This window comes from Oncorhynchus keta, chromosome 10 (assembly GCF_023373465.1).
Source record: "Oncorhynchus keta strain PuntledgeMale-10-30-2019 chromosome 10, Oket_V2, whole genome shotgun sequence".
NCBI classification, from domain to species: domain Eukaryota; kingdom Metazoa; phylum Chordata; class Actinopteri; order Salmoniformes; family Salmonidae; genus Oncorhynchus; species Oncorhynchus keta.
Window position 1 is genome coordinate 54552953 of NC_068430.1, and position 485156 is coordinate 55038108.

The following is a 485156-nucleotide window of genomic DNA, read 5'->3' on the forward strand; positions in this document are numbered from 1 at the left end:
TTCAGGTCCCTCCAAAGATTTTCTATTGGGTTCAGGTCTGGAGACTGGCTAGGCCACTCCAGGACCTTGAGATGCTTCTTACGGAGCCACTCCTTAGTTGCCCTGGCTGTGTGTTTTGGGTCGTTGTCATGCTGGAAGACCCAGCCACGACCCATCTTCAATGCTCTTACTTAGGGAAGGAGGTTGTTGGCCAAGATCTCGCGATACATGGCCCCATCCATCCTCCCCTCAATACGGTGCAGTCGTTCTGTCCCCTTTGCAGAAAGCATCCCAAAAGAATGATGTTTCCACTTCCATGCTTCACGGTTGGGATGGTGTTCTTGGGGTGGTACTCATCCTTCTTCTTCCTCCAAACACGGCGAGTGGAGTTTAGACCAAAAAGCTCTATTTTTGTCTCAGACCACATGACCTTCTCCCATTCCTCCTCTGGATCATCCAGATGGTCATTGGCAAACTTCAGACGGGCCTGGATATGTGCTGGCTTGAGCAGGTGGACCTTGTGTGCACTGCAGGATTTTAATCCATGACGGCATAGTGTGTTACTAATGGTTTTCTTTGAGACTGTGGTCCCAGCTCTCCTCAGGTCATTGACCAGGTCCTGCCGTGTAGTTCTGGGCTGATCCCTCACCTTCCTCATGATCATTGATGCCCCACAAGGTGAGATCTTGCATGGAGCCCCAGACCGAGGGTGATTGACCTTCATCTTGAACTTCTTCCATTTTATAATAATTGCGCCAACTTTTGTTGCCTTCTCACCAAACTGCTTGCCTATTATCCTGTAGCCCATCCCAGCCTTGTGCAGGTCTACAATTTTATCCCTGATGTCCTTACACAGCTCTCTGGTCTTGGTCATTGTGGAGAGGTTGGAGTCTGTTTGATTGAGTGTGTGGACAGGTGTCTTTTATACAGTTAACGAGATCAAACAGGTGCAGTTAATACAGGTAATGAGTGGAGAACAGGAGGGCTTCTTAAAGAAAAACTAACAGGTCTGTGAGAGCCGGAATTCTTACTGGTTGGTAGGTGATCAAATACTTATGTCATGCAATAAAATGCAAATTAATTACTTAAAAATCATACATTGTGATTTTCTGGATTTTTGTTTTAGATTCCGTCTCTCACAGTTGAAGAGTACCTATGATAAAAAATTACAGACCTTTACATGCTTTGTAAGTAGGAAAACCTGCAAAATCGGCAGTGTATCAAATACTTGTTCTCCCCACTGTAGGTGTACCTGTGGATGTATTTCAAGGCCTACCTTCAAACTCAGTGCCTCTTTGCTTGATATCATGGGAAAATCAAAAGAAATCAGTCAAGACCTCAGAAAAAAAATTGTAGACCTCCACAAGTCTGGTTCTTCCTTGGGAGCAATTTCCTTGACGCCTGAAGGTACCATGTTCATCTGTACAAACAATAGTACGCAAGTATAAACACCATGGGACTGCTCATACTGCTCAGGAAGGTGATTCGTTCTGTCTCCTAGAGATGAACGTACTTTGGTGTGAAAACTGTAAATCAATCCCAGAACAACAGCAAAGGACCTTGTGAAGATGCTGGAGGAAACAAGTACAAAAGTATCTATATCCACAGTAAAACGAGTCCTATATCATCATAACCTGAAAAGCTGCTCAGCAAGGAAGAAACCACTGCTCCAAAACCGGCATTAAAAAAATGCCAGACTACAGTTTGCAACTGCACATGGGGACAAAGGTCGTACTTTTTGGAGAAATGTCCTCTGGTCTGATGAAACAAAAATAGAACTCTTTGGCCATAATGACCATTGTTAAATTTGGAGGTAAAAGGGGGAAGCTTGCAAGCCGAAGAACACCATCCCAACTGTGAAGCACAGGGGTGGCAGCATCATGTTGTGGGTGTGCTTTGCTGCTGGAGGGACTGGTGCACTTCACAAAATAGATGGCTGCATGAGGCAGGAAATTTATGTGGATATATTGAAGCAACATCTCAAGACATTAGTCAGGATGTTAAAGCTTTTTCTCAAATGGGTCTTCCAAATGGACTATGACCCAAAGCATACTTCCAAAGTTGTGGCAAAATGGCATAAGGACAACAAAGTCAAGGTATTGGAGTGGCCATCACAAAGCTCTGACCTCAATCCTATAGAAAATTTGTAGGCAGAACTGAAAAAGCGTATGCGAGCATGGAGGCCTACAAACCTGACTCAGTTACACCAGCTGTGTCAGGAGGAATGGGACAAAATTCACCCAACTTACTGTGGGAAGCTTGTGGAAGGCTACTCGAAACGTTTGACCCAAGTTAAACAATTTACAGGCAATGCTACCAAATACTAATTGAGTGTATGCAAACTTCTGACCCACTGGGAATGTGATGAAAGAAATACAAGCTGAAATAAATCATTCTCTCTACAGTTATTCTGACATTTCACATTCTTAAAATAAAGTGGTTATCATAACTGACCTAAAACAGGGATTTAAATGTCAGGAAATGTGAAAAATTGAGTTTAAATGTATTTGGCTAAGATGTATGTAAACTTCCAACTTCAACTGTACATGACACAAGACTTACTACAAGCATGCCTCTATCCGTTCTCAACAATGGCTGATATTCCAATTCAACAAAATGTTTTCTCTGACTCATAACAGGGGTTAGTTAGAACCAAAGATAACTTCATTTGAACTTCATGGACCTGTCATGTTGGTAATTGAGCGTGATGGTTATGACTCCATTACCAATGATCCCCTGCTGTGACATGTTGTCATAGCACCGCTGCTCGTACATGAAATACGACAGTGCTTGATGAGACTGAGATGAGTACTGTACGGTACTGTATAGGCCTTAAGCTGGAGCAAGAGAAAGTACACTGGAATGACTGGTACAGGAGCCAGGAGCAAGGAGAGCACCGGAGCTTCAAACACAAACACATGTGGAACAGCGAGGGCTGATACGCCCCAGATGTGTGTGTGTGTGTGTGTGTGTGTGTGTGTGTCTGAGGGATTGAAAAATAGAATGTTAATAGCTACACAGTACAGTACTTTGGATCTTGGCATACTTTTCACTGGCCAGAGTGTAATTTTGAATTTTTATTGTTCCGCACCGCTGGTTTTGAGTGATTACGGGCCTGATCGAAATGAACCCAACCCCCTGGCTTCTGCTCAACCTGAGGTTTACTGACATCTGAGTGGTGGCCATTTTAAAGACTTAAATAAAGACAGAAATGTACCAAGAATGTCCAAGTCATTATCTCAAATGCAGTGAACGCATTAAAATAGGCTCCGGCAAACAAATACAGTATACAGTTGCAAAACACACACACACACACACACACACACACACACACACACACACACACACACACACACACACACACACACACACACACACACACACACACACACACACACACACACACACACACACACACACACACACACACACTGACCGGCACACACAACCATACCTACTGTGAAAAACGCATAATTAAGTTATGCAACACATTGCAACCTCCATAATTATAGGTCCAAATCAAACTGCCGTGGATTATTATAACTGCTCCACAATTCAGTGAAAGAATGAGAGTCTCATTGAAGTGTTCACAAAAATAAGAGCCACCTTTTCCCAATACTAACGGGAGTGTGTTAGAGAGTATACTTGGGCCAGCCAGCTTGTCTTTTAAATGGTATGGCGGCTTTCTCATTATAATTATGTGTCTGACACTGCATTAATACGAAGGATAATTACCGAAGACAATCGAGTCTTCAGCTCTGAAACAACAGTGAAGCCATAAATGATATACTGTACATAGGATGTGTTTGGAATTACCTCCAACTTGATGGTTTATACCAGATTTGTGCCAACAAAACTTTCATGCAATTTTCACTTGTGTCCTGTATATTCTGGGTTAAGAGCCCTTTTGGGAAATTGTTGTGAACTGTTGTTAGGGTGTGATTATGGTTGCTATGGCCCAGGGCATTGACATAGCACAAGAGATACACGGTACAGAATTGTGTTTATGAGTGATAATGGTAGAGAAATGTATGCAAATCATTACCACATTCAAACTACAGAGAAATATTGTAAATCTACTGATGATTTGGCTCCTCACACATGGTTTTGATAGGGTTTGGTTGCTGGAGACTGAGGATATATTAGAAGTATCCAATTTGAAAATGTAGGGCAGGACATAGGCTAAGTTATGTCGTTGTGGTATGGTTTCCATTCAGTTTCTCTACCATCGTCATTCATTATGAAAAAGTAAAGCGTGGAACTTTACTTTGCCATAACAGCATAGGCAGCATAGGTCTCATAATGCCCCAAAACATTTTTTCTCAGAAAAGGAACACTTTGTGCTTAAACTTTTGATTGCCATCCGAGACCTCGAAACAAATCAATCAACTCCTGTTGGTCTGAGGGAAAATAAACAGGCATTTCTGTGGATTTCTTAAACACTGTTTTTTTGCCTGCTCATGCACACTTGGCCTAGCAGTACAAGCAATGAGGATTTGCCCTTGGCATGAAAATTATATTTTCTTAGGACTCATGGTTTGGCCACCATATGTGCCTTTTTTTGTACTTTTTTGAAGTAAAAACAAAGTATGGACTGACTGCAGTAGTTGGGAATCCTCCATGTTTTTCCTTTAGCGTTTGGATTGTGTTAGTAGTTCCCTTGCCTCGCTTATGCTGAGTTAAGTGAGCATGGAATGAGATTCTGGAAATATTTTCACAGGTGGAAAGGCTATGTAATCAACAGAAATAGTGCTTCCTTTCAAATACAATGTCAAACATGTACCCAATTGAGAGACCAATCATTGTCTCATTGTTGTCTCCTCCTTATAATGTAAACGGCCACTTTGCATAGCTCTAAGCCTAATATGAAATATGGCACAATACATAATGTCGTTTTACTTACCAGTCCTAATAATTGACTGCCGACCAGATACGGTAAAGTCACTTTGACTTGAGCAAAATGAATCCCTATCATGGAATAAGTCAACGTATGACTCACAATGAACTGTGAAATACGAAACGTTCCCAGTGAAACGCCTGCTCAGTATTCACATGATACACACACATTCCACCAGCAGCACATGTCTGCCGGGACAAGGTGCTATAAATCCACCGGGATGCTTTCATCCGAGCGGAGCCAAATTGACAACAAATGTTGTCCCTTCTTTTCCTCTCCTTGCCTTTGGTTTTTACAAAGTGCTTCCAGAGGAGGCTTGTGAATGGCTGTGGCTGTTCAGAAGGGGGTCCCGATTTATGACTATGGGAGTTAGCAGAGTTATGTGTGGTGTTAATATGCAGCGGGCTCCATGTGGTACTCTTTCTTGTGTACTGGACTCTGCACCGGATGGATAAGGGTTTGAGTCCCAGCCTTAGGGACTAATGTTCTAGCAGTTGACATGCAGCAGGTTACGGCACGCTTGTTATCAAATTAAAAGGGCATACTCTGAACAAACACAGTCATTTTTATAGACTTCTAGTTCCAGGTAACTGTGGCATACACCGCAATCGACAGGAATTGCAAGAAATTACTGTTTGCGATCTTCGACTTCCCCATAGCTTTCATTTTGCATTGCCATCTATTCAGATCATGGTACTTGAAATGTTGTATTTCATGACTCTTTTTTTAATTTTTTTTACAGTAAACATGATAAAGTCATGTAAAGATAAGTTAGAAGGTGAAGAGTGAGTAGAGACATCCTGCTGCCTTGGAGAAACAGTATCTGTAAAATCCTGAGCATGGAATGTCTGATCGGTTTTATGGTTTTGGCCAAGCAAATAAACAGTGAAAATGTCCTGCACCACTCAATCCTGATTCAGTTCCTTTTCTACCCCCTTTGTCCAAAACATGCACTGACCACAGACTGTATCCACAGATATTTGGAATGAACTACCCTAGGAACTGACCGCACTTCAGCAACTCTATTTTAGGTCCTTAAAAATCCACAGCCCCGAGCGTGAGGCAAGGATTGCATTATTTATTCAACTGTTTTCCTCACTTGTCAACATGGACAAAGGTTGATATTTACAGTGTCTTCAGAAAGTATTCACACCTCTTGACTTTTTCCACATTTTGTTCTGATCAATCTGATTTTAAAAGGGATTACTTTGAGATTTTGCGTCACTGGCCCACCTGCCCCATGATGTTATACAACCAGGTGTGCAAAGTTCTTAGAGACTTGCCCAGAAAGACTCACAGCTGTAATCGCTGCCAAAGGTGATTCTAACATGTATTGACAGAGGTGTGAATAATTATATAAATGCGATATTTATGTATTTAATTTTCAATTAATGTGCAAACATTTATAAAAACATGTTTTCACTTTGGGGTATTGTGTGACGATGGGTGATAAAAAAATAATATTTAATACATTTTGAATTCAGGCTGTAACAACAAAATGTGGAATGAGTCAAGGGGCATGAATACTGAAGACACTGTACCATATTTTAACCCATGAGATTTTGCACAGCACATAGGAAACAATATTGTCTCCTGTGATTTGCTAGAAAACAATATTTTCGAGAATAGGTGATTGAGTATAGGCCATAGAGTATATAGACACTGAGTAACGTTACGGTAATATCCCCCTGCACGCACGCATGCATACACATTCACACACACAGACACACACTCAATGCCCATTCTGAGAGACCCCCAGGTCTTTGCAGCCAAAGTCCACACATAGCCATACACCCATGGATTCATTTTCCACCAAAACATAATGTTCTCCCCACCGCCTGCCAACCAATACGAAGAGTAAAATAGTAAAAACTCTAGGAACACTGTGCCTAGACTGCACACTACTACACCACATAGACAAATCAACATTGAGTTATTGTTCAGAGCATGGATTGAGTATACTTAGTTTATTTGATGATGAATTTCTATTGTTGTATTATAAATTTGATATTAAGCAAGTACATTCTAGTGTGAATATTCATGTGTGGTTTGTGCTAATTAAACTAATATATTGGTTTTAACGAGAACATACAGTAAGGAGCCTTTGTTTGTTGGTGTGTGTTTAAGTATCAGAGCAATGATTTTTTTTATCAAAGCAATCATTTTCTTATCAAAATTCCATTTGCCTGTGGTTAATAATAGCAGCGTTAACAGCACACAATGACATGTCACTTCCTATTCAAGGAACTCAGTGTCCATCTGGAGTTACAATTAAGAATAACTTTATTGCGAGATCCACACAGGGGGGGGATCCGTATTTTTTTCACTGTCCCTGAACAGTACAAAGGCCAAATTATCGGCTGTTATCATGCAATCCTGGAACTGTCCCCTGCAATGTCTTCAGTAGCCCTTTGGGGAGCTAACAAGAGCACTGAGTTCAGTCAATTTCCACATGTATACTTAAAGTATTCATAGCTTTCACAACTACTGATCTGAGCAGGCAATGAGAATAAATGTTGTGGGGTTTTTCAACTGTCAACAAATTGTAGGGGAGAGCGTGGGGTAAGTTCAGCCAAAGGGGTAAGTTGAGCCACCCTGGTTTCTAGGAATAATTTGACCAAATATTTAGGAAAAGGAGTCATGGAGACTGTAAAGGAAGAAGCCAAATGGAAAAAGTGGTTAACGAGTGAGGTCAAATTATTTTCGCCAAGTCAAATTCATTTATTGTGTAAGAGGTTTCATGATGCTTGTACTGTAAATAAACAAAAGTAGATCATTTTAAAATAGTTCTATACTGTACATCAGTTGGTGTCTTTATAAGCCTAAATATGAGGTCCTACACCTAGCATGAAAGTGCATCCTTGTAGCTGTGTGGGCTAATATAGTCAAAATGTTTGCCTTGGGGTAAATTGATCCTATGGCCATGGGGTAAGTTAAGCCAATTGTTGAGGCAACTGCAAGTTGAGCAAATAGGACAAATTCTATTGGACAAATTACCAGGTGTCGATGGGGGGGGTGGCTCCTGGGGTCCCGTATAAGAAACATCGTGCAACAGAATCGGCATTAAGAATATGCCCCAGTTCTTTTGGTTTCTTTATTTTACATTTAGCAAGCAAGAGCAGGCTGTAGCAGTAAATGAGCTTTTCCTGGGACTCCAAGAACTAAAAAGGAATTATTAGGAATAATACTGCAGTGAATAGCCTATATGCGGATTTATATGAAATGACAGGCAGCCATTGCTGCCCTGAAGTTAATAGCGCTATTGACAAAGCTCAGTGGGAAAACGTTGTGATGGACTATTTTCTGGAGGGTGATCTTGCCATGCTGACTCTGAAAATGAATCAGACAATGAGGAAATCCCTGATTTAGGTAAAAACATTTTCATTGAACCAGACGTTGTACAGTCTTCTGATAACAATGGTGGGAAAGAAATGAAATGTGTCGTTGTCAGGGGTTGACCGAACAGTGTAATGCCCGGTTGAAGCAGAGAGATGATTGACAAATGCGGAGAGTCCAAAAAGAGAACACAGCACGAAGGCTGTTGTATAAAACACTTGTCTCCGGATCACATCATCAAACTAAGGCAACCATTGCATCCATGACAGTTAAAGTGTACTGCTAGCTAGTTAGCTAACATTAGCTGGCTGGCTCTCAAGCTAGCTAACGTTACGTGTATGATCTGTGTAGGAGCTCCAGAAAGAGACCCGAGTTCCCGAGTGTGAAGAACAACATGACCTGCACCAAAGCCACATTAGGATATAGGCCAAGGACTAGAAAATGTTTATTTTTACTACTACTTTCTTCTACTACTTTTACCACTTTTAGTCTGATTAAATTAATCAGGTAACAATTAACTCATCAGGATCTGGGGCACCACGAGTGCGGTTCTTTAAAGAGTTACCATCTCTCTTCACAGAACAGCGCAAACTGGCTCTAACCAGAATAGAAAGCGGAGTGGGAGGCCCCGGTGCGCAACTGAGCAAGAGGACAAGTACATTAGAGTGTCTAGTTTGAGAAACAGACGCCTCACAAGTCCTCAACAGGCAGCTTCATTAAATAGTATCCGCAAAACACCAATCTCAATGTCAACAGTGAAGAGGCAACTACGGGATGCTGGCCTTCTAGGCAGAGTTCCTCTGTCCAATGTCTGTGTTCTTTTGCCCATCTTAATCTTTTCTTTTTATTGACCAGTCTGAGATATAGCCTTTTCTTTGCAACTCTCGCATGGAATAGCCTTCATTTCTCAGAACAAGAATATACTGATGAGTTTCAGAAGAAGCAGAATAAACATTTTGAGCCTGTAGTCGAACCCACAAATGCTGATGCTCCAGATACTCAATTAGTCTAAAGAAGAACAGTTTTTTTGCTTCTTTAATGAGGACAACAGTTTTCAGTTGTGCTAACATAATTGTAGAAGGGTTTTCTAATGATCAATTAGCCTTTAAAAATGATCAACTTGGATTAGCTAACACATCGTGCCATTGGAACACAGGAGTGATGGTTGCTGATAATGGGATTCTGTACACCTATGTAGATATTCCATTCAAAATCAGCCGTTTCCCGCTACAATAGTAATTTACAACATTACCAATGTCTACACTGTATTTCCGATCAATTTGGTGTTATTTTAATGGACAAAAGAGGTGAATTTCTTTCAAAAACAAGGACATATCTAAGTGACCCCAAACTTTTGATCGGCAGTGTAAATTGCTTAAAAGTTTTAAAGGAAAATATAATCGTCATCTTTTCAGGGTCAAATTCTGGTGCAATAATTTTTGACAAATTATAGATGAAAATTAATTTTTAAAAAATATGAAAATATGGATATTGGTACTCAGTAATGTGTTGTATTGGATTTGCCCCAAACATAACACTTTGTATTCGGGACAAAAAGTGTATCGCTTTGCCACAGTTTTAGCAGTATTAGTATAAGTATTAGCTTAGTTTCTAACTGGATGCATATTTTGGAAGATTTCTTACTGTGTACAGGCTTCCTTCTTTTCACGTATCACTCGCTGTATGACTTTCGAGTTCCCAGTTGTCTTGAAAGCACCAAAAAACGATGTGGTTTATCACAACAACGATTATGCAAGGACCACAACTTGTGAAAAAAAAGTTATCTTCACAATAATTTAAGGCAGGGGTGTCAAACGCATTCCATGGAGGGCCTAGTGTCTGCTGGGTTTTTTTTTTTTCCTTTCAATTAAGACCTAGACAAGCAGCTGATTGGAGTTCTTTACTAATCAGTTACCTTAATTAATTAATTAATTGGGGCAGCAGGTAGCCTAGTGGTTAGAGCTTTGGGCCAGTAACTGAAAGGTTGCTAGATTGAATCCCCGAGCTGACAAGGTAAACATCTGTCGTTCTGCCCTTCAACAAGGCAGTTAACCCACTATTCCTAGGCTGTCATTATAAATAAGCATTTGTTCTTATCTGACTTGCCTAGTTAAATAAAGGTTCAAATTTAAAAAACTATGTACAAGAGAGGAGTGAACCTGCAGACACTTGGCCCTCCATAGAATGAGTTTGACATGTGATTAAAGATTTTCTTTGCAGTCTCTGTCTGCTAAAGAGAGTCTCGAAGTCTAGAAGTTCAATCGAATTTTGTTGTCAAAAGGCGATGGTTCCTCAACGTGGAGAAAAGTGAATGGAAAAGTGAGTGTGCATACGATGTCTTTTTCATGATTACTCTTTGACGTCACGAAAAATATGTCTTATTTTGATTCATATCTGTTTTTTGTTTTAAATCTGATTGACGTCTCGGGCCTATTCCATTTAAGACTCTGGGGACTCGGCATAGACTCTGACTCGGGGCTTCTTGCGGGCTGAGCTCTTCCTGAGTCTGGCATAATCACAACTATGGGCTCTGGCTAATGGTACACAGGCCGAGTCCACTTCATTTTTTATTTCGGCAGGTGATGAAATTCAAATTTTTTAAACAAAACATTTTTTAGATATTTCACCTCCAAGTCATCGGATTTGCTAGGCCATAAAAGGCTACAATTTGTGACCGTCTCTGTTTATCAGAGATGGTCCCTAATTTAGAGAGTCTCTGATGCAATAAATGCTTTTGCTTTTAATACAGGCTATGGCAGTGTTTTTCATAGATGCGGTCCACCCAATTGAAAAGTGCACATTCACTTCCATGACATTTGTTTTGGGCTACCAGCATGTAAGATAAACATGCACAATAATAGAGGATATCCTTACAAAAATTCACTGCCATTAAAATGCAGTAAAACTGCAGTATAATGAAATAATGGCTGTTTAATGAATGAGATCTGGTAGCTTGCTGTGTGTTGGTTTCTAATAGTAATCTGTTGTCTGTGTTAGCTAACCGCACTGTTTAGTGGGCTGCACATTTATTTCTGTTTCACTGAATGCTGTTTTCATGTTCTATTATGACTAACTCTATTTATTTTCAGAATGTAGGTTAACAGTGCCTTCAGAAAGTATCCACACCCACTCAAGTAAAAAAATCCCGTCCATTGATCCCACTCCTACTTGGAGTAGTACTGTTGACCAATCACAGAGGAAGGGGCATAAACTTTGGCTATCAAACTTCGACTTTCCTCAAGAGAACATTTTTGTGTGCACGAACAGCCCCCCCCCCAAAAACCTGCCAAACACCAAAACTAACAAAAACGTCACAAAATTCCGACATAATATATGCGGAAACTGTTTCAACTGGGAAGCATGCAACAGGCTTTACAGGATCAAACAGCAGGGGATGGGTTCCCAGTGACATACTGGGAATTCGGGGGAAGGGAAAAACCTGCTCCTGCCTTGGAAGTTGACACGACATCAGTCATGCAAAATACATGTTTATTACACAACTGGTCATAAGTTTTAACACCTACTCATTCAAGGGTTTTTCTTTATTTGTACTATTTTATACATTGTACAATAATAGTGAAGACATCAACACTTTGAAATAACACATGGAATCATGCAGTAGCCAAAAAAGTGTTCAACAAGTCAAAATATATTTTATATTTGAGATTCTTCAAAGAGCCGCCTTGATGACAGTTTTGCAAACTCTTGGCATTCTCTCAACCAGCTTCACCTGGAATGCTTTTTTGTGGTCCGACTTCATTAACCATCTCAATTTGGTTGACTTGGACGGAATGTGGAGGCCAGGTCATCTGATGCAGCACTCCATCATTCTCCTTCTTGGTAAAATAGCCCTGGAGGTGTGTTGGGTCATTGTCCTATTGAAAAACAAATGATAGTCCCGCTAAGCCCAAACCAGATGGGATGGCGTATAGCTGCAGAATGCTGTGGTAGCCATGCTGGTTAAGTGTGCCTTGAATTCTAAATAAATCACAGACAGTGTCAACAGCAAAGCACCCCCACACCACAACACCTCCTCCTCCATGCTTTGCGGTGGGAAATACACATGCAGAGATCATCCGTTCACCCACACCACGTCTCACAAAGACACAGCGGTTGGAACCAAAAATCTCAAATTTGGACTCATCAGACCAAAGGACAAATTTCCTTCGGTCTAATGTCCATTGCTCATGTTTCTTGGGCCAAGCAAGTATCTTCTTCTTATTGGTGTCCTTTAGTAATGGTTTCTTTGCAGAAACTCGACCATGAAGGCCTGATTCACACAGTCTCCCCTGAAGAGTTGATGTTGATATGTGTCTGTTACTTGAACTCTGTGAAGCATCTATTTGGGCTGCAATCTGAGACTGGCAGCAGAGGTAACTCTGGGTCTTCCATTCCTGTGTCAGTCCTCATGAGAGCCAGTTTCATCATAGCGCCTGATGGTTTATGCGACGGCACTTGAAGAAACCTTCAAAGTTCTTGACATTTTCCAGATTGACTGACCTTCATTTCTTAAAGTAATGATGGACTGTTGTTTCTCTTTGCTTATTTGAGCTGTTCTTGCCATAATATGGACTTGGTCTTTTACCAAATATTTTCTGTATTCCCCCCTACCTTGTCACAACACAACTGATTGGCTCAAACACATTAAGAAGAAAAGAAATTCCACAAATGCACTTTTAACAAGGCTCGCCTGTTAATTGAAATGCATTCCAGGTGACTACCTCATGAAGCTGGTTGAGAGAATGCCAAGAGTGTGCAAAGCTGTCATCAAGGCAACGGGTGGCTATTAAAATCTATTTTGATTTGTTTAACACTTTTTGGGTTACTACATTACTCCATATGTGTCAATTCATAGTTTTGATGTCTTCACTATTATTCTACAGTGTAGAAAATAGTACAAATAAAGAAAAACCCTTGAATGAGTAGGTGTTCTAAAACTTTTGAGCGGTAGTGTACTTCTCCCTACAACATCATTAGGTCAAAATATTTTGCCTGATTATTACTGTGTGTGAATGCATTCGTGTACGAATACACAGGCAAGAACACACAGGCACGCTCACACACACTACTCCAACTAAAGGTGCAAAAAGAGGTGGATAATTTGAGCTTCCACTAGTTTATCCCTGTACTAAAAAACGACAGCTTCATAGAACATTCCTGTACGTTTTTAGGACACCATTTTCCCATTCCCCCATACAACATCAATGCACTGTATACATAACCTAAGAGAGACTTTGATATAAATACATACAAGTGAATAATACCAGTGATTCATAGCTACACAGACACTGCCCCCATAGACAGGGTGTGACTGGCCTGTGGTCTACTAAAGGTCTTGATTCTCCTGAGACTCTCGTCAAGAACATTGGGTTTGAGAGAGGGAGAGAGAGAGAGAGAGGGTCGAAACTGAAGATCATGCCAACCAGGCAGGATATAACTCTACACACTTTGCCAAAGCACAGCCCCAAAGCCACTAAAGGGATATCAACAGACCACTAATGTACTACCTTGAGACAAGGCCGAGTATAGCCTACAAAGATCTTCCCCACCGCATGATCCCGAGGACAAGAAGGATGGGAGAGCGCAAGCAAGCCAGTGACTCAGCCACCATAATAGGGTCAGAGGCAGAGAATCCCAGTGGAGAGAGGGGAGCCAGCCAGGCAGAGACAGCAAGGGTGCTTTGTCACTCCAGTGTCTTGATACTCACTTTCACCCCCCTGGGCCAGACTACACTAAGCTATTTCCAAGTCCTATTCTTGAAGATCAGGCAGTAATGCATTAAAATCTGTGTTCTTTCAAACATTTTATTCTATATTTTCAATATATTTGGTATTTTATTAGGATCCCCATACGCTGTAGCAAAAGCAGCAGCTACTCTTCCTGGGGTCCACTTCAAACTTGACACTGCACACAATACAGAACATTAATAGACAAGAACATCTCAAGACAGAACTACATCATTAAAAATAAAAACTACAAAAGGCACATTTACCCTACATATCAATAAATACACACAAACTATCTAGGTGAAATAGGGGCGAGGTGTTGTGCCGTGAGGTGTTCCTTTTCTGTTGTTTTTTTAACCCGTTTTGCTGTTCACTTGAGCAATATGAGATGGAATGCAGTTCCATGCAATAATGGTTCTATATAATGTTGTACACATTTTTGAATTTGTTCTGGATTTGGGGACTGTGAAAATAACCCTGGTGGCATGTCTGGTGGGGTAAGTGTGTGTGCCAGAGCTGTGTGTAAATTGACTATGCAAACAATTTTGGATTTTCAACACATTCATGTTTCTTATAAGAAAAAGAAGTGATGCAGTCAGTCTCTCCTCAATTCTTAACCAAGAGAGACTGGCATGCATAGTATTTATATAATCCCTCTGGTTACAATGAAGAGCAAGACATGCCGCTTTGTTCTGGGCCAGCTGCAGCTTAACTAGGTCTTTCCTTGCAGCACTCGACCACATGATTGGACAATAATCAAGATAAGACAAAACTTTAGCCTGCAGTACTAGCTTTTTGGAGTGTTGTGTCAAAAAAGCAGAGCATCTCTTTATTACAGACAGACCTCTCCCCATCTATACAACCATTTTAGCTGTATGTTTTGACCATGACACTTTACAATCTAAGGTAATGGCAAGTAATTTAGTCTCCTCAACTTGTGCGACAGCCACACCATTCTTTACCAGATTCAGCTGAGGTCTAGAACTTAGGGAATGATTTGTACCAAATACAATGCTCTTAGTTTTAGAGATGTTCATGACCAGTTTATTACTGGCCACCCATTACAAAACAGACTGCAACTCTTTGTGAAGGGTTTCAGTGACTTCATTAGCTGTGGTTGCTGATGTGTGTATGGTTGAATCATCAGCATACATGGACACATATGCTTTGTTTTATGCCAGTAGCAGGTCATTGTTAAAAATATAAGAGTAGAGGGCCTAGAGAACTGCCCTGCGGTACACCGCACTTCATATGTTTGACATTAAAGAAGCTTCCATCAAAGAAAACCCTTTGAGTTCTATTAGATTAGATAGCTCTGAAGCCATAACACATACGTTTTTCCAACAACAGGTTATGTTCAATAATATCAAAGGCTGTACTGAAATCTAGCAGTACAGCTCCCACAATGTTCTTATTATCAATTTCTTTCAACCAATCATCAGTCATTTGTGTCAGTGCAGAACATGTTGAGTGCTCTTCTTTATAAGCATGCTGAAAGTCTGCTGTTAATTTGTTTACAGATAAATATCATTGCATTTGGTCAAACAATTTTTTCCAACAGTGCTAAGAGCTGGCAGCAAGCTTATAGGTCTGCTGTGAGAACCAGTAAAGGCCACTTTACCACTCTTGGGTTACATAATTACTCTGGCTTGACTCCAGGCCTGAGGACAAATACTTTCCTCTAAGCTCAGATTAAAGATATGACAGATTGGAGGGGCTATAGTGTCAGCTACCATCCTTAGTAGCTTTCCATCTAAGTTGTCAATGCCTAGAGGTTTGTCATTATTGATTGATAACAATAATTTTACCACCTCTCCAACACTAACTTTACAAAATTCAAACTTGCAATGCTTTTCTTTCATTATTAGTTTTTTATGCATGAATGTGATGACTCACTGTTCGTTGTTGGCATTTCCTGTCTAAGTTTGCCAACTTTGCCAATTAAGTAATCATTAAAATAGTTGTCAACATGAAATGGTTTTGTGTTGAATAAGCCATCGGATTCGATGAAAGATGGAGTCTTCCTGCCCATAATTTCATTTAAAATACTCCAAAGTCTTTTTCCATCATTCTTTAAATCATTGACCTTGGCTTCATAATACAGTTTCTTCTTCTTTTTGCTGAGTTTAGTCACATAATATCTCAATTTGCTGTAAATCAGATCTGCATACTTATTAGCCACTCCTTTTCCCCATCTCTTTCAACCATACAGTTTGTTTTTAAATTCATCATCAATCCATGGAGCTTTAACAGGTCTAACAGTCAGTATCTCAACAGGTGCATGTTAATCAATAATTGGAAGAAGCAATTTCATAAATTCATCAAGTGCAGCATCAGACCAACAAATATGTTTAACATCATCCACATAAGAGTCACAGCAAAACCTTTTATATGATCTCATACACTATTTTAGGCCCAGCTTTTGGAACTTTGGCTTTCCTGGCTATAGCCACGATATTGTGATCACTGCATCCAATGAGTACGGATACAGCTTTAGAACAAAGTTCTACTGTATTAATAAAAATGTGATCGATACATGTGGATGATCGTTTTCCTGTAGTGTTTGTAAACACCCTGGTAGTGTCACAAATATCACCGAAGGTGGCTCCCCTTCCCGTTCGGGTGGCGCTCGGTGGTCGTTGTCGCCGGTCTACTAGCTGCCACAGATCCCTTTTTCCCTTTTCGTTTGGTTTTGTCTAATTGTTTTCACCTGTTCCTTGTTGGGGTTTTTGGGTTGGGGTTATTAAAGTTCGATTATCCCCCTTGTGTTTGTGCGGGCTTGTTGCTGTGTATGTACGAGGTGTATTGATTATTGTTGGGTTTTCGCTGTCCGGTATATACCAGTGATACTTGGGTTGTGTTTTACGCCTGTGTTCAGTGTCACCCATTGTACGTGTTCCTGTTTTGGACAGCGTTTTCCCCTCGAATCTTCTGCTCTCTGCACCTGAATCCACACCCATCACTCTTTGAGCGTTGCAGGTAGGTTGATTAATAACATGAACCAGATTACAGGCACTGGTTACAGTGAGAAGTTTCCTCTTGAGCAGAAAGCTTGATGAAAACCAGTCAACATTCAGGTCCCCGGCCTCCCGGGTGGCGCAGTGGTTAAGGGCGCTGTACTGCAGCGCCAGCTGTGCCGTCAGAGTCCCTGGGTTCGCACCCAGGCTCTGTCGTAACCGGACGCGACCGGGAGGTCCGTGGGGCGACGCACAATTGGCCTAGCGTCGTCCGGGTTAGGGAGGGCTTGGTCAGTAGGGATGCCCTTGTCTCATCGTGCACCAGCAACTCCTGTGGCGGGCCGGGCGCAGTGCGCGCTAGCCAAGGTTGCCAGGTGTAGCCTCTGACACATTGGTGCGGCTGGCTTCCGGGTTGGATGTGCGCTGTGTTAAGAAGCAGTACGGCTGGTTGGGTTGTGTATCGGAGGACGAATGACATTCAACCTTCGTCTCTCCCGAGCCCGTACGGGAGTTGTAGCGATGAGACAAGATAGTAGCTACTACGACAATTGGATACCACGAAAATTGGGGATAGAAAGGGGTAAAAAAATATATATATTAAAAATAAATTAATAAATAAACATTCAGGTCCCCAAGAAAGTAGACCTCTCTGTTTACATCACATACACTATCAAGCATTTCACACATATTATTTAGATACTAACTGTTAGCACTTGGTGGCCTATAGCAACACCCCAAAAGAAAAGGCTTTAGATGTGCCAAGTGAAACTGCAACCACAACACTTCAATAACACTTCACTTAAGGTCTTCTCTAAGCATTACAGGGATATGGCTCTGAATATACAGTGCCTTCAGAAAGTATTCAAGACCCCTTGACTTTTTCCACATTTTGTAAGGTCACAGCCTTATTCTAAAATGTATTAAATTGTTGTTTTCCTTACACACAATACCCCATAAGGACAAAGCAAAAACAGGTTTTTAGAAATGTTGGTAATTTATGAAAAATAAAAATGGAAATATGATATTTTACATAAGTACTCAGACCCTTTACTCAGTAATTTGTTGAAGAACCTTTGGCAGCGATTACAGCCTTGAGTCTTTTTGGGTATGACGCTTACAAGCTTGGCAGACCTGTATTTGGGGAGTTTCTCCCATTCTTCTCTGCAGATCCTCTCAAGCTCTGTCAGGTTTGATGGGGAACATTGCTGCACAGCTTTTTTCTCTCCGGAGATGTTTGATTGGGTTCAGGCTCTGACTGGGCCACTCAAGGACATTCAGAGACTTGTCCCAAAGCCACTCCTGCGTTGTCCTTCCAGTTGGAAGGTTAACCTTCACCCCAGTCTGAAGTCCTGAGCACTCTGGAGCAGGTTTTCATCAAGGATTTCTCTGTACTTAGCTCCGTTCATCTCCCCCCCAAGCATGATGCTGCCACCACCATGCTTCACAATAGAGATGATGCCAGGTTTCCTCCAGACGTTACACTTGGCATCCAGGCCAAAGAGTTCCATTTTGGTTTGATCAGATCAGAAAATCTTGATTCTCATGGTCTGAGAATCTTTAGGTGCCTTTTGGCAAACTCCAAGTGGGCTATCATGTGCCTTTTACTGAGGAGTGGCTTCCGTCTACCATAAAGGCCTAATTGGTGGAGTACTGCAGAGATGGTTGTCCTTCTGGAAGGTTCTCCCCAGAGGAATTCTAGAGCTCTGTCAGAATGACCATCAGGTTATTGGTCACCTCCCTTCTCCTCCAATTGCTCCGTTTGGCCGGGCGGCCAGCTCTAGGAAGAGTCTTGGTGTTTCCAAACTTCTTCCATTTAAGAATGGTGGAGGCCACTGTGTTCTTGGGTACCTGCAATGCTTAATACATGTTTTGGTACCCTTCACCAAATCTGTGCTTCAACACAATCCTGTCTCGGAGCTCTAGGAACATTTCCTTTGACTTCATGGCTTGGATTTTGCTCTTACATGCACTGTCAACTGTGGGACATTTTATAGACAGGTGTGTGCCTTTCTAAATCATGTCCAATCAATAGAATTTACCACAGGTGGACTCCAATCAGGTTGTAGAAACGTCTCAATGATGATCAAAGGAAACAGGATGCACTTGAGCTCAATTTTGAGTCTTATGGCAAAGGGTCTGAATACTTATGTAAATAAGGTATTTCTCTTTTTTGTTTTTAATGAATTAGCTCAAATTTGTGAAAGCCTGTTTGTGCTTTGTCATCATGGGGTATTTTGTGTAGATTGCTGAGGAAATTGTTTTATTTAATCTGTTTTAGAATAAGGCTGTAACGTAACAAAATGTGGAAAAAGTCAACGAGTCTGAATACTTTCTGAAGGCACTGTATACAGCAACACCTCCCCCATAAGTATTTATAGTATCTCTTCTATAGATGTTACATCCTGCTATTGCTAAGCAATAAAACTGTCTTTCTTTAGACTAGTTGAGAATCTGGAGCATCAGCGTTTGTGGGTTCGATTACAGGCTCAAAATGGCCAGAAACAAAGATCTTTCTTCTGAAACTCGTCAGTCTAGTCTTGTTTTGAGACGCCTATGTAGATATTCCATAAAAGTCTGCCTTTTCCAGCTACAATAGTCATTTACAACATTAACAATGTCTACACTATATTTCTGATCAATTTTATATTATTTTAATGGGCAAACAATGTGCTTTTCTTTCCAAAACAAAGACATTTCTAAGTGACCCCAAACTTTTGAACGAAAGTCGGTATATATATAAAAATTGCTTTCTTGCCCAGCCTGGCAAGAGTGGCCAAAAGGGTGTTTAGCATCCCCAGTGGCTCTGCAAGTGCTCTGCTGGCTTGCTCTCCAGGCACCATCTCATGAGGCTGAAGCCACAGACTGAAATCAAGTTTCTAAAAATGAATTTAAATGCACTAGACTGAGCCTAATGCAACATTTTTCGTTGAATTTGTAATTAATTCCAAGTAAGTCACAGCCCATATGAGCAATTTATAAACTATGATGGTTTAATACAAAGAAATGTTGTTTAAAACTTGAACGCTTAATGTCCCTGACTCCAACTTGCAAATGCTTCACACTGTGCTTCTTTGTAGGCCATATCCTTGACATAATTGAATTAATATAGCCTAAATAATTCATTTTAATTTCTTCTTAGGCTCCCTTTCTGGCTCCTGACCTATTTAGAGCCTATTTGAACGTATGGACGCTTCTCACATTCACCGTTTCATGTTTATTTAAAATACTTTTCATTCAAATCATATGGTTTGGTTTCAATACTTCAAAACCAAATGGTAGGTCCAGGTAGTCACAAAAATAGATGGATGTTGGTTCAATTCGGATTTGAATGAATAGAGCGAATTTGGAGCAGCATTTTGTTTTCTGTTGTTACTGAGCAGTTTTTAGTAGAGTGGTTGGAAAGGATGTGGAGCATCTGAGCAGTGCTCAAGCATGGATTTCCACTGCTCATCTCCATTGCCCACTGGTCAGCCAAATGCTCAATATATATTAATATGACAACAGAGAAATTGTGCAAAAGTCTTTAAAAACAGCCCTATCATGTATATTTTTTTGACCAACCCACCCCAATAAAATATGGTCTTGCCCTTCTGGCATTTGCCAGAATTGTCAGATGGCAAATTCACCCATGATTCAGTCCTCCTATAATGCCATATCAACAGAGAATTTATTTTAGAATCGGCCTCGCAGATAGGCTATGATACAATTGACAGGAGCCTAGTATTTTGTACAGACGTGCAAATGTTATGCGTTAAGACATTTTGGCATACGTGTGCACACAGTGCCATGGAATGAGAGAAGCGATTTATTATATCATGGTTTTGACCTGATCCTATTCATTTTTTAAATTAAAAACCAAACGTATTGGAAAGATTCACTGTGGGCTTATGGTGAGAATGTACATGACCCGTCTGCTATTTCTGGAGAAGTGACAATATGATCTGTAAAATGGTTCTATGATGATTATAAAACATAACATTTGCGAGCAGTATGACGGTAAAATCCCCCGTAGTTTTAATTGCCTTGTCTGTAATATACACCCACTGGGAGCAATGATGGTGCCTGTAACTGTATTTAAACATTAGCCTATTTAAAGCAAGTTGTTGATTAGAATGACACACTGTCTTTATAGGACTTATCAATAGTCTTGTGAATTTAATCTTGCTTGTTGACTATGTTTGGCATGTCCATGTTCAGACTGCAATTTACAGAAGGCCTAGCCCCTATATCAGTGTGAATGCTATAGACTAATCAGAAAAACAGTTTTCATCTGTGCTAACATAATTGCAAAGGGGTTTTCTAATGATCAATTAGCCTTTTAAAATGAAAAACTAACACATCGTGCCATTGGAACACAGGAGTGATGGTTTCTGATAATGGGCCTCTGTACGCCTATGTAGATATTCCATTCAAAATCAGCCGTTTCCAGCTAAAAAAAAAGTCATTTACAACATTAACAATATCTATATTGTTGTCTAATCAATTTTATGTTATTTTAATGGACAAAAGATGTGATTTTTTTTCAAAAACAAGGATATTTCTAAGTGACCCCAAACGTTTGAACGGTAGTGTACATATTGTTGAAGTCAGAAGTTTACATACACTGTAGCCAAATACATTTAAACTCAGTTTTTCACAATTCCTGACATTTAATCCTCGTAAAAAAATCCCTGTTTTAGGTCAGTAAAGATCACCACTTTATTTTAAGAATGTGAAATGTCAGAATAATAGTAGAGAGAATGATTTATTTCAGATTTTATTTCTTCCATCACATTCCCAGCGGGTCAGAAGTTTACATACACTCTATTTGTATTTGGTTGCATTGCCATTAAATTGTTTAACTTGGGTCAAACAATTCAGGGAGCCTTCCACAAGCTTCCCACAATAAGTTGGTGAAATGTGGCCCATTCCTCCTGACAGAGCTGGTGTAACTGTGTCAGGTTTGTAAGGCCTCCATGATTGCACACACTTTTTCAGTTCTGCCCACAGATTTTCTGTGGGATTGAGGTCAGGCCTTTGTGATGGCCACTCCAATACCTTGACTTTGTTGTCCTTATGCCATTTTGCCACAAATTTGGAAGTATGCTTTGGGTCATAGTATTTGGAAGACCAATTTGTGATCAAGCTTTAACTTCCTGACTGATGTCTTGAGATGTTGGTTCAATATATCCACATAATTTTCCTGCCTCATGCAGCCATCTATTTTGTGAAGTGCCTCAGTCCCTCCTACAGCAAAGCACCCCCACAACATGATGCTGCCACCCCCCACTCTTCACGGTTGGGATGGTGTTCTTCGGCTTGCAAGCCACCCCCTTTTTCCTCCAAACATAACGATTGTCATTATGGCCAAACAGTTGTATTTTTGTTTCATCAGACCCGAGGATATTTCTCCAAAAAAGTACGATCTTTGTCCCCATGTGCAGTTGCAAACCGTAGTCTGGCTTTTTTTATGGCGGTTTGAAGCAGTGGCTTCTTCCTTGCTGAGCGGCCTTTCAGGTTATGTCGATATAGGGACTAATTTTACTGTGGATATAGATACTTTTGTACCTGTTTCCTCCAGCATCTTCACAAGGTCCTTTGCTGTTGTTCTGGGATTGATTTGCACTTTTCGCACCAAAGTAGGTTAATCTCTAGGAGACAGAACACGTCTCCTTCCTGAGCGGTATGATGGCTGCATGGTCCCATGTTGTTTATACTTGCATACTATTGTTTGTACAGATGAATGTGGTACCTTCAGGCGTTTGGAAATTTCTCCCAAGGATGAACCAGACTTGTGGAGGTCTACATTTGGAGGTCTTGGCTGATTTATTTAGATTTCCCCATGATGTCAAGCAAAGATGTACTGAGTTTGAAGGTAGGCCTTGAAATACGTCCACAGGTATTCCTCCAATTGACTCAAATAATGTCAATCAGAAGCTTCTACAGCCATGACATCATTTTATGGAATTTTCCAAGCTGCTTAGAACTACCCATCCCGGATCCAGTATATTTGTCATCAGCAACGCTGAATAGCATAGTGCAACAGTCAAAAAATATTACTAGAAAATATTCATATTCATGAATCACAAGTGAAATATAGCGAAACACAGTTGAGCCTTTTGTTAATCACCCTGCCGTCTCAGATTTTGAAATTATGCTTTACAGCGAAAGCAATACAAGCGTTTGTGTAGGTTTATCGATAGCCTAGCATAGCATTATGTACACTGAGCATCAGGAAGCTTGGTCACGAAAATTAGAAAAGCAATCAAATTAACCGTTTACCTTTGATGATCTTCGGATGTTTTCACTCACGAGAGTACCAGTTAGACAACAAATGTTCCTTTTGTTCTATAAAGATATTTTTTATATCCAAATATCTCCATTAGTTTGGTGCCCAGGAATCCACCGGAAATAGCGGTCACGACAACGCAGAAAAAAATCCAAATTATATCCATAATGTCAACAGAAACATGGCAAACGTTTTTTATAATCAATCCTCAAGGTGTTTTTCAAATATCTATTTGATAATATATCAACCGGGACAGTTGGCTTTTCACTAGGACCGGGAGGAACAATGGCCGCCTCTCTCTTTTGCGCAAAAATCGCTCTGAGAGCCCCCACCTGACCACTTACGTAATGTGGTCGTTCACGCTCATTCTTCAAAATAAAGGCCTGAAACTATGTCTAAAGCCTGTAGACACCTTAGGGAAGCCATAGAAAAAGGAATCTGGTTGATATCCCTTTCAATGGTCAATAGGGATGCATAGGAACACAGAGCTTTCAAAATAAGAGTTACTTCCTGATTGGATTTTTCTCAGGCTTTCGCCTGCAATGTCAGTTCTGCTATACTCGCAGACAATATTTGTACAGTTTTGGAAACTTTAGAGTGTTTTCTATCCTAAACTGTCAATTATATGCATATTCTATCATCTGGTCCTGAGAAATAGGCCGTTTACTTTGGGAACGTTATTTTACCAAAAATAAAAATAGTTCCCCCTAGCTTCAAGAGGTTATTAAAGGCACAGTCAACTGAGTGTATGTAAACATCTGACCCACTGGAATTGTGATACAGTGAATTCTAAGTGAAATAATCTGTCTATAAACAATTGTTGGAAAAATGTATTGTGTCATACACAAAGTAGATGGTCCTAACCAACTTGCCAAAACTATAGTTTGTTAACAAGACATTTTTGGAGTGGTTGAAAAACGAGTTTTAATTACTCCAACCTAAGTTTGTGTAAACTTCAACTGTAGATGTAGGATCTTAAGCCAGTTTGCTACAGCAGGAAAATAATCCTGCAGCAACAAGAAATGAATTATTATGTGGATTATAATTAATTGATTTTTTTGTAGGGGTTGATACTGTTTTTGTCAAGGCAAATCAAGTCGGACATATTAAAGTAGAAATTATAAGCTGTAGATGCCTTTTTAAACCTCAATACACTACAGGAAAATTCTCAACAACAAAAGAGTGATCAAATTAAGATCCTACATCTGTAGTTAAGTCAATAGGACCAAGCCAGCAGCATACCACCCTGCATACCACTGCTGGCTTGCTTCTGAAGCTAAGCAGGGTTGGTCCTGGTCAGTCCCTGTGAGACCAGATGCTGCTGGAAGTGGTATTGAAGGGCCAGTAGGAGGCACTCTTTCCTCTGGTCTAAAAAAATATATATCCCAATGCCACAGGGCAGTGATTGGGGACATTGCCCTGTGTAGGGTGCCATCTTTCAAGTGGGACGTTAAATGGGTGTCCTGACTCTCTGAGGTCATTAAAGATCCCGTGGCACTTATAGTAAGAGTAGTGGTGTTAACCCCGGTGTCCTGGCTAAATTCCCAATCTGACCCTCAAACCATCACGGTCACCTAATAATCCCCAGTTTACAATTGGCTCATTCCTCCTCTCCTATTCCCCAGGTCGTTGCTGCAAATGAGAATGTGTTCTCAGTCAATTTACCTGGTAAAATAACAGATAAATAAAAAATAGACATTTATACAGTGTCTTTTTGTTATACACAAATCATAATGTATTACAATAAAGGTACATTTGAGGACTACATGTTTATTTGAATTTTATCAATGTTTATTTGCTTCTATATCTCAGTCTCTTCAGCCCAGAAAGTGGGTTTATGAGCTGTAGTAACAGTGACTCTGGTGTCGGATTACATTACATAACCACTGCCACTGGAAGCTGGAAAGTCAGCCTATCTTCAGCCAATTTCATTCTCTAAAAGGCCTGTCACTTCTTGGCAGAAAGTTACACATATGCGCATGGCACTGTCAAACTAAGTACAAAGCTGGAAATCTATCCTCATCCCCATAACTAGTCTGGGCATCATTCTATGACAAACAGAACATTTTATATTGAGTTCAATATAAGAAAACAGAGAAAGGGAGAGAGAGAGACTGCCAGTTCCTTAATGTAGCCATTGCAAGACATTAAGGAACTGGCAGTCTCGCTCTCTCCCTTTTCTTCAATTTATCTATATGCAGCATAATATTTAAACACTTAGCTATGTGGACAGGGGGGAACACATGACAGGTGTCATAAGGTATGGTATAAGACAATGGTAATCTATAAGGTATTTATTCTGTGATTTTCTTCTTTGTCAAATATAAACTCAATTACCAGTTTATTAGGTACACCAGCCCGTTTACGAAAATGGTTCGCCCTAATCAAGCTACAAGAAACCTTCCCAGAAACCTTCACAGTTGGAGGAGAGCCCCCTGATCTTAGTAGAGAACAAATACCCTTTCCCCCTCCCTCTAATAAAATCTACACTCTACTTTCCCCAAATAACTGTTCTCTATGAAGTAACGATAGAAGTAGCCAATGCCTATTGGCTATATAGACACTGAAAAGATAATTCAAAGGGGGAAATATAGCATGTATAACAACTGTTCTATGGATGTACATGTGTGTGGGAGTATTGATGTGTTTTTGTGTATATGAATAGAAGTTTGAGGGAAGAGTTAGGGATGGTGAATATACATTAGTGTAGGAGGGTGGGAGAGCATGGGTGTGTAGATGCATAGGGTATATGTTGGACGGGAATGAATGAGAATGGATGAGTAAGTCAATGGATGGACGGGTGTGTCGGAGAGGTACGAGCAGGGCATGCTTTGTGGCAGGTAGATTTAAAAACCTACAAGCTACTCAGATTTTTTTACCAGCAAAAATATGTTTTCCTGATAATATTACACCAACAAATCACAAAAAATATTATGGTCATGCTTTGTAATGTTTCTAAAACAATGAATGCATTACTAGTAAGACTTAATGTGGTACAGTGCCTTCGGAAAGTATTCAGACCCCTTGACCCCATAATGACAAATCAAAAGCAGGATTTTTTTCAGACCCTTTACTCAGTACTTTGTTAAAGCACATTTGGCAGTGATTACAGCCTTTGAGTCTTCTTGGGTATGATGCTACAAGCTTGGCACATTTGTATTTGGGAATTCCTCCCATTCTTCTCTGCAGATCCTCTCAAGCTCTGCCAGCTTGGATGGGGAGAGTTGCTGCACTGCTATTTTCAGGTCTCTCCAGAGATGTTTGATAGGGTTCAAGTCTGGACTCTGGCTGGGCCACTCAAGGACATTCAGAGACTTTTCCCAAAGTCACTCCTGTGCTGTCTTGGCTGTGTGCAGAGGATAGTTATTCTGTTGGAAGGTGAACCTTCGTCCACCATCTGAGGTCTTGAGTACTCTGGAACAAGTTTTCATCAAGTCTCCCGATTTTCCTCCTCAACATCTGGAGACTGTGTCCAGAGGAAGTCTGTGAAGGCGGAAAATGTGCTGAATGACTAGCTGAGCAGTCTCAGGGGCTGATGGCAGCTTGAGCAGCTGAATGAAATGTGCCGCCTTGGAAAAGCGGTCCACAATGACCTGGATGACCGTGTGTCCCTCTGAGGATGGAAGGCCCGTGATAAAATCCATAGAGAGATGGGACCAGGGTCGAGAAGGTGTAGGCAGAGGATGAAGAAGCCCCAGAGGCTGCTGGTGAGGAGTCTTGCTCCGTACGCGGGTTGGAAAAGCAGCCACGAAGGTCCGAGTGTCCGCCTCCACCGAGGGCCACCAAAACCTCCTCCTCAACAACTCTAGCGTTTGCTGCCCTCCTAGATGAGAGGTGAGATGCGACGAGTGAGCCCACTGAAGTACCTTTCACCGTGCCCCAAGAGGAACAAAAAGTATGTTAGGTGGACAGCCGTCTGGAACTGCCTCCCTACCTTGCACCTCCCATACTACAGTCTCTATACTCCAGGAAACCGGCGCGAGGATGAGCGATCTCGGGATGATGGATTCAGGAGGCCGATCCTAACTGGAGCTGGGGAACTGGCGAGAAAGGGTATCCGGCTTCACGTTCTTAGACCCCGGACAGTACGATAACATGAATCTGAACCGAGTGAAGAAAAGAGCCCAAAGAGCCTGTTGGGGATTGTGGCGTTTAGCATCCTGGATGTAGGCCAGTTTCTTGTGGTCAGTCTAAACCGTAAAGGGATGTTCCAAGCCCTCCAACCAGTGTCGCCACTCCTCCTAAGCGAACCTTGACTGCAAGAAGCTCCCGATTGCCGACATCGTAGTTCCTCTCCGCTGGAGTGAGACGCCTGGAGAAGAAGGCACAGGGAGGAAGCTTTTGGTCTTTTGCCGAGTGCTGAGACAGAACCGCCCCCATGCCCATGTCAGAGGCATCCACCCCCACCAGGAAGGGAAGAGAAGGATCCATATGAAAGAGAATGGGTGCAGAAGAAAACCCAATGTTTCAGGTCCTGGAACGCCTTCTCCGCAGCAGAGGTCCAACATACATGTCCAGCCGAGCCCTTGGTGAGTGTTGTCAATGGTGCCACCACAGCACAAAATGTTCTCACAAATCTCTGATAGAAATTAGCAAAACCCAAAAAACGCTGAACTTGCTTGACCATGCTGGGCCACAGCCTACCTTTTTGGAGTCCATCTGTACACAGCCCTGAGATATGATGCACCCCAGGAAGGAGATCTGAGGAATGTGAAACTCACACTTTTTGGCCTTCACAAACAAATGATGAGTGAGGAGTCTTTGAAGAACCTGGCAGACAAGTTGGACATGTTCTACCATGGACTTGGAGAAGATGAGGATGTCATCCAGGTACACAAACACAAACTGGCGAAGGAAGCAGCACATCATTAACCTGGGACTAGAAATGGCTTGAGCATTAGAAAGTCCAAACGGCATGTCTCAGTACCCATAATGTCCAATGGGAGTGTTGCACACTGTCTTCCACTCGTCTCCTTGTCTGATGCGCACCAGATTGTTCGCGTTCCGTAATTCCAATTTATAGAAAACCGTAGCTCCCTGGAGTTTCTCATAAGCTGACATAAGAGGAAGGGGTAATGGTTCATGATGGTAATGTTATTTAGCCCCCGGGAATCGATACAGGGACGTAATCCCCCATCCTTCTTCCCAACAAATAAAAAACCCGCTCCTGCAGGTGAAGTTGACGACCGAATAAAATCAGCCGCCAGTGCCTCCTTAATATAACTTTTCATGGCTGCAGTCTCTGGGCCTGAGCGAGAACACAGCCCTCCCCTCGGATGAGAAGTGCATGACAGGAGGTCGATGGCACAATCGTAGGGCCTGTGAGGAGGTAGTTTGCTGGCCCTTTGTTTGCTGAAGACCTGACCCAAATCCCAGTAATCTCGAGGTACGTGGGAAAGATCAGGCTTGTCATCCCCAGCCCGAGGAACAGGAGGATCGGAAGTCTCCAGACGAGCAGGGCCGGAAAGGTGTGTAGAGAGTTGCTGCCAGGTGAACTGGCATGAAGAATGCCATCCCAGAACTCTTCCCGAAGGCCAGACAATTTAGAGGATTATGGGTGAAAATCCATGGATGTCCAAGAACCAGGGGAAGCTTAGGAGAGGCCACCAGATGTAACTGGATGAGCTCCACATGGTCATCCAGAACTCGTAGCTGAACCCTAGGGGTTGCCCATCCAGCACAGTGACTGACAACGGAGTGTCCAGCTTAGTGAGTGGCAGTCTCTGTTGGCGAGCTAGTGTGCAATCCAGAAAACAGCTGGTAGCCCCAGAATCTATAAAAGCAGGAATGTCCAACTGCCCATTGTCCCACCGCATGTTGGCCAGAAGCACGGTGCGTTCCCGTGTCGGCAACAGGAGATTGTATCTGACTCACCATACATTCCCCCATCTACTGACGAGTCATCCAGTTTCCCGTCAGCTAGGGACAGGAGGCAAGGAAATGGAACAAGCAGGCCCAGCATATGGCAATGGCCCAATTGAAGAATCGACTCCCTTGGCGGAGCCCGAAACACTGGAACCAACTCGGAATCCCTCTGTCTTCTCATGAGGACGTTCCCGAAGCCGGTTGTCAATCTGGATGGTCAGAACGATAAGCTCCTCCAGAGTGTCAGGGTTGTCCCAGGAAGCCAGTTCATCCTTGAGAACCTCACTTTGTCTGTTCAAAAAGACTGAGTGAAGTGCCTCCGTATTCCAACCGTTCTCAGCAGCGAGCGTCCAAAAGTCTATGCGTAATCCGCTATGCTGTCCTGCCGAAGCACATTGAGTCCTTGAGCAGCATTCTTGCCACTGATGGGGTGATCAAACAACCTCCTCATCTCCTGGGTGAAGCTTTGCCAATTGAAACAAATGTCTGCTTGCTGCTCCCATATGGCCGTGGCCCAGGCCAGAGCCTCTGCCGAGAGCAAGAAGATGACATATGCCACTCTGGCACGCTAAGTGGGAAACGTTTATGCTTGCAGCTCAAAGACCAGCGAACATTGGAGCAGGAACCCATAACACGTCCTAGGATGTCACTCATAGCGCTCCGTTCCCCGGAGATGAGGCTTCTGGGGGGAGGAAGACAATGAGCTGGTAGAAAGTGGAGGGTTAGGAACCACCACAGGTGCAGCAACCGTTTCTCCCATCCGTCCGTTCTGCAGAGTGAACACAAGAGTTCCTAAATCCTCCGATAATGTCTTCAGTCACACCTCATGGCGACCAATCACAGTTCTATGTTGAGTGAGAGCAGACCATAAGTGGTGGAGCTCGGAGTGTCCCTCGGAGGATGGAGAAATCTCTGCTGGGTCCATTTTCTTTGGCTCAGGTCTGGTGTGACAATAAGTGTTATATAAACTTGGACCCAGCCGCAGAGAAACACAGCAGGCAGAGGTGAGGATACATCCAGAACATTTATTGAAGTTTAAACATCCGGGATACAAAATGTCCCGGGTCAGAACCCAGGAACTTTCCTTCGGACTTTAACCCTCCCAGTCCACGAGATACCGACTCACTCCTCGACATGCGTGAGTACCATCTTTTGGTACTGTCAGCTTTACATGCTGAACACACCATTCGTGTAGCATGCGCGAGCGTTGCAAAATAAATGTACACATACATCTTATTCAATCATTACACCCACACTGCTCACAGCGTCTGCGCAGCCAGGTGCTAAAATAGAACTTTGTTCTGTTTGTGAATCTCAACACGTTGCAAGTCATGCCTCTCCTGTCTCCTCATTGTGCGGTTTGGTCAGCTTGTTATGTTGCAGTGCATGGTATAAAGGTGTACAAGACCACACTCTTGTGGGCCATTCGTTCTTCAGCAAAGTGTAACAGGTCTGTCCATCTTGTTTCATTCCTTGTCAGTATTCCATCTCCATTTCTCAGTGAGGAAGACGTGCCTCTGACTTCAGAGGCCGTTTCCTAAAGTTCTGTTTGTCATGGCTACTCTCCTCTCTCCCTCCTGCAAGACAAGTCACTTTCTCCTCCAAGTCGATTCAGTTGGGGAGCGAACTTCTTTGACCGGTCTCTTCCCATTCTTCTGTCTGTCTTTTTCAATTGCATTTCCAAAGAGGTGGGATCATTCATCCCATGGGCGTGGCCGTGCCTTGCAGAACTTTTTTGATTCTTAGATTGTCCTTCATTCTAATTCCTGTTTAGTAAGTCCTTTAATATATAGGGAGACTCACAAAAGGCGGGCTCTAATGGCCGGACTCTAACGGCCCGTTGATTCGGAGAACTCAACGCATTTAATGATCATATGAGATAAACCTGAGATTTCCTCATAAGTATTGAAAGAATATTTGTTCTGTACGGAGAGCAATTTCACAATCTTAAAAGGAAATACGCAATCCAAAGATTCTAAAACACAACCTGAATAAGATACATACGTTTTATGTTATAGTGAAAGGGGGGGGGGGACAGATGACCTATGGTCCCTGGTGGCATTTATGGCCCGTCATATAATGAAGCACATTCCAGCTCTTGTAACCCACTCAAGGACAGGAAGGCTGACCCTGGTTGTGTAATTGTAAATCACCCCTGTTGCGCATGGCCTCCTCGTGGGTCCTCGTCACAACAACTGTAAGACTTTTCTGTAATTTCAACAGTAAAACACTGTAGAATGCACAGTAAAATACTGTAAATAGGTTTTACAGCATTAATTCTGTAGATTGCACTGCATTATTGGTAAAATGAGAAAATACTGTTATTTACTGTAATTGGAAGCCTCTAGTAAAAATTACTCTAACATAGTATAGTTCTTTACATTAATAGCTTATGCCTACTGTAGATTTAAAGGTGACGATTTTTGATATATTACAATAAAACATTCTTATGATGACTATAACACCTTCGCACCTTCAATTCTTGCACATTTTGGCATACAAAGTATATTTCAACACTGTCAACAAATGTGGACTAATGTGGACTATTCTTGCAGGCTCTCCTCAGGAAATGGTGTATCCTATGGTACGATGTTTGAGCTACCGGCAAAAACAGATTAGAGTCGTCAGAGTCGTCTGCGTGGCCTTCACCTGAACAAACATCAAAAGCTAAATAATTTACCTGCAACATGGTCTTTAAGTACACATCACCTAACCTTACATGTGATTGGAAGGACTAGGACATAACTGACGTCACAGATAAATTCAGTAACTGTCAGTGTGGTTAGTAGAAGAGAGTTGATCATGTTGGTACCTATTCAATGGCATGATTCATGATCTTGGTGGACACCCATTTTCTCCACATTTGACTTAGCCTCTACAAGTTAACTTTCATAAGTGACCAACTGCTTACAACTGCTTCACTCTCATTTCGTCCCTGGAAAATGTGGAGGAAGCTTCGTTTGCATGCTCTCTCACTGCCTCTCAAAGGGCTTTGTTTTGATCTGTCTCCATGTCGTTCAACGGTAGCTGTAATATGATTCCAACATTACATAAGTCAAGCTGGTCCAGATCTCTGGCAGTGGGTTGAGAGTCCTATTAAGAGATATATTATTTTTATACTCCACGGCCATGCCAGCCCGCCTGCCATCCCACTGCTCAGTGCCAAATTGAGGCCCTACTTGGGCAGCGGTTTATACAGGGACCAACTGAGGGGTAAATTGCATTGCAAGTAGCATGGTGTTAATGTACGCACACACATGCACGGTAAACAAACTCCTGACCACATAAAGAGACAGGCGCGCAAACACACACACACACACATACTCTCAATGACTCACTCACTCACACAGACACATGCCCCCCTCCATTCCTCTCCAAACCACATGGCCTGATCCCATGCTGACGGCTTTACTGTATTGGGCTGATCTATCAACAGGAGCAGAGGACAGGGTGACTTAAACAGGTTCTTGCCCTAAACAAGCTGCCCTGATCCCACTCGGTGTGTTGACCTTCACATTTTAGCTCCCAACTCAATGGGTTTGGATTATTATCTTACTTACCTATGAGATTCACATATCCAAATGAACAAGGTGCTAGGTATGAATTAAAGGCACACTCAGTTGCTCCTTGGCGGGTAGTGAAGAGGTACTAATCTAAGTGAATGTTAACTGGGTAGCGTATTACAATTTAAAATCGGCATATTGACTAGTCATATTGATGCAACCTCACTGTCGTATCAACACAGCTCTCAGATTATTACTATGCTTAAGACTCCATATCCCTGGATAGACTGGGCTCTTTCAGAGTGCTTAAAGCTCTATTTAAAGTTGTGTGTCATGTTAAAACCGAAAGTACCGAAGTCAGACCTGAAGTTGTTCTGTGTACATACAGTAGGACTGGACAGGTGTTTTTGGTTATTCCAGGAAGAAATATAGCATACGCCGTATGCATAGCATTTATTTATAGAAAATGAATCTGCAACTATGAAAGTCCTCTCAGAGTCAGAAACTTAGAAACACAACAGCGACCCCAGTGGCCAGATCTAAGCCAATGGGTGGTAAGCATTGCGTTGTGGCCGGGGAGAGAAATTATAATTACAGTGTATGATGGATATGTGGGGTCGCAAGCCAAACAACGCGGCACAGAGCATCCTCTCAGAGTCCATTTTATACAGAACAAACACACAAGATGGAGAATGTTTCCTTTGTATATACTGTATATACAGCACTGCAAATACTGTAATACTGTACATATGATGGCTTTTGACTGGACCATAGATTTCAGTAACGCAGTAAAGACTGTTGTCTTTTTCATGATAAAGTGACCTTGTCTGTGCCAGTCCAAAAATGTAGTTCAACTGTGTATCTGTTTTGGAGTCAAAACGAATGTACGATCCAAGTAGTTGTTGTTGAAGCTGGTATGTTATTAGGCCTAGTGTTAGACATAATGTTACTGTACCAAATGTTGTGCCTGTGATTAGTTTCACTTTTTTCAGGAGGCATCAATGATAAATCATATGACACATATATTAGGTTTATATGTACATTATGTAATGGGGCTATTTAGATACGTTTAACACATACTCATGACAAAAGTTGTTGAAGACCCATACTACCTCACTCTACTGTAACCCTGAGGTTAATACAGTAACATGCACACGCATACACACACACACACACACACACACACACACACACACACACACACACACACACACACACACACACACACACACACACACACACACACACACACACACACACACACACACACACACACACACACACACACACACACACACTAAGGTACTGCTTTACTGGAGAAATAGACAGAACAGAAGTGTGGACAGTCTTCAATGCCTGGGGTTGGATGTCAGCGATTCCTCTATAACCCTAAGCAAAACAATCCATAACCTTAATCAATCTATAACCCCAAGCAAAACAATCCACTTGCTCAAAGGTTGGATTCAAACAACAGAGATGTGAGGTTGAACTCCTGGGGTTAGGCTACTTCAACCTACTGTCGAGGAGTGTTAAACATGTTGAAGGTATTAATGATAAGAACCTGAAGCAGAAGATAGAGTTGATAGAGATAGAGTTTCTGATGCAGTGTTGCCCCTCTGTGGGCTGAAATAGATATAACACCCAGCGTGTGAGATTGAAGTAACTGAGGTGTATAACATATTGTATTCATTGATCGCCGCCCAGTTCCACTGGCCCAGGATGAGGAGGGCTATGGAAGTCTACTGTCGCAGCTTCCTGGAGTGTCAACTCACTGCCCCGAAAGCACACTTCCGAAGCCCACTGGTCCCCCTACCGATCATCGGGGTGCACTTTGAATGCATCGCCATGGACATAGTGGGACCCCTGGAAAAAAACAGCAAGAGGCCATATCAGTACATCAGCCCGGTACATCAGCACCCTGGACCTGAGCAAAGGATATTGGCAGCCTCCTCTGGGGAGAAGACGGTGTTCTCGACACCAGACGCTTTGTCTCAGTACCGGGTACTCTCGTTGGGTCTCCACGGAGCCCTGCCCACATTCAAGCGACGGATGAACAGAGTGCTTTGACCCCACCAGCAGTACGCAGCGGCCTATCTGGATGATATCATCATCCACAGCCAAGGTTGGGAAGAGCACCTGACGCACCTCCAGGCGGTGCTGGACACGCTCAGACAGGCCGGGTTGACCACAAACCCCAAGAAATGCAAACTAGAGTTTGAGGAGGTGGAGTACCTGGGGTATTTGATCAGACGAGGGAACGTCAAGCCCCAGGAGAGGATGGTTCACGCAGTATGTGACTGGCCCTTTCCATGCACCAAGACACAGGTCAAGTCCTTCCTGGGACTGGTAGGATACTATAGCCGGTTTATCCCCAACTTTGCAGCTATAGCTTCCCCCCTCACCGATCTAGCAAGGGCCCACCTCCCGAAAACAGTGAAATGGATGGCCGAGACAAAAGCGGCTTTCAGTCATCTGAAGGAAGCGCTGTGCTCCCATCCGATTCTCATAGCGCCTGATTTCCATGTGCCGATAGTGGTCCAGACGGATGCATGTGATACGGAACTAGGGGGCCGTACTGTCCCAGATACACGATGGGGAGTAGCACCCCATCATGTGCATCAGCCAAAAGCTGATACCTAGAGAAAAAAAGTACTCTAATGTTGAGAAAGAGTGTCTATCGGTGAAGTGGGCGCTAGACACTCTCAAGTACTACCTGTACTTCACCCTGGTCATGTACCATCCTCTCAGGGTCTGGATGGCCAGGGGAAAGGACACAAACAACACACCTCAATTCAACTTAGACTATAGATCATTAACAGGCAGCACTTGTTAACTGTTCTGTTTACGTAACGATCACGTTTTGGAACAGTGAGTGCATTCTGACATCACATGCATAAAACAACTCACGCTGGGGCGACCGCTAGAGATATTCGGAACTCACGTATGAAAAGGTTAAATGTCTATTTTAAGATGAACATGTAATGTGCTGAATTTATCAAATAAATCAGCCAATTCGGAAGGGAAGAGAAACTTTTTCCTTTTTTAAGGTAGCTCTCGAGACTCGTCTCTCTTTCTGGGATCAACCTTCACAATAACTGGGCTTGCACTGTCTATCAGTCCCCTAAAGATGGAGGGCTCTCTCCATACTAAGTCTCCACCTAGCAAGTTGAACTCTAGTAACCCATTATACTTTCATACATTGTTACTTTGTACAATTTTGTAACCCATTATACTATTAATACTATTAGTACATTTTACACCACTTAATTACATGTGGGTGTGCAAGTTGTGTATATATATATATATATATATATATATATTTTCTATTGTTACTTCATCAGATTTCTAGTAACCCATTATACTCAATATTATGTTACTTTATCTCTAATAACCCATCATACATGTGTGTTACATCCCAAATTCCTCCTCTACACCATAGTTCTATTCATACTTTCGGTTTAAATATTCACTAGTGTTCCATTTAACAGCATATTCGGGAAATAGTACTCTCTTCTTCCATCTCTCCATACAGAATCCCTATATAACATTATAAATCTCAGCTATTCACATCCACACCACCAGCAGCGATCACAGCGCAGAGGGGGCATCAATGAACATTGTTGCAACCCTTCCCCATCTCAACTGTTACCCTCTCAAACTTTTCAACCGCTTCTCCTGTCAGTAGTGCTCACGACCTGTAGATCAACGGGCGGTGGTGAACAGAACCCCTAGATAAGGTTATAGATCTAAACGTTATAGATCAGACATGGAACCAATGATTATTTATGACACTAAGACAAGATTAACATTTGCAAGACTGTCACTTCACAAGATAACACTTTCCATCACAAGATTCGGAAGAAAGACAACACCAAGGTAGGCCTGACCCTGACCAAGGACCAATGCTCTGCTCCTGCCATCTATACCATTATCTTCAACTCACAAGAACAGTGAACCACTAAAGTACTCCTGTAATACTATGTTTGAGATGACATGTTTGGGACCACGTATTTCACATAATTTGATTCAGATAATGTTTGTGTCTAAGTTGATTGCAGCTAATAAATAATGCTAAAAAGACTTGTGGTCGATGTTTGCCTGTAGATAGTCTGGAACCAGTCTACGGCGGCTCTACGCAACTGGATCAGAGGAAAGTGCCTGGCGCCTGAGTGGAGGTTGATGGACAGGTACGAATATTGCCACGGTTCCACCTGTCCAGTTCAGTGACATCAGTGCAGATGAGGTAAAGAAGAAAAGGAAAGGAGGCCACTATCTAAACCTCAACTAAATCTTGTTATAAATAAAAACATTTGAGTAAGTTGAGGAGACTAAACTGCTTTGAGTTACCCTGGATTGTAAAACTGTCATGGTCAAAACGTATTGATACAACAGTAGGGAGTGGGGAGAAGTATGTCCATTGTAAGGTGCTGCTCTACCTTGACAACACTGTCAACAAGGCAGGTCCTACAGGCCCTAGTTTTGTCGCACCTTGACTACTGTTCAGTCGTGTGGTCAGGTGCCACAAAAAAAGGACAGGAAAATTGCAATTGTTTCAGAACAGGGCAGCACGGCTGGCCCTTGGATGTACACAGAGAGCTAATATTAATAACATTGACGTCAATCTCTCCTGGCTCAAAGTGGAGGAGAGATCGACTTCATCACTGCTTGTATTTATGAGAGGTATTGACATGATGAATGCACCGAGCTGTCTGTTTGAACTACTGGCGCACAGCTCGGGCACCCATGCATACCCCACAAGATATGCCGCAAGAGGTCTCTTCACAGTCCCCAAGTCCAGAACAGACTATGGGAGGCGCACAGTACTACATAGAGCCGTGACTACATGGAACTCTATTCCACATCAAGTAACTCATGCAAGCAGTAAAATTAGATTTAAAAAACACCTTATGGAACAGCGGGGACTGTGAAGCAACACAAATGTAGGCACAGATACATGCATACACACATACACAATAACATACGCACTATACACACACGTACACATGGATTTTGAACTGTATATATGTGGTAGTGGTGGAGTAGGGGGCTGAGGGCACACAGTCTGAATGTATTGTAATGTTTTAATTGTATAAACTGCCTTCATTTTGCCTTGGCAGCAGCTAATGTGGATCCCTAATAAATACAAACACAAATTGAGATGCACTCAAAAGGCTAATTCCACTGTGGTCTCTCCTACTGTCTCCCTTCTAGATTGTGACGTTCTACGGCTCCACTCTGGCTGACAACGGTGCAGCTGCTAACGGACAACCCCTGGAGATCCCTGGTGTCAGTCGACCCGGTCTGGTCACTAAGGCAGGCCTGGTGCAGTTTGGACACGACGTCAAGACGGTAAGTCTCCTAACGTTACACAAATGTTATTTAGACATACATTTTATTACCAGGGTTGCTACCATAGATTGTCTCTTTTTTATTTTTTTTATTTTTAAAGGCTTCCGACATTTTACTTTGGCCCTATGCTTTGGAAGAAGAAACCCTGTTTATTTTTGCAAATACAAAAAAAACTTCGAAATCTTTCTGAGGGCATTCGTTTCTAACTTTTTGGATTTAAACATAGGCCTATGTAGCATCCCTGCATGTAGACATGCTGTACTACCTGGCCTTGAGATCAGGACTATCATGGCATAGTTTCAGTGGCGTTCATTCCCTGCAATCTCTCGGGGACCGGTTCCCGCACCGATTCTGGCTGTTCCCCCTCATTGGCAGGAGAAATAACTTTCCAGTCGAACCTTAGGCCTGCGCTGAAAAGCTCTCTGTGAGGTGTTATGTATTCTCTAGGAGCAACTGAGAGAAAGAGTCAGGGGATAGAGAGAAGGGTTCAGGGATTGTGAGTCGAGGAAGTTAAGAAAGATTGGGGTGAGTGAGAGTTTGTTAGTGTTGCATCAGTTTATGTGTTGAAAGAGAATTTTGGGGACAGAGGGCTGCATCACAAAGGGTTGGAGATTAGGCTCTGTGTGTGTGTGTGTGTGTGTGTGTGTGTGTGTGTGTGTGTGTGTGTGTGTGTGTGTGTGTGTGTGTGTGTGTGTGTGTGTGTGTGTGTGTGTGTGTGTGTGTGTGAGCAGGGTAATTGGGCCGGGTCCCACCGGGTCCAAGACCCGGCACCTATGGTTATTTGAATTATCTAAGGAAAAATTGTTGTCCCCATTTTATTTTTCAACAGCCAACAACACAAGAAGCAACAGCAAAATCAGACAACCCCATAGTAGAACTGTTTACACATTCAATTGTTCAGCATATCAATTTGTGAGTACTGCACAGGGAGAGAAATATGCATACACTGAACAAAAATATTAACGCAACATGCAACAATTTCAAAGATTTTACTGAGTTACAGTTCATATAAGGAAATCAGTCAATGGAAATGAATTAAACCCTAATCTATGGATTTCACAAGACTGGGAATACACATATGCATCTGGTCACAAATGCCTTAAAAAAAAGTTAGGGGCGTGGATCAGAAAACCAGTCAGTGTCTGGTGTGGCTACCATTTGCCTCATGTAGCAAGACATCTCCTTCGAATAGAGTTGATCAGGCTGTTGATTGTTGTCCCACTCCTCTTCAACGGCTGTGCGAAGTTGCTGGATATTGGCGGGAACTGGAACACGATGTCGTACTCGTTGGCTCAGAGCATCCCAAGCATACTCAATGGGTGACATGTCTGGTGAGTATGCAGGCCATGGAAGAACTGGAATATTTACAGCTTCCAAGAATTGTGTACAGATCCTTGCGACATGGAGCCGTGCATTATCATGCTGAAACATGAGGTGATGGAGGCGGATGAATGGCACGACAATGGGCCTCAGGATCTCATCACAGTATCTCTGTGTATTCAAATTGCCATCGATAAAATGCAATACTGTTCATTGTCTCTGTAGGTTATGCCTGCCCATACCATAACCTCCCGCCACCATGGGGCACTCTGTTCACAATGTAATTGTCCCTAGAATTTCTAAGCAAACAGCTGGAGGCAGGGCTTTCTCCTATAGAGCTCCATTTTTATGGAACGGTCTGCCTACCCATGTCAGAGACGCAAACTCGGTCTCAACCTTTAAGTCTTTACTGAAGACTTATCTCTTCAGTGGGTCATATGATTGAGTGTAGTCTGGCCCAGGAGTGGGAAGGTGAACGGAAAGGCTCTGGAGCAACGAACCGCCCTTGCTGTCTCTGCCTGGCCGGTTCCCCTCTTTCCACTGGGATTCTCTGCCTCTAACCCTATTACAGGGGCTGAGTCACTGGCTTACTGGGGCTCTCTCATGCCGTCCCTGGAAGGGGTGCGTCACCTGAGTGGGTTGATTCACTGATGTGGTCATCCTGTCTGGGTTGGCGCCCCCCCTTGAGTTGTGCCATGGCGGAGATCTTTGTGGGCTATACTCAGCCTTGTCTGAGGATGGTAAGTTGGTGGTTGAAGATGTCCCTCTAGTGGTGTGAGGGCCGTGCTTTGGCAAAGTGGGTGGGGTTAGATCCTTCCTGTTTGGCCCTGTCCGGGGGTGTCCTCGGATGGGGCCACAGTGTCTCCTGACCACTCCTGTCTCAGCCTCCAGTATTTATGCTGCAGTAGTTTATGTGTCGGGGGGCTAGGGTCAGTTTGTTATATCTGGAGTACTTCTCCTGTCCTATTCGGTGTCCTGTGTGAATCTAAGTGTGCGTTCTCTAATTCTCTCCTTCTCTCTTTCTCTCTCTCGGAGGACCTGAGCCCTAGGACCATGCCCCAGGACTACCTGACATGATGACTCCTTGCTGTCCCCAGTCCACCTGGCCGTGCTGCTGCTCCAGTTTCAACTGACCTGAGCCCTAGGACCATGCCCCAGGACTACCTGACATGATGACTCCTTGCTGTCCCCAGTCCACCTGACCGTGCTGCTACTCCAGTTTCAACTGTTCTGCCTTATTATTATACGACCATGCTGGTCATTTATGAACATTTGAACATCTTGGCCATGTTCTGTTATAATCTCCACCCGGCACAGCCAGAAGAGGTCTGGCCACCCCACATAGACTGGTTCCTCTCTAGGTTTCTTCCTAGGTTTTGGCCTTTCTAGTGAGTTTTTCCTAGCCACCGTGCTTCTACACCTGCATTGCTTGCTGTTTGGGGTTTTAGGCTGGGTTTCTGTACAGCACTTTGAGATATCAGCTGATGTACGAAGGGCTATATAAATAAATTTGATTTGATTTTGATTTGACATCAGCAAACCGCTCGCCCACGCAACGCCATACACACTGTCTGCTATCTGCCCGGTACAGTTGAAACCGGGATTCATCCGTGAGAAGCACACTTCTCCAGTGTGCCAGTGGCCATTGAAGGTGAGCATTTGCCCACTGAAGTCGACTACAATGCCGAACTGCAGTCAGGTCAAGACCCTGGTGAGGATGACAAACACGCAGATGAGCTCCCCTGAGAGTTTCTGACGGTTTGTGCAGAAATTCTTTGGTTGTACAAACCCAGTTTCATTAGTTGTCCGGGTAGCTCATCTCAGAGCATCCCGCAGGTGAAGAAGCCGGATTAGGTCCTTGGCTGGCGTAGTCTACAGTTGTGAGGTCAGTTGGACGTAATGCCAAATTCTCTAAAATGACGTTGGAGGTGGCTTATGGTAGCGTGGCATTGTGTTGTGTAACAAAACTTCACATTTTAGAGTGGCATTTTAATGTCCCCGGCACAAGGTGCACCTGTGTAATGATCATGTTGTTTAATCAGCTTCTTGATATGCTGCACCTGTCAGGTGGATGGATTATCTTGGCAAAGGAGAAATGCTCACTAACAGGGTGTAAACAAATTTGTGCACACAATTTGAGAGAAATACATTTTTTGTGCATATTCATTTTTTATTTTGTTTTATTTTTTACCTTTATTTAAGCACTAAGACCACGGTTTCTTTCGCAGATGCATGAACACATCAATAAACAACAATTATACTATACATATCTGTATACACCTCAATTACACAATGCATGAAAAGCAAACACAGAACACAAAAAGCAAAACACAATCACATGAAACGCACTCATCCACCTGAATTGCCCAACATGAGTATTACGACTAGCTGTATTTATAAGATATGCTATTGAGATGCAAACCACACATGGTTTATAGAGCTGCAAACCACACAGGGTTTATAGAGCTGCAAACCACACAGGGTTTATATGCAGACGTGATGTATCCAAGCCCAGAATGAGTGCTGCAACAAAGGGGTTTATTTGCCCAATCTGGGCTAAGAGGAGTTTTGACCCAAGTCTACTAGAATGTATGCACACATGACTGTAAGTCGCTTTGGATAAAAGCGTCAGCTAAATGGCATATATTATTATTATTATTACTACACATGGTCTCAGTCTAGATAGGGGAAATACACTACTCTTCTCTACCACTCTTTGAAAGAAAGATGGGCTTTTCTGACCTCTACTGGTCATATAACTGTACTACAAGTGGAGCTAAATTCAATGATTAGTTTATCTTTATTTAACTAGGTAAGTCAGTTAAGAACAAATTCTTATTTACAATGACGGCATACCCCGGCCAAACCCTAATTGTGCACTGCCCTATGGGACTCCCAATCACGGGCAGTTGTGATACACCCTGGAATCAAACCAGTCTGTAGTGATGCCTCTAGCACTGAGATGCAATCCCTTAGACCGCTGTGCCACTCAGGAGCCTACAAATTATGGGGACCTCCTTCCCAAATACAAACATCACGTGACTCATTGTAAAAACGAGGAGAATCTAGTCGTGTTCATTAGGCACCACACTGAAGAAAATGTACTAAAATGGAGGGACTAATAAGAAATACTCATTTGTTTTACTTTACTTGATTGGGTTTATTTTTACAGGAACAGTTAACATGAATCAACATTTCAGTAATGTATTTCAATTTTTTTTACATGAAATTGTTAAATGTTTTCCTGTCGTGTGCACTAATGGACACGCCCCTGGAGTTTTAACATTGCCCAAAAACATGCTGCAATAGATAGGACTTGCTATAGCTATTTATAAAGTTACCCTGCATGCGTGTTTGGACAGTAAAGTCAAATTTGAAGTCTGTCTGAAAAACCCTTTCAGTGAACATATCGGTAATGACGTTCCCTCCATAGTTGAATTGGTAAACATACAGCAAGTTAATTCCCTTTAATAATATGTCATATTTTCCTAATATACTGTGGGCTGTCAGATTGAGAACTGGCATTCTTTGAATAGGTGTAAGTAAAATGTTAGGCTACGTTGTTTACATTTTAAATATATAAACCTCTGTCTTCCACACATAGGGAAGAGAATGACATCCAAGATGTACAGATTTTAAAAAGATATATTAGACAGTGATATGCACTCCATTAGTGACTCCCCCAGCCTATGGATATCCATCTGTTTGACTACCTTGAAGTGCTCCGTTTAAGACAGTCTTATAGACGGTCTATAAATGATAGATACAATACAAGGTACCAGAGAACTAGTTACATGGACTTTTTCCTTTTTCCTCATGAACGCACCAGCTAGGTTTCCATCGAATTGGCGACAGATTTTCATGTCAATATTCAAAAACTTTCCCACCAGAGATGTTTACATAAAATTGACTTGTTGCGGATGACGTAGTGGACATAAAACAGACAAATAGTGTGGTTAAATTCCCATGAACTGAATTAAAAATACAAGTTGCATGGGTTTCCATTCCATTTTCAACTCTAGTGATGGTTTTGTCAAAAATAAAATTGCGTTATATAGCTTATGTGCCCACTCTGGTCTTGGCACGTGTACTCTAGCCAACAGCTTGCAGATACAGTGCAGGTAGGCTTTCCTACATGGTGAGATTCGTATGGACAAAAGAGCGAGATTACCTCGATTTGTCAAACAGCCAAAAGCATCGATCATCATGTGACCAGAATAAGAGTTTAAGACGGTCTATATTTATTGGAACTGATTAAAGCTCATCACCGTGCACTTTCACCAGCCTGTGAAGTTCATCATTTATTGAATCTGTAGCCTAATAAACGACATGCTTTTTGAGTCGCAGTGGGAGGACCACACAACATATCACCTTGTGACTTTTACTTCGATATATTTGAGAATAAAGGCGTTTCCAGCGCCATTTGTTGCATAATTTACTTTACCGACACAAAAAGATCCCACTCTGTATATCATGTGTCGACATTTGGAAAGTTAACTGTACCGACAAATTAGCTGCTTCCATCAGGGCTGTCGTGACATATTTCTTCCCCAACGGACTTTACTCGCTTAAAAATATTGGATGGAGAACCACGTAGTGCCGTGAAATAGTATTTCACCCCTTTCTGATTCCCTCTCATTTTTGGGGGGAACTGAATGTTATCAGATCTTCAGCCAAAAACTTAGATTAGATAAAGGGAACCTGAATTTACAAATAAGTATGTATTTGTTGTGTTATTAATAAAGGTATGCAACACCCAATTCCCCTGTGTGAAAAAGTCATTGCCCCCTTATACACAATAACTGGTTGTTATAGACTTGTGTGTTTTGGATTAAATTCAGCTCTGTATCAGAGAATTCTACAGAGAATGTCAGGCCATCTGGCTGTGTGCTGAAGCTGAAGTGCAGCTGGGTCATGCAGCAAGACAGTGATCTAAAACACACAATCAAGTCTGCATGAAAATGGCTAAAAAGCAACACATTTGAAGTTAAGTCCTAATCCCAATTGAGAGGCTGTGGCGGGACTTGAACAAGCAGTTCAATGCTTGAAAATCCACAAATGTCACCGAGTTAAAGCAGTTCTGCATGGAAGAGTGGGCCAAAACTCCTCCACAGCGACGTTAGAGACTGATCAACTAACAGGAAGCATTTGGTTGGAGTCATTGCAGTTAAAGGTGAGTTATTGAGTGCAAGGGGTCAATTACTTTCTCACACAGGAGCATTGGGTGTTACATAACTTTATGAAATACACTACATGGCACAAATGTATGTGGACACCTGCACGTCGAACATCTCACTCCAAAATCATGGACATTTGCTGCTACAACAGCCTCCACTCTTCTGAGATGGCTTTCCACTAGATGTTGGAACATTGCTGCAGGGACTTGCGTCCATTTAGCCACGAGTATTTGTGAGGTCGGCACTGATGTTTGGCGATTAGGCCTGGCTCGCAGTCAGGGTGTTCCAAATTAATCCCAAAGGTGTTCGATGGGGTTAAGTTTAGGGCTCTGTGCAGGCCAGTCAAGTTCTTCCACACCATGTCCAATTTGTAAGTCGCTCTGGATAAGAGCGTCTGCTAAATGACTTAAATGTAAATGTAAATGATGTCGTCAAACCATTTCTGTATGGACCTCGCTGTGCGCACGGGGGCATTGTCATGCTGAAACAGGAAAGGGCCTTCCCCAAACTGTTGCCGCAAAGTTGGAGGCACAGAATCATATAGAATGTTACTGGATGCTGTAGCGTTGAGATTTCCCTTCACTGGAACTAAGAGGCCTAGTCCGAACCATGAAAAACAGCTCCAGACCACTATTCCTCCTACACCAAACTTCACAGCTGGTACTATGCATTGGGGAAGTTAGCGTTCTCCTGGCATCTGCCAAACCAAGATTTGCCCATTGGACTGCCAGATGGTGAAGTGTGATTTATCACTCCAAAGAATGCATTTCCACTGCTCCAGAGTCCAATGGCGGCAAGCTTTACACCACTCCAGACGATGATTGGCATTGCGCATGGTGATCTTAGGCTTGTGTGCGGCTGTTCGGCCATGGAAACCCATTTCGTGAAGCTCCCCACGAACGGTTCTTGTGTTGACGTTTTTTTTCCAGAAGCAGTTTGGAACTCAGTAGTGAGTGTTGCAACCAAGGACAGACGATTTTTTACACACTTCAGCACTCGGCGGCCCCGTTCTGTGAGGTTGCGTGGCCAACCACTTCGCGGCTGAGCCATTGTTGTTCCATTCCCACTTCACAAGAAGAGCACTTACAGGGCAGCTATGACGGTGCCACATTGAAAGTAACTGGGCTCTTCAGTATGGGATTTTTATACACCTGTCAGCAACAAGTGTGGCTGAAATAGCCGAATCCACTAATTTAAAAGGGTGTCCACATATATATACATATATATATAAAAGTATATATATAAAAGTATATATATATATATAGACGACACACAATTAATCTTCTCCTTTCCCCCTTCTGATGACCAGGTGGCGAATCGCATCTCTGCATGTCTGGCAGACATATCAGTGTGGATGACGGATCACCACCTCAAGCTGAACCTTGGCAAGACGGAGCTGCTCTTCCTCCCGGGGAAGGACTGCCCGTTCCATGATCTCGCCATCACGGTTGACAACTCCATTGTGTCCTCCTCCCAGAGCGCTAAGAACCTTGGCGTGATCCTGGACAACACCCTGTCGTTCTCAACTAACATCAAGGCGGTGGCCCGTTCCTGTAGGTTCATGCTCGACAACATCCGCAGAGTACGACCCTGCCTCACACAGGAAGCGGCGCAGGTCCTAATCCAGGCACTTGTCATCTCCCGTCTGGATTACTGCAACTCGCTGTTGGCTGGGCTCCCTGCCTTTGCCATTAAACCCCTACAACTCATCCAGAACGCCGCAGCCCGTCTGGTGTTCAACCTTCCCAAGTTCTCTCACGTCACCCCGCTCCTCCGCTCTCTCCACTGGCTTCCAGTTGAAGCTCGCATCCGCTACAAGACCATGGTGCTTGCCTACGGAGCTGTGAGGGGAACGGCACCTCAGTACCTCCAGGCTCTGATCAGGCCCTACACCCAAACAAGGGCACTGCGTTCATCCACCTCTGGCCTGCTCGCCTCCCTACCACTGAGGAAGTACAGTTCCCGCTCAGCCCAGTCAAAACTGTTCGCTGCTCTGGCTCCCCAATGGTGGAACAAACTCCCTCACGACGCCAGGACAGCGGAGTCAATCATCACCTTCCGGAGACACCTGAAACCCCACCTCTTTAAGGAATACCTAGGATAGGATAAAGTAATCCTTCTCACCCCCTTAAAAGATTTAGATGCACTATTGTAAAGTGGCTGTTCCACTGGATGTCATAAGGTGAATGCACCAATTTGTAAGTCGCTCTGGATAAGAGCGTCTGCTAAATGACTTAAATGTAAATGTATATATATAAAAATTGTTCACTCAGGTTCCTGTCATCTAATATCAGATTTTGGTTGAAGATCTGATAACATTCAGTATCCAAAATATGTAGAAGTAGAGAAAATTGGAAATGGGGCAAATACTTTCCCAAAGCACTGTACAGACAACCAACCACATAGGCTACATGCTTTCTAGAAATGCCCTCCCATTTATGAATTTTAGCTTCGCCCTCAAACTTTTCTTTCTCTGTGGACAGATTATGCTTCCTTTTTTCCTTCAATAAACACATTTCAATTGTCCTTATCATGACTGCCAGACTAAAATGTCTGTGTCACCAAAGGCATCAGGGAAAGGACAGTAACTTCAAAGGCCCAGGACAATCTTACCACAGGCCATTGTCCTATGCACTTGCAGCTCTCCCATCTGACTGAAGCTTTCGCCACAGTCGTGGCATCGGTATGGGTTCTCCTTGTGAGTCCTCCTCAAATGCCCTTTCATATGAGCATCCTGCCTGAACGCTTTCCCGCAGACTGGGCAGACAAACGGTTTCTCTCCTGTGTGAACTCTGATATGCTCGTTCAGATGACTCTTCACTTTGAAACCTTTCCCACAAAGGTGACAGCTGTGTGGTCTCTCCCCTGTATGAGTCGTCATGTGGTCTCCCAGACCCTTCCTGGCTGGGAACCCCTTTCCACAGACATGGCATCGAAATCGCTCGTATGAAGCGCGTCTCTTCATAAATTCAGACAGTGTTCCTATATGCCTAAATGGTCGTCCTCTCTTTGTTTTCCGTTGCAGGGGGCTCATGTTTTCACTTGGAGCTGCAGAACAGTGTGCGTTTACCGCAAACAGGAACTGTGGGTCACTCGTTGGTACTCCGTAGCCCTCTCCATCAGGTTCTGTTTTCATGTGTTCCACTAGGGTACTCGACAGATTATTAATCTCATTGTCCTCCACAATCTGCGTTTTAAAAAGGTGCGAGGGCCAAGGGTCCTGTTCAAACCCACTTTTCACACAAGGAGGAGTGAATACAAACTCTATGTTGTGACTATGAGACTCAGGCCCTTGCAGTTGCTCTTCTACCAGTCTCGTCCTGAAGTCCTGTTCCCCTGTACTTTGTGCGGGCTCTGAACTTTCTTCCCGCAGACTGAGGCCCTTCATTTCCTCTTCTGAGACATGATGCCTAGGTTCTGGAGGGAAGGAAAGGCAAATAAATGTTAGTCAACAGAGAGCCATATTAATATATCTTACCGAGACCAGCGGAGTAAAAAAATTGAAATTATCTGCTTCAATTCAGTTGGTGCATAAAAGCACTTTGTCAGGCCAAATACAATATATCACACACTCCTTTCTTTAAACATGTATATATTTTCCCCTATTGAAAACTGGGATTCATAGTGTACTGGTAACATTACAGTCCTTTACTTTCATTGAAAAATATCCCTCAAACTTGTTAAAATTCCCTTGACTTGCTAGTAGAGTGGGGGAAATTGTTGTAAAGTTGCGCGCTCACAGAATCGTTGGAGGAACAGAATCGTCTAGAATGTCATTGTGTGCTGTAGCATTACGATTTGCCTTCACTGGAACTAAAAGGCCTAGCCAAAACCATGAAAAACAGCCCCAGACCATTATTCCTCCTCCACCAAACTTTACAGTTGGCACTATGCACAGATTCGTCCATCGGACTGCCAGATGGTGAAGCGCGATTCATCACCCCAGAGAGTCCAATGGCGGCGAGTTTAACACCACTGATCTTAGGCTTGTGTTCTGCTTTTCAATCATGGCAACCCACTTCATGAAGCTCCAGACGAACAGTTCTTGTGCTGACGTTGCTTCCAGAAGCAGTTTGGAACTTGGTGGTGAGTGTTGCAACAGAGGACAGACAATGTTTATGTGCTTCGCACTTCAGCGGTCCCATTCTGTGAGCTTGTGTGACCTACCACTTCACGGCTGAGAGTTGTTGCTTGTAGACGTTTCCAGTTCACGATGAGAGCACAATTGACCGGGGCAACTCTAGCAGGGCAGAACTTTTACAATTTGACATGTTGGAAAGGTGACATCCATAACTAGGCAAGTCAGCTACATTGGCCTAGCTTACTTAGTCAGCTAAATGTATCTCCCCCAGAGACCACCAAAGAAAAATCCTGATTCAAACTTTTTTCTCGTCGGTTAACCCTTTCCTTTCTAACAAACTGAAAAGATTCAAAAAACATAATTCATAATAATAATAATTGTATAAATCCTTAGCCTTTCTCTGAAAGCAGAGCAGGCCCTCATTGTTCCCCACTGTGTTTGGGTTAGTAAACATTTGTAGAGTGGCTCTTTTTGCCCTCAGCATGCATTTTTTTCACCATTCTTATTGTCTGAAGAACCCATATGTTCTTCTGAAATATTAACATAAATACTAAACATTTTGAACTCTTATTATGGTGACGATTTTACAAATTACAGTCATGATCATTAATTGGACTCGCATTTTTCTGGTCTCGGTCTTGACTCGGTCTCAGACCTCTCGTCCCCACCCGGTCTCGGTATGCTCGATTCGCTCCGGCCTTGAATCGTTCTCGCTTTAGGTGGTCTCGAGCACAAAACTGTCCACAGATATTGGGTTCCAGCATGTTGATTAACAGGTGACAAGAGAAGTGACACACACTGTGAGCTTGCAGTGCACGGAACGTCAAGCAAGGGCAGTGAAAGAGAGTAGGATACAAGCCAGTCAAACACTAAGTTGAAGTAGTAGTCGTTACAAACCTGCTCTATGTAACTTTATTTGTGGTTTCATGACCAAATCCAACATGTTCTGTAACCGTTTGTTCTCCTCCTTCGAACGGGAGACTTCTTCTTGATACTCTACTATCGTATTTTCAACTACTCCAAATATCTCTACAGCAGCCGCGATCAATCGCTCACGCAGAAACACATTGAGCAATTGTATTTTTGACATGTTGGGAATGCACTGTCACTAGTATTTTATTATCAATTTATTTAAATGTAAAGGTTTTTTTAAACCCTTCTTGTTAAATGTGCCTGCCAGGAAGTAAACACTACTCGCTATACTTTTTCACTGTGCGTGCACGGCAACACAATACCGCACTACCGCCGCCTGTTGTCCGGAGTGGAAACAAAGGTTGACAATACGCTGACGTTTTTCAACCTATATTTTTGGTTCACATGTAAGAAGAGACAGACATGACTCTCAAATGGCTATTTCTTCCTAAAACACTTTCCAGACTGGAACTTGGGCTGCACGCTGGCTATTGATTAAGATTCTGGTAGTTCCATACAGTCAATAACCTTTCTGTCCTAGTACTGTACACCATTTATGAATACAGTTCAGTCCTGATTCAGGGTATTATAATGGTATGACTTTGGACTGTTTGGAATAAACATAATAAACTGCAGTGCATGCAGACATGTTGAACTGCATGCTTCTTTTCAAATTAATATGTGTGCACTGTTTACAGTTGAAGTCGGAAATTTACATACACCTTAGTCAAATACATTTAAACTCAGTTATTCACAATTTCTGACATTTAATCGAAGTAAAAATTCCCTGTCTTTGGTCAACACTGAACAAAGAGGCTACAATCAAAAGTGCCCTAGAGAAGACAGAATCAGTGTCTGTCACTATAGATATATGGACTGACATGATCATGAGGGGCTTCATGGGAATAACGGCCCATTACATGGCTATGACAGAGAGAAAAAACTCCCCGGCTGGAGTCAGTTCCGTTGAGCTGTGATAGATTCACAGGGTCACACACTGGGGAAAGAATCAGTAATACATTTGAAGTAATATGTGATAATTTTGGCATAAAACATAAATTAGATTTATATCATATGTGATCACGCTGCAAATATGAAAAAGGCCTTCACAGTTTGTTTCCCCAAAGTAAGCAATGATCACGATGATGATGATGTGGATAACCCCAGCCTATGGGAATAATTTGGTGAAGAATACAATGCTGATGTAGAAGCTATCCGAACCAACTGCAGGCAACAGCGCTTACAGTTCTTTGCCCATTCATTACAACTAGTGATTAGAGATGGACTAAAGGAAACACCAATCATAAACAGCCTGCTGGTTAAGGTAACTAAACTTTGCAACTTACTACATACTACCTGTGGTCTGAAAGAAGCATTTGAAGCTGAGTTCGGAGCCAATCGTTGTATCCCTGCTGATGTGTCTACCAGATGGAATTCCATCCTCCCAAAGACACAAGGAACTCTGCTTATCACCAAGGGAATGGAGCCAGCTATTGGAGCGAGTGGACATTTTGGACCCTGTGGTGACTCTCAGTGCTGCCCTTCCTTGTGGACTGTCACTCAACTATCATCTGCAAAGTATACTGAGCACAAGTTGTCACCTAGTCAGTCTTGTGAAAGCACTGCAGCAGTCACTCAGGTGCCAATTCCAGGGGGTGTTTGTGAATGTCAGAATGGAGCACTCGGATGAACAGGCAACAAAACTTCCATTTGGTGACAATGTATACATAATGGCTGCACTGCTGGACCCATCCCTCTGCCTGTTCTGGCTTGATTATAATGTCCTCATACCACATGAGGATAAAGCTGAATTGAAGGAGTCTGATTGGTAGGTACAATGCATTGCAACATGCAACGTTTTCTATGTCACTTGCAATCAAATAATGATGTCTTTTTTTTCTCCATATACTGTTATTCTTGATTATATACATCGTTTAATGACATTTTTTCAGACCTTGTTCTGGCTCAAGCACGGAAAGTCACCATTACGGAGAGCAGTAGTAGAGAAGAAGAAGAACAACCACCTGCCAAAACCTCTAGACTGTTCTCTGGCCTCCGCAACAAGATCAACAAGAAGAAAGGAGACATAAAGTAATCTGTCAGAGCAGAGATTTTCTTTCGCTATATTGAGGTATCTTCTGATGAAAACAAAGTTGATTGCTTGGATTTTTGGAGAATCCATGCAAGAGACTTTCCAAGGCTCAAGCAGGTAGCAATGACAGTGTTGGCTGTGCCTGCCACCAGTGCCCCAGTGGAGAGAGTGTTTAGTCATGGAGGCCTCATCATGCGACCTCATCGTGCCAGGCTCAGTGCAAGAACGCTGACAAACTTGATCTTTCTGAAATGTAACCTGTCTACAACATACATTTTCTCTGTCCTAAGGGCACAGAATGTAGCGTACTACTTGTTACAGGAAATTGCGTTTCTGTTAAGTGTCCAGGCCAGTAAGTATATTTTAGGGATAAAGATTCCGGTTCCGTTGGGGAGTTGCACCGATGAGACAACATCGAAATTACGAAATTGGGGATTAAAAGGGTGTAACGAAATATATATATACTGTATATATAAAGGGGTACTTTGACCACAGTGGGACAACCTGGTAGTTTTAAAGCTACTACATCACTTTGACAGTGTATTGAGTGTGTTTCCTGTCTCTCTCTCTCTCTCTCTCTCTCTCTCTCTCTCTCTCTCTCTCTCTCTCTCTCTCTCTCTCTCTCTCTCTCTCTCTCTCTCTCTCTCTCTCTCTCTCTCTCTCTCTCTCTCTCTCTCTCTCTCTCTCTCTCTCAGTGGTTCTCAACCAGGGAACTTGGCTTATCCACAGGGGGTACTTGAGAAGACTCATGAGACAATAGGCTTATTGATAAAATGCACATGAGCGGGTACTTCAGGGGTAATCCGGGCAGAGCTAAATTCAGTTGGTGGTACAGTCACCGAAAAAGGTTGGTGAACCACTGCTCTAGGCCGTCTGTAATGTGTCTCTGGCTCAAGTCAGTGACCTGGACCGAGCTCTGGCGGCTGCCAAGGAGGCGTTCGAGGAGGGAGAGTGGGGCAAGATGAACCCTGGTGACAGAGGCAGACTCATATACAGGTCAGCATATTAGACACAGATACTCATACCAGTATAATATTCAGGTGGCTAGTGGTCTGTCTGTCTGACACAATCATGAACCGGTCGAGGTTAACATTTGTACCTATGAATGGTGCTGTGTATTTAATTTACAGTAGTAAATGTTCTATGTGACCCCTCACTGACCCCTTCAGGCTGGCTGACCTGATGGAGGAGCACCAGGAATAGTTGGCCACCATACTCATGTAGGCATGTCCATCCAGACCTTCTGCTACTTCACTGGCTGGTGTGACAAGCTCCAGGTGAGAGAGAGAGGAACATGGACACAATGTCCATTGTCCAGTATTTTTCGTTTTGTGCAACAATAGGCTATATAGCAACTTATAAGAATGTGCTTCAAGGAAAGTGAATATTATCCTTACCTTCATCATCATAATACTACTTCTACTGTGAATATCACAGACAGAGGGGCGGTCAGTCCTAGTTTTGTTTATTAAAGGCTACAGTTTCATAATGCTCTATGACTATAAGGTGCTATAAATATGTTTATAAAGCAATATAACACTTTGTGATGTGGCTGCTGGCAACACTGTGGTCCTCAAACCTGCTCAGTTGAGGAGCACCCCCAATACCTCCAACCATCAGGCTACCTTTCCTCTAGGTCATGTTCATTAGGTCACACAGTAGCAAAATGTTTTGCAATGGAAATGAAAACACTTGTCAAGGTATATGAAATATGTTTGGAAATAACACATAGCTAGCATGTTGAATAATTTTGGTTATTCCAAAATGTTCCTATTTTCCCCAGGGGACTCCATTCCCCATGTGACTCCATTGACAGCAGTGAAGTTTGATGAATTAGCAGCGAGGGCAGGATTCCCCAAGGGAATGATCAACGTTCTCCCTGGATCAGGTACATTTTACAAACATTTTCATATCAAGAGAGAGTTGAACCCATGTTTTTCTTTACAGAGCTTCGATTTTCAGCTGCATCTCAGTTCTCCTCTCAACCCCTTTTAATAGAGAATCTGGGAAAGTGCGAAAAGAATTCCTAGATGCCTGACAGGTTGACTTTATACAAGGCTGTGTTGTAATGCTGACAGTTTGCTGGTACATCGCCTGCTGTCTGTCTGGTGCTCTGGTGGGCCAGCGTCTGTCTGACCACCCGGACGTCTGGAAGCTGGGCTTCACCGGCTCCACTGAGATAGGCAAACACATCACGAAGAGGTGCGACGTCACTATTTTGGGGGTTAACCTCAGTCCAGAGAGGTCATGACTTTAGGCTCTGAGTGGTTGGCGTTGACCTTGACTTTCAATAGCATACTGTTTGTACAGGATGTGTATGTAGTATAGTATCTGTCTCTGTGTGTGTATACCTTGACACCTGTTTGTGTTTTCCTCTATCCTAGAGGAAGTCAGTAATGTGCAGTCAGTAATGTGAAGAAGGTGTCCCTTGAACTGGGAGGTACATCTCTTCATCATCTTCAGTGATTGTGACATGGACAAGGCTGTGCACATGGTCAGTGGATCTTCACTGTGTCTTCATTAAATCATTCAAATGTTACTGCAATGTCAATGCTGGTCAGTACCTAACAGTAATATAAAAATATGAATATTTGATATATTCTTTAATATACATATTTCCGAATATTTTAAGGCATCAATAACAGTGTATCTTAGGGCTAGGGTCCTTTTTTCAGAATTTCCGCCTGACTGATGTGCCCAAAGTAAACTGCCGGTTACTCGGTAATTAGTCATTGGTACCATTGGATAGAAAACACTTTGAAGTTTGTATAAATGTTAAAATAACGTATGAGACTATAACACAATTGATATGGTATGCAAAAATCCAAAGAAAAATTAACCAGAATTGTATTTATTTTTTAGATCCCATGCTCTTTCAATGTTAAGCTATGGGTCCTATGCAATTTCAGCGCTCCGATTACAATTCCTATGGCTTCCACTAGATGTCAACAGTCTTTGTTCAAGGTTTCAGGCTTGTTTCTTCCAAAATGAGGAAGAATTTTGAGTTTTGGTACCGGGAGTCACAGTTGGAAATCAGTCTGTGGGCGCGCGACACTTGCAAATTATACTTTTCTATTGAACATACTTCTTTCCATATGATTTTTATTTATTTATATATATTTTTTGAATTTGACCCCTTTTTCTCCCCAATTTCATGGTATCCAATTGTTTTTCGTAGCTACTATCTTGTCTCATCGCGGCAACTCCCGTACGGGCTCGGGAGAGACGAAGGTTGAAAGTCATGTGTCCTCCGTTACACAACCCAACCAAGCCGCGCATCCAACCCGGAAGCCAGCTGCACCAATTGTGTCGGAGGAAACACAAAGGTACGACATAAAAAAAACTGGCCTACCGACACTCATTTACTCCTTACTTTTAATTCAATCATAAAACATCAAATCAGAGTGGGTCGTAACACATTACACATTTCTAAGTCACAGTAATACTAGGAGAGTGAATCATCTTTGACTCTCCGGTGTTCACATTTTGCACATTTGATAAGTGTCTTTCTATTTTTAGCCACTCACTCCTTCTCGCAAGTAGTCTGTGTAGCCTGTAGATGCTTATCTTCCGGATTCTGTTTGTGTCTTTGTGAGGTGGCTGAACAGTGGAAGAGAGGGGAGCTGGGGGGTTAGGTCGCTGTGATCTAATGAACCCGATAAGGTGACCTCGCAGCTTAAACTTCATGCAGCGTTTGCATACGTCTAAAAGTTTAGAAGGGTTCAACTTTACATGGACCCCAGTCAGACAAAGTAGGATGTATAAGCATACAAAGATGCAATGCATCCGTCTCTGTCTCTACAGGCCCTATTTTAAAAAAAAATGTCACCAAGTTCAACCTCAGACCAGAGGCAAGTTCTGCATAGCAAGTGCCAGACAGTAGTCCCTTGTATTTTATTATGCAATCCTGGAACCCAGTCAATGTGTTTGTAATGCGGTCTCCACGCCGTGATATACAGTCCCATAGACCTGTCGCTTTGTCATTTAACAACAAACCCCGAAAGGCCATCGCTATAAATAATCCAGTGTGTACTTGTACGTTTGACTAAGGGCTCTCTATTCAATCTGTAAAGCTGAAGCGTTACAGATTCCGCAATGTAAACGTAAAGGTAATTTCCGATTGAACCGACACATGCAGCGTTTTACCATGAATGCAGTCTCCACTAAAGTGGGAACATTGCCGCTTAATTTCAATCACGCTGTAGAGCTGAACTTCCACGACGCAGATGCAATCGAGCCCTAAACTTTGTTTTCACTGCACACACTGAGGATTATGTGGTCTAAAAAGGCCACGTTCACACTCAAGTTGTACAACTGATGTACAGCACATTTGGCACAATGGTTTTTGATACAGCAAAGTTTTTCTTCAGAAAAGTAATTATACAAGCATTATGGAGACTGCACAATGGTTGTGTTTACTGTACATTTATGTTGTATCACAATAATATCAGTTGTGCCACAACCATCGTGTCAAATGAGTTGAGTATTTTAGAGTTTTATTAGGATCCCCATTAGCTGCTGCTAACGCAGCCACTACTCTTACTGGGGTCCACACAAAACATTTCAAATCGGAATTCACACTTTCATACACTTAGGTCGTACATTCCATGCTTAATAACATTAGACATACGCCGGCACATACTCCTTCGTTAATCGTAATATGTTACAGATACCACCCAGTGGGTCATACTGGGTCTCTTGCGGTATAATGTTAACCTTGGTGGAGTCTTTCATTTAAAAAACAAATAGAGTCACACCGGATTGGAGCCATTCACCCAGTGAACGGAGTCCCATACATATGTTCCCTCAACACAACCGTGACAGCGTTGACTTTTTGTTATATGTTACAGTCATCTCCAAACATAGTGGGTTTCTTTTACAGTGAAGTGAGACAGGTTAGTTGTACAACCTACGTGTGTACGGGGCCATAGAAGCTAAAGTGATTGGTATTTTGACATTTCAGGTTAAGATTTTGTGTTTTCCTCTGACTTTTTTTTGGCAGTTGTTTTCTGGTCATTTTCTGGCCGTTTTTTGGTCGTTGTTTTCTTGTCATAGAGGAAACCCCTACCGGGACTTACTGGCACTTACCAATAAGCTCCTGGCACTTACCAATAAGCTCCTGGCACTTACCAATAAGCTCCTGCTACCCTTCTCCTAAATGTGTCCTTGTGAAATCTCAAGAACTGGATTTACTGTACCACAACTAATCCTTCAGAGGTTTATGTTGTGAGACTGAAGTACAAGAAGTTGCATGACATTTCCGGGAGACTATCTCTGTTTGTGTCCCTCAACAATTAGATAACTTTTTTTCCCCCTTTTTTTTATTCCAGGCTAATCAGAGCAGGCATTATCATATAAATAGAATGACTAATTAAGTAGTTATATTTCTATGAGAATTATCTTGTGGGCACAAGCAACACATAATCTCTCAATTATAACTGTGTCCCAGAGTCCTCTAAGCCCTGAGTTTACAATCCGTATTGCAACACAGTGTCAGTGGGGGGAGCAGGAAGGAGAGAGCAGACTGTACACATCACGTCTCAGGGACACCTTTCAGCTGAGTCACTGTGTGTGTGTGTGTGTGTGTGTGTGTGTGTGTGTGTGTGTGTGTGTGTGTGTGTGTGTGTGTGTGTGTGTGTGTGTGTGTGTGTGTGTGTGTGTGTGTGTGTGTGTGTGTGTGTGTGTGTGTGTGTGTGTGTGTGTGTGTGTGTGTGTGTGTGTGTGTGTGTGTGTGTGTGTGTGTGTGTGTGTGTGTGTGTGTGTGTGTGTGTGTGTGTGTGTGTGTGTGTGTGTGTGTGTGTGTGGGTGATTTTTGTGTGTGTGCATGCGTAATCACTTAAAAGGGAGAGATAAAGAGCTGGGCTCAGTTTCCTCTCTCCCTCTTTAACAGCATGCAAGACTCAAATCTCTGTCATGGTCATGGATGATTAAAAAGTTATTGATTTTTACTTCACTTCCAGTGTTTTGCTAATATTTACAAAAGGAGAGGGGGATAGGTGGAGGGGTAGAGAGGCAGACTTGATAATAAAGACTGACGCAGAAAGAGCCAAAACCCCATTAGATGCCACGCCAATGGAGGGGAGACAGTCAACCCACCAATCAAAAAGGAGAGGAGATGTCCTTTAGAGGAGACCGGGCTAGTGCCTGCTGGCACAGAGGATGTGTCACAGAGTATGTGTCACAGAGTGGGGACAGGGAGGGTAGGAGGGCGAGAGAAGAGAGAGAATAAAGAAAACAGAGTTGAGAAAAAGAGTCGTTGGGAGGCAGAGATAGATAGAAAATAAAAAGAGAGCAAAGGAGAGAGAGATTTAGAAAGAGAGAGTGAAGCAGAGCAATAAAACTACAGAGAGAGAAAGAGAGACCCCGTTTCAGTCTGTTAGCCCTGCTCATACAGAAGCCAGCAGCACCCCCCCCTCCCTCCCCCCCCTCCCTCCCTCCCTCACAGAAGCACCATCACAACAAACTCTGTCTGCATACCAGAGTACAGGAAACCCCTGGTGGCAATGGTACAGGTACTCTGACGCTTTGCCTGGCGACTCACACCTTATCGTTCTCACTCAATGTCTCACTGCAGTCCTTCTTCGGAGCCTTAGAACCACGGACCATCACCTTATTACCTCATTTCTCTTCTGCGACACACCGACAAACAACCACCGTCACGTCTCTCCGACCCAACATGAGGAAGGGGCTCCAGGGAAGCCAGGCTGCTCACACAGGGCAGTGGGAAGAAGAGGAGAGGAAAGAGGAGAGGCATCACGAGCAGCAGCAGCTGGGGAGGGCAGAGAAAAAGTTAGTAGCGTTCTGGTTGTCCTTGTCCCAGAGGACGTGGGCATTTTTCAGGCCCCGCAGTGGCGAACGCACTGGCTGCTTCCAGCGGAGCCCCTCCGCAGCTCGCCTGCTGAAGAGCGAGGCGTGAGGAGTGCGAGAGGACAAAGGCAGTCCGTGCCATTCTTCAGCTTCATCCACCACAAGCAAAACCATTTTTTGTTTGTTATATTAGTAACGTTGGCTAAATACAGAAGCACAAGAGAGAGCGACAGGTGAAGGACAAGAGGAGGGAGGGAGGTTCGTCAAATGCCCTCTTCTTCTTTTCTGGGCACCCTCTGGATTCTTTACCTTGGGGAAAAGCATTAGGCAGCAGCTGAACTGTTACTTTTTGAACATTACGACAACAGACTGTCATTACATTTACTTCACGTTCAGAACATTAAGGCAACAAACTGTGACTCAAAAGGCGTTGTGCTGCTGTCGATTTGGAAGAACTTCCTGCCCTCCTCTTGTTGTCGTCAAAGCCAGGCCTCCCTCCTCTGAAGAAACTTCCACTTGTGAAACTAAACTATAAAGTTTACCATAGAGGAGATATTAGTGGTGGAGATTGCTGGAGGTTAGTGTGACAAGGGGCAGGTGTCGCTCCCTAAACCCCTACTCGTCTTCACAGGAAGAGATGGGGTAACTGGGACCTGCTGAGACCATGGTGGTCACCCATCTGGAGCTGGAACTGTGCTACCAAGGGAAGAAGCTGAGAGGCTTCACCTGTAAGTTGACCCGCTCCCCCTATGGCTACCTGCCTGAGAGTGCCTGGCTCATCGCAGCCCAGATCCTACTGCCCTTCCTGGTGGCCGGCCTGGGCATGGTGGCAGCGGGCATAGTCATGGACGTGGTGCAAGTATGGGCTAACTTTGTGTTTGTGTGTCTTGTAAAGTACATTTGTGTGCATGTGTGTGTATGTAATATCTGTGAACAATATCCATGTATGCATGTCTTTTCTTGATCTATTGTTAGGCTTTGAAACAGTATATTTGTGTGTATCAGGGCATGACGTAATGTGTTGTAAATCCCCTTGCATTTAAGCAAAAAAACAGGTGAGAGAGGTGCAGCTCCACAGATGTTTGGGCACCTACATTTTTACATTGCTTTGTATCAGCAATAGCCCACCAATGGTGGGAACTGGTGGGGTTAGGAAAGGGCACACTGGCTACATCCCAAATGGCACACTGATCCCTTTAAATCTCAGACACACCGGTTTGTCTGCCACAGTACTTAGCACTTCTGAACAGTGTCGGCAGTCAATCTCTTATGTTTACACAGCAAAGACCTTGAAGTCGTCAGCCACCCAGTCTTGTTAAGATACCCCAAACCAGAAGGTGGCAGTAGTGTTGTTTGGCAATGCACGTTTATGTGTGTTGCTATATGGTCTAGTCAATGTTAGCTAGCCACCTAGCTACCTGCACACAGTTTGCCCTTGTTGATAATAGCCAGATGGCAAGATCACAAATAAACAATTGAATTCACTCTCCATAATCACATACAGGCCTCAGATAAATGTTTAGCTATCTAGCTAATGTTAGCATGATACGCTAACTAGCTGTTGTGCTAGCTAGGTAAAGTAAAGATACTGCATTGACTCTCAGCAGCCAGCTACAAGCAGCTGCTACATCGAAACTAATCCATTGTGATTTAATTACAATGTTGCTAGCTACAGTGGCCAGATAGCTAGCTTGGTAAAGCATTAAGTGTTGTGTGCATTGTTCTTCACTTAACACCCCATTTGTTTAATATGAAGTGTGTGCGACTGCATTGCTCAGTTAGCTAGCAATATTATTATATTATCAAACCTTACAAAAAAATCCTTCTTCAAGCACGAAACTCCTTACCGAGATGTAAAATATGTAGACTTCTTCTAGAAAGAAAATATATTATGCAGGTTTATTGTTTTAGTTCGAACAATTCTGATGAAAAGGGGGTGCATTAGACCTGAAAAAGTGACCTATTTTGTCCCCTTTTTCTTGTCACTCATATCGGTTCCCCACGTGGAGGTTCAAATCAAATCAAAATTTATTTGTCACATGCGCCGAATACAACAAGTGTCGACCTTACCGTGAAAATACTTACTTACAAGCCCTTAACCAACAGTGTAGTTCAATATTTTTTTTACCATATAAACTAAAGTTAAAAAAAAAAAAATTAATGTAAAAAAATACACAATAACACAATAACATAACAATAGCGAGGCTATATACAGGGGGTACCGGTACCAAGTCAGTGTGCGGGGGTAGAGGTTAGTTGAGGTAATTTGTTCATGTAGGTAGGGGTGAAGTGTCTCTGCATAGATAAAAAAAACTGTGAGTATCAGCAGTGTACAAAACAAATGGCCTCCCCCCCAGGTGGTATGGGTAGGTAACAACACATCCACCATGCTGATCCTCAACACAGGCGCTCCTCAGGGGTGCGTGCTCAGTCCACTCCTGTACTCCCTGTTCACCCACGACTGCATGGCCAGGCACGACTCCAACACCAGCATTAAGTTTGCAGACGACACAACAGTGGTAGGCCTGATCAACGACGAGACAGCCAACGATGAGACGGAGGAAGTCAGAGACCTGGCCAGGTGGTGGCAGAATAACAAGCTATCCCTCAACGTAACCAAGACTAAGGAGATTATTGTGGACTAAAGGAAAAGGAGGACCAAGCACGTCCCCATTCTCATCGACGGGGCTGAGAGCGTCAAGTTCCTTCGTGTCCACATCACCAACAAACTAGAATGGTCCAAAAACACCAAGACAGTCGTGAAGAGGGCACGACAAAGCCTATTCACCCTCAGGAAACTAAAAAGATTTGGCATGGTTCCTGAGATCCTCAAAAGGTTCTACAGCTGCAACATCGAGAGCATCCTGACTGGTTGATTCATTGCCTAGTACGGCAACTGCTCGGCCTCTGACTGCAAGGCACTACAGAGGGTAGTGCGTACGGCCCAGTACATCACTGGGGCTAAGCTGCCTGCCATCCAGGACCTCTACACCAGGCGGTGCTCTAAAAATTGTCAAAGACCCCAGCCACCCCAGTCATAGACTGTTCTCTCTACTACCGCATGGCAAGCGGTACCTGAGTGCCAAGTCTAGGACAAAAAGGCTTCTCAACAGTTTCTACCCCCAAGCCATAAGACTCCTGAACTGGAAATCAAATGGCTACCCGGACTATTTGCATTGTGTGCCCCACCCCACCCCAAACCCCTCTTTTTACGCTGCTGCTACTCTCTGTTTATCATATATGCATAGTCACTTTAACTATACATTCATGTACATACTACCTCAATTGGCCCAACCAACCAGTGCTCCCGCACAGTGGCTAACCGGGCTATCTGCATTGTGTTTTTAATTTGTAATAAATTTGCAAAAATAAAAAAATGAAAACGTTTTTGCTTTGTTATTATGGAGTATTGTGTGTAGATTGATGAGGGAAAAATATTTCATACATTTTAGAATATGGCTGTAACGCAACAACATTTGGAAAAAGTCAAGGTGTCAATACTTTCAGAATGCACTGTATTGTCATTTTGCTTGTTTGATGGCTCTGCGGACATCGTATCTCGACTCCTTGTACTAAAAACAAAGGACTCCTATTTAAATATAGGTGTTTCAAGATGGATCGTATAAAAAATGCTGTCTTGCCAATTCACATGTTATTTTCAATAGGAGTTGGCAAGACAGCGCAATAAGATCTGGGACTCAGGGTACTTGTGGCTATACCCCATGGAACATTTTGGAGATGACGACACACTTTATTTGTATTTATTTTCTAAGTATACTCTGTAAGACATGCAGAAAGGCATAGTGTGTGTAGCTAGTAGTATAGTAAAAGGACAGAGGCAGATAAGAGTAGAGCAGCGCAATAGCTCTTTCCCTGGTTAACCTTTTGGAAAGATCCCAGCAGTTGCATGGCATGACTAACTCCCTGAATAATGGAATAGGTTGGTGGGTTGGGAGTCACTTTGACTGAAGTTAGCCTTGAAAGCTATCCCCCCCCCATTTGAATTGGAAATGACAAAAATGTGTGTGTGGGGGGGGGGGGGAATACATTTATTCAAACATTCACCTGTAACTCATAATAGTTACTTTATATCAAGGCAAAATATCAAAACATACTGAGTATTTTAGTTTCACTATAACCTTAATCTTCAGATTATAGTTATTAGATTATTATGAGATGACAACGGTGTCGTGAGGTGACATGCATTAATCTGATCACTGTATTTATTTTATAAACAAACTATGTTTAATTGTTACCCAATTAAATTAATAATGTAACAATGAACTCATTAGGAATTTGGGGCAACACGGAATAAGTTTTTCATGAGTTACCATCTCCCAAATTAAACTCATATATATATATATATATATATATACACACAGTGGGGCAAAAAAGGTATTTAGTCAGCCACCAATTGTGCAAGTTCTCCCACTTAAATATGAGAGAGGCCTGTAATTTTCATCATAGGTACACGTCAACTATGACAGACAAAATGAGAAAAAAAATTCCAGAAAATCACATTGTAGGATTTTCTATGAATTTATTTTAAAATTATGGTGGAAAATAAGTATTTGGTCAATAACAAAAGTTTATCTCAATACTTTGTTATATACCCTTTGTTGGCAATGACAGAGGTGAAGACTTACAGAAAACGTTTGACAAGGTTTTCACACACTGTTGCTGGTATTTTGGCCCATTCCTCCATGCAGATCTCCTCGAGAGCAGTGATGTTTTGGGGCTGTTGCTGGGCAACACGGACTTTCAACTCCCTCCAAGGATTTTCTATGGGGTTGAGATCTGGAGATTGGCTAGGCCACTCCAGGACCTTGAACTGCTTCTTATGAAGCCACTCCTTCGTTGCCCGGGCGGTGTGTTTGGGATCATTGTCATGCTGAAAGACCCAGCCACGTTTCATCTTCAATGCCCTTGCTGACGGAAGGAGGTTTTCACTCAAAATCTCACGATACATGGCCCCATTAATTCTTTCCTGTACACGGATCAGTCGTCCTGGTCCCTTTGCAGAAAAAAAGCCCCAAAGCATGATGTTTCCACCCCCATGCTTCACAGTTGGTATGGTGTTCTTTGGATGCAACTCAGCATTCTTTGTCCTCCAAACACGACGAGTTGAGTTTTTACCAAAAAGTTATATTTTGGTTTCATCTGACCATATGACATTCTCCCAATCTTCTTCTGAATCATCCAAATGCTCTCTAGCAAACTTCAGATGGGCCTGGACATGTACTGGCTTAAGCAGGGGGGACACGTCTGGCACTGCAGGATTTGAGTCCCTGGCGGCGTAGTGTGTTACTGATGGTAGGCTTTGTTACTTTGGTCCCAGCTATCTTCAGGTCATTCACTAGGTCCCCCCATGTGGTTCTGGGATTTTTTCTCACCGTTCTTGTGATAATTTTGACCCCACGGGGTGAGATCTTGCGTGGAGCCCCAGATCGAGGGAGATTATCAGTGGTCTTGTATGTCTTCCATTTCCTAATAATTGCTCCCACAGTTGTTTTCTTCAAACCAAGCTGCTTACCTATTGCAGATTCAGTCTTCCCAGCCTGGTGCAGGTCTACAATTTTGTTTCTGGTGTCCTTTGACAGCTCTTTGGTCTTGGCCATAGTGGAGTTTGGAGTGTGACTGTTTTGAGGTTGTGGACAGGTGTCTTTTATACTGATAACAAGTTCAAACAGGTGCCATTAATACAGGTAACGAGTGGAGGACAGAGTAGTTTCTTAAAGAAGAAGTTACAGGTCTGTGAGAGCCAGAAATCTTGCTTGTTTGTAGGTGACCAAATACTTATTTTCCACCATAATTTGCAAATAAATTCCTAAAAAAATCCTACAATGTGATTTTCTGGATTTTTTTTCCCTTCTCATTTTGTCTGTCATAGTCGAAGTGTATCTATGATGAAAATTAAAGGCCTCTCTCATCTTTTTAAGTGGGAGAACTTGCACAATTGGTGACTGACTAAATACTTTTTTGCCCCACTGTATGTATCGATAACAGTCACTTATTAATCATAACCTCATATCATTCTCATTATGAACGTTGCAGACTAATTGAATCTGCAAGAATAACAGTATTTTCTGATTATTCAATACTACACAAATTAATTGTATTATTTATTTCTAACTAACTAAATAATAACACTGAATACACATACACTCTATCATGAGACAAAAGTCCCTAGTGGACTGACAAGATATATGGAGAGGGGGTGGGGGAAGAGAGATAGAGAAAGAGACATTTATTGTGGATACATTCTGTCATTCTCCTCAAAGTAATAATAATACTTTGCTCATGAACCACTTCCCATTCGGATAAGAAATGTAATGTATATATTTATGCATAGATGTCTTTTTTCGTTGTCTATCTCTGTTGAACCAATCAACCCTTCTATGGGGACTGGTGTTGTTCACGCTTCGGCGATCGTCTCGGCATCGGTGTAAGGCTCGGCTTGTCCACCAGAGGTTACAATGTCCTTCTTAGTTGTAGAGCTTCTCTGGTAGTGGTGTTTAAATAGAACCGCTGCTCAGATGCAACAGTGATTGTCTAAGATGGGATTTCTTCCTTTCCACCTTGTCTTTAGTAATTTCTAGGACCACTTTTACATGCACAGCTAATAATATAATAATATATATAATATATGCCATTTAGCAGACGCTTTTATCCAAAGCGACTTACAGTCATGTGTGCATACATTCTACGTATGGGTGGTCCCGGGAATCGAACCCACTACCCTGGCGTTACAAGCGCCATGCTCTACCAACTGAGCTACAGAAGGACCACAGCTGCAGACTGTGAATGTTTTTAGTCTCGTCGTGGAGGTTATCTTCTCATCTCGTGTTGGTTTTCAGAGTTTCCAAACATTTCAATGTGTGGTCTCACATCTTCTGTCATGGTATGTTCATTCTTGACGAGTCCATTTAAGCACTGGTCGGAAAGGCGGTTCCATCACACTGACACACTATTCTGACCTCATTAGGGGCATGGCTTAGTTAATGTGCCAGGAACACGAAAAACCATTTACGACAGGGTGTGAAGGTGTCATAAAACTGGCCCAGCCCCCCACCTCTGAGGCCTTGGATCCTTGACCAGGAGAGTCATGACAACAGCAACAGAGAATGATTTTAATCTGAATAAAGAAATGATATAATACCAATATTAATCATGTCCTGTTACAGTGAATTATTATTCTGCTTGCCAGATCTGTTTGTGCTTGAGCCAACTCCTTTCTGTTTTGGCATGACAACGACCAAACAGTTGGCTTAAGCACAAGTACTGTATATCTGGCAATCAGTCGAGCAGAAAATATGTTGGGAGGGATTGGGATGTTTCATCATTGACAGGTGTTTAAGGAGATCATTGTGAATGTTTCTAGCTAGTGTTTAATTGTGTATTACTCAGCACTGGGAGGTGTTTAAGGAGATCACAGAGGTGTTTATCTTGGTGCCAGCCCTGGTGGGACTGAAAGGCAACCTAGAGATGACACTGGCATCCAGACTGTCTACAGCAGTGAGTGGACACACATTGCCACACACACACTCGTAGGCACGCATGCACACACACAGACACTGACGCACACACACTCAATGCTGGCACGACATGTTTAATGCTCAAACTAACAAACATTTAGAGGCTGTTGCCATATATACAAAGACTTGGAATCACTGGCCACTTTAATAATGGAACACTAGTCCCTTTAATAATATTTAAATCATGTTTACATGCTGCTTTACTCCTCTCATATATACTGTATGCTATTCTACTGTAATCTACTGTATGCCGACATAGCTCTATCTAATATTTATATATTTCTTAATTCCATTCTTTTTGTTTCAGATGTGTGTATCGTTGTGAATCGTTTTTAGATAATACTACACTGCTAGATACTACTGCACTGTTGGAGCTAGGAACACAAGCATTTCGCTACACTCACAATGACATCTGCTAAATATGTGTACGTGACCAATAAAATTGTATTTAATTGAATTGAAATGTTATATCTCACCACTTTTCCTCTCCAACTCCCCCTCCCTCCTCCCTATCAGGCGAACACTGGGCAGATGGATGACCCGAAGCAGCAGTGGAGGATGGTGTGTAGCAACTTGGCTCTTATTCAGGTGACACCGACGTCTCCGTCCAGCAAACACAGCCAATGGCATTTTAGCAAACCAGTGCTGTCACTTTGGCTAGCATGTACAGTCAACCACACAAGTTATTATGGAGTGAGTTTATCTGTGAATCCAACAGAGGGCACAAGAGGGTGTCATTGTATCAAGGCAATGACATGTCTCAGTACCATGCTTCATTCTCTCTCTCTCTCTCTCTCTCTTGCTCTCTCGTCTTCCCTCCCTTACTCTAACCTTTCCCCCTCAATCTCACTCCTTCCTATCCTGCCTCCCATACCCTTCCCTTGCTGACTCACCTGTTCCCTCTCTCTCCCTTTCCCTCTCCCTCTCCCTGCCTCTCTCTCTCTCCCCCTTCTCTCACTGCCAGTTTCTTATTCCCCCTCTCTCTTCCTCCATAGGTCCAGGCAACAGTGGTGGGTTTCCTGGCTGCGGTAGCCGCAGTGGGGTTGGGTGCGTTGACCAGGGGTCATGTAGACTTTCTACAGGCTGCTGTCCTATGTGGCAGTAGTGTCACGACAGCCTTTGTAGCTGCCCTGTCCTTGGGTAGGTCAACGTAACAAAAGCACAACAGTATACTTGCCACCAGCTGATATACAAGCTCTGACTGACACCAGTGTTTCTAGGTAGAATGGTAGGGAATGGAAAAGTGAACCCAGGTTGCTAGCGTGAAAGGCAAGCACCTTACCCATTGCACCAGCGTAATCCTATATACCACTCATGGTTAAGCCACTTTGTGAGAATTGTATCAGGGCTCATTAGTGAAGATTGCTACACCATGTCATCACTTAGATTGTTCCGATGTTTAGCAGCTGTATATTTACTAGGTATACCGGAAATTGAGAGAGAAAAGATCAATCTTTTGGCAATAGATGACAGCCAGGAACCCTACAAACCTTAAGAGTTGTTCTGCTGAAATGGTTGAGTAAATAAATAAAACTAAATATGCACTTTGATATGGATGATTCTATTTTAGTTTGACAGTAGGCCATAGTATGTGTGTCCACTCTCTGTATCGGTAGGACTAGTGATGGTGGGAGTGATCATCGGCTCCAGGAAGGTGGGCATCAACCCTGACAATGTGGCAACACCCATCGCTGCCAGCCTGGGTGACCTCATCACCCTCTCTCTGCTGGCCGGGGTCAGCAGCTTCCTCTTCAGGTTCAAAGGTCAGATCAATCGCCATAGAATAACTGGAATGTGCCGGAATCTGGTCGAGCTGTAACTCTCTCAACAGCCGGAACACTTATGCTTATGCTCCAGCCTCAGCTCGGCCGCTGTCTGTGTCCTTCCTACCTGTCATTCCTTCTTCATTGTCTGTCCCCCTCACTTCATACTGTCCTGTCGGGGAAAAAACCTGTTAAAGTACAAAAGGACGTTTCATTTTAAAAAAAATAAGCCCACATTTTATCTTAACCTTCACACCTACCACTGACTAGACCCATCTTGAAGATTGCCAGGACTGGATGCAATATTAAGCTAAGCCTAGGTAGAGTCATTATTATATTAAATATATGGCTCTGGGTAGAGATATTTTCATATGCCTAGGTTCCGATTCCCTACACTTCTTCCCAAAATGGGCACTTCATTAATTCCCCTCATGGATTTAAAAGTATTGGATTAATGTACGCATGGACTAGACCATAGCCGGGCATGAGCTAGACTAGATGGAGTTTCCACCATATGTTTTATACCAGTCCATGAAGGGGAATTAATGACTGCACACTTTGAGGAGAAGGGTAAAGAATCCAACAGAAGCCCAGGTGCTTGGTAGAAAAGTTGAAGAGTTGATTTAAAACGGATCTCTCATTGTTTCCAGCTGGAATAGACTATGATCATAAAGTAGATATTTTACATCATCGTTAGTTCATTTTACATTTAATTTCCTTTCCAGGCAATAAAAAATCTTGTTGACCTTTTGCAGTGAATAAAAATTCTTACGCCTGACAAGGCCAATGAAATCTGCATTTCTCCGGAAGCCCTGCCTTCCACAGGTGACAAGCCCAAGGCTCGGATTCATTCCTTTAATTCTTCTGCTCTTCACTTCGACGTGAGCAGCAACGATTGACACGACTAAAAACAAACCCTTTGGGAACATTTTGTGGTAGTGCGTGCTCACCCCCTGGGCTTTGTGGGCTGGAGTTTTTGTATTTGTTCTCCTAGTTTCCTAACCACAAACCAATGACTTTTTCTTCGTATTGCTTGGCCTGGCTGTAGCAAAGAGTAAGATCGCTGACGTGACCGAAAAGACAGGCTAACAAGCCAGGTTTGGGTTCACGACCATGCCCATGCTCTGGCTGCCCTCACTTGAATCAGTTTGTGTGAGGGACTAGGGGATGAAGTCAGTAACAGTGGCTTGCCCGCGGCTAGAACTGTTCCCTTAGTCCAGGGCGCAGGTTCTCTTGACAATCGTGTAGCATTCTTGAGGGGGCTTGGTGTTTCCGATAGTGACTTCCTCTCCCTGGTGCCCGTACCTCGGCTGAGTCTGAGTTGCTGGACGCAGAGATGGATTGGGTCTGGTTGGAGCAAATACCTTGTCTGCCTGGGTGTGGTGTACGCGGTTGCTGTCGCCAGTTACGGGAGGCTACTCGAAGAGAGAGGGTGGCAAGGTTCGGTGGGTACCCCTTGCTGCTTGTGTCTGCCTCGGTCAAGCACTGCTTGCCTCTCTTCCCAGACTTGTCAATGATGGGTCCGGTCCTACCTCAGTGATCCGGTCCTATGCAGACTTCCGAGAACAGCCTAACTAAACAAGTGCTGCATAGCGTGCTAGCCAGGTTAGCTAACTCGCCAAGCTATTCCTGCCACCCCACGTGGAGTTGCTAGGGTAGCTCTCTTGTTTAATATATGTAGCATTAAGTCGCTATCTAGCCTAGCTTAGACAAACATCTCCTGGCTAAAGTTGGCTAGCATGCATAACTTCTGGTGAATGAAACTTCCTAGCTTTCCCCCAGGATTATGGCAACTCGTTCCTATTTCCAATTCCTGGAGTGGGAGGGAGTGGAGGAAGCGGGGCTTGCGTGCACCTCCGATAAGGAAGAAGCACCCGAGCACTTGGCTTGGTTAACCCACGGAGCAGGGGGCCTTTGCACGGGTCTGAGGGACCAGTGCGCCCCTCCACAAAAACATTACCGTGACAACAGTACCTCCACATTTGGTTACAGCCCAAACGGGGTACTTTATTTATTTATCCATTATTTTACCAGGTAAGTTGACTGAGGACACGTTCTCATTTGCAGCAACGACCATGGGGAATAGTTACAGGGGAGAGGAGAGGGATGAATGAACCAATTGTAAACTGGGGATTATTAGGTGACCGTGATGGTTTGAAGGCCAGATTGGGAATTTAGCCAGGATACCGGGGTTAACACCCCTACTCTTACGATAAGTGCCATGGGATCTTTAATGATCTCAGAGAGTCAGGACACCCGTTTAACATCCCATCCAAAAGACGGCACCCTACACAGGACAGTGTCCCCAATCACTGCCATTGGGACATTTTTTTTAGACCAGAGGAAAGAGTGCCTCCTACTGGCCCTCCAACACCACTTCCAGCAGCATCTGGTCTCCCATCTAGGGACTGACCAGGACCAACCCTGCTTAGCTTCAGAAAGCAAGCCAGCAGTGGTATGCTGCTGGCTTGGTCCTATTGACAGATGTAGGATCTTAATTTGATCACTATTTTGTTGTTGAGAATTTTCCTGTAGTGTATTGAGGTTTAAAAAGGCATCTACAGCTTATAATTTCCACTTTAAAATGTCCGACTTGATTTGCCTTGACAAAAATAGTATCAACCCCTACAACAAAAATTCCATTAATTATAATCCACATAATAATTCATTTGTTGTTGCTGACTGACCAGGACCAATCCTGCTTAGCTTCAGAAGCAAGCCAGCAGTGGTATGCAGGGTGGTATGCTGCTGGCATCAGCCATCGCCAGAGCCCGGGCTTTGTACAGGCTATATAGTCTCAAGGAAGCACAACGTATTTATTTATTTTATTCTACCTTTCTTTAAATAGGCCAGTCAGTTAAGAACAAATTATTATTCACAGGAATAAGAATTCCTAGGAACAGTGGGTTAACTGCCTTGTTCAGGGGCAGAACGACAGATGTTTGTCTTGTCAGCTCGGGATTTAATCTAGCAACCTTTCGGTTACTGGCCCAATGCTCTAACCACCCAGGGTGAGAGTAATAGGTTTGCTCTCTGTCCACAAGGAGGCACCCCTCCCCATAGGTGGCTCATTTCTGGGATTCATTGCTGATTCCTGCCTGTAGCTCACTAGTCCCTATGAGGCATAGCTGCCGGAAGTAGGGGTGCTGAGGGCAGCAGCACACCCTGGAAAATCTCAAATAAATGAATAATAAGACATTTTGCACAAAAGTAGTGCACTGGGCCTTTAATAGCCCTGTATAAATGCCATGGGCCATTTAACTTGGTGTCCATTGGGGCCGGCTTGGGGCGGGATTTCCTTTCCCCATAGTTCCTTTCCCCCTTTCCCCACTGAAAAGGAATGTAAAGGTATGACTATAACTACTGTTTCCTGAAGGAGGGAAACGAGGTACAACACAACTATGGGGAAATGAATTAAAGGAACGAATCTGAGCCTCGGCTTATCACCTGTGGAAGGCTGGGCTTCCAGCCAGGCGCGGATTTCATTACCCTTGTCAGGCGTAAGTACGACTCCCCATAGTTGTGTTGTACCTAGTTTCCCTGCTTCAGGGAACAGTAGTTATAGTCATAACATTCCGTTTTGCTGGCTATTGCAGGTCTGCTTGATAAATGTCTAACACAGTGCATCGGGTGTGTTCCAGATACACATTTTCTTATTTTATACCTGTGTATGTGGAATGTGCTCACTTTCTCACACACACTCGCTACCTGTCCTGTCTTCCAGAGATGTGGTACCTGCCTGTGCTGGTGTGTGGCTTCTTCCTGGTTCTCATCCCGCTGTGGGTGGTCATTGCCCGGCGCTCTCCTCCAATTAGAGAGGTCCTGAGGTCTGGGTGGCAGCCCGTCATCGTAGCCATGTCCATCAGCAGGTAAAGGCCTGGGGCTTTCAACAATCTATTGTTATTCAATCAACATTCTATCAATATTCAATCAATGTTCTATTAATGATCTACAAAAGACTCAGGAGTTTCCAACTAGTTTCCTTCAAGGAGACAAGCGTGCAGTATACACACTTAAAGTGCATCTTGAAGGACTTAATCGCTTACTCTTTCCTCACCTTTATCTAAACTGATTTGATATAACTGGACAAGTAAAATATACTTCTCAGTAGGCTTCTATGCACCATATCGCTTTCATCTATCCTCTCCTTTCAGATCAGTGCAGATAATTAAAATACTTTATTATGACACCTTTCAGCTTTGAACACGTTAAGTGACGTTTGTGTCCCATTATGTCCTTTTAAACCACAGTATCGGAGGCCTTATTCTGGACAAGACCGTGAGCGACCCGAACTTTGAGGGCATGGCGGTGTTCACCCCAGTAATCAACGGTGAGTGGACCGAACCTTACTCCTCAAACAAATGAAAGGGCGGGACCTGTGTGTTATAATAGTTCCTACTTCCTCCTAACTAACAAATATCCTCAAGAAACCACCCGAGAAACAGCTGTCCCACTGGGAAAATACTGGTTGAATCAACATGGAAAACTGATTGGATTTGCAAAAAGTCGTCAACATAAGGGCATTTAGTCTTTTTTTTAACACAACTTTTAACCTAAATCCAATGATATGGTGACATTGTTGTCGATTTCACGATGAATTCATGTTTGTTGACAACTCCACCAAATGTAAATCAAAACTAGAAGTTGAACTTACGTCTGTGCCCAGTGGGGTATGGGAAAAACTACAAACAGGTTTAACCTTTTTGCAATGCTGTTTACCATTACTAAATATGTCTCTCGTAAAGCAACCATTAAATCTGATTTGTGCTCATGTTGGGAAATGGGTTTGAGTCGAGAAGCCATAGCTTAATTGGTCTCAAATTGTTATAAACACAGCATTACTTTACATATGTTTGTTATCCTTAGCCTGTCCACTACTGTAAGATATTATGTAAGCTTAAATGTAAAAATCTGGTACTCTTTTCCCTCAAAGACAACATCTGGTTTTCTTGGTAGAGAGATATATGACGTATGACAAAATAGATGGGCGTGGGATCTTGTCCTATTTAAACAGTCTTTGAAGTATGACAGTAAATTACTATAATTTGTGTGATTGTTTACAAAGGCACAACGGCTTAATGCGAAGCATCTAAATGGCATCCACATTTATTTCATTAGTCATAAGTTGGTTTTCACACAAGTTGCAGAGTGCCATGTCACTAAAGGCCTAGTCTGTGATATTTACAGCCATTTTTGACCATTTAAATTAGTGATATATATACCCATTAATTGTGAAGAATATCACTTATAAATGCATGAGTCTTGAAAGCCATGACTACGAGGCCTCCCGAGATGTTCATTACTTATACGGAATAAATGGACGCTAATTTAAACCACTCAGCAGCCTAGTCAGAACATCAGAGGGGAAGGAGGAAAGTATTGAAGTTCCCACATCTTCTGTAAATAAGACTCTTAGTATGGCGATGTTTGTTACCCATGGCTAGCCACCATCGCTGGAGAGGAATAACAATAGGGTTTACATAAACCTCAGCCTGTTTAGAATGACAACTATGCACTCTCTGCTTCGGATTTCCTCTATACTGCATATTTTCCAGCCTCAGCTAGCGATACCAAAGGTTTTCGCTTTTATCTGCATTTCAAGACAGGAAGTACATTTGCATTACCATTCAGTGATTCTTTCTCTCTCTCTCTCTCTCTCTCTCTCTCTCTCTCTCTCTCTCTCTCTCTCTCTCTCTCTCTCCCTCCATCACTGTTTATGTCTCTCTCGCCGCTCTCCCTCTGCCTCCCTCACAATCTCTCTCTTCCTCTCTTTCTCCTGCCTCTCCAATCACTCTCTCCCTCTCCTCCTCTCTGCCTCTCCACCTCTCTCCGTTCCTCTCAACCCCATCCAATAATATGCAAGACTTAGCTGTTGGCTGTGGAAGCATGGCTGTTGAAAATGTAATTTTAAGAGCTATTGCAGGGAACTACAGAGAGACACGCTCAAGGCTATTAGACATGTTTGTATTCCTCTCGGAGAGATGCGCCCAAGGCAATAAAATATGCATTCATCATCCCATCACATGTTTCTGAGTGAGGATGTTGTTAAGATTATAAGGACCATATTGAGTTTTTCATGACTGGATGATACAGTCTTCAACAACACCTGTAGCGTTGTGCTTGCTACCACGCTTTTAATACTTCTCTGATTTGAAGAGAAGCGGTATAATCTCATGGATACAAGATCATGCTCTCTCTTTGCACGAACTCACTTTAAAGATATGCCATTACAGTAACAGCCGAACAAGCCCTACTTGAGGAACTATAAAAAGTTGCAGAAAAACAAAACTACCTACAATTACCTTAAAGATGCTTCATAACCTTGAAAATACCTATCATTTATTAAACCCAGAGCTCAAGCCTAAATATGGAACAGACCATTTCGACAAATGATCCCAGAAAAAAAAAAGTATATTTCCAATGATTGTTCTGTTCCATCCCTTCACCCAGGTGTGGGAGGTAACTTGGTGGCCATCCAGGCCAGCCGCATCTCCACCTACCTCCACTACTGGAGCATGCCTGGGACCCTGCCCTCCAAGATGGCACAACACTGGCCTGGCCCCTGCCTGACCTTCTGCTCCTCAGGTCAGCAGTCAAAACACACTTCAACTTCAAACACACACATACAGTTGAAATCGGAAGTTTACATACACTTAGGTTGGAGTCATTAAAACTTGTTTAAAACTTGTCCAGGTGCACTTTTGAAAACTTTAGACGTGCAGCAAGTTTTTTTGGACAGCAGTGGCTTCTTCCGTGGTGTCCTCCCATGAACACCATTCTTGTTTAGTGTTTTACGTATCGTAGACTCGTCAACAGAGATGTTAGCATGCTCCAGAGATTTCTGTAAGTCTTTAGCTGACACTCTAGGAATCTTCTTAACCTCATTGAGCATTCTGCGCTGTGCTCTTGCAGTCATCTTTGCAGGATGGCTACTCCTAGGGAGAGTAGCAACAGTGCTGAACTTTCTCCATTTATAGACAATTTGTCTTATCGTGGACTGATGAACATCAAGACTTTTAGAGATACTTCTGTAACCCTTTCCAGCTTTATGCAAGTCAACAATTCTTAATCTTGGGTCTTCTGAGATCTATTTTGTTCAAGGCATGGTTCACATCAGGCAATGCTTCTTGTGAATAGCAATCTCAAATGTTGTGCGTGTTTTTTATAGGGCAAGGCCGATCTAACCAACATCTCCAATTTTGTCTCATTGATTGGACTCCAGGTTAGCTGACTCCTGACTCCAAATATCTTTAGCCTAGGGGTTCACATACTTTTCCCAACCTACACTGTGAATGTTTAAATGATGTATTCAATATAGACAAGAAAATACAATAATGTGTGTCTATTGTTGTGATTTAGATGTAGATAAGATCAAATTTGATGACTAATTTTTGCATAAATTCAGGAATTCCAAAGGGTTCACATACAAAAACATATGTATTCTTAACACTACCAGCATCAACTTATTTTTGCTTGTGCAAGTATTCATCTTCATTTTCAAAGGGCCTCTCTTGTCGGACATCTACAGTTGAAGTCGGAAGTTTACATAAACTTAGGTTGGAGTCATTAAAACTTGATTTTTCAACCACTCCACAAATTTCTTGTTAACAAACTATAGTTTTGGCAAGTCGGTTAGGACATCCACTTTGTGCATGACACAAGTAATTTTTCCAACAATTGTTTACAGACAGATCACTTCACTTATACGACCCAGTGTGTCAGAAGTTTACATACACTAAGTTGACTGTGCCTTTAAACAGCTTTGAAAATTCAAGAAAATGATGTCATGGCTTTAGAATCTTCTGATAGGCTAATTGACCTCATTTGAGTCAATTTGAGGTGTACCTGTGGATGTATTTCAAGGCCTACCTTCAAACTCAGCCTCTTTGCTTGACATCATGGGAAAATCAAGAGAAATCAGCCAAGACCTCAGAAAAAAAATAGTAGACCTCCACAAGTATGGTTCATCCTTGGGAGCAATTTCCAAACGTCTGAAGGTACCACGTTCATCTGTACAAACAATAGTATGCAAGTATAAACACCCTGGGACCACGCAGCTGTCATACCGCTCAGGAAGGAAACAGACCACTGCTCCAAAACCACCATAAAAAAGACAGACTATGGTTTGTAACTGCACATGGGGACAAAGATCGTACTTTTTGGAGAAATGTCCTCTGGTCTGATGAAACAAAAAAAACTGTTTGGCCATAATGACCATCTTTATGTTTGGAGGAAAAGCCCTGACCTCAATCCTATAGAAAATTTGTGGGCAGAACTGAAAATGCGTGTGCGAGCAAGGAGGCCTACAAACCTGACTCAGTTACACAAGATCTGTCAGACGGAATGGGCCAAAATTCACCCAACTTACAGTGGGAAGCTTGTGGAAGGCAACCCAAAACATTTGACCCAAGTTAAACAATTTAAAGGCAATGCTACCAAATACCAATTGAGTGTATGTAAACTTCGGACCCACTGGGAATGTGATGAAAGAAATAAAAGCTGAAATAAATCATTCTCTCTACTATTGTTCTGACATTTCATATTCTTAAAATAAAGTGGTGATCCTACCTGACCTAAGACCGGTAAAGTTTACTAGGATTAAATGTCTGGAATTGTGAAAAACTGAGTTTAAATGTATTTGGCTAAGGTGTATGTAAACTTCCGACTTCAACTGTAAATAGAGATTGTTAAATACCCACACGAACACACAACATGACACAACACTGCCCTGACCCTTGCCTGACCTTCAGCTCCTCAGCTAACCATTCAAAACAAACTTCAAAAGTAGCACAAACAGTAAAAATTACCAATTTGACGACTGCACACATCCACACACAATTTTACTTACCCATAGCAGTTGTCTTGCACACTTCCTCCGACCTAGACAGTAATAAGATAACTTTTTAAAGTTTTAGATGATTTTCTATTAATTTACCAAGAGTGCTGTCATTTAATCCAAACCGTTTTTAAGTCCTCAAATCTTCCTGTTTACATCCACAGGGGTCAACTCCAAGTCAGCCAGAGTTCTGGTCTTCCTGGTGGTTCCGGGTCACCTGCTCTTCCTCTACACCATCCACTTACTGAAGGGCGGCCACGGCGCCCTCACGTCTGCCTTCGTCTGCCTATACCTGTGTGCAGCCCTGCTACAGGTCAGATGTCAAATATATATGTACCACAGACATTAAACTAGCTAAACCATAGACTGTATACAACTCTTACTGTAACAGCTGACATACTGTACATTGAAAAATCTATAGCTGACATATGGACATAATAATAATTCATTAGAGTGCAATTATTTATTTAGGTTTTTGGGTTTATAAACTTCAATGATAGAAACCAAATAGGAATTGTTTAGAAATGAGGGGAAAAATGAGTTTCACACCCCTGTGTCAGTTATAGTATTTTATTCTATGTAATTTCATTGAACCTAGTTATTCCATAGTGACACGCTGCAAAACGAAAGTAGGACACCTTTATTGCCATAAACCTGTGAAGTTTGTGAAAAAGTTAGGTCCGTTTCATGGAGGAATGTTTATTTTCTTGACATATCTTTTTTTGTTTGGATGTCACACATTAAAGGAGGGTTTGAGTCCAGGGAATCATAGGTGTACACTAAGAAAAATCCGTTGGATGACTTTATCACGTCAAGACAAAACAATGGCCTTAGTAGAAATGTTTCATAAAAAAAGATTGACAGTTTTTCAGCCCTCTTGCTTGGCCAAACTCCAGCGCTGCAATTCAAACCACATGTTGCTGAAACAGGTCGACCGACAGACTGACACGTCTGTCTAGAACACAACAGTGTTTTAGTCCTGCTGTTTATCACATCAAATAGTCTTTTTCAGTACAGTTGAAATGACCAGTGTTGCCACTTTTCAGTGTAAACCTGATAGCCGCTTATCAGTAGGGGACGTATAAATATAATTATACACCGTATACAGCAACAAACAGATGTGGCTTACAAAAACCATATGTGATATAAATGTGCGGACTTGTACAAGAGCATATGTGTAATAGTAACTATCTAAACCTAGACCGTATAAAAAACGAGATCTAAACCAAGAGGCAATGGAATGATTACTGCTCAATAAAGATTGGGTTTGACTAAAGTCCAGCATAAACAGTGGGTTGTCAGGCCCAGTGTTGCCAAATTACTGTATCAGTTCTTCTTCTCAGCATTGCTCCATGAACAGAACCAAAGCTTAATCGTTCAGTTCCAACCAGTATGAACATAACAGTGGCATAAAATGGAACAGAGGAGCGCTTTTTGGTAATACAGTTGAAGTCAGAAGTTTACATACACCTTAGTCAAATACATTTCAAATCCATTTTTCACAATTAATTGACATTTAATCCTAGTAAACATTACTGGTCTTAGGTCAGGCAGGATCACCACTTTATTTTAAGAATGTGAAATGTCGGAATAATAGTAGAGAGAATGATTTACTTCAGCTTTTAGTTCTTTCATCACATTCCCAGTGGGTCAGAAGTTTACATACACTCAATTAGTATTTGGTAGCATTGCCTTAAATAATTTAAACTTGGGTCAAACGTTTTGGGTAGCCTTCCACAAGCTTTCCACAATAAGTTGGGTGAATTTTGGCCCATTCCTCTTGACAGAGCTGATGTAACTGAGTCAGGTTTGTAGGCCTCCTTGCTTGCATATGCTTTTTCAGTTCTGCCCACAAACTTTCTATAGGATTGAGGTCCTTTGTTGTCCTTAAGCCATAGTAGATGTCCTAACTGACTTGCCAAAGCTATAGTTTGTTAACAAGATATTTGTGGAGTGGTTGAAAAAACAAGTTTTAATGACTCCAACCTAAGTGTATGTAAACTTCCGACTTCGACTGTAGATGTCAGACAAGAGAGGCCCTTTGAAAATGGGGATGAATACTTGCACACGCAAAAATAAGTTGATGCTGGTAGTGTGAAGAATACATATGTTTTTGTACGTGAACCCTGAATGTATGCTGAATGTATGCAAAAATTTGTCATCAAATTTGATCTAATCTACATCTAAATCACAACAATAGACACACATTATTGTATTTTCTTGTCTATATTGAATACATAATTTAAACATTCACAGTGTAGGTTGGAAAAAGTATGTGAACCCCTAGGCTAAAGATATTTGGAGTCAGGAGTCAGCTAACCTGGAGTCCAATCAATGAGACAAAATTGGAGATGTTGGTTAGATCGGCCTTGCAATAAAGACATGAAAACGTTTAATTGTTTGTGTGCTATTAGTGTAAGCAGACTATGTTTATCTATTGTTGTGACCTAGATGAAGATCAGATCAAATTTTATGACCAATTTATGCAGAAATCCAGGTATTTCCAAAGAGTTCACATACTTTGTCTTGCCACTGTAATATGTTTATTGCTATTCACAGGTGGTGATTCTGCTGTACACGGCTGACCTGATGATGCGCTGGATGTGGCGGCGGGGGCTGGACCCGGACAACTACTCTATCCCGTACCTCACGGCTCTGGGGGACCTGTTGGGCACTGGCTTCCTGGCCCTGACATTCAGAGCCGTTCTTTTGGGCATTTCCTCTGGGATGAAGGGGGTTTGAGAGAAGGGGCTCATCCATCAGCCTATTTCTGTCCAACATGGTCTTATTGAATATATTCAAATAGAGACATTTAGCGATATTAGTTATATGTCAGTTATGCTGACTTATTATATGCTGTTCTGTTCATCCATAAGCAACTCTGTTCAGGTCATATTTAAGTGATAATGCCCGAGAAGCCAATGTTCAGAGGCTATATTGGCAGGGTTGTTGTTAGGCCCGAGACGAAATGCCAATATACACCGGCTTCGGGAACATTATCACTTTTATACAACAGGTTACCAACATATTCATATAATGATTGACATATACGAATTAAAAACGTCATTTTCATGAATTTATTCATACCATTTCATCCTTCTACAAGATATAATCCCCACACAAATCTAGGGTTGCTATCCAAGCCGTTCTATCGGTTCGATTGCCAGAGACGCGTTCCAGTCGTTCGTTCTAAATGTTCCACTGCCATACTGACTGGCAACGTTCTTATTCCTTGCTTGCTAGCTAGCCAATTAGTGCTAACTTACAGTCAAGTCAAAAAGTGACACAATCACAAACACAGTAACACAATTACTTCAAACTGAAGCTGGAAAGCCTGAAAACTAGCTGCACTTGGTTTCTTTTGACCTTGTTTCAATTTACATTTATTTGTATATAACCATAAAAATGATGCCAGCTGATTCATTATTTCGACTGGCTAAGACACGCTTCCCGTCTTGTCCCGTTCATTACTAAATCAAATCAAATTTTATTGGTCAGATACACATGGTTAGTAGATGTTAATGTGAGTGTAGCGAAATGCTTGTGCTTCTAGTTCAGACAATGCAGTAATAGCCAATGAGTAATCTAACCTAACAATTACAAAACTGCTACCTTATACACACACAAGTGTAAAGGGATAAAGAATATGTACATAAAGATATATGAATGAGTGATGGTACAGAACGGCATAGACAAGATGCAGTAGATGGTATCGAGTACAGTATATACATATGAGATGAGTAATGTGGGGTATGTAAACAAAGTGGCATAGTTTAAAGTGGCTAGTGAAACATGTACTACATAAAGATGCAGTAGATGATATAGAATACAGTATATACATGAGTAATGTAGGGTATGTAAACATTATATTAAGTAGCATTGTTTAAAGTGGCTAGTGATATTTTTCCATCAATTTCCATTATTAAAGTGGCTGGAGTTGAGTCAGTGTGTTGGCAGCAGCCACTCAATGTTAGTGGTGGCTGTTTAACAGTCTTTACGCATGTATATACTGTACTCTATATCATCTACTGCATCTTTATGTAATACATGTTTCACTCATTGAGATTGAAGCTGCTTTTCAGTCTCTCGGTCCCTGCTTTGATGCACCTGTACTGACCTCGGACTTCTGGATGATAGCGGGGTGAACAGGCAATGGCTCGGGTGGTTGTTGTCCTTGATGATCTTTATCTTCCTGTGACATCGGGTGGTGTATGTGTCCTGGAGGGCAGGTAGTTTGTCTCCGGTGATGCGTTGTACAGACCTCACTACCCTCTGGAGAGCCTTACGGTTGTGGGTGGAGCAGTTGCCATACCAGGCGGTGATACAGCCCGACAGGATGCTCTCGATTGTGCATATGTAGAAGTTTGTGAGTGCTTTTGGTGACAAGCCGGATTTCTTCAGCCTCCTGAGGTTGAAGAGGCGCTGCTGCGCCTTCTTCACAACGCTGTCTGTGTGGGTGGACAAATTCAGTTGGTCCGTGATGTGTACGCCGAGGAACATAAAACTTACTACCCTCTCCACTACTGTCCCGTCGATGTGGATAGGGGGGTGTTCCCTCTGCTGTTTCCTGAAGTCCACAATCATCTCCTTTGTTTTGTTGAGGTTATTTTCCTGACACCACACTCCGAGGGCCCTCACCTCCTCCCTGTAGGCCGTCTCGTCGTTGTTGGTAATCAAGCCTACCACTGTAGTGTCGTCCGCAAACTTTATGATTGAGTTGGAGGCGTGCATGGCCATGCAGTCATGGGTGAACAGGGAGTACAGGAGAGGGCTCAGAACGCACCCTTGTGGGGCCACAGTGTTGAGGATTAGCGGGGTGGAGATGTTGTTACCTACCCTCACCACCTGCGGGTGGCCCGTCAGGAAGTCCTGTACCCAGTTGCACAGGGCGGGGTCGAGACCCAGAGTCTCGAGCTTGATGACGAGTTTGGAGGGTACTATGGTGTTAAATGCTGAGCGGTAGTCGATGAACAGCATTCTCACATAGGTATTCCTCTTGTCCACATGGGTTAGGGCAGTGTGCAGTGTGGTTGCGATTGCGTCGTCTGTGGACCTATTTGGGTGGTAAGCAAATTGGAGTGGGTCTAGGGTATCAGTTAGGGTGGAGGTGATATGGTCCTTGACTTGACTACACTTCATGATGACGGAAGTGAGTGCTATGTTCATTACTATGGGACAGCTGAAGATCAAATTTGAATATTGAAACAATGTTGCAAATGTCGAAGAGACAGACAGGAAGGTTTATACAAATCTCCGCTGTTGAAAACAAAATGTTAGTCTAAAAGAAACATGAGAATGTCTAAATGCTTTTTATAGTTGAGATCAAGTTTATAAATTGCTTGGCTGGGGTTGATGAGACAATGGATTGCGCAGTCAGATGGAACAGAGTAAATAGACATTTTAACTTTATAGATTTAGCCGGTGGTAACTTGTGGAATAGACACCGGCTGGAATGCTGTTTTAACCAATCAGCATTCAGGATTAGACCCACCCGTTGTATAAACAACTGTATGCAAGTGGCTGGAATTAAGAAGTGAGGGAGAAAAGATTCAACAACATAGCTTACCGACAACCACCAAGCTTGACTTCACATAGTCTTTAGTCTCCGATAACGAATGAATGCTGCTGGACCTCCCAAGTGTCTAGTGATCTAAGGCAGTGCATCACTACAGATCCTGGTTCAACCCAGGCTGTGTCACAGCCGGCCACGACCGGGAGACCCATGAGGCAGTACACAATTGGCCCAGGATCGTCCGGGTTAGGGGAGGGTTTGGCCGGCCGAGTTGTCCTTGTCCCATTACGCTCTAGCTCTGGCGCAATGCATGCTGACACGGTCTCCAGGTGTTTCCTCCGACACAGTGGTGTGGTTGGCTTCTGGGTTAAGCAAGCATTGTGTCAAGAAGCAGTGCGGCTTGGCGGGGTCGTGTTTCGGAGGACGCACGGATCTCGACCTTCACCTCTCCCGAGTCTGTACGGCAGTTGCAGCAATTGGGAAAAGACGATGGAGAAAAATGGGTAAAAAAAAAAGATGTGTATTTTTCTTATGCTGCTAAGGGAGTCCCTGTATACTGTAGCTCAATGTGCTTTGAGCACCCAATAACCATATAGAACTGTTGAAGTGCTCTAATGTCTGTAAATGCTTGATAGTAAACTGACAAATGCCCTGTACTGAAGCAATAATGTTGTCTGTACTTGTTTTGTTGACTGTCTATACATTTATACTCATGCTCAAAAATGGTCACAACTGCACTCTCTGGATGTACACATTATTAATCAATAGATGACATAGGATGTATCCGGTGTCACAATTTCAATGATCAAGCACTGCTATTTTCATTTGTGCCTTCAACCCATTACTGTACAAGCTAGAGGAGTCATGTATTTTTTTAATGACATCAGCAATGTTGCTTATTAGTCAGTTAGTCTGCCACATTGAATTGGTTTAAAAGTTCATGTTTGTATCAATGTATCTAATACCACTGCTTGACATTGTTCACATTTCCCAATGATCATTTTTTTGAGCATAAAATATGATTTCTCTTCAAATAAATCATCCCTTTTAAATAAATGAATGCGCACTTTTAAAAACAGGCTTCAATCGTATATTAGCTGTTCTGCATTGAACATGACAATATGACTTCTATAAATGGTATAGAATCGTATTTTAAATTGTACAGGACCCATGTTGACTTAGTATGTATGCTAATGACTCATCTGACTAGATCATACCTAGAGCAGGTTATTTTAGTTACACAATGACTTTGTTTCAATGTGTTCCTTTGTTGGAATAAAACCATTCACATACAATGACTGTCTTCCATTTTATGACCCCACTTATATTACAGGACAATCAATACGTCATGTGATTTTACAAAACGGATGAAAAAAAACATCACCTCACCACTAACACTCAAATGCGCGTCTTTGTGGCAGCCCTGTATTTCAACACCACAGTGCATGTTGGGAAATAACTACTAAACTATCTCCATGTTTGAGTGGTGCGCAAAATCACTGATCTTCAAATCACCTTGCGTTCCAAACAATTACATCCCATGTGATGTAGATGAGCAAATCGGTGCAAAAAGAGCATTGCTCAGGCCCATCCTCTGCAACACGGGGCGGAGCTCGTCCGTCTCCACCTCCAGACCAGAATCTGCCCAGGGGATATACTGTAAATACCTGTGCTGAACACATTTATCCCAATAGTTATTTCACACAATACGGTAAAATGCCAGTTACAATGGTGCAGATTTCCTAAAGCTATGTTTGCTGTAGGTATAGAACTGTGTCGGGGTCAAGGTTCGTGGCTCTCAGCTGTGTGTGGAGCACATACAGTACACATACTGTAGAAGAATACACAAACAGCACTCTTATTAAAAAAAATGTTATTCAGCTGTCCCCATATGAGAAACCCTTTTGGTTCCATGTAAAACACTATGGAAATGATTTTACATGGAACCCAAAAGTGTTCTACCTGGAACTAAAAAGGGGTTTTCAAAGGGTTCTCCTATGGGGACAACTGAAGAACCCTTTTAGGTTGTAGATAGCACCATTTTTTCTGAGAGTGTAGAGGAGCCTTGTTGACCTTGTGTCAGAGAACATGACAGGTATCCAGATTGAGTGAAGCCTTTGACAAATGGCGAGACCTTTGCTTAAAGTATAACTGACGGCATTTTAGCAACATGAGATCTCATTCAAATATGTTCATACACACCCCCAGGAAGAATATGACCCTTTAAAAAATATATATATAATCTGACAAGCGAGCACTTAGATATGGTTTTCATAAGTTCTTAGAATGGAATTACATATACATATATACATACATATGAACTCAAATTTAAAGAATGAACACTAGATAAACCCTCAAACTTGTTTAGCTAGTTGCCTGTCAAAATTGTACTAATAAATAATGGGGAATTGTAGCCTACTTGTCCTTCTGCAGCAGCTTGCCTACCAATGCATTAATTATTGTCCCAACCAAGCACCCAAGCTAACTGGCTAAAGTTGGCTCGCTTGCTAGCTAACTACTTCCAGACACAAATGAATGCCTCACTCTGACCATTTTACTCGCCGTAGCACAGCTGGTTAAGCTGTTAACATGTTATCTAGCACGTTCATGACTAACAATTATATGTTTTGCCTAAGTTTACTGACACCGGTCATATCTAGCGAGTGTTGAGCATTCGTAAATTCAGCAGTTATTCTGCACTCTGGCACACAGACGAGAGTGCTCTGAAATCAGAGTAGATAGCCAGAGTGAATTTGCGAATGCATGAGGTATGCTAACTGGATAACAGTATTTCAAGTTCTTGCTAGCTAACCAAATGACACTTGCATCCCTAACTGTATATAGCCACCGAAAAACGACACGAAGGGAAAAGGTCAGTCACTCACCTACTTCAATTACATTACATAACATCCTCCTAGCAGCTTATGTTAGGCTCCGTGTTTTTAGCTTGGTACATAAATAGAAATCAATCAATCATACATTCATTAAGTCCTAATCTATGGATTTCACATGACTGGGAATACAGATACATCTGTTGGTCACAGATACCTCAAAAAAAGGTAGGGCCGTGGATCAGAAAACCAGTATCTGGTGGGACCAACATTTGCCACAGGCAGTTGATCAGGATGTTGATTGTGGCCTATGGAATGTTTTCCCACTCCTCTTCAATGGCTGTGCAAAGTTGCTGGATATTGGCGGGAACTGGAACATACTGTCGTACACGTTGATCCAGAGCATGCCAAACATGCTCAATGGGTGACATGTCTGGTGAGTATGTTTGCTGGAAGAACTGGGACATTTTCAGCTTCCAAGAATTGTGTATAGATCTTTGTGACATGGGGCCATGCATTACCATACTGAAACATGAGGTGATGGCGGCGGCTGAATGGCACGACAATGGTCCTCAGTATCTGAGGCCGATTGGACATACTGCCAAATTCTCTAAAATTATGTTAGAGGCGGCTTATGGTAGAGAAATGAGCATTCAATTATCTGGCAACAGCTCTGGTGGACATTCCTGCAGTCAGCATGTCAATTGCACGCTCCCTCAAAACTTGAGACATCTGTGGCATTGTGTTGTGTGACAAAACTGCACAGTTTAGTGGCCTTTTATTGTCCCCATCACAAGGTGCACCTGTGTAATGATCATGCTATTTAATCTTAATTTAATTATTGATATGCCACACCTGTCAGATGGATGGCTTATCCTGGCAAAGAAGAAATGCTCACTTACAGGGATGTAAACAAATGTGTGCACAGAGAAATAATATTTTTGTGTCTATTGCTATCACATTGACTGGGGCTGTTGTTGAACTGACAACAAGAGATTTGCTGAACCCAGTCAATTTGACAACAAAAGCCAGTCTGTCTTTTGTTGACCAATAAGAGGGCTGCACCATTAGAATGCAATTTTATGTGGGCCGAATAAATCATTTGGTGGAAGAAATATTGTGAAACACTATCATTATCAACACTATCAAAGGCCATTTTCTGAAATTACAATGCAAAAATATGACATATATCGCCTTTAAAATTACATATTTATTAAGTTTCTTTACCTTGAAAGCAGTTTATAGACAAGAGGTCCACACTTTGGGTTTGTTAAACTACCCACTGCCAACAAATGTAATTTCTATGTACTATCCCTTGTCTTAAGGCCTTCCCACACCGTACTTTGGATTCAGTCTTTTACGATTATTACATGACCAAATAAAAATATTGATATCAACCTGGCCAGATTATAGATTTTCTTCAGTTCTGTCATCACATTTTGTGACTGCCTTGCGAGGCTACGTCAACAGACGTAGGCTACGTCAACTGCGATGTAGGCTACATCAACTGGGCGTGTCAAGCATGGCGTCAAAAGAACAACAACAAGCTGTTGCTGTGATGTTGGCTGTATTTTGTCTCGAGAAACCCAAGAAAAGAAAAGAAAAAGGGTATGGACCCGTTTATGGCTGGGAACGAGGGCAGTATGGGCACGCCAGCATGGCATCATTGGCCGTGTTCCTGTTGGTCAGTCACCGGGATCGGCTCGTAACACCAGCCACACTATACGATGAAGGCATAACAAAAATTGGACACTGACAGAACTTGACAAAGCCTACAACCGCACGTAGTGGTACTTAATTGGCAGACCTAGGCCTTGTCATACTGAACGAGCCAAGACCTCCGACAATCATTTACGACCTAAGAATTTGCCTACGACGTGGACATTTTGTCTGGGACGGCAAAATCGTGGCATAAGATGGCTAAAATCGTACAGTCGGGGCGGGCCTTTAGGTATACTTTATCAGACAGGGTTCCAAGCCTCCAGGGGTGTCCCTGTTGATGCTAGCACAATATTAAGAGTGTAGACATGAAGACTGGTAATAATAATGACTATCGTGACAGCTCATCTTTCAGAACATTGGACACAAATCGGCTTTCCATACGTTCTTTCAAAACAACTACAAAACAGCTTGATTTTACCTCAATATTTCAAACATTCACACAGTAAATTCCACATATTGCACAGCTGGATTCTTATCCTTGATGTTGACCGGTCCACCAGCATTCCAGACAGGGACACACAAAACCAGCAGTGTTTATGTGTTTATTTGAATATGTCTGAAGTTATGGTAGATATTCCAAATGTCTCCGTGTGATCTAACCGCAGTTTGTTGACATCGAGACGCAAATATCACAATGATAGTCAATGCCATGCTCTGTACACACCTCTACAGTAACAAAGAAGACGCTGACGTCAGTCACATTTCCAAAGGATGTCATACACCTTTGAGTCACAAGGCCAACACTCAAAGGCACTAAAATGAAGACTTTCAGCACCCCTGTGAGATAAATATTACTTTCAGACAGCTTGTGTTCCTCTTAGTCTGACTGTAGAATGGAACATTGTTGGTGACAATTGAAACTTTGTAAGAAAAAAACAAGGTTTGTTGGTGGTGTCATAGAGTTTGGTCATTTTGAGTTAATGTGCACTATACTGTAGGTGCATTTTACACATTCAAAGGCAACAGTTCAATCTCCAGTGGCTCATTGTTACAGTACAACATAATTTGCCTAGTTTAGTCAACTTCTCCATCTTGAGAAAGTGTCCATTGCCGGTTGTGAGGACATCTCATCTTAAAGCCACTCTTACCTTTGATATGAAAGATATCTTTAGTTAGTTGCTTAGAGTTCACCAGGTTAGGTCTCTTGGTAACAAGTGTTATTGTGTTTTGGAGAGTCCCGGGATCCATGTTAAAATTGTCTGCAACAATTATCTGGAGCCCTCTGTCATAGGTTATACAAATGTTGTCATAAAGCAACAGCTGCTAAAAGTCATACAAACAGCTGATATCAGCTGTCTGATATTTGACTACTTCAAGCTGCCACGACACTAGCAATAAGCTCGTGGGGACTGGGCACGACTTCATGCTTACAACTGCATTACCTAGTCCTTATGACAGACGGTTCAAACAAAGCCTACTCCTAAGAAAAGTTACTTCATCCAAACTTCAGGTACTCCGGCGTGGAGTAGTTGAACAGCAGGAAGTCCATGTGGTATAGGTTGTACAGCTTCTTCTGGTAGAAGGGGCTGATGCTGTGGAAGAACTGGGCAGCCATGTCTCCCGTAGTCCTGGTGCTCTTGGCTGAGGTGGGGAAGGTCACCTGGCCCTTCACCCCGGCCAGCTGCAGCACGTAGCGGGAGTCCTGCTCCAGCGTCTCGTACTTGCCCACCACATCATAGTGGATGAGGCAGGGGTGGCACAGCGTGTGCACCCGCTCCCAGTGCTCGTTGAAGGGCTCCTCACGCTGCGTGGCCGGGTCCACCAGGTAGTACACAAATTCCTCAAAGGAGACGTCGTCGCCCCGCTCCAGCGCCTCGGCCTGCGGGTCAGGCCGATGCTGGCGGATGATCTTGGTGCCATAGCGCTTGTGGAAAGCTGTGTTGTAGCTCCGTGTGAACTTGTTGCGGTAGGCCGAGACGAGCCGCTCAAAAGGCTCGCGCACAAACACAAACTTCAGGTAAGAGCGCAGTCGCTGGTTGATCTGGGAGGTGGAGTACTCAGAGAGGGTGCGTAGGTTGCCCGGCACGTGGGCCTCATTGGCGGGAATGGCGAGGGGGTCGCGGTGGGGGCCGGCGGCGCCTGTCAGGACCATGAGAACTCGTTTCCAGTTGGTGCAGGCCACCTTGGGCACGTAGCAGTAGAGCAGGCCATGCTGGTCGTCCACAATGATGTGCTTGAGGTCCTCGGGGATGAGGACGCGGCGCTTGCGCGTGTACAAGCGGCAGGCGTCTTCCAGCAGCTCCCGCCGACCCTGGTGGGTCACCTGCACTGCCGACTGCTCCAGCTACAGGAGAAGAGAGGAGAGGATTCAGTGAGTATTCCAGTATTCCATTAAAAAAAACCAGCTTGAATTTGTCTGAAATTCTGGTAGATGTCTCGTGTTGTTTGATCACAGTTTGTTTTCTTGAGGTGAGTAGAAAGTGAGATGGTTATGGCTGGGGGATACTTTATATCCATGTTACTGAACACATTGGCATATTTCAACAGGTGAACGCAGGAAGTTTCAACACTCATCAGATTGCAGAATGGGAGACAAGAAACTGGTCTACACAATACGAAAAAATATATATTTAATGAGGCTGAACACAAGGCTGGACAATCTACGAAGGGTTCTGGCCCCACAACAACCCCTAGCCCAAACACACTTCAAGTACATCCAAAATAACAGGATTAGGTATAGGCAATGTTGTTGTATCGCCACCTTGCCCGTATCTTGATTAATCAACAAAAGTATAAATAACACCCTTGCTTTTCTCGAACTAACAACTTGCACTTGTATTTTCTTAGTAGCACTGGCTTTGCAGATAGTTTATTGAGGAGAAATGTACGTACTATGACATGTGGTCGTCTCACCTACATATCTTAAGATGGATGCACTAACTGTAAGTCACTCTGGATAAGAGTGTCTGCTAAATGACTAAAATGTCAAATGTAAAAATGAAGGGGAAAGGGGAGACCTAGTCAGTCGCACAACTGAATGCATTCAACCAAAATGTGTCTTCTGCATTAAACCCAACCCCTCTGAATCAGAGAGGCTAGATGGATGGAATTATGTTTACATATTGCTTATACCCATCCAATTCTTTCAGATTTACACAAGTGCCTTATTAGGGGCTAGGGGTTGTTTCTGTATGGGGCCATTTTCAACCCGAATATGAGGGGGAAAAAAACACCCTTTCAAAAGTAAGGCTTGGACCTCCTCAGTCTATTGACATTAGGAAGTTACTTGCAGGGGCAGAAACGCTCCTCGCATTCCAACGTCACTTCATAGAATTCATTCTACACCTTGTCCTTACCCGCACAGAAAATTCATTCTGAAAAGGAGTTCGCTACGTGCTTATGTAATAGTATAAATGTCTGGGAGATTAACCGTAATAGGCATAATCTGTCCAAGAATGGAGCTAATCTCCAGAAAATTGAGAGTATACGGGAGAGGTAGAAAATAAGATGAAAATGTGTGCATTAGGGAATCTGCATCCGAGACGAGTATGTTCGTGCTGAATGACTCTGAATTACATCTTCTCTAAATGATCTTATTGTTTGTCAAACTTAAGACTTGATCGTTGAGTTTTGATAGTTGAGTTTTAATGAGCCATTTCTCTCCCACGTGCACACACACTGTAGCTGGATGTCATAATCATATTTGCTGTAAATCTCTCCCAATCTCAACACTACTGGTCAACCAGTTCAACTTGGCTTCCTTCCTGTACAAAACCTGTATTTACTCCTTCCATTTACTCAGCCAAATGCAGAGGCTCTCAGTGTCTGTGTCTCTTGTGTCTGTGTCTGTTGGCATATGTGAGCTGGTTTGAGAAGACACTGTTTACACTGAAAGCTCAAGGACACACTTAAGCAGGCTACAACGATGCCAACTCTGAGCCTTCACTCATTGTGTAGCTGGGAAGTTATATCTCTCTATAAAACGCAATTTTGTCAAGCAGAAGTTATCAAGTAAAACATCAAGTAAAAACTATCACTTTATCTTTTGGCACCAGGTAAGCAATTACTTATCAATGTCATTCATTATCAATAACAGTGTAAAGACTATCTTATATGACAATCTGAGTGGAATTAGTGGAGCAATATGTATTTTTATGCAAACCACGCAAACACGCAAACCACACCGGCCCCGTTGCATGCGCAAGCGTTGCAAAATACATTTACACATACATATTATTCAACCATTTCACCCACACCGCTCATGCGCGTGAACGAGCATCTGCATAGCCAAGCGCTAAATTACAACTTGGTTCTATTTGACACACATGACGTGATGCAAGTCCCGCCTCTCCCATCTTCTCATTGATTTTCAGGAGCATAAAACCCCACGTGGATGAACGATTAATCATAGATAACTTACTAAAAACTCAGAGATCATAATTTGGAGGTCATGTGAATTAAAGATTTGAATTGCCTATTTCAAAGTCATGCCCCCCATCCTTGAATTGTCCTAAATAAGTCTATTCAAACTCTGTTCTCTCCTGATCTCAGGGGCTCCTCCTCAGTACGATCATCATCCAAACTCTCTCTGCCTTCTTCTGTCGTCCGATCGATAAGGTGTGCTAAACGTGATACCAATTGGCAACATTCCTGTGTCCTCAGAGTGTTTTTCTTGAACAGGGACAGTGACTGTGAAGTTGACAGCATCTGGAATTCCCCACTGGTAATTGCCCTGATCAGAAAGGTTTAAATCGGTAAGGGTGAGAGAAAGGTCTCCCTGTCGGTAAGTATCTATGATATTTGACCCAGATACCCTGTTCTAAAATCTAGGGCCATAGGTAAAAATGATCTCCTATGACAGACAAAACATTCTTCTGATCTTTTTCCAATAGACCTGTACCTCACTGTCAGGGGTAGGGTTGCAAAGAATCGGAAACATTCTGGTACATTTTCTGGAAATTCTCCATGGGAAGTTAAGCCCTGGAATTTGGGGAATTTGGCTTAAATTCATAAAAAAAAGTTAACATAACTTTTTTGTGGGATGCACATAAGGCAATTCTAGGTCTTTGTCATATTTTGATTAAACTACCCCCAATTCAATAGAATTGCAACCCTCTGCATGCACAGTGCACTCTTCAATCACATGTACAGCTGATTCTCAAGATCTTGTACACTAATGAGATGCTATTGAGCCCACACTACTACACTGTCTGAGCCAAGGACTACACGCTTTCTGGTAAGTTATGATTACAATACTGGGTGGGGTGAATATATTTTAAATTACATACTAGATTTTTTGTTAACTAGTAAATAGTTGCCTACAGCAAAGTGTGTTTAAATCATTTCTAACTTGTTAACAATTTCTGCTAGTTAGTTTTTGCTACCATGTGGATTTTAGCTTGCTTGAGCCTGCTAACTGAGGAGTATTAATTCACCTGTTTCCATACATGTTTCATTTTAAAACATTTATCTTACAAAGGAGTTGTTTAATCTAACTGCTTAACTATTTATCTGTACATGGAATTGTATTTGGGTTTTTTTAACTCGTTTTTTCCTCATCTTTACAGGAAAACGCAATGGGCACTATCTGATGTGTGGAGACATTTCACTGCAGCTAATGAAGGAAAAGCTGTGTACATTTCCAAATACTGTGCTAAATCATATGTGAAGAATGCAACAATGATGCAGAATCATCTGGCCAAGTGCATAAAGTTACCTCAGCGCTCACAACAAGCAACTTCTGACAAAAGTCCCTCTACTTCTATTCGAGGTGAACATTATGATGGTGGTTCTTTTAAAATGAGTCTTCAATATTCCCAGGTAGGAAGTTTTAGGTTGTAGTTATTATAGGACTATTTCTCTCTATACCATTTATATTTCATATACCTTTGACTATTGGATGTTCTAACAGGTACTTTAGTATTGCCAGCCTAATCCCGGGAGTTGATAGGCTTGAAGTCAAACAGTGCAATGCTTGAAGCATTGTGAAGAGCTGCTGGCAATACAGCCTGCTGCTGCCTACCACCGCTCAGTCAGACTGCTCTATCAAATCGTAGACTTAATTATAATATAATAACACACAGAAATACGAGCCTTAGGTCATTAACTTGGTCAAATCCAGAAACTATCATTTCGAAAACAAAACGTTTATTCTTTCAGTGAAATACGGAACCGTTCCATATTTTATCTAACTGGTGGCATCCATAAGTCTAAATATTGCTCTTACATTGCACAACCTTCAATGTTGTCATAATTACGTAAAATTCTGGCAAATTAGTTCGCAACGAGCCAGGCGGCCCAAATTGTTGCATATACTCTGACTCTGTGTGCAATGAACTCAAGAGAAGTGACACAATTTCCCTAGTTTAATATTGCCTGCTAACATTAATTCCTTTTAACTAAATATGCAGGTTTAAAAAATATATACTTCTGTGTAATGATTTTAAGAAAGGCATTGATGTTTATTGTTGGGTACATTTGTGCAACGATTGTGCTTTTTTTTCGCAAATTTGTAAATTATCCCCCGTTTGGCAAAGTTGGCTGTCTTTGTTAGGAAGACATTGTCTTCACACAGTTCGCAATGAGCCAGGCAGCCCAAATGGCTGCATATACCCTGAATCTGTTGCACAGAATGCAAGAGAGTGACACAATTTCCCTAGTTAAAAGAAATTAATGTCAGCAGGCAATATTAACTAAATATGCATGTTTAAAAATATATCATTGTGTATTGATTTTAAGAAAGGCGTTGATGTTTATGGTTAGGTACACATTGGTGCAACGACAGTGCTTTTTTCGCGAATGCGCTTGTTAAATCACCTGTTTGGCGAAGTAGGCTGTGATCCAATGATAAATTAACAGGCACCGCATCAATTATATGCAATGCAGGACAAGCTAGATAAACTAGTAATATCATCAACCATGTGTAGTTAACTAGTGATTATCCTAAGATTGATTGTTTTTTATAAGATACGTTTAATGCTAGCTAGCACCTTACCGTGGCTCCTTGCTGCACTCGCATAACAGGTAGTCAGCCTGCAACGCAGTCTCCTCGTGGAGTGCAATGATTGGTGTCCAAAAATGCAGATTACCGATTTAATTAACTGGCCATTCCGATTAATCGGTCGACCTCTAATCTCCACCCCTCAACTAGTATTCTACAAGAGCATAGACACAAGGGACAACAGACACACCGATCTCTACATTGCAGATGAGCTGAAGGCAGTCATCAATGACCTTGGAGCACAGAAGGTATTTGCACTAGTGACAGACAATGCTGCGAACATGAAGGCTACTTGGTCTAAAGTGGACGAGTTCTAACCTCACATCACACCCATTGGCTGTGCTGCTCATGCATTGAATCTGCTCCTCAAGGACATCATGGCACTGAAAACTATGGATAGACTCTCACTTACCTCACCAAGCAAACTGAGCAGAATAAGAGCACCACTTTGAAGCAGCCCAGCAACACCCGTTGGGGTGGTGTTGTCATCATGTTTGACAGTCTCATAGAGGGGAAGGAGTCTCTCCAATAAATGGTCATATCACAGTCTGCCGATATGGACAGCCCCATCAAGAGGATCCTCATGGATGATGTATTTTGGGAGAGAGTAGTAAGCAGCCTGAAACCTATAGCAGTGGCCATTGCACGAATTGAGAGAGACAATGCCGTCCTGTCTGATGTTCAGACTCTGCTTGCAGATGTAAGAGAAGAAATCCGTACTGTCCTGCCCACTACACTATTGCTCCATGCAGAGGAAACTATAGTTCTGAAATACATCAAAAAGCGTGAAGACTTCTGCCTGAAGCCCATACATGCTGCAGCGTACATGTTGGACCCCAAGTATGCTGGCAAGAGCATCCTGTCTGGTGCAGAGATCAATAAGGCCTATGGTGTCATCACTACCGTGTCTCGCCACCTTGGCCTGGATGAGGGCAAGGTTCTTGGCATTCTGGTGAAGTACACTTCCAAGCAAGGGCTTTGAGATGGAGATGCAATATGGTAGTCGTGCCAACATATCTCATCAGCCACCTGGTGGAAGGGACTTTGTGGATCTGAGGCTCTTCAACCCTGTTGCCTTCATCATCCTTCAAATCCCACCAACATCAGCCGCCTCAGAGCGCAACTGTTCCTTGTTTGGGAACACACACACCAAAGCATGCAACAGGCTGACCAATACAAGGGTTGAATAATTGGTGGCCATCCGGGCATATTTGAGGCTTTTTGAGCCTGACAACAAGCCATCCTCAACAAGGTTGTAAAGTGACAGTGAAGATGAGGCCTCAGAGTTGGACAAAGGTGGACATTGAGGAGGTCCAGGAAGAAGACATGGAAGCCTGAGAGGAAGACAACCAAAGCTTTAGTTTCTAGACTATCATTTTACAGATGTATGTTGAAAACATTTTTGGGAGATCCGATGGATCATTGGGAATCATTCAATATTCCCTTTCTTTTGTTGTTCAGTGAAATCATCCCATGTGAAGAGTCAACTCATTTAATTAAAGTTTCATTCGTAACAATTTGTTTTGAATTTTTTTCTGTTGGAAGGATTGAATCATTTGCAATTATGTCAACTTATGATCAGGTAAAAGGTCTATGTTTCTGTCTCTATATGATATGGTAAATATATCCAATGCTAAAAACTTTTACATTTAAATGGTATTAATATTAATTTGCATATATTTCCATTAATTCCTGTTAATTCCCACGGAAAGTGTCCAAACCCTAGTCAGGAGTTTGTTTTTCAGTTGAGCCGTGGCAAGTAAGCTTCACGTTATCTCCAACATGATCAGATTTGACATTGGGGACCAAAACGCCTAGTTCTACATCCTGTAAAATGTTGTTATTGCAGATACACTCATAGTAGCCCAGCTGAGGTAATGGTGAGCGAGAGGTCTCCATTCTGGAGTTTAACCCTGTTTTCAAAGCCCTCGACCTGGGGTGAAAATCCTGTTGATCAACTAGCCACCATCTTCTGGTTATCGTACATTGGTAAAATAACAACTCAATATTTATCTCCCAGGACAAATAAGTTAGCAATGGAGGCTAGATAAATGTCCATGAATATTTCAGATGTGTTTGACATGACCCGCAATTAATATAGTTGGTTCACAGTTGGTTTAAATATTTTTACCTGCGAGTCATGATCGCGTCTGGTATGGATGAACAAACTCTAAATGCTTGCGATGGCGCATGCGAACGTACGTGCATGGCCAGTGTAGTCAGCATATAAGGGTAACTTAAGCATGCAAGGTCAACTCTCCATGCATTGTAAATCTTTTGCTTAAGTTACATTTCCAGTATAAAGTAATTACACCCTTTCGTGTTCCAAAACTAAAGTCAGACAAATCAGAATAATATTTGTTAAAATCTTCCACCAGTTTTGCTTGCTGCCTGCATGAACTCAAACTCAAATTCCTCAAAGTATAGCAAGAGCACAGAGTTCCACTTTGGACAAGCTAAGTGCAAAATAACAAAAAGAAAACTGCAAGCGATTATAAGTAAATAATGTCTCAAGCAGTTCTGTCATTTGGCATGAGCCTCAGACTACCCTCCCTGTATGATTTAATTGGCAACAGCCAAGCTAATTTCTCTCACATTCTCTCCAAGTCTTAGTTCTGGAACAGTCCCTACGTAATGTCATACTGTATAATATACCACAACCTGTACATACAAACACATCCCGGGAATTATGTATGTTTTCTACATTACAATTACCCTGGAGTAATGACTGTGGCCTGGAGTAATGTCTGTGGCCTGGAGTAATGCCTGTGGCCTGGAGTAATGCCCATGTAAATGTCAAATGTTGCCATAAAGTTTTAGCGAACCTTGTGTTGATGAAAAGTAATTGCAGAGAGTTCCAGGCCACAGGTTAGCTTTTTGCCTCTGCTGACACCAGAATGTCAAACCGTCATAGTGACACACTGTATAGATGTTTGTTGAGAAGAAGAATGTCATGAGGTATTTAAGTAGCCTATAAAGTACAACTCTATAGGCTACTTATTAGGGATTCATATTTTCCCGTTTAAATACCGGGAATAATTCCTACTAACAGAGAGAGTCCGGAGAAATACCGCAAAAAATACACACTTAAAGAATTACCCACTTAAAGTGTTTAAAACCAAGATATGGTCACTATGCCAGGGTTAAGAGGGGCGCTGCACCGGCTTGGTTGTGCCACTATGGAAAGATTTCAGAGCAAATTAAACAGATATTTTAGTAATGTTATAGTAACTATCTTTGATCAACCAATGCCATTGTTGTGAATTGCAAAACAGGCCATTCATAAATTCTGAGCGTTATCATGTTCCTCAATTGATTCATCGCATTTCAGCGGTAGGCTATCTCGACACAGAGGCCCTCAGGACGCACCCTGAATAAAGCGTTGTAGAATCAAACGAAGTTTGCAACGGCAGTCAAACAAAAGTCAAACGACCAAAGTTGCTACTCTTGGTAGATAACCTCCTTCAACGAATGACAGAATATCTCCTCTATTTGGCAAAATCAAGTTGATGATTATACAGCTTGCAGATCAGCTCATGAATAACCGGGAGCTGAAGAGTGGAAAAAGTTTAAATGTCAAGATAAAAATATCCATATCTACTCTCATACCGTTTGTTGATCACACATTCTCTACCGAAGCTCTCATATGGGCAGCAAGTACGAGACGGCGCAGAGAAGCAGGGAAAATGTTATAACGTTATTTTGCCAGCCATAGGCGATTACAGAATAAAGTTAGGAATTTTCATGAGAGACAGGACTCAGGATTTTGGGTTTCAGTGGGATAGGGACTGGATAGGAAAATAGCTTAGGCTGTAGGACAGGAGAAGTTAGAATTTTCCCTCATGAATTGTTAACCTCTTGCTCCTACCCGACACGCAGGCGTCCCATCTAGACATCTGGAAATGCAAATGCGCTACGCTAAATGCTAATAGCACTCGTTAAAACTCAAACGTTCATTAAAATACACATGCAGGGTACTGAATTAAAGCTACACTCATTGTGAATCCAGGCAACAAGTCAGATTTTTAAAATGCTTTTCGGCGAAAGCATGAGAAGCTATTATCTGATAGCATGTAACACCCCAAAAGACCCGCAGGGGACGTAAACAAAAAAATTAGCATAGTCGGCGCTACACAAAACGCACAAATAAATTATAAAACATTCACTACCTTTGACCATCTTCTTTGTTGGCACTCCTCATAAACATCACTATTGGGTCTTTTTTACGATTAAATCGGTCCATATATAGCCTAGATATCGATCTATGAAGACTGTGATCAAGGAAAAAAATAGCGTTTTATAACGTAACGTCATTTTTTAAAATTAAAAAAGTCGACGATAAACTTTCACAAAACACTTCGAAATACTTTTGTAATGCAACTTTAGGTATTAGTAAACGTTAATAAGCGATCAAATTGATCACGAGGCGATGTATATTCTATAGCTGTACGTCTGGAAATAATGTCCGGGTAAATCTCAACCAAAATATCCGGTCAGAGACCTTGTGTCCGTTTGACCAAGAAACAAATCGTAGGCAAATGACAAGACTGTTGACATCGTGTGGAAGCTGTAGGTATTGCAACCTCGGCCCCATTTATTGTGGTTCACATTCAACAATGGGTTCTAGTGGCGCATGGATATATTTTCGCATTTTCAGTGATCAGATTTTCCTGCGCTTTTCGATGAAACGCACGTTCTGTTATAGTCACAGCCCTGATTTAACCAGTTTTATAAACGTCTGAGTGTTTTCTATCCACACATACTAATCATATGCATATACTATATTCCTGGCATGAGTAGCAGGGCGCTGAAATGTTGCTCGATTTTTAACAGAATGTTCGAAAAAGTAGGGGGTAGGAGTAACAGGTTAACAGACAGAGATGCCTATGGAGTGAATTGTGCAGATTCAATTTGTGACTGTCTGAAGAGTCCCAATGACAGCTCAAAGAGGCACACGCTATTTTGTAGGCCATACTGTGGGGGTTTATTGTAGGGCTTATAAACTGCATTCTGGTGTGTGTGCAGTACTGCAGTATCAATTATGCATGTGTGTCACGCCCTGACCTTAGAGAGCCTTTTTATTCTCTATTTTGGTTAGGTCAGGGTGTGACTAGGGTGGGTACTCTAGTTTGTATATTTCTATGTTGGCCTGGTATGGTTCCCAATAAGAGGCAGCTGTCTTTCGTTGTCTCTGATTGGGGATCATATTTAGCTGGACGTTTCGTTACTCTTTATTTTGTTTTGTTGCTGGTTCACTTGAATAAATATGATGAGCGCTTTCCACGCTGCACCTTGGTCCAATCCTTCAAACAACGAACGTAACAGTGTGCTTTGAATTTATGGTGACTTTGTGTGAAGTAAATACACTAGGTTTAAGGCTTCCATGCGACAACCTGTTTGGATAAGGTGCCATTTTATTTTTTGCTAATCTGCTGCTGCGCATGTCGTGTATTTTGTAGTATTGCAGAAGTGCAACATTGGATACATTTTTTTGTAATTTCCCAGATCTTGTCATTCAATTTTTTCAGGAAATGTGAAGAGTGTTCCTGGGACAGTCCCGGGATCCCAGTTACCCATGTTAATCCCTAAACTATTTATAGGGAACTTTATACTGCACCCTATCACTGTCTGGACTTTTTTTCAACAGTGGTATGACAAGTCAAAAGAGGGAGGGAGAGAGAGAGGGGGAGATTGTAACTTTGCTAGCATCCATGTCAGTTATTTTTATTTTGAACAAGATGGTTTTATGCCCACCACACCTGAGAAGCAGGCAAAAATAACTGTGTGAATTCCCTTTGCATTATAATTCATCTTTTTTCATCCTAAGCATCTAAAATAATTGTATTTTGCTAACCAATGTCTGACTGCAGTCTGGAATCGCCAAGTCAGGGCTAGGAATGAATCATCTTCAAATCATCTTCTGCGGCGAAATTTTACGCAGACGTTTGAACTTTTGTCTGATGAGTAACTTCAAAAGAGCTGTACTAGACAGTAAACAAACCTCAAAAAAAGGTCAAGGGTCGCACCTGTGTCAATCACTGACTGTCACCGGTAACTACAGCAGACAGTTTCAAAGGCTTAAGATGTACAAATTTCAAGACACGCGACCCTTGTAGCTTAAGGTACATCTGTAGTGCAATGTGGGCTTAATAATTATGATTGAACCTAAATCTGCTTTTACAGACAAACCATTCACATCAGAGATGGAATGAAACAGATCACGCATATATTAATTTGAGATTTCGGCTGTCCGCGCACACAAAATGTTTTCATGAGGTAAGTTGAAGTTTGGTAGCCGAAGTCTACAACCCTTCACGGTGATACAGTAGGTCAACAGTAGGGGTGGGAAATATGGACGGGATTCTTCAATTAAGCGTTTGCTGTCATTCAACGAGAGAGCGCAGCAGCAGCAGAATTAAATGTCAGCTTTCCTCAACCAATAAGGTTAACACTCTCACATTATACGGAACTTTCAGCAAGTAAACAGCAAAGGCTCCGAATATTTAAAAAATGCACCTTGAAAAACTCACAAAACAAGACCAAAACAAGTTCAGTGGTCATCAACACTCATGTAGCTATAAATTCATCAGCCAATGATGTGAAGGCTACCTGGTGGTGGGCGGGACTTACCTGGTCAATGTCATAGAGCATCTGGAGTGGACTTCTCCCTGACTTTCCCTGGCCGCTGCTCCTCCCACTGCCCTGCGCTGAGGCTGAGAAAACACACACAGGTACACATATCTAGGTCAGTACAGGCAGATTACCTATAGTAAACACTCAAGACCGCTAGCCATCTCTGCTGCATTCTAAATTGGTATCCACACACTCCATGTTATGCCATTGTGGCAAATCATCAGGTATGACAAGTTATTACTGAACTTTCAATCTGAATGCAAATTTCATGTTTGTTTAATGTTGAGCCCAATGCTTGATAAGCGACCACTCTGACACAGCCTAGTTGAAACTAGGGCAAAATGTATTTTACGTCCGTGCCATAGTTTAGTTAGTGTTAGTGAAAACGCGCAACTTCCTAAAAAAGGGCAAGAGAGATAATCATTGAATCATGTTAAATGTAAAGGTATGAATGTAACCACAATCAGAGACTTTAATATAGCCTAATAGAAAGTCACAAATACAGTTGAGTCATAGGGAGACCAGAAAGAGAAACTCACCCATGTGCCATTTTTTACATACTGTACACACTACTACACACCTGAGGGTCATTAAACACTAACAAACAGGTGCGCACACCTGGTTGTCACAGAGAAAAGAGAGGGTATTTTATGTAAAACCAGGCCTCAAAAAGGACTGTGCATCCATTCAGACTACTGTATCTTTTACTGTAGCTCTCTCCTAAACACACAAGACAGCAACACTACTGAAAACAGCACTCCTTTATGGGAGCAGAGGAGGAGGTGGAAGGAAGTATGAGGCGAAAAAGGGTGAAAATTTGCTTGCAATCATAGAAAACCAAGAGAGCAGATGGAGGATAAACAGTGGCAGGAAGCCTCTGGGACTACTTTAAAGTTACTTTAAGAAACATGACGTGGCATGTAGATTGTTGTTGTATAGGCTGTTGTTGTCGTAGCCTCTGTTTCGTATGCTGTGGCTCATGTGATGTTCTATAAAAAACAAAATGGTTGGCGGTGCAAGCATGCAATTTACTGTGTTTGGTTAAAAAAATGTCACATTTGTCAGACAGTGTGGGTTGACAAGAAACCTTCACATCAGAATTGAGAGAGACAAAGAGTCACAGACATGGTCTCTCGAGACAGGGGAGAATTGGTGAGGAGGCAGCCAGACAGGGCATGGCTGAGATAATTGTCTGTTTCAGTGCCATCAAGCACGTCTTCAGAAATCCGACATCCATAAATGGCACCAATTTATTCCTTCATGTTACTGTACAAGAATGGAGCATTCACCTACTGAGAATAATTAGCTTAAAACTTAAATGAATTAGCATGACTTCCAGTAGCTAATTAAAAAAACTAAATATGACTGGGATTGAACATAAAAGTATGAAAAGGATAAAACTGATGTGTCTCTCTGACCAAATGAGTGGAACACACAAACACACACTGCAACCCACACTAAGGAGGTCAACAGGACCAACTTAGCCACCATACAGTACACCAGTCTGGTGGAAAGATTTAGACTGGAGAGACTACAACTGGTGGCATACATGTACCCAACTGTCTTCCTATGTACCCAACTGTCCACTGACCCAACCACCGTAGTTTGGTCTAAAATTGTCACGTCTCCTCCCGCTACGACACTCAACGTCACCAGTCTACTAACCGCCGGTCCTGGCAACCCATCATTACGCTCACCTGGCAACCATCATTACACACACCTGCGCCCCATCATGAGGCACACCTGGACATTATTACTACCTGATTACTTCCCTTTTATCTAGCACTCTGTTGTATCACCCATTAGGTAGTATTGTTTCCTGTTTTCATGTTTAGATGCTACTCCTGTTGTTGTATTCAGTCCATGTTCGTTCCTATTAAACCCACAGGCTGCACCTGCTTTCTGACTCCCTGCGTCTCCTTCACAAAAATGTAACATTCTCGTACTAGTCACTACTGTTGGGTTCTGAGAATATGAAATACACTTATTCATGTCACTGAGGAAGAGAGGGTAATGTATAATGGTTTACATTGTGTCAGGATATGTTATTGTTAGACATCAGGGATCCTATGGGAGGGATCCTCTGGGAGAAGAGACACAGTCTGGTACCAATCACCATGACAGCCTTGAGTTGGGGAGGAGTGAGGAATTTGGGGTAGAGGTCAATGGAAGTGAGGAAGAACAGATATCACAAAGGTTCTGTCTAGCAACAGAGATGCGTCGTCTGTTCAGATGTTTAGGAGGAGACTCAGCCTAGGAGGAAGGGTTAAATATCAGTTCTTCTGTGAAAATGTCTTTGTCTAATGCAGCTGTATTGATCCTCTGGGAAGAATAAACTTGGGTTAAGCTTTCATAGTGTCCGTTGAGTTTTACCCACCGGGCACAGGCGTCATTTCAACGTCTAGTTTTTTTTTACATTCGGTTCAGTTGTCAACTAACGTGAATTTAATGACAAAAATTACCACGTGATTGGATTTAGGTTAAATGTTGTGTGAAATAAAGACTAAATTCCCTTACGTTATTGACATTTTTTCAAACCCAATCAGTTCCACATTAATTCAACATCACATACATTTTTGTTGTTGTTCAAATGACCTGGAAACAATGTTTATTTAACCAGTTTTTACCATTCAACCAGTTTGTGCAGTCTACTCACTACACACCAGAGATCCATCAGCACATGACTTCAAGAGGACATCAACATTCAGAAAAGATGTTTATACAGTCATCCCGTATGTTTCTATATGTTCAGCTCGTCTGGCAAACGCAAGACAGTGTTTATGTTAAGTTTAAGGACATTGCAAACAGCTGAAGCACATACTGTAACCATGCCATAACATTTTCAGGAAACACTTCTCTTCTCTTCTCACACCTGGTGTGTTCTTAGTCCTTGCATCAAGACATTGAAAAAAGGTATGGGGCTACATATACACAGATGACATTCCCAGCTCGTAAGACCTGTCCACCTGCTTTCAGTATACCCGATTTGAATATATTATCCCCTGCTTTAACGACCTCCGCTGTTCAAGTCAATATGACTGGTACTAACTCAGCCCTGTTAAGGCCGTAAAAGCAGTCGGTCTCTGTCCAGTTCAAAGAGAAAGAGAGGGCCTCTTCTGACAGTGGTCCGACATGTTTCAACTCTCGGGTAAAGCTACACAGAGGCACTTCTCAAACCTGTCAAAATGGAATTGAGGAGACTTTCTACCTGCGAAGTTACGACCGTCATAAATGTGTATCACTGTATACATTTGTATCGCCTGAATTTTCTTATTCCACTTTACAATTGACTGCAACACTTGAGATGTGATTTTTTTCGGCATAAAAGACCAGCTGAGACATGCAGTGTTTGACACTTGGCAAAACGAGCATTTTCAATATTTTGTCCGTTTTTTCTTTACTGGGAGAATTCACAATTCATATTCTTTAATGGAAGAGAACTGGTTTAAGACTTGGCATCACAATTTGAAGTGGCATCTGTGTGTTGACCCAACACTAGCCTCGATTTCAGGAGTATGGGAGTATGGTAAGGTGAGACTAACCCGAAGCAAATGACTATGCATTTCATCCGTTTTAAGAGGTAACTTTAAGATAGAAATGGTCCTATAACAGTTAGGATCAGCTTGAGCTCCCTCTTTAAATAAAGGACGCAACGTGGCTGCATTCTAAGCACTGGGAACCTCCCCAGAGAGGAGAGACATCACACAGAGAAAATATAAATATACATTGTGGTACGTTTATTTATTTTATTTGTATTTAACCTTTATTTAACTAGGCAAGTCAATTAAGATAACATTCTTATTTACAATGATGGCCTACCAAGGCAAAAGGCCTCCTGTGAGGATGAGGGCTGGGATAAAACCATTTTTAAAAGTAGGACAAAACACACATCACGACAAAAGAGGCACCACAACATTACATAAAGAGAGACGTAAAGACAACACAACAATGGTAGAAACGAAACAATTGTAGCAACACATGACAACAACACAACATGGGAGCAACACAACATGGTAGCAATACAAACATGGTGCAAACATTGTTAGGCACCGACGAGAGCATGAAGGGCAAGAAGGTAGAGACATTCTTCTTCCCGAACCCCATGACCTTTGCTTTGGAGGTGTTCAGAACAAGGTTAAGAGCAGAGAAAGCTTTGGCCATGTCAATAAATATAGCAGCAAGTGCAGTGGTGACATAATTTAGGACCTTTAAGGTTGCAGTGACAAATCCATAACCTGAGTGGAAAGCAGATTGCATAACAGAGAGAATACTATTGACATCAAGAAAGCAAGTCAGTTGATTATTGACAAGTTTTTCAAATACTTTTGACAAACAGGGCAAAATAGAAATAGGCCTATAACAGTTAGGATCAGCTTGATCTCCCCCATTAAATAAAGGACGGAACCGTGGCTGCCTTCCAAGCACTGGGAACCTCCCCAGAGAGGAGAGGCAGGTTAAAAAGGTCAGCGATAGGCTCGTCGATGATAGGGGCAGCAAACTTAAAGAAGAAAGGATCTAAACCATCAGACCCAGATGTTTTTTGGGGGGTCAACTTTTAAGGAGCAAATCAGACTCAGAGACCGCCTGAAGGGAGAAGCTGTTTAGCGGGTCAGGGGAAAAAGAGGGAGGAGCATCAGGGTTAGTCGCATTAGAAGGGCTGGGAGATGAGGAAGTGTTGAAAGGGCAAGGAGACGTGGCTGAGTCAAATAGGACTCCTGACTTAATGAAGTGTTGATAAATGAGCTCAGCCACAGTAACTACCAGATTATCAACATTAAGTGACATGGGCAGCTGTGAGGAGGAGGGTTTATTCTCAAGGTATTTCACCGTCTTCCAGAACTTCTTGGGGTTAGACCCACAGAGAGAACTGCTCCTTTAAGTGGAGCGGTTCGAGAACTTCAAGTTCCTCGGTCTCCAAATCACTAAGGACATAAAATGGTCCACTCACACACGTACAGTCATGAAGAAGGCGTGACAGCGCCTCTTCCCCCTCAGGAGGTTGAAGAGGTTTGGAATGGGCCCTCAAACCCTCAAAAAGTTATATAGCTGCACCATTGAGAGCATTGTGACTGATTGCATCACTGCTTGGTATGGCAACTGCACCGGCCTCGATCACATGGCGCTACAGAGGGCGGTATATACAGCCCAGTACATCACTGGGGCCGAGCTCCCTGCCATCCAGGACCTCTATATCAGGCGATGTGAAAGGAAATTCCGGAAAATCGTTAAAGACTCTGCTTCCGTACGGCAAGCAGTACCAGTGCATCAAGTCTGACACCAACAGGCTCCTGAACAGCTTCTATTCCCAAGTCATATGACTGCTAAATAGATAACAGAATGGCTCAACAGGCTATCTGACTTGACCCTTGTGTTAAATTTTGTATTTTGGACTGTCTCTGTAGACACTCACAGGACTCTACACACTAACGCACACTGACACTCCAACACACACATAACATGCACACACATTTATGCTAACTACACTCACATGCAATCATCATTTACGCTGCTGCTACTCTGTTTATCATATATCCTGATGCCTTACCCCTATACATACAGTATCTACAGTACCTCTATCACTCCAGTATCCCTGCACAATGTAAATATGGTATTGAAAGTGACCCTGTATATAGCTTCTTACTCTCTAGTTTTCTTATTTCTTATTTATTTTGTCATTTTGTTCTACCTTATGTTATTTTTAGTGATACAGTAATATTGATTACCACAATGTTGGGTTTAGAGCTTGCAACAAAGGCAATTCACTATACTTGTGCACATGACATTAAAACTTGAAACCAGGTGCCCCACGTCTGTAAACGACACAACTCAACGTGCTGTGGCTGGATTAACCCAAAAGGCATACGTTCTAAAAGAGGGAGGAAAGTGACACCTAACTGCAGTGTGGATTAACTTCAACACACACACACACACACTGACAGAAGAGGAAAGGCTGGGTGCATCAGGAATCCAGCAGAGCAAGACTGCCACGCAACCAAACCTTCCCCTGCAACAAGGATGAGGGAGAGTTAAGAATAGGTGCCTTGTGCGTGTGCACGGTATATACTCTAGGAGTCCTGATGTAATATGCTAAGTAAGATATAGTGTAAAGAATGGCTAAGGGAAAATGTTTTGTTTCTTAGCATTCATGCTATCACATTGAATGGACTAGCTCTGATTGCTTAATCTTGTCCGATCCCAATCCAATCAACCAATAGCATGCGATCGCAATATTTATAAGGCTGTTGAGCTTCAAGCTCTATATATACCCATTAGGCTAAGCAGCATTAGATCCAATTTGATGATGCTGTTGTGACATGAGTCAGGAGTGAGTGACTTTATAGAGATACACCGTATAAGCAGGAAGCAACGTGTGCGGCAGGCTCAAGGAGGGGAAATGCTATATGCACACTCCTGACCTGCAAACCAATATTTAATTTAAGAATTGGTTAAAAATAGGTTAAGGTTAGGGTCATGGTTAAGGGTTTAGTTAAGGTTAGGGTTCATTTAAAGGTCAGGGACAGCCACTGTGATCTACAATGCTGTTTCTGCATTACATGGTAGTTCCACCAAGGATAAAGGCAATTGAATACTACTTTTGTAAGATGAAGAGTATAGAGGGAAATGTATGTATGTGTGGCAAGGAAAAAGGTAAACGGACGATGTGTGTGTCTCTCTCTCCACGCCCGTGTGAGACTCGGCAAGTCTGAATGTCAAAGCCACTTGTGAACAATGAACACACTCACACTCTCCATGCCGGAGCAAAGCACGTGGGAAATATATACTGTAGACCACTGTAGCTGGGGATAACCTATAAACCCAACAGCTACTAAGTTGGCAAGCAAGATCTGAATAACTGCATGTCAAAATATAATATAATATTTTTTGAAAACTTGCTAATGTCTTGCTAATAGAAATGACATGTTATTTGTGTGGAGAAACAACCATTTCCATGCTGAACAATTTTTACCTTAATTTTACTAGGCAAGTCAGTTAAGAACAAATTCTTATTTTCAATGACGGCCTAGGAACAGTGGGTTAACTGCCTGTTCAGGGGCAGAACGACAGATTTGTACCTTGTCAGCTCAGGGATTTGAACTTGCAACCTTTCGCTTACTAGTCCAACGCTCTAACCACTAGACTACCCTGCCGCCCCATTGTATATACAGTAACTTCTTACTTTCTCGTGTTCTTCTTTTTCTTTTTTCTCATGTGTTTTTGTTCTACCTTATGTTATTTTTAGCACTACATTGATATTGATCATTGCATTGTTGGGTTTACAGCTTGCAAGAAAGGCATTTCACTGTACTTGTACTTGCACACATGACTGTGGAGCTTGAAATTATACTGACCAAAAATATAACCGATCCCGCAGGTGAAGAAGCCGGATGTGGAGGTCCTGGGGTGGAGTGGACGTACTACCAAATTCTCTAAAACGATGTTGGAGGCGGCTTATGGTAGAGAAATTAACATTAAATTATCTAGCAACAGCTCTGGTTGGCATTCCTGCAGTCAGCATGTCAATTGCATGCTCCCTCAAAACTTGAGATATCTGTGGTATTGTGTTGTGTGACAAAATTGCACTTTTTAGTGGCCTTTTATTGTCCCCAGCACAAGGTGCACCCGTGCAATGATCCGGCTGTTTAATCAGCTTCTTGATATGCCGCACCTGTCAGGTGAATGGATTATCTTGGCAAAGGAGAAATGCTCACTAACAGGGATGTAACCACATTTGTGCACAGAATTTAGAGAAATACGTTTTTTTTGTGCGTATGGAACATTTCTGGGATATTTTATTTCAGCTCATGAAACATGGGACCAACACTTACATTGGGTTTATATTTTTGTTCAGTATTGAAGACCATTTAAAGGTTACTTTCTCTACAGACATAGCTTTACCATTTGTGGGCCAATCACAATGACAAAAATAATGTGGATGCTTAAATAATGTTGATGATAAAAAAGGTGTTGCCAGTGCCACTGTTGTCAATGGAGCCAACTTGTACAGTAATAGAGAGAGAACGGGTCTCCAAAGGGCAATGTTGTCACTTTGGCCTGGCCCTTGCCTAGCGTGTGCCAAGGTGTGGGGGCATTTTGTGGTGAACAGTGATACAGTACATTGATGTATTTCAAACTGTTATATAAACACATTACAACTTCCTTATGGAAATTGCCACTGTCAGTCAAGGCAGCACACATTTTAAATACGACCCCTCCCAAACCTTTTCATTTTTTCCCTAATTAAATGCCAGGAGTACAGGTAACGTCAGTACTATTTTTGAATATGCGAAGCAGGGCCTGGCAGAATATGATGACTATAGCTACTGTATTCCAGGAACGAGCAGAGACGACACATTGAATCAATGTGCTCTTAGTACCTTAACTTCCTGTTGTTATTATTAGGGCCGGGACGATACCAGTATCTCTATACTTATTAGTATCGTGGCAAGGAAATAAAACATGAAGTGAATGTAACTTATTTAGGAAAACAGTCATAATGTTGGAAACAGACATCATAATGTTGTCTTCTAGTCATTTTAATTTATTTTCCAAGCTACAGCACACAATATTTTACAAACAGCAGGTTTTTAAAGGACCAAATTGGTCTGCTTCGTGTTTTCATTTTTGCCATGAAAAAAAAAAAAATGCGATACTGGTATTGTCACAGCACTAGTTATTATCATTCTACAACCATGGAAAGTTACACAAAAAATCTACAAATCACTCTATTTGCTATTCTTCTGATGAATTAAAATTTATTCGGATGAAAACTAATGAGCAATACGTTCAGGAGTTTCCCATCCAATTACGGAAGATAAATTGTTGCATTTGCAAGCATTACCAGCCAGCGGCTTAAGATCTAGGCCTAAGTAAACCCCAAAAATTGCTCATTGTATATGTTGACTGAGTATTGCTCAGAATAAGATTGTTTCTTGCTTGCTTCTAAAGCTAAGCAGGGTTGGTCCTGGTCAGTTCCTGGATGGGAGACCTGCTGCTGGAAGTGGTGTTGGAGGGCCAGTAGGAGGCACTCTTTCCTCTGGTCTAATTTTTTTTTATCCCAATGCCCCAGGGCAGTGATTGGGGACACTGCCCTGTGTAGGGTGCCGTCTTTCGGATGGGACGTTAAATGGGTGTCCTGACTCTCTGAGGTCATTAAAGATCCCATGGCACTTATCGTAAGAGTAGGGGTGTTAACCCCGGTATCCTGGCTAAATTCCCAATCTGGCCCTCAAACCATCACAGTCACCTAATAATTCCCAGTTTACAATTGGCTCATTCATCCTTCTCCTCTCCCCTGTAACTATTCCCCAGGTCGTTGCTGAAAATGAGAACATGTTCTCAGTCAACTTACCTGGTAAAATAACGGATACATAAAAAGATCTGCTAGCTAAGTGACAAAAAATGTAACCCAAGTACAGACTTGTCTACCTAATAGAGCCCCACAGTGGATGTGTCAGAATACCCATAAAACTTAGCGGTCAAACAGGGAAATGGTTCCAATCATTTTTCCACGATTCATTTTTCCCATAGGGAATTTTAGAAACACTTAAAATAAGGGCTGTGTTTCATGTCGGCTTACGTTTGCATGACATTTTGATAACCAGTTAAATCTCAATCAGACAAGATGAGTTTTATCAATATATTTGGCTCTATTTACTCTCAGATTCTAAAATGCTAATTAGCATCAAAGTAGACATTGTGCAAGACCACAAATCCTTGAAAGCTCCTGCACGCCATCTCTAGCTGACACCTTTGCTAACAGGTATTTAGTCAATTTAAAACTTAAAATTTTAAACAGTTTACAGAGTTGTACATTTAAAGAAATGTAGCCAATGTATTAATTACTAAATTTAGCTAACATTAGATAGTTAATCCAGAGATTCGTACCATTGCTTCTATTCGGCAGTCTCATCCATATCATCATGGCATTTGTAGTTCTATATGATAGCCACATTAGCAGCTAATTAGCATTTCATTTTGGGGGAGTAAATACAGCCGCATACTGTATATTGATTGGTAAGTCACCTTGTCCTGAAAAGATTTACACGGTTATTAAAACGTCATGCCAGGCTAAGCCTACATGAAACACAGCCCTTATTTTAAGTGTTTCTAAAATCCCTATGGGAAAAATGAATGGTGGAAAAACGATTGGAATCATTTCTTTGTTTGACCACATGGTTTTATGGGTATTATGATTCATACCGTGGTACTCTATCAAGGTGTTCATTGCACTCAACCAAAAACCCATTTAATGTGAGCTGACCAAGTCCTATTAGCTAACACTGTGAAGTTAGAACCCATGCTGATCCTCTCTCTTTCCCACTCTCCCTTTCTGGTACAGTAGCAAGATCTTAGGAGATGCAGAATGTAGAAAGGCCAATGTGTGTTTCTCCTGTCCCTGCCATGAACGCTGCTCTGTGTGGAAATCCCTCGGGAAGCAGGGGCCCCATCCCCCTCCACGGGCTCTCCAGGTCTGCCAAAGAGAGGCGCTTTACTGAGAGAGACACTGCTGTGTGGAGGCCGATCCCCGCTGCTGCTGCAATGTATGTGAAGTAGAGGTCGACCGATTATGATTTTTTCAACGGCAATACTGATTATTGGAGGACCAAACAAGCCGATACCGATTAATCGGCCGATTTAAAAAAAAAATATTTGTAATAATGACAATTACAACCATACTGAATGAACACTTATTTTAACTTAATATAATACATCAATAAAATATATTTAGCCTCAAGTAGATAATGAAACATGTTCAATTTGGTTTAAATAATGCAAAAACAAAGTGTTGGAGAAGAATGTAAAAGTGCAATATGTGCTATGTAAGAAAGCTAACGTTTCAGTTTCTTGCTCAGAACATGAGAACATATGAAAGCTGGTGGTTCCTTTTAACATGAGTCTTCAATATTCCCAGGTAAGAAGTTTTAGGTTGTAGTTATTATAGGACTATTTCCCTGTATACCATTTGTATTTCATTAACCTTTGACTATTGGATGTTCTTATAGGCACTTTAGTATTGCCAGTGTAACAGTATAGCTTCAGTCCCTCTCCTCGCTCCTCCCTTGGCTCGAACCAGCAACACAACGACAACAGCCACCACATCAAAGCAGCGTTACCCATGCAGAGCAAGGGAAACAACCACCCCAAGGCTCAGAGCGAGTGATGTTTGAAACGCTATTAGCGCGCCCTAACTTGCTATCCATTTCACTTCGGTTACACCAGCCTCAACTTGGGAGTTGATAGGTTTGAAGTCATAAACACCGCAATGCTTGACGCACAAGGAAGAGCTGCTGGCAAAACGCACGAAAGTGCTGTTTGAATGAATGTTTACGCGCCTGCTTCTGCCTACCACCACTCAGTCAGATACTTAGACACTTGTATGCTCAGTCAGATTATATGCAACGCAAGACACGCTAGATAATATCTAGTAATATCATCAACCATGTGTAGTTAACTAGTGATTATGATTGATTGTTTTTTATAAGATACATTTAATGCTAGCTAGCAACTTATCTTGTCTTACTGCATTCGTGTAACAGGCAGTCTCCTTGTGGAGTGCAACGAGAGGGAGGCAGGTCGTTATTGCGTTGGACTAGTTAACTGTAAGGTTTCAAGATTGCATCCCCCGAGTTGACAAAGTGAAAATCTGTCTTTCTGCCCCTGAACGAGGCAGATAACCCACCGTTCCTAAGCAGTCATTGAAAATAAGAATGTGTTCCTAACTGACTTGCCCAGTTAAATAAAGATTAAATAAAGGTGTAAAAAAAAACACAAAAAAAAAAAAACAATTGGAGCCCAAAAATACCGATTTCGGATTGTTATGAAAACTTGAAATCGGCCATTCCGATTAATCGGTCGACCTCTAATGTGAAGGGTGTTAGTGCAAATCCACGGGTGCGTGGGTGGTGGGGGTTATCTTTTTTAACGAGAGTGAGAGTCTTAGGAGAGTGCAAGCAGATGTGGGGCAGGTATCGTCTTGGTCTTTCCCCGAGACACATAGTATGGATTACGGAACAGGTGGGGGCTTATATTGTGTACAGGTACATTTGTGGGGGTAAATAGAGTAGCAAGGCTGCCTATAGCAGCAAAGCAGACTGCTTCTTTGGATCGTCACCAAGGTTGAAGTCTTTAATTGCGTGCCAGGTTGATGACATGGGAACACCTTACATGCTACGCCCGTTATGCCTAGTGAGGAGAACAAGCCTCTCAAAGCGCTTCACGGGGATCTGCAAAATTGCTGAGTCAGCATGGGCAATCTAGGGGGGATAAAGTGACCTTCAGCACAGATCTAGGAACAGTTTTAACTTCAAAGCTAACATTTAGGTGACAGTGCCAAACTGGGGACAAAACAAGAACACAGGGTACATCAAAATTCCACAAAACAAAATGATGGAGAGAATTCCCATTGCTATTCCCAGTAGTCCTCTGTGTGAGAAGATAATCCAATCCTAGATAGGGATTTGTGCCATGGTGAGAGCAGCTGGAAGTAATAGAGGCCAATTATGAACAAAACCAGAGTGAGCAAAGAAATCCGTGTTCCCACATCACACAAACTAATCTAATCCTGGAGCGATTGATCTACATCATTAGAGGATGCTGAGCAGGAGGACGGCTCATAATAATGGCTGGAACGGCGCAAATGGAATGGTATCAGATACCATTCCACCCATTCCGCTCCAGCCATTACCCGAGCCTGTCCTCCCCAATTAAGGTACCACCAACCTCCTGTGTTCTACATGAATATGCAACTGGCAGGGGGAAAAGAACAGGTTGGAACAGCAGGGCTGAACTGAACTGTCATCAATATCCCAAGATGGCTACAGATCTGACGGCAATCTCAGGCAGAACTAATTTCACTTGGCAACCTGAGAGTACCATCGAGATCTGCATGACAGACAGTCAGTCGGTGTCTCTTCTGGGACACATAGTACTAGACTGAAGTCAAACAACAATGACAAACATATGAGAGATTGGAATATTCCCCAGAACAAAGTTCAAGACACTTTGTGCTCCTACTCTTCTAAAAGGCAAGACAATGTACAGATTTGTGGCTAAGGATATTTGTATAGGTCTGGGGCACTGCAATTGTTTTTGACACTCGCGTGTTGAGCAGATAAGTATTTTATGACCCCAATGCTCTTAAGTCAAGCCCAGGCAAGGCAGGTATGAGGTGGGGATCAACTTCACAGTGTAAGCTGATAGTTGCCCCAAGCACTGATCTACAGCCAGGTTTCCTTAATTAGCCATAATGATTATGGTTGGGACCAAGATAGGGCAATCAGGCCTCAGAACAGAACTAAATGAGTGAAATCATTGGTTGGAGTCTTCTTTCACCCGTCCACTTGTAAAACATATTTCTGACTTGTACACCACAGAAGCATGCACTGGCTTACAGGGCATATAGAGAGGTTAGTGGTGGAACGATCCTGACAGTGTGTCTGCGTTATAGACATAACATTCCATTGAGGTTTAGTGCCACATGCTGTCTCACATCTTTTCAAAAGTCGTGTTGTTCCACCAAGGCTTTTTTTTGTCTGACCCTCAAGATCCACTGGCTTTCGCTGCAAACCACAAAGGGTATATTGGGTTGAATACACGTTGTGGCCACCACAAACATTTTATTTTTGTCTCCTGGGTCAGGGGGATCAGAGGCTATAGCCAGCATCTGGTGCAATCTATGTAATTATCTTTCTTGAACATGAGAGTGAGGACTGTGCACACAGAAATCCCATTCAGCAAGTGGGAGAAAATTGACGCTGCCCTTTTTGTAAGTTAAACAATGCTGTCCAGTGTGATATGATACTCTCCCTTTGTTAACATAGTAAGACATCTACGTCAGACTGGGGTCTGACAAAACAGACTTAGAAATGGAAATGTTCCCAAAGTCTCATCTGCACGCCCGACTGCAACATTTAGAAGCCCATCCAAATTCATTTGGCAAAGGATGCAGATTTTGTTACCCAGACCTCTGCATCGGTATGAAAGTGTGCTCTTTCACGTAGATCTATTGACTATCTGAATGCTCAGAGGCATTTCCTGTTACAGAATTCCATGCATACATTTGTGCTTATGTCATGCTGAAGACCTACAATAAGATGCACCCGTAAAATGCCTTTTGGTTAGACATGTAGTAGTGACAAACCCATATTGATTGACCTTAGCTTGAGCAAAACCTGTCATGGCATTAGGCTAGATAGAAAGGGGGTAATTTCAACCACATTTTAAGTTTAGGACTTTGAATTGATAAACGGAATACGTTCTTAAAAACAATGTCATAAGTAGAGCAACACGCACCTACAGAGCTCCACAAAAGGTGACCATTCTGTTCAAAAGTTTTTAGAAAAAGCCCAAAATGTAGGACCTTGTACTTTGTAGGACCACATGGACTGAGTATGGTTGGACATGTCTGAATGAGGCCATTGTGCGGGCAAACAGGGACCAGTTTGGGGCTAGAGGAGAAGGCCGGGTCTCACAGTGAACGGATACACCGACAGCAGCAAACTCTCACCACGTTATTCCACACGGCAGAGGAAACACTGAACCAATCAGGCTGGTAATTCAAGTTTTCCTCCATTCTGCTCTACGTCCCAACGGGAAACAGAGACAGAGGGTGGGACATGAGGTAAAACAGTTGTGAAAGCTGTTGCGTGGGGTGGGGTGGAGACACCGTACGACAATAACACACCCTTTAAACATATCATCTCTGTGGCTTACTCACTGACCGCAAGGGAAGGGAGACGTGTTTCTATAGTAGTATAGCGTGTGGTCTAGGTCTAGTCAGGCCAACTTGGCCAAGTCTGCACAATGACAAACTTTCTCACTAAAGTAGAATTTCTGTTTGAGTAAATGGGCATATACATTGTGTACAAAACATTAGGAACACCTTTCTAATATTGAGTTGCACCCCATTTTGACCTCAGAACAGCCTCAATTCGTCGGGGCATGGACTCTACAAGGTGTTGAAAGCATTCCAACAGAGATGCTGGCCCACGTTGACTCCAATGCTTCCCACAGCTATGTAAAGTTGTTTGGATGGCCTTTGGGTGGTGGACCATTCTTGATACACACGAGAAACTGTTTGCTTGTAAAACCCAGCAGCATTGCCGTTCTTAACACACTCAAACCGGTGTGCCTGGAACCTAATACAATACCCCTTTCGAAGTACTTAAATATTTTGTCTTGCCCATTCACCCTCTGAGTGGCACACATACACAATCCATGTCTCAATTGTCTCAATGCTTAAAAATCCTTCTTTAATCTGTCTCCTCCCCTTCGTCTACACTGATTGAAGTGGATTTAACAAGTGAAATGACATTTATGTAATTTAGGAGAAGAGCAACTTACAGTAGTGTGAGTGCATGCATTTTTGTACTGGTCCCCTGTGGGAATCAAACCCACAACCCTGACGTTGCACCATGCTCCACCAACTGAGCCACATGGGACCAACATCAATAAAGGATTATTGATGTTGGTCAGTCTATGTCATGGAAATAGGTGTTCCTAATGTTTTGTACACTGTGCACAACTCTATCGAGCCTTTATAATGAAAAGTGTGAATAAGTGCTGGCATGGAAGGCTGAAGGCTACTTGGCTATCAACCATTGGTAGGGAGGGATATGACATGCCCCTGTTATCTATTCACACTGTATTAGAACGCAGGAGACATTATAATATTATTCATTGTCTAAATACAATGGATTTTTTTTTACTCCTAAAATATGCAATTTAAGAGTTTTAATAGAGATGAGTTCAAAAGTAACTTTGTATGCAAAACACTTGGGAAAACACGCATATTCCATTCAGTGTACTGAAATGTGACAAATTCATGAATACAATAAAAGGCTTGTGCAGGATATTTGACTCACCTGGTTTCGGGTTGCTGTGAAAATAGAATATAACCATTATAAAACACCACAAGCACATTGCAAGAACCATCCGATTAACTTTGGGTTTTCTCATCCTGAATCTTTAGGAACGACAAAGCCGACCCAAGTCCTTCTGTGGTTCATGCGAAAAAGGACCGTTCAACGCTCAAGTAAGGTTAGGGATTTAGAGATTCGAGTACATTGCTCGGGTACAGATAGAACCGTCTCTTCTTCAAGTCAAATTGCTGGTTGTTACTTGTGCGATTCATCATTTTGATGTACATCCACGCATATCCTGCGCCGGTGAAAAGTTACAACAGTCCAACCGCAAAAGGAGCGACAGTTACGTGAAGTCAGCAAATAATTAGTTGCAGGCACAACTTGCCATGCCAGTCGCTTGAGTTCTGAACACATTTACTGGCCAGGTTAGAAGGTATTTTATTCGAAATAAAAAACGGCAATCGACTTCTCTTACGACGAAGGGGTTTATAATACCCTTCAGCAACCCTTCAGAGCTTAAGATCTTTCCAAATGTGAGCTTTGCTGTTAACTCCTTGCTTTCCAGAAACATGTATGGAACAGGTGACGCTTTGGCTACATACACACACCCCCAAGCGTTGGAACATTTGGGAAATAAATATGATACGGTATTCAATTCACCTTTCTGGTATCAATGCAATGATATTGATAACGATATGATTACAGTGGTATTTAGGCTATAATGCCTTTTAGAAATCAATCAATATTTGGCATGTGTTTATTGACCCTGCATCTACCAGTAGTGGCTAACTAAACGTTATCAGTAATAAAGTAAGATGCATTCTAGTATTTAGTATTACATGGTAGCTACATACGCTGTTATAGTGTAATTACAGTCGAGGTACAAATAGTTGCATAGCAGCCTACTTATACATCTCTGATACCTTCGGCATGTGTATATGTAACCTCTCACCAAAGGCGTGTATATTCAACAATCTACTCATAGTTACAGCATACCTGTACATGTATCAGGGACACATTCTTAAGTGGACATGCGGTTGTTAGAGGGACTAATTAATCTGTTTGCTGATCATATAGTAGCGACCTCAATACCTAGCGACCTCGTCAAGAGGTTTTGACCTCTTGGCATAGCGGTTAAGGTGTTGGCATGACAGTTGCTGGACCCGAAATTGCTACATTTGGTGTCAGAAGTAGGGCCATTGGAGAGGCGTGTACACACGAGGGACACGGTAAAGAGAAGCATGAGGACACGCTCTCCCAAAGGAAGAGGGTAATGTAGCGACCCAACACCTCGCGACCTTGTCAAGATGTTCGGACCTCTTGGCGTAACAATTAACTTGTTGGCATGACAGTCGTTGGACTCAGGTTCGGGTCGGGGCATGTACTTCTAATTAAGAGCTAGTAACATGTCCTGTACAGCAGCCTTTGCCTCTTGACCCCCCCAGACATTTGGCACCTCCGCTTCCCACTGGGTCTCAGAGCAGAAGATCCTGCTTGGAACCAGTGTGGATTAGGAGCCATGCAAGTGATCAAACGAGAGCCCTCGTAGGGAGACGGTGTGAAGCTTGCCAGTTTATTAGGGAGATAATGGTGAGGATTCATTGTCAGCTCTGAGGCCAATTAGTCTGTTGTGTTTAACTAGACCCCCCCTCCAAAAAATATATATATTTTAAAATAAATATAACTTTCCTCGTCAATTTCTACTAGCACTGCCTTTGTTGATAACTTCTTTACTGAGGAAAAATGTACTTACTATGACTGTGATATGTGGTTGTCTCACCTAGCTATCTTAAGATGAACTCACTAACTGTAAGGCCCTCTGGATAAGAGCATCTGATAAATGACTAAAATGTAAAGCAGATGGACCTATTTGAAAATAGAAAAAAAATGGGCCGATCCCTAAGGCACTGCACCTCGGTGCTAGAGGCGTCACTACAGGCACACTGGTTCAAATCCAGGCTGTATCACAACTGGCTGTGATTGGGAGTCCCATAGGGTGGTGCACAATTGGCCCGGTGTTGCCTGGGTTTGGCTGGAGGCCGTCATTGTAAACAAGAATTTGTTCTTGAGTTGCCCAGCTAAAAAAAAATCTGCTGTGGTAACTGTTTTAGCATTAGTAGGGCAAAGGAGGTGACAGCAGAGTGCAAGTGAGCGAGAGCCTGGCATGGTCTCTTGCTCTGCGCTTGACACAGGTCCAAGGCTGAGCTCCCTTCTGACAGTGTTGAGGTATATGAGCTCACTCCTTCACTTCTTACCTCCCCCCGTTACCACCTCTTCCTCCTTGAAAACCCTAAACTGGCTCCAGGGTTTCATTGGAAACACATTTTCTCCAGAGGAGGAGAAGGGTACATTTGTTTATTGGGAATATCATGTTCCCAGACTGTACAGCAAACTGCAGCCATTCCAAGGTAATTCTGGGAGAAAAGTTCAAGGCGTTAGCTGATAATGGTGCTTCTTGAATAGTCACAAACGCATACAATGGGTAAAAAAAATGATCAATAGGAGTCAAAATATGCAGACTGTATTGGTCTTTATTTAAATACATGTTTTGCTCTAGACAAGTTGCAAACTCTTATCTGTTGGGCTAAAAACCTTTCCCTTCTCATGCTGATGAACAACAATGACCTTTTCATGCTTAATTGACCACCCTCAATTTAGGGGCCAGGAGGCTGGTATTGGAAGGGTGTAGGAATAACAGTAATGCTCTCTGAAATCACTTTACTCAGTAGCAGTTTGATGTTTTGGAATGAGAACACACTAACCCTTCATGGACTAGGAGGTAGTGGTTGGAGAGGAATATGAGACTGTGCTGTCCCCTGCTGGACATCATTGATAAAAGTGAAACATGTTGAGACAAGGAGAAACAAAATGATTCTCCTTATTCGTAACTCAGTCTAACTGAAAATGTTACTTATTTTACATCTCTACTTATTTTGAATCAAAGTTTTCCACTGCTCACATTCATACGAGGGTGTTTGGTAGAATGGTCACATTTTAAACTAGTCTAAATACATCCTATAAAGGCTCATGGAAGCCTTCAAAAGATTCACTCTATATAGCACCTAGGCTTTTAATCAGAGAATGTAATAGTCCAAAGCATCAGTAGGGGGCAATGTTGAGTCCATGTCCCGCAATCTGCCACTGTGTGAACAACACAGTAGATCATAGGAGGAAGAAGTGGGAAAATAAACCCCAAATACAAACGCTAGATTACCTCAGTAATAAGGAAGGATCAATCCATTCTTACTAAATGATAGGATCAGTGAGTCACTGATGCAAGAGTCAGTTACAGCTCAAGGAAGTTTGAAAAACACTGAGTTGTAAAATACAGCAAACTACATTAGCTGTTCACGTTGCAATCCAAGCTACTTAACTTAATTACATTCAAATGGAAATATGTGAACTACCACTGATTGATGAAAATAATAACATCATGGCACGTGAAACCAGAATACCTTCTATTAGACAAGGACATTTCAACTAAAGACTCCTTCATTACAACATATGGTGTGGTTGGGGCATGTTGATAAGGAGGGCCAGCCATAACTGTGGTCATGGTTTGCAGTGGGACAGGACTAATATGTCTCGTCATTGATAGCATATCGCGAATCAACACAGGAACTGCCAGCCTTGGGTCCTGTAACCAAAGTACACTGTGGTTTTGGGGCTTTGCATATTTGCAATCCTTGACACAACTTCCTCAGTGAGACAACTGTATAGAGAACAAGCCTCATTCTTGAAACAATAGTCAAAACAGCAGTATTTTCCCTACCTGGGTATGTATTCAAAACGTGTCTCAGAGTAGGAGTGCTTATATAGGATCAGCCTTTTAGCTCATAAATACATTTACATGGACTAATTTCCACAAAGACTGAGTATGAGTGCTGACCTAGGGTCAGTTTGGCCTTTTAGAGCATCATGAATAAGATTGTACGGACAGGTCCTAGATCAGCACTACTACTCTGAGAGACTTTGTAGATACATAACTAAACCGGAAGAGAGTCTACTTCCCACTTTATTAAAACTCTGGATTGTTCGTTGTCACACATTTCTAATAACTTGTCTTATGCCTTGAATTACTCAGGTATCACCCTGAACACACCCAGGGAAAAGGTTGAATAACAGTTGGCTAGAGCTCCGGACATTGGTGGGAAAATGTACCCAATTGTCATACTTGAGTAAAAGTAAAAAGATACCTTAATAGAATATGACTCAAGTAAAAGTGAGCCACCTTAATATAATATGACTCAAGTAAAAGTGAGCCACCTAGGTAAATACTAAGATAAAATGATAAAAGGATTTGGTTTTATATACACCTAAGTATCAAAAGTAAATGTAATTCCTCAAATATACTTAAGTACCAAAATTAAAAGTATAAATCATTTAAAATTCCTTATATTAAGCAAACCAGACGGCACAATTAGTTTTCATTTACAGATAGCCAAGTGCACACTCCAACACTCACACATCATTTACAAACAAACAAGTGTTTAGTGAGTCCGCAATATCAGAAGCAGTAGGGATGACCAGATGTTATCTTGATAAGTGTGTGAATTGGACCATTTTCCTGTCCTGCTAAACATTCAAAATGTAAAAGATTACTTTTGGGTGTCAGGGAAAATGTATGGAGTAAAAAATATATCATTTTCATTAGGAATGTATTGAAAAGTTGTCCAAAATATATAAACTAGTAAAGTACAGATAGCCCAAAAAAACTACTTATGTTTACAAATATCTCATCTGAATGACAGATTAATTTAATCATATTGCTGGTAGATTGAGGTTCAATTAAACTGTAGGACTAAAGTAAATTAAAATTCACAAAGGCCAGTTGTCATGGCAGCGTGTGCAGGTGACAACGTTCATACAGCAGGACGGAACCACTAAACCCAACAAGCGCGTCACACCAGTCTAGGTTCTTTCGATCATAACTGCCACTTGGCTGGCTGAATAGACCCATAGAAATAAAAATACACAAAATGAAACACCCCATTTTAAAATGTTTCAAAACCTCCCTTTTCGGATGTTGGGTGGCCACTTCAACAGACTGGCTTGATCCACTGTACCGATGTGGGCGATGAATGAAGATCATTATTGGATTATTTTAATTATCATCACTATTAAACAGCACGCCCACTTGTATGGAAAGAGGGATCTCAGTAAACAATGTGAAAGAGATTTTTTCCTAAAATCCTCCCTCAGTCATAATTAAACTTTAGAAACTTACAGGTTCAATAATATAGGTTGAAGAGCAATTGCCTTGACAAATAGCCAACATATCTTTCCCTTTACCAATACACTTGTACTAATGATACTTTTTGATATGCAAGTAATGTCCCAGCTCCAATGTCAGTCACACTTGGCAAGATGACACAAGCGGATCACGGTGTAGGCTACATTGCTGGCCCTTTCCAGTAAGAAGGAAACGACACCAGACTGAAGACTATACACCCGACTACGTATCTTTGCAGGTTGCTAAGGAACCCTAATCACCCCACGTCCTTCAGTACTTTCCTGTAAACCTGACATTCTTGCATGCACAAGATTACACCAACCACTAACCCCCACGTAGGCAACCACACGGAACAGATCGCTTCATGATAGAAGCAAAAAAAATAAAAAATCTTCAATTTCACTTTGAGACAGCAAACGAACAGCCAAGATGTTAGCTTGTATGTTGACAACTTTTATTTGTCTACAAAATATAATCTACAAAGGTGATACCAGTGAAGCAGTCATTTATACAATTTGACTGGTGTCACTGCTCAACAACAGTGGTCAGATAGGACAGTATTTTAAGAGTAAATAAATTCCTCTACCAGATTGGCTACATCTTAAATACACAAATAACGCAGAGGCAAACGAAACAGCAAACTGATACAAAGAAGCATTTGTTTAATTCTCCACTGTAAACTTGAGATGTATTTATTTTTAACATTCAGTACAATTTGAGTTTTGTGTATTCATTCCTTGGAAGTCCTAACAGAAAGTGTTTCCTAAAGCAGCAGAGCTTTGAATGTCGGAGGCTTTCTCTTGACTTCCGTCACCTTTTTGGGTAACACGTTGGTAAAAATTGGAACTGGGAGGCATCTTTAATCTAAGGCCAACGACCTTGATGTGGAGAAAGGTCGATACCGTGAGAAATGCAGATTAAAAACAAATATATACTTTGCCCCCCACATTAATTAACCTCAATGATTTTTTTCTTCTTCATACGAGATATTTGACAGTACACTTCTGCCAAGAATGTTGATGGCTTGACAGAAGAGACCTGATGACAAAAGTAACAATATCTTGCGTGAGTGTATGCATGCGTGTGTAAAATGTGTTTAAGTTGGGGAGTTGGACGAAGGGTTCGGTTCACCCCATGTGCCTTTGGACACAGAGGGACGTCGGTCCTAGCCCACCGCAGCGACTGGGTTAAGGGCCAGGACGTCAAACAGCACTCACACATCCCTAGAGGGGTGGTGCACCTCTGAGCAAGACACACAAGTGGCACCTTGTAAAAGCAGCAGAGTAACCCCGCTGTCTAGTAGGCTATCCCATAGATCGTAACTCACCTCCTCTCATTATCTCACCTTGTATGTCCACGCTACAGGCCCCCTCAGTGCATCTTTTGGCTCAATCTTTCAGACAGTGAGACATATTTCCCCATCCACCTCTATTCCCAAAATGAGTGGATTTATTCATTCAGACCCCGTTACCCTGGTTTCTAATCACCTCATTGTTTTTTCCTGAGAAGAGATTGGTCTTGGATGTAGAATTTGAGTGGCGGCCAGGTTGGCACAGAGATACAAGGTGAGAGCGAGGGCGAGATGGAGATATCTAAGATGAAGAACGGGACAGCCTGCTAAACGAGCAGGGTTTAACCTCAGCAGCCCGCCTGGGTGATGTCACCGCCCGAGCTCTTGGTCACCTCCATGGTGGTGAAGATCTGGAAGAGAAGAAGCAGAACGACCGTTGATCTCTGTGGTGTGGTGCTGCGGCTCGTTCACAAATGTAAAAACAACTGGGCAAAAGCAACCAATTAAAGCTACAACCATAGAGATAGAGGGTACACTAGCTACAAAATACTGTGATAACATTAGCCTTGAACGTAATGGCAATAGTAACCTGTGGCACTAACTGTCAGCTGTTACAGTAGTTAGTTTTCCAGCATTTAGTTAACAATTACATTCTTGATTTGATAGGTTCTAAGGTCGAATAACCTCTTGTGGCTCACTGCCAGACCTGCTCTGCAAGTTACTTTTTTGCACCGTGGCGGGACTTGCATGTTATACATTCACATGTTTTTACATTTTTTTGTTACGTCAATCAAAAGCAGTCAGAAGTGATTCATGGGAAAGATGGAGATGGATAGAGGGCGCACATCCTATGTCTACACCCGATCCAAGGAGGGAAAAAAAAACGAGGGCAAAAATGGGGGAGCAAGTCGAATGAAAACGCGGCCTGCAGCTGGTGTGCGATCAGTCTTACCTCAGCGCAGGTGGGGTGGATGCCGATGGTGTTGTCCAGCTGCTCTTTAGTCAGTCCGCACTTCATGGCCACGCCATAGCCCTGCGTCACCTCGCCTGCGTTGGGCCCCAGGTAGTGGAACCCGATCACACGGTCCTGCAGAGAGTGATGTTACTGATAGATCAAGTGTATAGGTAATCTACTAGTTTGTTATGTTAGCCAGACCCTGCATATCAGAACTTGCATTCTTCTTCAATATGGCTATTGAATTCGACATACAGTGGGCACCACTGTTATTCTAGAACAGCTTTCAGAAATATGGAGTCAAAAGTGACAAAGTGTTCACATAGCTTCTTGACCAGAGACAAGGGTGGAAGATTTTTGTTCCTCCAAAAAAAAAAACATTTTTCGGGTTTCCTAGAAGTTTTCAATGTGAGAATTTTTTAACTCTACACAGAAAAAGTGACAATTGCAGTGTCCATGAATCAAACAGGTAGTCAGGTGAGTTAGGAGAGGGGAGGGTTCCTACATTGTCCAGTTTATTGCAGATGATCTTGGAGTAGCACTTGTTGTTGTCCCTGTTGGGGACAGTGAACTCCAGAGGCCAGAAGAGACTGTGGTACACCTACACAGTTAAGGACACACGTTAAATACACACACGTACAGAAAGGGCAGAATAACTTGCATTAAAAGTGTCATGCATGTATGTTTCTACAGTGTGGTGTTATAACTAGGCCCTGTGTTCTGTGCAAGCGTGTGACATGTTTATTTTATTGAACCATTATTATTTTATTTATTTTTTTACATTCAAACTGTCACCTTTTCTTTTTATGCCAGAGGGTCCAGCACCATCCTCAGACAATACCTTTCATTTAATGGGCAATTCTCATGTCTGGATAAGGCTTAAAATACAGGATCAAATCCTGCTGTGTCACATGATTGCACAAAACACAGGGCCCCATTTATAACAGTATTACCGGTATTGAACTTGACCTTTGCTTTTTTTTGTCATTCTAACAGCATGTTACAGTACGGTGTCAGCAGTGGGATCCATTTCAACACAAAATGTAAAGTTCTTGTCTCATGTACACTAACACTACAACATTAACCTGTGATACGTTAGCTGCATAATTAATATATATACACATATATATGATAGTATTATACAGTCAGTGGACATTTTATAAGGTACACCCATCTAGTACTGGTCGGACCCCCCCATTGCTTCCAGAACAGGAATTTCAGGACATGGAAATGTTGCTCAATTGGTATCAAGGGACCTGTGCCAGGAAAACATATTCCCCACAACATGACACCACAGCCACCAGCCTATACATTTGACGCCAGGCAGGATGGGGCTATGGACTCATGCTGCTTATGCCAAATCGTGACTCAGCCATTAGCGTGACTCAGCCATTAGCATGACGGAACCAGGATTCATCAGACCAGGTAAAGTTTGTCCACCTCTCAATTGTCCAGTGTTGGTGATAGCATGACCACTGGAGCCGCTTCTTGTTTTAAGCTGACAGCGGTGGAGCCCGGTGTGGGTGTCTGCCGCCAATAGACCATTCGTGACAAGGACCGACGGAGTTGTGTGGTCCGAGATTCCGTTCTGCACACCACTAACTGCGCCGTTACTTGCCTGTTTGTGGCCCGCCCGTTAGCTTGCACGATTCTTGCCGTTCTCCTTCAACCTCTTATCAATGTGTTGTTTTCGCCCAAAGGACTGCATGTTGTGGTTTTGTTTGTCACGCTCCTGTGCGTGAAAAGCCCAGGACGCGTCTGTTTCTGAGATACTGTAACCGGTGCGCGTGACAACGCTCAACCATGCTCAAAGTCGCTTAGGTCACTAGTTTTGCCCATTCTAACATTCAATCGAACAGTAACTGAATGAGTCACTCTGTAGGAGCGAACCATTTGTGAACGGGGTGGTGTACCTAATAAACTGACCACTGAGTGTATATGATCGGTATCACCGTTTAATAGCTGGCAAGTCAATATCCACATTTAAATTGGTATGCTACAATGCATATTGGAGATTGGAGCAGAGCCTAAATGTCAGTTGATTTTGGTCTATAACCTTCAGTGCAAGGAAGTGTGTGATGTGGCTGCGGTACCACTAGGCTGGAAGTGGGCTCTGTGTCTGTGTGTCTGTGTGTTGCGTCAGCAGCTACCTCCAAGTTGTCTTGGCCGTACAGCTCAATAGCTTTCTCCTCAGAATGCCCACAGGCGCCATACTCCAGAGGGGTGAACACAGTGGTGGGAACGTTTACGTAGTCACACTGCACACAACAACATTCAACCGCAGTTAATAATAAACAACAAGACATGACAATTTACAGTCTTTACCAGGTGGAGTCACATTGGAGGTTCACCAGACAGAATATACTACAGTATGACAATAGAAGCTTGGGACATTTTTTTACATGGTTTCTCCTCGTTTTTACATTTTAGGTGGAGAGCAAAGGCCCCACCATTTAACATCAACGAGGGCCAACATTAAGATTTGAACTTGAAAGCAACAAAAGACAATCTTATTAAAAGCAGAGGGACAACAGAGAGAAGAGTCACACTGACAAACTGCCATGGTCTATCAATAGAAAAGCATGTTAACTCCCAGGGGGGGTGAATCAAGGCCCGCTGTCCAATAATTACCTTGAGCGAGGCTCCCGCGTACAGCCGGCGTGCCAGCAGCTTTCCGGCCTGGATGGCCACGGGTGTCAGCTCCCACTTGCCCTCCAGGATGTCTCCGATGGCGTAGATGTGAGGCACGTTGGTCTGTTCCTCGTCGTTCACCGGAACCTTACCGTTCCTGGGGGAGGAAGAGTGGAAGCTTAGCTAGGGTAAAATGACTGGCAAATAGTCAGATAATGTTCTGTTAGTGCCATACACATGTTCTCCCCCTTGACAACATTAAACGGTACAAACCCAAGGTGAAAAACTGTAGAAAATGGTTTCCTGTTGTACGTATCTATTTGACTATTATAGATCCCCATGGAGCCACAAATTGCAGATCCCTGGTCAAGACTTATTACACATACATGTATAAGAACAGTTTGCAGAACACATACGCACCAATCTATTTGACCTTTATTATCCAGTGGACGGACTGAAAAATGTTTAGGGCATCATAGGAACTCATTGGAGAACAGAGTAAAGTGAAAGGTCCAACACGTACAGAATTTGGTCAATAAATCCCACTTGACAATTAAGTGGAATACAAACATAGTAAATATTTTATCATTCCCAACGTGCATTCTACATTAAGCTAAGACTATTCGGTGAAAATGTTCGCAAATGAAAGACTCAGATCTTGCGACATGTGATGTGAAAGAATTATGTAATGTGACCATAGGATGTTGACAAAAGAGTGGTTGTGTGTTTCCCGGTTGAGAAATATCTACGTAAAGAACAACACGGTTCCGTGATTGAGGGTAAACCAATAAGAGGGTGTTCGGGTCACACTTTTTAATGGTGCATTATTTAAGTAAAGAAAATACCATATACAGTGCATTCGGAAAGACCTTTTCCACATTGTTACGTTACAGCCTTATTCTAAAATTGATTAAATTGCCCCCCCAATCTACACCCCATAATGACAAAGCAAAAATAAGTTTAGAAATGTGTGCAACTGTATAAAAATGAAATATCACATTTAGATAACTATTCAGACCCTTTACTCAGTACTTTGTTGAAGCACCTTTGGCAGCGATTACAGCCTTGCGTATTCTTGGGTATGAGTTTACAAGCTTGGCACACCTAAACTAAAAAAAAAAACAGGAACATCCTCACACGGTCAACGGTGTTAATTTTCAGCAAACTTAAAGTATTTAAATATTTGCATGAACAGAACAAGATTCAACAACTGAGACAAACTGAATAAGTTCCACTGACATGTGACTAACAGAAATGGAATAATATGTCCCTGAACAAAAGGGGGGGTCAAAATCAACAGTCATAGTATCTGGTGTGGCCACCATCTGCATTAACCTCTAGCGTCGAGCAATCCCGTATCCGGGAGCGTAATCATAGCCTCAAGCTCATTCCCATAACGCAACGTTTCCTATTCATGAAAAATCACAAATTAAATTAAATAAACATATTCAAACACAAGCTTAGCCTTTTGTTAACAACACTGTCATCTCAGATTTTCAAAATATGCTTTTCAACCAAAGCTACACAAGCATTTGTGTAAGAGTATTGATAGCCTAGCATAGCATTAAGCCTAGCATTCAGCAGGCAACATTTTCACAAAAACAAGAAAAGCAATTCAAATAAAATAATTTACCTTTGAAGAACTTTGTATGTTTTCAATGACGAGACTCTTAGTTGGATAGCAAATGTTCATTTTTTCCCCCAAAAGATTATTTGTGTAGACGAAATAGCTCCGGTTTGTTCATCACGTTTGGCTAAGAAAAAGACCGGAAAATGCAGTCACGCCGAACTTCTATCCAAATTAGCTCCATAATATCGACAGAAACATGGCAAACGTTGTTTAGAATCAATCCTCAAGGTGTTTTTCACATATCTATTCCATAATCTATCAGTGGTGGCAGTTGGCTTTCTCATCAGAAGCAAATGGAAAAATACTGCAGCTGGAGTTTACGCAATAATTGCAACGGAGGACACCAAGCGACCACCTGGTAGATGTAGTCCCTTATGGTCAATCTTCCAATGATATGCCTACAAATACGTCACAATGCTGTAGACACCTTGGGGAAAACATAAGCTGACTCCTAGCTCCTTCACAGCCATATAAGGAGCCATTGGCACTTTCTGATTGGATTTTTATCTGGGTTTCGCCTGTAACATCAGTTCGGTTGCACTCACAGACAATATCTTTGTAGTTTTGGAAACGTCAGAGTGTTTTCTTTCCAAAGCTGTCAATTATATGCATAGTCGAGCATCTTTTCGTGACAAAATATCTTGTTTAAAACGGGAATGTTTTTCATCCAAAAATTAAAATAGCGCCCCCTATATCCAACTGGTTAATTGAATGATTAGAATATTCCACCCTGAAACACAATTGTATGGAATTGATTAGAATGTATAAAATCATAATTCCACAAGTGCATTAATTGTTTGTGGTTCATTGAACATGGGAAACCGTGTTTAAACCCTTTACAGTGAAGATATTTGGATTTTTACAAATGATCGTTGAAAGACAGGGTCCTGAAAAAGGGAAGTTTCTTTTTTTGCTGAGTTTATATTTGAGGAGTTTCTCTCATTCTCTGCAGATCCTCTCCAGCTCTCAGGTTGAAAGAGATGTCAGATCGGGATCAAGTCCAGCCTCTGGCTGGGCCCCTCAAGGACATTCAGAGACTTGTCCCGAAGCCACTCCTGGGTTGTCTTCACTGTGTGCTTAGGGTCATTTTCCTGTTGGAAGGTAAACCTTCACCCCAGTCTGAGGTCCTGAGAGGTCTGGAGCAGGTTCTCTTCAAGGATCTCTGTACTTTGTTCCGTTCATCTTTCCCTCGATCCTGACTAGTCTCCCATCCCCTGCAGCATATGAACTGCCATATAGCTGCAACAAGATGTTGACATGCTCACACAAACATCTTGTGGCATCGGAACATGCTGAGTGAAAGGCAAGAACGTGCTCGTGAATCAATGGTCAACAAACTGCTCTCTCCTTGAGTGACAGCGGGCAAGGCATGGTGGGAAGCGGCATGCAGGAGGAGGAAGACTACTCAAGAAGCAAAACGGAGTAAACTATAAAAACGGACATTACACATGCCTGAGTTGCATATCACATTTAACAAACAAACATAAAAATATCGTCATAGAAGGTAAAGTAAAAACGCCAACTGGCCCATGCATCATTAGCGGTATAGTCAAATAGGGCATAGCGCCTAGCCCTAGGTTGTGGCCATGAAGAAGGTACTGACTGTCTGGGTGGGGCTAAGATCTTGCAATCACAAAAACAGAGACAAAGTATTCAACAACGATGAGGATGATTCATCATCAACGACAGTCATGTAGCACAAATGAGACCTGCATATATACTGAACAAAAATGTATAAAAATGCAACAATTTCAAAGATACTACTGAGTTACAGTTCAAATGAAGACGTCAGTCAATTTAAATAAAAGCATTAGGCCCTAATCTATGGATTTCACATGACTGGGAATACAGATATGCATCGGTTGGTCAGACACAGTACCTAAGAAAAGTAGGGAGGTGGATCAGAAAACCATCCATTATCTATATTTCCCTTATGCTGCGTGACGCATCTCCTTCGCATAGAGTTGATCAAGCTGCTCGTTGTGGCTTTTGGAATGTTGTCCCAGTCCTTTTCATTGGCTATGCGAAGTTGCTGGATATTGGAGGGAACTGGAACACACGGTCGTACACGTCGATCCAGAGCATCCCAAGCATGCTCAATGGGTGACACCTCTGGTTAGTATGCAGGCCATAGAAGAACTTGGACATTTTCAGCTTCCAGGAGTTGAGTACAGATCCTTGTGACATGGGGCCGTGCATTATCATGCAGAAACATGGGATGATTGCGGCAGATGAAATGGCACAACAATTGGCCTCAGGATCATGTCACAGATGTCGTCACAGTATTTAAATTGCCATCGATAAAATGCTATTTTGTTTGTTGTCCATAGCTTATGCCTAACCATACCATAACACCACTTCCACCATGGGGTACTCTGTTCACAATGTTGACGTCAGCAAACGTCTCGCCAACACGCCACCGTCTGCCCAGTACAGGGATTCATCCGAGAAGAGCACACTTCTTCAGCGTGCCAGTAGCCATCGAAGGTGAGCATTTGCCCACTGAAGTCGATTAAGACGACGAACTGCAGTCAGGTCAAGGCCGTGGTGAGGTCGACGAGCATGCAGATGAGCTTCCCTGAGACAGTTCCATCAGCTGTCCGGGTAGCTTGTCCCAGGCGATCCTGCAGCTGAAGAAGTCGGATGTGGAGTTCCTGGGCTGGCATGGTTACACATTGTCTGCGGTTGTGAGGCTTGTTGGACTTGCTGTTAAATTCTCTAAAAACAACAGAGGCTGTTTATGGTTGAGAAATTAACGTTCAATTCCTGCAGTCAGCCAAGTCATGCCAATTGCATGCTCCTTCAACTTGAGGTGGCATTGTGTTGAGGTGGCATGGCATCTGTAGCATTGTGTTGTGTAACAAAACTGCCTTTTAATGGCCTTTTATTGTCCCCAGCAATAGGTGCACCTGTGTAATTGATCATGCTGTTGAATTAGCTTCTTGATATGCCACACCCGTCATGTGGACGATTATCTTGGCAAAGGACAAATGCTCAGTAACAGCTATGTAAAAATACACATGTAAACTACTAGTCTGGTTGATACCAAACTCAAAGTCCACCTGACTTGGGTCGCTTTAGCCAGCCTGGTAAGCAATCATGTAGTGTAACCGAGAGGCCGAACCTGGTGCACCTTAAGCTGTGTGTCAGTCAGCTCCATGTTAAAGAGATTCTCCGTTATGTTTGTATAATTTTTTTGCCAGTAGTTCTGAAAGGAGCACTCACGAGCCAAAAGTGGTCACCGAAATCTGTGTGCTACGTCACATATGTGCATCATGTCATTGCTCTCTCTCGCTCTGCTGTGTGTGCGCATCGGTCTAGTTCTCACTCAAATGGTGAGGTGCTGAACCTCGTTGGCTGGAACATGAATTGCTAGGGGGCTGGCCAACGTGGGGGAAAATGTAAGGAAAATGGCACTGCGCAGCTTCCAGTAAACAGTCACTTTCAAACTACGGATTTCGTAGCTTATTGAGGTAAAACAGTCATTCTTCTCATAGATTATGCATGTATGAACTACACATTCATGTCCTTAAATGCTGCTAGGGACCAGGTCATATGACTGAGGCATATGACTGACTAAGGCACACTCACTCCTAAGCCTGGCTCATGCGCTTGCTTAATCCCGTTGGCCGAGAGCACTCTGTAGGGCTGACCCATTCATAACCGAACTGCATGTTAGAAACCCCATGAAAACACTTCTTCCTCAGTCAATCCGGTTAACAATATTTTAAAGAAGCTTGAGATTTTTTAGATACCGTTACGTCCCAATGTAACAGCACAAAAAAGCACGAACACAAAAACTCTTATCCCCACAAAAACCCCTCCCGTTCAGTTCTCACACACACACACACACACACACACACACACACACATCTGGTGAGGCAATAGTGCTGAATCACCATGACTGTAGAGAGCCTTAAAGGTACAGGCGTGTGCACACACACCCTTGTCTGCGTCTCATTGGTGACAGTCGCGAGGGTGCATGAATGAAATGAGAGAGTAGAAGAAAATAAAAGGAAAGTTAACTTAAGGAAATGTTTTTTTTTTAAACTTGTTTTTTTTTGCCTAAAATTACATACCCAAATCTAACTGCCTGTAGCTCAGCCCCCGAAGCATATGCATATTCTTGGTACCATTTGAAAGGAAACACTGAAGTTTGTGGAAATGTGAAAGGAATGTAGGAGAATATAACAATAGATCTGGTAGAAGAAAATACAAAGACAAAAAACAACCAGTTGTTTTTTACCACCATCTTTGAAATGCAACAGGAAGGTCCCTACATCTGGCCATCACTCTGGTTGTAATTGCGATGGTGTCCACAAGATGGCAGTGTATGTGCAAAGTTTCAGATGGATAATTTGAAGTATGAGCAAACTACATGACATTTAGTGTGAAGTCACCCAGGTACATTTGGGCAAATCGTGAAGGAGACATTTACATTCTCATTAAATTTGTCTGCAAGAATATCGTCAAATCTGTATACTTGGGCTTTGATTTAGCTTTTCCAGTATTAGTAGCCATATTATAAGTTCAACATTTGCAAAACACCCCATTTTCATAACTCTCCATGCTCTTAAATATTTGTCCAAAAGGAAAGGCTTGACGTCGGACAAGGTTAGCAGCAACATTTTGCGACAGATACTGGGTTTCCGCATACTCCCGTAAAGCCCCGCTCATTGGCTATCTAGCTAGCTTTGTTTGACCCCGATTGGGGCTTATTTTCCAAAGTTAAAGTCAATCATGTGAAGGCCGCCCGCATCATCGGCGTGCCATGAAGGTGTTGCTCTCTGAACAAATTTGGTGTCCTATAGGATATACTACACTCCTAATAATATAGTGGAGTCTGGTTACGTTCTAGGATCTCTGAGGAATACATCGAAATGCGATTTGACTGGTTGAAACAACGTTTAGGGTTAGATTTTCACCGATTCCTTTCTTCGCAAATTTAATGAATGGAAATACAATATTGATCGTGCATGCTTATATGGACATTTGTAGGAAATGAAAAATTTATTTTATCTAACAAAACGACACTTGATGTTATCTCTGGGACCCTACGGATGATACATTCTGAAATCTTGCTCTGATTTAAGTACACATTTCACCTTCAGAGGTGAATTGATCAAACCTAACGTGGTAAAAAAAAAGTGTTTTGTTGTTGGGAGCTCAACTAATAGCATGGCATTTTTTTCCCAGTAATAGCTACTGTAAATTGGACAGTGCAGTTATACTAACATGAATTTAAACTTTCTGCGATCGTGACACACGACGCTGAATGATTTACAACTGTTCTGTCTGAAGGGACACCTATCCCTAAGTTAAACTTACTTGGGGTTGACTTTGACTCCGGCTTGACCCAGGCCGATCTTGCCTGTACACGCGTCACGCCCCACGGCTATCAACACCTGAGGGAGGACAAGGAAGTCACCGGGTTAAAGGGACCATTCACCCAAAAAATAAAGCCTGTCATCCCTACAAAGCAAGAATGACTCAATTTTGCTGGACAAAACATCTTATAGTGAAGGCTCAAAGACTGACAATCATGCAGAGTTTGATAATGCCTAATGCAATATGTTAAAGTACTTTGTTCGCAGATTTAAGTAACAGTATTGGTTTCATTTCACAGATTTACTTTGGCTATTGGGGTTAAGGGGACTTTAATGCGTACATACAGTGTTGTATTCTCCCTCGATGGTCTCGTCACTCTCCGTGCTCTTGGCTGTCACCTTCAGCCTCCCAGGAGTGCCTGCCTCCAGCTCCTCCACCTGACATATAAAATTCATTGTATGGGGGGGAAAAAAAGTGTATCTAGCTACAAAATTCTCTATAATACTATAATTGCCAAGGCCGGGTGAACTGAAGGCATCTTTCACTCTGAAAGATTGTAGTTTTTAAATTTAGTTCACCTTCAAAGACTAACATCCATGAACTTTAGACTTAATCTGATGACAGGACTCTTCCGATAAATAGCGAAATATTACACAACTTCCCTGATGACAGAACAATTTAGCCCAGGCATTTCCGAACCATAAAAAGGCCATAAAGAAAGCCCTGAACAGCAGAGTAAAGATACAAAGGGTGTAGTAGTAGTACCTGAGTTCACATACTATTGAAATCATTTCAAATACTAGCCGTGCATGATTAAGCTTAACTGTAGCAATGGGAACCAATAGAAAAGTCCCATGAGTGCAAACTTGACCCAGGCGAAGGCAACATTCATAGTATTTGAAAGACTTCAAACACTATTTGAACACTGGTCTAGTAGTAGATAACTCACATTGGCTCACCTTGACTGGGACGTACTTCCGGAGGAACTTGACACCATGCTCTTCCATGTGATCCCCGGCGCGGTTGGCCATGTCCTGGTCGAAGCCCCTCAGCAAGATGGAGCGTACCATGACCGTCACGTCCAGGCCCAGGCCCGCAAGGAAACCCCCGCACTCCAGTGCCACGTAGGATGCCCCGATCACCAGGGTCTTGCCGGGGCAGTGGGGGAGCGAGAACAGGTCATCGCTGCAGCATAGACACCCACAGACAGGGGAAGATCAGCCATAGTAGGGTGCACTTCCGTTTTTAAACCCATAATGCACTTAAAAATGTATAAAAACGCCACAATTCTCCCAGTCTTTCTGCGATTAGTATGTGAAATACCTGGAATGTCAGATTCATTCACTAGACCAGTGATCACAAACCAGTCAATTGTGATCACCTGGTTGATCTTCAAGGCATTCCTAGTCGATTGCCAAACATTTCTGTAGAAATTCCAACGATAAAGCCTTGTGCTCCTATTCATTTCAAATTTGTCCCACGCAGTTTGTGGTAGGTTCACTTGATTCAGCTGCCCTCCGTGCCAGGTAAGCGAATTGTTCCCATTTAGAACCATTTCATTTGTCTCAAGGTATAAAACCTGGCCGACCCGGAGTGCTAAATCAAGTGCACCTATTGCTGGACCAATCGGATTAGGATAGCTCAAAATCACTGTGCCTGCAGCTTCTACGGCAAAGTTTGATACTAAGTGAGATGTTAGAACTTTTAAAACTATGATCAGAGAGAGAGACTGTCAAGCAAGGCAGAAAAGAGCTGCTGTTTTTAATGAGTGATTTCATGTTTTAAAAAGTTAATAACTTGAAAATAAAAGAGAGGCGCACACTCTAGGAGCTCAGATGCAAAAATGTAATACCTTGAATCAGAAAAGGTTGGTGACCACTGCATTAGACACAATAACTTACTTTAACCGTTAAATTCCCAAACTATAAACAAAAAGTCAGGCTAAAGACTGGTTATGTAGTCTGAAATGGGTCTGGCTGTGAACTTTGACGCCAGTAGACAAGAATGTACTCTGAAAATGTATTCAGTCACAAAACATCTATCAGGCATACAATTTGCTTTAAAAGGGTACAGAGATGGATACCAGGGTGTGGATACCAGGGTCTGTCCCTATGACATGTAGGTTAGCAAAAGCACACCAACACAAAGAGGTTCAGCTTCTAGACAACCTGCGTTTAGACAAGTGGGAGATTATAGCCTTATTAAATGAATGACCTGAGATACAAGACCTCCTGTGGTGGGAATTAGATATTTTAGCTCACCTGGGGAAGGTGTGTGTGTGTGTGTGTGTGTTCCGGTGCACAAGCTTAGTGTCAATGTTCCACATCCCTTATCCTTTTGTGACTGTGGGGCAGTATTTTCATTTTTGGATTTAAAAAAAACGTTCCCGTTTTAAAAACGGGATATTTTGTCACAAGAGGCTCGACTATGCATATAATTGACAGCTTTGGATAGAAAACACTAACATTTCCAAAACTGCAAAGATATTACAGGCGAAACCCAGCTAAAAATCCAATCAGGAAGTGCCGCATTTTTTGAAACCGCCTCATGCCAATGAGAAGAATAGCCGTAAGGGACCACATTGAGCAAGTGGTCACATGATGGCTCCCGCAGAAAATCTTGCGTAAAGTACAGAGGTAGCCATTATTCCAATCGCTTCTAATGAGAAACCAATTGTCGCGACGGATATACTATCGAATAGATATGTGAAAAACACCTTGAGGATTGATTCTAAACAACGTTTGCCATGTTTCTGTCGATATTATGGAGCTAATTTGGAAAAACGTTTGCCGTTGTAGTGACAGATAGTCGATTTCTCAGCCAAACGTGAAGAGCAAACGGAGCTATTACAAAAATATAAAAATAAAAAATATAAAAATTTGCTATCCAACTGGGAGTCTCGTGAGTGAAAACATCCGAAAGTTCTTCAAAGGTAAATTATTTAATTTGATTGCTTTTCTTATTCTTGTGAAAATGTTGCCTGCTGCTAGCAGGGCATAATGCTATGCTAGGCTATGATAAACTTACAAACACTTGTCTAGCGTTGGCTGTAAAGCATTATTTTGAAAATCTGAGATGACCGTGTGATTAAAAGGCTAAGCTGTGTCTCAATACATTTCATTTGTGATTTTCATAAATAAGAAGATTTTATAGGGATATTTATTCCGCTGCATTATGCTAATTAGTTTCAGGCGATGATTGCGCTCCCGGATCCGGGATGGGTAGTATCAAGAAGTTATGTCCATCCACATTTCACTTCTTTTTCTGAGTGAAGGGGGGGGGATTACCTTAACTTGTCCAATAAGAAACTTCCGTTTCTAATGCCGATGGAAATAGTTTTACTACAGTGTACACTAATGAAGCCACCTGCAGTGTGTTTATACAGTGCATTCGGAAAGTAGTCAGACCCTTTGGCTTATACCACATTTTGTTACGTTACAGCCTTATTCTAAAACTGATTAAATTATTTCCACCCTCAATCTACACACAATACCCCATAATGGCAAAACAAAAAACAGGTTTTGAAATGTTTGCAAATTTACCACAAAATGTCAAACAGAAATACCTTATTTCCATAAGTCTTCAGACCTTTTGCTATGAGACCTGAAATTGAGCTTAGGTGCATCTACATAAGGTCCCACAGTTGACAGTGCATGTCAGAGCAAAAACCAAGCCATGAGGTCAAAGGAATATTCCATAGCGCTCCGTTTAAGGATTGTGTCGAGGCACAGATCTAGGAAAGTTCCCAAGAACACAGTGGCCTCCACCAATCTTAAAATGGAAGAAGTTTGGAACCACCAAGACTCTTCCTAGAGCTGGCTTCCCGGCCAAACTGAGCAATCGGGGGAGAAGGGCCTTGGTCAGGGAGGTGACCAAGAACCCAATGGTTACTGACAGAGCTCCAGAGTTCCTCTGTGGAAAGTACAGAGATCCTTGATGAGAACCTCCTCCAGAGCTCTCAGGACCTCAGACTGGGGTGATGGTTCCCCTTCCAACAGGACAATGACCCAAAACACACAGCCAAGACAACTCAGGATTGGCTTCAGGACAAGTCTCTGAATGTCCTTGAGTGGCCCAGCCAGAGCCTGGACTTCAACCAGATCGAATATCTCTGGAGAGACCTGAAAAAAGCTGTGCAGCGACACTCCCCATCCAACCTGACAGATCTTGAGAGAATATGCAGAGAGGAATGGGAGAAACTCCCCAAATACAGGTGTGCCAAGCTTGTAGCGTCATACCCAAGATGACTCGAGGCTGTAATCTCTGCCTAAGGTGCGTCAACAAAGTACTGAGTAAAGGGTCGGAATACTTTGGCAAAACATTATATATATATATATAATATAAGTTTTTGCTTTGTCATTATGGGATATTGTGTGTTGATTGATGAGGGGGAAAAAAATAGTTGATTTTAGAATAAGGCAAACTGTGGAGAGTGTCAAGGGGTCTGCATACTTTCTGAATACACTATCTTGTTGTGTTGATTGAATAATGAGGGCTTTCCTCTGGCTGGACAGCAGTCAAATTGGATTGTGGGTTAAATAATGGGCACATTACTCTGTCCAGGTGTTGCTGATGCATGCCAGATCTGGATAGGTATTTTACCTATCAGCAACCCACATCTTATGTTATAACAATCTGGTGCCTCACGGCACAGTCAATGACGTGGTACACAACCATTGGTTGATGCATGCAACGTCTGAGCAATTGGGGAGGGGGTGGTCTCACCTGGTGATGCAGTACTCTTTGTCTCCGGGGATGCCCAGGTAACGCGGCCTCTCGCCCGTCGCCAGGATAAACTTAGCTGCTGTGTGGAAGGTCTCCTTTCCTCGCTTGTTGGTCGCCTGAGGGGAAGTAGTGTGTCAAATGCTCTCTTACACACTGAAAGAATAGTCGTTTTAAGTCAGTAAAGGCAGTAAATTAAGTATGAAAATAGAAGGCAAGTCAATTCAAAATTAAAACGCATCAGAAAATAACCATGGTTAGACATTTGCTTATACATTTTCAGGGTGCCAACCTTGATTTTGTGTGGCTCGATGAACTCTGCGTAGGAGTTGACGTAGTTAACGTTTTTGTCGCGCAGTGCCATACGGTAGCCCCAGTTCAACGAGCCAATGTAGTTGTTCACTGCAGTCTTCATCGTCTCCCAGTTGTGCTTCACTGGAAACCAGACCAGAATGACAACGTCAACAAAAATGTTTTTTTTTAAAAAGTGTATTTAGTCATTTATTACCCTTACTGAAAAAGTACTCAGCTGGAAGTATTACATTTTGACCTCTTCATTATATGTTGAATGTTTTCAAAGGAAAGAAAGTGTACTCTTACTCCTCATGTTTCATGCCTAGCACTGACCGTGGCTCTGTTCCAAATATCCTTAGAAGCATACAACTTTGGATGAGGTGGCTAATACAGACACTGCAACCTAACTAGACACAGTAAGCTAACAGACGCTACCTGTCTCCTCAGGCACCTTCCAGCCAAACTTGCGGGCGTCCTGCATGGACGTCCCGAGCAGGGCTGTCTGGTGCATCAGCTTCTTGGGGATGCAGCCCACGTTCACGCACGTGCCACCCAGGCCTGTTCAGGGACACGTACAGAATCACACATTTGGAGATTTCATTGAGATCCCATTGAAACACGCAGACATGTTGCAACTGAAAACAGCGGTATTCTGCTAGCTATTTTGATTTATGCGTCGGTGGCCCTGCAGCAGTTTCTGTAAGATTGTATGTCTGAAACAACAAAAAAACAACTGCAAGTTAAGTTGAAGACACACACACACACTCGTAATATAGTAAAACTATCTTCAAAGTAACGACTTGAGATGTCAGGTATAAGATGAAAGCTTATAGTACTTGTTCACGCGACATTTCACCACTTTAGACAGTTCAAAACAATAAAAGTTGTTAGTGCAAGCCAGGCTAATCACGTCACTTGTTTATAACTGGAGCATTCTCATCACTTCCTGTCGCAAATCCATTCTGGTACTTGCAGTCAATAGTGTAATCCAAAACAGATTGTGATGGAGATTGAGAACCATCTCCATTCTCCGATGAGCGCAAACGTCACCCACTTTTAGTGTGGTGGGCTGTGTGCTGACTAAGTCCAGCAAGTAGTCTCTTCGCCAGCTGTTCCAGAAGCTGGTCACAAGTCTCTACCTGTACTTACATCTGCATGTCTTTTCCTACCTTGTTGAGCATCATTCGGAAATAGCTTGTGCGCCAGGAAGTGGGCTGGTGTCAGGAGTTGTGGTTCAATCACTTCATTGTACTTGAAGGTCAGAGGCCTAGAGATGAGGATTGCTTCAACCAGTCAGGACTGTGCACATTACATTTACATTTTTGTAATTTAGCAGGTGCTCTTGTCCAGAGCGAGTTATAGTAGTGAGTGCATTTTCATATTTTGTGTGTACATTTCTTCAAAAGTTGAGTGAAGCTCTCGAGAACTTCTCAGGCATGTTTTGACTGATAAGACGAGTCTCACAGAATCTGCCCGACCAGGCTGCTCACTTGCCGATGATGATCCTCCAGGCAATGCCTCTTTCTGAGAAGAACTCCAAGAGTTGGGAGATATTTTATTGATTTCTACAGATCTTTCAAGTCCTGACCACCTCCCTTGAACGTTTTTGAATTGTCAGAATGAGTTACTCTGCATAACCTAACATGAAATGTCTCTTGGCTGACCTGAGATCAGATCCAAATCTATTGCTCTGGGAACAGCACAAGTGAACAGCGCAATGTAGGACTTCTTCACAGAACCATTTGCTTTCACGTAAAACGATCCGGCAAGATCCACATCTGTGGTGGGGATTCAGTTATTTTGTCTTTTGGTAAAAGCAGTGTCCTGCTATCCGGCCTTTGCTTTGAATCTCTTGCAGATTGTGCATCTAGCCATGGTGCTCTTGACTAGCACGCAAGATCCAGTATCTTTGATTTGCACTAGAGTGACTGATATTCCAGAATGCATCACCTTCTCATGATAGTACTACATCAGCATTTCTGAGTATCTGGGTTTGCTGGGCAGAACCCATGGGTGCTGCTCTCTGAATGGTATGTTGGACTGTTGCATTCTTCCTCCTACATTGAGTAGTTCTTCCTTGTCCAGGAACAGTTTGTTTGATTTCAGTCATCGTTTAGGTTTTTTCCTGCATTCAGCAGTTTGATCTCCTGACTGAAACGCGTGTTACTTTGAGCCAGTACTTTTCTGCTTCAAACAGTTTGCCAGCAGTCAGTTCACCTTGTGTCTGTATGAGCATTGGCTGTGAATCGCTATATCCAGGAAGTCACTGTGAACACTCCTTTCAGTTTGCTGTACCCGTCGAGCTCCAACAACGGCTCAGTGATGTTCTGTGATCACCTCTTCCGGGACCTTATTAGCTTCCTCTGACTGATCGCTAGGTCCGTTCCACCATAGCTGGCTTTTTTGGTTTTGAACAGTTTGTCCTCCTTAGGGAGATCTGCTGGATTTGTTTTCCCTTCATTGTGTGACCAGGACTCTCGGTTGGTCAAGGACTGGATCTCCGTCACTGTTTGCGACAAACGGTTTCCATTTTTGAGCTGAACTGCAAAGCCAATGCAGCACAATCCTCGAGTCTGTCCACACTCTGATCTGTGTTTGTACCATTTTTCAGTGTGGTCAGATTGGAGCGAGACTAGCAAATAATCACAGCTCCAGCGTCATTTTCTGGAGAGGGGCCATCCTGGACTTGTTTCGCTGTTTTGTGTTACACCTTACAGGTAAGATACTGCACTGTAAGCCTTTTCTCTTGTCACAGAACATGTCTAGTTTCAGGGTGTGGTTTTTCTGAGGCTGCATGTCTGTTCTGTACCACCTTGGTATGGCAAGATGGTGTAGTTCTGAACACATTCTAGCGTCAAATCCGGTGGTCACTCATTTGTCCAAGCTGAGTCCCATGTCAGTCCCACATTTCCTGGAACACACACTTGATCCTGGTAAAGGGGGTCAGGAAGCCAATAGGGTCGAAGATGCATGCAAAATGACGGCAAAACCCTTCTCTTTGCCTTCTCCTTTTGCTTTAGAATGTACAGTAGTGGTCTGAGGTCAAACAAAGTAAATCGGTTTCTTGTTTCTACACCAAGCCTAACATTTTCAGCAATGCTCCGTGTCCCTGCCACCAACGTGTGGTCAGTTGTTGTACTCTCCTCCCATTTTATTTTGAGCTCAGTAGAGTCATCCACTTGCAGAGGTCCATGCCTGCAGTCGATACAACTGCAAAGCAAATGCTCACAGAGTAAGTCTCTAACATTGCGTGAACTTGAAATTAAGTAATCTACATCGAGTCACTCATTGTCCCTCTACAACTCCTGGATGTTCTGTTTTGTATGGTTTCAGGTGCTTCCTGATTGTAGCTGCGAGCAAGAATGGACTTGGGGAAGCTCCAAATACCACTCGTCATCATCAGCACACAGCTCCTCTTAATTTTCTCCAATTGGTGACCCGCAGGACTTCCACGGAGTCGCTGTCTCTCAGCTAGGGATATCTGCAGAAAGGCTTTCTTGATGTCTGCCATGCGATCTGCGATCTCGTGCAGTCTGAACTGTAGTCGTCTCGGGTTCTAGTCGTTTGCGTTTTCATGGTAACTCCACATGGTATCGTCCATCACTGGTGCCTACACCGACCATCCAAAAGTGCTCTCTGAAGCAACAAGCATCTCTGTTAGTATCCAGCAAAGTGGAGAGACTATCTGCCAGTAGTAGTCTGCTCCTATCAGGACAGAGAGTTCAGGATCATCACCTCCTGTAAAGTCTGCGAGCAGCAGTCCTTTCCTCTTGAGCTCATGTTGAATCTGCTCACCAAACTTTCCTCAAGGCTGTGCATCTTTTAGTAATAATACTTGTTCATGTAAAAGTGTAACACATTAAATCATACCAAACAATAAAATAACGTTGCTAGCACAAGCCAGGCTAATCACTTGGCAGTAATCGGTATTCTCATTCTTTCATTTCCAGTCAATAGCGTAATCCAATACTAACCAATGATACAGAAAAAAAATGCACACACTGAAACCTTAGCCAAATACATTTAAAATCCGTTTTTCATAATTCCCAACATTTAATCCTAGTAAAAATTCCCTGCCTTGGGTCTTTACTTTAAGAATGTGAAATGTCAGAATAATATTAGAGAGAATGATTTCATTCAGCTTTTATTTCTTTCATCACATTCCCAGTGGGTCAGAAGTTTACATATACTCAATTAGTATTTGGTAGCATTGCCTTTAAATTGTTCAACATGGGTCAAACGTTTTGGGTAGCCTTCCACAAGCTTCCCACAATAAGTTGGGTGAAGCTTGGCCCAATCCTCCTGACAGAGCTGGTGTTTATACTTGCATACTATTGTCTGTACAGATGAATGTTGGACTTTCAGGCATATGGAAATTGCTCCCAAAGATGAACCAGACTTGTGGAGGTCTACAATTTTTTTTCTCTGAGGTCTTGGCTGATTTCTTTAGATTTTCCCATGATGTCAAGCAAAAAGGCACTGAGTTTGAAGGTAGACCCTGAAATACATAGACAGGTACACCTCCAATTGACTCAAATTATGTCAATTAGCCTATCAGAAACTTCTAAAGCCATGGCATCATTTTCTTGAATTTTCCAAGCCGTTTAAAGGCACAGTCAACTTAGTCTATGCACACTTCTGACCCACTGGAATTGTGATAGTGAATTATAAATGAAATAATCTGTCTAAACAATTGTTGGAAAAATTACTTGTGTCATGCACAAAGTAGATGTCGTAACAGACTTGCCAAAACTATAATTTGCTTAACAAGAAATTTGTGGAGTGGTTGAAAAACGAGTTTTAATGACTCCAACCTAAATGTATGTAAACTTCCGACTTCAACTGTACATACATACATACCAGTATGTGGACACCCCTTTAAATTAGTGGATTCGGCTAATTCAGCCACACTCATTGCACAAAATAAAACACATAGCCATGCAATCTCCACAGACAAACATTGGCAGTAGAATGGCCTTACTGAAGAGCTCAGTGACTTTCAACGTGGCACCGTCATAGGATGATACCTTTCCAACAAGACAGTCCATAATATTTCTGCCCTGCTAGACCTTCCCCGGTCAACTGTTAGTGCTGTTATTGTGAAGTATAGTAGCAACAACGGCTCAGCCTCGAAGTGGTAGGCCACACAAGCTCACAAAACAGGACTGTCGAGTGCTGAAGAGGGTACATTTAAAAAAATAATTGCCTGTCCTCCGTTGCAACACTCACTTCAGAATTCCAAACGGCCTCTGCAAGCAACATCAGCACAATAACTGTTCGTCGGGAGCTTAATGAAATGGGTTTCCATGGCTGAGCAGCTGCACACAAGCCTAAGATCACCATGCGCAATGCCAAGTGTCGGCTGGAGTGGTGTAAAGCTCATTGGACTTTGGAGCAGTGGAAACTGAAGTAATGAATCACGCTTCACCACCTGGCAGTCCAACAGACAAACCTGGGTTTGGCAGATGCCAGGAGAACACCATCTGCCCCAATGTATAGTGCCAATTGTAAAGTTAGGTGAAGGAGGAATAATGGTCTGGGGATGTTTTTCCATGGTTCAGGCTAGGCCCCTTAGTTCCAGTGAAGGGAAATCTTAACCCTAAAGCATACAATGACATTGTGTCTTCAACTTTGTGGCAACAGTTAGGGGAAGGTCCTTTCCTTTTTCAGCATGACAAAGTGAGGTCCCTACAGAAATGGTTTGTCGAGATAGGTGTGGAATAACTTGAGCCTTGACCTCAATCCCATCAAACACCTTTGGGATGAATTGGAAAGCCGACTGAGAACCAGGCCTAACCACCCAAACAGCAGTGCCGAACTCTCTAATGCTCGTGGCTGACTGGAAGTAAGTCCTTGCAGCAATGTTCCAACAGGCTGTTATAGCAGCAAAGGGGGGAACCAACCTCATATTAAACGCCTATGACTTTGGAATGAGATGTTTGACGATCAGGTGTCCACATACTTAGTCATGTCGTGTAGTTCTCAATCATATAAAAGTAATAAAATTCCCATTGCACATCAATAAACTCTTTAAACAATCTGAATGAATTCACTGTAAACATGAACTCTGTAACCCCTTAAAGTTAATACAAGGTTGGCTGAAGAAGAGTGACACGTAAGCAGTACGCCAGGGAAGCCCTACTCACCCCAGGAGTTCCCTTTTGGTGTGGGCACCACATAGTCCAACACCATCACCTTCTTCCCCAGCGTCGCTGCCTCCTATCCCATGAGAAGCACAAGAGGGCAGATGTCCATTTAGACAACTTGCTTAAAAGGTACTCAGCAATACTCAGAAAATAAACAGCGTAAAGGGTACATTTCTGCAGCGAAGAGCGTTGAGGCTCAACTTCTCAACTGTTTTGGTGCCCTGGCTACCATTCAGGTGAACAGGGCGAAATGAACACGTGCCCATACGCAGATACTGTGTGAGAGCGAGGTCTTGCATCTCAATATCTGCGGTGCTGATCGTGGAAACTTCATTTCGAAGAGTCTGAAAACATTACTAGAAGTCAAAGCTCATTAGAGAAGAAGGTTTGAGGGAAACCTTGGATCCTCTCCTCCAATCGGTTTTGAGAGGAATTGAGGAAACAAGGACAGAGGAAGCAAGGATTGGACAGCTAGTAATGCTTTCAGACACAGCCCATAATAGACTACAGCCTTCCTTCAAGGGCAGCAACACTTGGGAAAAGGTACAGGCCTGTAGTTATGCTTGGTTTGAGATGCACTGTCTGGGAGGCTCTCACCTTTGAGCAGGCCAGGCCTCCCGATCCGCCCCCAATGACAATGAGGTCGTACTCGTAGACCTCACTCTCCCCGCACAGTAGCTTTTGCAGGATGCCATCTTTGTGGGCCTGAAGAGGATGACAGGTGGTCAGCTACCATTGCAAGAACAACATTAACCCAACAAAATCTTAAAAGGCACACAAACATGTTTCAGCTTGTGGTGGGAAAAAAACTAATGTAATGTAGTAAGGACACCCGACATGCTGATTTATGATCCAGAAAAAAAAGGTGTTATTCAAAAAATGTGCATGGCTGTGAGGTTATTCTACATTCAATAGCGATGCCATTCATGCCGGAGAGGGCGTTCTTCGTGCCACATAAAATGAAACTAAACCAGCATTTCCAAGATAAGGGCAGGAGACAGAACGCATGTACATTTTAAGGATAAAAATACATTATACACTGAAGGAGAATGTGTTGGTGGCTTCAAGTAAAACATAAGCTATTGTGTCATGCTGGCAAAGTGTCACCTTATGCTACGCATGAAAAGACAAAAACAGAGTTTCATAAGCTATTTGCAGCTCAGTGTAGAGTGAAGAGGAGACACTAGATTTGGGTGTTCTTAAGTAGCCATTTTCATGTAAATAGAAGTTTGGCAGTGGCATCAGGCTCTTATAACCCCACTTGACCCAAATAGATCCACTCAACCCTTGTTTCTGGCAAATGGACAAAAGACACGCGTCAGTAATATTACAATGCAATTAAAGCCTGCAGGTGGGCATAATTTACCACGTACTAAAATGCAAGGGGAACCTATGACATCAAATGTAAAATGACACTTTTTTTTGCCAAAACCTGACATTTTAGCAGAAGTTTGAGTTATGGGTCCTGTGTGGCACAGTTGTTACAGCATGGCGCTTGCAACGCCAGGGTTGTGGGTTAAATTCCCAATGTGAACCAATATGGGGGGGGGGGGATCCATACCTGCATTGTTTTGTCACAGCCGCCAATGTGGGTTTTGTTGACGAAGACATTGGGGACAGTTTTCTGCTTGGTCATCTCAAGCAGAAGTTCTTGATAGTTTGATCCATCATCTAGACAACAGTTAAGAGATGTTAGCAGAGTAGCAGCTAAATGTATATGAAATTAACCATTCATATCTCTGACATGTGCACTAGGGTCATTATAAATCACATTCATACAAACTAGAGGTCACCGATACCGATTATTGGAGGACCCAAAAAGCCGATACCGATTAATCGGCCGATTTTTAAAAAATTTGATTGATTTGTAATAAATGACAATTACAACAATACTGAATTAACACTTGTTTTAACTTAATATAAAACATCAATAAAATAAATGTAGCCTCAAATAAATAATGAAACCTGTTACATTTGGTTTAAATAATGTAAAAACAAAGTGTTGGAGAAGAAAGTAATATGTGCCAATATGCAAGTGCCATGTACAAATGTGTGCCATGTAAAAAAGCTAACGTTTAAGTTCCTTGCTCAGAGCATGAGACTTCAATATTCCAAGGTAAGAGGTTTTAGGTTGTAGTTAATATAGTATTTATAGGACTATTTCTCTATACCATTTGTATTTCATATACCTTTGACTATTGGATGTTCTTATAGGCACTATAGTATTGCCAGTGTAACAGTATAGCTTCCATCCCTCTCCCCTACCTGGGCTCGGACCAGGAACACGTCGACCACAGCCAGACTCGAAGCGTCGTTACCCATCGCACCACAAAAGCCGCGGCCCTTGCAGCGCAAGGGGAATAACTACTCCAAATCTAAAAGCGAGTGACGTTTGAAACTGTATTAGCGCACACCCAGCTAACTAGCTAGCCATTTCACATTGGTTACACCAGCCATTAGGCCGATAGGCTTGAAGTCATAAACAGTGACGTTTTTGCGAAGAGCTGCTGGCAAAACGCACGAAAGTGCTGTTTGAATGAATGATTACGGGCCTGCTGCTGCTCAGTAAGACTGCTCTATCAAATCAGACTTAATTATAATATAATAACACACAGAAATACGAGCCTTTGGTCATTAATATGGTCGAATCCGGAAACTATAATTTCAAAAACAAAACGTTTATTTTTTCAGTGAAATACAGAACCGTTCGGTATGTTATCTAACAGATGGCATCCCTAAGTCTAAATATTATTGTTACATTGCACAACCTTCAATGTTATGTCACAATTACGTAAAATTCTGGCAAATTAGTTCGCAATGAGCCAGGCAGCCCAAACTGTTGCATATACCCTGACTCTGCGTGCAATGAACGCAAGAGAAATGACACAATTTCACCTGGCTAACATTGCCTGCTAAACTGGATTAGTAGTTATAAGTAGTGATTATGATTGATTGTTTTTTTATAAGATAAGTTTAATGCTAGCTAGCAATTTACCTTGGCTTCTACTGCATTTGCGTAACAGGCAGGCTACTCGTGGAGTGCAATGGTTAGAGCGTTGGACTAGTTAACTGTACGGGTGCAAGATTGAATCCTCTGAGCTGACAAGGTGAAAATCCGTTGTTCTGCCCCTGAACAAGGCAGTTAACCCACCGTTCCTGGGCCGTCATTGAAAATAAGAATGTGTTCTTAACCGACTTGCCTAGTTAAATAAAGGTATAATATATATATATATATATTTTTTTTTAAAATCGGAAATTGGCGCCCAAAAATACAGATTTCCGATTGTTATGAAAACTTGAAATCGGCCCCAATTAATCGGCCATTCCAGTTAATAGGTCAACCTCTAATACAAACAGTACATGTATAAACATTACAGTTGTCCCTGACAAAAAAAAAACTACTTGCAACACTGTATCAACTATTAACTTGCAACATTTTATAAAATATTCTGGGTCCTCAGTTTCCTGTGCCAGTGAGCTCAGGACAGACCCAGCTGTAAGCTATTTGCGCAAGGGATAAAAAGAAAACAGGTAGGCCTATTTTATGACATTTCCAAAGGATCAGAATGACATTTTTCCCTTTCACACCGAGTGGTTAACAAAACAGAGAGCTGATAAGATTTGTCAAATTGATTAACCAAGATGGCATAGCAGTTCAGACGTCTTTTGTCCTCGTCTTGTCGTGTCATATATATATATATATATATATACATACACACACACTTTTTTCACATACATTTTATTTTTATTTTCCACCAACTCATCTTCAAAACACTCTCCTGCAACCCGCCTCACCAATTTATATTAATAAAAAAGTATTATTTACCTCAAATCTGTAATCCTCCAAGAAGCTAGCCAGAAACTCCAAGAAGCTAGTTCAGAAGCTAGTTCAGAAGCTAGTTCAGAAGCTAGTTCAGAAGCTAGTTCAGAAGCTAGTTCAGAAGCTAGTTCAGAAGCTAGTTCAGAAGCTAGTTCGCTTCTTTACTGGCAAATCGTTAGTATTCAGCTAACCACGGTTTGTGGTCATCAGCTATCCTTTGGCTCGAAAATCTATCGCCAGTTTTGTACGGCGCAGCGCGGCTCGGAACGCAACATACCGGACCAATTTTTCTCTCCATGTCCCTGGATTTCAACTGCTCTCTGGACATTCATACCCGGATCTCACAGCTAGCTAGCTGCTATCCGTGTGACTGTCGGCTTTCGTCGATTCCGGAGCAAACATCAATTATTCCGGAGCTAGCCAGCTCCGTCAATCACTCCTGAGATCCATCAATCACTCCTGGGCTGCAGTCACCTATCCGGACCCGTTTTACTGCCTACGCGGAGCCCCACCGGGCCTTCACAACTGGACTGCCGACGTCATCTACCCGAAGGAGATCCGGCTGGCTCCTCCGTCGCGACGTTACCTGAACGCCCATCTGCGGCCTGCTAACCGTTAGCTGTCTTACCGGCTGCTATCTGAATGGACAACCGGACAATTTATTTATTTTTATTATTATTATTATTATTATTATTATTATTATGTTTTCTTCTTGGGCCTCTATAACTATATCTATTATTTTATTTTTGTTGTTGTGTGATTTGGATTAATCCCCTCTACCACACGGAACCCCACTAATCTACTGACAGAACGCAAGAGGTGGCTAACAACAGACCATCCTATGCTAGCTTGCTACCGATGGCCTGGCTAGCTGTCTAAATCGCCGTGACCCGCAACCAACCTCTCCACTCACTGGACCCTTTTGATCACTTGACTAAGCATGCCTCTCCTTAATGTCAATATTTCTTGTCCATTGCTGTTCTGGTTAGTGTTAATTGGCTTATTTCACTGTAGAGCCTCTAGTCCTGCTCACTATACCTTATCCAACCTATTAGTTCCACCACCCACACATGCAATGACATCTCCAGGTTTCAATTATGTTTCTAGAGACAATATCTCTCTCTTCATCACTCAATACCTAGGTTTACCTCCACTGTATTCACATCCTACCATACCTTTGTCTGTACTTTATACCTTGATGCTATTTTATCGCCCCCAGAAACCTCCCTTTACTCTCTGTTCCAGACGTTCTAGATGACCAATTCTTATTGCTTTTAGCCGCACCCTTATTCTACTCCTCCTATGTTCCTCTGGCGATGTAGAGGTGAATCCAGGCCCTGCAGTGCCTAGCTCCACTCATATTCCCCAGGCGCTCTCTTTTGATGACTTCTGTAACCGTAATAGCCTTGGTTTCATGCATGTTAACATTAGAAGCCTCCTCCCTAAGTTTGTTCTATTCACTGCTTTAGCACACTCTGCCAACCCGGATGTTCTATCTGTGTCTGAATCCTGGCTTAGGAAGACCACCAAAAATTCAGAAATGTTAATTCCAAACTACAACATTTTCAGACAAGATAGAACTGCCAAAGGGGGCGGTGTTGCAATCTACTGCAAAGATAGCCTGCAGAGTTCTGTCCTACTATCCAGGTCTGTACCCAAACAATTTGAACTTCTACTTTTAAAAATCCACCTCTCTAAAAACAAGTCTCTCACCGTTGCCGCCTGCTATAGACCACCCTCTGCCCCCAGCTGTGCTCTGGACACCATATGTGAACTGATTGCCCCCCATCTATCTTCAGAGCTCGTGCTGCTAGGCGACCTAAACTGGAACATGCTTAACACCCCAGCCATCCTACAATCTAAACTTGATGCCCTCAATCTCACACAAATTATAAATGAACCTACCAGGTACCTCCCCAAAGCCTTAAACACAGGCACCCTCATAGATATCATCCTAACCAACTTCCCCTCTAAATACACCTCTGCTGTCTTCAACCAAGATCTCAGCGATCACTGCCTCATTGCCTGCATCCGTAATGGGTCAGCGGTCAAACAACCTCCACTCATCACTGTAAAACGCTCCCTTCAGCGAGCAGGCCTTTCTAATCGACCTGGCCGGGGTATCCTGGAAGGATATTGATCTCATCCCGTCAGTAGAGGATGCCTGGATATTTTTTTTAAATGCCTTCCTAACCATCTTAAATAAACATGCCCCATTCAAGAAATTTAGAACCAGATATAGCCCATGGTTCTCCCCAGACCTGACTGCCCTTAACCAACACAAAAACATCCTATGGCGTTCTGCATTAGCATCGAACAGCCCCCGTGATATGCAGCTGTTCATGGAAGCTAGAAACCATTATACACAGGCAGTTAGAAAAGCCAAGGCTAGCTTTTTCAAGAAGAAATTTGCTTCCTGCAACACTAACTAAAAAAAGTTCTGGGACACTGTAAAGTCTATGGAGAATAAGAACACCTCCTCTCAGCTGCCCACTGCACTGAAGATAGGAAACACTGTCACCACTGATAAATCCACCATAATTGAGAATTTCAATAAGCATTTTTCTACGGCTGGCCATGCTTTCCACCTGGCTACTCCTACCCCGGTCAGCAGCACTGCACCCCCAACAGCAACTCGCCCAAGCCTTCCCCATTTCTCCTTCTCCCAAATCCATTCAGCTGATGTTCTGAAAGAGCTGCAAAATCTGGACCCCTACAAATCAGCCGGGCTAGACAATCTGGACCCTTTCCTTCTAAAATTATCTGCCGAAATTGTTGCCACCCCTATTACTAGCCTGTTCAACCTCTCTTTCGTGTCGTCTCAGATTCCCAAAGATTGGAAAGCAGCTGCGGTCATCCCCCTCTTCAAAGGGGGGGACACTCTTGACCCAAACTGCTACAGACCTATATCTATCCTACCATGCCTTTCTAAGGTCTTCGAAAGCCAAGTCAACAAACAGATTACCGACCATTTCGAATCTCACCATACCTTCTCTGCAATGCAATCTAGTTTCAGAGCTGGTCATGGGTGCACCTCAGCCACACTCAAGGTCCTAAACGATATCTTAACCGCCATCGATAAGAAACATTACTGTGCAGCCGTATTCATTGATCTGGCCAAGGCTTTCGACTCTGTCAATCACCACATCGGCAGACTCGACAGCCTTGGTTTCTCAAATTATTGCCTCGCCTGGTTCACCAACTACTTCTCTGATAGAGTTCAGTGTGTCAAATCGGAGGGTCTGCTGTCCGGACCTATGGCAGTCTATGGGGGTGCCACAGGGTTCAATTCTTGGACCGACTCTTCTCTGTATACATCAATGAGGTCGCTCTTGCTGCTGGTGAGTCTCTGATCCACCTCTACGCAGACGACACCATTCTATATACTTCCGGCCCTTCTTTGGACACTGTGTTAACAACCCTCCAGGCAAGCTTCAATGCCATACAACTCTCCTTCCGTGGCCCCCAATTGCTCTTAAATACAAGTAAAACTAAATGCATGCTCTTCAACCGATCGCTACCTGCACCTACCCGCCTGTCCAACATCACTACTCTGGACGGCCGACTTAGAATACGTGGACAACTACAAATACTTAGGTGTCTGGTTAGACTGTAAACTCTCCTTCCAGACCCATATCAAAACATCTCCAATCCAAAGTTAAATCTAGAATCGGCTTCTTATTTCACAACAAAGCATCCTTCACTCATGCTACCAAACATACCCTTGTAAAACTGACCATCCTACAAATCCTCGACTTTGGCGATGTAATTTACAAAATAGCCTCCAATACCCTACTCAACAAATTGGATGCAGTCTATCACAGTGCAATCCGTTTTGTCACCAAAGCCCCATATACTACCCACCATTGCGACCTATACGCTCTCGTTGGCTGACCCTCGCTTCATACTCGTCGCCAAACCCACTGGCTCCATGTCATCTACAAGACCCTGCTAGGTAAAGTCCCCCCTTATCTCAGCTCGCTGGTCACCATAGCATCTCCCACCTGTAGCACACGCTCCAGCAGGTATATCTCTCTAGTCACCCCCAAAACCAATTCTTTCTTTGACTGCCTCTCCTTCCAGTTCTCTGCTGCCAATGACTGGAACGAACTACAAAAATCTCTGAAACTGGAAACACGCATCTCCCTCACTAGCTTTAAGCACTAACTGTCAGAGCAGCTCACAGATTACTGCACCTGTACATAGCCCACCTATAATTTAGCCCAAACAACTACCTCTTTCCCAACTGTATTTAATGTATTTATTTTGCTCCTTTGCACCCCATTATTTTTATTTCTACTTTGCACATTCTTCCATTGCAAAACTACCATTCCAGTGTTTTACTTGCTATATTGTATTTACTTTGCCACCATGGCCTTTTATGCCTTTACCTCCATTCTCACCTCATTTGCTCACATTGTATATAGACTTGTTTATACTGTATGTTTGTTTTACTCTATGTGTAACTCTGTGTCGTATCTGTCGAACTGCTTTGCTTTATCTTGGCCAGGTCGCAATTGTAAACGAGAACTTGTTCTCAACTTGCCTACCTGGTTAAATAAAGGTAAAATAAATAAATACATTGCGGATGTGTTGTCATTCTCAATGATGTAAAAACAGACGACTTTTGCTTGCTGTTTGAGGGGAAGAAAATATTACTTTGAGAAGCTCTACGGCGGATTAGTGGTGTTGCGTTAATTCAATCGGAAATACTATCAAATCCCCAAAATGGGCATGTTTATATGCCTATATTTGTGCGCAGGCCAGGTTGCCGACAGGCCTAATCAGGTGCACGTCCTAACGCAATATTGACTGGAGCGCTCCAAACAAAAGACAATTAATAAATTGACAATTCACAAATGGAATTAAATAAATAAAAACTTTAGTATAGGTTGTGCTCTCTGCAAACAACATTCCACTCAATGAGTGGTAAAAGACTGGAATAATAATATATTGAATGCATTAACAGAAATTAGCAAAACAAACATTGTAGATTAGAAATAATAGGAATTAACAGTAAATGTACTAATGGTGAAATGTAATGGGGAACTGATTGAGACTGACAGTCAAATGCAAACACGTCACACAAATTAACTTATGAAACAATGAATGTGCACAAATTGGCAGGAGAGAGTGCATTCTGCAGAGAGGGGTGCATTGGGCATCTTAGCCACACTCCCCTTCTTGGACTTCGCCATCCCCGCGGTCTCCGCAATCGATTAGTACACTGAGATCGTCGTCATCGAATAATAATATATAATAATAATAATAATATATGCCATTTGGCAGATGCTTTTATCCAAAGCGACTTACAGTCATGTGTGCATACATTCTACGTATGGGTGGTCCCGGGAATCGAACCCACTACCCTGGCGTTACAAGCGCCATGCTCTACCAACTGAGCTACAGAAGGACCACAAGAATAAGACTGGTGTCCCGTGTGTTATGAAAAATATATACACATTTGCTTCTGCTCGATTAAAACAAATCTAGCTCGACCAACAGCCTATTGAACAAACAACCGGCCAGTCGACTAATTGGAGTCAGCAGTAAACGTAAAACATACAACTTGAATTCTAAGTGCTGACAGTGGGTTCAGTCTGATGCAAAATGTACTTTGGGTCTGTTCTGCAAACAAAACCGTTTAAATACACTGCATAATTCAGTACTGGCAATCTTTTCCAGAGCAATTTATGTAGTGCCCAGTGTGTATTTACCAGAACAGCTGTGACCGGTGAGCGATAAAATGGCCAAGCATCCAGAGGAGAGAAAGAGATTGAGGGAGTGACTCAGCACATTTTGTGGTGGCCCTAACAAACATTGACAGTGTGTTCTGTGATAAAACATTAACATATTGACGATGCAAGTAAAAACAATGTTAATTTTATTAAAGGTCACCCATTAGCCTTTTTTTTTTTTTTTTACCTTCTGATCAACCATTAACAAGTGAGAAATATCAGATAAAGCAATAAGGAAGAGCTTTAAGGTGAGCTTGAGGAAACAACCCATTAGTAGAATAACAGGTCCTGTACATATTTTTGTGTTTCACCATTCAAAGGACATATTGCAAATGTGTGTATGGTCCATCAACATCACCAAAGTTAATTTAAATGACTAATTTAGCACTTGATAGTCCACACTGACTGAATGACGAGGCAACTGGTCTAGAGGCATGGATCCTTCGTAGAGTACTACTTAATAGCTTTTGAACTTCCATTGCCAATTCAATGATATCCTAAAACGTATAGCCAACTTTAGAGGCTAGAAAAATACTGGTCATATAACAAAGAGAACTTCATGTCAGACTTTTGAATGTTGTACACCGGCCTGCCCAAGAAAGAACCTTGCCACCACTTCCTGTGAACAATTCCTTACCAATTAGATCCAGCTCCACCACATTGCAATTCACGTTCAGTTCCTTGAACAGATCCTTCACCTGAAAGCAAAACAAATAAACTGCTTGAATCCCGTTTTATCTTCGCTGGATTAACTACCCATCATTTAACGTTACTTAATTCTGTCAGAAGCTAGCAAGTAACCGGCAACTACTAACGAGCTAGCAAGGTAGGTAGATAAAAAGTAAAAACAATTATTTTGGACTTACTTTCACACAAAACGGACAGTGGCTTTTACTGAATACCAACACATGGTTTGAATCAATAAGCTCCTGTATCCGAGCTTTTAGTTGATTCCTCCCAGTGTCATTGTCGATGGGAGGCATTGTTGGACTATTTTCGCCTGGCTTGCCTCCTGGCAAGCTTGAACGTATGCGAAAAATGGGAAAGAGCGGAGCGAAACTCCCTCCAACACGCAACCTAGTTGTTAAACGATGACCCAGCAAGTCCGATATCTCAAGTCGTTGCGAATCACAGATCGATAGAAACTACCTTGCTAGCTAGATATAATTCCAACAGGTCAACTTTTGCCCTCATGTCGTTTCAGCGCCCGCCCGGTATATCAACCCCGCGAAATGTCTTGCGTAAATGTTGTTTAGGGTCAGAGAGGAAGAGGCGAAGCGAGAGGGTTTACCCCGCCCCAAATCTGTCCACGATAAGCAGATCATTCATTATTAAGCAAGTGATGAGTTTTTGTAGGGGGGAGGGCGACAATGAGAGTGTCGAATTTAGTCAATATAAACATGTATAGCCATTTTCGTAATGGTTAGGTTGTTACGAGTGTACTGTTTATATCGGAGTTTGACAGCACACCGTTTCCGCTCTGTGGACAACGAATCATTGTGTTAAGGCGGAGACACAAGCATCTCGTCATTATATACAGTATCTCTGGTAAAGTCTCTGGTTTAGGGGGGGTGAGTATGTCTGTTTACGTGCCTGAATGTATACTAACAATTGTTTCAAACTCTACCCGAAAGAAATATATTTATATATGATCAAACCACATTATATGATTAAATTGATGAAGCAGTGAAATTGATATTGACAATCCACGTGATATTAATCAGAATGTATAACATTGTTGGATGACGCGGACCAACAGGCAATATTTTCAGACAGCTACAACGTTACTTTTGGCAGGGTCCGTGCTATCTTGAATCGTTAAGACATTATATATATGTTTTTATTCGACCTTTATTTAACTAGGCAAGTCAGTAAACAAAAAAAATCTTATTTATAATGACGTCCCTAGCCCATTGAAATTTAAATGTAAAATGGTTGAATGAAGGATTTGGGTTAGGTAAGGATTATAGTTAAGGTTTAGCGCAGGGTCCCGAGAACCGAGTTTGGGTAAAGCGGGGTTAAGGTCTAGTGTAGGGACGTCCCAAGGATCCCGCATAGCACTGAACCGTTTGACAGCATTCCTTCTGAGTCAGAGATGAAAAGTCCCACTCCCTCATTTGTTCTCTTTAATTGAAGGCAATGCACTAAGTACACCAGACCCAGCTGCGTTGGTAACTATGGGAGAGCCACCCCTTAAAATAGACAGGAACTGACCATTTGTTTCAATGGAAAACGGCCAGAGTGAACTATCTTAATTTATCCACCTTTTTTGTCTGAGGCGCTCCAATGAAAAGTCCTGTGATTGCCACAAGCAACATTCTTGAGGGGGAAAGCACACAAAAAAGACATACATGTATCTATTTGGATCTATCCATCTACATATATTTCCACATTTAAAAAGTATTAGCTACTTAGTATAAAAAAAATAAAAAAATTCTCAAAGACTACAATAAACTTGACTTTTCTGGATTTGTGCTTTTATTAGGCTACATATAATGGTTGTTGCATCTAATGTTATGTTATTGTTCAAAGTCATAATCAATTACAAATAAGAAATGCATTACTCAGTCCCAATGTTTTGGCTCATAGCACCATCTGTTGGAAAACAAGTGTACATTTAGATTTTATTTGGATCCCCATTAGCCAATACAAATGTCAACAACTACTCTTCCTGGGGTCCGACCAGGGCCGGGTTACCGAATGGGCAAGTTCAGGGGCCCCCCAACCCCAAAATAAGTATAAAATGTTATTTTCCTAAGCATGCCTTCTAGACATGGCTGTAGCTAGATACTGTCTGCCACCTTACCAGGTACATTTGTATGGCCTGGTCAAAGGTTGAGGGTTATGCCATATTTCTTTCTATTAGGCTAGATATTGTTCTAAATCTAATCTCTGTGCCTATGACCTAGAAATGCCTCGGACGTGATGAAAACAAGCCCATATTCCCCCATGGTGAAATTCCCCTTTAAAATATAAATAAATAACATACACAATGCATAAAGTGACACAAAAGAAAGCCAATTTGCAATTGTATTTAAATGTATGAGAGACCGTGTCGGAAAATACATACAGTATTTACTTTTACTTTTACATACACTGAAACCCCAAAAAGTGTCTTAAACATCAATATTCAGACTAAAGAAAACTTGTTTCACTGTAAAATGCATTCTGTATATCATAACACTTATATTGCGTTTACAGCCACCAAACACCAGATCTCAGCTTAGGTGCATTACTTTTCATGGTTTCATTATACAGTGATGGTGGATTGCACTGCATTGGATTGGGTTCCTTTAACTAATGGTAGGATTGTATCTGGCACAGAAACTGGATTATTTGCGTTCAACCATTGGCGGGGCTGTTTCTGGAACTGCATATTGCAATAGAATGATATGAAATAGAATAAGTTCTGACACTTAACTATTGTTTGACTCTTTCAACATGATACTGAAAAAAGCTATCAATAACCAAAAATATGAGCTTGTTTTACTCCAATGTTTTGTGTGACACACACAAAGTGGTCACAGTTTGCGTGATGAGAAACAATATTTGTTACTTTTGAGCATTCCACTGTGGGTTATTATTGTGGTCCTCCATGTTTTACATCGACTTACATGTACAGTGCCTTGGGTATTCAGACCCGTTGACTTTTTCCACATTTTGTTAAATTACAGCAATATTCTAAAAACGATCATCCTCAGCAATCTACACACAATACCCCATAATGACAAAGTGAAAACAGGCTTTTAGAAATGTTTGCACATTTATAAAAAATACAAAATCAGAGAAAAACATATTTAGGTACATTTCATTGATTGGACATGATTTGGAAAGGTACACACCTGTCTATATAAGGTCCCACAGTTGACATTGTACGTCAGAGCAAAAACCAAGCCATGAGGTCGAGGAATTGTCCGTAGCGCTCCGAGACAGGATTGTGTCGAGGAACAGATCTGGGGAAGGGTACCAAAACATTTCTGCAGCATTGAAGGTCCCCAAGAACACATTGGCCTCCATCATTCTTAACTGGAAGAAGTTTGGAACCACCAAGACTCTTCCTAGAGCTTACCGCCCAGCCAAACTGAGCAATCGGGGGAGAAGTGCCTTGGTCAGGGGGGTGACCAAGATCCCGATGGTCACTCTGACAGAGCTCCAGAGTTCATCTGTGGAGATGGGAGAACCTTCCAGAAGGAAAAACATCTCTGCAGCACTCCACCAATCAGGCCTTTATGTTAGAGTGGCCAGACGGAAGCCACTCCTCAGTAAAAGGCACATGACAGCCCGCTTGAAGTTTGCAAAAAGGCACCTAAAGACTCTCAAACCATGAGAAACAAGATACTCTAGTCTGATGAAACCAAGACTGAACTCTTTGGATTGAATGTCAAGCGTCATGTCTGGAGGAAACTTGGCACCATCTCGGTGAAGCATGGTGGTGGCAGCATCATCATGCTGTTGGGATGTTTTTCAGTGGCATGGACTGGGAGACCAGTCAGGATCGAGGCAAAGATGTACAGAACAAAGTACAGAGAGAGATCCTTGATGAAAACCTGCTCCAGAGCGCTCAGATTGTAATGGCGCCGACAGAGAGGGCTGCCTCGCATCTCGCTCTTTGGGAACTTTGCAGTATTTTGTTTTTTATGTATTATTTCTTACATTGTTAGCCCAGAAATGTTTTTGTGTTATTACATACAGCCGGGAAGAGCTATTGGATATCAGAGTGACAGTAATTCACCAGCACTACAACCAGGAATACGACTGTCCCGAAGTGGATCCTTTGTTCGCACCCCGATTTAACCGATTCCAGAAGCTGACCCAAAACAATGATGGCAAAGGTACTCAGAGCGGTCTTCTAGTCCGACTTAGGAGATGCGCACACCACCCACAACTTCCGAGTATATTACTCGCAAACGTTCAGTCACTGGATAATAAATCTGACCATTACTCCCTTCCTATAGGCAGAAACTCAAACAGGAAGTACCTGTGCTAAGGACTATCCAACACTGGTCTGACCCATCGTAATCCGTGTTTCACGCGGACTGGGATAAGTTCTGGGTAGCTTCAGAGAATAACATCGATGTATATACTGACACGGTGACTGAGTTTATCAGGAAGTGTATAGGAGATGTTGTACCCAATGTGACTAATAAAAAATACCCTAACCAGAAACCGTGGATAGATGGCCACATTTGCGCAAAACTGAAAGCATGAACCATGGCAAGGTGATTGGGAATATGGCAGAATAGAAACAGTGTAGTTATTCCCTCCGCATGGCAATCAAACAGGCAAAACGTCAGTATAGAGACAAAGTGGAGTCGCAATTCAGTGGCTCAGACACGAGACGTATGTGGCAGGGTCTACAGACAATCACAGATTTCAAAAGGAAAACCAGCCATGGCGTGGACACCGACGTCTTGCTTCCGGATAAGCTAAACACCTTATTCACCCCCTCTGCGTTCTGAGTGCATGTGCAGACCAGCTAGCTGGTGTGTATACGGACATATTCAATTTCTCCCTATCCCACTCTGCTGTCCCCACATGCTTCAAAAGCAAAAGTAACTGAACTAAATTACTATCGCCCTGTAGCACTCACTTCTGTCATCATGAAGTGCTTTGAGAGGCTAGTCAAGGATCCTATCACCGGGGCCTCCAGAGTGGTGCAGTGGTCTAAGAAACTACATCGCAGTGCCAGCTGTGCCACTAGAGATCCTGGTTTGAGTCCAGGCTCTGTCACAGCCGGCCGCGACCGGGAGACCCGTGGGGCGGCACACAATTGGCCCAGCGTCGTCCGGGTTAGGGACGACGCTCTAGCGCGATGGGCGGGCTGGCGCATGGACGCTGACACAGTCGCCAGGTGTACAATGTTTCCTCCGACACATTGGTGTAGGTGGAGGACACACGACTCTCGACCTTCGACTCTCTCGAGTCCGTACGGGAGTTGCGGCGATGAGACGGGACTGTAACTACCAATTGCATACCATGAAATTGGGGGAGAAAAATATCAAATAAAATTAATACCTGTCACCCTAGACCCACTTCAATTTGCTTAACGCCATAACATAACAATTTGTAGATGTCAGCCCTCATGAAGACACTGTCATGGAAGAGTCATACACACACACACACACACCTACACACACACACACCTACACACACACACACCTACACACACACACATCTACACACACACACACACACACACACACACGTCTACACACACACGTCTACACACGTCTACACACACACACGTCTACACACGTCTAAACACACACACACGTCTAAACACACACACACACACGTCTACACACACACACACGCACACACATCTACACACACACACCTACACACACACACACATCTACACACACACCTACACACACACATCTACACACACGTCTACACACACACACACACACACATCTACACACACACACACACGTCTACACACACGTCTACACACACACACACACACACACGTCTACACACACACACACACGTCTACACACACACACACACACACACACACACACACACACACACGTATACACACACACACACACACGTCTACACACACACACACACACACATCTACACACACACACACACACACACATCTACACACACACATCTACACACACACACCTACACACACACACACACATCTACACACACACACACACACACACACATCTACACACACATACCTACACACACACACACATCTACACACACACACACACACCTACACACACATCTACACACACACACACACACACACACACACACACACACACACACACACACACACACACACACACACACATCTACACACACACACACACATCTACACACACACACCTACACACACACACCTACACACACACACACATCTACACACACACACACATCTACACACACACACCTACACACACACATCTACACACACACACACATCTACACACACACCTACACACACACACACACACACACCTACACACACACACACACACACACACCTACACACACACCTACACACACACACACCTACACACACACACACACACACACACACACACACACACACACACACACACACACCTACACACACACACCTACACACACACACACACACACACACACACACACACATCTACACACACACCTACACACACACACACACACATCTACACACACACACACATCTACACACACACCTACACACACACATCTACACACACACACATCTACACACACATCTACACACACACACACACACACACACACACGTCTACACACACACGTCTACACACACACACACACACACACATCTACACACACACACCTACACACACACACACACACATCTACAAACACACACCTACACACACACATCTACACACATCTACACACACACACGCGTCTACACACACACACGTCTACACACACACACACACCTACACACCTACACACACACACACACACACACACACACACACACACACACACACACACACATCACACACACACACACACACACACACACACATCTACACACACATCCACACACACACACACACACACACATCCACACACACACCCACACACACACACACACACACACACACACACACACACACATCTACACACACACACACACATCCACACACACACATCACACACACACACACACACACACACACACACACACACACACACACACACACACACACACACACACACACACACACACACACATCTACACACACACACACACATCTACACACACATCTACGACACACACACATCTACACACACGTCTACACACACACACACACACGTCTACACACACACACGTCTACACACACACACCTACACACACACACCTACACACACACACCTACACACAAACACGTCTTGTCTACACACACACACACACACACACATGTCTACACACACACACCTACACACACCTACACACACACACATCCACACACACACACACACACACACACACACACACACACACACACACACACACACACACACACACACACACATCTACACACACACACCTACACACACACCACCACACACACACACACACACACACACACATCTACACACACACCTACACACACACACACATCTACACACACACACCTACACACACACACATCTACACCTACACACCTACACACACACACACACACACATCTACACACACACACACCTACACACACACACACCTACACACACACACACACACACCTACACACACACACACACACCTACACACACACACACACACACACACACACACCTACACACACACACACACACACACACACACATCTACACACACACACACACACACACATCTACACACACACACACCTACACACACACACACATCTACACACACACCTACACACACACACATCTACACCTACACACCTACACACACACACACATCTACACACACACACACACACACACACACACACACACACACACACACACACACACCTACACACACACACACACACACACACCCACACACACACACACACACACACACACACACACACACACACACACACACACACACACACATCACACACACACACACATCTACACACACACACCTACACACACACACACATCTACACACACACACACATCTACACACACACCTACACACACACATCTACACACACACACATCTACACACACACATCTACACACACGTACACACACACACACACACATACACACACACACGCCTACACACACACACACACACACACACATCTACACACACACACCTACACACACACACACACACATCTACAAACACACACCTACACACACACATCTACACACATCTACACACATCTACACACACACACACGTCTACACACACACACACACGTCACACACACACACACACGACACACACACACACACACCTACACACACACACACACACACACACACACACACACACACACACACACACACACACACACACACACATCTACACACACACACACACTCCACACACACATCACACACACACACACACACACACACACACACACACACACACACACACACACACACACACACATCTACGCACACACACACATCTACACACACGTTACACACACACACACACACACGTCTACACACACACACACATCTACACACACACACGTCTACACACATCTACACACACCTACACACAAACACGCTCTACACACACACATCTACACACACACACGTCTACACACACACCTACACATCTACACACACACACCTACACACACACACACACATCTACACACACATCTACACGCACACACATCTACACACACACACCTACACACACACATCTACACACACACACACACATCTACACACACGTCTACACACACACACACACACACACACACACACACACACACACACACACACACACACACACACACACACACACACACACATCTACACACACGTCTACACACACACACACACACACACGTCTACACACACACACACACACGTCTACACACACACACACACACACACATGAAATTACACTCACACACACACATCTACGCACACACAGGCACACACAGGGTCTACACACACACAGTCTACACACACACACCTACACACACAAAAGATCTACACACACATACCTACACACACACACGTCGGCACACACACACACATCTACACACACACACACGATTACAACACACACACCTACACACACACACACATCTACACACACATCTACACACACACACATCTACACACACACACACATCTACACACACACACACACACATCTACACACACACACACATCTACACATCTACACACACACACACACACACACACACACGTACACACACACACACACACACACCTACACACACACACACACACGTCTACACACACACACACACCTACACACACACACATCTACACACACACACACACACACACACACACACACACACACACACACACACACACACCTACACACACATCTACACACACATCTACACACACACACACATCTACACACACACACATCTACACACACACACACGTCTACACACACACCATCTACACAAACACACACGTCTACACACACACACGTCTACACACACACACGTCTACACACACACACGTCTACACACACACACACACACACACACACACACACACACACACATCTACACACACACACACACACACACACACACACACACACACACACACACACACACACACACACACACCTACACATCTACACACACACACACATCTACACACACACACATCTACACACACACACACACACACACACACACACACACACACACACACACACACACACACACACACACACACACACACACACACACACACACACACATCGGGTCCTACGGGTCCTTCTGTAGCTCAGTTGGTAGAGCATGGCGCTTGTAACGCCAGGGTAGTGGGTTCGATTCCCAGGACCACCCATACGTAGAATGTATGCACACATGACTGTAAGTCGCTTTGGATAAAAGCGCCTGCTAAATGGCATATATTTTATTTTATTATTTTTTTTAGTCATGTGAAAGCTATGCAAGTGGGATGGAGGACGGCAGCTGGAGGAAAGAGATGTTAGCCCTCATGAAGACCCTGTCGTGGAAGACTATGGAAGTGGGGTGGATTCACCCACTGCCTGGAATGGCAGGGGCATCAGCAATGAATAATGAATCAGACCTTGACAGAATCCCAGAGGGCACATCATTGGCCGTAGACCTGGCTGCTTTGACCAGTGAGTTCAATCTGAAGCACAATTATGTGGATAAGCTACTGAAACTATTGCAAAGCCATGGCCATCCACAAGTGACATCCACTGCCCGTACTCTCGTCAAAACTCCTCGAGAAGTGGCCTGTCCATTTTCCCAACAGTACTGACCTGTGGACTGAAAAGGCAGACTAACTTTGTGTTCCTAGAGGACACGTGGCTGACCTAGATGAGATCTTGACGAATGGCCTGGACTACAGAGGGAGGAACATCAAAATAACAGTCCAATGCTTTGTGTGTGATACTCCAGAAAAATCCATGGTCAAGAACCCCAAATGTTACACAGGGGGACTGGTTCAAACCGATTGACATACCAGGAGACAACTAACCTAACCTTGCGCACAAATGCATAACTCCACGCTCAAACACAGCCAGAGAACCATCACGGCAACACACCACTGTCTGACCTCCCGGTTGACAAGGTGCTGTGTTTCCCCATCGATTACATACACCAGGCCTGCCTAGTGGTCACCAAAAAACTCCAGGTGACCGACCTGGTGTAGAGGGGAGAAAGGGATGAGAATCTCTGCCAGTCTGGTGCGGGAGGTGAGCAGCTGGTTCCTACAGTTGAGGTCGTCGATCCACTCAATCATTGCCCGCACCCCCCGAGGCCTCTATGAGTTTGAGAAATGGAAGGCAAGAGTTCTGCCAGTTTCTCTTGTACACAGGGAAACTGGTGCCTAAGGCTGTCCTCAGAGAAGGACCTTCCTACCATCCTTTCTTGACCTTCAGTGTTGCAGTTGGGTTGCAACACTAGTACCAACACTGGTACAGCAGCATCACCACTATGCTCACAACCTGCTGCAGTACTTTGTTGAAAAAGGACGTGAACTTCACGGGGCCACCTTCCTTGTCTACAAAACGCATATCATGCTGCACAGCAGATGGTGTCAGATTTGGTGGCCTGGACAATTGCAGTGCTTTCATGTTTGAAAACCACCTGCAGACAATCAAGAAGATTGTGCGATCAGGAAAGAGTCCGATGGCTCAAATAGCCAACAGACTGGAGGAGAGTCTGACCAGGCCAATTGAACAGCCAAAAAAATGAACCACAAAAAAGAGCAAGGACCAGGCCTACCTGTTGGAAGATGGAGAGAGCTGTGAGCTTGTGGAGGTAGTTGGAAAGGTGCTGTTCCACCATCCAGAACCTCGGCTATTGGACCCATGCACCTGGCACCAGAGATTAAATTAATTAATGGTATTTTAACCTTTTATTTGAGTTTTATTTTAACCTGGAACTTAGATACTAGTAAGAGTGACAATGACTGTGAAATTGTTCATCTACTTTGAAGACCCAAATTGTCCAAAACATGTTACTGTACCAAAAGTATGTGGACATCTGCTCGTTAAACATCTCATTTGAAAGTCATGCAAAAGGGTCCCCCTTTTGCTGCTATAACAGCCTCTACTCTTCTGGGAAAACTTTCCACTAAATGTTGGAACATTGCTGCAGGGGCTTTCTTCCATTCAGCCACAAGAGCGTTCGTGAGGTCAGGCAGTCGGCGTTCCAATTCCATCCCAAAGGTGTTCGATGGCGTTGAGGTCAGGGCTCTGTGCAGGCCAGTCAAGTTCTTCCACACCAATTTCAACAAACCATTTCTGTATGGACCTTGCTTTATGCACGGGGGCATCGTCATGCTGAAACGGGAAAGGGCCTTCCCCAAACTCAGTCCTTCTCAAGTAGTGGGGCGCGCCCCCCTGGTGCGGCTCGGAGCGATGCCAGGCGCGTGTGACCCCGGGGAACATGCTTTTTTTTGACACAGGGAGTAGATTTTTTTTACAGAGCAGGAGACATGAAGTGCAGATAACAAACCCTTAAGAGACACCATGGAAAAATATTTAACAGGGAAGAAAAGAAAGGCGGGGAGAGACGGAGATCATGAGACAAACGTAAGTCTCCCGAAAGCTAAGACGAGGAAATATGACAAAGCGTATGTAGCGCTTGGCTTCACTGTGACTACGGTGGGAGACGAGGAAAGACCGGTATGTTTACTGTGTCTAAAAAATGTTGGCAGCGGACAGCATGAAGCCAAATAAAAATAAAAGTGAAAACGTGCCGAATATTGGCAACAATCGTCCCGCTTTGTGAATGCTATTTCAGTAAACCAGCGAGCACTGTTAGCATCATATAAGGTGGCGTACCAAATTGCTCAGTGCAACAAAAAAAACACTCCCATAGCAGAGGAGCTGACACTGCCTGCAGCATTAGACCTGGTCTCTGTCCTGCTGGATGATGCAAGTGCTGCAAAAATAAAAACTATCCCTCTGTCCAATGACACTGTCGCCAGACGTATAAATGACATTGCTAACGGTCTTAAAGAACAGCTGGTAGATAAACTCAAAGACAAACGTTTTGCCTTACAGTTCGATGAAGCAACTGACAGCAACAAAGACGGTTTGTTTATCGCTTATGTACGTCTTGACATGACAAACTCCCTGTGTGAGGATCTACTTTTTTGTAAATATCTCAGAGCCACAGCTGAAGAGCTATTCAAAATGCTGGACTGCTTCCTGACTGAGAATGGGCTAAAGTGGGAGAACTGCATTGGTGTTTGCAGTGATGGTGCACAGACCATGGCAGGAATGAGAAAAGGACTTTGGGCACTCATCAAGAAGGCCTCACCTAATGCTGAGTGGACACACTGTGTTATACACAGAGAAGCACTGGCATCAAGGCACCTTTCCTCTGAATTAAGTGAGGTTATGACTGACATTGTAGGTGTAGTCAATTTTATAAAGACCAGACCACCAAAAACAAGAGTCTTCTCTGCTATCTGTGAGGAGATGGGAGCTGAACATCAAGCTGTGCTGTTTCACGAAGAAAAGTCTTGTCCCGAGTTGTTGAGCTCAGAGAGCAGATAAGAATGTTTTCGGGGGAGGAGCACAAGTATGACCTCGCAGAAAAATTTTGTGATGAGAACTTCCTGGCAAAATTGGCCTACCTGAGTGACATATTTGGAAAGCTAAATGAACTAAATCTACAGCTTCAAGGGAAAGATAAACACCTCCCTCAGGTCACAGACCAGATCAGCTCTTTCACTCGAAAGCTTGCAATGTGGGGCAGGCGACTTGACGAAGGAAATACTGATTCATTCGAGAACCTGCATGAATTTGTTGACACTACTGACTATGATGCCACCTCAGTGATTCCATATATTAAGGAGCACATTTCATCACTGATGGGATTCTTTAAAAAGTACTTCCCTGAAAACAGTTCCCAATATGACTGAGTGAGAGATCCTTTCAATGTACCAGCTCCAACTGGTTTCGGCTCTGCAGAGGGCCAGTTCATTGATATGAGGTCTGACTACACATTGAGACTGAGGTTCACATCACAGACACTGAGTGAATTCTGGCTGAGTGTAGAGAGGCAGTATCCACTCTTAGGGCAGAGGGCCATGGGCATTCTTCTTCATTTTGCAACATCTTATCTTTGTGAGACTGGCGTCTCTGCTGTTGCTGCACTGAAGACCAAGTACAGGTCCCAGCTAAACATTGAGCAGGAGCTGAGAGTTGAAGTATCATACTTCAAACCCCGCTTCGAAAAGCTGTGCTCTGCAAAACGTGCTCATTGTAGCCATTAATCCTGACTTCCTCATTTTGATTTTTTTTTTTAAATCAGCACAAATTGTTTTATTCATTTTTGTTTTATAGGTCAAAGTGTTTCATATATTGTGCTCCTGAGTTAATGTTGCTGGTCAATTCAATTTGAATTTATTATTATTTATTGATTATATTTCATTTAATTTTTCAGTATCAAATGGTCAAAATGTTTACAGTTTAAATAAGAGTTGAATTTTTAATTTCAGGCAAATTGATTCACTTTAAGTCTTTTCTGTTACAGACTAAAAAACAATGTTAATAAAGTTATTCTTTGTTGTAAGTTGATCTATATTTCTTTCTTTTTCTTTTCTTTAATGTTAATAAGGATACAATGTTAAGCAGAGGTGTACTTATAACAATTGTAAAGACAAATGATACTATTTACAGTCGCGGCGGAGAGTTGGGGGGCGCAAAATGTTTACTTCTTCCTAGGGGGGCGTAACAGAAAATAATTGAGAAGCACTGCCCAAACTGTTGCCACAAAGTTGAAAACAGAATAGTCTAATGCCATTGTATGCTGTAGCGTTAAGATTTCCCTTTGCTGAAACTAAGGGGCCTAGCCCGAACCATGAAAAAACAGCCCCAGATCATTATTCCTCCTCAACTAAACTTTAAAGTTGACAGTATGGATTGGGGCAGGCAATGTTCTTCTGGCATCCACCTAATCCAGATTGGTCCATTGGACTGCCAGATGGTGAAGCGTGATTCCTCACCCCAGAGAACGCGCTTCCACTGTTCTAGAGTCCAATTTTACGCGCTTCAGCACAAAGCAGTCCCGTTATGTGAGCTTGTGTGTGGCCTACCACTTCGAGCTGAGCCGTTGTTGCTCCTAAATGTCCTAAATGACAGCTCTAGCAGGGCAGAAATGTTGTTGGAAAGGTGGCATCTTATGACCGTGCCACATTGAAAGTCACTGAGCTATTCAGTAAGGCCATTCTGTTACCAATGTTTGTCTATGGAGATTGCTTGACTGTGTGCTCAATGTTATAGCCCAGTGTCCCTGCTCATCTGCGTGAACATGCTGGAAGGAGGCATGAGGACTGCAGATGTGGCCAGGGCAGTAAATTTCAATGTCTGTACTGTGAGACGCCTAAGACAGCGCTGCAGGGAGACAGGACGGACAGCTGATCGTCCTCGCAGTGGTAGACCACGTGTAATAACACCTGCACAGGATCGGTACATCCGAACATCACACCAGCGTGACAGGTACAGAATGGCAACAACAACTGCCCGCATTACACCAGGAAAGCACAATCCCACCATCAGTGCTCAGACTGTCCTCAATAGGCTGAGAGAGGCTGGACTGAGGGCTTGTAGGCCTGTTATAAGGCAGGTCCTCACTAGACATGACCGGCAACAACATCGCCTATCTCAATCGCACTCCACACTGCCCTTTCCCACCTGGACAAAAGGAACACCTATGTGAGAATGCTATTCATTGACTACAGCTCAGCGTTCAACATCATATTTCCCACAAAGCTCATCACTAAGCTAAGGACCCTGGGACTAAACACCTCCCTCTGCAACTGGATCCTGGACTTCCTGACAGTCCACCCCCAGGTGTTAAGGGTAGGCAACAACATGTCTGCCCCTGATCCCCAACACTGGGGCCCAGTGAAGAGGGCATGACAAAACCTTTTCCCATTCGGGAGACTGAAAAGATTTGGCATGAGTCCCTAGATCCTCACAAAGTTCTACAGCTGCGCCATCGAGAGCATCCTGACCAGTTGCATCACCGTCTGGTATGGCAACTGCTCGGCATCTGGCCGTAAGGCGCTACAGAGGGTAGTGCGTATGGCCCAGTACATCACTGGGGCCAAGCTTCCTGCCATCCAGGACACAGTGTCAGAGGAAAGCCCATAAAATTGTCAGAGACTCCAGTCACCCAAGTCATAGACTGTTTTCTCTGCTAGCGCACGACAATCGGTACCAGAGCGCCAAGTCTAGGACCAAAAGGCTCCTTAAGCTTCTACCCCCAAGCCATAAGACTGCTGAACAATTAATCAAATGGCCACCGGACTATTACATTGCCCCCCCCCCCCCTCCATTTGTTTGTACACTGCTGCTACTCGCTGTTTATTATCTATGCAGTGTGGCACTGGTAACCCTTGTATATAAGCCTCATTATTGTTATGTGATTGTGTTACTTTTTATCATTTAAAAAAATATATATATATATTTGGTAAATATTTTCTTAACTCTTCTTGAACTACACTGTTGGTTAAGGGCTTGTAAGTAAGTATTTCACGGTAAGGTCTACACTTGTTGTATTCGGCGCATGTGACAAATAAAGTTTGATTTAATTGGCAAAAGATACCAAAGATGGTGGATAAATGAAGATGGGTCATTTAGGCGGTTTACCATTGAAAAAAAATGGTCAGTTCCAGTATACTTAATAACTGAATACAGTACTTCAGCAGTACTGTATCATTTTAATAATTTTTAGTCAATAAGATTCCTGCTACGTAAGCTTAACTTTCTGAACATTCGAGACGTGTAGTCCACTTGTCATTCCAATCCCCTTGCATTAGCGTAGCCTCTTCTGTAGCCTGTCAACTATGTGTCTGTCTATCCCTGTTCTCTCCTCTCTGCACAGACCATACAAACGCTCCACACCGCGTGGCCGCGACCACCCTAATCTGGTGGTCCCAGCGCGTACGACCCACGTGGAGTTCCAGGTCTCCGGTAGCCTCTGGAACTGCCGATCTGCGGCCAACAAGGCAGAGTTCATCTCAGCCTATGCCTCCCTCCAGTCCTCGACTTCTTGGCACTGACGGAAACATGGATCACCACAGATAACACTGCTACTCCTACTGCCCTCTCCTCGTCCGCCCACGTGTTCTCGCACACCCCGAGAGCTTCTGGTCAGCGGGGTGGTGGCACCGGGATCCTCATCTCTCCCAAGTGGTCTTTCTCTCTTTCTCCCCTTACCCATCTGTCTATCGCCTCCTTTGAATTCCATGCTGTCACAGTTACCAGCCCTTTCAAGCTTAACATCCTTATCATTTATCGCCCTCCAGGTTCCCTTGGAGAGTTCATCAATGAGCTTGATGCCTTGATAAGCTCCTTTCCTGAGGACGGCTCACCTCTCACAGTTCTGGGCGACTTTAACCTCCCCACGTCTACCTTTGACTCATTCCTCTCTGCCTCCTTCTTTCCACTCCTCCCCTCTTTTGACCTCACCCTCTCACCTTCCCCCTACTCACAAGGCAGGCAATACGCTTGACCTCATCTTTACTAGATGCTGTTCTTCCACTAACCTCATTGCAACTCCCTCCAAGTCTCCGACCACTACCTTGTATCCTTTTCCCTCTCGCTCTCATCCAACACTTCCCACACTGCCCCTACTCGGATGGTATCGCGCCGTCCCAACCTTCGCTCTCTCTCCCCGCTACTCTCTCCTCTTCCATCCTATCATCTCTTCCCTCTGCTCAAACTTTCTCCAACCTATCTCCTGATTCTGCCTCCTCAACCCTCCTCTCCTCCCTTTCTGCATCCTTTGACTCTCTATGTCCCCTATCCTCCAGGCCGGCTCGGTCCTCCCCTCCCGCTCCGTGGCTCGACGACTCATTGCGAGCTCACAGAACAGGGCTCCGGGCAGCCGAGCGGAAATGGAGGAAAACTCGCCTCCCTGCGGACCTGGCATCCTTTCACTCCCTCCTCTCTACATTTTCCTCCTCTGTCTCTGCTGCTAAAGCCACTTTCTACCATTCTAAATTCCAAGCATCTGCCTCTAACCCTAGGAAGCTCTTTGCCACCTTCTCCTCCCTCCTGAATCCCCCCCCCCCCTCCTCCCTCTCTGCAGATGACTTCGTCAACCATTTTGAAAAGAAGGTCGACGACATCCGATCCTCGTTTGCTAAGTCAAACGACACCGCTGGTTCTGCTCACACTGCCCTACCCTATGCTCTGACCTCTTTCTCCCTCTCTCTCCAGATGAAATCTCGCGTCTTGTGACGGCCGGCCGCCCAACAACCTGCCCGCTTGACCCTATCCCCTCCTCTCTTCTCCAGACCATTTCCGGAGACCTTCTCCCTTACCTCACCTCGCTCATCAACTCATCCCTGACCGCTGGCTACGTCCCTTCCGTCTTCAAGAGAGCGAGAGTTGCACCCCTTCTGAAAAAACCTACACTCGATCCCTCCGATGTCAACAACTACAGACCAGTATCCCTTCTCTCTTTTCTCTCCAAAACTCTTGAGCGTGCCGTCCTTGGCCAGCTCTACCGCTATCTCTCTCAGAATGACCTTCTTGATCCAAATCAGTCAGGTTTCAAGACTAGTTATTCAACTGAGACTGCTCTTCTCTGTATCACGGAGGCGCTCCGCACTGCTAAAGCTAACTCTCTCTCCTCTGCTCTCATCCTTCTAGACCTATCGGCTGCCTTCGATACTGTGAACCATCAGATCCTCCTCTCCACCCTCTCCGAGTTGGGCATCTCCGGCGCGGCCCACGCTTGGATTGCGTCCTACCTGACAGGTCGCTCCTACCAGGTGGCGTGGCGAGAATCTGTCTCCTCACCACGCGCTCTCACCACTGGTGTCCCCCAGGGCTCTGTTCTAGGCCCTCTCTTATTCTCGCTATACACCAAGTCACTTGGCTCTGTCATAACCTCACATGGTCTCTCCTATCATTGCTATGCAGACGACACACAATTAATCTTCTCCTTTCCCCCTTCTGATGACCAGGTGGCGAATCGCATCTCTGCATGTCTGGCAGACATATCAGTGTGGATGATGGATCACCACCTCAAGCTGAACCTCAGCAAGACGGAGCTCCTCTTCCTCCCGGGGAAGGACTGCCCGTTCCATGATCTCGCCATCACGGTTGACAACTCCATTGTGTCCTCCTCCCAGAGCGCTAAGAACCTTGGCGTGATCCTGGACAACACCCTGTCGTTCTCAACTAACATCAAGGCGGTGTCCCGTTCCTGTAGGTTCATGCTCTACAACATCCGCAGAGTACGACCCTGACTCACACAGGAAGCGGCGCAGGTCCTAATCCAGGCACTTGTCATCTCCCGTCTTGATTACTGCAACTCGCTGTTGGCTGGGCTCCCTGCCTGTGCCATTAAACCCCTACAACTCATCCAGAACGCCGCAGCCCGTCTGGTGTTCAACCTTCCCAAGTTCTCTCACGTCACCCCGCTCCTCCGCTCTCTCCACTGGCTTCCAGTTGAAGCTCGCATCCGCTACAAGACCATGGTGCTTGCCTACGGAGCTGTGAGGGGAACGGCACCTCAGTACCTCCAGGCTCTGATCAGGCCCTACACCCAAACAAGGGCACTGTGTTCATCCACCTCTGGCCTGCTCGCCTCCCTACCACTGAGGAAGTACAGTTCCCGCTCAGCCCAGTCAAAACTGTTCGCTGCTCTGGCCCCCCAATGGTGGAACAAACTCCCTCACGACGCCAGGACAGCGGAGTCAATCACCACCTTCCGGAGACACCTGAAACCCCACCTCTTCAAGGAATACCTAGGATAGGGTAAGTAATCCTTCTCACCCCCTAAAAAGATTTAGATGCACTATTGTAAAGTGGCTGTTCCACTGGATGTCATAAGGTGTATGCACCAATTTGTAAGTCGCTCTGGATAAGAGCGTCTGCTAAATGACTTAAATGTAAATGTAATGTAAATGTAATATATCTCCCATAGACACCAATGCAATAGCAGTTGGGTCTGGTCTTAGATCATTGACTTTCATAGAACCAGAAGAAAATAAATACAGAAAACATTGAATGGCTATCCATCTATTTATCCACATCATTTGATGCTGCCTGCCGCTCTTTACAGCAAAATGTAACAAAAAATTAAGGTATCATATTTCTCAGGTGAGTATTCACAGAGGAAGAGGCAAATGGCGAAGGTTGATTCTACCCTGAGTCTGACCATGCAGAACAAGTAAGGAGGTTTTGTATGGGGGGCAATGAGTGTCGAATTTGTTCAAGATAAAAGTGAATTCCAACAGTATTTTGAGTGTGAGGAGTATTTTGAGGTGAGGAATATTTTATTAAATTTAAGTTTTATAAATGGTAGGTTGTTACGAGTATATTGATGTTTTCTACAAAAGATAATTGGCCAGATTCGTCTGACAGGGTTTTCCAAACTTGGTCCTGGGGGCCCCATAGGGTGTGTCACGATCGTCGTAAGGAGCGGACCAAAATGCAGCGTGGTATGTGTTCATGACGATTTTTTAATTAAAGAAAGCACTGAATACTGAATGCAAACTGTGCAAACCAATAAACGAATCACGACCGTGCAGCTATAATGAGACCTGTGCTGACACAAGCAACTAACATAGACAACCACCCACAACCCGAAATGACAAAACAGGCTACCTAAATATGGCTCCCAATCAGAGACAACGACTAACACCTGCCTCTGATTGAGAACCATATCAGGCCAAACACAGAAACAGACAAACTAGACATCCAACATAGAATGCCCACTCAGATCACACCCTGACCAAACAAAACATAGAAACATACAAAGCAAACTATGGTCAGGGTGTGACAGGGTGCACGTTTTGGTTTTTGCCCTAGCACTACACAGCTGATCCAAATAATCAACTAATCATCGAGCTTTGATTATTTGAATCAGCTGTGTAGTGCTCGGCCAAAAATATAAACGTGCACCCATTGGGGTCCCAGCACAGAGTTTTGGAAAGACGGGGCTAGATTATTCCCTCCCACCTGCCTTTCGCGGATACGCATTTACATGGTTATAGCGGACAATCATCTTGTCAATATAATAAATCACCTTTTGTATTCATCCTGCAATCTACCTTGACGATGGTATGATTAACATGATGAGTTAAGTGTAGGCTTTATCCTGTGGAAGCGATTTCTTGAATATTGTGCAAAATAAAATACTAATTTAAACACTCATTACAAAGACCACCTCCCGGCCGCAGGGTCATTTACTGACTCGTTTACAAGTTTCAACAAGAGGGTGGAACATGTGTTTCATGAAGTCTATCGACTGATTTTGAGGAAAGCTAGTGTCCGTTTAACTGCAAGACAACCTTTTTTAACACGGCCGACACAAATGTTACATGGGTATAGCAAAGTCATGTGTGTGTGAGAGAGAGAGAGAGAGAGAGAGTCCTGTCTGACATTGGTAAAGACTCTTCTGCTCTCCACCCCTAAGTACTTCAACAAGGATATAAGCACCAGAGCAGTGTTTTCACAAGAGGAAGCAGTAGCAGACCAGAGTGAGAGAAGAAACTATGACAGAGAACAAGATGGGGCAAAACATTGGGGCTGGGGCTGGAATTCTTGCCAAACGAGTACAAAAGTCATTGAATCGCGCACAGGAAAAGGTAAGCAACAAGTTAGTGAACCGTGATATCTCTATGTTATCCTGAAATCAAGATTGCCACAATTCATTAGGCTACTCTACAACTACGAGCTTAGTCATTCGGGCTACTTGGAACTTAATGACGCTTAACTGTTGTTGGCCAGGGCCCGGTTTCCCAAAAAGCATCTTCAGGCTAAGTTCATTGTTAGAACCATAAGATGAACATAGTTTTAAGATGCTTTGGGAAACCAGGTTCTGTTTATGTATTTTGGTCAGTGTGGAGGAACCTACTCTGAAAGGAGTTTACCAAGCTACCAATTAGTTCACACCAAAAGCAGTTAATTTACACTAAAGCTACCACTACAAAAAAATATATAGTTTACTTAACTAAAGTTACTGTGAAAAGGTAGTTCACTACATCCAAACTACTTTGTGAAAAATGATCATATATAGATCAGAACTATCAGACTATAAATTGCAAGAACAGATCAATTTGGGGTCATATGTTAACAGAATGTGTGATTTATCCCATTAAACACAATAATTTTGTTTCAAGTGAGAATTAGGCAGGTTTGATGCCGACAAATAAAGGAAATTATTGCCAACTTCACACTCGTATTTTCTTTTCTTTTTGCAAAAGAAAGTTGTGTGTAGTTCCAGTAGGAAAAAAAGTTATTAACTACTGAAAACACTACCTACATTTGAATTTAGTTGAATTACCACCAAGCTACTGCAAAATGTAGTTAAATTATTAGTTGAACTACATGATATTGGTAACAGTAGGCCTAAGTTGTCCACTTAGCTGACTGTTGGCGTGTTCTTTACCACCGACACTCACTGACCCAGGCAATTGATGACTTGTTTAAGGGCTTTAGACAGGTTTGAAGAATCATAACCTACTGAATGTAGTTGATGTTGATATCTCAATGACCCCAGGTTAATTCCTCAAAAGACAAAAAAAAAAACAACAGTTCAAATAATATTCCATTGACCTTTTATTGTGAACTAGCCTATATCAAGTTAGTTGTCTATCCCAACAGAAAGCATCCACGTTGATGTTGTGCTCATCTGTTAATGCCATTTTGTTGATGTTGCTTGTGCAGCTGCATGTGGACACAAAATCTTTCACTTCCTGCCTCTGCATACACTTCCTCTCCCTCACTGCTCTTACTCGGTGGCTTTGTGGTTCACTTGGCCTTGGTGCTGGCATACTGCTCTGCTAGTTTCACTTTGCTGCTGAAACCAACAACAAAAAAGGACCGAGAGCATGGTTTGAAATGTCTGTCAGATGAAATCGGTTCAATTGTGCCCATGTTCCATCCTATCATTTGGGGTCAACAATATATGTCCTTTTTGGGAAAGGGGAATAATATACATTTTGTTGGCCTGGGTTTGGAAAATAGTGAACGTTGCACCAGTAAGTTACAATAGTTGTTTAGAATCATTATGTGTGTAGGGCCTAGATACTGTAGGGCCTAGATACTGTAAGTATCATGAAGGACATGAACCACCCGAGCCACGGTCTGTTCACCCCGCTATCATTCCGAAGGCGAGATCAGTACAGGTGCATCAAAGCTGGGACCGAGAGACTGAAAAACAGCTTCTATCTCAAGGCCATCAGACTGTTAAATAGCCATCACTAGCCGGCTACCACCCAGTTACTCAACTCTGCACCGTTAAGGCTGCTGCCCTTTATACATAGACTTGGAATGACTGGCCACTTAAATAATGGAACACTAGTCACTTCAATAATGTTAACATCCTGCTTTACCCATCTCATATGTATATACTGTATTCGACTGTATTTTAGTCAATGCCACTCCAATATTGCTTGTCCTAATATTTTATATATTTCTTCCATTCTTTTAATTTTAGATTTGTGTATTGTTGTGAAATGTTAGATACTACAGCACTGTTGTAGCTAGGAACACAAGCATTTTGCTACCCCCGCAATATCATCCTCTAAATATGTGTATGTGACCAATACATTTTGAATTGAAGGGTGATTGTCAGTACCTCGCGCAGGTCAACCTGAACAACGGTACAATACCTATTATAGAGTCATGCCCATTAATGTTGATTGAATGAAAGCTGTGGATATATCAACCGCTTTTGTTTTTGTCCTGTCATAGGTCATGCAGAAGCTGGGGAAGAACATGGAGACTAAAGATGAACAGTTTGAGCAGTACTCCCAGAACCTTCTCAAACAACAGGTACCGGATGAAGAAAAGCTCTACTTCAATGTCATGCTGTTTCTGTCTCCCATGGTGAACTGCAACGCTGATGCAATGGGTGTTTGTATCGATAAGCCCACTTTTTGTAACATGCTGTACTAGGCCTATATGAGTCATACTGACTGTTACTGTTGGTTGCTCAAGCCTCTCCATCCCCTAAAGGCCTTCCCACACTACGTCGGATGCTGTCTTTATTACATGTTACGTGTCACACTGTGCGACGTATTCAAATTCAAATCTTGATTATCAACCTGGCCAGATTGTACGCTTTGTTTCAGTTCTCTCGTCACATTCTGCGATTGTCATGCATTGCAAGGATACTTCAGCGAAGTAGGCTACATCAACTGCGTCAACTGGGCGTATCAAGCATGGCATCGAAAGAACGACAACACACCAGAAAGGTGTCATTGTCGGCAGTGTTCCTCCTATTGGTCAGTCACCCCAATCCCCGGTGACTCATATGAGCTCGTAACACTAGCCAAACTCCACGATAAAAGCTCAACATTTCTGACACTTTCAGAACGTTGTCGGAGCTTACAACACACATAGTGGTACATAATCATCAGATCTATATATATACCCTGTCATACTGAATGAGAGAAGACGTCAGACGATCGTTTATGACCAAAGAACTTGCCCACGACGTGGACATTTTGTCTGATGGAAAAATATAAAAAAAAATTGTTTACATTATTCTTTTTTTAAATGTAATTTCATTGACTTCTATGCTGTCAAATGGCCAACTGACTAGCCACTGGTTGGTCGCTCATTTGAAAAAGTACTGGAAAACCAGAGGTTGATTTGTCTGCTAAATCAGTGGTTCCCAAACTCAGGGGCGCGAGGGTCCGGCATTAAATTTAGTCTTGAAAGTTGTAATAGTAGAATGCACAAGACACATCACTTCTTCTTGTCATGTTAGTTATTGCATACCTTAAGAGCTATTTATAATTTGTCAGAAATGTCCAGATCAACTAGCTTTAAAACTGCAACATTTTTGTAAAAATCTCTCCACTAGGGCCTCCAATGTGGTGCAGCAGTCTATGGCACTGTACACATTGCTGGAGGCGTCACTATAACCCCGGGTTTGATCCCAGGCTGTGCGACAGCCGGCCGTGACCAGGAGACCCATGAGGCGGCTCACAATTGGCACAGCATTGTCCGGGTTAGGGGTGGGTTTGGCTGGTCGGGATTTCCTTGTCCCATCGCGCTCTAGCGACTCCTTGTGGAGGGCCGGACGCCTGCAAGCTGACTTCGGTTGCCAGTTGTATGGTGTTTCCACCAACACATTGGTGCGGCTGGCTTCCAGGTTAAGCGAGCAGTGTGTCAAGAAGCAGTGCGGCTTGGGAGGGTCGTGTTTCGGAGGACGCATGGCTCTCGACCTTCGCGACCTGTAACTACCAATTGGATATCACGAAATTGGGGGAGAAAAATGGATAAAAGTACCCCAAAGAAATCTCTCCACCAACAAGAGGCGTGTGAACAGTTTGTCATGAACAGTGCTTGTTCCCATAAATATAGATGCACTGGGGGGTGTTCCCCTACATACAATACCCCATAATGACAAAGCAAAAACTTTTTTTTTTAGGAATAAAATAAATAACAGAGATCACATTTTACATAAGTGTTCAGACCCTTTACTCAGTACTTTGTTATAGCACCTTTGGCAGCGATTACAGCCTTGAGTCTTCTGAGGTATGATGCACACCTGTATTTGGGGAGTTTCTTCCATTCTTCTCTGCAGATCCTCTCAAGCTCTGTCAGGTTGAATGGGGAGCATCGCTGCACAGCGATTTTCAGGTCTCTCCAGAGATGTTCAATTCCAGATTCTGGCTGGGCCACTCAAGGACGTTCAGAGACTCCTGCGTCATCTTGGCTGTGTGCTTGGGGTCGTTGTCCTGTTGGAAGGTGAACCTTAACCCCAGTCTGAGGTCCTGAGTGCTCTGGAGCAGGTTTTCATCAAGGAGCTCTCTTTACTCTTTACGTGCCTTTTGGCAAACTCCAAGCGGGCTGTCGTATCTTTTACTGAGGAGTGGCTTCTGTCTCGCCACTCAACAATAACGTCATGATTGGTGGAGTGCTACAGAGATGGTTGTCCTTCTGGAAGGTTCTCCCATGCCCACAGAGGAACTCTGGAGCTCTGTCAGAGTGACCACCGGATTCTTGGTCACCTCCCTCACCAAGGCCCTTCTCCCTGACTGCTCAGGCTGCCAGCTCTAGGAAGAGTCTTGGTGGTTCCAAACTTCTTCCATTTAAGAATGATGGAGGCCACTGTGTTCTTGGGGACGTTCAATGCTGCAGAAGTGTTTTGGTACCCTTCCACAGATCTGTGCTTCTACCACAAGTCGGTCTTGGAGCTCTACAAAACAATTCCTTTGACCTCATGGCTTGGTTTTCGATCTGACATGCACTGTCAACTATGGGACCTTATCAAATCATGTCCAATCAATTGAAATTACCACAGGTGGACTCCAATCAAGTTGTAGAAACATTTCAAGGATTATCAATGGAAAAAGGATGCATCTGAGCTCAATTTGGAGTCTCATAGCAAAGGATCTGAACACTTGTGTAAATAAGGTATTTATTTGTATGCATTAATAAAAACCTGTTTTCACTTTGTCATTTTGGGGTATTGTGTGTAGATTGATGAGAAATGAATAATTGTATCAATTTTAGAATAAGGCTGTAACGTAACAAAATGTGGAAAAAAATCAAGGGGTTTAAATACTTTCTGAATGCACTGTATGTTGCAAGGGAGCTATCTCTGACATTCGGTTAACTGTTTATATGCCCTCAAATCTGTGCACTTTTAAATATCTGTATTTTGGGTCATTTCACCAAATCAACACATATTAAGAAAAGGTTTTTGAGTGGCTTAGCGGTCTAAGGCACTGCATATGTGCTAGAGGAGCCACTACAGACCTGGTTTGATTCTAGGCCGTGATTGGAGTCCCATAGGGCGGTGCACAATTGGCCCAGCATTGTCCGTGTTAGGGCTTTGCCGGGGTAGGCTGTCATTGTAAATAAGAATTTTTTCTTAACGGACTTAAAGGTTAAATATATATATACAATTTATAATTTTAAAAGATTAAAGAGCGACTGACGCTAAAAAGATACTTCTTGTTTGGAAAATGGCCGATTTGCCATTGATATAAGTCAGAAACATTTATTCTAGTGTCAAAATTGACTACAAAGTGTGAATGGGTTAATTTTGGTCATAAAGTAGTCTTGTCCAAAAATTAGATTTGGGAGAAGATGGGAAACAATTAAGGGTACCATAACAGTTTTCTGTGGGTTGGGCTTATTTTAATCCTGCCCACAGCTGTCAGCACCCAAGTAACCTGATCATAATGCCTGTGGTCAATTTGGTTTGACATTTGATATCCCTATTGGGCTTAGGGATCATCAGGAAATTACACAATGTACATGGGACAATATTTTATAGGTCAATATCTCCAAATGTTAATGACTTAGAAATCTTAAACCAACTATAAATTGTAGAAGTTCATATATAAATATTGACAGCATTTAATAACACATGAAAATATTGTCCCATTTCCATTGTAATTTATTGACGGCCCCTGACTATCCCCAGAGATTGGCAAATTTGTTTTGACTTTGGATCGCCTCTCTTCCCACCTACGAGCACACACGAGACACCCACATCAAACCTTACCCCAAAACCAACTCAAGTTTGAATTCAGTCATGGCTGCTAGCATTTAATTAACCAAACAATGGCCACCCAACCTGGTTTCAGAGCATTTTGTATTATTCTGTACGTAAATCTGAGACACTCAATTTAGTTTTTGTTATTCCATTTAGTATATGTTAGGTATGGTTACATAAGACAGATGGTTACTTAAGGCTAAAATGGTGGGGGTGGATGTGTATCCATCTCATCACGGTCAATGTGAGCTAATTAGCAACTTTTTAACTACTTTTTAGCTACTGTGGCTCAGTTGGTAGAGCATGGCGCTTGTAACGCCAGGGTAGTGGGTTCGATTCCCGGGACCACCCATACATAGAATGTATGCACACATGACTGTAAGTCGCTTTGGATAAAAGCGTCAGCTAAATGGCATATATTATTATTATATTACTTTGAAACTACTTAGCATGTTAGCTAACCCTCCCCCTAACCTTTAACCTAACCGTAACCCTTTAACCTAACTCCTAAACTTAACCCTAACCCTACCTAACATTAGCGAACTAGCTAATGTTAGCCACCTAGACAGAATTCATAACATATAATACATTTTGCAAATTGGTTACATAATACGGATTGTAAAAAATGGAGTGTCTTGGATTTCCGTAGAGAATAATATGAAATGCTCTGAGACCAGGTTGGGCCACCATGCCTTGCGTAAAACAATATACTCCTTATTCAGATTTTATTTTTTTGTCATTAGTTTCTCTGGCTCCTTGAAGTAAAATATAGTAAAAAAAAATATAAATAAAAAGGTCATCCTTGTTCGAAAAGGACAGTGTCACTTTTAAAACACATACCTATACATTCTTTACTGTTATTGTTTGTGGTATGATTGTACATCTTGAATTGTGAACATCCTGGTGTCTTTGTCTTTCAGTGTTTTTGGAGATGTATCCTCTGTAAAGGTGACGTCAACTACTGGAATGGGTCTTTGATTGATGGATGCTCTCACTGTAAGAAATGTACTATAACAACTCCCTCGTTGAATCTTCTGTCTTTTCAACCAACAGAATGATGGGGGAAGACTATTCAAAGAAGTCCAAGCGTACTTCCGTGCAGTGAAAGGTAGGAGCTATTTCATCTCACTCCATAGCAGAGGTTTCTCATGGGCACAGGAGCACCTACGGTTCTGATTAGTCAAATCAATGGCTTAATTTAAGTTGTTAAACAACAAAACTGGCCAAACAGGCAGGGTTGGCTTAGAATGTTGACAAATGTTATCCAATTTTTATTGAAAACATAAATACATTTGCACAATGAGCACTTGTCTCTCAAATACATAGTTACAGTTGTTGGTTAGAACAAAATGAAACTAGCTGAAACGAGCCACTTGTGATCCCCCACAAGGTCGTGTCTTGTCATTGTTGCTAGCTATCTGGCGATCAAGAATTACAACTCAGACCTCTGCCCCATTAAGGCTTCCGTATTGTTTTCATGGTGTTGTCTGCTAACCCATCTATAGATTCAATACTTATCTTTAGTGTTGTCCTATGCATTTAGGCAGTTCAGGCTGCCATATTCATATTCAGGTCAAAACCAAATATCTATAATCGTTGTGTTGTCATGGCCTCAAGATCAGAAATCTTTACCCTATTATTTTTTTGGCTTTGATGTAGTTGTAGGCCTATATTATGTACAGTAATGTGTTAAATTTGACACATTGGCCCAAGTCTCTTTTTGTAAACTGACCACACTTTCAAATCCTCTCTGGTGGCATGAGGGAGAAAGTAAAGAGGGAAGTGAATTCCATCTATTATTAGATTTTTTTTTTTTGCAATGCTGTCTATACTGTCAATTTAGAAAAGCAAAGAACTGAGGACCATTAAAAAGGGCAGACTCGGCAAATGAATGTATTATTGATTTGAGAGAGAAATGATTGTGTTAGTATTGTTTGTTTTTAGTGCAACCGTTTGCATACCACTTCAAATGAAGCCCATGTTGTTTTGACCTTGCGTAGGTGTAGCCGAATCAGAATTGTGCCTCAAATCCAAAACGTTAATGTTCTTTCCATTATGATTTCTGTCATGCCAGGTTGTATTTATTAGGTCTACACTTGACACTTACCTGTGATTTCTGCTATCAGAATACGAAGATCCCATTGAAAAGACGGGTCTGATTGTGGAGGTGGTCAGGGATGGATTGTGTGCGGATTTCTCTTTAGTCTTGATGTAATCAGGCTACCGAAAGTGTATACAGTGGGCGATGTCATCAGAACCCCTCCCACAAGTCTCCAAAAAAGGTGTATTTTGGGACCGAGGCAACTTTTCGTTATAACGTCGGAGGAAATAGATTCCAAGTCTGTGAGGAAAGTGTTTGCTGGACTCAAATGCTAGCCATCTAACTAATATTTAGAAAATAATGTTTGTCTGGCTAGAGTTATGCTAATCCGTTTGGAATCACTTTAGTATTGCTTGCTGGCTAGCTAGCTATAGACTCTATAGAGGTTAGCTGCCTAGTTAGCAATTGCTAATTGTGTTATCATATTTAACCTATTCCACCGTTGGTGGCATTTGAATATAGCGCGGGAAAAGGGAATCCGGAAACACTGGACACGTTAGACACGTTTAAATGTAGACTCATGACGCCTTCGGAACTATGATCAGAATACTAAAGCTGCATGAACTGTGAAGTCTAGACACAGCCTTATTAGTGTACGCCGTAGCAAAATGTTTTGCTGCAGAAAATAAGAGTTTCTTTTTAGACAACTTCATGTAGTCCCACCTTGTTTGGTAGTGAATTACTACCCTTGACAGTGTCTAGGCACTACATCCCCAGACACTGTCCTCTAGCCTAGTTAACAAGTGATCTGATAGGCAAGTGGTGTTATCTACACACAAACTTTTTTTATTACAAATGCAGTCAATTTTCCTTCTGTCCTTCTCTACAGTGATGCACGAGACATCCAAGCGACTGTCCCAGACGTTAAGAGACGTCTACGAACCTGACTGGCAGGGAGGAGAGGACCTGTCTGTCATCATGGAGGTGGGCCACAGCTGGGTATTTTGTTGTGATCTATAGTAGGGATGGGCGCGGTTATTTGAATATCCAAACATATGTTAGTATTACATCACTTGGGAGAGTATTAATTTGAGAGAAAAAATATAGGTATATTTTTAACAATGAAAAGGATTTGTCAAAATGTTTATAAAACTGAAATGTGCTACATAACCTACAAGGATAGATCATTATATATATTTTTTATAATACAAGTTTTTTATAATACCTGTAGCATTCACACGTGTAGCTTGTTACTCTCGGTCAATCAAATTGCCGTTACAGTCACAGGCTTCATGTGTAGCAAGGGAAGTGGGCATATTTAGAATCAATGCAAAATGGAATTAAAATGACAGAATTAAGTTGGCTAAATGAGAAAACGTGTAGCTGTCTTTATATGTACCACAGAAGAACCAAGAAATAAAGAGTGACACCTCAGCTGTCTTTTTGGGCTTTTATGTAGATCTGCAATGGTATTATGAAAAGACAGGACAGGAATACTTCAGTCTTCAATGCACCATCTGACAAGTTGTTCTATAGAGGAGGGTCGTGACCTGACTATCATTAATGTGATGACTGCTATTTATCGAATAAATACCTACTATGTTTAATTATTACTCAATTAAATTAATCATATAACAATTAACTCATTAGGAGTTTGGGGCACCACGGGTTAAGTTGTTTACAGAGTTACTATCTCCCAACTTAAACTCTAAAGATGATCTAAATATTTCTTACATCAATAACAGTCAATTATTAATTACTTCCTCATCAGTCTCTTTCTGAACGTCGATGACTTCGTAAATCTGCACGGACCCTAACCTAAGTGATGAATCAGCGATACACATATTGACTTAATTATGTATTTACTATTTAACTAAATAATCACACAGAAATACATAAACACACACACACACACGGTATAGGTTATGGTTACTAACACAATGCAATGAAAACAGTCCCTAGTGGACTAACCTGATATGATGGCTTGTTACACAATGGAAAGAGGATGGGGAAAGATAAAGCGCGGGAGAGACAAAGATGGTGAACTTATCGTACATACATTTGGAAACTGCTTTCACTCTAAATATTCATATTTAGCACCCTAACAACCACTCATTCGGATTAGAAATGCAACATATATTTACTCGTAGATGTCTTTCTCTGTTGTCTCTGTTGAAATCACTCGGTCCATCAATGGGGAGTAGTTGGATGTAAAGTCTCTAGTTGTCCACCAGAGGTCACAATGTCCTTTTGTTCTGGAGTGTTCTTAGATTGGATCCTTCAGGTTTACCACACAGTGGTGAGAGGGTTCTGTCTTCTCGTCTTTGGTCAATTTTCCTGGACTACTTTACATGCAGAGTTGCAGACGAAGCATGTTTTGATCTAGCCTTCACCTTCTTCACTCGTCGAGAGTTTCAGAGGGCCTTATCATTTTCTAGTCTTGTAGTTTTAACCATTTCAACGCGTGGACCACATTCTCACGTTCTCTGGACTGTATGGAAATTCTCAGCGAGTCCTTTTAAGCACTCTGGCCTTGGAAGGTGTTCCGTCCTGTTGACACAATTTCTGTGCTCACGTGGGCGTGGTTATGACTGGGCTCAGGTTTATATGAAAAGCCATCATCTCATTTAAAGACTTAAATCACATTTCTATCGTTTCAAAAAAATAGTTAATCATATAATCTAAATCTGATATGCACATTGTGAAAGCTCTTAAAGTTACGATGTTTCCTTTATAACGTCTTTCTGATCATGTTAATGACATCACAGAATATACATGAATTTTCCATATTCCATCTATCATCATTCCCAACATTCTTTGTTAGAAATATTGTTTCATTATCCACTTTTGGATGTTGGGGTTTTGTCTTCCATTTCTGCAGAGTGGGGGAGAGTTTCTGCAAGGTATTTATGTCATAAAACAGGCCAAACTCCCCCCTCTCCTCTCCTGTGTGAGGGTCTGGCTATCCTCAAATCTTTGCGGAGCTGACGGCTCCATTTGATCCTCACAAAGGAGAGACAGTCATGACTGGAGCATGAAGAAAAGTGAAACAAATATTCTGTCTCATCTCTTTCAGTGTTGACAGTATTAAAATACAACTCATGTACAAAAACACTGTAATGTCTCATAATATCTCATCTCATACAAAGTGAAATTGCATTTATCCCATTCAGACCTTAAAGAGCTAAAAGTACATCTCCCATAATGCAACCATAGCATACGTTGGCAGCTCAGATAACCATCGGCATCACAGAAAGACTTTCTAACTAGCAACAGCAATACTTTTTAGCACTCTGTAAAACTATATCAATAACAATGATACAACCCTGAAAGTTACATGCTTCAATAGTCCCACACACCCATATAACAATACCTATATCATTAACCTTGGGGTGCTTTATTTATTTAACTTTGTGGACTTCTACACAGGAGTAATCTGTGAAACATACCTTTCTCTCTGTGTTTTCTCAGACTGAGGAGAACGGGAGCTACGGGTAGTACCAGGGTGTTAGAAGGTTCCGTAAGCACCCAGGTTTAATGAAATAAAAACCGAAGATGTTAATATCATCCATCTACTGTAGCTGCCAACTTAACATCATCAGGCAGTACTAGTAGCACAACAAATGAAAATATAAACCAAAACTAAAGTTCCTGGCGGTCATAGCGATCCGATTCCCTCATCTGTCTGAACTTGGAACATTCCTGTTAGCGGGCTTGGGCCACTGACCCTTAACCTGGATGTTCTGTGTTGTGTACTGTTCTAATAATTTGAAGTTTGATGGAATAACCATTTTAACTCTCCTACATAAGTAGGCTACATTGATCAATCAACAGGTCTGCTGTTGTTTCATATGAATGTAGTTGTTGTAGACATGTACGGGGCCTTAATTAGCCTTGCTACTTTAGCTAGCTAGCTGGCTAACTTACCTCGCTACTGTAGCTAGCTAAATTCTTTAAAACGATTTGATGCGGTCAAGATTTGCTCTACCAGATGGTATGATAGATAACCTATGACATCAACAAGTTTGTCTAACTAGTGAGTCGGTTTGTCTACTTTCTACCTCTCCCTCACGACCACACATACTGGCACCTCCTCGTCCTCTCTCGCCTCTCCCCCACCCGAAACAAGCACCTGCTCTCTTGAGTATCGCAAGCAAGTCTCCATTGAAGTTTCCCCCGCAAAATATTTTCTTTAAAACACATGTATTTCTACTATCCGGATATCCAAAAAAATATCATGATATATTTGAATAGTGAAATAATTTCAAATGTCCAACTCTAAACTATAGTGAGAATCATGATTAACAATGATTCTATTGACAGAAACATTTGTTTGAGATTTAAAATAACAGTGGAGCCTACAAGAATACCAGTGTGTTGACCAGAATTTCATTTTGAAAGGCGAGTGCTTTTTAATTTGTTTTATTTATTTATTCATACCAAAGAAAAGAAGTGAAAGAAAAAAACAGTACAGATAAACACACTGGTAATAACGGTGTGCAGGTGTTGTAAGCCCACATTTTGTTACGTTACAGCCTTATTCTAAAATGTATTAAATAGTTTTCCCTCATCAATCTACACACACAACCTCAAAACTGTTTTTTAGAAAGAAAAAAAAACTGAATTTCACATGTACGTATTCAGACCCTTTACGCAGTACTTTGTTGAAGCACCGTTGAAAGCAATTACAGCCTTGAGTCTTCTTGGGTATAAGGCTAAAAGCTTGGCACACCTGTATTTGGGGAGTTTCTCCCATTCTCTGCAGATCCTCTCAAGCTCTGTAAGGTTGGATGAGGTGCGTCACTGCAGAGATATTTTCAGGTCTCTACAGAGATGATCGATCAGACATGATTTCAAGTCTGGGCTCTGGCTAGGCCACTCAAGGACATTCAGAGACTTGTCCTGAAGTCACTTCTGCATTGTCTTGGCTGTGTGCTTAGGGTCGTTGTCCTGTTGGAAGGTGAGGTCCTGAGCACTCTGGAGCAGGTTTTCATCAAGGATCTGTCTGTACTTTGCTCCGTTAATCTTTCCCTCAATCCTGACTAGTCTCCCAGACCCTGCCGCTGAAAAACATCCCCACAGCATGATGCTACCACCACCATGCTTCACCGTAGAAATGGTGCCAGATTTCCTCCAGAAGTGACGCTTGGCATTCAGGCCAAAGAGTTCAATCTTGGTTTCATGGTCAGAGTCCTTTAGGATCCTTTAGACTGTCATGTGCCTTTTACTGAGGAGTTGCTTCCATCTGGCCACTACCATAAAGGCCTGATTGGTAGAGTGCTGCAGAGAAGGTTGTCCTTTTGGAAGGTTCTCCCATATCCACAGAGGAACTCTGGAGCTCTGTCAGAGTGACTATCGGGTTCTTGGTCACCTCCCTGACCAAGGCCCTTCTCCCCCGATTGCTCAGGTGAGTTGAGCGGCCAGCTCTAAGAAGAGTCTTGGTGGTTCCAAACTTCTTCCATTTAAGAACGATGGAGGCCACTGTGTGCTTGGGAACCTTCAATGCTGGAGACATTTTTTGGTACCCTTCCCCAGATCTGTGCCTCATCACAATCCTGTCCTGGAGCTCAATGGACAATTCCTTCTACCCCATGGCTTGGTTTTTGCTCTGACATGCACTGTCAACTGTGGGACCTTATTTAGATGTGTGTGCCTTTCCAAATCATGCCCAATCTATTGAATTTACCACAGGTGGACTCCAATCAAGTTGTAGAAACATCTCAAGGAGGATCAATGAAAACAGGATGCACCTGAGCTCAATTTCGAAACTCATAGCAAAAGGTCGGAATACTTATGTAAATACGTTTTCACATTTTTTGATATGTAAATAGATTTCTAAAAACCTGTTTTCGATTTGTCATTATCGGTTATTGTGTGTAGATTGATGAAGAAAATGTTTTCTTTAATCCATTTTGGAATAAGGCTGTAAAGTAACAAAATGTGGAAAAAGTGAAGGGGTCTGAATATTTTCCGAATGCACTGTATATGAAAACCACACCACAAATATAAGTTAAACCAAGCGTATTCATTATAATTGTACATGATATACTCAGTAAACAAGAAGAAACATGTTTGAGGCTACATGGAGGGGATTATTGGCTAGTTTGGTTCATCAAGCTGACCCCCTGTCTTCGTTTGAAGTTATTGAGGGATGATGAGGTTTTGGCAATGTGAAGATAAGAATTCCAGAGTATGATACCTCTGTATCTGATAGAGAATTAACTATGTGAGGTGTGGCAGTGGGGAGGGTGAAGGTAATCTCAGTGTCTTGTCTTATATAGATGGATTTCAGAATGAACCTGGAAGAATCCATTGAAGGGTTTAGGTAAACTGTCTGGGAGGTATATGGGAGTATTTGTAGTGCATAACTGACATACATTAATGTTCTAAATAGACAAGATATTTAGTTTCTTAAACAAAGGTGCAGATGGAGCCAGGTAATTAGAGGATGTGGCTAGACTTGCAAATGTATTTTGTATTTTGTGTAGGTAGGAGGCATATGTACTGGCCCAGACAATATTACAGTAAATGAGATATGGGTAAATTAAGCTATAGTATAGAGTTAGGAAGCAAGCCTGATGAACCAAACCACTAATCTTTCTGATGATACCAACCGATTTCTTCACTTTGCTACGGACAAATTGAATATGATCTTTACAGGATAACGTTTCATCAATTAGAACTCAAAGGGAATCTAGTGGATGTGACTTGTTCCATTTCATTTCCCCTAATTGATATTCTGGTTCTTTTTTTCTTTTCTTTTTTTTTACAGTATTTCTTATTCTTACTAGTGAATACAATAAAGTTGGATTTTTTTTTTACATTTAAAGATCATTTGTTTGTCTGGAACCATTCAGGAAATATTGCCATACCTGAGTTGGCTTCATTAATTAGTGAATCAAAATTGGAATCATCAGCAAAGAGAATGGGAAGTATGGTAGAAGACACAGCAGCAAGTTCATGAATATACTGTAGATTAGGAATAACAAAGGTCCGATTATTGAACCCTGTGGCACACCACATGATATCTTGGCCCTGGTAGATGCACTGCCGTTTGCATGAACAAATTGTGCTTCTTCATAAAAAACGTAGCTATATAACCAATTATATGTATTATTATGAAAAAAATGTAATAATACAATTTAGAAAGTAATATTTAATTATCCACCATGTCAAACGCTTTGGATAAATCTGAAAAGATGCCAAGAGCGTATTGTTGTTAAGGGCTGTAAAGATTTTATCCAGTTGCAAAGGAGCAATATCTGTGTTGTATTTTTTACGAAAACCATATTGGTGCTCATATAGTATAGTGTTGATTTAAATGTTTTAAAATGGTCTTATACTGTACATTCTCTTAGTGTTGGGCAGTATATTATTTCCATTAAAGAATGTTTCAGGTGAGGCAGAAGCAGTTCTTTCTGTGAATATTTTGGAAATGTCGAAAGCAGGCTGAAGGTTTTCAAATTGTTTTGTTTTTTTTACCTTCCCATTATTACAGAGTGAGGACTTGCTGTGGAACGATTACGAAGAGAAACTAACAGACCAAATAGTCCGCACCATGGAGAATTACACTGGCCAGTTTCATGAAGTCAAGGTAGCTTCTGATGTACTTATATCAACTGTTTTTGGTGCAATATATCTGGTTCACATCTAAACTTTTATCTCCACATGTGTTTACATTTGCTGCTTTGTCTTACAATCAAGAGACTTATAGTGTCACTTGACTCATGGGGATTATGGTTTAGAAATATCACTTCTCCCCGTGCCTCTTAGGAACGATTGGCCAAACGCGGTCGGAAGCTAGTAGACTACGATTCCTCACGTCACCACTTGGAGGCGCTGCAGAATGCCAAGAAGAAAGACGATGCCAAAATCACAAAGGTGTGTTGAAAATTAAACGGAAATTCTATATTTTTTTTGTCAACATATTTGGATAAAGGTACTGAAGGCATTTGAATGCCATTTCTCTCTAACCAGGCAGAGGAGGAGTTCAACATAGCCCAGAGTGTGTTTGAGGAAATCAACAAAGAGATGAGGGAGGAGCTTCCTGTTCTCTATCAAAGGTAAAGTCAATGGACCACAGCACATTAGGGTCATGTTCATTATGCATGCAATTTTTTTTACTGAAATGGGTCAAATACTGTACTTATGAAATACAGAATGTTCATTTTCTGTTACAAAATTTGTTTTTCAGTTGCATGCCGTAATGAACTCGACCAGCTTACTGTAAACTAGTAGGGTTTCCAAAAGACTGGGCCTGAGAATGGTAGCGTATGCAGGGGCCTATTTCATGGGATGGAGTGTTCAGAATGTGTAGAGCAGACATAGTAGAATTTAACTAACATGTATACTGAACAAAAATATCAACGCAACATGTAAAGTCTTGGTCACATGTTACATGAAATAAAAGATCCCATAAATGTTCCATATGCACAAAAAGCTTATTTCTCTCAAATTATGCACACATTTGTTTACATCCCTGTTAGTGAGCATTTGTCCTTTGCCAAGATATTCCATCCACCTGACAGGTGTGGCATATCAAGAAGCTGATTATACAGCATGATTATTACACAGGTTCACCTTGTGCTGGGGATAATAAAAGGACACTCTAAAATGTGCTGTTTTGTCACACAACACAATCTCACAATGTCTCAAGTTAAGGGAGGGTGGAATTGGCATGCGGACTGCAGGAATGTCCACCAGAGCTGTTACCAGAGAATTGAATGTCAATTTCTCTACCATAACTTATTTGCACCAAGTGGCTCCAGTGTAACAGACTATTTCCCCTTTTTGTCTAAAGCCGGATTGGCTGTTACGTGACCGTCTTTCAAAACATTTCCAACCTGAGGGATGTCTTCTATAAGGAAATGAGCGTGGTGAGGTTGTTTTTTTTCCTACACTCTAAATTATGGATTTTATTCTCCCAAAAAGAATAAAGCTATTACAGTATTTTTTTTGACACATCTGTATCACTGATGTAAATAATAGATGTCTCATGGCATCTCACTGTTCAGATTAAGAAATGTACTGCAGGTCAACTGCAATTGACTAATAGAATAACCACCTATTGATTGCAGCTGAACCATGAGCTTTACAGTGTGATGAAGAAGCTGGAGACTCAGCATTCAGGAAAAGCGTTCATCATCAAAGGCCTCAACAGGTCAGTTGTTTTAGATGACCATGAGAATGCATCACATTGGTTTAACCTCTCATAGTCCATATGTGATATACTGTATATGTTGCTAATCAAGTAAAAGTCAACAGTCATTTTATTTTCAATTGAGAAAACAAATATTTACTCTTGACTTTCTCTCAATAAGTCTGACATTTGGGAAATTATCTGAGAATATCAGACCAAACGTTCTTCCACCAGCCAGATCAACTCACCCTCTATCTCCTCTCTTAGCACCAAGTCCAAGAAGAAGAAATCCCTGCTCATCTCAGCACCCATCCCCTGTAACACTGCCTTCCCCTCGGACCACACATCCCTCCAAGCATCCGCAGCCCCCGAAAACAGCAAAGAGACTGTCCTGTCCAGCCACGAGACCCACACCCAGAGCATCTCTGAGAAACGCGTTTTCCTCGCAGGAGAGGCAGATGAGGGCACTCACAGCGTCCTCACGTCAGAAACGTCCGACTTCTCAGACGAGCTTAGCTCCAACGGCGCTGCTACGCCCAACAGGCGGTCGGCGTGTGACAGCGACAACGGGGTCGGAAGCGACGTCGCGTCAGAGGGTCTGAGTGATGTCCCAGAGGGTGGGGCTTCAGAGGAGCAGGGCCCTAGCCAGTCCGGCGGAAAAGGGCAAGTTCAAAGGTCAGAGGTGACTGGGTGTGAAGTCTCAATCAGTCAGGAGGCTCTTTCAATGTCCACAGAGAGTGATGGCCCACATGACACCGAGCAGGAGAGTGCGCCTGTATCTCCAGAGAATGGTAAAGCCCCACCTCGTCCTGCTCCACGCTGCTCCTTCCCCTCCTCTGAGAGGCACTCCTTCCCTCCTGCGGAGGCCAGCCAGGTGGAGACGAAGGTGGAGGAGGGAGAAGGGGCTTCCCAGACCCTGCAGGTAGGTGATACAAAGAGGACTGGAAATTACTCAAACTCCCAGAATCCATCTGGTTTCCTTATCAAGGTTATTCTCTATTGTAGTAGTGGTACTTTCTTTATAATATATTATAGTTTTAATTCAACGTTACTATTAACATTTCTGCTGAGTGTCTAACAAAGTTGTTTATGTGGCGCTGCGATTGATATCAGGGAGTGGCGCTGGAGGGTCACGCTTCAGAAGACGGGACACTGCAGTTTGACGTGGAAGACGTGATTCTCATGTTCGCCGACGCAGAGGAGAAGGTACGTTTGTGTGTATATTTGTATGTATGTCAGCCTCTGTGTCCTTGGCAGCGGTGGGGGCAATGCGTTATGTAATCAGATTACTCTTACGAGTAACAGAGTAAAGTAATGGGTTACTTTTTCACATTTGGTAATATTATTACAGTTACTTTGTCAAATGTACCTCAACTTATTTTTTTATTTAGTTCTCGAGCGAGCAGAGAAAGGCTGTTTGGAGAAATGTCATGACAGCTGCTGTCCATGGAAATGTATTAGGGATGGGCACGTTTATTTGAATATCCCAACGGACATTGGTGTTAGATTACTTGGATAGTATTAATTTGAGAATTTAAAAAATATAAGCCTATTTTAACAATGAAAAGGGTTTGTCTAAAATGAAAAAGAACTGTGACATTGATACATAGCCTAAAAGGATGGACCATTACATTTGACATTTTTATAAAGCAACAGTTTCATGACAGCCGGTAGCCTTCACAGGTGTAGCTTGTTGTTACTGTCGGTCAATCAAAGCGGCGATACAGTCACAGGCTTCATGTGTAGCAAGTGAAGTGGGAGATTTCTGCAAAATGGACAAAAATTTATGCAATTAAGTTGGCTAAATATGAAGAAGTAGGCTATAATGATCAACCAACAGATAGGCTGTTGTTTTATATGAATGGAGCCTCGCTACTTCATCTCGTTAGCTGGCTAACTTAGCTGGCTACTGTAGCTATCTAGCCTCTGCCAGATTTTTTTTAAATCTCACCGATCTACACACAATACCCCATAATGACAAAATGTAAACATGTTTTTAGACATGAGTCAATACTGTGTCAATACTTTGTAGAAGCACCTTTGGCGGCGATAACAGCTATGAGTCATCTGGGGTATGTCTTCGTTGCACATCTGGATTTGGGGATTTTCTTCCTTGCAGATTTTCTCAAACTCTGTTAAGTTAGATGGGGAGTGGCGGTGAACAGCAATCTTCAAGTTTTTCTACAGATTTTCAATGGGATTCAAGTCTGGGCTTTGGCTGGGCCACTCAAGGACTTTCACATTCTTGTTCTGAAGCCATTCCTGCGTTGCTTTGGTTGTATGCTTGGGGTCATTGTCCTGTTGGAACGTATGTCTGTCATTTGCACTCTGAAACAGGTTCTCATCAACCTGTATTTGGCCCCATTCATCGTTCCCAGGATCGAAATAGTCGAAATAGTAGCGAAATAGCATCCCCATAGCATGATGCTGCCACCACCATGCTTCACGTTAGGGATGGTGTTAGATGGGTGATTAGCTTTGCCTGGTTTTCTCCAGACATAGCGCTTTACTCAGGCCAAAGAGTAACATTTTTGTCTCATCAGACCACAGAATCTTTCGCTTTATGACCCGTCTTTCCCAAGCCTTTTTGCAAACTTGCATGCTATCATGCCTTTTTCTCAGTGGCTTCTGTCTGGCCACTCTCTCTCATAAAAGGTGTTCGATGGGGTTGAGGTCAGGTCTCTGTGCAGGAGAGTCAAGTTCCAACACACCAATCTCGACAAACCATTTCTGTTTGGACCTCGCTTCATGCTCAAATGGGAAAGAGCATTCCGGAAACTGTTGCCACAAAGTTGGAAGCACAGAATAATCTAGAATATAATTGTATGCTGTAGCATTAAGATTTCCCTTCACTGGAACTAAGGGGCCTAGCCTGAACCATGAGAAACAGCCCAAGACCATTATTCCTTCTCCACCAAACTTTACAGTTGGCAATATGCATTCGAGCAGGTAGCGTTCTCCTGGAATCCGCCAAACTCAGATTCGTCCATCGGACTGCCAGATGATGAAGTGTGATTCATCACTCCAGAGAACGCGTTTCCACTGCTCCAGAGTCCAATGGCGGCGAGCTTTACACCACTCCAGGCGACACTTGGCATTGTGCATGGTGATCTTAGGCTTGTGTGCGGCTGCTCGGCCATGGAAACCCATTTCATGAAGCTCCCGATGAACAGTTCTTGTGGATACGTTGCTTCCAGTGGAACTCGGTAGTGAGTGTTGCAGTCGATTTTTACACACTACAGCACTCGGTGGTCCCGTTCTATGAGCTTGTGTAGCCTACCACTTCGCGGCAGAGTAGACGTTTCTACTTCACAATAACAACACTTATAGTTGACCGGGGCAGAAATTTGACGAAATTACTTGTATGAAATGTGGCATCCTATGACGGTGCCATGTTGAAAGTCACTGAGCTCTTCAGTAAGGCCATTCTACTGCCAGTGTTTGTCTACGGAGATTGCATGGCGGTGTACTCTATTTTGTACACCTGTCAGCAACGGGGCGGCAGCGTAGCCTAGTGGTTAGAGCATTGGACTAGTAACCGAAAGGTTGCAAGTTTGAATCCCCGAGCTGACAAGGTACAAATCTGTCGTTCTGCCCCTGAACAAGGCTGTTAGCCCACTGTTCCTAGGCCGTCATTAAAAATAATAAGAATTTGTTCTTAACTGACTTGCCTAGTTAAGTACAGGTTAAATAAAAAAATGGGTGTGGCTGAATTAGCTAAATGCACTAATTTAAAGGATTGTCCATATACCTTTGTATATATTTCGGAGATCTACGGACAGTTCCTTGGACTTCATGGTATAATTTCTGCTCTGACATGCATTGTCAACTGTGGGGCCTTATATAGACTACTGTTGTCGCGATACTACGATACCAGATTTAGCAACAAAAAAAGAAAACACAAAGCAGACTTAACTCTAGGGTCCTTTAAAACCTACTTTTGTGAAATAGTGTGCTATAGCTTGCAAAGGAAACAAATAAGACTAGGTGACAATATCTGCTTTTTTCCGATTAGGACTGTTTTTCTCAAGAAATTGAGTCTGCTTCATGTTTTGCTTCCTGACTTCCTTGTATCGCAATACTGGTACCGTGACAACCCTAATTTAGACAGGTGCGTTTCTTTCTAAATCATATCCTACCAATTGTATTTAGTATTTATTAGAATCCCCCATAAGCCACTACAAAAGCATCAGCTACTCTTCCTGGAGTCCAGATGAAACATGACATAATACATTGTACAGAACATTATTAGTCAAGGACTGAAATAAATAAATGTAATATGTCACACAGCCTACATATCAGTACATGCACACAATATCTAGGTCAGTTGGTGACCGGTGGACTCCAATGAAGTTGTAGTGACATCTCAAAGATGATCAAAGGAAATTGGATGCACCTGAGCTCAATTTGGAGTGTCATAGCAAAGGGGTATGAATATGTCAATGAGAATGTATTAACTACATTTTAAATTCGGGCTGTAACAACAATATGGAATAAGTCAAGGGGTATGAATACTTTCTGAAGGCACTGTACAGTGTAGCACTTGTAGACTAGCACAGTAAAAGCAGCTCCACTATTGAAAAGAGAAACTAGTGGTCAAACCTGAGTTAGTAAGTAGCCTATCTTTGGTAGAGCGTTCGAGGCTCGCCTTGCTCCCTCCGACAGTCAAACAGTGAGATTTTGAGAAGTTTTCATGAAAGTATAAACAAAGTAATAATATTATTTGTATTTAAAGATGGCATACAAGTTTGTTATTAAGACACATGAATGTTCACATGTTCCAGAAGGCATTTCTGCCCAAAAACGCATTTTGCGTTCAAATGCCTCTCCTGTGAAGTGCGACATATGCCTCGCTTCCTGAAACAGGTCACATATTATTAGTAAAAAGGCAGTACTTTACAATATTGCTTTGTGTGGAAAGTAACACTTTACTTTTGTTAAATGTAACGACTAATATAACTTTTTCAAGTAACCAATCGCAACACTGCTCCTTGGTGTAGTGTAAGTTCCAAATAGGAACGCTAAGTAAGTAATACTGAAGGTCACAGTCTTAACTTAGCACTGTGCATCAGACTGCCCTAGTTTCAGTGACACCGAAGTTGATAACAGTTTGCCCATATGCATGTCACTTCAAATGTGCTTGTCAATGTGCACCAAATACATGTAAATTACGAGAGTTTCTCTAGAGTTCCCTTTTTACCAGGATAGCCTGTTTTCACAAAGCGCCTGAGTAGAATTGCTGAACTAGGATATTTATTGCCTTTATGATCATAATGAATGAGAGGGGGGACCTGATCCTAGATCAGCACATCTATTTAAGACCGTTTATGAATATGGGCCCTGATCTCTACTAAAATGTGAATACCATGGTTGTGTGTGTTTTTGTTAACCCTTACCCACTACAGCAGGAAAGCATAGCGACGGGGGTGAGGGAGAAGACCTGTATCCAGCAGGGAGATCTATCAGATTCAGAATGAGCCAATGGTGGCCTTTCGTTTCCTGCTGTCATGACACAGCTGCACACAAAATGGCAATGGACCAAGATGTTGTGGAGGACATCTTTAAAAAAAGAGAGAGAAAAAAAAAGAGGAACACAAGCCCCATGTGATTTATTACTCACATGCTTCCATGTCGCAACTTGTTGGTAGATACTGATGAGTTTCATACCTACCGAGAGATTTTTCCAGAATGTTCTGAATTGTTAACACATGATTGTCTAATCTACAGTATTTTGCCCTTGTTTGTATTGTTATTGTGTAAGTCTAGAAACTGACATGCATAGAACCCCTTTTTGTATTGATGCCGATGAAAGACGTATAGTTTAATAAAGTTAAGTGTGAGAGCAGTGGAGGTGTTGTTCAAAGAGCAGTAAGAAAGAAAAGCTATATTTCAGCATACTTATCATTCTGTCTAAAATGGGTTTCATGTGTTGTTTTTAGGGCAGTTTACTTTTCCATATGCCCCTAAGTCGTCGGGACCCCAAAAAGTTTTTTTTTTTTTAATAAGCTGTGTAGTGCTAGGGCAAAAACAAAAACGTGAACTCCTTGGAGTCCCGAAGACAGAGTTTGGGAAACCCTGCCCTAAGTAGTCAAGCACCTGTGTATCACACTTTACAACACATGGTGGCGGCAGTGGTCTAACACTTAAACTACAGAGACAAGACTTTTCCACTTGAGATGCTTTTCTATGTTTTTTCAGTGATTTTTGAAGCTATATTAGCATCAACTTTTTCTAAATCCCAATGCCCTACAGTGGTTGCTCATTTAAAAGTTGCGTCATACTCCAGCACAGCTTGCGGGCTGCTGCAGCCTTCTGTGGCACGTTATCTAATTGTCAGCCATTTTTTCTGTTAATTCAAGTTAGTGCTAGTTTCACCACCAGAGGGCATCTTTGAGAAGTATTTGATAGTCTTCCATATTGGCATTATCAGAGAATTGAAAACATTTTTTGTAGTAACATAGAATATGGGATTGATTTTTAAAAATGTGGCTTAATTTGATTAATATTATGGTGTTTCTATTCTGAGAAAAACGAAACCCTCAGGGTTTCCATTAGGATGGAATGGAAAATATGGCGCTGTACATGATGGTGGGAGCAGGCTACAGCATAGGAAGATTGAAGGATTCTAAATTGTTTGCCTTCATTAGACAACTTTGTTCCAATATTTCTGTAAATCAGTGATATTTTTGCCCATAATAATTCGTTATGGAGCCATAACTAAATCAACACATGCATTTTGAAAGAGTATTTATCATTATTTTATTAAAGAAACCATAAAGATGCTGATGAAATAAGGTACTATATATGATTTTACATTTGGATAATAAAGTATTTAGAAGATATAAGCCACCTGCATTTGTTTATTAGGCTACTGTGCAGTCTGACAATGAAACATAGTCTACAATACATACTGTAGTAAACATGGGAAAGAGCCTACTCTCCCTTATGTAGGTAATTAGGCAATGTCTGTACTACAGAATTCAGGCACGGAGGGAGACCTGGGTTCAATTCCCTGGCGGGGAGGAAGGAGTAGGCTGCCCTTGTAAATAAGAATTTGTTCTTTACTGATTCCGTATGTGTTATTTTATAGTGTACAATGTAGAACATTTAAAAAATAACAAAAAATCCTGGAATGTGTACTGAGGGAGAAAAAGGTGTAGTTTCACACGCAGAGTGCGGCAGGTGTTTATTTTGCCTTCGCAGAAGGCAGGAATTCTGGTCACAGGCAGGCAATGGTCATACACAGGTAGGCAAACAGGCAGGTGGATCAAAACTAAGACTGAGTACAATAACTGGGTCTCACAAATGAGCTAGGAAAAGGCTTAGTAGAGTCAAAACAACACAGTAACTAACACAGGTGAAAACAATTAACAAAAATGAAAGACAGGGCTATGTTCAGGAACACAATGAAACAGAAGACAAGGTTGACTAAGAAAATAAATACAGAACCTTACATAATGAGTGTCCAAACTTTTGACTGGTACTTGCTTAATTCATTTGATTAATATTATGGTGTTTTTATTCCAAGAAAAACAAAAAACCCTCTGGGTTTCTGTTAGGATGGAATGGAAAATATGGCGCTGTACAGCGTGACGGTCGGTAGTACAGTACTGGGCTATTTAGCTAAAGAATCCCTGTGTCGTGTGGGCATGGCACATGGGAGACCGGGGTTCAATTGCCCGACGGGGAGGAAGGAGTAGGCTGTCCTTGTAAATAAGAATTTGTTCTTAACTGACTTGCCTAGTTAAATTCAATTTGGATTGCCTGCGCTCATAAATTCAGTTGTCAGTTTGTAAATTCAAACCGGTTTGCTCTCGGAACGCACACTGGACATTCGTGCTGAGGAGTAGAGTTGATTTGAGCGTTCTGGCCTTAAAATGGCAGTCAAGCACCCATGCTAACATTGGCTAGCTTGCTAGCTACTTCTAGACATAAATGAGACCACTCTGACCATTTTACTCCCCCTAACAGAGCTGGTTAGGCCATTTTTGTGTTATCCAGAACGTTGGTGACTGTAACTGTGCTGTTGGAAACAATTTAATTACACTTTTTGTTTACTGACACAGGCCATATTCAATGGGTGTTGAGCGCCCATAAATTCATTATTCTGCGCTCCGGTACACTCAGATGAGAGTGCTCTGAATCGGAGTAAATAGCCAGAGTGAATTTGCAAAAGCACCCGAATGTCCATTGAGAACGAACAACGACTACACCATTTAGCTAAGCTAAGAATGACGAGAATAATCAAGTCAATAAACGTTGGGTAGTTAGCCTATAGTTAATATAGTGGCAAGTTTGATGTATAACTACTAACATTAGGTAGGTAGCTAACATACCGGTACATACTGCTGTAATGATATGCTATGTGGTTTGTAAGGACAGCGTAGCTAACAAATTGTCAGCCAACATAACGTATAAGGTAACTTATTTGAAAAGTCATTACTTTATTACATTGAGTAGCAAGCACTGCGAGGCGCACTCTATCGACTCTGAGGCTTGAGCATGCTTTTGGTGCAGTCGATAGCGTGCTGGACTTTGGGCCAGAAGGTTGAGGGTTCGAAACCTTCTCCCTGCTTGTTTCATTTGAAGTCGTGCACAATTATCAGTTTATTATTTGGTTTATATTGCCCATTCATTGTCATTTATATACACCGTAGTGCATTGGGACCCAAAAGCATAATCAATGCGCTGGTCTGTGATAGGGAGGGAGGAGGGGGGTTCACCCCTAGCTCGGCTATTTGACTACTCTTCGGGAAAGGTTGAATAGTCTAATGTTCAGCTATTAGCCCCCTCCCCAACTTTCAACAAATTGTTGTTACTCCCATCTCGTTCCTCACCCTCTTCCACGTGTTATTCTCTGCCTGAGTGGCTCGCTTGTGGGCGTGCATGCAGGATATGGCAGCAGTTGTGCGTCACGAATTCTGCATAGCAAATTTGTATTAAGGTCTGTTTATTCACAGGCAAATTGCTATATGCTATGGAGGTACATTTGTGTCTTTTTGTCAAGAGTAAAACCCTTTTTCAATCAACAATAATTGTTCTGAAAGCAAAACGAGGCTTCAAAGTCTTTTGCAATCAAATATTTTTGTATTAGAGCGAAAAGCTTCATGCATTTTATTCCACCAAATATATTTTGAGAACAAAAAATCTATTTGAAAACAAAACTTAGCTTCGCTATCAACCACCCTCCATTTTGGCCATTTTATGAGTGTTCAGCCTTTTTCCCGACACCATTTTATGAGTGTTCAGCCTTTTTCCCGACACCATTTTATGAGTGTTCAGCCTTTTTCCCGACACCATTTTATGAGTGTTCAGCCTTTTTCCCGACACCATTTTATGAGTGTTCAGCCTTTTTCCCGACACCATTTTATGAGTGTTCAGCCTTTTTCCCGACACCATTTTATGAGTGTTCAGCCTTTTTCCCGACACAATGGAAGTCATAGCGGACACCTACGAAGGACTGTGTGATGACGGCATCTCAGGTAAGCAGCACTGGGCATTCTTCTGTCCAACTTCTACATAGCTAGTAGTTAGCTCATACAATTCAGTGTCGGTTCATAACATTCTATTATATTATGTCGACACATACATACCATAGAATGATAAATCACGCAATTATTATTCTCAGGCTAACCAAAAACATTTTGCCACGAACGCCTGTTCTCGCCATTTTCAGTTGAATTCATCTAACTTTCTTTCATGGCAACTCATAAGCAGGCCATGTCCTATTTGTTTCATAGTCGATATATAATCATATTTCATGACAGTGTAACAGTTAGCTTTTTTTTTACAGGGTGAAAGAACACAATATGTCTGTCAGGGAATGCTATTCTGATATGTCAGATGAAGAGTTAGACCAGAAAGTCAGGGCCATTAAGGCAAGGATGCCCCATGCAGGCTTTAGAATGGTCAAAGGAAGTCTCAGAGTAATGTACAATGGCGAAGAGTTGGGGAGTCATTGCAGCATGTAGATGGTGCAGGTATCATTACTTATTCGTAGACAAATTTTAAATGATGTATGGTAATACATAACTATATAAATGTGGTAATACATATAATGAAGCAGGTTAATAGGTTAAACATTTCTCTTTTAATTCCAATGTTTTTTTCAAGCTACAACATTGTCATCTTTGGCGGTATAGATGGATTTTCAAGGAAGGTAAGTATATTGTTTTGTATGCATTTAGCATATTTCCCATCACCTAATGAACAACCACAATACCAGTCTGGTGCTGTACTGACATATCCTGAAAATGACATATATTGCTTTAGATTGAATGGTCATATCTCAGTTATTTTATTCATATCACAAAAAATAAGCTATTTTCTTTACTTTCAGAGTGCGAGCTGTTCCAAGGGGTCAAAAATGTAGGTATTGCCAGATTTACTTTCACTGTCTGAGGAACAAGCTGTGGAAGCTTTATTGCTGGCAAAAGTGTCCATAACCAAAGGTAACTTAACTGTTCTGTGTTCTTTTTCTCTCTGCCTGTCTTGTTGTACATGGAACCTGTCTCACATGCATTAATTTAAAAACCCTTAAGATGTCAGCTGCTAATTTTCAGATTTACACCACATAAACACTCAGCCATTTTCACTGGACTATCAAGCCCCTGTTGCTGCCAAGTCATGATTTCAATAACCAATAACCAAGTGGTGAGACACACAGCCCTCTATATTTAAATGTTTCAGGTACACTCGGATAGGTGTCTGTGTCACATGTAGTCAGTAACCACTCACAGAGGCACACACAACTTGCATTTCTATAACCTCGGACCAACCTCAGTGTTCACTATTCATGGAGGAAGACCACAGGACCACAGAGATTAGGTGTGTGTGTGTGTGTGTGTGTGTGTGTGTGTGTGTGTGTGTGTGTGTGTGTGTGTGTGTGTGTGTGTGTGTGTGTGTGTGTGTGTGTGTGTGTGTGTGTGTGTGTGTGTGTGTGTGTGTGTGTGTGTGTGTGTGTCCGTCACAAAACCTTTTCTTTCTCTCTGTTAGAGTGGAACGCTTATGGATAGATGTTTGGAGTGCTGTGACATGTCAGTACTACAATTTGCTGCACAGTTTGGAGGAAGAAGGCTACCTTGACCTGTCGAATTCTATCCACCTCTTCTGTGTGGGATATATGATCCTACCTCGTACCGGGCAGATCTGCAGCATTTCACAGAGAGTTGGAATAATCACCCCTTTAAGTACGAAGGAGAACCTGACACCTCAACACCAGCTTCAAGTGGTATTTATGTATTCATTTGTGATGTGGTAATGTAAAAGTCTAATAATGACATTATCTTCTATTGTTTGTCCTCGTGTTTCTGTTTTTCAGCATAAAGTACTTTGTAGCCACTTAGTGTCGACACCAGGTGAGATTACACACACACAGTTATATCAGCTGTGTTGGTGAACCCCTCGTGCATCTGAACTGGCTGACACAGAGGGCACAGCATGATCATAGGTGAGAGGTCACTTTCTCGGGTCAACAGGAAGTATTATTAAGAGATGCTTAATGTTGAAATACAGATAGAGATGTAGTAGTCCCAGAGTTAATAATCCAAGGTCAGTTTTGCATTTCACCTCCTGATGATTATGATGACGGACTGTGTTAGAATAAAAAAAGCAAAGCTTAATCATTCGCTCTCTCTATCCATCTGTCTCTCTTCAGCAGGTATGTTTTGATGTGAGAGAGGAGGCCAGTCCCGTCATCGCCACCTCACCCGCTCTTAAGATAAACTTCGGGCCGACTGGTAGCCCAAGGCTGGTTAGGAGACACTGCTAGAGACACTATGTAATTGTAATGAACTGAGAGAATATTATAATTAATGAATCATATGCTGTCTTCCCTGCTCCTCTGTTTTAACGCTTTCCTTTTCTGTCTTCTACACCTCTCTCCCCACCTCCTCTTTGTTCCACTTTTTTTTATAATGCATACCATACGTGCATTGAAGTACATATTGAACTTGCATTTATAATATAATATTACAACTATAATATTTATAATGCATGTAGTATGTATTTATAACACCTGGATAATGAACTTTCAATAAAGCGTTTCACATTCTCCACTGGTTGAAATGAAGTATCTCATTGAAATTCTACACCTATCCTGTGTCCTCAGATTAATGCAGATGAAGGGAGTTAGATATAAATAGGAAGTGTAGTGTACTGTTTTTTTCTGTATATATGAATTACAAATCAGCCTTGACTTAAATCTTGTTTCTAGTCTATTGCATAGTTACAATGTGTAGTCATTGATCACCCAGGAGCAGGAGTGGTAAACACTGTTGAAGTGTATAATTGTAATACATACATGTAATACATACATGTAATACATACATGCAGACACAGCATCAGTCAAAGAATTGAGTTTGATACACCTGGTATTGGATATGACTGAAAAATGTCTCACAGAGATTCATACCTGAACCGCACCTTTATTTTCCAAGGAAGAGTACATGATCAGTGAATATATTCAATGTACAGGCTACAATGTAGGGATCTCATGCGTGGTAATAACTACAGTACGTGTATCAGCCGATAGACGATGTTCTGAAAGAGCTGCAAAATCTGGACCCTTATAAATCAGCCGGGCTAGACAATCTGAACCCTCTCTTTCTAAAATGATCTGCCGCAGTTGTTGCAATCCCTATTACTAGCCTGTTCAACCTCTCTTTCGTATCGTTTGAGATCCCCAAAGATTGAAAAGTTGCCACAGTCATCCCCCTCTTCAAAGGGAGAGACACTCTAGACCCAAACTGTTACAGACCAATATCTATCCTACCCTGCCTTTCTAAGGTCTTCGAAAGCCAAGTTAACAAACAGATCACCGACCATTTCGAATCCCACCCTACCTTCTCCACTATGCAATCTGGTTTCCGAGCTGGTCATGGGTGCACCTCAGCCACACTCAAGGTCCTAAACGATACTAAATGCATGCTTTTCAACCGATCGCTGCCCGCACCGCACCAGCATTACTACTCTGGACGGTTCTGACTTAGAATGTTTGGCCAACTACAAATACCTAGGTCTCTCGTTAGATTGTAAACTCTCCTTCCAGACTCACATTAAGCATCTCCAATCCTAAATTAAATCTAGAATCGGCTTCCTATTTTGCAACAAAGCATCCTTCACTCATGCTGCGAAACATACCCTTGTAAAACTGACTATCCTGCTGATCCTTGTCTTGGGCGATGTCATTTACAAAATATCCTCCAACACTCTACTCAGCAAATTGGATGCAGTCTATCACAGTGCCATCTGTTTTGTCACCAAAGCCCCATAAACTACCTACCACTGCGACCTGTATGCTCTCATTGGCTGGCTCTCACTTCATATTCGTCGCCAAACCCACTGGCTCCAGGTCATCTATAAGTCTTTGCGAGGTAAAGCCCCGCCTTATCTCAGCTCACTGGTCACCATAGCAGCACCCATCCGTAGCTTGTGCTCCAGCAGGTATATTTCACTGGTCACCCCCAAAGTCAATTCCTCCTTTGGCCGCCTTTCCTTCCAATTCTCTGCTGCCAATGACTAGAATGAATGGCAAAAATCACTGAAGCTGGAAACTCATATCCCCCTCTCTAACTTTAAGCACCAGCTGTCAGAGTAGCTCACAGATCACTACCCCTGTACATAGCCCATCTGTAAATAGCCCAACCAACTACCTCATCCCCATACCGTTATTTATTTTCTCTCCTTTGAACCCTAGTATCTCTACTTGCACATTCATCTTCTGCACATCTATCACTCCAGTCTTTAATTGCTAAATTGTCATTATTTTGCCACTATTGCCTATTTATTGCCTTAACTCATTTGCACACACTGTATATAGACTTTTCTATTGTGTTATTGCCTGTATGTTTGTTTATTCCATGTGTAACTCTGTGTTGTTGTTTGTGTCCCACTGATTTGCTTTATCTTGGGCAGGTCGCAGTTGTAAATGAGAACTTGTTCTCATCTGGCCTACCTGGTTAAATAAAGGTTCAATTTAAAAAATATGTACAAAAAAAATGTTTATAGGACTTGCATGCTTGGCACAATAAAGCTATTATATTGTACTCAATCCATAGGCTTCATTCAAAACTTTTTGACGCTACCCATCCCTTAAGCGGGATAATTGTCATCAGCAACCGTTAAATAGCATAGTGCCACAGTCAAATAATATTACCTAAAATATTTATATTCATGAAATCATAAATGCAATATTGCAAAACACAGTTTAGCCTTTTGTTAATCCACCTGTTGTCTCAGATTTTGAAATTATGCTTTACCGCGAAAGCAATACAAGCGTTTGTATAAGTTTATCGATCGCATGACAAAACATTAAGTACACTTAACATCAGGTAGCTTGGTCACGAAAATCAGAAAATAAATCAAATTAATCGTTTAACTTTGATGATCTTCGGATGTTTTCACTCACGCGACTCCCAGTAATACAACAAATGTTCCTTTTGTTCCATAACGATTATTTTTATATCCAAAATACCTCCGTTTGTGTGGTGCGTTATGTTCAGAAATCCACAGGAAAGAGCAGTCACGCCAACGCAGACGAAAATTCCAAATAATATCCGTAATGTCCACAGAAACATGTCAAACGTTTTTTATAATCAATCCTCAGGTTGTTTTTAAAATATATAATCGATAATATATCAACCGCAAATGTCTTTATCAGTAGGAGAGGGAAAACCAATAGCTGTCCAAACTCTGTTGCGCGAGCAAAACTCATGTGACCACCTGACGCGATGCTATCTTTCTGGCTCATTTTTCAAAATAAAAGCCTGAAACTATGTCTGAAGATTGTTGACACCTTGAGGAATCGATAGGAAAAGGAATCTGGTTGATATCCCTTTAAATGGAGCAAAGGGAGGCTATGGAACATGGAGTTTGATTTTTCTCAGGGTTTCCCCTGCAATATCAGTTCTGTTATACTCACAGACAATATTTTGACAGTTTTGGAAACTTTAGAGTGTTTTCTATCCTAATCAGTCAATTATATGCATATTCTATCATCTGGTCCTGAGAAATAGGCCGTTTACTTTGGGAACGTTATTTTTCCAAACATAAAAATAGTGCCCCCTAGCTTCAAGAGGTTAATGCCATTTAGACTTGAAGTCAATACAACAACTATGATAGCTGAGTTTCATAGGTTCTGAACTAATATTTATACCAAATGTATATGTATATTTCAGGAAATGGCTTCCTGGATTCCCCCAAGTAGCTGATTGGTCGGCCCCATTGCAGATTGGAGCTCTGATCCCGCCCTCTCGTCAGGAGATACAGCTGTCTGCAATTACTGACTCCTTCTGCAGCTTGAAAAGACAGTGTTCCTTTGTCAGGAAGAGAGAACTTCTTAGATGTCCTGTGTTGGTTGTTGCTTAGAGACAGTGTTGTTGTAAAGTATTACTGTTGTTGTAAAACATGACTTTATTACTTTACTTTACCGCCACTTCTGAGGTATGTGTGTGCTAATATAATTGTGTTTTTGATTATTGAAATTGTGCACTTTAAGTTTGTATTATTCTGTTTCAGTTCTTTCCAGGTGAGAACGGGAAGGCACCTTGGGAGTGCTTAGGCAAGAGGCCTGTGGGCATACATATACCCTTAGTATGTACTCTGTCTATGCACACGAGGTAAGACCTGGGCGGCCCACCCCTGTATTTTGGTTAGTGCTTCAGGTGGCGTTAAGTTTAGGTAAGTCGTGGGTAAGGTAGGAGAGGGGACTCTAACTTTTACTTTCTTTGCTTTGGTTCCATCCAGCCCCTTTTCCCCACATGAATCAAAATCAAATCAAATGTATTTATGTAGCCCTTCGTACATCAGCTGATAACTCAAAGTGCTGTACAGAAACCCAGCCTAAAACCCCAAAAAGCAAGCATGCAGGTGTTGAAGCACGTTACATTACCGTGTTAAGGAAATAAATTCCCAGTTAACGGTAATATTCTCTGCCTCTGTCATCCTTACCTGCACCTGGAATCACATACCTCTTTCACTCCACAGGGTGTTGTGTTCCCTCCTCCAAGAGGCGTACGTAACACAAAACATTTTAGGGTCCATGCACAGATCGGCTACATACTAAAACTAGCTACATATCCATAGGCATACAGTTATTTTTATCCTCCATTATACAATAAGCAAATAAATAGTTCGCTAGCTATGTTACTTCAGCTGCATAGCAAATGTAGGCAAGGCAAGCTAACACAATTGTACATTGCAGTAAATGCTATATTTAGCTAGCTAGATTATTTACATCCACTGTTTCACAAGACGACCGCCTGGTTTGCTGGTTTTCTCAGGAGTCCCTAAAACAAACACAAATTACAATTTCATACTCATGTAATAACGTTGGCTAATGTTAGCTAGTCAGCTAACTTGCTAAATAGCGATTTTCGGAAAGTAACTTTATGACAAAAAAATATGCAGTCTCTGCATTAACATATTCGTGTCAATTGTAAAAACATTTGACTTGTTATATTATAACTTACATTTTCTTCCACCGTAATGTTTTGTTAGCCATCTTTGCTGAAGAAAGTCACCAACGGCAGATGGCTTGCGTCAAATTCGTCATTGGAATCACTCAATATGATTGGTCATATGAAAACCTTTGAACCCAAATGCATAATGAGTGCTTTAACTCCCACTTGTCTGGAGCAATGAAGCCGTGACGCTGGATACCTCTATGTCCCGCAGTGTAAGCCCGCAACTTTTAAAGGAGAAACCACTGTACCTTCAAACATGGATAACCCTTTATCATTTTGGACCTGACACAACCTCAATGATGATACACCGTCAATCAGTTGGGATAATTCCCATAAAAGAATCGGGCAAAATAGTTCCTCTAAAAACATAACTAAATTTCTTGGAAATTCTGTAACAAAAGGGCAAAACAAGGACAATCGGCTGCTGAGCGGGTGTAGGCCTTCTTTCAAAATGCTTTTGAAAAGCAAAAGTTGAGGCAGAGCCCGGGGCCTTCTCAGTTCCACATGAGGACAAAAAACACATGGCTCTGTTGAAATCCCTGTTGGTGTCGTAAACCTCATTCTGCATGCTACGGGCCAAAGATATTCACACGAAGTCACCACAATGACACAGTCAGGGACCTTGAGTAATATTTAGGATTGACTTGGAACTGGAATTATATTTTGCCCTGGCTTTCCTGGAAGGAGACTAGGTTGTCTTGATCAATAGCAAAGGAAATCCCCATGTGACAGCTGTTCCAAGATGATGTCGGAATATGTTCAGCAGTGTTTTTGTGATGTAATGACTGACGTGGTAATGACAGTCTATAAATTAGAGGTGATATGTGGTTTGACCTATGGCTTTGACTGTTGGAATGCTTTAGAAACAGAGAACAGGATTTGGCAACAATCTCTTCCTCAATGGTAAGTACAATTACCATCAATAAATCAGCTATTCCAAACTCCAGGAAGCCATTGGAGGACAGGATGCATGTTGATAACTGCGATAGTCAATTTCCTTGCCAATTTTGCCCTGTGATTTAAAGGTGCAATACGCAAAAATCGCTCAGCTATTTCCTGGTTTCCAAAATTCTAAAAGTTAGCCAGTTTATGACCAAACAAGCAAGTTTTATTTATTATTTATGAACCCTTATTTTATGGGGTAAGTTGACTGAGAACACGTTCTCATGTACCGCAACAACCTGGGGAATAGTTACAGGGGAGAGGATGTGCAGGACAAAATTGAGGCTATGATTAAGAAGTTGGAGCTCTTCTCTGTCTGAATTAACAAGGACAACACACAGATCTTTACATTATTGTATGATTCTTTTGTGTGCAAATGAAGTCAAGCTTACGGACAATGTCAAATGTGATATAGTGAAGCACCTGAGTGAGTTGGGTGCGCAATTACCCAGGTACTTTCCTGAAATGGATGAGACAAACAACTGGATTCGTTATCCCTTTCATGCCCTGCCTCCAGTCCACTTACTGATATCTGAACAAGAGAGCCTCATCGAAATTGCAACAAGTTCTGTGAAAATCTAATTTAATCAGAAGCCACTGGCAGATTTATGGATTGGGCTGCGCTCAGAGTATACTGCCTTGGCAAATCGTGCTGTTAAGACACTGATGCCCTTTGCAACCATGTACCTATGTGAGAGTGGATCCTCACTAGCATGAAAACTAAATACAGGCACAGACCGTGTGTGGAAAATAATTAATGACTGAGACTCTCTCCAATACAACCCAACATTGCAGAGTTATGCCATTCTCTCAAGCACACCCTTTTCATTACCTGTGGTGAGTTATTCACAATTTTCAATTAACAAATAAGGTGTTAAATGCAAGATGGTTTAATAAAGAGCAAAATGATTGATTATTATTATATTATTATTTGTGTCCTGGTCCTAATAAGAGCTCTTTGTCACTTCCCATGAGCTGGGCTGTGACGGAAACTTACACTCATTCTTATGTTTAATAAATGTATTATATACTGTGTGTGTGGCAGGCTTACAATGATGGCAAAAAACAACATTTGAGAGTGCGCTGACCCTGGTAGTAGAGGGGGCACATAGCTGGAGGTTGAATGTTTGAAGGGATACGGGACTATAAAAAGTTTGAGAACCACTGCCTTGGGGAATTTAGCCCAGAGGAAAGGGTGCATCCTACTGGCCCTCCAACACCAGTTGGTCTCCCATCCTGGGACAACCCTGCTTAGCATCAGAAACAAGCCAGCAGTGGGTGGTATGCTGCTGTCAAGTATAGTCTAGAGAATCATTGTACCATTTAAACCGGTGTGAAATATAATTTCTATAACTAAAAATATTGTATTTTCATCTGTTTAAGCTGTTGTACACAACTGAAAGTAGTACACGGCAAAAATGAAACATAGGAGCAGGAAGCATAAAAATAGTGCACATAGAACAGATCTACCGCTTCTTAGACTTGCTTTCAATGAGTGACAGATCTATAACACACATTTTTATGTGAACTTGGTCAGGTCGCCCAAAAAGTTACATTTTGCAGCTTTAAGGCAATCTAATGTCACAAAATCTATGCAGCATGTCCTTTTCAATAAGGGTAAAACAAATATTTTGTTCAACTACAATATGCTCCATTCACTGTTTCCCTGTTGCGCAGGTTGTCCAATAGCTGACAATCTTGTTTCCTCTTTTTTTCATACAGTATGTTAAAGGAATAGGTCAGGATTTACTTCCCTGGAATCAGATGAACTCGTGGACACCATGTTTATGTCTCTGTATCCCTTTAAACTGGAAATATGGAATCATGAGTATGACTTCTTCGGGTTGTTATTAGTGCAGGGGAGGGTAAAGCCATGTAGTAGGGGAGAGCTTTTCTTTTCGATGCTGTGTTAATTTGTTAGAGGGAGCAGAGTGCAACAGGGAGTATTTGAAGCAGTGCCATCATCAACAACACTTCCTTTGTGTGTCTCTTCCAACTGCTTTACGAACAGCTTTATTTTTCTCTTGGCTATGCAGGTCACATATGGACGCACATAATGAAGTTCATGAATATTAGTCCTCTCCCCTGGCCCTTATAGCGCCAGATTTTCGACAGGGCTATTTCTCAGTTGACCATTGGGAATACACACACATGCATACTCCATTCTAACAACAGGTGCCAAAAGGGGGTCACACACTATAACAACTCCCCTCAGTAGAATAGACTGAAAGTCTGTTATTAATAGTACTCTCGCAAAGGTCTGAGAGGTTAAGAGGCAAAGGTGATATTCTCCTGAAAGGATCGACATTTCGTTCCTTGTCTTTTCTCAATGAGGGGTCTTACTTTCCCCACCTACTCATACTTGGTTTTGCTTGCTTGTTGTGTGAGTTTTTCTTCCCAATCCTCTTGGGAAAGGGTGTATGGAGGTTGCGCAAGCATAACTGTGTTTTATTAGTGTTTGGTCCCATTAAGAAATGGCACTTTGTCGACAAGGCATATGATAGATGGTCAGATAAGTTTTTATACTGTCCCCTAGAGACCTCTGGAGTTTGAACCGATGCTGACATTGTTCTTCTTTGGTTGCATGCATGCCCAAGGTATTCGAGATGGGATATTAAACTAAGGACTGGATTCAATCTAACCTACACGGCTGTAGCCGTGTCTATGCAGTTGCTTATACAACTACTCCCCTCACAGACAATTTGTCTCCTTTGGAAAAATGGAGGTCTTTATAAAAATTGGAAGCATCTTCCTGTGAACATTGTCTCCCGAAAGGTGGTGTCATTCATACATGATGTTAGTGGTGGCGAACAGTTCATTTAGCCTTTAGGGTGCATTCCAAATACACGTTTTACGTGCAGGTCTCCTCAGATTATAGGATTGTTCATTGTAAAAATATGATGACCTGCACAGAAAATGTGCAAACGTTTGTTGAGGGAACCTACCTAATGTCTGCTCAACTGGAAAATCAGTCAAGATGTGTGATTGAAAAAGTAAAACATGAGGTAAGCATTAAACATGGATTCTCACTCTAGAGAAGTGAGGGCTGAGATGTTGTACCCTTGAGCTACAGTATATTTCCATGTGTGGGGTCGGATATTGTAATGCAAGGGTGTCAAACTTAATCACTGCAGGGGTCATATAGAAAAAAACAGGATTTGCGGGCCAGACATGGCATATATATATTTTGGGGTTGTTTAAAAAACATGTATTCTGCTACGACCTAAAATGTATTTTATTTTTTATTTTTGAATGCCTCTTTAAAGCGTTTCAAATCTCCAAATAACAACACGTAGGTAGGTTGTAATATTCAAATATTCAAACATGCACCGCATACGGGCGGCCTGTAGGCGGAGCCGTGGCATCGTTTCTGGGATGAAAGTAGGAAAGTGGTCTGCCCCGACTGAATCCTACTAAACCTTCAGTGTGCTGTTACATTGCAGTTCTATCAGCTCCATTTGAATTTCCATTGGTGTGCTGTCCACGTCAACTGCAAACTATTACCAAGCTCAAAATTGAATTTCTGAGCCTCAGAAGTCTGCAAATCTTATTTTTGTCAGTGTATGTCAGAGCAAAAACCAAGCCATGAGGAATTCTCCATAGAGATCCGAGAAACGTTTGTGTTGAGACACAGATCTGGGGAAGTGTACCAAAAAATGTCTGCAGCATTGAAGTTCCCCAAGAACACAGTGGCCTCCATCATTTTTAAATGGGAGAAGTTTGGAACCATCAAGACTCTTCCTAGAGCTGGCCACCTGGCCAAACTGAGCAATTGGGGGAGAAGAGGCAGCAGATTATCGTTGTCTCTAATTGGGGATCATACTTAGGGTGTCCCCCCTGTACCCACCTGCATGGGATATTGTTTTGTCAATGTGCATGTAGCACCACGTAGGTCACGTTTTGTTGATTGTTTATTGTTTTGTTGGAAGTTTCACTGTAAATAAAGATGGAACTCTAATCACGCTGCGCCTTGGTCCGTCCATTCTAACAACCGTGACAATTACAATGTGCAGGGATACTGGAGTGATAGAGGTAGATATGTATAGGGTTAAGGGGGAAAATAATATAAGATAAATAGAGTAGCAGCAGCTTGTACTGTGTGTGAGCGGGTGTGTAAAGTCAGTATAAATGTATGTGCATATCATGTGTGAGTTAGCAAATGATGGAGTAAAAGGTCAATAAAGATAGTCTGTGTGGCTATTTTGTTAGCTATTTATCAGTTGCATTGCTTGGGGATAGAAGCTGTTCAAGAGCCTGTTGGGGTCAGACTTGATGCACTGGTTCCTCTTTCCGTGTAGCAGCAGATAAAATTGTTTATGGCTTGGGTGGTTGAAGTCAGTGTTAAACTGGGCTGTCCGCACAACCCTCTGTAGCGCCATGTGATTGAGGGTGGTGCTGTTGCCATACCAAGCAGTGATGCAGCCAGTCAATATGCTCTCAATGGTACACCTTTAGAACCTTTTGAGGATTTGAGGGCCCATGCCAAACTTTTTCAACCTCCTGAGGGGGAAGAGGCACAGTTGCGCCTTCTTCGCGACTGCGTGTGTGTTTGGAAAATTTTAAATCTTTAGTGATTTGGACACCGATGTACTTGAACCTGTCTACCTGCTCCACTGTCGCCCCATTGATGTGGATGGGGGAATGCTCTCCCCACTGTTTCCTGTAGTCCACATTCAGCTCCTTGGTCAGTGACTGGCAGATCACTGACCTCCCTGTAGGCTGACTCATCATCACCGGTGATCAGGCCTTACACCGTTCTGTGGTCAGCGAACTTGATGATGGCATTGGAGTCGTGGGTGAACAGGGAGTACAGAAGGGGGCTTAGAACACACTCCTGTGGGTGCCCGTGGGTCGGCCCATCAAGAAGTCCAGGATTCAGTTGCAGAGGGAGTCTTGAGTCCTGAGCTTGGTGACGAGCTTGGATGGGACAATGGTGTTGGTGCTGTAGTCAATAAACAGCATTCTCACATAGGTATTCCTCTTATCTAGGTAGATGAGGACATTGAGGAGAGCAATTGAGATTGCGTTGTCTAATGATCGATATGCAAATTGGAGTGGGTAAAAGGTGACTGGGATGGTGGAGTTAATGTGTGCTATAACCAGCCTCTCAAAGCACTCCATGATTACAAAAGTGAGTGCTACAGGGTGGTAGTCATTGTGACATGAAGCCTTAAGAGTTCTTACTCTAAGACTGATTGTACAGATCTTATTCAGTCAATTTACTTTTCTTGTTATGTTTTATCACTTCTAAACTCAGCAAAAAAAGAAACGTCCCTTTTTCGATTAGGAGGTGGAGGGTCCATCATGCTCTGGGGCGGTGTGTCACAGCATCATCGGACTGAGCTTGTTGTCATTGCAGGCAATCTCAACGCTGTGCGTTACAGGGAAGACATCCTCCTCCCTCATCTGGTACCCTTTCTGCAGGCTCATCCTGACATGACCCTCCAGCATTACAATGCCATCAGCCATACTGCTCGTTCTGTGTGTGATTTCCTGCAAGACAGGGATGTCAGTGTTCTGCCATGGCCAGCGAAGAGCCCGGATCTCAATCCCTTTGAGCACGTCTGGGACCTGTTGGATCGGAGGGTGAGGGCTAGGGCCATTCCCCCCAATAATGTCCTGGAAATTGCAGGTGCTTTGGTGGAAGAGTGAGGTAACATCTAACAGCAAGAACTGGCAAATCTGGTGCAGTCCATGAGGAGGAGATGCACTGGAGTACTTAATGCAGCTGGTGGCCACACCAGATACTGACTCTTACTTTTGATTAAGACCCAGCCTTTGTTCAGTGACACATTATTCAATTTCTGTTAGTCACATGTCTGTGGAACTTGTTCAGTTTAAGTCTCTGGAATCTGGTTAGGTTCATACAAATACAAGTTTGCTGAAAATAAACGCAGTTGACAGTGAGAGGACTTTTATTTTTTTGCTGAGTTTATTTAGCCTGATGAATATGAGTATCTCCAAAGAGACCATAGAATTAACTGAATAGTGTGTGAGTATACGATTTTTCTTAGTATTTGTGATGTGCTAGTGTGCTTACTTTTGGTGTTTGTATTTACAATGTACCATTATACTATTATGTCTTATTTGTGATAGCATCGATGGGATGATGAAGTTGGTGCTGATGAGAGTGGTGCTGATGAGACCTGGAGTCCCTCAAAGGAATCCCAGGTGAATGAAGATTATGATGAAGAGGAGTCTGACGAGATTTAAGATTCTGGGGACAGCAACTCAAAAATTGTACTCCTTTTCAAATACATGAACAATGGGATGGTTTCCAGTAGCACTTTTTTCAACATTCAGAACTCGTACTGAGTGGACTCAATAAAATTGTTGAAGAAAAGGGATGTGATCATTGACCGTCTGCAAACCAAAGACAGTGTTGTAGTCCTAGGTAGGACTTAATTGTTTGTGTGCTTACAGTACACCACAATTATTTAACACGGATGTAATGGTTTTTTATTGATTACTTCAATGTCTCTTACAATTTCAGCTGATGGCCGCATGGACTCGCCAGGATACTCTGGACAGTATATTGCACATACACTATATTGGAGAATGATTGCAGTGAAATCATCTCCGTAGTGAACATTGACAAGAAGGAGACCCAGAGAAACTGTCACCATGGATTAAGACCATGGATCAACTGATTACAGAGATCCCGCTAAAATAGATCTGCACAGATGCACATTCTCAGATTTCTGCTTTAAGGAGTAGGTTTGGTTATGACCATGCACATCTAAAATGTTTATTTTTGCCAGATTGAATCGTTTAAAAATATATACATCTCATATTTTCTCAGCCCCAGCCAAAAGGAAAATATAAACACAGCGGAATAAAGCACTGTCTCGATATGTGGCATGGTGTGAAGATGTTGCTCCAGTGTTAGAATTGTTATCATATCTAAACATTGTACTGCTCCACTACCTGCTCCACTGTCGCCCCAAACTCTAGGGAGTTTTTCCGAGCCACCGTGCTTCTACACCTGCATTGCTTGCTGTTTGGGGTATTAGGCTGGATTTCTGTACAGCACTTTGAGATATCAGCTGATGTACGAAGGGCTGTATAAATACATTTGATTTGATCTAAACAGCACAGATTAAAGGCCAAGCAGAACTCATCATGTGGTTGAAGGAGGTTGTCAACCACTTTTGGTTGTTCTGTAAAAGGGCAGACACATATGAGGAGTTTATTGTAAGTCATATTTATCAAATCAAATCAAATGTATTTATATAGCCCTTCGTACATATTTATCTTGTCTTAATTATTACTCTCATTTATGTATTATGGTTGAGTGGTATTGTACTTACTGTATTGTGTTTTGCTGTGAGCAAGTACTTGTCCCTGAGTTTGTGAAATCATATCTACAGTATGCTAAATGGGGAATGACACGGATTATTGTTGAAAAAATGCATGCATTGCAATTGTATGTTTCAGGACCTGCGGCGAGGTGTTATTCACCATGTGGGGAATGAAAACACATGGACACTGGGACATTTCCAAAATGACTGCCTAGGGGACAACTTCACTAAGGAATGGATAAAAAAAAGGGTTAGCCTCATCAGGTATATTGGTCACAGAGGAGAGGGTTGGGAACCCTGGTATTAGGCTTATGTTTGACATGTACACATCCAAAGGAGGATTACACATTTGTTGATTTCATGATGCATTCATTATGACTTGTCTGTGTTCAAACTTTTTTTTTTACAGATCAACAGCTGATTCGAACTGCTCGATTCGGTCTTATGTAGCAACATTTGAAATTGTGTTTTTTACATTAGACAAATGTAGAGACTCAGAGCTAGAAAATGGTATGTCATACACTACAGTTGAGGAACAATGGGAAAGTGATTCTGCTTTGGAAGTTGATAAACTTGTAACCCCACTTTTGAAAAAATGGGACTTGAATGTTTTGATACACCTACTGGTGAGCTATTCTTTGTCTACACCCTTTCAGCATCATTCACACCCTCTTAACCTCTAGCGTCGAGCAATCCCGTATCCGGGAGCGTAATCATAGCCTCAAGCTCATTACCATAACGCAACGTTTCCTATTCATGAAAATCGCAAATGAAATGAAATAAATATATTGAAACACAAGCTTAGACTTTTGTTAACAACACTGTCATCTCAGATTTTCAAAATATGCTTTTCAACCAAAGCTATACAAGCATTTGTGTAAGAGTATTGATAGCATAGCATTAAGCCTAGCATTCAGCAGGCAACATTTTCACAAAAACAAGAAAAGCATTCAAATAAAATAATTTACCTTTGAAGAACTTCGGATGTTTTCAATGACGAGACTCTTAGTTAGATAGCAAATGTTCATTTTTTCAAAAAATATTATTTGTGTAGACGAATTAGCTCCGTTTTGTTCATCACGTTTGGCTAAGAAAAATACCAGAAAATGCAGTCACTTACAACGCCAAACTTTTTTCCAAATTAGCTCCATAATATCGACAGAAACATGGCAAACATTGTTTAGAATCAAGCCTCAAGGTGTTTTTCACATATCTATTCGATAATCTATCAGTGGTGGCAGTTGGCTTGTCATCAGAAGCAAACGGAAAATACTGCAGCTGGAGATTGCGCAATAATTGCAACGGAGGACACCAAGCGACCCCCTGGTAGATGTAGTCTCTTATGGTCAATCTTCCAATGATATGCCTACAAATACGTCACAATGCTGAAGACACCTTGGGGAAGACGTGGACAACGTAAGCTGACTCCTAGCTCCTTCACAGCCATATAAGGAGTCATTGGAATGAGGCGGTTTCAAAAAATGCGGCACTTGGATTTTTATCTGGTTTTATCTGGGTTTCGCCTGTAACATCAGTTCTGTGGCACTCACAGACAATATCTTTGCAGTTTTGGAAATGTCAGAGCGTTTTCTTTCCAAAGCTGTCAATTATATGCATAGTCGAGCATCTTTTCGTGACAAAACATCTTGTTTAAAACGGGAACGTTTTTCACCCAAAAATTAAAAGAGCGCCCCCTATATCGAAGAAGTTAAGCCTTATCCCCACCCATCTCTTTAAGGATTCACATGCATGACATCAGCAGCCTGGTGGTCCAAAATAGCATAACTGGTGTATTTTAACACCAATAATCACATCTGTTAAAAAATGAATTTAGTATACAGTGGGGCAAAAAAGTATTTAGTCAGCCACCAATTGTGCAAGTTCTCCACACTTAAAAAGATGAGAGAGGCCTGTAATTTTCATCATAGGTACACTTTAACTATGACAGACAAAATTAGGGGAAAAATCCAGAAAATCACATTGTAGGATTTTTAATGAATTTATTTGCAAATTATGGTGGAAAATAAGTATTTGGTCAATAACAAAAGTTTATCTCAATACTTTGTTATATACCCTTTGTTGGCAATGACAGAGGTCAAACGTTTTCTGTAAGTCTTCACAAGGTTTTCACACACTGTTGCTGGTATTTTGGCCCATTCCTCCATGCAGATCTCCTCTAGAGCAGTGATGTTTTGGGGCTGTTGCCGGGAATCACGGACTTTCAACTCCCTCCAAAGATTTTCTATGGGGTTGAGATCTGGAGACTGGCTAGGCCACTCCAGGACCTTGAAATGCTTCTTACGAAGCCACTCCTTTGTTGCCTGGGCGGTGTGTTTGGGATCATTGTCGAGCTGAAAGACCCAGCCACGTTTCATCTTCAATGCTCTTGCATCTCACGGTACATGGCCCCATTCATTCTTTCCTTTACACGGATCAGTCGTTCTGGTCCCTTTGCAGAAAAACAGCCCCAAATCATGATGTTTCCACCCCAATGCTTCACAGTAGGTATGGTGTTCTTTGGATGCAACTCAGCATTCTTTGTCCTCCAAACACGACGAGTTGAGTTTTTACCAAAAAGTTATATTTTGGTTTCATCTGACCATATGACATTCTCCCAATCTTCTTCTGGATCATCCAAATGCTCTCTAGCAAACTTCAGACCGGCCTGGACATGTACTGGCTTAAGCAGGGGGACACGTCTGGCACTGCAGGATTTGAGTCCCTGGTGGTGTAGTGTGTTACTGATGGTAGGCTTTGTTACTTTGGTCCCAGCTCTCTGCAGGACATTCACTGGGTCCCCCCGTGTGTTTCTGGGATTTTTGCTCACCGTTCTTGTGATGATTTTGATCCCACGGGGTGAGATCTTGCGTGGAGCCCAGATCGAGGGAGATTATCAGTGGTCTTGTATGTCTTCCATTTCCTAATAATTGCTCCCATAGTTGATTTCTTCAAACCAAGCTGCTTACCTATTGCAGATTCAGTCTTCCCAGCCTGGTGCAGGTCTACAATTTTGTTTCTGGTGTCCTTTGACAGCTCTTTGATCTTGGCCATAGTGTGACTGTTTGAGGTTGTGGACAGGTGTCTTTTATACAAGTTCAAACAGGTACCATTAATACAGGTAACGAATGGAGGACAGAGGAGCCTCTTAAAGAAGAAGTTACAGGTCTGTGAGAGCCAGAAATCTTGCTTGTTTGTAGGTGACCAAATACTTATTTTCCACCATAATTTGCAAATAAATTCATTAAAAATCCTACAGTGTGATTTTCTGGATTTTCTTTCCTCATTTTGTCTGTCATAGTTAAAGTGTACCTATGATGAACATCACAGGCCTCTCTAATATTTTTAAGTGGGAGAACTTGCACAATTGGTGACTGACTAAATACTTTTTTGCCCCACTGTATCTCAATCTAGCAAACCAGGCTACTAAAAGCAACTTTCTAAACAATGTTTTGGTTCATTTCTTGCTTGTTAAGTTAGCTGGCTAGCCAGTTCAAATAATGACCATATCATATAGCTGACAACATCTTTAGCTCATTTGTATTCATTATTACAGGAAAGGGCATTTCTGCCCCCCAAAAATTCAAATGCCTCTCCTGTGACTTCACAGGCAGAAATGCCTTGTGGAACATGTTTCCTGAAACGAGTCACATATGGAGTCTTACCAGAACCGTATTCTGATGTAAGCAAGCAAGCATTTTCCTTTTCCCCACCAGTCCATGAAGCCAAATCATTGCTGGCTGCACTAGATTACAACTTCCACAAGGACAGACCAGCCAGGCAGAACGTACATGGCACCAAGTCCCCACTCTATTAAGTCGATAGGTTAGAGAAGGAAGTTTAGAACAACATATGTTTTCAAGTATGCCCACGCACCTGTTCTCACTCACAAAATGGCTATGCCTATGCCTATGTACACAAATCTACACGTTTTAAAACGAAAGAGAGAGTGTGCAAAGGGGGACTTTTGGCTTGTTGAGAAAGGGGGCGGAGGAAGGGCAGGGCAGGGGCGGTGGAAAGTTGTTTGAAAATAGCCTAACTGTTGTTGTAATTCGCCAAGCTTCCACAATGTGGAATCAGCGAGGTGCGGAGGGCTGCCTTAATCGACATCCACATCTTAAGGTGTTTACATGAGTAAAGCCAGTGGCCTTTCTGCCATAATCAAATGAATATTGAATTATTAGTGTGCATGTAAACATACTCATTGTAGACAACCTTTAAAGTCCTATTTCTGTGCAATGTCTGAAACAATGATTTGTTGCATATTATGCATGTTTATGGCAGAGAAACAAGGGAATTGTAAGTGGTGGTGTTTGCAAGTACATCTGACTGTGAAAACAGGCGCCAATAAAATCCTCTAGGTACTTTAAGAGGTTCTCAGTCATGCTTTGCACAAATTCAGCCAGAGTAAAATAAAACCCCATATACTTAATGAGCACTTACGTTACAAAATAATGACAGAGTAATTGCAGGGAAAGCTGCAATAGGTGTTTGAAATGTTTTCCCTCAGACTGTTTGAATTACCCAGCACACTGTGTCCTGAAATGTGCTCTTTTTCCACAGAAAGGAGCCAAAACTTTAAAAAAAGGTCAGTCATTATTCTCTCCTGTTGTTCCGGTCATCACTAGTTACCAAAGCCACAAAGTCAGAAGCCCGTCTACTTGACTAATCAGTTGAGGGAGTGTGATTATGTGTATTCTGGTTTCTGGAGAAACGCCTCATTTTCTAAATGGCAAGTTTGAAGTAAAATAACTAAATAAATTCGGGATCAAAAATGTCACTAGAATTCATGACATTGAGAAAGGACAAAAATGAGTTATCTTTTCTTTTTTGGGATTCCATGCGGGATTCCGAACATTGTTAGTTTCTCTACAAGCCTCAGTAATATAGAATATTATTGAACTTTAAAAAAAAAAGAACGCAGTTGGGAGAGTAAAAAGTCTCCCATTCAGGGGTGTTCTGTTTGAAGTTGTGGGCACAAAGACGTATGAATGCCACCGGGGGAAAGACAAACAAAAGTCAAAGACAAATATGCTACTGAACTGAACAAGGCCATTAGTTAAAAGACAGATCCTTGTAATTCATACCATACACTTTTACAATATTTTTTTCATTTTGATCATGTTGAAGTACTAACTAACAATGGAATGTTTCTCAATGAAATTGAAGATGGGACTTCAAACGGGTGACCCAACTCTGTGGTCACTAAAGATCCCGTAGGGGGGCGTGGCGTATATTTGTCCTGTTTTCACTGCATGTGTATATCAAACTGTATTCCTATCATGTAATAATGTTTATAAAAGTACCATGTATGTAAAATGTATGAATAATCTACATGTAACAAAATCTGTAAAAAAGTAAAACAAAGTTACTTTTGTCCTCCGAAGAGGAGGGTGGATGAGGCAGTGAAATAAATACAAATAAGGATGTATGTATGTAAGTGGGGTTAGAAAAAAAGTGATGTAATCAACGGCCAATGTTTACTTTTTTAATTGGGACTATAACAGTCTATTACAAATCAATCTGAGTACTTTTGTCAGTATTTCAAGCTGAAGGAAGCATGGTTTGAAGGTATTGGTATCATCATTGATGATGTTCTGTCTCCCCCAGTCTGATTTGGTCTTGTCTACACAGTTCTAAGGAGGCTTGTGGCCATTGTAGAGGGAAACAAAAGATATGCGTGTTCCTGAGAGTCTTATCTTTCAGCGATGGAAGCAAACAGCTGGAGGCAGGGCTTTCTCCTATAGAGCTCAATTTTTATGGAACGGTCTGCCTACCCATGTCAGAGACGCAAACTCGGTCTCAACCTTTAAGTCTTTACTGAAGACTCATCTCTTCAGTGGGTCATATGATTGAGTGTAGTCTGGCCCAGGAGTGGGAAGGTGAACGAAAAGGCTCTGGGGCAACGAACCGCCCTTCCTGTCTCTGCCTGGCCAGTTCCCCTCTTTCCACTGGGATTCTCTGCCTCTAACCCTATTACAGGGGCTGAGTCACTGGCTTACTGGGGCTCTCTCATGCCGTCCCTGCAGGGGTTGATTCACTGTTGTGGTCATCCTGTCTGGGTTGGCGCCCTCCCCTTGGGTTGTGCCGTGGCGGAGATCTTTGTGGGCTACACTCAGCCTTGTCTCAGGATGGTAAGTTGGTGGTTGAAGATATCCCTCTAGTGGTGTGGGGGCTGTGCTTTGGCAAAGTGGGTGGGGTTATATCCTTCCTGTTTGGCCCTGTCCGGGGGTGTCCTCGGATGGGGCCACAGTGTCTCCTGACCCCTCCTGTCTCAGCCTCCAGTATTTATGCTGCAGTAGTTTGTGTCGGGGGGCTAGGGTCAGTTTGTTATATCTGGAGTACTTCTCCTGTCCTATTCGGTGTCCTGTGTGAATCTAAGTGTGCGTTCTCTAATTCTCTCCTTCTTTCTTTCTCTCTCTCGGAGGACCTGAGCCCTAGGACCTGAGCCCTAGGACCATGCCCCAGGACTACCTGACATGATGGCTCCTTGCTGTCCCCAGTCCACCTGGCCATGCTGCTGCTCCAGTTTCAACTGACCTGAGCCCTAGGACCATGCCCCAGGACTACCTGACATGATGACTCCTTGCTGTCCCCAGTCCACCTGCCCATGCTGCTGCTCCAGTTTCAACTGTTCTGCCTTACTATTATTTGACCATGCTGGTCATTTATGAACATTTGAACATCTTGGCCATGTTCTGTTATAATCTCCACCCGGCACAGCCAGAAGAGGACTGGCCACCCCACATAGCCTGGTTCCTCTCTAGGTTTCTTCCTAGGTTTTGGCTTTTCTAGGGAGTTTTTCCTAGCCACCGTGCTTCTACACCTGCATTTCTTGCTGTTTGGGGTTTTAGGCTGGGTTTCTGTACAGCACTTTGATATATCAGCTGATGTAAGAAGGGCTACATAAATACATTTGATGATTTGGTCAGAAAGCCACGCTGATATTGGCTAGCTAGCTAGCTACTTCACATACTACCCTACTGGCACGGAATATCCCTGATCATAAAGCCCAGTTCAGATACATAAGATGAGACACGATGCAATGGTTAGTTTGGTCTGTAATTGGCTGGAGTTTCCAAGAAGATTCAACATGTAACTAGGCCTACAATAGCTAAACTCTTTGACCAAAGTCTTGCAATGAGACGGATCGATTTAGCTTATCATATTAACAGTGCGCTAACGTTCTGTGTTCAGCCAAGCAGAGAGCTAGCTAGCCAAGCAGAGAGCTAGCTAGATATTTTGCTGTACATAGCTAGCCAAGCTATGCTGATATTTATCTAAGAGGTCAGAAAGTGTACCCTATTTCTGGTGCATGTACTGTATACCATGCGTATCCCATACATACGACTACTAAAACTTGAAACTAACGGTAGGTTCGGAATCTGCTCGCTACATTCTGCCTAATAACCTTGTTTATCCAATGATGAAAACTCCCTTTATCCTAAACTGAATGTATTTACCCTGGAAATCTAAACATTATGGTCATGGAAGAAAATTCTGTCATAATTGTGAAATGGTAAAATCATATAACAAATTAGGATTGGGATTGATGGAGCATGTTTAATTTGTTGTCTATCTAGGTCAGGGATGGTCAACTGCAGTCCTCGGGGGCCCCAGCCCAAGCTGACTCCAATAATCAACTCATCATGGTCTTCAGTTTAGAATGCAATTAGTTTAATGACAGTTAGACACTGGGGAAAAGTGTGACACCAATCAGGTCCCTGAGGACGGGAGTTGACCTTCCCTGATCTAGGTCTTAGCTGGAGTCCTTCCATAATCACATACTTATGTACGTGGTTTGCTTTCCCTCCACCAGTCTATGAGGCTGGACCCTTACAGGCAGCACTTGACTCGACCTTTGTAACCTTCGTCCAGCCACTTGGAGATCTTGTTAGCGTAACGAGTGCGCTGAGAGTCGAGAAGCAAGTTCAGAGAGGGAATGTTTTAATAAATAAAATAAACTATGAACACGAAACACAAACAATGCATCCACATGAAAGCAGAGTCAATAACACCTGAGGAAAGAACCAAGGGGAGTGACAGATATAGGGAAGATAATCAAGAAGGTGGTGGAGTCCAAGTGAGTGTCATAAGATGATGGTGACAGGTGTGCGGGATAATCAGCAGCCTGATTACCTAGAGACCGGAGAGGGAGTATAAGTGACAGTACCCCCTCTCAGACGTGATGCCGTCAAAAGGGATGAACCCGGGGATCAGGAGCGGAAAGTTCACCCCTGCTGATGCGCAAGAACCTGTCACGCCAGCTGAGGCACAGGAACCTGCCTAGTCAGCTGGGGCACGGGAAACCTGACAGATCGGTTGAGGCAAGAGAACCTGACGAGCCAGTGGAAGCAGGGAAGCCTGGCGATCTGGTTGAGGCATGAGAGCCTATAGCAGTTCCCGGAATCAACCATTACAAAAAAACACAAAAAACAAAACAAAAACCACTTCCTGATGCTTCCCTTAGGTTAATTTTTTTTTGTGAGATGTTATTCTGTAATGAGTGCGCTGAGAGAATTGTCAGCAACTACACTAATTAGCATAGCGCAACGGTCAAATAATCTTACTAGAAAATATTCATATTCATGAAATCACAAGTCAAATATAGAGAAAGACAGCTTAGCCTTTTGTTAATCACCCTGTCGTCTCAGATTTGGAAATTATGCTTTACAGCGATAGCAAGACAAGCGTTTGTGTAAGATCATCGATAGCCTAGCATAGCATTATGTCCAGCTAGCAGCAGGAAGCTTGGTCACGAAAATCAGAAAAGCAATCAAATGAACCGTTTACCTTTGATGATCTTCGGATGTTTTCACTGACGAGACTCCCAGTTATACAGCAAATGTTCCTTTTTTTCCATAAAGATTATTTTTATGCCCAAAATACCTCCGTTTGTTTGTCACATTATGTTCAGAAATCCACCGGAAATAGAGGTCACGACAACGCCAAAATAAAAATCCAAATTACATCCATAATATCGACAGAAACATGGCAAACGTTTTTTAGAATCAATCCTCAAGGTGTTTTTCAAATATCTATTCGATAATATATCAACTGTGACAGTTGGCTTTGCAGTAGGACCGGGAGGAAAATGGCTACCTCTCTCTTTTTTACGCAAGAATCACTCTGAGAGGCATCAGCTGGCCACTTATGCAATGTGTTCGTTTCCGCTCATTCTTCAAAATAAAGGCGTATAACTACGTCTAAAGGCTGTAGACACCTTAGGGAAGACGTAGAAAAAGAAATCTGGTTGATATCCCTTTCAATGGGCAATAGGGATGCATAGAAAGACAGGGGTTTCAAAATAAGGGTCACTTCCTGATTTGATTTTTCTCAGGATTTCGCCTGCAATATCAGTTCTGTTATACTCATAGACAATATTTTTACAGTTTTGGAAACTTTAGAGTGTTTTCTATCCTAAGCTGTCAATTATAGCCATATTCTAGCATCTGGTCCTGAGAAATAGGCAGTTTTACTTTGGGAACGTTATTTTTCCAAAAATAAAAATAGTGCCCCCTAGCTTCAAGAGGTTTAAGAGGTTTTGAAGCCACCGTTCGGCGATATTGGCACTCCCCGGTAGGAGCTGTCCTCGATAGAAAAGAATGGAATTCTTCAGTATTTCAATTAAATGTTTCAAGGACAGAATTACATGTATTTAAGTAGTTATTTGTTTTAGTGGGGACAGTAACATTAGTATTATTATTTTTTTTTTTATCTAGACATTATTTTTGTATACAGTACCAGTCAAAAGTTTGGACACACCTACTCATTCCAGGGTTTTTCTTTATATTTAGTGTTTCTACATTGTAGAATAATAGTGAAGACGTCAAAACTATGAAATAACATATGGAATCATGTAGTAACCAAACAAGTGTTAAACAAATCAATATACAGTATATTTTACATTTGAGATTCTTCAAAGTAGCCACCCTTTGCCTTGATGACAGCTTTGCACACTCTTGGCATTCTCTCAACCAGCTTCCATTCTCTCAACCAGCTTCACCTGGAATGCTTTTCCAACAGTCTTGAAGGAGTTACCACGTATGCTTAGCACTTGTTGGCTGCTTTTCCTTCACTCTACGGTCCAACTCATCCCAAACCATCTCAATTGGGTTGAGGTTGGGTGATTGTGGAGGCCAGGTCATCTGATGCAGCACTCCATCACCCTCCTTCTTGGTCAAATAGCCCCTGCACAGCCTGGAGGTGTGTTGGGTCATAGTCTTGTTGAAAAAAATGTTATAGTCCCACCAAGCGCAAACCAGATGGGATGGTGTATTTTTGCAGAATGCTGTGGTAGCCATGCTGGTTAAAGTGTGCCTTGAATTCTAAATAAATGGTTTCTCTTTGCTTATTCTCTTTGCTTATTTGAGCTGTTCTTGCCATAATATGGACTTGGTCTTTTACCAAATAGGGCTATCTTCTATATACCAACCCTACCTTGTCACAACACAACTGATTGGCTCAAACGCATTAAGGAAAGAAATTCCACAAATTCATTTTTAACAAGGCTACTTTGAAGAAGCCTTTTTAACAAGGCTATTTTGTCGTCTGCCACGACAAAATGCTTTTCACCAGTGTATTTAATTAATGCATATCCCACTCAGTGCATGATGCAATTGTCTATCGGACCTGCACCAGATGATTACCGCCAACCCGCACTCTATGGTGCCCAACGGCAACCACACCCTGGGGGATCCAGATTACCCTCTACAACCATGGCTGCTGGCTCCCTTAAAAAACAACAGCCATCTATCATGAGTTCCAAAAAGCTTCAACAACTCACTCTGCAGCACAAAGTGCACAATGGAGAGGTCCTTCGCCCCCCCACCTGAAGGGAAGGTTCAGGCGCCTGAAGCACCTTGATATGAACCGCATTGACCTGATCCCACGCTGCATACTCACATGTTGTTTGCTACACAACATTTGCCTCTACAATTATGATACAATTGATGGTGTGCTCCTGGGCATTCTACACTGTGAACAGGAAGGAGAGCAGGATGTCAATGATGAAGAGAGGGTGATGTATGTTGCATCGTAGAAGGGGAACTACATTCCTGTCCTGTTGTCTCATGGGCTGTAAGGCTAAAACCTAAACCCACCCCAAGACCCTGGACCAGAGTTGGGCACCCCAACTCAAGATGTGTGTAAGCGATGGAGCCAGCATTTATTATTCCACTGCTGCTCTGTCTCTCTGTCCCCCACCATCTCTCTCTGTATGCCCAGATAGTTCACAGTTGAACAAACAAAAACACAAAACAATGTTAAATAGTTTTTCTTGAATAATTAAAGTCAATACATTTAATTTACTACAAATAATGAACTTGTAAATAATTATTTTGATATGCCTATATCAAACCTAAACTTGTTCTGATGTGACTATATTTATTTGATATAGAATGAGTAAATAACATTGTTTAATTTATTTAAATTAATTTAAATTCAGGTTCTTAATTTTTGCCACTTCTCTTGATCCATTACATTTGGCAATATGTTGAATTATAACTTCAAATGTATCAATATACTGTAGCAACATCCATCACATCTTGCAGTTACACACACTGCCATTTTGAAATTGGATAGAAGGATCGAACTCTTGCAGATGCTTGGATCAAACCTTCTCCTTGGCCAGAGCGTCCAGTGAGCGTTCAATGTGAATGAACAGACAATCTGACAACGCTCTGAATTTATGAACGAGTGCTCTCTGGAACACGAGAGTGAATTTACGAACGCACCCATAGAAATAGAATGAATAGAACGGGGTTGGAAGCTCTAACCCTGGCAATATGACTTGTAAACTCATGGCCCTGGGTACCCTCATAATGGCTGTCTGGTATAGTGATGCAATCATTTCCATGGTAATTTGGAATTTTCTATCAACTGATGCTGAATTGACATGGTAATAGAATGTTCATTCAAATTATGCTAACTGGTGTGGCTCATGCAATGGAATGTATTTTTTGTAATGTCAGTTGAGTTGATTTAACAAATCACAGCATAGAATGAAGGGTACACTTCCTGCATTTAGGGCGCACACTTGACGATCTGGCTGAGGAGTATGGTTGGTCTGAGAGTGTTCTGACCTCATAATGGCAGTCAAGCACCTAAGCTAACTGGCTAACGTTCGCTAGATAGCTACTTCCAGACAAAATTGAGAGAACCTCACTGTGACCATTTTACTCGCCCAAGAAGAGCTGGTAAGGCTGTTTTCATGTTATGCAGAGCGTTGGTGACTGTAACTGTGATGCTGGCAACAATTTAACTATGTTTATTTGCTGACATTTACTGGCACCGGCCGTATTCAATGGGTGTTGAGCATTTATAAATTCATCGTTATTCTGCGCTCTGGCACACTCAGATGACATGTTCTGAAATCAGATTAGATAGCCAGAGTGAATTTATGAACGCAGCCCTAGGGATGGGTACAGTCGAAATGGCTGCCAGTCCACTCATTATGCCACCATTGACTTGAATGGGGACACAGGTTCTATTAATTATATTTCTGTGTTCATCTCTGCTGCCCCACCATTCCCCACCCCTTATCTTTAAATGAAGTGCACTGTTGAAAATGCGAAATTTTAACAATCTATGCTTAGCTTTTTTTCATCGACTTTGATGGACCTACATCTCATAGAATACACACACACACACACACACACACACACACACACACACACACACACACACACACACACACACACACACACACACACACACACACACACACACACACACACACACACACACACACCAAAACAGGTAATGAGTGCTCCCACATCCCATGTTTAATATCCAAAGCTCCACCCCGAAATGTATCTCCCTCCTTGAGTCTAAATCAAGTAGCCTATGAGAGCGAGAAGCAGAGTGTAACTGGGTCCTATTCAATTCACAATGAATTAATGGTCTCTGATGGAATATGCATTACCAAACATATTACGCAGGCGAATGATGAGTTCCACACCTCGCAACATATTAAACAGTATCTAGAGATTCGATGAAAGAAAAGACGCACAAAAGAAATGGGCTCTGGACGGCAATTTGCAACAATTTCAGTAAACTCAACCCCGCGAAATCCAGGTTATTGCGCCCTGTTCGTTGTACTTACATTGGTTTTTATCCAGCAGTGCGCAATGTTTAACTTGGAAACGGAAAACCGCGTCGTCTACACTGGACCTAAGGACAGTTTTTTCGGTTATTCGGTGGATGTTTTCTACAATAATTCGTCTAGGTGAGTGCTTATTTATTTTACCCCTCGGTTAGCTTTGCTTTCTTTATATTGTTATAGGCAACTGTTTGGCACAAGAATACACAATTTCATTCACTTAAAAAGTAATGATTTTAATGATTCCATATAGGCTATTTTGATATGATTGTTATTCACAATCTAATATCACAGTTTAGGCCTAAACTACATTACCATGTTATATAGCTGCCTAACAAGCCTACACATACGATTTGAATAACGGTTTGTAGGCTACATAGAGGCAAAGGGAACACGTTTTTGACAAGCCCACCGCCACAGCTCCTGCCCCCTTCTTCCCTACAATACCACACCGCTTTTGGGGGGAATTATTCCCAATTTCCTCTCGTGGTGTGATATTATCTCAAGTTTTAGCTCAGGGGTATTCTATCAGGGGTCCACAAAAAAATGTATATAAAGATGGGAAATATACATGTTTTATATCAAATGTTGTATGAATACAGCTAGCAACAAACAGTATAGACGGATTGTGAATGACATATCTACAGTATAAAAGAGGAGAATAGCTTCTTTCAAATGATGTCAACTTTATTTATCAGCTAAATATATTGAGCAAATTACACTCACTGGAATATCTGACATAGGCTTTGTAAAAGCACCAGCAAATAGGCTACCTACCAGTCAGGCAAGTGCCGCTGGCTGCAGGGAAGCTATCTTGACTCGGACACCAACATATAGCTAACACATAACACATTTTTGGCAACACATAGCGAAGCTTTTTTAAAACCAGCTTAATGCCTCGAAAACACCTACAGTGTTTTGCGCAAAATGGTACGCAGCATCATCTGGACATGGGTGGAACAAAAGTTCAACATTCACCATCTGTCAAGCCTTCTACTTATATAATTTGATGCATATGTTCGATTTATCCCACACAGAAAGCTGCAAGGCAAACGCAACGTTCCATTGAAAATGAATGTGCTTGGTTGTTTTTATAAACTAGGGTTCCAGTGAGCATTTCTTGTAGTGGACAACTGTTTCGAGCGGTTACAAAGTCATTCATAATACTAATTTTTTTTAAAGAATGTGAATACATTAAGATATAAAGGGGGAACATGGACACATTCAATATAATAAGGTGAATCAAACCTATGTTTAAACCCTTTCTCATGCCTTGGCAAAAATCGTTTTACATAAAACACTCACCTTTCTTTCCTTACATTTATGATCATGTTGTTTGTTATATCATATACTAAGTATTTAACAATTTAATCAGACATTGACCTTGATCTTGTGAAATTCCTGGATATCGCCGTTGGACTTTTTTTTGTGTGTGTGGCGATCTCGGAAGTGTACTGTAACCTCATAACATTTCATGTCTCCCTATGTTAAGGTGCAAAAACCGTTTTCATGGGCACACATCCAAAATAATGTATGTGTTTGCAAAATCCAGTACTCCAAGCAGAAAGAGTAACTTTAATATTGTTAATGAAACAAAAATCGATACTTTCATTAACATAATTATTCAATAATTACGCATAATAGTTGTTTGATGTCTAGCTGTTTAGTTACATGGAGACATTATCGCACAACAGCTGATTCAGGAAATTATTTTCTGAATGACAGTCAAGTGATGAAGACCTTGTGTGATACTGCACACGATTTAACAACAGCCAAAATCTGGGAATTCATGTTGACTTTAAGGATTAACAGATTATTTAACACGGAGCAATCAGGAACGTGGAACGCCTGGTCAAGTACACATCCAACACTTCCTCTCATTTCAAAGTAGTTCACTCTTCAAACTTCATTCTATGAATCTATAATCTATTAACGCATTGATTAATAGTTGCTCATACTGTGCCACAGTGCCAAGATAAGGTAAGATTTATCCATTTCTGCATTATATTTAGTGTGTATTAGACTTATTCATGAACCGCTGTTACTGTAAATGGTTAGCTGACTGATATTAGGGTTGGGCAGTATCATATCATCATACTGTCCTTCTCTACCCCGGGATTTACAGTATTACCGGTTTAGTACACAAGGTGGCACCAAAAAAAGCCTATTGGGCATCTATAATACAGAATGCTTACAAATTAGTAAAAGTAATAGCGAGTTTCCATGGAGGCTGCTAAGTAAATATGCTAACAAGCTTAAATGAACATAAACGAATTGCAGACAGGCAATTCAGCTCATAAAGATATATATATACTGTATATATATATATATATATATATATATATATACAGTGGGGAGAACAAGTATTTGATACACTGACGATTTTGCAGGTTTTCCTACTTACAAAGCATGTAGAGGTCTGTAGTTGTTATCATATGTACACTTCAACTGTCAGAGACGGAATCTAAAACAAAAATCCAGAAAATCACATTGTATGATTTTTAAGTAATTAATTTGCATTTTATTGCATGCCATAAGTGTTTGATCACCTACCAACAAGTAAGAATTCCGTCTCTCACAGACCTGTTAGTTTTTCTTTAAGAAACCCTCCTGTTCTCCACTCATTACCTGTATTAACTGCACCTGTTTGAACTCGTTACCTGTATAAAAGACACCTGTCCACACACTCAATCAAACAGACTCCAACCTCTCCACAATAGCCAAGACCAGAGAGCTGTTTAAGGACATCAGGGATACAATTGTAGACCTGCACAAGGCTGGGATGGGCTACAGGACAATAGGCAAGCAGCTTGGTGAGAAGGCAACAACTGTTGGCGCAATTATTAGAAAATGGAAGAAGTTCAAGATGACGGTTAATCACCCTCGGTCTGGGGCTCCATGCAAGATCTCACCTTGTGGGGCATCAATGATCATGAGGAAGGTGAGGGATCAGCCCAGAACTACACGGTAGGACCTGGTCAATGACCTGAAGAGAGCTGGGACCACAGTCTCAAAGAAAACCATTAGTAACACACTATGCCGTCATGGATTAAAATCTTGCAGCGCACGCAAGGTCCCCCTGCTCAAGCCAGCGCATGTCCAGGCCCGTCTGAAGTCTGCCAATGACCATCTGGATGATCCAGAGGAGGAATGGGAGAAGGTCATGTGGTCTGATGAGACAAACATAGAGCATTTTGGTCTAAACTCCACTCGCCATGTTTGGAGGAAGAAGAAGGATGAGTACAACCCCAAGAACACCATCCCAACCGTGAAGCATGGAGGTGGAAACATCATTCTTTGGGGATGCTTTCTGCAAAGGGGACAGGACGACTGCACCGTATTGAGGGGAGGATGGATGGGGCCATGTATCGCAAGATCATGGCCAACACCCTCCTTCCCTCAGTAAGAGCATTGAAGATGGGTCGTGGCTGGGTCTTCCAGCATGACAACGACCCAAAACACACAGCCAGGGCAACTAAAGAGTGGCTCTGTAAGAAGCATTTCAAGGTCCTGGAGTGGCCTAGCCAGTTTCCAGACCTGAACCCAATATAAAATCTTTGGAGGGAGCTGAAAGTCCGTATTGCCCAGCGACAGCCCTGTAACCTGAAGGATCTGGAGAAGGTCTGTATGGAGGAGTGGGCCAAAATCCCTGCTACAGTGTGTGCAAACCTGGTCAAGAACTACAGGAAACGTATGATCTCTGTAATTGCAAACAAAGGTTTCTGTACCAAATATTAAGTTCTGCTATTCTGATGTATCAAATTCGTATGTCATGCAATAAAATGCAAATTAATTACTTAAAAATCATACAATGTGATTTTCTGGATTTTTGTTTTAGATTCTGTCTCTCACAGTTGAAGTGTACCTATGATAAAAAATGACAGACCTCTACATGCTTTGTGAGTAGGAAAACCTGCAAAATCGGCAGTGTATCAAATACTTGTTCTTCCCACTGTATATAATATATATGACTCCACACAGACACAGGTCTGTGTGGAGTCTGGACTCGCTAGGGCAATGGGCCTGCCTGCTCTGATTGGAGAGGGGGAGAATCTAACAAGCAGAGAATGGAGAAAATGTATTACTAATTTATTTAACTTATTCATTTAGCCACTTACTTATTACATAGCAAGTTATACTTAGGGGTATTACTAGAATTCAGTGTTTTTCACTCAGGAAAAAAATATAAAACACTTAAGAAATATCTTGCTGCATTTTGCAAACGCAGATCTGAAATTATTCTTATTGTAATTTCTGCTCGGTATCAGACTAATTTTGTGCTTCAGTTGCACTTCTAAACTCCGATGAGAATTCACAAACGGGCATTCTATCAGCAGACAACGCTCTGACTGATGTGTAGCTACTTTTCTCTGTAACTTTTCTGTAGCCATCCTATTTATCCTGTAAAATGCATGATTACCTTTAAGCAAAACATTTGAAATTGTAGGTGGTAACACTTTTTCTATGATAGGCCTAAACATTAGAAATACGAAGGCCATCCATCATTTTTGCCCCCCAAAAATTTGCTTTTTCATTTTAAACTCATCTACTTGTGTGGCTGCCAGCAAAAATAGTGTTGCACTGATGAAAATGAAGCCAATGTATTTTCTGTGAAGAAAAACTATAGTTGCACGTCCCTGATCACTATTGAAGCAAAAAAACATTCAATATATCAGACTTTCAATATATCAGCTGGACACAGCTGGACTGTTTTCTCCCATTGTGCTATTTACAAACAAACACATGACTGGCTCAACTGTTCTGGGTAACTACATAGGTTTCATAATGTAAAATAATGTGACAGGTGAAATAAGAACGCAATCTACTTTATCTCCTAATGCATTGCATAATTTGACAGCAGGTATTTACTTGAAAAAATAGCTATACATTTTTAAATGTAAAGGTACACTTCAAAGATATAGTTTCAACGGTATTGATGGTATTGAAATATACGCCGGTGTACGGTATATAATATATATCACCCAAGCCTAACTGATATATCCTACATTCCTAGCTAACCATTGGTCATCTTATTAAATGATGCTATTCAGCCAAAAAAAATCAGTATCTATTGCTAGACTAGAGATATGCCCTAGCTGCAGTTTGCAGTTGCACATTTAACTGTTTGTATTGAAACAAGGATGTGTGGTTTCAATGGTTTACCGATTATAATGATTTCATTATTGGTTATTATTGTCAATGATTTTGTTGACAGAACCCAGATATATGATATTATTGTATTAAATTCTTATATTATTATTTTTTTTAATATAGAAATCCTGTTGTTTATCTTTTATATGTTTAACATGATTGACAAGTTGACTAAAGCACAGACAGACTTGGCTACTAGGCATGACAAATAAAGATGCAGTGTCCATGTTTCATGTGACAATTTGAATGACATGTAGATGTTTTGTTTTGCTTGGAGTTATGGTCTCATTTGTGCCTATCTGGACTTTTATTCCTGTAACTACACATTTGAAACTGAAGGAAAATCATATTTAAATGTATATCAAACCATTTAGAAATGTTGACCCTGATGTCACACATTGCAATGATCATGAGGAAGGTGAGGGATCAGCCCAGTAGGTGTGATCGAGGCGTAACAGCTGTTCTTAGTGAAAACGTGTTAGGAGTTTCCTTTCTAGCTAATAGGCTATGTTATGATGTAGAGAGGTCAAAATAATGTAAAACTCTCGACCAAAACGATTAATTTTAAAATGTTGTTTACTTCTCCTTACCATTATCATCCACATGATGATACTTTTTTTTATTCTGCCAATGGTGGTTTCTGGGTCACCAGTTTGCCTGGGAAGGGGTTCCTAGGCAAGAAAATGTTGAAGAAACTTGTTTTTGCTCGTAATATCCCTTTCATACACAGACCAAAATCCCACAAATGTACCATACCTGCTTCTTTTTGCCTGTTGTTTTTGGTATATCTGAAAGGGGAAAGGGGTAAAACACATTGCAAATTCAAATCCACCAAAGACCTAATCATGATTCCTGCAATTTCACAGACCCTGTAATCAAAATACAGGTATCGGGTAAATTCAATAACACTTCCATTGTTTCACACCTGCCTAATTTAAAATGCAAACAGCCCCCATGGTATAATTTTTTTTTTTATGTATAAAAGGGTATACCTGCAAGAAAGTGGTATTTTATATTTCCTTTATTTAACTAGGCAAGGCAGTTAAGAACAAATTCTTATTTACAATGACGGCCTACCCTAACACGGACGACTCTTGGCCAATTTTGCGCCGCCCTATTGGACTCCCAATCAAGGCCAGTTGTGATACATCCTGGAATCGAACTAGGGTCTGTAGTGACGCCTCTAGCACGGAGATGCAGTGCCTTAGACCGCTGCACCACTCGGTAAATAAGGGGCTGTTTGAATCAGGGTCATATAAACATTGCCATACATTTTTTACAGGTAATATATCCCATTTTCTGTCCGGAATTGGTATAACTCAGCTAAGAAGGCCATTTGCCAGATGTTCACTTTCTTCAGCAAAGACTCTGATCAGTAAGTAGGCTTGTACCAGATTGAGCATTTGTCACTATTCAGCTATTATTTTGTGATATATTACACACTTACATATTCAGCATTTTGTGGGAGTTGGATCATATATATTAAGGGGAAATTCAAATCCGTGGGTGAATAGGGATGTCATTGACTTTGATAAATACAAGAAGGACCCGCTCCCTGCTGTTTTACTAATTGGTGAGTGAGATTAAATAAGATTCAAACATGTAGCTAGGCCTCCTTAGCCGACGCCCACAGCAGGTAACACCACTTTTCACCTTTTAAGACAAATCTTAGCATTCACAGCTGAAATTAAGTAACACAATTAGGCCTGTTCTACCAACTGAAATGCGTTTCTGCCTTGAATACCATCAAATTAGGTACTCAAGAGTTGCATTCTTTCTGTCCAACTAATGTTATAGGAATGTAGTGGTACCACAACCTTCATGGATCAAATCAACAACTGAACTTGTGTAATGTGATCGCACTTCATACAGTACATCACATGTACACAAATGACGCAGTGCATTGTAGGCCTGCTATTGTCATAATCACTTTGACAAGTGCGCATCGCTGCTGCGCCACCCCTACCCCATCCCGATCCTTTTAGGAAAAATGCATTAATTAAACTTCAAGTTCACTTGTTTATAATCAATTCTGTCATATTTACGGATTCATTGATATAAAATGCTCTAGCCTACAGTAGAAGGAAAAACGTCATGAAACTTTAACACCATTCCCCTAAAACCTCACATTTTTCCAGGCCTATGCTGATAAAAAATTTTTTCGAATGAATAGGCTTTTCGGCAATGTGACAAATGCTTATCCTACATTTTAGGACGGACACACACACAGCTTATTTAGAACGACTATCGTCATCAACAGCATCATGGCAGCTGAAGACAAAAGGGCATGGGCCGTAAAGGCAGTGGTGGGCCGTCAGGGCCAGCAAGGCCTTCTCTGCTGGCCTAAACATCATCAGAATAAAAAAAAATTAAAATATATTTTCCCACAAATATGTATTAAATTATTCCCCAGAATAAGAGTTACACTCTTCATTTCATAGCTTTCCTCTTGGTTGCACTGCTTCCAGCCCCAGGTTGAGATTTGGAGGGCTGGTCTTTATGTTAGATCTTTTATCCAATCATATTCAGCCATCATGTGTTGCCAGGGGTCTAAAATCTACAGCTCAACGAACAAGCGCGCAGGGCAACGAAGCTGCACAATGAACATGTATTGTACTCTTCCCCTGCAATTCTCTGAATAAAAATGTCAATTTCAAGGTGACGCAACGCCTGGTTATACTGCGTTTCTGTCTAAATGTATAGTATCTAGAGCCATGGCATCATAATGATGGTAATAAGAGGTGGATTAATTCGGGTGGGACTGTTTAGGACTTCACTGAAGGCCCAGGCCCCAGAACCACGGCACGCTACTGCGTAAAGGCATCTATTATAGTGAACTTCAACTCCTTTTTCTTTTAAATTACCAATAGGAGACCATCAACAGAGAGGAACTCCAACGGTTTTGACTGAACTGAAGTATCATCTTGCCCTATTACTCAGGAAGTAAGCACAGCCCTTGCACATGTACTGTAGGTTCATCTCATGGTAGCAATTGAGCCTGGGGACGAGGTTATACGGAGGTAGCTTGGTCAAATAGTGAGAGATGACGCTCCCTAGACCTAGGTTTTGAACAACTATAGTGTCATACTATGGTTGAACTAATCCTGAGAAAAGGGCATCAAGTTAGTCATGTAGGCCTAGTTCACAATGGGAACACTAGAGATTTAGCTGTGACATTATCATTAGGCCTATCATGTAAGTCAGGGGTTTGGTCACTTGTTGCAAATGCTCATTTCACTAATTGTCAAGGACAACCCATTTACTCAAATCTGAGGGTCACCATATGGGCAGAGCCAATATTGGCATAGGGGCTGAGCTGAGTGATGTTTAAACAAATAGAGGCCTATATCAACTCCGGCTGCCACAGCGCCCTTTCTACCATCCTCTGAGGCAGAACTGGATTTATGCCATTGACTTAAATGTACACGTTGTCTGACACCAGCAGGAAGGAAATTGCTTAAGTCTCCCTCTGTTTGCTTAGTTAAGCATCGGGGGTGTTGAGAATGTGTGTTGTGGAGCCATTATGAAAATATTGATTCAGTCGCCTTGTAGGAGTTGGCTCTTTTTCCCCCCCATGATGCATTTTTTAAATCTGGTTGTAACGGAGACACTGAGAGTTGAGAAGCAGGTGAAACGTTTAATAAAACATGGAACGAGACAACAGTAGCATCTACACATAAACAATACTGACTGGGGAAAGAACTTAAGGGTGTGCCAGATATAGGGGAGGTAATGGAGTCCAGGTGTGTCTCATGATGACTTGCAGGTGTGTGTAATGATTAATGCCAGGTGTGAGTAATGATGAATCCTGGTCCGGGAGGGGAAGGGGGAAATCAAGGATGATGTTGGGATCCAGAATGTCCTCCACCGAAAACCAAACGCCGCTCCTCTGGGTTCATACCCCTCCCAGTCCACTAGGTACTGGATTCCCATGACGTCGGGAGTCTAGTAGAGATCTGACGGAATAGGCTATACCCCATCGATGTCCAAGGGGGGGGGGGCAGTATCATGAGGGACAGCATCAGCTAGGGGACCAGGAACCACCGGCCTGAGAAGGGAGACATGAAAAGGTGAGACACAGTGGTCACTGTGTAGCTCTAACCTATACGTCACCTCGCTGAGGGGGGGGGGGGTTCACTCCACACAAGTGAGCGTCACTCCACACTTCTGCGCGCCTGAACCACTCATCAATTGCAGGGGCTTAGGTCTGGCCCGGGGTCCGTCTGAAAACCCAGAACACTCTGGAAGGGGGTTAACCCAGTGGAGGAGTGATGTAGCGAGTTCTGGGAGAACTCATCCCATGGAAGGAATTGAGCCCACTCTCCCTACTGGTCCTGACAGCGACTCCTCAGGAACCTCCTCAGGAGTGAGGCTGACCGTGACCCCACGCTTCTCCATATAGGCTCTCCATACCCATCTGGCGAATGTCCACATTATTGTACAACAACCCTCTCCCGAATCGTAGAAAGGACAGGGCATCGGCCTTGGTGTTTATTTAACCTGGGCAATAGGTCAGCGAAGTGAAGTCGAACCTTGGGAAGAAAAGGGTCCACCTTGCTTGGTGCGGATTCAGCCTCTTTCTGTCCGTGTGTACTCCAGGTTCCGATGGTCAGTGAAGATGACGAATGGTTCCTTGGCTCCCTCCAGCCAGTCTCTCCAATCCACTAATGCCAACGTCACCGCCAGGAGCTCTCGATCACCGACTTCATAATTCCTCTCTGTGGGGGATAGTTTCTTAGAGTAATAGGCACACGGATACGATTTCTGTCGTTGAGACAGAACTGCCCCCACGCCCACCTCTGAAGCATCCACCTCCACCACAAATTATATCATGGGATCTGGGTGTTTGAGCAATGGGGCGATAGCCTCGTTGGCTGCTGGGCTCCACACCAACCTACAGGGGCCACCCTTGAGGAGAGAGGTGAGGCGACGGAGCTGAAGTTCCTGATGAAACGGCATTAGAAGTTGGCAAACCCCAAAACCGTTGTAACCCCTCTATGGTGGTTGGGACTGGCCATGACCTGACCGCATCTGCCTTGTCATCCTTCCTCAGTCCCAGCGGGCTGATTTGGTAGCCTAAAATTGGCACTTCTCAGTCTTGACAAACAGGTGGTTAGCCAGGAGGCGTTCCAGGACTGCTCGAACGTGAGTGATGTGATCCTCCAGGGTAGCCTAGTAGACCAGGATGATGTCAATATACACGACCACTTGGCATCCCAGCATTTCCCTGAACACCTCGTTAACGAATGCCTGGAACACTGACGGAGAATTGGCTAAGCCAAATGGCATCACCAAGTACTCCTAGTGGCCAGTCCTCTGTTATCAATAAATGGACGTAACCCTCCATTCTTCTTGGCTACGAAGAAGAAACCAGTCGACGCAGGAGATGTGGACGTGCAGATTAAACATTGTTGGAGCGCCTCTTGGATGTAATGCTCCATGGCCAGAGTCTCAGCTACCGACAGAGGGTAGATGCGTCTGCACAGAGGCACAGACCCTGCCAGCAGGTCGATGGCACAGTCCGCGGGTCTTGGACCAGGAACGGAGAGCGGGTATGATGATGTTAAGAGAGGCGGCAAGGGTCTGGTCAATAAAGTTCTCCGCGGCACCAGAATCCACTAACGCTGTAGACACAGTACATGAGGGACAGTCAACTAGTGTGATGGATACCAAAAAGAGAAAGTGATAAAGATGGAATACTCAGTCCTTCCCTAGGAGGTGGAAAATCATGTGACCGTCCCTCTGCTCTTGTGGATCCCAGATTAGGAAGTGCCTGACACCATTGGAGCCCTCCTTGACCCAATACAGACAGAGCCCTGGCTGTCTCCGTCACTCCGCGGGGAGGCGTGTGTTCAGGCTCTGATCCAGAGTGTTCACTGAGGGAGGGAGAGAAGCGATGAGAGTACCGGTGCTTCCGAAGTAGGTTATTCAGATGGATGGCCATCACAATGAGTGCGTCCAAGGAGAGGTTGTCGTCACGACAGGCCAGTTCCGTCTGGACTTCCTTGTGCAGACCGCTTCTGAATAGCATAGAAAGTGCCGGTTCGTTCCATCCCCTGAATGCTGCTACTGTCCGGAAGGTGAGGGCATACTCAGCAGCCGTCTGGTCCCCCTGCCGTAATTGGAGTAGGCACTCACCCCCCTCTCTGCCCTCCGGCGGATGATCAAAGATGCATCTGAACAGAGCCATGAACCCCTCATATGAGTCTAGCTCTTCCTCTCTCCCATTCCAACACCCACCCAGTCAGCAGAGAAATAACCGTGGCGAACCTTGGACCTCTCGGTGGTGGGGGCTCCCATCTGGTGCGTAAAGTAGAGGGAGCACTGAAGTAGGAAGCCACAGCATTTACATGGGGTGCCATCATATTTATTCGGGAGGGACAAACGGGTATCTCTGACCTGAGCTAGTTGCTGAATGTGCTGTTGTGCTGGCTTGACTGGTTGTAGAATATCCTCCGCGAGTTGACGACAACTCCTCCCGGTATGTTCGAGACGTTGCACACTGCGAAGAACCTCTTCCATAATTGTACCCAGTTGTGCCAGCTGGTCATGGTGTTGACGTAGAAGGTATCCCTGCTTGTCAACCGTCTGGGAGATATTCTGTTTTCCTGCTGCTTCCATTGTAACAGAGATGCTGAGAATTGAGAAGCAGGTGAAACGTTTAGTAAAACAACAAACATGGACCGAGACAACATAACAGTAGTGTCAACACATAAACAAAGGAACAATGCTAACTGGGGAAAGAACCTAAGGGAGTGGCAGATATAGGGGAGGTAATAAGTGAGGTAATGAAGTCCCGGTGTGCCTCATGATGACGTGCAGGTGCGCGTAATGATTGATGTCAGGTGTGCGTAATGATGGATCAAGGACCGGTGGTTAGTATACCGGCGACGTCGAACACAGGAGGGGATGAGCGGGAGTAGACGTGACACTGGTCAGGACTGGACAATGTTACTCTTTATGCTGAAATAAACAAAATAATTGAATACCTAGCAATTGTTGCTGTTTTGATTTCCCAAATGTTATCATATGCCTGTTGCAATTGTGTCTGTCTTGTTTGGGGTCATATAAGTCAAGTTGGGATAGGTGGAGCAGTTGCTGTCGTAGAGAGACAAATAGAGTGACACACTCGCCCGAAAATGTTCTGCTCAATTTCATGCATGCCACATATTAGATTGGATATCGCCTGTATGGCAAAACAGAGTTTGCTGTTTTTCAGCATACCACTGTTGTTTGTGTCTCGGCGACATCCACAGTGTAAGTCAATAAGCATAGTTAAGATAGAAGGCCATTGTTTTGCTAAAGAGGGTGTCTGGCAATAATATGTAATGAGCAGTAGCTGCAGAATGGTTTTGGTGAATAAGTTATGTTAATGCAGTGTTTCCCTTAGATTTTATTTTTTAAGGCAGGGCAACAACTGCAGTAACACCCTGAGATGACATCAGTTGAATGGGAGGGAGTTAACCATTCCAATGTACCCGACCTGGGTTCAAATAGTAGTTGTTTTCTTTCAAATGGTTTAGTTGCACTTGCCTGGCGTCATGGAACCAATGGAATAAACTCAAAGGTGCAAGCCCTACACATGTAGCACTCCAGGCAAGCTCAATCAAAGTATTCAAAGTAACTCAAAGTACTTGAAAGAAAACCAATATTATTTGAATCGAGGTGGATAACATTACTGTGTTGCTATATGTTTGGCCAGTAGATTCAAGTTGGCTCATTCATGTGTCATTACTCTGATATTGTTACTCTAGCTCTGGTATGGTTTCCCATTGCTTTATGTTTTCATATTCTTTTTAGTTGTATATCATTGACTTAAAGGGCACTTAGCAACTCAACACTTTGAGAAATCACAGGGGAGCTCGAGAGTGTACCTGAAAGAGAACGGTTCCCAAAAACTCAGTCCTCAAAAGAGTGAGAGACTGCATAGTGAATGGTTTATAGGAAAGTTAATCCTGCCGTGTAAATATTCCTCTTATGCTCGCCAGACATTTGGGGGCCCCTTGACTCGGAGGCTGTCTGATCTCTGTTAATGTCATCATTCATTGACATCTAAAGCTTCGCAATTCCCCTGTGCTTGGCTGTTTGTGTGGCTGCCTTGAAAGGGTAGACGGATTGTCTCTCTAGCTCTATCTTTCTCTCTTTCTATCTCTGCCCCCCCCCCCCACACACACTGTTTTAACTCAGTTAATTCTCAGTCCCACTTTTTCCCATTTAACATTTTACATTCTCAGGAAACTACAAGGCTCCACAATGCCTAAGATTCACTATATGTCTATGATTACCATCTTGCAAAGTCAGAAAAACCTGCTCACTCCCAAACAGACATGCCTCCCGCTGGACACAGACGTCAGTTCAACGACTGATTTTGATTCACATTTGGTTAGGTTGTCAACTAATCTGAAACGTGAAATCAACTAAAAATGTCACCATGTCATTGGATTTAGGTTGAAAGTTGAGACGAAACACCCTTACGTTGATTACTTTTTGCATATCCAACATGTTTTCCGTGTTGATTCAACGTCATCACATAGATTTTGAGGGGGTTGAAATGACGTGGAAACACCTTTGATTCAAGCAGTTTTTGCCCAGTTAATTCTGACTAGGTACACTTGATAGTCCTGTCAGGCAGAATCAAATCTTGATTCAGTAGCTTACTACTCAGGCATGGGTAGATGGATCCAGAGATCCTAGATATTATCCTTTCATACCCTAGGAAAGCAAATACTTTTAAACCACAAATCCAAAACCCTCCACCCCAGCCACTCTTTAGGCCAATACCTCAATGGAATATGTGCCGTGTTTAGCTTCTTCGGTGGAATACTATCTGAACAATTAAATGTTTCATATGTAGTCTTTTTGATTGTGGAAAGATGTTTGAGCCCACTGGAAGTAGCCTGGACTAGAATGGGTTTCCTGTTACTTCAGTCTCACCACATTTTCAAAAATGCCCTTTTCACTGTATTCAGATTAGAACCTCTCACTTTAGGTTATTTGAAAATTAAATGATCTCCGAAATATTGCTATTTTTGAAACAAGCCATATAAAGTTGGTTGCAATTTCAGTTTAATCCACCAGAAAAGACAGGACAAACGATACAAAAATATTGTGGTTAAACTCAAATGTACTAATTGATTAAAAACACATCATTTTTCAATAACATCAGAAAATGTATAATCTTTGTAAATTATATCATAAATAAGACTGGTGGAGTTATGTCACACATGCAGCTAACAAAAATGTCTGGAAATGTCTGCTCTACCCAAAATTACAACAACTAATTGCAGCATTACCACAAAAATGGAAGAGACAAGTGGAAGGGGGAGAAAGTAAGGAACTTGTCTGTCGGCCCTGCATTAAAGACCTAAATTGGTTAAAGAAAATTGTAATAAATAGAAAATTATACCAGTTTCCTCTATGACAGTGGTTCCCAAACTTTTTATAGTCCCGTACGCCTTCAAACATTCAACCTCCAGCTGCGTACCCCCTCTAGCACCAGGGTCAGCGCACTCTCAAATGTTGTTCTTTGCCATCATTGTAAGCCTGCCACACACACACTATACGATACATTTATTAAAAATAAGAATGAGTGTGTTTTTGTCATAACCCGGCTCGTGGTAAGTGACTAAGAGCTCTTATAGGACCAGAGCACAAATAATAATATAATAATAATCAATAATTTTGCTCGTTATTTATCCATCTTACATATGAAACATTATTTGTTAATCGAAAATTGTGAATAACTCACCACAGGTAAATGAGAAGGGTGTGCTTGAAAGGATGTACATAACTCTGCAATGTTGGGTTGTATTGGGGAGAGCGTTTTAAATAATGTTCCACACACAGTCTGTGCCTGTATTTATTTGTCATGCTAGTGAGGGCCGAGAATCCACTTACATGATACTCTGAGCGCAGCCAAATCGAGAAATCTGGCAGTGGCTTCTGATTATATTCAAATTTCACAGAACCGCTTGTTGCAAAGGCTCTCTTGTTCAGATATCAGTAAGTGGACTGGAGGCAGGGCATGAAGCAGATAACGAATCCAGTTGTTTGTGTCATCCATTTTGGGAAAGTACCTGCGTAATTGCGCACCCAACTCACTCAGGTGCTTCGCTACATCACATTTGACATTGTCCGTAAGCTTGAGTTCATTTGAACACAAAATAAATCACACAATGATGGAAAGACCTGTGTGTTGTTCTTGTTAATGCAAAAAGAGAAGAGCTCCAACTTCTTAATCATAGCCTCAATTTTGTCCCCCACATTGAATACAGTTGCGGAGAGTCCCTGTAATCCTAGATTCAGATCATTCAGGTGAGAAAAAACATCACCCAGATAGGCCAGTTGTGTGAGAAACGCGTCATCATGCAAGTGGTCAGTAAAGAAAACTTTAAGCTTGTCTCTCAATTAAGAAAAACACGTAAATACTTTGTCCCTTGATAACCAGCGCACTTCTTTCTGTATGTTGTAAAAGCGTTACACGGTCGCTGCCCATATCATTGCAAAGTGCAGAAAATACACGAGAGTTCAGGGGCCTTGCTTTAACAAAGTTAACCATTTTCACTGTAGTATCCAACACGTCTTTCAAGCTGTCAGGCATTCCCTTGGCAGCAAGAGCCTCTCGGTGGATGCTGCAGTGTACCCAAGTGGCGTTGGGAGCAACTGTTTGCACGCGCGTTACCCATCCACTATGTCTCCCTGTCATGGCTTTTGCGCCATCAGGGGCAGAGCACAGCCACGTGCTCTCTCTAATGTGTTGGAGCCAATCAGTTGTGTTGTGACATGGTATTTAATTTTTTTTTTTTAAATTGAACCTTTATTTAACCAGGTAGGCTAGTTGAGGACAAGTTTTCATTTGCAACTGTGACCTGGCCAAGATAAAGCGTAGCAATTCGACACATATAACATATAACACAGAGTTACACATGGAATAAACAAAACATACAGTCAATAATACAGTAGAACAAAATAAAACAAAAAGTCTATATACATTGAGTGCAAATGAGGTAAGTTAAGGAAATAAATAGGCCATGATGGCGAAGTAATTACAATATAGCAATTAAACACTGGAATGGTAGATCGGCAGAAGATGAATGTGCAGGTAGAGATACTGGGGTGCAAAGGAACAAAATAAATAAATAAATAAATACCAGTATGGGGATGAGGTAGGTGGATAGATGGGCTGTTTACAGATAGGCTAAGTACAGGTGCAGTGATCTGTGAACTGCTCTGACAGCTGGTGCTTAAAGCTAGTGAGGGAGATGTGAGTCTCCAGCTTCAGACATTTTTGCAATTCGTTCCAGGTAGGTAGGGTTGCTATACAGAAGATATCCCTATTTGGTAAAAGACAAAGTCCATATTATGGCAAGAACAGCTCAAATAAGCAAAGATAAATGACAGTGCATCATTTCAAGAACTTTAAAAGTTTCTTCAAGTGCAGTCGCAAAAACCATCAAGCGCTATGAAGAAACTAGCTCTCATGAGGACACATCCACAGGAAAGGAAGACCCAGAGTTACCTCTGCTACAAAGGATAAGTTCATTAGAGTTTCCAGACTTAGAAAACAGCAATTAACTGCACCTCAGATTGCAGCCCAAATAAATGTTTCACAGAGTTCAAGTAACAGACACATCTTAACATCAACTGTTCAGAGGAGACCGAATTAGGTCTTCATGGTCGAATTGCTGCAAAGAAACCACTACTAAAGGACAGCAATAAGAAAAAGAGACTTGCTTGGGCAAAATAACAGGAGCAATGGACATTAGACCTGTGTAAATCTGTCCTTTGGTCTGATGAGTCTAAATTTGAGCCAACCGCCTTGTCTTTATGAGATGCAGAGTAGGTGAACGGATGATCTCCACATGTGTGGTTCCCACCGTGAAGCATGGAGGTAGAGGTGTGACAGTGCTTTGCTGGTGACACTGTCTGTGATTTATTTACAATTCAAGGTACACTTGACGAGCATGGCTACCACAGCATTCTGTAGCGATACACCATCCCATCTGATTTGCGCTTGGTGGGACTATCATTCGATTTTCATCAGGACAATGACACAAAACCCACCTCCAGACTGTATAAGGGCTATTTGACCAAGAAGGAGAGTGATGAAGTGCTGCATCAGATGACCTGTCCTCCACAATCACCCTACCCCAACCAAGTTGAAAAGATTTGGGATGAGTTGGACCGCAGATCGAAGGAAAAGCAGCCAACAAGTGCTCAGCATCTGTGGTAACTCCTTCAAGACTGTTGGAAAAGCATTCCTCATGAAGCTGGTTGAGAGAATGCCAAGAATGTGCAAAGTTATCAAGGCAAAGGGTGGCAACTTTGAAGAATCAAACATGTTAATTATATTTTGATTTGTTGAACAAGTTTTTTGGTTACTACATGATTCCATATGTGTTATTTCATAGTTTATATGTCTTTACTTTTATTATGCAATGTAGAAAATAGTAAAAAATAAAGAAAAACTCTTGATTGAGTATATGTGTCCAAACTTCTGACTGGTTCTGTATATATTTACACAAAAATATATGGGGGATTGGAAATGATGCAGACAATTTCATTGATGGAATCTACAATCTATCTGCAATATTAAAGCTATATTAAAGCTGATCTACCCCCCCCCCTGCCCCCCAAAAATGTGTTTCATGTTTCTCTCACCTTCGCTCTCTCTTCTACCCCCTCACCCTTTTCCTCCCTCTATCAGTCCAGTAGAGTTGATGGAGATAAGAACTAGCCTTTGCTATGATCTGCCCTTTGTCCTTTATCTTTTCCCCAGATTCAGTACTGTCATCATCTGCTCTTTCAACTACTTCCCAAATGATAACCTTAGTTACGCAAGTCTATTTCCTGAAACGGATCTAATGGGGAACGTTAAGACAGATTGGTGATGATGATGATAATGATAGGGCACCTCTAAAATGAGAGTTGTGGCACCTCTAAAATGAGAGTTGGGGGACCTCTAAAATGAGAGTTGGGGCACCTCTAAAATGAGAGTTGGGGCACCTCTAAAATGAGAGTTGGGGGACCTCTAAAATGAGAGTTGGGGACCTCTAAAATGAGAGTTGGGGCACCTCTAAAATGAGAGTTGGGGGACCTCTAAAATGAGGGTGATGCTCACACTGCATCGAGAGGATCCTTGTATTCACAAATGGTCTCAGAGTAGAAGTACTGATCTAAAAATCAGTTTTGCCTTTCAGATCATAATGCAAAATATAGGCGAGAACCAGATCCTAGATCAGCAATAACTCTTCAAAATGCTTTGTGAAAGGCTTACAACTGTATTTTGGGTGGGATTGGATCTCTGACCTATCTGAAGGTATTCAGACCCTTTCACTTTTTCCACATTTTGTTACATTAACACCTTATTCTAAAATTGATTAAATAGTTTTTCCCCCTCATCAATCTACACACATTACCACATAATGACAGAGCAAAACAGTTTTTTAGAAATGTTTGCACATAAAAAAAAAATAATAATAATGGAAATATCAAATTTACACAAGTATTCAGACCTTTTACTCAGTACTTTTTTGAAGCACCTTTGGCAGTGACTAGAGCATTGAGTCTTTTTGGGTATGACGCTAGAAGCTTGGCACACCTGTATTTGTGGAGTTTCTCCCATTCGTCTCTGCAGATTCTCTCAAGCTCCGTCAGCTTGGATGGGGAGCGTCGCTTCACAGCTATTTTCAGGTCTCTCCAGAGATGTTCGATCAGGTTCAAGTCTGGGCTCTGGCTGTGCCACTCAAGGACATTCAGAGACTTGTCTCGAAGCCACTCTTGCGTTGTCTTGGCTGTGTGCTTATGGTCGTTGTTGGAATGTGAACCTTCACCCTAGTATGAGGTCCTGAGCAATCTGAAGCAGGTTTTCATCAAGAATCTCTCTATACTCTACTCCGTTTATCTTTCCCTCAATCCTGACTAGTCTCCCAGTCCCTGCCATTGAAAAACATCCCCACAGCATGATGCTGCCACCACCATGCTTCACCGTAAGGATGGTATTGGCCAGGTAATGAGCGGTGCCTGGTTTTCTCCAGACGTGACGCTTGGCATTCAGGCCAAAGAGTTCAATCTTGGTTTATCAGGACCAGAGAATCTTTTTTGTCATGGTCTGAGAGTTGTTTAGGTGCCTTTTGGCAAACTCCTAAGTAGGCTGTCATGTGCCTTTTACTGAGGAGTGGCTTCCGTTTGGCCACTCTACCATAAAGGCCAGATTGGTGGAGTGTTACAGAGATGGTTGTCCTCTGGAAAGGTCTCCCATCTCCACAGAGGAACTCTGGAGTTCTGTCAGAGTGACCAACATGTTCTTGGTCACATCTCTGATCAAGGCCCTTCTCCCCCGATTGATCAGTTTGGCCAGCCCTAGGAAGTTCCAAACTTCCTCCATTTAAGAATGATGAAGGCCACTGGGTTCTTGCGACCTTCAATGCTTCAGAAATCTTTTGGTACCCTTTCCCAGATCTGTGCTTCGACATAATCCTGTCTCGGAGCTCCACGGACAATTCCTTGACCTCATGGCTTGGTTTTTGGTTTGACATGCTCTGTCAACTGTGGGACCTTATACAGGCAGGTGTGTGCCTATCCCAAATCATATCCAATCAAATTAATTACCACAGGTGGACTCCAAGTTGTGGAAACAACTCAAGGATGATCAATCGAAACAGGATGCACCTGAGCTCAATATCGAGTCTCATAGCAAAGGTCTGAATACTTAATGTAAATAAGGTATTTCTGTTTTTTTGTTTTAATACATTTACAAACACTTCAAAAAAACTGTTTTCGCTTTGTCATTTGGGTTATAGTTTGTAGATTGATGACAAAAAAAGTAATTGTATCAATTTTAGAATAAGGCTGTAACGTAACAAAATGTGAAAAAAAGTGAAGGGGTCTGAATACCTTCTGAATGCACGGATCCATGAAGGGTGAGTAGCCAAATCATTAAAAAATAATTACTTGGGGCGGCAGGTAGCCTCGCGGTTAAGAGTGTTTGGCCAGTAACCAAAAGCTTGTTGGTTTGAAACCCCAAGCCAATTTGGTGAACAATCTGCTGATGTGCCCTTGAGCAAGGCACTTAACCTTAATTGCTCCTGTAAGTTGCTCTGGATAATAATGTCTGCTATATGACTCAACTGTTTATGCTTCCTGTTCTCCCACTTGTTATTTTTGGATGCTGTATTTTTGCCCAGCTGTGCACTAATGTTGTGTTTTTGTGTTCTATTTTAACTTTATAGTGTCAGCATTCTGATTGGTGCTCCCAAAGCTAACACCAGCCAACCGAATGTCAACGAAGGTGGATCTGTGTACTTATGTCCCTGGAGCCAGGGCCAATCGAATTGCAGTGTCGTCCACTTTGACAATGAAGGTAAAATATCTGGCTGAATAACCTGGTGGAATTAGTAGTGAATGAGTAGCCCTACAGTAGTGCTTAACATGTCAACTATCCACTGTGGGATTCTCTCAGCTATTCCATCTCAGATCAAAGCCTTTGAGTAAATTAATTTGTTGATTATTTAACCTGTTTGAGGGGATGAGGAGAATTACTTTACCATTCATTAGAAAACTGGTTGTTTGGATCCTGGATGCTGATTGGACGAGCAGCATTCTGACACATCTATGCCTGCTAACAGTTCCATCTGAAAATGATCACTGCACCTCCATACGAATATCATGTTCATGTTGCTGTCCGAATCATCGATTGTATTTATTTCAACTCGCACAATATTTACCCTTGCTTCCAGCCTAGCATTTAGTTTTGTACAGCGGGGGTTAATATAAGCCTCACTGTTTGCAAGTCTGACTTCAGGGAACAATGTTTCACTTTTGAAATATCGGATCTCTAAGACAAAACAACTTTTTCTACGCCAGTCGAAATCAGGCACCAACGACATTATCATGGATATATCCAAGTAAATACCAATAGAAAAAAAGCTCAAACAAACAAAAATCCAGCTTGTGTACTGTCATTCCAGGTTCAATGTTCGACGGGACTGAGTTAGCTGAAGTTGGCTAGCTAGCTAGCTAGCAAGTGACAAGAACGTTATCCAGCCTGCACAGCAACCATTTTGTTTAGTACTGAGGACCAGTCCTTTCACGTCTGTAGCGATATGGCCAAAAGAACCAACAACCAGATTTTTGTCCCGACTATATTTTGGTGGAAGAATGAAATGATATCAATTGACTTATCAAAATAAAGTTCTAATGAAAATATGTAATTCATTGTTATTTTAATATGTTGGTAACAGTTTTATAAAAGTGATAAGGTGCGCGAGGCTCTGCTATCATTTCGGGCAGAACAACAGCATTTACCTGTGACTGTATTCATGATACAGCACTGCAACATTATTTTATTTTACCTTTATTTAACTAGGCAAGTCAGTTAAGAACAAATTCTTATTTTCAATGATGGCCTAGTGGGTTAACTGCCTTGTTCAGGGGCAGAATGACATACTTTTTTACCTTGTCAGCTCAGGGATTCGATCTTGCAACCTTTCGATTACTAGTCCAAAGCTCTAAGCACTAGGCTACCTGCCACCCCAGCATTGTGTTTCCTTGTACAAACGTCTAATACAAACGTCTAAGGAATTACCCGATTAACAATGTTAATGTTATCACAAAGGTTTCATACGTACATTTTTACAAAGAATGTATATCGCAAGGCTTTCATAACATACCTCCAGTTAGTTGGATTGTATATACAGAAAAATGTGTCTTCAGCCATTAAAGAATAAGGCTTCTATTAGTGAGCTCACTGGCTATGATGACCCTGAGGTTATAGTGGCAAACCTCTCTGTCAGGCTTCGAGATTCTTCACCAACGGTGCTCTGTTTTTATTTAAACCATTCTTTGAAGTTTCTCCTCCTGTGCTTAGTAGTGAGTGAGCCCTGTCTCATCTTCCCCCTTTCCAAAGCCCCTAGTTTGAGGTAAAGTTTATAGTTAAAGCTCTGTATCCACTACATCCAGTGTCTCCACAGGACTTTGGTTGATTTCCTGCCTGGCTGGATTGAAGCCCAGTATTGTAACTTTAATTAGGTCAAAGCAATGGGCCAGGGTTCCGGTCTAGAAACACTGTTACGACTGCTCTTAGAGTTTTGTTTTGGTACTGCAGTTTACTTCCAGCCCAGGAAGACAATTTCCATACACGACCACATAGAGAAATCAGATTTGAAAATGTCATAGTGCACGGAAACATCCATTGAATTATTCAAATAATTGTTGCTGAGGCTCATTTTTTTCCCCATCGCTCACAGCCCGAAGATATTGAAACGTTTTATTCACCCAATGTCTGCCGTGTTTTTGGATGACGTGATTCGTATAAACCGGATGCGACCCGGATATAAACGGTCCATGAATCAGCGAATGCAAACATGAGTAGATATCTTTGAGAACAACGGGCGGACATCTTGGATTCGGTCTCCAGTTGTTATTATACCTCATTGGGCCAAAGTCATTATGGGGACAAGGACCCCTGGGCTGCCTGCCCTAGCTCTCCCTGCCAGTGAAGCAGTCACAGCCACATCAGATATAAGCAGGAAGTGATAAGGTCCACAGTTTGAGGATCAGAGAGTGCGTTATCGCATATGCTCACACACATACTACACATTACATATACACATACACACATACTCTGACACACACACACAAACGCACATGCACACACATACATACATACTGTACATTACATAGACACATACAGACACTGGATACACATATTCAGACACACAAACATGCATACACAAAAACTGGATGCACGCATTCCCGTGTACCTAAACTCTTTATAAGTACACAAATATAGACACATGCACTGCTTACAAACACAAACTATGTACACAAACATGTACACATCCACAGGCTTACATATGCAGTCATGCCCACATACCCCCCCTAATATGTACACTCTCCAAATTGAAGGCACAGCTGATGTGATATGTGAATTCAGGAAATTAGCTGACAGCCGTTTTGCACAGACAGTACAGGTACAGTAGACACACACACACACTTCCTTTCCCGATTTTGTGCAGTGCAGCTTTTCCCATGCAGGTCTCTGGGTTCAAAAGGCATAGTGTGTACAGACAGACATAGGGCATTGCAGTGGTTAGGGAAGGTTAATGTCACCTGTCAAGTCCATGAGTCAGACAAATAAATCAAACCACACACCCAAGTCTACTGCATTAAAGGAATGGTTCATCCACATTTCTACATTTGTTCAGATTTTTCTTACCTTGTAAGTAGTCTATTGGCCAGGATTGTTTCACACCCTGATCTGTTTCACGTGTCTTGTGCTTGTCTCCATCCCCCACCAGGTGTCTCCCATTTGTTCCCATTATCCCCTGTGTATTTATGCCGGTGGTTTCTGTTTGTTTGTTGCCAGTTTGTCTTGTCTTGTCAAGCCTACCAGCGTAGTTTTCCGTACTCCTGATTGCATAGTCCTGGTTTTCTAGTCCTCCCGGTTCCGACCTTTTCTGGCTGCCCTGAGCCCGCCTGCCATACGATTCTGCCTGCCCGAACCTCGAGCCTGCCTGTCGTCCTGTACCCATCTGACTCTGACCTGGTTTACGAACTTCTGCCTGCCTCAGAGACTCGAACCATCTGCCTCCTGTGTCTGCATTTGGCTCTTGTCCTGTGTCGTTATAGATTGACTCTCTGCAGTTGAGGACACGTGCTTTTTTTTCATGAATTTGGGTGAACTATCCCTTTAAGGAACATTTAAGGGTGTTCATAGCAAGGCTTGTCCTCATTCGTGTTCATTCTCTCTCAACATTACTAATATATGCTGTAAGTCTGACCTAATGTTACCACCCAGATATTTTGGGTGTACTTTCTCAAAGCCAGCTGCTCAATGTTTTTGTCTGTCACAGGAGACTGCTTTACCCCCCCCCCACGCCTTCATAAAACCGGGACCAGACTACGAAGGACAAATGTTTAGATTATAGTAAAAACGCGTTCCAAGTCCTGCTGAACAGTTTGATGTTTGCCAATAGCATGGTGGATGGATTAAGAGTTGAGGCTCGGAGACGGAGGTTATAAAAACAGCAACGCTTAAAAACCCAGGGACACACATGGAACCATCGAACATGTGACAGGAACATCAAACAGGGATGACATGGGGGATCATGTTGAGACATAGTTACAGTAGACATCACTATGGTTGTTTGGAAGTTTTGCTCTCAAATAAGGAGTCACGCTATGATATGGTGTGTGGTCCTTCCACTATGACTCGATAAACCATGCAGTTTATTAGGATACAGATGAAATAAGTTATGAACTTCGCAGGGTGATGAAAGTGCACAGTGATGAGCTTGATGCTGCTTTCCAAGAAATATTGAGGGTCCTTTTCTGGTGACACGATGATCGATGCTTGACTGCCATTTGACAAATAAAACTATAAACTACTCGCTCTTATCCATTATAATCTCAACATGTAGACGAGACAACACAAACTGTCCACCCGCACTGTGTCTGCAAGCTATTGGCTAGAGCACAGGTGCCAAGACCAGAATAGGGACATTTGCTATTTAACGTAACTGTTTTTGTGACAAAACTCTCGGTAAAGTTGAAAATGCGATGGAAACAATTGAAACTTTATATTTTTATTTGGTACATTTTGTGTGCACTAAGTTATCATGCACTGTTTTCTGTCTGCAGCTAGTCCTTTTGTGGGAACATACCATTAGTGGGAAAATGCACATATTTTAAACTGCAATATTTTCTCTACGCCCTATGGTAAAATGTGTAGAATTGTGGGAAATTAACTCTAAAATGTAAATTTCTCTCCTCTGTCAAGAAGGGAGCCGCTAAAATGCTTTGCTCGCAAGGTGTCCCCCCCCCCAACAAAATTTCACTTAGGGCCCCCAAAAGGCCAGCTATGACTGCATGTGTGGGTATGGATATGACTATGCAGACCCGCAAGCCACTGTGGCCCCTCATGATGAGTTGCATTTTTTTGTTGCCCCCAACCCATCAAAGTCGCCCATCCCTGCTTTAGGCTATTAAATTCATAGAAGTATTGTATTATAAATGTAAATGTGCATTTCTTTGGCATCTTCCAGGAGATCGCCGTTTCCATGTCAACGACGTCGACGTCCAGGTGGAGTTCAAGTCCCATCAGTGGTTTGGGGCGACAGTGCGTTCCCATGGCAACACTGTCCTGGTAAGATACTAGGTTCTGTGGGATAGAGAGAATTAGGTCATAATCTAGCTGTCCAGTTAGAATTGATAATCAGAAAGCCAATACGGACTTGATTGATTTTATGATTTTATGTGTATTTTGATATTGTTTATTTTTGACTCCTGTCACAAGTCGACCATAGCCCCAGTCACGAAAAGCTTTTCATAGTGTGTCAGTGATGCCAATGAACATCTGACAGCATTGTCTTCCATCAGATAGCACAACAGTGGTTTTAGAATGATGCCATCTGACAGAAGACAATGCATCTGACAGATGATATTTGAGTTTCTTGTGTGTTGTTTTGAATTTCAACCCTGTCTTGACCCCTATACCCTTCTCTTGAATGTGTCCAAGGCTTGTGCCCCGAGGTATTACTGGAGAACGGAACACGACGCCCCCTTCTCAGACGTCACCGGAACTTGCTACCTCTCCGTGGACAACCTCAAGACATTTGTGGAGTACGCCCCCTGTCGCACAGGTACAGTACTGCAAATGACACCCTGATCCAAATGATACTGTACCTGAAGTCAATTGGAATGAAGTAGTGCCAAGGCATGCAGCCACGACTTTGAGTTGTGTGAGGGCTGAATCCTGACTCCAACTTCCTTGTAAATTGACCACTGATGTCAATGGGAGATTTGTGTGTTGCACGTGTTATGATACAGCTCTGGCTAGCCCATTTGGGTCGTAGCCTTTCAGTGTGACTCGACAATGTTTTCTGCTTCTCTTCCGTTTATCTCAGAGAGACATGGTCCTGCCGGACAGGGCTACTGTCAGGGCGGGTTCAGTGCTGACTTCACCAAGGTATGTTCAAGAGGAAAAGGAACAATTCAATTACAATTCAAAATCGATTATCTTGGGAACTTTTTATGCGGCGGGGGCTGTTCCAGAAATCAGGATCAATGAGTTAGCCAGCTAACTGTCCCAGAAATTCTGATATAACTTCATCCTTTTGAGAAATAGATACTTGAAATTAGCATGGAGTAATTGACTCGACAGCCAACGACCTATATTCAAGTTTAGCTTTCTCAATGAATCAGTAAATCATGAGATATATTTGACTGCTTATCAAAATTAGCTGGCTAACTGAAGGATCCTGCTTTTCTGGAACACCCCACTGTATGAATTCTGTACGTTTAGCGACATAAGACTTCAAATGGAGTTATATCTGAAAGCCCCTTACACATATTCTTGATAAAAGGTTGCTTTATACCTGAGGTTCTCATCAGAGTGGTGGTTTTTCCTGTTTGTTTCAGGATGGGAAGATTGTTCTTGGAGGACCAGGAAGCTTTTACTGGCAAGGTAAGTGCACTATTGGATTCATGATAGGATCCTATTGGGACCATGTGTGGATTTATATGAATTGGTTCAACTACAGGACGTAGAGATAGCATACAGTTTAGCCTAGAAAACCACACATCAACTCGTTTTCCCCCCTTTTCTTTAAAGGCTGGGAATTCCCAATCTTTCAAACGTTTTCTTTTTATTAGATAGAGTATTATTAGACAGATACAGTGTAGAGAGACACGAGAGATATTATTTATGTCAGCATAACGACAGAGCTGGATTGAAACCTGCGCAGACGCGTACCAGTGAGACCAGTGGTTCTCAAACCTCTCCTCGGGGACCCCCAGCCGTTCCATGTATTTCATCCATTCCAGAGCGAGCACACCTGATTTCACTTGTCAACTAATCATCAAGCCCTTGACTAGGTAAAGCAGGAGCGCTAGTTCAGGGCTACAACAAAATTGTGAAATGTCTGGGGGTCACCAAGGAGAGGTTTGAGAAGCACTGCCCTTGACCATCCTCAGAGCCAAACTTCAACAGTCATTTTACTGCAGCAAAAACCCCATAAGGCAAAGTTCAAAAGTCACAGCTCGTCTTTACCCCTGACCTCTGACCCTTATCCCCACCCGTCCTTCCCACAGGTCAGCTGATCTTAGCCACCACAAAGGAAATAGTCAAGGCCTACTACCCTTCCTACTTCCTGCTCTCTGTTACCGGGCAGATCCAGACCCATCAGGTGCAGGGGAGCTATGATGACAGTTACCTGGGTGAGCATGGTCCACTTCTTCATAGGTGTTAGACAGAAGCTGCGTCTGCAATGGCAGCCTATTCAGTTCACAGTGCACTGCTTTTGACCAGAGCACCAAGTAGTTGCTTTACCCGATTTCGCATTGCACTACTCCCTATTATTGACCCATAATTTTTCTCCCATTCTCTCTCTCTCTCTCCCCCTCTCTCTCTCTCTCTCGCTCTCTGTTCCTCCTCTCGCTGTCTGTTTCTCTGTCTCTGTCTGTCTGTATCTCTTTCTCTCTCTCTCCAGGTTACTCTGTGGCCGGCGGGGAGTTCAGTGGAGATAATATTGAAGGTGAGAGTCATATTTACGGCGCCAACTGACTGGCTTGCGCATGATTGGGCTTAGGGTTTGCTTACCCCATAATTCTGTCTAATAGTTATTAACTATCGGAAGTCCATCTAAAGTCTCCTATGCACTAATATACTCATGTGCTCTAATCATTAGAGCTTTAGTCATTAGAGCACACAAGTATATCCGAAGAATATCAGAGCACAATGTATTAACCTACTAATTACGTGACATTGGAGTCTACTGTACTCAAGTAGCTCACTCAAGGCTACAACATGAAGATGTTCTGCTTATTTGAAAATAAATGAGAAACTTGCACGGTGTGCTTGGCCATATCACCTCAGTTCATTGAGCTTTTAAGATTGAATGAAATTATTGGCATAGACCTGCAACAAGCAAACCTCAGCTTTTCATATTTGAATCACTGCTTATGATCAGCAATGTTTTAACCCCTTGGTTGTTCATATTTGGAAGTGCCTGGAGTCCTAGCCCTAGCTTTACCACAACTCTTGAACTTCCTTTCTCTCTTTCTCATTTTCTGTCTTTGCAGATTTCGTCACGGGAGTCCCCAAGGGACTCATGTTGTATGGTTTAGTAAGGAGTCCCCACATATTTTATACATATTTCATCATTCATTCTAGATGAAAGGTAATGAGGGGTGACATAGGGAAGACCTAAGGATGACATAGAGGAATGTTACTGTGAAGAAGAAGAGGGGGTGAGAGAACGCCAGTATATAAAATGGGAAAAGTTTCATGTTTCAATGTCACATGCACAAGTAGAGTGAAATTCCTTTCTTGCAAGCTCTAACCGCAGCAATGCTGTAATCAATAACATTGTAATACTTCTGGAAGTGAAAGAAAGATGTTCTTATACAAGAATGATGTGCATACATATTCATAAATGCATGTGTTACAACTAGGGCTGTTGCGGTGACCGTATTACCGCCACACTAGCCGTCACAAGTCAAGAAGGCAGTCAAAATCACGGTGTCACGGTATTTAGGCTTCTCTGAGCTCTGATGAGGCTGATGGTCATTAGTAGCCTACCAAACTTGCTAACTGCCTGGTACTCGACACTCTATTGTCCCTCTAATCACTCTGACATCAAAGCAAATGCAATCGAAAATCGAATCAAACACTTCATGAGAGCCCATGAGCTTATATTGCGCAACATTTCTATAGGCTATGCAATTAAGTAAGAAAACAGAGTGATGGCCTCTATTAAAAAGAGGAGGATCCCATCAGCTTTCTATAGGCAAGGCCTACTATACTTATTTCTCAACCTACCTAATATTAAGCACATTGCTTCTTTTTAAAACAGTAGTATAGCCTACCTGGCTGGCATGAAAATAAACCACGGAGAAAAGCGTCTTCCATTTGCTATTTAAGTGCATAGATGACATGTCTTTTTTCCCCTGCCCCTATTTCGAGATAGGTGCATGATAATGGTCCATTCTAAATCAAAACAAATTTCCCACTTATATTATTTAAAATATGTAAAGACGCGATTAAATCAAGAATAGTGTGATGGGTGACAATATTAGCCTATCTCTTGTGAATGATATATTATCACTTATGATGCCGAGCATAAAGGAAACAGTGTATGCTTTTTCCCCAACTTTTTCAAATCATAGTCCCACACCTCATGTCGCCTAGCCCATAGCCCTATATGTTTTGATAAGGTTTGTATCACGACTAAAGTGGCCAAATAACTTCTTAAAATGAAGCACATTAATCCGCTTTACAATGGTTGTAGAGCCGAACTGGCATACATACATTGCAGCACGTGAGTTTCAAGTTTGGGGAAGATCATTCTTACCATCAAAATGCATCAAATTTGTGGTCACTTTTGAGAATGGTATTTTTCTGCTAATGGAACATTCGCGCTTATAGCAAGCCTACTGCCGTGTGCGCATTGCTGCACATATAATGTGAAGAAATAGCCTAATAGTTTATCAACATTTTAAGCTAAACGTTTTAACCTGTTGCATCAGGCGCATTGCTTAAAACAGTTTTTTTTATGCTAGTCATTGTATTAATTTGGGATGTATGTCATCCCACAACTGTCCTGGACTATGCTTGGAATATGTATTTCTCGCACAGAATGGAAAAGGTAAACTTTTGTACTATGTACATAGGCTAGTGCTTTTGCTCTTCGTTAGGCCTACTCATCTTGTTGGCTGACAAATAGTAAATGTGGACAGTTCTTCCAATATCTTCAATATGAGCCTCAGTTGAGTCCCAGATGTGTCTGTCTTCACTTGTAGCCTGTGAGAAAGACCCGATCACTTGATTGAGAGCCATGTGAGTGAGAGGTGCTTCGGCACGCAGTGGGGAGAAGGGAATTATAATTATTATATTCAGCCCAAGGGCATAACGGCCACTGACCTCAAAAGGCATATCTTTTTTTAGGGGGATTATGGCCTCACAAAGGGGATGCAGCCGGAAAATTTGAAGCATTATCAAGTGCATTATCAAGTGTGTACAGCCTGTGCAAAAAAAACAAAGCAGAGCTCATGCCTTTCATGCAACTTTTTTCAAATCATCATTTGAGTCCCATCATGCAGCCTTAGAATGTATTAAAATCTTAACATAGAGCCCAATATTGGTATCACAACTAAAGTTACATAAATAACTCTAAATTAGCATATAGGAGTACGTGTTTCTTTGTTAACCGCTCAACACAGAATAGCCGCATGTAAGCACTCCCTTAAATAATTTCTAGAAAAGATCCTTTCTATTTTATTCAGCTATATTCTTCATACTATAAAATAATTCCACGGAATTCTAAGCAAATCTTGTCTACTAAATGAACTAGTGTAGCCCACAGCCATATGGCATAGTCAGATCAGCGCCTAAAATATGGACAATGCAGAGTATGCTATTCTGTTCTTATGAAATAGACTACATTTTTTTCATATCATGTTTCTTTAGACCTGTCTCAAATAAATAATGGATTTATTATGAAGGTGTAGGCTACATTATATGGATTTATTAGACTTTTTAAAATGTAGATGTTTCAAAGGTCTGCATCAGTGGCTTGTAGGCTGTGCGTGGAAGCCAGGAGATGCTAAATGTGTTTATGTTAATTAAAGGTAAATTACAGTGAGATCGGCAGTTATTTGCTTACAATCACCGGCTGCCAAAATTGAATGACCGCCACAGCCCTAGTTACAACCAACAGTATTATTGCATGTCTTTTTCATTCATTTTCATGTAATTTTCATTTCTCCTACAATCATGGTTGATAACTGAAGGTTTTTTCGAAACTCTCTCAATGCAGGTGTCCATACTCAATGGAACAGACCTGAAATCTATGCTGAACCTAACCGGAGAACAGGTTGGTGCAAATCTGCTTAACAGCAAGGGGGCTAGGCTGTACTGGACTTTTGGCGCCTCTATTTTCATATGTGGGTATATATAGGGGGGCTGAAGGAATTTGCCCCCAGGAGATAATGCTTTATCCCTGGGTCAGAGGTGAGCCCACAAAGCCCTATGTGTTCCATACCTTGTGAATCACGCAATCACATACACACGTAGACACACATACACCCAAGTACACACACACACACATGTACATCTTGTACTAACCTTGTGGAGACACAAAATTCAGTCCCATTCAATATCCTATTTTCCCCAAACCCAAACCCTAACTCTAACCTTAACCCCAAAACCTAACCTTAACCCTAACCCTAGCTCCTAACCTTAAAACTAACCCTAGCTTCTAATCTTAAACCTAAACATAATTCTAAACTTAACCCCCTAGAAATACCATTTGACCATGTGGGGATCAACAAAATGTTTCCAGTTGGTCAAATTTTGGTTTGTTTACTGGTCTCCACAAGTATAGTTACACACACACACACACACACACACACACACACACACACACACACACACACACACACACACACACACACACACACACACACACACACACACACACACACACACACACACACACACACACACACACACACACACACACACACACACACACACACACACACACAGTGTTACATCTACATGTTGACTCAGGATTTTGTGTTGCAAAATAAGGGGGTGGGGAGCTTGTTTATGCCAACCCACCATCCAAGGGTTTGGATTCCTCATTGGCTAAATTGCTGGATTGTTTTGAATATGTGACATGTGTTATTGCATGTTACTCCTGTAGTCTTCTAAATTCTCCATGGCTGATGAACAAGACAGCTACTATTGTACATGCATATGTGTGCTTTGTATGTATACGTTCTGTGTAAGCTGCTAACGGACTGCTAACTGCTTATTGCATTGTGAGAACGATCTGAAATAAAACTCCTGGCTGGATTTGATTTGACGGTCTCTTTAGGTTGACTAGTCTCCACATGAGTGCTTTGGACTGCACCGTCGGACTCAGCTGTGTAAACAAAGCTGTATAAACAATGTCTCCGAGTCATACATTTACATGTCTCTATACAAGTAGCCATACCATGAAATTGATCATGCTGGTTCGAGTATACTGCTGCAAATTCGGGGGGTAGCTCAGACCGGGACTCCAACCCAGGTCCAGGGACTGTCAACCCAACACCTTAGCCGATTACGCCAAGAGATCCAAAACTTTGGACGAGGTCGCTATGTGTTGGGTTACGGTAGCTACACTACAGTAGCTCTAAACGTCACTACCTCTCAGATTTATAGAAGGACCACCATACTGTACATTGTCGATTAGTCTGGTGAAGTCATTCACCAGGGGATAATAGCTGTGATATAAAACTCTTGACAATAGTACATAATTTATGGCATAATATAGAATCGTCAAAGATAACGACACTGAGTGACCGATCCTCCCTCTCTCTCTGAGATGCCTATAGCAGCTTGAGTCCCCCACCTCCTCCGAATGCCTACCTCCTTCTACCTCTCATGTAATGTACAGAAGCTCTGGCACTGAGCTTAGAGAAAACAGAGGGAAGAGGGGGATGGATTTGGGGGGCCTGATTGAAGAGGAAGGCTTCCAGGGCGAGGGGATATGAGAGAGAGAGAGAGAGAGAGAGAGAGAGAGAGACTATGCCCCCCGGTGTGATTACACGCTAACTCTGTCTGTTTTAATGTCTTCCAGATGGGGTCCTATTTCGGCTACGCAGTGGCAGCCACGGACATCAACAACGACGGGTGAGTGAGCTAGCGTGGAGAGAAGGAGGGAGCGATGGAAAGAGGGAAAGAGAGAGAAAGAAAAATAGGGCGAGCGATAAAGAGAGAAAGACAAAGTGTGCAAAAAGAAGGCAGGTAAGGCAAGATTTGGACAGACAGACTTGGACAGACAATGTATGCTAACAAGGGAGAGAGAGAGAGAGAGATGGAGAGCAAGGAGGTGAAATACAGTATTTCAGAAGATCCCATGGTCATGAATTTCCCTCTGTCGTGTGTCATGAAAATTCCTTGAACATACAGTAGCTACTCCTACACTTCCTTTCTCCTGCTTTCAAGGTTCTCTATTGGCCAATTCCGCTTCCCCTATCATATTAGACTCATAGTCAGGAAACTCAGGACATCACACTTACTACACTAATGCACGCTAGCTCAACTTTAGAGGCCTTGATTTGACCTAAAGTACTAGTCCATTGTAAATCAGGAGAAGTAAAGTTCAACTATCTGGAGTTATTTATCTCTCCTCTCTAGGGCTGTCACAATGACCATATAACCGTGTTACCGACGGTTTTGGATGAAGACCGTCGTGACAATAAAATAACCTTCATAACCGTAAAATATATATATATATTTTTTAATTGTACCTTTATTTACCTAGGCAAGTCAGTTAAGATCAAATTCTTATTTACAATGATGGCCTACCCTGGCCAAACCCGGACGACGCTATATATATTTTTATGAACAGCTGACTGAATGAGCACACATTATCTCTTCCTCTCTCCTCTCTCTTCCCCAGGATGGAAGACCTTGTGGTGGGAGCTCCCATGTTCATGCAGAGGGGTTCCGACGGACTGCGTTGGGAGGAGGTGGGCCGTGTCTATGTGTACCTGCAGCGGCGACCCTTGCTGTTTGAACCCAGGCTGCCCCACCTGGGGGGGACCCAGGCCTTCGGGAGGTTTGGCAGCTCGCTGGCCCCACTGGGAGACCTCAACCAGGATGGCTTCAACGGTGAGAACTCTGGAAAAGCTTGGGTCATGTTCATTAATGAACACTGTAGCAAAACATTTTGCAATGGAAAAAACGAAAATGTGGATTTGATATTGGACAAGTTCAGGTAGTACCTTTCCTTAGTTTTCTCCATTTGATGCCTAAAGGCCGCACATAAGAATATGTGATACATTTCAATCGTTCATGCAAGAACATAACTAAAATCAGGGCGGAGGGAGTGGGGATAAACCATTATCCTGAATTTGTAAGTCGCTCTGGATAAGAGCGTCTGCTAAATGACTTAAATGTAATGTAATGTAATGTGTCATAACTCTGTTGATTAACGTAGATATTGCCATCGGCTGTCCCTTTGGAGGAGACGACCAACAGGGATTGGTCCTCATCTATAATGGACATGCCAGTGGACTGATGGACATGCCCACTCAGACTCTAGCTGGCCAATGGGCCTCTGGCACCTTCCCCGCCAGTTTTGGCTACGCCCTCCGTGGAAATAAAGATCTGGATCATAATGGCTACCCAGGTAAAAGAGAAAGTGGTTTAGTCCAATTTGCCAATTTTGTTTTAAATTATTTTGCCTTTTGCTGTTTCATAAGGCATCACATTGTTCTTGAATTAGTGTTAATCTTGGGGTCATCTTTGTACAGATCTCATCGTAGGTGCTTTTGGGGTTGACAAGGCTGTTCTGTACAGGTATATCCTCTCACCAGAACATTATTGGCTCATTGTACATGCAAATTAGCTAGCTGACCAATTACACCCCATTTTTGTATTTGTCTTTTAATTAAGCATGTACCTTCATCTCAAATAATTGTTTTATATGTGACCTTTGTGTAATTTTGAATTACACAATTATTTTTATATTGGAATCAAAGCTTTTGTTTAAGGTAATCAATCATATCACGTCTTCCAATTGGTTGCTATTCTTCTATCAGGGCGCGGCCTATTGTCAATGCCAATGCCTCTCTTATGCTGCAACCTACCATGATCAATCCAGAGGAGAAGAGTTGTACGGTGTCCAATGGGAATGAGACAATCTCTGTGTCCTGGTATGTTGATACAGATGTGCAGTCTTAATTTGACCCTGCTTCTCACAGCAGGAAAATAATCCTACAGCAATGGGAAATGTAAATTATTATGTGGATTATAATTAATGGACATTTTTGTAGGGTTTGATACATTTTTAAATAGGGCAAATAAAGTATGACATGTTGAAGTGTATATTACACCCTTTAGAAGCCTTTTAAAACCTTGAATACACTACAATTTGTATTTCCTGCTGCGCAGGAAGATTCTGTGTGACGACAGATTGATCAAATTAAGATAACACATTTGTACATACTTTTCCCTTTTCAAATAGATCTGATTGGTTGAAACACTGCTGATATTCCATGGGTTAAGATCTTTGTGAAGTTAAGCTTAGCCGGTAACACTTCATTTTGAGAGTGCCCTTGTACAGCAACAACAAAAAATCACGCTATCAGTAACATGTCAATTGTACTTCCCGGACACCACCACTATTATTGACTAGGATATTACTATAGCCTCATACAGACCAACCTTGATAGGAGGGAAACTATCTTCAGCAACGATATAAATTCAAGCGCTAGACATATTATGTAGTACATTTTCCACTCTTAAACCATGTCAATGGACAAAACGTCCGGTATTCACCACTTGAGAATGTCAAATGACACCATGTTTGACAAGCTTTTCCAGTCTCCGGTCCAGTGTGAGGGTTTAAAGTCTATATTCTGAGCCCAAGCCAAGGGAACAGTTTCTTACTTTTAGTCTCACAAAAATTCCTTCCATAAATTAAAGTAAAACAAGAATTATTTTTAGACTCTTCAGAGAAAGTTATGACTCGTGGCTGGCATCTTGGTATCTGCCTTTAGTACGGAACAAGTCGCTTTTGTTTGTGTCTTGATTACCGTTTATGTTGCTGGGAGACTTGGGGAGGCAGCGGCAGAGGGAGGAGTAGAGGTGGGGTGCTGTGGACAGAGGAAAGGGTGGAGAGGGTTGGCATTCTCTTTGAATGACATATTATTTGGCACACCAGCCTAAGACACAGAATGCATGAGGTGACACACCCACACACGCACATTCACACGTGCGCAGGCAGATGACCGTTGGCCACACACACTCAAACACACACGCACAGATTTACAGTGGAGCATATAGATGTAGTATGTGCATGCACACCTCTCATATGAAACACACACACAGATTTACAGTGGAGCATATAGATGTAGTATGTGCATGCACACCTCTCATATGAAACACACACACTCTCTGCCTCTGCTTGTAAAGTTTGGGTAATTTCTATTAAAGGCGAGAGGTTGAATTGGGCTTCAATTCTGTGCGAAGATTGAATGCATTTAAATTCAATGTACCAATAAAATGAAAATTCTCAGAGATGTCTTACAAAATCAAATAGATTTTTAAAGACATTTTTACATCAGCAGATGTCACAAAGTGCTGGATAGAAACCCAGCCTAAAACCCCAAACAGCAAGCAATGCAGATGTAGAAGCACGGTGGCTAGGAAAAACTCCCTAGAAAGGCAGGAACCGAGGAAGAAACCTAGAGAAGCACCAGGCTCTGAGGGGTGGCCAGTCCTATTACTTGATCATATGTTCAAACTTGAATACAAGATTAATAGATTTCCATTACAGGGTATCTATTCAAAGGTAGCATTTTTTTTTAACATGGAATGCATCATTCAAAATACAGTAGTATTGTATATTATCACCATATGTATCTATATGGATCTATTGGATATACCGTATTCTGAAATACTCCCCCTCACTATTTCTTCTCTGTCTTCACCCTCTCCAGTGTCAACCTCAGTTTCTGCCTCTCGGCCAATGGGAAGCACCTCCCTGCTGATCTAGGTGAGCCCAGTGTTTTCATTTTGAAAGACCCCGACACAGCTGTTCCCCATTACCTTCCCTTGTGTGGCCACAAATATGCCTGAACTCAGTGTGGTCAATTTAGCAGTTAAGATTAAGATAAAAGGACAATCAAGTAAGTACAGGGGAAACTTTGCAAGTTTTGTGAGTGTGTGTGTGTGTGTTTATTTTTGAGTATGTGGGAGTGTGTGTGTGTGTGTGTGTGTGTGTGTGTGTGTGTGTGTGTGTGTGTGTGTGTGTGTGTGTGTGTGTGTGTGTGTGTGTGTGTGTGTGTGTCTGCACTTGGGAATGGGTATTTGTAATTGTGTGTATTGTGTTAGTGTATCCACAATAGCTGACTATGTAATTACATTACATGCATGTGTGTTTCAATGGGTTTGTTTTTGTGAGTATAGTTCTGTGTTCTATCGTGTGTGTGTGTGTGTGTGTGTGTGCACGTGTATGTAACCCACCATGTGTGTGTGGTGCAGGTTTTGTGGTGGAGGTACAGTTGGACCATCTGAAGCAGACCCAGAAGGAGTCGTCAGTGAGGAGAACTCTGTTCCTGGATAGCCAACAGCCCAGCCTACGGAAGACCATCACCATGGCCAATGGAGGACGAACGTGTCACGACACCCGCATCTACCTGCGAGTTAGTCACTTCAAACACTCAAAGAAATGTTGGGAGACATATGAAAAGACTTGCTATAAGGCATTTGAAAGACTTGGACGTGCTTAACTTGGACGTATAAAGCATTAAACCTGCAGGCTTTAGGTAAAGTGGTACAGGAATGTTCAAAGACGCGTTGGAAAAATTGCCCATTTATAAATACTCCTCTCAAGGTGGACTTAAAGTTTGTGGGGAAATGTTGGCTAGTTATTTCGAATCCAGCCTTCAAAGACCAGTAAATTGAAACATTTAATTTGACATTTAACAGTTAATATTTTTTTCATTATAGTTTCAATATGACTGAAAGTGAACATTTTCCCTTTACGCTGTACATTTAACGAGGCACACGGTGTCTTATCTTGACCAGTTAGTTGACAATAAGTAAAGGAACAGTTAAACACATCATGAAGTGTGTTTAACTGTGTGACACCGATTCACTTCCTCTTGAGTGTGATGCTGATGCCGTTGCCCTTCTTCCCCCATGTGTGTTACAGAGTGAAGGGGAGTTTAGGGATAAACTTTCCCCCATTTACGTCACACTCAACTTTAGCCTGGACCCTCTCGCTTCTCTGGATCTCCATGGCCTGAGACCCATTCTAAAATACCAGACAACACACCTTATAGAGCAGAAGGTATGTATTAACTACGCTATTCAATTAGAAAATATTTCATAATTTCTGCTTATTTCCTGAATTGACTGAATTGAACTGGAATATTTACCCCAACCTTGCCAGACATCACACCTTATAGAGCAGAGAGCGTGTACTTCCAGAATATCATCATATTTACCAGACCCCATAACTTACAGTTCATAGCTGGTATGTACATGACACTACCACTACTGAAACATTTACATTACATTACATTTACATTTAAGTAATTTAGCAGACGCTCTTATCCAGAGCGACTTACAAATTGGTGCATTCACCTTATGACATCCAGTGGAACAGCCACTTTACAATAGTGCATCTAAATCTTTTAAGGGGGGTGAGAAGGATTACTTTATCCTATCCTAGGTATTCCTTAAAGAGGTGGGGTTTCAGGTGTCTCCGGAAGGTGGTGATTGACTCCGCTGTCCTGGCGTCGTGAGGGAGTTTGTTCCACCATTGGGGGGCCAGAGCAGCGAACAGTTTTGACTGGGCTGAGCGGGAACTGTACTTCCTCAGTGGTAGGGAGGCGAGCAGGCCAGAGGTGGATGAACGCAGTGCCCTTGTTTGGGTGTAGGGCCTGATCAGAGCCTGGAGGTACTGAGGTGCTGTTCCCCTCACAGCTCCGTAGGCAAACACCATGGTCTTGTAGCGGATGCGAGCTTCAACTGGAAGCCAGTGGAGAGAGCGGAGGAGCGGGGTGACGTGAGAGAACTTGGGAAGGTTGAACACCAGACGGGCTGCGGCGTTCTGGATGAGTTGTAGGGGTTTAATGGCACAGGCAGGGAGCCCAGCCAACAGCGAGTTGCAGTAATCCAGACGGGAGATGACAAGTGCCTGGATTAGGACCTGCGCCGCTTCCTGTGTGAGGCAGGGTCGTACTCTGCGGATGTTGTAGAGCATGAACCTACAGGAACGGGCCACCGCCTTGATGTTAGTTGAGAACGACAGGGTGTTGTCCAGGATCACGCCAAGGTTCTTAGCGCTCTGGGAGGAGGACACAATGGAGTTGTCAACCGTGATGGCGAGATCATGGAACGGGCAGTCCTTCCCGGGAGGAAGAGCAGCTCCGTCTTGCCGAGGTTCAGCTTGAGGTGGTGATTCGTCATCCACACTGATATGTCTGCCAGACATGCAGAGATGCGATTCGCCACCTGGTCATCAGAAGGGGGAAAGGAGAAGATTAATTGTCTGTCGTCTGCATAGCAATGATAGGAGAGACCATGTGAGGTTATGACAGAGCCAAGTGACTTGGTGTATAGCGAGAATAGGAGAGGGCCTAGAACAGAGCCCTGGGGGACACCAGTGGTGAGAGCGCGTGGTGAGGAGACAGATTCTCGCCACGCCACCTGGTAGGAGCGACCTGTCAGGTAGTACGCAATCAAGCGTGGGCCGCGCCGGAGATGCCCAACTCGGAGAGGGTGGAGAGGAGGATCTGATGGTTCACAGTATCGAAGGCAGCCGATAGGTCTAGAAGGATGAGAGCAGAGGAGAGAGAGTTAGCTTTAGCAGTGCGGAGCGCCTCCGTGATACAGAGAAGAGCAATCTCAGTTGAATGACTAGTCTTGAAACCTGACTGATTTGGATCAAGAAGGTCATTCTGAGAGAGATAGCGGGAGAGCTGGCCAAGGACGGCACGTTCAAGAGTTTTGGAGAGTAAAGAAAGAAGGGATACTGGTCTGTAGTTGTTGACATCGGAGGGATCGAGTGTAGGTTTTTTCAGAAGGGGTGCAACTCTCGCTCTCTTGAAGACGGAAGGGACGTAGCCAGCAGTCAGGGATGAGTTGATGAGCGAGGTGAGGTAAGGGAGAAGGTCTCCGGAAATGGTCTGGAGAAGAGAGGAGGGGATAGGGTCAAGCGGGCAGGTTGTTGGGCGGCCGGCCGTCACAAGACGCGAGATTTCATCTGGAGAGAGAGGGGAGAAAGAGGTCAGAGCACAGGGTAGGGCAGTGTGAGCAGAACCAGCGGTGTCGTTTGACTTAGCAAACGCCAACACAACGTCTCCAGTCCACTCAACGTATAGAGGTTATGAACATAGGTGCACTATGGACAATGTAGTCCAAAACTATCAGACTTCACCACGAACACACATGTGCACCATATCTAAATCCCCCAATATCTACATCTACATTTTGCGTCATAAAGACTTGTTGAAGTAGAAAGGCATAAGTAGCAAGTTGAAATATGGACGACCCTTCAGTAGTGCTGGTCCCCATATGTCTAAAGGTTGGGGGTTAGTCCTGATACACAAAGTACGGAATTACAATATGTGGCAGCCATAGAGTTGGATAGACGGCACACTTGCTACAATGCCTTTTTTTTTGCTTTACTTAAGATGAAAGCTTTCAATGGCACTACCCATGCTGTCACATATGCGATAATGGCAAAGAACATGGTGGGCCCTCTTTCCAATTCTATGGTGGTTGCTTTTCCGAATTGAGAATAGAATCGTCAGGGGTAGGGGTGGTGGGTTGAGTCACGGCTATGCGAAAAAAACAGAGGGAGAACTGACAGCTCTTTCTGGGTGGGGCACTGAGGCTAACCATCTGGTTGTGGTTTGTTTATATATGTAGCCTTTGGTCTCTGCCATGTTGCGAGCCAGACGAGCCAGGCTTGGAGCATGTGCATGCGTTTATATATGTGTGTGTGAGTATAAGTGTGTGCACATGCGTGTGTGTGTGTGTCTGTGTAAAAGTATGTGTGTGCTCAGAGCCTCTCACTTATTGGCAGAGAAACCAATACAACTTAGCAAGAACAGCGTTTGGGAATAGCTCAGACTTTCCACGCTTACGTTATTACACAGAAATATGTTTGCACTCTCTACCTCTTTCTCTTGCACTTCTCAACAGTAACGTTTGTACCGCCCTTTTTGTCCCACGGAGATGGAGGGCTGAAAGAACATGACAGTGAGTAAGTGGGGGGTGGAGGGGGATAAGCAGAGAAGGGCAACCCTTGGTGTTCCTGTGTGAACATTACTAGTCCCCGTGCACTCCTCCGTCTTGTGATCTTGTGCTGACTGACCGATCACCACATGGACTTTAGTGAACGATAACACGGAGGACTTTAAATGAGCCACTCTTTTAGAATTCTTTTTTGGGTCTAATGTTTTCCACGTGCTGCTGCCGGGATGGGGTAGTATCGTCACAATGGGTTCACAGTACACAGAGCAAGAGCAATGTTGGAGAAGCAGAGAGGCGGAAGAGAGTGAAGGGGAATGCGGTCTCATCGAATCATATTCAATTTATATTTTATGTCTTTACACTTCAGTGACAAATTGCCTCACTAAGCAGCCCGTTTTTGTTTTTATTTTCTCCCAATCCCTCCTTTCTTCACATTGGGGTCTGTCTACCTTTCTCGAACACCATTGCTCTCCTCATTCCGCCAAAACGAAACACTGTTTCCGTTCATTCCTTCACCCCTCACTTGCTTTCTCTTTTTCCGCCCTCCCCTTATTCCCTTACTTCTCACTCCGCGACCTTTCCCCCCCATTCTCTCATTTAAGGCTCTCGTCTTCATAAGCCTTTATTGCCGTGGTACATTTACCAGCGGCTGTTCCAAAACCAATGTAAATTGTCATAGAACTGCATGCTGTTTTTGCAGTCTTAAGAAAATATACTGGTAGTACGTAATATGCTGAAAATCTTAGTGAGTTGTATTTATGTCTTTCTTGGTATTACAGAACTCTCTTGATCTCTCTAAATATCTCTCTCTCTTTCAGTAGAAGTGCGGTTTTTTTTGCGTTCTAAGATGAGGAGCTAACTGAATTGGGAACGATAAAGTTTTTCTCAAAATCAAAATATCTCCCTCCCTCTCCCATTAACATCTCTCTCTCTCTCTCTCTCTCTCCACACTTCTGTTCTGCAGGCCCAGATTCAGCTGGACTGTGGTGAGGACAACATCTGTGTCCCTGACCTCAAACTGGCTGTTTATGGGTGAGCTGAAGTCCCCTCTCCATTACCTTAAACCAAGGCATTACTCCGGAATAGTCTATCTTAGTATTCTCCCTCTTGACCTATCGATAGGTGAAAGGCCTCTGTAGGTCTCCAGCCTATTGCTTTCACCTGTCATGTCCTCTCAAAGCAGTAGCAACCAAGAAAGAAGAGTAGGAAAGAAACAATTGGATACAGACTGTCGAGAGGTCTATCGTTGGATTTTTGTGTTAAAAGGTTGCTTTTTAAAATGTTACTGGTGATGGCCTCCTTCTGATGGTCAGTCTGAGGGGAGGGAGGGAGCAGCGTTGAGGCTGCCTCTTACACGTCTCACCGTCCCTCCTCTCTCCCTCCGTCCGCTGAGAAAAGGGGACACAGTCTTCCAGCTGATGGCGAAACTTACGTCGCCCTGCATTATTTCTGCCTCATGCAACAAATTCATGTGGTTTCTCCCATGACCAGAGAAAGTGAAATATTCCTCGATATTAAAAAAGCCACAAATAATAGCTTATCGAAACACTTTGATTTACTCATTAATTGCAGCTGCAGCGCTGGTTGTAGCGTGAGTGGAAGTAGGGAAAATATGCATTTTATGACTTATAAAACCGTTGAACAAAGTATTGACAGTGTTGAATAACTTAAACATGAACAAACTCATAAAAACAGCAATTCTTTGCGGGATTCATTGAGTCTCTCTCAAGTCATGGTTTTAAAGGTTTTTAAATCTCACATTATCAACTTTGCTGTGCGTTCGAGGGTTCTTTTTACAGTCTATGGTGCGAGGAAACTGAGCAGACACGGTGATCTGAGCCATCTGAATTGCCAGCAGCAGGCCTGTAGGTGCGCTTGATTTGCTCTCTGGGACTGCCGGGTAGGCTGAGTTCTACCTTCAAACACATGAAATGGTTCATAATGGGAACACTTTGCCTTCCCAGTGCTAGGGTAGCTGAATCAAGTGCACCTAACACCAACAGCGAAAAAATAAAATAATAATAGGAATGCAAGTGTTTATCGTTGGGGGATTTACAGAAATGTTTGGTGATCAACTAGGAATGGCTTGGAGATCGACCAGTCGTGATCGTGATCGACTCTTTGGTGGCCACTGATATACATGTATGTTTATTTGTCCTTGATTTAAGAAATGCACTTTTATTCCAAGGAGAGTAACTCATATCCTCACGACTCTTTACTTGCTCATGGTTATTAATGGTTAATCATTGTTGTTTGAGTGTGGACAACAGCAGGGTATGTTGCACTATAGGCTGAATGGAACAACTGGGGCCATTCACAAACTAGTAGCTCGAGCTCTTTTCTTGCACTGTCTTGAGTAGTGTATTGCAGGACTTTGCCATGTGATTTTTATTAGCGGCAGAGTACAATCAAGTTAAGAGTTTCCCTTGGAGAATTGGGGAATGTGTGTTTTCTGTTTCCACGAGAACAAGTCAGTCAAAAAAGCTGATGATTCAATACTTTCTCTATGCCGCTTCGACGACCTATCACCATTGGAATGTAACACACAGCTTGTTTTTTAGGACTTCCCGAGAATTCCCATGCGTGAGGTTGTTTTGTGTTCACAACCTTGAGGCCTATCTTAGAGATAAATGCCCTTTATTATTGGTACTTTGTGTAGTACATCCTCTGGGTTGAATTCAACAGTAGATTTGGAAAGTATTCAGACCCCTTTACTTTTTCCAAATTGTGTTACGTTACAGCCTTATTCTAAAATGGATTCAATTGTTTCCCCCCCTGACCAACACAATACCCCATAATGACAAAGCAAGAACAGTTTTTGTTTTTTTGCAAATGTATAAAATATAACAAAACTGAAATATCACATTTACATAAGTATTCAGACCCTTTACTCAGTACTTTGTTGAAGCACCTTTGACAGCGATTACAGCCTTGAGTCTTCTTGGGTATGACGCTACAAGCTTGGCACACCTGTATTTGGAGAGTTTCTCCCTTTCTTTTCTGCAGATCTACTCAAGCTCTGTTAGTTTGGATAGGGACAGCTATTTTCAGGTCTCTTCAGAGATGTTAGATCGGGTTCAAGTCCGGGCTCTGGCTGAGCCACTCAAGGACATTCAGAGACTTGTCCTGAAGCCACTCCTGTGTTGTCTTGGCTGTGTGCTCAGGGTTGTTGTCCTGTTGGAAGTTGAACCTTCACCCCGCTCCGGAGCAGGTTTTCATCAAGGATCTCTCTTGTCATTGCTCCATTCATCTTTCCCTCGATCCTGACTAGTCTCCCAGTCCCTGCCGCTGAAAAACATCCCCCACATCAGGATGCTGCCACAACCATGATTCACCGTAGGGATGGTGCCAGGTTTCTCCCAGACATCACGCTTAGCATTCAGGCCAAATAGTTCAATCTTGGTTTCATCAGACCAGAGAATATTTTTTATCATGATCTGAGAGTCCTGTAGGTGCCTTCAGGCACACTCCAAGCTGGCTGTCAAGTGCCTTTTACTGAGGAATGGCTTCCGTCTGGCCACTCTACCGTAAAGGCCTGATTGGTGGAGTGCTGCAGAAATGGTTGTCCTTATGAAAGTTTCTCCCATCTCCACAGATGAACTCTGGAGCTCTGTCAGAGTGACCATCGTGATCAAGGAAGTCTTTTTTTATCAATTATATTTGTATTTTTGAGTTTAACCATAATATTTGTTGTAATATTTGTTCTGTCTTATCTAGTGGATTAAACTGAAATTGCAACCAACTTTCTATGGTTTTAAAAATAGCAATATTTTGGAGATAATTTCATTTTCAAATAACCAAAAGTGAGAGGTTGTAATCTGAATAAAGGGGAAAAGGCCATTCTTGAACATGGGGTGAGACATTCTTACTAATCTGCTTGAGAACCAGTTCGGATTTAAGTATGACTTTTGTATGACTGAAGCCTTTAGGGAGGCTTTAATAGTTCATCATTTCTGCCCTCCGAATTCATATTCATTATATAAATAGGCCTGTTTAATTTGTCTGGCTTCCAAATTAAATTGAATACTTTTTGCTCGTATATTTTTTGCTCGTATAAAAAACAATTACAAATTGATTATACAGTATTTCATGTAAATGTTTGTCTGTATCTGAAGATATCTTAAAAGCTTTGAATCAAATACAGTTTATCTTACAGTACAACTCCCTCTCCCCCCACCACCTTAAACCTTTCCTCCTCTCTCGTAGTCTGCAGTGATAGAGTAGCGATGTTATCACCTCCTCTGCTTTTCGTTCAACTTTTTTTTTACATAGATCCCTGTCCTCACAAGGAACAAATTTGCCTCAGGGACCCCATAAGGTCCGCCATTATGGATTTTCTGCCAATTAGAATTTTATGAAAAACATTGACCGATCTGCACGAAACTTGATATGTGGCATCTATGGACAAAGGTCTCTCAATGCAAAATTTGGTACACATTTTGCAAACAATGTCAAAACTCAACATGTGCAAGAACATTCATATCGACCTTACGGTAGTGCTTTAACAGGCATGTGTTTATATCTATTGATTTATTTGGCTCAGAGTGATGAAATTTGGCACACACGCTCAGGGATATGAGTCTAGCTAACCCACACGATATCTCAGACACCACTGGCCTGATTTTAGTGAAACTTAGGCAAATGATGCGTATTTCCATAAATATCTGGCATTTAAAAAATGACACTGATTGGCCTAAGGGGGGCGCTATAGTAATCATTAGTCACATGCAATATCACAGACACCACTGGCCCAATTTTGACGAAACTTCGGTGAATGATGCGTCTTGTCATAAAGATTTGTCATTTACATTAATTACACTGATTGGCCCAAGGGCGGCGCTGCATCATTCGTGGGGGATGACATGTTTATTGTTGCTTTGTTTTACGTTGTTGTATTTTCTTGTGGTTTCCTTAGCGATAGGACGGAGGTGTATCTGGGTGACGATAACTCCCTGACCCTGACTTTCAATGCCAGGAACGAGGGAGAGGGCGGGGCCTACGAGGCAGAGCTTTACATGGTGCTTCCCCCAGAGGCTGACTACAGTGGTATAGCCCGCAACAATGCGGTGAGGGAGCAACCATCTGTCTTGTCCCTCTTAGGGGAAATGCTAACTCAAAACGATGCTACGGCTAATATTTCTAATAAAAATGGCAATGCTAAGATAATAAATATCCACATGACAATGACCATAATTCAAGTAATATCAATGCAGTAATGTTGATACTAACGATGGCTTGATGACTAAAACGATGGTAATGACTTAAATGGTTAGAAAGAATTTGCAAATACTGTGAAGTCAAGTCTATGTCTCTCTCTCCATGTTTGTGCTTGGATGTCATAAGCAGAGTCTGACTCAGCTAACCTGTAGCTACGAGGCAGAGAATCAGACCCGCTCTCTGGTCTGTGACCTGGGCAACCCTATGAAGTCTGGCACAAGTGTAAGTGGACCATCATGGACTAACTTTTTCTTAAATTCAAAGTCAAATGGAGCTTTATAGTTTTGAAGGGAACTTCCAATGTTGCTGAAGCAATATGGTACTTCTGTCCTTCTGATTGTGGGTTTCTGTATGTCTGTACAATTATCTGTCTTTACGAATGATGTTGTGTGACCCAGACTGATCCTGTTAATGACTGTGTGTGTGTTTATGACGGACTGTCTTTCTGAGAGATCTGAGGTCAGTGTATCTCTAGTGTCTTTGTGGTTGATCGTGTGTCTTTTGTGTGGATCTTCACAGTTGTGGGCAGGCCTCCGCTTCACTGTGCCCCGACTGAAGGACACTTACAATACGGTGCAGTTTGAGCTCCAGATACGCAGGTAAGTCACAGTTGTACCTTCAGCACAGAAATACTTCCACACTTACTCCCGTGTCCTGACTTGAGCTAAGCTTAGGGTTAGTGCATAGTTAGTTAAAATGTTGTCGACAGTTAAGTGAACGTCCAATGAACATCTATGAGCCATCTTTTTGGCACAATCTAAACTAATTCTCTGTTCTCTCTCCACTCAGTAAAAATGAGAATAGCTCCCAGAGCGATGTTGAGCTCTATGATCTTGAGGTGGCTGTGGTAGCTGATGTTATCCTACAGGGGTGAGTCAGCATGGATGGATGGATGGACGGATGGATGGACGAACAAACAAATGAATTAGTGGTCTCCATCACTATACTAATAACATATTCCCTGTTTAGCTACACTCAAAGTGACTGGGTACCAATATACTGGACATCAACAGCCCCAATTACATTGGAAATAATGTTTCATTACCATGTTCTGTTGGGTATGTCTACTGCATCTTTCTACTATTTTGTCCTTTGTCCTACGGTGTTACTCTCTCTCTCTCTCCTTTTCTCGATTGAAGCGTTTCTCGTCCGGACAAGCTCCTCTTCCCTCCCCCAAACTGGAGGGTGAGCCACAGCCTCCAAGAGGAGCAGGACATTGGGTCTGAGATCCAGCATGTCTACGAGGTACTCAACGTGTGCCGCTAGAGTCGATTTTGTTTTATTTTGTTAAGTGGGGTCAAGTGGAGTTGTAGGGTTAGGTGGTTGAACAAATGCTTATCTCAGCTTCCTGGTACAGTATGCTGACATGGGTTCTCTCTCGCTCTCTCTCTCTCTCTCTCTCTCTCTCTCTCTCTCTCTCTCTCTCTCTCTCTCTGTGTTAGTTGGTGAACAACGGGCCCAGTATGATCAGTCAGTCGGTGCTGGAGCTGCGATGCCCTCTGAGAGCTCAGGGTCACGATCTTCTGTACCCTGTGGAGATCATCACTCAGGGACCACTCAACTGCAGCTCCAACTACACCCTCAATGCACTGAAACTCAAGGTGAGGAACACACTTCCACGCACACATGTACACATGCATAGATGCATGCAGGCAGGCACACACACACACACGCACACACTTGCTCATAATGGATGCACACGTTTGCTCATAATATACATTACATTTACATTACATTTAAGTCATTTAGCAGACGCTCTTATCCAGAGCGACTTACAAATTGGTGCATTCACCTTATGACATCCAGTGGAACAGCCACTTTACAATAGTGCATCTAATCTTTTAAGGGGGTGAGAAGGATTACTTTATCCTATCCTAGGTATTCCTTAGGTATTATACATCCACAGACACTCCTCCCAGATACTGTATACATTCACACCAAACCCGAATACATTGTCATTTATTTTGTGTGGTGTCACATAACGATTTGCAGTATTTACACAAAGGATATGCAGTAGTCCAATATTACCCAAGTGTATGAGTCACAATGACCATATGAGAGTTTTGTGTTATGTGTCTATGAGTGGAACGGTACATGTGTAGTATTCTGTGTGTGTTGCCAGCTCCAGCCTCCTACAACAGAACAGCCTCCCTCCTCACAGACGGTCAGCCCTGAACACCACATCCAGAGGAGAGAGGTCTACAGGGATCCTCTGGCCAAACAAAGCAACTTGGTGAGACAGCCGTGTGTGTGTGTGTGTGTGTGTGTGTGTGTGTGTGTGTGTGTGTGTGTGTGTGTGTGTGTGTGTGTGTGTGTGTGTGTGTGTGTGTGTGTGTGTGTGTGTGTGTGTGTGTGTGTGTGTGTGTGTGTGTGTGTGTGTGTGTGTGTGTGTGTCGTGACCTGTTAGTGGTACTTTTAATAGGTAAAAAAGGGTTCGCAGGTCAACTTGGTTTCTACAGTCACTTCTCATGTTTGGAGTAGCTTATAGAGGGGGAAGGGAGGCTAAGTGGAGTTAGTGGGATGTTGTTGGCTTGTACTGTGAGAGTGAATCCATGTATGGCTGAAAGGAAACCACCAGCCCAGACCCATAAATTACCAAACTCATTGTAGCTACAAATTCTTCAAATGGAAACATGACCATGCACGCACTCACACAGTCATCCCCTAACAGTACTGACCACACTCTCAGTCCCTACAGCATTATAAAGCCAGCCAGTAGTGCCTCTCGAGAGCTGTTCATCTGATCCCCATATGAAGATTCCTGGAGATGTTTTCTCTCCTTCAACAGCCCCAATCTTCTCTCTTTTTACCTTTTCTTTTCTCTCATTTCTTCATGACTTATTTATCTATCATATTTCCTTATTTTCTCTCCCTTTTCTTCTCTCCCCCTCCCCTCACTCATCTTGTTTAGGGACTCGACATGCTTAACCCCATGTGGAGTCAACAGTGACACACGGCCGCTGAGGTCTGTTGACTCTAAAAACAGTAAAACAGCAGATACCGGCTGTTAAATGAAGTCACTTGGCACGTAGTCTGGGAGCACAGAGATTGGAGAGTTAAGGGGTAATAATGAGTATCTTTATGTGAGGCCTGTAGTTCACTAGCTTCTTAAATAGACTGGCCTCGAACGCTGCTGGTGCAGCAGTCATGTTTATTGGCCTGCCGAACCTCTTCTCTCTTGAAGTCATTGTCTGTTCTCATTACTTTGTTTGTTGTTTTTCATTGTAATTCAGTCTCTTTTTGAGTTTAGGCTTTCGTTTTTCATGTCCTAACGATAGCCTTATGAGCTGAATTACCACAGACAAAACACTAAGAACCATCAATGGCTTCGCTAATACCACAAAAGACAAACTGAAAGAAATGTATTCTCTCTTTAAAGGCATATGAGGATATCTATCATAATAAGATCTGCTCGTATTTATGAGTTATATAGCGTCGTTGTATGTGAAATGAACTTCTCAAAACAAAACTTCTCAAAACAGCTGTCAAATCAAAACGGCTCTCTTGTTTTTTTCCTTTAAGCTCTAAAACCCATTATTATTCAGTTATGCCAACAGTATTCATTATTATTCAAACATCCCTGTCATTCAGTATTCTTTCACCTCAAAAAAAATGAATGACCACAAAATGTTTTACAACAAAATTAACAATGGCTCCCCACTTTTCACAAAGGGCACAAAACTACAACCTAGTATCACCCCCTTTCATTAAAAGCAAAGGGATTCACTCTTTATGGAGAACTTGAAGATACACTAAGTTTCGTTTCTCATTGTTGACATAAAATGTTGGCTTGAATGATTGCCCCAAAGGCAAAAGTTCACAATAGCCTCTTACTGCTCATAATCACAGATGGTTAGCTATAACTGTGTGTGAGACTGATTGAATGTCATGCATTGGTGGTCTGTATTGATTACTGTTTTCCTTCCTCCATAGTCATGCTCTACGGTGGAGTGCTGGAGGCTGCACTGCCATGTGGGGTTACTGGAGAGAGGAAACAGTGTCATTCTGACAGTCCGCTCACGCATCTGGGCTGAGACCTTCATCGAGGTGAGAGAGCGTGACTGTAGTTTGTACTACTGTCATATACCACGCAGTACTGTTTATATGAAATAATAATTTGGATAGCACATGTATATTGTGTGATGTACAGTCGTGGACAAAAGTTCTGAGAATTACACAAATATTAATTTCCACAATGTTTGCTGCTTCAGTGTCTTTAGATATTTTTGTCAGATGTTACTTTTGGAATACTGAAGTATAATTACAAGGATTTCATAAGTGTCAAAGGCTTTTATTGACAATTACATGAAGTTGATGCAAAGGGTCAATATTTGCAGTGTTGACCCTTCTTTTTGAAGACCTCTGCAATCCGCCCTGGCATGCTGTCAATTAACTTCTTGGCCACATCCTGACTGATGACAGCCCATTCTTGCATAATCAATGCATGGAGTTAGTCAGAATTTGAGGATTGACCACAAATTCTCAATGGGATTATGGTCTGGGGAGTTTCCTGTCCATAGACCCAAAATATCAATGTTTTGTTCCCCCGAGCCACTTAGTTATCACTTTTGCCTTATGGCAAGGTGCTACATCATGCTGGAAAAGGCATTGTTCTTCACCAAACTGTTCCTGGATTGTTGGGAGAAGTTGCTCTCGGAGGATGTGTTGGTACCATTCTTAATTCAAAATTGTGAGCTCCCTTGACTGAGAAGCAACGCCACACATGAATGGTCTCAGGATGCTTTACTGTTGGCATGACACAGGACTGATGGTAGCGCTCACCTTGTCTTCTCCGGACAAGCTTTTTTCCAGATGCCCCAAATAATCGGAATGAGGATTCATCAGAGAAAATGACTTTACCCCAGTCCTCAGCAGTCCAATCCCTGTACCTTTTGCAGAATATCAGTCTGTCCCTGATGTTTTTCCTGTAGAGAAGTGGCTTCTTTGCTGCCCTTCTTGACACCAGGCCATCCTCCAAAAGTCTTTGCCTCACTGTGCGTGCAGATGCACTCACACCTGCCTGCTGCCATTCCTGAGCAAGCTCTGTACTGGTGGTGCCCCGATCCCTCAGCTGAATCAACTTTAGGAGACGGTTCTGGCACTTGCTGGACTTTCTTGTGCACCCTGAAGCCTTCTTCACAACAATTGCACCGCTCTCCTTGAAGTTCTTGATGATCCGATAAATGGTTGATTTAGGTGCAATCTTACTGGCAGCAATACCCTTGCCTGTGAAGCCCTTTTTGTGCATAGCAATGATGACGGCACGTGTTTCCTTGCAGGTAACCATGGCTGACAGAGGAAGAACAATAATTCCAAGCACCACCCTCCTTTTGAAGCTTCCAGTCTGTTATTTGAACTCAGTCAGCATGACAGAGTGATCTCCAGCCTTGTCCTCGTCAACACTCACACCTGTGTTAACGAGAGAATCACTGACATGATGTCAGCTGGTCCTTTTGTGGCAGGGCTGAAATGCAGTGGAAATGTTTTTTTTGGTGATTCAGTTCATTTGCATGGCAAAGAGGGACATTGCAATTCATCTGATCACTCTTCATAACATTCTGGAGTATATGCAAATTGCCATCATACAAACTGAGGCAGCAGACTTTGTGAAAATTAATATTTGTGTCATTTTCAAAACTTTTGGCCACGACTGTAGATCAAATGTAATTTAACTTGGTACTAACAATCCTAATGTAGTATTAGTACTATAATACTACTGCTATTATTGGGAGTTCAAATGAAGAATGAAGCTTCTTCAGAAAGTATTGGACTAATAACTGTAAAGGTTGCAAGTTCAAATCCCCGAGCTGACAAGGTACGCATCTGTCATTCTGCCCCTGAACAGGCAGTTAACCCACTGTTCCTAGGCTGTCATTGAAAATAAGAATTTGTTCTTAACTGACTTGCCTAGTTAAATGGAAAAAAAAACTCCTTGACTTATTCCATATGTTTTTTTGTGTTACAGACTGAATTCAAAATGGATAAAATCGTTAAAAAAACTTTTTTTATCTCACCCATCTACACGCAATACCCCATAATGATTTTTGTTGTTGTTAAAAATCGATTCAAAATTAAATACAGAACTATTTCATTTACATAAGTGAAGGCACTGTAGGTTCTGCTAGTCGGTGGTACAATGTTGCCCTCTCCTTGTAGTACATTTGTAAAGCATATAACAATTTTTTAGAGTGTCCGTTTTTACAGTGAAAGGTGTTTTTTTTTTTTTGTACACACTTTGGCAATATTTGGCTAAGTATTTCATATGATCTATTGTCTCATGATTTATTTTTCTTTGAACAAATGCTACAGAGGGCATACAAGCAGTATGTGCTGGAGTGTTCTGCCCAGTACAGAGTCAAGAACATGCCCTATGCCATCGCTCCCAAACTCAAACCCAGTGGATCCACAAAGGCAAGTGCAATTTATTTATTAAACTGTTCATTTTTAGGTTTTTGATGGTTTAGGTCAGTCCTGTCTGTATGATTTGGGATATCGTTTGAAGAAGTGCACACAATTCTTTTTTAAAAAACGTTCCAAGTGACCTCTCACTCCACCACGGTAACAACATATCATTGCGTTGCAGGTCCTGACTCCAGTGATGTGGAACAAGCCGGAGAGCCAGTACATTGTACCCCTGTGGATTATCATTCTGGCCATACTGGCTGGACTGCTGCTGCTCGCCCTGCTCATATATGTACTATACAAGGTAAGTGTAGCGTAAAGGACAATAAAACACAACGGGCAAAATCACATGCATGTTACATCACATACATCACATCACGCCCAATTTTTCATTTGTTAAAAAAGTTTGAAATATCCAATAAATGTCGTTCCACTTCATGATTGTGTCCCACTTGTTGTTGATTCTTCACAAAAAAATACAGTTTTATATCTTTATGTTTGAAGCCTGAAATGTGGCAAAAGGTCGCAAAGTTCAAGGGGGCCGAATACTTTCGCAAGGCACTGTATGAGGGCTATTCATGTAATTAGTGCCTTTGAAATTGTAATTTGTCTCCTTTCTCTTTCCATCCTTCCAGATGGGTTTCTTCAAAAGATCCAATCCCTATGGTACAGCCATGGAGAAAGCTCAACTCAAACCCCAGGCTTCTTCGGAGGCCTAAATGGTGGACCATCCCAGACGTCGTTTCGAAAACTGGAAAGTCATTGCGTTGGCCTGAACTTGTATCTCCAAATGAACTACAGAATACTCATGCATGAAGGGCAGTCTTCAACTACTATCAGTGGGATGAGTACTACTTGGACCTCACTGGTATTCAGCCTGGTACTACACACTGAAATGCTCAAGCAGGCAAACACATGATGAGATGTCTGGCTCAAACTACAACAGAGCTATCCTGGCACAGTTGAATGGACAATAATGTCTTTAAAATCCTGCTTTTTGCTTTGGGAAAATCTCCATCAAAGTAGCAACACTGGATGGGGCAATGGAGCATTCATTCAATTGTTTTATTCACCAAATACATCTTTACCTAAATCAAATCAAAGTTTATTGGTCATGTACACAGTTTGGCAGATGTTATAGTGGGTGCAGCGAAATGCTTGTGTGACTAGCTCCTAACAGTGCAGCAAAAATTTCAAACAAGTACAATTTGTTTTCTTTTATTAACTTGAAACAAGAACTCACGAATGGCAGAATGAGTCTAGTTAATAACCCAAATAACACTATGGATCAGTAATCCAAATGGAATCTATGCGTATACACACAACTATATACTTAAGAACAATGGAGGAAAAAGAACACATTGTCATACTTGAGTAAAAGTAAAGATACTGTACCTTAATAGAAAATGACTCTAGTAAAAGTAAAAGTCACCCAATTAAATGCTATTTGAGCAAAAGTCTAAAATATTTGGTTTCACACTCCTTATTAAGCAAACCATTAAGCAAACCAGACGCCACGATTTTCTAGTTTATTTAAGGATAGGCAGTGGCACACTCCAACACTTAGACAATCATTTACAAACAAAGCATTTTTTTTTTTTGTGAGTCGGCCAGATCAGAGGCAGTATGGATGACCAGGGATTTTCTCTTGATAAGTGTGTGAATTGGACCATTTTCCTGTCCTGCTAAGCATTTTAAATGTAACAAGTACTATTGGGTGTCAGGAAAAATGTATGGCCTAAAAAGTACATTATTTTCTTTCGGAATGTAGTGGAGTAAAGGTAAAAGTTGTCTAAAATGTAAATAGTAAAGAAAAGTACAGATACCCCAAAAAACTACTTAAGCAATCATTTAAAGTATTTTTTACTTAAGTACTTTACACAACTGCTTAAGAATTATATGTACAGCGGTAGACATTTTACCTACCTACCGGTAAATGAGGAGAGAATGTTGAAGAAAGTGTGTTATTGAAGGGAATCAGTGTGCAGCACAACGGTAACGGCCAAAGACCTCCAAATGCTAGGAGCAGAAAATAACACAGGGTATCAGTCAAGGTAAATGTTTTCCTAATGTCACAAAACTCCCTCTATCCTCCCGACGGATGGACCACACATTGAAGGAGAGTTTGCTACTCCGAGTTGCCTTACTTTGGCTCAAACAGGCCATGCCAGACCCTGATGGCAAGCTTACGGTGGCCCACCATCAACAAAGTCGGCGGTAGCTGACAATGCTAACAGTTTCATGTTGACCGTCAGTTGGTCATTGCGTTGCTGGGCTGCTGGCGATATACCACCATATCTGTCAACACGGGTGCAATATCAGCTTGCCGACAGTGGTGTGCTGTGTCTCATAGCCACCAGTTGTCCAATAAAAGCTTGTTAGCTGGAGAGTCTTTGATGTTGTTGAGAAAATGAAAAGGGCCTTTTTGCTGATATATATATTACATTTGTCATGCACTTCCTGATGCATTATGTTACTGTGCAACTTGACCACATTTGTAAATACACTGCTAGAGCTTTTTTAGATACTTATTACAGTTGAATGATAGATATAACCTCACATCCACTAACTACTATTTATAACCCATTTTTTTGTGCATTCAACAAAAGGAACTTGGTCATACTTAAGGAAATGTTTTGCTAGTAAAATGCAGTGGAAATATGTTTTTTTGTAAAACTATTCTCTCCCATATTGGGAGTTGTCATATCTTTTTCATAAGTTGACTCAAAATAAATGTACCATTTCATATAACCTTATCCAAGTACTTTTGAGAAGGTTAATGCTAATATTTAATGTACTTCCTTCTGAAAGCAAGAACACTGGTGTTATTCACCATACTTATTAGTGTGCCTTTAATTGCATTGAGGGGGAGGCAAGAAGTGCATACTTTGGGTGAAGGGTGGTACCTGTGTTTCCATGGTATCTGTGTTCCGATTCTTTACCGTTCTCCCCGTCAAGGATTTAATAATGTTGGAAACTCCCTCCAGCCAATGCTTACAACAATCCAAGGCTTTTTTAAAAAATAGGGACGCAAGTTAGCTATAGCACTACAACTAGCTATAGTGAGAGAAAAAAAACTTAACTCAGAATATATGGTGTGGCACCTTGCTTCAGCTCTCACGACCAGAGGGAACAAGAGCGGATAACAATTAACCACAGTAAAAGTACAGTGCCTTCTGAAAGTATTCAGATTTATTTCACATTTTGTTGTGTTACAGGCTGAATTCAAAATGCATTAAATCAAATTTTTTCTCACCCATCTACACACTATACCCCATAATGACAAAGTAAAAATGTATTAAATTAAATACAGAAATATGTCATTTACATACGTATTCACACCCCTTTGCTATGACACTCCAAATTGAGCTCAGGTGCATCCAATTTCCTTTGATCGTCCTTGCTTGTTTTATAGCAGCGCAAAACGATGCTGAAATAGTTATTGCTTAAAATTATATTGCTTCTACCTTCAATATGCATTTTAAATAAATTAGGATGGAATGGAAAATATGGAGCTGTACAATGTGACGGTAGGGAGTACGCTAGAGTACTGGGCTATTCAGCTAAAGAATCTCTGTGTAGTGTGGGCACGTGGGAGACCGGGGTTCAATTCTCTGATGGGGAGAAAAGAGTTCTTAACTGATTTGCCTAGTTAAATAAAGGTTACACTAAGAGCATAACATTTCTACACCCTAATTGTATAAGTGTAGTGTAACCAATACCCAAATTGAGATTCAGTTAAAATAAAAATCTCATTGATTTATCAAGACCAGTCTCTGTGCTTGTCTCAGAGCAGCTTTAAACGGTGCTAAAAGAGTTGTAGGCTATTGCTTCTAACAGCACATTATTCAAAACTAGTGAGACTCATGTTGCCTACAGTATATCAAAAAATATTACATGACTCTCCGCCAATAATTACATATAGAGGATTGGAGGATTCTAAATTAAAACCCTAAACTACCTCATGGGTTTCTCAGTGGCAGCCAGCTGCATTTGTAGCAATGCATTTTGCACCCCCCCTCGGGAGGCCCCATCCACAAAGTTTCAAAATACAGAGAGGTGTTTGTAAAGGTATATTGTCCTGCTAATAGCCTGTAATGGTACTTAGTACTGTAGCCTGATGAACCCGTCAGGTATGTTGACTCTGCCTGTCGGAGGTGGAGTTCCAGAGCTCACAGGTGTGTCTGGCATGGATTGTGACTCCATCTCATTCCTCGCCCTCTTCAACGCATCATTCTCTGCCTGACTCTTCGCCAATACTGCCTGGCTCTGGACCAATGACGAGTGACACTCTGCCAATACTGCCTGGCTCTGGACCAATGACGAGTGACACTGCCAATACTGCCTGGCTCTGGACCAATGACGAGTGACACTCTGCCAATACTGCCTGGCTCTGGACCAATGACGAGTGACACTCTGCCAATACTGCCTGGCTCTGAACCAATGACGAGTGACACTCTGCCAATACTGCCTGGCTCTGAACCAATGACGAGTGACACTCTGCCAATACTGCCTGGCTCTGAACCAATGACGAGTGACACTCTGCCAATACTGCCTGGCTCTGAACCAATGACGAGTGACACTCTGCCAATACTGCCTGGCTCTGGACCAATGACGAGTGACACTCTGCCAATACTGCCTGGCTCTGAACCAATGACGAGTGACACTCTGCCAATACTGCCTGGCTCTGAACCAATGACGAGTGACACTCTGCCAATACTGCCTGGCTCTGAACCAATGACGAGTGACACTCTGCCAATACTGCCTGGCTCTGAACCAATGACGAGTGACACTGCGAATACTGCCTGGCTCTGAACCAATGACGAGTGACACTCTGCCAATACTGCCTGGCTCTGAACCAATGACGAGTGACACTCTGCCAATACTGCCTGGCTCTGGACCAATGACGAGTGACACTCTGCCAATACTGCCTGGCTCTGGACCAATGCATCAGCTGTCACCTGTATCTCTGCCCTCAGATAATGTTTCTCTTACTGCTGGTCTGCCTTCAATGACTCGATCTTCAAAGTTTGAATCTGATCCATGTGCACCTTCATCAGATGAGCAGAATGGTACAGCCCTGAGCCCCCATTGATTAAAGTGGCCTATGATAGAAACGGTAGATCAATTAAGAATTATAAGTGACTCCAACACACAAAAGCTGTGTACACATTTTAAGAATCTAGCAAAACGAATCGCTTTCTTGGCAAGCATGCGTTTTTTTTCGGTGCGGCCCGTTATCCAGCCCTTTGTCCACTGATCTCCACGGATGGTTGTTGGCATGGTTGTATGGCCTGCAAAAACACATTCACATCTTTAGTACGCAATCATTTTTATTTTTTATGGAACCTTTATTTAATTATCAATTATATTGCACAGTATGCCTACACATTGATAGGCTATATACATATTTCTTTCAAGAAAATGTACTGAAACCAAGATACCTTTAGTTTTGGTGATCCCCTCAGCTCCGGCTCATTTTCAAGTCCTCTCGTGGTTATGGTCCTAACCCTGGAACAGGTAGCACCATAGAAAGATGCTGGCTTGATGAAAACAATGTCCATGACGTCTGTTCTTTTTAGACGCAATGTCATTTGTTTTTAGATAAAAAGCTTGTTTTTGAATGGTAAATGTAATAAGGGTGGAGTTTGGGGCAGGGTGAGGAGTACTGGTAAAGGTGTGACTTTCACATCTATAGTAGCCAGGCTATAAAGAGTCTATTTTCCTGCTAATATGGCTACAAGTGACTGAAAACCTGTTTTCAAATTGCCACCAGCTGTCCATCACTACTGTAAATAAAAACATAGCATCTTGTTTACATTTTTTATTGAAACCACCATGTCACAAATCATTTGTATCTACCTTTCCAATTACTTTCAGAGTTTGGGATTTACAAATGTGTGCTTTTCATGTATTTTTTTCGTCAAATTCAGTTCGGATTTAAGTGTAACGTTTGAGTGACGCCTTAAGTGAGAGGTCTAATGCTTTAATATTTGATAATATCTACCTTTCAAATTCATATCTAAGGGGCATTTTTCATGCCATTATTTGTTACATTGTTTTAGTTTGAACGAGCAGACTGGCACTAAGAACAGCGGGAACGTTTCCCTAGTCAGCGCCATTATTAGTGCAATGCCCCTTAAAGTGTTGGTCCCCCCTCCCCCTTCCTTCCCCATGGGCTAGGTCCATCTTCTGCGGCACATCCTGTGCCCCCTGCCCTCGTGCCTTGAACCTCACGCCCACCACCATTTCAGTGGATACAGCTGGAGAAATGCAAGGCAATCCCATTGCTTGCCATTCGGGAGCCATGACCAATACAGTTGTAGGTTTACATACACTTAGGTTGGAGTCATTAAAACTCGATTTTCAACCACTCCAAATGTTTCTTGTTAACAAACTATAGTTTTGTTGGTTAGGACATCTACTTTGTGCATGACACAAGTAATTTTCCCAACAATTGTTTACAGACAGATTATTTAACTTATCATTCACTCGATCACAATTCCAGTGGCTCGGAGGTTTACATACACTAACTTGACTGTGCCTTTAAACAGCTTGGAATATTCCAGAAAATTATGTCATGGCTTTAGAAGCTTCTGACAGGAAAATTGACATAATTTGAGTCAATTGGTGAACCTGTGGATGTATTTCAAGGCCTACCTTCAAACTCAGTGTCTCTAAAGAAATCAGCCAACCTCAGATTTAAAAAATTGTAGACCTCCACAAGTCTGGTTCATCCTTGGGAGCAATTTCCAAATGCCTGAAGGTACCACGTTCATCTCACAAACAATAGTACGCATGTATAAACACCATGGGACCACGCCATCATATCATTCAAAATTAATAATGGTAATAATAACTATCGCTTCATTTAAAAAAAAAACATAAATAATCAATAAAATAAATAATATTTGAGATGATTTCATTTTCAAATAACGGAAAATGAGCGAGGAAAAAGGCCACTCGTGAACATGGTGTGAGACATTTGTAAATAAAGCGAATTAGAATTATTAGAATTATTTATTTATATTTTTAGACGGAGTGAAACCAAAAACCTACAGTCTTCTAATGGATCTCCCAGTTGAGGCCGACACGCGTAATGAACCATCATCTTTTGCACCACTAAGGCGATGTACAACATGACTGGTCGGGAGTAGGCTACAGTACCACAGAGACACTGCAGCACATTGGGACCCAAAAGCATAATCAGTGCTCTAACTCCCCCTTGCTTTGGTCTGGAGCAATAAAGTAGTGACACCGGGTACCGTACTAAACCACAAATGACCTCTTAAGTCCTGCAGCATAATTGCAAAACTTTCAGTGGAGCAACCACTGTATGTAATCGATTGAAACACAGACACAGAGCTGTTAGTGCTTAATGAATGTTTATTAAGACCTTCACTTTATTTATTTTACCAGTCCCATTGAGACCAAAGACTCTTTTGCAACTCATAATTACACATAAATCACAGCAGCATAGAAAATACAAACAACAATCATGTAGAACAACCACATTCCTCAGTAAAGAGGTCCTCAGATCAATTTCTGAATTGATGATGATGATGTCGCCATAGTCTAGGACCGGAAGAAATGGATGTGAGGAAACATGGCAACAAATGTGCCGAAATCGCAACTAGAATGTCATCAGGCAAATCATACTTCCCTGGATAGGTTCAGAGGTGAGGGGTCAGGTGTCAACGTCAGGAGACCAGGCTGCTCCTGAAGTAGGTGGTGGCGGCCTTTTACCTCTCCTGCTGGAGAGAGAGACAGAGAGAAAGAGGCAGGGGTGGTGTATGATTTCAGAAAGCATAGCCGTCATCTGAGCTCTCAGCAATAGGACTATCTTCATCAGAGTCATCAAACATAGGGCAAGTTACAAACATGACTCCACTGACATCAATGAAATTCTGAAGTAGAGAGACAGCGAAACATGAATTGTTCTACCTTCAGGCCACTGCTGCACCTCAGCAACTCACTCCTGAAGCACAGCATCATTGACATCCTGCTTGACTTCCTTCTCTGGTTGTGTTGCTGGTACCAGACTGATTGTGGCCTCCCCATTTGAGCTATAATCCCATAATGAACAAATACATTTAAAAAATAATGTATTCTATTATTTTAAAAGTCTTTACAATATCCTTTCTGCATACCTCACAAGAGGTATGCTCCTTCGCATGCATGATGGAGAGGGTGCATTTTTAGAAGCTCCTCCAACTCTGGGCATGCCTGCATGACTTCTGCAAATATGGCCAGTATTTGCATGCAACATTGCAGCAGAAGAAGCCCACCGTGCCAACAGAACACAACTCCTTCTGCAAGTACACTGCGTAGGCATATATTTCACATCTGCACATGTTGAGGACCTTGAGGAGCATGCCATGTCGGCAAACTGCTATCTCAAGGCCCTTATCTTTAGCAGATTATTTTTCTGACGACTCTTTGGCCGCTGTCCACTCTGATGTGCCACACATTCCTTTGCCTGGTGTCTACAACATAATAATCACAGTGAAGTGCAGATATTAACATAAAGCTATGTTATAGAAACTGTAAGAGAATAATTACACGCTTGTACTTTTTATGGATATGCCTTTCGCCTGGAAGACACTGTCGTAGAAGACCTTCTCAGAACTAAATAGAGTCAGACTGCAAGATGACATCACAAAATTATACATCAAAGGTGGCAGGTAGCTTAGAGGTTAGAGAGGTGGGTTGCTGGTTCAAGTACCAGACATCTGACAATGTTGCTCCAACCTCTCGGAGGGGTTTGGATAAAGCAAAAAAAACTAATCACTTATACCCTGAACAAAATATCAACACATAAGAAGGTAGTACAAACCCTGAGGATTTGTGAGCAGGCAGGACAACGGAGATCGATTCCACAAAGAATGTCTATTTCAAAATGCCATACGTTTTCAAATTACAATACAATAACAAAAAAAACATAGGTCATCACTACACGTATATTTTCTCTGAAGAAATATAAAATAACATTCAAGTAAAATAATAAAACCACAGATAAATTGAGTTTCAAAAGTGAAATGACCTACAATAAAATAAGGTCAGGGGTTACAAATGTACAAACCTATGATAGAGCTTAAGAATGCATTTGTTTGTTATTGATTCATTCTCGAGATTTGATCAAATCTTGGATTTCAAGTAAAAATCTATTGCACAGATTTCAAATATTTGTTTTTGTATATATAACATTTATCAGAGAGAATTAAGAAATTAACAACTAATTCAGTGGTTTTGTTTTAATATGAATAATAACATTTGACATATTTCATTGTAAATACATGGGTCTTGTTAATTAAATAAAACATTTAGATACTTACCTCACTCCAATAAAGTGTATAATAGTTTCCCCTTCTTTATCACAGAAAAGGCATATTTCTTCTAAGTCCATGAATTTGGACACGTTATTACAAGGGTATATTTTGTACAAGATTTTAAAGTGAATTTATTTAACTTATATACAAAATTTGTGAGGGAGCAACCAAGCTTTCTTCCATTCAATTATTCCAGAAGAAGTTCCCTCTAGGAGAGATCTTGTTCTTGCATTCTTAAGAATGTATTATTACATTTCTTATCCAGTAGGGGGCAACATTCTAACATAAGTTGTGCATTATCTTGACATGTTCTCCAAAACACAAATGAGATTTAATTAAGTCCTGAAGGTATTGCTTTGCGTATAAAAATAAATTCTGTATAATGTATTGGGAAGTTATATGATTCTAAGAACTCTCTCTAAGAGAGTATATATCCTTTATCAAATAAATCAAGCACAAATATATAATTTCTTTCAAACCACTTAAGGAAGAACAAAGACTTGTATTTAACAACAATATCATTGTTGTTCCACAGAAGTGCCTTGTGAGTGGTGAAGTTGTGGACATGACATAGTTTCCAGGCTAAAAGGGCTTGTCAATGAAATTTGATGGGTAATTTTGCTGGAGAATACTTGCACATCCACAAAAATTGAAGACCACCCAATTTCATACACATATGACAGGGAATGAAGTACCATATATATTTAGAGCTAAGCATACATCTTTGAATACAGTTTACTTTAAATGTATTGGTGATATCAATGAGGTCTAGTACTTCAAGCCCACCATCAGCTCTTTGTTGATATTACAGACTTCTTAAGTTTGTGTTGTTTATTTTTCCTTATAAAGTCCAAGACAGTTTTGTTGATATCCTTGCTGGTTTGATCGCTACAAATAGGGATAGAGCAGGGTAGACAAAACATGACAGACCCTCTTCTTAGGACAATAAAACCCTTCCAATAATAGAGATGTCACGCTGGAGACAGTTATTAAAGATGGATTTTTTAAAATCTCTTGAGAGAAATTGAGATGTTGACAGATAATATGGTTTTTCAACATTTGCACCCACAGATTGGTATTTGAGTTAGGTAGGGATGATAACTTAAATTAATACAAACTAAGTTCCAGACCAGAAGCAGAAGAGAATGATTTGATAATATTAAGTGCAAAAGCAACCCGATCCTTGTCTTTTAGAAACAGAGCTGTATTGTCTGCTAATTGAGATATTTGTATTTCTTTCCAAATATTGAAATACCTTTTAATTCAGGGTTGTTTAAAAATCTTAATAGATAGTAATTATACAACTAAAAGGAATAAGAAGGCTGAAATGGGGTAACCCTGGCATAGACTACGGTGAATATCAAATATTTTAGATGTGTTACGATTAATTACATTTACATTTACATTTAAGTCATTTAGCAGATGCTCTTATCCAGAGCGACTTACAAATTGGTGCATTCACCTTATGACATCCAGTGGAATTAATCATAATAGAACTATTAATATCTTCATAAAACATATTGATTACAGAGACAAAGCTAGTCCCGAAACCAAAAGTGTACAAAAGTGTATTAGTCATTTGTGTTCAATTGTATCAAATGCTTTAAAAAAGTGGAGGAATAAAACAATAGCCTCTGAGTCAATTAAATCAGTGTAATCAATCAAGTCTAAAACTATTTCATTAATAAGGGGGTTTTGGCCGCTCTTAAGTCTATTAGCATATGCTAAAGTTATCAATTTATAATCTGTATTTAATAATGCAATAGGTCTCCAATTCCCTTCTTCTCTGGCCTTTTTTTTTTACCAGCGGCCAAAGTTTATCCCTTGCAGCATCATCTTCTGCAGTGAGTCTCTTTGACGTGTAGTTTATTCTCCAAAAGAAACCAGGACTCCTTGATTTATTTCCATACAACATCTCTGTAGATTCTCATTGTGAACCGAATGATAGTTGTCCGCGGAGATCCGTCATCCCTTCGTTTCCCTGGCGGTGCACTACATCCGGGAGCTTGTCTTGAATCCTGGGTGCTACTTTGCCGAGGATGTCAATGGTAACGTTCCGTATGTTCTTCCCATCTTCACTTGGGCTGCATGCTTCTGTCTCGCTGCTAGCATCTGAGGTGATTAGTCTGTTCAGCCATGCCTTGCCTTTGTCGGTGTCCGCTGCTCATGTAGTCGTGTGATCTTGAGTATTGATCATAAGAAGGCCAGTTTTATTTCTTCCTTAATCAGAATGACAGTTTTCAGCTGTGCTAACATAATTGCAAAAGGGTTTTCTAATGATTATTTTAAAATGATTGGAACACAGGAGTGATGGTTGCTGATAACGGGCCTCTGTACGCCTGTGTATATATTCCATTTAATTATTATTATTATTTTTTTTTCATGTTTTCATGTATAATAATCATTTACAACATTAACAATGTCCACACTGTATTTCTGATCAATTTGATGTTATTTTAAATGGACAAAAAGTGTTTATTTCAAAAACAAGGACATTTCTAAGTGACCCCAAACTTTTGAATATATATATATCTTGATGGCAAGATGGCACAGATAGAGATGACAGCTTCACTTTTAGTCCTTAGGAAACTGTGCAGTATTTAGTTTAATGTATTATTTCTTACATTGTTAGCCCAGAAAACCTGTAAAAGTGTTATTACATACAGCTGGGAAGAACTATTGAATATCAGAGAGATGTCAACTTACCAGCACAACGACCGGGAATACAACTTTCCCAAAGTGTATCCTTTGTCTGCACCTCCCAGGACATTTGAACTGATTTCAGAGGCCAACCCAAAACAACGCTGCCGGAGGAGAGGGTGCCGGAGCGGTCTTATAGTGAGGCTTTGAAGGCGCGTACACCACCCACCGCTTCAGATTATATTACTCGCTAATGTCCAGTCCCTAGTTAACAAAATCGACAAAATCAGAGCAAGAGTTGATTTCCAAAGAGAAATCCAGGATTGTAACATACTCTGTTTCACGGAAACATGGCTAGCTGGGGACATGCTGTCGGAGTCCATACAGCTAACGGGATTTTCAGTGCATTGTGCCGAAGAAGAGTACGTTTCATGATTAACGACTCATGGTGTAATTGTAACAACATACAAGATCTCAAGTCCTTTTGTTCACCTGCCCTAGAATTCCTCACAATCAAATGTCGACCGTATTATCTCCCAAGAGAACTCTCCTCATTTATCCTCACAGCCGTGTATATACCCCATCAAGGAACTTCACACTTTATGCGGATATCCAAGATGGCCATTTGAGAACAAGAAACTAAAACAGGAAGCACTGGTGCCCTCCTATTTCCGACCATGGGTCTATAGGCAGAAACTAAAACAGGAAGCACTGGTGCTTGGGTCTATCCAACGCTGGTCTGACCAATCGCATTCCACGCTTCAAGATTGCTTCGATCACATGGACTGGGATATGTTCCTGGTAGCCTCAGACAATAACATTGACGCATACGATTACTCGGTGAGTGAGTTTATTAGGAAGTGCATTGGAGATGTTGTACCCACTGTGACTATTAAAACCTTCCCTAAACAGAAACTGTAGATTGATGGCAGCATTCGCACAAAACTGAAAGCACGTACCACCGTATTTAATCATGGCAAGGCGAAGGGAAACATGGCCGAATACAAACAGTCTAGTTATTCCCTCAGCAAGGCAATCAAATAAGCAAAGCGTCAGTATAGAGAAAGTGGCGTTGCAATTGAACGGCTCAAACACGAGATGTATGTTGCAGAGCCTATAGACAATCATGGATTACAAAAAGAAAACCAGCCCCGTCGCGGACATCGACGTCTTGCTTCCAGATAAATTAAACAACTTCTTTACGCACTTTGAGGACAATACAGTGGAACCGACATGGCCCGCTACCAAAGACTGTGGGCTCTCCTTCTCTGTGGCCAACGTGAGTAAAACATTTAAACGTGTTAACCCTCGCGAAGGCTGCTTGCCCAGACAGCATCATGAAGTGCTTTGAGAGACTAATCAAGGATCATATCACCTCTACCCTACCTGTCACCCTAGACCAACTCCGATTTGCTTACCGCCCCAATTGGTCCACAGACGATACAATCGCCATCACACCGCACACTGCCCTATCCCATCTGGACAAGAGGAATACCTATGTAAGAATGCTGTTCATTGACTCCAGCTCAGCATTCAACACCATAGTACCCTCCAAACTCATCATTAAACTTGAGATCCTGGGTCTCGACCCCGCCCTGCGCAACTGGGTCCTGGACTTCCTGATGGGCCACCCCCAGGTGGTGAAGGTAGGAAACAACATCTGCACTCCGCTGATCGTCGACACTGGGGCCCCACAAGGGTGCATGCTCAGCCCCCTCCTGTACTTCCTGTTCACCCATGGCTGTGTGGCCATACACGCCTCCAACTCAATCATCAAGTTTGCAGACGACAAGTCTACAGTGGTAGGCTTGATTACCAACAACGACAAGACAGCCTACAGGGAGGAGGTGAGGGCCCTCGGAGTGTGGTGTCAGGAAAAGAACATCACTCAATGTCAGCAAAACAAACGAGATGATCGTGGACTTCAGGAAACAGCAAAGGGAGCACCCCCCTATCCACATCGACGGGACAGCAGTGGAGTAGGTGGAAAGTTAAGTTCCTTGGTGGACATTTCACCAACAAACTGAAATGGTCCATGAACACAGACAGTGTGGTGAAGACACAACAGCGCCTTTACAACCTCAGGAGGCTGAAGAAAATTGGCATGTCATCTAAAATCCTCACAAACGTTTAAAGAAGCACAATTGAGAGCATCCTGTCGGGCTGCATCAGTGCCTAGTACGGCAACTGCACCCCCCATAACCACAGGGCTCTCCAGAGGGTGGTGCGGTCTGCATAATGCATCACTGGGGGCAAACTACCTGCCCTCCAGAACACCTACAGCACCTGATGTTACAGGAAGATACATCAAGGACAACAACCACCCGAGCCACTGCCTGTTCACCCCGCTACCATCCAGAAGGCGAGGTCAGTACAGGTGCATCAAAGCTGGGACCAAGAGACTGAAAAATAACTTATATCTCAAGGCCATCAGACTGTTAAAGCCATCACTAACACAGTGAGGCTGCTGCCTACATACAGACTTGAAATCATTGCAACATAATAAGTTGCATGGACTCACTAATAGTGTTTAACAGGATTTTTGAATGACTACCTGATCTGTTTATTTTTTTATTTCACCTTTATTTAACCAGGTATGTGTGTACCCCACACATACAATTATCTGTAATGTCCCTCAGTCGAGTAGTGAATTTCAAACACAGATTCAACCAGGGAGGTTTTTCAATGCCAGGCGAAGAAGGACACCTATTGGTAGACAGGTAAAAGAAAAGAAAAAGCTGACATTGAATATCCCTTTGAGCATGGCTAACTTATTAATTACACTTTGGATGGTGTATAAATGCACCCAGTCACTACAAAGATACAGATGTTCTTCCTAACTCAGTTGCAGGAAAGGAAGGAAACCGCTCAGGGATTTCATCATGAGGCCAATGGTGACTTTAAAACAGTTACAGCTTTTTTATTAACCTTTATTTAACTAGTTTAATGGCTGGGATAGGAGAAAACTGAGGATGGATCAACAATATAGTTACTCCACAATACTAACCTAATTGACAGAATGAAAAGAAGGAAGCCTGTACACAATAAAAAAAAATATTCCAAAACATGCATCCCGTTTGCAACAAGGCAATAACGTAGTACAGCAAAAATACAAAATGTTATGTTTGGGACAAATCCAACACATTACTGAGTACCACTCTCCATATTTTCAAACATAGTGGTGGCTGCATGATGTTAAGTGTATGCTTGTAATCGTTAAGGACTGGGGGATGTTCCTGAGTAGCGGAGTTAGTTTTGAATTACGTCTGCTTGAAAAGGTGGCAAGACCTGAAAATGATCAACAACCAATTTGACAGAGCTTTGAGAATTGTTAAAATTAATAATAGGCAAATGTTGCAGAATCCAGGTGTGGAAAGCTCTTAGAGACTTACCCAGAAAGACTCAGTTGTAATTGCTGCCAAAGGTGCTTCGACAAAGTATTGACTCAGGAGTGTGAATTAGGGTAGAATGGCGGGACCCAGTTACCGAGATTTACCAACCAGAACCACACCCCTTTCCCGGGATAAATAACTGTGAGAAACCAGTCAATTTTAATGAATTATTTATATGAACAGCATGGCGTGAAATGGAACTGTTAAATGATATGCAATGTCTAAATCTGGCTTCTCTACAGCCTCTGCATGATGAATCAACGCTCAGGGTGGGGACAGACAGCCCATCTCAGTATAGAGTGCAGTTCACAATGCATGTAGACCTATCATCTCATTATGGTAAAAATGTTCTTGTGACAGGTAGGTCTACATTTGCTACAGAATAGCCTATGCTACAGTAATATAAAGACAGAATGCACATCTAATTTCCCATTAAAAACTGGGTGGTTCAAGCCCTGACTGCTGATTGGCTGAAAACTGTGGTATATGAGATCGTATAACACCGGTATGACAAAACATTGGTAACCAGTTTATTATAGCAATAAGGCACCTCAGGGGTTTGTGGTATATGGCCAATATACCACGGCTAAGGGCTGTATCTAGGCACTCCGCATTGTGTTGTGCATAAGAACAGCCCTTAGCCATGGTCCTTCTGTGGCTCAGTTGGTAGAGCATGGCGCTTGTAACGCCAGGGTAGTGGGTTCGATTCCCGGGACCACCCATACGTAGAATGTATGCACACATGACTGTAAGTCGCTTTGGATAAAAGCGTCAGCTAAATGGCATATATTATTATATATTATGGTATATTGGCCATATACCACACCCACGAGGTGACTTATTGCTTAAATAGACTATTCAAAGAGGGTCGCAAGCTAAATGTTAAATACAGTAGCCAATAGAAGTCGGTAGGTTGAAAGAATAGCGAACGCGCAATGGCGGTAGGCTATAGCAGTTATTTATTCAGACCCATAACCAATCTTCGTGAACAGAAGTGAAAGCCTTCTGCATCTAATTATATTCTTCAAGGATGTCGTTAGAATGATGAAGATAAGGACAACGAAACTTAATTCACTGAATGAAGCAACAGTAGAGAGAGAAAGAGGTAGGCTAATAACATTAGGGGAAATATTATGAAAGGTGTGTCAGCCTACTAATTATACAAATAGGTCCTATTACATTTCTAGATTAAAATCAAATTCGCTAGCCTATACTTGTAACTTTGTAGGCCATGTGCTGCACCAGAATCGCATGTTCTCTCCCTGCTTAATTGTGGTTTGAACAATTTTGGAATTCCAGTCCGTATAATACAATACAGTAATACAGTTCACACTCAAAAATATTAGCCTACTAGAGCTCATTTTATGTATTTACTGAAGAGAGCATATAGCTAGCTACGTCTATGGGCTTTAATGTTATGTCATGCATAATGGCAGTAGCCTATATCATGTGTATTGGCTAAAGGCACAATCCTCTGGGCTTTTTGGGGCTTGGGCTCATTAAATGTTTTTAATGTAGGGCTCATAAAATGTATTTAATGTAGGGCTCATAAAATGTATTTAATGTATGGCTCATCAGGCTCAGGTAGCATCAGGCTTGCATATTCAATCAAAGCTCTAATCAAATAAAGACATAGGCCTATTTATATGCTTTATAATGCTTTTGAATGACACTTCCCGTTTTGGCGGGAAATATCGGGTTACCTGGGAGAAAAGTGATTTATTCTCAAGATGGAACATTTGTAAAATACCTGGAAAATATTCAACCCTAACGAGCCTCCTAGGTTTTGTATTGAAGTCAATGTACCAAGAGGAGGACAGAAACTAGCTGTCGTCCGGCTACACCGTGGTGCTACCCTAGAGAGTACTGTTGAGGCTACCGTAGATCCTTCACTGCAAAACAGTGTGTTTAAATCAATTATTTGGTGACGTGAATATATTTAGTCGTTTTTATCTAAAAAAAAAAGAGAACTTTTTTAGTGTCTCACTATTTACATTTTTTCTGAAATTCACTGAGGATGGTCCTCCCCTATTTGTTGATGTGAAAATGTTGCTTTGCAAGAATATCACAGAAGTCTCCCAAGACCACAGTAGGAGCTGTTTCTCATGATTCCGCAGTCGCCTGAGCATGACACCTATATCCAATGTTGCCAATTTAGCGACTTTGTCGTTATATTTAGCGAGTATTCAGACCCCTCTAGCGACAGATTTTCAAAAAAAGCGACTAGCGACTTTTTCTGGTGTTTTTGTAGGCTCTTAAGTGGACCATAGGGTTAAAAACCAAACCAAATTAAGAAAACAAAACAAAAATAACAACTTTTTTTTTTTAAACAAAAAAACGAAGTAACTCCGCCAGAGTGTCTATTTTGGGTAATTTGTACCGGTCCCAAGCCCAGATAAAAGAGGAGGATTGGAATTGTGACATTTAAAAAAACAAGAATCAACAGAAGAATGTTCATTTGTAGTTCTAAAAATATTTAGGGTGTTTTTACTCACTTTTTGTCTCTCCCACGATGTTATTTCTCTCTCCTACAGCGTCCAACACAATTAGATTCATTCACATGGTCAACTATGCAAATTAGGCGATTACGTCATTTAGCAACTTTTAGGAGAGCCAATAGCTATTTTCCTTACTGCCTATATCTGGCGTGAGGATTTCTTTGACACATTATTGGCTGTAAATATTAGATAACAACATTGTTGAGCAAATTTGTTTTACACAAATAGGACACACTGTTCATGTCGTGTAGCCTTTTATATATGTTTCAACTTTGCCATTTAATTGTTGTCGCCTTTGCAGCTACATAATGTATTGTCATTCAGACGTTTTTATACAAGCATGCACAAGCTAGTATTCTGTCTGCAGCACAAAAGATGATGACAGTTTATGGTAATGAGGGAAACCTTCAAAATAAAGGCCATCATTTAAAAACATTGACATTTAGATAACTCGTTCAAAAGAGAAAATTTCCAAATGTTCTCTACACCACATGCCAAAATGCCTTGAATTGATTAGGGCCCTGACCGTCCCCCTCAAAAACGAACCATACCTGGTTAGTAGAGACTCTACTGAGTATTTTCCACCTCACTTTAGCTGAGAACATTTTTCGCTCTACAAGCAAATATGGAGACAACAATTAAATGGCAAAGTCTATTACAATGTATTGCATTGGGGCTATGGAGGGGGTGGAGAACGAAGGCTGCTGGATACGTATGACACAGCCCCCTCCAAAACGACACATATTTGGTTAGTAGAGACCTTACTGAGTATTTCTCACCCCAGTTTATATGAGACAGGTAGTCAAGTTTTTCTCTACAACCCAAAAAGTATCCCATATACAGTGTATTGCGTTGCAGTGAATGGAGTGGATGGAGTAAGGAGTCACCAGCACTCTGTATTAAACCCGTTGCACAGCTCAATAAACCAATTTAAGTTTTGTAGACTATTGAGTAATTCCAATAACATATATTTGTATTTTATTAAAAGTGTATTTCTTAAATATAGGGGTTCCCAAACTTTTTCACTCGTGGCCCCTCCTTCCAGCATTGAGGAACAACCCGTGCACACGCTCCACGTCTGTTTCTATGGGCACAAGCACTGTTCATAACACAAACTCTTCACACCCCTCTTGTTGGTGGAGAGCATTTTGTAGGTTTAAAGCTTATTTCCTGCAATTCTACACAATTGTCATGGGTGCAAAGACAATTTAGCAGTTTTAAAGCTTTTTTTTTTGTATTTCCATATAGTTTGCAATATCTAATGTGTATTCATGTGATATTTGAGTGACAAAAAAAATAACAACAAAATCTATGGGCTAATTCAATTTTTTTTAAACTATACTTTAGCTGACATGGGCTAGTTGATCAGGACATTTCTGACAAGTTATAAATAGCTCTCTAAGGTATGCAATGGCTATATATTTATATATATATTTGCGTTGTTTGCTCTATAACCCATTAATTCATACGCCACTGTGATATACAATAAGGCAGTGACAATAACCCATTAATTCATACGCCACTGTGATATACAATAAGGCAGTGACAACAGACACACAAAAAACTACACATACATTTGTTTCATCACAAAACCAGAGAGGAACATCTGTCCTGTGAAGTCCACAAAGCAAATATTGCAGTGAACATACAGTTAGTTATATGCAGCATGGTCAAGCAAGTTAATGTTTTCAACAGTTTACTAAACAACTACTGATTTAGAACCACGGAGTTACCACAAGTCAGCACAAAGACAACGGGAGCACTGCCTCGGCTACTCCAGCTCCATTTCAACTTAAACATTTAAACATCATCAAATCAACAAAGCTATATATGCTTAGTTTAATACATTGAAAACAAACTTAAAGATACCAAAAACAATTTAGTCCAATCAATGTTGCTAAATATCATGTGGTTGTCCATGGTACTTATTTATTGCGTGCACGCGCATGCAAGTTAAAAAAAAAAAAAAATTTTGGGGACTACTTGTAGACTAGTTGAACGCCAATGCCGTCCTCCTCTCTTTCATGTTGGCAAAACGGTCTATGGCTCCATACGCTTTTCGTTCTTGTTTTCATAGGCTACCTATCAAAAATGCTTGCTAGCCTAACTTCCTCGCATGGGCAAAAAAAAAAGAAGCTAAGTTAGCTAGCTAGTTAATGTGAGCCTACTAGGTTACATCTAGGCTACATATTGAACTTTAATCGTCTCAGGCCAGTGACCCAATATATTAATTTATGGTTAGATCAGAATCGCCGTCATAATCATTGGCCTGTACAGAGAATGAAGTCAAAACAACAAGTCCAAATCCCCATCTCCATCCATGGTTTAGGAAAATCCCGATTTAACAAGCTAGCTACTGCAAGACATCACCACAAGTGAACCAGAAACGGACACGCTTTTCTGACAATTCTGACATATTTCTCATGGTGTCATTTAATTGGTGTGAAGCCAAATCCAAACTGGCCTCCCTTGGGGGACATTTTGCTGCACTAGGACAACCCACAGTTGAGCTCAGTTCAACGCTGATTGGATAATTATTTCATAATTGTTTTATCAAGGACGACCAAGTGCTTGCTGGTATCAATCAATCAAACGCTACAGCAGCAACATGTCATACTCTTTTGTTCCAGACAGTATCAGATACATGGGCTACACATACTGAGTCAGAGGGGCGCTGTTTCCCTCACTCAGATTATTTCTCCAGTGAGATTCAGCCAATTGCGAATTGATGGAAAATTATGAAAACGCAGAGAGACGAAATATAAATTATTTTATCATTGTTATTTTTTTTTATTGGTCAAACCTGGGTTCCCTTGGCATCCATGAATACACACCATTGACTGCACTAGAGTGCAAAAAAATAAGATATTCCCAATAGCATGTCTTGCAGGGGGACTTTTATTTTGAAACAGTCCGCGATCGTGTTGGCAGCATACTATCCTGCTGCTTGGAGAACTATAATCATCTGTTTAGCTAGCTTGAGTCGAACAGAGGCGAGTTTCTCAAAATAAGGCACTTGTTTTTTAACGTTGAAGTTATAGTTCCCCCCCCCCCATTCTACTTGTAGCGTGTCACCTGTCCCTAATGGGGTTCAATAAGACGTACATCAGTATCGGGTATGCCTCTTTTGGCATGCTTATGGGATTCTCAGCGTTTCTCGTGTGGAACATCGCGTACAACCAACCATGGACAGCTGCAATGGGAGGATTATCAGGTAAAGACTTATTAGCAAGAATGTAAACAATTGTTTATTGTGTGGATAATATGTAACAGTATACACTGCAGTATTTTAAGGATTTACCTGTTCATTGGACTCGCATGAGCTGAACATTGCCACAGTAGGCTACCCATCTCTTACATTACTGTTACACGATTTTAGAGTGACAAATTGTCAGAAGCCCACACTTTAATTAGCCTTTTCAAATTTCTAAACGTTCTACCTAAAGTCCTAAACGTTTTACCCCAGGCATTCTAGAAAAGTTGGACTGTTAAACTTTAAAGAATAGCTAACGTTTACATGGCTATACACCACGCTGGCTCCATGATCTCTAAAACGGCAGCTATAACGTTACAACTTTGGCAAATGTAGTAACATTCATAGTATAACACCTATGTAATATCTAGGATAACTTTATTACCCAGTAAAACAATTAATAGGTGTATATCCAGCACTGTCTACGTTCGTCTTTCCAACGCATTTCCAGCTTTATGCATTCTATATTACCAGCTTGGTTAACCTGGAATTCTGGATCTTCCTGATGCTTCAACCACACTGGCCAAAAAACGGTCTGGTGTCAACTCAAACGGTGTGTTATTTCTGCCGTACACTGCTTATTGGGACTGAAAGCTTTTGATACGTTTCCTCAGATGCATTTAGCACACGTGTCCTGCTACTCATCCCATTTGAAGTTCTCAGCATCACCATTATAATTTGCTCGTCTAGAGTGGAAGCCTGAACCTACCATAAAGTAATACTTGTCTTGCGCATTGAACATAATCTACTCTACGCCTAGTTAACAACCTTGTAAAAAAAACGTTACTTTAGAAAGTTACTGAATTGCTTAGGCCTAGTATTTGCATGAAGTGACTTTTTAAAGTAAAGTATTATTGATGTGTTACATAATGACTCACTAGGTCAGGGGTTCCCAAACTTTTTCATGCAGGCCCACCTTCCAGCCCATGTCAGCTAAAAATTCTCTGCACCCCATGATAAAAAATGGGGTGCAGAGAATTTTTAGCTGACATGGGCTAGTTGATCTGGACATTTCTTGACAAGTTATAAATATCTCTCTAAGGTATGCAATAACTGATGATGCACTACCTAATTTCGTAATTGTGCCTTGTGCTTTCTACTGTTACAACTTTCAAGAGTAAATTCAAAGCTGGACTGAGTTCTTTCAAAAAAAAGAAACCCTCGCCCTGCACATTTTGGGAACCACTGCACTAGGTAACAAGTGGTGCATTTATGGCTGTGAACTTTGTCCTCTCAGGTCAGCAAGCTGATATCTGTGTGACTTTCCTCTCACCTCTCTGCTGTAGCCCTACTGGCAAACAGAACAGTAGCTACATTTGCATATTTAGTGTTGTAGGTCAATTTCACTGACGATGCATGTCTTGCTATTTTTTAACATGAATGAGAATGACTTTTTTTTATAAAGTGCCATGTCACTGATGTTCTTATCAAGGCCAAATCCGTATCTTTGTTGTGGAGTTGTGATAACAGCATGTGATACCTGTGCCAATACAGAGAGAATCAATAAGGGGGCAATTCTTGCTAGGATTTTCCGTGGCATGTGCTTGGTTGGTCATATGATTCTAGAGACCATGAGATGAGGAAATGAGTGGGGTCAGCATGGCAGATTGACACAGCCGAATAAGCCTATTCCCTCTAGAAATGACTCATGAGGGTCAATTGAATTTACTAGCTTGGCTGCATCCGATTCTCTACACTTCCCCCAAAAAACCTCCCGTCATGAATTTTAAAAGCATTGGATTGATTTAGCTCTACGCATTGGCTAGAGGGAATTTCAACCATTGTTAGAGCGACGACAGGATGTGTGCAAGTGCACACTTCAGTAGAAGGGTGTCGGAACTGTGGCTCAGCTCCACTCACTGTCTGACCATGCTTGAAAGGAAGCAAGTCGGGTACTTTCCAACCTCAAACACTGTTTTAACAACCAACCCTGAAGAAAAAAACTCAAGTTTATGTAGGCTACTTGCTCATTAGTTTTGGGCCCATATTCAAAATGAGCGTCGGAGTAGGGGATGATTTAGGATCTTTTTCCATACGCTCCTTGACATTGCCACTTTGTCCTGTCTGGCATGGTCGACTAGTGAAGACCATTTTTAGCCTAATATTGTGTAAGATGCGGTGAAAGTGGATTCATGAAGGATAGTGCTATACACTAGTGCTATGGTCCAGACCCAAATGTGGTGTGTGGTTATGAAACAGTAAAAGAGGAACATGGAGGAGTGACAGAACAGTGTGATTTGAGACAATGACACAACAAAATATGACATTGTTCACCGCTAAAATGTACATGTCATTTAGCAGACGCTCTCATCCAGAGCAGCTTACAGTAGTGAGTTAATACATTTTCATACTTATCTTTTTTCTTTTGTACTGGTCCACCGTGGGAATTGAACCCACAACCCTGGCGTTGCAAGAGCCATGCCTCTACCAACTGAGCCACACACTGACATAGTCTATACCAACAGGACCTAAAGCTCAAGATTGTAGTTAGACAAGCAAAGGCATCTCTTGACTTGAGAGAACCCCTCACCCTCCCAATGCTTTTTCAAATACAGTTCAATTCTATGCTGTGCAAATACTTGCGATAGTTACACGTGCTTGTCTCATGTCAGTAATTGACTTAGTGTAGGGGTTGTGAACGGCTTGTGTCTTTCTCCCTCAGGTGTGCTGGCGCTCTGGGCCCTCATCACCCACATCATGTACCTGCAGGACTACTGGCGCACCTGGCTGAAGGGCCTCAAATTCTTCCTCTTCATCGGAGTCGTCTTCTCCCTGCTGGCCGTGGTGGCTTTCATCACCTTCCTCTCCCTTGCCATTACCAACAAAGAGTGTGAGTTTCTCACACACACCTCCCCCTTCTCTCATTCATTCATTCATTAATTTACTCCTCCGTTCATCCTAATTTGCTTCTCCTCGTCTCCCCTTCACTTGCTCTGTTCATTCACAACTGGCTACGTCTCTTCCGCCATTTGCTTCCCTTCCCGTCCTCTGTTTCATCCATTGTACTTTTTTCTTGTTGTGCATTAGGATGTATTTAGTATTGCATGTCTTAATCTGTTAGGGCACGCACATATGATGAAATCTATTTCCACACAAAATGTCTGCTTGCCAGAGATTGTTTGCTCTGGCATCACATGACTCCATGGGGTTATTCATTGTGAGATCCTTGCCCTTGTGTATGCTATGAGCCTGAAGCTTTGGTCACTTTTCCTACAGGAACTTTCATTGAGAAGCACCTGACTCAATGAATTGTGTAACATTGTGCCAACCATGGCTTTTTCTCTGAGTCTGCAAGTCTCTCATGTCTGTCGTATCTTGTGGTTCCCAGCCATGACTGACCCGAGGAGCCTGTTTCTTTCGGGCGTGTGGAGCTTCATGACTCTAAAGTGGTCCTTCCTGCTGGCTCTCTATTCCCACCGCTACCGCAAGGAGTTTGCCGACGTCAGCATCCTCAGTGACTTTTGATGAGGGCCCTTGAACAGCCCCCCCCACCCAATGGAGGTCTATGGAAGGCTAACTCGCAGGGCTCCTAACCTGAGGGTGCTAACTAGGGGAGAAGGGAGGGAGTGAAGATTTGAGGGGTTGGTGAAGCCAAGTCGTCATGACGAGGATGAGTGCTGGAATGAGGGTTGATCTGAAAGGCGTGGGGTAGCTGCACATACACCAGATTTCTTCCACCAATCGCTTGCTTATAAATCCACGTGGAGGGAGTGAACGAGTACACACTTTGGGGAGAAGGGTAGTGAATCGGAATGCAACCTGTGTGTTGTCTGTGTTAATGGGAGAATTAGTACCTGGACCTCTGTCCATGCCCGCACCTTCTCGGTTAGACCCCCCTCTTTCTATATCTGTAAACAGGGTATGCTCAACCCCTGCTAGGCCAGTTTATCCACAAGTTCATCCCTATGTTATGCCTTTTATGGATTTGACTGTTCCCATGTGTATGTATGTGACACTGTCTGTGCTCCTCTTGTATGTCTTCGACACATGTTTTTAGAGTCAATATCTCCCTTTTTATGTGATTTGAATCTTCTTTTTGGTGACTTTGTGGGTAATCCTTGTTAATTGTGTACATCACGTGTGAAAACTCATTCCACAGAGGGCCTAGTGTCTGTGGGTTTTCGTTCCTCCCTTGTACTTGATTGATGAAGGTCACTAATTAGTAAAAAAACTCCTTTCACCTGGTTGCCTCTGTTTTAATTGAAAGGAAAACCCCAAAACCTGCAGACACTAGGCCATTCGTGGAATGAGTTTAACAACCCTGCTGTACATCTTCCTGTGCTTATATACCTAGGAACATGTTCTTAACAAGATGTATAATTGATGTGGTTTTATGATAGAGAATTCGTTTCCATTCTCTTGCCACAAGGGGGAGTCAGTCGATCAAATGTTGCGGCTGTTGGTAAAACATCCCACTCATTTAGAAAGTTGTTAGAAAACAGAGCAAAGTTTATCTGCATACATATAAAACATGCATTATACACAACAAAAGGACACGTCACAGGCCTGTCTGGGGAAATCTTAGTAGTCTTTTATTTTTAGGATGACTGTTTTGATCTGTGTTATCGATGCGTGAACTTTTAGTCCACAGAAACCTGCTGTCACTTCGGAGTCAGTGTATGTGCTGAAGCAACTACATTTAGAGTATCATGTCTCAACACTTATGTATTATGATACAGTTATAATGCTTTGGAAACGAGACTTGTGTAATGTCTTATAGTGTTACACCTGTCAGTGTTCGACACTATTTCAAAACATCCCCCACAAATAGTTTTTGAAGAGATTATATGAAGAAGGATTTTGCACTACCGTCACAGAATGTTAGAACAACTGCCTTTTTTTCACAACAGTTGCCAATGGAAACCCAACTGCCTCGTCTTATTTGAACGGAGAACGCTCAAAGGAGAGAGCTCCTTTTGTGGAATTTGTGTCATTGCTGTGCCTTCGCTTTAGCTCGCAAACGTTATTCACCATCATCATACTGCTGCTCATTGAGATTAATTTGATTGTGCTCTACCTTTTTTTCCCCCTTGACATCTGTTTGCTTCTCTGTGGGCTACCACATGTATCATATTGTACTATAAAGAAACATGACATTGTGTATATCCACTTGTGTGTATGTCTGTTGTACAGGTATGTCTGTGTGAGAGCCATATTAATAAAGTATAATTTTAATGACAGCCGTGTGCATTACACTGGGGGTGTAGTACATCTCGCACAAATTCATACACAACAGTTGTAACTTTATGTTGTGCATTGTTTGTACAACCGGCATGTGTACTAGGCCTTGGGCATAGTGGCCATAGACTAATTCGATTTTTATAGTTCTTTTGAATTTGTTTTACTAGTAGACATAATGCTTTGATGGAAAGGGTTAACTTAACTACATTGTGGAGGAAGTGATTGCACTGTTGCTGGGGTGCACCCAGGGAAGGGGTTGAATTGAAGGGGGGGATTGGGTTCTATCACCTTAATGTTTGGACACAACACACACTACATGACATAAAGGATATGGACACCTGTTCGTCGAACATCTCATTCCAAAATCATGGGCATTAATATTTTGCTGCTATAACAGCCTCCACTCTTCTGGGAATGCTTTCCACCTCAAAGTTGGAACATTGCTGCAGCAGCTTGCTTCCATTCAGCCACAAGCATTAGGGAGCCCGGGCACTGATGTTGGCCGATTAGGCCTGGCTTTCAGTCAGCGTTCCAATTCATCCCAAAGGTGTTTGATGGGGTTGAGGTCAGGGCTCTGTGCAGGCCAGTCAAGTTCTTGCACACCGATCTCGACAAACACAGAATCATCTAGAATATCATTGTATGCTGTAGCATTAAGATTTCCCTTCACTGGAACAAAGGGGCCTAGCCCGAACCATAAAAAAACAGCCCCAGACTATTTTACCTCCTCCACCAAACTTTACTGTTGGCACTATGCATTCGGGCAGGTAGCGATCTCCTAGCATCTGCGAAACCCAGATTTGTCTGTTGAACTGCCAGATGGTGAAGCGTGATTCATCACTCCAGAGAATGCGTTTCCAGTTCTCCAGAGTCCAATGGCGGCGAGCTTTACACCACTCCAGCCGACGCTTGGCATTGCGCATGGTGATGTTAGGCTACTCGGCCATGGAAACCCATTTCATTACGCTGTCGACGAACAGTTATTGTGCTGATGTTGCTTCCAATGGCAGTTTGGAACTCGGTAGTGAGTGTTGCAACCGAGCACAGATGATTTTTATGCGCTTCAGCACTCGGCGGTCCCGTTCTGTGAGCTTGTGTGGCCTACCACTTCACTTCACTGCTGAGCCCTTGTTGCTCCTAGATGTTTCCACTTCACAATAACAGAGCTTACAGTTGAGCGGGGCAGCTCTATCAGGGCAGAAATCTGACAAATTTACTTGTTGGAAAGATGGCATACTATGACGGTGCCACATTTATAGTCACCGAGCTCTTCAGTAAGGCCATCCTACTGCCAATGATCGTCTATGGAGATTGCAAGGCTCTGTGCTCAATTTTATACACCTGTCAGCAACGGGTGTGGCTGAAATAGCCGAATCCATTTATTTGAAGGGGTGTCCACATTCCTTTGTATATTTAGTGTAAATCAGATGCATTATAGGACTTCTCATGGAAAAACATTATTAAACGACATTATAAAGGCTAATACATGGTTATAACAAGTTATAAAGCATTATGCCTGCAAGATGGTATATACCTGCAGGCTGTTACCCAGTGCTAAAGTAAAAGTAAAGTGTCACTCATTATGGTCTAATAAAAATGTATTTACTTCTGCCACCTACATACCCCCAAATTTAGCACCTGTGTGTATTTTTGTGGTTGTAGTACAGTTACCATGGTAATGTTTCTCAGATGGATTCTATGAGGGGACGAGGGTTAGAGTGTCTGGGGAGCCCCGTGTGTTTTTATTTTGAGGGAAGGAAACATTGTTGTTTTTATTTAGCCAGGTCAGCCGTGTAGAAACAGACCTCAGCATTAGAGTGGGATTTACACTGAGAAGGAGGCAGCCATTTTCCAACTCACTCAGCCCACATTATAAAAGAAAACACCCTATAGCACTGCAGGCAACAGTAAACGCTCGGGCAATAACCGGCGCTTTGAAGTTAGGCAATTATTCAAATCCATCCATATTTTTATTTTGCCCCCTCAAAGGGGAGTTGGGAGGATGCAAGGAGTTTTGGTGTATGATTTGGTTTAGACATGTGTATGATAAAAGGGACTTTGAAGTTCATATGAAAAAAATATGTAAATTACATGTTGGTTACCTCTGTTGAGGTGATTGACGCAACAGATGCAAATGCTGATAGATTGCCAATAGCTTTTTTTAACATAGTTTTTAAAAAACATGACATTACCATAATAGGATAGTGTTAGTGAAGCTAGCACAGAGCTCAACCAATTATTTAATTAAGTATCTTCCAACTTTGATCCTTTATATGAGACCATTTTGCTGCCCTCATCCTACTTCCCTCATTCTACTCTTTTGTTTTAACAGCATTCTTGTTGGTACTTATATATTTATTGCATTACATTGGTTTGTTTGCAAGCCCTCAGCGTCACGTTGTATAAAGGTAATTGCAATGTTGTGGTTAAGTAGCCATAGCAACAAAAAAATTTTTTTATCTTGCTTGTTATAACATTTTACATTAAGACACTGAAAAACAATCCTCATTACTTTCCATTGAACAAGTTGTAGGGGTTGGACCAAAAGACCGTCCTATTAAGTTTATACTGTAGGCAGTAAAATGTGTGTGTCTTTGTGTGGTATGTAAAGGGAAGGGCAGGGGGGGGGGACTCCTTTCCAGCAAAATCAAGGAAGGAAGTCATCTAAGACTTAACTGACAGAAATAATGAAATTGAAAAAAGAAAAGGAAACTTGAAAAATGCAGGAATATTTCAAATTTCCTGTTGGAAAAAAATCAAGGTAAAAGTAAAACCTTTGCGTATCTTTTCACACCACATCGTAATCAAATGAATTAAAATCATTTTAAATAATCTGATATTTGATATTTTTTTATTTTATATATTCAAATGATATATTCATTTTGTCAGACATACTTCAAATATATTGGTAAATGCCAAACAGCAATTGCACCTAAAATATTATATGGGCCGCATATGACCTATGCATAAAGTTAAGTGATTAACTCTTCGTTATAGTACAGTTCAGATGGGACAGTCACAGTAGGCTTTACCTGTTCACCTTTTCTTGTTCTTCTACAACTTCATCATATGGTAACATGTATATAGGAGGTCGTATAGCATTTATAAGGCCATATCCACATGATACCATAAGTACAGTATATACTGCGTTCTATAGAAGGTGAACACATTTTGAAGTTTATCTGTATTTAAAGTAAGCCTACATCTGTGTGACATCGATATCCATTGTTGCACTTTGCATACAGGAAAAAACGGCTATTAGGAAAATACCCATTCAGCCCCAAACATACTTTGGTTCATGAGTATTTATAAAAAAGAAAGTACAAAAAAAAAAAATACGTGAATGAAAAGCGAACATCTTGATTTAGTAGAGAACCAGATGGCTGCTTTGACATTAAAAAGGCGCTTTGGCATTTTGGAGAAGGCAGTTTCGGAATGATTTCCGAGGAACTTCCGCAAAATGCAGTACAAAGCCCACAGATATTTAAGCAATATCCATTGCAATTTACTGTTTTATTTACAAACTGAAACATATGTCTCTGGACCTTTGGCTTCTTTTCCCTTTTCCCCACTCTCTTTCTTCTTCCTCTCTTTTACTGCTAAACCATCTCTCTCTCTCTCTCTCTCTCTCTCTCTCTCTCTCTCTCTCTCTCTCTCTCTCTCTCTCTCTCTCTCTCTCTCTCTCTCTCTCTCTCCCCCCTTTCTTTATAAGTAACATCAGGTGATTAACCCCTTCACTTGGCAGCAGTACAGTAGGATGGCCGACCTTCAGGTTCAATCAATGTTTGCCTCTCCGACTCTTTTGTTTTCTGTGCTGCTTCGCCCATGGACCACAGAACCTTGCATCTGAAACATTTTAGGAGACACATTTTTTTGCCGTTCTGAGCACAAAGGGATATGCCATGGCAGGGGCAGGCGTTTGAAGTGGCTTCATAGGGAGAACCAGTACCAGAACACGTAGCCGAACATAACTTTCGTAAGGTAATCTAATCTAATGGAAAAGGGGGATTGATTTGACTTTAAAAGTATTACGCTTTGAAGCTAGCTACAGAGTCATGTTGATATTTCTAATGCAATTGCTCTGTTCTACGAATGGTGATACACAGGGCCTGGTCAGAGACATCTTCTGGGTTTACTCTAATGCGTTCGATGTGTTCGGATTGAAATTAATTCTCCTCATGCCCAGTTGGTGCAGTGTGATCCACCCACTCACTCATCAATGCATTCCGACTCCTTGAGGGGTAGCAATAGATCACTATCCAATCACCCCCTCCACTGTAATGTCTGTGATCTAAGGTTACCTCAGTTGGATGGACCATCCAGAGACTTTCCCATCTATCAGATGACGGGACATTTCTTACAAGGGCCCAGCACTGGTTTTGTCACACCGTCAAGATAGAAACCTGCGTAAACCTTGTTCTAAATCTAGATTTTCTGCATATTAATACCAATGGGCAACGCTAGCTGGCTTAATGTGCTGTGCGTCAAGTAGTGATAGGGCACTTGTTCAGTCTACGGTCATTTTGTGACAAGTGTGAAAGGAGTTAGCAATGCTAATCTGGCTAAGGCTAGCGTTCACTACATAGTTCTGCTTGGCTATGCTAGCATAGCCTAGCCTAACGTGCTCTATATAGTTCTGCTTGGCTGTGATTTGGAGTGAGCTATGCTAGCCTAGCCTAACGTGCTCTATATAGTTCTGCTTGGCTGTGAACTCCACTGGGACTGTTTGTAATGTGCCATGGATGGACCCTGGGACTTAAACACTGTAATCAGAGCCAGTGCAGGATATTGGCTAAATTACACATGAAAGCAGGGACATTTAAGGGAAGCTTAAGTGCTAAATATTTTTATAAATTACAGCCTAATATAGAGAGATAAGTCTCAGGCAAACTGTAATAACACAGGTTAGCACGCAGAAGTGGAGAAAAACCCCCGCTTTTAAAGCAGGATTTTTTTTGTTGGTGCTGCCTTGCTCTGTCCACACACACATGCGGCACAGCGACAAACTGTGTGTGTGTGTGTTTTCAAAGGACCAGATTTGCCATAAGAATACATTGATTTCATTTCATTAGCCATCAAAAAGAAAAGTGGAGGAAAAATCTATTTTGCTGGCTGTTGAAGTGAATAAAAGTGCCCCAGACCTGCCTCTCTCCCAGCTTCAAAACCCTCAACCCCTCATCACTACTTATAGTCTATATCTATATACATCACCGTTCCTCCTCTGTTCACCACCCCCGTTCTTCACCGCCATGCACCCTCACTCTCCACCCACCCCCTCTAAGTCGATACCCCACAGGATGTCCTGCTCTACAGGGGGAAATGGGTCCCAGATGTCTGCTTGTGTCCCATGGGCTCCAGAGGAGGGATGGAGCAGTAGCGGTAGGAGGGATGGGTAGGGGGAATGGGGCGAGCGAACTTTTAAGGTGAGAAGTTTGGTGAAGAGTATATTCTCTGACTCATTTTCAACGGGAACTACATTACTCAATGCTTTCATATTATGATAGAAGGTCCACATGCCATCGATCAGTTGTCTCTCCTCAACATTTTCTAAGAACTTTACAGGAAGGCAGTAATTGAATTGACAGTATTATGGGTTTAAGAAAAGTTTTTTTCTTCGTTGCGCAAAAACTTCAAAAGTCCGTCCTCATTCAACATACGCATTCCTCGGTACAGTATTTCAGTACTATGGATCAGTTCAGACTGAACCATATGTGCCAAACTTAAAGTGGACATTACGATTGCCTGTGCTCCTCTTTGATATCGAAGCCATCTCTATATACAGTGGGGGCCGAAATTGTTTCAAAATAAATACTTCTTATACTGAGGTATATTGTATGCAAAAAATAAATATTATTTTATGTTAACACAATTGCTCAGATAAATAGATTTTTTTCAAAAAGGTGGCGGTCAAAATGATTGACACCCTTAAAGATTATGAGTAAACTAGCCAACAAACTCTACAAACTTGTTGGAGGAATTTGCTTTTTGTTTTGGTTGTGTTTCAGATTATTTTGTGTCCAATAGAAATTCATTATAAATAATGTATTTTGGAGTCAATTTTATTGTAAATAGGAATATAATGTTTCTATACACTTCTACATTAATATGGATGCTACCATGATTACAGATATTCCTGAATGAATTGTGAATAATGATGAGTGAGAAATTACAGAGGGTCAAAGATCATACCCCCAAGACATGCAAACCTCTCCTGTTATTATTAGATAATGGTGAGAGGTTAGCATGTCTATATTTATAAGAATATTTAGGGGTGTCAATAAAACAATGTATTACTTGTTAAACAAAATCTCTTTCTCTGAGTAATTGTATTAGTATAAAATAATATAATTTACCAATTTTCTTGAGCATACATTATAGCTCAGTATTTGAAGGATTTGTTTTATGCAGTCATTATTGCTCATCTTTATCAAGGGTGTCAATAGTTTCCCCCACTGTATATCCCTTTGATATGGTGCAGTCTATTTGCACCTACAGGAGAGGTTCGTTATTACCCCCCCGAAAATAAAAGTCAAAAGAGAAACGGGCCGGAGTGTTTAGTGAAACATTATGTAGAGACTCTGACAAGGAAATGAAATGTGCAACATCAATCAGCCTATGAGGACGGAGATCAAACGGCCCTCCACACTCCTGCATCTGGTTCTGTTTGGACTGGCCTTTCTTTTTTTCTCTTCCCCTCCTTTCTTTCTTCTCTCTTTTCCCTTCCTTTATTCCTCTCCCATTCTCTGTCCCTCTCTTTCTTTTCCCCTCTGTTCTGCGCGAGGGGTGCGCGTTCCCATGCTGTTCCTGTTAGGCCGTCGTTCGCTCATTCTTTCCATGATGGTGGCATGGAGGCATGCTCTGCTAAGGTAAGCAACCCCAAGGTTAGCCCTGGACGGCCCAACACAACAATGGGCTACGTGTCCCTCTTCACAAATCCACTGTCTTCAGGGAATTGACCTGGGAATTTTGGTTAAACATGTTAAAGTAAATGTTGTGTAAATAAGACCTGTTACAATTCCAATGTGATGTTCACTTTGGCAACAATGCGGTATTCGCATGTATAAACCTTTATAATCTCTTGTAATAAGACTATGTCAGATTACATGTCAACATTTCAACAGACTGAAATTGGCTGGTATATAGTCAGGATCAATATGAGATTATTCTAAGACATTATAAGGGGGGCCATACATGATCTTAACAAGTCTTACATTGCATTTTAACTGCAGGATAATGCAGTATACCTACATGCTAAAGCACAGTGTTACCTCCACTTCGATACCTTAGCTGCTGGAATTCCTATTCTGAGTTGATGGAAGTTGAGTGGAGTTGATCCCAGCTCTCTTCAATAGGCCCAAATTAAACGTGCCCTTTGCAATCACAGAGTTCACTATAACCCCTCTCCAAAACCCCCCTCACAAATTCTCTATCTTTCTTCAAGTCCTGCTATAAAGCTGTCATAAGACAAATATAACACATGTCATAACCTAAAATGACAATTCATATAAATGACTTGAAGTAACTATTCATGTCTACTGATACATTTGAAATCCACAAACCATGTTCATTGTCAAGATTTGAAATGGAAGGTTCTTTCTCATTCACTTTTTGCTGTCAACAGCCGTAACTATAGACAATGTTACGTATTCTTTATTTCTCATCCACGGTAAGAATTAATATATAATAATATTACTTTTGTATTATGATATAAGACAGCTGTTCTATGCCAATGTTACACATTTCTAAGTTTGACTCTTGCAGAAATCGAGAGTAATGTTAAAGTATTTTAAATGGGAAATCTTAAGGATTGCACCTGTACGTACGTATGTGTAACAACACTGTCATGCATGAAACGGTAAACCTATGCAACAGTTGGTTTTAATGCATATTATTGTCATATTATGTAATTTAAAAAATATATATATATTTAACCTTTCTTTATTAACTAGGCAAGTCAGTTAAGAACACATTCTTATTTTCAAATGACGGCCTACTGGGGAACAGTGGGTTAACTGCTTTGTTCAGAGGCAGAACGACAGATTTTTACCTTGTCAGCTTTGGGATTCAATCCAGCAACCTTTCGGTTACTGGCCCAATGCCTTAACCACTAGGCTACCTGCCACCCCCCACCCCTCCAAAGAAAAAGCAGTATACAGAAAATAGTCATCCTATTTGTTTTAGTTTCAGTAGATATATATCCTTGACATATTGACAATTCTATGTGTGTGTGCGTGCGTTTCTACGTGTATTTGTATGAGTGTGTGTGTTGTTCCTTGTGGTGTGGCCCTGCAAGCCCAGATGTGTGTTCCCCTGGGTTACTGGTGTGGAGAGAGAACATGTGTCTACTCCGCCAGAGGGCATGGATGGCATAATTAGCAGCCCTCTCACCTTAGTGGTCACAGGGTCAGAGCTTATACAGGGTCAGAGCTGGGCCATCCCCATGGCTACATCTCTCCCATATAGTGTTTGCAGTGGATAATACATGGCGATCGAATGATTTAAATGGAGACACCCATTCTAGTTATTCTATTTCTATGGGATAATGATGGGAACGTTAATACGGTAGATTTTCCTGTCTGTTTTGAAAAGTTATTTAGAAATTCATATATTGACTGATCTTAATGTACTTTAGATTTACTAGGTTGTGTGGCATATTTTCTATTTTTATACTGAGAAAATGTCAATTCTCTGTGGCAGTATGGTATTAAGGTTTAAAGGTCATGAACAGGCAAAATCATGTTTAATGAAATGGGATAATACTTGAAGGAAACCAGATCAAAGTATGAAGACCAAAGTATGAAAAATGACTGTTGCTTCTACATTGATAAAGTTTGATCATAAAGTTACTGGTCTCCTCCCCCATGTCAAACACTTGGATTCACAATTAAGGTGACATGACCTTAACTCTCATTTTAATACACCAATGTTAACATTAAATTATCTTACCTAATTCAAATAAGTACCGCCTTAAAACCAACATCGGAGAAGGCGTGTTTGCAGAGGGGCGCGGTTTAAATAGCTACTCTACTCATGCCAAAATGTGACTGTAAGGGAGTCAACAAATATAATACAAATTGACCCTATTCATCGATGGCAAAGATACTTAAATGTTTGAGCTTTCATCTGTGTCTGGTGTTAGATAGTTACAGCCTAGCTAGGTCTTCAGACAGCATGGAACACTTAGTTTTAGGTATTACATCGACTTAATCTTCACATACCAAAGCATTCACATGTCAGCATATTCATGCAGTACTAACACAATGGCTTTTATCGTCCCCCTTAATCAACAAAGAAAATGTTTCATGTCTTAGAAGTTGAAGAGCATCACAGACCTATGAGTCTCAAAGCATGTAATTAATTGATGAGAAGAGAGACAAGAGACAAACAGACAAGCGGGTGCAGGAGAAAGCCAGGAGTGCTCCAGCCGCAGAAATCTGGAACCTATAAAGACGTGGACAACTTCAGCAGCTTTTAACAAGGCCTCTCGCAATTGGCTGAGAAGGCTACTTACCCCCTTTTAAGCCATCCACCAACCTCAAGCTCACTTCCTGCTTCCAAACCACACCCAAAGAAGCCGGTGCTGTCCAATCGCAGCTGCCCGCAGGCCCAGAGTATGCGGGCGAGTATAAAGGGACAGGAGTTAGCCCAGCAAAGCAGATGGTTTGTTGTTGTTCTGCATGCAGGTTGAGGAGATGGGAAACTGTAGGTGAGGAATTCAGCAGAGACACAGGGAGAGACAGAAGTTTTGACTGGGAGTAAAGCTAAAAACCTATGGATCTTCAACAGATTTCAGATTAGAAACGTGAAGTGTATCGGCCTCATTCTTCTTGGTTTCACTGGAGGAAGAAGACTTCTAGGCCTTTGACTCTCTATCAGAACTTCCTGGGATAACGGTTGTCCCACACGGCTATCTGAAGAAGAGAAAAGACAGGGAAAGAGAGAAATAAAGTGCAAAAACCACCCTGCCTCGGAAGGGGAAGAAGGACGGTGGTCCTAAGAGGGAGGAGGAGATGCGCGAGGAGGTTTCCTGCGCCAACTCCCCCGAGGGGGGGCTGGGGGCCAGCGAGGAGGAGCTGGAGAGGGGCTCCAAGAAGAGCGGGCAAACAGGGGGCCGAAAGCGGGTGCCGTACCACAAGAAAGACAATCTGGTTCGGGTCGAGGAGAGGGCCATTGTCAGCGGGAGCCCCAACAGCCTGGTTCCGTCGGGGCCCAAGCGGCAGAAGAAGCAACAGAACTCCCCCATGGCGGTGGTGTGTGTGGCCCCTTCCTCGCTGGGCTCCAGCGGCCTCGGCTTAGGTTCGGGCGGCGAGCCCTTCGAGGACCTGCACACGCAGCGAGTGATCGCCAACGTGCGCGAGCGCCAGCGTACGCAGTCGCTGAATGACGCCTTCGCCTCGCTGCGTAAGATCATCCCCACGCTGCCATCGGACAAGCTGAGCAAGATTCAGATCCTGAAGCTAGCGTCGCGCTACATCGACTTCCTCTACCAGGTACTGCAGAGTGATGAGATGGACGCCAAGCTGGCCAGCTGCAACTACTTGGCCCACGAACGGCTCAGCTATGCCTTTTCCGTCTGGAGGATGGAGGGCGCCTGGGCCATGTCAGCCAGCCACTAGTGTCCCCTATCTGTCCTGCTCTACCCGTCCTGTTCTGTCCTAACCCCACTATCTCTGTCCTCCACCTAAGCCACTATCTCTGCCCCCTCTTGTAACCCCTAACCCATTATCGATGTAACCCCTAAAGCCACCATCTCTGTCCTCCTTTAAGCCATTATCTCTGCCCCTCCTTCTAACCACAACCCAGTCACTGTTCACTTCCCAACCTTTTTACCCATTCTGTCCCAATGTGTCACTCACCTATCCACTGCCCCATCACTCCCACCATACCCGTTCACCATTCGACCTTGCCCCTCCCCTTCCGCCTCAAATGCCCCCTGACAATGTAGCCCCTAACTCCACAAGCGTCTACGGTGCACCCCTGCAGGTATGTATAAAAAGAAAACACACACACACACACACACACACACACACACACACACACACACACACACACACACACACACACACACAAAAGAAACACACACACACACACACACACACACACACACACACACACACACACACACACACACACACACAAAACCTTGGCAGGAGCATCGTTGAATCTGTGCGCTGTTATTCTTTTCAGATTTACCATGAGGTTATTCCTTGATGTTTTTTTTTAATGAACATGAATGACAACAATGATGAGAGCATGTGTTATCATTCAATACACCGGTTAGAAAAGTGGACACATCTGACATATTTGTGCATCGAAATAATGTAAATATGCCTTTTCTAATTACATTTAACCAACCAAGTGGCCCTTGGGGTGATTCACAATGCAGGATCGTTAGCAAGCTAACCTTAGTAAACATTGCCAAACAAATGAGGATTTCCGACTCCAGCATGTTTAGAAAAGCGAGTTTTCTGTGATGTTCAGGTATTGATTTGCATCTTCCTCTAAGGAAGGCTGTTTTTATTTGTTTTGATTCAAGTTTAGTTACATTAAATGGTAAGTGGGAATGAGTAGGAAATAGTGCATGTTGTTTTTATTTTAATATGGCAAAATGTGCGCAATAGGTAAAAAGGTACAGCCTAATCCTAATCGATCAGTGGGTAAATGTATTTGATAAATGTCACATGTCCACTGCAGTTGTGCGTGAGTGCATGCACACATCTCTGTAGGTTGGTAACTATTGTATAACTTTTAAAAAATGTATAAATTTTTTTAACATCGTAAAAATTAACAACATAGTTCAAACAAAATGACAAATTATGAAATAAGAGTATTTGCATACTAGTCTCAATGGCAAATTATAACACCTAGTAATGTGGGATCATAATTACAATATAGAATATTACATTTGCGTTCTAATTTTTATTTCAACATATGGTGTGCAGTTTGACAATTTTGACAAGATGACAAACATTTTAAAAAAATGTTTTTTTATCAAATGATCAAATATCAAATGATTTATATACAGTAATTATAGTATAATAATTGTCTCCTTTTATCATTGATAATACATTCTATCAAATTGGCTAAACATTAAAACAATAATTATTTAAGTTACACAAATATTGTTGCTAGGAAATGGCGTATTTCATGAAAAAAGCATTTTAATGAAAGATGTTACTGTAATATGTAACATATTAGCATAACACTGAATCATTCTACACTTTTTGCATAAATATTTAGCTATCTGTCTTGGTGTACTCTTAAGATAAGAAAAGAGAATGCCTGACTATAATTTTCTGTTTTACATAATAAATACCAGTAGCCCACTAGCTGGACATCAAATTATTGTTATAGTGACAATATAACACTTTAATTCCGCAAATATATATATATATATATATATATATATATATATATATATATATATATATATATATATATATATATATATATATCATATAACATTTTCAACAACGAAAAATTGTTAAGTACATCAATGATCGCTGAATGTGTTCGTTTTTGTTTTTTACCATGGACTCAGTCTTAACAAAATTGTTGTACTTTTTAAGTATTTTTATCCAGAGCCTTATCTAACATACCTCAGGCAGACTAGACCAGAGGAAACAGAAACCGGGATCCTGCACAGGTATATCAGGCAAAATAAAGAGAGGGAAAGGGAAGGAAAGAGAAAAGGCAGATCTCCGTCCCTCTCTCTCTCTCTCCTTTTCTCCCCTGCAGCCTTGCCCTTTCTCCTCCAGGATCTTGTATCCAGTGTCGTGCAATCAGGCCCTGCCGGGTCCCAGACAAGCAGGAACCTTTAGATTGGAAACAGTTGTGAGGCATTAGGAAGGTGTATGTGCCAAGGGAGAGTTTGATGGTGTGTGTGCGCGCGAGCCAATGTATATATGGTGTGTGTGTGTGTGTGTGTGTGTGTGTGTGTGTGTGTGTGTGTGTGTGTGTGTGTGTGTGTGTGTGTGTGTGTGTGTGTGTGTGTGTGTGTGTGTGTGTGTGTGTGTGTGTGTGTGTGTGTGTGTGTGTGTGTGTGTGCTTGTTTACGTGGAGTTTTGGTGTGTTTGTGTATCACTGTGTGTAGCCTATACACTGGTATGTGTGTACTTGTGTGTTTACATGTGCATGTGTGTGTGTGTGTGTGTGTATACATACATGTGCGTGAGTGCATGCCATTTCTTCGATATCATCTGACTTTGTTATCTGCCTTTCCTCTCAGTCTCTTGAAGAATCACAAAGTAAACTTTGCGGAATTGGCGGACACTCACTCTTCTGAACGCAGATAAGAAGCTACAAGATAAGCGTTAATTAAAAGATAATAAGACGAGTGTGGGCTAACTGAAAAGCCTATCAGATAACCAGGAAGACAGGATGAAAAGGGAGTGGTAGGAAAGAATGACGAGCCACAGAAAGGATGATGCGGTGCAGAGAGCAGGGGGTAATCCATCAGAAGCCAAAACTGTTGGTAATCCGTCAAAAACCAAACTCATGTAAACCTGGACTAGGCTGTCAAAGGGAGAGTAGCACAGGAAAGGCAAAGCTTTAGAGCAAGAACCCTCAATGTAACCCCTAACCCTAATCCTAACCCAGCGTTTCCCAAACTTGGTCCTGGGGACCCCAAGGGGTGCATGCTTTGGTTGTTGCCCTCACACTACACAGCTGATTCAAGTAATCCAAGCTTGATGATGAGTTCATTATTTGAATCAGTTGTGTAATGGTGCCCTAACTCCTAACCCTAACCTTAATTATAACTCTAACCTTAATTATAACCCTAACCTTAATTGTAACCCTAGACCCTTAAATAGCCGTTTTCCTTGTGGGGACCAGCGAAATGTCCCCACTTTTCAGAATTGCCCTTGTTTTACTATCCTTGTGAGGACTTCTGGTCCATGTGCAGTCTCCAGGTGTTCCCCTTACATTACTATACAATCCTCAACGGCCTCAAACGCCAGACTTTGAGAGTTCAACCACTGTGGCTGGAACCCCGAACCCGACACATGGATGAGAATGTCCTTGAAGAGAAGCATAGTCATTACCTACTGTTCTGCATTCTAACATTATCCACCCACCTGTGGACAGTTAAATGAACTGAAATGGACAACTGAAATGGACAGTGTCAGTATAAGGAAGACCTAAAATGGTTGTAATTGATTCTGCTTTTAACATATCGGGGACAAAGAAGAATGAAGTGGGGGGAAAAAATTAGAAATTCCTTCCTAAACGAAACGCGTATTTGCGTACGTTCACAGTATGCTCCTAGTGTGTGCACGAAGCATATTTTTTTTGTGTGCAGCAAGTGTTCGGATAAGCTGTGTGTTTATGTGAGTGGTGCATCTTGGGTGCATTTGTGTGGCTATTTTATGAGGATGTGCGTGTTGTTGGTTGCATGTGTGTGTAGCATGTGGTGTGTATTTAAGCGGATATGCGTGTTACTGGCTGTATGCATGTGTGGATCTGTGTTTTGCTCTGTGTGTGTGTGTGTGTGTGTGTGTGTGTGTGTGTGTGTGTGTGTGTGTGTGTGTGTGTGTGTGTGTGTGTGTGTGTGTGTGTGTGTGTGTGTGTGTGTGTGTGTGTGTGTGTGTGTGTGTGTGTGTGTGTGTGTGTGTGTGTGTGTGTGTGTGTGTGTGTGTGTAGCTGTGATTTAGAATAGACTGCTGTGTTTAACCTGGCAACAACACGCAGTGCTCCACTCTGTTTATCCTCCAATTAAAGGGCTGTCACTGTTCTTCCCTCTGCCAGAACCTCTGGCTCTGCATGTGTTTGAGTTGGTTGCAGTTCCTTTGGACTGATCTTGGACCAGTCCAAAGTAACATGTGCATGTGTTTTGGGGTTTCCATTTTCACGTTGGATCTGATCTCAAACCAGCTGTTATAGGTCCTCTGCGGCACATCTGCTTTTTTTAAGAGCTTCAGAGTCTTGCAAACAGGCCGGTGGTTCCAAGAGTTGTGGGCTTCTGATACTCATCTTTATTTTTAGAGGTTTGAACTTTGAGCTGATGCTAGAGCAGGTGCTGTGTGGATGGATGGATGTGTGTGCATGGGCTGGGCTGTTCCAACAGCTGTAGTGCGTATGTAGTGTACGTAGTGCGCCCCTGAGTTATACACTTTGGGCTTGACACGTATGCAGGAGCAGAGCACAAACCAAGTGGGAGTGTGTAGAAACAATAGGCCAAGTTAAGATATTGGTCTAATGCAAAGGGAGGTATGATATAGTTCTCAATCTATTATCAATACAGTGTTACAGTCCATGTCAGGCAATAGGCAACAAAACAATATACATTATCCATGTGTTAAAGGTATAGTTCAGCGAAATTGCATATTTAGATAGGAAACGCATATCTAAATGATATATGCAATATCACCGAACTATCCCTTTTAAGTTGTTGTACACACAGGTTTAACATGAGTAGGCCTCTGCCTTAGAGGCGTTGCAGATGAGGTCAATGCGGCGTAGGAAGACTAAAATGCTGCTATGCAAAGTGTGTGTGCATGTTTGTGCCTAGAACTGCATCAGTTGCTCCTTTGTAAATCAGCCGCACTTAACTTTTCATTTTGGGAGAAAGGGAGATACACAAATGCCAAGGAGGCTCGACAGGATAGCTATTGTTACTCTGCCCAAATGCAGGCAGAAGAATGGGATCTACTGTACTTTTGTTCAAAGTGACGCTAAGATCACACAACTTGTTATTTGCTGCTGTAGCGTTCCCCATTTGGTATACCGAGAAAACAAGTCATTCCTGGCAATTAGTGCATTAGGACGTAAGCACAGCCATCTGAAAGAGGACACCCACAAACACACATGCTTACTGGACAGCTTTCTCTCTCTTGTCTTTGTCCCTCTTCCCTTTCTCTCTTATCTTTCTCTCTCAGCATGAAAAGAAACACTGTAATTACAGACAATTGGGAACACTCCAGATGGAATATTTGCTTGTTAAACAAGAGAAATAGCAGAAGTTTAGCGATGTTGGCTTTTTTTTTTTTTACACTATGTGAGAAGAATTAGCTTTGTTTTCCGGTTTATGTGTTTGTTTGGGACAACGACTTGCACGCACGACACATTAACGACTTCTCTGCGGATTTTCGCTCTCAGATATTATTTTCCTATACCGACAAAATGTACACATCCATGTCGGTTTCTTCAGTAAAAACATTTTTTTATTTTTTTAAATAAGTTTTTTGCATCAGGCTGTGTGGTTGAATTAGGCTGAGATATGAGGTATAAAACGCTAAAACCAAGATAGAAACTGTTGTTGACGCAGTATATGTTTCTTTCTCTTTTTTTTTTTAGGAAGGACGCCAAATGGATGGACTCATCTCCCTCTCTTTAAAAGGTCTGTTCCTGTCGAACCAGTAGTTCCCCCCACTATACCCTTATCTCCCCTTCTTTGGAAGCCCTGCCCCACAGACATGGGCATTGGACCGGACACATGCTTCGGTTTAAGGACAGATATCCAGTCGACTCTCCTTTTGCAGCCTGACAGACAGTATGATAATGCCAACATACAGTATGTGACAAACTTCGGAACTGAAGTGAGGAGGATACGTAAGGGTCACATGATGAACTTTCTGTACGTTAAAAAACGTCCAACGCATCGGCCCTGTCCCTGTCCCTTTATGCCACTTCAAAAGACTCTTTAAAAGAGGAAGATTCTTTGACCACTGAGATGACTTATGATCGTGATAATTGCAGTGATGATCGTCATAAGGATGCCAGAGTAATCGATAGCTGGCGGTCCCAGCCCAACGAATGTTTACAGCAAAGATGCTTATAAGCTTTAGGCCTTTCAACCTCAAATGTATAGGTAGGAAAAGCCAAAGAAGCCTGACGCACATTTTCAGCAGTTGTATAAACTAATCGGCTTGATTTCTGTTGCCCTGTACATGTTTTTCTCTGTGTTGCATTATTTCCCTTCACCGCGAATGGATTTAGCATGTGCATATGCATATTACATTATAAGGACTTTATATTAGAGTAATTAAGCAATAATCTATGCAGGCAACCTGTAATACATGAGTAATGCACACAGTTTTGTAGCATGCACAGATTATGGATAGATTAGACATAGACATAGTGGATAGATTCCACTAATGTCTTTCTGATATATTGTTACTTGTCTGTAGGATTTAAGTATGAAAAAAACGTAATATGCAAAACAACAATGAAATAGTACATTACATAAAGAGTAACAGATAACATTTTGTTGTACTTTGTGCAAGTGACGGTCGAGTAGTTTTAAATGCAAGACGAGAGGAAAATATAGTTTGAATATTGTAAGTTTAGTAATTCCTCAGGATTTCTCTTTAAGATTGCGCATAGTACTTACTGCAATACCCTATCAGTAAATGTATTAAGAATGGAAAACAGTGCCATGTACTTTTTAAAAACATTTGATAAATTCAGATTTTGTGCTACTGGGTATTGTTAGGTCACGGCAATGTTATCTGATATACTGTCGCCAGAAAATGTAGTTTGTCAATATTTTTTCATCCTAATGCTCAGCTGTGGTTCTCTTAGATTTTTTTTTGTCTCCAGCTTTTCATTACATGAGCTCCTGTGGAAAATAATAATAAATGCTGTTTTAATAAAATACCACTGAAATAAGTCTGGAAAAAGCACATTTTCAAAGACACGTTGCACCTTTCTGTCTCGTAGAAACTTGTCTAACATTGTGCACATATTGAGAGTGTAGTATGCATAACAAAGAGTACATGGATACACACGACAATGTCTTATATGTTATATCTTATAAAACAAGATACAAAAGAAGTGGATAGCAATACCCTTTGTATTTGGACACAGCAAGGCAGGATCCAAGATTTTTGTCAAAATGTGTTACATTACCAAGTCATGTGTTTTTACATTACCGAAATAGCTGAGTGCTTGGTGTCCAGTAAAATTGGTGTCCAGTAAAAAAAAATTGGTGTCCAGTAATATATTGCCCAATATTTCAAACATTATTGAAAGGATACAAAATATACACTTCAGAAAAAAACTACGTTGAGAACTTGAATTACCCTTTTATTGAGGAAAACAGTTTATAGAAAAAAATATGAAAAAAAAACAACAAAACACAACATTATTTTTTACTGTACAAGTACAAACCAATAAAGACAAACAGTGAGAAGAAAATCCCTATCTAATCTCTACTTGGCTTGTTTTATAAAATAAGATTCAGTTCAATAAAGCGTCCTTTCTATAGGTTTGTCAGTATAATTCAAAGCACAGGATGTCTGTATTTTGGTCTCAGTAGCTATCGACAACATCAATAACCAACCACTCAGAGGAAGAGCAATAATTCATATTAAGACAATTAAAGGGATTGTTGATTCTCAAAAAATAGAATTACATTTACAGAACACAAATATTCTCAGAAGAATTTAATTAAACCGGAAATAAACCACAATAAAATATGAAATAGGACCTTTCTGAAAAAGATATCAAGAATGTATTTGTGGTGGCCATTTTGTTCTACTTGATCATAGGTAAATGTATTATTTCATTCTCAATGATGTCATTTTCATATTGTCTATGTCATTAATATCATACATATATTGCAGGGTCTTGTCAAGTACACTCTTTAAAAAAAGGTCCTATCTAGAACCTAAAAAGGCTGTCTCCATAGGAGAAGTCTTTGAAGAAACCTTTTTGGTTTCAGGTAGAACCTTTTTGGGTTCCATGTAGAACCATTTCGACAGAGGGTCCTACATTGAACCCAAACGGGTTCTACCTGGAACCAAAACGGGTTCTGTCTGGAATCAAAAAAAGTGATCCTATGGGGACAACCGAATAACCCTTTTGGAACCCTTTTTCTAAGAGTGTACGGTCTTGGTTGTATAATGTATATTATACAGCACCATTATAAACTATAACATGATAGTTGAAATTAACCTGTAGCACCATCAGATTTTCATAAAACACAATACATAAGCACAGCACTGCAAAGGAATTAAAAGGGCAACATAGAAATCTATTACATCATTATCTCATGGAAAGGGCCAACAAGAAATGTAAGCAGTTTTTAATCCTTCTTTGGTGATATTTAGCTGCAAAATCTCTGTTTAGATACAATTACTATCAGGAATTCACAAGAATCTTTGAAGTTATGCTCAGAGGCCCTACCAGTCCACGACTGGCATAATGTTCCCATAAGACTTTTCGGCTTTTATTTCTCTCAACCTGTGTCCAATTGTTCTACATGGAAAGTCAACTAGCTCAACAAGCTAACTCCGACGGCTAAATGCTAACTGTCCAACAGCACTTTGGTCCAGGAACAAAAATCATTGACTGTTTTTGTAAATAGAGTGGTTTCAGATGTGAACAAATCCTCGTTTACCTGTCTTTTAGATTTGTAGAAAAGCAAGTGTAGAAAAGCAAGTATCAAGAAATACAGCCTATAGATATATATAAAATAGAGCAGGCATGTCAATCAATCCACATGTTAAAACACTGGTCTTTGTGAAATCACAACAGAACAACAATTTTAAAAAAAGGCATCGCCAGAGTGGAATACACGTAAAGAATAGGTAATTTTACTAAAGCACAATTCCAATACTTAAGACATCGTAAGTGCATTTCTTTTTTGTGAGTCCGGTGTTGTCTACATACAACTTTTAAGTGCCATCCATAGTTAAACAACTCATTTATAGTAACTGATCTGAAGTCCATTCAACTGTTTTAATAATCTGCGTTAAACCCAGCACCATTATTATGATATATATTTTTAAAACTTTATGTTAACCCTCGCAAGCTGCCAGCCCAGACAGCATACCAATCTGTGTCCTCAGTGCATAACAGACCAGCTGGCTGGAGTGTTTACAGACATATTCAACCACTCGCTATCCAAGTCTGTTGTCCCCACTTGCTTCAAGATGTCCACCATTGTTCCTGTACCCAAGCAAGCTAAGATAACTGAACTAAATGACTATCGCCCCATAGCACTCACCTCTGTCATCATGAAGTATTTTGAGAGTCTCGTCAAGGACCATATCACTTCCACCTTATCCGACACCCGAGACCAATTACAATTTGCATACCACCCTAAAAAGATCCACCGATGATGCGATCGCCGTTGCACTGCACACCGCCCTATCCCACGTGAACAAGAGGAATACCTATGTGAGAATGTTGTTTAGCTCTGCTTTCAACACCATAGTGCCCTCCAAGAGAATAACCTCTCCCTCAATGTAAAAAAAACAAAGGCGCTGATCGTGGACTATAAGAGACAGAAGAGGGAGCACACCTCCATCCACATCGACGGGGCTGCATTTGAGAGGGTCAAAAGCTTTGAGAGGGTCAAACGTTTTTTTGGCATGCACATCACCGAGGACCTGAAATGGTCCCACCACACCGACACCATAGTGAAGAAGGCGCAACCGCGCCTCTTCAATCTCAGGCGGCTGAAGAAAATCAGCACTTCTACAGATACACCATTGAGAGCATTCTGTCGCGGTGCATAACCGCCTGGTATGACACCTGCACCGCCCTCAACTCCATGGCTCTCCAGAGGTTGATGCAGTCAGCCCAACGCATAACCAGAGCCACGCTGTCTGCACTCCAGGACATTTACAACACTCAGTATCAAAGGAAGGCCAAAGAGATCATCAAGGACTTCAGCCACCTGAGCCACAGTCTGTTCACTCTGCTACCATCTAACAGACAGAGACAGTACCGAGAGTCTGAAAAGCAGCTTCTATCACCAGGCCATCAGACTGTTGAACAGCCATCACTAGCCGGCTACCTGCCCGGTAATCTACCCTGCACCTTGAGACTAATGCCCCATGTACAGTGCATTCGGGAAACTATTTAGACCGCTTGACTTTTTCCACATTTTATTGCGTTACAGCCTTATCCTAAAATTGATTAAATAAACATTTCCCTCATCAATCTACACACAATACCCCATAATGACAAAGCGGGGAAAAAAAAGTTGTTTATCATTTTTTGCAAATGTATTAAAACAACAACAAAAAATACCTTATTTACATAAGTATTCAGACCCTTTGCTATGAGACTCGAAATTGAGCCCTGTTTCCATTGATCATCCTTGATGTTTCTACTTGTTCGGATTCCACCTGTGGTAAATTCAATTGGAGCTCTGACAGAGCTCCAGAGTTCCTCTGTGGAGATGGGAGAACCTTCCAGAAGGACAACCATCTCTGCAGCACTCCACCAATCAGACCTTTATGGTACAGTGGCCAGACGAAAGCCACTCCTCAGTAAAAGGCACATGACAGCCTGTTTGGAGTTTGCCAAAAGGCACCTAAAGGACTCTCAGACCATGAGAAACAAGATTCTCTGGTCTGACTAAACAAAGATTGAACTCTTTGTCCTGAATGCCAAACCTGGCATCATCCCTACAGTAAAGAATGGTGGCAGCATCATGCTGGGGGGGGTTCTTCAGTGGCAGGGACTGGGAGACTAATCAGGATCGAGGGAAAGATGAACAGAGCAAAGTACAGAGAGATCCTTGATGAAAACCTGCTCCAGAGTGCTCAGGACCTCAGACTGGGGTGAAGGTTCACCTTCTAACAGGACAACGACCCTAAGCACACAGCCAAGACAACGAAGAGGTGGCTTCGTGACAAGTCTCTGAATGTCTCTCTGAATGTCTTTGAGTGGCCGGACTTGAACCTGATCGAACATCTGTGGAGAGACCTGAAGATAGCTGTGCAGTGACGCTTCCCATCCAACCTGACAGAGCTTGAGAGGATCTGCAGAGAATGGGAGAAACTCCCCAAATACAGGTGTGGCAAGCTTGTAGTGTCATACCCAAGAAGACTCAAGGATTTAATCACTGACAAATGTGCTTCAACAAAGTACTGAGTAAAGGGTCTGAAAACGTATTTAAAAGTGATATTTCAGTTGTTGTTTTTTTATACATTTGCAAAAATGTCTAAACTGTTTTTGATTCGTCATTATGGGATATTGTGTGTTCTCGTTCTGTCATTTCTTTATTTCTTGTTTTGATTATTTGTATTGTATTTGTATGACATTCTAATGCACTGTTGGAGCTAGTCAAATCAAATGTTATTGGTCACATACACATATTTGGAAGATGTTATTGTGGCTGTAGTGAATAAGCATTTTGCTGCACCTGTTATAACACCTGCAAATCTGTGTACGTGACCAATACATTTTGATTTGATTTTGATTTTGACATCCATAAACATTTATTTTGTGTGTGGTCAAGCATTGAGTAGGACTTCTCCGTACAGTATGGCGGTGCGTGTAATTGGCTGAAACAGCTTTGGAACGTTTGAGTCGACTGTCTGTGTTTCCTGATTGAATTGTCTCACTGATCATATGATTCATTCCTAATAACAACTGCTGTCTGAAAGGGAGTGTTAAAAAGGTCTTACCTTCACCTTGCATGTTTTTCTGTCCTATAGAAGGAAAACAACTATAAAAACCTATCAGGGCCATGCTCAGCCCCCCCCCCCCCAAAATATCTGTACATGGCAGACTGGGAAACTGGTACAACCGGCGTGTGGGTTGACACAACCAATGGACGGGCGTGTGGGTTGACACAACCAATGGACGGGCGTGTGGGTTGACACAACCAATGGACGGGCGTGTGGGTTGACACAACCAATGGACGGGCGTGTGGGTTGACACAACCAATGGACTGGCGTGTGGGTTGACACAACCAATGGACTGGCGTGTGGGTTGACACAACCAATGGACTGGCGTGTGGGTTGACACAACCAATGGAAGGTGCGTGGGGTGGCGAACTTGACGACGTCACGACGACTTGCGGGCAGTAGGTTCTGAACCACAATTTAAAAAAAATTTAAACAAAAAATACATTTTGGGGGGGAAATTATACCACCACCCAAAAGGCCACTTTGGAGACTGGAAGGGAAAAGGGGCATATGCTTTGCACAGGCATCCGTGCACCTGAATCATAGGGTTCGTTATGTGATGATAAAAAAATATGACCATTATGTATTGACATTTGCAATACAATATGCAATCAATAAAACTTACAATTATTCAATCAGCTTGAAAAACACAAGTATGATCATTCATATGTTTTTTTTTATCACCAATCCCAGGAGAGCTTCAATAGGGTCTATACTGTCATTCTCTCCTTGGTTCACATGACAAAATGCACAGTGCAAAACAAGTCTGAACAAAATTCTCAGTCTCCTCTCTCTTTTTCTTCATTTTGTTGGCGACGCATAAATACGAATGACATCATCGGAACGAGATGCGTTTTAGGTGTCCCCTGGTGAGTGTCCAATGTCTGTTTTCCTTCATAGTGACTTCCTGTGGGGACGTGGGACAACTTCCTACTTCCTTTTGTGATTCGGCCTGGCCATGCTCCGCGGTAACCTGTGACCAAGGCAACAAAAAGTTGTCCTTTTCCCCAGAGAGACTCTGTTTACAGCCAGCTGTCTCGCTGGTCTTTGTCAAGTCACTTCATGATACAAGTCAAGTCGTAACCTCCCCAGTGGTGTTTGAAAGCGGTTTGGTGTAAGGGTGTATATTTCACCCTTCCAGTTTCTGCTCAGGTCTGGTGCTCCTCTCCTTCTGTGTCCTAACAATTCGCAATGTTACATGGTAATGGAGGAGTAACACACCCGGAAAGGCACGGAGTGGCATGCTAAGAACACAAGTGTTCATTGTCCTTCCTCTTGGTCCCTGTTAATGGGATGTCTTCTCAGTGTGTGGTTAAGTTGCGGTCGAAGCAGGCGAGTGGTCTTAGTAAGGCCAGTAGTACTGTGTTCCGATGAGGTGTAGGAGTGTGTGAGGCGTACACTAGTCAGTTTGACTATTGAGGTCAGAATGTGGTCCGTATAGTGACAACTGGAGGCAGTGGATTCTGGTCAAGTGAAGCAGCGCCGAGTGGATGACAGTGGATGACAGTGGAGGACAGTGTGTTTGTCTGTGTGATAGGTTTATCAGAAAGTGCACTTGTCTACATGGAGTCACAGTCCCCCTCCATGAGTTCATCTCTGTGTGTCCTGAATAGCAGGGAGAGAGGAGAGAATAGATTTATATGGCATGCTGGTGTATAGCCTATTGCAGTAGTACAGCGTTAAATGTTGTATATTTCCACAGGATACAGATGTTGCAAATAGTTCTAGAGAATACGGATGCAAGTACCTTTAAGCAAATAGATGTGATGCATATGTTTGAAGACAACACCTGTTTGAATCGGGTTTTAAAAGGGAGAGAGGTGGCGGTGTCAATGTTGTGTCTTTTGTCAGGGCGTGGTATAGCTAATGGGCAAACGGAATGCTATACCTTGAGAAATATGAATGTGTTTTTGTTTTCCCACACTCTCTTCCATAGAAATTAGAACACTAATTGATTTATCTTCTGGTTCAAAAGTCTAGGGATTAGTGTTGGAAAATAGCACTAATCAAAAGCAGTATGTTGATATGCAGCTGACAGCTGAGGGCCTAATATTTGAAATGTAGTAAGGCGATGTTTTAATTGAATACATATTTTTTTTTAAAGGGGTGGTCCACTGATGATTTTCCTCTCAGTCCAGGAAAGACAATGCTAGGCAGAGGCTGCTGAGGCTGCTGAGAGTAACTAAATAACCTACATTTGCACTTAGGTCGAAAAAACATGCCCACATTTGAATTTGTATTGAACCATCCCTTTAACTATAATTTCATGTCATCACACTTCACTTCATATTTCATTATATTATATTGATATCATATGTGACTACAGGGTGTCAGTGCTGTTACCTGTCTGTTTGGACGTCTTGAGTGAACCATCCCTTTTAATATCATTTCACGTTATCACTTCACATGATATTATATTATCTTGAAATTATATGAGATGACATTGTGTCAGTGGTGTTACGACATGTTGTCAGTGCTGTTACTACATGGTGTCAGTGCTGTTACTACATGTTGTCAGTGCTGTTACTACATGTTGTCAGTGCTGTTACTACATGTTGTCCGTGCTGTTACTACATGTTGTCCGTGCTGTTACTACATGTTGTCAGTGCTGTTACTACATGTTGTCAGTGCTGTTACTACATGTTGTCCGTGCTGTTACTACATGTTGTCCGTGCTGTTACTACATGTTGTCAGTGCTGTTACTACATGTTGTCAGTGCTGTTACTACATGTTGTCAGTGCTGTTACTACATGTTGTCAGTGCTGTTACTACATGTTGTCAGTGCTGTTACTACATGTTGTCAGTGCTGTTACTACATGTTGTCCGTGCTGTTACTACATGTTGTCAGTGCTGTTACTACATGTTGTCAGTGCTGTTACTACATGTTGTCCGTGCTGTTACTACATGGTGTCAGTGCTGTTACTACATGTTGTCAGTGCTGTTACTACATGTTGTCAGTGCTGTTACTACATGTTGTCCGTGCTGTTACTACATGTTGTCAGTGCTGTTACTACATGTTGTCAGTGCTGTTACTACATGTTGTCAGTGCTGTTACTACATGTTGTCAGTGCTGTTACTACATGGTGTCAGTGTTTTTGTTGGCTTGGTCTTGTTTGATGTTTTTAGAATGCAGAGTTTTTAAAACACCATTATGATTATTATTTTGGTGAGATCGATGCGCAGTTTCTCTAGTGATAAATCAGAACAAAACCGAACTGTGTGATGTAGTAGGGAGTTCTAGTTTCTAAGTGGCCAATATTCTACATCATTTCGAAAGTGTGGCAATTAACTATAATGACCACAATCCATTGTGCACCTACTTGTCCGCTCTGTGTGGCACACGGAGAAGGAGAGAAGAACGCGCGACCGAGAGGGAAAGAAAGCATTTGTCTCACAAGGTATCTCTACCTAAAACGACATGATCTAAGTGACTGATAGTTGGTATTCAGCAGTCATTAAAGTATGCCTTATTAACCTTGAAGAACTACTAACTAAAATAGTGATTTTGTCAGACAGCATAGGCAGCAGCTCTATAGAGATGAGATGATGACTTGGAATTAAATAGTAAAGTCATCAAATAAAATAAATGTAATTTTACACAACAACTGACATATTTGACTCCAGTAAAGTCATATGAATAAAGGATGGTTAATAAGTGGTAACGGGCAGTCACTATCATCATGGGACTGTTATTGTTTTATGCTGTGTTCAGAACCACATAATGCACACTGCATTTAATGTCCGCTTTTTGCATTTTTTTTAACGAAATCGAGAACCGTGACTATTTCAAATAAATGATCAAACTGAAGACGAACCGAGCTCCAAAAAAAAAAAAAAGCACAAATGGCTCAGCACTAGTACTGTTACCTGTCTGTGGTGAGGCTAGCCATGGAGAGAGAGGCCATGGCGGACACTGTGTTGTTGTGGTCCTCTGAGTTCCGTCTCAGACTCTGTCCCTGGGCTTGCAGGTAGGACTGATCCACCGTGTGGGCCACTGCCCTCAACGACCGCCAGTACTCACCTGGATAGAGAGGGAGAGAAATAGAGAGCAAGAGTGAGAGAGATGGAGAGAGAGAGAGGGCAAGAGAGATTTTTTTGGGGGGGGGGGGGTGGGTTTCATGTTGCCTCCGTGGCGAGTACTGTCTTTGAAATGTGTGAACTGTATTCTATTGAGCAATATTGCAGCTACAGTAATACTTGTCTGTGTGTGGTCGGAATAGAGGATCAATACGGCCATTTTAATTCAGCATATCACAAGAACACACATTATGCCACATTCACATGCCATCAATCCCATCTGCAGCACAAGCTTGATTTATACAATATTTTGAGTTCTGACATTAGCATAAATCAATATGGGTTCATACTTCTCATCTTCTCAAGCTCTTTTCGTTTAGGACATGCGTGTGTCTCTTGACACATGGCGGAAGGAAAATAAATCATTGGATATTTGTGTGTTGAAGAGCCTTGGTGTGTGTGATGTGTGTGTAAGAGTGAGAGAGGGGGCCATAGTGTGTTTGTGTGTGTGCACGCATGTGTGTGTTCCCAGTATTCACCACACATATATTTCACCCTCTGCCTAAATGAAGGGGCTTAACATTCTTGTGGCTTTGCAAATATTTTGTATTAATCTAATTGGATTGGGATAACATTTGTGCGCAATCAAGAGGGGATGTTGTGAAGGTCGTGTGCCAAAGAAGTGTTTGAAGTTAATTGGAGCCAGGAAGGCTCTCTCTATGTGTGTGTGTGTGTGTGTGTGTGTCTGAGAGAGAGAGAGAGAGAGAGAGAGAGAGAGAGAGAGAGAGAGAGAGAGAGAAGAGAGCGAGAGAGAGAGAAGAGAGAGAGAGAGAAGAGAGAGAGAAGAGTGGGAAGGAAAGAATGAGAAGGAAGGAGGGATGAAGGCAGGAGAAAGGGATGGATGGAGAGTGAGGTGGTCAGAGAGAGAAATGACAGCAAGATAGATGGGGAGAGGAGGTACTACAGATAGAGGGATAAAATAAATAGAATGACCGAGGCTGGAGTGGTAGAGATGGAAGAGATGTGGGAAAGAGTGGACGGAACAAGAGAGGTGCACAGGGAAGGCTGGAAGAAAAACAACGAGAGAGAGGGACGTGCAGAGTAAGAGAAGTAAAGGAAGACCGAGAGAAAAGAAGATGGGGAGAGAGGGAGAGAAAGAGAAGTGAGAATAAAAACACAGCAAGCGAGAGACTGAGATGGTGTAAGAAAGAGAGAGAGACTGAGAATAGAGGGAAGATACTCTCGAGTGAAAGACAGATTGGCAGAGGGAAGAGTGGTGAAGACAGTAAAGACAATGATCATGAGAGAGAAAGTAGATAGTGTTTATCATCAGATGTTTACCCTGGGCCTGTATGACTCGCTGTAGAGAGAGGACAGCGTTGCGACAGGGTCTCCTCTCCAGAACAGCTTGAGACAGGGGCTCCACCTGGAAGGGAACACACACAGAGGAAGACAGGGGGGACGTCAAACATTGGAGTAAAACATCACACACACAGAGACAGGCACTCAAACACACATACGCGTAGCACGCACAAACATAGCACGCGACACGCACACACACACAAAAGCGGTGGGTGTGATGTACTAAAGTGAAAGACCTTATATCCCTCTAAGGACATATTATGCCTCCCCTGCCAACAGGTGTGTTGCTGGCACTGCATGGCTAGAGCAAAAGCCTGAACCCACAACAGGGTAAGACTACCCAACACTGCCCTAGACAATAATATGAGGTCAGAAATGTTCTGTTTTCCCTAATGGTTATGGTTAGGATTTAGGGAGGGGTAAGATCTGCCTAAGGGGCAACATCCTCCCGCAGGGTAAAGGCATCAGCACCTTTCAGTTCAGCTGGCAGATAGCCAAAGTTGGCTAGACGAACCGAAAGAGTGTGCTCGCATACTGCCCTTAAAAGACATTCGCTTGAAAAACAAGAAAAAAATGGCAATTAGTACTTTTGAGAAGCCGTAGCCACTTTCTCAAAATAGTCAGAATTAATCTACGATAACTCAAGGTATCTATCATTAATTTTGACGATTTTTGCAGACGAGATCTTAGTCGCACAATTTTACATCTGACGAAGATTGGTGCAGCATTTCTCAATGAAAACGTGCATTTAAACAAGTCGAATAAAAACGTTGAATGAAAACAAAGACTTTATTGAAGTATCCCTACAGTTGACCATTCACAGACGAAAGGGCGTACACTTCGACTCTTGAACTTTAGCTGGCCTCGAGAAAAAACGTGGTGTCCCCGAACAGCCAAAAAAATACTTTTACCCGAAGTCCAAAACTAACAGAAACGTCACAAAATGTCATCACAATGTATGCACGAACTCTTCTGAACTGTTCAGCTGGGAAGCACATGAATGCCTTAAGACTACCCATCACTGCCCTAGATGCTGATCGAAGGTCAGCATTGTGTTTTTCCCCCTTATGGCTCGGGTTAGAATTTACAGAGGGTTAAGCTGGTCTTAGATCTGTGTCTACTGACCTGAGTGCCTAGCAGGATGCGGACGCAGGCCTCCGACGCATCGCAGATGGCCGTGAGGTCGTGACCCCCCTCCAGGGCCATGACGACCCGGCCCCCCGCCAGCCCCATCAGCTGATGTGTCAGGAAGCCAAAACCTGAGGGAGAGATACATTTATACACTTTATTAGAATTCACACATTAAAATGAAAAGGATTAAAACATTGCAAAGGTCACAGATGCATGGATAAAATTGTTGATACAAAAAGCCCCTTCTCCATATTGCCAAGCACACACACAGGATGTGTGAGAACCCTGAGGAAAAGAGCTGTAATGCTGAAATGTGCTGTTCTTTTTAAAGGTACAGTGCCTTCAGAAAGTTCTGTATTCACACCCCTTGACTTTTTCCACATTTTGTTGTGTTACAGCCTGAATTTCAAACGTATTCCATTGAGATGGTATGCCACTGGCCTACACACAATAGCACATAAGTGGAGTTATGTTCTTACACATTTTTACGAATGAATAAAAAATGAAAAGCTGAAATGTCTTGAGTCAATAAGCATTCAACCCCTTTGCTATGTCAAGCATAAATAAGTAATGGAGTAAAAAGGTGCTTAACAAGTCATATAATAAGTTGCATGGACTCTGTGCAACAATAGTGTTTAACATGATTTTTGAATAACTAGGTCATCTACAGTATGTACCCCACACATACAATTATCTGTACGGTCCCTCGGTCGAGCAGTGAATTTCAAACACAGATTCAACCACAAAGACCAGGGAGGTTTTCCAATGCCTCTCAAAAGAAGGGCACCGATTGGTAGATGAGTAAAAAAAAAAAAAAAGAGAAATGTAATAGTCCTTTGAGCATGGTATTGATTACACTTTGATGGTGTATCAATACAACCAGTCACTACAAAGTAACAGGAGTCCTTCCTAACGCCTTTGCCGGAAAAGAAAGGAAACCGCTCAGTGATTTCACCATGAAGCCAATGGTGATTTTAAAACAGTTACAGTATAAGGGCTGTGATAGGAGAAAACTGAGGATGGATCAACAACATTGTAGTCACTCCACAACACTAACCTAATTGACAGAGTGAAACAAAGGATGCCTGAACACAATAAAAAATATTCTTAAACATGTGTCCTGTTCCCGACATGGCACTAAAGTAATATTGCAAAAAATGTGGCAAAGCAATTCACTTTTTGTCCTGAATACAAAGTGTTATGTTTTGGGGAAATCCAATACAACACATTATTAAGTACCACTCTCCATATTTTCAAGCATTGTGGTGGCTGCATCAAGTTATGGATATGCTTGTTGTAATCATTAAGGACTGGGGAGTTTTTCAGGATAAAAAAAGAAACAGAATGAAGATAAGCACAGGCAAATTCCTAAAGAAAAACCCAGTTCAGTCTGCTTTCCACCAGACACTGGGAGATGAATTCACCTTTCAGCAGGACAATAACCTAAAACACAAGGCCAAATCTACACTGGAGTTGCTTACCAAGAAGCGTGAATGTTTTTGAGTGGCCTAGTTACAGTTTTGACTTAAATCTGCTAAAAAATCTATGGCAAGACTTTAAAATGGCTGTCTAGCAATGATTAACAATCAATTTAACAGAAGTTAAAAAAAAAAAATTGTACAATCCAGGTGTGCAAAGCTTTTCAGTGACTTACCCATAAAGATGCACAGCTGTAATTGCTGCCAAAGGTGATTCTAACATGTATTGACTCAGAGGTGTGAATCATTATGTAAATGAGATATTTCTGTATTTCATTTTCTATAAATTTGCTCAAATTATTCAAACAAGTTTTCACTTTGTCATTATGAGGTATTGTGTGAGATACATGGCATAAGTCAAGGGGTATGAATACTTTCTGAAGACACTGTATACCACTTGATTTATTCCACCTTTTGTGTTAGAGCTTGAATTAAAAATTGATCAAATATATTTTTTCTCTCACTTGTCTACACACAATACCCGATAATGACAAAGTGAAAACTTGACTTACTCCACATTTTGTTGTGTTACAGCCTGAATTCAAAATGGATAAAATCGCATTTTTTTCCTCCCCCATCTCCACACAATGCCCCATAATGACAAAGTGAAAACTTGTTTTTACAAAGTAGACTCAGCGATATGACATCATCATACACAGTGGGGCGACTTCCTGCTCACAGACATAAACATCAAATCAGCCAAGACTGACACTGTTGGCTCTTTGTCAGGAACAAATACAGACGAAACTACTGAATAAACCCTGTGAAATAAAGAACCGTCTGATCGACGAAGTAGAACTCTTAAGATAGTGAGGATGAGGTAGAATTAGGTTGCTCTTAGAACAGTTTAGAAGATTCATTTCAACCTGTAAGATCCATAGAAGGTAGAGTAAGGTATTAATTTCCCTTCACAATCACATTTTCACTGTATTTTATATCTATTCGAATCAAGCCGTTTTGGATTGGCTGAGCTAAAACCAATGGTGAACCAGTAAAGACAGCTATCTTGATTCTTATTGTGCCAGCTAAAAGGGAAAGGTTTGAAAATAAACCATCTGAATGATTGGTATTTAAATTCCCACAGGTGATAAAACTCATTTGAATAAAAGTAATAATAGAGAACAATTTGACTACTTTGCTACATCAATCCTTTTGATTTGCTTTGACATGGGAAAACACCAAGGAATCAAAGATGGCTGCCAACATGTGATTATTGATTGTGATTATTATACTTTAAACAAACTGTAGCATAGGCTACTCAATTTGAGCAAGTTTATTTTACCACGGGTTACATTTCTGACTCCCCTAACTACTCTAGCTATAAATACACTGTATGTACTGTAAAAAATAAATAAAGCATTGTTACAAAGTAGTTAGATATTAGGAGAGGATTAGTATTTACAAAAACACTTCCATTAAGTCTCAACTATGCTTGTCAACTACAAGAAAAATGTCATAATGTGTGATCGCATGAACTTTTGAGTGTGTGTGTGTGTGTGTGTGTGTGCGTACGCTCCAATGTCTATTTGCATGCGTGTCCCTGCATGTGATTCAGTGAGGAAGGTGTTTCGTGAGCTTACACTTGGCCGACACTTTGTAGCCCCCCAGCGGCGCCGGATGTCCCTTGACGGCATCGAAACCAGATGAGACCAGCACCATGTCAGGAGAGAACTCGTGGGCAATCGGCATCACCACAGTCCTGGAGACATAACAGGAGAGAGAAATCAGACCGTTGAACCTCATTGACACGAAAGAGTCGTTCAAGTCTTCAACGCTGTCGTAGGTCAAGTACTCAAACTAGTACTGTTGTAGGTCAAGTACTCAAACTAGTACTGTTGTAGGTCAAGCACTCAAACTAGTACTGTCATAGGTCAAGCACTCAAACTAGTACTGTCGTAGGTCAAGCACTCAAACTAGTACTGTTGTAGGTCAAGTACTCAAACTAGTACTGTTGTAGGTCAAGTACTCAAACTAGTACTGTTGTAGGTCAAGCACTCAAACTAGTACTGTTGTAGGTCAAGTACTCAAACTAGTACTGTCGTAGGTCAAGCACTCAAACTAGTACTGTTGTAGGTCAAGCACTCAAACTAGTACTGTTGTAGGTCAAGTACTCAAACTAGTACTGTTGTAGGTCAAGTACTCAAACTAGTACTGTTGTAGGTCAAGCACTCAAACTAGTACTGTTGTAGGTCAAGTACTCAAACTAGTACTGTCGTAGGTCAAGCACTCAAACTAGTACTGTTGTAGGTCAAGCACTCAAACTAGTACTGTTGTAGGTCAAGTACTCAAACTAGTACTGTTGTAGGTCAAGCACTCAAACTAGTACTGTCGTAGGTCAAGCACTCAAACTAGTACTGTTGTAGGTCAAGCACTCAAACTAGTACTGTTGTAGGTCAAGTACTCAAACTAGTACTGTTGTAGGTCAAGCACTCAAACTAGTACTGTTGTAGGTCAAGCACTCAAACTAGTACTGTTGTAGGTCAAGCACTCAAACTAGTACTGTTGTAGGTCAAGCACTCAAACTAGTACTGTTGTAGGTCAAGCACTCAAACTAGTACTGTTGTAGGTCAAGCACTCAAACTAGTACTGTTGTAGGTCAAGCACTCAAACTAGTACTGTTGTAGGTCAAGTACTCAAACTAGTACTGTCGTAGGTCAAGCACTCAAACTAGTACTGTTGTAGGTCAAGCACTCAAACTAGTACTGTTGTAGGTCAAGCACTCAAACTAGTACTGTTGTAGGGCAAGTACTCAAACTAGTACTGTTGTAGGGCAAGTACTCAAACTAGTACTGTTGTAGGTCAAGTACTCAAACTAGTACTGTTGTAGGTCAAGTACTCAAACTAGTACTGTTGTAGGGCAAGTACTCAAACTAGTACTGTTGTAGGGCAAGTACTCAAACTAGTACTGTTGTAGGTCAAGTACTCAAACTAGTACTGTTGTAGGGCAAGTACTCAAACTAGTACTGTTGTAGGTCAAGTACTCAAACTAGTACTGTTGTAGGGCAAGTACTCAAACTAGTACTGTTGTAGGGCAAGTACTCAAACTAGTACTGTTGTAGGGCAAGTACTCAAACTAGTACTGTTGTAGGGCAAGTACTCAAACTAGTACTGTTGTAGGGCAAGTACTCAAACTAGTACTGTTGTAGGTCAAGTACTCAAACTAGTACTGTTGTAGGGCAAGTACTCAAACTAGTACTGTTGTAGGTCAAGCACTCAAACTAGTACTGTTGTAGGTCAAGCACTCAAACTAGTACTGTTGTAGGTCAAGCACTCAAACTAGTACTGTTGTAGGGCAAGTACTCAAACTAGTACTGTTGTAGGGCAAGTACTCAAACTAGTACTGTTGTAGGTCAAGTACTCAAACTAGTACTGTTGTAGGTCAAGTACTCAAACTAGTACTGTTGTAGGTCAAGTACTCAAACTAGTACTGTTGTAGGTCAAGCACTCAAACTAGTACTGTTGTAGGTCAAGCACTCAAACTAGTACTGTTGTAGGTCAAGCACTCAAACTAGTACTGTTGTAGGTCAAGTACTCAAACTAGTACTGTTGTAGGTCAAGCACTCAAACTAGTACTGTTGTAGGTCAAGCACTCAAACTAGTACTGTTGTAGGTCAAGCACTCAAACTAGTACTGTTGTAGGTCAATCACTCAAACTAGTACTGTTGTAGGTCAAGCACTCAAACTAGTACTGTTGTAGGTCAAGCACTCAAACTAGTACTGTTGTAGGTCAAGCACTCAAACTAGTACTGTTGTAGGTCAAGCACTCAAACTAGTACTGTTGTAGGTCAAGCACTCAAACTAGTACTGTTGTAGGTCAAGCACTCAAACTAGTACTGTTGTAGGTCAAGCACTCAAACTAGTACTGTTGTAGATCAAGCACTCAAACTAGTACTGTTGTAGGTCAAGCACTCAAACTAGTACTGTTGTAGGTCAAGCACTCAAACTAGTACTGTTGTAGGTCAAGTACTCAAACTAGTACTGTTGTAGGTCAAGCACTCAAACTAGTACTGTTGTAGGTCAAGCACTCAAACTAGTACTGTTGTAGGTCAAGCACTCAAACTAGTACTGTTGTAGGTCAAGCACTCAAACTAGTACTGTTGTAGGTCAAGCACTCAAACTAGTACTGTTGTAGGTCAAGCACTCAAACTAGTACTGTTGTAGGTCAAGCACTCAAACTAGTACTGTTGTAGGGCAAGTACTCAAACTAGTACTGTTGTAGGGCAAGTACTCAAACTAGTACTGTTGTAGGGCAAGTACTCAAACTAGTACTGTTGTAGGGCAAGTACTCAAACTAGTACTGTTGTAGGTCAAGTACTCAAACTAGTACTGTTGTAGGGCAAGTACTCAAACTAGTACTGTTGTAGGGCAAGTACTCAAACTAGTACTGTTGTAGGTCAAGCACTCAAACTAGTACTGTTGTAGGTCAAGCACTCAAACTAGTACTGTTGTAGGTCAAGCACTCAAACTAGTACTGTTGTAGGGCAAGTACTCAAACTAGTACTGTTGTAGGGCAAGTACTCAAACTAGTACTGTTGTAGGTCAAGTACTCAAACTAGTACTGTTGTAGGTCAAGTACTCAAACTAGTACTGTTGTAGGTCAAGCACTCAAACTAGTACTGTTGTAGGTCAAGCACTCAAACTAGTACTGTTGTAGGTCAAGCACTCAAACTAGTACTGTTGTAGGTCAAGCACTCAAACTAGTACTGTTGTAGGTCAAGCACTCAAACTAGTACTGTTGTAGGTCAAGCACTCAAACTAGTACTGTTGTAGGTCAAGTACTCAAACTAGTACTGTTGTAGGTCAAGCACTCAAACTAGTACTGTTGTAGGTCAAGCACTCAAACTAGTACTGTTGTAGGTCAAGCACTCAAACTAGTACTGTTGTAGGTCAAGTACTCAAACTAGTACTGTTGTAGGTCAAGCACTCAAACTAGTACTGTTGTAGGTCAAGTACTCAAACTAGTACTGTTGTAGGTCAAGCACTCAAACTAGTACTGTTGTAGGTCAAGCACTCAAACTAGTACTGTTGTAGGTCAAGCACTCAAACTAGTACTGTCGTAGGTCAAGCACTTAAACTAGTACTGTCGTAGGTCAAGCACTCAAACTAGTACTGTCGTAGGTCAAGCACTCAAACTAGTACTGTCGTAGGTCAAGCACTCAAACTAGTACTGTCGTAGGTCAAGCACTCAAACTAGTACTGTCGTAGGTCAAGCACTCAAACTAGTACTGTCGTAGGTCAAGCACTCAAACTAGTACTGTCGTAGGTCAAGCACTCAAACTAGTACTGTCGTAGGTCAAGCACTCAAACTAGTACTGTCGTAGGTCAAGCACTCAAACTAGTACTGTCGTAGGTCAATCACTCAAACTAGTACTGTCGTAGGTCAATCACTCAAACTAGTACTGTCGTAGGTCAAGCACTCAAACTAGTACTGTTGTAGGTCAAGCACTCAAACTAGTACTGTTGTAGGTCAAGCACTCAAACTAGTACTGTTGTAGGTCAAGCACTCAAACTAGTACTGTTGTAGGTCAAGCACTCAAACTAGTACTGTTGTAGGTCAAGCACTCAAACTAGTACTGTTGTAGGTCAAGCACTCAAACTAGTACTGTTGTAGGTCAAGCACTCAAACTAGTACTGTTGTAGGTCAAGCACTCAAACTAGTACTGTTGTAGGTCAAGCACTCAAACTAGTACTGTTGTAGGTCAAGCACTCAAACTAGTACTGTTGTAGGTCAAGCACTCAAACTAGTACTGTTGTAGGTCAAGCACTCAAACTAGTACTGTTGTAGGTCAAGCACTCAAACTAGTACTGTTGTAGGTCAAGCACTCAAACTAGTACTGTTGTAGGTCAAGCACTCAAACTAGTACTGTTGTAGGTCAAGCACTCAAACTAGTACTGTTGTAGGTCAAGCACTCAAACTAGTACTGTTGTAGGTCAAGCACTCAAACTAGTACTGTTGTAGGTCAAGCACTCAAACTAGTACTGTTGTAGGTCAAGCACTCAAACTAGTACTGTTGTAGGTCAAGCACTCAAACTAGTACTGTTGTAGGTCAAGCACTCAAACTAGTACTGTTGTAGGTCAAGCACTCAAACTAGTACTGTTGTAGGTCAAGCACTCAAACTAGTACTGTTGTAGGTCAAGCACTCAAACTAGTACTGTTGTAGGTCAAGCACTCAAACTAGTACTGTTGTAGGTCAAGCACTCAAACTAGTACTGTTGTAGGTCAAGCACTCAAACTAGTACTGTCGTAGGTCAAGCACTCAAACTAGTACTGTCGTAGGTCAAGCACTCAAACTAGTACTGTCGTAGGTCAAGCACTCAAACTAGTACTGTCGTAGGTCAAGCACTCAAACTAGTACTGTCGTAGGTCAAGCACTCAAACTAGTACTGTCGTAGGTCAAGCACTCAAACTAGTACTGTCGTAGGTCAAGCACTCAAACTAGTACTGTCGTAGGTCAAGCACTCAAACTAGTACTGTCGTAGGTCAAGCACTCAAACTAGTACTGTCGTAGGTCAAGCACTCAAACTAGTAGTACTGTCAAACTAGTACTGTAGGTCAAGCACTCAAACTAGTACTGTTGTAGGTCAAGCACTCAAACTAGTACTGTTGTAGGTCAAGCACTCAAACTAGTACTGTTGTAGGTCAAGCACTCAAACTAGTACTGTTGTAGGTCAAGCACTCAAACTAGTACTGTTGTAGGTCAAGCACTCAAACTAGTACTGTTGTAGGTCAAGCACTCAAACTAGTACGTTTTCCTAAATCGTCTCAAAATCATTTAAAACAGCATAGCTCATGAGGCGTAGTAAATGTGCTTATAATGCAAGGTATTCATAGAAAGTGTCACGAAGATAGTAGTTAGATATTAGGAGAGGATGTATCCACGTGAGAAACACATTTCTGAGCCTGTGTGACAGACAAATGTAGTTGCTAGCAAGAGCTTAACACGATTCTTCAGGGTCACAAGAGAAAAACATACTATATGTGACTTTGATCCTTTAACTGACTGTACATTTCACACCAGGCTTCGGGCAATATACAGTTGAAGTCAGAAGTTTACATACACTTAGGTTGGAGTCATTAAAGCAAATTTTTCAACCACTCCACAATTTTCAAAACTATAGTTTTGGCAAGTCGGTTAGAACATCTACTTTGTGCATGACACAAGTAATTTTCCAACAAGTGTTTACAGACATTATTTAACTTATAATTCACTGTATCACAATTCCAGTGGGTCAGAAGTTTACATTCACTAAGTTGAATGTGCCTTTAAACAGCTTGGAAATTTCCAGAACATTATGTCATGGCTTTAGAAGCTTCTGATAGGCTAATTGATATCATTTGAGTCAATTGGAGGTGTACCTGTGGATGTACTTCAAGGCCTACCTTCAAACTCAGTGCCTCTTTGCTTGACATCATGGGAAAATCAAAAGAAATCAGAAAAACAATTGTAGACCTCCACAAGTATGATTCATCATTGGGAGCAATTTCTAAATGCCTGAAGGTACCATGTTCATCTGTACAAACAATATTACGCAAGTATAAACACCATGGGACCACGCAGCCGTCATACTGCTCAGAATGGAGACGTGTTCTGTCTCCTAGAGATGAACATACTTTGGAGTGAAAAGTGTAAATCAATCACAGAACAACAGTAAACAACCTTGTGAAGATGCTGGAGGAAACAGGTACAAAATTATCTATATCCACAGTAGAACGAGTCCTATATCGACATAACCTAAAAGGCTGCTCAGCAAGGAAGAAGCCACTTCTCCAAAACCGCCCTAAAAAAAGCCAGACTATGGTTTGCAACTGCACAAAGGGACAAAGATACTTTCTGGTCTGTCTTCTGGTCTGATGAAACTAAAATAGAACTGTTTGGCCATAATGATCATCGTTCTGTTTGGAGGAAAAAGGGGGAGTCTTGCAAGCAGAAGAACACCATCCCAACCGTGAAGCACGGGGGTGGCAGCATCATGTTGTGGGGGTGCTTTACTGCAGGAGGGACTGGTGCACTTCACAAAATAGATGGCATCATGAGGTAGGAAAAGTATGTGGATATATTGAAGCAACATAAAGACATCAGTCAGGAAGTTAAAGCTTATTCGCAAATTGGTATTCCAAATGGACAATGACCCCAAGCATACTTCCAAAGTTGTTTGACCCAAATGAAACCATTTAAAGGCAATGCCACCAAATACTAATTGAGTGTATGTAAACTTCTGACCCACTGGGAATGTGATGAAAGAATGAAAAACGGAAATAAATCATTCTCTCTACTATTATTCTGATATTTCACATTCTTAAAATTAAGTGGTGATCCTAACTGACCGAAAACAGAGGATTTTTACTCGGATTAAATGTCAGGGATTGTGAAAAACTGAGTTTAACCCTATTTGGCTAAGGTGTATGTAAACGTCCGACTTCAACTGTACCATATATACTCTATAACTATTTCCTTGACGTTTTTCAATACATTTGAATATTTGTAGCTATTTTTTAAGTAAATACCTGCAGTCAACTTGTGCAATTCATTAGGAGATGAAGCAGATCACGTTCTTATTTCACCTGTCACATTATTATTAGTATTATTAATTTACGTTATGAAGCGTACTTAGTTCACCAGCACAGTTGAGCCAGTCACATGTTTGTTTGTAAATAGCACAATGGGAGAAAGCGGGAGCAGATGAGTAAAGCTGTGTCACATGGGGTCATGTTTTATATTGAAAGTCAACTGTGTTTTTCTGCTTCAATAGAGTGATCAGGGACATGCGACTATAGTCGATAGTTTTCCTTCACAGAAAATATGTTACATAATATAGCTTCATTTTCATCAGCTGACAAAAGAAGTGCAATGCTATTTGGCTAGCAACCACACAAGTAGATGAGCTTACAATGAAAAAGCAAGGTCTTTTTTTTGTTGTCAAAAACTATGCATGGCCTTCATATGTCTAAAAATAGGCTGGCTACACTGAGAAAAGTACAGGAGAAAAGAAGCTACACATCAGTCTGAGCATCCGAGTTTAGAAGTGCAGCTGAAGCACAAAATGAGTCTGATGCCGAGCAGAAATTACAATGAGAAGCATTTTAGATCTGTGTTTACAAAACACAGCAAACTATTTCTCATGCGTTTTCTATATTTTTCTGGCGTGAAAAATGCAGAATGTGTTATGTGTTAACATGACCCTTAGTTTAACTTGCTATCTAGGTACGTAGCTGAGTTAATACGGTGACGGGGCATCCTATTTGTGTTAGTTTGAGAAGGCAAAGTTGCTATCTTGATTTCCTTGACTTTTATCCTCCTCTCCGTTCTCTGCCTGTCTGTTTGTTTCTCTGGTGCCCCCTTGTGTACTAAACCGGTAATACCGTAAATCCAGAGATGAAAGAAGGACGGTATGACGATATGAAAATCTGGATACCGCCCAAACCTATTTCACACCCTAGCCTCTCATGACACACAAAACACGCTGTTCTTTATTGCTTACTGTATATGACATGCTCTTGAAGAGTAAAGCAGGATGTAAAAGTTTTGGTTGGGAAAGATGTACAGTATGTGTATGACCACATGACAAGGCAATTCACAAATAAATCACTGACTACCAAGTCACATTTGGGTAACATTTTGTAGAGACATGGTCAAATTAAACCCCATGTTCCACAGATCTAACTTGGTCCCAGATCAGTTTGTGCGGTCTTGCCAAAACCTATGGTCATTGCGAAACAGCATAAATAAATACCCATTGTGACACAATGTCCCGAGTGGTGCAGCGGTCTAAAGCACTGCATCTCAGTGCTAGAGGCGTCCCTACCGACACCCTGGTTTGAATCCAGGCTGTGTCCAAACTGGCTGTGATTGGGAGTCCCCTAGGGCGGCGCACAATTGGCCAAGCGTCGGCCGGGGTAGGCCGTCATTGTTTAAAATAATTTGTTCTTAACTGATTTGCGTAGTTAAATAAAGGTTAATATATATATTTTTTTTAAATTAAAAGTAGATGACATTTGAAATGCTAACCACATGGTGCTCTAACTCCAGCCTCACATAATAGATGTACAAACATTACATCAAGTTGCACAGATACCATGTAGCCGAATGATAGTTACACATCATTTACATATATCTCTGTTTGATAACATTTCGTGTGAAAACACAGTCACTAAACTTAATTAAAAAGAACATTTGGCCTCTTCCTTGAAATGTAATAATTGTTTTATGTTTCTTATATGCAGTTGCAAGTAATACTTGAGTACCTACTAGGATACATTCTGGTTACTGTGGTTATCAAAGTAGTTAAAGTTGCCCTTGTTGGCATGTAGTTTATGTAAAGTGCTACCAAACAGATGAAAACCATCAGGACCAAGAGAGAGTGATGTCCAGAGGGGAGTATTTGTCGATGATGCCAGCACAGACTCTCTATTTTCATCTTCTGGGACCACTTCCCTTGTTCTTCTCCACCTCCTCCTCTTCCCTTCTTCCTCTTCCTCCCATTGCTGCTGCCGCTAGTGATTTAAGCTAGCACACACGGCCCATGCTGTGATTCCTCTCGCTACCTCTTTCTCTCCCCCGCCATCTCCTTCTCTCTTTCTCTCTCCATCCCCCCCTCTGTCAACCCCTCCGTCCCTGCCTCCTCCTCTCTCCTTCCACCTTCTCTCTTCCTCTCTCTTTCTGTCCCTCCCCTCCTGCCCCTCTCTCTCTTTCCCTCCCTCCTTCTCTCTCCCCTCTCTCTTTCCCTCTCTCTCTCTCTCTTTCCCTCTCTCTCTCTCTTTCCCTCTCTCTCTCTCTTTCCCTCTCTCTCTCCGGCCGCCAGTTCAAAGCGTTTCGGCGGGCGGCTGGTTCCCATTAAGGGCTCGTCCCTCTTCTCACGTCACTGACAGCCAGCCATCTGGTATCCATTGGGCTTAATTACGCCGTCTTTGGATTCCCTAACAATGCACCCCTCCCACGCCCCCATGCACTACCAGACCCTGCAGCCCATGTTGTGGGGGTGCACCTCCTCATACACACACATGAATGTACATGCACGTGTACACACAGAAATACATACAGACGTGCATGCACACATATACACGCAGATACACATGGTTGTGCACACCCGCACACAACCACACCAACAAACACACACACACACTTCCTCTTCAATGCACACTCACAAGTACGACCCCCCTCCCACCAAGCTTAACAAAAATCCACCAGGCTATATCAACCTCCACCCATAAAAAACACTACCTCATCAGATTCTAACCCCTGCCACTGACCCCCTACGCCCCCACATACAGCCCCTTTACCTGACCCTCCTGCCTAGTACCACATACACACAGCACGTTTTACCCCCAACTCTAAAGGAATCCACCAGATTATACCGAAATCCCCCCAAACCACTTCAAATCCTTTTCAACCAGAATCTACCCCTTCCCCTTTGACACACGCTATTTACCCCCCCCCCCCACACACACACACACACACACACACACACACACACACTATATATACAGAAGAGGTTGCCATTTTGGAGGCAACCCAAGATCCCTCAGCCTCTGAATGGCAAGATGTGAAATAAACAGAACTGGTCCATGTCTATGCACCAATACATATGCTTCTAACTGGGAGATTGAAATCTCAATCATGAATATGAATCAAATTATAAAGATGGCAGGAAGAATGGAACCAGTCACTGCACTTATTACATTTATGGCCATTGCAGAAACTCTTCAAATTGGGTGCATCTTGTCTGGCTGTACAGGAAGTCTGGTTGAAAAGTGGCTCAGTCACAGAGATCTTTCTTGCACCGAGTCGACAATATATTTCTTTACAGTGTTTGTTGGTGGATTACGGTGGGGGGAACGCTGTGAAATCATTTTCACATGTAAATACGTGTTTTAAAGGTGAACTCCTGGGATTTTACATTAGGATTTTCCAATTCCACACCAGGATATAGCCTATAGGCATACAATAAACAGTTGCTAGGTAACATCTACATGTAGGCTACTGGAAACTAAGTGATAGTTGCTCGGTAACATCTACCTGTATTGAGAGATACTGTGAAAAAAAAAAAGGTTGTTGGTAACATATAATATACTTTGCTAGATGACTGGCAACTAACTACCTGTACACAAAACAAAGGTAGAGTTGCTAGTTAACATTCACTTAAACTAAGGAACATTTTCCAGTTTCATTTTTCCTTTTATACATCCAGTGAACCAACACAGACTATACTGCCTAAGTGGTTCTCAGATAGTTAGCAAATAGCATAGTATGCTAAGGGCAAACATTGGGCCTAGCGTCTGCCTGTTGAAACCGATAGTTTGTAACGGTACAGCACGGCTCTATCCGTTAGCATCGTGAGGTTGACGAGCTTGGCCCACCCACGGTGTGTGTATGCACCATACAGACCTCACATACTGTTTAACGGCCTGGTGGCGGGCCAACACCGCTGACAGGAACGCTCAAAGTTCATTATGCTGCAAACCGAGCAGCTATTCATTCAGGGGCTGTGGCTTGAATGAAGTGGAAAGTGCGGTGCACAGAAAAAAAGACATTGGGACGCACTTCCATACAGTGGCATGGATTTACACCATGGGCTCTATTTCCGGCAGCCGTTAAGCCAGCGCCATTGTCCAACACAAAATGTGAGCGGACAAATTATTTTAGCCAGATACGGTTATTATTTTGGATATGCGCAAAACCCCTCATGTAGGCTACATGTCCATAAGCCCATCATGGTATGGAAGATGACTGATACCGCTGACCCTATTTGGAAACATTTAAGTTGTTTTTCTGTTACAATTGCTTGTTTTCTGTTTCATGTGATTAAAAAACACGTTGTCAGTAGGCTACCCGTGCCCTAGGCCTTTTACAGCGAAAGCTGTTTCAACAGCAACAAGTTGCGTGTATTTCTTAACCTGGCCATGCATTAGCCAAGGAGCCTATCTATAAAATATTTCTAGGTCACACTTTATTTGAATAGTCCAGATAGTCATACTATCAACAAACTATATGTTAATAAGCAACTGCTTGCAAAGGTTAGGGTTCGGTTTAGAATAAGGGTTAATGTTAGGGCTAGGGTTGAATTTAGGATTAGGATAAGGGTTAATGTTAGGGCTAGGGTTGAATTTAGGATTAGGATAAGGGTTCAGGTTCAGGTTAGGGCTAGGGTTGAATTTAGGATTAGGATAAGGGTTAATGTTAGGGCTAGGGTTGAATTTAGGATTAGGATAAGGGTTAATGTTAGGGCTAGGGTTGAATTTAGGATTAGGATAAGGGTTAATGTTAGGGCTAGGGTTGAATTTAGGATTAGGATAAGGGTTAATGTTAGGGCTAGGATTGAATTTAGGATTAGGATAAGGGTTAATGTTAGGGCTAGGGTTGAATTTAGGATTAGGATAAGGGTTAATGTTAGGGCTAGGGTTGAATTTAGGATTAGGATAAGGGTTCAGGTTCAGGTTAGGGCTAGGGTTAGTAGATAGTTAGCTGAAATGTTACTGATAGTCTGTAGAGCATCTACAGATGGACTATTTAAACAAAGTGTTACCGGTTTCTAAATGGTCTACTCGTGAGGATTTTGCCATCATTCTTTGGCATTATTCATAATGAAAATAGGCCTACCTGCAGTACATACTCCATTTGGCTCGTATCCATCCCTATTTCCAAAAAGTGTCTCTTGTCCATTTACCTAAGAAACATTCAATCTAAAATATCGAAATGATTCAGTCCTACTGTATAAGGCCATATCAACGGTAGGCCTAGGCTATATCTTGCTTATTGAGAATGTGCCTCACACATGCAATACAATTTACAGGAGCCTAGTAAGTATCCTAGGCTCCTGCCAACAATGTTGACTGTCAACCCTCCACCGCTTACTGCTCGTTACTGTAGCCTGTGCTATTTAATAAACTGTAGTATCAATTCACAATGGACTAGGACGAGAATATTCTGTGCCCCCCTTTACAGAAAATAACTATAGTATTCCTATAGGATATTATAGGATTTCTATAGTAACCTATAGTGGGCTTATAGCGTCCTATAATATCTCTCTCCCTATATAAGATTTTTTATAAGATTTCCTGCCAGATGTTTTCTGTAAGAATACTCAATAGTACTTGTATAGTATTATCATTAATCAAAATCTCTATAGTATTCATATAGTGAGTTTTTAGTAGCTCTCTTGCATACCTAGCATAAATGCGCTTTTTTCAATGAAGAACAATGTGGTTCATTGTCATCATTGCTGTTCAGCTTCTTTGCCTTTTTCTGCTTATTATACAGCATCTGTTATTTAAATATTTCCTCAATTAAATAAATTGCATAACATTGCCCGTGTCTCAAAACATGTGTAGATCCAACATGTTTCAACTCAAATTAAATGGATTGAAAAGCTACTTTTTATATGACTTATTTTGAAGTTACGCAAATCCTTAAAAAAGGTACTCAATACACTACATGACCAAAAGTATATGGACACCTGTTCGTCAAACATCTCGTTCCAGAATCATGGGCATTAATATGGAGTTGTTCCCCCCTTTGCTGCTAAAACAGCCTCCCCTTTTCTGGGAAGGATTTCCCCCTAGGACCAAAAGGCTCCTCAACAGCTTCTACCCACAAGTAATTTGACTGCTGAACAATTCATAAATATCGCCACTGGACAATTTACATTGAGCCCCTCCCTCCCTCTTGTACACTGCTGCTACTCTCTGTTTGTGTGTTACCTATGCATAGTCACTTCACCCCAACCTACATGTACAGATTACCTCAACTAGCCTGTACCCCCGCACACTGACTCAGTACCGGCGCCCCCTGTATAAATCCTCTTTATTGTTATTCTTATTGTGTTACTTTTATTATTACTTTTTTTTATTTTAGTCTACTTGGTAAATATTTTCTTCTTCTTGAACTGCACTGTTGGTTACGGGCTTGTAAGTAAGCATTTCATGGTAAAGTCGACACTTGTTGTATTCGGAGCATGTAGCAAATAAGTTTGATTTGATTTAGATCTTGTCATTTGCTTCCATTCAGCCACGAGCATCAGTGAGGTCAGGCAATGATGTTGGGCTATTACACCTGGCTCACAGTCGGCGTTCCAATTTATCCCAAAGGTGTTCAGGGCTCTGTTCAGACAAGTCAAGTTCTTCCACACTGACCTCGACAAACCATGTCTGTATGGACCTCGCTTTATGCACGGGGGCATTGTCACGCTAAAACAGAAAAGGGCCTTCCCCAAACTGTTGCCACAAAGTTGGAAGCACAGAATCATCTAGAATGCCATTGTATGCTGTAGTGTTAAGATTTCCCTTCACCGGAACTAAGGGACCATTACTCCTCCTCCACCAAACTTTACAGTTGACGCTATTCATTGGGGCAGGTAGCGTTCTCCCGGCATCCGCCAAACCCAGATTAGTCCATCGGACTTCCAAATGTTGAAGCGTGATTCATCACTCCAGAGAACGCGTTTCCACTGCTCCAGAGTCCAATGGCGGCGAGCTTCACACCACTCCAGCCGATGCTAGGTATTGCGCATGGTGATCTTAGGCTTGTGTGCTGCTGCTCGGCCATGGAAACCCATTTTATAGTAATACGTGTACACACTCCCTTACATAAATAGACCCACTGAGGTCAAAAGAGGTTGTTGGCTGGTATTGATGTGTTTATATACATCTGTGAGCAAGTTTCTGATAAAGTCAGGCCTCTATTGTTGGGCTACTATTGTTGGTCCAAGTTTGTCTGTAACATCAGAGAAAAAGGGAAATATAGTTGCTGTGAAAAAATGGTAATACCGTTTCTTGCTCATGTTTGGGTCCCCAGTGTTGCCAACCAGACATATGGGAGAATGTGAGACTCAGAAAGTATTCACACCCCTTGACGTTTCCCACATTTTGTGTTACAGCCTGAATTTAAAATTGATTAAATGTATATACTTTTTGTCACTAGCCTACACACAATATCCCATAATGTCAAAGTGGAATTATGTTTTTCAAATTTCTTTTAACAAATTAATTAAAAATGAAAAGCTGAAATGTCTTCAGTCAATACGTATTCAGGCCCTTTTTTATAGCATGCCTAAATCAGTTCAGGAGTAAACGTTTGCTTAACAAGTCACATAATTACTTGTATGGACCCACTCGGTGTGCAATAATAGTGTTTAATATGATTTTTGAATGACTACCTCATCTCTGGACCCCTTGCTCTTGTGCTTAGTTGAGCAGTGCATATCAAACACAGATTCAACCACAAAGACTAGGGAGGTTTTCCAATGCCTCACAAATATGGCCACCTATTGAGCAGACATGGAATATCCCTTTGAGCATTGTGAAGTTATTAATACACCTTGTCACTACAAAGATACAGGCGTCTTTCCTGACTCAGTTGCCGGAGAGGAAGGACAATGGTGACTTTCAAAGTTACAGTTTAAAAGCTGTGATAGGAACAATCTGAGGATGAATCAACAACATTCTAGTCACTCCACAATATTAACCTAATTGTCAGAGTGAAAAGAAGAAAGCCTGTACAGAATTTTAAAAAACTCCCAAACATGCATCCTGTTTGCAAAAGTAATATTGCAAAAAAATGTGGCAAAGCAATTAACTTTTTGACCTGAATACAAAGTGTTACCTTTGGGGGAAATCCAATATAACGCATTACTGAGTACCACTCTCCATATTTTCAAGCATAGTGGTAGCTGCATCATGTTATGGGTGTGCTTGTAATTGTAAAGGACTGGCCAGTTTTTCAGGATAAAAAATAAACTGAATGGAGCTAAGTACAGGAAAATCCTAGAAGGAAACCTGGTTCAGTTTGCTTTCCACGAGACATTTTCAGCAGGACAAAACCTAAAACACAAGGCCAAATGTGCACTGGAGTTGCTTACCAAGAAGTCACTGAATGTTCCTGTGTGGCCAAGTTACAGTTTTGACTGAAATCTACTTGAAAATCTATGACAAGACTTGAAAATGGTTTTCTAGCAATGATCAACAACCAATTTGACAGAGCTTGAAGAATTTTGAAAAGAACAATGGGTAAATTTTGCAAAATCCAGGTGTGGAAATTTCTTCGAAACTTACCAATAAAGACTCACAGCTGTAATCACTTCCAAATGTGCTTCTACAAAGTATTGACTCAGGGATGTGAATACTTACGTACATTTTTATTTTATTTTATTTTCAATACATTTGCAAACATTTCTAAAAACATGTTTCATTTTGTCATTATGGAGTATTGTGTGTATAGTCGAAGGGTGAGAAAAAAAATCTATTTAATCCATTTTGAATTCAGGCTGTAACACACAAAATGTGGAGTAGGTTAAGAGGTATAAATATTTTCTGAAGGTACTGTATATAGTACAGTAGCCTAATCTTCTGCATTTTGTTATCACGTATTTATAGTCAAGGGATGTTATGCTTGTTTCGGCCCACAGAGGGAGCAGCTCGCTCTAGTGCTTAGTTTACGCAGTGTTGCCAATTTAGTGACTTTGTCGCTATATTTAACAAGTTTTCAAACCCCTACTTTTGAGGCTGCCTTTGGGGAGTTTTGACACAAAGAGTTTATATGGTGTTAATGGCAGCTGTACCACAGCAAGTTAAATTGGCTGATGTCATCGCAGCTCTGGCAAAACGTAATCTAGCGACTTCTAGCGACAAAACAAACAGCAAATAGCGATTTTCCCTGAAAAATAGTTGACAACACTTGCTTCTTGTGCTCTCGCTCTATAGTGGCTCTTTCCAGTTGATTGAAAGAGCCAACTGAAAATTGAAGAGAGAAGCACCAGATAAACACATTTATATGAAACTTTATCTTCATGGTGAGCGAGTTATAAAGCATATGATATAAAACACCAAGTTAAGCGGAGTGTAATGATATTATTGTTGTTCTATTTTATGATGTTTTGAAAGTTTCATTAATTTATAAATCTCTATTGGCATAGAAGCTAACATCGGCTAATGTTAGCTCCAGTCAAGCTAGCTTGTCATAGTCATGGCGACACAGGACTCCAACGAAAAATCACACAGAGAGTGTAAATAAAGAGAAAGATTGTAAATTTGCTATCATTAGGGATATGTTGTCATTAGGGATATGTTGAGAATGACATGATGGAAATGTACTGATGAGATGCATGTCCTTCATCTTGAATCACTAGGGTGGATAATGAATATAATGTCCTTAAATTCTTTCATTTATGAGGCTGTTTCTCCAAAAAAGCAATGTGTTCCCCAGTTGAAATGGCCTTTCATGTGTATTTATTACTAAATCGAACAATTATGTTTTCTAGAGCTTCCAATGCTTCTCATAGAAGTGCAGGAGTTTAGGATGGAAAGGAAAAAGCATCCCTCACTTTTCTTAACACAGAATGAAATTGTCCTCCTTTGTGAATGACATAAACACATGTTTAAAAACATTAACAAGGATACATTTATCCTTGCATATCACATCTCATGATTGGAAAAGTGACCACAATTGCCTGAACTTATGATGTGCCTTAGTGTTTTCTATAGGTTGAACTGGAAGAGGGCTCCAAAATCCAAATTTCGAACCTCTGGGAAAAACTTGTTTTATTGACTCCAACCTAGGTGTATGTAAACTTCCGACTTAAACTGTATATGTGTGTGTGTGTGTGTGTGTGTATTTATATGTATGTGTACAGTGTGCATGTGTGTTATATATATATTTACAAAAAAATCTATGGGGTATTGGAAATAATGCAGACAATTACATGAATGGAAGCTACGATCTATCTGCAATATCAAAGCTGATCTACACCCTACATTTAAAAAAATACGAATAAATAAATAAAAGACAGTACACAGGCTCTGTCGCAGCCAGCCGCGACCGGGAGGTCTGTGGGGTGACGCATAATTGGCCTAGTGTTGTCCGGGTTAGGGAGGGTTTGGCCGGTAGGGATATCCTTGTCTCATCGCGCACCAGCGACTCCTGTGGCGGGCCGGGCGCAGTGCGCGCTAACCAAGGTAGCCAGGTGCACGGTGTTTCCTCCGACACATTGGTGCGGCTGGCTTCCGGGTTTGAGGCGCACTGTGTTAAGAAGCAGTGCGGCTTGGTTGGGTTGTGTTTCGGAGGACGCATGGCTTTCGACATTCATTTCTCCCGAGCCCGTACGGGAGTTGTAGCAATGAGACAAGATAGTAATTACTAACAACAATTGGATACCATGAAATTGGGGAGAAAAGGGGCTAAAACTTTAAATTTTAAAAACTAGTTTTTCAACACTAAGTTGACTGTGCCTTTAAACAGCTTGGCAAATTCCAGAATAATTCCAGAAAATTATGTCATGGCTTTAGAAGATCCTGATAGGATAATTGACATAATTTGAGTCGATTGGAGGTGTACCTGTGGATGTATTTCAAGGCCTACCTTGTCTGGTTCAGCCTTAGGAGCAATTTCCAAACTCCTGAAGGTACAACCTTCATCTGTACAAACAATAGTATGCAAGTATGAACACCATGGGACCACGCAGCCGTCATACCGCTCAGGAAGGAGACGCGTTCTGTCTCCTAGAGATGAACGTACTTTGGAGCGAAAAGTGCAAATCAATCCCAGAACAACAGCAAAGGACCTTGTGAAGATGCTGGAGAAAAGAGGTACAAAAGTATCTATATCCACAGTAAAATGAGTCCTATATCGACATAACTTGAAAGGCCGCTCAGCAAGGAAGAAGCCACTGCTCCAAAACCGTCATAAAAAAGCCAGACTACGATTTGCAAGTGCACATGGGGACAAAGATCGTACTTTTTGGAGAAATGTCCTCTGGTCTGATGAAAGAAAAATAGAACTGTTTGGCCATAATGGCCATCGTTATGTTTGGAGGAAAAAGGTGGAGGCTTGCAAGCAGAAGAACACCATCCCAACCGTGAAGCACGGGGGTGGCAGCATCATGTTGTGGGGGTGCTTTGCTGCTGGAGGGATTGGTGCACTTCACAAAATAGATGGCATCATGAGGTAGGAAAATTATGTGGATATATTGAGGCAACATCTCAAGACATCAGTCAAGAAGTTAAAGCTTGGTTGCAACTGGCTCTTCCAAATGGACAATGACCCCAAGTATACTTACAAAGTTGTGGCAAAATGGCTTAAGGACAATAACGGCAAGTTATTGGAGTGGCCATCACAAAGCTCTGACCTCAATCCCATAGAAAATTTGTGGACAGAACTGAAAAAGCGTGTGCAAGCAAGGAGGCTTACAAACCTGACTCAGTTACACCAGCTCTGTCAGGACGAATGGGCCAAAATTCACCCAACTTATTGTGGGAAGCTTGTGGAAGGCTACCCTGAAAAGTTTGACCCAAGTTAAACAATTTAAATGCAATGCTACCAAATACTAATTAAGTGTATGTAATCTTCTGACCCACTAGGAATGTGATGAAAGAACTAAAAGCTGAAAAAAATAATTCTCTCTACTATTATTCTGACATTTCACATTCTTAAAATAAAGTTGTGATCCTAACTGACCTAAAACAGGGAATTTTTACTATGATTAAATGCCAGGAATTGTGAAAAACTGAGTTTAAATGCATTTGGCTAAGGTGTATGTAAACTTCTGACTTCAACTGTAGTATGCTTATTGGTCATAGTATGGATATAGCTAATATTCCAAAAGTTCCCAGATGCCGTACTAAATTCGCCAAAATATGAATTATACAAGAAGTGGACACTATTTCCGTGCTTTTAGGGCCCATAATGCAATTCTTCAGAAAATGGGCGTGGCTTCACAACGTTTTCAGATTTGAAGAAAACGGTGGAAAATATGCAGCTAAAGTCCTTAGAGAGCGGATACAAATTCATTGCTTTAACTTATTATGACAAATGTTAAGAAAATGTTGAGCAATGTAATAAAGTAATGACTTTTCAAATAATTTACATTACACATTATGTTGGCTGACAATTTGTTAGCTACGTTATCCTTACAAACCGCATAGCATTACTGCAGTATGTACCAGCATGTTAGCTAGTTACCTAACGTTAGTTGGCTACTAATACATCGAACTTGCCAGGAAGCATATTAACTATCTGCTAACTAACTAAACAACATTTATTGACTTGATTATTCACATCATTCTTAGCTAAGTGGTATAGTCGTTGTGCGTTTCAATGGACATAGTTCATTCTGGATATCTACTCCGATTTCAGAGCACACTTGCGCAGAATATGTCCGGTGTCAGTAAACATGGGCAAAAAAAGCGTAATTAAATTGTTGCCAGCAGCACAGTTACAGTCACCAACACTCTGTATAACATGAAAACAGCCTAACCAGCTCTGCTAGGGGGAGTAAAATGGTCAGAGTGAGGTGTTCTCTCATTTGTGTCTGGAAGTAGCTAGCCAACGTTACTCAGATAGGTTGGGTGCTTGACTGCCGTTGAACGCTCAGATCAGCCCTACTCCTCGGCCAGAGTGTCCGGTGTGCTCTCTGAATGCTCTGAGATTTTTTTTTTAACAAAAGGACAATCTGTCCACTCTCTGGATTTACGAACGCCCAGAGCGCACTGTGGCACTCCAGATTGAATTTATGAACACTAACAAGCTAGCAAGAGTTTGTATAGCAACAGCATCAACTTCCGGTAGACAGGCGAAGCACTAGTATGCTCAACTGAAACGATACCATTCGTTTACAATATACTAAAATGAACTAATAGTATGTTGTATATACTCATTAAGTATGTAGTATACAGTATGTTAGTATGGGTATTCGAACACAGCTCTAGTCTTCACCCAGTAGCTCAGATTGTGACAGGTAATTTCACCTTTCTTGCATGCTTTTAATTCTGACTCTTTGTGTATTAGGCTATAGGCCTAGCGGAATGTATATAAGAAGAAATTTAAGTTAAAAGACAATTATTGTTATTATATGCCTTATTTTGTCATTCCAGTTCAATTCTGATTTCAGAAGTTTTTCTCTATCTTCATTAGGAATTTGTGTAAATGGCAGCTGTTTGGGAAAAGACACACAAAGATACACATGTTCAAAGGTGTTTTCTCTTGACTGATTGCCATTTGATTGCATGTCATGTCATTTGAAAGGGCTGTTTCTCAACTTTCAGAATATGTATTACTTTTTCATATATGGTTTGACACCAGCAAAGTATGTTCATTAATGTACGCTGGTCTCAGTTCATTCATGAATTCCCCCATGGATTGGATGGCATCACAAACATCCAACTCGCACCACAATATAACACCTGAACACATGACATACATACATGTCTGTTATATCACAGCTGTCTGTTGTTGTTTCAAGGATGAGTGAAGAGGTTCGGTAAGACTCCCTATGAATCATTAGCGGGCACCCCTGGCTTTGACTAGAATATAATCTTTGTGATTTTGTTTTAATGTGAATTGTGCTGGAGGTAAAGTGAGGTAGGTTAGGTGTGTGTGTCTCTACTGTACCGGAATGCCGCCAGGTATTCAGCGTCGCCCATGGGAGGGTCCAAGCCTCCCGTCCACGCCACATTGACATTGAAGCCCTCACCTGCTCCTGCTCCAACCTGGACAGAGCGGGAGAGAGAGTTATGTCTTACTTCATGGAAAGTTGTGCTGAGAGTTGAAAGGTCATGAGATATTTTGCATCAAATGTTCACAAACTTATCAGCACGGTTGTTGAAAAATGCGCATTTGTTACAATTGAGTAAAAGCCGCGTCACATTTTAATGACATACGGGACTGATTACGATTTCCAAATGAAAGACGGCTGGCCATTAATTCAACGCCTCCATCAACTCAACTATTTTGATTTTTGATACAATTTGTCAAATCGGCTTATAAATCCCTCGCAGCAACAACAAAACTACACCCAGATTAAGTCCCAGTTTTAACACACTACAGGGACGTATGTATATTCTTGAGTCGGCATTTGGCGATATTCAGTTTCTAGTTATATTTCACATAATCTCCGCACCCAGAACCAAATGTTAACATCTGTCATGAGAGACTATATTTCACTGGTGGATGTCTCCCTGATTTGACCTCACGTTCGTGGGGTGGCATACTAACTGATCCCCTGGTCTTAAGAGGAGAGTAAGCCTTAAAAATGTCTGCTAACGGCTATTTAGCTTTTGAAACTCCTCCGCCATCGCTCAATGTCATGGTGAGGAGATAGTGAGGACTCTGAGTGACACACTCTTGGCAACAAATTGCAGTAATTTCCTTTGTGTGTGTGTGTGTGTTCGTGTGTGTGTTCGTGTGTGTGAGGATGATGTGCATTGCAGAGTGTCTGACTTGACTCTCTCTCGGTAGACGGGATGTTCACAGGGCAAACTCAAAACACATGAGCTCCGCCATCCACTGCCAACTAGTCACTCTCCCTCTCTTTCTCTTTCTCCATTGTTCTACTCTTCTTCATCCCCTTTCTTCGTCTCCCCCCCCTTTCTGTTATTCCTTTCATGTTTAAGAGACGCTGGAGCGGATTACGGGTACCCTGATGTTTCTCTGTGGTACCCCTGATGACATCAATGCTACCCCTTGGTGTGTTATATAGGTACACAGGGTTGTGGTCGAGGGACACAGAGACCCCAGAGGTTTACCACACAGCTCAGTGGCGGTCGAGGGGCCATTTAAGGCTGAGCCACATCCAAGCCAGCATAGCATCTAATGGACCATCCTCCCATGATGAAGAATATGGTAAAACATCCCCTTTTTTTATCCTCCTTATTTGGTGAGAATGGAGTGGGTAGTAACAAACGCTAAAGGGGTTTCAGACTATTGGGCAGACACAATCCGTTCTGTGCTTGGCTCAGACGTTTTCTTTTTTTCCCCCACATGAAAAGACCAATCATGTATTTGATGGGGGAGCATGATGTACGTGGTGGTGGATCGTCCAACCTAACTTTACCTCGGCTGGGTTACCGCTACCGGGGAAGAAGTTGCCATTGTCATAGCGATGCAGGGAGATGTACAGCACGCTGGAGTCGTTGTAGAACACTGACTGGGTACCGTTGCCATGGTGAACATCCTGCACATTGGGGATAAAGGTCAAGGGGTTGTCAGACTCGTAATTATGTAGTATGCTTGACCAGTCTCATACTTGCTCTGGATGTTTGCATCTTATTTGTCTTTACAAACCAGGTAGTATTTAAGTGTGCATGTGTTCCAACGTGTGTCTGTGTCTGTGTTAACGCCCAGACTCATGGCGGGCCCAGACTCATGTGAAAAGCAGAGATCAGTGTGAATGTTGACACCACGCGTATGGTCAATATGTGTGTTGTGTAAGTAAGCAAGTGTTAAGCTCCCATGTGGGGACCAGTGATGGAGGTCATCTCTCACCCAGTCCACAATGAGGATCTTGCTGATGCTGAGTTTGTGCTGGAGCTGCTTGGCTGCGATGGCCACGGAGTTGAAGAAGCAGAAACCCCTTTTGGAAAGACACATATGGACTTAATCAGGACAGGAGGTCATGTCCCCATAACGTGACAAAAGACACCCAAATGTAATGTGAGGGCATCTCAGAGAATGTCCTCACAATACACATACTAGGTGATGTGAGGATATTAGTGCCAATGGGTCAAACACGCTTTGTTTCACTGGACATGCACTCATATTTCAGGCTTGGTTTGAATGGCGAAGGGGCAATGTATGAATGATGGAGAAAAGACACGGCAAGTAAACATCTGACAATCTCAGACAAAAGAAAGCCATAACAGAAACAAAAGCAAAACACAAAGACGAAAATACTCTCCGCATATCCAAATAAGTTCTCGTGAAACAACTTCTCGTGACCTGAAATCATTTCTCGTGACCTCCCTCCTCGCGCATTTCAGAGAGTGTGCTCCGCATAAACCACTGACTCGTAAGCTGACTCGTACTCAATATCCCCAGGATATTGTGAGACAGAGAAGGTGTGAGAGAAAGAGTTGATGTATGAAAATGAGAAGAGGAATGTTGAAAGCGGTGTTGTCAGCAGGAGCTATAAGCTCGGCGAGTGTGAACTGTAGATCATATCTACCGGCCAACTCCTTTCCTCCAGTAAGTCTTTATCGACACATAAATTACTAGTGACAGGCACTGCTGAGTACACACACACACACACACTATCACGCGTGAACCCACTCACGCATGCAAGCACCCACACACACATACGCTGACGTATGCAAGCACACACAGCTGAATGTGGTTAGCCTTCTAATGCATTCTATTTCAGACTGAAGCACAGACATGCACCCACACACACACACACACACACATGTACACAAGCCTTGGGCACACACATAACACACACTTTTGGACGGTGCTTTTGATGTGTAGGGAAAACCCTTTGAAATTATTTTAGAGACCTCCTGGCTCCGTGTGTGTGTGTGTGTGTGTGTGTGTGTGTGTGTGTGTGTGTGTGTGTGTGTGTGTGTGTGTGTGTGTGTGTGTGTGTGTGTGTGTGTGTGTGTGTGTGTGTGTGTGTGTGTGTGTGTGCGTCTGTGCAGTACTTACAAGGGGGTAGAGCGGGCTGCATGGTGTCCAGGGGGCCTCACCACTGCAAAGCCATTCTGTGAGATGTGAATAGAAACTGTTACACTTTGGCTCTCTCTGAGCACATCTTACAATTTGATGTTCATCAGTTCAGAATACACTGAATGGTACTGATATAGAAAGGCCATTTTTAAATTCCAATTTCATGTGAAGTTCATAAATAATGAACAGAAATGACATTATGCTTCAATATCCAGGTATATTAATGTATGTTACAGTGTTGACAATTCTGACCAGTTGTGTTACGTCTCCCTGACATAACTAAGTGGGGGTGTAACTGAGGTGACAATGAACAGTTGGCGGTCTCACCTTCAGCTCTCCCTGTGCTACCCTGAGCGCCAGTTCCGTCACGCTGCCTGCCGCCAAGCGAGACGCTGTCGACGTGTGTGTCTCATTCCAGATCGTATCGTTGTCCACCTGTCAATCATGCAAAACCAGGAATTTACCAGGGGGCGGGATCAAAGTTAAAACCACTAGGAGAAACAAGGGCATCGTTTAGAAACATTATAAGTTCATTGGTTGAAATAGGTGTCACTTGATATCAACTATGTGACAGCCCAATGAGGTAAAGAGGAAGTCATGCAGTGGAATTAGGAAACAGAGGTGACGGGTTGTGGTAAGGACTGGATTATTACAGTATTGGATTACAAAGTCTCTACTGTGAACCAACTAAATGAAGAGTAGCATAACTTATTGGGAGTCAGGGGGATAGAAGTGGCAAGGGTAACATTTACCCACACAAATCACCACAACCTTGACTTTAACTGCTGATGATGACAGTAAAGGGGGTAGTAGAGTATTCCTGTTCTCAGATTCTCTCTCTCTCTCTCTCTCTCTCTCTCTCTCTCTCTCTCTCTCTCTCTCTCTCTCTCTCTCTCTCTCTCTCTCTCTCTCTCTCTCTCTCTCTCTCTCACTCCCTTTGTTATTCCATGTTTCAAAACTCCACATTTCTGGCGGTTTGGCACGACAGAACAATGAAATCCTAGGAATTTCTTTTATCACTTTCTTCGCCATCTTGTTTCAATCAGCTCGCCTCACCAGAGGAACCAAAGGCCGGAAATCCAGGCAGATCAGGCGCCTTATCAACACCATGCAAACCCTCCTCTACTCTCCTCTTCACCCTCTTGCTCTCATCTTCTTTCTCCTCCACTCACCCCCTCTTCATCCTCTTCTTCAGTGTCCAGTTTTTTTTCATCATGACTATACACAGTCTACCTCCTTCTCTTTTACTCTTCAACGCTCCTCTGCCCCTTCTCTTTCATCTTCATCATCCTCCTGCACTCCTCTCTTCTTCAGTGTCTGCATTTTCTCTTTCTTTATCCACACCATATTAGCAGCATTCTTCCTCCTTATCTCTTCTCCCCCTCTCTCCATCCTCTTCTTTAGTGTCTAGATTCTCTCTTTCCCCACATCCCTTCCTCCTGAATAAATTCCCCTCCACTCAACCACTCAACCACAGTTCCCCAGGCACCCCTCCAAGCGAACGATTCAGAGTCCACCCCATTTCTTCCTCTCTCTCTTCCTCTCATCTCTCACCTCTTCTTTGCCTTTGATATCTGATTGGCGTTTCGACCGTGTCGCCGCCAGCAACAACAGCCTCCACAATTTGTCGCTCTATTAGCTTAATTGTGTAATGAGGTATAATCAAGCTTGTAATGTTTGCCATTTTGTAATGTGATTAGATAAGTGGACAGATTTCACATGACTCTTTGATTGTTTGTTACAGGGTCTGTTGAGCTGTTTGCCTGTGTGTGTGTGTGTGTGTGTGTGTGTGTGTGTGTGTGTGTGTGTGTGTGTGTGTGTGTGTGTGTGTGTGTGTGTGTGTGTGTGTGTGTGTGTGTGTGTGTGTGTGTGTGTGTGTGTGTGCATGCGTGCGTGTGTTATTCTGAGTAACTCACTCCAACTCCTCCACATGGTAGCATCACAAACATCCTTTGAGATAAGATTCCTGAAAGAGTGAGATAAATCCGATACATTAATCTTACATTCATTCAATACTTGATGATCCATGCATATGTGTATAGTTCCATGTGTGTGATTATGAGTGTGCAAAAATACTTATGTGTGGCTATTACTAGGGCTGTTGCAGTGACCGTATTACCACCACACCGGCGGTCACGAGTCATGAAGGCAGTCAAATGCCACGTTACCGTTTAGTCACGGTAATTAGGCTACTCCAAGCTCTGATGCTGCTGCTGGTCATTAGTAGCCTTCCAAACTTGCTAACTGACTGGTACTCAGCACTCTATTGTCCCTCTAATCACTCTGACATCAATGCAAATGCATTCGAAAATCTAATCAAACACTTCATGAGTGCCCACGAGCTCATGTTGCGCAACATCTCTATAGGCTATGCAATAGTGGCCGCTAAATAAAAAGAGGAGGATCCCATCAGCTTTCTACAGGCTGGCCCTACTATATTTATTACTCAACTTCCTAATATTAAGCACATTGCTTAATTAGGAGTATAGCCTACCTGGCTGGCATGAAAATAAACCACGGGGAAAAGCGTCCTCCATTCGCTATTTAAGTGCATAGATGACATGTATTTCTTCCCCCGGCCCCTGTTTCGAGGTGCTTGATAACGGTCCATTCTAAATCAAAACCAATTTCACACCTATATTATTTAGTCTATGTAATCACAAGATTAAATCAAGATTAGTCGGGTCGGTGACAACATTAGCCTATCACTTGTGAATGATATATTATTACTTGTGAATGATGCCCAGCATAAGAAACAAAATGGCTTTTTTTTGTGCGACTTGTTCAAATCATAGTCGCACGCCTCATGTAGCCTAGCCCATAGGCCTATATGATTTAATAAGGTTTGTATCACAACTAAAGTGGACAAATAACTTAAACTTAAAAGTAAGCACATTAATCCACTTTACAAGGGGTGTAGAGCCTAACTGGCATATATAAGCAGCGTGTGAGTTTCACGTTTGGGGAAGATCCTTTTCACCATAGAAATGCACCTTCATAATAAAAGCACCACACGCATAAACAAATTCCCTGTGTTTTCCGCTAATGGGACATTCGCGCTTATAACCTACCGCCGTTTGTGCATTGCTGCACTTATAACGTGAAGAAATAGACAAATAGTTTATCAACATTTTAAGCTAACTGTTCTGATCTGTTGCGTCAGTCACATTGCATAAAATAAAAGGTGTTTTGATGCTGGTGGTTGTATTAACTTGGGATCTATCTCATCCCACAACTATCTCAGACTGTGTTTGGAATATTTATTTCTCGCACAGAATATAATAGGTTGACTTGTGTACTTATGGGGGATAGTAGATTGACACAGGCTGGTGCTTTAGCTGTTCGTAAGGCCTACTCATGTCGTCGGCTAACGAAAAGTAAACGTGGACGGTTCTAATATCTTCAGTATGCACCTCGGAATTGGACGAGGACGCGCGCAGTTGCGTCCCCCGATGTGTCTGTCTTAACTTGTAGCCTGTGAGAAAGACCTGATCACGTGATGGAGAGCAGTGTGAAGTGAGAGACGCTTCGGATTGGCAGCACACACTCAGGGAGAAGGGCACAACAGGCAGAACTCCGGGCCGCAAAAGGCATGGATTTTTTTTTTTAAGGGTGCATTACGGCCACAAAGTGGATGACGCCGTGAAATTAGAGGCATCAATCAAGTGCTTGTCAAATTGTGAATGAGAGACTACTGGAGTGTGTACAGCCTGCCTTTCAAGCTACTTCTTTTTGGGAAATGACCATTAGAGTCTCATCATGCAGCCTTAAAATGTACTAAAATCAAAACATAGAGCCCAAAGTATGTAGAGCAATTAAAGTTACATCAAAAACTCTAAATGAAGCATATCGGAGTAGCTGTTTCTTTGCTAACCGCTCAACACACAAAATAGCCGCGTGTGTGCACTCCCTCAAATCCTTTGGAGAATAAAAAAATACTAAAATATTCAGCTTTGTTCAATTGTATTCTTCGTACTATAAAATAATATAAAATAATGCCACGGAATTCTAAGCAAATCTTGTCTGCTATATGAACTAGTGTAGCCCAGAGCCATTTGGCATAGCCAGATCAGGACTTAACATAAGGACAACTCAGAGTATGCTATTCTGTTCTTCTGAAATATACTACATTTTCTTCCTATCATGCTTCTTTTGACCTGTCTAAAATAAATAATGACTTTATTGTGAAGGTGTAGGCTATATTTACATGGATTTAGTCAACTTTAAAAAAAAAATGGCTTGTAGGCTAAATGTGTTTATGTTAATTAACGGTCAATTACCATGAGACCGACAGTTATTTGCTTGACAGTCATCGGCTGACGAAATTTTGTGACCGCCACAGCCCTACCTATTACCTATATGCCCAAGTGACTGTGAGTGTTTGACAATGAGATGTGTCAGAGCGGTGTGTGTGTGTGGGCACGTGAGGATGAGCGTGCATGTATGTGTGAAAGAGAGAGACTGAGTGCGTGTCGCACCAGACAGCTTGCGGTTGTCCAGTTTGAGGCGGTTGAGTGGGTTGGTGCCGTACAGCAGGACGTGTTTCTCAGAGTGGACAGACTGAAGCTCCTCCAGAGTTGCCTTTCTGCTCCGGATACACTGGAGGAGCGCACACACACACACACACACACACACACACACACACACACACACACACACACACACACACACACACACACACACACACACACACACACACACACACACACACACACAGACACACACACACACACACCATGCCATTTAGAATTAACCAACACACACACACACACACACACACACACACACACACACACACACACACACACACACACACACACACACACACACACACACACACACACACACACACACACACACACACGAGACACAGGCGCATACAGACAGGCACACACATTGGTCCACATGCATACACTCGCAAACGCACTCGCGAATGCACACATACACCCATGAACGCACACAAATTACAGCATAGGTACACACACAGGCCTCCCTTGGAAAAGAGGTCTTCTGACCTCAATGGGACTGTTTAAAGTGACAAACAAAACACAAAGTTTGATCTTGGAAATCTGGGCCTTAGCAAAGGGGAGGGGGGTGCAGTGCTGGGGTGTAACCCTAGGTGGCAGCAGTGTTCATAACAGGAGTTTCAACCAACATATTTAGTTCCGTGGTGTTGTGTAGAAAGGGAAAGGGAGATACCTAGCCAGTTTTACAACGGAATGCATTTAACTGAAATGTGTCTTCCGCATTTAACCCAAACCCTCTGACTCTAGAATATTGTAGTGCAGTATGTGCTGCTGTGTAGTGCTTTATATTGTACCTACCTCACACTGGTTCCTGAGGCCTCTCTCCTGAAGTCTGGACCAGATGCTTTGGATTCTTCCTGCATGCTCGGGGTGTCGGCTGTTGTCGCCACAGGTGCACTGGTGCTTCAGCATCTGAGAGTCATACACCAGACCTACACACACACCGACACACACTGTAGTTTAGAGATCATACAAAATAGGTAGAAAGCCAGCCAGACAGATACATAGTCGACGGCACCTCAGAGATCCTAATAAATTAAGTGCTAATAATTCTATGGATGGGACCTACAGCATCTTCTGAATATGTGAATCACCTGTAGCTCAGTTGGTAGAGCATGGCGCTTGTAACGCCAGGGTAGTGGGTTCGATCCCCGGGACCACCCATACGTAGAATGTATGCACACATGACTGTAAGTCGCTTTGGATAAAAGCGTCTGCTAAATGGCATATATTATTATATATTATATAGTATGTTGTACACAAGATACAACAAGCACTGTGTACCGTACAGCACTCCCCAAGTGTCTCTCACCAGTGGTGAAGCGTAGCTTGGCGGTGGTCTCCGGACCAGGGCCGGCCAGAGACTGTGGAGTGTCCGTGGGCCGTGGAGGAGGGGGTAGAGAGGTGGAGGCGGGGGAGGACTGGGCGCGACCGAGGGGGCGGTGGGCAGGGCCCAGAACCACGGGCACACCCAGGGGGTCCAGGTGGGTCGCTTGTCTACGCCTGTCTGTCAGGACCTGGAGGTGCCTGGGCTGCTCCCAACGAAATGACTGGAGGGAGGGGGGATAGATAAAAAGATAGAAAGGGAGGGAGGAGCGGGAGGGGAAAAAAGTAGGTGAAAAGTTAAAAAACAAACATTTAAAGGCTAAATGTTTGTTTACTTGTTTACCCAGAAGGTTATTAGGAGTTACTTTAGCAACAACATAAAATAGCCCAACTACAGCACCTTGTAAAAGCCATGACTAAGGGATGACTAACAGAGTGAGCCGTAATGCCATGGCACCCTCTATTGGAGAGCCAGAAAGGTGGCCTGAACTGAAGCTACAAATCAAAACTAATTGTATTGGTCACATACACATATTTAGCAGATGTTATTGCGAGTGTAGCGAAAGGTTTGTGTTCCTAGCTCCAACAGTGCAGTAATATCTAACAATTCACAACAATACACACAAGAAGAAGTAAAATAATGGATTTAAGAAATATATAAATTAGGACGAGCAATGTCGGAATGTCTTTGACTGAAAAGACTGTAGAATAGAATACAGTACATATAAAATTAGTAAAGCAGTATGTAAACATTATTTAAACATAATTAAAGTGACTTCTGTTCCATTATTAAAATGAACAGTGATTCCATGCCTATGTACACTGTATATAGGACAGCAGCCTCTAAGGTGCAGAATTGAGTAACCGGGTGGTAGCTGGCTAGTGACGGCTATTTAACAGTCTGATGGCCTTGAAATAAAAGCCTTTTTTCAGTCTCTCGGTCCCAGCTTTGATGCACAAGTAATGACCTCGCCCTCTGGATGATAGCGGGATGAACAGGCCGTGGCTCGGGTGGTGTGACATCGGATGTTGTAGGTGTCCTGGAGGGCAGGTGTGCACCCGCTGATGCATTGGGCAGAGTGCACCACCATCTGGAGAGCCCTGCGGTTGCGAGCGGTGCAGTTGCCGTACCAGGTGGTGATTCAGACCGACAGGATACTTTCAATTGTGCATCTGTAAAAGTTTGTGAGGATCTTCGGGGCCAAGCCGAATTTCTTCAGCATCCTGAGGTTGAAGAGGCACTGTTGTGCCTTCTTCACTACACCGTCTGTGTGGGTGGACCATTTCAGATGGTCAGTGATGTGTTCACCCAGGAACTTGAAGCTTTTCACCTTCTCCACTGCTGTTTTATCGATGTGGATAGGGGGGCTGCTCCCTCTGCTGTTTCCTGAAGTCCACGATCAGCTCCTTTTGTTTTGTTGACGTTGAGGGAGAGGTTATTTTCCTGGCATCACTCCCCAGGGCGCTCACCTCCTCCCTGTAGGCTGTCTCGTCATTGTTGGTAATTAGGCCCACTACTGTTGTGTCGTCTGCAAACTTGATGGTTGAGTTGGAGACGTGCGTGGCCACGCCGTCATGGGTGAACAGGGAGTACAGGAAGGAGCTGAGCAACCACCCTTGTGGGGCCCCTGTGTTGAGGATAAGCACAAATGGAGGTGTTATTTCCTACCTTCACCACCTGGGGGGCCCGTCAGTAAGTCCAGGACCCAGTTGCACAGGGCGGGGTTCAGACCCAGGGCCCCAAGCTTAATGATGAGCTTGGAAGGTGCTATGGTGTTGAAGGCTGAGCTGTAGTCAATGAACAGCATTCTTACATAGGTGTTCCTCTTGTCCAGATAGGATAGGGCAGTGTGCAGTGTGATGGCGATTGAATCAGCTGCGTTTCTATTGGGGTGGTATGCAAATTGAAGTGGGACTATGGTGTCAGGTAAGGTAGAAGTGATTTGATACTTAACTAGCCTCTCAAAGCACTTCATGATGACAGAAGTGAGTGCTATGGGGCGATAGTCATTTAGTTCAGTTACCTTTGCTTTCTTGGGTACAGGAACAATGGTGGACATCTTCAAGCAAGTGGGGCCAGCAGACTGGGATAGGGAGAGACTGAATATGTCAGTAAACACTCCAGCCAGATGGTCTGCACATGCATGACCAAAAGTATCTGGACACCTGTACATCAAACATCTCATTCCAAAATGATGGGCATTAATATGCGGTTGGTCCACCCCTTTGCTGCTATAACAGCCTCCACTGATCTGAGAAGGCTTTCCACTAGATGTTGGAACATTATCGTGGGATTTGCGACCGTTCAGCCATAAGAGCATTAGTGAGGTTGGGCACTGATGTTGGGCGATTAGCCCTGGCTCGAAGTCGGCGTTAAAATCCATCCCAAACGTGCTCAATGGGGTTGATGTCAGGGCTCTGTGCAGGCCAGTCAAGTTTTTCCACACCGATCTCGACAAACCACTTCGGTATGGAACTCGCTTTGTGCACAGGGGCATTGTCATGCTGAAACAGAAAGGGCCTTCCACAAACTGTTGCCACAAAGTTGAAAAAATGGTCTAGAATGTCATTGTATGCTGTAGCGTAAAAATGGCCCTTCACTGGAACCAAGGGGCCTAGCCCGAACCATGAAAAACAGCCCCAGATCAATATTCCTCCTCCACCAAACTTTACAGTTGGCACTATGCATTGAAGCGTGAATTATCACTCCAGAGAACGCGTTTCCACTGCTCCAGAGTCCAATGGCAGCGAGATTTACACAGCTCCAGTCAACGCTTGGCATTGTGCGTGGTGATCTTAGGCTTGTGTGCGGCTACACGGCCATGGAAAACCATTTCATGGAGCTCCCAATGAGCTCCCGATGAACAGTTCTTGTGCTGATGTTGCTTCCAGAGGTAGTTTGGAACTCTGTAGTAAGTTTTGCAACCCTGTTAATAATGTCATGGTAATAAGTGTACACACTCCCTTACATAAATAGACCCACCGAGGTCAAAAGATGTTGGCTGGTATTGCAAATGAGGACAGAAGATTTTTACGCACTACACGCTTCACCACTCGGCGGTCCCGTTCTGTAAGCTTGTGTGGCCTACCACTTCGTGGCTGAGCCATTGTTGCTCCTAGACGTTTCCACTTCACAATAACAGCACTTACATTTGACTGGGGCAGCTCTAGCAGAAATGTGACGAAATGACTTGTTGGAAAGGTAGCATCCTATGCCAGTCCCATGTTGAAAGTCACTGAGCACTTCAAGAAAGGCCATTCTACTGCCAATGTTTGTCTCTGGAGATTGCATGGCAGTGTGCTTGATTTTGTAAACCTGTTTGTAACGGGTGTGGCTGAAATAGCCAAATCCACTTCTGTATATAGTGTATATTTGAGAGTGGGACTACTATAAGGATTGTGTTTATGTATGACCTATAGGTCCCTTTGTGTGTGTTTATATGTGTGTGTATATCTGTGTTTGTGTGTGTGTGCGCACCTGCGTGCATATGTTTCTGTCTGTGTACCTGATTCATCAGAGGTGTGTGTTCCATGGTGTGATCTCCTAGGTAATCGCCTGAGGAGGTGGACTCTGTGTCCCACATTGACTCAGTGCTACTGGTCCCACTCTGTCTTCTCTTCTGGTAGCCGTCCCCAGGCCCGGTCTCCGCCGGGTCCATGTCCTTCGAGGGGATCTGTGTGACACGAGACTTCTCACTGGACTTGGTCATGAGCTGATGAGGGAGAGTCACAGACACACTCTTAAGGTCAAAGGTCATGCATCAGTCTTCCCTCTTCTTTTTGTGTTGGTGAGCACTATTATGCGGTATCTAGATGTAATTTGTATTGTGCTGTGTGTGTGTGTGTGTGTGTGTGTGTGTGTGTGTGTGTGTGTGTGTGTGTGTGTGTGTGTGTGTGTGTGTGTGTGTGTGTGTGTGTGTGTGTGTGTGTGTGTGTGTGTGTTTTTTACCAACTGGGGACATTTGTTCGTCCTATCGAGGTCAAATGCTACTTCTAGGGGGTTTAGGGTTAAGGTTAGAATTAGTGTTAGGGTCAGAATTACGTTAAGAGTTAGGGTTAGATTTAGGGTTAGGGTTAGGAGCTAGGGTTAGGTTTCGGGTTAAGGTTAGGTTTTTGGGTTATGGTTGGGGTTAAGGTTAGGGTAAGAGTATAGGTTAGGGTTAGGGAAAATAGGATTTTGAATGGGACTGAATTGCTTGTCCCCACAAGGTTAGCTGTACAAGAAAGGAAAGAGGAAAGGGGGATACGTAGTCAGTTGTACAACTGAAATGTGTCTTCCGCATTTAACCCAACCCCTCTGAATCAGACTGTGTGTGTGTGTGTGTGTGTGTGTGTGTGTGTGTGTGTGTGTGTGTGTGTGTGTGTGTGTGTGTGTGTGTGTGTGTGTGTGTGTGTGTGTGTGTGTGTGTGTGTGTGTGTGTGTGTGTGTGTGTGCGTGTGTGTGTGAGAGCGTGTGTGGTGTGTGTGTGTCTTTGTCTATGCCCCTCTTTAAGATCACCTTGGTTTGTGTGTGCATGTATGTGTGTGTGTGTGTGTGTGTGTGTGTGTTGCTCAACAGTCCCTAAAATGTGTGTGTCTGAAAATGGTGTGTTCTCTCACCTTGCCCAGGTGTGTGTTCTGTTTGAGTCTCTCCAGCAGCAGTGCGTTGTGGTACTGCTGCATTAACTGGTGCTGGTGGTGGTGAGAGTGCAGGGGGGGCTCAGAGCGGGTCCGACCCAGGGGTCTGTGGGGGCCCGGGGGAGCCAGGCATTCCAGTCTGGAGGAGGGGTACTGGAGAGGGCCAGGGCTCAGGCCTCGCACTGAAGGAGAGAGAGGTGGGGAGAAGGGGAGGGAGAAAGAGGCGAGGGGGAGGGAGAGGAAGCAAGGAGGGTGAACATAGAGAGCGATAGGGAGGGGGGAGAAAGAAAGGGTTGAGAGAAATAGAGAGGTCAGGATCATCATGTTTGACTAAAACGTTGTGAAAACGACCAGAGAGGAAGCAGACAGTGTGGTGGAATGTTCTGATTGGCTAGGCCTGTGTAGTCACTCCCAGATCAACCAGATCCATTATAGATTAGGGAAAGTTCCTAGATCAGTAGGATAAGTGGCATTCAGTCAAACGATCAATAGAGGGCAGTGTCGCTCCGAGTGTGTTTCTCTTCGTGTGCAGCCGTCCTGAGGACTCCAGGATGACTGCAGGCGTGGCGTGTGTGGTTGTGTGAGTATGCATACATATCTACACTGAGTGTATTAAACACTAGGAACTACTAATATTGAGTTTCACCCCTTGTTGCCCTCAGAACAGCCTCAATTTGTCTTGGGCATGGACTCTACAAGGTGTCGAAAGCGATCCACAGGGATGCTGGCCCATGTTGACACTAATGCTCCACACAGTCATGTCAAGTTGGCTGGATGTCCTTTGGGTGGTGGACCATTCTTGATACATGAAACTGTTGAGCTTGCGTTGCAGTTCTTGATACACTCAAACCGGTGCGCCTGGCACCTACTACTACCAGACCCCATTCAAAGGCACTTAAATCTTTTGTCTTGCCCATTCAAACTGTGAATGGCACACATACACAATCCCTGTCAATTGTCTGAAGCATTAAAAATCTCTCAGGTTAATCTTCTTTAACCTGCCCCCTCCCCTTCATCTACACTGAATAAAGTGCATTTAAGTGACATAGCTTTCACCCGGTCAGTCTATGTCATGGAAAGAGAACCTAATGTTTTGTACACTCAGTGTACAGTATATGTACCCTATGAGTGGGAGTGATTGTGTGTGTGTGTGTGTGTGTGTGTGTGTGTGTGTGTGTGTGTGTGTGTGTGTGTGTGTGTGTGTGTGTGTGTGTGTGTGTGTGTGTGTGTGTGTGCACGTGTTTCTCACCAGTGACTAGCTGTGTGTGCAGCAGCACTGAGGGCTCCAGGATGAGCAGGGGCTGGAGGTGTGTGTGTGTGTGTGTGTGTGTGTGTGTGTGTGTGTGTGTGTGTGTGTGTGTGTGTGTGTGTGTGTGTGTGTGTGTGTGTGTGTGTGTGTGTGTGTGTGTGTGTGTGTGTGTGTGTGTGTGTGTGTGTGTGTTTCTCACCAGTGACTAGCTGTGTGTGCAGCAGCACTGAGGGCTCCAGGATGAGCAGGGGCTGGAGGCGTTGGTGAGCCAGCTGGGCAGCACTGAGGCCCTCCATGGGCAGGTAGACCTGGGGCAGTACCCTGGCCACCCTCTGATGGCTACCCGACTCCCTGTCACCCTGGGTGGGCAGCCTGGCGCTGTTGGTGGGCAGGGCGGTGGAGCAGGGCAAGGAGAAGTGGGCCAGTGTGCCATCCTGGAGCAGCAACCTCTGAGCCTGATGGAGGGAGGGAGGGGACACAATAGGTCACGCACACTGTAAAACATAACTGCCAAACCCGCCTGCCGTCATGTACATATCTATAATAGCTTGTACCCCTGCACATTGATCTGGTACTGGTACTCCCTGTATAGAGGTCCATTCTTGTGTGTTTTATCCCTCGTGTTACTATATTTATTTGTATTATCATGTTTTAGCTCTGCACGGTAAAGTCTACACCCATTGCATTCGGCTCATGTGTCAAATACAATTTCATTTGATTCAATTGAAATAAGTTGGTGTTGACTCAAACAACTATAGTCATTGGAACTTGATTCAGTTAAGTAGTATGTCCTCAATGACTAACTGCCTGGGTATCAAACTTCAGTCCTCCGTGATTCAATGTCTGTTAGAATAGTTTGAAACTTTCATTTACTGTACAGCAAATTGGCCAGTGTTAATTAATGTTGATTTTTCACTGTAAGTGTTTAATTAACACTCATTGGTGTAAAATAACCCGAGTGTTACTACTACAGTTGAACCAAAACCACGCCCATCATTATCCTATTTCCCAGCATGCTCTATTGCAGGTTGATTTTTTTAGAATGGTTTGTTTTAATATCTATGTTTTTGCCTGTAAATTGATAAATTAATCTAATGCTACTTAAATATAAATTACATACATTTTCTAAAAACTTATCCAATATGTTACTTGAACATATTGCATTTGTTACTGAAATGGTTGTTCCAGTTAAGTTGCTTTAGGTAGTTTCATATCATAGTTTTCCCAACCCTTGTAGTTATTCTGAATGTAGATTGCGGTTAGGGCTGGCACAATTACCGTATAACTGTGTAACCTGTGAAAACTGTAATACAAATAAATTAACAGTCATAACCGGCCTTCGTGTGGCTGAGTCCGTTTCCGCGGTGACATGGACTCTTAAAAACGTGCTGAAACTTTGTTGCTCCTTGCTGAAACAAGCAAGGTGTTTTTGCAAAAGACACTCCCTGCAGCAGCACACATAGAAATAGAATGAATATAACGTACTTGGAACCTCTAACCCTGTCAATTTCACTGGTAAACTCATGGGTACAATCGCAATGGTTGCCTGGTATCGTGATGCAATCATTTCCTTGGTAATGTAGAATGTTCATTCAAATGATGTTAACTGATGTGGCTCATGCAATGGAATGTGGCTCAATCAACACTTCCTGTGTCAGGCCCTGACCTTAGAGATCCTTTTTATGTCTCGATTTTGGTTTGGTCAGGGCATGAGTTGGGGTGGGCATTCTATGTTTTGTGTTCTATGTTTTCTATTTCTTTGTGTTTGGCCGGGTATGGTTCTCAATCAGGGACAGATGTCTATAGTTGTCTCTGATTGGGAACCATACTTAGGTACCCTTTTTCCCCACCTGTGGGTGTAGGAAGTTGTCTTTGTTTGTAGCATTATAGCCCTTGGTATTCACGGTCGTTTTTGATTGGTTATTGTTTTTGTCAGCGTCATCCGAAATAAAGGAATATGTACGCTCACCACGCTTTGGTCCTCCTCATTCAACGATCGTGACATCCTGCTTTGCTTCTATGGGTACACTCGCAATAGCCACCAGTCCACCCATTAATGCCATCATAGACTTGAAATGGGGACGCCCGTTCTATTCATTCTATTTCTATGGCAGCACATGCAGTCAGGTGCGGAGGAGAGGTGAAAATGTGTCTTCAATTTTCTTTTTCTTTTTTTTTGATATTCAAATGTTTATTATGGTGACCGGGGTCATTTGGCTGACCAATAACCATCATCCAAAATTCCATGACTGTAACAGCCCTAGTTGCAGATCATTCCAAAGGTTGAATATCCCCACTCTGGCTGGATTCCAATAGGAATTACACATCACTTTGCAAGCCAGCATAATGGTATACAGGCCTGTTGTGGCCTGTATACAATGAGTATCAGGACAAAAACTAGGCCCTTGAAATAAGACCTTATGAAATACTGTACGTTTTGTATTGTGTTAAAGAAAGTAATTTTAATGTTAACATATACGCTTTGGATCTCACTTGGTGAACTCCACAGGACTGAAAATGGAAGAATGCAACAACCATGTCTTTGTCACTGACAGATACAGTCATTGGTAGTAACTCTACAAATCACTCGAAAGCAAGGCACTATGGGAAATATGCAAATAAGTCTTTACACTAGGCAGTGTGTTAATTTAACACTGTTCCAGTGTCTATACAGGTCCACACTTTTAGTGTTGATTTAACACTGAATCATTTGCTGTGTGTAGTATAAGTATAAGCAGAAAAAAATGTCAGATTGCTGAAATCTGAGTGATGAAAAATCATTTTACAACATGTTCTTTGGAAACTGAAAAGGGCATGTCATTTGAACATGAATCCAATGTTAATGTGTAATGTGTCATGGTACAGTACAGTCGGGTGGCCAAATGTTTTTAACTGGCCTATTGAAGAGAGAGAGGGAGAGAGAGAGAGAGAGGGAGAGAGAGAATCTGAGAACAGGAACAAACAGACGGACAACTGTACTGCCATGTTATTCGATCAGCCCTTATTCAATTAAAACATTCCCAAATGTGCTCTTTATTCGAAATGTACAGTCTTCAAGGATATGACATATCTTTGATGCCCATTACATACAGTGGGGAGAACAAGTATTTGATACACTGCCGATTTTGCAGGTTTTCCTACTCACAAAGCATGTAGAGGTCTGTCATTTTTATCATAGGTACACTTCAACTGTGAGAGACGGAATCTAAAACAAAAATCCAGAAAATCACATTGTATGATTTTTAAGTAATTAATTTGCATTTTATTGCATGACATAAGTATTTGATGCATCAGAAAAGCAGAACTTAATATTTGGCACAGAAACCTTTGTTTGCAAATACAGAGATCATACGTTTCCTGTAGTTCTTGACCAGGTTTGCACACACTGCAGCAGGGATTTTGGCCCACTCCTCCATACACACCTTCTGGTTTCGGGGCTGTCGCTGGGCAATACGGACTTTCAGCTCCCTCCAAAAAGATTTTCTGTTGGTTTCAGGTCTGGAGACTGGCTAGGCCACTCCAGGACCTTGAGATGCTTCTTACGGAGCCACTCCTTAGTTGCGCTGGCTGTGTGTTTCGGGTTGTTGTCATGCTGGAAGACCCAGCCACGACCCATCTTCAATGCTCTTACTGAGGGAAGGAGGTTGTTGGCCAAGATCTCGCGATACATGGCCCCATCCATCCTCCCCTCAATGCGGTGCAGTCGTCCTGTCCCCTTTGCAGACAAGCTTCCCCAAAGAATGATGTTTCCACCTCCATGCTTCACGGTTGGGATTGTGTTCTTGGGGTTGTACTCATCCTTCTTCTTCCTCCAAACACGGCGAGTGGAGTTTAGACCAAAATGCTCTATTTTTGTCTCATCAGACCACATGACCTTCTCCCATTCCTCCTCTGGATCATCCAGATGGTCATTGGCAAACTTCAGACGGGCCTGGACATGCGCTGGCTTGAGCAGGAGGACCTTGCGTGCGCTGCAGGATTTTAATCCATGACGGCGTAGTGTGTTACTAATGGTTTTCTTTGAGACTGTGGTCCCAGCTCTCTTCAGGTCATTGACCAGGTCCTGCCATGTAGTTCTGGGCTGATCCCTCACCTTCCTCATGATCATTGATGCCCCACGAGGTGAGATCTTGCATGGAGTCCCGGACCGAGGGTGATTGACCATCATCTTGAACTTCTTCCATTTTCTAATAATTGCACCAACAGTTGTTGCCTTCTCACCAAGCTGCTTGCCTATTGTCCTGTAGCCCATCCCAGCCTTGTGCAGGTCTACAATTTTATCCCTGATGTTCTTACACAGCTCTCTGGTTTTGGCCATTGTGGAGAGGTTGGAGTCTGTTTGATTGAGTGTGTGGACAGGTGTCTTTTATACAGGTAACGAGTTCCAACAGGTGCAGTTAATACAGGTAATGAGTGGAGAACAGGGGGGCTAACAGGTCTGTGAGAGCCGGAATTCTTACTGGTTGGTAGGTGATCAAATACTTATGTCATGCAATAAAATGCAAATTAATATCTTAAAAATCATACAATGTGATTTTCTAGATTTTTGTTTTAGATTCCGTCTCTCACAGTTGAAGTATACCTATGATACAAATTACAGACCTCTACATGCTTTGTAAGTAGGAAAATCTGCAAAATCAGCAGTGTATCAAATACTTCTCCCCACTGTATTGTAGTAAAGGAATACAATTCCATGGGAGGAAACATTGAATGCCATTTACAGCTAATAAAGTTATTTTAAACCTGAACACACACACCTCACTAAACTTCGTGGGAATCCATAACCAATTCTGTCCCTGACACTCATGTTCTTATACTGAGATTCTGAAGCAACTGTGGTACTGTATCTAGTGTGTGTTCTAATATGGTAGTGAATGTGACATCTTGTGACATTGTGCGTGGTACGAAATGGCTCAATCAGGTATGGAAGTGTTAATTCTGTTGATGCTTGTTGGATAGATGGGGAGTTGAGCAGAACAGGCACATACTATACTGCAGAGGTAGGCAACTAGATTCAGTCGCGGGCCAATTATTGTTGGAGCGGATGGTCGTGCGGCCGGAACTTAATTATAATCATTTGTACACTGCAAATTGACCACAACTAAGCCCAAAAATAAATTGTATTTGAAAATAACAATTATTTCATATCTTGATTACATCGATATACGATCACTTATGTCTCGTTTTTTACTCATGGGAATGCTTTGGAACAGATTTCATGAATTAAAATCAGTTTTAGCATCTTTTAAAAAAATGACAATAGCATATTGTATACATAAACTGGGTCACACTTAACATTAGTGTGATAATTTTTACTGTGAAATTATTCTTATAGTTACCAGTATTGTAATTACTCATTGTTACAATATACTTATATTGTACTTGGGAGTACAGTGGGGTTGGAGGATAGAGGTGCGAATGGTGGAGGGGGGTTGAGTGGGGCTCACCTCGTGGGCCAGTCCGGTAGTAAGTGGGCTATCTGAGAGGAGGCTGTCATTGGGCGAGCTGCACCCCGACACTGGAGTGCTACTGCTGCTGGGGGAATAGTCTGCAGGATGGAAGGGAGGGATAGCCAATCAGCTAAAGAGATACTGACATATAGGATAACAGATTTGTGTGTGTGTGTGTTAGTGGCGGTAAACAAACACTAGTCCGCCCAGCACTAACACACCTGATTCAACTAATCACTTCATCAACAAGACCCTGGCCATATTCATTTGGCACCAAAGGGATGTAAAACTCACTGAAATTGTCCAATAGGAAATGCTTGTTTACATTTACCTGAAATTGTCCAATAGGAAATGCTTGTTTACATTTACCGCTGAGAAAAAATATATATTCTACTTTGTGCCCTAATGAATACGACCCAGGAATGTTAGTGTTAGGCCGAAGCCAAAGTGCTCAGACACTGTGGCTGCAGCACCAGGAAGAGATAGAGGCTGGTTTGATAGACGGTGTACACAACGAGGCAGGAAGGTCTACGTTACCCTGAGTGTCCGGCGTTCTGTGCTTGACAGTAGGGGGAGCACTGGTTTTGCGTTGGAGAGGGTTCTGTCTGGAGTTGATGTGCTTCTTCAGTTTACTCTTCACCTTCAGGATGGGCTCCGAGGCTGAACACACACACACACACGAGCAAACATGCGCAGACGCACACAAACACACACACGCGCATTAATTAACGCACACACACGTACATGCAAATACACACACAAACACACACACACACACACACACACACACACACACACACACACACACACACACACACACACACACACACACACACACACACACACACACACACACACACACACACACACACACACACACACACATACACACACACACACACACACACACACACAAAAAGTAGATTGTGCCGAATATCTGAATTCCTCCTTCGCCATTCCATAACCGACCCCAACAGTATTAAACTAAAAATTGCTACAAATCCATAATGTGCTATGCCAGCATAAAGCAATACCCTTTTACATAACAAAACCCAAAAGCTCTTCTACGCCCCAGCTGAACAAATAACAAAAGAGTTGACAGCAGTGCCAAAAGTTTCATGTTTACTTTGGCAATGACCACAATAGGCCTAACCAAACGATCAATCAGCGTGCGGCTTAGCACAGACAAAATACACCCATGACAGTCTGGTATTGTTGTCGGATTTTAATGCAGAGGCAGAGGGGTGTGTAGCCTCAAATGGCCAATGCTGCTCGGGTAACACAGGTAAATAATGGCATTGCAATAGTCCTCCAGGTGACATAGTTTAGTAGGGACCACTCCTTAGTAGTACTTATGCATATAGTGGAAAGAGGCCACACCTTTGCAATTGTTCAATTCTGTGACCATGGCATTGAGGACTATCTCTATCCTATTAGTTCATTTGTGCATGGTGGAAAGTTTGGCCTCTATTCTCCTCTATGTCCGCACGTCATTCACACGCCCAGTCAGTCAGACAGACATGTCTGAGATTCTCACACGTGGTTCATTTTACACATACTTTAGTTACGTAATAGCTTTTGGTCTCTCTCTCTCTCTCTCTCTCTCTCTCTCTCTCTCTCTCTCTCTCTCTCTCTCTCTCTCTCTCTCTCTCTCTCTCTCTCTCTCTCTCTCTCTCTCTCTCTCTCTCTCTCTCTCTCTCTCTCTCTCTCTCTCTCTCTCTCTCTCTCTCTCTCTCTCTCTCTCTCTCTCTCTCTCTCTCTCTCTCTACAGTGTTATTATTCCTTCCTTTCAGGCTTGGTGACTCCCACTTTGCCTCTGTCTCTTTCTGTGTCTGTCTCTCTCTACATCAATGTTCGGTATATGTGTGTTAACATGCATCGAACTGCATAACTCACCAGACAACTACAAATGGAAGTAATGTGATATGGCTCCATTTAAAATGAATCTGTATTGCCTTCTTAAGCATTACCTACTCTGTGTTAAAAGGCATGTAGTACCTTCATTTGCTCTGGAATACCTGGGCCGGTATTCATAAAGTGAGTATATGAGTGCTAGGATCAGGTCCACCCCCCCTGTCCATGTAATCTTATTCATGACGTACTCAAAGGCAAAACCGATCTTAGATCAGCACTCCTGTGCTCCAGTTTAGCCCGCCATTGATGGCAGACCCCCAAACCATTGTCAGGAGTCAACTGCATGACACCATAGTGTCACCTCATGACACCATAGTGAGAACAGGAAAGGATCTTGTTCTAACTGTGCTGTACAAAGTACAAATGTCTCTACAAAGAAAGCACGAGCTACATTAAAAAAATGACTCACCTGTTCTTCTGAGGGGCATGTCCTTGCGTTGGTCACATAGTGGATGATGGACATCAGGAGTCACCATGAGAGGCTTTGGGGTCATGTCAGGATCTGGGGCCAATTCCCTAAACAGCCAGTTGAGAGTCATCCACCAACACCATGAACAATCATTGTTAAGTGTTTGTTGTCTTGTGCTGCATTGTGCTGTATCCATCTTGTGTATGTCCTGGTGACCTCACAACAATCATTTTGAGGAAAATGGACAGTAAAATATTGTATTGTGAAATAATGCTTGCGGCACAACCATTGATAGAAGTTAGTGAGTCGGTCAGCCAGGCTTATTTCACCTATCACCTAATCTAATGAGTCACTCGGGCTTATCCAAATTGTCTTAGAGGATAATCTTCCTTGCTTCCATCTCTTATGAGGATCATTTGTGGGACAAGATTGGAAAGGTGAAAAGAACAAGATGGTACTCCCACCAAAGCCACGGGAGTCTAATAACAGCGTATTTCCATGAGTGGACACGGCTCTCTCGCGGTCACTTAAAAAAATACATTTCCGTAGAAACTTTAATCAACGTCTTTACTGGCTTGTCTCTCACCTGTAACCCCTGGGCGTGGTGCTACCGAAGAGGTTGGAGGCGGTCCTCTCCAGGGCGGCCTGCTCCTTCCTCTTCAGGATTTGGCTTCTGAGTTTCTGTTTCACCAGGGGACTGGCCACAGCACCTGTCCGTCAACAGAGTCACCCAATCAGAGACAAGAACCTGGAAATGAAGCAAAGCTAGGCGCAGCATTCGAAATGGACTAAATCTTAATCTATTTGGGTTAGCGGAGGGACACAAACAATATACTCCAATATACCGATTTGATCTGTATTGTATAATAGCTGACAAGCAGTTTCACTCTGAGTCAAATATCTATAATCTACTAGACTGAGTACTCAATGTGCCTACCTAAGATTTCAACATTAGATAAAGAGGAAAGATACTAGGCATTTCCCTTGTAATTACTAGTCAGATCTGACTGCTGTGACTTGGATAATGCAAGTTATTCAAGGACAACTTATTGAAGCTGAACTTTGAAGGGCGGGTTCTTAGGAATTTGGTGACTGACAGATAGCTAGGTCGCATTCTTTAGTAGGCACTTCCTTCCCGAAAAGTAAAAGACAACAAACAACATGACATTTACAATTATTAAGTGACTTGCTTCCTTTTTCTGACTTGGGTTTCATGTGAAAATAGACTGTGACTAATCTCAAGGAACTCCCTCTGTTACAGACAACCACATTCTGAGGATCATTAGTGGGGCCTCAACAATAAACAACCGAAAACCATGTGCACAAACACCTAAACTACCTACACGATCGCACTGCTGTCATCATACATTGCATTTCTAAAAAGACATTCACGGTCATCATAGTTTACATGGTACTGTAAGCGATCCTTATACATGACATACTGATAACGTTGCACTCATTTCTATTGCATGCCATTTTTCCTCCACACAGCTTATGGGGCGCTGTAGCTTACTCTGCTCGCTCTTGTCCTTGTGCATCAGCTGCTGCAGCTCCTGTCTCTTCTCCTGCTCTTTCTCCTGCCGACTCTGCTCCCTGTCAAACTCGTACTGAAACGAGACCATTAACATTCCCATTCATTTGGGTGCAGTGAAGACTGTATTTAGGAAGTGATTATCAGTCAATGGAAAGAGAGGGGGATTATATGGAAAGAGGGCACACCTATCTTTGCCATTGATTTCTTTTGTGGCCGCTTTGACAGCGCAGTTGAGGACTATTTACATTTGAAAGCAGGCTAGGTTGGAAGTGTGCTCTCTATCCATCTCTATGGAAGGGATGCTCACCTGGATGTGCTGTGGCAACAGCTGCTGGGAGTACTTGGCACAGTGCTGGGCTGAGAAGGCCCCCAGGAATGGGGGGAGGTGGGGGGCCAGCATGGCTGAGTCCGGCCCGGGTCGCACCAGCCCCTGGGTACGCAGGTCCATGGGCCGCACCGGCCGGAGTGGTGACGAAGCCTCGCGAGGGATTAGCCCATCCACTATGGAGAGAGGGAGGGAGGAAGAGAGGAGGTAAAAGAAAGAGGGAGATTATTAGTGATGAAGATCCAAGGCTTTCTTTGTTAGATTGGACAATTAGACTGGAGAATGGGTAAACTAGGAATGAACCGAAGCTGAGGTGATGCATTCTAAGCACCAGACTGAACCACGTCAATCGGTCTCCGGTCTGTCCCTGCTATTGGGACAAAATCCCCCAAATAGAAAACCCTGCCATGACTCTCAAGCTCTCCCTTTCTGTCCTCTCTTTTTCTCTCTCATTCCTTTGTGTTGTTTCTTGTCACCGCCCAGTCAAGGCCCCCATGCTGATGTCCGTACCGGGCCACACTTGAAAAGGGATGACTGACCCCATGGAATAGTCTAGACTTGTGTGATGAAAACATACCAATGATGGTATGCACACGCACACACACACACACACACACACACACACACACACACACACACACACACACACACACACACACACACACACACACACACACACACACACACACACACACACACCATAGCAACAACCATAACCCTATCCAACACCTGGTCTTTGTCCAAGTATTTAGATGATCCAGGGCAATGAACAACTTGCTTAGAGCAAAACAAAACATGGGCTGATGATCAAGTGTAAGAGAGTATGTACTAGCTAGGCATAGCACGGGATCAACACAACATGTAAAGTGTTAGTCCCATGTTTCATCAGCTGAAATAAAAGATCCCATACATTTTCCAAACGCACAAAAAGCTTACTTCTCTAAAATGTTGTGCACAAATTTGTTGACATCCTTGTTAGTGAGCATTTCTCCTGTGCCAAGAAAATCCATTGAGCTGATAGGTGTGGCATATCAAGAAGCTGATTAAAAGGCATGATTTTCACACAGGTACACCTTGTGCTGGGGACAATGAAAGATCACTCTAAAATGTCCAGTTTTGTCACAACACTTCACATACATACACTACTCTTCAAAACTTTGGGGTCACTTAGAAATGTCCTTGTTTTTTAAAGAAAATCACATTTTTGGTCCATTTAAAATAACATCAAATTGATCAGAAATACAGTGTAGACATTTTTTATGTTGTAAATGACTATTGTAGCTGGAAACGGCTGAATTTTTATGGAATATCTACATAGGCGTACAGAGGCCCATTATCAGCAACCATCACTCCTGTGTTCCAATGGCACGTTATGTTAGCTAATCCAAGTTTATAATTTTAAAAGGCTAATTGATCATTAGAAAACCATTTTGCAATTATGTTACCACAGTGAAAACTGTTGTCCTGATTAAAGAAGAAATAAAACGGGCCTTCTTTAGACAAGTTGAGTATCTTAAGCATCAGCATTGGTGGTTTGATTACAGGCTCAAAATGGCCAGAAACAAATAACTTTCTTCTGAAACTTGTCAGTCTATTCTTGCTCTGAGAAATGATGGCTATGCCATGCGAGAAATTGCCAACAAACTGCAGATCTCGTACAGCGCTGCGTACCATTCCCTTCACAGTACAGCGCAAACTGTCCCTAACCAGAATAGAAAGAGCAATGGGAGGCCCCGGTGCACAGCTGAGCAAGAGGACAAGTATATTAGAGTGTCTAGTTTGAGAAACAGACGTCTCACAAGTCCTCAACTGGCAGCTTCATTAAATAGTACCCGCAAAACACCCGTCTCAACGTCAACAGTGAAGAGGCGACTCCGGGAGCTGCAAAGAAAAAGCCATATCTCTGGCCAATAAAAATAAAAGTACACAGACATTGGACAGAGGAACTCTGCCTAGAAGGCCAGCATCCCGGCGTCGCCTCTTCACTGTTGACGTTGAGACTGGTGTTTCCGGGTACTATTTAATGACGTTTTGAGGGAGCGTGCAATTGAAATGCTGACTGCACGAATGTCCACCAGAGCTGTTGCCAGAGAATTGAATGTTCTTTCTCTACCATTTCTTGTTTTAGATAAAATTTGGCAGTACATCCAACCGGCCTTACGCCACGTACGTGTAAGTAAGCCAGCACAGGACCTTCACATCTGGCTTCTTCACCTGTCGGATCATCTGAGACCAGCCACCCGGACAGCTGATGAAACTGTGGGTTTGCACAACCCGAAGAATTTCTGCACAAGCTGTCAGAAACAGTTTCAGGGAAGCTCATCTGTACGCTCCTTGTCCTCACCAGGGTCTTGACCTTGGATACAACGCAGTTCGGCGTTGTATCCAACTTCAGTGGGTAAATGCTCACCTTCGATGGCCATTGGCACACTGGAGAAATGCGCTCTACGCGGATGAATCCTGGTTTCAACTGCCCCGGACAGATGGCAGATACCGCGTATGGCGTCGTGTGAGTGAACAGTTTGCTGATGTCAGCGTTGTGAACAGAGTGCCCCAAGGTGGCAGTAAGGGTTATGGTATGGGCAGGCATAAATTACGGACAACAAACCCAATTGCATTTTATCGATGGCAATTTGAATGCACAGAGGCACCATGACGAGATCCTAAAAATGTCCCAGTTCTTCCACGGGCTGCATGTTTTATACTTTTCTTTTTCCTTTTTTTTTGCATTTTGGATTTTAACACAACTTGAATTTTAAATATTTCTGTAAAAAAAAAAAGAGTAACTTAAATGTGTATATAAATGCCATGTTTTAGCTGCTTTTTTGTTTCATTTCCATCAAATTGATTTTTTTTTATACCAGACATGCCGTCCCCATTGACCATGTTTGGGATGCTCTGGATTGACGTGTACGACAGTGTGTTCCAGTTCCCGCCAATATCCAGCAACTTCTCACAGCCATTGAAGAGGAGTGGGACAACTTCTACAGGCTACAATCAACAGCCTGATACAACTCTATGCGAAAGGAGATGTGTTGCTCTGCATGAGGAAAATGGTGGTCACACCAGATACTGACTGGTTTTCTGATCCACGGCCCTACCTTTTATTTTTAAGGTATCTTTGACCAACAGATGCACATCTGTATTCCCAGTCATGTGAAATCCCTAGATTAGGACATCATTTCAATTGCCTGATTTTCTTATATGAACCGTAACTCAGTAACATTTTTGAAGTTGTTGCATGTTGCGTATATATTTTTGTTCAGTGTAGATTCGTTTATTGATTCAACTGACACCAAGCCATGTTTAGGTGTCGAAAGGATTGAGACATTGGCTCTTCCTCCAAGCAGTTTCTATGTCCTTGTATGGAAGGCTTCATTAAAAACACTGCAGATAGAAAGAAAGGACAGAAATGGAGGGTGGAGACACCTTTCCCCTCAGGGTGGGAGCAGAGGAATATGATGGAAATGTACCACGGTTTCTGAATGCCATGACAAACATTAGTCAGCAGCATTACTCACATACTTCCCGTAGAGGGCCCGTGTCCTAACACTGGCATACCGCATTCAGCTAGGTAGGACAGGTAAGGATTAAGAGCTCACTGTCAAAACAAATGGAAATCCTCCATCATAAAACCTTAGTAAACTATCTGTATAGCTTGCTACACAATGTCCAGCACTCTTTACCGTGACACAAGTCCATGAGTCACTACCATTTATGACCTGGTGAACAGTAGGAGTTCATTAAGACAGTATTAGTGAATAGTAGGAGTAAACAATGTTCCTAACTCTTTACCATATCGTTTTCTATGAGCCACCAGTTTATAATGTATGAATACACGTATAAATACCTATTAATAAGATTTGTGGTGCGTTATAATACTGGGTAGAAGAGTTACCCAAATAGCATTGGTCCAAAATGACGGAAAAATGATCGGAAAACTGATCCAAGATCAGCACTCCTACTTTGAGACAATTTATGAACATGTACCCCGAGTGGAGAAATGACTAAGAGAGAGATGTCTGTGAGACGGTTCAGTAAAACAGTACTTTCAGAGGGAAAACACACCCACACACGTATTACTGCAGTTCAAATATGCATGACACACAGCCCCATCACCAAACAACAGATTCCAGTACATCTGGAAAACTCTTGAAATGGGGTGTGGGGCAAGTAAGATTGAAACACCTGGAATAACTATTACATTTTAGTATGATAAACCCTCATTACGTCGCCATAATAACTAATAAGAGCCATGAGAGCTACGGTGTGGAGTGTCTTAAGTGTGGGTAACATTGGTTCTGTGTCTGTATGTGTGTTTACATGTGCGTTTTTTTACAGACAGAGAGAATGAAAGAGAGAGAGAGAGGATCCAGGTTGAAATTGAAAGAGGTAAGAGTGTACTGAATCTCGAGTGCATGTCTCATTCTCTCTCTCCGTCTATCACCCCCTTTTATTCAAATGTTTTTAATAAGAAACATGAATGTGTTGAAAATCCCAAATTGCTTGCATTGTCAACTTACACACAGCTCTGACAATCACACTTACTCCACCAGACATGCCACCAGGGGACTTTTCACAGTCCCCAAATCCAGAACAAATTCAAGAAAACGTAAAGTATTATATAGAGCCATTATTGCATTGGAACTCCGTTGCGTCACATTATTGCTCAAATGAACAGAAAACCTGGTTTCAAAAAACAGATAAAACAACACCTCACGGCACAACGACTCACCCCTATTTGACCTAGATAGTTTGTGTGTATGTACAGTGGTTCCTCTTTTAGAAGTTGTGAGCTTACACCTTGGGACTTAGAGGTAATTTGTGGTTTTGTATGGTACTCTGTGTCACCGCTTCATTGCTCCAGACCAGCGCAAGGCGGAGTTAGAGCACTGATTATGCTTTTGGGTCCTACTGTGTCTCTAACTCGCAATAAATGGGCGACATAAACCTAAATAGAAACTGATAATTGTGCTCGACTTCAGTATTACTTACTAACACTGTAGTTACACTAAGGTTTTTCTTATTTGATTTTGTTAGGATTATTTTGCTCTTACTGTTGTACTGTAGTCCACTCCCAACCGATCACGGTGTACAGCGCCTGAGTGGTGCAATGGTCTAAGACACTGCATAGCAGTGCAAGCTGTGTTGCTACATAGTCTGGTTCAATACCCGTGCCGTCCTCGACTGGGAGACCCACGAGATGACTGTAGGTTTTTCGTTTTTCTCCCTCCAAAAACAGACATCATTCTAAATAACAAACTGGTTTTATTTACAAATTATTAACAATGTCTCACCCCATGTTCAAGAATGGCCTTTTTCTCACACATTTTACATTATTTGAAAACAAAATTATCTCCAAAATATTTAAGGGGCTTTGCACTAATAATAGTGCCGACTAGGGAAATATTCCTGCTGTTCTGTTCTTAGTGCCAGTCTGCACGTTCAAACTAAAACAATGTAACTAATAATGGCATCTTTATGCTTCATTAATAAAATAATGATACAAATACTCTTTCAAAATGCTGATGTTTATTTAGTTATGGATCCATAACGAATTACTATGGGAATAAATATCCCTGAATTACAGAAATATCCTCCAATCCTCTGTATGTAATTATTGGTGGAGGGTCATGCTATATTTCTTCGAAATTACGTGACTCTCCACCAATAACATGAGTCTCACTAGTGTTGAGTAATATGCTGTTAAAAGTGGTGCAGGTCATATTTATTAAAAGAGCATTTTGGAAGTTAGAAGCTATAGCCTACTTTTTCAGCACCGTTTCGAGCTGCTCCGAGACAAGCATGGTAACTGGTCTTGATAAATCAATGCTATTTTTATTTTCACTGAATCTCCGTTTGGGTATTGGTTAGATTAGGGTGTAGAAATGTTATGCTCTTAGTGTAACCTTTATTTAACAAGGTAAGTCAGTTAAGAACAAATTCTTATTTACAAGGACAGCCCACTCTGTCGGGAAATTGAACCCAGGTCTCCTGTGTGCTCGCAGGACACTGGATTCTTTAGCTAAATAGCCCAGTACTGTACTCCCAACCATCACGTTGTACAGCACCATATTTTCCATTCCACCCTGACAGAAACCCAGAGGGGTTTCCATCATTACAGTAGTAATGGACAGCTGGTGGCATTTTGAAAACAGGGTTTCAAATACCCAATTAGCAGAACAATAGACTCTTTATAGCCCGGCTACTGTCGATGTGAACATCTCCTACCTGCGATGTATTCGATGCTTAAGTACTCTGGAGTGTTGCATTTCTAACTCAAAACAGCAGTACAGTATTTCTTCATCAACATCTTTATGCTTTCGTTAATAAAATAATGATAAAAATACGCTTTCAAAATGCTGATGTTTATTTAGTTATGGATACATAACAAATTACTATGGGAATAAATCAGTGAATTACAGAAATATTGTAACAAAGTTGTCTAATGAAGGTAAACAAATGGTTGCTTATTGGAAAATACTCTTTCAAACACATGGTCACGTTGTACAGCACCATTATGGCTATTAGCAGGGCTATATTTGGGCCTTTATGGGTGGCGCACAATTCTCCCAGCGTTTCTCTCCCTATAAAAAAAGAAATACATGTTTTGGCCTTTACAATTATTATTTTGGCCTTTATTCAGATTACAATCGCTCTCTTTCGAAATAACCTCCAAAATATTGTTATATATTATCAAGTTGATGACAGGCACCTACATAAATCTGAGTGACTCACCCATTCATGGCTCGATGACTCACTCATTCAACATTCTTTCGTACAGTCTTTAATAAAGAAATGTTTTGGTTATTCTGACCTGGACACCATGTACAGTATTATAATAGCCCATTATGGGATATTAGCAGGACAATACTGTATACCTTTACCAACACCTCTCTGTATTTTGATACTTTGTGGATGGGGGCTCCGGAGTGGATGGGGGTTCCCGCAGTGCAAAATGGGTTGCTACAGGTTCGATACCCGTGCCGGGCTCCACCGGGAGACTCATGAGGTAGGTTTTGATTTTAATTTAGAATCCTCCAATCCTCTATATGTAATTATTGGTGGAGAGTCACGTCATGTTTTTCGATATACTATAGGTCTACCGTAGGCGACATGGAATCATGTAGTAGCCAAAAAAGTTAACATATATTTTAGATGTTAGATTCTTCAAAGTAGCCACCCTTTGCCTTGATGACCACTTTGCACACTCTTGGGATTCTCTCAACCAGCTTCATGAGGAATGCTTATCCAACAGTCTTGAAAGAGTTCCCACATATGCTGAGCACTCGTTGCATGCTTTTCCTTCACTCTGCGGTCCAACTCATTCCAATCTCATTCCAGTCTCAATTAGGTTGAGGTCATGTGATTCTGGAGGCTGGGTCATCTGATGCAACACTCCATCACTCTCCTTGGTCAAATAGCCCTTACACAGCCTGGAGGTGTCTCACTGGTGTTGAGTAATGTGCTGTTAAAAGTGGTGTAGGTCTTATTTATTTAAAGAGCATATTGAAGTTAGAAGCAATAGGATTTGAAGCAAAAGCCTACAACTATTTCAGCACCGATTCGAGCTGCTCTGAGACAAGCATGGGAACTTGATAAATCAATTAGATTTTTATTTTCACTTAATCTCCATTTGGATATTGGTTAGACTAGAATTAGAAAATGATGGTGCAGAAAAGTTATGCTCTTAGTGTAACCTTTATTTAACTCAGCAAGTAAAATTCTTATTTACAAGGACATCGGGGAATTGAACTTCGGTCTCCCACGTGTCCGCATTCTCTAGTACAGCCATTATTGAAGGCTATCAAATACTTCTCAAATATGGCCTCTGGTGGTCAAACTAGCGCCAACTAGCATTAATGGCACCAACTTACCATAGAATTCTGCAGTAACATGCAAGCTGCGCCACAGTACGCTGCAACTTTTAGGAGGAAAGAGGAACCACTGTATAGATATGTAGGCTACGTAGTTCTGTTCTTGTCTATTAATATTCTGTATTATGTAATGTTTCATGTTTTGTGTGGACCCCAGGAAGAGTAGCTGCTGCTTTTGCAACAGCTAATGGGGATCCTAATAAAATTCCCCAAAAACCAAATACCCCTCTCTCTGAGCTGTCACTTGCACACTGCCTTAAATGTCAGTGAGGTTAGACTCAACCAGGATGCCAGACGAGGATGCCCAGGTGGGACCAGCATCACCTGATCTTATTCCATCCAGACACATTGATATTTCTGTGAACTCACATGAGTGTGTGCATGAGTGAGTGTGTGTGTTTATGTGTGTGTGTACAGCTACAGTACATGTTTGTTTTCCATCTCGATTTGGGTATTTGAAGAAGTAGGCACTTTATCTACAAGATTCAGTGTGGTACTTCAGTATGGATACATTTATTGACGTTGCCATTTCTCTTTATGCTTGAGAACAAAAACAGCTACTACAGGAATTACCCAAAGGCATAAGAACACTGTGTATTACCAGCATAAAGAGATGTGTGTTTTCAGAGGAAATGGTCGGGGACACACGCACACGCGCACACACACACACACACACACACACACACACACACACACACACACACACACACACACACACACACACACACACACACACACACACACACACACACACACACACACACACACACACACACACACACACACACAGCAGATGACTATAAACAAAGCGTGAGCCCACTGATTTATGCTAGGGCTGGGCGGTATACTATATACCGGTATTAATTCACAGACCGGCTTGAATTTGACTTCACCTTCTATAACGGTATTTCAATGTTTGGTTTGTTAAATGTGATACGCAACACTGTCCGTTTTTATAGTTTACTCATTTGCTACTTGAGTAACCTCACTCCTTCTCATGCTGGTGGTCTATGTCGCGAACCATGCCAAGCCCTGCCCCCTGTCACTCAAGGAGAGAGCAGTTGCTCAACCACGGAGTCACTGAGAAATGTATTGCCTTTCATTCTGCCTGGTCAGATGGATGCAACAATGTTGGTGACATGCTGCTTTCCACGAGCGTTCTATAATTACACTATTAGTTTGTGTATCTCACTGTCTGAAACTACTGCTTGCTAGTTTGTCTTTTCTTAGCAAGGTGTTGTCTCCCAGCTCTAAATTATGCCCTGATAGGAAACGATCAGGAAGTCTCTAGTGAACAACAAACAACCACCAGCTGTGTTCTTACCATGGAACCACAGCCATGATGTCGCTCAGAAACACTACACCAACTATCGACAGTATACTTTATGTACTGTATGCTACATTTTGCATTCAACATGAAAAATGCCAACCACAGAAATGAAATACAGCCAATCATATTTATAAATCAGAGAACTCGGGAGTTTTTGTAGAACTTGGCTGTCTGTGTAAAGTATACCTGTATTGCACTACATTTGAAGTGATGAAGGACACTTTATGACCACATTGTTATGAAGTGCTTTTTGAGACACATATAGGAGACATCTCTATCACTCATAAAGTGCTTCAAGTGTAGGCTACCCTTACGACCACATGAAGTAGCGTGCTCAGTCAGTGAAATGTTGTCGTAGTCCTATTTGAAGCACAGAGCACAAATTTGGTCCCACCCTGTGTGCAACACCAAATTGTTTTTCTCCCTGGTGTGGTAAATGGAGCACATAAGATTGAATTATAAGGTGTCAAAAATAGGGGGAAAGACGATGATAATATTAACACGATTAACAGTTATCACTTCCGTTTTTCTGTTGCTAAAAATAGACACAAGGCAAACTTCTGGTCTATGTTGACATCTTAGCTTTCACAACCATCGTTTTTCTCTCTCGGGTGCTGCTGCAACAGCCTACCACCACACACAGATACACACACAGACACGCACAGACAGACATACTCATACATGCATACAAACACACACACACACTCACAGACACACACACAGAGAAACTGAAACAGTGACATCCTGTTGCTAAAGTTAGTCTGCACCATTGACATCCTCTTTTTCATTTAGGCAAGCAGACGCTGCTATTTTGGTTGAATGTGTGTATGTGTTCCTGTTATTTTTAACAACTCAACCTCACAATCAAGATATTGTTTATTGTTGGGTGAAGGTGAACGGAAAGTAGCATAGTGGAGTTCCTAGTGGAGTTGCATTCTGCTATCACATAATACATACAGTGGGGCAAAAAGGTATTTAGTCAGCCACCAATTGTGCAAGTTCTCCCACTTAAAAAGATGAGAGGCCTGTAATTTTCATCATAGGTACACTTCAACTATATGACAGACAAAATGAGAAAAAAAATCCAGAAAATCACATTGTAGGATTTTTAATGAATTTATTTGCAAATTATGGTGGAAAATAAGTATTTGGTCAATAACAAAAGTTTATTTCAATACTTTGTTTATATACCCTTTGTTGGCAATGACAGAGGTCAAACGTTTTCTGTAAGTCTTCACAAGGTTTTCACACACTGTTGCTGGTATTTTGGCCCATTCCTCCATGCAGATCTCCTCTAGAGCAGTGATGTTTTGGGGCTGTTGCTGGGCAACACAGACTTTCAACTCCCTCCAAAGATTTTCTATGGGGTTGAGATCTGGAGACTGGCTAGGCCACTCCAGGACCTTGAAATGCTTCTTACGAAGCCACTCCTTCGTTGCCCGGGCGGTATGTTTGGGATCATTGTCATGCTGAAAGACCCAGCCACGTTTCATCTTCAATGCCTTTGCTGATGGTAGGCTTTGTTACTTTGGTCCCAGCTCTCTCCAGGTCATTCACTAGGTCCCCCCGTGTGGTTCTGGGATTTTTGCTCACCGTTCTTGTGATCATTTTGACCCCACGGGGTGAGATCTTGCGTGGAGCCCCAGATCGAGGGAGATTATCAGTGGTCTTGTATGTCTTACATTTCCTAATAATTGCTCCCACAGTTGATTTATTCAAACAAAGCTGCTTACCTATTGCAGATTCAGTCTTCCCAGCTTGGTGCAGGTCTACAATTTTGTTTCTGGTGTCCTTTGACAGCGCTTTGGTCTTGGCCATAGTGGAGTTTGGAGTGTGACTGTTTGAGGTTGTGGACAGGTGTCTTTTATACTGATAACAAGTTCAAACAGGTGCCATTAATACAGGTAATGAGTGGAGGACAGAGGAGCCTCTTAAAGAAGAAGTTACAGGTCTGTGAGAGCCAGAAATATTGCTTGTTTGTAGGTAACCAAATACTTATTTTCCACCATAATTTGCAAATAAATTCATAAAAAATCCTACAATGTGATTTTCTGGATTTTTTTTCTCATTTTGTCTGTCATAGTTGAAGTGTACCTATGATGAAAATTACAGGCCTCTCTCATATTTTTAAGTGGGAGAACTTGCACAATTGGTGGCTGACTAAATACTTTTTTGCCCCACTGTAAAGGGCTGGAATTGTTGTTCTTTTATTAGGATCCCCATTAGCTGTTGCAAAAGTAGCAGCTACTCTTCTTGGGGTCCACAAGAAACATGAAACATGACATAATAGACAAGAACAGCTCAAAAAAAATGTTTTTACTTCGTTTATTGAATTGTAAGTTATTTGGTAGTAATATAAAACAACACATAAAAGACAACAATACAGCAAAACAGAGAGTGAGACAGACATACAAAATTAAAGAATTAAAGGACAAGAATTTATTTATTTTTTGATACAGTTGTTTTACGTCAACAAGCACAGATAATACAGTCATTAACATCCGAGATGTCATGTATGCACATACCAGGCCTCTTACATCACCAATATATAAATATATATCACTCTGGAACTGCAGGGAAATGTAGTCATTTAACATAATAAAAAAAGTAGCCCACATTTCAACGAATTTGTCTACAGGCCCATTGACTGTGTGTTTAATATTTTCCAAATTTCTGCAATTCAAAATTGATTTAATCCAAAGAGCATGAGAAGGGGGTGCAGAGGATTTCCATCTAAGTCAAATTAATTGTCTCGTTAACAAAGTGACAAAGGTAATTACATCCTTATTCATTCTGGTCAATTGTATGGTGGGTAAGGAAACCCCAAATAGTGCAGTAAAAGGGTCTGGCTCAATCTGTGTGCAGCTCAATTCTGAGAGTGTGTTAAATATGTCTTTACAGAAACCAACAAGAGATGGGCAACACCAAAACATGTGTATATTATTAGAAGGACACTGATTACATCGTAAACAATTAGGGTTCACATCCTTGTAAATTTTGGATAATCTTGCTTTGGTCCAGTGGGCCTTATGAATGAGTTTGCATTGAATGAAACCGTGTCGAGCGCAAATAGAAGAGCTATGCATCTTTTTGAGTGCCCCTTCCCATAGTTAATCAGATGTTTCTTCACCCAGTTCCTCCTCCCATGAGGATTTAATATTGTTTAATGAGATGCTTTGTAGTGAGCAAATTTGACTATAGATTATTGACACGGTGCCTTTCTGAGTAGAAAGTGGGATACGAAATGTGTCGAACTGCGTTTCACCAGGAAGGGTGGGGAATCCTGGATCTATGCTGTGGACGTAACTCGGGACTTGTAAGAACCTAAAGAAATGATGTCTGGGGAGACCAAATTTAGCTGATAATTGATAATTGTTCAAATACTAAAATGTATTGTTAATATACAGATCCCTGAATATTTTAATAGCGAGACTAGACCAAGTTGAGAAAGCAACCATCAACCATAGAAGGGGGAAAAGCTGGGTTTGAGGCTACCAAATAAGAGGTTGTCTGAAACCCAAAGTGGCGCCTAAATTGATTCCAGATCTTCAACGTTGTTTTGACACATATATTGATGGTGAAGGAGGAGTAAGGGCCTGTAACGGAGGAGGGAGCGAGGGAAGACAATGATGCCGGTGTAGATGAGATGGCCTCCATCTCGAGCCAAAATGGGGGTGGGAATATCTCTCTGCTCTGCAACAGGTAGTGAATGATCCTAAGGTTAGCGGCCCAATAATATAATCTGAAATCCGGTAGAGCTAGACCGCCGACTGGTTGGGGCCTCTTGCAAAAGCTGTTTTCGTATCCTGGGGGCTTTTTGTCCCGTATAAAGGGTAGTATTAGGCCATCGATCGTTATGAAACATGTATTGGGAAGGCACAATCGGAAGGCACTGATGGAGATATAAGAATTTATGGTGAGCATTCATTTTAATATAATTAATTATTGCGACTAAGTAGAGGTGTAACAAAGACCAGCGTTCCAAATCATCCTTAGTACAGGTTCAAAGAGGAGCAAAGTTGGCTTGAAAAAGGTTTTCAAATCTGATTGTTCCCCCAATTTTTTTGTGGCCGTATTAAGCGGCATCAATTGGCTTTTACTGAGATTCAGTTTATACCCTGATAAGTGACCGAAGGATGCGAAAGTGGCAAGGGCAGCAGGAACAGAGACAGAAAGGTTGGATGTGTATAATAATAAATCATCTGCATATAAAGACAGTTTGTGTTCGTGTCCGTATCTGACTATACCTTTGATAAGGGGGTTGGAGCGAAGTGCTATTGCAAGTGGATCTATGGCGAGGGCAAACAGTAATGGACTTAAAGTGCAACCCTGGCGTGTTGATCGTTGCAATGGGAAGCAAACTGATTGAGTGTTATTAGTCCTGACAGAGGCTTGAGGGGATGAATACAGAAGTCTCATCCCCTCAATTTGGAGCCAAAGCCGAATTTATTTAGAGTGTAAAACGCAGTCAAACGCTTTCACCGCATCCAGGGATATAATGGCTTCAGAGGTATTGGTGACAGAAGGATTATATATAATATTAAATAATCATCGAATATTGATGTCTATTTTTAATAAATCCTGTTTGATATACGGAGCGATAATTGATGGGGTGACTGTTTCCAGACGTGTTGCCAGAAGTTTGGCTAGAATTTTATAGTCAACATTTAGCAGGCTAATTGGACGGTATGATACACAGTCAAGAGGGTCTTTGATTTTTTAAAGAATAAGACAAATGGTTGCCTGAGTGAGAGTCTGTGGGAGAACACCATTTACAAATGCTTCATTGTACATTTTAATTAGAAAGAAACTTTTAATAAAACTGCCGAGTAGCCATCAGGCCCTGAGCTTCTCCCAGATTGAAGGCATTTGACAGCATTAGATAATTCTTCAACAGTGATCGGCTGCTCTAATTTTTTTTTACCAAATCCCGGCTGACCGAAGGCACAGCAAGTAAGTGGAAGAAATCATCCAATTTCAACGTATCCGCTTTACTTTCAGAAGTATATAGACTGGTACAATCTCTTGAACTCGTCATTGATCCCTCTATGGTCTAATGATATCCCAGACGATGTACAAATACAGCATGTTAACATAGATAGCCTATCCCTTTTCAGTTTGTTCTCATGTGCGGTGTAGGAAATCATTTCACCTCTGATGTAAGCTTTCAAAGTTTCCCAAAGAGTAGACGCAGAGATGTTTGGGGTTCTATTTGTAATCATGAAAAAGTCGATTTGACTTTAAACAAAATTGACAGTGTTCATTACTGAGCAGTTGAGTATTTAGCCGCCAAGGTGGTCGCAGATTGTCAACAGTTTGAATGACTGCTTTCATGGCAACAGGGGCGTGGTCAGATACAACAATTGGATTATATGAACAGAAGATATGGAATGGAGAAGCCTGTCATCTACAAGGAAGTAGTCTATGCATGTAAAAGTGTGGTGAACCGGTGAGAAAAAAAAAGAGTATTCTTTTCCAGATGGATTAAACATTCTCCAGGAACATGAGACTTCGAATTCAGACATAATGGTTCGGACAACTCTAGCTGAGGTTGATAAGGTGGTAGATTTAATGGAGTATCGCTCCAAATGTGGGTCTAACCAACAGTTAAAGTCCCCGCCTAAGATCAACATATGGGAAGACATATGTGGAATTGTATAGGAAACCATTGCCCCAATTAGGAGCATAAATATTAACAAGAAGTGCATTCGTATTGAGCAGCTTATCACTGACATTTATGTATCTACCATGGGGATCTGAAATCACATTAGAATATGTGAAAGGTACCGATCTGTGAAGTAAAATAGCCACCCCTCTTGCCTTACTCTGAAATGAGGAATGGAACACCTGACCCACCCATCTGCACCTAAGACTTGAGTGTTGTGATACCTTCAAATTAGTTTCTTGGAGAAAGATGATGTGAGCTTTCAATTGATGAAGGCGGTGTAGCACTACGTTTAACTGGGTTATTTATGCCCCTGCAGTTCCAAGTAAGAAAATGAAAGCCATTCCCTCCAGCAGGATGGGCAACACTAGGCTGAGTCATGTCTTAAGAGAGAGAGGACAAGGTACAATGTAAATAAAGATCTTAGTTGAAACTAAAAGTGCAAATTTAAAAAACAAAGACAAGCGACGAAGCACAAAAACATATAAAACTACATACAAAAAGAGGGGAAAACCCCTTCCCTCACACCCTCCCTTGCTGACGCATCTCACCAACTGAGATGCAAGCAAAACCCGAAATACAAAAAAGGTTTAGAGCAAAGCATGATAACTTTTACTCTGTGCTACCTGAAAGGTGTGACCATTTAACCAGAGTAAGCCAAAAATACTTAAGATTGGTCCCAAGCAGAGTCTATGGGGGAAAAAACCTGGTTAAGAGAAGTTTAACAGTAATACAGATGGTAAACTACGACTGAACCATGAAAACAGCCAGATATTAGCATTAGAGGCTGCAACCTGGGTTGGAAAAAATTTTTAATTAAAAAGAGAATGACATTCAAATGTCAATAAACCTGGCAAAGTTGGCTTCGCTAGCCAACCAGTCTGCTGGCCGGCCTGCTAACTAGCCTCCTTCGAAGACCAACTAACCAACCATTTGTTCCTCACCATGGGGTACAACAGCCACTTTCACGTTCTTGTTAATGAAATTGGCCGCTAAAGCCGGGTCCTCAAATCTGTGCTCGGAGCTGTCCGGTAAAGTCAGTCTCAGAACCGCAGGGTAGATGAGGCCGAACTTCACGCCCGTGCAGGCGCGTAGCTGGCGCTTCACAGCTCCAAAGCTAGCCCGCTTCTTAGCCACAGCTGTGGTGTAGTTCGCAAATATCGAGACTCTTTTACCCTTATAGAGGAGAGAGGATGCTTCTCCCGATCTCCTCAGTATGTCATTGTGGACGTGAAAGAAATGCACCCTTGATGACAAATGGTCGCGGGGGTTCTCCATCCTGAGGTCAGCTACGCAGAGTGCGGTGTGCACGATCTAGCAGTGGTTTCTCCTCCAGAACGGGCAGCTCCTGAAGCAGCTGGGCCATGAACTCTGTGGGTCTTGGGCCATCCACTCCCTCCAGTATTCCCAGTAGACAAATGTTGTTCCTCCGCATTCTACTTTCCATATCTTCGCATCTATTGTCGAGATATGCCACCCTAGTTGCTAATGAGCCAACGTTAGCCTCTAGCTCGCTAATGCGAGTTCTGTGGTCTGTATCACCTCGCTCCAGCTCCGATAAGGCCACTCCCGTGTGTGTCGGGTTTATTCTGTATACTCTCGATAGATTATTTTAAGCTTGTCTTTGACCATTGATATCTCTGACCTGAGATTGGTAGAGAGAGAGTCACTTTTGCCGAAAATATCGGTTTTGAGGGTGCATATCACGGATTGTAGCATCTCCACAGTCAGAGTTTCCGTGGGGCCGGCATTAGCAGCATCCAGTGGCGGGGGTGAATCAGGAGAGAGCGCGGGCTTGCTGCGGCCTGATCTTGCAGACTCCGTTTTTGGCCGGGTAGACGACATTACAAACTTACATTTCTCAAATTTGATCTGACTCGTTTAGGGGTCCCCTCAGACATCTGGCCAAACAGAAATATATACAATTTTGCAAGGTTAAATATATAAATGTGGTCACTAACACAGGAGCGATAGGGAAAGGCATTCTACATCCTTGGCTTCCAACAGCGCCCCCAGAACTACATCAATTTTAAAAAAGGCACACGTATCATACATATCAATATATTCAGACAAACTATCTACGTCAAATAGGGGTGAGTCGTTGTGCCGTAAGGTGTTGTTTTATCAGTTTTTTTAAACCAGGTTTGCTGTTAATTTGAGCAATAGGAGATGGAACAGAGTTCCATGCAATAATGGCTCTATATAATACTGTACCCTTTCTTGAATTTGGTGGTATGTCTGGTGGCGTAAGTGCAAACATTTGAGGATTTCCAACACATTAATGTTTCTTATAAAAGGAAAAAGTGATGCAGTCAGTCTCTCCTCAACTTAGCCAAGAAAGATTGGCATATTTATTTTAGTCCTCTGATTACAATGAAAAGCAAGATGTGCCACTCTGTTCTGGGTCACCTGCAGCTTAACTAGGTCTTAACTAGGTCTCCTTGCAACACTCGACCACATGGCTGGACAATAATCAAGATAAGACAAAACTAGAGCCTGCACGACTTGCTTTTTGGAGTGTGGTGTCAAAATGCAGAGCATTTCTTTATTATGGACAGACCTCTCTCCATCTTTACAACCATTGAATCTATATATTTTGAACATTTACAATCTAAGGTAACACCAAGTAATTTAGTCTCCTCAACTTGTTCAACATCCACACCATTCATTACCAGATTCAGCTGATGTCTAGAAGGAATTATTTGTACCAAATACAATGCTCTTAGTTTTAGAGTCGTTCAGGACCAGGTTATTACTGGCCACCCATTCCAAAACAGACTCCAACTCTTTAAGGGTTTCAGTGACTTCATTAGCTGTGGCTGCGGATGCATATATAGTTGAATCATCAGCATACATGGACACACATGCTTTGTTTAATGCCAGTGGCAGGTCATTGGTAAAATATAATAGAGTAAAGGGCCTAGAGAGCTGCCCTGTGGTACACCACACAATACATGTTTGACAAGAGAGAAGCTTCCATTAAAGAAAATCCTCTGAGTTCTATTAGATATATAGCTCTGAAACCGCGATATGGCAGAGGTCGAAAAGCCAAATTTTCTCAACAACAGGTTATGGTCAATAATATCAAAGGCTGCACTGAAATCAATTTATTTCAACCAACCATCAGTCATTTCTGTCAGTGCAGTACATGTTGAGTACCCTTCTCTATAAGCATACTGAATGTGTGTTGTTTATTTGGTTACAGAGAAATAGCATTCTATTTGGTCAAACACAGTTTTTTCCAACAGTTTGGTAAGAGCCGACAGCAAGCTGATGGGTCTGCTGTTAGAACCAGTAAAGGCCCCTTTACCACTCTTGGGTAGCAGAATGAATTTGGCTTCCCTCCAGGTCTGAGGACAAATATTTTCCTCTAGGATCAGATTAAAGATATGACCAGATAGGAGTGGCTATGGAGTCAGCTACCATCCTCAGTAGCTTTCCATCTAAGTTGTTAATGCCAAAGGATTTATCATTATTGATCGATAACAATAAGTTTTCCACCTCTCCCACACTAACTTTCAAAATTCAAACTTGCAATGCTTTTCTTTCATTATTCATTATTTTTATGCATGAGTATGATGGCTCATTGTTCGTTGTTGGCATTTCCTGCATAGGTTTTCCCACTTTGCCAATGAAGTAGTCATTCAAATAATTGGCAACATCAAATGGTTTTGTGATGAATAAACCATCTGATTCGATCTTTCTGCCCAAAATGTAATTTAAAGTACTCCAAAGTTTTTTGGCTTCATAATACAGTTTCTTCTTCTTTTTGTTGAGTTTAGTCACATAATTTCTCAATTTGCAGTAAGTCAGCCAGTCAGATGTGTAGCCAGACTTATTATCCATCTCTTTCAACCATATAGGTTTTCAATTCCTCATCAATCCATGGAGACTTAACAGTTCTAACAGTCAGTTTTTTTAACAGGTGCATGTTTATCAATAATTGGAAGAAGCAATTTCATAAATTCATCAAGTGCAGCATCTAGATGCTCCTTATTAATCACATCAGGCCAACAAATATTTGTAATATTATCCACTTAAATGCAACAGCAAAATCTTTTGTTTGGTCTCTTAAACATACCACCATATTGCTAACACCTATCTGACCATTTCGGGTTCATCGAGCGGCCATTTTGGATTGAGCGGTTGTGGTTGCCAAGGCTCAGTCTTTAATACAGCCCAGCAGCTGCCTTCCCCACAGTGCCCCTACTCAGTGCCCCAGTCATGAATTTACAGCAGGTACAACCAACTGGGGGTGGGGGGTGGGGGGGGTTGTACCCGCTGTACAGTAACAGTAGGATCTTGATCACCCTGTGGCAAGAGAACTTTCCTGCAACGCATGAAATGTAAAACTTGTAGTCTATTTGAGGTTTGAAAAGGCTTCTACAGTCTGAAATTGCGAAGTCGAAATTATAAACTTTGGAAGACTTTTTAAGCCTCAAATAGAATACAAGTATTACATTTCTTGGATGGAAAGTTCTCCTGCAACAGGGTGATCAAGATCCTACTGTACATCTGCATAAGTTCAATTGCAGATATAACAACAGTCTAACTTGGCATTCTGATGGAATTAGTTGGAACACATTGAGCCAAGCTAAGCTGAACCAAGCTGTAAATATCAGAGTCAGCACTGTTTGGCATGGTAGTGTGAAAATGGTAAGCAGCCACTGTCCTAGGACCCCTCCCTCCATCTCTCCCTCCCTCCATCCCTTCCTCCCTACATCCTTCCATCCTTCTCCTTCACTACTGGAGGAATCCACAGCTGTTGGGGACATTCTGTCCCCCTGCTTGCAAGCAGCTGGAGAATCCATCCCCTTCCTTACTGTGTGTGTGTGTGTGTGTGTGTGTGTGTGTGTGTGTGTGTGTGTGTGTGTGTGTGTGTGTGTGTGTGTGTGTGTGTGTGTGTGTGTGTGTGTGAGAAAAATTGTGTGGGTGTGTGTGTCTAAGTACGCCTATGTATGCCTGTGTGTGTCAGTCGAGTGTGTTCATGAATGTCTGTGTGTGTGCCAGTGTATTAATAGTGCACATTTGTCTCTTTACGGCACACAGCACGTCTTTGTGTGGGTTGAAGTAGTATACGTAGGTAACTAGGCGTGCTAGTTTATTTATAGTGTCACCTGTTGGGTAACACTTGTGTCACTGTGAATATTCCTGCAAAGCACGTGTGTGCATGTGTTCAAGTGTATGTGTGTGTGTATATACTGTTTATATATATATTTATAGCATCACCCCGCTTGCCACACATTTGTCTCTTTGTGAGTGTATGGCGTGTTTGTGTGTGCATGTGTGGTATATATGCATGTCAATGTATTAATAGTGTCATGAATTGCATGCACACACTCGTGTCCTTGTGTGTGTATGTGTATGGTGTGTGTGTGTGTGTGTGTGTGTGTGTGTGTGTGTGTGTGTGTGTGTGTGTGTGTGTGTGTGTGTGTGTGTGTGTGTGTGTGTGTGTGTGTGTGTGTGTGTGTGTGTGTGTGTGTGTGTGTGTGTGTGTGTGTGTGTGTGTGTGCGTGTCAATATGTTCAGCCTCGTATGGAGTCCTATGGAGGGTGTGTGGAAGAGAATGTTTACTTACACAAACCATGCGATTGGCATTGCTCTTCCATGCAATGTAATGCGTACAAAGCAGCATAGAGTGGATGCATATTTATGCTGCTTTGTATGCATTAGATTGCATGGACATATTATGCTGTACTAACATACCCAGCTAACAAATCTAAGTAAAGAGAACATTTTTGTAATGTCGCCCGTAACGTTCCCCAGATGTTTGAGTGTCCAGCTTTCCGTTAGTTTTTTAAAATGTATTTTATTTTACCTTTATTTAACTAGGCAAGTCAGTTAAGAACAAATTCTTATTTTCAATGACGGCCTAGGAACAGTGGGTTAACTGCCTGTTCAGGGGCAGGACGACAGATTCTAGTTAGGGGAACATTCTATAAGGTATTAAAAAAAGTATTTCGAAATAACAATGTCAATACCGTTGTTCTATTACATTTGAATATTTGTACTTTTTATATAAATACCTGCAGTCAACTTGTGCACTATGCAACAGATAAAACAGATCATGTTCATCATTTCGCCTGTTAGATACTTTCTCCTTTTAAAGCTTTATAGTACTAGTTTTCAGAAACCGAACAGATGAATGATCATGCAACGTGCTCCTGAAACGTCCCTAGAACATTAATATCTTATATTCTGAAACAAGGACATCATATGCTGTGAATGGTTCATGGGACATTGTTGGAATATTCTCTTAGTCCACAGAAAACGTTCTCATAAAATGTGTCTAGAACATTAATATAGGGCTCCCGAGTGACGCAGCAGTCTAAGGCACTGCATCTCAGTGCTAGAGCCATCACTACAGACCCTGGTTCGATTCCATGATGTATCACAACCAGCCATGATTGGGAGTCCCATAGGGCGGCGCACAATTGGCACAGCGTCGTCCAGGATAGGGCTTGGCCGGTTTAGGCCGTCATTGTAAATAAGAATTAGTTCTTAACTGACTTGCCTAGTTAAATAAAGGTTCAATTTAAAAAAAATAAAGATTAAAAAAAGATCTTGTATACTGAAAACATGGCAACCATATTCTGTGTATGTTTGGTGGGACGTTGATGGAATATTCTCTTGGAAACAGTCCTTGCACGTCACTGGAACATTCCTATGAAAACATTAGGTAATGACCAGTGTTGGGGAAGCTACTCTGAAAATATAGTTACCAAGCTACCAATGAATTCAACCTGGAAGAAGTTAAGCTACACTAAAGCTACCCTTAATACAAATACTAAAGTTACTTTCAAAACGTAGTTCACTACAGATATTTTCAAAAGCCAGCATGATGAAGTAACAACTAACTTTGCCACCGCAAAAGTAACACTTCCTCTTACTAGCACAAAAAGACACTTTGTGCAAAAGAGGCACTTCCTCACTCACTCACTCACTCACTCACTCACTCACTCACTCACTCACTCACTCACTCACTCACTCACTCACTCACTCATTCACTCCAAGCAGTCTTCCTCTCTTTTCCTTTTCCTTTTCCTCTCTCTCTCTCTCTCTCTCTCTCTCTCTCTCTCTCTCTCAACTCTTTTTCACTTTATCTCTCTTTGTTAATTTTGTACTTCATCCTTCCCAATGGCTCCACTCCACTGTAACTGTGTTGGAACAATGGCCGATCAATCAAAAGGTCAGAGGTCATGGGTGTGTCAAGTCCTTTCACAAAGCCGATCCCCTCAGGGCTAAGGTGAGGGGTCGCTGACTCATAGTTGAGAGACGAGAGAGACATTAGATAGAGAAAAGGAGAAAGATGTGTGAGAAAAAGAAAGAGAGAGAGTCACAAGCCCACCAGTTCCTAAGCATGCTGCTCAACATTTCTCACGGCTAAAACAGACTCACAATTGTTAAACGCAGTTCAAAGGGTCAAGAGAGCCAGGTTTTGGGCTATGAAAATGGACTTGATGCCTGTGCTAACTTGACAATAGATACGGTATAACACTGGTATAACATGGTATAAATATATAAAATAATTTATTAAAACACACTGTTTTGCAATGAAAGACTACAGTAGCTTTAACAGGGTTGCACCATGGTGTAGACCGAGGACAGCTAGTTTCTGTACATAGACTTCAATACAAAACCTAGGAGGCTCGTGATTATCACCCCATACCTTAGACTTACACAGTAACTATGACAACTTCCGGAGGACATCCTCCAATCTATCAGAACTCTTGCAGCATTAACTGACATGTGGTCCACCCAATCAAAGGATAAGAGAATTAATTGGATACTGAAAGCATAAGCTACAGCCAGCTAGTACTGTAGTGCATAACATGTGGTGAGCAGTTGACTCAAAGAGAGAGAAAGACAACAGTTTAACAGTTTTGAACAAATGTATTTATTTCAAAATAAAGGAGAATCAAGAGAGCGAGAAAGAGAGCGAGAGATAGCTATCTTTAAAAAAAATATTTTTTACCTTCACTTACTTATCCAGTGAATGCAGCTAGCTAGTTTAGCCTACTCAAACACCCGGCTCAAACAGAGAGGGATGCTATGTTTGCTAGCTGGCTATGACTATCCCATGATGGAACATTTTCAAGTCAAGATTTTAGTTTGGTTTTATTAATTTATTGCCACCGGGGCTCACCGGTATAACTGCTAAACTGCTCGCTGCTGACTGTACTGCGTGATTGTAGGGGGTTTACTAACATGTTAGTTCTAGTAGCTATGTTAACTATGATGTTAATATGAATGGCGACAGAGGGAGATGGCTACCGTTCCCAGAACCAATTGAGCTATTGTGTATGTTTTCGCATAATTTGTAACTTATTTTGTACAAAATGTTTCTGCCATGGTGTCTTATGACCGAAAAGAGCTTCTAGATATCAGCACAGTGATTACTCACCCCATACTGGAGGAATACTTTTTCTTCAACGAGTCAGACGGGAAGGATTTACTTCAGACGCCCGACAAGGCTCTCATCACTGTCATTCGCAGGAGAAAGAGACTTAGGTATTGGGGACCAAGGTCCAGGTGCATTGTAAGGATCCGATACCGAGAGGGTAATCTAACTTTACCATCGGTCCTATTAGCCAACGTACAATCAATCAATAATAAAATAGACAATTTACAATCACGTATATCCTACCAACGGGACATGGTACATACAGCTGGCGGGTTTTAAGCTTTTTGGTAGGCCTCTGGTAAGACAAGGGGTGGCGGTCTATGTATATTTGCAAACAACAGCTGGTCCACAAAATCTAAGGAAGCCTCAAAGTTTTGCTCGCCTGAGGTAGAGTATCTCATGATAAGATGTAGACCACACTATTTACAAAGATAATTTTCATCTGTATTTTTCGTAGCTGTCTATATACCACCACAAACCGATGCTGGCTCGAAGACCGCACTCAATGAGCTAAATAACTTCTATGCTCGCTTCGAGGAAAGTAACACTGAAGCATGCATGAGAGCAATCGATGTTCCGGATGACTGTGTGATCATGCTCTCCGTAGCCGATGTAAGACCTTTAAACAGGTCAACATTCACAAGGCCAGACGGAGTACCAGGATGTGTACTCTGAGCATGCGCTAACCAACTGGCAAGTGTCTTCACTGACATTTTCAACCTGTCCTTTATTGAGTCTGTAATACCCACATGTTTCAAGCAGACCACCATAGTCCCTGTGTCCATGAACAGTAAAATAAACTGCCTAAATGACTACTGACCCGTAGCACTCACATCTGTAGCCATGAAGTGCTATGAAAGGCTGGTAATGGCTCACATCAACACCATTCTCCCAGAAACCCTAGACCCACTCCAATTTCCATACCGCCCCAAACAGATCCACAGATTATAAAATCTCTACTGCACTCAACACTGCCCTTTCCCACCTGGATAAAAGGAACACCTATGTGAAAATGCTATTCATTGACTACAGCTCAAAATTCAACAGCATAGTGCCCTCAAAGCTCATCACTATGCTAAGGACCCTGGGACTAAACACCTCCCTCTGCAACTGGATCCTGGACTTCCTGAAGGGCCGCCCCCAGGTGGTAAGGGTAGGTAATAACACATCTGCCACGCTGATCCTCAACGGGGGCCCCTCAGGGGTGCCTGCTAAGTCCCTTCCTGTAATCCCTGTTCACTCATGACTGCATGACGAGGCACGACTCCAACACCATCATGTGTTGGAGTCACACAACAGTGGTAGGCCTGATCACCGACAACGACGAGACCGCCTTATAGGGAGGAGGTCAGAGACCTGGCCGTGTGGTGCCAGGACAACAACCTCTCCCTCAATGCGATCAAGATAAAGGAGATGATAGTGGACTACAGGAAAAGTAGGACCGAGCACTCCCCATTCTCGTCGATGGAGCTGCAGTGGAGCAGGTTTGAGAGCGTCAAGTTCCTTGGTGTCCACATCACCAACAAACTATCATGGTCCAAACACACTAAGACAGTTGTGAAGAAGGCACGATAAAGTCTATTCCCCCTCAGGAGATTGAAAAGATTTGGCATGGGTTCTCAGATCCTCAAAAGGTTCTACAGCTGCACCATCGAGAGCATGGTTGCATCACTGCCTGGTATGGCAACTGCTCGGCCTCCGACCACAAGGCACTACAGAGGGTAGTGCATACAGCCCAGTACTCGGGCCAACCTTCCTGTCATCCAGGACCTCTATACCAGGCGGTGTCAGAGGAAGACCCTAAAAATTGTCAAAGACTCCAGCCACCCTAGTCATAGACTGTTCTCTCTGCCACCGCACGGCAAGCAGTACCGGAGCGGCAAGTCTAGGTCCAAGAGGCTTCTTAACAGCTTTTACCACCAAGCTATCAGACTCCTGAACAGCTAATCAAAGGGCTACCCTGACCGCTCCTTTACTCTGCTGCTACTGTCTGTTTATTATCTATGCATAGTCACTTTAATAACTCTATCTACATGTACAGATTACCTCAATTACCTCGACTAGCCGGTGCCCCCGCACATTGACTCTGTACCGGTACACCCTGCATATAGCCTCGCTATTGTTATTTTACTGCTGCTGTTTAATTAATTATTAGTAACTTTTATTTTCTATTTTTTACTTAACACTTTTTTTTCTAAAAGCATTGTTGGTTAAGGGCTTGTGAGTAAGCATTTCACTTTAAGGTCTACACCTGTTGTATTCAGAGCATGTAACACATTTGATTGGATTCGAATATGGTGACAACAATGTAGGCTGTGTTTAGGCTGTGTGTATCTGTCACCTTGATTACTCAAATTTCTCTCAACCTGTGCAACTATGTTGTAAACTTTAATTCATAGGCTAGGTTGTAGGAACCTTATGATGGATATAGGGAACAGAGAACAAGTTGAGTATCATCATCAAACCTATCGATGTGACAGTCATCCAATATGCTTTAATATAAATAAGGCCATGCTCATACAAAAATAATCGTCCTTCCTCATCTTAAATGGCACCGACCGCCACTGGTGCGATATGCAGAAATCACTCCTCCATTTCCTGGATGCTAAAATTCTAATAGTTTGCCTAATTTCAGATTTCGTGAAAAAACAAGGTCCCTTGTTATTGTACCACCTAAACTGCTGTAAAATGTTTTCAATAACCCAAAAATATAGTGTTTTCAGCTGTTTGAAGCTGGTGTACAAAACCAAACGTAACATACACAAAATATTAACTTTAGGATGGGAAGCCTAGAAATAGTACACATAGAACACATAGAGCGTCTTAGACTTGGTTTCAATGAGAATGACAGATCTATAACTCACATTTCTATGTGAATTTCGTCACTCAAAAAGTTACATATTGCCGCTTTCAATGGCTATAAGGTTACAGTTGAAGTCAGAAGTTTACCTACACTAGGTTGGAGTCATTAAAAATTGTTTTTCAACCACTCCACAAATTGCTTGTTAACAAACTATAGTTTTGGCAAGTCGTTTAGGACATCTACTTTATGCATGACACAAGTCATTTTTCCAAAAATTGTTTACGGACAGATCTTTTCACTTAGAATTCACTGTATCACAATTCCAGTGGGTCAGAAGTTAACATACACTAAGTTGACTGTGCCTTTAAAGAGCTTGAAAAATCCAGAAAATTATGTAATGGCTTTAGAAGCTTCTGATAGGCTAATTGACATAATTTGAGTCAATTGGAGGGGTACCTGTGGATGTACTTCAAGGCCTACCTTCAAACTCTGTGCCTCTTTGCTTGACATCATGGGAAAATCAAAAGCAATCAGCCAAGACATTAGAAAGAAAATTGTAGACCTCCACAAGTCTGATTCATCCTTGGGGGCAATTTCCAAATGCCTGAAAGTACCACGTTCATCTGTACAAACAATAGTACTCAAGTATAAACACCATGGGACCACGCAGCCGTCATACCGCTCTCCAAGAGATGAACGTACTTTGGAGCTAAAAGTGCAAATCAATCCCAGAACAACAACAAAGGACCTTGTGAAGATGCTGGAGGAAACAGGTACAAAAGTATCTATATCCACAGTAAAATGAGTCCTATATTGACATAACCTGACACACCGCTCAGCAAGGATGAAGCCACTGCTCCAAAACCACCATAAAAGACAAACTACGGTTAGTAACTGTATATGGGGACAAATATCGTACTTTTTGGAGAAATGGACTCTGGTCTGATGAAACAAAAATAGAACTGTTTGGCCATAATGACCATCGTTATGTTTGGAGAAAAAGGGGTGGCTTGCAAGCCGAAGAACACCATCCCAACCGTGAAATACAGGAGTCGCAGCACTTGTTGTGGGGGTGCTTTGCTGCAGGAGGGATTGTGCACTTCACAAAATAGATGGCATCATGAGGGGGGGAAATTATGTTGATATATTGAAGCAACATCTCAAGACATCAGTCAGAAAGTTAAAGCTTGGTCGCAAATTGGTCTTCCAAATGGACAATGACCCCAAGCATACTTCCTAAGTTGTGGAAAAATGGCTTAAAAGGACATTAAAGGACAGCAAAGTCAAAATACTGGAGTGGCCATCACAAAGCCCTGACCTCAATCCCGTAGAAAGTTTGTGGGCAGAACTGAAAAAGCGTGTGCGAGCAAGGAAGCCTACAAATCTGACTCAGTTACACTCAGTCAGGAGGAATGGGCCAAAATTCACCCAACTTATTGTGGGAAGCTTGTGGAAGGCTACCTGAAATGTTTGACCCAAGTTAATCAATTTAAAGGCAATGCTACCAAATACTAATTGAGTGTATGTTAACCTCTGACCCACTGGGAATGTGATGAAAGAAATAAAAGCTGAAATAAATCATTCTCTCTACTACTATTCTGACATTTCACATTCTTAAAATAAAGCGGTGATCCATACTGACCTAAGACAGGGGATTTTTACTCAGATTTAATGTCAGGAATTGTGAAAAACTAAGTTTAAATGTATTTGGCTAAGGTGTATGCAAACTCCCGACTTCAACTGTATGTGTGCACATATCATGTTTTTTTTGTTTCAAATGCGATCTGTGTAGACAAATGTGATGTTAGTTTGGTAGCTCACACATGCATGTATGCAAACACACACACACACACTGCAGTACTGCTATATTTTGAGGGAGTGCGTGTGCGGTCAGCTGAGCTGGTTTAAAACCAGGAAGAGGCAACAACGTGATCTTCACGTCTAGTCCTGTCCAGCCACAACACTATCCATATTGTCAGCACTGCTCTCTCACACTTGGTTTTTTAAAAGTGGTTTTTCAGTAGAAAATAAAAAATACACAGAGGTAGAGCAGCCAATTCCCTGTCCAGAACATCCACTTAACCCAAGCACCAACCAAGTTATATTACTTTCTTCGCTTACCTCAAAGAGTCTGCTAAGATATAGTCATGTTAACACATTCTGTTCACATTTGACATTTTTGTCATTTAGCAGACGCTCTTATCCAGAGTGCATACATTTTCATACTCCCCCCCAGTACTGTCCCCCGTGGGACTCGAACCCGCAACCTTGATGTTACGAGCACCATGCTCTACCAACTGAGCACGCACAAAAATAGCAACAAGCATATTATTGAGTGAACAATCACTTCATTGATACATATCAAATTACTAGCAACCAGGGTTTCAGCAGGGTCTTCTTGTTAAGGGGAAGAGGTAATGGCTAGCCATTTGATAAGCATGAATAATGCATTGTCCGGCCAAATTAGCAACTAGGCACGATGCCATGTCGCATGGATTATGCTGTCCTACTGCCACACTTTCTCCAAGTTATAGCACACACTATGTTACATAAAGCACGTTCCTAAAGGACTATGGGCTGGTGTCCCAGACTGAGATTAAACCCAGACCTGGTCTAAAAATATTTTTTGAATGGAGATTTCCCATCGAGCATGCTCTTAAATCCAGAACTAGGCTTAATCTGTGTCCAGGAAACCACCCCCAAGAGTTTAGTCTGCATCGTGTTTTCCTTCTTCCTATGGAAACTGTAGTATCGTGATACCACCCCGTGAGTAAAAGTGTAGTTCAAACCCTGCACACATGGCAGTGGCACATAACAGAAACCTCCCAAGGTAAGGTTATGACATTTCACTTGAACCCGCAATCACAGTCTACACTGTGTTTGTTATAACACTTGCAACGACTAAACAAATGGCAGTCACAACAACTGGAGTCAGCCTGAGGCTGTGACTATCCCTGTGTAATGACACTTTCAGGTAAAGTGATACTAAAAATGTTTTTCAGCGCATCTATGCAGGCACGCATGCACACACACGCACAGCCATGCAGACAGACACGAGAGGCAGGTAGGCTCGTACACTCACACAATGAACTAAGTTGGTTATCGGAGAGGGATGGAGGGAGAGAGGGAAAGAGGAGAACAAGACGGAGAGAGAGAGATCTAAAAGGCTATACAAACGGAGAGTGGTGTCGATTCCTCTGGCGTGGCACACGTGAAACTGGCGTAACTATATCCTCACATTACTATGACTATGACCTCATCCTGACTAGTGTGTGTGTGTGTGTGTGTGTGTGTGTGTGTGTGTGTGTGTGTGTGTGTGTGTGTGTGAGCTAGTCTCATGTGTCCAGGTTTTTCCTTTCTCATACACACACACATGCACACACACACACACACACACACACACACACACACACACACACACACACACACACACACACACGCACACACAAACACAGCTGCTCTCCCATTGCTACAAAACATCAGCCATACTCATAAACTACTGTAGCCTACAGTACATCAAAGAACCAAGTGTTTTGCCCATTGCATGAGTCAAACTTTTCAATGACTTTATAGGTCGTATTTGAGCCTCTTGTAAATGTAATACCTTCACTGACAATAAGGCTATTCTGTCCAAGCGTATGCCTTAGTTGCACAATTACACGATTACCAATTATCTATATCACATTTTCTAGCAATTGAGGCAACCTTAACCTACAATAAATACATGGTGTAGAATACAACCACACCACCATGCAGTTAGCGCACTCCTTTCAACAGGAAATGTAGCCTTCATTAGTTTACAGACGCACCTGAATCTACCTCAGGTTACACTACACCTGGATTCTAGACAACCTTGATATGAGTGAAATATGGGATCCTACCCGTCACTGTCGAAACGCGTCTTTCCAGTCCGCCTGTCTCTATTTGAGGTCCAGATTCTATCTGTCCATCTGTTAGGAAGTAAAGGAAAACAATCGTGAGTTCAACATACATTCAGCACTGAGTGAGTTTTGAGGTGCACCATTTAAGTGCATCCTCACTTTCTGATGGGCAACCAGATGACGCGAGAGAATTGATCGTTTCAATAAATGGCAAATACGTGGGTAAATGCAAAAGCTTGATGACCTTTCACACGCGCTAAACTCTGCCTCAATTCTCCCAACATAATGCAAACGAAGAATTGAAGATGATCTTTTACATTTAAATTGTACAGACTATTCAAGAGTACACCAAATAATAAGTAGCCTACCTCCGTGGTTACTATTTGACACATTAATTTGAGAACAGTTTTCTAATTTATTGACGTCTTCAACGCTGATATTAATTAGCGAATGAAATTCAACAGGGGAGCAACATGTGGTCCAATGTTGCGATACATGTAGGCCGTCTGTAATATGAGGCTACTGTAAATGTAGCGAATGAAATATCTTGACAACTCCAAAATACATTGACGAGCCTACTTCCTTTCGTCAAACGCGCAACAAAAAAACTAAGCGAGAGGTGTTGACATAATCTGTCTAATTTTCGCATTGTTGAAGCTATAATTTCTGCGACGTTTCTGTTGAGTTGATCTGTTAGTCTAACGTTCATCTCCTTTGAGGAACAGTAAAATGAGCCAGTTCGGTCTCAGGGCTCCACCTGCTGAACTCAAAATACTCTTTGCGTGTGAGAGAGCGCGCACCCATTTTATCAGCCTGTCTGAATCATGTCCATTTGAGCTAAAAGTGGAGACCACACAATCGCACAATAACATTGAAACAGCTCACTCGAAATGCAGGGCTTTATTCAATATGTAACGGTGAAGCGTTATGGGCCTTACAGATTCTGCCCAAGAAATGTAAAGGTGATTTCAGATTGAGCCGAAATTTGCAGCATTGACCGCTCGGCTGACAGGAACATTGCCTTTAACTTTCAATCGCGCTGTAATGCTGCATTTCTCTATAGAGATTGCTGCAAGGATAATAACGAGTATAGAAAGGATGTGGTATATTGTGTTGTTATAGAGGATTTCGAGTTCACACACACAAACAGAAAGGCATATGCAAGTGCCCGATGAAAAACTACAAATAGCAAGAGACATGTAGAAAATACATGCAAAGGCATTATAGTAAACAATATGGTGTTAATTGTACAATTAACAACATGGTGTTAATTGTACCGTGTGTATGTGTATGAATGTAGAGTAGCAATTAGCGAATGATCACAAATAAACAAACAGACAGAAACCCACAAACAAACACAGACAATACTAGTCCACTGCCCTGATGTTCCCATCCAGTAGTGTCCATAGACAGACTCTCCAGAGTGTGAGGGTAAGATAAGGACCATGGCAGGGAGGGAGAGATGAGATGAGTGCAGACAATGTACAGTGCCAGCCTCACCCTGCCGGAGGTGCCAAACACACATACAACACACTCCCGAACAAAACGTTATTGAAAATAGGTCATGACCTTGTCACTGCAAATTCAAAACTGGACACCATTTTTTTCTCTGTTTTTTTTTCACAATTTCTTCTATTCAGCTTACAGTTGTAAAACATTGTGGTGTGAAATAATAGGGGGAAAAAATGGCAATTACTTTTAGTGTTCGGCAGGTATGCCAAAAGGATTTTCCCTTTTCAGTCTGTGTGTGTGCCTCTGTGAAGTCAAACATCAGAAGGGAAGTGGCTGTATAGCAGTTTACCTCAACAGCATTTGCCTTGAAATCATGTACGCCTTAACGTAAAATGATATGTTCCTAACATGTTTTCAAAGAATCAAACATGAATCTAAATGATGAGAGTACAAATTGGGGCCACAATTAATCAAGGATGGACCGCAAACGGTCCCCGGGCCACAACATGAATATAAATTGTGTATTGATCCATGGGAGTGTCGAGTTTAAATTCAAGCTACAAGCGCGTATCCCAAGTTAGGATTGGGTCCACCCCACAGTCATACCCATGACTTGTTGGCTGATCACTCTTGCCATAAGTACCAAAGGAGAGACACTAGCTGTGTTGTATTGTGGTTCTGATAAACTTGTTGATATCAGTTTGTTTTGAGTGGAATTGTAATTTCACCTTAAATGAACTGAAGAGAGCCAAAGTGTAAACAGACTGGTTCAGACAATTCCAAAAGATGAACTGACTGAATCTATTTGACCATCCCAAATCAGGTTAGAGTTATCTCCGTGGGCCGTGCTCAATGACATATTGTAGACATAGGGTGGATTTGGGCGAATGGAGAACGTTTAGTCTCGTTTAAAAGGGAATCATCCTATTATCTAGGAGAGTGAGTTGAGGAGTGGCTGCTGATCTGACCCAGAATGACCAGGATTGTGAGAACTAAGAGTTCAGCTGTGACTGTGGCAAATGGGCCAGACTGCTACTGCTGTTGTGTCTTGCAGAATGTTGTCACCATACAGATGGAGTTCAGTAGATTTTACATTCCTTCCAATATAATAAATATACAGCGTAAAAAATAATAGGTCCTAAAACTGAACCCTGGAGGACCCCCTTCGTAAGCCGTCGAAACTCCTGTACCACACATTGTGTTCTGTCAGAGAGATAAATGCTGAGGTGTCTGTGGGTGAGGACGGGTAGAGCTGAGAGAGATGGGGAGGAGGACAAGTGAGGTGGAGAGGTACAGAGAGAAACAGAGAGGGAGAGAGAGATACCATGCACACATGCCTCAGTAATACTGAAATGTACAGCTCTGAGCTCTATGACCAGTGGGGTGCCAGCTCCGCTCCCAGGCACAGGAAGCCAATAGGAATGAAAGGAATGCAGTCAGGCAATGCAGTGATGGAGGGAACAGAAGTTACCGTACACACAGGGCAGATTGCCAAAAAGAAAAAAAAGACAGAAAGAAAGATAGATAGATACATACTGCACCGATCACAATGTTCAACATGTACATGTATATGGCATAATTAAATATTAGATGTAGAATATTCGATAGAGATTATTATTATTATGAGGAGTCCTACTGTAGCTTCATGCAGTGTTATGATTCCTGGAATATGTCATATTATCTCAGTCACAGATTTCCTGGTACTGGGTGGAGGCCTGAGGGTATATCCCTGGGCAAACACTCATCTGTTATTCAATCTCTGGGGGGGGGGGGCACAGGGTGTGTTCACCACCCTCCATCTATTTATTTCAGTCTCTCTGTTCTGTGGCTCTGCTCTGTTCTGTCTGTCTGTCTGACGGTCTCTTTCTCTGATTGTGAGACACACCGGCTGAGCTATGACTGCTGTGTGTCACTGAGCAAAACTGTCCTTTCCACTGGCAAGGCAGAGCAGGAAGCGTGAAAGAACTGAGAGAATGAATGTGATGGATCATTGGTGTGTTCCAGCCTTTCCCATGCACATGTGAAAGATATGGTGACATTTATCTTTGACACTTGGAAGGTCTTAGATCTTTTTTGGGCTGTATAGTTATGGTATAATCAATTTACTGATATTCTATTTACTGTCTCTCTTTGCCATTACATCAATTCCCTTTCATATCAGGGTAGTGTGTTTTCTATCAGAGACCACTCTAGTCAACGTCCTGTAACAAACCTCAGACTCGACTGTCTCTAGCTAGCAGTGGTGTGGTGACTGTGAAGGTGTTGAGATGCTAGCGAAAATGGGTTGCCTTTCAGCCTTTCCATTCCTGGTAGAGATGCTATGTTACGCTAAGCCACAGAGAAGACAGATAAAAACTAACTCACTTTGTTTCACTGGAAACAGAGATGCTGGAAAGCGCAGTGATATGACGCCCTCACACACTCCTCTGTGTGTGTGTGCGCGCGCACGCGCGTGTGTGTGTGTGTGTGCGTGCATGCGTGTGCGTGTGTGTGTGCGCGCGCATGTGTGTGTGTGTGTGTGTGCGCGCGTATGTGTGTGTGTGTGTTTGCGCATGTACTGTAACCTCAAAGGATTGTAAATGTCTTGTCTTATGTCTTGCTCTCTGCAGGCAACAACTTGAAATTAATGACATCAAATGTAGGTTTCATTTAAACCCTGCGCCCTGACTCCTTTGAGACCACGGGAACGAGTTGAAACTTCGTGAGCTAGTATCATGTACGTTTCAAATCTAAAATGCTCAACAAAGTTCATTCACGTGGATCACACCTCGTTGATGACAACAAATTGAAAAGACGAGGGAGGCCATGAATAATGGATAAAAATAGACAGTACAGCATTTTTCCTTTCTGTCTATGTTGCTATTAGTGGGTTTTCCTTCCACCCTCAAGTGAGAATTGAGAAAAGTTGTTAGTCATCATACATCCAGTATCACCTTTTACTGCAGTGGGCTAAATCAGGGTCGAACAGAGTGTTTCTTGGTAGTCTTAAACAAATCTATTTCGAAACAAAAGTATACACCTCACACAAATGGTTATGGGTTTAAAAAAACAAGACACCTGTACCATGTCAGATATAGAGTTGAAATATATTTCATTTTTAGTTTGCATCCCAATATTGCACTATATACATCAGAAGAAGACTGAAATATAAAACTGTATAAAAACTTCTTTTTTATAATGTATTAATGATACAATTATGAAAAATATGAATAACATTCCATCCATGAGGCCAAAGAGGGTGCTTTTGGTCACTGACTGCCGAAAAAGGCTACCACTTCTCCTTTTGCACATACCTGCAAATCTCCCTTTCCATCACCCAGTGTCTGTGCCCCTTTCAAAAGCTACCTTTCAAATTGACAACAACAACTAGTGATGGTTGGTCATTATATGGTATATAGTTTTGCAATTATCATTTTGGGCAGCAGGTAGCCTAGCGGTTAGAACGTTGGGCCAGTAACCCGAAAGGTCGCTGTTGCATAATACCAGAGCCGACGAGGTGAAAAATCGTCCGATGTGCCTCTGTGCAAGGCACTTAACGCTAATTTACTCCAGGGGTGCAGTACTACTATGTCTGATCCTGTAAAAACAACACGCTTCACTGCACCTATCTGGTGTATGTGATAATAAAACATCCATTTTTGTTGTATTGTTACAGAAATATACTGAGAGTCATGCAATGACTCAACTTTTCCAGCAGGGGGTGGCAGTTAACGAACCATTTGACCACCCTGAGGCTACAGTACTTCTCATTGAATCTCAACATTGGCTAAAGCCCAAGGGAGTCTTACCATGAACAAAATCACCCATCACACATCCTCTTTACCCATTATGCACAATAATTCGCTCTCTGCACTTGACCTATGGTCTAGGTCACTCTTCTACTAAGACTGAGAGTCAACTTCTGTCCCAGAGAGAGTGTTATGTCCCAATGGGCTACTTCTGTCTGACAGTGACCTTTTGACGTCTTGACCTAGTGACCTCCACAGGCTAAACACAGTCTGTGCTGGAAGATTTATCACCGCAACAGAAATACTGGCCATAAGTAATTAAACGGAGGCTGATTACCCAATCTGGCATTTCACAGAAAGAGTTTCTGTTCCGCTAAAATGAAATTCATTTGATTGAATTTCAAATTCATGTAATAATCACAGAGAACTCATACCCATTGGTCCAAGAAGCATAACACCGGGTGCAATCATAGTGGTTACTATGCAAATATGACCGATTTGAACTTTTCATAACTAGGTACCGAGGGCATTTTGTGAAATATCACTGTTTTGCTTGATTGTCACACTGTAACTCTCAACAAGAGTTGGTCTGGAGTGAGATACCATCTCTATTATGGAAATACTTCATTTGTGTGTTATTTACAACACATACTCTCATCTACGTCTCGTATAACTTCAATGGTGAGCAGTGAGCATCTATGAAACAGTGCACATCTACAATATGAATTCATCGAATTGTTCTGCTTAACAGTAGAGATTGATTTAGGTGTAGATGACATCAGTCCTAAACCTCTATATGAAGCGCTTTCAACTCTCAAACCAACAAGAACTCCTTGGACTGTAATTTGAGTTTGTCACCTCCAAGTCAGAGCAAAATAGCTTGTGAAGGTCCTCATTATGGACCATTATTGTCAAAAAGGGCATAAAACTCCTGATTTAGGAGCTCAACAAACCACACATACACAACTATATATATGTGGAGTAGCCCTGGAAAAGTTAAAAATAGAGAGGAACTTTAGTGTTTTGGGCAAGAGAGTGAGCAAAAGGCTGAGCCATGAGTTCAGTCATGTTTTTTTTAATCAAACTAGATTTAAGTGTGGTGCACTGTAAGTTCAAGATGAGGAGGATCAAGAAATCAAGAGCTGGGAATGCTCTGCACTCTGTTTTTTTTTGTGTCTTATGATGACTAGTTTTGATCTAGTCTCTGATAATGACTTTATGTTTTCAACTTTTGGTTGCCTGAAGATTGTCCCACGCCGTAGAAATACAATCAGTGGTAAAGTACACAAATGTCGAACTCTACAGCTCGGACAGCTTTTGTAGCCAAATACAACTAAGAAAATGTTTGTATGTTGCAATTTCAAATCGCTATCATAAAGGCAGTTTTTCAAAGGAATAAGAAGATGTGTGCCAATGGACAGGAAGGGAGAGAGGGGGGAAATGAGATGGACAAATTGCAAGCACATTTAGTTGATTTGTTCTTTTTCCCTGCTTAGGGACCTGTAGGGCAGTGATCAGTGCTGTGGGACACATGGAAATACATTGGTCAGATTATGAAAGCAGGCCAATTCACTCTCAACGCTCCTAGCTATCTCCCCTCCTTCTCACTCTGCGAGCTCTATTCACCGTATGGGGAGAAAGTAGCACATCAGAGTGATCAAAACTAAACGAACCATTAGGAAATTTCCCCTTACCCTGTCTACTCTCTCTGTTTCTGTGTGTGTCTCACACACACACACACACACACACACACACACACACACACACACACACACACACACACACACACACACACACACACACACACACACACACACACACACACACACACACACACACACACACACACACACACACACACACACACACACACACACACACACACACACACACACACACACACACACACACATGCTTGCAGGCACAAACACACACACATGCACACACACACACTCTGACACTGGTGGTGGGACTGTTGTTTTGTGTTCCCTTCTTCTGAGCGGACTGACTAAGTCTCAGGGGTGGGTGGGGTCTGTTTCCAATTTTCGACCCTCTCCCCGTCCCGAGTCCCAAGCAACATCACCTCCGAATTCAACGACAAAAGGAAAAACCTACTGTAGGTACAATAATCATATTTTCCTCCGAATGCCTAGAGTTTTTCCGCATGTGATATTGGTGTGGTATCATTTAACATGAATAACAAAGCGAGTGTGGGAAGCTACATCACAAAGCGAGGAAGAACCAAAGCTAAAGCTGTTCTCCAGAAACGCACAATGAAAGACTTGACACATGAACATCTGCCGGGGAGTTTGACTCAAACAAGATGACAACAACGATGAATCAACAAAACCCCATCTTTACCAACTTGAATAAACAACATATCTCCTCATCTGCACACGTGTCTCTAACGTGAGCATGTCAAGTACAGTGGAGTTGAAGTGAAGTGTAAAGTGACATCTCATTCTCTTGTCAGCCCATCTCTAATCGCATAGAACCCCTGAGAAACCAGATTGCAGAGTGATACAAAAGTACCCATCTGATACAGAACAGTAAAACTATTTTCTTTTCTTACCAGTATTAGATTTGGACAGCCAGTGTTAGGTGCTTTCTTGTCCCTCATACAGCAGTCAGCAAGCAGGTCAATCTCAGAGGGACGGGTTGAAGTGGGTGGGTGGGTTAGATACTTGCTGGACAGCGGGGTGGGTAGAGAGCAAGTGTGTACGTTCAAGGAGAGAGAGAGAGAGAGAAGAAGTGCTTGAGACAAGGGTCTTGCTCTGCCTTTTGAGCCACTCTCACTTCCGCTCTCTCTCTCTCTCTCTCTCTCTCTCTCTCTCTCTCTCTCTCTCTCTCTCTCTCTCTCTCTCTCTCTCTCTCTCTCTCTCTCTCTCTCTCTCTCTCTCTCTCTCTCTCTCCCTCTCTCTCAGACTCACACAGTTGCTCAGCTCTATCAGTATGATGTAGGTTTTGTCAGTGCAACCCCCGAACCAGAAGCTACGGGGAGAGTGAGAGAAAAAAAATGGAAAGTGTGTGTGAGCAGTGGTGTAAAGTACTTAAAGTAAAAATACTTTAAAGTACTACTTAAGTCGTTTTTTGGGGTATCTGTACTTTACTTTACTATTTCTATATTTTTGACTACTTTTACGTTTACTCCACTACATTCCTAAAGAAAATAATGTACTTTTACTCCAAATATTTTCCCTGACACCCAAAATACATTTAGAATGCTTAGCATGGCAGGAAAATAATGGATTTCACGCATTTATCAAGAGAACATCCCTGGTCATGCATTCTTCCTCTGATCTGGCGGGCTCTCTAAACACAAATGCTTTGTTTGTAAATGATGTCTGAGTGTTGGAGTGTGCCCCTGGCTATCCATAAATTAAAATAACAAGAAAATGGCACTGTAATGTTTGCTTACAGTTTTTTCCAACTGCTTACACACGTTTTCAAAACTGCCTCCTTTTTTCAAAACTCTACACACAATTCCCAAAACTGCACACACAAAATGCAAAATGTCTCACATCTCCTTCAAAAATGTAACACTGCATTCAAAATGCAATAAAACACATGTCAGAATGAAGCATTTGCATCAAATGGCAAACACTGCTTTCATAATAGTACATTTTTGGATATACCATGTAAACACTGTTGTTCTAAATCTAAAGCTCTTTGGTCTTTCATAGGCTTATATCTACATTTCAATACAATGTTCCACAGTGAAAGTAATCGGCTGAGAGGGGTAACAAGTACACTGTAAACACCAATGCAATGTAGAAACAGAAAATATTTATTAGGCCAAACATTACTGTTGTATACAGTAGCATACAACAAAGCCATAAACATATGTAAACCAAAAGTATATTCTTTAGAATACAGTAAAGAACACAATTGTGTGTGTGGGGTTCCGGGGGGGCAGTCCAGGAATTGGTAGGGGGGGGGGGGCTTCATCACTTCTCCGGCCTGGGTCTGGCCACAATACTTCATCCATATCACAAGATACGTTTTCTCTTGCCAAACATCGAGGGAAGTATCTCCTAGCATGGCGTATCCAACCTTGGACAGAGGCAACCTCTATGTCCCCACCTGCGTCCTCCATTGCCTGGAGAAGCAGCATGTGGGCATAGGGTTGGCGATCATACACTTTCCAGTGCCAGGCTGAGAAGAATTCCTCTATGGGATTTAGAAAAGTTGAATATGGGGGTAGGTACAAAACTACAAATTGTGGATGGGTGGCAAACCAGTTTTGGACCAGAACAGCAAGGTGAAAACTAACATTGTCCCAGAAAAGCACAAATATAGCAGGCGAATTACATGGGCATCCAGCTCCAATACTCTCTGTAACAGACAAAATGATATACAGATGAGTAAATATGGTATGTCTGAAGTACTGGAAGTAGTGTTGCATACATACCTCTACAAAGTCATGTCGCATATTCTTGACTCTTTCAGAGTTTCTCTCAAATGGCACCTTGTAAAGTTGTTTCATCGTCACTCGGTGCCGTTGGAGGAAGCATTGTATGGTAGACAGGCTTACAGCATTGATGTTGTTAAATATGGTGTCATTATTCAAGATATGCTCTCTTATCTCTCGAATCCTAATTGCATTGTTGGCCAAAACCATATTTATAATTGCAGTCTCTTGTACATCTGTAAACAAGCGTCCTCGTCCTCCATGATGTCTTTGCCTTTCCACTCTGTACAGAATTCAAACACAGTATGTGTTCAGCATAGGAACTGTAAACAATGTACAAAAAATGTACTTTTTCCAACACTGTGTGTGTGTGTGTGTGTGTGTGTGTGTGTGTGTGTGTGTGTGTGTGTGTGTGTGTGTGTGTGTGTGTGTGTGTGTGTCAGAGAGAAAGTAACAGTGAGAGAGAGAAAGAGAAAGAGAGAGAGAGAGAGAGAGAGAGAGAGAGAGTGTGTGTGTGTGTGTGTGTGTGTCAGAGAGAAATTAAGAGCGAGAGAGAGAAAGAATGTGAGAGAGAGAGCGAGAGTGTGAGAGAGAGAGCGAGAGAGAGAAAGAGAGAGAAAGAGAGAGAGAGAGAGAGAGAGAGAGAGAGAGAGAGAGAGAGAGAGAGAGAGAGAGAGAGAGAGAGAGAGAGAGAGACTGTGGCAGACATTGACAATGGCAGGAAATGTTGTATCAGGATGCACTGTATGAAAATACAAACAGTAAAATCAAATAACACCCATAAAAACAACTTAAAAACACATTGTACTCAAAATATCCTTTAGGAAGGTAGTGTTTTGACAGTTACTGTACGTTTTTAACCTGGCAATGCAATATCCCTCGGGCCATAACAATGTATCTTGTAGAGAGGGCTTTTACTGCAAATGATTATTTATTGATAGTCACTGGTTCAGGGAGGTATCTCACAAACCATGATCAATAAGTTCAATGTGTTATTAGTCATATATACGGGATACGCTTGGAATACATTTTCCAACAAAATTCTTACTCGCAGGTTCCTTCTCGACAATGCAACAACAATAATAAATAAGAAAAGAAAAGAAGACGAACATAAAGTAAATGGCAGTAGAATAATACATTTTAGTATAAGTATAATACTGGAAGGCACAATTTATAGTCCAATATTTACACCTGTATTGGGGAAGGGGGGTAAGTGTACAAATGTGTGTGTGTGTGTGTGTGTGTGTGTACTGTATGTCTGTATGGACGTGTGCATGAGTGAGTGAATGTGTGGTAAGGTGCGGACATACAGAGCAGATGGTCCGTCCAGTTCAAATGTTTAGCAGTCTGATGGCTTGCAGATAGAAACTGTCACGGAGACGGTTGGTATCAGACCTCATGCTTTGATGCCGTCTCCCCGACGGTAAGTGAAGGAACAGCTCGTGGCCTGGGGGGTGTGGGTTTCCTTGATGAAGCTGCGTTCCTTACTCGGGCCCCATTTCGAGTAGATGTCCTGGATGGGTAACAGTTGTGTATTTATTTATTGGCTGCAATGACTGCCAATTTACCAATATTAACTGGAAGAACAGAGTCATCTCCAAAAATAATAAGGGAAGGATCTAGTAGTAGTCATATTAGTGACCTGTGATAAGATCTGAATAATGTCTTCCCAATAATTGCCTAGATCAGGGCAGGACATAAAAAAACATATGCAGAAGTGTGCCCACGCCCGATTTACATCTTGGCCAAAATGTTGAATATTTCAAATGTATCTTTATACAGTCTCTCGGGTGTAGTAGACCCTATGTAAAAGATTCAATTGCATCAACTTGTGCCTCATTTTAAATGAAAGGCGCTGGGCATCTACAAATCTTTTTCTCCATTTTTCGTCCTCAAAAATGAGACCAAGATCCCCATGCCACTGCATGCAAGCCTTCAGCGCTTCATCATTCCCTAACAGAGCTTGAAGACGAGAGGACATGTACGAAATGAAACCTTTTTTTAACCCCTTTCCTCTCCAGCCACAGTGTATCAGTTGTAGATTGTACTCATGGGCTGAGTCCTACCTCCCTGCTGAGTGGCAACATAATGCCTAACCTGTAGGTACTTGAAGAAATTAGTTTGAGCTAACTGAAAATGAGATGCCAGTTGTTGAAAGGACAGCGGTTCACCTTCTCTACACAGATGACCAAATGTTTTTAATTCCTTTGTTGAACCAAGAAAATGTAATAATATCTCTCGGGGCTTTGGTTAAGATGAGGTTAGTTCATATATAGAGCTATGCCCTTCTGTTTTGTTTACAGACTTCAATCAATATGTTTTGGAGTGTTTTCAATTAAAATGCTGTTTATCAGACCTAGCAAAGCTTTAGCTTTGAAACAGGGGAAAGACTATTCCTCTATCTGTCTCCAAGAGGGTGAACATGTTGTATCTTGCCATAGCCACAGCCTTTAACTGAGATTCCCAGTAATACAACTGGAAGTCAGGTAGAGTAAGACCTCCTTCCGAGTATGGTTTGCATAAAGCTGTGTGTTTCAAATACATTCCTATTAAGTTGTTTGTAGACAACTTTGGGAGTAGGAAAGGCCAAGGTTTGAAAAGGGTACAGAAAGTGTGGTAATATATTCATCTTTACAGAATTGACCAGCCCAATAAGAGAAATGGGTAAATCCTGTCATCTATCCAATTCTTCACCAACCTTTTTTGAGAAGTGGAGTTGATTTGTCTTAATATTTTCAGAAGGAATCTGCAATCCCAGATATGTCATTTTCGGATGTCTCCAAGGAAACGGCTGGAATTGGCTTCTGCATTAATGCCCTGTTAAAAGGCATGATTATACTCTTTCATATGTTTATTTTATATCCTGAAAAGGTCCCGTACTCTTTCAGGAGGTCAACTAATGCTCAGAGTGAAAGTTCTGGTTTAGTGAGGCAAAGCAAAATGTCATCGGCGTATAGCGAGACCAGATGTCTGCGGCCACCTATACGAGCCCCATGGATGAATGGATGAGCTCTAAAAGCTTCCGCCAATGGCTCGATAGCCAAAGAAAAAAAGAGAGGACTAGCGGGACAACCCTGTCTTGTGCCACGTGATAGAGAGAACTGGGAGGAAACGTTTCCATTAGTCAGGATCTGAGCTACCGGACATTTGTACAGTAATCTAATCAGACCTACATACTTATGTCCAATATTCATCATCTGTAAAACTTCAAACAGGCAGTTCCATTCTATGCGGTCAAAAGCTTTTTCCGCATCACATGAGGCCGCCACCACACATTCTTGGTCATTCTCTACATAATGCATACTATTAAATAATCTTCTGATGTTATCAGGAGATGAGTGGTTTCTTACAAAGCCTGTTTGGTCCATACCAACCAAATCAGGATGAAACTTGTCTAGTCAAAGAGCTACGAGTTTCGCAAGAATCTTATATGTTCAATAAAGATATTGGTCTATTCAACCCACAAAGCAGAGGATCTTTCCCAGGTTTTTAACAAAACTGTGACCAGTGCTTGTTCAAGTGTGCCTGGGAGATTTTCTGTGTCTATGGCATGAATAGACATATTGCAAAGAGCCTCAAATGGTTTGGGTAAAAAGGATCTATAGAATTCAATAGGAAATCCATCTAACCCTGGTGATTTTCCCCCAACAGTTTTGAAAATTGAATCTCTAACTTCCTCAGATGTAATCTCTTTCTCCAAGTACTGTCTATCGTCATCAGTTAAAGCTTGTAAATTGAGTTTGTTCAAAAACTCATGCATTGTGGCAGGGGCATCCCCTTCAGACTTGTACAATGTTTCATGAAACTCCCTAAAGACTAGATTCATTTCTTCAAGGCCCTGAACAACTGTGTTATTGGGCAGCTTTAATAGAACTAATAGCCTTACGAGCTTCATCTCGCCTTATCTTCCAAGCAAGCAACTTTCCTGCTGTATCTCCATGTTCATAGTAGATTTGTTTTGTTCTCCTAAGTGCATGTTATATTCCAATTGCTTTGAGTCAATTTTTTTGTAGAGTTGAGTTGTCAAATATTATACTATGTTAATTTTCCAGATCTCAAATGTCTTTCTCCAACAAATCTACTTGAGCCTTATACATCTTACACCTACTTTAGGGGGGGGGGGGGCAGAGTTGTTATTGGTGCTAAAAAAAGATGTTGAAATGAGTGTTCAGAAATGTTACAAATGTGCCAAACCTCTACCTTTTTGAGGGTGTTTTAAAAAAAAAAAATCTTTAATTAACCAGGTAGGCTAGTTGAGAACAAGTTCTCATTTGCAACTGCGACCTGGCCAAGATAAAGCATAGCAGAGTTACACATGGAATAAACAAAACGTACACTCAATAATACAGTAGAACAAAAGAAAACAAAAGTCTATATACAGTGAGTGCAAATGAGGTAAGTTAAGCCAATAAATAGGCCATGGTGGCGAAGTAATTACAATATAGCAATTAAACACTGAAATGGTAGATGTGTGGAAGATGAATGTGCAAGTAGAGATACTGGGGTGCAGAGGAGCAAGATAAATAAATAAATACAGTATGGGGATGAGGTAGGTAGATAGATGGGCTGTTTACAGATGGGCTACGTACAGGTGCAGTGATCTGTGAGCTGCTCTGACAGCTGGTGCTTAAAGCTAGTAAGGGAGATATGAGTTTCCAGCTTCATTGGCAGCATAGAAATGGAAGGAAAGACGACCAAGGATGAATTGGCTTTGGGGGTGACCAGTGAGATATACCTGCTGGAGCACGTGCTACGAGTGGGTGCTGCTATGGTGACCAGTGACCTGAGATAAGGCGGGGCTTTACCTAGCAGAGACTTGTAGATAACCTATTGCCAGTGGGTTTGGCGACGAGTATGAAGTGAGGCCAACCAACGAGAGCGTACAGGTCGCAACAAGAGCGTACAGGTGGCGGTGGTGGGTAGCATATGGGGCTTTGGTGACAAAACGGATGGCACTGTGATAGACTGCATCCAGTTTGTTGAGTAGAGTGTTGGATGCTATTTTATAGATGACATCACCGAAGTCGAGGGTCGGTAGGATGGTCAGTTTTACGAGGGTATGTTTGGAAGCATGAGTGAAGGATGCTTTGTTGCGATATAGGAAGCCGATTCTAGATTTAATTCTGGATTGGAGATGCTTAATGTGACTCTGGAAGGAGAGTTTACAGTCTAACCAGACACCCAGGTATTTGTATTCTACGCCAGAGCCGTCCAGAGTAGTGATGCTGGACGGGCGAGCAGCTGCAGGCAGTGATCGATTGAATAGCATGCATTTAGTTTTACTTGCATTTAAGAGCAGTTGGAGGCCACAGGAGTAGAGATGTATGGCATTGAAGCTCGTCTGGAGGTAAGTTAACTGGCTGGTAATGAAGCCGGCATGGCAGAATTATCTGATATTGGTTTTGGTAAATACTTACACCCTTGTAGTTAAACTTCCCTTGCCTGCAGGAACAAGAAATAAGTCAATTCTAGAGTAACCGTTATGGACTGAGGAGTAAAATTAGTATTCTTGAACCTTTTGGTTGTGAAATCTCCATATGTCTTTGAGTCCAAAATCTTTTAACATTTTAGCTACTTGTGTGAGGTTGATACTATTATAGGAAGATATATCATTGGAAGAGTCCAGTACCAAGTTAAAACCCTCTGCCATTATTATCTCTGATGAGGGGCACGTTAACTTCAGTAAGATGTGTTGGTAAAATGTAGGATCATGGTTAGGCCCATACACATTCACAATGGTTGTGGGCTCAGTGTTAATGAAACATTGAATGATCACAAACCTACCCCCCTTTGTCTTTAATCTGAGATTGTATCTGTGTGTGCCACGCAAGCAACAAAAGTGATGACCACAAACGCACCCAAGCAGCACAGGAAAAAAGACATCAAGCTGCGATGAATAAATGGAAACCTTTTCCAGACAATAACTATCATCCCTCAAATATGAAATAGGGACAATAAGTTAAACAATCAGCATCGTCCTGAGTTCACCCTCAAATGTGCACTCACCATTCTTGATTTCGATCCACAAAGTTGCTGGCTAGCGCAGACCGTATACCAAGCCAGCCTGCCGCAGTAGCCTCTTGAGTGGGGAGAAAGCCATCCTCCTCTTGTGAAGTATGGATGAAAGAGCCGGAAAGGTCATGATTCTGGCATCTCCGTACTTGAACTCTCTCTTTGCTTGGGCAGCAGATAGGATGCGGACAGTGTCCTGGGACCGTAGCAATTTAATGACAATTGCCCTGGGTGCAACCTGGCCAGGCAGCCGCCTCCGTGGTGTGTGATTGGCCCTCTAGATCCAGGATTTTGGGAATCCATTCCTGTACAAAGGCGCTCAAATTCGAGTGAAATTTTTATTTATTGCTCCTCGAGTTTATAAATGGCATCTTCCAACATCTTGTACTTTTGATCCACATCCTCGTGGACGTCCAGGATGGCAGCATGGTGGTCAGCATGGTATTTTTCTAACTTTGTCACTCGTCCCTTTGTGACTTTCTGGTCTTCGTGGAGTTTATCGGCCAGAACATTTTGATGCGGCATTCAGAAAGTGTCTCTTCAATGTTTTTTATACCCTTGTCCATCTCCATTCTGAACAATGCTGGTGCTTCTTCCCGAGCTAGCATCCACTGAGGCTGATGAAGGGCGGACAGAGGGGGAACCTTTCCATGCCTCATCTGAGTCTTTGCAAGATTGAGCATCTTTTGTTTTGGTGATAAAAGAGACGTATTAACTTCCAACTCACTATTAACAAACAGGTCAACCATGTCAAAATGCCTTTAAAAAATTTCAAAAGTTCGAGGACGATATGCAGACGCGTCTTGTTAGAGCTTTGCTATCGCCGGAAGTCCAAGTATTCACTCTTTTGAGAGTTATCCTCATATCAGCCTCAGAGAGCGAAAGCACCTGGTCGCCCGGAGCAGCAAGAGTCTTCCTGGATGGCTCAGTATTGTCTGCCTCGAAGCGAACATAGAATGTGTCTGGGAGGGAGGCTTTGGCGGGCAATGCACAGCTGGATTTGCCAATAAGCTAACCAGATCATTTCTGAAAAGCCTGATCTGTCCTAGTTCACAGAGAAATATTAAATTAATATGGACATGGCTTGGCCTAACTGACTCTGTATAACCCACGTTCAACTTTAGTTTAATTTAAGTGTTTATCAAAGTTAGCTGGCTAGCTTATTGATCCTGCTTTCTGAAATGCAATGTTACTATGGTAACAGTGTACAGTGGCAGTGTAAAGACACAAATGGGCCATTCTCTGTAATCACAAACACAAACCGACATTTTTCACTGATTCGATTTCAGCTTGAGTGAAAGTTAATGATAGGAAAATGGGGAGGATGTGGGTGATATGGAAAAAACAATTGAGGCAGGAGGAGATTCAGAGCTTTAAGTAGTGGTTGGACCTGGAATTGCTGAAATTATTGGTTTATAAATAAATCTTTGCTTCAAACTGAGAGTAAAAATACTTACAGAGAGGCAACTGAGGAAATGTAGGAAGTTAATGTAGGAATATGAATACTACTGCAGATGATCCTCAGTGGTGCTCTGGTTATGGATTACGAAGGATAAAGCTTGACTTGGTCGCACACACATGCACCCACACAAGCACATTAATACATCTCTGCATGCACACCCTTCAGAAACAGTGCACACCAAGGACATGTAGGCTACAACACCATGGAAGTAAACACTTGACCGCCTTTATTTTTCCTTTTCTTTAATGAATCAACATTATGCTTTCATTTCACCTATCAAAACAACTCTAGCCCCACCAGACAAAACAAGCCAACAACAACTGCCATGTTAAGGCTAGGTGACACTAGACTATGCTAGGTTAATTAAAAGCAGGTACCGTGCTAATGCTAACATTAGCAATGTTATTGTGGATTCATGTGTTTGTTTGAAGGTGGCACGTGACCTTAGACTTCCTCTGTCAGTCGACTGAAACAGCAACTGCTCCCTTGGAGGGATAATAGGAGAAGTGGCGAAGGTTGAGAACTCGCGTGACCTGGGCCTGTGGTCTGGCTCTCTGCGCTACGGCGCTAGCCACCGTGGATTAGCTAGCCGTCCAACTGTAACTCCATCCTTTGGGAAAACACACTGACCAAAGGGGACGCGTGTTTGTGGGTTCTGACATTTTGTTTTCTTGGCGAAGCAAAAGAATTCTTGGTTAGGCTTCCCCCCTGGTTTCAAATCCTCTCCAAACAAACAAGTTCCATGAGCAGAATGTTGACTAGAATCTTGCCCATTTGCTCTGTGTACAGTATTGTCATAATTACAGGGTCAAGAAGGTGAGCTACAAAAATACATTTAAGCTCTAATTGCACGAACAGAACAAGTAATGTAAAACTATAGCCTACAACATATGCTAATCATAATAAGGAGTGACCTTGTGAAAATTATGTTTATTATGGTATACTGTTATTAATCTAAAGGAATACTCGTGAAGAAGCGTGAGAGGTTTACAAAGGGGAAAATCCTGCTCCTATTATCGGTTACAGTGCCTTCGTAAAGTATTCAGACCCCTTTACCTCATCACATTTTGTTACATTACAGCTTTATCCTGAAGTTGATTAAATAAATAAAACATACTCAGCAATCTACACAGAATACCCCATAATGACAAAGCAAAAACAGGTTTTTAGAAATGTTTGCAAACGTATAAAAAAATAAAAAACAGAAATACCTTATTTACAAAACTATTCAGATCTTTTGCTATAAGGCTCTAAATTGAGCTCAGGTACATCCTGTTTACATTGATCATAATTGAGATGTTTCTACAACTTGATTGGAGTCCACCTGTGGTAAATTCAATTGATTGGAAATTATTTATAAAGGCACACACCTGTCTAGGTAAGGTCCCACAGTTGACAGTGCATGTCAGAGCAAAAACGAAGCCATGAGGTCAAAGGAATTTTCCGTAGAGCTCCGAGACAGGATTGTGTCGAGGCACAGATCTGGGGAAGTGTACCAGTGCACAAACATTTCTGCACAGTTGAAGGTCCCCAAGAAGACCTTGGCCTCCATTATTCTTAAATGGAAGACGTTTGGAGCCACCAAGTCTCTTCATAGAGCTGGCCGCCCAGCCAAACAGAACAATCGGAGGAGAATGGTCTTGGTCAGGGAGGTGACCAAGAAACCGATTGTCACTCTGACAGAGCTCTAGAGTTCCTCTGTGGAGATTGGAGAAACTTCCAGAATGACAACCATCTCTGCAGCACTCCACCAATCAGGCCTTTATTGTAGAGTGGCCAGACGGAAGCCACTGCTCAGTAAAAGGCACATGACAGCCTGCATTGAGTTTGCCAAAAGGCACCTAAATGCTCTCAGACCATAAGAAACAAGATTCTCAGGTCTGATGAAACCAAGATTGAACTCTTTGGCCCGAATGCCAAGCGTCACTTCTGGAGGAAACCTGGCACCATCCCTACAGTGAAGCATGGTTGTGGCATCATGCTATGGAAATGTTTTTCAGTGGCAGGGACTGGGAGACTAGTCAAGATCGAGGGCAAGATGAACAGAGCAAAGTATAGAGAGATCCTTGACGAAAACCTGCTCCAGAGCACTCAGGACCTAAGACTGGGGCGAAGGTTCACCTTCCAACATAACAACAACCCTAAGCACAGAGCCAAGATAATGTAGGAGTGGCTTCGGGACAAGTCTCTGAATGTCCTTGAGTGGCCCAGCCAGAGCCCGGACTTGAACCCAATTGAACATCTCTGGAGAGACCTGAAAATAGGTGTGCAGCAACGCTCCCCATTCAACCTGACAGAGCTTGCGAGGATCTGCATAGAAGAATGGGAGAAACTCCCCAAATACACGTGTACCAAGCTTGAAGCGTCAAACCCAAGATGACTCAAGGTTATAATCGCTGCCAAAGGTGCTTCAACAAACTACTGAGTAAAGGGTTTGAATACTTATGTAAATGTTATGTTTTTAAAATTTTATTTGGAATAAAATAGCAAAATGTCTAATGTCCTATTTTTGCTTTGTCGTTATGGGGTATTGTGTGTAGACTGATGAGGGGGGAAAAAACAATATAATCCATTTTAGAATAAGGCTGTAACCTACCAACATGTGGAAAAAGGCAAAAGGGTCTGAATACTTTCCGAAGGCACTGTAAGTGTGCGAAGATTGTTGGGGACATGGTTAATGTGGCCAGTTGAGTTACAGCAGCTGTGTTCTGAATACCCATCACCACATTTACCAAGTGTACTGTTAGTGTGCTAACATTGTGAAATGAACTACACCATTCTTCACCTGCTTATGACAGGCTTCCTTCAACTTCTCAAAAGCTTGACTGGAGACTATGATTAGTAGATGAGTAGAATAAATTGTGCTACTGCCTGGCCCGGAACAAAACCCGGACCAATGTTTTGCAGGGTTTTGCCAACCCCTGCCCTAAATCATGGACAAAGTAAACAAAGTCAAATTGCCTCACTAAAGTTCGGGTTACAAAGGGAAAAATCTATCAAGGCCTAATGGAAAAATAATGATGTTGCTTTACAGATATATTTAGATGTACAAAGGGGTTCACTACTGGATGTGTTTTGTCCATTGTGTGTCCCAACTGTTAGCACTTTGTTGTTACCATGAGCAAGAGAAGGCGTCTTGCAACTGATAAAACCTTTTTGCAAATGCACTGGTTGTACCCCCGACACAATGTAACGCATTCACTGCGATCTGGAAACCCTGAGGGCTATGGTTAAGTTATTACAAATGGCTAAATTATTCGTTTTCCAAAGAAGGCGAAAAATATGTCAATGCTGACAGGAAGCAGGTTAAGGAGTCCTTGAGGAGTACAGTGGGATCTGCATCATCTGGAAACATGAGGCACGCGTAGGCCGATACAAGACCCTAAAGATCAGTAGGATGAGGAGGATGAGGAGAGGAGAGGGTGGCTTTATATGTAGGATACAGTTGAGATATATCCATGTTGGATGATAACTGTAAATGATACATGGCATGAAACCGGAAATGATACTATTCGTGAAAAAAACACAACTCCGTGATCCGCATCATCTGGAAACATGAGGCACGCGTGGTGGTAACAACACCGTGAAGATCAGTGGGAGGAGGAGGATTAGGAGGAGATGATGGCGACTTTATCTGGAGAACTAGTTTAGATTCACGGTCGATGAAAACTCGTTGAAAACATGACTTTGTGTTATCATGATTCAGTAAAAGGTCCACTACTCAAGTAAAAAGATGTACACTGTGAATAAACACATGAATAAACATACACACGTGCGCGCCCACACCCACACACACACACACACACACACACACACACACACACACACACACACACACACACACACACACACACACACACACACACACACACACACACACACACACACACACACACACACACACACACACACACACGCACGCACACACACACACACACACACACACTTCCAGGAATTTTCTGAGTGTTTTTTAGCTTTCAATCAGCCGCCCGGCCCGGCGAGCCAACCTTTCCAGCAACGACGGGACAGACAGGAAGTGAGTGTTTCCTGAAAGGTCAGGGGCCGTCCAGCCAGACCAAACAAAAAGCTAATTGCGTTATTTGTCGGCCTGCTTTCTATGTTAGCACTGTTTTTCCTTTGTTTATAATTCCCAGTCTATTACCTGAAGACTATGTCTGTAATAGGAGTTTGGAGGAGGTAGGCTAGTGGCAAGGCCCCATAAATGTTGAGATAACCTTACCCTAGATATAACGAAACACAACCATGTTTTTCCATATCTCTAAGGTCTTCAATATGAAGTGAATGATCGTGTAAAATGTTTCTACTGCAAAAGTGGTTAAATTGATAGATATTGTGACACACTCCCTTAATTCAAACAGTGCAGAATAATGCCTGGCTCGGTTGGGGGCTCATAAACACATCTTACCAAATATTGCACTCTCCGATACTGCTCAAATTTGGAATACAAGTACTGAGTAAGTATTAGTACTAAGTAAGTATTAAGGAAGTAATGTCTGCCCTACATACAGAAACAAAAAGCATTAGGATATCTTTAAGCATTTAGGAAATGTAGATCTGTAATCACACAGATACAATAGGTGGAAATATAATGAATGTAATCTTCACTTTTTGGTAGCTGTTTAATAGACAACTTTGTCAAGTCAAATTTGCTCTCATTCAGTGCTGTATGGTCACGCCTGACAAAAATGGATACAGTAAAACGTTTTTTTTATTTTTTTAATGCTGTGACTATTGTGGCTATTGTAATCGGCTCTAAGGGAAGCAATTGGGGTCAGACATTGAAATTACATTTTTGGGCGTCCAAGATTCCTTAAAGGATTTTGTATCATTAGGCTCTAGTCTTGCAATTACGTAATTTGCCTCAAATCCAATATGGTGGCCAAAATCTAATAGAAGTTAAAACACCTGTAAATATTAATTTTGTAAATGAGAGTCATGCCTATAAAAACCGTTTGGCCAACATCATTTACATTCAAACACCTTCAACTGCATATAAGTAGCCCTTATTCATTTTGCATTATATTATTATTTCTTTAAGATGGTTTCATAAGGCTTTTGGTATATCTAGGACTATGAGTGGCACTGCCATGCCTCTGTTGTGTTTCAATAGCTGAAGCAAACTAGTTGTTCAATGTGTGTTCATGTTTTAATCTTATTCACACACTTACAGCATTTTAACAAAGGGCAATTCCACAAAATATAATAACAAACACACAGTAGTGTAACCAAGTTACAGGAAAGCAACCGTAGCATGCTGACCACACATGTCCCATCTCCTCATTGGTTTTTAGGAGCATATACCCACGTGCCAGCTCCTCATTGGTTTTTAGGAGCATATACCTACGTGGGTGATTGAAAGATGAATTGAGGTCCACACTCCAGTCCAGTCCAGTCGGTAGTGGTAATGCACATTACAGTTTGTTGCCAACCTCCATATAAAGACCGAAGAAGAAGAAGCCTGAAGCAGGAGGAGCAAACGTTTTTCATTTTATCTGTGGATTAATTGTTGGAGTAGAGGACCTTGTGCATTTCAGGTAAAATAACAATGTTTATATCCCAGGCTAAATTTGATAGCAACAACAAGCTAGCTAGTTAAATTGCCATACATTAGTAATGTGTTTCGACCTGTCCCCAAATTAATATAGTTGGTTCAGAGTTTGTTTTGATATTTCAACATGCGTGTTCTGATCACATCTGGTCAGGGTTGACAAAATCAACATGCGCGCGATGGCGCACGCAGATGCACGCTCACATGTGGTCTGGTAAGCATGTAATATAACAGTCAGCTACTTTAGTACAGCCCTTTTATCCCACTAAAACTAAGTGTGCAAGGTTGATTCAAAGTCTCGAAGTGACCAGGACATGAGTGAGTCCTAAATGGTGAGGAGACAAAGTAGCCAGTGGTGGTTGTAGTTATGGGGTCTGACCAGCTTGCACAGCTGGTTGTGAAGGAAAGTTAGTGAATAGGCTGTCACAAAAAGACTTGCCTTTCGATCTTTCTCATGCCTAATTGGCCCGTGGGTGGATTTTTCTATGTTGAATGTGGCAAAAAGTCTTGAAGGTCACATCCAACATATTTCTTTATATTCCTTTGGAAGTCAGGTAGGATGATACTTTGGCCTATATTAACTGTGGGTGGTTGACATTGATTACAGACTACTGGGGCATGTCCAGCAGGAGATGTGGAGGGTGACAGAACCTGTGAGGGTGACCTCAGGTTACTTATAGTGTAGCTGGGTCATAGACCAGTGTTGTAGTACTCCAGTCCGGTCTCGAGATCACATATTGAGTGTCTCGTCTTATATTGGTATCGGATACATTTGTACTCGGTCTTGACTCGGTCTCGGACAGTAAGGACTCGTAAATTCTTCCCGAGACCAGCTGAGACCAGCAGACCAGCGGAGTAAAAAACTCATAATTATTAGCTTCCATTCAGTCAGTGGAATAAACCGCTTCGCCAGGCCAAATATGTCAATGTCAATCCAATCAAATTAGCAAGGGCAATGATCACAAGTCAGTCATAATGTGGCTAATAGGCTAGCATATATATTTATATAGCAAGCTAAAAACACAGAGCCTGATGTTAGCTAGCTAGCTGCTAGGAGGATGTCATGTCATGCCATCCACTCATATCGTTTTTCGGTGGCTAAACACAGCTAGAGATGTAGGTATCATTTGATTAGCTAGCAAGAACTTGAATGACTGTTATCCAGTTAGCATGTCACTTGCGTTCGCAAATTCGCTCTGGCTATCTACTCCGATTTCAGGGCACCCTCGCCTGAGTGTGCCAGAGCGCAGAACCACTGATTAATTTACGAATGCTCAACACCCGCTGAATATGACCGGTGTCTGTAAATGTGGGGGGGAAAAGTAATAGATAGTCAAGAAAGCTCTAGATAACATGTAAACAGCCTAACCAGCTCAGCCTAACCAGCTCATATGTGTCTGGAAGTAGCTAGCTAGCAAGCTAACTAACTTTAGCCAGTTAGCTTGGGTGCTTGGTTGGGACAAGCATGCATTAGCAGGCAAGCTGCAGAAGAATGGGGAGGCTAAAATTCCCTATCATTTATCAGTGCAATTTTGACGGCCAACTATCTGAAAAAGTATGAAAAGGTTTATGTAATGTTCATTCGTTAGATTTTTAGCTCATCTTGCTCTGGTTAGCATTAGTTGTTGTTGATGTGCATTACTGAGAGAGAGACTACATTTTCATGGTTGTTTGATCAATGGAACTGTAAAGTTCCCAAATGTAATTACATATTTTCAGAAATCTATTCAGGTGTATTTTGTGGCATTCTAAGAATTTATGAAAACGTGGAAAGGACTTTATCTACATCGTTGCTTGTCAGAAAATGTTGCTAAAATTGTGACGATCTTCCCACTCTGTCTGCTGAATTCGTTCTCTTTGCTCTTGTTTTCCTTAACATGATGTCGGTGAGCAGAGCTGGGAGGGTCGCCAGCGACATGGGACACACCTGGGCCTGGGTGTGTCCCGGGATAAATACACCTCTTCCCCATTCATCGAGGAGACTCTCTCCATGCAGACACAATGATGGATTTTGGTTGTGGCATTTTTGTGGCTGCTTTATTTGTTTGCTTTGGCACCTTTCAACACCCCTTCATTATCACATCTATGCACGCATCCACTCACTTACACTGCTGATTACTGACTACACACACCATTGTTAATTGTATTTAGGTTACTTCAGTTAAGAAAATATATTTTTTTGTTATTCCTTACCTCCACGTTGTCTCCCTTTTTGTTACGGACTTCGAGCGGTAACAAAAAAAGTTACACTTTAAAAGGCAACAATGTTTCACACACAAGTTATTTTCAATGATAAAAAACACAGTTCCACTCACCAGATGATAATCATTTGAAACGTATCATCTTGTTGAAAGTTATACTTGATAAGGGAGAGGCTAACAAATTAGCAATAACATCCTCTTTGATAACACCTGCTGCAGCCGCAGAAAACTAGCCAGCAAAAAAAACTAGCTAGCTACCTAGACCGTGGGAAAACTACTGCTTGTTATTGCGCAGTGACCTGTTGGCCTTCGAGAAGGCAGAAGTTCCCATACATTTTTGTAAAAATGGTCCCATCCATTAAGTCAAAATGTGATTGGTAGATTCCACTGTCACTCCAAAATTTTGCCTTAATACAGTTGAATGGCAGATGCCTTTATCTAGCTTCTGATGGCCTAGCTTCTGATGGCCTAGCCAATGGCTGACTTGGCTAGCTAGGTTTATCTCCCCAGAGACCAGCAAAGAAAAATCCTGATTTTCTCTTCAGTGTTAACTCTTACCTTTCCAACAAAACTGGAGAGCCAAGAAACACGAGCAATGTATATTAGGCTCGTGGAAATCTGTCCTTCGGTCTGATGAGTCCATATTTTTGGTTCCAACCGCCGTGTCTTTGTGAGATGCAGAGTAGGTGAACAGAGGATCTCCGTATGTGTGGTTCCCACCGTGAAGCATTTGTCTCCTTCATTTGTTTTTCAACAGGATAATGACCCAACACACCTCCAGGCTGTGTAAGGGCTATTTGACCAAGTAGGAGCGGGATGGAGTGCTGCATCAGATGACCTGGCCTCAGCAATTACCCGACCTCAACCCCTCAATGGTTTGGGATGAGTTGGACTGCAGAGTGAAGGAAAAGCCTTCAACAAGTGCTCAGAATATGTGGGAACTCCTTCAAAACTGTTGGAAAAGCATTCCTCATGAAGCTGGTTGAGAGAATGCCAGGAGTGTGCAAATCAATCATTAATGCAAAGGGTGGCTACTTTGAAGGATCTAAAATCTAAAATATATTTTGATTTGTTTAACATATTTTTGGTTACTACATGATTCCATATGTGTTATTTAATAGTTTTGATGTCAACTACTTTTCTACAATGTAGAAAAGGTACAAATGAAGAAAAACCCTTGAATGAGTCGGTGTGTCCGAACATTTGACTGGTACTGTACATATACATGTGACTACACCACCATTTAATCTTAACGTGGCAGCCATATTTGATTTTGGACACAATATTGGATTTGGATTTAAATCTAGCGGGGCCCCCAATTGCAAGAGTAGGTGCTAAACATATCAAATCCACAGTGGAACCTTTGACTGGAAGAAAATCACAGTTTTTAGTGTCTGAGACCACTTTTGTATTTACCTAGGCAAGTCAGTTAAGAACACATTATTATATACAATGACGGCCTACCCCGGCCAAACCCTAGCAAGGACGACGCTGGGCCAATTGAGCGCCGCCCAATGGGACTCCCAATCACTGCTGGTTGTGATACAGCCTGGAATTGAACCAGGGTCTGTAGTGACACCTCTAACACTGAGATGCAATGCCTTAGACCGTTGTGCCACTCTGAAGCCTACTTACTTAAGAGCTGATGTACAATAGCCACAACATTTTTTTTAAACATGTGTAACTGTATGCATTTTTGTCAGGCAGGACCATACAGCACTGAATGAGAGCAAATTTAACCTGGAAGTTGCCTATTGAACAGCTACCAAACAGTGAAATTTGCATTCATCATAAATATTCGTAGTGGATACTTCCGATCGTATCAAAATCAAATCCAATTGTATTTGTTATATGCACCAAAGGTGTAGACCTTACAGTGAAAGTGTTTACTTGCAAAGCCCTTAACCAACAATGCAGTTTTAAGAAAAATACAAAAAAAATAAGAAAAGTAACAAATAATTAAAGAGCAGCAGTAAAATAACAATAGCAAGACTATATACAGGGGGGTACCGGTACAGAGCCAATGTGCTGGGGCACCGGCCAGTCGAGGCAATTGAGGTAATATATACATGTAGGTAGAGTTATTAAAGTGACTTATGCATAGATAATAACAGAGAGTAGCAGCAGCGCAAAAGATGGCGGGGGGCAATGCAAGTAGTCTGGGTAACCAAATGACTAGATGTTCAGCAGTCTTATGGCTTGGGGGGAAGAAGCTGTTCAGATGGCTCCCGGACTTAGGCTTGGAGCTCCGGTACCACTTGCCGTGCGGTAGCAGAGAGAACAGTCTATGACTAGGGTGGCTGGAGTCTTTGACATGCTCTCGATGGTGCAGCTGTTGAACCTTTTGAGGATCTGAGGACCCATGCCAAATCTTTTCAGTCTCCTGAGGGGGAATAGGTTTTGTCATGCCCTCTTCACGACTGTCTTGGTGTGCTTGGACCATGTTAGTTTGTTGGTGATGTGACCACCAAGGAACTTGAAGCTGTTAACCTGCTCCCCTACAGCCCTGTCGATGAGAATGGGGGCGTGCTCGGTCCTCCTTTTCCTGTAGTTCACAATCATCTCCTTAGTCATGATCACGTTGAGGGAGAGGTTGTTGTCCTGGCACCACACAGCCAGGTCTCTGACCTTCTCCCTATAAGCTGTCTCATCATTGTTGGTGATCAGGCCTACCACTGTTGTGTCATCGGCGAACTTAATGAAGGTGTTGGTGTCGTGCCTGGCCTGGCCATGCAGTCATGAGTGAACAGGGAGTACAGGAGGAGACTGATTACGCACTCCTGAGGGGCCCCCGTGTTGAGGATCAGCATTGCGGATGTGTTGTTACCTACCCTTACCACTTGGGGGCTGCCCGTCAGGAAGTCCAGGATCCAGTTGCAGAGGGAGTTGTTCAGTCCCATGGTCTTTAGCATATTGATGAGCTTTGAGGGCTCTATGGTGTTGAACGCTAAGCTGTAGTCAATGACTAGCATTCTCACATAGGTGTTTTTTTTGTCCAGGTGTGAAAGGGCGTGTGGAGTGCAATAGAGATTACATCATCTGTGGATCTGTTGGGAATGCAAATTGGAGTGGGTCTAGAGTTTCTGGGGTAATGGTGTTGATGTGAGCCATGACCAGCCTTTCAAAGCACTTCATGGCTACAGACCTGAATGCTATGGGTCGGTAGTCATTTAGGCAGGTTAGCTTAGTGTTCTTGGGCACAGGGACTATGGTGGTCTGCTTGAAACATGTTGGTATTACAGACTCAGACAGGGAGAGGTTAAAAATGTCAGTGAAAACACTTGCCAGTTGGTCAGCACATGCTCGGAGTACACGTCCTGGTAATCCGTCTGGCCCTGCGGCCTTGTGAATGTTGACCTGTCTTACTCACATTGGCTGCGGAGAACGTGATCACACAGTCGTCCCCAAGGTGGTATACAAGTACATATTTCCAAGATGCATTAAGATATCCTAATGATGTTTGTTTTTGTATGTACAGTAGGGCAGACAACTGACTACTTGTATTGTACATTTTTCAATATCAGAGCTTGCAGTTTTGGGTTTACATGAGCTTAGGTGCATTATTCTGCACTGTTTGAGTTAATGGTGTGTGTCACAATATCTATCAATTTACTTTTGCCGTAAAACATTTTTATACAAACATCCATTTCATATACGGGAAACCTTAGAGATACGGAAAAACATGGCTGTGCTTTGTCATATCTCAGGTAGGGATATAACAACGGGGCAGCAGGTATACTTCTAGATCCTAAAAGGGTTATTCGGCTGAACCCTTTGAAGAACCCTTTTAGGTTCCAGGTCGAACTCTTTTGGGTTCCATGTTGAACCCTTTCCACAGAGGGTTCTACAGGAATCCAAAAAGGTTTATCCTATGGGGACGGCCAAAGAAACCTTTTGGAACCCTTTTTTTCTAAGAGTGTAGCCAAGCGGTTAAGAGGGTTGAGCCAGTAATCGAAAGGTTGCTGGTTTGAATCCCCGAGCCGACTAGGCAAAACATCTGCCGATGTGCCCTTGAGCAAGGCACTTTACCCTAATTGGTCATATACAGATTGGCCATTAGCCTAAGGGTGGGGGAGAAGGAGTGAGAAGAGGGAAGGGAGGTAGGAAAGCCGAAGGAAGGCATTGACTGAGAATTTGAGACCAGTGGTTGTCGTGATTGGCCCTAATGGGGTGTCTCTCCCTCCCTTTTTCTCCTTATTTCCCTCTCTCCCTTACCCATCTCTCTCCCACATCTTGTCTGGATATATCTAAAAATAGACGGAGCAGGAAGGTGCTTATAGGATCCAGGGGAGGGATAAGGGGGCAAAAGGAGCGGCATTGAAGTAATTAGCCAGAGACAAACAGCTGGGGAACACACGGTGTGTGTGTATGTGTTGGGGGTTGACTCCATGCAGCTGTGGGTTGTCTGTCAGAGTCTACGTCCCTCTCAGACTGTTACATAGCCGAAAACACACACACACACACACACACACACACACACACACACACACACACACACACACACACACACACACACACACACACACACACACACACACACACACACACAGCAGGAAAGCGAGTAATGGGTCCCTGACAGCCAGAGCCCTAAAGAATGAAAGAATGTGCAACATGAGGCAAAGGAACAGCTGTATAGGGAAGTGGGTTTAAAGTTAGGCTTTTTTGGCGGGTATTGGGATACGGCCTGAATTGAAGGATAGAGAGAGAGAGAGAGAGAGAGAGAGAGAGAGAGAGAGAGAGAGAGAGAGAGAGAGAGAGAGAGAGAGAGAGAGAGAGAGAGAGAGAGAGAGAGAGAGAGAGAGAGAGAGAGAGAGAGAGAGCTCCACCTATGTCTCGATCAGCTGAAGCATTTGGACTTAGGTCGTCAGGTTAACTAAAGCCGGATATCTTTATCCCTGGTGTGTTAAGCCCTTTTTAAAACTACCTGCAGAAACAGGAGAAAAGTAGTGGATAAAAAACAACACTTGCTCAAGGGCACGAAGCACACAGGCATGTACAGTTCCCTGTGTGGGTGGGCTGGAAATAAAATCATGTCATCATGGTTAGGTGGGATACAAGCTTTTCGGGATGGGGGGGGTGATGATCCATGTACTGCATGTGTTCATACTGTACACACATACACACACCTCTAACAATACTATCATGTGTCAGAGGAGTACCTCTGTTGACGCCTTTTCCGCAACACTTAGAGATTAGGACAATCTTGGCTAAGTGCATGCAGTCATGCAATACTCATCCCTTTGTCTTTACTTGGACAACAGATTTAGCAGTAGTTACGATTTTAGCTAGATGTACTAATATACTGTCATATTACATGAGTTGTTCTGTTACAGTTACCCTTACAGTTACCCTGGCATAATGCCTATTTCCTTTTAGCTATTTTCCATGACTTCTTTGCGTGTCGGTGTCTGTGTTTTGCCTTGTCTCTTCCTCTCTTGGAGATAAGAGCAGTAGACAGCACCTGGATGTCTGTGGTTGACAGTGTAACTCTTAGACCCTTCAGAAAGAAAAAAAAACCCACACTGACTCTAAAACACACTAAGACAATATTACCAAGAAAGCAGCAGGAAATAACTTTTGAGCAGCTACAAAGGATTTTAGACACAAATCATTATTATGCATGCACAAAATTACCTAACCCTAACTCCAAACCCTAAATCTAACCATATTAACAAAATGTCTCCACTTGTTCAAATTCTCCTCCTTATACTATCCTCGTGAGGACTTTGTGTACCCGCACGGATAGTTAAACAAACATACACACACAGTTTTGTACAGCTAACCTTGTGGGGACACACAATTCGGTCCCATTCAAAATCCTATTTTCCCTAACCCCTAACCCTAAACCTAACCCTAGCTCCTAACCATAACCTTAAAACCTAACCTTAGCTTGTAACCCTAAACCTAATTCTAACCCTAACACTAATTCTAACCTTGACCCTTAACCCCCTAGAAGTAGCATTTGACCTTGCGGGGACCAACAAAATGTCCCCAGTTGGTCAAATTTTTGTTTGTTTACTATTCACACACACACACACACACACACACACACACACACACACACACACACACACACACACACACACACACACACACACACACACACACACACACACACACACACACACACACACACACACACACACACACACACAAAACACTTTGAGTAGGTCAATGCCGATCATGGTTACATGTGCACGTTCAAGAGCCTTTGGTTTTGAGGCCTCCTCTTGTGAAATTCCCCTTACAGTGGTTCTACTGAAAGCTTGACTGTCACCGTAGTAGTAGACTTCATCAGAGCAAGTGTGTGGTGTGTGTGTGTGGTTGATTGGGAACAGGGGCGACATATTGACACACCTGCATACTGCCGGAAATGCACCCGGCAACTCACCGCACACACAGCATCTGCACTATAACACTATTCTGTCTCTCCAAACGTTAGTCTCTGATATACAGCATGACCATAGTCTCTAATTATGTCATTCAAACAAATGGTCATACAGAACTAATTAACGTCCTAAGTCATAAAAAAAATAATGTGCCCTGATAGGCAGGGCTCATTTCAGTGTGGACAAAGAGGGTTAGGTACAACAACACACGTGCATTTACCTCATTAGGACTCGAGGGACAGTGATTGTGTGTATGTGTGCATGCTTGTGTGTGTGTGTGTGTGTGTGTGTGTGTGTGTGTGTGTGTGTGTGTGTGTGTGTGTGTGTGTGTGTGTGTGTGTGTGTGTGTGTGTGTGTGTGGAGAGAGACAACACTCTCCCACTCTTGTCTGTGCAAGAGATAAGTTACAGGCGGCGTAGGAGAAGTAGGAGGAGAAGTCTTTACTATCCATATCTGCTCCCACACACTTCCTTCACTTAGTGCCTCGTCCCGCTGCGATTAATAGGCAAGAAAGGGAGAGGAATTAGGGAACCTCCCTGTTATGTTACAAACCTTTGTGCCATTGACAGACATACACACGCACACACACACGCACACGCACACGCACACGCCCACAGGCATGCCTTACACACTGTACACATACAGGCACACACACAAGCTTGCACACCAACACTGCATGCACACACACACACACACACATCAGAATAATAGAGATAAATGTGTCAGGCAAGTAGATATAGAAAGTTTAGAGGGAAGGCGAATACACTGCGAAAGGAAGAATAAAGAGAAGGTTTGTTTAGGGCCTAATTCTTCCCAGAAAGAGGAGCCTGGGTGGGATCAAGTACCCTTTACTTTAAATTTAGTCAACTGAAATACAAACATTTTGCGTGGAAAGGAAGAGTTGACAAAAAGCTGTCTCATCTGGGTTGCGTTCAGGAGGGCATAACGCAACAAAACGTTTAAAAAGGAAAATGAAACATTTGACATGGCAATGAAGAGTTGACAAAAACTGTCTCCTCTGGGTTGTGTTCAATACGGCATAACGTAGCAAAGCTTTAAAAAGGAAACATTTTAATTCAGGTTGGACAAGTTCAGATACTATCTCCATTTCACTGTTTCTCCTGTATTGTGCCTAAAAAATCAAATCAAATCAAATCAAATGTATTTGTCACATGGTTAGCAGATGTTAATGCGAGTGTAGTGAAATGCTTGTGCTTCTAGTTCCGACAATGCAGTAATAACCAACGAGTAATCTAACTAACAATTCCAAAACTACTACCTTATACACACAAGTGTAAAGGGATAAAGAATATGTACATAAAGATATATGAATGAGTGATGGTACAGAGCGGCATAGGCAAGATGCAGTAGATGGTATTGAGTACAGTATATACATATGAGATGAGTAATGTAGGGTATGTGAACAAAGTGGCATAGTTTAAAGTGGCTAGTGATACATGTATTGCATAAAGATGCAGTAGATGATATAGAGTACAGTATATACGTATACATATGAGATGAATAATGTAGGGTATGTAAACACTATATTAAGTAGCATTGTTTAAAGTGGCTAGTGATATATTTTACATCAATTCCCATCAATTCCCATTATTAAAGTGGCTGGAGTTGAGTCAGTGTGTTGGCAGCAGCCACTCAATGTTAGTGGTGGCTGTTTAACAGTCTGATGGCCTTGAGATAGAAGCTGTTTTTCAGTCTCTCGGTCCCAGCTTTGATGCACCTGTACTGACCTCGCCTTCTGGATGATAGCGATGCACAATCAACAGGCAGTGGCTTGAACAGGCTGTGGCTTGGGTGGTTGTTGTCCTTGATGATCTTTATGGCCTTCCTGTAACATTGGGGGGTGTAGGTGTCCTGGAGGGCAGGTAGTTTGCCCCCGGTGATGCGTTGTGCTGACCTCACATCCCTCTGGAGAGCCTTACGGTTGAGGGTGGAGCAGTTGCCGTACCAGGCGGTGATACAGCCCGACAGGATGCTCTCGATTGTGCATCTGTAGAAGTTTGTGAGTGCTTTTGGTGACAAGCCGAATTTCTTCAGCCTCCTGAGGTTGAAGAGGCGCTGCTGCGCCTTCTTCACGATGCTGTCTGTGTGGGTGGACCAATTCAGTTTGTCTGTGATGTGTACGCCGAGGAACTTAAAACTTACTACCCTCTCCACTACTGTCCCATCGATGTGGATAGGGGGGTGTTCCATCTGCTGTTTCCTGAAGTCCACAATCATCTTCTTAGTTTTGTTGATGTTGAGTGTGAGGTTATTTTCCTGACACCACACTCCGAGGGCCCTCACCTTCTCCCTGTAGACCGTCTCGTCGTTGTTGGTAATCAAGCCTACCACTGTTGTGTCGTCTGCAAACTTGATGATTGAGTTGGAGGCGTGCATGGCCACCAAGTCTTGGGTGAACAGGGAGTACAGGTTGAGGGCTCAGAACACACCCTTGTGGGGCCCCAGTGTTGAGGATCAGCGGGGTGGAGATGTTGTTACCTACCCTCACCACCTGGGTGCGGCCCGTCAGGAAGTCCAGTACCCAGTTGCACAGGGCTGGGTCGAGACCCAGGGTCTCGAGCTTGATGACGAGTTTGGAGGGTACTATGGTGTTAAATGCTGAGCTGTAGTCGATGAACAGCATTCTCACATAGGTATTCCTCTTGTCCAGATGGGTTAGGGCAGTGTGCAGTGTGGTTGAGATTGCATCGTCTGTGGACCTATTTGGGCGGTAAGCAAATTGGAGTGGGTCTAGGGTGTCAGGTAGGGTGGAGGTGATATGGTCCTTTTCATGATGATGGAAGTGAGTGCTACGGGGCGGTAGTCGTTTAGCTCAGTTACCTTAGCTTTCTTGGGAACAGGAACAATGGTGGCCCTCTTGAAGCATGTGGGAACAGCAGACTGGGATAAGGATTGAAGGATTGACCAGCCAGCTGGTCTGCGCATGCTCTGAGGGCGTGGCTGGGGATGCCGTCTGGGCCTGCAGCCTTGCGAGGGTTAACACGTTTAAATGTTTTACTCACCTCTGCTGCAGTGAAGGAGAGTCTGCATGTTTTGGTTGCGGCGTGTCAGTGGCACTGTATTGTCCTCAAAGCGGGCAAAAAAGTGATTTAGTCTGCCTGGGAGCAAGACATCCTGGTCCATGACTGGGCTGGTTTTCTTTTTGTAATCCGTGATTGACTGTAGACCCTGCCACATACCTCTTGTATCTGAGCCGTTGAATTGCGATTCTACTTTGTCTCTATACTGACGCTTAGCTTGTTTGATTGCCTTGCGGAGGGAATAGCTACACTGTTTGTATTCGGTCATGTTTCAATGTTTCAATCCACGGTTTCTGGTTTGGGAATGTTTTAATCGTTGCTATGGGAATGACATCTTCAACGCACATTCTAATGAACTCGCTCACCGAACCAGCGTATTCGTCAATGTTGTTGTTTGATGCAATACGAAACATATCCCAGTCCACGTGATGGAAGCAGTCTTGGAGCGTGGAATCAGATTGGTCGGACCAGCGTTGAACAGACCTCCGCGCGTGAGCTTCTTGTTTTAGCTTCTGTCTGTAGGCTTAACATGACACAGGCCCTACTTAGGTCAGGCATCATGGTAACCATTGGCACTGGCAATCTTTATTTGATTTGTTAAAGGACACCTGTCATAAGCCTTTCTCTCTTTGCATGTCCCGCTCTCACCCTGTACTTTTCTCTTTCTCTCTGTTAAGTGTATGTAGGTCAATGTAACCACAGGGCTGAACTGGAGCTCTACAGGTGTCCTGGATCCACAGCTGTGAAGCACAGAGAAGCCTGTGGTTTTTACACAGAAAACACCCTGCTCCGGTACACGGACCTTATCACAGGCTGTGATATGGTCCGTGTAGCAAGATGTTGTCTGTGTATTATGCACATTGCTCAGCCACAGTCCTGTTGCAGGGAAATCTCATTACGACTTGGACACGCATGCACACAGAGAGAACCAAATACTCATGGCTTACTGTATTGCGCAATGTTTTCTTTGTCCCACCTAGGGGTTTAGAAAACCGCAGAGGTGCAGCTTACGTATTTGACATTTACACGACACAGTAACATTCACAGCCCCGAGTCTTCGATATATGCCAGTTAGCAGACTATTTCTATCCAAAGCGACTTACATTCATGCGTGCATACATGTTACATCCGGGTGGTCCCAGGAATCAAACACACTATCCTGGCATTTCAAGCCCAGTGCTCGACCAACTGAGCTGCGGAGGACGAGTCTCACCACTCCGTTTGCCACTACATGCCCTTGCTATGGAGCTTTTACATCTTTCTCTCATCTCTAAATCGCATCAGATCCATTTCTGTGGGTGTAACTGACAATATGCACTGAGTGTACAAAACATTAAGGACACCTGCTCTTTCCATGACATAGACTGACCAGGTGAATCCAGGTGAAAGCTATGATCCCTTATTGATGCCACTTGTTAAATCCACTTTAATCCGTGTAGATGAAAGGGGAGGAGACAGGTTTAAGAAGGATCTTTAAGCCTTGAGACATGGATTGTGTATGTGTGCCATTCAGAGGGTGAACGGGCAAGACACAATATTTAAGTGCCTTTAAATGGGGTATGGTAGTAGGTGCCAGGCGCACCGGTTTGTGTCAAGAACTGCAACGCTGCTGGGTTTTTCACACTCAACAGTTTCCCCGTGTGTATCAAGAATGGTCCACCACCCAGAGGACATCCAACCAACTTGACACAACTGTGGGAAGCATTGGAGTCAACATGGGCCAGCATCCCTGTGGAACGCTTTTGACACCTTGTAGCGTCCATGACCTGATGAATTGCAGCTGTTCTGAGGGCTTAAGGGGGGCAACTCAATATTAGGAAGTTATCCTTAATGTTTTACAGGCTACTGTGCTTTTAGCCGCGTCAATAAAGTGTTAATGTTTCACTATCTCACAATCAGAGACCAACTTCTCTGCCCTTTGGCCTCTGACTCATGATTTCTAACATCGCTTTACAGTTCGAAGGTCAATTTACATGGATTGCAGAATCACTTCATCACCGGTGCTTAATTCTCTTGAATTCATATAAAAAAGTAAGTTAAAGCTGTAATAATAAACCGTCGGTGGCATTCAGAACATTCAAATGGCCTCTCCCCAGTGTGGATGCGCTTGTGTTTGGTCAGATCTCCAGACTGAGTGAAGCTTTTACCGCACTTTTCCTCTCGCTTCGGCCTTCGTATCCTAAATTTGACGAAAAAAAGACAATATGATAAATCAGCGGATCATTTTGCCACAGCTACTTCTGCTTATAATATGATTTATGAGTAGCACCTTATTTTACGGTTCCAGGTATTTACTAAGAAATGACATGGTAAACTTAGCATTTTACAATAATAACCAATTGACTAGAAAGAGAGACTACTTAATACTGGATTTCCCATCAAGTTGACATAACATGTAGCCAACAGTTAAATCTCAGTGAGGCTTAAATCTCCATCTCTTTACTCTTGCTCAATCACCATCCTGATTGATTGATTTTGTGTACGTTTAATGACCCTTGTATAAGTGAAAAGTGATATGACATTTTCCCAGATGCCTATTGCATGTCGCAATCTGTTTGCAGCAAAATGCCACTGTGTGACAGTGCAGTGTGCTTCGTCCAGTGGATAATCTATGTCCCCACATTTGTGGCGGGTCTACCTCTCAACATGGCTGCTCTGTGGCTACTCCTCTTCGGAATCCGTTGATGGACTGAGTCCACAGTGTACCTCAACAGTCTGATCATCAACGACAGCCTGCTCATCTTCTCTCTGCCCTTCGAGACGCCTATGAACACATCTTGTGGCTGCGCTGGTCTACTTCCTGGCCAAGAACCGCACGGAGGAGCCGGGCATCATCGACACGCCATAAGTCCCTGCAGATTATCAATACCATAGTGCTCGAGTCATTCCACATCCATTTTATTCTATACAAAGATACTTTGTCCACATCAGTACCTGCGTGAGCAGCGTCAACTGTCTGATGGATGGGGTCTGCTACTATCTCATCCGAAAGGAGCTGACTGCCAGGCAGGAGAGCAGGAGGCTGTCCACTAGAGGAAACATGGTGGGGAGGCCCGGGGAAATGAACCAGCTACAGCCGATGGGCAACGTCTAGGCCAATGACCTTTTGCAGAAACCCAAAGAAACAGGCTCAGACATCCAAGTCCATGGATTCAGATAAGGCTTTCTAGACAGATCTTACTTATCACTTCTTAGGGTGTGCAGAGTGAAGAGCAGGGTGGAGACTCATCCCTTCAAGATGGATGGCTATCACCTCTGACAAATAGGAAACGCAAATCCCCACAATTAATGAATGAATGAATGAATGAATGAAGGAAGAAAGATGTTTTCAAATGACTCATCCAACCTTCAGGTTTATGTTTCATTGTTTTCTTATTTTCTTTTATTAAATGTAATGTTAAGGGGTGGATCAGCTTTAATATTGTGGATAGATTGTTGCTTCCATCAATGTAATTGTCTGTATCATTTCCTATCCTCCATATATATTTGGGGTAAATATATATATCCATATACAGTCGTGGCCAAAGGTTTTGAGAATGACACTAATATAAATGTTCACAAAGTTTGCTGCTTCAGTGTATTTAGATATTTTTGTTAGATGTTACTATGGAATACTGAAGTATTATTACAAGCATTTTGTAAGTTTCAAAGGCTTTTATTGACAATTACATGAAGTTGATGCAAAGAGTCAATTTTTGTAGTGTTGAGCCTTCTTTTTCAAGACCTCTGCAATCCACCCTGGCACGCTGTCAATTAACTTATGGGCCACATCCTGACTGATGGCAGCCCATTCTTGCATAATCAATGCTTGGAGTTTGTCATAATTTGTGGGTTTTTGTTTGTCCACCCGCCTCTTGAGGATTGACCACAAGTTCTCAATGGGATTAAGGTCTGAGGAGTTTCCTGGCCATGGACCCAAAATATCAATGTTTTGTTCCCCGAGCTACTTAGTTATCACTTTTGCCTTATGGCAAGGTGCTTCATCATGCTGGAAAAGGCATTGTTCGTCACCAAACTGTTCCTGGATGGTTGGGAGAAGTTGCTCTCGGAGGATGTGTTGGTACCGATCTTTATTCATGGCTGTGTTCTTAGGCAAAATTGTGAGTGAGCCCACTCCCTTGGCTGAGAAGCAACCCCACACATGAATGGCCTCAGGATGCTTTACTGTTGGCAAGACACAGGACTGATGGTAGCGCTCACCTTGTCTTCTCCGGACAAGCTTTTTTCCAGATGCCCCAAACAATCGGAAAGGGGATTCATCAGAGAAAATGACTTTACCCCAGTCCTCAGCAGTCCAATCCCTGTACCTTTTGCAGAATATCAGTCTGTTCCTGATGTTTTTCCTGGAGAGAAGTGACTTATTTGCTGCCCTTCTTGACACCAGGCCATCCTCCAAAAGTCTTCGCCTCACTGTGCGTGCTCACACCTGCCTTCTGCCATTCCTGAGCAAGCTCTGTACTGGTGGTGTCCCGATCCCGCAGCTGAATCAACTTTAGGGGACGGTCCTGGCGCGTGCTGGACGTTCTTGGGCGCCCTGAAGCCTTCTTCACAACAATTGAACCGCTCTCCTTGAAGTTCTTGATGATCCTATAAATGGTTGATTTAGGTGCAATCTTCAAATCAATCAAATCAAATCAAATGTATTTATATAGCCCTTCGTACATCAGCTGATATCTCAAAGTGCTGTACAGTCTTACTGGCAGCAATATCCTTGCCTGTGAAGTCCTTTTTGTACAAAGCAATGAGGACAGCACGTATTTCCTTGCAGGTAACCATGTTAGACAGAGGAAGAACAATGATTCCAAGCACCACCCTCCTTTTGAAGCTTCCAGACTGTTATTCGAACTCAATCAGCATGACAGAGTGATCTCCAGCCTCGTCAACACTCACACCTCTGTTAACGAGGGAATCACTGACATAATGTCAGCTGGTCCTTTTGTGGCAGGCTGAAATGCAGTGGAAAGGTTTTGGGGGGATTCAGTTCATTTGCATGGCAAAGAGGGACTTTGCAATTAATTGCAATTCATCTGATCACTCTTCATAACATTCTGGAGTATATGCAAATTGCCATCATACAAATTGAGGCAGCAGACTTTGTGAAAATTAATATTTGTGTCATTCTCAAACATTTTGGCCAGGACTGTACATACATACATACACATACATATATATATAGAAATATACATACATAAACATTAATACATACACACATATATACAGTTGAAGTCAGAAGTTTACATACACCTTAGTCAAATACATTTAAACTCAGTTTTTCACAATTCCTGACATTTAATCCTAGTAAAAATGACTTGTCTTAAGATCACCACTTTATTTTAAGAATGTGAAATGCCAGAATAATAGTAGAGAGAATGATTTATTTCAGATTTTCTGTCTTTCATCACATTCCCAACTGGTCAGTAGTTTACATAGACTCAATTAGCATTTGGTAGCATTGCCTTTAAATTGTTTAACTTGGGTCAAATGTTTCGGCCTTCCACAAGCTTCCCACAATAAGTTGGGTGAATTTTGGCCCATTCCTCCTGACAGAGCTGGTGTAACTGAGTCAGGTTTGTAGGCCTCTTTGCTCGCACACTCTTTTTCAGTTCTGCCCACAAATGTTCTATGGGATTGAGGTCAGGCCTTTGTGATGGCCACTCCAATACCTTGACGTTATTGTCCTTAAGCCATTTTGCCACAACTTAGGAAGTATGCTTGGGGTCATTGTCCATTTGGAAGACCCATTTGCGATCAAGCTTTAACTTTCTGACAGATGTCTTGAGATGTTGCTTCAATATATCCACATAATTGTCCTCCCTCATGAGGCCATCTATTTTGTAAAGTGCACCCGATCCTCCTGCAGCAAAGCACACCCACAACATGATGCTGCTTCCTCTGTGCTTCACGGTTGGGATGGTGTTCTTTGGCTTGCAAGCCTCCCCTTTTTCCTCCAAACATAATGATGGTCATTAGGGCCAAACAGTTCTATTTTTTGTTTCATCAGACCAGAGGACATTTCTCCGTAAAGTACGATCTTTGTCCCCATGTGCAGTTGCAAACTGTAGTCTGGCTTTTTGTTGGTGTTTTTGGAACAGCTGCTTAGTCCTTGCTGAGCGGCCTTTCAGGTTAGGTTGATATAGGACTCGTTTTACTGTAGATATAGATACTTTTGTACTTGTTTCCTCCAGAATCTTCACAAGGTCCTTTGCTGCTGTTCTGGGATTGATTTGCACTTTCAGCACCAAAGTACATTCATCTCTAGGAGACAGAACGCGTCTCCTTCCTGAGCGGTGTGACGGCTGCGTGGTCCCATGGTGTTTATACTTGCATACTATTGTTTGTACAGATGAACGTGGTACCTTCAGGTGTTTAGAAATTACTCCCAAGGATGAACCAGACTTGTGGAGGTCTGCAATTAAGGCTGATTTCTTTTGATTTTCCCATGATGTCACTGAAAGAAGCACTGAGTTTGAAGGTAGGCCTTGAAATACATCCACAGGTAGACCTCCAATTGACTCAAATGATGTCAATTAGCCTAATAGAAGCACCTAAAGCCATGACATCCTTTTCTGGAATTTTCCAAGCTGTTTAAAGGCACAGTCAGCTTAGTGTATGTAAACTTCTGACCCACTGGAATTGTGATACAGTGAATTATAAGTGAAATAATATGTCTGTAAACAATTGTTGTAAATATTACTTGTGTCATACACAAAGTAGATATCCTAACCAACTTGCCAAAACTATAGTTTGTTAACAAAACATTTGTGGAGTGTTTGAAAAACGAGTTTTAATAACCTAAATGTATGTAAACTTCTGACTTCAACTGTACAGACAGACAGACAGACAGACAGACAGACAGACAGACAGACAGACAGACAGACAGACAGACAGACAGACAGACAGACACGCTAAGCTCACACACCAGAACCTGAATATCCATGGCTTACTGTATTGCTCTATCTTTTGTCCTGCCTAGAGCTTTAGAAAACCACAACAGGTGTATTGTTTTATTTTGGATCCCCATCAGCTTTTGCAGAAGCAGCATCTACTCTTCCTGGGGCCCACAAAAAAACGCAAAACATGACAAGTAGCAAAATACTGATACACTGATGAACAAGGAAATGTAAAATACAACGATACACAAACTATGTAACTAAAAAAGAATGACACACAATACAAAAAAAAAAGAGTGTGCCTGTGTGTGCCTGTGTGTGCCTGTGTGTGCCTGTGTGTGCCTGTGTGTGTCCCTTCACAGTCCGCTCCGTGCCATGAGTTGTTTTTTAATCTGTTTTTTTAAAATGTTATTTTGCTGTTTGCTTGAGTAATTGGAGATGGAAGGGAGTTCCATGCGATCATGGCTCTGTATAAAATTGCATGGCCATGTATTCATTCTGGACTTGGGGACTGTGAAGAGACCCCTGGTGGCATGTCTTGTGGGGCACGTATGGGTGTCTGAGCTGAATGTTATTTGATTATGCCGACAATCTATTTTGTCAATACTTCTCAGAAAAACAATGAGAAGCAGTTATTATCTCATCAACCAGGAATGACTGGCATGCATTTTGTTGATGTTAGTTCTGTATGTGCAGTTAGGGTTAGGGTAAGGCGTGCTGCTCTGTTTTGAGCCAGCTGCATTGTTGATAGATCTTTCTTTGCCATATTACTGAACAGTAATAATCAATATGGGACAAGACCAGTGACTGGACAATAAGAACAGTTTATTTTTGTGTAAAAAACACAAAACATATTTCTATAACAGACATACCTCTTGCCATCTTCACAACAACGCTCTCAATATGACTTGCCCATGATAATTGACCATTCAATGTTATACCTAGGAGTGGAGCTTCCTCAACTTGCTTACTTAGAAGCCCTTTCCCAACAATGCAGAGTTAAAAAGTAAGAAAAATGATGTAGTAACACAATAAAATAATAACGAGACTATATACAATGGGTTCTGGTACTGAGTCAATGTGCAGGGGTACGAGGTAGTTGAGGTAATTGAGGAAATATTTTGTGACGTTACAGCCTTATTCTAAAATTGATTAAATTATAATTTTTCCTCATCAATCTACACTCAGTACCGCATAATGAGAAAATGAAAACATGTGTAGATTTTTTTTTAAACATTTCTAAAAATACAAAAACAGAAATACCTTATTTACGTAAGTATTCAGATTTCTTGCTATGAGACTCAAAATTGAGCTCAGGTGCATCCTCTTTCCATTGATCATCCTTGAGATGTTTTTACAACTTTGTGTCCACCTGTGGTAAAATCAATTGTTTGGACATGATTGGGAAAGGTCCCACAATTGTCAGTGCATGTTAGAGCAAAAACCAAGCCATGAGGTCAAAGGAATTATCCGTAGAGCTCCGAGACCGGATTGTGTCGAGGCACAGATCTGGGTAAGGGTACAAAACAAAATCTGCAGCGTTGAAGGTCCCCAAGAACACACTAGTCTCAATCATTATTAAATTGAAGAAATTTGGAACCACCTAGAGCTGGCCGGCCGGTCAAACTGAGCAATCGGGGGAGAAGGGCCTTGGTCAGGAAGGAACCCAATGGTCACTCTGACAGAACTCCAGAGTTCCTCTGTGAAAATAGGATAACCTACCAGAAGGACAACCATCTCTGCAGCACTCAACCAATCAGTGGCCAGACAGAAGCAACTCATTAGTAAAAGGCACGTGACAGAGCGATTGGAGTTTGCCAAAAGGCACATATAGACTCTTAGACCATGAGAAGCAAGATTCTCTGGTCTGATGATACCAAGACTGAACTCTTTGGCCTGAATGCCAAGCGTCACATCTGAAGGAAACCTGACACCATCCCTACAGTGAAGCATGGTGATGGTAGCATCATGCTGTGGGAATGTTTTTCAGCAGCAGGGACTGGGAGACTGGATTGAGGGAAAGATGAATGGAGCAATGTACAGAGAGATCCTTGATGACAACCTGCTCCAGAGTGCTCAGGACCTCAGACTGGGGCGAAGGTTTACCTTCCAACTGGACACAGACCCTAAGCACACAGCCAATACAATGCAGGAGTGGCTTGAGGGCACGTCTCTGAATGTCCAAACATCTCTGGAGAGACCTGAAAATAGCTGTGCTGAGAAGAATGGGAGAAACTCACCAAATACAGGTGTGCCAAGCTTGTAGCATCATGCCCAAGAAGACTCAAGGCTGTAATAGCTGCCTAATGTGCTTCAACAAAGTACTAAGTAAAGGGTCTGAATAATTATGTAAATGTGATATTTTCATTTTTTTATTTGCAAGAAAAAACAAGTTTTTGCTTTGTCATTATGGGGTATGGATTTAATCAATTTTAAAGTAAGGCTGTAACATAACAAGATATGGAAAAGGTTAAGGGGTCCGAATACTTTCCGAATGCACTGTAGGCTACATCAGGGTTCAGAATGGTGTGAATAAAGAGTGAAACTTGAAAGTAGGGGGATTGTGAGCTGCAGCACATTAGAAAAAACGAATGTGGGTAAAAAAACAAACATGCGCAGAATGTGACCCGGATACTTAGCTTTAAGTAAGAGGTTTCTGGAGCGGTGGGCGGGTGGGCGGGGGCAAGGCATGGGCGATAACTCTGAATCCTTAGCCATGGCCTACAATTTATCCTAACATTTTTACCGATCTGCATGCCAGTTATGATTTTCATATGTGCATTTACGTGGAACAGTTTCATTTCAACAATAAGTTGAAGTTTTTATTTCTCAAAATCATTGTCACCTGGTTAATCATAAAATGAATGTGAGAACACCAGCCTCTGCCATATGAGCATATTGATACACCGTGATCCATTGGTGGAAATGAGCTCATGGAACTCAGAGATAGCCTATATGACAATAGAGCAGTAGGCCTATAACTTCCATTGTCAAGTAGGAAATATCTGCATGAAAATGCATTCATCTCTTAACTCCACCTGTATGCCTCCCTTCATATCTGTCATCACTTGGCTATCGCTAGGGAAGTGCAACAATGTATCAAATCAATCAACTGGGTCTAACGCAAAGCTATTGCAAGCAAACTTGCAACATTGTATCAATAGTTACGCCAGTGGCGTAGTGCAGTTTCACAAAGTCCCGCAAGGTCCGATCAAATTCATTAAATGCAACTAACTGGATTGATGTAAACCTTGTTAGACACCATAAAAGCCATTTCATTTGTACAATTATTGTCCACCAAGTGTTTACAGGCCTTGATTGTTTAATTCAAACATTAGATGATTTAAATATGTAATAGAAATCTACAAAGTAATTTTTTTTTTATAGCTAATCTCTTTAGCATTTTGGCATTTTTTTCTAGATTTAGAACATAAAACAATAGTTATAAAGCAAATATCATCCCTTCGCTATAGCACAGCAAAAACTCCAATGTTTGTAAAATATGGAAAATTATGAATGTGAAAATCCCCAATAAAAATATAACCATTCTATAAGATTGTATAGTGCTCTGACGGAGTTGAGGTTAGACAAAAGTCTGACAGAGTTAACAAAAATTGTTTACAAAAATAGAATTGTTATTCATTATTCAAGTGTTAGACACAGTAGCAATTTAGTTTTTGCTTTATGACTCTAAAACCTAATTAAATGTAACATATTTGGACCAAAATCAGGTTGACAGTTTAAGGTTGTGACCAAGGTGATTCCGATATTGTTTGTTTAAATCTATCAAAAGTTGAGAAATTTACAGACCATGAGTGGTCTTGTTGCACTACATCTAACGAGGACATGAAGAAGGGGTACTTACTGTAAAGCTAACCTTGATCATTCCTGATTCATTTAGCATTTTAGACATAACTGACGGAGTTGACCAGATCTCCAAACAAATCTTTATTAAGAAAAAATATTATTTAAGTCACAGAGGTAGACATCCCCAAATGGGCAATTGCCTACATTTGTGCACAGCAGGCCAGGTACTGTGTGCTCAGGCGTGAATGCTCCCACAACATTATCAGGACACATGGAGCAAAGACAATGAAATAATTTACAAAAATGGTTATAAAATCAACCAACACTTATTCCTCAAAAGTGTAGCATGTTGTGAACTCTTGCAAACAATGTTTCCACTTTGAGAATGAGAACAGTACATTACTGTAATTAATACATGTTAATGTTACCAAAATGCTGCCCAGCTAGCACAGTGGATCTGGGCCGATTCCGGCTGAGAGTCAGGGCATTTTGCTGAGAGTCAGACTCGCCGACGTCATGTGACCTGAGTCTGGGCCGCCTTCGGCAGTATTACTTATGGAGCATGTACACTAGATTGAGGCAAATTGCTGCGTTCCCCTTAGGCCGCCCATTGTGACTCGCCTGTGGGCGTGCTGGCAGATTATGAATTCAGCATAGCAAGTTTGTATGAAGGTCTGGTTATTAAATGGGTACATAGTTCAATTGTAATATCCTCTAAAATTCTCTGGTGACAAACAAACTTTGCTGCCCTGTTTCCAGTTGTCCACATGGCTGGGAGAGTATATTCAAGTAAGTAAATACATTTCGAAAAAAAAAAAAAAAAAAACATCTATTATTAGCTAACTAGCTACAGTTCAGGCTAACTCAAATGAGCTGCTAAATGAGCTAGCTAGTTGGCTAGCTAGCAATCTAGCCAACTTCACATACTGTATAGATAGCTAGCTAAGTGAATGAAATATCACCATCTACCTAACTTCATATTAGTTAGCTATCTTGATGTACACTGCTGAAAAAAAATAAAGGGAACACTAAAATAACACATCCTAGATCTGAATGGATGAAATATTCTTATTAAATTATTTTTTCTTTACATAGTTGAATGTGCTGACAACAAAATCACATGGAAATCAAATTTATCAACCCATGGAGGTCTGGATTTGGAGTCACACTCAAAATTAAAGTGGAAAACCACACTACAGACTGATCCAACTTTGATGTAATGTCCTTAAAACAAGTCAAAATGAGGCTCAGTAGTGTGTGTGGCCTCCACGTACCTGTATGACCTCCCTACAATGCCTGGGCATGCTCCTGATGAGGTGGCGGATGGTCTCCTGAGGGATCTCCTCCCAGACCTGGACTAAAGCATCCGCCAACTCCTGGACAGTCTGTGGTGCAATGTGGCGTTGGTGGATGGAGCGAGACATGATGTCCCAGATGTGCTCAATTGGATTCAGGTCTGGGGAACGGGCGGGCCAGTCCATAGCATCAATGCCTTCCTCTTGCAGGAACTGCTGACACACTCCAGCCACATGAGGTCTAGCATTGTCTTGCATTAGGAGGAACCCAGGGCCCCACACCATGACTGACCCACCGCCAAACCGGTCATGCTGGAGGATGTTGCAGGCAGCAGAACGTTCTCCACGGCGTCTCCAGACTCTGTTACGTCTGTCACGTGCTCAGTGTGAACCTGCTTTCATCTGTGAAGAGCACAGGGTGCCAGTGGCGAATTTGCCAATCTTGGTGTTCTCTGGCAAATGCTAAACGTCCTGCGCTGTGTTGGGCTGTAAGCACAACCCCCACCTGTGGATGTCGGGCCCTAATACCAGCCTCATGAAGTCTGTTCCTGACCGTTTGAGCAGACACATGCACATTTGTGGCCTGCTGGAGGTAATTTTGCAGGGCTCTGGCAGTGCTCCTCCTGCTCCTCCTTGCACAAAGGCGGAGTTGGCGGTCCCGCTGCTGGGTTGTTGCTCTCCTACGGCCTCCTCCACGTCTCCTGATGTATTGGCCTGTCTCCTGGTAGCGCCTCCATGCTCTGGACACTATGCTGACAGACACAGCAAACCTTCTTGCCACAGCTCGCATTGATGTGCCATCCTGGATGAGCTGCACTACCTGAGCCACTTGTGTGGGTTGTTGACTCCGTCTCATGCTACCACTAGAGTGAAAGCACCGCCAGCATTCAAAAGTGACCAAAACATCAGCCAGAAAGCATAGGAACTGAGAAGTGGTCTGTGGTCACCACCTGCAGAACCACTTCTTTATTTGGGGTGTCTTGCTAATTGCCTATAATATACACCTGTTGTCTATTCCATTTGCACAACAGCATGTGAAATGTATTGTCAATCAGTGTTGCTTCCAAAGTGGACAGTTTGATTTCACAGAAGTGTGATTGGCTTGGAATTACATTGTGTTGTTTAAGTGTTCCCTTTATTTTTTTGAGCAGTGTATTTATCACTGTAAAAAGCAAACTCCAAATGCATTTGTAAGTAGCTAACTAACAGCCATGGAGGAGGGTGAAAGGATAGCAGCCCCAACTGTCAGTCAGAGAGTAGGCCACTCTGTAGCGATGGGTCGTTCGCGAACGAATTGGCTCTAAGAGCCGACTCTTGTAGGTGAACGTTGGGAGCCGGTTTGCATATCAGAAGAGCTGACTTTATTTATTTATTTAAAAATATACTAAATTTAAGATATGAATAATCAAAAGACTTAAATGAGTAGAATGAACAAATTCAAAGAACGAAAAAAGAAATGAAATAATATAGGCCTAAATGCTCAAGCGCACACACATTCGTTCTGACTGTCTGCTCAGACTAACAGCATCACCTGTTCCTCCTGTCAATCAGACACACAGTGTAAACCAATGAACCAAAGATGGTGAGTGAGGTCCGAGCCAACTCACTCAGTCAAACAGTCAAACACTTAGCAGCCGAGGAGAGCGAGGAAGGACAGCTGTGAAAACAACAGCTGGAAAAGGAGTCGGAAGCACAGTAGCATTTGGATGCATTTTAATAATGTTGACAATGTTAGAGCATAGTGTAGAATTTGACAAAACAAAATCTAATATAAAGCTGGTTCTACGCACAACCTACACCGGCATATGGGAACTGTGCACCCAACTATGAAGCTAGCTCTAACTGAGCTTCGAGAAACTAGCGGGTCTGCTAGTGATAGTGGTGGAGCCAGCACCTCCGTACGTGGAGATGTAGTAGGCCTACTCCGCGACCCACAGCATCGCAGTCTTCTATGGACCAATTTATACCAAAGTTTATGTCAGTAGCAAAACAAGGCTAAAATGATTGCCACTGACTTCCAGCCACTTTCGATCATGGAGCACAGAGGTTTTAGAAGTTAGAGCAATAGTCTAAATCCAATGTACACAATTCCAAGCAGGAAAACCCTTTCAAAATCACTTATTCCACAACAGTACGAGAGCACACAGGCTTCAGTGCGGGAAAGAGTCCAAAAAGCCACTGCAGTTTTCCTTACCACTGACTGCTGGACATCAAGGGTAACCACTTCTTACATGTCGGTTACATGTCACGTCATTGAAGATTTTTCGATGTTTAGCTGTCTTTTGGACTGCTTTGAGTTCAGCGACAGACACACCTCAGAGAACTTGGCCGAGAAACTGTTGAGAGTGGCCAGAGAATGGCAAGTAGATGGAAAAGTGGTCTGTTGTGTTAGCGACAATGCAGCTAACACAACCAAAGCCATGAAAATGTCCATGTCTTGCCCACACAATTAACCTGATTGTAAGAGATGCCCTGAAGGTGATGAAGCTCACTATGGACAAAGTGAAAGCAGCTGTAGGTGCTGAAAAGTAGGTGCACAGTAGGTGCTGAAAAACTGAACTCTACACAACACCAGATGAGGATACCTGAGCTGAGGATACCTGAGCTGAGGCCTAGACAAGACTCCACTATAAGGTGGAATTCAACATTTTATATGTTGAAGCGGTTTCTTGAGTCAACGGATGCCATCATCTCTACCCTGGCCATTGTCAATGCACCTCTGACCCAGGAGGAATGGGAGGTGTGCAGAGTCCTGGAACCCTTTGAGCAGGTCACTCTGGAGATCAGTGGAGAGAGGCAGTTATTACAACATCATTATTTAACCCAGAAATATATATGTATATGAGCAGTAGATGAATATGTAGTATCAGTAGACAAAACATGAACCTGAACTAATAAGTTACTGTTCTCTCTTTTCAGCTATGTGACAGCCTCAAAAATGATACTCCTGTTTAAGGGTCTGCAGCGAATCACAGCCAGCCACCAGAGAGAAGCAAATGTAACCACAGGACATGTGACAGAGTTGATGGACACCCTATGTTCATCAATGGACAGAAAGTTCCACAGAATGGAATATAATCACGTGCAATCAGAAACCGCTACACTTGATCCCAGGTTTAAGAAGTGATGCCAGAGCGATTGATGAGGCTCTTCAAAGAATAACCTCAGCAGCAGGGAGGGACAGCCCCAGCAGTCAGCTGGCTCAGGCACCAGGGCAACAGGAAGAAGAGGGATCAGATGGAGCAAAAGCACCAACAGTAGTGCCACAAACGTCTGCTGTTTGGATGCTGTTTGACGAGAGAGCAACTGGGGATGCAGCACGAAGGAATCTCTCAGCAGATGCCATAATGGAGGTCCAATCCTATTTGGAGGAGCCTCTCCAGCTTTCTGAATGCAAATCTCTCATAAAAGCAAAATATGGTCACCATTGCTGTTTGCTGCTGGTTATAACATGGCAATAAAGAAGAGAGAGAAAAGAGGGACCAGTTTAATGTTTTGAGCGGGATGCTGCAGTTTTGCAAATGGTTATTTATTTTTCTTTGATATGGTTCAATATTCTGTTATGCTGTTATTCAGATTGTATTAGTTTTGAATGGTTAGATTTATATGCACTTTGTTAATATACATTAAAAAGTTATACTTTAAATGCAAATGTTTAATAGCATTATTTTTTTCATAACAAACCAATGCATTGTTAAATACATTGTGGTTAAGGCAGTGTATGATTTCATTAATCATTTAATTACAATTGTATTTAACACCAATCATAGCCAAACTATCACAAACTGTTTGACTTGAAAAAATACAAAACATATATTTTTTAAAGAACCGTTTGGGAGCCAAAAGAGCCGTCACTTTTTGGTGAGCTGAGCCGAACGATCTGGCTCACTGAAAAGAGCCGGAATGCCCATCACTACTATTCTGCATAGGGCAGGTACTTTTGTGTACTTCCAGTCCCTAGAAGTGAGTATGGAGATAATAGTAACATAAATTACACCGCACTGAATATTGGCTGTAATGAAGTCTGTTTCTCATGAGGTTTTCTGTCCTCAGATAAAGAGAGCTATGAAAGCCTGTCTACAGATCAAGAAGTCCCAATTAAGAGCAGTGGTTCTCAGTCCTGGTCCTGGGGACTCAAAGAGGTGCACATTTTGTTTTTGCCTTAGCACTGCACAGCTGATTCAAATGATCAACTCATCATCAAGCTTCAAGTGGTACTTATGTATTCATTTGTGATGCTATCCTTGATATCATCCTGTTATTGTCACATGCACATATGTGTGCCCATGCATCTATCAATCCAATGTTATCATGATTTGTTATCAGGGATATTAGACTTTAGTAATCCACAATGACCTGGTGATGTTAAAGTCTAATATTTTGGTTGTCATCCATATTCCTACAGATACCTTGTGACTGGAGATTCCTTCAAAATGATTGCCTACGGTTAACGTGTAGGGCACCGCAAGGTTGGGTGACCAGGGCCACCTGGGACTGCCTCCTGGAGGAATTCAGGTGTGTGAAGGTTACCTGTGTCCTGCATAACTTCATGAGGATGGACACGAGGACCAGGAGGGGATCTGCAGCTCGCCGCCGTGTGCCAGAGGAGAAGTCTGCTGCTCTGCAGGATGTTTCAAGGATGGGGTCCAACAATGCAACAAGAGAGGCAATCTGTGTGCGGGAGATGTTCACCTCCTACTTCTTCGAAGAGGGCGCTTGTTCCCTGGCAACACCATAGACTACACTATGTACAACCAAAGGCTCTTTTAAGAGCCATTCACAAGAGTATTATTCCCTTTACTTAGCTATGTCAGCTGCAGTTATTCAATTTCCCAGTTTATCTCCCTTTGATTTCTACTTCTCAGGTGAGGGTGCTGTTTAGGTAAGGGTGTGATGTCTGTACCAAAACAAAACATGCTATTTTAAATCACCCATATTGAAAAAATGTAGAACAATTAGACACCCTATAACTCACACCTACACATTCATGTATCAATCTGATTGGTGGATTGCGTTGTGCAGTAATCAGGCTCAGGTAGCTCCTTTCACCTTCAAAGAATAGGCAAGATGGCCAACCATGGAGAATAGTAAGACACTTCATTATTTCTATAACTACGCTATAGTGTTTGTCCTCGTGTGTCCGCTCATGTTTTTCAGCATAAAGTACTCTGCAGCCACTTAGTGTGGTGTGGACACCAGGTGAGGCCACACAAAGATTCCTGTTGAACACTGTATCTTTAACTACCTTCTTTTCTCAATAACAGTCTCTCTCCTTCACTTCATCCCTCTCTCATCGTCTCCCCAAATCCTCTAGGTTATACAGTGCCTTGCAAAAGTATTCATCCCCCTTGTCATTTTTCCTATTTTGTCGCATTACAACCTGTAATTTAAATGGATTTTTATTTGGATTTCATGTAATGGACACACACAAAATAGTCCAAATTGGTGAAGTGAAATGAAATGAAATGAAAAAAAATAACTTAAAATAATTAAAATTCAGAACGGAAAAGTAATGCGTGCATATTTATTCATCCCGTTAGCTATGAAGTCCCTAAATAAGATATGGTGCAACCAATTACCTTCTGAAGTCACATAATTAGTTAATTATAAAGTCCACCTGTTTGCAATCTAAGTGTCACATGATCTGTCACATGATCTCAGTATATATACACCTGTCCTGAAAGGACCCAGAGTCTGCAACACACCTAAGCAAGGGGCACCACCAAGCAAGCGGCACCATGAAGACCAAGGAGCTCTCCAAACAGGTCAGGGACAAAGTTGTGGAGAAGTACAGATCAGGATTGGGTTATAAAAAAATATCAAAAACTTTGAACATCCCAAAGAACACCATTAAATCCATTATTAAAAAATGTAAAGATTATTGCACCACAACAAACCTGCCAAAAGAGGGCCGCCCACCAAAACTCACGGACCAGGCAAGGAGGGCATTAATCAAAGAGGCAACAAAGAGACCAAAGATAAACGATCGGAGTCGATCACCACCTTCCGGAGACACCTGAAACCCCACCTCTTTAAGGAATACCTAGGATAGGATAAAGTAATCCTTCTCACCCCCCGCCCTTAAAAGATTTAGATGCACTATTGTAAAGTGGCTGTTCCACTGGATGTCATAAGGTGAATGCACCAATTTGTAAGTCGCTCTGGATAAGAGCGTCTGCTAAATGACTTAAATGTAAATGTAAATAAACCTGAAGGAGCTGCAAAGCTCCACAGCAGAGATTGGAGTATCTGTCCATAGGACCACTTTAAGCCATACACTCCCCATAGCTGGGCTTTACAGAAGAGTGGACAGAAAAAAAGCCTGTGCTTAAAGAAAAAAATAAGCAAACACGTTTGGTGTTCGCCAAAAGGCATGTGGGAGACTCCCCAAACATTTGGAAGAAGGTACTCTGGTCAGATGAGACATGGCCATCAAGGAAAATGTTATGTCTGGCGCAAACCCAAACACCTCTCATCACCCCGAGAACATATCCCCTCAAGGAAGCATGGTGGTGGCAGCATCATGCTGTGGGGATGTTTTTCATCGGCAGGGACTGGGAAACTGGTTAGAATTGAAGGAATGATGGATGATGTTAAATACAGGAAAATTCTTGAGGGAAACCTGTTTCAGTCTTCCAGAGATTTGAGATTGGAACGGAGGTTCACCTTTCAGCAGGACAATGACCCTAACCATACTGCTAAAGCAACACTTGAGTGGTTTAAGGGGAATCATTTAAATGTCTTGGAATGGCCTAGTCAAAGCCCAGACCTCAATTCAATTGAGAATCTGTGGTATGACTTAAAGATTGCTATACACCAGCGGAACCCATCCAACTTGAAGGAGCTGGAGCAGTTTTGCCTGGAAGAATGGGCAAAACTCCCAGTGGCTAGATGTGCCAAGCTTATAGAGACATACCACAAGATACTTGCAGCTGTAATTTCTGCAAAAGGTGGCTCTTCAAAGTATTGACTTTTGGGGGTGAATAGTTGGTCAGGTCAACAGGAAGTATTATTAAAGAGATGTTTTACATTGAAATACAGATAGAGACAGTAGTCCCAGAGTTACTGATCCAGGGTCAGTTTTGCATTTCTCCTCCTGATTATTATAACTAATAATGTTAGAATAAAAATTACAACACAAGGCTTAAACATGCTCTCTCTCTCTCTCTCTCTCTCTCTCTCTCTCTCTCTCTCTCTCTCTCTCTCTCTCTCCATCTGTCTCTCTCTCTCTCTCTCTCTCTCTCTCTCTCTCTCTCTCCCTCTCTCTCTCTCTCTCCTCTCTCTCTCTCTCTCTCTCTCTCTCTCTCTCTCTCTCTCTCTCTCTCCATCTGTCTCTCTCTCTCTCTCTCTCTCTCTCTCTCTCTCTCTCTCTCTCTCTCTCTCTCTCTCTCTCTCTCTCCATCTGTCTCTCGTCTGCAGATATGTTTTGATGTGAGAGAGGATGCCAACCCCCAGTCCCATCATCGCCACCTCACCAGATTTTAAGATAACCTTCGGGCTGACTGGAGACACTATTTTGTGAGAGTATATTTGGGATGCACTGTGATCCAAATATTCTCTCAATATACTGAGAGAATATTTGGTTTGCACTGTGAATCATTAATCATATGCTGCCTTCCCTGCTCCTATGTTCTTACCTCTTTCCCTTTCTGTCTTTTACACCTCACTCGCCACCTCATCTTTCTTCATCTGTTTTTATAATGCACAACAGATGTGCACTGAAGTACAGATTGAACTTGTATTTATAATATTACAAATATAATATTTAGAATGCATGTATTTATAACACTTGGATAATGAACTTCTTTTAATAAAGCATTTCACATTCTCTACTGGTTGAAATTAAGTCTCTCATTTGATGAAACTCTTCAACAATCCTGTTTATCAGATGCAGATGATGGGCATTAGATTTTGGGATTAACCGGTTTTAGAGTATTTACATGATGAGTGTACAGTAGTGTACTGTTTCTAAAATTCTATTTCTGTATATATGAATTACAAATCAGCCTTTTAACTAGTGTCACAATCATTAGAATAACAACCAAAGCGCAGCGTTATCTGGGTTCCACATCTTTTTATTTCTTGGTGAAACTCACAGCAAAACAAAAACAATACATCTCAAAACGAAACGTGAAGCTAACAATAGTGCTAACAGGCAACTATCCATAGTCAAGATCCCACAAAGTACACAGGGGAAATGGCTGCCTAAATATGTGTCACGCCTTGGTCTTAGTATTTTGTGTTTTCTTTATATTTTTGGTCAGGCCAGGGTGTGACATGGGTTATTGTGGTGTGTTTTTTGTCTTGGGGTTTTGTGGGGCGTCGACGTAGCCTATGGCTGCCTGAGGCGGTTCTCAATCAGAGTCAGGTGATTCTCGTTGTCTCTGATTGGGAACCATATTTAGGCAGCCATATTCTGTGAGTGTTTTCGTGGGTGATTGTTCCTGTCTCTGTGTAGTTGTTTCACCAGACAGGCTGTATAGGTTTTCACGTTCCGTTTGTTGTTTTGTATATATAGTTATTTCATGTATCGTCTTTTCTTCATTAAAGAACATGAGTAACCACCACGCTGCATTTTGGTCCGACTCTCTTTCAACAGACGAACGCCGTTACAATATGATCCCCAATCAGAGACAACGATAAACAGCTGCCTCTGATTGGGAACCATACCAGGCCAACATAGATGTATAAATCACCTATATAACCCACCCTAGTCACACCCCAACCTAACCAACATAGAGAATATAAAGCTCTCTATGGTCAGGGCGGATTGATTCAACTGATGGATTGATTCATGATTCGTTATGACATTATAATCACTTAGATTTGCTTCCATCCTAGTATTTCGTCAGCCATGTTTGCTGAAGAAAGTCTTAACATTTCAATACTTATTTTTCCATATTTTTTCATTGTTTCTGTGAAAAAAAATTAACATATAAATGAAAATCATTTAAGAGTCCTGTGTCGTATTTTAGTATACTTTGTGCAACACAACTGATAAGCATTAACAGCTTTGTGGATGGACCCTCCTGAGTGGCACAGCGGTCTAAGACACGTTACAGATGCTGGTTCGAGACCCGTGCCGGTCGCCACGCACAATTGGCCCAGTTAGCGGACGGTTTGGCCGGTTGTATGTCCTTGTCCCATTGTGCTGTAGCGACTCCTGTGGCCAGCCAGGCGCATGTACACTGACAAGGTCACCAGGTGTATAGTGTTTCCTCCGACACAAAATGTATACATTTAATTATATTTACATCGGGCCGCTTCTGGGGTAATTCTGGTAAAATGCCAGCAAAATCAGCTGAATTCCGTAAAATGGAAATGGCCCGAAATGGCCCGATTCTGGGCAGTCATTCATTTTGATTGGGGCCAAGTGCAACACCCGATTCTGGGCCGATTCAATCAGTTCGGCCCAGGAAGAAGGCCACTTCTGGACCGATTCTAGCTGGGTGGGATTAACCATAAATTTACTAGGCCTACTGGTGACCAATGTTGCCTCTAAACTGTGCGTGTGCGTAGCCACGCAGAAGAAATACCATGCAGGTGCAGAGATGCAAGAGATTGAACTTCACTGAGTTCGCCCTATTAGTTTGCATTATATAGATCAATGTTTTTTTCTGTGATACAATCAACATTATATTAGACCCTTTTAAATGCAACAAACCAAAACAAATATAACTTTGCAAGATTGAGTCTGTGATTTTGTTGTAGGCAGACCCAGAGAACAACGGAGTAGAAATATATTGGCAGGGGTAGCCCAACAGCAGTCTTCCAATCACCTGCAAGTGAATGTTTCAATTCAGTTCAGATCAGAGCGCAGAGCCTTGTGTGCACATTTGTTGACATTCTTTTCTAGTTTATTAGCCCAGTTATAGATAAGTAAACTGTATGTCAGAAATGGGGAGTAACTGCTTCCTACACGAGCACAAAACGTGTAGTCTACATTTCAAGCTGTCTTTGAATAGCTAAAAAGGTTATGTCTTATTTAAAGGGGCAGTGTTGTATTTTGAGACAGGCTTGAATATTCAAATAAGCCAATAGGCAGAGGGGTAGCCTACATTGTCTCATTCTCTCTATGGTAATAATAATCACTTTCATTTTGTGAAGTGGTTTCTTGTATCATACCATTTTTGTAATGGGAAATTGATACAAATAAACAATTAAAGGTCAAACAATTCACACAATTAAAGTCAGGAAAGTGCAAGAATTGACGGGAGACAGTTGAGCACATTCTGGAGAGCTGAGTGCATGCATTCTGGAGAGCTGAGTGCATGCATTCTGGAGAGCTGAGTGCATGCATTCTGGAGAGCTGAGTGCATGCATTCTGGAGAGCTGAGTGCATGCATTCTGGAGAGCTGAGTGCATGCATTCTGGAGAGCTGAGTGCATGCATTCTGGAGAGCTGAGTGCATGCATTCTGGAGAGCTGAGTGCATGCATTCTGGAGAGCTGAGTGCATGCATTCTGGAGAGCTGAGTGCATGCATTCTGGAGAGCTGAGTGCATGCATTCTGGAGAGACACAGTCGACCTAAGCCACACACCCATCCCATTCTTCTTCTCATCATTTGAAATTATACTCAAGACATAATCTTCACAAATATTTTATGCTTTTCACTGACAACTCAATAATCAGCTAGGCCTATTGCCACGTGGGCTTCCTAAATGGGCATAGGCCTATGCTCTTGTGATTCGATTTTTTTTGAAGAAGCTAATGATCCTCTGTGGCTAGGTCATGCTCTCTGGTGAAGTATTTTGAATGATTTCATTTAGACAGGAGTAATTATATAATTTTGGCAAAACCTATTTATTTTAGGGGAAGCCAGCATATGAACAGTGCACTGTGTACATCAAATCAAATGACATTTCTTTATAAAGCTCTTCTTACATCAGCTGATGTCACAAAGTGCTGTACAGAAATCTAGCCTAAGACCCCAAACAGCAAGCAACCCGAGGCGCCAACCCGGACAGGAAGAGCACATCAGTGACTCAACCCACTCAAGTGACGCACCCCTCATAGGGACGGCATGGAAGAATACCAGTAAGCCAGTGACTCAGCCCCTGTAATAGGGTTAGAGGCAGAGAATCCCAGTGGAGAGAGGGGAACAGGCCAGGCAGAGACAGCAAGGGTGGTTAGTTGCTCCAGTGCCTTTCCGTTCAACTTCACACTCCTGGGACAGACTACACTCAATCATAGGATCTACTGAAGAGATGAGTCTTCAATAAAGACTTAAAGATTGAGACCGAGTCTGCGTCTCTCACATGGATAGGCAGACCATTCCATAAAAATGTATCTCTATAGGAGAAAGCCCTGCCTCCAGCTGTTTGCTTAGAAATTCTAGGGACAGTAAGGAGGCCTGCATCTTGTGACCGTAGCGTACATGTAGGTATGTACGGCAGGACCAAATCAGAAAGATAGGTAGGAGCAAGCCCATGTAATGCTTTGTAGGTTAGCAGTAAAACGTTGAAATCAGCCCTTGCCTTAACAGGAAGCCAATGCAGAGAGGCTAGCACTGGAGTAATATGATCAAATATTTTGTACTAGTCAAGATTCCAGCAGCCGTGTTTAGCACTAACTGAAGTTTATTTAGTGCTTCATCCGGGTAGCCGGAAAGTAGAGCATTGCAGTGGTCTAACATAGAAGTGACAAAAGCATGGATTAATTTTTCTGCATCATTTTTGGACAAAAAGTTTCAGATTTTTGCAATTTTACGTAGATGGAAAAAAGCTGTCTTGATATGTTCATCAAAAGAGAGATCAGGGGTCCTTCACAGTTATATTTGAGACAACTGTACAACCATCAAGATTAATTGTCAGACTCAAGAGAAGATCTCTTTGTTTCTTGGGACCTAGAACAAGCATATCTGTTTTGTCCAAGTTTAAAAGTAGAAAATTTGCCGCCATCCACGTCCTTATGTCTGCAACACAGGCTTCCAGGGAGGGCAATTTTGGGGCTTTACCATGTTTCATCAAAATGTACAGCTGTGTGTCATCCACATAACAGTGAAAGTTGTCATACGGAAACATGTTATCACCAAGAGGTCAAATATATAGTGAAAACAATAGTGGTCCTAAAACGGAGCCTTGAGGAACACTGAAATTTACAGTTGATTTGTCAGAGGACAAACCATCCATAGAGACAAACTGATATCTTTCCAACAGATAAGATCTAAACCAGGCCAGAATTTGTCCGTGTAGACCAATTTGGGTTTCCAATCTCTCCAAAAGAATGTGGTGATTGATGGTATCAAAAGCAGCACAAGTTCTAGGAGCACGAGGACAGATGCAGAGCCTCGGTCTGACGCCATTAAAATGATATTTACCTTCACAAGTGCAGTCTCAGTGCTATGATGGGGTCTAAAACCAGACTGAAGCGTTTCATATACATTGTTTGTCTTCGGGAAGGCAGTGAGTTGCTGTGCAACAGCTTTTTCAAACTTTTTTGAGAGGAATGGGAGATTCGTTATAGGCCGATAGTTTTAAAAAATATTTTCTGGGTCAAGGTTTGGCTTTTTCAAGAAAAGCTTTATTACTGCCACTTTTAGTGAGTTTGGTACACATCCGGTGCATAGAGAGACGTTTATTATGTTCAACATAGGAGGGCCAAGCACAGGAAGCAGCTCTTTCAGTAGTTTAGTTGGAATAGGGTCCAGTATGCAGCTTGAAGGTTTAGAGGCCATGATTATTTGTATCAATGTGTCAATAGATATAATACTAAAAAACTTGAGTGTCTCCCTTGATCCTAGGTCCTGGCAGAGTTGTGCAGACTCAGGACAACTGAGATTTGGAGGAATACGCAGATTTAAAGAGGAGTCCGTAATTTGCTTTCTAATGATCATGATCTTTTCCTCAAATATTTTCATGAATTTATAACTGCTGAAGTGAAAGCCCTCCTCTCTTGGGGAATGCTGCTTTTTAGTTAGCTTTGCGACAGTATCAAAATGTAGGATCCTTCTTATTTTCCTCAATTAAGTTGGAAAAATAGGATCATCGAGCAGCAGTGAGGGCTCTTCGATACTGCACGGTATTGTTTCTCCAAGCTAGTCGGAAAACTTCCAATAATGTCTTTCCAAGCTAGAAGACTTCCAGTTTGGTGTAGCGCCATTTCCGTTCCAATTTTCTGGAAGCTTGCTTCAGAGCTTGGATATTTTCTGTATACCAGGGAGCTAGTTTCTTATGACAAATGTTTTTGTTTTTAGGAGTGCGACTGCACCTAGGGTATTGCGCAAGGTTAAATTGAGTTCCTCAGTTAGGTGGTCCTTGGGTAGGTGGAGGGAGTCTGGAAGGGCATCTAGGAACCTTTGGGTTGTCCGAGAATTTATAGCACGACTTTTGATGATCCTTGGTTGGGGTCTGAGCAGATTATTTGTTGCGATTGCAAACTTAATAAAATGGTGGTCTAATAGTCCAGGATTATGAGGAAAAACATGCCAACTTTCCTTTCCAATTCACAAGTGGCTGCCTGAAACCAGAGATCTGTATATAATGACAAGATGCTCATGTCTCCGCCCAAATAATGTGAGTTGTTGTCCCAAAGGCGGGAAGGCATGTGACAAATTTTTTTCTGCATATTTTTTTAATATATATATTTTTTTCACCTTTATTTAACCAGGTAGGCAAGTTCAGAAAAAGTTCTCATTTACAATTGTGACCTGGCCAAGATAAAGCAAAGCAGTTCGACACATACAACGACACAGAGTTAAACATGGAGTAAAACAAACATACAGTCAATAATACAGTATAAACAAGTATATATATGATGTGAGCAAATGAGGTGAGATAAGGGAGGTAAAGGCAAAAAAGGCCATGGTGGCAAAGTAAATACAATATAGCAAGTAAAACACTGGAATGGTAGATTTGCAATGGAAGAATGTGCAAAGTAGAAATAAAAATAATGGGGTGCAAAGGAGCAAAATAAATAAATTAATTAAATACAGTAGGGAAAGAGGTAGTTGTTTGGGCTAAATTATAGGTGGGCTATGTACAGGTGCAGTAATCTGTGAGCTGCTCTGACAGTTGGTGCTTAAAGCTAGTGAGGGAGATAAGTGTTTCCAGTTTCAGAGATTTTTGTAGTTCGTTCCAGTCATTGGCAGCAGAGCACTGGAAGGAGAGGCGGCCAAAGAAAGAATTGGTTTTGGGGGTGACTAGAGAGATATACCTGTTGGAGCGTGTGCTACAGGTGGGAGATGCTATGGTGACCAGCGAGCTGAGATAAGGGGGACTTTACCTAGCAGGGTCTTGTAGATGACATGGAGCCAGTGGGTTTGGCGACGAGTATGAAGCGAGGGCCAGCCAACGAGAGCGTACAGGTCGCAATGGTGGGTAGTATATGGGGCTTTGGTGACAAAACGGATTGCACTGTGATAGACTGCATCCAATTTGTTGAGTAGGGTATTGGAGGCTATTTTGTAAATGACATCGCCAAAGTCGAGGATTGGTAGGATGGTCAGTTTTACAAGGGTATGTTTGGCAGCATGAGTGAAGGATGCTTTGTTGCGAAATAGGAAGCCAATTCTAGATTTAACTTTGGATTAGAGATGTTTGATATGGGTCTGGAAGGAGAGTTTACAGTCTAACCAGACACCTAAGTATTTACAGTTGTCCACGTATTCTAAGTCAGAGCCGTCCAGAGTAGTGATGTTGGACAGGCGGGTAGGTGCAGGTAGAGATCGGTTGAAGAGCATGCGTTTAGTTTTACTTGTATTTAAGAGTAATTGGAGAACACGGAAGGAGAGTTGTATGGCATTGAAGCTTGCCTGGAGGGTTGTTAACACAGTGTCCAGAGAAGGGCCAGAAGTATACAGAATGGTGTCGTCTGCGTAGAGGTGGTTCAGAGACTCACCAGCAGCAAGAGTGACCTCATTGATGTATACAGAGAAGAGAGTCGGTCCAAGAATTGAACCCTGTGGTACCCCCATAGAGACTGCCAGAGGTCCGGACAGCAGACCCTCCGATTTGACACACTGAACTCTATCAGAGAAGTAGTTGGTGAACCAGGCGAGGCAATCATTTGAGAAACCAAGGCTGTCGATTCTGCCGATGAGGATGTGGTGATTGACAGAGTCGAAAGCCTTGGCCAGATCAATGAATACGGCTGCACAGTAATGTATCTTATCGATGGCGGTTAAGATATCGTTTAGGACCTTGAGCTCATAGAAACGCTACAAGCCCATGTCTTTGATGCTGTCTGGATAAAAAAATAGTATATCATGTCATACTCTTTTTGTCCAGACAGCATCAGATACACGGTCTACACATACGGAGAAAGAGGGGCGCTGTTTTGCTCGCTCGGATGCTTCATCTGAGATTGATGTGTCTTTATGTTGCCGTGCATCTCGGTAAAATAAATAGATCCACCCCAGTGAGTGGAGATCTTGACAAGTTAAAGATCAAATGTATGTGGTCTTGAGTGGTCTCAACACGAAGACCACAAAATGTCCTCTGTGCTGTAGGTGTTTAAAAAAATATATTTGACCTTTATTTAACTGGGCAAGTCAGTTTTAAGAACAAATTCTTATTTTCAATGATGGCCTAGAAACAGTGGGTTAACCTGCTTTGTTCAGGGGCAGAACTACAGATTTGTACCTTGTCAGCTCAGGGATTTGATCTTGCAACCAACTGGTAACTTGTCCAACGCTCTAACCACTAGGCTACGCTGCTGCCCCAGGTGTCCTTCTGCACGCATTCATAAAGACTTTTTAACAGCTGAATAATACATTACAATACCTCTCATAAACTGTCATAAGTAGCTTTCAATAGTTATGAGTCATGGCATGAGATGTAATAAAACTTTATTATAATGGGTGTTAAAAAAGACTTCATCATATCAGGCGCAGGAGAGCAAGAATTCAAAGAAGGGCATTTAATTTACTGGTCCACCAGCACAACAGGTACCAAAAAAGCAGCCACAAGAACACAGGAATGCAGTCTAGAAAAAAACAGAGGAAACACACTCCTCTACTAAATGAACGTGCGGGAAAAACAGTCCCGTTAAAATAAACCTGCTTAACAGTGAAAAAACGCAACCCAAACCAACGACAGTAACACAAACGACCCCGCACAAAACCTAGCGGGTAGGGCGAGATTAAATACCTCACTGATTAGGTAAACCAGACAAAAAAGAAAAGGGATCGGTGGCAGCTAATAGGCCGGCGACGACAACCGCTGAGCGCCGCCCGATCAGGGAGAGGAGCCCCCCTCCCCCAGTGCGCGGCTCCCGCAGTGCGCCGACGCCGGCCGAGAAGGTAGACCTGGAGGGCCAGGCGCAGGGAGTGATCCAGATGGAGGCTGTGGAACTCACTCAGCAGAGATGAGTCCAAGATGTCCCCCACCGGCCCCCAGCACCTCTCCTCCGAACCGTACCCCTCCCAATCCACGAGGTACTGCAGGCCCCCCAACAGATGCCTAGAGTCCAGGATGGAACGTACCGTGTACGCCTGGGCCCCCTCGATGTCCAGGGGGGGCGGAGGGACCTCCCGCACCTCAACGTCCTGCAGTGGACCAGCTTCCACCGGCCTGAGGAGAGACACATGAAATAAGGGGGAGCTGTAACCTATAGCACACCTCGTTTATTCTCCTCAAGACTTTAACCTCTCAAGGGTAGGGGGCAGCATTCAGAATTTTGAATGAAAAGCATACCCAAATTAAACCGCCTGCTACTCGGACCCAGAAGATATGATTTGCATATAACTGGTAGATTTGGATAGAAAATACTCTAAAGTTTCCAAAACTGTTAAAATAGTGTCTGTGAGTATAAAATAGTGTCTGTGAGTATAACAGAACTGATCAGGCAGTATGTTTTTGTTGGTTTTGTAGTTTTCTATTCAATGCCATTACAGTATCCATTGAGTTCCTATGCCTTCCACTAGATGTCAACAGTCTTTAGAAATTGAGGGAGTAAGATCAGTCTGAAAGAGTGGACCCTGACGTGTCACAGAGCTTTTTCATGCGCAATCCCGAGAGTGTGCATTTCTTCTTTACCTTTTATATTGATGACGTTATTGTCCGATTGAAAGATTATAGATCATTTAGGCTAAAAACAACCTGAGGATTGAATATAACATCGTTTGACATGTTTCTATGAATTTTACGGATACATTTTTGATTTTTTTGTCTGCCTGTTTTGACTGCGTTTGAGCCTGTGGATTACTGAAGAAAACGTGCAAACAAAACTGAGGTTTTTGGATATAAATATACTTTATCGAACAAAAGGAACATTTATTGAGTAAATGAATGTCTTCTGAGTGCCACCATATGAAGATCATCAAAGGTAAGGGATTAATTTTATCTCTATTTCTGAGTTTTGTAACGCTTCTGCTTGGCTGGTTACTGTTTGTAATAATTTGTCAACTGGGCTAGCTACTGTTTGTAATAATTTGTCAAAATTAGCTAGCTAGCTAGCGCTAGCAGATTGCTAGATACCTAGCCATTGGTGGGTCGACAAAATGTTGCAATTGCAACATCTACTAGCTCGATACTCAGTTCCCTGATTAACTAGCCATTTCTTCATAATATAGCTAGCTGTCTTTGTTAATGTAGCCTGCACAGCATCTTCCTTTTTTCACAGCTGTCACAAATCATGTTGTGCACCATGCAATGTTGATTTTGTTGTCCATTTTGTAAGTTGGTGGTATTATTGTGTCCTTAACCTCATAACCTCTCCAGGATCGGTGGGTCCCCCACGGACGGTTGAGCTAACGTAAACTAATGCGAATAGCATGAGGTTGTAAGTAACAAGAACATTTCCCAGGACATAGACATATCTGATATTGGCAGAAAGCTTGAATTCTTGTTAATCTAACTGTGCTGTCCAATTTATAGTAGCTATTACAGTGAAATAATACCACAACTGTTTTCAATTCAAATTGTCAATTTTATTTTTAAATAACAAGATCCAGGCCAATCAGTCCTTTCGGTCCTTTTTCCACAAATGTACTCATATAGAACAAAACAACTTTGATTTTCAGTTTCTATTAGTCACTGGCATAAAGTTGTCTTGTTTCATTGTTTACGTGTGATTCAGGTTTGGCGTCAATCCCAATTGAAGTCAGTCAATTTAGGAAGCACACTGCATTTACAATTCAAAATAACTCAAAAGGAGAAGCTAATTAATCAATCAATCAATTCAATCACTGCTGTGATCTCTTCCCAACATTGTGTAAGTAGCCTTCTCACGTTTTGATAAATACCATAGTACCAGCAACTAACACAATCTAATTGTTACACATACAGTGCATTCAGAAAGTATTCATACCTCTTGACTTATTCCACATTGTGTTGTGTTACAGCCTGAAATCAAAATGTATTAAATGGATTGTTTATTCTCATACTACACACAATGCCCTATAATGACAAAGTGAAAACATGTTTTTAGAAATGTTATCAAATGTATTTAAAATGAAATACAGAAATATATAATTGACATTAGTATTCACACCCCAGAGACAATACATGTTAGATTCACCTTTGGCAGTGATTACAGCTGTGAATCTTTCTGGGTAAGTCTCTAAGAATTTTGCACACCTGGATTGTACAATATTTGCCCATTATTCTTTCCAAAATGTTTCAAAGCTCTGTCAAATTGGGTGTTGATCATTGCTAGACAATCATTTAAGTCTTGCCACAGATTTTCAAGCAGATTTATGTCAAAACTGTAACTAGGCCACTCAGGAACATTCACCGTCTTCTTGGTAGATTTGACCTTGTGTTTTAGGTTATTGTCCTGCTGAAAGATGAATTTATCTCCCAGTGTCTGGTGGAAAACAGACTGAACCAGGTTTTCCTATAGGATTTTGCCTGCTCTTAGCTCCATTCTGTTTATTTTTTATCCTGAAAAACTCCCCAGTCCTTAACAATAACAAGAATACCCATAACATGATGCAGCCACTATGCTTTAAAATATGGAGAGTGGTACGCAGTAATGCATTGTATTGTATTTGCCCCAATCATAACACTTTGTATTCCGGACAAAAAGTGAATTGACAACCTCCTGGGTGGTGCTGTGGTCTAGGGCACTGTATCACAGTGCTAGCTGTGCCACCAGAGACTCTGGGTTTGCACCCAGGCTCTGTCGCAGCCGGCCGTGACCGGGAGGTTCATGGGGCGACGCACAATTGGCCTAGCGTCGTCTGGGTTAGGGAGGGTTTGGTGTGTTAAAGAAGCTGGTTGGGTTGTGTTTCAGAGGACGCAAGGCTTTTGACCTTTGTCTCTCCCGAGCATGTACGGGAGTTGTAGCGATGGTAACTACTAACTATTGGATACCATGAAAAGGGGGTAAAAAGTGAATTGACCACATTTATTGCAGTATTACTTTAATGCGTTTTTACAAAAAGGATGCATGTTTTTGAATATTTTTATTCTGTACAGGATTCCTCCTTTTCACTCTGTCAATTAGGTTAGTATTGCAGAGTAACTACAATGTTGTTGATCCATCCTCAGTTTTCTCCTATCACAGCCATTAAACTCTGCAACTGTTTTAAAGTCAGCATTGGCTTCAGAGTGAAATCCCTGAGCGGTTTCCTTCCTCTCCAGCAACTGAGTTAGGAAGGACGCCTTTGTCTTTGTAGTGACTGGGTGTATTGATACACCATCCAAAGTTAAAATAATAGTTTTACCATACTCAAAGGGATATTCAATGTCTGATTTTTTTTTACCCATCTACCCATTTTTACTTCCCTGCTCTTTTTGGTTGAATCTGTGTTTGAAATGCACTGCTCGACTGAGGGACCTTACAGATAATTGTATGTGTGGGGTACAGAGATGAGGTAGTTATTCCAAAGTAATCTTAAACATTATTATTGCAAACAGAGTGAGTCCATGCAACTTCATATGTGACTTGTCACTCACATTTTAACTCCTGAACTTATACTTACCATAACAAAGGGGTTCAATACATATTGACTCAAGATATTTCAGTTTTCAATTTAGTTCATTCTTAAAAAATTCAAAACAACACAATTCCACTTTGACATTATGGGGTATTGTGTGCATGCCAGTGGCAAAACAAATCTACATTTAAGTCATTTTGAATTCAGGCTGTAACACATCAAAATGTGAAAAATATCTACGAGTGTGAATACTTTCTGAAGGCACTATACACATCAATGATTTTTCTCCTTAATTGATGAGCCTATCCAGCATTGCTACTCTCTATATGCACTGGGCCTGTCCCATTCCCCAAAATATTTTACTATGAATGTTTTATTAAACGTTTTAGGTTCAAATAATTGGTATTTTATTATTGAAACATGCTTTGTTGTCTCTGTGTAGTCCACGCCTGTACCATAGATCTCCCATCCTCCTCAATTTTTCAAATGGCCAGACTTCACTGACACACACGCACACAAAGACACACACACAATTGTGTTTTGTGAACTCAAATCTGAACCTATGCATATGATGTCTTACTTTCAGGCTGAGTATGAATGTAAAGCACGAGGGAATGTTTGGCTGTGAATGGCCTTATTACACACATGCACACGCACAACATATGCAGGCATACAAACATAGACACAGACAGACTCACACACACCCACCCACACCTCCCTCCTTCAATCTCTTCTAGATCTGCCATCTTCCTCGAACCTGCTTGGAGGAAAGTAAGAAGGGCACACGCAGGAGGGAAGAAGTCAAGTTATTTCTCTTTCCTTTCTTTGGAACAATGTCAAACGAAAGTGCAAGAGCGAGAGAGTATATTGATAGAGAGGGGGGAGGGAATGAGAGCGAGAGAGTATATTGATAGAGAGGGGGGAGGGAATGAGAGCGAGAGAGTATATTGATAGAGAGGGAGGAGGGAATGAGAGCGAGAGAGTATATTGATAGAGAGGGAGGAGGGAATGAGAGCGAGAGAGTATATTGATAGAGAGGGAGGAGGGAATGAGAGCGAGAGAGTATATTGATAGAGAGGGAGGAGGGAATGAGAGCGAGAGAGTATATTGATAGAGAGGGGGGAGGGAATGAGAGCGAGAGAGTATATTGATAGAGGGGGGAGGGAATGAGAGCGAGAGAGTATATTGATAGAGAGGGAGGAGGGAATGAGAGCGAGAGAGTATATTGATAGAGAGGGAGGAGGGAATGAGAGCGAGAGAGTATATTGATAGAGAGGGGGGAGGGAATGAGAGCGAGAGAGTATATTGATAGAGAGGGGGGAGGGAATGAGAGCGAGAGAGTATATTGATAGAGAGGGGGGAGGGAATGAGAGCGAGAGAGTATATTGATAGAGAGGGGGGAGGGAATGAGAGCGAGAGTGTGGTATTATCTATTTGATACTTGCAGATATACAGATAAATACATTTCGCTTGTATTATATTCAAGTACTCCTTTGAAAAATGCATATTTTTTTGAAAATAACTTTCTCCCTTAAATCGTGTACTGGCCCATCTCAATCTCTGGCCATGTTTCAACAATTCTTATTCTTACCAAAGTTTCATATTCTTACAACCCCAAGCTTATTGTTAACTCTTCTCATAATCTTCAATTCACGTTGGGTACGTGTACATTATAATAAACCCGATTTTTGTGAATAGTCCGATTAATATAGCAGTTTGATAAAAACTTTTACATGCTCGAAGAACGATTTCCCTAATAATCCTGTTTACATGGACACATCTGAAATCAGGCTACCCAATGAGACCTTGATGAAGGCCGGAAATTGCCAATCAAAATAAACGTTCTGCCACAGCGACCATGTCATTTTTGGGAAGCCTATTTGATTTCGATTTCAGACATATAAAGTCTTGAGTGTGAAAACTATTTCTAAGATGCATACTTTCAGTCTTTCCGAACTCTCTTCATTGGCACAAAAGAGGGAGGCTTGCGCAGCTGGTACACTTCCGGAATTCGGATTAAGGTGCTCACATGTCCAAATAATTTGAAAGATTGCTAAGAAAGGTGTTGTAATCGGTGTATGCTTACTTCGATTAAGACCTTATGCTAATTAAAATAAGTAAAGTAAGGTGTTTAAATGACTGATGCCATACTCAGCCCTACTGCCATAATCAGTTTAATATCAAATTATTAGTGTGAATGACGTGCTTGATAATATAAAATCAATACATAAAGCATTGTACTGGGCTTGGCTCTTGCGTTTGTGCTCAACCAAAACACTTTTATTGCTAACCCTAACCATTAGCTTGTGACCCATGTTCTGTCTAGCAGGCCGCTAATTCTGCCAGCTGAACCGCTAACCATCGCAAAAACAAAAGTTGATTTAAAAACTGTATGTAGTTCGAGGCTCTCTCGACCTTGAAAACTCTGAGGGGAAAGAATGTTATTCTGCCCCAAAAGAGGGCAACAAAAATAAAGAAACATCTATATGATATCTGTATGCGTTCCAGACATTCTCCAGGAAACCACATGGTGGGTTTGCAGTAATGATATTTGGATGACTTGCATCAAGGGCATCCAACTTTCAATCTAGATAAGTAGACAGAGAATTAATAGAAAATGAGGAGAGGAAAAGGGACTTCTTTCTATAAGGCGTGCACACACACACACACACACACACACACACACACACACACACACACACACACACACACACACACACACACACACACACACACACACACACACACACACACACACACACACACAGGATGGACAAGACGGACAGACAGACGCAAACACAGAGTG

General features: G+C 42.2%; 9 protein-coding genes across 18 annotated transcripts; 5 read left to right on the forward strand and 4 right to left on the reverse strand.

The window, feature by feature from the left end:
• Positions 1-46514: 46514 nt before the first annotated feature.
• LOC118389550 (zinc finger protein 239-like) lies at positions 46515-49643 on the reverse strand. Its single transcript, XM_035779448.2, has 2 exons — positions 49356-49643; positions 46515-47794 (listed from the first exon to the last, which is right to left on the reverse strand). Exons 1-2 carry the CDS (start codon positions 49546-49548, stop codon positions 46968-46970), a joined length of 1020 nt encoding a protein of 339 aa, XP_035635341.1. The 5' UTR covers positions 49549-49643; the 3' UTR covers positions 46515-46967.
• An 8282-nt stretch (positions 49644-57925) lies between these two features.
• On the forward strand, positions 57926-83210 carry LOC118388973 (solute carrier family 41 member 1-like). The gene is made up of 10 exons (XM_035778620.2): positions 57926-59128; positions 65677-65784; positions 66321-66392; positions 66800-66944; positions 67421-67567; positions 71292-71436; positions 71818-71897; positions 74018-74152; positions 76568-76716; positions 78963-83210. Exons 1-10 carry the CDS (start codon positions 58934-58936, stop codon positions 79143-79145), a joined length of 1359 nt encoding a protein of 452 aa, XP_035634513.1. The 5' UTR covers positions 57926-58933; the 3' UTR covers positions 79146-83210.
• Positions 83211-85936: 2726 nt separating this feature from the next.
• On the reverse strand, positions 85937-116487 carry LOC118388974 (carbohydrate sulfotransferase 11-like). Its single transcript, XM_035778621.2, has 3 exons — positions 115905-116487; positions 100039-100121; positions 85937-88752 (listed from the first exon to the last, which is right to left on the reverse strand). The coding sequence occupies exons 1-3, from the start codon at positions 115996-115998 to the stop codon at positions 87904-87906; spliced, it is 1026 nt and encodes a 341-aa protein (XP_035634514.1). The 5' UTR covers positions 115999-116487; the 3' UTR covers positions 85937-87903.
• A 5082-nt stretch (positions 116488-121569) lies between these two features.
• Positions 121570-154950, reverse strand: LOC118388975 (thioredoxin reductase 1, cytoplasmic-like). The gene is made up of 16 exons (XM_035778622.1): positions 154559-154950; positions 154330-154390; positions 145696-145805; positions 144732-144839; positions 144135-144207; positions 138424-138546; positions 137987-138129; positions 137698-137813; positions 133932-134157; positions 133317-133409; positions 132973-133049; positions 126015-126171; positions 125534-125641; positions 123889-123984; positions 123381-123515; positions 121570-122838 (listed from the first exon to the last, which is right to left on the reverse strand). Exons 1-16 carry the CDS (start codon positions 154673-154675, stop codon positions 122776-122778), a joined length of 1806 nt encoding a protein of 601 aa, XP_035634515.1. The 5' UTR covers positions 154676-154950; the 3' UTR covers positions 121570-122775.
• Positions 154951-157892: 2942 nt separating this feature from the next.
• Positions 157893-424175, reverse strand: LOC118388983 (histone deacetylase 7-like). Of its 3 annotated transcripts, XR_008144664.1 has the most exons (26): positions 424024-424175; positions 416272-416340; positions 386294-386487; positions 385966-386059; positions 385039-385162; positions 384453-384559; positions 382667-382789; positions 382127-382227; positions 376879-377134; positions 375413-375612; positions 374320-374526; positions 370800-371037; positions 370286-370419; positions 369440-369560; positions 366878-366927; positions 365289-365396; positions 364941-364996; positions 363786-363873; positions 363355-363474; positions 361914-362011; positions 341120-341238; positions 338056-338189; positions 336910-336994; positions 335419-335572; positions 330369-333156; positions 157893-157917 (listed from the first exon to the last, which is right to left on the reverse strand). XR_008144664.1 is itself a non-coding variant. In XM_052527300.1 (25 exons), the coding sequence occupies exons 3-25, from the start codon at positions 386432-386434 to the stop codon at positions 333111-333113; spliced, it is 2904 nt and encodes a 967-aa protein (XP_052383260.1). In that variant the 5' UTR covers positions 386435-386487; positions 416272-416340; positions 424024-424175; the 3' UTR covers positions 327196-333110. The 3 variants fall into 3 exon arrangements, 2 of the variants coding, with proteins under 2 accessions (XP_052383260.1, XP_052383261.1); XM_052527300.1 differs by lacking the exon at positions 157893-157917 and having other exon boundaries at positions 327196-333156; XM_052527301.1 differs by lacking the exons at positions 157893-157917; positions 424024-424175 and adding an exon at positions 416640-416979 and having other exon boundaries at positions 327196-333156.
• Positions 175319-208466, forward strand: LOC118388976 (bridging integrator 2-like). Of its 8 annotated transcripts, none has more exons than XR_008144666.1 (14): positions 175323-175487; positions 177598-177678; positions 182417-182471; positions 184294-184388; positions 190903-190998; positions 191178-191285; positions 191382-191467; positions 192205-192280; positions 192482-192564; positions 192811-193465; positions 193657-193749; positions 197949-203732; positions 203864-203992; positions 204200-204595. XR_008144666.1 is itself a non-coding variant. In XM_035778625.2 (12 exons), the coding sequence occupies exons 1-12, from the start codon at positions 175395-175397 to the stop codon at positions 207750-207752; spliced, it is 1554 nt and encodes a 517-aa protein (XP_035634518.1). In that variant the 5' UTR covers positions 175321-175394; the 3' UTR covers positions 207753-208466. The 8 variants fall into 8 exon arrangements, 2 of the variants coding, with proteins under 2 accessions (XP_035634518.1, XP_035634516.1); XR_008144667.1 differs by having other exon boundaries at positions 197949-202702; positions 202883-203992; XR_008144669.1 differs by having other exon boundaries at positions 175319-175487; positions 197952-203992.
• On the forward strand, positions 230122-288702 carry LOC118388979 (integrin alpha-5-like). Its single transcript, XM_035778627.2, has 30 exons — positions 230122-230474; positions 250730-250860; positions 255545-255645; positions 256018-256141; positions 256406-256467; positions 256920-256965; positions 257592-257717; positions 257990-258034; positions 258582-258625; positions 261317-261373; positions 263129-263181; positions 263954-264165; positions 264494-264685; positions 264810-264855; positions 265098-265211; positions 267000-267055; positions 267544-267704; positions 268217-268354; positions 272234-272301; positions 276185-276335; positions 276616-276708; positions 277006-277085; positions 277276-277356; positions 277626-277731; positions 277929-278087; positions 278609-278719; positions 280420-280533; positions 282796-282897; positions 283070-283192; positions 283524-288702. The coding sequence occupies exons 1-30, from the start codon at positions 230266-230268 to the stop codon at positions 283605-283607; spliced, it is 3189 nt and encodes a 1062-aa protein (XP_035634520.2). The 5' UTR covers positions 230122-230265; the 3' UTR covers positions 283608-288702.
• Positions 303686-309180, forward strand: LOC118388981 (heme transporter hrg1-A-like). The gene is made up of 3 exons (XM_035778628.2): positions 303686-303961; positions 306663-306830; positions 307329-309180. The coding sequence occupies exons 1-3, from the start codon at positions 303832-303834 to the stop codon at positions 307463-307465; spliced, it is 435 nt and encodes a 144-aa protein (XP_035634521.1). The 5' UTR covers positions 303686-303831; the 3' UTR covers positions 307466-309180.
• Positions 318843-326807, forward strand: LOC118388982 (twist-related protein 2-like). The gene is made up of 2 exons (XM_035778630.1): positions 318843-320164; positions 325478-326807. The coding sequence occupies exon 1, from the start codon at positions 319192-319194 to the stop codon at positions 319795-319797; it is 606 nt and encodes a 201-aa protein (XP_035634523.1). The 5' UTR covers positions 318843-319191; the 3' UTR covers positions 319798-320164; positions 325478-326807.
• Positions 424176-485156: the final 60981 nt, after the last annotated feature.

Bases quoted from the DNA above. Each gene is read 5' to 3' on its own strand.
- LOC118389550 (XM_035779448.2), bottom strand. From the start codon at position 49,548: ATGTCAAAAATACAATTGCTCAATGTGTTTCTGCGTGAGCGATTGATC. The intron at 47,795-49,355 runs GTTTGTAACGAC...CCTTCCCTCCAG, and splicing joins AATAAAGTTACATAGAGCAG to AACCTAGGCATCATGTCTCA.
- LOC118388973 (XM_035778620.2), top strand. From the start codon at position 58,934: ATGGTGGTCACCCATCTGGAGCTGGAACTGTGCTACCAAGGGAAGAAG. The intron at 71,437-71,817 runs GTAAAGGCCTGG...TTTAAACCACAG, and splicing joins GTAGCCATGTCCATCAGCAG to TATCGGAGGCCTTATTCTGG. The intron at 74,153-76,567 runs GTCAGCAGTCAA...TTACATCCACAG, and splicing joins CCTGACCTTCTGCTCCTCAG to GGGTCAACTCCAAGTCAGCC.
- LOC118388974 (XM_035778621.2), bottom strand. From the start codon at position 115,998: ATGAGAAAACCCAAAGTTAATCGGATGGTTCTTGCAATGTGCTTGTGG. The intron at 100,122-115,904 runs GTGAGTCAAATA...GTGTTTTCTCAG, and splicing joins TCACAGCAACCCGAAACCAG to CCTCAGCGCAGGGCAGTGGG. The intron at 88,753-100,038 runs GTAAGTCCCGCC...CTTCTCCTGTAG, and splicing joins TGCTCTATGACATTGACCAG to CTGGAGCAGTCGGCAGTGCA.
- LOC118388975 (XM_035778622.1), bottom strand. From the start codon at position 154,675: ATGCCTCCCATCGACAATGACACTGGGAGGAATCAACTAAAAGCTCGG. The intron at 125,642-126,014 runs GTAATTATTGGA...TGTTGTGTGCAG, and splicing joins ACGCGGGAGCCTCGCTCAAG to TGTGACTACGTAAACGTTCC. The intron at 122,839-123,380 runs GTAAGACTGATC...CTTCTCTTCCAG, and splicing joins TCCACCCCACCTGCGCTGAG to ATCTTCACCACCATGGAGGT.
- LOC118388976 (XM_035778623.2), top strand. From the start codon at position 175,395: ATGACAGAGAACAAGATGGGGCAAAACATTGGGGCTGGGGCTGGAATT. The intron at 191,286-191,381 runs GTGTGTTGAAAA...CTCTCTAACCAG, and splicing joins ACGATGCCAAAATCACAAAG to GCAGAGGAGGAGTTCAACAT. The intron at 193,750-197,948 runs GTACGTTTGTGT...TACCCACTACAG, and splicing joins TCGCCGACGCAGAGGAGAAG to CAGGAAAGCATAGCGACGGG.
- LOC118388979 (XM_035778627.2), top strand. From the start codon at position 230,266: ATGGGCTCTGGACGGCAATTTGCAACAATTTCAGTAAACTCAACCCCG. The intron at 261,374-263,128 runs GTTGGTGCAAAT...AATGTCTTCCAG, and splicing joins TGAACCTAACCGGAGAACAG to ATGGGGTCCTATTTCGGCTA. The intron at 276,709-277,005 runs GTAAGTGGACCA...GGATCTTCACAG, and splicing joins CTATGAAGTCTGGCACAAGT to TTGTGGGCAGGCCTCCGCTT.
- LOC118388981 (XM_035778628.2), top strand. From the start codon at position 303,832: ATGGGGTTCAATAAGACGTACATCAGTATCGGGTATGCCTCTTTTGGC. The intron at 303,962-306,662 runs GTAAAGACTTAT...TTTCTCCCTCAG, and splicing joins TGCAATGGGAGGATTATCAG to GTGTGCTGGCGCTCTGGGCC. The intron at 306,831-307,328 runs GTGAGTTTCTCA...TGTGGTTCCCAG, and splicing joins TGCCATTACCAACAAAGAGT to CCATGACTGACCCGAGGAGC.
- LOC118388982 (XM_035778630.1), top strand. From the start codon at position 319,192: ATGCGCGAGGAGGTTTCCTGCGCCAACTCCCCCGAGGGGGGGCTGGGG.
- LOC118388983 (XM_052527300.1), bottom strand. From the start codon at position 386,434: ATGGACCTGCGTACCCAGGGGCTGGTGCGACCCGGGCCGGACTCAGCC. The intron at 382,228-382,666 runs GTAACGTAGACC...TCCATCCTGCAG, and splicing joins CAGAACGCCGGACACTCAGG to ACTATTCCCCCAGCAGCAGT. The intron at 363,475-363,785 runs GTGAGAGATGAC...CCCAATGTGCAG, and splicing joins AGATCCTCATTGTGGACTGG to GATGTTCACCATGGCAACGG.